At 29.7% G+C, this 524,355-nt stretch overlaps 3 protein-coding genes and 2 non-coding genes across 8 annotated transcripts; 3 read left to right on the top strand and 2 right to left on the bottom strand.

Annotated features, from left to right (window-relative positions):
- Window positions 1-75,453: 75,453 nt before the first annotated feature.
- Window positions 75,454-401,140, top strand: dachs (unconventional myosin-IXb-like dachs). Its single transcript, XM_075370016.1, has 19 exons — window positions 75,454-75,826; window positions 321,847-322,152; window positions 333,659-333,846; window positions 362,423-362,594; window positions 364,037-364,209; window positions 366,617-366,776; window positions 369,382-369,498; window positions 371,197-371,444; window positions 373,401-373,550; window positions 375,413-375,553; window positions 377,658-377,831; window positions 380,503-380,692; window positions 382,277-382,448; window positions 383,925-384,136; window positions 388,096-388,300; window positions 390,010-390,170; window positions 395,510-395,697; window positions 396,975-397,074; window positions 400,628-401,140. The coding sequence occupies exons 1-19, from the start codon at window positions 75,736-75,738 to the stop codon at window positions 400,783-400,785; spliced, it is 3,306 nt and encodes a 1,101-aa protein (XP_075226131.1). The 5' UTR covers window positions 75,454-75,735; the 3' UTR covers window positions 400,786-401,140.
- A 20,771-nt stretch (window positions 401,141-421,911) lies between these two features.
- Window positions 421,912-421,983, bottom strand: TRNAG-UCC (transfer RNA glycine (anticodon UCC)). Its single transcript has one exon. It is a non-coding gene; the product is annotated as a tRNA-Gly (tRNA).
- Window positions 421,984-428,111: 6,128 nt separating this feature from the next.
- Window positions 428,112-428,184, top strand: TRNAK-CUU (transfer RNA lysine (anticodon CUU)). Its single transcript has one exon. It is a non-coding gene; the product is annotated as a tRNA-Lys (tRNA).
- Window positions 428,185-433,673: 5,489 nt separating this feature from the next.
- On the top strand, window positions 433,674-470,578 carry LOC142326884 (pickpocket protein 19-like). The gene is made up of 11 exons (XM_075369617.1): window positions 433,674-433,780; window positions 434,711-434,826; window positions 436,057-436,257; window positions 436,891-436,942; window positions 437,661-437,792; window positions 448,018-448,151; window positions 457,909-458,008; window positions 458,928-459,207; window positions 463,177-463,336; window positions 467,530-467,633; window positions 470,408-470,578. Exons 1-11 carry the CDS (start codon window positions 433,778-433,780, stop codon window positions 470,527-470,529), a joined length of 1,404 nt encoding a protein of 467 aa, XP_075225732.1. The 5' UTR covers window positions 433,674-433,777; the 3' UTR covers window positions 470,530-470,578.
- Window positions 470,579-470,901: 323 nt separating this feature from the next.
- On the bottom strand, window positions 470,902-498,820 carry Rexo5 (RNA exonuclease 5). 4 transcript variants are annotated; one of them, XM_075370011.1, is made up of 13 exons: window positions 498,496-498,820; window positions 496,149-496,227; window positions 490,825-490,982; window positions 489,036-489,203; window positions 484,715-484,825; window positions 482,720-482,859; window positions 480,071-480,294; window positions 478,991-479,201; window positions 477,851-477,995; window positions 477,348-477,542; window positions 475,921-476,107; window positions 474,105-474,254; window positions 470,902-471,540 (listed from the first exon to the last, which is right to left on the bottom strand). In XM_075370011.1, exons 3-13 carry the CDS (start codon window positions 490,936-490,938, stop codon window positions 471,158-471,160), a joined length of 2,028 nt encoding a protein of 675 aa, XP_075226126.1. In that variant the 5' UTR covers window positions 490,939-490,982; window positions 496,149-496,227; window positions 498,496-498,820; the 3' UTR covers window positions 470,902-471,157. The 4 variants fall into 4 exon arrangements, with proteins under 4 accessions (XP_075226126.1, XP_075226127.1, XP_075226129.1 ...); XM_075370012.1 differs by having other exon boundaries at window positions 498,599-498,820; XM_075370014.1 differs by having other exon boundaries at window positions 474,108-474,254; window positions 498,496-498,819.
- Window positions 498,821-524,355: the final 25,535 nt, after the last annotated feature.

The raw sequence follows: 524,355 nt of genomic DNA, 5'->3' as shown, positions 1-524,355 counted from the left end.
TCACTTCCATTTATCGAAATAACAGATCTGAATTATCGATAACCTGTAATATTTTTGCCCTTTTTTTTATGTTTCATAACTAGAAATCACGTTTGTATGAAACTGAGTAACAGTGTTTGATAAAAGAATTGAAATTTGTCATCTGTAGACAATAGAAAAATAAAATGAAATACGGGGGAAAATAAAATTAATAAAATGTAAGAGGGAAAAATAAATAATGAAAGAGGGGGTAAAATTTATTTATTTTACCTAGGAAAAATAAATAAATGAATAAAAAAGGAAAGATCAAAACTATTTAACTAATCCTCTATGGGAACAATGAGAGAGTTGTGGAATGCTAAGAAGCAACTGGCTTCGAATGAGTAAGATAGAATGATTAGGGGTGAGAAAAGAGAGGGCCTGAGTAAGTGAGACTGTCGTGGCCATACAGGTCTATCTGGACACTGAGGAATTCACATTTGCATACAGTCTCGGCAGACTCCATCTCTTGTTTATAGTCCAACTGGTTGCCGCCCATTGCTAGTACCGACCCAAGAGCCGGGTTGTATTTGATTTGATATTTCTCTTATACCCGCATCGAATCGTATGTAATCTCACCGATGTATACAGTCCGATATTTATTTACATTATTCATTTAATTTAATATCACATATCACTGGTGTTAATGAACGCCATGTGCTAAGAGTTTTTCAAATGAAAGATCAGATTATATTTTAGTGATTAATTATAAATAAACACAAACATATATATATATATAACTGTGTATTTGCTAACACCTTTTTTGTTATTACTCACCCGTCAGGGATTTTCATCGGTTTTATATTGCTATATAAGGCGGTAGCGCTAATTGCATTTCCCTATATACACACACACCCAGACCCGGCAGTAGCTTGAAAACTGGTTGGAGAAAACAAATATATATATAATTTGTGTTGCAAATAAGTATGTACCTTCTTGATATATCTAGTACTATATCTTGTGATCAAGACCTATAAAAGAGGCCTGCTTCCGTTGTACGTGAAACAGTGAACACTTAGCCGTTTATAATATATTTTCAAAGCCAGTTATTAGGTAAAACGCGATAAAAAATTATATCCAAGACATATAATTAAGATCTGTTAATACTGAAATTTATTTGAAAAATATTAAAGTTTAAATAAAGAAATAACAAAATTTTATAAAAAGTTTCAGTCCTTTTTAAGAATTTATAATTTTAAATAATTTTCATTCCCGGCCGTCATGGACAGAAACATATATATATTTTTTTTAAATCAGCGTAATAACTGATTGGATGTAAGAAAAATATTTACATAATTATAACAATTTTTATTTCGACATTTTCATTGAAATACTTTGTTTTTTATTGTTAAAAGCTTCTTTTTTTTTGTTTTCATAGAAATGTATTTCAAGAAGTTTTCAGATAGTGAAACTGTAAATTAAAAGTTTTAATATCAGTGATATTATCTCAAATGTTATCTTTTGTGCGAGATGTAACTAAATTCGCTCACCAGCTCTGTTTATATTGGAACAAATAAATGAGCTAAGTTGAACCTAATATGCATATATAATCGTAATAATGTGAAGAAAATAATAGTATGCTTTGATTATTTCATTGATTTGTTTCTTTTGTAACGATTTACCAAATTTTTATAGCCTTATGCAGATGGTATTTATCATGATTTTAACGATTTTCTTTGTCTTCTTAGTAAAGAAAAATTATTACCGTGTTCGAATCCCGGTAAAAACTTTTATTCGCTACAAAATTTCCCCTTCATATTTCCTCTCCCAAATTTTTAAATCTTGAATTATTCACCAACCGAAAAAATCTGACATGAAAACTACATGACTTCCTTTTCCGCCTATTAAATAACATGTACACAGTTTTTTGTAAATGAAAAGTACATAAAATTTTATTTCATTAATAACTTCTGATATTTTTTCAAATATATATTTTTATCAATATTGAAATATTTTTTATTAATATAATTTTTTAAATCAATATATTTAAAAAAGTTTTTAAAAAAAGGAGATAAAGCTGATTAGAATCGATGTGCCTTCCCCTTGTAAGATCCAAATATTTCATTAATTAAAATTTTATTTGGCTATAACTCCAATGAAAACCAATACCACCAATGAAAATAAGTACCATTTACGGTACATCTCATGAAAAGCTCTCACTTACGAAAAGCTCTCAATGAGGACTTATTACTACAGTTAAGAAAAAGTCCAAAATCTAAATGTTTTTGGATTAAAAAAGGGGAGGTGAACAACTAGATGTTACAAAAACCCTAATTCCAAAATTTCAACATTCTACGGCTAATCATTTTTGAGTTATGCGAGATATATACGTACGTACAGACGTCACGCCTAATCAAAATAGATTCAGGAATGGTCAAAATGGATATTTCCGTTGAAATCTGAAAACCGAAATTTTTCGCGATCACAGTACTTTCTTTACTTCGTACAAGGAAGTAAAAATGAAACAACAGCAGCATATGATGTAAGATAAAAACCGATTCAACTATCGAGGACTGATAATGCTCGACTAATTTCTGTTGGTAATCGATTCCCCTACTAAGTAACTTTTTTTCTTTTTAAATATCTTAAAATAATGGTTCTTTGGTTATTATGGTTTTATGAGTTACTGTAGTGTATCCTGAATTTGATTTAATCAAAATCGTATTAATCTGAATTAATTTAACCGAGGATGAGCCATTAAAAAAAATCATTCACAATCAGAGAAAAAGTTTTTGTTTTTTGTATAAAAATATTGTAATTATACATATAATAACAGGTTGTCAGAAAAAATATTAGGCTTTCAATCTGTTATAATATCTCTTGAATGAGGTGTACAGTGTTGATTTAAGGCTAGAATAAAAGTGCAAAAATGCGCGAATTTTTAAGGCTAAAAATAAAAATGCGCGATCTAAAACTGGATTTCTCTCTAGATTTAAATCTAGAAATCAGTTTCTAGATTTATCGAAATTCCATGTCTGAAAATTTTCCACATTTCCGATTATACTAAACGTGATATTCACTAGATTGGGGCTTGCAAATAATCTTTAGATAGATATCTAAAAAGCATTTTTGGGGTTTTAGAATTTCGATTTTTTAAGGGGTACGACGATGTACAACGCGGCGGTTCAATTCAATCAACACAGCCAATTATGCGACGTGACTGGCTGCATCTGCCGCCGGTTTCTTGACTAAAAAGTATAAAACAAAAGTAATTAAAACATTAAACAAATAATCAGAAACGAAGTACGGACAGATTCTAGTGGTGTTTGTCGGGTAATGCTAAGAATAGGGCAAAATACATTTTTACCCGTACTCTGTACGGGTAATCAGCAACAACTAATAATTTTAAGATGGAGGCCGACTGTTTTGAAACCCACATCCTTAGATCACTAAGTATCAGGTCCTGTACTGACCAAACTGCTGCTCAAAAATTACAGTACACTAATATTTTTTATAAATTGAACAGGGTTTAATTTTTATATATCTTTATTATACTTACAAACATGTTTAATGTACACAGCGGGATTCAAGGGGCAGAGCCAAGAGGCTAGACGGGAAGGACGACCAAAGGGATCCATGACCGAGTAAATATACCCTGACCGCGAAAGGAAACGCAAGCAACTATATAGTGCGGGCGAAGCCGCAACGTGTATATTAGTTAGTGTAAATATATATATATATATATATACACTCACACACACACACACACATCACACGATGCATATGTAGACGAGGCACCTTTAGTGGTTAAACTAATTTGTATAAAAATCGAAGACAGTAACAATAATAGTTTTAATACGTTACGTATTTTTTTTTAATGTAAGATAAATAAATATATTTAAATATGCGTATAGAAAAAAAATGTGCGTATGCCATGAATACTTGACTCTTACTTATGAGAGCACAAGAATAGCAGTTCAGTACACTAGTGGCAACAGTAATAATAATAATAATAGTAATAATAATGAACGTAGAAGTAGCTGAGTAATGATCAGTATAGAAACAGCTTCCTCCAAATAGTTAAGGAATGCGAAGCTTCTATTGCCTCTTCTTCATCTTCTTTTTCTTAGTTAGTTATTCTCCTTCTATTATTCTTTTATTTTTATTGTCTATCCCAGCACCAAAGTTGTTGCTACACGGGGGTCCGCGCGCAATTAACAGTTCTACTAACGTAGCTAAAAACGTTCTATAAATAACATCTACAAATTTTAATCGTACCTGAATTTCTTTATTTTTTTATTTTTAATAATTTTATTAACTTGAAAATTTTGAATTTCTTGAGAATTTGTAAAATCTTGTTATATTTTAATTATATGAAATTGAAATAATAATTTTTGTTAAAGTTTGTATTTAAATGTAATATTTTTGTCCAGTTGTTTTATTCGAACATTTATCTTTATTCGAATTGTTTATCTGTGTTTCAAAAGATTATCTGCTGCTTTTTGTCTAATATACCGAGTTATAAAAAAATTGACTACTGACTTTCTCTTTATACACAAACTGACCTACTGGAATCTAAAACCGTTTTTATAAACAAAAATATCTTGTATTGATGTATAGCTTTTTTAAATAGACTAGAATTTTAAGAAGATTCCAGGGTTTCCTTTAAATGGCTGTAAGTACGTCTGAAAAATGAATTGTACTCGTTATTAAAATATTGTTCAACTAATTTTTATTGAATAAAAGCTAAAATATAGGGTTTTATCTACTATAAGTAATCAATTATAAATTTCAATTTCATGTATTAAGATATACGTTTTTTTTAAAGATCAATTCAATCATATTTAATTTTCATATAATATCAATAAGGTCGCCTCAAATACCTTGAATAATTTTTTTTCGTAAAGTTATATCAATGGAAAGAGAATTCACACAATATTTTTTTATAGATGTTTTTATTAAATTTATGCTTTATCATAGATGATAAGAAATTATATTTAAAAAAATCATTTGTTCAAAGGCGTTTGAATTGCATTCAATTGATTTTCATAAAAAAAGAAAAGAAAAAATCCCTTTCAGCCCGCTGGAAGGCTGAGTTAAATTTCACCGGTGCAGAGTACAGGATATTTTACACGGATTTGAATACTAGATCGTGGATACGGGTGTTCTTTGGCGGTTGGGTTTCAATTAACCACACATCTCACGAATGGTCGAACTGAGAATGTACAAGACTACACTTCATTTACACTCATACATATTATCCTCTGAAGTATTATCAAAACGGTAGTTACCGGAGGCTAAACAGGAAAAAGAAAGAATAGTACGGGATAAAAAACATTTCCACCACAAAGTTGAGAACTTCAATTTTACTCAATACGACAATGGTTACATGTGAAAAAAGTTTCACTCGTTTAGCATACGACAACCTCCATCTTCTTACAATTCCAGCAAAATTTTTGTAATCCCTTGCCGTAAGGGTTGGTCATATCAAAAATTGTCTCACACAAAGGTTTTAGGTAATTTTTAGAGGACTAACGACCACTTTAAATTGATTCAATACTGTGCCTATTAAGGAAGGTGTGATTTTTTTTTTGTCTTCAAAATCCCATTTTTTCCACCCCCTGGGCCAAAGACTAGTGATATCAAAAACATTACATACATAAGTTTTAGGCCTTTATCCAAAGAGTAGTAGAACTTTAAACGAATTCGATATTTTACTTAATAGGAAAGTTACAGCGATATTTTGTTTCTTTGAAAAAGCCCCCTCATTCCCAACCAGATGGTCTGATTTTTCCCATTAACAACCTCGACCGAGATTTTGGGTCGTTATATTGTATGTATCAATTAGAAAGTGATTAACGCAAAATGACAGCAGTTATAGTGTCCACAAGAACGTGAAATATATATAAATTTTTGAACTAACCGTGGTTTAGGGATCTAAGGGATATGAAACAGGAAGATATGTCGACATTTTCTGGAAGTCGAATCATAGTATCCATTACAATAGGTAGCTTTCTTATGAAATCTACGTAAAATACTGAAAACGAAGTTTTAGTACTTTCCTGGCATTGGTTATTTACTCATATGCACTGGAAAAATAATGATTCGTGAAAATAAACCAAAAAAAATTTTAAATATTCAAAAAATGTATTTTTAAACATTGATCGGCTCCCCATCTCCAATATGGCTTCCAAAGTATTGTTTTGGAATACTTGTACTACTACTATGCCTAGAAAGACATAAAAAAAAAATCGGTTAAAAAATATGTTACAATTAAGATGCTTTTTTCGATTTTGCGAGAAGAAACATTTTTTGGGAAAAATTTGTTTTAAATGGTAAGATGTACGCAGATGATGGTAAAATGTATACCATTTTACCATAACTTTATATCAAAATATTTAACATTGTTCAAATTTTTCGATAAATTATATAAGTGTTTGTTCACTTGATAAAAATCTGGTGTAAGTAGTTAAAATATCTAATTAGTTTACAAAATTATGGAAATTTAGAAGATTTTTCGTTTTCTAAATGTGATTTTACTATGTAATTTTTTTTTTAAATTATTAAAAATTAAATGTAAGTGAAGTAAGCGGGCCAATATATTGTTTAATAATTTAATTTGCTGGAAAAAACAAACAACAGAATTTTTTTTACTGGAAAACAGCTGCGACATATATTACCTTGAGTTAATGCTTTCTAGCTAGAGTAAGCAATGCTGTTGTCTAGACGCCGTGAAACCTGACTCCCAGTTCAGTTTAGAAACAAATTTACAGTGATAAAGAAAAGTTACGTGATTATATGTTTTAAAAACGATAAATTCTTGTTCAGCTTGAGGTAGATTTTTGCATTCTATCTCCACATATTCTAAGCGATGCTATTATCCTTACGTTACAGAGATCCTCACGTCATTTATAAAATTAATTTTCTATGTAAAAATAAATAATTTAAGATTTTTGTTTGTAAACTTTAATATGTATTATTAAAGTTAAGATTTAATGCGTAAAATATTAATAAATAAATAGAAAAATAATACAACCTATTTTATTTTAAAATATTAATTTAAGTAAATCAGTAGTACCTCGTAAGTCCCCTTGTAGAGGTGGATAGAACAACCAATAAATTTTTAATTTATTGAGAAAAAAGAGTAGGATTATGACATACCATTTTAAAGGGTTTTACAAAACAAATCTTTTGGTGTAAAAAAGCTCGGACAGTGGCGTTGCAAACCAAAATGGTGGCCATTTTCAGTGGGTTTCAAAAGTGGTCTTAATTATCTCTTAAAGAAATATTCTCTTATTTACACCTAAAACTAGCCGAGAGTTTTATAAATCTAATTTTTTGTTTTAATTTACCTCTTAAAATGATTTGTCATCAAATATTATTTCCATTTAGAATATTTTAATTACACCCCCCATGGGGGTTTATGGGTATGGTGGTCTTATACTGAAAATAAGATTGTTTGGGCTAGGTGCATTTACTAAATTTCATTTTATTTAATGATTGAAAAGTTTTATAGGTCCGATATTTTATTAAACTCTCTCTCTCTCTCTCTCTCTCTCTCTCTCTATATATATATATATATATATATATATATACTCGTACGTATACGTACATACAATGCTCAATATTATATATGTATAAACTATTGAACATTTCTTTAAGAAGTATTGTTGATGACTGATTTTTGTAATCCACTCTAAAAAAAAAAACAAATGGCAGCCGTTTTGATTGAACGTTTTCATGAAACGTTCCAGACCTTAGATGAACCCACCGGGTTGGTCTAGTGGTTAACGCGTCTTCCCAAATCAGCTGATTTGGAAGTCGAGAATTACAGCGTTCAAGTCTTAGTAAAGCCAGATATTTTTACACGGATTTGAATACTAGATCGTGGATACCGGTGTTCTTTGGTGGTTGGGTTTCAATATACCACACATCTCAGGAATGGTCGAACTGAGAATGTACAAGACTACACTTCATTTACACTCATACATACCATCCTCATTCATCCTCTGAATAATTATCTAAACGGTAGTTACTGGAGGCTAAACAGAAAAAAGAAAGAAAGAGAAAGACCTTAGATGAAGTTCCTTCAAGCTATAGACCGACCAAACTCTGTAGTTACCTCTGTAACTCTGTAGAGTTGTGTTATCTTTAGAGTAGAATGGGAGAATAAACTGAAAATCTCCAATGGAAGATTTTAGTACCTTCATTTAGCCAACTCTACAGATAAATTGTTCGGTCTGAATGTAAGTGAGTCACTTTTAGTGTATTGCATTGAAATAAAAAACAAAACATCGACTGCGTACTAAATTTAATTTTAACATAAAACAGACACTAAATTGTGCATAATATTTATTTCGACTAATATTAGACGATAATTTTTGTTCAATATTGGTCTGTGATATAGAAGTAAGTAAAGCATAATAAGCAACAGTAGAGGTGCTCGCGCCGGCGGCGTCGTTCACTGAGCGCGCCGTGCCAGCTTTGTGATGCTCCCGAAACGGCCTCTCTCGCTCGCTCCGCACCGGTCATTGGGGTACATGTGGGGTGGCCCATAACGTACCTTTCCAACGATATGCGTAATTTATATTTCTGTCTGGCTCAGCGCGGGCTGAGGCTGACATATTAAATTTTTATACTTTTTTACAAGTTTACTTTAATGCTTTACACACAAATATTTCTATTATTACTTAAATTATTATTACATAAATCGATCTATCTCGACAAAATCTCAATAAAAACACACGAATCGCCGCGATATCAAGTCCAAACGTGAGCTACACTGAATGGAAATGAGCGAGAGCGGCAGTTTTGGCCGATCTGCGCTGTGCCCCTCCCTGCCAACCCGCTCAACAGTAACGCAAACTCAAAGTTGTATCGGCGAGCTGACCATGTAGGTATAAAAGACACCGCATTTACGTCTCTTAGACTAATAGTTAGGAAATTATTAAGGTAGGACGATATAGATATTTTCGTTTCGCTAAAAATTTCTGTTCTGCTACCCGTATCTATCGGTGTGATTTTAAAGACGTTTCACATCAAAACGTTTGTCAAATATGAAATTTCTAAACCCATCTGACTGATCTAGTGGTTAACTCGCCGCAAATCAGTCGTCTAATAACTGATTTTTCGAAGTCGAAGGTTCTGAGGTTCATTTCTCAGTGAATGTTGTACGGACTTTAATATTATACAGTGTATACCGGTGTACTTTGGTAGTTGGGGTTCAATTAACCACACGTCTCAGGAATAGTTGGCCTGAGTTTAGTACAAGACTACACCTTATTTACATATCATCTCATCTCATTAGGCCATGAGAGTTGCTGATTATTCACTAGTTCACGTTGCTATGTAGATATTAGGAATAATTATAAAAATACGTAATTTCAAATAAAACATTCAGTAAAAGTGAATATCTGAATGAATAATAATAAAATCAGAATAATTAACCAAATATAAACTAAAATTTAACAATATAAACATTATTGACAAATAACAGTATCATGACCAGTAAAAACATTACTGCTATGATACTGCTATTGTGATACTGGTACGCCATTGTGGTATGGCGCATTATCGATAACAACCACTAATAGGTGGGGGGGGGGATGGTCAGGAATTAATTTTTGCAAAAAACAATGCAAAAAAGTATAAATATTATTTTACCAATACAATTAAAAATGTATGAAATGAACAAGTAAATCTATTTATTTATCTGTGCTATATTTATTAATTTAGTTATTTATATAAGTAAATTTATTAATTAATATTAATAACAGGCTAATATTATATTAACAAACTAAACCTGTGGACGAAAAAAAAATGAAACTGAAATAACATATTGAAACACACTGAAATAACATATTTAGGGAGTATTTTACTTAAGGAAACTGGTTTCATCGAATGGGTGTTTCTTGATTCTTCCATCAATTTTTTCGCTTAAAATTTAGTTTAATATTTTGGCGATGAATTTCTTTTAGATTTTGTTTTTGATGAAAGGTGAGCCGTGTAGTCAGTTATAACAAAAATTTCTGCCATTGGTTTTAGTCGGCATGGTTTAACATGTGATTTATATCTTTCATTATTTTTATTTATATAAATAAAAATTAATTTATTTATGTAAATTTGTGTTAGAAAATTGAATTTCTTGCTAAATTAAAGATTCGATCTGCTAAGAGCTGATCTTGTATAATATACTCTTGTAAAGTGTGTATCAAGGATAAAGATTTAACTGACGTACTAAAAAAATATAAAAATAGCATAGGTGAAGTACATTAGTTTAGTTATAGCAGTATCATTTATTTTAATAAGTTTAAAGAAGAGAAATATTATGTATTAAAAATAAAAATCTATAGAACCAGATCAAGTGAACTTGAATAAAAAGATAATTGACTGATGTGGTCATTCGATGTGATGTTTATTTCATTCACAATTATGGCTAAATATTTCATAGAATAATCTTATCATTAGTTGCAGTTAACTTTAGCAGGTTAAAAAAAAAAAAAATATATATATATATATATATATATATATATATTTGTTTTCAAATTAAGAGAAAATGTATGTTTATTTAGCCAATATTTTATTCTAATTAAGTCTATTTTAGTCTATTTGAAAACATTTTCTCAAGAGATATAACAAAAATATAGATAATGTCAGCCATAAAGGATGTACAGTACGTACAGTAAAAATAAAAGCTTATGTTTGAGAAGATCGAGGCTGCATTACTACCGAACCTGAAAAAATTTACACCCCTCTAATAGTACAACAATAACAATCATTGTAAGATTATTTATGCACGTTTAATTTATTATAGTTTTCATGTTCATTTATTACCGTCTTCAATTATTAGTTGTAATTAATTATTACATTAATAATATTAATAATTAGGTAGGTAAAGATTGTAAAAACAAGAACTTTAATTTAGGTGTGTTTTTAAAATAAAATATCTTTAACTAGTATTTGAATGTATGTTGTCTCCATATTTATACTGAATTATACGTAGAATTATTATTGCACAATTCCTTTTTGAACAATATTCATAAATTTTTATTTAGAAATTTTTTTTGTACAGTTGTTTTCATTGTTGATTTTATATTATTATTATTAAAACTTACTTGAAATTTATATTGTATGATCAACTCCTATGTACGTTGACCATCTTCTCTGTCTTCAGCGGAATAATCACTTTCAGTACCGTTGTATGATAAATTTATTCATAATTTCGTCAATTAACGGTTCCATCTTCTTATACTCAGTTTCAGCCTTTTTTACATGTTTGCAATACGGTTTCCAGTTATTCTTATTCATTTCATTCATTTTTTTCTCAGCTAAGTTTTTAATATCTGACATTAAAAATACCGTGTTATTGCTACCAATATATTTTTTCAGAGCCGACTACACCATCTCGATCGGATTTAAATTGGGATGGTAAGGTAGAATTCACAGAACCTGATGCCTGGCGTTTTTAATAGTTCATCAAAATGGTACTTTATTTTTGTATTTCTGTGTGATTTAATTACGTCTTACAAATGTGGTTTTAACATTGCTTTATTACACGAATATTTTTTTATTTCTACTTAATTAATCATGGCAATTTTCTTATCATTTGAATACGGATGTTCCTGTAGAATTGTGGTACGGCGCATTATCGATTACAACCACTGATTGTAAGGGGAAGACCAGGAATTAATTTTTCAGTTGCCCTCTTCATGATATTGTTGTTGGCGTTGTGATAGTCACCGCTTTTTGAACACGTTCTCCAAGTTAATATCGTGTTCGGAATGAATCCCATTTCTCCTCCAACTCGCATTTTGATTAACCGATCACCTTTATTAATCGATCTTTTACTCCTGGCACCACTGTCATCCGACCATGATTTTGTCGTCGAATGGGACGTTAAAATTGAAGATTCGTACAAATAAACAATCGAAGAATTTTCTTTTCTGCAATCGGTCATTTTTCTTAAATATTCTATCCTCTTCTACCGGATGTCTTCTTTCTCAATCAAAAGTGTCCTATTATTATCATTTTTATACCACTTAAAACACTTACTCTTTCAGGATACCTGCTAATGCACCTGGAACCTTTAAATTGAATTCTCTTTTAAAGTTCTTCTCGTAATCTATTTAATGTAGGAAGTTCATTACTTTTTGCATGAAACTCATTAACTGTTCTTCCTACAACGCGTTGATCAAAACTGTCTAATCCACCAACTGGTTTTGAACGTTGTTTATAGTTTTGTGGTATGCTGAATGATCACAACTGCGGTTTAGATTTTAAAAAATCCTGCTTTCTTTTTCGAAGTTTTTGAATTTGTGATCTTGAAATCCCACAAGATGTAGCTAGAGCGGTTCTTTCTTCACATTTTTGAATGGGTATTAAATGTTTGTCTTCTTTTTTCATAAAATCCACCCACCTTTCACCAAAACTCCGCCACCATCCACCCGGTATCCATATAAATTCATTAATACATGTTAAACATTAACTAACATATCACCTGTTACAGAAGGAAACAACTATACCGTTCTTACCAGGACACGCCAAGAATTGAACTAAATCAATCTATTGAAATGGAACGTAAACATTAGTATTAAATATTAATCAACTGTGCGATACAAATATTATTTATCTATTCTATGAATACGTATAAAATTATTATAATTTGTATAGTATAAACCTATTATTTAATGATATTTACTACGCTAACATCATCAACAATACTTTTACCCATTGCAACAAGTCCATATAAATATAACTCAAATGGAATATTTTGATAAGCTTTATTCATATAAAGTGATCATTTATTTTATCACTTGATAGAGGAAGTGCAATTATAATTTATTAATACAAGTATAAACTACTACTGTTCTACTGTATATTCGTTTTTCTACAGTATTCAGTAAGAAATACTTATAAATACGCTAAATATTGTTAAAGAAATTATTGTTTTAAATTAAACAAAATGATAATAAATTTTAATTGTGGATGGAATTTTCGCTATTTCTGAAAACAGTTAAACATTGCAGACTACTCGGTTTCTGAATGAGCCTAATGCTACGAGAAAAGAGTAATATTATGCCCTGCACAGCGAGTGTCAGTCTCGTACAAGCAAGCTTTTATTTTCATCGTATGCGCTAGAATGTAATATTTATCGATAGAATTTATAAGTTAGCATACATTTGGATCGGAGACAACAACATGCCGTGATGCAATTCAGATTTGGTTGTTGATTTTTTAACATTTTTTCCATTAAACGTAAAAATTTGATTATATCGCTAAGGAAATTTTTGCGTGTTATACGGCATGCTTCGGACTCTACACCTTTCCGATTTATTTAAAAAAAATATGTATTCCAGTTCTGTTAAAACTGTGTTCGTTAATTTACGATTATTTATTTGTTTATATAATAGTAACACCAAGGTTGTTGCTCAATAATATTTTCATGATGTATGATAATGAAATTTGTAGCGTATGAAAAATGCCATACCTGACCTGGGAACTCCGAATCTCCGGGTGAAAGGCAGAGATGCTACTACTTTGCCACGGAGTTCGACTAATAATAATGTGTTTTGCATTTAAATGAATAAAATCCGACTTGAGATGAATCAATGTAAAAGGAATGTGAATTATCTGGCAGTTTCCGTCATGCATATGTTAGATTATTAGCGAACATACGTAGAGTATTCCTACTTCATTTCTCTCTCACATTATCCGTCCTCCTGTCTTTCTCTTTGATTTCTATAGATGAAGGTTGCGCGGTGGTTGAAAACACCATTACGAGAGCTTAACGGCCACCATCTCAAAAAAGAGAAGTTATTAATCAACCAGTCACTATATGTATATTTGTGTGCGCTTTAACTTCTGTGCGCTCATATGAAATTTTAACCATCGCACATTAGATTTCAAATTAAAAAAAAACTACTTCAAAGTATGTTTTCTTTTTTACAGATAGAGATGACTTAAAGTATTAAACTTAAATCCTCGTGTAAAAAATACATTCTGATACTTCATATTTTAATATTCATTAAATAATTTGATAACTTGTTCTAAAAAAAGTGTGTGTGTGCGTTCATGTGTGTGTGTGCGCGCGCGTGTGTATATGTGTGTGTGTGGTAAAATTCACTAACACTTAACTGTCAGATTAAGCTAATAAATGATTGGTTGTACGTTTGTATGAAATAAGATCACTGATAAATCTGTGGTTTTTGTATTTATTGAACAAGTATATCAGATATAAAACGTGTTTAATAAATCAAGAAAATAAATTATTATAAAAAATTGATTTCTTGTACTTACTGAACACTAAACAGCTGTTTATTGTTCAACAAGTAAGATATCCAGCTGGATATCTTGTAAAATTGTTTTAGTTAAGAGTTAATAGATAAATACTCGTGTATATTAACTAATTGTTAATTATCTTGTTAACTTAATACAGAATTACCGTATTTGCTATAGTTCTAAGAAACCTCTAATTCAATGAGACACTTATCAGGTCAGCTGCACAGTTAATAGAACAACTTGCAGCTCCGCTGTCATATGCCTTCCTTTAAGTGCAGTTAGTCTATTTAAGTGCAATAGGCCACAGGTTCCTCCTGCTATGCACATATCACCAAGGATCAGGGAAAAAGATGTTGTACTGTTATCCTATCGGTTTTCGTAGTTATTAATTAAAATCTAACCCGCACTCAGTATTGCCCTTCCAGAGAATGCGTGATTCAAATCGCTTTGGTTCAAATACGATTGGTCACCGACAGCAATGGATTTTCGTTAGTTACATACTTGGTTTTGTGCTCACCATTTGCTAACGACATGGTCAAAGCTTATTCCTACGTAGGTAGTTATTGACATCGTTTGATTCAACATCCAAAGCGGACCTACTTCACCGATGAGAAGCTAATAGGTCACATGCTACGCGACATGTTTACAGAAGCAATAAGGAGAGGCTACCGTCCATAATATTAAGTTAAAACACAAGACGACCCAGATTTGAGTTTAAAATACAACCTTTCTGTCTACCCTATGCAAGAACCACTATTATACCCATAATTCAAAACCTCAATCGGTTGACAAAGTACAGGATTTGGCATTACCTCTGCATTTTCTAAATTTTCTGATCTACAACTAATCGTACAACCGAACCGAGTGCTCCACAAATTTTATTCTTTGCAAGGGAAAAAGTCTTGGATTGGTCCAGATGCCAATAGGAGAATTTTGTCTCAAAAAATGTTTCACTTTCAAAGAGGAAGTTTTTTAGGGTCATGAAAATATTAGGCTACAACAATTTTTTACTACGGATTCGGTATTAAGATATAGAAACGATTAAGATATTAAAGTTGAAAATGTTATTTTTTTCAAAAAATGTAATGTTGTTGTAACTCATTTTGTATCCAATCGAGGAGGTTGAAATTTTATGTATAATATTTTATATATACTTGTGTCAGTTTTTAAATAGATTATTAATGAAATAATTAAATATAAACGTATTGAGCTATTTACAGAATATTTAAAAATATTATTAAAATTATTATTTTATAAAACTATGCTTTACTGATTTTTAATTTATGTATGCATACTCATGAGCACTTTCGTAGAGACCATTACTTCATCAGTTGAGTATATTAAAAATTAAAAATAAATTATTATTTTTTGGATATTTATCCGCTGAAGTAGCGGTCGCTTTGTAAAATATCATGGTAAATGAAATGAAAAATAGTAAAATTATTATTGAAATAACAATTTTGATAATATTGTGCTGGGATAATTTCACATAAATTATCCATTAAAATATTATTTATACTTTAATTTATTGAATGCTGGCTTTAATTTTGTTTATAATATATATATATATATACTAGATTCCTTACTAATTCAAAATATTTATTTCTTTTTCGACAAGATATCTAAATTAAGCAGTTCTTTAAATATTATCTTATTTCCCAATTCTTAACAAACAAGAATCGATTTAGTTTTTTTTTTTAAATATTCTCATATATTTTTTAGTTGGTTGACGTTTCCAATAGTTTTCCCTCATTTCCAAACAATTTCGTCTAGACTGGGCCGTAACCAAACGCTTTCAGGTTATTAACCTGAGAAGCTACATTTAAAATCATCTATGATGGGCTTAACAGATAAAGAGAGTCACGGTATGATTTTCCTATCGTCTCAGTATATTTGTCAGTTAAATATACTGTTGGTTATCAGATTCAAACGCCCGCGATGTTCTGGCACGTTCCCGTACAACCTGCAGCTGTTGATGTCGTTGATAATCTACTTTGTCTGCTTGCAAAAACTTTCTTTTCTTCGACTTCGGTTGAATTTAACCGATGGACTTACGTTTCCTTTAAGGCATCGTCAAACCAGTCAAACCACTACGATGTTAACTTATGCACTGGTAATTTATTTTATGACTCACTTGATGGATGGAGTGTAATAATAATCACACTTCCTTTTAAATTGTTGAAGAACTTCTGAGATCTTCTGTATTGAAAGAATGCTCCATAATGTTCTAATAACATTTCGAAAACTCCAGATTGGTCTAGAAGTTCCAATTAAAAATGTTCTATAATGTTGTACAGAATGATCTAGAATGCTTCAAAATAGTGTAGAAAGTTTTAGTAAGTTCTACAAATTTCCAAAATGAATATTGTTCCAAAATAATAGTAGTAATGTAAAAGTGTTCTTTCACCTCACTCTTTGCGCAGCAGTTGCGATAGAATATCTAACATATACAGTATTTTTGGTCAATTAGTAATTAATAATTGTCCCAACTCTGGTTCAAATCAGTTCTGTGATTTAGGAGGAGATGTGGAATAAACATACTTACATACCCGCATACCCACAAAAATTACTTTTATTTATATTAAAATTTAAGTAGTTGATTAAATTATGTATGGAAACTTTATATGAAATAATTGGGGTAAACAAATTAATCAGAATCGACTACTTTGTTTTTGAAATTGCATTGTTTGTTACATTGTTTTTTGAAATTTTAAAAATGTTCTTTTGTTGAAAATATTCGTATATTTTAAATATTCCTGTTATTTTTACTTCCTTGTACGAAGTAAAGGAAGTATTGTGATGGAAAAAAATTTCGGTTTTCAGATTTCAACGGAAATATCCATTTTGACCATCCCTGAATCTATTTTGACTAGTTTCAGCGTGACGTCTGTACGTACGTATGTCGCATAACTCAAAAAAGATTAACCGTAGAATGTTAAAAAATTTTGGGTTTAGGACTGTTGTAACATCTAGTTGTGCACCTCCCCTTTTGATTGCAATTGACTCGACCAAAACTGTCTAAAAAAGCCCAAAATTAAAAAAAAATTGAATTTTGGACTTTTTCTTAACTGCAGTAATAAGCCCTCTTTGAGAGGTTTTGAACGATAATATCATAAGTGGCACTTAAATTCATTGGTTCCAGAGTTATATCCAAATAAAATTTTAATTAATGAAATATTTGGATCTTACAAGGGGAAGGCACATCGGTTCGAATCAGATATCATCTCCTTTTTGTAACTTTTTTTTTTAATAAAATATATTGATTATATAATAATAATTGTTATACATTAATAATTGTTAACCTCCGATTGTAAAAAAAATCACAATAAATCAATAATAACAATAAAAAAAAATATGGAAAAATATCAAAAGTTATTAATGAAATAAAATGTGTATATGTAATTTTAATGGCGTACAAGGAATTCCACATCAGATTTTTTTATTTGAAAAATTATGTAATTTCATTGAAAATATTTTTTTTTAAATTTCTTTAGTTATTAATAACAACAAAAAATGACAGTAGCAAACGATTATATTTCAGATTTATTAAAAAATACTTCATTATAATTCCATATAAATAAGTATATTTTAATTTAATGTTTACTAGACTTAATGTTAGAAGGGGAAGAATTCTATTATCACTTATAGAATGGAGCGCAGGCTTCTCTCTATTTAGAAAGAAACAACCTGCACTTCCAACGATCAAGGTCATAATTTAATAGGGAGGGAATCTGTTAATCCATTAGTTTTATATTAGTTCTTTTCTAAAAACATCTTTCTTCAGGTGGAGTTAATTAATGAAATCATCTGTCGACTTTTTATTATTATTTTTCTTCTTTTAATCAATATGCATATTCTTTTTACCGTATTCTCTACACACATTATCGAAAGTAAGATAAAAAATGACACTGTTAAACGAGTAAACATAGATTTCGCGTTTGTTCCGGTCAAAAACAACTGAGAATATCTAATAACCGTGAATTATAAATAAATTAAGATGTAGCAAAATAAATTTATATGACTCCGCAAGTGTAATGAATATGAAATCGAATAACGGTTTGTTTGTTTGGTTATAACTTAGATTTTTTCAGATTGAAAACAGTAACATATTTGAGTGAAAACTTGGAAATGTTAATGACTGTAAATTTCGACAGTACACTTAATGAAAACCAAATTTGTTATAGAGTTTATTCTAAAATTCATTCTTTAAAAGGAACCAGTCATCTAATCTAATTTATTTTTTTAGAATAAAAAATGTTTTTGATCATTTTATACATAAAACATTTTTTTTTTATGATAATTGTTTAATATTTATGAAAAATTCAAAAATAGTTATTGTGCTTCATAAATATACTTATTTAATCTCCTAAATTCGATAATGTTTAAACCTAATTAGGATGATGACAATGGTTAATCTAGGTAAATGGAATGGAATAATTTTTGTTTTTTTAATTTTAATATTAGTTGAATTTTTGAATTTTTATTTTAATCTTTAAATGACTTGACTATTATCTGGAAGATTGATTGCTGAAATATTTTGTTGATTTTATAAATCTTCGAGGTAATTTTCACTTAATACGGAAAATTTCCACATCTTTGTGATTTTAAGATCAATCTATAATATTTCTCGTGGCACACCTATATATATATTTTATCTTGTGAAAATTGTCAAACATTTTAAATGAAAATCATGAAGTATTTCAAAATACGATGTAATGGAATTCTTATGGCTGTATCCCATACCTCCGATCGTACCAGGCAATATAATTTTAGGTAGATTTCATAAGAAAGCTACCTATTGTAATGGGTACCATGATTTGACCTCTGGAAAATTTCGACATATCTTCGCATTTCACATCCTCCAGACCCTAAAACGACCGCCAGTTCAAAAATTGATATATATATATATATATATATATAAATATATAATATATATAAATATTTTGTTATTTGGGAAGTAGAATTACTAAAGATGGACGAAGCAGGAGCGATATAAATGCCGAATAGCACAAGCTAAACGAGCCTTCAGTAAGAAATATAATTTGTTTACATCAAAAATTAATTTAAATGTCAGGAAAAGATTTTGGAGAGTGTATGTTTGGAATGTCGCTTTATATGGAAGTGAAACTTGGACAATCGGAGTATTTGAGAAGAAAAGATTAGAAGCTTTTGAAATGTGGTGCTATAGGAGAATGTTAAAAATCAGATGGGTGGATAAAGTGACAAATGAAGAGGTATTGCGGCAAATAGATGAAGAAAGAAGCATTTGGAAAAATATAGTTAAAAGAAGAGACAGACTTATAGGCCACATACTAAGGCATCCTGGAATAGTCGCTTTAATATTGGAAGGACAGGTAGAAGGGAAACATTGTGTAGGGAGGTCACGTTTGGAATATGTAAAACAAATTGTTGGGGATGTAGGATGTAGAGGGTATACTGAAATGAAACGAGTAGCACTAGATAGGGGATCTTGGAGAGCTGCATCAAACCAGTCAAATGACTGAAGACAAAAAAAAAAATTATATATATTTCACTTTCTTGTGCACACGATAACTGCCGTAATTTTGTGCCAATCACATTCAAATTGATGCGTAAAATATAACATCCTGAAATCTCGTTCGAGTTCGTTAATAGGAAGAATCGGATCATGGGAGTGGAAATGAGGAGGCTTTTTAGAAAAAACAAAATATCACTATAACTTTCCTATCGAGTAACATACTGAATTCGTTTAAAGTTCTTACTATTCTTTATATAAGGGCCTAAAGCTTGTCTAAGTAAATTTTTTTGATATCACCAACCACTGGCTCAGAGGGTGAAAAAAATGGGGTTTCGAAGACAAAAAGAAAAATCATACCTCCCTTAATAGGCACAGTATCGAATCGGTTTAAAATGGTTATAAGGCCTCTAAACATTACCTAAAACTTTTGTCTGAAACAATTTTTGGTATGACCAACTCTTACGGTAAGGGATGACCATAATGTTGCTGGAATTGTAAGAAGATGCTAAACATGTGAAACTTTTTTCACATGCAACCTTATTCATATTGAGTAAATTTAAATTTTTACTTAACTTTAACGTGGAAATCTTTTTTATTTCCTACTTAGCACCGGTGAAATCTACCTCCACCTTCTGGCGTACCGAAAAGGATTTTTTTTATTAAAGTAATAATTTTATTCGTTTATTGGTGATGTTATTAAAATTTTAAATTTTTTTCGATTCTTAATTTTCTATTCTTCCTTAATTTTTTTAATTTCTTCATTTATTAATTAAAAAACACTACAGAATTACTTTTGTACTTCATTGTTAATCTTAAATATAATAATCGTAATTTTTATTACTGGTGACAAAATATAATAACATTTAAAATTTACTCAAAAAATTAAACCCAGTAATTTTATAAAACTTACTTTCGTTTATTAGTGTAAATTCCATATGGAAACATTGGCTTACAAATTATGTAACATTCGATTTCTGTACTTTTATAAACATAAAGTTCCACGGTATTCCAAATGCTTAAATCTTAAAATTTACATTCCAATCATAATTTTACACTGTATAAAACTGGAGTAATCTTAGTGCCTGGTTAACAGGTAGATAATTATTTTAAAATTCCCCGACAATAAAACCGTTCACTAATATGAATTAATTTAAGCGCATGCGCGAAAGAATGCTTGTAGACGTCATGGTTGGCCTCTATATTCCCACGGGGAGATATCATTAAAAATTCAACTACGTGAAAGAATAATTCTTAAAACCACGAAAGTGTCATTAATTTATACGCATGTAGGTAAAATTATTCTTAACGTCTGGTTGGCCGCAATAAGGATAACAATTACAGAAATTAAGTTTTTTCGTTAACTCAAAATATATCAGTAATGAACTACTTACATAGATGTTATATTATAACATTGTTTCGATCTCCTTGGCTGAGTAGGTAGCGTCTCGAGGTTTTGTGCGGAGGTCCCGGGTTCGAATCCTGGTCGGACATGGCATCTATTCGTACGCTACTAAATTCCACCGGGCTAATAACCAGAACTGTTGATGTCCGCTCTTTCATAATAAAAAAAAAAATTTAGTATTAATTATTATTCCCCCTTAACAATTGTACAGAAATTTTCATGTTTGCACGTTTGGACCAAGAATTTAACAAATTGATTGATTGATTTATGTCATATTCCAGAAATGTATGCATATGTAGTGCAATTTTCTTGATTCGGTTTTTATAGATAGTTGAGTATTTTTTTTTTGTGTAATGGTAATTATATTTTTTATCGCTGGATCATTAGATCTGAATATGTTGTTAATCAGAAATAAAAAGAGATTGGTGGTAGGGAGACGGTATCGAAAAGTTTGCTTTGAAGCTTATCGAGCCGGATTTGAATTGTATAAATATTGCAAAACCAACATTACTCAGACTTGAAAGGAAATTATTACGTGCTCAATTACGTTTAACAACGTAATAGAATATCGATTTTTAGTTTAAACACTTCTGAAATCACAAATGCGATATCTCCTTTGAGAAACGTTTTTTTAATTATAATTTTAATTTTCGTTTCATTGTAATATCAATCGCAACCTCATTTTAATTTACATCTTTATATCTATATTTCTTGTGTGCGTGTGTATGAAAGTGAACTTCTCCTAAACGGCTGGACTGATTTTGATGAAATTTTGTGTGTGTGTTCAAGGGGATTCGAGAATGATTTAGATTCACAATTTAGTCCACTGGAAAATGTTTTTTTAATTATTTTTTTATTTATAAGTAGTTGTTGATTTTGGAATGTTTTACATTGGATCTAGTAATTATCGGATCTTCATTTTAATGAAATTTAGAACACATTCCTGCTAATTTTAACTTAATTAAGTTACTTATATTTATGTCTGTGCATTTATTACAGAATAATGCCGCGTCAGGACAACGTTAGTATATATATATATATATATATATATATATATATATATATACATATAGAGAAGACAAGCAGATTGTTTTAATAAACCAGCTGATATAACATACCGTATAATTTAACAGAGACTAGTACATCTCGGTCAGGCATGGCATTTTCACACACGCTACAAATCATTCATCTCATCCTCTAAAGTAATGCTTAACTGTGGACTCGGAAAAAGTACATACCGCTCGCCGGTCTTCGTGGCGCGAGTGGTAGCGTCTCGGCCTTTCATCCTGAGGTCCCGGGTTCGAATCCCGGTTAGGCAATGGCATTTTCACACACGCTACAAATCATTGATCTCATCTTCAGAAGCAATACCGCTTGGTTGGATAAGGACCTTATATTTTAACTGAATCTAAAACGAGTGTATAAAGTAATTTTGAAACCTGTTGGATATATGAAGTTCAACTTTGAAGAACATTCAGTAACTCTGAGTAATACTGAGATTCTAGAGCACTTTCAAACAGAATATCTGAAGAAAATTACAAGAACATCATGGTACATTCAAAATGTATTTACATTCAACGAGAAACCAGAAATTAACGCATTTACTAAAAATACGAAATTTATGACCATTCGAATCATTTGAGCCTAAATTTTTTTTTAGACTACAGTGAATATTTATGTTAACAAATTTAACTTTTAAGTTTTTCAAATTTCATTAAATTGTTGGTTAGTAAATAGGTATTTTTTTACTTTATAAGATCCTTTTTTTAAAAAACAATTACTTATTTTATATATATTTTATAATAAAAATAGATGGTAATGTTGTTGCTATGAACAGTAATGAAACGCGATAAAAAGTTTAAAAAAAACATTTATTGTCTAGATATCTTAATTGAGATTTACTATTAAATCCATTTAAATGGGTTGTAGTTCATTTTTTTTGAAAACAAGTAACACAATAAAATAACAATTTTAAAAGATAATAGGAGAATGATAAAAACCAGATGGCTAGATAAAGTGACAAGTGAAGAGGTGTTGCGGCAAATTGATGAAGAAAGAAGCATTTGAAAAAATATAGTTAAAAGAAGAGACAAACTTATAGGCCACATATTAAGGTATCCTGGAATAGTTGCTTTAATATTGGAGGGACAGGTAGAAGGGAAAAATTGTGCAGGCAGGCACCGTTTGGAATATGTAAAACAAATTTTTAGGGATGTAGGATGTGAGGGTTATACGAAACGAAACGAAACGACTGGCACTAGATAGGGAGCTGCATCAAACCAGTCAAATGATTGAAGACAAAAAAAAATATTTATTATTATATATAAAATAACATGTGGTGCGTGATTCATAATCAACGCCCAGCAAAAATAACTGAAGAAAAATTTATGAAAATTTTGTTGTGTACACGTTCTAGTTACGGGTTGCACACTAAAAAAGGATTTTTGAAATTCCGAGTTAAAATGGAGTAACAATAAAATTTACTAATTTTTTAATTTCTCGATTGAAGAATGATTGCAAATTATCCTCATTTCCAGCTATACTAAACTCGACCTGAGCTTGCAAATACTCTTCAGATAAATATCTAAAAGCCATTTCCGGTTTTGTTTTTAATTTTAATGTTTTAGGGGATTTTTTTTTGTCTTCGGTCATTTGACTGGTTTGATGCAGCTCTCCAAGATTCCCTATCTAGTGCTAGTCGTTTCATTTCAGTATACCCTCTACATCCTACATCCCTAACAATTTGTTTTTTAGGGAATAAAAAAACTAAATTTTTTTACATTTCTACCGTTTTATGCGATTGCTATTGAATCAGTCTTTATGAGATTTGGTAACATTCCGATGGTAATTTATGATTGCACTTCTGATTATGTATTTCGCGAAAGAAGCGTGATGGGAAATCTAAAGATCGATTAGTGGGTCTTATACTGACGAAACTGTTGCTCTGAATAAATTGCAATAAACTGATAGTTTTTAAAATTGAACAGCTTTAATTTTTATTTATCGTTATAATCCTCACAAGCATGAGTTTAATGAAGCCAAGGGTCCAGGAAGCAAGACGGGAAGACCCAGCGAAGCGATCCCTGACCGGCTAAACCTCCCTTGACCGTGATGGGAAACGCAAGTAACCGCATAGCACGGGCGAAGCCGAGACAGGGACATATATATATAAAATTTAGAACTGGAATTTATTTTAGCTAGATTTTTTGTAATTTTTGGCTTCTCATAAAGTTGTAATGACATCGGTAAAATATTTCAGAAAGTGGATTTAAAATAAAAATCGATATAATATTATATTTTTTGACTTAGTCTAGAATAAAATAATTATTTTCCCAGTAAGATAATGTATGAGTCATCTTTAGCCACCAGCCACCATAAGGTTTCTTCAGGTTCTAATTAACAGTGTATTCTGATCTGGTGATCTAGAGATATAAAAGCTACAGTTCAATACGCGAGCAAGGAATTCAATGCCTACAAGAACGGAATCAGCAAAACTACATTCTATATACAGAGATTTCTGGAATAAAATACGAATCAACTTCATTGATGAACTTTTTGATGAAATTTTTGTACAGGTCCCAAAAGTTTTATATTTATTACGTAAAAATTAATTTGAAGTTCATTTCGTTCACAAGAAAAGAATTAATTGTTATCTTCAAAAATATTAATATTATTTAATATCTATAAATATTTTGACACGTATATAATGGGGTTTAAATAAAATTTAATTTCTATTATTGAGATTCGTCATAGCTTTGCTAAGAAAATAAGTGAAGGTATTTTAACAAAGTTTTCAACTTTAAGTTACTCAAGTTTCTATCGGAACATTATATTTTCCAATACTTTTTTCAAATCGATGTTCTATTATAATTTATAAGGTAATTCCTACATTAATATTTTTATGAATTTTTTTTTCTTTTGGATTTTTGCCACTTTAGGAACTTCTTACACTTTTTTCTTTTTTGCTATTTTCTCTTTCCTAGTGCCTCTTCATTCTTTCCGTATGTTGTTCTTTGCGTTCTTCCAACCATTTCATTTTCGGATTTTTTTCCTAGTTGTTTGTTCTTGGAAACCCTCTAACAACATAATTTTGCTTTTAAAGTTTTTTTTACGTTTTTATTTTATTTTTTCTGTTATATTTTTAAATTTGTTTAATCCAATTTATTTCTTTTTTCCTACTATAGAATAAATCAGAGATTTGATTCTGTTTTAATTCATTCTGACAAGATGGCCAAAGAACTTTGTTTTTTCATTGTGTTTGTCTTTTCTTTTTTTTTTTTTTTGATATATTAATCGTTGTTTCTATGTTAAAATGTATTACTATCCTTTAGGAAGCCCAACATTTTTCTCCTTTCCTTTTCTATATTTATGTTATGTTTTTGTAACAGTTAATGAATAAACTCTCTGGTTTTATTACTGAAAATCTGATTTTCAGGTTACATGATATGTTTATTTTGTTGTATATATTTTTATTATTACCTTAGCTTTTTCCATTTTTGAAATTTTATCTTGTATTTACTGATTTTCCTAATCCATTTTCTGTATAAATTCACCTAAATATTTAAATCTTTTGATTATTAATACTTTTCGAATTATTGTTTGTATATTTTTAATGTTTATCGTTATTTTTATCTTTTCGACTGATATTTTTTTTATTTCTGTTTTATTAGATATTGTTTCTTAAATGTTGATTAATGCTCTTGTTGATTCCAGATCTTCTGAGGGGATTGTAAGGTCATCTGCGAAATGTAATCAATCAATTTTAATTATATTTTTCCTTCTTAACAATTATTTTACTGATATTCTGTTCTTTTAGTTCTATATTTCCATTGTATTTATTTATTTTAAGTGTAATTCATATATAAATGTCAGGTACTTATTTAGACTACACGCATACTGCAATACATTTTAGAAAGTGGCTCATTAATACGATCATGTTTCGATGTATCTTGTATAATATTTTCCAGACAACTTTTTGTTTTAATTATTAAGATTTATTAAGGCAGATTTATTTTGCTCATCATCTTGACGGTTTGCTTTTTCTTCTTGTCATAAAACTATGATACGTACGATGTTTTCCGCATAACTGTAACTAGCATATCAGATTTATGAATAAACTTGTCCGTTCATCGGTAACCTACTTACAGTACCCATAAACCCGACCAATAATGTTTACTAACTTACGCAAATAATGAAATTATTCGAATTATTGTTTTTATTTCTCTGATCAAATGAAGTGAAACTTATATGTTTGTTTTTACATTATTTTACTATTTGTTGTCTGCCTGTTTTAAATTGCATATTTGTAACAAAAAATATGTTACTGCTATTTGAGTCGTATTATTCTTTTTGTAGCAGAGTTTACAATCAAGGTAAACAAATGAATAATATATATATAATTTTCAGACAAAATTAAACAAAATGTTCGGAAAGTTAGTGTGCATTGGAAGTATGAAAGTGTAATGACGTAACTTTCTTAATTATTACTTTGTATTTATATTTCATTATTTTTTAAGAATCGGATATTACAATAACTGGAATAGTTTATAATAGGTGTTGAAAATTACCTCCTTCAACATCAATACAACAACACTGTACACGTTTCCTCAGCATATACATTATGCTCAGGAAACGTGTATTGTATTGCACAGCGACTTTCCGAACGTCCTATTTTATTAAAACTTTTTGAGGCTTCAGTTTAAAATTTTTACTTTCCTGGCATCATAAGTCTAGAGCTATGGTACAAGAAGGAAATTATGGTAATCAGTCAAACATGGAGTATGATTTTTTTTTTGTATTGCTCGACATTTCATGACCCAGGAATCCCTAAAAAACAAAAAAAGAGGTACAAGGTAATGTTCGTACGTAGTTATAAAAAAAAATGTATTGGCATGTTTGAAGCTTAATAACTTCTGATTGATAAATCGGTTTTGATGAGATTTAGCACAGAGACTCGAGTACATGGAACAATGCTTTGGTAAACTTTTGGGGTAAATATTGATCCTAAAATTTCAGATGGAGTAGATATTTTATTTGGGTAACTTTTCTCAAACATTTTACCAACATAACCCCACTTTATACTTAATACACTTTAAGCAACGTGACGTAGCTACTTTTTGCGATGATACCATCATGTTGAAAAATTTTCATAGACACAAATATTCGGTCTGAAAATTGACAAAAAAAATCTTTTTGCCTTCCAGCGGGTAGGTAGGGACAGAGGGAATCCTGATATTCTATACGTATGCGTCACGTTAGATGATGTTATATGGTCTTCTGTAGGGCAGGTGATATGAGTTTCTGCACAAGATACGTAGCACCATTAATAAAATCAACATGAAATAAATATTTAAAAAACACGACTGCTGAAAAAAAAACACTGCTCTATTGTTCCGGTTTGGTTCCATCGTGATTTTGTATTAACCAGCAAATACCCCGTTAGAATTTTGTAAATTGGACGATTGTTTGCAGAGATATTATTAGAGCACGCCACAGTACCTCCCAAAACAGCGCCCCAGGAGTACCCCGTTTGTTACCGGGTAATGGTGATGATAGGTCTAGCCTCGCATGAGGTACTCGTATCACCTCACCAGCCTCACACGTAGTCCCCACAAACAGAAATTTTTTAAATTGATCTAATACTATTTTATTTTATTTAACTTAAATTTAATTCTATTATTTTTGCAATTTTATTCATTCGATTGACTTGAATCATTCAATTCAAACCACCTAACAGCAACAGAGACTGACAATTCACAGTTCATTAATTCAATTCATTAAAGTTTATGCTTCAACCCCCAAATCTCCACTACTACATATATTTTTATAAATTTTTATAAATTTACGCATATATATATATATATATACATTGCCTATGGCACTCTCGGAAACGTAAGGATTCTAACGCGGGCCATTCATCTAAGTCGGTTCGGCACTAGGGTCTACTTTTTTCTAGGTTCGTCACTAGTCTGTTCCTTTTTGGGCAACCTTGATATGGGATATCTCGCTTTAAATCATTCAAACCCAATATATATTACATATAATATTCAGCCTCGGTAGGTACAGTGGGAATCTTATAATAATATATACGTGCATCAAATTACATGGTCTTGATAGCGGTTCAATTTTTAGGTAGATTTTATAAGAAAGTTACCACCTACTGTAATGGGTACCATGATTTGACTTCCGGAAAATTTCGACATATCTTCGCGTTCCAATTCCCCCAGACCCCAAAACCACCGTCAGTTCAAAAGTTTATATATATATATATATATATATATTTTTTTTTTTTTTTCACTTTCTTGTAGACACGATAACTGCCGTAATTTTGCGCCTTAAATTGCGCCGTAATTTTAACTTTCAAATTGATACACAAAATATAAAGACCCAAAATCTCGATCGAGTTCGTTAACGAGAAAAATCAGACCATGGGGTTGGAAATGGAAGGGCTTTTTCGAAAAAAATATATCGCTATAACTTTCTTATAAAGTAAAATATCGAATTCGTTTAAAGTTCCTACTATTCTTTGGATAAATGCCTAAAACCTAACTAAGTAAAGTTTTTTGATATCACCTACCATTGGCCCAACGGGTGAAAAAAATGGGGTTTCGAAGACAAAAATATCATACCTTCCTTAATATAGGCACAGGATCTAATCGATTTAAAGTGTTCGTTAGTCCTCTAAACATTACCTAAAACTTTTATCTGAAACAATATTTGATATGACAACCCTTACGGCAAGGGATGACCAAAATGTTGCTGGAATTGTAAGAAGATAGGGCTTGTCGTATCCTAAACATGTGAAACTTTTTTCACATGCAACTGTTGTGGTATTGAGTAAATTAAAATTTTTTCTTAACTTTAACGTGGAAATCTTTTTTATCCCCTACTTAGCACCAGTGAAATCTATCTCTTTGGAAAATAAATACTTTGGAAGCAGTACTGATGGTGGGGAGAGCCGATCAAAATTTAAAATTACGATTTTTTTTACATTTTTTAAACTTTTTTTCTTGTATCATTATTTTTTCACTATATAAAAATACGTAACCAATGTCAGGAAAGTAAAACAACTTTGTTACAGCTTTTATTAAATAATTTTGAAGTTACATTGAAGTTGTATAATATATTAAACAGCTTGAAAACTGAATAGTCAGTTGATGTATATTGTTTTTGTTCATCATTATTTAAAAATAACTATCCGAACACGTGACTGTTCTCCTATAGTAAATAGAATGATCACATAATATTACCCCAGTCGCTCATAGTGAAAAAAAAACCGTTAGGCAAGTGCTGATTTCATATCTAATAATAAAATATTTACTTTTCCATTATACCATTATATTTTAATGATTTTCTTGTCGTTTATACAATTATTCATTATGTATTTACTTTACTTTTCTGGATATATTGTTATACTGTATACCATATAATTGTATTTTTAAAATATATTATATAAAGGAAATTAATTATTAATTCAAATCAGGACAAAGTTTACATGACGAGATTTTTACTGATCTTGACGTTTCTTGACTCCCTATCAAAGAAAACTCATTTTATCACTAAAAAATTCCATAATGTTGTATGATCACAACCTGTGTTTGTACGTACGTTGTTTTTTTTCTTTGCTTAGTATCACTAGACTGGATGGACCTATTTGGATGAATCTTGACAATATATTCGTAATACGTATAACGACACTATAACTTTGCCATATAACTTGATTGCCATATGGCAATTTGAAAATTTCTGTATACGGCGTATTGATGCCATTTAATTTTTATCAAGATCGGCCTAGAGGAGCAGAAGGATACAGGAATCTTATAGATCTTGTATCTTCAAAATTTTACCCAAAGGACAGGTGAATTTTTTCACCTAATCTAAGATCCCTTAGGTAGTTAAGATGGAGTTTCGTCTTATTCAAACTCCCTTAAGTGATGAGGGTAAAAATCACAATATTTTTATATTAATTATTGATTCCATTACATATTGTTATATATTTGCCCAGTTTCATTCAGGGATGGGCAATAATAAGCCTAATTTTTTCGTTTTATTTAAACGATAATTTTTAGTTGTTGTTTTAGTTGATATCTTCAGGTAAGTTAACCGATTTTTATGAAATTTTATACGATAATTTCTGGAAATGAGATATTTTTGTTAAAATTGGTTACCACAATTTCTTTATCTTAAAATTTTACTCAAATAGTATAAAATTGTTTTTTTATATATAATTCTTTAGTTTTACATTTAAATACTTTAACGTTTTCCTTAATTTTCCTCCTAAGTATTAAGAAACAACGGTGAAGCCCGCTATTGCCAGAGTTGAAAATTTCCTTTCAATACCGGAAAAGTTATAGAACTCTTTACCGGCTTTGACATAACATGTACCGGTTTTATTTATTTAAGTTGAACCACATAATGAAAATAAGGAAAAAACTTATAATAATATTTTATTTAAAAACAAAAATCTGTTTATCAAGAAATATTTGTGTTTGTTAATGTTAGAAATTATAAAAGAAGGGATCATTTAAGTTGGCCGGTAAATGGTGTAAAATACGAAAAATTTGTGATTTTGAAGAATTTTTACGTTTATTGATTACTGTAAATTTCATATAGAAAAAAATCGTCTAAAAAATTATATGAAAACACTGACTGGATTAATACATAAGGTATGGCATTATGAAACACTATTAGGTATTATGTTGTTATCGATACCAGTATGTGGAGAAAATCTACTGATAATTAAATGGAATTTATAACTAGCCAACCTGTATTTTAAATTAAACTGTATTGGTATTTCAAAAGGTTGTACAAATGAAGAGAACTATATAGTTGTTTATATTAAGAATTAAGAAGTTACTATTTTATTTTTTTAATATAATCAAAACTACTCATATTAAGAATTAAGTTTTATTTAAGCTTCATTAAAGAATTAAGTTCCATAATAATTTTTGGTATTTTTTTACAAATTTTCAATCAAAAAACAAGATTTTTCTTTTTTTACCCCATTTTTTTTTGGCACAAAAGAAATATAAATAATGTAATATATATTTAAATAAATATATATATTTCTTTTCTCCCCCAATATTTCATTATAATTTTATCACTATTTAACTCATGAGAAAGATAAGATACCAGTAAAAATGCATTTCTTTGATAGTAATTATGTCCACTACACATCTAGTTGATATAATGAAGATGTCATTTGTATGGCTATCATTTACATTTTTGTGTGTATGGCATACTGATGTATAATAGTACAATGGAATATGTAATGGGAAATTAATTCACTCTTCTTTTATATTAAGCTTGGCATGGGATGCTAAAAATTAGAATATTATAAAACAGTGGCGGCTCGTTGCTAAAATTAGTGGGGGTGCTGCTCCAGAAATTTTTTTCTGGGCTTTTTCAAGGCCATGGTTAAAGTTTTGTACAAAATAAAAGAACCGAAAAAAAAATGAATCAAATATAATAGCTGGAAGCAGGATAATAATCTAATTCTACACTTTATCGCATTCAAGAATATGGTACAAGGTTTTTAAGCACATTGCGCTTAAAAACCGTATTCGGTTTAACCGAATAAATAATAAAATGTCAATACAGATAATAATAACTAAATAAAATGTCTGCTTAAAAACACTATAGTCCAATGGTGCTTAATTTAAATTTATATTTAAAAAAAAAAAATACATAATTAGTTTTTACTAATTATCTTCTCTTTATTCCTTCCAGCGTGTTTTGGACAGATTTGGCAATCAAACAGCCTTTGCTTTCCCCGATATTCTGTTCACTATTGAAAAAACTAAACCGCTTTCATATTCTTTCCACCGACTAAACTAGAAAAGGGAACGAACGAGGATTCCATACACATGCGGAGCAAAATAAAACTACTTCCACCACCACGCCAGGGTCGGTACTGCGGGAGCGACAGTGTTCTCTCTCCCTCGCAGCCTCGCGTGCAGCTTCTTATGTGCGCATGCACACAACAGCCAAACACTACGCCGCTGGAACTGTGAAGCGCACAGTTTCATACAAATATTTTTGTATCTTTTTCATACACTGAGGGGCGGCTGCTGACATTAAGCTTAAGGATTATATATATTGTACAAATATAAAGAAAGAATTAAAGAAGAAAGGACTCATTATATTAAATGTTATCGATAATATCAAGTGGAAATAGCGAGTGCTGCAGTTCTACAGTTTGCCGTCACTGTTAGAAAACGATAAATTGAGGCCATGAATTGTAGAAAATACTTTGCGGTTAAAAAATTAACAGAGGACAAAAAGGAGAATGGTAAAAAAAAATATTGTTATTTAAAAATCTAAAAAAAAGGACATTCACATTTTTTATCTCTTATTGATCGTTAGAAATTTTAAATTGTTAATTTTTCAGCGTTGTGAAGCTTTTTAATGATGTTTCTAATATTTTTTCTAGTTCTAGCTTTTCCAGTTTTTTCTAAGAAAAAAAAGAATATAAATCTTTTGATAATTAATTCGTTAAATTTTACTGTTACAATGTAATTATAAATGATAATTATTTTGATCAAGGTAAGTTCCAGGTAATAGTAAGACAAGAAATGATAATTTATAGTCACTTTAATGCGATACCAATCTTGTATTTCATACATATAGAAGTGGTTTCACTACTTTTTTATTTATTGATTTGGATCTGTTTGGCAAAAGGAAGAGGCAGTTTGAAGACTACGAAGACAGTGTAATTCCCGATCATCGTCAAGTCTGATTGTCGGCTCTGCTATTTGCCACAGGGTCTTGTAATCATATCAATTATTATCATAAGTGGGCTTCAGATATAAAATTTTACATATGTATTTAAATTTAAGAGTATTCTCAACTGAATTATCGCTAAATAATGCTAGGAGTTTCCTATAAAACTTATATTTTGCATTATAAAAAAAATTGATATTACTCTTCTAAATTAGCCGATATTATTCTAGCTTGATATTTCCTTTAATGTTATGTTAACATAAAACTAGTATATGTGTGAAGAGTTGAGACCAGTAGTTCTGCTCTATTGAATACTTTACTTGACATGGCTAATAAATAAAATAAAACTGGTCTATACAATGCATGAATATATATATATATATTAATAAAATCTGTACTGTAAAAATTTATTATATAAACCCATGTCTTCTTTTATATTTTTTACTTCCTTGTACGAAGTAAAGGAAGTATTGTGATCGCGAAAAATTTTGGTTTTCAGATTTCAACGGAAATATCCATTTTGACTAGTTCGGCGTGACGCCTGTACCTCGCATAACTTAAAGTCGATTAGCCGTAGGATTTTGAAATTTTGGATTTAGGACTGTTGTAACATCTAGTTGTGTCAGTTGCAATAATTAAGATGTCAGTTTTTTTTTTTTTTTACAGTAGTTAAATGATTTCAAATTTAAATAAAAAATAATCTAATGGCTTGGACTGGAGTTATTTCAGTGCAAACTTCAAGACTGCTAGTCTATTAGCTTTGTTATGATATTTTATTCTTTGTTGTGGTAACTTATAGATTTTTTCAGACGAGCAGAAATTCTTCTTTGAATACTGGCTATGGCCTCTGGAATTCCAATGAAATGTCGCAATCCTGTTTCATTGTGTTTGAAATTGACCTTATAGTTGTGCACATTCTCTTTTGATTGCAATCGATTGGACCAAAAGTGTCCAAAAAGCACAAAATTAAAAAAAAATTAGATTTAGAACTTTTCTTAACTGCATTAATAAGCCTTCATTGAGAGCTTTTCAACAATTTATCATAACTGGTACTTATTTTCCATGGTTCCAAAGTTATAGCGAAATAAAATTTTAATTAATGAAGTATTTGGGGATATTACAAGTGGAAGGCACATCGATTCAATCCGACTTCATCTCCTCTTTTTTTTAATTTAAATATATTGATTTATTAATAATTACTAATCTCTGATTATAAAAAAAAATTACAATAAATAATAATTCAATAATAACAATAAAAAAAATACATGAAAAAATATCAGAAGTTATTATTGAAATAAGATACGTACTTTTCGTTTTAAGATATGTACTTTTCATTTTTTATGTAATTTAATAGGCATATTAAATATATGCCTAAGAAAAAGAAGTGATGTGGTGTCCACATCAAAATTTTTTATTTCATAATATGATAAAAATTTTACTGTTAAATATTTCCATTATATATATTTTTTTAACATCATAAATAGGAAATTAATAGATCCATTTTATAAATATTATTTATTCCTTTCTCCGTCTTTGCAACACCAAATATTTTGAAAATACGATAGGAAATTTTTGTATCTTAAATCTTCTATTATAAATATATCTGAAGAATATTCACTTGTTTATCCCCTCTCTTATTTATTTACTATAGAAGTGAGAGGGATAAGGCTTCAAACTTCTGCCTTCATCCAGATATAGTTCATTTTCGAATAAGCTAACCTAATTTATCCAACTGTATATGGACGTTCACGGACTGCGCATTCACTTAATTCCCTTTTACCTCCTGCTGGTTGCATTTGTAGAGAACAGCACGAATAGCACACTAACCCTACCACTGGTTATAAACTCGTTATTGCCTGAAAAATATTTATTTATTTATATTTTACCTGAAAATATTATTTTTTATAATTTTGAATTAATCCTAAATATGTTATACTTGCAAAAGAATATTCACTATTAATTATTATCAGTTTTGCTTAAAGTGCAATTAATTGGTTATCCTTCTCTTCTTGGCTAGAGTTTGTATAGAAAATTTCATGAGTTAAGTTTAATTACTGATTACAAAACTGTTTAATGTGATGTAGGAAGATGCTTAAACTATGTAGTTGGTTTACCATTTTTGGAACATTCTGAAATATCGATTTATTTTTGATTTAGTAAAAATAACCACAAGACAAAAGATTGAAACGATATTAGGATTATTTTGATCGATCGTTGCATACATATCGGAAAATATTTAAATCAAACTGAAAAGTATAAACGAACCTGTTAGAATTAAGGATCTTATAATCAGACGTCGAAATGAAGTCAAATTATGAAATAAAAATGAGTCAATTAAAAAAAAAATTGAAATCACAATTAGGAAAAAAATTTTTTTTCAAACATACATAAGACAGAATACAAATTAAACATTTAATGTAGGTTTAAAAATGAGAATTTTTTAATCAAATCATAAAATAATTGTAAATTTTAATTAAAAAAAGCTGTCAATAAAGCAGTTTACTTTCCTGGCACTGATTATTATGTATTGGTATACTAGCCGGTCAGGTCTGATTTTGCCTGAACGTTTCGTAAAGGTCCAGATCGGCCCAGGTGAACCCCTAAGCCGACTCCAGGACCACGGGATCTAACCCAGGACTGCAGAGCTTGCTTCGCTCACTATGAAAAAGTTTAAAAAAATCGATATTTTTTACTTCTTTCTTCTCCCACCCCCAAAATTGGCTCCCAAGAATTTTTTTAGTTTTAGTTTACTATGTTAAATGGAAGAAACTAAAAAAAAAAAAATCCACTGAAAAATTTAAAACCAATGAAATGTTACCTAAGATTCCTTTTTTGGTGATGGAGGTGAATTATAATGAAATTTTATTGTATTATTATTATTAAAAATTTAAATAAATTTTAAAAAATGTTTTAAAATAAATCGGTATTTTTAAACTTTAATCGGCTGTCCTACCTCCAATATTGCCCTCAAAGCATATTTTGAGCCGTTTGGACTACTACTACGGTTAGGAAGACATAAAAAAAATTTGGTTAAAAATATGCAATAAATAAAAAAGGTAACTTTTTTCGGTTTTGGGAAAGAGGAGGGAATTTCGGGGCAAAATTGTTGAAGTAATGATCTCTATGAAAGAGCTCAAGAATATGTATAAATAAATAAAAAAGCAGCAAGGCGTAATTTTATCAAATTAATGATTTTAATAATAATTTGAAATTTATGTAAATAGCTCAATATATTTGTATTTAATTCTTTCATTAATTTATTAATAAACTGAAGCAATATTAATCATAATACGTATACTAAGGCATATCGATTCAATCCGACTTCATCTCCTTTTTTTCTCTGTTTAAACTTTTTTTTTTAATTTAAAAAATACATTGATTTATTAATAATTATTAACCTCTGAAAAAAAAAGATTTACAATAAATAAAAATTCAATAAAAAAAAAAATTTAAAAATATCAGAAGTTATTAATAAAATAAAATATTACGTACTTCTAATTTTTTTTGTTGTAAATGTGTATATGTAATTTTATAGGCGCACAAGGAAGTCGTGTAGTGTCCACATCAAATTATTTCTTTAAAAAAATTATTATTTTTTAAAATTTATTATTACCATTTAGGATTATTTTTGTAAAAATTAACTTTGAATAATTCCCCTTTGTAAGGAATCCCCCAAAATGAAAAAAATAAGTTTTTTTACAGTTTCAAATTTTTAATGATCAAATGTGTTTTGTTAAAAAATGAAATCATTAAAATAACTTAATACCTCTTCGCTAATGGGGGAGCTCCCAAATTTAAAAGAATTTCATTTAGTGAATATTCTATCATTAAAAAAACCTACTGATGTATGATCCTTCAAATTTCGAAAAGTCGAAAACATATTTTCGCAATTGTAATGCTAATATACTAATAGCAAAAAATTTTTTATTGCTTTATTTTGTTGAGGATCTTAGCTAAAAATTTAAAAAAATATAAATAATCAAACAAGTAATTTTGTATTAACTTGTATAGAAATAATCAGTTTTCTTTTCTTTTTTCTGTATTTATATATTACTTTACTATTATCATAAAATTAGAAATAAATATTTTTAAATAAAAATATTTAAAAAAAGAATTCACAATCTTGTTCATTGTTTTTCACTAAAAAGGAATTCTGAAATAATTCCTTTTTATTGAAAAACAATAACCAAAATTGTGAATTTTTTTCACATTTAATTAAAATGTAATTCAAAAAGGTAATCCAGGTAAAAATGTAATTCAAAAATGAATTGTATATATTTCCCGGTCGGTCAAGTCATTAGCAGCTTTTTTTTATTCTTTAATATTGTATTATTTAATTTTTAATATTTCATTATTATTGTTTATGATTAAGATTACTTTACAATTGAAATACGCGTTTAATTCTTGATTTATAATTTATATAAACAATTATTAAATGTATTATTTATATAACATTATCTCTTTAAGTTTCCTTGTTTTAGGATTAGAGTAATGGTACTTCTTGTCATTTTGTACAAAAACCGTTAGATTTTGGATTGGGCTGAACCCCATTCAACTGAGGATAAAATTACGTGTTTACTTTTAGATTTATATATACATATTTTTTATTGCCGTAAAGAATCTTAATAGTAATTAATAAAAAAATATTATAATAAAGATTAAATAAACAGTTACATATTTTTTAAACGATGATATCACGTGTAATAATTTTAAACGATTTTTATTGCGTATATGTTTAAGAAATTTAAAAAAAATCATATTATATGTTAATTTGTATTCGAATAATATTTTTAAATATTATGCAAGCTATTCGTTTATTCTGAAATTCTAGTCTCTCATTTACAATCGATAAAATATTAATGAATATTATTATAATAATCGAATGCAAAAAAAAAAAGAAATGTATGATAGTTATATCGGTACTAAACAAGACAAAACATTTTACAGTTATAATAGTTTATCTTGATTCGAAGGCAGCTTTGTTCGCACGGTTACGACTAGAAAGACTGTACAAAGGTAGAGAGTAAAGCACAATTAAAATAACTGATGGAGGGAGGAGGAGTGATGTTGGGCCGGGTTAGTGTTCATTATCACAATACGTTCGTGTTAATAGCTCTCTAGTCTGGGAGGTCCCCCCGTTAGTTGTCCTGTACCCTTAGTCGTTAAGTCCGGCGACATGCTGACTATGCAGTCTGTAAATGTTCGCAAAACATTGTACTCTTTGTTGTTAAGTTTCACCTTTAAAAAAAAAATGAATGCTACATATCACTTTCATATCAGGATTAAATAATAGATATGCTTGTACAAAACGTGAGGTTAAAGGATATAATGGATTTTAAATCTGCGTTGTTAAAAAAAAATCGATCTGTTGATAATTAGAAATTACAAAAAATAGGCAATAACTTATATGATACAGCAAAAAAAAAAAAAAATGAATTTAAAAAAACATCCATTCCATCCTTAGTTGATCCTGTACGGCTTAATATCATACAAATAATCAGTTCGAAAAAATACAGTTAAAAAATATTTAAAAAAACCCTTAATGTGTGATGAAATAAATTAATTGATTTTTTTTCATTTAATATATTCAGTACTTTTCCGGCGAATATAGCTAAAATAGCCTTATTTAGAGTACGGTGATCATGTCAAAAGTGGGGTATCTGGATTTTTTTTTCATACTTTAAAGGTCCAAGAGTTTCATCTAGACAAAAAAAATATGTAAGTATGTAGTATGTTCGTATATGTGTCGCACAGCTTTATATATCTTTTCTTTCTTTTTCCTGTTTAGCCTCCGGTAACTACCGTTTAGATAATACTTCAGAGGATGAATGAGGATGATATGTATGAGTGTGAATGAAGTGTAGTCTTGTACATTCTCAGTTCGACCATACCTGAGATGTGTGGTTAATTGAAACCCAACCACCAAAGAACACCGGTATCCACGATCTAGTATTCAAGTCCGTGTAAAAATAGTTGGCTTTACTAGGACTTGAACGCTTTAACTCTCGACTTCCAAATCAGCTGATTTGGGAAGACGCGTTAACCACTAGACCAACCCGGTGGGTTACAGCTTTATATATCAGAATTGACCGAACCGATTTTCTTCAAATTTGGCTCAAATATTTCTATAAATATTGATTACATTATTTTTTCAAAATTTTTTCACGGGGGATATAGCGATAAAACCATTTTCGATTTTCTTCAGAGATACTTTAGAAAGTAACTCCACATTGACAAATTTGTTACCTCTACTGAATATATAAAAAAAATTCTTCAATTGAAATTCTGTATATTTAAAAAATTAGCCTTTTATTTATTTTTGTTGTTTGGGAAAACAGTAAATACTTTTTTATATTCAATGAGTTCTTTCTTCGCTAAAACGAAAAATCTGATACGTTAGGATATTAGTACTAATATATACCTTATTTATTTACAAAAAATATTTACACATAAATTATTGTTAAATAAATTTATACATATATTATAATAAAATGACAAACTAGCGTTGTCCCTGTGCATCAAGCAAAAACTAATGCACATATTTTTATAAAACTTTGCAGATCTTAGAGTATTGGTCATTATCTCCAATTAGAATTATCGCGATATTCCTAATGGTATTAAGATATTAAAGATATTCATTAAAGACGCAAATTAATCCTTTTAATGCATTATATTTCTGTTACCATGAAAAAATAAAAAGATTTCTAAATTCAGATCTATATATTTTTAAATATTTTAACATTTTATTTCATGTTTATTATTGAAAATAGCTTTAATTAGCACATAGAGCGAACCGATTTTATGTGTTCACTAAATGTTTTTATGGTTCCTATATTTTTATGGGGTTTTATTATTTATTTTTGTTTTCGATATTGCATTGTTAAAAGTGAAAAAAAATATGCCTTCAAGAAAGTTAAGTAATTGTTCTTATTCAAAGTCTGTTAAAAGAATGAGGGTTACTGAGTCCTCTGAAATAGCTGAAGTGCGTGATTCTCGGTTAGCTGCTGACCGAAAGCGCTACACCCAGAATCGATCTGCAATAAATTTGTAACGTAAGTTGCATTTAAATTTCTCACGAGTTCAAATTGATGTCATTTTAGAGCTACTATGGTCACATATCGATAGAGGTGGTTTTATTGTAATGTACAGCTTAAGTACCCCGAGCATGGACAAATTGTAACCATGACAGAAGTGTATTCGTATTGTCATACTCGGAAACGGAAAGGGAAACCAGATGGGTTATGTTGGTCAAAAGCAGAAGCGTATTAGATCTTCTACGTCAAGAACGAGTGAAAAATTGGAGAAAAAGATAAATTTTCAGATTTTAATTGTTATTTGTCAGTATTATTCTGACAATCATGATGAGGATAACGAACACAGCGGGGGTCCGAGCCTCTGTAAGTTTTTATAATAAAATCTACGCGTTTATTAATCATTTAACTAAGTACTTCAAATAAAAAAAAAAAGCTTTTGTCGTCACTGAATTTTTCTGTTTTACGTTGTATATCATAAAAACTATGGGAGATAATTCTGGGACCTTTATATTCGATTTTTCAGGTCAAAAACATAAAAAACATCAGTTTACACCTTAACGTCTTAAAAATTTTATATTACTTCATTTCATCGGACGAAATTTTTCGCTAGCCGTAACTTAATAAAAAAGCTTTTTTGGACTATATTTATATGAACTTTTTTCCTTATTTCAAGCTCTAGAATCAGTTTCCATATTATTTCCCTTTCCTTCTGAATCATTCTTTATATCTACTAATTCTTTCTTTCTCTCTCGAATAACATATTCGAATCTGCAAGAAGAGTTAAATGCCATTAAAATATTTAAAATTTTCTAAGGTTTGTTAAATGCTTTATATATATATGTAATTATGTATTTCGTATAAATATTTAAAATTTAATGTTCGTATACTTTAATTATAATGTAACTTCATTTATCTGCACAACTTTTTTTATTAAATTTTCCAGTGGTGTATGTGAAACTTAAAAGGTTGGCAACCACTGGGTTTAGACCATTACTAAATATTAAATTAAGAATAAAGTACATCAGTTGTTAAATTATATTACTGGTGACAGAATGACAGTTTATCTTTACAGTTGTGAGTTTTTAGATCAAAATCTGAGGGAAAAAAGATAAATCAAGGTTGTTTGTAATTTTTTTTTTTATAATCCTCTAAGAAGAAGAAATTTAAACGTCCAGAAAGTGACGGAGAATCAATTTCAATAATTAATTTTAAAGTCGGAACATGTCCTTAATGATTTGAGTTCTTTTAATTGACATAATGAGGCGTCGAATTCATTTAATTTTTGAATATATATAATCTTGGTATAAACAATACCATTATCACAGTAACTATAAAATATTCTTCTTTTAACTTTAATTGTTATACATAATTTCATCAGTCCTATCTTTTTTATCGTTTGACTGGCACGTTTTTTTCAAATTAATGATGACAATATGTGTAACGTTAAGTGTGTGATCTTATTCAATCTACCTAACGAATAAAATATGAAAAGAGAATAAAAGTAGTTGAACGACCCTCATCTTCAAATTGAGAAGGAACCGCGCCACTTCTTGTTACGTACTGGTTTAGGTATCGAGAGAAGGTTTTTTTTCTTTTATAGTACACATCCGACCACCCGACCGTGGGCGCTACCTCGCGGCAAAAATAGTATACTATTTTTCTTATCTCCTCCCATTTTACCACACCTTCTCTTTACAACAAACTCCTGTAGTCTTTTTTTGGATAAGCTCAAACACATCTATCATTTGCGGTACCCAGCAGTGGGGCGACCGCAGTGTCATCTCATAACAGGTAAACTAATGGGCTCTCGGATCAAAATTATTCCACTCAACAACTAACTGATTCTCACGAAGATAGTAAACTTTAAGCATAATGATTAATAATACCGCTTGTTCGCTGTTGCCTATATAACTAACCAGCGAATGAATTCACTTCTCCGAAAATGAATAATTTTTATGTTGCTTACGTATTTTATTTGTCAAGAAAAAACATATTCAATAGGGAATTAATAATACGATAATTAATTATACATCCATAAATCAACATTTTTTTTTTTCGAAAAAGTTTTTTTTTTGCTTTATTAATATGTATTTTTTTAATCGATTTAAAAATAAAACGAATAAATACTTATTAAAGAAAATTAACGCCATCTTTATTAATTAATTATTATGATAAATATTTCTTGTTTATTACATATACTTTATAATTTAGCAACGTCTTTTTCTTAAGTGGAGGATTATTTATTTACATTCTGTGATGGTACGCATGATTAAATTTAATTTTGTTTTTGTACTTAGTAGAAAATTATTCAAATAAATATCTTTATGCAATGTGGGTTATTTATAATATTTATTTTTATTAAGGCTTTATTCGTATTATAAAGTTGAAGTTTTCTCACGTATATTAATTCAATGTAATAGTAATAAAACGTTTACTATTATTATATATGTATAAACATATATTTATCTTATACTCCCTACTATTCTAATCTCTTAAGTTAAAGCTTTGTCAGGGAGTTTGAAGTTTAATTAGAGAAAAACATCAAACTCTTATTTTACAACTACTTTTTCTTGAAAAATAGAAAATATCTTAAATATAGTAAAATTAATCATACACGTAACCACAAAGTATAAATAATTTTTTTTTTTTTAATAACGACAGCAACTTTACAATCTTTTGAGCAAGATAACTGAACAATAAGTAAATAAGATCTATTTGAACTAACAATTTTTTTTGTCTTCAGTCATTTGACTGGTTTGATGCATCTCTCCAAGATCCCCTATCTAGTGCCAGTCGTTTCATTTCGGTATACCCCCTACATCCTATATCCGTAACAATTTGTTTTACATATGCCAAATGTTGCCTGCCTGTACAATTTTTCTCTTCTATCTGTTCCTCAACATTAAAGCGACTATTTCAGGAGCCTTAATATGTGACCTAATAGCCTTAGTATGTAGTCTGTCTCTTCTTTTAACAATATTTTTCCAAATGCTTCTGTCTTCATCAATTTGCCGCAATACCTCTTCATTTGTCACTTTATCCACCCATCTGATTTTTAACACTCTCCTGTAGCACCATATTTCAAAAGCTTCTAATCTTTTCTTCTCAGGTACTCCGATCGCCTAAGTTTCACTTTTCCATATAAAGCTACGCTCCAATTAACAGTCCAACTAAAATTAAGTAGTCACAGACCCAACGGCTGGTGACTTAACGATAACAACGAAATGAAATAGAAGAGCACTCCGTACAGCCAGACCATAAAGTCATCTAACTGAAACGATAAGGCAAACCAAGAATATTGTTCCTCAACAATCTTGAAAAATTACTGATCGTGTTATCCAATAAATTGACCGCCAAATAATTTGAGTGCCGATCCAAACGATTTTGATAACGTATGCTGACCAGAGAAATTTCCTGCCGAACGGTTCACAGTTTAATATAATTATACACGAGGCTATTGCTTAGGTATCAGGGTATGTGTAGCATTTTTCGCAGTGTTTTTGTCTGTTAGCGTTCAAGTATGTCAACACTGGAATTGCACGCCGTATCCCACAATTCAAGCCCGTAAGTCTAAACAGGCTTCAAAACTGATTAATAAAATGAAATTTCATTTAATTCTTTGACTTTTTCCAAAAACTAAAGAAGAGTACGATATTTTTAATCTCGACCTTGAAACTCAAGTAAAACAATAAAAAATTCTAAAAAAATATCACTTTTTTATACAAAATGTTCTTATTTTTTTTTTTAATTAACCTCGTCTAATTTTATTACTTTAGTATCTAGACTTTTATATTAATTACAAAAATAATAATTATAATAATAATAATAATATGTAACCTAAAAATATTTGTTAATATTTCTTATTAACGATTTATTTTATCAGTTATTCTTATTCTGTTGAGGTCATAAAGGCCCAAAGTGTATCACATTAGTACGGCCCATAAAATTTATATAAGAATCTCATGTCATTAGACGTGCAAATAGATTTCAAGAGGATCTCATATGGGTGTTTTCTTCGTAGTTTTGTATTTCTACATTTAAATTTATATTTTTGCAATGCAGCAATTTACCACTTTTTTAAAATTGATATTACAACAACAACAAAAAAATCGATAACTAGAAACACCTAAATTAATGATGGCAATAAGAAAAGATTAATTATAAACCAGTTAAGTATGGCATCTTTTTCTGCCTTGCCAGTTTCAGACAGGCTTTTAATTGAGTTAACTTGAAATATAATAAAAAAGGATCGTTTTATTTACTATATCTTCAGTTAGTTTAAAGATTTTTATTTAAAATATAAAAAAAGAGTGATGTAAATTTATGATAGTAATAATTCTAATAATTGGTATTCCGTTTACAATATGCACCAAAAAAAGCTGACAACACAGTTGTAGGACTTTCCCGTCACGCGGCTTTTTTTCTGATGTACGGCTTACACACAACTTAATTAAAAATATTCATTATTTTATCTAAATATAATATTTTTTTTGCTTATTTAATTCAATGATTCTAATTAAAGGGCGCGCGCGCATACCGTATTACATTTGCGCGGGTGTGGCGGTACTAGCGGCCACTTTAAATACTTCTTTGTATTTTAAATATTATTTATTTATTCTACCGCTCACCTGTACGTCACAACATAGCAGACGACTACAGCAGCTGTACGTCTGTGTTAGCGCTCCTTATGATTAGAAGGGTACTAATAACATATTACACCCGCTTAGCCGCTAGTTTATGTAGAAAGGTTTTTGGGGTAGGGGTGCGATTTTGCAAAAACGTTTTTTGGAAATATTATTTTTTAATTGTTAACTGTGTCTAAGAAAAATAAGACCTTAATTAGTGGAAAGAGATACTGAGGGTGACCTTACTCTACGACCTCATCCCCTTGACCTTTTTAAATTGAAAATTTAATTACATCAGTGCCCCATAAGTAGACATAATCTGACCAAGTTTGGTCAGTATCGGTCGAGTAGTTCTGGACGTATAAGGTTATTTAGAGGGTGACAGCCAACTTACACACATACATACGAAAATCCGGAAAATTTTCTTCCGATTTTTGGGTTTCTTAGGAGTCAAAACGTCAAGATCCGGTAAAAACTCCATATGCCCAAATTGGACCAATTACAATACTTTCCCTTCTAAAGCTATAACTCTGCTATACCGCTACACGGGAAAGTAAAAGCTGTTGTGCCATTTCTAGCTTTCTTTCTAGGTTTCCGGTTGTTGATTGTAAGTCCAGGTTTTTTACCTCTAATAACAGTTCTTAGAAATCCATTCCCTCACTTTCTGCTTCAAAGTACTGCAGACGTTCCTTGCAGGCATCAACCTGTTATTTCAATTTTACATTCAGACGGCATTGCACTCACCTTGTAGACATTTTATTTTAATAAAAGAGATTGTGTAAATCATCTATATTATAAGTAAAAGTTCTGTATAAACTCATTGTTTTTTTTCTTTACTTTTATTGTTATAACTTCATTCGTTTTTTTGTTTACAATTCCATGCAAATTTATTGCATGATATATATTAAATCTGCATAAATAACGATCTTCTTGGCGGAGCGGTAGCGTTTCGGACTTTAATCCGGAGTCCCGGGTTCGAATTCAGGTTATGCATGGTATTTTTCATACGCTATAAAATTCCATTTCCATATCCCCATTACAAACTTCACAATAGATCTAAATCAACACTGTTACTAATTATGAGAATTAATTTTTCTATAAAAACTTTGTACGTAATATGAAGTTTACATCTGTTTGTAACTCAAGGAGACTTGATGGAAAGAATCACATTCGTTTTCTTGGCTTGTGGTAATACTAACTGAGAAGACATTCTGGATCATGGTAGTTTGGTAGTTGCCTGTTAAAAGTTGTTAGTTTAAATTTGTCTTAGTATCTCTCTCTGTGTGTGTGTGTGTGTGTGTACGCTTTGTGAACGTTTGTTTATTGTTTTGTAACTTTAATTTTATGTACATATTTTTTGTCGTATTACTATACATTTTTGTATTTGTCTAAAATTGGTTTTGCAGCTTCATAGTTGAATATAATAAATAAATATTTAAACCAAATTTTCTTGAGGATATTTTTATACAAGTTAAATCTTATCAATACACAACTCTTCTTGCAAATGTCTGTAACACTTTTTTTCTAGCTTCGTGTTCCTTCCTAATTTTATATTTATACTGTAAAATTATTTAAAAAAATCAAACTGTTACTGATTAGAAGGAAATAAGTTAAAAATATAGTTTTTACTCCGTCGCCTCTTTCTCGTAATATCAACCAATAGCTTCTGAAATATAACAATTTTTAAGAATGAATAGACGTTTGTTTTTTGTCTTATACTATTACCGTGAATTATTAATGATAATTTTTAGTTAAATATTTTTTTTTTATTATTAATGTAAGTGTGATAATAATTTCGCTGTGTTTCCAAATCGTAAACAAATTTTTATTTTAAATACTGAAACTAAACTACTCACTCCCCTGAACTAAAAAACAAAAACTTCGTTTTATTTTTTTATCTAAAAAAAAGCTAGAAAACACTTTCAACAAAGGGTAATATTTTTTTACTTTATAAAGTGTATATGTTAAAAACTTTAAAGATCTGCGTAAAAAGTAACAAATTTTTCGTGAAATTCAAATAGCTTATATTTTCTTTATAATCAAATGTAAATATTAAAATTATGTTTATGAATCAGCAATCTTTGAAAAATAATACGTACCCAATGTTTATGAAAAATTAAAACAGGGTTCATCTCTCATTGTACATAACGGTAGAAACATTTACGGAACTGTACTAGCTTTTATGATATGCGATGTTAATATTGATTAAATTTCAAAAACCTTCAAACAACTACAAAATTAAATTTATTCTGTCTGGGATTGTTTTTCTTGGAGTTGTATTGAGGAGTTTAATTTAAATAATTTTTGTTGAAATCGATAATCCAGTTTGGAAATACTGATGAGAAACACGTAACATTTCTGTAATTTTTATTTTTTTTTGTAGAAGTATATTTTTACTTCTATTTGTTTTCTTTACTATATATTTTATTACAATATCATTTCACAAACGTTGAAACATTTAGTTTATACAATAGAATGATCCTCTATGTGTATAATCAGGTCACGGTGTATAGACTTTTTTGATAATTCCAAAAAAGAAAAAACAGTACTTTTCAGAATTTAAATTAATTGCAGAACTTTTGTAAAATTATGATTTTGAATTTTATCGATTACAGCTTTATTTTACAAAACTAATACAGTATATAAAATATCTCTTTAACTTTATTTATATTGTTATCCAGGAAACATAAATTTCATCATCTGTCCTGTTATAAGAAAGTAAATCCTTTTCTAATACACATCTGGTAATTGACGCTTCATTTCCGCCCTCATTCTTTAAACGATACCACATTTCTCTAACCTTACTTATAAGATAATATCTATTTACTGCCCATATATTAACGCCTTTGTCATATAGCTCTGACTGTTCCAATACTTTAGGACTCTATAGATAATGCAATTGCAATATTTATGTTTGAAACTCAACTCAAGGTGTTTATCCCTTATCTATTACACTACGATCGGATTGCCATTTAACCACAATACAAAACGGGAATTATTCATTAACTTTTATTACATATATTCTTTTATTTTCATTATAGTTCTTCCGTATTCTATATTTATATTAATAAAAATTTACTTTGTTAGGCTACTTAATTGAAAGAAGTGAGAGAGGAAGAGGAAGAGACGTGCAAATTCGTTTAACGTTGACGCCATACTGAGATGATACTAACGAAAATTGGTTGAGGTATTCGTTTGTTGTTACATACGTTATGCATATCAATTTTTACTTGTTTTTCTTTAACTCAAAATGTTTTTTTATTTTTTTATTTTTGTTCTCAAATCTTGTATCCTTAATTTAACATACTTCCTGACATTGCCGATTGATGAAATTTTGCATAGTTTCTAAGGTCAGGTGGTAATACAACATTCAACAATTGCAAACATTCTCCCGAACGAGGGTAAATTAAAGGTGCAGATGTAAAAAAATTGCAAAATCTGCAAAACGGTTGTGTGGGGTTTTGGGTCGCAGATGACAAATCCGTTAGCCGTTTGACATTAAAAAATGACAAAATCTTGGTACGGTAATTTTTGTGGTTTAGAATTTAACAGTATTTCGTCATCACTCAGTTACTTTTATAAAGGCAGTTACTTTTATACAAAATTGAATACTAGATCGTGGATACCGATGTTCTTTAGTAGTTGGTTTTCAATTAACCACAAATCTCAGGAATGATCGACCTGATACTGTACAAGACTACACTTCATTTACATTCCATTCGTACGTATCATCCTCTGAAGTAATACCTTACGGTAGTTCCGGAGGCTAAACAGAAGGAAAAAAAATATATATATATATATATGTCCCAGTTCACGGCTCACAATAAATAGTTAACTAAACATAAATAGACGTGGCTTACTACGGTTACTTAAATAGTGGTGGTCTTATCGTTTAATAGGAAGATTACTCTTAAAAACCCGGGATTACTTGTACTTTACTTCAATATAATTTCGTTGATTGTAGTCTCTGTTTTTCATTTTTACAGATGAGACCTGGGTTCCCGGGCTCATCATGAAGAGTTTTTACCTCGTTCAGTCGACTGGGGCCAGGTGACCGTACCAAAATACAGTTTGCCTTGTCTCACGTTTAAGGACCAATGCAATAACTGACAAAAATCGGTTGTAGCAGGTGGGTTCCCTTTCAGTATGGGGGAAATCCATTCATTCTGCTTGCTCAACTTTGACTGTAATGTAGGAATGGAAGAAGATGAAAAATGTTAAATATTGTTCAATATCCCACAGTAAAATGTTGAAGGATAGCCTGTAATCTGTTGATTGCTAACTACCGCATTCGTCAGGTTTTTTATACGTAAGGATGCGAGTGATCAAATTCAATGGTAGGCAGGTTATTTCAGTGTGGAGTCAGGCTAATTGAGCTGTATTTGGCTTACTATTGCTCTATAAAGCCAAGGAAAAGGGCTGTAGACACCCATTCGTATGAGTGTTGGAAATGTATATGTATTCACATACACGTAGCAATAGGTTTAAAATTGCCTAGGAGTTTTCGTCAAATCCTGGGCAATAATACAGAAGTTTTGAACTGGGTATTTTTGTTTCTTCTAGTTAATGGTATTTTACAAACTTTTTGATAATGCTCTTAAACTTTTTTGTACAGTAGTTGTACATTTTTGTGTTTAACATTTTAGTTTAGTTTTTTATTTTGTCTTTGTTTTTAGTATTTTAGTTTGAGATTTAATTTTGTTGTTAGATATCTACTTTACGGTTTTATTTTATTTTAATTTTGTTGTTGTCTTAATAAAATTTTATATAGATTACTAAATTTGCCGATCTCTGTGACGGAGTGATAGCGTCTCGGTCTTTCATCGGGTTCGAATCCTGGTTAGGCTTGGCATTTTTCATACGCTAAAAAATTCCGTTTCCATGTCCCACGCACAAGTTAACAAAGTATAAAATTTAACATACTCGTACGTTAAATTTTTTCAAATTTGTCCAAATCATTTTTGAAATTTAGAATAATTTAAAAATATAACCTAAATAAATAATTACAGTTCAGTAATCTTTGAAAATATTTTATATTTGCTAAAATATATAGAAAAATGAAATGTACAACATCAAAATAAACACTGAAATTTATTAGAACTTTTCAATTATCTGTGAGAAATCTGGATTTTAGATTTTGAAAATGTGACCTATCTTATAAAATATTCCTTCATTTAAAACTGGTTTTACCACATTAAAAATATATAACATTCATTTAATATTAAACATATCCAAAAATGTTTCTTTCCTGGTTTAGGTTATTCATCTTAGAAATAACTGTAGCATACCATGTCCATTTATATTTAGTTGACTATTTATTGTGCCGCGAACAGGGAAATATTGTAAAACGTATTCTCAACCGTTGTAAAGGAAGTGATTCTGCTTAACATACTGAAGAAAAAATGTCAAACGAACTTTGGTTTCTTTTTTCTCATATTTTTCTATCTGTCCGCTGTTTTGTGTTTTATAAGAAAAAAAATATTTTTCAAGAACGGTTGGAGATAATGCAATAAAATTTTGTACTTTATTTTAAACTAACATTTTTTAATAGGAAAAAACTATTCTCTTCGTTGACAAATTTCAAAATGACGGTCGTTAAAATGTTTCAATATCTTAGGAATTACTAGATTTATCAAACTGTGTAATAAACACACAACAACACTCTGTTGTTGGTACAACAGAGTTATTACAAAAAGTGATTTATTTTCGTGGTTTCTGATTAAAATTGATAAAATTAGAAATTTAAATCAGAAAATTTGATTTATTCATCAAGTGAGTCACGATAATAAAAAAAGCAATATGGCCGCCATATCGGTTTAGGTCTACTTCTTGCAATAACTCTGTTGTTTGTCGTCGGATATTTACGACTAAGGTGATATTTATGACTAAGTATTTTGTTCACAAAAAATACTTCATAATTTTTATAACAAAACACAATATGATAAATCTATTTAATTTCTAAGATATTTAAGATTGAAATATTGAAACGACCGCCAATTTTGAAATTTGTCAACGAAGAGTATCGTTATTTTTTCTCTATTAAAAAATGTTGGTTTAAAATAAAGTACAACATTTTATTGCGTTATCTCCAATCGTTCTTGAAAAATATTTTTTTCTTAAACACATAATGAAGGAAAAACAGAAAAATATGCGTTTTCGGATTAAAGTTCACTGGACATTTTTTCTTCAGTATGTTAAATAGAATCACTTCCTAGGGTTTGGCCTCACCTTTAAAGAACACCCGTATATTTGTCTTTGTTTAACAACATATCCTGATTACGCCCAATTTATTGATTATCAAAATTGGTGATAAATATTTGTACACCATTGTGTTATGTTTATGAATGTAAAATGCAAATGCATTCACAGTTAACACAGTTTATACTGTAACACAGTGTAAATAAATACACTGTATTTGTCCATGGGACTTGTGAAGTTTCTCTGAAAGTACGCCTCTGTTATTAAGTGAACAATTTTTTTTTTGTAAGGGATAGAAAATATTTTTACGTAACCATAGAATATAAAACAAAATGGTTCAAAACATTCTAAAAATTATTCCTAAAAATACTATAGCTACTTTCAAGAGCAATAAGTATCCCATTCCAGGCTTACTAGAGAAAATGCAGTGGTTTCTCGTTATTATCTTCAGTTGTGTATCAGTATTTAAAATCGGATGTACAGTGATGTTCTCTCCTACAAGTGACTATTTATTTTTTTCTGTTTATAACACAGATCAGCTATAAAATAAACATCATTTTTCTGAAAGAAAGAGAGAGATCACATCGTAATTTGTAATTAAGATGCTTTTCCTGTATGATCATCATAAGAAAAATTTGGAAGGCACTGAAATGTAATAAATTAATAAAACAGAAATTTTTATAATGAAACAACACGTTGTAAACATTACTGTACTCATTTGGTAGGAATTATTTTTCATTTTATAGGACATTCAAAATTATATTTTCATAATAAATTTAATCTTTGAGAACGTTCAATAAAAACTATCTAAAAAGTGTATTTATAAAATCTATAAATGGAATTTATAACGTGATGTAGTTAAGTAGATGACAGAATGTCATTTATTAGCCAGGCAAGTTTATTCACGGGAAAGATGTAATTCCATTAGTTTATTAAACAAATCATAAACAAGTAAAATCATTAAACGATGTTGTTTTCCGAAGAATGTTTTTGTTTTTTTGATGTTATCAATGATTTTAATGGTTTTTTTATTTTAATAAGCAGTTTGTTTTACGGTATAAGGTCAGGTAAAATAATTTTACGAATCGTTTCTTTTTTTACAACTATAATAAAACTTGTTAGGAATCCATCCAAATGTTGTAGAAACATTTTTGCAGAAATTTAGTATATTATTACATGAATGGTATAAATATTATAATATCCACATTCCTAATTCATGCAATTAATATATATATATTTTTTATGCTTTTGGCCATCTTATTATACGCTTTTTGGTCATCGAATAAAAGTATTATAGAAGTTCATTACTTCCAGTATGCTTTACGAAAAACGTTTACCGTTGAATGTTTTTATTATACCTGATACTCTGATCTTTATGTGGCATTTTATTTATCGGTGTAAATTGTAGTTTTATTTTTACGTGTAGAATTATGGAGAATTACCCATAAAAAATATTTTTCAAATTTTTTCCTGAGAATGTAATTTGAACTTCCATAACGTTATTTTCAGTAGGTTAATTTGCCTAATTTTAGTAACAAAGAAAATCTGATGTGAACACCACACGACTTCCTTGTACGTCTATTAAATTACATACACACTTTTTTTCTGCACTTCATTTAAACTTATTTCATTTCAAAGTGAGATACGATCCTTCAATTCTTTAATAAAATGGATAGTTACACGATTGCTAAAATATTAGTTATTAACATCAAATATTTATACAATTATTAATTCAACAATCTTACCTGAAATATTAGGATAGAGTAAAAGTCCCTTTATTACTCTTTAAATAAATATATGTCTTACAATTATCTAATACTATGTTTTTTAAATTATTATGATGTAATCATCAACAAAATGAAAACAAAAACGAATAATCAGATGTTTCACCAAATCTGATGTGGACACCACATGATTTCCTTGTACGTCTATTAAATTACATATACACATTTTTTTTTTAAATAAATGTACACAAAATTTTATTTCATTAATAACTTGTGATATTTTTTTATTTATGTTATTGAATTATTTATCATAAAAGTTTTTTTTACAATCAGAGGTTAATAATTATTGATTTATTAATCAATATATTTAAATTTAAAAAAAAAGTTATAAAAAAGAGATGAAGTCTCATTCGAACCGATGTGCCTTCCCCTTATAAGATCCAAATATTTCATTAATTAAAATTTCAGTTGGCTGTAACTCTGGAACCGATGAAAATAAGTACCACTTATATATCGTTGAAAAGCTCTCAATGAGGATTTATTAGTGCGGTTAAGAAAAAGTTCAAAATTCAAATTTTTTGGAATTTGGGCTTTTTTGGACACTTTTGGTTTAGTCGACTGCAATCAAAAGGGGAGGTGCACATCTAGATGTTACAACATTTCTAAATCCTACATTTAAATATATTATGGCTAATCGTTTTTGAGTTAATGCGTGATTTGTACGTACGTATATACATAGATACGTACGTACAGACGTCATGCAGAAACTAGTCAAAATGGATTCAGGGTTGGTCAAAATGGATATTTACCAAAATTCTCCGCGATCACAATACTTCCTTTACTTCGTACAAGGAAGTAAAAGGTTAAAAATATATTCTATGTTTTATTTTTTGCAATTACTATCAATTTTATTTCACTAAATTGAAATATACAAATTATGAAAAAGTGAACAATTTTAAATGAAGTATAAAACGTAATTTTTCTATCAAGTGATTCGTAAGATGTAGCAGGTCTTTCAACGTAGGTTCTTCCTTTTGGGAAACATTAAAGTTGGATTGGTTTTACGAATTCATGCAAACCTTTTGAAGAAATGCATCGGTTAATACTTATACATAAGGAGAATTTCACTGTATTATATCAAACGACAAACAAATTCGAAATATTTTTAATTATATTTTGAAAGATCTCGAATACACTTGATAATTTCGGACTCACAACAAGCTTATGCATAATAAAAATTAATTTCCTTGAATTGATAATAGTTGATTACTTCTTATAATGCATGTAGTTTCCTTTACAAAGACAAATTAAAAGGTAATTCAGTTTAAGTTTTTTGTTCTTTTTCCTTTTTATTAAATTGGTAGTTTAATTTTTTGAATTAATAGTGTAGTCTTGACTTCATAAATTGAATAGTTCTCTGTTGTCTTTTAGTTTTCTTCACAGTTATATTTTGAAAAAATACCTTAGTAATTGTACTAAGTCTCCAAATTCTTCAATTATCCCAATCAACTTTTCCAGAAGAATGAAATTGAGATAACAGTTTAATTTTTTTGATAGTAGAATTTAATTTTTATCGTTCTTCTTCAGTATTAACATAACAATTTTTTCGTGTTTTTATTTAAATTATGTTGTAACTTTTATAATCGATAATCTATTTCTTAATCTTCTTTATAGAAATCTCTACCGTACAAAATATAAAATTTCTACCTTACCAAAATTGTCAATTATTTCCTACGTATCACTAAAAATCAAAATTTACTTTGTCTGTCCCTAAGATATTTATTGAACATAAATGTCTAATGACTTATTTAATGAATATGTAGTACACCATTTCTTTGAAAACACATAAATATGGGTGCGGCAAATCTATTCTCCCAGAATTTTCTTTGCCTTTGCACAGGCGTCGTTGTAGTAGAGAGAATCACAGTATACAATATCAGTAGTGTGGACCTTGCCATTTTAGTTGCCATTATGAAAAGAACCATTGAACAACGTAACGTTTATTGTTGAAAAATTTATCAAAAATAACGATTCTATTGTCGCGACACAAGGAACTTTACGTACACACTTTGCGATTGGTCAACGTATTCCAGTTCCAGACCGTAAAACAATATTGGTATGGATTAATAATCTCTGAGCAATAAGTTTTACAAAAATAAAACCACTTGGGAAGACCAAGAAGTGCTATAATAGTAGAAAATGTCGAAGTTGAAAGAGAATCAGTATGCGATATCTCAACTGTTCGGCATATAAACGTGCTTCTGATTTGCCTTTATCAGGACGAACTGTGAGAAGAATTTTACTCGCAGATCTAAAGGTTCATACGTACTAATTGATAGTTGTACGAGAACTCTGTGAACGCGATTGGGTAAACCTCAATATATGTTGTGAAAATGTCGTTCAAAATATTCCGGAAAATGCGTTTTAATAAGTGAGGTAGCTCATTTTCATTCGTCTGGCTACGTTAACGAGCAGAAGTTTTTGAGAGTTTTTGAAAGAGAATCAGTATGCGATATCTCAACTGTTCGGCATATAAACGTGCTTCTGATTTGCCTTTATCAGGACGAACTGTGAGAAGAATTTTACTCGCAGATCTAAAGGTTCATACGTACTAATTGATAGTTGTACGAGAACTCTGTGAACGCGATTGGGTAAACCTCAATATATGTTGTGAAAATGTCGTTCAAAATATTCCGGAAAATGCGTTTTAATAAGTGAGGTAGCTCATTTTCATTCGTCTGGCTACGTTAACGAGCAGAAGTTTTTGAGACTGGGCTGGAGAAAATCCTCGAAAGCTTCATAAAAAATTCTTCTACAGTTAACTTGTTATTGTTTGATGTGCTGTTTGGAGTTTTGGGGTCATCAATTTTTTAAGGCGAGAGGTATAGCGGTTACAGCAAATTCCGATCGATATATCGATATACTCCACCCTTTTTGGGATCAAAACTCAGGGAAATTGTTAATCCAAATTTTTTGTTTCAAAAGGATGGGACCACGGCTCATACTGCGAGATGATCAATGGACGTTTTAAAAGAATTGTTTTCAGGGTATTTAATCCCGTTGCGCAGAAATGTCGGACTGCTATATGACTTCTCTATAGTTACCTGAAAGCTGAAGTGTCAAACACAAATTTTTTATTATAATCGTTAAGAACTGTTGATGATCTAAAGATGATGTACGCCAAGAAATTAAAAAATTATCGTCACAAATGACGACTCGACTCGAGTGATGCAAAAACCTTTAGAACCGTTACAAATGCGTATCGAAAAAATGAAAAAACTGTATTTTATATATATTCTTTTAAAAAAAAATAAAGTTCTGTACAGCATTTACTGGCTTTTCAATTAAAGCTGAAATTATGGGAGGTTATTTTTCTGCACCCGTTATTTTTGTATTTCAGTGCAATATAATTATTTATGAGCATCCATAATGCTTATAAATAAGTCTATCAACTAAAATAATCCAAAGTTGTAAATTTTATTTTATGATCTCTTTGTTAATTAAGATCCATTTGCTGTTATATAAAGAAAAAATAATAATAGGAGTTATTAGCTTCAATAGTTTTTATTACACGATTCATCCAACTAAATGCGATCAGAGTTTCATCTGAACTGCTTTACATTCCTTAGCTCTCTTTTTATGTTCATTTCATGATTAATCTTTCGATAAACGTCTGATCGATTCTTATATCGATCGTCTTTTTCTCTTGTATATTTTAATCGATATAAAGAATATGTATGAGTTCTTAGAAACAAAAGAGAAAGATCATCAAATATATTATTTGTTTTTGATGTGATCATCCGTTATATGAAAAAGTAGTAAATCTTGATTCTGTCTCCCGGCTACCATTAATTACTGGGTTGTAGTCGACCAAAGTTTGATTGGTTTAACATAGTCTCGGTGTATCATAATGACGCTAACCCTATCGTCTCAGGAAAAAGGGTTATTTCTACGTAAATTATCTTTAATAAGAAGAGGTGTTATGTATTATAGAGCTAATAATTTTTTCATCGCAATTTTTTTTAAATCTTGAATTATTTACTTTTATTCTACCAGGTTTTATCTAGGCAAAACAAAAAAAAAACGGATAACTTTACGAAAGAAGAAAAATGTTTCTGTAATATAAAAACTTCACTACGTCGCTCACTTATTTAACTATTTAATCAAAATTTTGGAAAAAGTTATTTTATGCCAAAATTATAAATGATTTTTTGTGAAAAATAATAATGCATACTCGAGAAGTTTTTTTATTTCAGAATTGAGGTGTGAGCATAATTATTTTAAATTAAAAGTTTACTGATCATCGAAACTACTGTTAAACGTATAAGCTACAATACGCGCGCGCACACACACACACACACACACAAATACACATATATATTGTGTATATATACATACATATATACACAGAGTGGTTCGCGAAGAATGTAAAAAACTTTCAGGATATGTTTAACTGGTGAAGATAATGAAGAAAGTTCATATAAAGTTCGAAGAAACTTCGTTAGAGAGTGTTGACTGGCGAAAGATTTCGCCCTGATTTCTGTGCCTTTGGTAAAATTAAGCCTGACTATAATTCTTGTGGCCTAAAATTGCGTAAATGGTAAAATGGCTAAATTTAGTTAGGGGTAAATTAATAAGAAATCTGTCATGAAAATTTAAAAAAAATGCCGCAGTACTGAATTTTTAGTAGTTTCAAAAGACATTTGGGGTAAGACAGTGTTTCTCAACCTGTGAAGCGCGACTTCTTAGGGGGGCGTGATAACACTAAATAGGAGGCGTGAACATAACAAAGAAAATATTATTAAAAGAATTTATTTATTTACTGAAAGGAAAACAAAACAAAATACATTCTAACAAAATAAATAATAAAATGCACATTTACATTGATGTAATACACATAAATAGGATTGTATCAGTAGTGCACAATGTATTTAATAATTAACTTATCAATACTAAATTAAAAACAAGTTTAATAATTATTAGTCACTCCCTTGGGCCTGTCTTGCAGAGAAAATTTTTTCGATGAAAGGTTTAGTATTAGAAATAGGCACTCTGAGTTCTTTTTCTATATTTAGCTGAAATCTGTATTTTGTCTTCAAATCGGCCACCGCAGAAAATCCGGTTTCCCAAAGGTAGGATGTTGAAAATGGTAATAGTATAAGAAATGCTCTTGTTTTCAGTGCAGAAAACTCATCACCCACCCTTTCCCAAAATTCAAAGAGTGATTTATTCAGAGGGATTTATTACTAAATTGTCTTTTGATGTCGCCACTTGCTGTAAAGTCTATGAAGATGTCAATTAACTAGTAAAACTTCCTAACAAATTGTTTCAACGTAAAATTAACTCGTTCAATCCTTTTTAAGTAGTATTTAAATTACTTAAACAAACTTTCTTTACTTCAATTCAAAAAGATTTGTTACTCATCATTTCATAGGGTTTATTTGTTAAATTAAATTTGAATTACATTAATTTTTTCATTCATTCGTTTTTCTTCTTCACAAGTATAAGACAAAAGCTTATTACGTCATTCTTCCTTCTTTTACCTTACGCAAACTGTCTTTCCATCTTTTCATCGGCCGTCCCAGGCTTCTTCTACCTTTTAGATTATACTCCTCGTTTATGTGCGGAATAATTGGACTCATGCGCCTTATATGATTTAATCACCACCGTCTATAGTCCCTAACCATCTTCATCAAAGAACGTACACCCGAATCCTCACGAACATTCTCATTCATTTTTCTATCAAGTCTGGTATACCCAGAAATCTGCCTTAGAAGCTCCTACGCTCATCAGTGCTTGATAGTGTTCAAGTTTCCCCATCGTACAAACGACTAGGCACCAACAACACCCTTTAGAAGTTCAATAACGTATCTGTTTTCACTCTATTCCTTAAAGTACGTTTCATAGTACCAATCAGTCTATTAAATCGCTCATTTTTACTAAATATATACTTCCTAAGATATGATATAATACATCCAAAAAATTAAATGATGAGACCTGTTCTACTATGCTGTCTTAAATTACAATCTTTGACCTTACGGGACATGTTCCACAAAATACCATTACTTTAGATATTTCAACTGAAATCATTAAATTATACCCTTAAGCCACCCTTTGAAACTCATGCAAAACACGCTGCAGAGTGTCTTCTTTATCCGATATGAGAACTTGGTCATCTGAAAAAAACAATATACGGACACTCCCCTTTTTCCATAATCCCAACAGTAGCTAGGCAAATTCTTGTTCCACTTATTCAAATACTTATGAACACGTCATCAATATACAAATTAAAATACAAGGTCAACAAACATCATTTTTTAAAGAATTGAATAAGCTTTATTGTCTGGCTTGTATTACATACGAACTAGTATGAACTTTAAATGAACTTACAATTAAAATCAAAGTTAAATCGATATTTTTGTATACACATTCAGTATTTGAAAGAATTTATTGATGGTATCCTTTGTTTATAAATTAATCATAGTCACGTACTTTCATTCATTCAAATGAATATTCAACTTATATAATATTTCCATAAAGTTTTTTTATTATTGTTTATTCCTCATTCATATATGCGTAAGTATATATTTCTAAAATATACAGTATGAGAAATACATTTATCAGGAAACACAACACTCTTTTGAGTACAAATTTAGGATTTTCCTGAACACAGATCGATTTTTATCGGTCCAATAAAGACCCCTAATATATATTTTATCGACATATGTATAACGATAATATAAAGAATTTATTGTTTTTTACCTTACCTTGATAATTTTCAAAACGGTTCAAATTAAGGTAAATATTTCATTTACCAAATATAATTCTTGATAACTAACCAGTAATTTTGCATCGCTTACAGTTTGATTGTGTTTTGCGTGACATTACGTCTTAGGTTTAAATTGATAGATGGAATCGTTGTTTTGGGCGATTATATTTTCTGGGATGAAACAAGAAATCATTTTAAATTTTTGGACTAGGACGATTATTTAATTCTTAGTATTTTACTTATAATTTTTCGGGAAGTTCTTTGCACCCCTCTTTGCTTAATCGCGATTTAATTATTTTGTTTATTTCGCTTATTTTTACAATCCCTGTATACGAGAGTTTATCTCTAAAGACAGTTTCATTGTAAAAAAAATTATTTAGAAAACTTTATAAATACTTTTTTATTTCTCTTAAACTACATACTTTATACTTCTTCTCTATATAATCGCCACATGAATTAAGAAGACATTTATCGTAACGATACACCAGCTTCAATGTACCCTCCTCGTACTCTTCTGCCGACAGTCCATTTAGCCACTGATTAACAGCATTTTTAAGTTCATCGTCACCCGCGAATCGCTTACCGCTCAAATATTCTTTCAATTTCTCAAACAAATGGTAATCAGAAGAAGCTAAGTCTGGAGTATATGGTGGTGATCGTAAATTTCCCATCCAAATGTTCTCAGTAAATCACGTGTCGAACCCGCAACATGTGGACGTGCATTATCGTGCAGCAGGACGACGACGTCGGTCAGCCGCCCATGTCTTTTTTTTTGTTTTTATTAATTTTTAATGGCGCAACTTAACTTACGTAGAGTTTCGCGGTAGGCTTCTGCATTATTAGTTGTTCCACGTGGCATTAGATTGATCAGCAGTATGCCAAACCGATCCCAAAAACTGTGGCCATCAGTTTGCGTCCAAATGGCTGTGGCTTGACCTTTGTCGGTCTGATTGGCGATTGAGAATGACATCATTCAGTTGACTGCCGTTTTCTCTCTGGCGTGTAATACGAAATTCATGTTTCATCGCCAGTAACAATTGAATTAAGGAACTCATCACTTTTTTCTGTGTAGCGCATCAAAAATTTCAAAGCAGATTCAATTCGGATTTTTTTCTGACGTTCCGTTAAGATGTACGGCACTCAGCGTCCATAAATATTTCTGAAGCCTAAACGATCACGAACAATGCGACCGATAACAGCTCTTGAAACTTCAGGAAAAAGAAGAGCCAGCTCGGAAATCGATGAGCGACGATCTTTTCTGATTTCATTATCGACGCGTTTCAACAAGTCGTCGGTGATTATTGAAGTCCTTCCCGAACGTTCTTCATCGTGCACATTAATTCTGTTATTTCTAAACCTTTCACACCATTTTCGGACGTTTCTTTTATTCATTACATTATAACGGTACACAGTAATCAACTGCCTATGAATTTATTTTCTTTTTTGTATTTTTAAACAGTTTTTTTATGTTTCTTATTTTGAAAATGTATATTTTTTATCGAATTTTCGAAAAAAGTACTGTTACTTTCGGTCGCACGGTGGGACTGGGAGATTTAATTGAATTTTTCTTTATATTTGAGGTATGAGGAGTACGAAAATACTTGTACCATTCATGTATAAAAATTTGTTACTCGAAAATCTCCAAAATTACGTGATCATTTTCACAGAGATTTAGATATGTTATAGTTTATCTGAAGTTGTGCACGTGAAAATTTGTTGAAATTTATTTCAGTCGTTCTTGAGTTAGGCTTAACTGTTCCAAAAAAATTTAATATATCTACATCACCGCTTAGGTATTTAGTTTTTAAAATTGGTCTTAGAAATTTTAAACGTTAAAAAATTATATTGTTGGATCAAAGAAAATTTTAATGCTTATAATTCTAAATCCATGATTGTATACATTTAATAAATGTGTAGTTTTCTATCGTTTAATACATTTACGGATAAACTATATTTTAGAATAGATTTGCGTAATTTTATTATGATTATAGACTGTGTCATGCCATGTTGAAACATCTTCTTCTGATGCAAGAGTTGGAACCTTACCCTCACTCAAATACCTTATTTGAAATGGATATAGAAAACTAATTTTTGGTTCTTTCATTACCTAATTTCAATTAATTTCACTGATTAAAATTACAGTATTTTTATTTCTAGAAAAAAAATATAAGTACGCAATCATGCAATCGATATTATTTAATTCCGAGTCTCAGAAAGGAAGTTAATTAATTATCTCTGTGTTATTACTTTACAATAATAGCCAATAAAAATATGATTAAAAGTTATTAGTAAAATATGGTAAAATGATTTTGCGAAAAATTCACCGTTATACGAGTAAAATATGTAATGTTAAAAATGTAATAAAGATCATATAAAATCAGATATTAATTATTTTATTTATTATTAATTAATCAACGAAGATATTTAACTGCAGTAATTAATTTTGTAAAATAAAATAAAATTATAATAAATTGATATAACTACCAGTAATAAAACTATTTGGTATGCAAATAATAATTCTCTCATATTAATGTAAAATTTTTAAGAAATACTATCAGTTCATTTTGTTGCCTACTACATCCTGTTATTATGACAGTATGAAATATTAAAAAATAAATCATAATCTACTTCAAAAATTTTAAACTTATTCGATTCTTTCAAAATTTCTGCATTCTTAAGTCGAAATATATTAATAGTAACAATTTATTAAACATTAATCTGATATTGACTTCAAAAAGTCGAAATTTTAAGAAAAATATTGAAAAATAATTCTTTAGTTTTTACAAAAGTTCTATTGAAGTCGATTTTATTGTTTTATTTACCTTTATTTTAGTTTTTTATTTATTTAAATCATTAATAGGCTTACAAAAAGTAAATTCTACTAGAAATTAAAAGTCGAAACCTTTATGTGAATGAAATTAAGAAGAGTGTGTATACCTGGATTTTTAAAGATTTACTGTAACGTTTATTAAATAAATGTATCAATTCAGTTTATTTTTTTTTTAGCAATCAATTCTACGTTAACTATGTTTACTCTAGTTGATAACATTTAAAAGTTTTCATGCAGTAAGCGTTGGCAATAAAATTAAATTTCTTCAACTTATATTTGTTTTTTATTGGCCTATTTTATATCAATTTTCTCAAAATTAAATTGTCTACAAGTTTTGATAATAAATTTTACGTATTTATTAATCATTTAACAAAATTTTTGTATTACAAACATAAAAAAACTTGTTTTTAAGAACAAACGTTTTGTTTTACGTCGAATATTTTGAAAACTATTGAAGATATAGTTTTGAAATCTATTTTATCCTATTTTTCAGGTCAAAAACCATAAGAAACCATCAAGTTTGTCCCTTAATTTAGATTCCCAGAATTTCAGTATGGTTTTATTTCACTGTTTGTCCGTGAATCAGGGTGATATCTTTCAACAGCACATTTCTGGACCTATGTATACATGAACATTTTTCATTATTTTTGCTAGTAGATTGAGTTCAGAAAGCGCAGGTAACACTACGTGAACCATCTGTAGAAACGACATAAATACCTAAACACGATAACTACATTCTGTGAGTTTAAGCTGTTTATGCGTTTTTTTATTCAAGAGTAAACTAGAGTTTTCTTGTAATTTTTTTTTTTAATTTTTGAGTGAAAATATCTCAAATATCAAAATAGCATCGCGATTTATATCATTTATCTCTCTATTTCTGAAGAATGGTGACAAAGAAAAAAATCTATATTTAATCATGTTTGTAAATAATTTATTTTTTCACTTGAACTATCGTTCCCTTATGTTATCAAGAAAATAAGAGATGACGTCTATATTTTTATCATCAGTGTACTAGCTATAGCGTTTAGAAGATTTCACTCTAAAGCAGTATAAAAAAGAAGGTGATTCTATTCTCGGAAGAAAACGGGAAAAATTCAGCTGCCAGAAAGTTCGACATTGAAGAAACAAATTTTCGTAGATGGCGTAAACAACGTGATTTGATTTTTACTCCAAGTCTACGGAAAGGAATTCTACAGGACCAAAAACAGAAAAATTTCCCAAATAGATGTTCAATTTATATAAGATGTTCGATCTAAAGGTTATTCTATTGCCTTGAATAAAATCCCGAATGAAATAATATCTCACTCCTTAAAAAATGCCATGGATAGAACAGAAGACGACCTAATATGGAATAAAGATGGCATTGAACCACTTCCAGAGTGATAGTGAAAATGAGTGTTGTCTGATTGTAATTAATATATTACTAATCTGACTAATTATTAAATTTTAATTAATTCAATTTAAATCACCTACAAGGAATTATTTTATCTACTGCGACTTTTTATTAATTAAACTTCAGTTATATTTTACTATTATTTAGCTTATCAAATTGTCTATTTTTTATACAGTCCTTTAAAGTAATTATCTTTTTTTTTGTAAGATTCTTCGTAAAATAAATTTTATTAATATTCTTATATTTATAATTTTTCTCACAAAAAACTTTTGAAGATTTATGGTGGAGCTTAGATCCGGGAGCGGGTTAGATTCGAGCAAATACGGTATATTATATTATATTTATAAATATTATATTAAAATTTATTTGTTTTTACAAACCAAATAGTTAAGAAAATGAAATATATTTATTAAAATAAAGGAATTAACATTTTTTAAACATGGGTCATAGTTTTCTTTGTTCATGGATTATGTTTTTCGTCATTGTACAAAATCGTAGTTTTTAAAAAAATAAAAAAATTGTAATCCTGTTTTTGTTGATTTTAGGATACAGCTTAAAGCTCCGAGAGTCAGTAATATTACAAGTCGTCTCAGCTCTTGACAGTTTTCAGATAAATTGACCTATGTCGGATTTGCGCAATTCGTGTAGGCCTTCCTGTTCGCAATGTTGATAGTTCCAGGCTGGTCGACCCAGTAACACTAACTCCTTATTATTCCCGGTCTCATTTTGCTGCTGGGTTCAAATTAACAGTATACCGGTTGATTTAAAAAGGATTTCACAACTTAAAAAGTATATAAAAATTTATTAACGTAACTTACACATATATTGAGGTCTCATTTCATGGAACAACACATCGACTTTGTCATCCAACATTCAATTTGGTTCGATATGTCTTCCATTTGAAATGCGACATACATCCCACCTGAAGTCGATTTCATTCCAGACTGTAGCCAGCAAGTCGGGCGTTACCTCTGCAGTTGTGGCGTTAATTCAAGTCTTAGCTCAACAAAATCATCTGGCAAAAGGTCGTCCATAAACCTAATCTTTCATGAAACCCAAAAAGAAAATAGCGGGTCAAATCTGGCCATGCAATTGGACATTCACGACTAATCCACCGACCTGGAAATCGAGTATCATGAAAATATTGGACTTTGAAGCATATCCAGATAAACAATACCATTTACAGTTTCCTTCTGGAAGAAGAACGGGCCGTACGGTCTTTGTTTTGCATAGAGCACAAAAACATTGACCTTAGTGTTACCACCAATGTGCTACAAAGTTTCATGAGAATTTTCGGTAACTCATATTCGGCAGTTACGAGTGTTCACATCATGTTGACTCATCACTAAAAATTACATTGTCTAAAAATGTATCGTCGCAACTCTGTTCATCATTTCCACATTAAACTGCTGCCGAGAAGATTTGTCGTCATCTGTAACGTGTTGAAACATGATTAGTTTGTTCGGCTTCAAGTGCAATCGTTTACGAAATACGCACCAAACAGTCGTTTGTAATGGGATTTTTCAACAGCCCGGTAATGGAATTTTTCCACTTGCTTGCTTGTCTGATCCTTTGACTGACAGATAGAGCTGCTGGAGCGATGAGGGAATGAGAGACAGCTCTCTGCTGAGCTACCATTCGTTTGTGCTTGCACAGGTGGAGGACAGTGATGAGGCACGGAGACTCCCTTGTCCTCTTGTGGGGGGAATGGAAAAGACCGTAATCCCGGCGGGGGATGCCCTTTTTGGAGTTTCTGTTAGAGGTAAGAAGGCATCAAGACCGAGTCCCGGCTACTGGGGTGGGGGAACAGGAACGGCCTACCCCTGGGGTTAGAAGCAGGCGATAACATAAGATCCAACCTGCCTTGTCGAAAGTTCTGCCGGTAGACGAGGAGGCTCGTTAGAGGAAATGGACACCCTCGGACTTCGTTGTGGAATCCGGTCCAGGGGAGGGAAAAAACAATCGTTTGTGGAATCCCTCACTGACACGCACGTCGAATTAATTGATTTCTTCGGGCTACGTGCAAAGCTTTCTCTGAGTTATTCTACAACAGCGTGGGCGTCCTGGTGATTTTGTATGTTTTACAGAAAAACCTGTCTCATCAAAGGTTTAGTGCCAAGAGTAAATTGTACGCCTACAAGGGGGCTTCCTACCGTACTTTCTATGAAAATTACGTTCCTGCAATTGCTGACTGCAAATCGTGAAACCAAAACACACGAGTACATTCTGCAGCAGTAAATGTATCCATTTTTAACAACTCTGGTGACAGCGTTAATGGTCAAAAATGGTACTAATGAACTGCATGAATCAAAACTTGATGTGTTTTGCTGTGAAGTGAGACCTCAACCGAATGTGTAAGATATCTAAATAAATTTTTATATGCTTTTAAACTTGTGAAGTCCTTTTTGAATCATCCGGTACATGCATGGTTGTAACAATAATAGCTACATTTATTATTATAGAAACAAGGAACGTAGCTGCCTATGGACCCCGAATCAATAAAGCCTAAACATCTTAATTTCTAGCCTAAACACCTGGAGATTTCTTGAATACTTTACGCGTCAATCAGACTTGACTAATGAACGTTTAACTTTTTTCTTCATATTTTTTGCATTTTTATAACGTCACACATCGAGCAGTAATCGATGTGTGATTTATCAACGTTTAGCAATTGTTTACTTTCCCTACAGTTTTACCGTTTTCCCCTACATTATAAAATTCGCTAATTTTAATTGTCTTAAAACATAACCTACAAATTTATATCGGTTTATACTTTTTTTAATAATTACTATTAACTTTTCTTCGTCAATTCTTTTCAAAATAACTTCATTTCCTTTTTTACGAACTTATTTGTTTTTTTATCATTTTTTTTAAACGATTTTATTCTCATATTGTAGTTTTACTGTTTCCTTTATCATTAATGATAAATGTTATTTTGACAAAATTATTTCTCACCCGCTGTGTGTTTACTAAAATATATACCTTTACATATTAAATTAATAAGTTACACTACATCGTATCTTTTTTTTTCTTTTTTAAATTAAACTTTTATTATATAAATTTAAATTGGTTGTAAATTAAAAAAGCGGTTTGATTTTAATTAATAAAAAATAAATTGAAAATATATATTTTTTTTTTGTAAAATTAATTAATTTTATATTACACATTAATTTCAGATTAAAGTAATAAAAAGGATTACAAATTGCTTACAAATGTTAAAGCCTGTTGTTTTTATTTTTTCCCTTGATCAGATTGTCATCTCATATTTAATGTAGTTAAATTAAACGCAAATAACTACGTAGAAGTTTTTATTTTTATTATTATTTTTACGTGTTTTTTCCTATATTACTTCCTTTTCTCCTTCCTATTTTTAGTTCTAATTCTTATTTCTCCTCAATTAAGACACTCATTTAATAACATCATTAAAAACCATGTAGCCTACTTTAAATGTATATAGAAGTACACATTGTATATATTTTAAAGTTAATTTCGTTTATTTTTTGTAAATTATCTTTAATTATCTTAATCTTTTATTTTTTCTTTCCTTCACATTCTCTTTCTTTCTTTTATTTACATACAGATTGTTTTTTTTTATTTTTTTATTTTATATAAATGAGTTAACACCATGTGATATTTTCTATAATATAAATATAGCATTCGGTTATAAATATTACCTGAACAAAATAACATAATAATAATAATTACCTGAACAGTAAAAAATACATCATAATTCCATTTATTTAATTATTAATCATTACAACGTAAAATATTTGTTGACTTAACTTGAATCTCAGGGTTTGTATAAATTTATATTTGATCAAAAAACTATTTTTGGAATGATTTTTCTTTTTTGCCTTATTGTTAAACTATTCATTATATACTACAAACCAACTGAACAGTTGTCCACCTTAAGGAAAGAATGAATTTTTTATGATGATTTTTAACAAAAACAATACTTGAAAAATTTTCAGTGAATTATATGAATAGAGTAGTTTTAAAAAATACTGCATAAAAAATACTAATATTAAAGACTACTAACTATTAAGAATAGTATTAACAAATACTAGTATGATTTTATATTAAAGAAACATTTGACAATGTAGCATATTTTCAGTATAACTGATTTCTGAAAGTCTCTTTGTACTTGTATATTGAGTACTAATTATACTAGATGTGGTGTGAATGTGTGAGGTGTGAGCTGTTAGGTCCGTGACTGACATAATGAGGATGATGGCATTTTATTGTTTCCAGAAATTGTTTAATTCTATCGCTAGGTAGGTGTGTTTCAATATCTTTTCGGTGTATTTGGTTTGAATGTATGTTTCGTTGGAGATGCCAATGTCGATTAGGTAGGATTTAACTTTTTTTGATCTTGAAGGTGATGTTTGGTTTATTGGCGGGCATTGTTTTTTTCCGTATGAATGTCGAGATCCCAATACAGTTTCGATTTAATATCTTTGAGTATAAATGTTGGTATTTATAGTAGGGTCTGTGTTTTTCATGAGTTTATATGTTGTGGCTAGTGCTTGATATATTACTTTAGCTGCTGTGTTATGGCTGACTGTGTATTCGATTTCGGTTAGAGCTCTGCATCCACCTGTGACGTATTCCCCTGTTTTCTTTTGTTTTTGGCATCTCCTGCATGTACCATTTGTGACGGATGGGTCGCCGATTGTGTACTTTTTGCAATTTCGGGTTGCTATGACTTGATTTTTTTTTTTTGCATTGGAGGAGGGAAAAATCTGCAACCAGACGCCGAGCAGCCCGTACTGCTGGGTGTGTGGGTTTCCCCGCAAAAGGCGGGGACCCACTAAAAACCCTCCCCCATTCACGAAGTGGAGATGGAACCACTGTTGGGTTTCGCATCATCATCACCTTCCGTGACCTCGGGTACACCCCGCAGTGTCGTTCTCGAGAGGCGGCTTCCAGCGTCCCCCGAGGACACCCAGCAGCGACTATCCTGCTGGATCCCCGCTGTCCACCCCCGAGAGCTGGCCTTCCACTGCCCCCCTCGAACCGTACATCAGCCAATCATCTCACTTCTTCTTCCACCTTTTTAAAGAGGACTCACCGGAACCAGAGCTTACACATAGATCCCAGCCCTCTCTTGAGCCTGTCATGATTCCTATTACTTCTTCAGGAGTGACCACCCAGTCAAATGGTGTTCCGAATTCCCATGTGGGGCACCTTAAAAAGGTATGCTCGACAGCATCTGTTTCCTCGAAATATTGACAGCAAGGTGTCAATATCATCCCTTCTCATCCTGGTGTTAAGCTAGACATTGAAAGACCCATGTCCCGAAAGCCATTGGGCTGTCCAAAAATCGACCTCCCCATATCCTCTGGCTATGACTTGATCTTGAATGGGAAGTAGGAAATACTATGTTTCGAGGAAGTGCTAACCGCCCTGTAACCACATGTATGATTGTTTTTATTATTATTAATATATAACTTCATCGACCTCCATGGTGGGGTGGTAGCGTGTCTGCTTGTCATCCAAAAAATTCTGGGTTAGAATCTAGCTTAGACATGCCAATTTTTCATGCGTTACAAGATTCATCTAACATGAAAAAATTCTAATTTATCGTCATCCTTTATTTCTGGTGTGTATAAATAAATAATAGTAATATGTGATCACTTCTTTTTCCTACTGTCTTATTAATTTTTATTGTTTCATACTCTATTAACAAGAAGAAGCTTACGACAAGCTATATTAAGAGTTATATTTACCTAACCGCGTGTCATTTTTAATGAGAAATGAATTTTGTGAAAAATGCGGGCCTGAAAAGGATTCGAACCCAGAACCTTATTATTACAATTCATCTGACAGCATTTAAAACTAAGATTTGAGATTCATTTAAAGGTCTGAAAAATAATTTTGTTCGTTAAATTTATTTTATTTATTGAGATAGATGCCAGGTATAGGCAAAATTACTTTTTTTTGGTTTGATTTTATGAAAATCTACTTTATTTCATAGTTATGTTTATTATTACAAAACTTTTTGGAAATTTAATATGACTATAATTAGTATAGAACGTTCAACTTTAAAGAGGCTCTGCATTTAGTTTATTCTGTAAATAATAGTTTATTGGCACACCCTTACATAATAATTTACAGAAGATGTTGAAAATGATAAATTATCCACTTCTATACACTTAACACGTTTGACCATCTTTCTGGCTACTCTTGTTAGTTGTACTCTGCCTTTTTCCTAGATGACATTGTTAATATTTAATTCCTGGCATTGTTTAATTCCTGCAGGTGTGTGGATTGTTTCTGTAAACAATTTTTTTTAAGTAAGAAGTCTAGGCAGTTAGATCTGAAGATCTTGGTGGCCACAATCCTTTAGAATTGATTCTTCCACCGAAAAAATCCTGTAGTATTTCCATAGTAGAGCGAGCTGTATGGCAAGAGGCGCTGTCCTGTTGCAACCAGCAAACGCTCATCCTCTTGCAGTAAGGCTATGAATTGGTGGATAATTTCACGGTAGACGGCGGCAGCATCCATAGTTTTATTGAAAGAGTCCTATTAATCATCAACTTGAAACCGCACACCGTACACCTATTTTTTGAGGATCTAGGAGGAATTCAAAGAAAATGTACGGGTTTTCAGTGCCCTAGGTCCGATAGTTCTGACTATTAACTTACCTACCAAGGTGAAACCACGCTTCGTCTATTAAAAATACTTGATTTAAAATGTCAATGTTTCCTCCTATGGAAGTTCTTGAACCATTGACTAGTGAATACTGTTCGTATAATCAGCATTAATTAGCTGATGGAAAACCTGCATTCGATACGGATAACATTTCATCATTCTCCTCCCTGCAGTATAAGCTAAACCTAATGAAATGTTTTATTTCCCCCGGCTTAGTCTCTGCAAAGATTTATGAAGAAATCTTGTATCTGTCCCTTTAATGTTCTGTACAACCTGCGCCGTTAAAACTGACCTGTGTCGAGCATGTTTTTGGTCTAACACTGAACCTGTTTCACAAAATATTTTAACTACTTCTGAATAACACTTTTCACTGGTGCTCATTTTCAAATTGTTGTCTGTACTTTCGACACACAACATGATATTTCGTCTCTGAATAAGTTTTCATCACAATATATGCTCGTCAACAGTTAACCGCATTTTAACAAACACACAATTACGCAACCTTGTTAAAAAGTCAATGCTCGATACAGACTGGCAATACTCAAATCTGCAAGGCAATAAACAGTTCTCCCCACTCCAGCTCCACTCGCAGCAACATCTTCCACATTACTTTACCCATCTCACACCAATACGTGCATTTTAACAAAAATATGCATTTAGTATAACCTACTGAGTAACGGAGCCACTTTTAAATTGAGCACTCTGTGTACATTTCTCTTTGCCTTTATAAATATTGTATGTTGTAAATAAATAAGTAGTAGGTTATTAGTATAAATCATACTGGTTTTGAAAATTGTTTATATTTAATGAGATAATACGAAAAACGAAAAATATATTTTAAATTTATAATTACGAGTGCATATTTAAGAATTACTTTAGGTAAGCTTTATGTCCTTCGGTTTCGATTATGACTTAGGGAAAATTTTGTATATTTAAATCCCAGTTTATGTATACGATTTCAAAACTTATACTTTTTTTAGATTTGTGGAGTTCACATAGATCATTTTACTTTTGATTATTTTAAATAATTATACAGGCCTTTGTAGAATGAGAGTTTGGAATACATTGCAATCTTATATTTTGTGTATTAATAATTTAATCGAAACTATATTATGAAACTTTGTTTTTTTTTGATAAATTTGTTTAAACGTTAATATATTTCATATACTGTGCGTGTAAACATATAAATATAACAGTTTGTAAACAATATGTAAAAATTAATTATAACAGTAATATAAAAACAATTCTCTCTGTAATTTTAGTTGATAGTAAAGTCTAATCGTATATTTTTAGTTTATTATTATTACTGTTTTAAACGTTTTAACTAGCTTGTACGAAGTAAAGGAAGTAATGTGATCGCGAAAATTTTCGCTGTCAGGTTTCAACGGAAATATCCATTTTGACCATCCCGGAATCAGTTTTGACTAGTTTCGGCGTGACATCTCTTCGTACGTATGTATCTCGCATAACTCAGAAACGATTAGCCGTAAGATGTTGTCATTTTTTATTTAGGGCTGTTGTAACATCTAGTTGTGCACCTCCCTTTTTGATTGCAATCGACTGAACCAAAAGCTTCCAAAAAAGTCAAAAATCAAAACAAAATTGGATTTTGAACTTTTTCTTAACTGCAGTAATAAGACCTCATTAAGAGCTTTTCAACGATATATCATAAGTGGTACTTATTTTTATTGGTTCCAGAGTTAGAGCCAAATGAAATTTTAATTCATGAAATATTTGGCTCTTACAAGGGTAAGAAGGCGCACATTGGTTCGAATCAGACTTCATCTACTTTCTTTCTTTTTTTTTAAATTTAAATATATTGATTTATTAATAATTATTAACCTGTAATTGTAAAAAAAAATTATGATAAATAATAGTTCAATAATAACAATAAAAAAACAAAATATGAAAAATTATCAGAAGTTATTAATGAAATAAAATTTTATATACATTTCTTTAAAAAAAAAACATATGTATATGTAATTTAATAGGCGTACAAGAAAGTCATGTGGCGTCCACGTTTCATATTATTTTTCTTGTCACAATTAAATATTTACAATCTCATCATTGTTCCGGCGGGAACAATGAATAAATGTGTTGAATGTCTATGTAATTGACTTTACAGCAATTAAATCCTGTGAATTCCGTTTTATTTTGGTTGGCGTCTTGATGATATGATAAATGATTTTCTTTATAGCGTGTGAAAAAATGCCATGCTTGACCGAGACGCATACGCAGAACTTTCATATGAAATGCACAGACCACGGAGATCGGTTGTTTTAAATTAATATGATTAAATTTTAACATGTAAAAAACACGTTTCGACCCATCCATCACTGTCTGTTAAAGTGTAACATGTTTATAGATAAAAATCAAAAATTTTCATTTTCTTGTATTTATTAGTAGACCTGTAACCAGAAATTTACACGTTTATAATTTTTATTTTTTTATATTAATTTATATGATTCATATGTTAACGTATTTTCTAATTATAATTTCAAATCTTTTAATACAAAAAAACTCTTGTGCAGTTCTGCACAAGAAGACCAACTTTTCGTTAATTTAATTTAGTTTTAAAATTTTAACATTTTTTAATTTGGTTTAATATTCTAACAATAGATACCGCAGATAAATTTTTTCAACTTGCAGCATCATAACGAACCACGCTTCTTACACCGCTCAAATTTTTTCTAGGTTAAATTAAGCGTAACTCAAGAACGAGACTCAACCAATCTTCATCAAATTTTTACTGCACAACTTCAGATAAACTACTGGACCATATCTAAATATCAGTGAAATTGATCTAGTAGTTTGGAGATTTTCGAGCCGCAAAATTTTAAACATAACCCTACATAACAAAACCCCAATTTAAGTGAATGGTATTTTCGTACTCATCCTATCCCAAAACGTAAGTAAAGTTCATTTTCACCCCACCTTCATTCCCACCATGCGATCAAACTTTTCTTTAAGAGTCTGTAAAAAATAATTTCTTAAAGTGTTCCAAAAAAAGTTTAAATTAATATATAATATGTGGTGAATGCTTTTTTGCTCTTTTTTTTGTTAATTTTCCGTAAAAATAAACATTTAATAACTTTGACCTATTTATTTTTCCTTGTATTAATGAAGCTTGGTTGCAATTTTTTTTTAATATTCAGAAACTCAGAGATATACCTGCTTCTAAATCTGTTTTTCATTTTGTGTAATTAAACTACTTTAAATTAAATGTAAAAAGTTATTCCAGATAACATGATGTCTATTTTCTTTATGCATAATATTTTTATTATTGGTATAATTACGTATTTTATGGTAGTAGTAGTATTTCTTTTGTATTAATAATGAATGAGTTTTTAAAGGCTAATGAAAAAAAATTAAGGTCAAATATATTGGATTAAAATTATTTTATTAATGCTGATCGGTAGATGGTCTGTCTTAAACATTTAATCAACGAAAAATTCATTTAAAAGGTTGGATTTTTATAATTTTCCAGATTATTTTAGACTAAACCTACTGGTTTAATTAAATTCTAAAATGCTTTTGAAGATATTGAAAAAAGATTCTCTTTTACGATCTATTTTTCTTTAAATCCATCGTGTTAATGAAAATTAAATTATTATAATTAGCGTACATGTTTTTTTTAATATAGTAGTAAAACTGTTTTGTTTACTTGTCACAAAAAAATTGATGTTCATACCACATTACTTCCTTGTAAACCTGTTTTTAAACTATTGTAAGCACATTTTTTTTTAAATGTAAAGTACATAACATTTTATTTCATTAATAACTTCTGAAATTTTTTCTTTTTTTTCAATTGTTATTATTGAATTATTATTTATCGTAATTTTTTTTATAGAGGTTAATATTTATTAATAAATCAACGTATTTAAATAAAAAAAAAAAAAGTTAAAAAAAAGATGAAGTCTGATTCGAACCGATGTGTCTCCCCTTTTAAGATCCAAATATTTTAAATTAAATATATAATAATTTTAAATATTTTTAATTCAAGTTTTATTTGGCTATAACTCTGGAACCAATAAAAATAAGTACCATTTATGATACATCGTTGAAAAGCTCTCAATGAAGGCTTATTACTGCAGTTAAGAAAAAGTCTAACATTTTTTTTTTTATTTGGGCTTTTTTGGACACTTTTGGTTTAGTCGACTGCAATCAAAAGGGGAGGTGCACATCTAGATGTTACAACATCCCTAAATCCTCAATTTCAACATCTACGGCTAATCGTTTATAAGTTATGCGAGATACATACGTACGTACAGATGTCACTCCAAAACTAGTCAAAATGAATTCAGGGATGGTTAAAATGCATTTTTCTGTTGAAATCTGAAAAACGAAATTTTTCGTGATCGCAATACTTCCTTTACTTCGTACAAGGAAGTAAAACGGCACCTGTGAAATGAGTATTCGGATTATAAAATGTATAAATGCTTAACAATACATAATTTTTTTTAGACTGTTGTTTACAAAGATAAGGAATTAATCAATTTCTTAACATTAATTTTTATTTGAATTTGGTGTATAAGATTTTACTGACAGTCAAACTTAATCGTGTAATTGTTGTTTTATAATTAAAATTTGTAACAATTTTTATTTTACTTGATTGCTGTGATCAAAACTATGTACGTTCTGGATTCTAATTCCGGCCAGACTTGACATTTTACATACCCTACAAAATTCATTTCTAACCATAAAATAAGAGCAGATTGGTAGTTGTAGTAGAAGGTAAGTCTAGTTTACTGAGGTGGAGTAAAAAAATAAATTGTATCTACACAAATAAATTGGAAAATCTACACAAAAATTTCTAGTAGAATTTAAACCAGTTTATAAAATAATGTTATTCGTACAGATTATTATAGTACAAAATTTGTTAAAGCTTTTAATATGAAATTAATTATTATTTAACCATTTTTAGAGCATATATAAGAAAAACATTATCTTGTTGAATGATAAATTATATAAAAAAACAAAATAAAGTCTGCTGAAAGACACGGGCTACGGAAATACTATTTTTTTTTTTGAATTATGATTTATCCTTTAATAGGTCTTATCTTAGTTAAGAATAAAGAGAACTATTAACTAGAACTTAATTGAAGTTTCCCTCTAGCAATATTTATTTTGATGTCATTGGGGAGCGAGCGGTTTTAAAGGCAGGGTATGTGTCTGTGTATTGTGTATCTGTGTGGTTATGTATGTACGCTGTTTGTTGTTTATACGTATGTGTGTTGTGAGATAGAGGGCAAAGGAACCTGTTTGAGTGCCGGACTGAACGGACCAATGGGAGTCCAGGAATGCGGTCATGTGACCGGCTGACGCGCCAGGTAAACGAGACCTGTACTAGTCCGGCGGTCACCATGGCTGGGATCAGGTACTTTTGTTAAACTTTTAGTGTCTCCTGTCATTATTATACAGCATTCTATACAACAGTTTGAAGTCGATTTTTTATATTTGAATTAATATTTATGTATATAAACTTTTTAACGTGCGTGCGTGTGTGTTTAACGAACGAATATTAATCGAAGTTTAAAAAATAGACTTATATAGTGCATTTAATGTGTCCCAGTGATGAAACTGGAGATGTGTGCGTTGAGCAAATGTGTACGGGCCGGTGCCATGTGATTTCCGAAGACAGATTGGCTTTGGCATGGCAACCGTGGGACTGTCGAAAGTGTTCATATTGGACAAATACTTCACAGAGTTGCAGAAGTTTTGGGAAACTGAAAAAAAACTTCAAGGTATTTGTTTATCATTTTCAAAATAACCAATCGATTTTTTTTTTATAAATAATTCTTAGTTTTCTATTAATCGATTAAAAATTTAAATAATTTATGGCCATTTCATTTTAAATTAAATAATTATTTATTTCATTAATTTGAGTGAACATTTATCAAATGATGTTGTATAATTACGATTAGATGTTTAGTTAGTATCTATTATCGTTTAATAAAAAAAAAGAAGAAGCTATCAAAGAGTAGAATCAAAATAATTTTACTGAAGAATTAGTTAAATTATAATGATAATAATAATAAATTAAAATATAAAATCTAGACCAATTGTGTAATCAGTTTTTGTTTTTTTTTTTCAAACAGCAAATTTTAAACCTAACCAATCCAAGCAATTGTACGAAACAAATATAATTTTATTTTACATATATATTATAAACGAAAACCAATTTTGTTTTCTTATCTGCTTCTTTGTATGTTGTAATTAGTAGACTATGACTTTCGTTAAGAGGACTGAGTCTGGGATTTACTTTGATATCAGAAAAAATTATTCCCTGTTGGTAAATGAAACTGTCGTTTAATAAAAAAAAAAAAAAAATAATAATAAAACAATAAAAGACACTATTTCAAAAACTTCAAAAGACAGTTTTACCCATCTGTTTAGAAAATTTGTCTAATTTTCTATTAAATATTTCAGATCTTTATATTAAAAATTGTAGTTTTTTTATACTCCGTCAAAGGTTCCAAACATTTTATTTTTATCTAAAAAATTATCTTTTAACTTTATTTTTATCTATTTGTATTATTATTTAATACAATCACGCATTTTAAAAACTAGTTAAAAATTAAAAAAATTTGTTCAAAACAATTATTAATAAAAACTTAGTGAAAGGCCGACCTCCATGGCTGAGTAGGTAGCGTCTTCGTAATTCATGCGGAGGTCCAGGAATCGAATCCCACTCAGCCATGGCATCTTTTTATACGCTACCAATTTCCAGACTGGAAATTGGTAGATGCCCGCTCTTTCATAACAAATAAAAAAAATGTTAACTTACGATCTTTTTTTAATAATATTTTTTTGTGTACATTCTCTTCAAGATATCATAAATTGGATCAATTTTGGAGCAGTTTATGTTTATTTATAATATTATATAGTTATTCAATTCATTATATTTACTAGTAAATAAAATCTTTTTTTATTTTGAAATATTAAAAAAGTTTTTAAAATTTCTTTATTTAAATTTTGAAAAATAATTTTTTTTTTTGGTGTGTGTGCGTGTGTGTGTTATGAAAGAGCGGACATCAATAACTACGGTCATTAGACAAGTGGAAATAAGTAGCATATTACTTGTTACTTGTATGAAAATATTGTGTTTATTTAAAGAAGTAAACCTTTTCAAAAAATTCCTTTTTTGTCATTCAACCTGAACGATTGTATCATTAGACGCAAAACATTTTATATGTATATTTGCAAAAGATTATTAAAATATAATTTTTTCATCATTTTTTGTAAAAAAAAAAAAAAAAAATCCTTTTCATTGTGTTAATTTATCATTTGTAGCGCTACTTCAGTGGAGGAAATTAGAACTTATTTCTCCCTCCTTTAACATTTCTCTTCCATCCCTTTTTTTACATATAAAAAAAATCTTGGAACTTTCATAATTGATATATTTTATAAAATATAAAATAAATAAGAAAGGGTATCAAAAATTACGCGTTATTTAACTTCAATTCTTAGTTAACGTTTGAAATGTATCCCCGCCAAAAAAATCTGGAAATTTTTTTTATTTAAAACGATTTAATAATTTTTGAAAATATGTTTTTATTTGTTTAACTGGTTTACTTTTTAATTTTTTTAATTATTTAAATTTTGGTTTATTACGAAAACAATAATGTTGTTATTTTATTATTCTAATAAAAGATAAAAATATTCAAATGTTTATGGTACTCAACTAATATAATTTTAACATTTTAAAGATCGTTGATTTTTGAGCAAACGGTTTTGGCTTTACCATTAAAAATCGAATGTTTTAATAAAAAAAGAAACTGTATATCCTTTGAAAACACATAAGATTTATGTTACATTAAATCCTCCGATATTATTTGTTTAACATAAATAATAATGTAATATTATGTATAATAATATAATATTTATTTAACATATTTATTATTTTAACATTTTAAAGAGCGTTGATTTTTGAGCAATTAACATTTTAAATCCTCCGTTATTATTTATTTTTCTTTTTAACCCTGATCTGTATATTCATTCAATAAACTGTTTTTCACGCACCGATTAGATTTTCACATAAAAGTCAGTTGCAAATATAGTTTTTGTCGTACAATGCGATAAAAATTAAAACATGAATAGAGATTATGATTATAAGTTTTATAATTTTTAAATATACGTTGTTTATATTTCTTGAATACCAGGTGTAGAATATATGTTACACTAATTTACAAATAAAATTGATATAATTCATTACACTGGTGATATTAAGTGATGAAGAAAAGTCATAAACAGAAAATGCAAAGTTATGTGCGTAACATTTATGGTGAATAATTTCATAACATGCATCTAGGTTCAGTTATAAGATTTGCAGATAATTCCTAACTCTATTAACCATTATACCAGTTTTCTTAAATTCATAGTTGTTTTTAAAAGATAAAACTTTTAAAATTTTCAGTAATCATATAATAAGACAATATATGGAGCCACGAGAAAACGTGTCCTGTAGTGATCCTTCGGGTGTGAAGGATACTTGTCGTTTTGTAGACTTATCGGAGCCTCATCCTCAAGACTGTGTCGTGGCGGCCTGGGCTGCACCCAGGGATGTGTTGGAGGACACCTCCCGCATTTTAGGAAGGGTCACTGATCGTTCTGTTGATCAGCGGTTTTGTTTGTTTTATCGATAGATGTTCACACCACTTTGGGGATGATTTTCACGTCTCTGCGACAGATATGCAGCCAGAATCCACATCCGCTGTTTTTCCTACCGGGAGGCCGGATTGTTCCGGCCTGTTGTGTGTTTTTGGACGATTGGGGTTCCCGGTTCAATTGGTGTTGCCCCAGGTCTTTGGTCATAAAAATGGTGCAAGCTTCACGACATTCCACCCTGGCGGTTGTTGACAGCGGTACTGTTGTGGTTAACACGGTTGGGCTTTCTTACGCCGAGTTGCTCAAGATTATTAAGTAGACAGTACCGGGTTAGGGTCGGCTGGGTGAATTGTCGGGCTTTCGCGAGGGATCTGATGATAGGTGTTATCGCTGTTGGGGCCGGGGCCATATTTCCTCGGTTTGTTACGGAATTGATCGTTAGGCGTTGTATTACAATTGCGGACAGCCTGGTCATCAGCGGGCCAATTGTGGGAACCCGCGGGTGTACGTTATTTGTGGGAAAGCGGATCATTGGACAGATGAATGTGCTGCTAGCGAGTGAATTCGAGGATGTACTGCTCAAGAATCTTTGTGGATCGTCACGAGAAAGTTGAGGGTAACGAGGGGATGATGGACAGCCCCCTGCGGAACCACCGTTCGTCCATGCTTGCGCGGGTGGGCGGTGTTGATGAGGCACGGGGACTCCACAAACCCCGCGCTGAAAAAGACCAATTCCGGTGGGGCTGCCCCTTCCGGGATGTCCACGTTAGAGTCATTGCCGTAAATCGAGTCCCGGTTTCTGGGGTGAGGCTCAGGAACCCCATAGTCGGGCCTGGTTACCTTATTCTGGAAGTTAGAGGCAGACATGGAAGAGAGATCCGACATGTCATGCTGGTTATAGCCGGTAGGCGGGAAGTCACTCCCCTGGGCTGTGTTATGCTTAACCGTGGATCTGGCCCAAGGGAGAGGAGAAAAAAAATTTCTTGTGTTCATAATATATCTTTTACTTAAGAAATTTGTCAAAAAAATTTTGAGTATGGTGTGTTTTGTGTTTTAGCTAACATCTGTTATCTATGTGTGGTTTTTTTCTTTTTTTTGTTTACTATACCGTTAAGAACTTCAAATCAGATTTATGCTGTTTAACACAAAATGTTGTCATATTTTACGGATTCCTGTAATTGTTAATATATTATAATAATTTATTAACAAAATTATGTTCTTTTTCCTGTAAGGTTCTGTATAGAGTGCAATGAGAGAATTTTACTAAAGTTTATTAATTTTGATTTGGTTATTTAAATTATTTTAATGTTTTTGATTATTTATTTTGATATTTTTTAAATGTAAAAACTATTTATGCCTTTAAATAATATAATTCCGACTTCCATAACGGAGTGATAGAATCTTAGCCTTTCATCCGGAAGGTTCCGAGTCGAATCCCGGTTAGAAATGAAATTTTTCATTGCTATAAAGTTTCAATTCTTCATCTCCACGTAAGGTTTTGAATTATGTGGGAATTTAAACATTAACTAATAAACCAATAAACCTCCTGGTTGCTGCTTATTACGAAAAATGAGTTAGTAGAAAAATATGAACTGAATTTACTATTTTTATCCATGATGTTTTGTTTAAGGGAGAGAAATATTTTTAATAAAGTATATGCTAATTTTTACAGCAATTTATTTTAAACAGAGTAATTAATCTTTGTTAACATATCAAAGGAAATTTACTGAATAAATTTCATTCGGCATTACATGAAAATTACTCCATATCTAATATATTTTACTATTTTATGAAATATTTTCTGTACAAATATGTGTACAGATATTTTATGAGAGGATCATACCGATTTTTTTCTTTAATAAATCTATTTTATGTGAAATAAATTATAATATTTATTACAAAAGAGTAAATAAATTATTTTGTAGTTATTTTTTACAAATTTAGGATCTTTATAGGGGTACCTTATGTGTAAGTAATTACTTAGAATATAAGAATTATATAAGTAAAAATTAAATTGTAAAAAATATAAGTAACAAAAATATTATGTAAGATTTACAAACTAATTTTGTTTGGTCAGTATTTAACTAGATTAGGAGGAAATTTGCGATGACAGTATAGATTACAAAATACTTTGACTTTCCTTTCACGTTAATTAGAGACAGCTTACTTATGAGCTTCAAAATTTATTTGTATAACTATTAATTTCATCTATTTGTCTGGTATTTTCAAATATGTTTGTTAAAGTCTGTTTTCATGAAATAAAAGTGATTTTTAAAACATTTGCATTTGGATTGTGTGAATTAATGTATGCGGCAAGGGGGAGTAAAGATTAAATCGGCGAATGAGGTTTTACGCTACGAGTAAATCTCTTGCAACTTAATAAACTAATCATATACTAATTACTTGCGATAATTTCTCAAATTATTTAACCAATTTTTTAAAAATACTTTTGTTTTAATATCGAATTTTGCTTGTTATATATACGCGTGGAAGAATTTTTACACGCATTTAGTTGAAGCATGTAGTACAGGAGTGAAATGGAGACTTTGCCGACTCCATGGTGGAGTAGCAGCGTCTCAGTCGCTCATTCTTAAGGTCTAGAGTTCGAATTCCAGTAAGGCATAGCAATTATTTTTCATACGCTACAAAACTTCCATCCTATATTTTTACGTACAAGCTTCAGACTTAACTGATCGTATAATATAAATCACAAAAAAATGTTAAAAACCTAGATTTGTTGAGGGAGGGCAAAAATGAAACATTTTATGAAAATTGACATTATTTTAGCTATTTTCTGTTGGTAATCAAAACTATTACTAAGATCGATAGAATAACAAAGTGATATATTCTATAGTCAACGTATACTAATTTCACGCATTTCAAGAAATGGCTTTATTAGTTCGCAAATATTTTTATGGTTGTGTGAGTCATGACGGAATCTATCGTTTAAACTCGGAGATTTCCGATTACAATCAATAAATCTCTTTCCACGCCTTGATTGTGTTGGCATTGAGTTGTAAAACAGAAATAATTCAACACAGATCTATCTTATACTTTTCATTTATTTTCAACGCTTATCTTTTAATTTCATGTTTAATTAACATTCCATCTGTTACAATCTTTTTTATCTTATGATTTTAACGCTAGTTAATTGGTTAAATTAATATGAATAAAATAAAAAAAATGTTGTTATCGAAGAAAATATTTAGAATACTTGCAATAAATATATCAGAAATAATAAAATTTAATACTTCTTTATTTTATTTAAGTACAAACTCAATTTTTTTAGTGAATGTATTAATATTTTTATAATTAAAGTACGAATTTCAGATTTTATTTCTTCATTAAAATAGAATTCATGTGCTTTTATGTCGATACTGTAGCCCTATAAACCTACATTAATTTTATAACATAACCTTGACAAAACCAAAACTAACATACGCTTAAATTTACATACGACTTCTATATAGTTCACGGAAGTAATGTGATACATAGCAAAATATAAAATTGTAAGAAGCTATTTCTGTGATCAACTAAGATGTTTTTTCTATGTTCATCTCTTAATTAAAGTATTTTTCATGGTAAATAATAATATTTTTTCTAGGTTATCACTGACATAAAAAGCACTTTTTTTTTGTGTGTAGATTTTCATTCTTTCGGTTTATGAAAGTAAAATAATTTTTATCATATCTCTTTCGTTAAAATAAAAATTTAGGGTTGATTAAACAACAAAATATGATAAAAATAGATTCATTACTTTCAAATTAAAAAAAAAAAAAAAAAAATGTTTAAAATGACTCCTGTGTAATAAATACGAAAGTAAAATGTTACGCAATTTTTCATACGAGTAATTGAAAATTAACAATCGATTCAGAAGTTAGTAGTGTTGTTTTGTTTTTTTTTTTTTAATTATAAATTATATAAGTATATATACTAATAATTTATACTTAAATGGATTTAAATTATTTCTATCTTAATATTATCCTCTACTGAATGGAGATATTGTATGACAGAAGCATTGTTTCTCGACAGTACTGGTCCATTAATTATTGCTTACATTATTTCTCCCAGTATTTATTATGGTTTTATACAAGAGATAACGACAGTCTTTTGATCTGAGAGTAACGATATTCATTATACAGCTAATTCCTTTGGTGAACAGAATAATGGCGTTGTTACTTCGATTTTCGATGTGCTTGGCATACCTTTTTGCAATGTGTTTTGCACAGTAAAGAAAAAAAGAGAGATTTTCCACATAATTTTATATTTCTGCTACGATTATCACAATTGATTTGAATGTTATTTTCTGCCCTTCTTAGCATTGTCATTATAACATCGTAGTTGACGCGTTTAGAAGTACCTCCAAACTACTTTTAGCACTGAGTCTTCCTGTGTTGGGATCGTCGAATAAATAGCGATGTTAAGCTCCTACCAATCCCCATCCCTACTTTCATGGTCTAATAAGGATTAGTTTCCTTTTAAGTAATCCTTAAGGATTGGTTTCAAGGAATGTAGGACCGTTGGAGCAGGAGGCATGACAGTAGGGATTGGAAATTGGAGGAGCTTAACATCGCTATTTATTCGATGATCCCAACTCAGGAAGACTCAATGGTAAGAGTAGTTTTGAGAGTGAAGGTACTCAAAAACGTGTCAACTGACGAATATTAGGAAGGGCAGAAAATAGCAGTCAAATCAAGGAAACGGGAAACCGCTTCACTCCTCGATTTATTTGTAAGTGGTGGCTTTAAATGCAAATTATTCTGATTATTATTACAACAGTTTTAAAAGTAACATATTCATAACAGGTGGCATACATTCATAATAGGTGGCAGATTAGTTTCTTCATGGCAATTAATATATGTACATTATTATATTAACATTAAACGCGATACGTTTGCTTCAAATATAATAATTAGTAGAGTATGTAAGTTCATTCTGTATCATTCATCTGCTATGGAAAAAAAAGGTCATTTTAGCCAACGATTTATCAGTTACATTCTAATCCAGTAATTGTAATAATTTAGTTAAATTCTTCTATGATAAATCGATTCAACAGACCTACGACCTAACAGATGTACATTAGTTTTATTACAGAGATTAGTTTTATTAGTTTCATCTACGAACACTTTCCTGTTTGAAAAAGGAAAGATATAATGGACAGTATTAAATATTAGGATTAATTTTATTAAAATTTAAAGGATTTTTTTGTATGAAGGAACAAGCATCAACAGTTTTGATCATTAGCTCGATGAAAATAGGTAGCGTATGAAAAGATGCCATGCCTGACCGGGACCTACGTACAAAACACCTAGGCGCTACCTACTCAACCTCGGAGGTCGGAAGACCTCTGTGGAGGTCGCAGACATTTTAATCAGAATACAAGGAATTTCTTTATCCCTCACCAATTCAAAACTTTTTTTCAAAATTCTCTTCAAGTATAACCTTTTGATTGCCCCTTTACCGTTAATATTTTTGTATTATTCATGTTGATTCTGACCACTTGGAAGACAGTTGTGTTAATTGAATTTTAACCCCCTGAAAGCTGAATGATAACACCTACTGCATAGCCAAATGAATTTCATTCATTTTTTACATTGAGATAACTGCAATTTTAAATTTATATTTTTAAGCTATACTGCTAGATAAACACTGAATTGATCTGATCGTTGATGATGAAGCAAGTACAAACAAACGTACAACCTTTATTAGTTTAAATAAAGAACAACCCAATATTCATTGGATACACAATACTGACCCAACTGGACCCTGACTGGAAGTCAGGGTCTGATTAAAACTGCACAAAAATGGCTTCACTGGTCCGTTATTTATTTTTTTTATGGAGCCCCTGTGACACAGGACACGTATCTCGACATGCTTGAGAAATTCTCTGTTCCTCAGATTTCCAGGCTTCAGTTTCCAACAAGATGATGCAAATTACTCTTTCATCAATAAGTTATCATGTTCTTGAACAACTGTTTTCCTGGATGTTGGATCGGACGAGGTGGTCCAACTGTATGGCCACTTAGATCTCCATATATCATTTCCTTTGGTCGTTTTTGCTTGGCGATTTATTAAAAGTTGTGTACCAATGAAAAGTTCGAAATTTGGATGATTTATAATAGATAATCGTTGAAGCTGTTGGTCTAATAACTAGGCAGATGTTCCTAAACACCTGGCAAGAGTTAGATTATCGTCTAGACATCTTCTGAGTTAGAAAAGGTGTACACATTGAACTTGATTAACTACATTAAAACTTGATCAATTGCTGTGTTTATTAATATATTTATATACATTAAATTATATTAACTGGTTTTCTTAATATAGCCTGATATTTTTGTATACCTTTAGCCCGGACACCTGTATATTAGACTCATACAGTTTGTTAAGCAATGAGAAAATACCTTTTTTTATAAATTTCCTTAATATTCCTGTTATGAGATGATTGTAATTAGGAAGGTTTTGACCTTCGAGAGCGAGTAATACTTCATGAAATTTTGTTTAAACCATTTGGTTTTAGAATCTGAAAGATTAACAATCGTTGATGAGTAATTATAAACGCTTATAAAATTACTTTACGTACTTTGCTGTAAATAAGATAATTAAATTAATTTTTTTTTTTTTTTAATTCAAAGGTAAACATAACTTGTAAAGAAAGTTTGTTACTTTTCTAAGAAAACATTTTATTTGTCTAGAAAAAAATATATAAATTTTCCTTCAAAAAAATTGAATTTTTAACAGGAAATTACTTTGTTTAAAGGGATAACAGGTATTTAAAAATTATCAGTTATTATTTTATAGTAGAAACAAAACTTTTCCTGTTGAGGTTTTACGTACAGCATCTCTAGTCGAGCATGTGAGTTATTAATAATAGCCAAAAGCGATTCGAAACTGTTGCTAACAGAAGCTGAAGGTTTCCAAGAAGTACGAAATTAAAAAAAAAAAAGAAAAGAAAAAAGTTCTTAGTATACATTGCATGTGTGCGCGCCAGTTGCCCACAATTGTAGCCTTGTCTAAATTACCCTCGTAAAACTGGATTTCAACTCATCTTTGTATTCTTTTCACCCAGACTTCATAAATTCTTTTAACTCGCTTCTCTTTTCTTTTTAAAACTTCAGATGGGTGTGATTCTAGAATCACCACGAAGGTGACGAACACGCATACTCTAAGTCTAGCCGTTTAAAGAATTTTTATCCGTTTAACTTTTATGAAAACACTCAGCGTAATATTAATTCCAATATATGACCGTTAATGAAATGTTATAAAATAAATTCTATTCAGTGCATCAAAAGCAGTTAGTTATGAAGTATAATAAAGCAATTGGTAACATAATAATAATTATAGCAGTTATAATGGCTATTTTATAATTGTTGGATTGCCTATATATAACATTAAATCCGAATCCGGTTTGTATACTTACTTGTGTGTTTATTAAGTAAACCGTGAATAATATCCAGACTTATGATTAAACTAATTATTAAAACTACCTTTAAGTGGGGATCTGGATGAGCGATTTATATTTCAGTCGGTTATTTCCAAACGGCACGCAATTCCAGGGATCGTCACATATTTACCGTAGGAATTTCTATGATTGATCTTAATTATTTTTTTAGTTTTAATTGGAAAAGTAATTTTTTTTTCAGCATATATATTTTCCTATTATAAAACAACTGATCAATTTCTTCCCATTCCGGATTGACAAACTCGTACAATAAAATTAAGGACAGAATAGACTTCTAATAACCCCGAGATGCCTTAAAGCACAATTTCAAGTAGTCCAATTCTCATTTTGTGGTTCTTATATATCGTATATCGTTCTTTTCTTATCATTTACCTCTTTCCTGTCTCATTGATCTATCTAAATTGTGTTGGATTTTAGCTGAAGTTGGATATTCTTTGAATCCGTATAAACCATACGGAAAATAGTATATAATACTTTCTTATATTACTGGTTGTATAGTTTAGTGATGGCAGCACGCCAATTAATTTGTAATGGGGATTCATTTTCCTACTCAGCAGCGGTAAAAAACTAACCTGATTATTGAGTAAAGGCGGGTCTTTTGTTCTTTTGTAATGCGTACATTAAATTAAAGAAAAAAAGATGAGGTCATATTTATCCTTGAAATTAATTTATATTACCTCATATAAATTTTATTTTTATTATTTATGGTAGTTTTACTAAAATATCTATGAGTATTAGCTATGAGAGGTGACTTCATTCTTTATCTTGTTAAATTAGACAGAAATGTATGTAATAAATAAAATAATAAGAGAGATTTTTTCACACACACACACACACACGAGTATATAATTTATAACATCCTATATAAGACACAAAAGTAATAAAATATTGTAATCGATGTATCAAAACGATTTAATTGTTCCATCCTCATGCAAAGGTTTATATCCAGGTTTTTATCATTAAATTTAAAGTTATTTTAAAATAACAGTTAAATTAAATTAAATTAAATTTTAAATTATTAAAACAATAACTTATTTGCTTTGAGTAATTTCCTCATTCATGGTGACTATTTTAAATTTACATGATATATAGTAATGTAAAAAATTTAAATCGGGTGGTATGTTTAATTATAGAGAATAATCTTTGTAATTGATCATTTAACAGTACTTATTGCTTTTAATAAAACAGTTTACATTTTTATTATATCTTAATTTAATCTATTGAAAAAAAAAAATTGTAATTTGTTTGATACTAAATTAAAAATACGTGCAAAATTTACAATGTCTTAAAATAAAATTTACAGTCGATTATAATATTAAAGAAACCATAAGCAGATATAATCACATGCAAAGAACTTCCATCGACGCTCCTCAAAAATTACATACTAATATTCCTAGACAGAACAATCATTGTAAATATTTACATAAAATTAAATCAGAGAACAGTATCATCAATGGTTCAACACAAAACAAAATCAATGAAAGGATTAATATACAGAAACGATGAAACAATCGGAGAAAAAAAATGAAAATAAAACTAAAATTAACAACGGAAGAATAATAAAAAAAATTTAATGAAGTGAAATAATGAATTAATAGGTAAAACTCAGTTGATTAAATTCCAATTCCAATCACATAAAGTCACCAAGGTTCAAAAGTAGAGTCGTTTTAGCCTTTTAACGTGTTCACAATTGTTTAGAAGTTTAATAGCTAAATATTTCACGTGATTTGTTAAGCCGCAGTTTATATTTTGTACGGAATCGCTATATTCCTTCTAGAACACGGTATACCCAGATATTCGTGTATCTCTTTGTATCTTATGAATCAAGGTAGTTCTGTTATTCTCCTCAGTGATTTGTTTTGAATTTCTGTATAATCTCGACGTTAATGGTGCTTGTAGTACTCCAAACTGGATTCTATAGGTCCAAATCGGTTTCAAAATTAAAAAAAAAAAAATTACTAATAAAGATTTTAAAAATTTGAGCTAAAAAACAGAATATTATTTATTAGAGGTGAGGAATATGTTAAAAAATAAGTCATAAAAATATTCATATGATTAAGCTTAACAAATTTGTTTAAGTAATTTTTTTCTAAATGTGACCTTCAATAAACGCTAAAAGAAGAACATAAAAATTTTCCAAAAACCTTTCTTTGTTTAAGGTCCGGATTTATAATTTTGGAAAATTGTAAACAGTTTTTGATAGCTCTATATATGATATATAAAATACAAAAAAATTTAAATATTAAAACTGAAGGGGGATAAAGTAAATAAAAGACAACAAAAAACATTTACAACTTTAAAAAAGGTGAGTTGATTTTTTTAAAAGATTTTTTTCGGAATATTTATATAATGCAATGTAGGTAAAAAATTTGGCAAAGTTTTTTTTTTCTAAAATAGTTTTGAAGAAAATCGAAATTTATTTTTTTGGTGAAAAATTACTATAATCAATACTCCATGTATAGAAGTATTTAAGGCAAATTTGCAGAAAATCGCTTCGGTCAATCTTGAAATTAAGGCCAAAAAACAGTGAGACACATACATACAAGTCGTTTTGGTCTAGATGAACTTGTTGCATCCTAAAACGTAAAAGTTTCAAAAACCTTACCCTATTTTTGAGACGATCATCGTACTTTCCTCTTTAATATAGCTATTCTAGCAATATTCGCCGGGAAAGTAAAATTTGTAAAACTACGGAGTATGTAGTGTTATAAAAGCAGAAGGTTAACAAAGTTAAGGTTTCTGAGTTGGAATTTGGAAAGCAAAATTTTAAATTGAATACACAAAGCAATGACAAACGAAAGTATATATATATATATATATATATACGAAAAATATCTCTGAAAGTAAAGACCGCTGGGAAATTTTCCTCTTCAAGGTTGGCGAACCTGTCGTTCACGGCCATGCTAGTAATGTACACACGTCATTGTTGTCTGAAAGTTGTCGCGTTGTAGTATCTTTGATTACGTGTGAGGAATTTCGTTATATAATTAATAGGAAATTCTATATTGCCGCTGACTGTGAAATACGTGGAGTCATACATTTTTAATCAAAACGTCAAGCCGGCTGAAATTCATAGGCAGTTGATTACTGTGTACCGTTATAATGTAATGAATAAAAGAAACGTCCGAAAATGGTTTGAAAGATCTAGAAATAACAGAATTAGTGTACACAATGAAGAACGTTCGGGAGGCCCTCAATAATCACCGAGAACTTGTTGAAACGCGTCGATGCTGAAATCAGAGAAGATCGTCACTCAATTATTTCCGACCTGGTCCTTCTTTTTCCTGATGTTTCAAGAGCGGTTATCGGTCGCATTATTCATGACCATTTAGGCTTCAGAAAGGTTTGTGCACCTTGGGAAACAAATGTCACAAAAAAAAATTCGAATGGGATCTGATTTGGAATTTTTGATGCGCTACACAGAAAAAGGTGATAAGTTTCTTAATTCAATTGTTAGTGGCGGTTAAATTAGTATTACATGATTTAGTATTGCATGATTTAGTATTACACGACAGCGAGAAAACGGCAGTCAAGTGAATGGCGTCATCCTCAATCAGCAACCAGACCAACAAAGGTCAAGCCACAGCCATTTGGATGCAAATTGATAGTCACAGTCTTTTGGGATAGGTTTGGCATACTGCTGATTGATTTCATATGACGTGGAACGACTATAAATGAAGAAGCCTACCGCGAAACTCTATTTAAGTTACGGCGCGCCATTCAAAATCGGCGATGTGGGCGGCTGACCGACGGCGTCGTCCTGCTACATGATAATACACGTTCACATATTGCGGGTCCGACACGTGATTTACTGAGAAAATTTGGGTGGGAAATTTACGATCACCACTATATAGTCCGGACTTAGCTCCTTCTGATTACCATTTGTTTGGAAAATTGAAAGAACGTTTGAGCACTAAGCAATTCGCGGATGACGATATACTTAAAAATGCTGTTAATCAGTGGCTAAATGGACTGGCGGCAGAAGAATACGACGAGAGACGAGAGTATATTGAAGCTGGTATATCGCTCGATAAATGTCTTAATTCATGTTGTCATTGTATAGAGAAGTAGTCGTATAAGGTATGTAGTTTAAGAAAAATAAAAAATATTTATAAAGTATTCAGAATAAATTTTTTTATAATGAAACGGTCTTTTACTTTAAAGATAAGCTCTCGTGTATATATATATTTAAAAAAAGACGATTTCATGAGTATTTTCAAATACTATGATAAACAGAAATCGGATTATGCTCATCACATTGGAGATAATAAGCATATATTTTCAGATGTACGAGAATATAACGTGCAACGTTAGGTATAAACAAATTTAAATCCCTTAACTCTTGAGAAAATACTTACAATAAATGTAAAAAAAAATAACAATAACGGTAATTTAATTAATGAACGATTAAAGTTTAAAAATGTTGACTGGATTGAGATTACAGTACATTTAAAATAAAATTATTAACTTTTATTAAAATTATGGTATCGGTAAATAATATTCTTATGTATCATCTGCCACAAATTCTAATAACAGTAGAATCATCTGTTTTATAATAATTACTGAAATGGAAACCTAACTTCTTTCTACATTTACCATTTTTTGAATTCGAAATTTCTATATTAATATTTATATCTATATTCATATTAAATCTCTCAACGGAGAGAAAAAAATATGCAATAAGTAAATGAAATTTTTATACGTAATTATATTCTACTGCTAGAAAACAATTTTCTATACACTATACAGAAGAAATATATATATTTCTGTTATGAACTTTATTTCATAAACAGCCCTTTTTATTTGTATACTTTATTATCATGAACATTGCTTGAAAATAGAAGGAGAAGTCTTCTGCAGGATGATTACCTCGAAGAGGATTTAAATTATATAATGGTGGTTTCAATATTATAATTAATAAATTCCTCGCGAAAAGAGTTCGTTTTTCTTTCTATCTCTCTCTCTTTCTCTGAATAATTAAATTACTGAATGTTACGTAAAGTCAAGGCAACCTTGAAAATATGTATAATCCTTTAGTGTTTTCTAATTAGTTGGCAATCAGTTGTCTTCTCTTTGAGTACCGCATATTACCGACATATATCGCCAGTATACACACATATATATATATATATATATATATATATATATATATATATATATATACATCCGTTAATAAAAATAGACTAAGTTTATAAATGTAAACTACTAGAATCATATTTCATTATATATCATATAAAACATAGAGATAAATTGATACATGCGTATGACCCTCCTTTAGAAGCACGTTACTCTTATACCGATGTATGGAATAATTAGCAATCACAATTTAAAAAAAAAAGTCAATAGTAAAATTACGTCGTAATATTAGTAAATACCTCCATACCTTTAAATTTTAAATATAATCCTTATTTCAAAAGATAGTAAAAGTTGTCTGAAAAATTTTTGAACCTGGTTATTAATACACATCTTTTTGTTTTGTTTTTTTTTTGCAACTTTTGTAATTTTTACATTAACACGATAAATATTTGGTTGTGAATGATGATATTTATTTACTTATTAACTATTTAATTCTTATAATTAAATATCTGTTTAAATAATAGGCCTGCTCAGAAGAGAATTTTTATTTTGTTTTAATTCTTAAGTGATTTTAGACAAACTAATTAATACCGCTTTTTTTTAAATTATAATTTTTACTTCCTTGTACGAAGTAAAGGTAATTCTGTGATCGCGAAAAATTTCGGTTTGCAAACTTCAACGAAAATATCCATTTTAACCATCCCTGAATCCAATTTGACAAGTTTCGGCGTGACGTCTATACGTACATATGTATCTCGCATAACTCAAAAACGATTAGTCGAAGGATGTTGAAATTTTGAATTTAGAACTTGCAACATGCAGTTCCGCACCTCCCATTTTTATTGCAATTGACTGATCCAAAACTGTCAAAAAAGCCCAAAGTCCAAAAAAAATTGGATTTTGGACTTTTTCGTAACTGCAATAATAAGCCTTCACTGAGAGCTTTTCAACGATATAGCATAAGTGGTAATTATTTTCATTGGTTCCAGAGTTAGCGCCAAATGAAATTTTAAATAATGAAATATTTGGATCTTACAAGATCCAATCAAATCAATCTTCATCTCCTTTTTTTTTAATTTAAATATTTTGATTTATTAATAATTTTTAACCTCTGATTGTACAAAAAAATTTATGATAAATAATAATTTAACATAAATTTTTTTGTAATTCAATAATAACAATAACATGAAAAATTTCAGACGTGATTAATGAAATAAAATTTTACGTACTTTTCATTTTACAAAAATGTATATATGTAATTTAATAGGCGTTAAGGAAGTCATGTGGTGCCTACATCAGATTTTTTATAACATAAGACAATATGTATAATTTATAAATTTAAAATATAGATTTATATTAAATAGTAATGTAACTGAATAAATTAATTATTCTTATGTCCATTTTAATTATCTTTTATCTATTATATATTTTTACTTTTTTTGAAACCATTAATAAATCAAAAATACAAGTTTATATAACTGTCAGATAATTTTTATTAAATAAATATATCAATACTTAAAAATGTATATTCTTCTAAAAGAAAGAGAAAATTAATTATTAAAAATACTGTATGATTTAGATTTATGGTTCGGATAGAAATAAATAATTTTAAAAAAATTAATAAGAATTAATTAAATATCAAGGTAAGGACACATAATATTCAAGAAATTAGAAAATTTTGCTATATAGTTTGTAAAATTATAAATATTAGAAAATTCAGTTAAAAATCAAAAACAACAGGCTGGCGTAAGGAAGGAGATCTATCTTTAAAAATATGTTTGCTTTTATAAAATGTTTATCTGTGCATTAGAAATGTGTTATTAAAAAGAAGTATAACATTTTGATAGTAGGAAAAACAGTAAGGGGTAAAATAGAAGTTTTTAAAATATGATGAAATGGAGGACGTTGAAAATTAGGTGAGTTGATAAATTACAAAATAAACAGAAATTTATAATGAAATGATTAGTTTAGTTCTCAGATTTAGTTAATTTGTTAACAGAGGGGTGTATATATATATATATATACCCCTTAGTTAACAAGCTCTAGTTCAGGCGGTTTTGCCGCTCCTTAATTTTTCCGCCGTAGGCAGTTGCCTACCTTGCCAAGCGCTTAGGGCCGATCCTTCTGGCATTGGTTATTTATTTTTATAAACTGGAAAAATAGTGATATATGAAAAAAGTTGCTAATATTTCTTTTTTGGGCGAAGGGAAATTTATGATGAATTTTTATCTTAAAATTATCATTATGTGTTTAAATAAACCAAAAAAGTTAAACAAAATAGGTAATTTTTATTGTTTCTGCTCCCCGACCTCCAAAATCATCTTCCAAGAATTTTTTTTCATTTCTCAAAATTTACTATGTTAAATGGGAGTAACTAAGAAGAATTCCATTGAAAAATGTACAACCAGTAAAAAGAGAAAAAGATAATTTAATTTTTAAAAGATAAAGAAAACTTTTTTGGGGGATTGGGGAATGAATTATGATGAAATTTTATTGCATTATTATTAAAGATTTAAATAAACAAAAAAAAATCTTGTTGTTTTTAAACTTTGACCCAAAACCACTATTCCTTCCAAAATATTTTTTTGCGATCATTTGCACTACTACTATACTTAGGAAGACATAAAAAAATTGATTGAAAAAAGCAATAAATAAAAAAAAAAAAATTTTTTCAAATTTTGGTGAAGGGGAAATTTTGGGTCAAATTTTTTTTTTAAATGGTAAGATAAACAAGAACGCATATATTGAACTTAATATAAAATGGAGTTGTGTTTGTAAATTTAGAGAAAATTGATCCCAAAAAGCTGAAATACTGACCCAACATTTTACCAACTAATTGGCCCATATACAACAGTCTGTGTACAAAGTTTCACAAAATCGCTATATCCTGTCAATAGTTAAAACCTTCAAACACGCCAACACACACGTACATACGTATATTACCTCTTACGTTTTTTTTTGGTTTTTGGGGACCTTGGGTTATGAAACGTTCTGAAATTCAAAATAACCATACGTTATTTTTTGACTGATTACCATACGTTTCTTCTTGCACTAGAACTATGTCAGGATTGTAAGAAATCTGATGTGGACACCACATGACTTCCTTCTACGCCTATTAAATTACATATACACATTTTTTTTTAAATGAAAAGAACATAAAACTTTATTTCATTAATAATTTTAGATATTTTTTTATTATTATTATTGAATTATTTATCATAATTTTTTTTACAACCAGGGGTTAATAAATATTAATAAATCAATATATTTAAATAAAAAAAAGTTAAAAAAGTGTGATTCGAACCGATGATCCCGTATGATCCAAACATTTCATTAATTAAAATTTTATTTTGCTATAACTCTGGAGCCAATGAAAATAAGTACCACTTGAAAAGCTCTCAATAAGGGCTTATTATTGTAGTTAAGAAAAAATCCAAAATACAGATATTTTGGGATTTTGGGCTTTTTTGGACACTTTTGTTTCATTCGATTGCAAGCAAAAAGGGAGATGCAAGACTAGATGTTACAATAATCCTAAATCCAAAATTTGAACATACTAGGACTAATCGTTTTTGAGTTATGCGAGATACGTTCATACATACAAACGTACGTACAGACGTCACACCGAAACTATCAAAATTGATTCAAGGATGCTCAAAATGGATATTTCCGTTGAAATCTGAAAACCGAAATTTTTCGCGATCACTAAACTTCGTACACGGAAGTAAAAAGGAAAATATTTTTTAATTTAAAATATTTATGAAATTAACCTCTGAATATTTTCTCGTCATGTAAGATTAAAAAGAAAATTCAAAAGTAAAATATTAATAAAAATTATGGTAAAGAATAATAATTTGTTTGTGTTATATTATGGTATTTAAATTAAAAGACCTTCCTTTATTTTTTACCGTATGTAACGTTTATTTTTCAGTAATTTGGGAATAATTTATGAACTATTTTCATTTATTCACTCTCGTAAAGTAATTTCAGGACAATCATTTTATTGGTTCACCCACTCCATTTTTTGTAATTGGTTTATTGAAAGCAGTCTAATCGAAAATAAATTTATTATGTGGTTTTAATTAAGCGATAGTCTAATAAAAGAATAAATTAATTTTTCGTGTGACTTTTTTAATTATTATTTCTTATTTCTATTTATTTTAAAACTAAATAAATTAAACCTTATGATGTAAATAAAAATAATGAAAACAATCATTAGATAATTTTATAACATTCGTAACTAAAATATGTTTATAAATATTAAACGAGAGATGGAAAACAAGATTCTGAATTAAAGTAGTGGCAGCCGGTCAAGGTTTCAAAAAAGCTATGAGATGACAGTGAGCTTTGAATGCCAAGGCTAGTTATCCAATATAAAGTTGATTGACCCTTATACAAGTTTTTTTCCTACGTTAGAAATAACATAAACGTATTATTTTCGGTTAGAGTAATAATAGTAATAAATTTAAATAAAAAAAGAAGATTTTATAACAAATCTTCACACTCCCTATATATTATCTTCATAACAGAATATTATTTTAGTGTTTATAGTCATTAAATTGATTATAAGCTCTGAGTATTTCTAACATATTCTTATTACTACCATCCGTTTTATTATTGTTATTATTATTATTATTATTGCAATCCTCTGTTATATAATTATGATCCCATTTAAGGATATGTAATATTCAATGAATCTTCATGACTGTTTGTATTACGAAGGATTAACCCGTTTTACAAGATAAGCATTTCAGCTCAAGTTGAGCTTTTTGAGAAGAGTAACTGGACAGGCAGAGTTTCTCCTTCCCTTCTTAAAACTATACAAATAACAAGGCTTTGGTTATTCAAAAAAAAACAGATAATCTTAATACGGATCCAACGATTGTTTAAAAAATAATATTACAAAAATTTTTTCAAAATTTTTAAAAACTTGCTTTGTAATTTTTAGTCATGCTTTAATCAAATTATTATCATACATTGCACGAGTTTAATTAGTAGGTTAACTTGGATTTCAAAAGATAGCATCATATATTGAACTTTCTAATATGTTTATAAAATATCAAACATTTACTATACAAAGTAACGAAATAGTGAAGTTTTTGCATAATGAAGTTTGGAGCTATGAGTTTCATTCCGAGTGAATCATCAGGAGCTATGTGAATCATACGGAGCCGAATGAACTGCCAGGAGCTGTGTGAATGGTAAGGAACCGAGTGAATCATCAGGAGCTGTGTCTCAACATACTGCCCGCCAAAAATCATCTGTATATATATATATATATATATATATATATATATATATATATGAGTAATGACAAAATGTTGTCAAACTCGAAACCAGACTCCCGTACCAAGTTTTTGTCATTTTTTTTTATGTCAAACGGCTATCGGATTTGCAGCGATCCCAAAAACCCCACGTAGCCGTTTTTCAGATTTTGTCATTTGTTTACACCAGCACCCTTAATTTACCTCCGTACGGGGAGATGTTTGGGGGATTGTCACCCGACTTTAGTAACTGTGCAAAGTTTCATCAATCGGCAATGTCAAGAAGTATGTTAAATTAAGGGTGAAAGATTTAAGGACAAAGATGAAGAAAACCATTGTTAGTTAAAGAAAGGCAAGTAAATATAAATAAAATACCGAGAGAACATTACCGGGAAGGAAGGAGTAAGGATATAAGATAAGGAGAGATCCGAAAAATAGATGAACTACATACACAGGGATCTTGAAATCCTAAAAATTGCGAAGTTAAATTCGGGGAACAGCTTTTAACAATTTTACATCGAAGAAAAAATATATACAACAATAAATCGCTTTACCACTAAAGAATTAAAAGCCATAAAATCTTTGGGGATAGGAGTTATAAAACGAGTTAAGATTAGGTGTAAGAAAAGAAGTTTTTAGTGAATCTCATTGCTTATTATACTGGTACATTTTACTCATTTCGGTTGAATTAATAACACTGTATCAGGATTGATCGGCTAAAGGATACGTTCATAAATAAAATTTTAATTCTCCTAAATATTTTTCGTGTTAAAACAATACTGACTTACGTAAGTTTGAACGTTATCAGTGAACGACTAAAAATCGTCCATGGTCCAATTTTTTATTAAAAAGTTCCTCGGACTATCTATTTATTTAGCAATGTGTCTGCGCATACTTTCGTTGTTGCTCTACTAGCTAGCTGGACGAATGTTGTAGTATTTACAATAGTCCTTTTTCTTTAACCTACATTCGATTAAACAAGTTTGTTTTTCCTTTAAAATATTTTTAAATTTTGATTTCTCATCGAGTTAACTAATTCAACTCGATTTAAAAATTGATACGTATATTAAAACCTGAGATAACAAAATTTCATCGGAATTACCTTTCTATTTAACATTTGTTAATTCCATTATTCTTTTTTTCTTTTCCTTTAAGATGTGAAGGAACCCCATTTACGGGCGCCTACGCATTGTCGGCCTCGCTAACCAGTTCCGCAAGATGTAATTAAATGCGTATGTGTTCCTGCGCACTACCGACTAAACCTGTACCTCTGGCTACCCACCCTGGTACAGCTAGTATGCATTACTTCAGGAACGGGAATACGCCCTCACACACATTAAGATATCAGAGTCAACAGACAGCGACCTAACACTCACAAGATATCAAACAGACTAAAAACTCACCACACACTCCACGACATCCTAACATAACTCAAAATGCATACCTCACGCCACACACTCCACACATTACAACAAAGTCAGTCACATCCAATCGCATAAACAAACACGTCACAGACAATCGAACACTACAGCATACTTACCTCACGGGTCACCATGGAACGCGGGAGCGGAGTGCTCATGACCAATTCGATTATCCTCGCGTATGTAACTGACTTTCTTGACCGGATGTCTTGATAAATGCACACCGTGCACCTGAACTATTTAAATGTGATGAAATCCTTGTGTATTTACGACTCGTTGCTTTAATTCCTGAAGCTAGCAGAGACCTAGCCACAATTGCAATTTACTTGAAATTGGATAATTTACAATGGAACGTTTTAATTATTTGTCTAAAATGCATAAGATATTTTGTATTGCATTACAGTATTTTTTTTAAGTGACTTTTTAATTTATTAAAACTAAAGAGTATAAATTAAGAGTTTTAATGTAACATGTACCCTCATCGGAACCGCTGTGCTTTTAGCCTATAGCCTTTAGACTATAATATGTTAAAATCTTGCTGATTTCAACGTTAATCAAATTTTATTTGTTTCTGTATTTTCATATTTCTGGACTGTAATTATTTTCAGAGAAAAAAATTAATATATACATGTACGTAAATAGTAAAAGAAATAGAATAAACATCTTTTAAATATTGCCGAGAGGTGTTTTTAAATGGCAGGAAATGATTGTACAGTGTTGCGTGTGTGTGTGTGATTTTTTTTGTTTGTTAACACGTGAGTATTTATGGAATGAGGAATGCAATTCATTCCCAGCATATTCAAGTGGTCGGTGTCTTTTTAGGCTAATGTCATTTTGTTTAATTTTTTTTTTTTTAATTTTTAGTTTCTTTTGATATATTTTATTTCTAAACCGAACTGCTGAAGGAATTACAAAAAAAAATCTCTGCAAATTGTAGCAATATATTTGTATATTTTTATTAAATGTTCTGTTTGAGTCATTCGTACGTAAGTCCTATATATTACTTTTTAATTAGTTCTACTGATGAATGACATTTATGTGCGACTAGAATGCGAGTGAAATTACCGAAAAAATTAATGCTGATTTTAAAAGAATTTTTTTACTCAGTAGCGTTATTATTTTCGAATTGGTCAATTTTCAACATAAAACACTAATAGAGTTCTTCCGTCAGTAAGATTAGATTCAATTCCGTGTTTAATATTTGAATATACACTACAAGTAATGCCGTTTTATTCACATCATCTTTATTAGTAAAGAAAATTATATCTTAAAGAAAAAAAAGCAGTTATCAAATAAAAAAGGTGACAACAATGTTGTAATACTGTCCTGGTATTGGTTATTTATTTTTATTTGGTGGTAAAATAATGATACGTGAAAATAAATCAAAATCTTTTGAAAAATTCAAATAATCGATGTTTTTAAACTGTAATCTGCTCCCCTACCCACAATATTGCTCCCAAAGTATTATTTATTTATTTGTTTTTATCATTTTGCACTACTACTATGCCTAGGAAGATAAAAAAAAAATTCGGTTAAAAAATATACAATAAATATGTTTCGATTTTTGGGGAAGTGGAAATTTTAGGACATTTTTTTAATGGTAAGATAAGCATACATACATGTGCTGAATTTAATATAAAGTGGTGTTATGTTTGAAAAATTTTAAGAAAATTGATCCCAAAAAACTAGCTACTCCCTGGAGATATTGATCCCAAAATTTTACCAACAAATTGTCCTACTTACACAAGTCTGCACAAATATTTGTTTCATCAAGATCGGTTTATCCAGGCAAAAATTATAAGCCTTCAAACATCCCAACACACATACGTATGAAAATTACCCCCATTTTTTTTTCTTTTGGGGTTCCTGGGTAATAAAATGTTGAGAAACAAGAGATAAATATTAAAAATACAATTAACGATAAAACATTGCTCTTTTGTTCTGGTTTGGTTCCACCGTGATTTTTTATTAACTAGCAAATACCCCGTTTGAATTTTGAAAATCAGAAGATCGATTGGAAAGATATAATAGCATTTCTAGATAATCGTGATCTATTAGATCGAAACTGTACCTGATGCATACAAAAATTAGCCTTCAACCTACCAACAAATACCCCGTTTGAATTTTGAAAATCGGTGATTGTTTGTAGAGATATTATAAGAGTACCCCCATTGCACCTCCCAAAACAGCGCCCTAGGGAAAAACAGTGCCCGTTTGTTACCAGTTGATGGTGATGATTGGTCTAGCTTTGCACGAGCTTCTGGCATCACCTCACTACTCTAGCCCCTACACGCAGTCCCCACGGAAGCAATTCTTATTAAAACAGAAATTATTAAACAGAGATTATTAAACAGAAATTTTTTAAATTTATGCAATATAATTTTATTTTAAGTAAATTTAATTCTATTATTTCTGTAATGTTATTCATTTTGAATGATTCAATTCAAACCCAACTAACACAGTAATAGAGGCTGACAGTTCACAACTCATTAATTTCAATTCATTAAAGTTTATGCTTCAACCGGAAAATCTCCACTACTACATATATTTTTTGTAAATATACATACTCGTATAAATATATTTATATAGCCATGACACTCTCGGAAACTAAGGATTCCAACGCGGGGAATCATCTCAATCGGTTCGGCCATAGAGCTCACAACGGTATAAACATACATGCATAATACATCCTAAAAACATTACACTATTTTTTGGGCAGTTGTGTAGAAAAAAACCATACCTAATTTTTTTTATTTGTACCATACCTTCCTTCTTTCGGCTCAGATTTATTTTACCCGGAAAATAAAATTCTATATATAAATAAAAAATCTGTATTGCTCAATATCGATGGTTGTCACTTCATAGAATTACTAAGAAAAAAAACATTAATTTTTGCGTTTTTTTTTAAGTGTATGTTTTTCCCTTTTTTTCAATTTTCCCCTTCTTCCCTTTTACTTCTTCGATTTTTCCCTATTTCCCTTTTCCAATTTTTCCCTTTCTCCCTTTTTCCCAGTGCCTAGATCGCTCCAGAAGTTATTTAGTCCATAGCGGACACACATATCGGAAACATTGAAATGGAATCATGGAATCGTAAAATATTTAGTATAGCATATGTTGCTTTTACGTCCAACACTTAGCGCTGTTTTTAAAAAAAACAAACATGTTTTTACCTGTCACAGATGTGACATCTTAAGTATATAAATAGTAGGTATATAAAAACACGCACGTATTCGAATGCAACGTTGTGTCAAAATTTCAAAGCAGTCGGTGAAGAACATTTGGAAATTTAAGATTTTGAACAAACGAACATTTATATTTTTTATTTATATAGATTATTAAAAATCATTAGTCCACATAATACAGTAATAATTTTGCAATATACACTGTTATTCAACTAAAAGAAATGATCTTGATATAATAATTACGATTAATAATTTTATGACCAGTAGATCTTGTTCATTTAGTATTGTATTTTTTTAAAATAATTAACTCTTAAATGGGATTGAATATTATTATTAGTAAGTAAAGTGAAAAAAAAATTAAATTCTTAAAGGAATTGTTAGTAGTAATTTATTTCGGGAAATTTATCGAGGGCCAATAACTTTGTCGTATTGTCAATAACGTTAGCAGTATTTCTAGGAATAATGTACGATGACTAGCCAGGAGGTACTTTCACGTGTTTTTATTTTTTGCAATTAAAAAATATATATACATTTACTGAAGTATGCAAAAATATTCAATAAAACTAATATCTATAAATTTGTACAGTATATAAAGAACACTTGTCATCGGTTGCAATGTAGCCTAACAAACGGTACACTTTCAAAAAGCGGTACAATCCACCATTTTTGAAATAGAGGATTTTTTTAAGAATTGTTTGAAGCTCGCTAAGTTGGTGAAATTTTCTGAGGAAAGAGGGAAGAAAACAAACTGCTTCATTACTGTATTAAACTAAAAACTTAATTTAGGCTATTTATTTAGTACGGTTGGCTCTCTCAGTATTTAATAATAGGATTGTTAAAATTCAATTCAGTCTTTTGGTTGATAAAAGTATATAAATACATTGTAAATAATTGAAGTACAAAAATACATTTTTAATTATTCATAATCATTTATGTTATAACCGATTCTTTATTGTGTACTTCATCCTTCATCTTGGATTATATTTTTAGTGAGATTGACAACCGTAAATCGGTGGAGGGGGGGATGAAATCGAATTTTCTTTACGAAAACGTAAAGAAATTAAACGTAAACAAATTTTGATTGATTTCATGGAATGTGGATCAATAATTACAGCTGACGTTACTGCGAAACACTCACCAAACTGAGACGTGCGATCCAAAATCGAGGACTCGGGGGAAACTGCCATTGTCAACTGGTTCAATTCCCAGGCGGCGAACTTCTGTGCAGGTGTTTAAGAAACTGGTGCAGCGTTACGAAAAATGCTTAGAACTGAATGGCGATTATGTGGAAAAGTGAAGTAGATATAGTAAAATAAAACTGTAAATAAAAACCTTTTTTCACGAGTTAATTTTTTTTATGATAAAGGTTCATACTTTATGAATATACCTCGTATAAAATTTTGTGGCTCGAAAATATCCAAAATTACTTGATTCATTTCACTGAAAACTAGATTCCTGTAGTAATGTATCTACTACAGTAACTCTTCTAGTATATATAAACTGTAAATATATATAAATTTCAAGTGTATATGAAGTTGTACATGTGAGAATTTGATGAAGATTGGTCGAGTCGTTCTTCAGTTACATTCAATTTAAGGTCAACAGATAACATAACCGCAATTTGAGGTTTTATGTTGACTTTGTGTTGGTATTTTTCATACGCGCTTATGCAGTGAATCATAGTGAGTTTAAATTTGTTGCTTATGTGTAGAGGGTACTAATTTGTAATTATTTCATCAAATTACGGTAATAATAATTTAATTTTCTTGTAAACAGAAAATATATTTTAATATTAAATAAAAAAATTATACCTCTTTCAGTTTTCTGATTTAATTAATGTTTTATATATTTCTTGCGAAAAATAATTACATAAAAATAAAATAACGAAAACGTCTTCTTGCGCAGACCTGCGCAAGAATTTTTAAAAATTATTTATATAATTAGTATGTATTATTACTTTATATAGGTTGCTATTATTTTTTTTTTTTTTTTTTTACTCTATAATATTACTATTATGTATATTTGCATAAACTTTTCACAAATGTTAGTCAACTTTTTTAATTTGAAACGGCTTTTTGGTGTTTTGTTTAATGTTGTGAAGATATGAAAAGTTGTGATGATTTATAACACGATAAGGGAATGTATAGTATTCATCATATTAATAACACTACTACTTTCCCACGATAAGAATTTTCGAAAAAAACTACAACACAAAGGTTTTGAGCAGTTAAAATCTAAATAAACAAAAAAAAAACTGTATTCTAAGATATTCATGTAGGAAAAGGGAACTAGCATCTCTCATTAAAATATAATTTTGTAGCATATATTTGCGCTATAATTACTGATATTCATGAATTGACTGAATACTGCATCTTCACGTGAGTGGGTAATTATTATATATTATTTTCATACGAGTAGTTACTCGTGACGTACGCTGATAAACATCGAATTAAAATTTTATAATACGATAAGTTTTCTCAAGATTTATTTATTAATTAATTTTAAATTAATTAATTTTTTTCCCATGTTTTTTTTTAATATTATATACATGTAATTTTCAATTTTCCCTATTCCTTTTTTTATTTTTAATTATTACCTGAGCTATGATAGTTTGATTATCTCGATACTTCATATTTATTTGCCCCTGCATTTATTTGATACCTCTCCGATATATAACAGGATTATTTAAACTTTCGTACTCGCTTATTCATCATAAGATAAAACTGATAAAAACAATGAGTTCCCTTTTAGGAGAATCTTTTTGATCAAATCCTTTCACTGTTTTTAGACTTCATTTTAATATGTATAAATAACATTAAGTAGTAATTTCTTTACATCTACGTCTTTATTTCTTTCGTTATATTAACACAAAGTTAAATATAACCCATATTTTCATATAGATTTATTTTATGTTTAGTAGGCTTTTTACGTAACTTCTCTGATGATTTTGCATATTTTAAAAGAGGAATATATATATTACTATAAAATTCTAATGAACTTTCTCTGTTCATGTGATTATATTATATTTTTCCATGTACAAAAATCTCTAAACTTTTACTAGTAACATATGCGATATGTTATTTTTCTGGTTTTAAAACAAAATAAATTTCAACGCTAAATTCCACCTGTAAATAACAAAAATTAGTAAATATTCATTGATTGAAAAACATCGTTACCTCATGACATGGTAGCGTTTAGTATACTTTTACTTTGTAGATATCATTACCTCCGTGGCGCGGCGAGTGGTAGCATTGCGGCCTTTCATCCGGAAGTCTAAGGCCTTTTAATCCGGGTTCGTATCCCGGTCAGGCATGGCATTTACACACGATTACCAATTTCATTTCATCCTATGAAGCAATACCTAACGGTGGTCTCAGAGGCTAAAATAATGTTTAAAAATGGTAGATAGCATTGAACTACTTGTTTGTAGTACTTCTTCGATTTTTGATCCCTTTAATAAAATGAAATTCTTATCGTATACCATTGAATAAATACGAGAGTTTAATAAATAAATTTTAATTTTAATCGTTATTAAAGATAACTAAGTAATTTTTGAACACTCTTTTTATGTTATGCGAAGATGGAATAATTATTGAGAACAATCAACTTGCACGATCGGCGCTTCAATCTTCATTCAACAGTCCATAATCAACTTTAAACCGTATTTTAACATACATTAAACGTAATGAGGATTTGTTTATTATTTGTTTTAACATATTTTCTTTCTTTTTTTTATTATAACGACAGAGCAACTTTACAATCTTTCAGCAACATAATTGAACAATAAATAAGATCTATATATGAACTAACATTAAGTAGTCACAGACCCAGCGGCTAGTGACTTAACGATAACAACGAAATGAAAGAAATAAAATAGAATAGCACTCTGTACAGCCAGACCATAAAGTCATCTAACTGAAACGATAAGGCAAACCAAGAATAATATTCCTTAGCAATCTTGAAAAATCACTGACCATATTATTCAATAAATTAACCGATAAATAATTCGGGTGCCGTTTCAAACGATTTTGATAAGGTAGGCTGGCTAGAGAGATTTCCTGCCGAACGGTTCGTAACTTAAGATCATTATATATGAGGTTATTGTTTATGTACCAGGTTATGCTTAGCATTTTTCGCAATGTTTTTGTCTGGTAGCGTTCAAGTATGTCAGTACTGGAGATGCATGTTAAAAATACATTTTGAAACGTTATTTTTAGCATTTTATAACATAGATATAGTTTATTAAATGCGGTTTTTCTTCCTACTTTCAAATGTCTAATATTTTTTTAATAAATTTCATTTTCTTTTACTCCGTAGTAAAAAGCACACGATTTAAGTCAATACAACTTCTGATTTATGATTTTGTCTATTTAATGAAAATTTGTTTAATTAAATTTGGAATGAATACGGAATTACTAAGCAATTTTTTTTTGTTTTGTTTTAAATTAAATTAATAAAATAGAATACATAGGTGGTTAAATTAATTCTCTTTGAAAATTACATACATAACTGATTTTTATATTTTCTGATTTATGTATTTGGGTTAAGAAGTACACTAAAACAATTCCAGATGATTGGGACTATTACACCTTAAAACAGTCTTAATTTTTTAGGTTTCAAAATTAAAAAAAAAAGGATCTGGGATATTAAATAAAAGTTAAAATTTTAATTGAATTAGAACCATATTAAATGTTAAATCCCTTAAGTATTAGTGTTATGGTTCTTTCTAAAATTAAAAGTAAAAAGCATTGAATCGTATCTAATTTTCAGTTTAGTTAAGATAGTTTTTGTATTCCCAGTCATCTCAGACTTTTAATTAGTATTTTTAATTATACAATATCCTTGTATTTACAACATATTTGTTCATAATATTGTAGCTCAGTACATAAGAACACCAATCATTACTTGTAATTGTAATCATTATAGTCTATTATGTATTTTTCTTATCTTAAAGATGAATTAAGGGTTTAACTTTTAAATAATTTTTTAGAGTCTTTTATCTTAATTTTTGACGTAATATACAATTAAATCCATAATTTCTTAATTTTTGTATTTAAAGCATTTGCTAAAAGAAAACTACATTAATATTTCAAAATACGTGATAAAAATGACTTATTTAATTTGTTATCCTTCTGATACTAATTTATTTCGTATCATATGAAATCATATCTTTAGTGTTAACTATCGTCATCTATAATTCATAGATTAAAACTGGCATTAACTTAAGATACGGCAGTAAAGGTACATTATGTATTATATGATATCTAATCTGACATTTTTTCAAAACTATGGTTCTAAAAAGACCGGGAAATAATAATAAAATTATTATAAAATAAGTGGAGTATTATAAAAATATTTAATTCCCAAAATCTTTATTAGTTTTAGACACGTATGTTTTATGTAAATAGAATAAATCTTAGAAGGACGATTTCTTTGTTCTGCTAGAATGGGTTTTCTGAAGAGGGTGTGAGGGATGAAAAATAATCGGTGTATGCATATGTATATGCGCGCCCTTCACATACGAGGAGGGATCCATTTAGCCGGTGGTGATGAACGCACCTGCTTGTATGTTTCACTCCTCACTCACATTCACATGCTTATATACCTGATCTAACATGTTTACAGGTGACTATCGGAATATAAATATAAGACTACCTACCCTTGTCCTAGCGACCTACCATGACAACAGGTTCAATGATCCATTCACCGTACTTGTATTGAGCTTACAAATTCTATATTATGTAGTGTCTTCGAATATAAAGAATAAAAAAGAAAGACGTAAGTAAGAAAAAGGACGTAAAAAACTTCATTACAAGTTATGGGACTGTAATCGAAAGTTAAAAAAATATGTGTGTTAATAAAAAACACTTCAACACAATTCGTTAATCAATCTTTTAAACTGAATAAGATGAAAGTTATAACTCTTTGATTTTAATAAAATATAAATTTAAATAAAATTTTAAAATTCTGACTAATTTTTTTTATTACCAATAAAATTTTTATATTATAAAATATTTATTCCGAATCCTTTTTACATGAAAAAAGATGTCGAATCAGAATTATAGGAATGCTAACTTACCGGAATATTTCGTAAGAAGATAAAGATTGATAAAAACAGTATTGGTTGTAAATAAGAGATACAGAAACTGATGAAAAATACAAAAGAAAACGATAGTTGTCAAGAGTTTAACTGGGAATATTGGAGAATGGAAACGGACATGGTGCGAGGGACCTGCCTCAGGATAGATAACCTTATGATAATTTTGATGTCCTTTATATATTTGACAGTAGTCTAAATAATAAAATTTTATTTAAAAAATGTTATTTTATTTGAATCAAATATATATATAATTTGTATTTTTTCTCTAATAAGATTATTTTAACCGTCAATCAGATTAAAATAAAATCCGGCCTCTGTGGAGCGAGTGGTAGTGTCTCGGCCTTTCATCCGGAGGTCCCGGATTCGAATCCCGGTCAGGCCCGGCATTTTTCACACACGCTACAAATCATTCATTTCATCCTCTGATGCAATTCCTAACGGTGGTCCCGGAGGTTAAACAAGAAAATAAAAGATTCAAATAAAACCCTTTAAAAAAAAAATGTTATCTGCTACATAAATTACACTATTTTGTTTTCTAACAAATCAGTGCATCTAACTACACAATAATTTTGACTGGTAGGGTTGGTAGCGTCGTCTCAAGGACGTCACTGCCACCATGATGGACGACGATCCAAGTGTTGTACTGTCGGCCAACAAAGGCAGTCCAGAAGCGGTTGCTTGTGTTATGTATGTATGTGTGTAATATATATTTTCGAATGTTGTTCTCTCTCTCACTCCCTCTCGCTCATTCTCTCTCTCTCTGTGTGTGTTTTCTTTTCTTTTCCTACTTGCATAGAGAAGTCTATAATACGTGTAGGATACATACCTGGTCTTTTGACATTAAGCGGTCGTTTTTTTATTTAACGTATACAGAATATGAGTTTTTTCTGTAAGTTGTTTGTCCTAATTGATGATGCTTTTTTTTATAAGTTTCAAAATTAATGAACTACATAAAATATACTTCAGTTTCAAGACGAATACTATTCTGAAAGTAACTAAATTTTTGATAAAACGTATTATATGTCATAAAATATCTTTTGTACTTTATTTTAAAAAAATGTAATAAAAATCTATGTAATTTGTATTACAATTAGTACATTTTTCAAATATTATTTTTATTTAATTTTCAATCTTTATTATTGAAAATCTAAAATTATGGTTCTAGGAAAGATAGATCGTAAGTATTTATAAAATTGAACGATTTGATCCCTCCGCCGTAAATATTGCCGTTGTTATTTATTATACAATTGTAGATAAAATCCGTTGTTGTGGATAACTGCCCGCAAGATAATGTGCCGGACAATCATATTTTAGCGTGAATTACTCTAAATCAATTTTACTGGCGTGAAATATTTAATCATATTTTATTTAAAAATTCATCTAAAAAAATAATGGTTGATTTTATTTTTTATTATTGTTTCTTATGAAACTTATATTATTTGCTATTTCATTTATAATGTTAGGTTAGGTTAATATTATTTATTATTGGTTGTTAATTGATTATTTTGCTATTTATTGCTATTATTGATTATTTTGTTAATATACAATGATTAGAAAATTGTTGTTCAAAAAAACGCTCGAATAGGATAAGTGTTATAAAAAAAGGTTCGTTATTAGATCACAGTTTTGCTTGTTTTATGAGGTTGTAAAGAAATGTCGCGTTAAAAAGTAATAAAAAAGGGTCTTTCCTCAGTTTTGTAAAGACGTTTAATAAATGAAATGCATATATTTTCAAAAAAAAAAACTGTTTACTGTTAAAACACCTCTAGCAATTTTTTACTTTATTATGCAGCGAGTTTATAGCCTTCAAATGTATAGGCAAAGATATAACGCTTCTAGTTTATTTATAGTGAATATTTAATTTAAATGTAAGAAAAATAGATATTTATTATTAGTTTTAAATTTCTGATTTATTATGAATATCTTCTAGATTTTTTTTATTAGTTATTTCCTCCAAGTTTCTCTCTTATTTACTGAATTATTACGTATAATTATTATATTATAATTTCGGGAGAGTCGCAAAGCTGGCACGGCGCGCTCAGTGAACGAACGACGCCGACGGCGCGAGCACCTCTACCGCTGCTTATTATGCCTTACGTCTTTTACTTCTCATATCACAGACCAATGATGAACAAACTTTTCGTCGAATATTAGTCGAATTAAATATTATGTACCGTTCTGTTTAATGTTAAAATTAAATTTAGTAGTCAGTATCTTGGTTTTATTTCAATCCAATACACTAAATGTGGATCGTTGACATACAGACCGACCAATTTTTCTGTAGAGTTGGCCAAATGAAGGAACTAAAATTTTCCATTGGAGAGTTTCAGTTTTGTTAAAAAAAAAAAATACGATGGTGGCTCTCCCATTTAACTCTACAGATAAGTTGGTCGGTCTGTAGCTCGGGGGAACTTCAGCAAAGGTCTGTAAAGTTTCACGTTAAACCAACGGCCGTGCGCCCCAACACAGCCCTACCCGATTTTTTCAGAATTAAATTTTCTACAAATTGAAATTGTTGCAAGATTTTTATGTGTTTTTTAACTAAGTTATTGAACGTCAAACCTAAAACATTGTATTTTGGAGCCCCAGTTTTTTTTTTTTTGTTTTTTTTTTTTAATAATCATTTTCTCAGATATTGTTAGAAGTACAGTTCTGGGACCCGATTCATTCAAGTTTTCAGGTCAATAACCGTATTTAATTTAGTTCACAAATTTTATTATGGTTTCATATTACCGTTAAGACCTATCAGAGTAAAATTTTCACAAGTTCGAAAGCAAGGCTTTTCAGAATCCATATTTTTATATGAATTTTTATTTTATTTTATTTGTAGAATACGCCCTGAAATTCTTACTGTTTCTTTTTAAGACGTATTATATTAAGAAATTATCCCTTATAAGCATGGATTTTAATTTTAACATTCATTAACAAAAAACTGTTTCTGCTATGGATTTTCCTTTTTATTTTTTTTACAGATGTATTGAGCCACTTTTTTGAAAGAAAATTGTAAACATTAATTCATCTAGACTGATTGGTTCTGCTTAACAACAGTTATTCAATTTTTACATTTATATAGTTTTACTTAAATTAATGTAAATAGAAAATTATACTCTAAATAAAAATCTAATCTTGTTATTAATATATAACAAAAAAATAACGGTTAACTTATGTAATATTTCTTATTCGCGTGTATACGCGCGTAAGCGAAAGGAAGATAAATAAAATAGGTTTGAATTACGAGTAGCTATACTGTTATTAAAATAGTTTTGCTTGTACGAGTATCTTTAAAAATCAGAGTATAGGCCTATGAGGGATTACAACATAGAAGTAAAACAATATATAAATTAATTGATATTGTTATGTTGAAAATTAATTATATTATTTATTTAGAATATACTTTTATTTTAGCGTCTACATTATGCCGTATTAAAGAATCAACGTCAAACTCGATTGGACTGTTCCGTGAGTTTATCCCTACCAGTTCTCCATTTAGAAGAAAATATAACCAATATTATAAAATATTCCCACCCATTCACTTATTCATTCTCTGTCTATTCCTTCCGACTCTATGACATTAGTAGTTATTCAGTCCTGTATAAATAATCACTTGATGAATTAACAATGGATGACATTATATAAATGACATTACTGGAGGATGAAGAATGAGTGAGGAGGAGTGATTGATAACTACGGAAAGTATATTTACGTTCGAAACAAGTTTGATGGGAGAAGAATTCAAGGAGAAATAAGTACTGTTCCCCTTTATCCTTTAATGTTACCTATTAGTCCTTTAATCTCGGTTTAAGTTTGTTTTTTTATTATTTTAATTTTTTCTAGAATATTTTAAATATCTAATTCCGATCAGTTTATTCTGCGTTCCTTGTTTATTTAATGTATGTGTGCTTGTTACGTTCTAAACCTAAACTACGATCTGCTGTTAATTAGAACCTAACAATACAATTATGGTCAGGTGATAATACCACGGAATCATTAACATATATTTAATAAATATATAGTGTCTGGTCGACCTTGTCTTATTTTCAATACGGGATGTAAATGTTTATTTATCTAATACTTCCAACGTACAGATTCATAGCATTTTTTTCTCACTTAAAATTTCTATTACAAAATTATGATGTTTCTATTAGCACTGAATGTATATACCCATCCATCCGTATCAGCTGCAATATTAAACGAATTATATTGTTTTTTAACAATGTCATAAAAGCGGTAGATCAGTTATTAAAATAATTTTTATTTTATGTTTGTAAGATTATAAAATCATTTTATTTTACTTTCTGGGTTGACATATGTTGCTATAGCTATAACGTGAAAGTCTATAGATCGGCCAAAGTCTAAAAAATTGTCCTTTTTTAGTTTTGAGCCTAAAGGAGATATTAATTTTTTTTTAACAAAAAAATAATAAAAATAGATTTAATAAATAATTATGAAAAAAATTTTTTATTCCCATGCATCCTAGTCCAAGAATTTATTCTTTTCAGACGGATGTTTGTGCGTATGTATGTACTTAGGTGTACGTTTGTATTTTGGCCTGTATTTGGTCTTATAACTCTGAACCCCCTCGATCAATTTTCTTCAAACTTTGTAGACAAGTACTACCACCTTCTTAGAGGGGGGGGGGAGAATGTATTAAATTTTTGCAAAAATTGGGAAAGGAGTGGGGTTGTTTTGGCAGAAATAAAATTTCACATAATTATTAGAGCACTTTTGAAAAAACGTTTCGTATTAAAGTTGAAGGTTTTATTATCAGGATTATAAATTACCAATTGTTAATATTCACCCTCTTCTCATAGAATGACTTTATATTTTTCTATTTAGCTGTATCTTCAACAAAAAAAAAGGAGTTAATGGAAGTTTTTTCTATCTGTACTTTCTACATCGATAGGCTTTCAAACCAACTATAAAAATATTTTCCCCATCCCACTCCAACTTTCCATCCCAGTCCAAGTAGAGTTGTCTGTGATAACAAAATTAATTTGAATTAAAAAAAAGGTTTTTTTTGTTTTAAATTTAAATCCATCTCGCAAGTTACAAATTGGATTTAAAATGTAAAAATCTTAATTTTTCGAATCTTGCTCATTAGTATTTCTTGAAAAAAAATTAACCAAAGATTTTCACCCCCTTCCTAGAAAATTATAAAATATTTATTTAGAATTAATCCTGTATCCTTTTTTTTAAACAATGTTAAAAATTTATTATTATTATTTTTTTTTTTTTAATTTATTTTCACCACTTAGAGGTTGATGATTTTCTTTAAAAATAATTTTACACTAACGCTTCTCCTTGAGTATGGAAGTCCCCAAAATGGAATTTTTTTTTATGAATTCCAAATTTGTAATGCTCAAAATGTATTTCATTAAAAAATACATTCACTAAAATAATTTGATTATCTCTTCTCCTGATAGAACTCCCACATTATAAAAAAGATCGAAAAAATTTTTTTTATTTTTTATTTCGATATTAATTTATTTAAAATCAATTTTAGTGAATATTTTAATCATAAAAAAAAAAATCTTTGATGCCGTGAGTCCCCAAATTTTCAAAAAGTGGAAAACATATTTTTCGACTTTTTTGAAATGATCGAGTTGAAAAGTTTAAAATGATTGAACTGAAAACATGAATTGTATAACTTTACCAACGTAGCCGGGAAAGTCATGCAGTTCATTGCCGACATTTTTGTAGAAATTTAGTTTTTGAGTAGTATTGCTAGAATTACAATACTTACCATTTTAAATGTAATGAAGATTTTTTAAGTACAGTTTTTGAAGTTAACGAAGAGTTTTTTTTAAAACTATTTTAAAATGTAGTGAAGAGTTATCGAGATTCTTTGGGATTAGGTCGGGTATCCCTCAGGGCTCTGTACCGGGCCCTGTGTTGTATTCCATATTCGCTGCAGACCTTCCAACCCTTCTTTTTCTTCTTTTTCCTGTTTAGCCTCCGGTAACTACCGTTTAGATAATTCTTCAGAGGATGATATGTATGAGTGTAAATGAAGTGTTAGTCTTGTACATTCTCAGTTCGACCGTTCCTGAGATGTGTGGTTAATTGAAACCCAACCACCAAAGAACACCGGTATCCACGATCTAGTATTCAAATCCATGTAAAAATATCTGGCTTTACTAGGACTTGAACGCTGTAACTTTCGACTTCCAAATCAGCTGATTTGGGAAGACGCGTTAACCACTAGACCAACCCGGTGGGTTGGACCTTCCAACCCTGGAGGATTGCATCGTCACTGCATTTGCCGATGACAGAGCAATCCTGCCCGTTAACGAAGACCCTGGCCTAGCCTCGCAGGAGCTACAAATGGCATAGACCGTGTCTGCGCGTGACAGTAAAAATGGAGGATTAAAATTAATCAAGCTAAATCGAAGCATGTCACATTTGTTATTCAGAAGGCTGACTATCCCAGTATTACTTAGATTGTGTCTTGATCCCACAAACAGAGACTCTGGGTTCCTAGGACTTCACCTGGATCGGCGCTTGACCTGGAAGTGTCACGTGAGGACGAAGAGAAAACAAGTAAACGCAAGGTATAGGAAACTACATTGACTGCTATGGAGAAACTCAGGCCTCGCGTTATTCAACAAGATATTAATTTACAAGGCTATCCTGCGACCAATCTGGACGTACGTTGTGGAATTGTGGGGAACAACAGCTAGTACTAATAACATAAAAATCATACGACGCTTCCAAAACAAGGTAACGAGGGCAGTTGCTGGAGCACCATGGTTCACGCGAAATGATTAAATTCACGATTATCTAGAGCTTCTGTCGGTTTGTGAGGTTTCACGGCAGCGCAGTATTAAATACCAGCAAAGGCTTGAAAATCACGTCAACCACATAGCAATTAATCTACTCGATAACAGCAGGGACGTCCGACGGTTGAAACGTCTCCATGTACTCAAGTTAGGGACTACTGCATGAAAGTCTGGAATTTGACAACGCCAAATCTAGTAGTATTGTTTTTATTTTTATTGTTTTTGTTTTTTATTTTTACTCTTTGTTATTAATGTTTGGTTTATGTGGACTATGAGGTGTTGGTGTAAATATTTATAAGATTTAGGGCTGGACTTGAAATTCCATACTGGACTTTAAGATTACTTGTAACTATTTTTGTGAATTATTTTGGGAGTTCCTTAGGAACCCCCTTATCACGTGCTTTTTGTCAAGAGACTTCCTTATGGCTTCACTTGGGGAGCCGATTGTAATTATACTAGTTGTTGAACAAAAATAAAAATTATTTTAAATGGCCTAAAATTAATTATCAGTTATTTTTGTTTTTATTGTACCTATTATATAAAACGTATAAGTAAAAATAGCATTAAGTACATAATTACAAAATAGCATTAAGTAGTATAAGTAAAAATAGGAAATGTAGTAGAAATAACAAAGATGGACCACTGAATGTGAAAATAGGAGGAGAAAAGATTATGGAGGTAGAGGAATTTTGTTATTTGGGAAGTAGAATTACTAAAGATGGACGAAGCAGGAGCGATACAAAATGCCGAATAGCACAAGCTAAACGAGCCTTCAGTAAGAAATATAAGTTGTTTACATCAAAAATTAATTTAAATGTCAGGAAAAGATTTTTGAAAGTGTATGTTTGGAGTGTCGCTTTATATGGAAGTGAAACTTGGACAATCGGAGTATTTGAGAAGAAAAGGTTAGAAGCTTTTGAAATGTGGTGCTATAGGAGAATGTTAAAAATCAGATGGGTGGATAAAGTGACAAATGAGGAGGTATTGCGGCAAATAGATGAAGAAAGAAGCATTTGGAAAAATATAATTAAAAGAAGAGACAGACTTATAGGCCACATACTAAGGCATCCTGGAATAGTCGCTCTAATTTTGGAAGGACAGGTAGAAGGGAAAAATTGTGTAGGCAGGCCACGTTTGGAATATGTAAAACAAATTGTTAGGGATGTAGGATGTAGAGGGTATACTGAAATGAAACGACTAGCACTAGATAGGGAATCTTGGAGGCTGCATCAAACCAGTCAAATGACTGAAGACAAAAAAAAAAAAAAAGTAAAAATATATATATTTTTTTTTTAATCGGATACCTATTCTCAAAAGTTAGTAACTCTGTGATAAATAAAATTGTAATTAACGTTATATCTGAATATCATTAACTGTTTATCCGTAAATTTGTTGTTGTGATAATAAACATATGAAAATAGTATGCATAGGTGTGAATAATCTGCTAAGTATTAGGATATTCAATTAAATATTCTTATTTGGTCTCGTTAATCTTTTCTTATTGACTAATAACGGCAGCGGAGGAAACAGTAATAAAAAAAAGAATACAATAAATAAATAAAAAGAACCGATATAAGTGAGCAGGTATGCGATGGGTGGGCGTTCAGATAAAGAAATAGAAAGAAGAACCTAAAAAATTGGAATAGCAAAAGAGTAGAAAAAAGAAACTGTGAAGTAAGATGATAAAAGAGGATAGAGAATTTGTTATAGTATTTTTTTTGTTTTTATTTTTATTTTTTATTTTATTTTATGGACATTCTTGTATTATTATAGAAAGGAATTAAAATGGAGGCAACAGAATTATCTGCAGTTATAAATACCGAAATACTAGACACCGAACTTCTCTCACACTCACATACACACACAAAACATATATTATTTCTACCTACCTAGTTAGACCACAACTTACGCTTGCGCGCGCGCGCGCACACACACACACCGTGTTCAAGTATTTTTTCATCTAACGTGTAGGTAGAATTGAGTGTGCATCTCATATCACAATTATATTATGACTTCTTTTCCTATTTATTAATACAGGCATTAAAGTTTATTATCTTGTTTTCAATGAAGCAATATTTATTACCTTCAATATATTGCTTTCATTTCAAATGAAACACGCTGTAGTTAGAATAGTCATTAAAATTTATATAATATATACAAATATATTTTATTATTCCAGATATTTTGGAATATAAATAGCTTAGCATAGAAATTTATATAATACGTTATCGAAAGATCAATCCAAACATGTTATGATGTGTTATGTTACAGATAAACTATTTTTTTAAATTATATTTCTCAAACCGTTATTATATACTCGTGCGTATATATATATATATATATACATGTTCGTTCTGAAAAAAAGAATATAAATTTGGGTCAAGATAACAGATTTTAAAATTATTACATTTTTGCTTTAGAACTCACCTCGTAAAACCCGATATTTTTTTTTACTTAATTAGACCTACCTAAATTAACTTTTCTTATACTTGAATTTATTTCATAAATTATTGGATTGGAATGTTATTAGAATTATGATAGTGTAAATTAACTACTTAACTGCCATGAGACTCCAGACGGATTCTCATCTGGTGCTACCATATGGCAAAAAAATAATCTGATTGTTTGCGATAGGCCATCATAATTTACAAACAAATATAAACTTTGTACTACGTACTAGAAAAAAGGCAGGCCTATGGCCCGCCGCGAAAAAATTACATGGTTTATATTTCTTTACGCATGATTTTGTTTAAATGTTTTTGCCAATTTTAACTAAATAACGTTCATGAATTTAGCATACTAACAACAATTAAGCATACTAACAGCATACTTAAGTTTAGCATACTAACAGTTTTTTAAAAAGTTTTAAAAGGAAAATCGTCAAAATCCTGATCATCTTGAGTTGTGATATTTTTACACAGCTCTAACCCCAATGTTTTCCTTTTTTATCCCCAAAACATAAATATAATTTCAGATAAATCATTCGTATCAACAAGTATAAATCGTTCGACCAAATTAATTGTTTTAGAAGTATAACTCGTTCGAACGAATGAATCGTTCATGTGCTTCATACAAAATAAAAAAGTGAGCACACAGCAAACAAACCAACGCACATGCTTTTTTATTGGAGAGAAAATAACTTTTTTATAAATTTTACGAAAATAAAGAATAGATTATTTCAAATAATTTTATTTTATTTTTTTTTATAGACAGAACAGTAATTTAGTACCGGGAAGGAACTTTTTCCGTGCTAACTTTTTACTAGTAACTAGAAACCAAGAAACTGAGCTAGTAAAGACATCAGAGCTTTTTTTGGATCATGTTATGAATGAACACCCATAATTACACAATCGTTTTTATCTTTTAGATAGTCTTGAAAAGTAATTTATTACAGTACTAAAAAATACAATTTAAAATTTTCAAATTTAAATTGCACTCGACCTTATCAACAAATGGCTGCGTAGAAGAAGGGTAAAAGTCAATCCTGCCAAATCGAGTCACATGACATTTACCATGAGGAGAAGTAATTACCCTCCGGTTCAATTGGACAACACTCTCATCCTTGACGCGGATACGATACGGTACCTTTTTATTTTTCTGTTTATCCTCCGGAACCACCGTTAAGGTATTTCTTCAGAGGATGAATGAGGATATGTATGAATGTAAATGAAGTGTAGTTTTGTGCAGTCTAAGATCCTGCAGATCCTCTAGATTTTGTGCAGACCAATCCTGAGATTTGTGATCAATTGAAACCCATCAATCAAAGAACACCGGTGTCCACAATCTATTATTCAGATCTGTATAAAAGTACCAGGATTTGAACCTTAGAACCCTTGATTTCGAAATCAGTTGATTTGCGGTGACTAATTCACCATTAGACAACCCGATCTGCCTTTATCTGACTTAACTTGAATGACTATAATGTTTTGTCACTATTATTTATCTGAATTTACTCGTATTATTTGTTATATGTTATCTTTGTTTTTTGTTATTGCTTCGTTTTTGTCATGAGGGGTGATGCACATTGTTAATAGTGTATTTGAGTTGGGCTATCATCTTTGGATGTTCTCCTGACATAATAATCTTAGCCAAAACCTTTACTTATGGTCGCAATCGTTTTGGCGACTCATTGTAAAAAAACAACACAAAAAAATTGAAATATAGTGAACGTGATTATCTAAAAAAAAAACACAGTAAATGAGATACAGTATGAAGTAGTGTTACATTAGAAAGTCTTATAACATAAAATTCCACATGAAGTTTCATTGCCTTTGGCATACTTTATATTATACTATTTGTGATCTCTTAGCATCAGCAGAATAACTAGTAAAATATTGGTGGTATTAAGTTGTTAAAGAAAATCAAGTAATAATGGATTGCATAACAAATACATTTTATAATAGTTCGTAGCTATCACATGTTATATATATTCCGTACAGCATCATTCATTCGATTACTTTGATGCACTTTTTCATCTCTTTCTTTTCTGCACATTCTCTTGACCTTGATAAAGCTTATGCTATTATAACCTCCATTTAAATTTAAAAAAATATATTTTAATTTTTTTATGGTTATAATGTTTTTTTTCTTTTAAATTCTTTTGCAAACAAATTAACTAATCAACCAAATTAACAAATTTTACCTGTAAAATAATATAATAAGCTAATCTTGAAAGTAGAAATGGTTCTTTTTTTGAAAATTGTTTTGAATAATACATAAAATTGCCTCCGTGTCGAACTAGTAATGTCGTTGTTTTTCTTCCGCAAGGTTATGATTTACGGTCAGGCCTGACATTTTTTCATGTGCTAAAAAAATTAATTTTTCACCAACAGTAAATATAATTGGGTTACACAGTATTTGTTGTTACTTAATGAATAATTGTTTCATTTTTCTATTACATTCAAATATAATAAAAACATGTACTTTGTGTTTCAGGTAAGTGCTACGTGCCATCTGAAAATTACTAATAATCTACAGTGGTAAGTCCTTGTAAAAAATTTGGATTAGTTAACTTTTAATTAATGATCTGTGATTATTATTTTATATGCCGTTTATGTTAATATCTACGAATATCGGTAGAAATAACTTATTTTCTTTAAGTACTAAGAAAATATTCTTGCAAGAAAATAACGTATTTAGTATCAAAAAAATATATTTTTAATATATAGAACGAACAGGTAATGTGCCAGAAAATTAGTTTTTAAATCGTACTTTTATTTTAAATCTATACCAAATTAGTTTCGTTTAAATTAGTTTTATTGATTTGTTCATATATATAAAGAGTTTATATCGAAATCTTTGAAATTAGGAAAATATATTGTTATATTATTTTGTAAATTATATTGTAGTAAATAATTTCACAGATGTGCTGAAATCTTTTTAATTACTATGTTTTACTTAAATAATGAAAAATATCTCTCTCTCTCTCTCTCTCTCTCTCTCTCTCTCTCGACCATTTCTGAGGTGTGGTTAATTCAAACCCAACCACTAAAGAACACCGGTATCCACGATCTAGTATTCAAATCCGTATAAAAGTAACTGCCTTTACTAGGATTTGAACGTTGAAACTCTCGACTTCGAAATCAGCTGATTTGGGAAGACGCGTTCACCACTAGACCAACCCGGTGGGTCTCATTAAGCTATCTAAATAAATTTATGTGTCTTAGGTGTTCTACTTCTACAATAAAAATTTTAGAAATGATAAATATTTGTTAGATTGCTTCTATTGCTGTTGAGAATGCTTTATAAACAATAAAAGGGAGGTCACACGTACGTTAAGAATGACTGTTGTGCTAAACCACGGTTTCTTCTGAAGATACGCTAATATTTTAAGCTAATCTATTGTTATCAACATATACTTTTCATTTTTTTAGTTTTTTAATTTTTGTACTCCATTATTTACATCGGTATAAAAATCACAATATGTTTACGTCGTTTGATTAATATATAATAGTGAGAATAATCTGAATTTGATTTAGCTGCAAAAAATTTAATTACAAGTTCCCAGCTATCTTTTAGTGCACTTGCATTTAACTTTTTTTTCGATGTAAAGGTTTGGGGAAAACGGTTTTTTCGTATTTTGCAAAAGTAAAACAAGGTTTTTTTTTATTTCAAATAAAGTTTATTAAATCAAATATGTGCCATTTTTATTGACCGGCTTTTGTCATTTTTTTAGGAAAATCATAGTCCCGTCACTGTAGAAGGTTTGTGTTTCTTAGAAGAAAAACTGTGATAAATGATTTTTACAGTCCTCTTTTGAAGCCAACTTTATACTACAATGAAAGTTCTATCGAGACCGGAATAAATGTTGGTCTGACGGAGGAAAGACGAGATTATACGGTGGATGAATGAAAACTTTCTAGTAAAAATCTCTCAATTTATAACGAGTCATCAAAAATGTCTGGGATATGGCGTTGTCATGATGAAAAATCGTTATCTTTCCTATTGATAAATTCTGCTCGCTTTATCTCGATTGCTTGGCGTAATCTTTCAGGTTGTTAACTGTACGGATTAAAATCAATCATTTGACCGGACGGTACATCTCATTATGAACAATTTCTCTCCGTTCTCACCACCAACACGACCCCCACTTTTCACCATCCACGTTTCTACAGTTTCAATCCTTCCTTTGCCACCGTTTGTGGTGCTTCACCTTCCTTCGACCACGATCTTTTTCGTAAATTATTATCGGACATGGTATATTTTTCATCGCCTGTACTGAGTCTTTTCAAAAATGGTTCGCTTTCGTTCCATTTTAATGATTCGCAGATGGAAATTTGGTCCAATAAATTTTTCATTGTTACATCATATGGCACAAAAACATCGATTTTTTTTATTTAAGCTTCTTCAAATAGATTAAAACTGTTTTGTGGTCAATGTTTAGTTTTATTTCTGGTTTCACAACTGCTAATGTTTCGGTCTTGCTCAATTTTTTCCATTATTTCATCGAGTTTTTTAATGGCATCGGCCAAGCAATGTGAGGTGCATCATTATCATAAAAATTTCCGGATTTAAAAGGCTGGAACCTGCTTTTTGCTACACATGCATCATGTCCATAAATATATATATATATATTTTTTAGCAGCATAAGTCACACTTTTCCCTTTTCTGTAATATAATTTTTAAATGTATGGAATATCTTATTATTAATCATTTTTATGACGAAACAATTTTAAATAAATAAACTAATATAATCATAACCTTTCTAATAATAATTAGTAATATGGTGTCACCTTCAAAAATATGCAAGTGTTATCAGATTTTATTAATATTACCAGAAGTATGCGATCGTAGTAAACCCATCTACCGGGAGAATACGAAGAGATTTTTTACCTAAACTCCATATGTCGACTATAGTAGTACTACATCTACTAAAATACCAAAATAATAAAAAAATTTCTAAAGAAAATTATTTAGTATTTGTGGAACTTAAGTTTTAAAGTTATTAAAAAAAAATCTGATGTCTATTAAAATACATATACACATCTTTTTAAAATTAAGAGTACATAAAATTTTATTTCCTTAGATACGTTTGATATTTTTTTATTTTTTATTGTTAAATTATTATTATTTATTGTAAAACTTTTTTTACAATGAGAAGTTAATAATTATTAATAAATCAATATATTTAAATTAAAAAAACAAAAAATTAAAAAAAAGGAGATGAAGTCTGATTCGAACCGATCTGCCTTCCCCTTCCTGATAAATTAGTGTTAGGGTGATGAAAAATAACTGTATATTTTTTTCTGTTTTTATAAAAGACAATTTCATTTACATATGATTTTAGTTGCTACTGTAGTATTGTAACTTTAAAGACTCCTTATTAATAAGGATAAATCCTTATTTATTGAATCGCCTGCTTTGAATGTTTTTATTTTATTTTTCCTTACATCTTTTACAGTAATTAAATGTGGTGTAAACATAAATAAATTTTAATGGTGTTACAGATGTAATAACAAAAAATTTAGAATAAAAACCTAACAGCTTAAAATCATCTATAAAATTCGGTTGCCAGTATTAAATCTTGACACTGTAATCTAAAGTACTTTGTAGATTTATGTTTAAGTGCGTGTGTGTATATTTTTATGCCTTATAATGTTTGTGATTCGTAGCTCTCTAGTTATACAATCAAGTGTATATATATGTGTGTGTGTTTAATATATATATATATATACATTACATAGTGTTAACGAGGTTTTGATGTCTCCCGCTGTGCCCTGTACCTCGCGCTCTGACTGTGAGATTGAACATCATGGTTTTTTTTTTTTTTTGAAGATGATATCAAAATTAATGAAGTAGTGTAGAGATCTAATATGTTTGCTGTTCTGAACCTAATGTAATTTTATTTTAAAACAACTTTGAAAGTAGAACGTAATAGCACATCTTTCACACAAAATTAAACAGAAAGAAATATCATTTGTTAGACTATAATAAAACAGGTATTTACTAATGGAATTCTTTCCTTAATTGTAAGAATTTCTTAGTTTTATTTTATTTTATTATTATTTTTTTTTAATTAAATAAACAAGCTAGCCTCCGTGGTGCGTGTGGAAGTGTCTCGATCCGTTATCCAGAGGTCCAGGTTCTTATGAATGTTTTATTGTACGAGTAAATAGTACCAAAAAAATTACAATGAAATTGTAAACCGTACTACAAGTGTCTCGCAGATATAATTTCTTCCGCTTAAAAAATAAAAATTTCTGTAATATAAATAAAAATGTTTTTAACAAAACGATACTGATATCAAAAAAGGTAAGACACTATATTTCTATTATCAAAATCTGTTATTAATTTAGGATTTAAAAAAAAAACGTGTTAAATATATGTAATAGGCAATATATACAATAATAGATAATTAACAATGTTTATGCGTCCCATATAATAAGCAAAAAATAGAAAAATTTGTTACAAAACTCTTACCGACCCGATACTCGTATACTTCATTTATACTCTATGTAGTACATAATCACATTTACAGAAACAGTACAATTCTTATGAATACCCGTTGTTTAATAAATTATTATTAAATGAACTTCTTTTTATTTCTCTATCGATTAGTTCGAATAGTTCTAATTATAGAATAAAAATTTTACGAATCGAATTTATTTCCGTTTTATGTAATAAATCTTTATTGCCAAATTAGTAACACTTTCCTACTGTTCGTGTTTTTTGTTTTATTAGCAGCTAAAATCTCTTGTAAACTAATACTTGTATTTATTTATTTTTTTTTAACGAAGTGATCGGAATTAAAAAAATTGTTTCATCTTCAGTACTTTCATTTACATAACAGCATTTACAATTAAAACAAGCTTAGTACATTTTCTTTTAAATTTTATTATTTCAAGTATATATCAAGTTTTTCTATGCAACCTAATACGATCAAGTACTGTTACCTAGCGGTGCGATTCGTAAAGTCACCTTTTTGAAGAAAAAGTGACATATTCAAGTCCCGCGGTTCATCAAATGGAAGAAAAAAGGTCTAACAAAATTCGAGGTAGTTTTTTAAAGTATTCTTTATCACAAATCTAATTGAACTGAAATATAATGTTTTCATGCTTATTTCTTTTTATTTTTTTCCCCACTTTCAATTCAATTTTAGGTTAGATCATGCTTAGAGTTGTAACATAGTTCGTTGACTTCGCCATGTCGTCCAGTTCTGCGAACTCTTACTGGCGAAGTACTAACGAACTTCTTGATATTATTATTTTTTTCTAGTTATTTTAAGATATTTACGTATTAATGAAAATAAAAAAAGATATTTGGTTTAAATCCATTTAAATTAATTTTTTGTATTTCTTATGTATTTTCTAATTTATCCTTTTATAATTTTTTGTTTATTAATTTAACAATTGGAGTAAATTTTATTGTTATTAAACATTTGTGACATTATTAGTTTATTTTTAATAATATGAATATATTTTAATTGTTATATTATTACCCACTCTATATAATTCTTAATAAAATTCTGAATTTATGAACATATATTATAATCTTTTTTTTATTAATATCTTACGTTAGCCAGTCTTATAAATAACCCCCCCCCCCCAATATTCATGTAGTATCTGTTGTAATAAAATATACTAAAAAAATAATTGTACTTTAAAAAAAACTCATTTAAAGAATAAAATCGCTAGAAGACCGACTTTTCCTTAATTTAATTTGGATATAATATTAATATTCAGAATAATAATAATAATATTCACATTAATATTTTGGATATAATATCAATATAATAATTTAATATTCTTTTTAATTTGGTTTATATTGCTAACAATAGATACCGGAGATAAAGAAACATCAACGTTCTAACCAGTAACATAAAACGAACAACGCTTTTAACTTTTCTCGAGAGCAATTCAAGAACGGCTCAACCGGCCTTTCTATATTTCAATGAAATTGGTGAAGACGTGTTGGAGATTTTCGAGCCACAAAATTTTATATGTAGGCATGTGTATATATATATATACTCACACACACACACACACATATATATATATGCAAGGAAACTCCAATTTAGGTGACTGGTATTTTCGTATTCCTCATACCTCTTTTCTTTTTTTCTGTTTAGCCTCTGAAACCACCGTTAAGATATTAACTTCAGAGGATGATATGTATGAATATAAATGAAATGTAGTCATGCACAGGTCGACCATTCCTGAGATGTGTGATTAATTGAAACCCAACCATCAAAGAACACCGGTGTCCACGATCTAGTATTCAAATCTGTATAAAAGTACTAGGATTTGAACCTTAGAATTCTCTTCGACCAACCCGGTGGGTTGTTTTCCTCATACCTCACAACGTAAAGAAGATTCATTTTCTCCCCTCCCACACTAACACCATGCAACCGAAAGTAATACCGTACTTTTCTTCGAGAAGTGGGTAAAATCTTTTTAAATTGTTTAAATTTAAACATTTAAAAGATTTAGAAAAGACTACTAACCCTTATTTACTGCTATCTTTACATTCAGAATTTATAAAAACACAGAAAAGTATTTTCTTTCTTTATATATCTACTTATTTTGTTTTCTTTACGTTCCGACCACTACGGATCACGTTTACATAGTTTTGACTTCTTTTTCTTTTCCCAAAAGGTTTTCATTCTTTTGTTCTGTTGTTGCCGCCTTTCTTCCGTCCATCTATTTAGGTTTATACCCTTTTTTTCTTTCTCTTTGAAAACTTACATTCTCGAATCACTTTTTAAAATTTATTTCCGTCTTTATACAGATCCTTAGAAACTTTTAATGTTTTTAGATATTTTTCTATTTCTTTAAACCAGTTGGCCTTTGTGGCTCTGTGTATGTGGTACTATTTATTTATTTATAAAAAAAAAATTATTTTATTTTGAATAATTACTTTTCTGTTCAAAATACACACAAGAAGGGAGTAACCTACGTCTTGATAAAAATAAGGAAGTGAATACAGAGAAATAAAGAAAAGAAATTACTATGAAGCGTTATCTAATAGTTATTTCTGGAATATGTAAATATTATTTCTTTACTATAATTTTTATTAATTTTTTTTTTTAATTTTCACCTCGAAAATTCGTTTAGTATCAATATGAGTTTATATCACTATGGTAAAACAGTTTTATAATAATCAATGATAGTAATAAAAGAAATGAAAAACATATTTAATTTGAGAGTATAGATAATCTTGGTTAAAAGAAAAATTTCCTTCTGTAAAAAAATTATGTTTTTAAAAACTTATTAAAGACTCGGAGGAATATCCTCATCAAAAAATCTGAGAATTTGTTAAGAGTAAGCTTAAAATTATCTATGTAAATAAGTGTGGTTTGAAAAATTAGAGCCACAGCCTTTTTTTATGTATTAAAATATTATCTCTCTTTTTGATGAATGTGTTCGATGTCTTACGAACGAGAGATAAATTTTTCTACTATCTATTGTTTAAAATATTTATATTTTTGGAATAATATTAATCGATAAGTGTAATCATTATAATTGTCTTTTGTTTAGAAACCTGCTAGGTTTAGCATAAGAATGTGGTATGAACATTTTAGGTTATGAAATCTGCAAAGCCTGACCTATATTTCATTAAGAGATCTTCCAAATAAAAGATCTGACATTTCATTGAGAAAGTAGGTGGAGCGATGTTAAAATTTATATCTTATTTTAATTATTTTTATATCGTGATTGCATTGTAATGAGTGATATAATACCTTGCAATTTATTGCGTTGCAAAAGGCATTCTATACCACAAAATAAAAAATTATGCTTATGCCAAGTATGCTAATACGTTTTCTTAACATAAATATAGAACTTTTAACTTTTACAAAATATCGATATAATAATATAGAAAGTTCAGCTTAAAAGAGAGGTCCCATCACTGTGAGATGGTTAAAATAATTTTTAGGATGTTGGTACGACTGAAGCTGTGGTGGAAGGAGTGTTTATTGCCTACACATTTGAGTACTACCAGTCTGTTTTGAGCTCTGGCTTTTGAACAAGGTTGCATAATCGTGGTTTGTTGTTTGTTAAAGTGCGGTAACTGTTGAAAAAAGTGTAATCTTGATAGAAGCTTATTTAGAGACGAAATCAGATAGTTCGGTATTAGACTTGAAACGTGCCCGACACAGGTTAGTTTTAACATCGTAGGTCGTTCAGGACATTAAAACGGCAGTTACGAGATCTCCTCGTAAATCTTTCTGGAGACTAAGCCAAACAAATCACTAGATTCTACTCACACTTCAGTGAGGAGAATGCTGAACTCGGTTTCAAGACGACAAATAAAAGAATCCTTGTACAGGACAGCGCCACTTGCCATACAGCCCGTTCTGTTATGGAGATGCTACAGAATTTTTTTCGGTGGAAAAAGTATCTAAAGGATTGTGGCCACCGATACTGATCTGACTAGTTCAGACTTCTTTCTGTAGTGTTACTTAAAAGGATTTGCTTATAGGAGCAATCCACAGATCCTGTAGAAATTGAAATCTTTACCACTTACCTTTTGAGTAAACGTTACGTTTACTTTTTATTATAAAATTTACAAAAATAGATGCAAAAAAAACTTAAAAGGTATGAAAGATGAAATTAATGGGTTTCTTGCTATTTTGGTCTAGTCTTCATCAGTTTTTATCCCACAAAATTTTTTTTTTTAAAAGAGGTGGAGGAACCCCATTTACGGGCGCCTAAGCAGTGTCGGGTTCGCTAACAGATTCTTCCACTTATAACCAAGGGCGCATGTATACCTGCGAACTACCGACTAAACCTCCACTCCTGGCTTCCTCCTTCCTGGGACTGCTTATAAAAACATTTCATCAATAGAAGAGAGAATCGCCCACATACAGTCATAGCAAACCAACAAATGTCACACACCACACAAATAACACCAAAGCAACACATGCAGCACGTCAAATACAAACACCGGCAACATCATACAAGAACCCTGCAGAAAACAGGACAAAGCTTCTAACATTCACAACAACCACCCACGTTTAACGTGGGTGGTTGTTGTGAATGTTAGAAGCCACTCACACAGCAGTCAAGACAGAAATCTCAAATAGTCACACCACTTATCAGTGGCCACCATCAGACCCACGAGCAGAGTGTCCCCGGGCTCATCACACCCAGGCTACCCCCACACGTACGGAGAACCTCCTAGGCACTTAACCGAGAACCTGTCCGCCCCCGCGCCCTCCGGCGCCATTCTCCTCTGCGGGACTCTTCATATAATTTCAGCTTCCTCAAGACCGTCCTGATGAATCTTACACTTTCACACTCGCACAGTCTTCCACAGTCATCTTACACAGTCTTCCACTTTGCCTCACCTTGTAATAGGATTCGTAGGGTATCTTCTGTGCAAAACATGTGCTCACGTCTCAGGTTACCGAGCATCTCTCTACGCTATATGGTGAATTGCGGGCACAAAAAGAATACAAGTTGGGGGGGGGGTCTCTTCTCCGCGCACTCCGGACAATTTTTAGATAGACCGAATCTGTACAAATAAGATTTGAATCCTCCATGACCAGCCAGGAATTGTGTTAAATCAAAACTCAGCATGCCATGGGTCCTACGGCACTAGCCCCTGATGTCCCAATAAGGCGGTAGGTCCACCTACCCTTCATGGCCCGGTTCCACCGCTCCTGCCATGTTTGTGCGATCTCTTCTTCTAGTTCTTCAGCAGAACACTTCCTTTTCTCTAATGAGATTGTTCTCAGTTCCCTAGTTCTGCTACGCCGCATTATCATCAAGTCTACAGGCGGGAATCCAGCAATCACCTCAACCGCCTCCCTGGACATCATCCTATAGGCGACCGCTACTCTGATGCAACACCATTGGTTGGATTCCAGTTTACCCCTGTACTTGGCAAATCTACCAACACCCGCCACAACTCGGCGCCATATAGCAGGGCAGAATAGACCACACCAGTAAGCAGTTTCCTCCTATGTTGGGTGGGCTCTCTTGTATTCGGGAGTAAGCTAGCAATAAGCCTCCTCATTTTCTCCACCTTCTCACAAGCTCGGATTACGTGGGTACTAAATTTTTTTTTTTGTCTTCAGTCGTTTCACTGGTTTGATCCAGCTGTCCAAGATTTCCTATCTAGTGCTAGTCGTTTCATTTCAGTATACCCCCTACATCCTACATCCCCAACAATTTGTTTTACATATTCCAAACGCGGCCTGCCTACACAATTTTTTCCTTCTACCTGTCCTTCCAATATTAAAGCGACTATTCCAGGATGCCTTAGTATGTGGCCTATAAGTCTGTCTCTTCTTTTAACTATATTTTTCCAAATGCTTCTTTCTTCATCTATTTGCCGCAATACCTCTCCATTTGAATCCACCCATCTGATTTTTAACATTCTCCTGTAGCACCACATTTCAAAAGCTTCTAATCTTTTCTTCTCAGATACTCCGATTGTCCAAGTTTCACTTCCGTATAAAGCGACACTTCAAACATATACGTTCAAAAATCTTCTCCTGACATTTAAATTAATTTTTGATGTAAACAAATTATATTTCTTACTGAAGGCTCGTTTCGCTTGTGCTATTCGGCATTTTATATCGCTCCTGCTTCGTCCATCTTTAGTAATTCTACTTCCCAAATAACAAAATTCTTCTACCTCCATAATCTTTTCTCCTCCTATTTTCACATTCAGTGGTTCATCTTTGTTATTTCTACTACATTTCATTACTTTTGTTTTGTTCTTGTTTATTTTCATGCGATAGTTCTTGCGTAGGACATCATCTATGCCGTTCATTGTTTCTTCTAAATCCTTTTTACTCTCGGCTAGAATTATTGTTACTCCGAATCTAAATTGTTCTTTAACATCATTAACTGCTAGTTCCATGTAAAGATTAAAAAGTAACGGAGATAGGGAATATCCTTGTCGGACTTCCTTTCTTATTACGGCTTCTTTCTTATGTTCTTCAATTATTACTGTTGCTGTTTGGTTCCTGTACATGTTAGCTGTTGTTCTTCTATCTCTGTATTTGAACCCTAATTTTTTTAAAATGCTGAACATTTTGTTCCAATCTACGTTATCGAATGCCTTTTCTAGGTCTATAAACGCCAAGTATGTTGGTTTGTTTTTCTTTAATCTTCCTTCTACTATTAATCTGAGGCCTAAAATTGCTTCCCTTGTCCCTATACTTTTCCTGAAACCAAATTGGTCTTCTCCTAACACTTCTTCCAGTCTCCTCTCAATTCTTTTGTATAGAATTCTAGTTAAGAATTTTGATGCATGACTAGTTAAACTAATTGTTCTGTATTCTTCACATTTATCTGCCCCTGCTTTCTTTGGTATCATGACTATAACACTTTTTTGAAGTCTGACGGAAATCCCCCTTTTTCATAAATATGACACACGAGTTTGTATAATCTATCAATCACTTCCTCACCTGCACTGCGCAGTAATTCTACAGGTATTCCGTCTATTCCAGGAGCCTTTCTGCCATTTAAATCTTTTAATGCTCTCTTAAATTCAGATCTCAGTATTGTTTCTCCCATTTCATCCTCCTCAACTTCCTCTTCTTCCTCTATAACACCATTTTCTAATTCATTTCCTCCGTATAACTCTTCAATATATTCCACCCATCTATCGACTTTACCTTTCGTATTATATATTGGTGTACCATCTTTGTTTAACACATTATTAGATTTTAATTTATGTACCCCAAAATTTTCTTTAACTTTCCTGTATGCTCCGTCTATTTTACCAATGTTCATTTCTCTTTCCACTTCTGAACACTTTTCTTTAATCCACTTTTCTTTCGCCAGTGTGCACTTCCTCTTTATAGCATTTCTTAATTGCCGATAGTTCCTTTTACTTTCTTCATCACTAGCATTCTTATATTTTCTACGTTCATCCATCAGCTGCAATATATCGTCTGAAACCCAAGGTTTTCTACCAGTTCTCTTTATTCCGCCTAAGTTTGCTTCTGCTGATTTAAGAATTTCCTTTTTAACATTCTCCCATTCTTCTTCTACATTTTCTACCTTATCTTTTTTACTCAGACCTCTTGCGATGTCCTCCTCAAAAATCTTCTTTACCTTCTCTTCCTCAAGCTTCTCTAAATTCCACCGATTCATCTGACACCTTTTCTGCAGGTTTTTAAACCCCAATCTACATTTCATTATCACCAAATTATGGTCGCTATCAATGTCTGCTCCAGGGTAAGTTTTGCAGTCAACGAGTTGATTTCTAAATCTTAATATAATCTATCTGATATCTTGAAGTATCGCCTGGCTTTTTCCAAGTGTATATTCTTCTATTATGATTTTTAAATTGGGTGTTGGCAATTACTAAATTATACTTAGTACAAAACTCTTTAAGTCGGTCCCCTCTTTCATTCCTTTTGCCCAGCCCGTAAATTTTTGTGTCAACTCAAATTCCTAAGTATTTTATGGCCACCTGAGACACAATTTCTCTGTTATCAAGGATCAGAAGTAAAGTTGACCTCCCCTGGCGGCAGAGATCACCACCATCTCCGTCTTTTCAGGAGCCAACTCCAGCCTTACCACAGCCATCCACTCATTAATCTTTGTATACGACTCAGTTATTTTGCCTATAACCTCATACCTTGTTTCCACCTCCACTAGCAATCTTCTGCATAACCAAATAATGTAACCGATTGTATCCCACTACAAAAATTAAAAAATTTATAAAACAATTCCTAAACATTTTTTCATCAAACATTACAGCCCTTAAAAATGTATCCTGTTTGACTGCAAATAAGATTTCTAAGTAATAATGTTATTATTGTTTTACATTTTGTTTAATTCCGTTTAATAATCTTCTTAATTTTTTTAAAATAATAATTAAAACGTTTATGTTGCATATTTTTAAGTAATATAAATATATATATATTTTAAATTCCGAATTTTATTTCAGCCCTATTTAATGTCAACTTAAATAACTATTACTCAGTAGCAATATATATATAAATTTCATTCAGCGATTGTTCTTTTCTCCTACGTAATACAGTATTTGTAAAATAATACTTCTTGTTACAAGTTGTTAGTGTATATTGATCTACTGAGCTAATTTTTATTATTAAAGTGATATAAAACTTTTCATATGTACGAGTAAATTAAAATATAAATTACCTTTATTAGAAGTTTACTTCCACTTCCTTGTACAAAGTAAAGGAAGTATTGTAATCGCGAAAAATTTCGGTTTTCAGATTTCGACTGATGTAACATTTAGTTGTGCACCTCCTCTTTTGATTGCAATCTACTGAACCAAAAGTGTCCAAAAAAGCCCAAAATCCAAAAACATTGGATTTTGGAATTTTTCTTAACTGCAATAATAAGCCCTCATTGAGAGCTTTTCAACGATATATCATAAGTGGTACTTATTTTCATTGGTTCCAGAGTATAACATAAAATTTTAATTAATGAAATATTTTGATCTTACAAGGGGAAGACACATCTGTTAGAATATTAACCTCGGATATGAAAAGAAATCATAAATTATTAGTGATAAAGATTTTATGTACTTTTCATTTTAATTCAAAAATTTTTACAGAGGTAATTATTATTAAAATAAAAAAAGTTTAAAAAAATATGAATATATGAAATCAGATTCGAACCGATGTGTGCATGGTTACGGGTCCGACACGTTCTCACTTAAACCACCACATAACTACCAAAGCGACGTGAAACAAAATTAAGATATATATATATAAAATGTTGATACGGACACCACAAAAAATTTGGTGATGCAATTGTGTAACTGTTCACTTCATTAAAGAATTTGAGGATCTTATCTCACTGTCAAATGAAATAAGTTGAAATGAAGTGCAGCAAAAAAAATGTGTTTATGTAATTTAATAAGCGTACAAGGAAGTTATGTGGTGTCAACATCAGATTTTTATTTTTTTATAATTAAGTGGTTTTCAAATAATGAAATGTTCTCTAGTTTATTTCGATATCAAACATTTATGCTTGACAAAACTGCTATTTTTTATTATTATTTTTCAGATTGTAATTAACACTATTTGTATGAGAACCGCATCCTCTTTACTACGGCATTATTTTAACTAAAAATTAGTTTATTTAGTATTTTTAACAGTTAATAATTTTTATTTTAGTGTTTTACATGTAAAATCCATTCCGAAAAATATTATGATATAATTTTAGTATAAAAATAGTAATGCGGTACGAATTCTGTTAGAAGACTTAGTTTTTTAAAAGAATAACTAAGATATTTAAATTTTAAAAATCTGAAATGTAGTAAATGTGTATTTATGTTGAAGACTTGGGAATGTAATTATGTGAAAATTAACGTATTTGCTATGTATTAAATGTATAATTTAATCGACCCACTGATGAGGGACAATGAATACACGCGCGCACACATACGCTGTAAGTAGAATAATTATTAAAAAATAATTGTTTAACTTTCTACTTAAATTGTTTAAATAGGCTATATAAGTCCTATTATATTTTAATTTTCATTATTTTATTCATTACAGGAAGTTGTTGTTTGTATAAAAGTGTCGGCGCGTTCCAAATTATGAAATTTCTTGTTTTATGATGGCATAAACATAAACAAGATTGATGCTAATAAGAGAAATAAATATTGTTGTATAGTAGTTTAATTGGATAGGAACACGCAAAATTAAACCAGTCCTGCTGGCTTGACAAGGAACCCAACTTTTAAAGCCTATCTTACACTATAATATCATGTTTATAAATCTATCATTTTTTAAATTTTCTTGCAACAGCGTTTTTGTTTTTATTTTAATTGTATAAATGTATTTATATTATTTTGTATTAAATGTATTTAAACTAACCAGATAAATTTATTTTATAATAAATTATATATAAATGCTTGTGTTTTGTAATTTAGGCTACATCATACAAAATAGCCATAAGGCTATTGCGAAACAGAATAATATGTAAGCGAATATATAATATTTTTAGAGATTTATTTCGATGATTGCAAAAAAATTCTGTTAAATATATTTGTATAATAACACTGATAGACAAAACTTTTCTTTAATGTTTCTCTAAAGTGTGATAGAATTTCTTAAATTGTTTTTTTTTTGCGTAAATTACAGATCTGTAAATACAATTTTTCTATCACCCTTAGTTTAAATTAATTTCGCTTAAAAAAAAATTAAGGGAAAATATAGTTAAAATCTTCAACATTTATAATTTTGCTTGGCCATACCTGTATTAGAATGATTTCGCTGATGCTTTTCTTTTATAGATAGCCTCAGGCACATCCCGAATTAATGTCCAACAGTAATCGGCTAGCATGTTAGTATTCCATTTCCCTTTATAGCGGCTTTCCTCAACGAAATGTCTTGGTGGAAACGTTCACCGTGTTCGTCATATACGTCTCCGACGTGGGAAAAAATCCAGATGTGAGTGGAGGAAATTGTATTTTTAAAGTCATAATACATCCCATAGCTCTGTATGAAGTAAAAAGTTGGTTTACAACATTGTGGTAATTGTCAGATTTTTTTTACCGAGAACATTTTTGCAAACGTCTTTAAATGTTGCCCAAGCTGCACTTTCTACATTATTTAACATTGAGTTAAATATATCGTCTTATTTTAGGACCAACAAATGCTCCTTCTTTAATTTTTCCTTTACTTTCATTCGGAAATTTCTTCCTGATGTACAAAAATCCAGGACCGTCCTTCTTCATTGCTTTTACAAAATTTTTCATTAGTCCTAGCTTGATATGGAGAGGCGGTAAAAATATTTTTTTGGGGTTCAACTAAGAGCTCATGAATAATATTTTTCCCATTTGGAGTTAATTTGTCTCGTTTTATCCACTCTTTGGTAACATAATGTTTATCCTTAGGTCGGGTGTCCATTCACAAAGAAAGCACGTGTACTTAGGTAGTATTTTACATGTAAATATTTTGTTAGGGTTGCCTAACAAAATAACAATAACTTTCAAATCACCACATATGCTCCAGCTGTTTTTTATAGTTTATTTTTTCAAGAACGTATTTCATCACATCATATGTCTCTTTCAAATTAATATCATAAGCGATTGGTATCGAAGGATATTTGTTACCGTTGTGTAGTTTTAAACTATACTTAAACCACTTTTAAACTATACTTGGACGAATCTATGAAAAGGCACCAGTCCTCAGGTTTATGAACTTGTCTTAAATACAACATAAGCTCATAAATATTTGCGCAATAAACCAAATTATTTTCCTCAATAAAGTACTGAAAAAGTTCTTTTTGTAGGCTTCGAAAACCACCAATTTTTTGTATTTTTTCAATTAAATTCCAAGCTTGTAGTTTTGATCCTAACAGTTCAGCTTGATTTTTTGATAAATTTAAATCCCTACACAAGTCATTTAATTCACCTTGTGATATAAAATGTGGCTTACTGGAAGATAATTTCAAATCAAAATCATTGTTGTCTTCTTCAGTACTGTCTGATTCTTCATCGCTGCTTTCGAAACATACGTTCACAGGTAGCTCAGGAACTGGAATAATTTCACTGTGCGGTACAGGCCAGATTGCAGATTCCAATGAAGGATATTTTAGAGTATGTTTAGATTTTTTTAGAAATTCTAGACACTTGTTAAACAAAAGTAACAATCGGTTACATGGTCCTTTGGTTCACGCCAAATCATAGGTACACCAAATTGCAAAGCCTTCCGTGTACCTTTCAGCCATCCTCTTAAATAACCAGAACAATTAGTGTGTTCTATATGAGGAGCCCACGTCTTATCCTGATCACCAATTTTACACTGAAAGTACAAATGGTGTGCTTATTTAATTAAGGGTGTAATGTTTTTCTATTTAATTTTATGGTAAACTCACCACATATATAAAAAAAGGCATTAACATCATTTACAAAATTTCGAGGCATTATGACACTGCACTATTAACAAACTTAAGACAACAATAAGACTGAACAAAATTCATTCATTCCTAAATCCAATGCTAAATACAAACAACACAGCTGTGTTTTCAGCTACATATTTTGATCTGCACAGACATGATTAACTTTGTCCATGAAGGATCACTCTTCAGTATTAGATATGAAGTCATAATACGTATGCGAGTTATGTTATGATTTAATTCTGTCTAGTATTTTTTATTATAGCTAACAAATTATGTTAACAAAGTTAAACAATTAAAAATGATCTAACATAATACAATATAGGAGCTTAAAATGCTAATTATACGTCGAAAAATGAAAAAATCTTTTAATTAAAATTTAAACATTTAAAAAAAATGTTGGGTGATAGAAAGATTCTGAGTTCATATTGGACAATCGGAGTATCTGAGAAGAAATGATTAGAAGCTTTGATTAGAAATGATTAGAAATGATGATTAGAAATGATTAGAAGCTTTTGAAATGTGGTGCTATAGGAGAATGTTAAAAATCAGATGGGTGGATAAAGTGACAAATGAAGAGGTATTGCGGCAAATAGATGAAGAAAGAAGCATTGGGAAAAATATAGTTAAAAGAAGAGACAGACTTATAGGCCACATACTAAGGCATCCTGGAATAGTCGCTTTAATATTGGAAGGACAGGTAGAAGGAAAAAATTAGGCAGGCCACGTTTGGAATATGTAAAACAAATTGTTAGGGATGTAGGATGTAGAGGGTGTACTGAAATGAAACGACTAGCACTAGATAGGGAATCTTGGAGAGATGCATCAAACCAGTCAAATGACTGAAGACAAAAAAAAAAGAGAGTTCATATTCCGTTTTCAGCATCAAAAAACAGATTAAAATCATGTATCGCGTGTTGGGAAAACAAAAATTATGTTTATCAGTGTAATCTGATTTCAGGAATGGTTTAATTAAATTTAAAGTTTGTATCTTTTTTCTTTTAGTAGCGTATTATCATGTAAATAATAACTACTCTACAAATCACACAAATTTAACCTATTTTGTATTGTAAAAATGAATGTATTATCGTTAAATTTCTTTTTTCTACATTTTTTAAGTACGTAAAAAAATGGCAGTGAGTCAAAAATGACTTGCACTTGTGATTTACATGTTTCTCCGTGGTTTTATTTTAGTAGTACAATCTCAGACTTACGTACTATACATTTATTTTAACGAGAAGGATGAGATGTATTGAAATTAATAGTTGAAAAAAACTCTTGTCGGGAATCGAACTTGACCAAATGACTGGCCTATTGAATTTAAACTTACTCGGTGACCCTAATAATACAAAAATGTCGGTTACAGAATTCTGTAGATATATTTTACAAAAAGTATAGCACACAAGACGCTCTATATTGCTTTTAGTGTAGTTTGTTATTTGTACCACAACTGGGTCTTTTTTTAATATTTGTTTCTGATGTCGAAAATAAAAGAATCGTTAATCGAGTCTTTAAAGCTTGAATGGTGTTGCTGTATTTTAACAATCATTTTATTCTTTTGAAAAAGAAATGTTCTTTGTGTAGTACTCAAACAGAGAAAAATGTGTATAATTTTATTGTGGAAGTTACAATTTTATCTGAATTTAGATTAAAGCTTTTGTAGTAAAGTTGTTTGTATTTAAGTGAAGTTAAAGTTTATTTAGATGGTACTAAGGCTGGTTTAAAATTATCTTGTATTGTGAATCGGCCTGGAAATATAGGTACTCATTAATCAAGAAATTTAAATTGTTGATATCTTTTTTTTTTGCCTTTATCAATTAATTCGGTTTTCATACCAGTCCTCTTCAGACGGTCGCGTTTGTTTATTAATTTTAAGTTTTTTTTATTAAATAATTTTGTTTTATTTAATAGTATATTTTTGATTAATTGTATTTTGTACATACAAAAAAAATTGTAACCATGTAATTTAATATATATTGAAAATAAAGACAACGTTATTATTATTCACACATGTTGTGTGAACAAGAATTTCTTATCAAATGTTAAACATAAATAAACAGTTGTCTTTACCCTAGTGATACTAGAATTGCCGATTTTATACATATACTTGATAGCAAGTGTTTTTCCTGTGATAGTAGTCATGGAGGTTTTCTCAAAAGTTCAAGGGCAACCTGTTCCTTATTAATATGATATTAATAAATATCATCCTGTAAGACCATAATACTTACATAGTTGTCAGTCTTTGAGTAAATTTGCAGGTCGTCAGCAAATTCCAGAACTCTAGATACAATACCGTTAAACAAGTCGTTGATAAACAAAATAAATAATAAAGGGCCCAGGATAGATCCTTGTGGAACACCAGGCATTGCGGTAAATACCTGAATCGTAGAACGTGTCTTTTGCCATTGGCTAGAGGTATTGATATTATTCATGAACTAAGCTGGATCACTGATATTTTGATGTGAGCTTTATTAAGAAGTCAAAGATCTAAGAAAATTAAAATTATTATCTTTTTTTTTAATTTTCTTAGAAGATCTAAGTAATGGAATCTGTTTAAAAACATTATTATTATTATTATACTTGAAATTAATATTAAATCAATTAATATTATTTTTATCGCTTCTATTTATTGTGCGATATACCAAGGCTTTGCTGTTCTACTGTCCAAAATAAAAACAAACAAATAAATTATTATTATTATTTTCTGATATACCTTTTTTGAGAATAAAGGTATTTTTTTGAGAAAAAGCGAAAAAAAAATACGATTTCATATTTACGTTGAAGAATATTTACATATAATAATGAAAATTTAAAAACTTTTATACGGTTAAAAATTCAAAAATGACATATTATTCTTATATTTTTAAAGTTGAACATTAGATTTTTCTGGTAGAGAACGTAGATTCCTTATAGACATTGGCTGTAGTCAATGCAACAAACTTGATGCAGAATTGCCAAATCGTTATTCGCCACGTCCAGTCTAGCCATTCGTATGAAAATTGCTCTTTTAATATTCTTACTATATGAAAGATTAATGGAACAGATATGATTTATGTGAACTCTGGCAGCTATGTTTCAGGAGAGCGCAGCTATCTGTTTCATCCAGAGATCATATAATTCAGAAAAATATAGGAATATATCAGTTTATAAATAGAATAGTTAAATTATATTTGGACATACTATTTATAGATTATACGATTTAAGTGAAATTATTGTCATAAACTTAAAATAATTAATAAAAAACATACGATTATTGAACCGTAGTTATTTAAATAATCTTTAATTTAAAAAAAGATAAAAAGATTTTACGTCATTATTTGCTTCTGGTTGAACAGTTTATATGAATTAGATTGTATGCTTCAACATACCCCAAAGTTCTAAAAGTTCTCCTAATGAAGCCAGAGCCTGTTCTCGGAAAATTCTTTAGTAATTTTATACATTGTACGATTGTGATAATCAAGTCAAAATAACTGATTAATAATCGGTTCCTAACTAAATTTTGTTACGGGTTTTCATTACCAGGAAACTTTAAATACTCTTTAGGAGATTCTGTTTGATTTTGTGGCCCTTCTTTGAGTAGTCCATTTCTTTCTCTATTTTGTGCCCCTAAGAATTAGTGCATTCTAGATTATTTGGGAAAGGTCCTACTGCCTATAAATTCATCCAGGGTTTCTATTTTGTATTTTTGGCTGCAAAAAAAAATCCCTACAAAGGTGCAGAAAAAAAGTAAAATTTTTTAATCTCCGTTTACATACACATAAATTCATACGTAGGTCATTATTTTATAATTAATTTTAAGAATATTTTTGCTTTATGTAAAAGTAAAGATTTTTTCGTATGAAATTATATTTGAAATGATAAAAAGCTATTTACAGATTAATATGCTTTTTAAGACAACTTTAAAAAAAAATTATTAAAAACTTTTTTCTATTCTTTATCGATATTACAGATAACAAGCTGGGATAACTAACTAGTTGTTGTGAGATTCGTTTAAAAGATATTGTGTGATGATATATGTATATACCATCTATAATATACCTCATTAAAATTTTGCGGTTTAACTTATAAAAAATAGATTTATATATATATATATATATATAATTAATAATATACGGTTTTCGAGTTTGAAACTGGTTTTTATGACCTTACATCTTATCTGTGAAGATTATAAAAGATGTGTAAATAGGTAACTTAACTATAAACGATAATCCACATGATCTAACCTCCTGAAGTATCTTTTGAAGGTCATTCACCGAAAATTATAAAGCTGTACGATAAAAAGTCATCCTATACGTTTTGGTTTTAGAGACGGCAGTTGACACGTGTGAAGCCATACTTAGTATGTGAATAAAATGAAGTTTTATTCAAACTTCATTTAGTTGAATGTACTTTGATGTCTAATTCTATTTTGTTAGTTATCAGTAAGGTAAGCTTTTGAGAGTAAATTATCAAATGATGATTACAGTTATTTTTAAAGCTTTGGATTGGATGATGCGAATTTAAAAATTATTGTAACCATAATAATTTATCTAAAATAGAAGAGGAACATTGATCATTAACGATTTTTTCGTCCAATATATCTTCTCTTTTAAGCTGGAAAAAAACGTTTTTTCTCCAGAAGCGTAAAAGCCCTGATGACGAACGGGATTGTCAGTTTCTAAAGGAACACGTTTCCTAAATTACGAGATATACCGAGGTATCCAGCCCTCATTCGACCTGTGAGGGAATTTATTTTCTATATTATATAAAGAATGATTTTTGTTTATTCAAATACTATTTGAAGACTAATTTGGTAACTTATGACGAAATCAAATTATTTTTATTACACACAATTCTGCACTAAAACAAAAACCCTACACAGTAATAACGTAATCGCTATGAATTATTTTCCTATAGTATTTTTGTAATTAAAATTATATCATTTTTTCGTAAGAGTATTCTTAACATTACTGGTTTGAATTAGCAGATATTAATTCGTTAATGGTTCTCATGGGAATGCAGTTTCTCCATTAGATTAAACAGAGTTATTACTACGTCTACTAATTCTGATTTTGGAACAACAAATCATCGATTTCTCAGTCACTATCTCATGATTTTCTTGAAGCGTGTCTAAGTAGTATTGTCTAATTACGACGTTAGTGGAATACTTTTTGTCGTAGTCTTCCACAGCACGTAGTTTAATAAATGATTATGAATTATATTGTGTCTTCAATTTTAAATACCCAGTAGAACTGCTACAAAGAATCAAAATTAATTAATGTCTTGGAACTTTTTTTGTATTTTCGTATTAACAAATTTGAGCTTAAACGATTGCGTAAAACAAGGTATTCGGTAGATTTCATAAAAAATTTACCTATTGTAATGGGTACCATGATTCGACTTCCGGAAAATTTGAACATATCTTCGCGTTTCACATCGTCAAGACCCCAAAACCGCCGTCAGTTCAAAAGTTTATATATACATACACACACACACACATATGTATATATATATATATTTATATATTTCACTTTCTTATTGACACGATAACTGCCGTAATTATGCGCCAATCACTTTCAAATTGATACATAAAATATAGCGACCCAAAATTTCGATCGAGTTCGTTAATGGGCAAAATCGGATCATGGCGGTGAAAATGGGCTTTTTCGAAAAAAACAAAATGTCGCTATAACTTTCTTATTAAGTAAAATATCGAATTCGTTTAAGTTCCTACTATTCTTTGGATAAGAACCTAAAACTTATCTAAGTAAAGTTTTTTGATATCACCAATCGTTGGCTCAGGGGGTGGAAAAAATTGGGTTTGGAAGACAAAAAAATCATAACTCCCTTATTAGGCGCAGTATCGAATAGGTTTAAAGTGGTTATTAGTCCTCTAAACACTACCTGAAACATTTGTGTGTAACAATTTTTGATATGACCAGCCCTTACGGCAAGGGATGACCAAAATATTGCTGGAATTGTAAGATGGAACCATGCAACCATTGTCGTAAATTAGAAGTTTTTTCTTAACTTTAAAGTAGAAATCTTTTTTATCTCCTACTTAGCACCGGTTAAATCTACCTCCGCCTTCCGGCGTGCCGAAAGTGATTTTTTTTAATTTTTAATATTTATCTCTTGTTTTATGGTCTAACCTAAAAATTTATTTCCCTTTATACATGATCAATCAAAATTTCTGGAAATTTATGCTAATAATTTCGTATTAAATTTTCTGTTACAAATTAATAATACAATAATAATAACAATAATGTATTGTAATAGTTTATAAGGTTCTTGACATCATTTGAAAACCTTTCTTTGACTTCTAAAATATATTAATGTTTTTAATTGTAATTTATTTGTATACTTAACTTATATCGTCTCTTTTACGGTTTTATCCCAAAAAAAATAAATGACATTTATAATATATTTTTAAAACAGTAAAATGTGAAGTTTTATTTATTTTTTCTTTAAATAGAAATTAGCATTGAAATATACTTGTAATAAACTGTATTTATGATGTTAGGAAATATAACCACACTGATTTCTGAGAAACACCAGTCAATAAAAACATAAACCACGCCAGCGGTTTATTTCGTTTTCAACCTATTTTTCTTCTCTTTGCACTACTTCCTCATCCTCTCGGATAGGGATTTTATTCGTTCTTCAAACCAGTTGTTCGGTTCTGTTTTCGTTCTTTTTGCGCAGCCTTCAAACCTCTTGAAACTTTGTATCTTTCCTCTGTATCAGTTTTTTGTGTCTTTTCATTTTCTATGAATTCTAGGATTCTTTTAGCTAGCTTCTTCATGAGCATTCTCTTGATGTGATTAAAGAAATCATTGTTCATGGTTTTCTTTTCCTAATGGTGGTTATGATTTTTCTATTGTCATATATAGCTCTTTTTTGGATCTTTATCTGTATTCTTTCTGATATCTTTTTCGGTTGAGAATTCCTTTCTTTTTTTAATTCTTCTTTATTACTATTGGTTTTTTTTAATGTAATGGTTATATTTAACATTACATGAAAGAAGATATTTTCTGTTAGAACATTCCCATTTTATTTAAGAAATCTTCTTTTTAATATTTAAATAGTAATAAAACAGCAAAATAAATTATACAGGAGTAACACATTGAATATCGTAATTTGTTTTTAATTAACATGATGCCTTATTTGTAAACTTAATATTAATTCTCTATTTTTTCTTTTTAATCATTTATAATATCCAGAAATTAGTTAAAATTTCTTATTTTACTATTAAAAAAAGAATATTTTTATTAATAAAACAAGAAATACATGCAATTTAAACTTGTTTTTTATGAATTACAGGATTAATCATTTTGAAAGTATAAAAGTTTTATGTCAGTATTGTTGCTGAATATAAAACTTTATTTTCTTTACTACATGTTTTTAATTAATGAAATAAATTTCTCTACACGGTCGTATATATTTAATTAATTCAGTTTTATGTATTATAATAGTAATAGTTATAATAAATAATGAATATAAATAATAAAATACAATACAAGTTCTAACATATTTTTGTATCAATAATAAAAAGAAAGTTAGGTCTAGTTAAAGTCTGTAACAGTTTTTTTGTTATTTATAATAGGCCCATTTAATCAATGGATTGGTAAATATAATTTGAATTTTTTTCTTCTTATTGTAAGTATATAAGATTAAATGTAAAGTTCTGTATGAAGTCCTTTAATTATTTTTAGTTATAGAGGCTTGTGGGTCAAATTTATTTAATTGTAAAATTGCATAATACAGAAACACAGGACAGTCTACATGTTTATTGGTTCTAAATATTCTATGATAAAGCATGTTCATTTTTATTAAATGAATATATATCTTTGTTTTTTAATTCTATGTAATACATTATATATATGAAACTTCCCTTCCAAATGCTAAACTTAAAAGAGTACTTTGGTTCAAATTGGAACTGTTGAAACAAGAATTAATAAACATTTATCAATATATATCGTCTCCAGTTATCCATTCGGCTTTTATTAATTTATCTTGCAGGTTATACAGATATCATTTATATTTTATTTCAATATAGCACTTAATCATTAGGTTTATTTTACCGGCTCTCTTACCTTAATGGTCTTCGGATTAGCTACTTACTTGTATCGCGAACTCTTACCTGATAAATTGAAATTTAGGTAACGATAGGAGGTCTGTTCAGAAAATAACCAAACTTTATTTTTTTAATCTATATTATTAGTTTTACAGATTATTGGTCCTTATCCTCTTCAAAGTACCCCTCTCCCCTATTCACACACTTTTCCCAGCGTGTTTCCACTTCGAGAAACACTCCGGATAGCTTCATTTGAAATGGCTTTTAAGGTCCGTGAAGAATTTGCTTTAATGTCACAAAAAAAAGGAAAACTTGCAAGGAGCCAGGTCTGGCGAGTAGGAAAGCTGAGGGAGGACAGTCATTTGATTTTTGGCACAAAACTGACGAATTGACAAAGCTGATTGTGCGAGCGCATTGTCGTGGTGAAGAAACCATGAGTTGTCTCGCCACAACTCTGGGACTCCAGTCTCTTTTTATGAATTTTTTACGTAACCGTTGTAAAACGCCTAGATAGTATGCACAGTTCACTGTTTCACCTACAGGCAAGAATTCAAATTAAAAAATTCAATTAATATCGAAAAAACAGAGAGCATCACTTTGACCGTGAATCGAGACTGACGTGCTTTCATGGGCCGTGGAGATATTTTGCCAATCCATTGTGATGACTGAACTTTTGTCTCGATGTCGTAGCCGTAAACCCAGCTTTCGTCTCCCGCTGCGATCCTTTGCATGAATGTTTCATCGTCATTGGCTTCTTCAAGAAGTTGCCGACAAACATCTATTGATGTTCTTTCTGCTGTTCGGTCATCAAAGGAGGAACAAACTTTGCTGTAACTCGTTGCACGTTTAATTTTTCAGTCAAAATGTCATGGCAAGATCTGATTGATATACTAACTTCTTCTGTAAGTTCTCTGACAGTTAATCGGCGATTTGCACGCACCAGATCGTTGATTTTCTGATCGCGGGTGTTATGAGTTGAAATCAAAGGCCTTCCTGATCAAGTGTTATTTCAGTTGACTGACGACCGCTTTTAAATCGTGTAAACGATTATAACATTGCGTAGGACCCAGATCATCAACTCCGTAAGCTTATTTCATAAGTTGAAACGTTTCTGTAAAAGTTTTCCCCGGTTTCACGCAAAATTTTACGTTTTATCGTTGCTCCCGATAATCACACATTACAAAAATTGCTTAAATTAACACTTAAACACGTTGCACTAAAATAACATTAACACAAAAACTAAACGAGATATCGACAATCCAAGAACATAGGGTTACAGAGCAGATTATGCGGAATATAATGCTGTCAACCATACGTCACTAAATATCTTCGTTGGCGCATAATTAAAAATGTTCAGTTATTTTCTGAACAGACCTCATATATCACAATTCTAAGAGAAAAAAAATACTATTTTTAATAGTAAAATAAAAACGGATCATTCAGTAAATTATTAGAACATCCTATTAATCCATCTATCCATCTATTAATTATTAAAATGCTATTAATCGAACAAAAAAAAAAAAAATATATGAAAAAAAGAGCTTATCCACCTTAATTTAAAACCTCAAAATGAAAAAAAAAGTAAATAAACAAAAATAAATTCTTGATTGAATCAAAATACCAACTTAGTGTTTTTTTATTTTTGTTTTGTATTGTAAATATATCCTGTCCTCCAAGATTAAATTTGGTTTCTGAAATTTGTTTGTGGTTAACCAGTGGTTAACTCGTCTTCGCAAATCAGTTGTTTAAAGCTGGTTTTCGAAATCTAACGTTTTAAGGTTCAAATCTTAGTAAAAGGTATTTGTTTTTATACGGATTTGAATACTAGACAGCGGGTACAGGTATACTTCGGTAGTTGGGGTTCAATTAACCACACATCTCAGGATTGGTCGGCCTGAGTTTTTACAAGACTACATCTCATTTACATGTCATGCATATCAACCTCATCTAATTGGCCGGGGGAAGGGATTGCTTATTCTTTACTAATTGTCAGATAGCAATATACAAAATTTTTTGTGACATTATTAAAAGTAATTTAAACTGGTTTTATCGTTTTTAATTCATCAGAATGAAATTAATGAACTAGTAATAAAAAAATGCGTTTTAGTGATTTATTTTGAAGATTTATAGCGTAAGTGGAAGGTAATTTTTTTTATGAAATGAATCTGGTGGAAAGACGTTAATATAAAAATTTTTTAATAACGATTTTTTCTTGTTTTGCTTAGAAAATTAATAGATAGAACTGAGCATTTATATATTTTTAACAGTTAAAGTTTATTTTTATTTTGTTTCACAACATTAAAAAAATGTGTGTGTATTCCTTAAGAAAAAATGAAAATATTATATAAAACTTCTTATAATATTTTTTATGACTCATAAATTAACTTTGAATTTATTCAACATTCCTTATTAGTTATATTTATAAATAATATTCCCTGAAGTAAGTAGAAGTCTATTAAAATTTATTGCAATTCATTCACCCTTTTTTGCCATTAGTAAGGTTTTTTGTTGAACTTATATATAAATTCATTGGCTTTTTACCAGTGATTTAAGATGTTGTAAAATAACTATTTTAAAACGTTTTTCTTTTTAATGGACTTACTACTTATATCCTGTGAGCATTTTATCTTATTTCATCCGTTACTTTTTGAAATATTCGCTGCTATTTAAATTTGTGAAGCTGGACTTAACTATTTTATAAAAACTGAATTGAATTTAAATAATTTAACTTTTATAAATATATATTTAACTGAGTCTGTTAATAAAACTAAAGAAAGCTTAAAAATTAAATTTTAATTGGTCAATTAGCGGTAAAGTCATAAAAATGCAAATATAAGTTTTTCTGTGAACATAAAAATGAAATTTAGTACCAATTATAATATTAAAATTACTTTTTACTTCCTTGTATGACGTAAAGGAAGTATTGTGATCGCGAAACATTTCGGTTTTCATATTTCAACGGAAATATTCATTTTGACCATCCCTGAATCCATTTTGACTAGTTTCGGCGTGATGTGTGTACGCACGTAGGTATGTGCGTATGTATCTCGCATAACTCAAAAACGATTAGCCGTAGGATGCTGAAATTTTGGATTCGGAATTAGCACTGTTGTAACATCTATTTGCGCAGCTTCCTTTTTAATTGCAATTTAAATTAAAATTAAAATTTTAATTAATGAAATATTTTGATCTTAAAGGGAAGGCACATCGGTTCGATTCAGACTTTTGTTTCTCCTTTTACATTTTTTAACTTTTTTTAAATTATTTTTTTAAATTTAAATATATTGATTTAATAATTATTAACTCGCGATTGTAAAAAGATGTTTACAGTAAATAATAATTCATTGGTAATAAAAGAAAATCAGAAGTTATTTGTGAAATAATATTTTATGTATTTAAAAAAATATGTAAATGTAATTTTATAGGCATTACATACATGTAATCGATTTGGTGAAACATTTGGTTATTTAATATTAATTGAAAATTATAATTTAAAATCGTATTATTTTTGGATTTTCTAGTTTTATTTCTGTTTAATTTGATTTAATTATTCTGGAAATTCTGTTAAATTTTATTTACATTTAAATTAACTACACAGTGACTTAAAAATAACCCTCTCAATAACAGCATATACACTGAGGCATATATGCCTGTTCTTTAATAAATTGCAAAAAAATTCTTGTCTTTTAGTTCATTACTACTCTGATATTGTCGGAAAATATTCTCCCTAAGTCGAAGTTGACTATCATTTTATTTGTTTTTTGTTGCCAATCATTTAATCCCTCTTTGGTTTGATATAATTCTTCTGATCCTAATTTGTGTACACGTTCTCTAATTTTCTCTCTCTATATTCATCATCTTCTCTTAATCTTTTTGTTCTTTCCTTGGTCTTAACGTTTTCTTTCTCTTTATATTTATCATTTTCTCTTAATTTTATTATGCTTCCTTTTTTTAACATTTTCTTTCCCTTCATATTCATCTTCTTGTCGTTTTGTGAGGTATATTTCTTCATGTTATCTTTCTTTTTCTTGTATGATTGTTGCTTTTTCATTTATGATTATTCACCAAACAATCCAGTAATAAAAACTGAATATTTTACACGTAAAGTGGAAATTAACATGTATAATCAATATACAGGAGTTCAATAAACGGAATAGTTTAATTATTATTAACTTTTATTTATACGACACACTAGAAATCTGAAAATTTTGCTTATCAGCAACTCACGAAGATACGAATAATACTGATCTTGTAATACGAGTAACAAAGGGACTTTTAGTATCCTAATATTTCGTGTAAGATTATTGAATTAATAATTGTATAAATTTTTGATGTTAATAAAAACTAATATTTTAGAAATTGTGTAACTGACCACTTTATTAAAGAATTTGAGGATCGTACCTCACTTTCAAATGAAATAAGTAAAATGAAGGGCAGAAAAAATGTTTATATGTAATTTAATAAGCGTACAAGGAAGTAATATGGTGTCCACATAGATTTTTTATATAAAAATAATTTGTCTACGTTTTATTAGAAATCCTTTCTGTTTATGCTAGGTTATGTAGAACAAAATTGTTTCCTTGTATCTTTATATCGGGTGACAGAAAAACAACCCCGAAGTTTTAAATCAAATCTATTTTATTACAAATTATGTATTTTATTAAATGAAAATACATAATCTTAAGCTTTTTTCTTTTACCCCTTAGTGTAACTTAATATGAGCATGGTTTACAGCCCTACAGTCATCAAACCGATAATTCATCTCATTCATCGCCACCTCGTAGAGGCCAAGCGATGGGAGCTTCTCTACCTATCCAGCCTTCGGGGCCAGAATGTGTCATTGAGGGCAGTCCGTACAACTTCTACGAGATGTGGAGGTGCACCATGCCATTGAAAAATTTGTCCTTCCATATTTTTGAACCTTTTTAAAGTTCTCTAACATGTCCGAGTATACTATGTTCGAAATAGTTTGCTCGTGGAAAAAAAAATTGCCAAAAATTCAATTATGCATGATACTACATCAGATGTTCACTTTCAGGGAGAGATGCGGCCGAATTCTACCGATCCGTGTGGATTTTCTGAGCCCTATATTCAACAATTAAAATTTGATAACTATTGATTAAATTCCTACTCCGATTTGTCTTTCTAACATGTCCGAGTATACTATGTTCGAAATAGTTTGCTCGTGGAAAAAAAAATTGCCAAAAATTCAATTATGCATGATACTACATCAGATGTTCACTTTCAGGGAGAGATGCGGCCGAATTCTACCGATCCGTGTGGATTTTCTGAGCCCTATATTCAACAATTAAAATTTGATAACTATTGATTAAATTCCTACTCCGATTTGTCTTTAAGCAGGCTGTTCGTCTTCAATCATGGAAAAAATAAATTTGATCGAGTTATTCGGACATTCTATTGTGTATCGACTATATAACGAAATGTGGTAGCGTTCTCTTTCATCATATTAGACAAGAATAGGACTTCCAGTTCAGAGAATAACTTTTAAAAAAACTTCAGATTTACTTTATACAGGTAATTTTTTTCGTTGATGATTTTAATGCACTTAGATATTCAACGAATGTAATGTTACATCAGACTACAGTATGTTAATAATAGTTACAGGTCAATAACAGAATAGTCCTCATAAGACACAAAATTAAAAATTTTTCCGAAGATAGAGGTTTTCCTTTTCTCTAAAATTTTCATATATATTTTTTTTACTCGTGCAGGTTTAGAGCAGTGATTACCAATTTTTTTAAAATGATACGTTCTATTATTTACAATATTTAATTAGTGTTTCTTCCATAACGGTAATTAAAGAAGACCAAGAAGTTTAATTTATTTTATTTTTTTTTACTTCAAAAATACTATTTTATGAAACTATCAATTTGGTATGTAAATATTAATAAACAAAACTTAAATTTAAAATATTCGTGTAATTCTCTTAAAATATAAATACTTTGTATTTTTTTACTTCCTTGTACGAAGTAAAGGAAGTATTGTGATCGCGAAAAATTTCGGTTTTCTACATGGTTATTAATTAATTTTTTAAATTAATACGCAAGTAATATAAAAAAAAATAGTTGAAAAATTTACTGCATTCCATTAAAAATCATTAATTTTTAGCTATTAGTGTGTGTTGTCTGAGGTTTCGTCTCGAGTTTTCCTTTCATTTTTTGAAATCCAAGATAATTCTGATCCGCAAAGAAAAATATTTTTCATTTTGGGTATATTTTTTTATTTATATAAAAATAAAGTATCCACTTACCAACAATTGTGAGTATTGATTATTCAAGCGCTTTCGGATTATTCTTCCATCATCAGGGATTATGAATTTTATAGTGGTGCATATAAAGTTTTATAATGGGAATTAGAATGAAAATAAAATTTAAAATTATTATGTTCACAACAGTTGAATGTCAATAGATAAAATAAGTCAACGTTAAAAAAAAGTCTTGTCAGTAAAATGTTTACAACTGTTATCTGATTGACTGATAATATGATAACAGTTGTAAACATCTTACTGACAAGACTTTTTTATAACGTTGATTTATTTTATCTATTGACATTAAACTGTTGTGAACATAATAATTTTAAATTTTATTTTCATTTTAATTCCCATTTATAAAAATTTATATGCACCACTATAAAATTCATAATTATTCAGTAATCCCTAATGATGGAGTAATAATCTGAAAGCGCTTAGATAGTCAATACTCACAGCTGTTGGTAAGTGGATACTTTATTTTTATATAAATTGTATAATACCAACGGTGCTAGATGTTAAGAAAATTATTTTTTTATTGTTTATTCCAAGTACGGTTTTTAAACTTTTCCACTGCAGCTTTTACTACATATTAGAAAATTTTACTTTCAGTTAGCATTTAAATAAAGTTACAGTTACTATATTTGATAAAGTTTTCCTATTGGTCTCCTATTCAGAGTTGTGGATCAGTATGCTACTTTGCGTGACTACTTTTACTCGGAGACGTTTAATACTCTAAGAAACATATTTGTTTCGTGTTTTTACCCATGCAACGATTACTGCATATTTAATGAAAATAAAGTTATTGTAAAAGTAAAATTTTAAAAATAAATACTTGAATTAAATGGAAAAATATTATCAGAACGTGCGTGTAGAATCTAGACTTCAACTTCATGACCTGTTTAAAAAAATTAATAATTACCGAAAAATATAATTAAAAAAAATTCTATTTTGAACTGTCGTATTGAATCAATGAAAAAATAATCGCAAATGAATTTATTGTATGCAAATTTAGCCAAAAATTAAAAAAACCACCGTAGCTTTGATCAATTTTTTAATGAAGTATTTTATTTTACAATGAAATTGTGGATAGTGTGAAATCTTACATTATTCTTTGACTAGATATTATAATTTGAATAATTATTTTCTTTAAACGTATCCTAATTAACGAAGTACTTGTTCCAATACATATATTTTTTTAAATACTTAATTAAGTTTAGAATCTATTGTAGAAATCCGTCAAAATATTTGTACAAATTAATTCCTATAGTTTTATAGGAATATAATAACGTAATAATCAGGAAGCTTGATTATTGGGTGACTATTTTTAAACGACTATCAATTTAATTTCAGGCAAATATCTATGTCAAAAGTACATTTCTGAATAAAAATTCAGGATAATTCGCGTTTACAAACTCTGTATAACAGAAAAGATTTATACGATTCACACTTGGAGTGATCCAATCTTGTGATTGGTTATAATAGCCTGTTACAGTCGGTTGTACCTGTTACAAAGATTCATTCATAACGGACAGATACATAATTACATGAGTCGATTATGAAGATATATTTATAAAAAAATCTGATGTGAACACCACATAACTTTCTTGTACGCCTATTTAATTACATGCACACATTTTTAAAAGTATATAAAGTTTTATTTCAGTAAATAACTTTTGACTTTTTTTCATATTTTTATTGTTATTATTGAATTATTTATTGTAATTTTTTTTTACAATCACAGGTTAATTTATTATTTATACCTCAATATATTTAAATTAAAAAAAAGGGGAAATGAAGACGAATTCGAACCGACTTGCCGTCCCCTTGCAAGATCCAAATATTTCATAAATTAAAATTTTATTTAACTATAACTCTGGAACCAATGAAAATAAGTACCGGTTATGATATGTAGTTGAAAAGCTCTCAATGAGGGCTTATTACTGCAGTTCAGAAACAATCCAAAATCCAATTTTTTGGATTTTGAGCATTTTTGAACATTTTTGGTTCAGTCGATTGCAATCCAAAGGGGAGGTGCAGAACTAGATGTTACAATAGTCCTAAATCCAAAATTTCAACATCCTACGGCTAATCGTTTTTGAATTATGCGAAATACATAGTACGTACAGACGTCACACCGAAATTAGTCAAAATGAATTCAGGGGTGGTCAAAATGGATAGTTCCGTTGAAATCTGAAAACCGAAATTTTTCGCGATCACAATACTTCCTTTACTTCTAACAAGGAAGTAAAAAATAAAAGCAGCCGGAAACCTGTCTCTGTACTGAAAAATCGTTCATGGAAATTACTCGTTCGGCCAGTTAGAACACATCGGTCAGAAAATTTTATATAATACAGTTTTTTCTTTTTTACTCATTAATTATATGAAAATTAATTTCACTCCTTAATTTAGTTGATAATTATTTTAATTTTACTTGGAATAAAACAATAATACAATTTTATATCATCGTTTATAATAATTATTTCAAATATTTAATTCAGAAATCCAGTTTAATTGAGTTTTATTTGAAATCAAAATACAGATGAATAAGGTACAATTAAAGACCATTAAATAAAGTAGATTCAGTCGGATAATAATCAGCTTCCTTTAATGATGAGAGAGCAGTTCATTGAAATTAGTACATGTCAAGATAATAAATGTGTATTATATATACATACACAAATACACATACTAACAACATACAAGCACACAGGAGGTATGTGAATTGCTTCTGGCTTATTTGGTAGCAAGTTTACATTTTCCTAAATCTCAGTTCTATATTCTTGACTATATTCAGTTCTATATTCTTTGACTTTTGAACTTCTGACTATCATCAGAAGTTCAAAAAAAAAACATTCAGCTAAAGGTAACATGTTTTCGGAAAGAATACATGTAGCGGGAATCGAAGAAAATTTTTATTTTTTATGAATAATCTTAAAGTTAAACAATTATTTTAAACAATGATCTTTAGAAATAAAATCAAATACGATTTTAACGAAGAGTGTGTGGCTTCAGAATTTATATCATATTTAATATTACTTTGTTTTATTCCAAGAAAAAAATTAAAAAATTGCTCTCATTGTCCCATAACCCCTCTGATATTTTTTATGAATATTTTTTCTGTAAGAAAAATTTTAAATAAATAATTCTTCGATCATAAAAATATTTACATATCACTTTATTAGTTATTAACTTCGGAAATAATAAGTAATATTCTTATTCCGGTAAATTCCTCTTTAAAAATTTTTAATTTCTACTACATGTAGATATTATATGTATATTTGGTCACTTAAATCGGACGAAAAGCAACCGATGCAATTCCGACGAATATCTTAAGCATTAACATAAAAATAAACATCTGTCTTTAAATGTGTAAGTGCTTACGAATGCATATTTTGCTAGTAAATGGCTATTTTTTATGACACTTACTGAAATGTTTCTTTATATACTTAGTTTTAAACGGCTAAGTTTCCTTAGCCGTTGTCAGCAGAAGGAGCTAGCTAGCTCCCTTCGGAACTCGTATCGGAATTTTCCCAAATAAAATATGAATCGACCAAATATAACATTAAATTTACGATTAATATTCTTGTTTGCAAGAATATCAGTGCAGAGGGCAAATAAGAAGAATTTTTTGTTTGGAAATTTAATATATTTTTATTGCCCCATTAGAATATTTGGGTAAAGTTATTTTTCTTTTAAAGTGTCTTACGAAGAAATTGAAAGAATTTTAGGACGTAATCTATCTATAGACGAAAGTAAAGAAAAAAGTTTTATTATAAACACGAATCCGGAAACAGGTTCTTTTCGAGTTATAACTTGCGATACATTTTGCCGTAATTTCTATTCCAAGGGTAAAAATAAAGCCATACTGAAATTTTTTGAAGGCATTAAGAAGTAAATGTGATTGGTTTTTATAGGTTTCAATATTGAAAATTAAATAAAACAGGTCCCAGAACTGTATTTCTAATAATATTTGGAAATTAATTGTAATATAAAAAATTGGTGTCGCAGAACACGAATTTTTTTGAGGTACATAACTTCGTTATATTGGCAGTAAACAAATAGAGTAAAACAATTCTAAAAAGATCTATTTAAATAATAACTGAACGTCAAGAGTAGTTTCAGAATTTTTATTTTTATTAAAAACAATATACACCGGATTTTAGCAGAACAATAATACTATATTTTAATTTTTAACCGAAATAAGAAGAATCATTTCAGTATTTGAAAATAATATTCCGCTCGATTTAAAATTCTTTGAGTGGCTCTTATCTTCTTTGTTTTATTTTTTGTTTTTATTAAAAGAAAAGATTTCTTAAACTATCATCTTCATTTAATGTACCTTACGCAAGTTTTCTCATAATTAATTTTTCTTCAAATATTATTGTAAATTTTTTTTTAGTTTATTTAACAAAGTTATTGTAAAACAAACCTAAAGAACTATGTTTTGCGTCATGAATCTTTTGTGTTTTACAATAATTTTCTAAACAAATTTTAGATATTCAGTTCTTGAACCTATTTTGTTCAAGATTTCTGCTCAAGAAACATATGAAACAATCACATTTCCCCTTAACTTAAGTTTCAAGAATTTCAGTATGGCTTAATAATCTCGGAGTAGAGATCAAGGCGAAATTTTTCACAAGAAATAATTCGAAAACAAGTAGTTTTCTTTTATTTTTTCTTTATTTTCATCTATAGAGCATATTCTGTAATTCTTTTCGTTTCTTCATGAGATACCAGTGTGTATCATAATTTTTTTTATTTAAAGTTTCCTACGTACAATATTTCAATTGTAAATGATCTCAAAATATTTAGATATTGAAACTTTGACTACTCATCTAATTCGAACATTACGTAAGATTTAAATAAATTAAAAAAAAAAACAATGGCCTATTCAAAACTAAAAATAAAAAATTTTCTTTTACACCATCTGAACCCATCGCGCTGGTCTGGTGGTAAATCTTGTTTAAATACATGGTTAAAAACAGCTGATTTTCGTTATCGAAGGTTGTGAGGTTCAAATCCTAGTAAATATTAGTTACTTTTATACGGATTTGAGTACAATACAGTGGAGTACGTTTGATGGTTGAGGTTCAATAAACCACACATCTCAGGAATGGTCGACCTGAAATTGTACAAGACTACATCTCGTTTACATGACACACATATCATCTTCATTTCATTGGGCCATGGATGAGGAGTTACTTATTGTTCAATAGATGAACAGATTGCAACGTACGTATTAGGAAAAAAAACTTCTACTGATTACTATACAAATGATAATAGGTTTAATAATAATAATAAAATATTCAAATAAAATAGTATAACACCTGTTTTGTTCTTTTACAAAACGCTCGTGCACACATAAACACACCATATATATTGAGTATCTATAGGCAATGTAATACAAATACAGACTATTACATTGTCTTATCGTTAGCGTATATTTTTATAACGTGTAATTTATTTGCTTCACCTGCTGGTTCCTTAATAACAACTAGCTCTCTAGCATTAATTCTATAGATGTACCAAAAACCGCAGACTAATAACATCCCAGACAGTCGTAACCTCACGAACCAACAATAGAAAAGATGAAATCCCAAGGTCTTTCTACTTATATTAACTTTGCTATATATATTTTTTTCTAATAACCATTTTATAATTGTGTTTTATTTAAGATGCACGAAAATAAACCGTTTAAAATAAATTACTATTATATCTTTAGTTGATTATTTATTTTTTATCAATCTCATTGAGTAATTTATTACTGGAGTAAATTTCATTTAAGGATAACATTTTATTTTTCCATTTTTTAATTTATAAAATTTCTTTACGTCATGCCGGAAGGCGGAGGTAAATTTCACCGGTGCTAAGTAGGGGATAAAAATATTTCCACCTTAAAGTTAAGAAAAACTTCAAACTTACTCAATACAATGGTTGCATGTGAAGAAAGTTTCACATGTTTAGCATACGACAAGCCACATCTTACAATTCCAGCAACATTTTGGCCATCCCTTGTCGTAAGGGCTGGTCATATCAAAACATTTTCAGACAAGAGTTTTAGGTAATGTTTAGAGGACTAACGACGACCACTTTAAACCGATTCGATACTGTGCCTAGTAAGGGAGATATGATTTTTTTTTTTGTCTTCGAAGCCCAATTTTTCCACCCCCTGAGCCAACGATTGGTGATGTCAAAAGACTTTACTTAGATAAAATTTAGGCCCTTATCCAAAGAATGGTAGGAACTTAAACGAATTCGATATTTTACTTAATAAGAAAGTTATAGCGACATTTTGTTTTTTTCGAAAAAGGCCCCTCATTTTCACCCCCATGATCCGATTTTGCCCATTAACGAACTCGATCAAATTTTGGGTCGTTATATTTTATGTGTCAATTTGAAAGTGATTGGCGCAAAATTACGGCAGTTATCGCGTCAATAAGAAAGTGAAATATATATATATATATATATATATATATATGTGTGTGTGTGTGTGTGTATGTATACATAAACGTTTGAACTGACAGTGGTTTTAGCGCCTTGGCGATGTGAAACGCGAAGATATGTTGAAATTTTCCGGAAGTCGAATCATGGTAACCATTACAGTAGATATCTTTCTTATGAAATCTACCTAAAATATTTAATTATTTATAAAATTTTATATTTTATATCATTTTACAACTTATTTAAAAGAAAATAAAGTAAAATTTAGGATGTTTATCAAGTGCTAAGAAACCAATTTTAAGTTTCATAAAAAGGTTTGTTGATTATGGTAATAAATAACCGTAAAAAAACCTGTTCGAAACAGGTGAATCCGTCATGTCAGTATAAAGGTCTCAATTGTTATGTGAACAATAACAATTGAGACCTTCATACTGATATGACGGATAACATTGACATTATTTTACCTTTTGACGATCAATTGTTATATTTATGCATAATTTTTGTTTTTAAAATTCAAGTTAGTATAATTAATGATATGTGAAGTAAATAATTATAATTACAACACATCAATGTTCCTGAGGATGGATTCCTAACCCGAAAGTGCTCGAACATACTACTAAAGATTGTTGGTAAGTAGAAACTATTTATGTAAATAAATTGTATTTCAATGCCAACGTGCCACGATTAATTAACGGACAAAATTAACGGTAAATTAATTAACGGGCCAAAATTAATTTAACAGATTCACCAGGACAAAAATCGACAAACCAGGATTTGAGAACGTAGAAACAACTACATAATCTCCCATATAACAGCATGGTTAAATCGTTTTTATAAAATTACATCTATAATCTGGCTACGTCTACGAAATTAGAAAATTATTCTTTGCCTCTGGAAACGCTAAAAATAGTAATAAACCCCTTGAAAAAGCAAAAATTTATAAATTATTATATAAACACTAAAATATTGGGTAAAACTAAAAGAAATATTGAAATTAAAAGAAAAGAGAATTTTATAAATATAAAAGAACAAATAATTTTGGCTATAGCTCTATATTTTCTTCAAACTGGCCACAAGATTAGTCCATTAGAAACAATGGTTTAAAAAAAATCTACGTAATACGAGTAAATAGGAATTAGTTGGGAAATTTACTTAACAAAAAATCATATAGAAACCTTGTTGTTAAATAAAGATAGAGAACTTATAAAATTTATTAAAAGTTTTTTTTTGTAAAAGTTTTAAATCAAAAGAATTTTAAACTGTTAATTCTATGTAATAGGCGTAATACTTATGTAATACTTAGTTGCAGATTATTTTAATAGAGATATAAGTTAAATTTGAGATTTTCTGAAACGTGGCCCCGGTGGCTAAAAAAAAAGGTATTGTTTATTTATCAGTTATTTTTTATTATGCCATAAATTTATTTATTTTATTATACACGCTAAATTTCTTTGTATGTACTGATGGTTATTGTTTATTGTTTAACAATAGAAATTGTAATTAAATTTGACAGTTGATAAACAAAATTTTATTTACATTAGATATGATTAAATTTAAATTTTTTTGGCAAGTTATAAATCATTTAGGATGAAATTTATAAAACAACTGTAGTCTTTTAAAAAGGTATTGATGAAATATGAACCTTCTATCTTGAGATGCAAGAAGCGACAATTCAACCTTTTATTTAACTTTACCTCCGTAGGTATAGACATGCTTACAATTAATGTATAATTATAAAAAATTATATACTACGATCGGATTAATGAAAGCTGAAGAAGTTACATCAGCTGTCGGAAACTGATAATTCTATATTTTCTCTAAATAAAGGAACAATTACTTTTTTCAGGTGTTTATAAATACCATCTGGCTTTAATATTCAACTAGTCTTTTGAAATTTAACATATATCTTAGTATAGTATGTTTGTAGTTTCTTAGTAGAAGGTTCTCAATTCTTCTTTAAAGTTACACTAATCTATGTATAACGTTCTACGTACATTAACCTATGAAATTGAAAGTTAAAATTTCATCAACTGATGATTTCTCTGGATCCAAACGAAGAAACAAGAAAAAAATCCTGAGATTTTACAATGGTACGTACATGAAAATTTTTAAATTAAAAAAAAAGCTAAAAAAAATATGTATGTTCGGAAAATATATCGCTCATTTTTACTTTCTAAATAAAAATATTTAAGCATGTAAGAAAAAATGTCTCAGTTACATTAAAATACGTGGTATTTCAGCTGATAATTTATTTCGTAAACATTTACAGTTTTTATATTTGACACTTTCTTAAATTATTAACTAAACTTGTTTATGTTAATAAATGAATGGATTTAAAATATTCTGGTGTCTCATAAACACTTCCCTACTTAGAACTAAACAGTAACTCTAATTTTTTCAGTAATCAGTAAACAGTAATTTAATTCTCAGAAATGTTTGTTTTCGGTAAACAGTAATCTAATTTTTTAATTTTTTATTTATTTTTATAACACCAATTTTAAAAAGCCTTATTCTGCTTCCTTTATAGTTTTTGTTTAGTTTATATTTTATTGCTGTACAGTCATAAAAATTTTAAATATTTAAAATGTAAAACTACATTTTATTTACAACATCGTAATCCAAAAATTAATTGCTTAATTTCAAATCAATACTTGGTTGATTATAGCAAGAACATTTTCAGATTCAAGGCTCTCCTTTAATGTGATAATTTTTAAAACATTTCTTCATTGCCCACACTTTATAATTTTTCAACAAAATAATAAAATTTTTTAACTCCTGATATTTATGCTTACTATATATTATTTAACTTACCATTAGCTTCCTTTTTGTCACAATTCATTATGTTTGTTTTATATTTGCCTATTATTTACATCTTCAAATTAAATTTTTATTTCCTGTCAAATTATTTTAATAATTTAATTATTGCTTGGCTCTCATAATTTCCTTGCAAATTTATTCCCTTGTTCGTCACTCCTTTTTGCAGTTTAATTTCATTTTCTTGGACTTTTATTTTAATATCATCTACCTGATTGATTTTTATAAAGACATTTATAAGATGCCATCAATACAAACCCTCATAAATGAAGTATTTCTGGATAGAGAATTCCCCCCTGGTGACCATCAAACAGGTTTAAGATGAAAAGAAAGTGAAAAAGTGTTGAAAGTGCAAAAAAGATATTTAAAATTAAAAAATTTGTTTCACTGGTCAATAGATAAGCCCAATCACCATCGTCCGGTCGCTGTGATACAACCAGAATCAGTACTAATGTTTTCTAGTAGCTATATTTTTCTTATTTCTAATATTCTGTACAGTTTCTTACTGCAACATTTCAATCATTGTCCTTTTTTTACTTTTTAATACTTTTATTTATAGTCACATCAAAAATTAAAGTCATTAATTTTTAATGACTAAGAATAAAATAAAACTCAGACCGACCATTCCTGAGACGTGTGATAAATTGAAACCCAACCACCAAAGAACAACGTTATCCACGATCTAGTATTCAAATCTGAATAAAAGCAACTACCTTTATTAGGATTTGAACATTAGAACTCTAGACTTTGATATCAACTGATTTAAGACCATGGTTTAACATTAGACCAACCCGGTGAGTTACATTGTACTTACTTTACCTTTGTTTAGAAATAAATTATTACTGATGTTAACGTGATTTGTTTTTATCTTTATAAAATTTAAATTATGAAATTTTCGTACGACTTTTGTTTTCTTTAAAATTGTTAAAGATTAATTTTGGAATTAAATTTTACTTCTGCTTATTTCAAATATCTGATTTTTTTTTATAGACATGAAAAACATTTTCACTTCAGTTATAATTCTTTTAATTTATTTTCTTAACTGTATTTTTTACTTCTTTTAGTTTTAAATGATTTATTTGACCACTCGATTTTTTTTTTCATAGGAAATTCATATGAATTTAAAAAAATAACATATGTAGTATATACCTATTATGTTAAATGCCACAGGTGTAATAGTTGTAGGAAACGTAAAACTACTTAGATGAGTTGAAATCGCATCCAATAACGGCAAACCATTTCAAGAATAATAAGCATCCCTTCCAGGCTTATTAGAAAAGTTGAATAGTCTTTGGTTCCCATTGCCTTATTCAATAACCAAATTATATTGTCGTAAAAATCCGTTCCAAGCCTAAAATGAATGTGATGTTCAGTTTTATAAATTTTATCTTTACTAATTTTTTTTTCACCCGGGAAAGTGTCTATAAAGTAAACATCATTAATATCGGAGAAATCAACTCAGAATAGTGTTTCTTATACCTCTGATGTTTTATTTATATCTAGAAGAAAGACTGGAATACTAGTACATAGTGTAAAGCAACAAATACATGAGCCTTCTTTTGTTGAAATGTTTATTTATATCTTGCTTCAGTCAGTTTTATCCCTGTTGATACTCTGGCGTATTTACCAAACATATATTGTCAGATCATAAGTGTTGCATTCTAAAGTGTTTTGAAATACAAGATTTAAAAAATTTTCGAAAAACATAAATATAAATTTTAATTGTAATTAGACCGAACGACATTTTAGTAGCATAATAATATGTAATGTACTGTACACTTCGTCAAGAAAATGAAATGTCCATTATCAATAAATCATTCTGTCGTACTTTACATCATTTCAATGAATTTTTATTACATGTTAAATGTAATTAAAATAATCGTTCCAATAATTAATTCAGCCTTATTATTATTCCAATCAAATGTTAAACATTTATGTTACAATAAAATTTTAATAGCGTTCGGGGTAACTGTAGAATAGTTTTATGCACGCAACAAGTTGTCTTTTAAGTTAAGTTCACTTCAGAATACGATTGCATCTTGTTGCAACCAAATGTGCAATGTGCAATATTGCAGCTAACTGAAGTTGTAAATTATGTTTTCTTTTTACCGACAACTGGGCGCGGTAATTGCTGTAATGCGTATAATATAGGTTCATGTCGCAATACTGGTAACACGTAAATATTTCATTCTATAATAATGATACCGAACTTCTATTGTGCCGTATATGTTTCGGTACAAATACACATAAATTTTATTTAATGCACAATACATATATTTATACAAGTAAACGAGGTAATTTTATTTAAAATTTATTTCAAATTATTTCATAGAATAAAAGACAAAACGATTTTGTTTTCAGAATTTCCTTCCTACACGTATCTAAATTTAACTCACAGTTTCTTACTTTCATACACCCTTTTTGTTTCTTGTATACTCGTAATACCTGTATTTCATTGTCACGTTTTACACGTCCACCGTTTTGACACCATAAAAATTGTAATTATTTTTATAAAAATTATAATTCATATTAGTTATTACATGCGGTTGGCTTTAAGTGTACGCATGCGCTCACATACCCACCGGACACTTACCAGACGTCCACTACAGACTTATGTCTGTAGCGGGACGTCTGGTTAAGGTATTTAACCTTAAATAACAACTTTCGTTGAATTACAATCTATTGCCAATTTGTTTTATATCTATTTTTGTATTAAAATACAAATTAGGTGATAAATTAAAGTACAGTGTGAGCCTGAAATTTAGATAATTTGAAATAGTTTTAATAAGATTATATATATATAAGAAATTTTTATTCTTTCTTTTTTTATGAATTAATTCACCACGGAAGCGAAACTTGTACGTGGGAATATGGAAATGTAATATTGTAACGTATGAAAAATGACGTGTTTATCCAGAATTCCAAAGAAACTTTTAAGCCCCGGATGGCCCACGTAAGTGCATTACAGAATGAGTTAATGGAATTTTAAGAAAACATCTTTTTTTAAAATTCTATTATAAAAATTTTATTTTAAAATTTATAAATTAAATTTTATTTTTTAAATATTTAGTTTTAAAAAAACTATTGAATTTTTGCAAAAGCCAGAAAAGGGACTTATTTTACTCACCAAGGAATACATATTCTGGAATTTTCGTATGAAAATCTGTTTCATTTAAAGATATTAATAATTAAAAAAAAGTTATTTTTTGCGCTTTTTATTAACAATTTTTTTTTTTGATCAATTGACATCGGCAGGGCTTAAATTTTTTGTTTCAAAAAGTTCTACAACTTATTTTTCACCAACTTTGGACGCCATTTTGAAAATTATGCGAAAAATTGAGAGGGTTCGTTCAGTTCTACAGAATTTTTCCTATTTTTTACATGTCACCTAACGAAAGCTAATTTTGGCAAAAAAACGAGGTATTTTTGGCAATTTTATTGGCACGTAAATTTTCTCATTGAGTCTAGAAGGAAGTTATGTGTATTCTCCAAAACATCTGAGTTTATTACTGTAAGAATCAGATTTCACTTCAAATGTTGTCCTAAAAATTTCAAAATTTATTTCGGTACATAATTCCTTCCAAATAACCCCATAAAAAGAAGTAAAATTCTGGTTAAATCTGCACCCACGCTGTAAATTCATACCCGATTTGCTTTGAAATTAGTTATTCACAAATATTTTGCGAACTGCTTTTAAAATGAAGTCGATGCTCATAATCTTCGGGTTACAAGTTTTAAATCAGGTAGATTATGTACGGAAATAAGAACAAGTGCATTAAAATATGCCCCAATGATCTTCGGGAAAATTCAAATTGACTAAACTGTTTTCGGGTCGAAGTTCCGAGCTACACCTCGATATAATCTCCCCGTTGAATGTTTTTATTTATAAAGACAAATCCTGCCAAAAAAAAAAAAAAATAACAGAATGTGTTAAATAGGTCCAATTACTCGTATACAGAAAATGTACAATAATGTTCCGTGTAGTCATTTCTCCCATAAAATACCTAAATATGCTCTAAATTCTTATTTATTGAAAAAATATTCTTAAAGTAAAACATCTGACCGGTACAAGTTGGAGTTAATTAGTTAATTTTATTTGATGTAGAATAATGTTCATTACATATTAAATCCATTTAATGAATACATTTATGGTATCGCATGTACGGCAGAATATCATCCACATTTTAAAGGGCTTGGCTTGTTAATCTACACCAGTACATTCGACTCATTGAGGTCACTCCCTGAATATTAGATTTATTTCAAGGAAATTTTGAATTGTAATTGAGAAAATAGAAATAAACTCACTGTGACCAAACGAACACGTATTTTTGCTTTAAATATTTCATAAAATCAATAGTCTTATACTGACGTAATATCTACAAATACCGTTCAATAGCGAGCGGCGTATTGCTGTCCACATCCGCTGACGGCTGCCTTATCGCGCTATTAATTATCCTGACAACTCTTGTCAACGTACTGCATACTGTGTAAGTATATGGAGCTATACGAGATGTTTACGTAAAGGAATAACTATGTAACTGTTCTACCCGTCCTATCTCACGCAATGTACACAGCTATACGCCGCCTGTAAACTTAGAAATTTTGCGTTCTCCATAGCCTCTGAAACTACCGAATCAGTTTTGAGGGGTTTTTTTTTGCTAAGTTACGACTTTTGTATTTTTAAATTTATATTATTACTCTAAGAAATCAGAAGGTTTAGTTATAATATTAAATTGAAGCTTTAAAGGCAGCTAACACATAAATGTAAATAATTCGAGAAGACCCTGTGTTTATTTATTATTTGCATGCGAAATAGTTTCGCAATAATTCATATAATTATTATGTTTATGTACGTATTGCGATATATATGACAGATAATTATGTACGTATCGACCTGAATAAAATATTTATTTATTTATTTGTGTACATTAGGCGAAATTATGGATTACAGCTTTTATTTTATTCTTGAATTATAAGTTCAAAAAAATATTATATTAACTTAAAAACAATTTTTAGATTAATAAATCTTGTGTAATAATTACTTATATATGTGTGTAAACGTTACCTATTTTATTTATTAGCATTGTTGTTATGGAAGGTGAGTTTTTTTAATAAAAAATTAACTTTTATTTATTTACTTTTTTTTAGTATCTAGGCAAAACCAGTTTTAACATATATTAATTAATTGTGTTTTGATTTTTATAGGGTGTCATTAAGCATCTTTCTACTTTTTTAAAACTTAAGTCATTAATCAGTAAATATATTTTTTTATACGATCGCTGTTATACTTAAGTCTATCAATAAAACGAGTAGCTAATTATTTTCGTTTGAAGATTTTATTTTTTTCAAACTAATTGTTCCGTCAGTCCCACATTGTTCTGTTTTTACAGTAATTTGTCGATTGTACATTATTATTACCGATCGTAAAAATTTCTTAGTTTTATTACTATTTCCATTTATGTTGTGGCGGTGTACTATAACATTTAATAGTTGTAAGTACAGTTCGGTTATGGTAATACAATACATTACTTCAATTGCTGTATAGATTTTATAGTTTTCTTCGTATTTTAACAAGATACAATTATTACTTTCACTGATAACTAAGTGAACAGTAGATCTTGCTCATTTTGCACTAAAATTAATAAATTGAGCTCCATAACGAAATTCAACTAATAAAATAAAAATACAAAGTGGAATTTCCCACCGTAATTGATTATGGAAGATTTATTAAAATCCCAAAAATCATCCATCATAAATTGTATTACTGATAAAGCATCACCGATAAAATGATTGTCAGGTTGATGCAAATAGGTAAACAAGTAGGTCAAACTAATCTCCGTATATATACATTTTCTCGTTAATAAAAGAATCTGCATGTAAAATATAAAATAAGCTAAAACTTAATTAATATAAGCGTACTGTGAAAGACATTATGTTGCATGTTTGTGGGAGAACGGACTTAGAGATAAATGTTGGGCTTAAATGTGAAGTAAAACATAAATAGTTAAGTATCTAACCCGTAGCCGTTGAGAGCTGAACTTGAAATGATGGGTGAATATTGTCCGACAATACCAGAGGAGTAATGAACTAAAAAATAAGAATTTTTTGCAATTTATTAAAGATCGGGCACGTATGCCTAAGTGTATATGTTGTTCTTGTGAGGGCTTATTTTTCAGTCACTCAGTAGTTAGGTCACAGTTCAAGGTCCGATCGGTCACAAAAATAAAACCACAGTGAAAATAAAAAATGTTTTATTTGTAACAAGTACTTAATACTTAGATAGTATTAATACTTAGATAGCGTAACTATCTAGAGAATAGTTACGCTTTTCTCTACATAGTCGCCACTCCGATTTAGACATTTGTCGTAGCGTGGTACCAACTTTCCAATACCCTCGTCATAGAACGGAGCCGCCTGTGTTTTCAGCCATGTTTCTACACTGGTCTGAAGCTCGATGTGTGTGCCAAAATGTTGTTCTCCTAGCCAGCGTTTCATGTGAGCAAAGAGGTGAAAATCGGATGGAGCCAATTCCGAGCTGTATGGTGGGTGAATAAGAATAAGCGGAGAGGAATGTTGTCATCAGGCATTGTCTTTCTCCATGACAATGCTCGGCCGCACACTACAGCTGTAACAAAGAAGCTCCTGCAGCGTTTTCGTTGGGAAGTGTTTGAATAAAATCGAATTTTAAGTAATTAGAATAAAAGAATAAAAAGTAAAAGTCATATTATACACATTAATATCTTAATCTATATTTTTATTCTTTTTCCGTTATATATTTCCATATACATCTTCATATATATATATATATATATATATATATATATATATATATATATATATATAAAAGTTAGTTTTTTTATGATACCGTAGCCTAAATAAAGTTCATGTAGTAAGATGTTTCTTCCACTCACACACACACACACACACACACACACACACACACACACACACACACACACACACACCCACACACACACACACACACACACACACACGCGCACACACACACACACACACACACACACACACACACACACACACAGGCATGCTGAATCACGTACATTTTAATGTTATAATAAGCTTAATAAATTAGCCATGTCGTATAATTTTACCGATGATTGTTAGCTGTTTAATTGGTAATATTTTCGTGAGAGCAATTTCACACACACAAAACTCATGTAAATTTTGTGTTATGCACGAAATTAGACATTACTTCTCATCCTTTGTTCTTTTTTTATATATACATTTCTATTTTACTACTATTGTTGTTATTTTTTGTTGCATATGCTAAACGTTTATTTAAATGTGATATTATAAAGAACTTTTAAAAAGTTTGAAAAAATTAAAAACTAGATGTGCACTTTAATCTTTTTTTTTTTTAAAATCATTATTAATAGATCAGCTAATTAATAAAAGAAGATATGAATACATAAAACTTATAAATAAGTAGTAAATATAAAATAGATATTTCCAATAAAATTATTAATAAGTAAAATAAAAATACGCCAGAAGACTACATTATTTGTGTTTATAGTAATAAAAAAGAAAAATAACAAGAATACATAAATAAAATCAAATGTTGTTAACGAAATTGTGGTAAGGGCTAGTTTCGCTTGCCCTTCCGGTCTAGCCACTCCCTGTTCATTGAGTTCATCATGAATACTGATAACATTTGAAGCCTATTCAATTTATAAAAACTATCATTTTATTCTAATTTTTTCAGAGGAAACGTTTGGTCAGCACAGAATTCAAAACTTTCTGAAGTATGCAAATTTCATAGAGAGGACCCTCATCTTAAAAATAGTAGTTATAGCTGGTTACTTGTCCTTCATACGGGTAAAATCTAGTTTTCACAGTTCTTATCGTTACTCGACAAATACCACGAGAAGGGGTGACCTTTCTTCGTTTCCCTCTCTTTTTATGTTTATTAATTTTATTACTTCCATGTACGAGGTAAGGGAAGTATTGTGATCGCGAAATATTTCGGTTTTCAGATTTCAACAGAAAAATATCCATTTTGACCATCTCTAGTGATCATTTTGACTAGTTTCGGCGTGACGTCTGTACGTACGTATGTATTTCGCATAACTCAAAAATGGTTAGGATGTTGAAATTTTGGATTTAGGATTGTTGTAACATCTAGTTGTGCACACCTCCCCTTTTGATTTAAATCGACTGAATCAAAAGTGTCTAAAAAAGCCCAAAATCCAAAACAAATCTGGATTTTGCAGTAATAAGACCTCACTGAAAACTTTTCAACGATATATCATAAGTGGTACTTTCATTGGTTTCAGAGATATAGCCATATAAAATTTTAATTAATGAAATATTTGGTCTTACAAGGGGAAGGCGCATCGGTTCGAATCCGGCTTCATTTCCTTTTTTAATTTAGATATACCATGGCAACAGAAATAAGTAATTAATTTTTCGTCGTCAAAGCAGTAAGTACTTTAGTTACCATAATTACAACTATTGTTTTTAATTTAATTTGTTTCAGGTTTCTATAAAGCCTGAACACTTTACTTTTTATTTATTAGTATTATTCTCACAACCATGAGGGTAACGTACACTGCAGGTGTTCAAAGCCCTTTGACTACTGACGGGGTAGACCCCGGATTGGCTCCGGTAGTCCAGACGGTCAGGGTAGCCCCGATCGGCTAATATATATATAATTTCATTTATATAGATATAATCTGTATTAAACATTCATAATATTAAGAAAATATAAAAATTAATATAATTTTTGTTTCTTTCAGAATGGGTAACGTAAACGTTTATTAATTTAAAAAACATTAAAAGTAAAAAAGAGTAAGGTCCGTTTGGTTGTTATTGTAAGTGAGCGGAAGGAGAGGGGAGAGGAATGTATTTTAAAAATTGGTTATGTGCTTTTTTTATGACCCCCAACTGAATGATAAGAACAGTAGCATTAATCATAAATAAAAGATTCTTTTACATCTGAAACCTTTTACCTACGAGTGAATAAACTAACAAATATGTTATTAAAGACTTCATGATTCTATTCATTTTAATAGCATAATCATTTTATATAGCAATACATAAAATACTTCACCTTATCTTACTGTTATATCCCCAATTTTCCGGATTAATTTAATATTTTAATGTTCTTTTCCGGAAAGATAATTTTTTATTAAGATAATTTATTTTAAGACAAGAGAATAAAATTAACCTAAAATGAAATTTAAATTTATTCCTTATATGTTCATAGAACTATGCAATGAATATGATTATTTTAAAATAAGATTTAAATATTATTAATTTGTATATGAATAATTTTTTAAATATAACATTTTAAAAAATATTTCAATTTTTAAAAATTACCTGGAATCAAAATCTGAACCGTTTGAAGAATTAAACGCACTTTAATTTAAAAATTTTGATTTACAAATGGTTGTCGAGTTTTATTCTCGTTGAACTGGGAGTAAAGTGTTTACATAGCTGTTAGATTTTAAACTCTACAGAAAACAGTGTCGATTTTTAAAAGACAAGTATCTTTGTGCGAAAACAGAAATATGTGGATAAACTAAATTACGAACAGAAATGCTTTTATTTATAATCCAAATACAATGTCAAAATATTATAACATTATTATTACGTAACTATAAAAAAGGCGCGAAAACTTCACATGGTTTATGTTTCATTACACATGATTTGTTTTAAATGTTTCTGCTAATTGTAGCTAAATAAAATTCATGAATTTAGCGTTCTAATAACAACAAAAACTTTTACAACGAAAAGCTTCAAAATCCTAAATATTTTTAGGTGTTTTTTGAGTTGCGATTTTTAAACTAGCTCTAACCCCATTGTCTTTTTTTTATCCCCAAAACACAAATATAATTGTAGATAAATCGTTCGTATCAAGAAGTATAAATCGATCGAACGAATGAATCGTTAGTGCACTGCGCGCAGCCGCCCGGCACACCACGTGATCCGCTCTGCGCCAGTAACAGCTGAAATAAAAATATGAGCACATACATAAATTCTTTTTTTTAATTGAAATATATTGATGAATTACCAACCTATATTGATGAATTAACCTCTGATTGTAAACAATTTTTAAACTAAATAATAATTCAATATAACAATAAAAATGTATGAAAAAATATCAGAAGTTATTAATGAAATAAAATTTTATGTACTTTTCATTTAAAAGATGTGTATATGTAATTTAATAAGCGTACAAGGAAGTCTGTAGAGTCCACATCAGATATTTGTGTTTGAGGAAACAGTTGGTGTACAAGATAATCTAAAGAACGAACTTTTATTGAATATTTAATCAGCTTTAATCTCTGAACTTTGTATATAAAGATATTTTCAAAGAGATCAGGCAGGCCATATACAGTTGCCCATGCGAGAAGCATTGATTTTTCTAATCTATACCAGCCACTTGAAGCGTCTTTCCTTGTGACATATATCGTCATCGAAAGAGCAACTTTAAATGGAAACTAGAGGGACTTGAAAATGAAGGGCAAGTATAAAGGAATGTGTACTGTCAGTTTACTGTCACACTTTTCTCAATAACCGAAAGAAATATCGAATAAGAAAAAAAAGAGACTTTTATTTTGAAGAAAATATAATTTTAAATATTGCAAGTCGTTTCTGAATTTTGAATTGACCAACGGTTGACCATAGTAAAGTTGAATATCGTCAAGGAACATAATGTGGTTGTTACCACAAGCCATTAAAATGGCCATCTTGAAATGATGAAATATTTCCTAATGACAATAGCCCTATGCTTTTTCCTGGTATAAAACTAAATTCGTACAAATTTTCAGCTCAATCAGTTGAGTAGTTTTTGCATGAAAGACTAACAGTCTTGCAGAAACCGCTAGATATTTATGTATATAACAAATCAGATTGCTTTTCCGCTTTATCTGCTTTTGTTGATTGTTTAACGATCAAAATGCGTACCAAGTTTAAAATTTGTATTTTTTATGTTGACATTTTTTGGGCGTTTTCAATTTAGGATTGTGTTTAGTAGATTTTTTGCAATTTAGAAGATTTTCAAATAACTACAATATTTTTGGTTTGCCAAAAATTTTATTCACCGGGAATTGTATCTTCACATAAGTATTTAGCAAATATATGTAACGTTACCTTTGTGAATAAGTCTTTATAAGAGTAACATTTGTGGTACTCTATTCACCAAAATGATATGGTACTTTCATGTGATGTAAGTATTTCTGCTGCAAAGAAAAATAGTTCTTAAGGCTTTTTTTTAATTGAATTCATACTTATATTGTCGGAGATTCTTAGAGAAGTAAATATATTTTATTTGGTTATTCTGATCCCTAAATTCCTCTGTTATGCCAATCATGTCATCACTTTACACATATTATTTATATACGTAAATGTACGCAGATGCACAAATACACATACGAATTCTTCTTAAATTATTCAAGAAAGGATTTGGATCACCTGAAACTACATTTTTGTTTAAAAATAATCATATTTAAAGTCACATTTTTTGGTGATTTCATAGCTAAAAGGTGCTTTATGTTCGATGCTGGTCGTGCTGCTAAACAGATTTATTCTCGGTTTTTGTTTTTTAGTTTTTTTGTTACATCATTTCACAGATTATAATTATCTTAATATGAAGTTAATTAATGGAATTGGACCAATAAATGTGCAACCTTTTTCAGAACAGCCTTTTTGTTCAACTTTCACATTATTGGAAAAGAAATAACAACTTCATGTATTCAACTGTCATAAAACTTAACAATCTTTGGTAATATTAGTTCACGTTAAGTTTCTGTATCATTAAAGTTGTAATTATCATTATAATAAACTGTATAAAAAAATAATTCTGTTGTAAAATTAAAAAAAAAAAAGACTCGAGAATAGCTTCATTAATTTCAGAAGGATGTTATTTTCTTTAATTTTGAGCCTGCTGTAATGCTTAATTCGCAGCATCATGTCTTACGGATAGAAAGCGAACAATCATTGTGGATCGCAGGCGATGTTAATTAGGGGTTGCTGTCAGGAAAGGAGGTGAGGGAGGAATGTGGCAACGCGGAATGTACCAAGGTCGGTTCCGCAAGAATTCAACCGCCACATCAAAAAACAGACTATCACAGTTGGTTAAAAACATGATCTCCTTTCATCCTTAAGGAATAAGTAAAAAAAAAAATAAATAAATTTCATTCTGTATGTGACATTTCTGTGATTTTTATTTTCGTTTGTTTATTTCTATTACTTTTCCTTTTTTTAATTTTATGTTGATTTTTTATTTCATCTACTATTTATTACCTATTACCCCATGTTTATTTTGCTTACTAATATAATTACCACTAATTTTTTTTAACTGGTGTACCTGACAAACATTTTATTTTGTGGAAATCCATAGACCATGAGTTTTATTTCTGGGGTGCATTTTCATAAAAATTTTTAATATCTTTCCTTTTATCATCCAACCTCAGATTACTTTTAGGAATTTCCTTTATACCTTTCTATTCATGAATTTCTCCTGAATTCCTTTGATAATTTAATTTATTAGTTATATCTTATAAAGTCTTGATTTTCTTTGATTTCTATTCCTCGTTTATTTCTTCCCTATTACAGTCTATTTCCCATCTTCATTTGTATAGACCGAATACTTTTTTTTTTTTTAATATAGGCACTTTCATCACTTCTATCTTCGGTGGAAGGTCTGACTAATTATCTCGACTGTTAATTTATTTAGGTTACAATTCATCGTTTTTTCCAGTTAATGCATAAAAATATTATATACACTTAGATCATATAAAAATAAACTAGTTAATTAGCTAAACATTACTATGTCTCTTGACAGATTACGTACAATTTTGTAATAAAGTTGAAAATAATTGGTGAAGGCTTAAATATCACCGAATAACCATTATTAATCATTGATCAAAACAAATTCGTTGAGTTGTAACTAATATAAATGAAATGAGCAATCGATTCTTCAAACCTAGGTAAATAACACAGCTTGAGGTGGCTGATATTTACCCACATAACACACCATCATAACAAAAAGTATACATAAAAATTTTTTTAATAACCTCTAATATTAAATGTACTAAAAAGTAAAAAATAAAAAATATGTAAAAAGAATTTTTTAAACACACATTAAATTAAACGCACTAATAATTTAAGAGTGGTGTTTTAAATTTTTTTAAAATATTTTATTTATTTTCTACTTTTTAGTCTTCATGTTTATACTTTACAGCTGCGCTAGCGCACAAGTTTGAGCGATCTTTCGAAGTTTTCAAGTCTCTAATTTTCTATACCGCAGACAAGAGTATAGGCAGCTTAAAAGTTCATATATCTTAGAATATTACTGTATATATTCATGTACACTTCAAACATCACAAGCAGCACAATATTAGGTCTCTAGGCTCACATACTAAAATCTCTCATGCATTCATACCCTGAACCAGTCAGTAACGTTACTCGATCAATACACCAAAGGAAATTCCGGATTTCCAAACTCCAGCCGTAATTTAACAGAAGTTGCGGGCAATTTTTTTTCACCTTGTGTGCAGTCGTGTGTTCAAGTTATGTCGGCAGCAAAATCACTTTTTTGATTTTCTTTTGTACTTTTTTGAACCTTTTGATAATTTTTTTTTTGCAGTTTTAAGGTGATTTTGAGTTAGTTTGTAATCTACGCGGGGAAAATGTGCACTTCTCACTTACGATCGAAGATGAGTAATGACTTATTTACTAGTTCATAAGTATCATGAATCATCAGAGACGTGTATATATTGAGTGTAACGGTTATATGAAATTTGAATTTTTGCCTTAGCCGTAGTAAAAATACTTTCGTTCAATTCAATCAATTGAAACGACAATGTCACAAACATGTATAATTCTTTCACTAAGAAAATATGCATGTAAATGAGGATGTTCAAGGAGCATTTTTCCACTTTATTAAGGGACATGTTTTCTCTAATTAACGCATCTTAGCGATTTGAAAATGTTTCTAAAATGTGTTGTCATCAGGAGCAAACTTGTATGCAAAATTTCAGAGCGAATGGATAAGCGGAAGTGCTTCAAAATTCGACTGAAAGGTTCCGTACCATGAATCTCACACCATAGTCCAAGAGCGAGTTAATATAAGAGTGATGAAAACTACATCTACTTTAGAAATAATTGTTTTCCATTTCCCTTTAAAAAAAAATAATCATAATATTTATTATGATTTCTGTAATGTTTTTATCCATTGTAACAACAAAGCGTTCAATAAAATTCAACCCGAATCATACTTAATTTTTGACTAATCATACAATTGTGCATAAACATATATTTGATATACCTAAAAAAAATTTATTTATTTATTACCTAAAAAAACAATAAGTTTCTCAAAAATTACTACATATACAGTTTTTTGATCTAGTTTATTCATTTTTTCAAGTAGAAAATCATATAAAAACTATCAAATTTACCCCTTAATTTAAGTTCTAACTATTTCAGTGTGGTTTGATTTTATCCTTGAAGCAGAAATCAGGGCGAAATTTTTCACAAATTGTAATTCGAAAACGTAGCGTTACCGGATCCATATTTATATGAAGTTTTTTCTTTATTTTCTCTTTTAGAACATGTCCTGAAATTGTTTTCAGTTTCTTTGTGAGATCCTGGGTAATTTAGGAAATTCTGGTGACAATGGATATACCTGTGTGACGCTTTTTTTTTTACTTTTCCTCTTTTGTTTTGTAATAAGTATCGCTTTAATTCTTATATGTATGGTTTTATTGTATATAAGTTATCGATATACTGAACTAAGTGTATGAAAAAAACATTTTTCAACAGAACATTTCATCAGTTCGACCTGTTTACTCGGTCGAAAACATTTTCATTATCAAAAAAGCTAGAAATGTTCGAATGTTGTATTTTCTGTTTCCAAACCATTTGATTTATTATAAGTATATATTATGTCCTTTTTAAACCTACTTCATTTAAGAAATTAATAATTTTATATTTTATTACTACAAATGAAGTTGGTAACAATTTTTATAATTTTTTCCGAGAAGGTTGCAGAGGATCACGCAAATATTTCAATTCCTTGTTTTAATTTTCCCTCTTTCTCCTCTAAAATGTTTTCATTCTTTCGCTATGCCGTATTTTTCGTTCTTCTGTCCAACAAATGCGCTCTCTTTTCTTTTTTGCATTAACGAGAACAGCTTTTCTGAAGATCTTTTCTTAAAATTTTTTCTGTCTTGATAATCTTTTATTTCTATATTTGCTTTATTTAGTTCTTCCTTTACTTGTTTTATGTGTGGAGCGGAGTTTTATATTTCCAGAATGTTTTTTGTTCAATCTGTCTGAATCCATTAGGATCATGTGTCCCTTTCTGATTGTGGTTTCTAAATCTTCAACATTTTTAATTTTTTTTCTCATTTTTTTTCTTTAATTTCGTAAATTTTTTTATGTGACCTCAGTCTGTATCCATCCGTTCTTAAAATTTTCCTTTTTGTTTTTAAAAGTGATTCTAAATTTGTTATATTGGCGGTTTCTGTCCTATAGAGGATTAATGGTTTCAGTACTGTGTCATAGTATCTCAGTTTTGCATTATTATAGATGAATACTTGGGCATACTTTTTGTTAATAACTTCAATATCTCCAAAATTATTTTTCTGCTTTCTAACGCTTTCTTATTCGAACCATTCGAGGTTATCACTTCGCCTGAATATTTAAATCTATTTGTGTATCTAATTTTCCAAATTTTGTTTCTATACATTTCTTGTTTTGTTTAGAATTTGTCATTATTTCTGTTTTAGAAAAGGAGATTTGTAAACCAGCTTTTTCAGTAATTATTTTCAAATCTTCAACTTGAGAAATTGTCTCTATTTTCTGAATTCGCCAGCAAAGCCATATCATCTGTGAAAGCTAGAAAATTTACTCTTAATTTTATTTCCCTGCCTCGATTTCAAAAGCAATTTTGTTAACATTCCAAAATGTTTTCATTATTTTATCTAACACTAGGTTAAAGAGTATGGGGGAAAGGCCATCACCCTGTCTCAGACCTGTTTTAATTTCTAAAGGATCGCTGATTTCAACTAAAATATTTATTGTCAGGGTTATTTTTATTAAATTTATAATTCTCTGATCGATTCCATATACTTTCATTATATCAATAAGAATTCGCCTGTCTTTATAATCATAGGCTTTTTGAAAATTAACAAATGATATAAACATCAGTTTTGATCTTAACATCTGGTTTTTTAATGATGAATTTCAAACTTAAAATCTTTTTTTGAACATGACCTAACCTTTTTGAAGCCTCCTTGAAAGTCGCCAAACTTTGGATAAATTTGAATTTCTAATCTGATAGTAATTTAGAGAAAATTTGATGTTACGGGTAAAATGGAGACCCCTCTCCATCTCAATTAATTTATCTCATCTTAATCACAACTTTTTTATCTTTTTTTTGTTGAGGAGATTGGATAATTGCAGTTCTTCATTTCCAAGGATTTTTTCTTCCTGTCAAATTTTTCCAAAAGGTTCTACTGTTTCCAAAAGGAATTCTTTATTCTTTATTGGAATTCTTTATTGGCAAATTTCCACAATTCCGCCTTTATTCCGTCCTCACCAGCAGCTGTATTATCTTTCAAAGATATTAAATAATTTCTTTTATTTACTCAAAATTTGGTGGCATGGAATCTTCATTTTGTGGGATTTTATAGTCAAAATTTAACTTATTTTTTGAGGTTCTATAGATTTATTTTTAAAGCAAATTTTTTCTCTAATTTTTCATGTTACTGATTTAAAACAGAATAATAATCATATTTTAATCATTTTAAACAAGGTATTCTTCATTTTAGAATAATTTTAATTCGATATGCTCATAATTTATTATTAGCAATCCTAGTTAACAATACTCTGGTTGTTGTGGATAATGAAATTAGCATTGACCTCCTTTCAATTACATTGATTTCTTGTAATTGATTATAGATAAAATACAAATAACGTCCGCTTAACGAACCGAAATGATGATGTAGCATTTATTCATAGAACACGGAAGAGTTTTGATACTTTTTACTCATTCAGGTATTGTTACAGAAGAAGAAGAAGTATTATGAAATAAGAGAGAAAGAGATAAAAAAAATTGAAATTAATTTTATCACAAGTTAACGGTTCTATTCTCTTACAAACTCGTACGTTAAGTCTTTTTTTTGTGTTTAACTTTGAGAGAAAATATTATTTTACTTTACCTTGATCATCTTTCAATTATTATACAAGAATTAAGATTTACCATTACATTTTTTCTTTTGTTTGTTAGGATTATGTTTATTATCGTTCGGTTAATGAACTTTGTTAATTCTAAATTTAGGTTATGTAATATACTACAATATTAGTAACAAGCAGTTTAATTAAAGAAGTAATTCTCATTAAACCAGTTATGTTTTGCTTTGTTTATGATTTTATGATTAATAAATAATTTCACAATAACTATAAAAACATCAAGATTAATGTTATTTTACCTTATATTTCTGTTAATAATTGTTATTTTATTTTATTTTTTAAATTTTTATTAAAAAAAAAAACTGAAGGAAAATTTAAAATAGTATAAAATTAACATTTTTAAAAAGCCCTCGACGTTAAAAAAAATAATTAAAAGAATAATAAAAAATTAAATTTAAAAATGTAACTTTTTTAAATTTATGACTGAAAACTTCGGAGGAATATAATAAATAATTCTACAAAAGAACCAAGTTTCAACAGGTACCGAGAAATCGTGAACGTACACCGCACAAATGAAATACATAAAACTCTCCTTTTTTCGCTTCATTATGATCGCGGGTTAAAAAAAAGTATAATAATTTTACGCTATAGCAGAGCTATAACTCCAGAACGGAAAGTATTGTAATCAGTTCAATTTGGGCATACGTACTTTTCACCGAATCTTGAAGTTTTGACACCTAAGAAACCCAAAAAAAACGGTTGGAAATTTTCGGATGTTGAATGTTCATACATTCAACATTGTAATTCACATTCATTCAACATTCAAACACATTGTATGTGTGTTCGGTGTGGGCTTTTAAATCACCTTATATCTTCAGAACTATTGGACCGATTTTGACCAGATTTGGTCAGATTACTTCTACATATGGGGCATTGACACTATTAAATTTTCAACTTAAAAGGTCAAGGGGGTGAGGCTATAGAGCAAGGTCACCCTCAGTATCTCGAGATTTCGCCTAATTAAGTTCATATTTTTCTTAGGCACATTTGTTAACAATTAAAAAACAACAATATCTGGAAAAAAATTGTTTTTGAAAAACCGCACCCCCACCCCTAGAAATGCTGTTGTAGTAGTCTTTTATGTTGTGATGGTAGCGGTAGAATTAAATAAATGAATAATATTTGAAGTCTAAAAACGTTATTCGGTCTGGCTGGGTCTCGAACTCTATCATCCGGTTGACTCGGTACCTGGTGAGTTAAGCCTCGCGGCTGCACCAATCTGGGACTGTATAAGCGAAAATTTTTCTATGTAAGTTGTGAAATTACATTAATTTATTTAGTGCCGACTTTCGCCGTTAGTACCACCACATCCGGATGAGAATTGAATCTATCGATATTTTTATTTAATGTATCTCTTTAAAAATCTTATTAAATATAAATATTTTTTTTTATCTACAACTTAAAACGAAATATTTTAAATAGAAATTATCATTCCACTTTATCTTTGCGACATATGTATCTATATATTTTAGCAGAAAAAGTAGTAAAATTATTGCGATGTTAAAGAGAGTAAAGCGAGTAAGCAAGAGAGTGTATCTATTAGAAGGAGTTAGGTTAGGGAGAAAGAAAAAGGCTCTGGTTTTTTATGATCACGACTTGAGATGGTTGACCTGTGTTAAGCGCACAAAGCTTAAACCACATACGAGTGTGGTGCATTCAAAGTATTTGCATCCGATTGCCATTGAAAAGCCAACGGCAGTTTTACCTTTTAGAGGCATTATATTTACAATAAGTAAAATAAGGAAGGAGTTTATGAGAGAGAGATGAAAGAAATGGTAAACGTACGTAACTTGCAAGAACATCGTAGTATTATAAATTTGCATAAAGTGGAATGTAATGTCGCGTGCACGTAACTTAAATGTTATTATATACGGTTTAAGCTACATCCGATTACTTGAGACTCGTAGTTGATATATGGTCAATTGACCTATCTCTTTAAATATATCAAATTAGCATTATTATATTACGTATTCACCTGGTATTTTTATTAAATTTATGATAAATAACGTTGCTAAAGTTAAACAATAAATGAAAATAATGAAGATTTACGCACAATTATTTATTTATAACGAAGCTAATTTTTACTCTACTTTGAGATTAAACTTTTTTTTTATTTCCGTTGATTATTCATTGCAAAAATATCTTATTTCTTTTTTCTTTCAGATTTTTAATACCGCATAGTTTAAATTAACCGGATTTATTTTACCTTATATAGAAAGTAAAACTTTAAAGATACTAATACAATCAATTATATACAAAACAAGTATCACAGAAAAAATTTATACAAGCTTTTAAAATAAATTTGTAGATTTTGATTTCATACATAACAGAAATCTACTAATAATGAACGCATAGATTAATGTGTATGTACGAATTTTGTTCAATAATAAATAAAAAGACGACTGGTAACAGTGGAAAAACTATTTAACAGAACAAACTGAAACTGTCTGACGTTCAAGTTGGGTTGATATTGCAAAGTATCAGCTGTTCGAAAATAATTTCCATTATTATAACCTCTTTCGTTTTTTTTTCAAGATGTTAGCCCCATTTTAAATGGGTACCACGGAAGAAAAACATGTTGTGATAGGGTGTAATACCCGCCGAAATTCACTTGCGGATGTTTAAAATAATTTAAAAAGTGTATTAACCGTGCAAATCTCTATAAATGGATCGAATAATTTAAATCATAGTGGAAGACTGGTTAAAGTTTCAACTGACTCGTTAAAAATCTAAACTCATAAAAATTTGGGAATTGACGAAATTTTTAATATGAGTATCGGGACTGTCCATTCCAATATCCACAATAAGCTGAATTACCGCAAAATATATTTCAGGTGGATTCCGAGACAGTCGATTCAAAACCATAAAGACTCGAATTCGTATGTTTGCGGAGCTTAAACAACGATTTTTAGCGAAACTTAATGCTTTTGTTATCCCACATAATAATTTATTACAAACACTTGGATTCATAATTTCGATCCTGAATCCAAACGTCAGGCATGGAATGGACAACCCACCAGGTTGGTCTAGTGTTGAACTCGTCATCGCAAATCTGCTGATTTCGAAGTTGAGAGTTCTAAGGTTCAAATCCTAACAGGATTTGAATACTTAATAGTGGATACCGGTGTTACTTGGTGATTGGGTTTCAATTAACCACACATCTCAGGAACGGTTGACCTGAGTTGTACAAGACTACGCTACATTTATATTCATACATATCATTCTCGTTCATTCTCTGAAGTAATACCTTACGGTGGTTCCGGAGGCTGAAAAGAAAAAGAAAGTACGGAATGGAAACATTCGAATTCGCCCGCCAGGAAATTTTAAAAACCTACGTTACGCAGTACATTGTTGATAACTGATTTGGATCTATAAAGGCCAGTTTATTGTGATTATTTGAAAAAAAAACGTATTATTAACAATGGTTATTATGACGTGCTAGAAAATAAATTGAAAATCGCCATAAGGAGGAGATGTCCTGTTCTGAGCACATGCTTTTTCTAAAAAGACGTAATTCTTTTGCACGATAACCCTCGCCCCATATATTATACGTAATAATTTATTATCTCTTTACAACAAGGTATATCGATTTTTGCATTATATTAACTGTTATTATTTTTCTATGAATCAAACTCATCTAAAGCACTTGAAGTACAAGAGGCACTGAGTTACTTTTTCTGAGCTTAATGATGTTCAATAAATAGCCAATCCCGTGTTGAACAGCGTGAGGAAATTATTCCTAGAGGTTAATATCTATGACATTACTGTATTTCGGTGCGATAAGCATGCAACAGTGCATATATATGCCCTGCATATATATATATATATACAGTGCAGTGTATATGCAACAGTCTGTTTGCTCACTGAAAAAAGTAAATGGAAAACTATCTCATTCGACGCTTTCCCTAGTAATCCTGACATGGTATGCTTGTTATATTGTAAATAGCTAGTTTCAGTTGAGTTTTTATCTCTATCAGTCGCCTAAAAGATACCTTATGGTATCTTAGATATAATTATAGAAATTATAACAATTAATAATTTGTCTGTTATTTGAAAAAAATTCAGTAAAATTACCTTTTTTCTAAGTAAAATTATGCTTTGTTTTTGTTCCGGTTCACTATTGCATACCAGGTAGATGCTTCTTACGTCATAAAATTTCTACCTAATTTTTTTTTCCTTTTCTTATATTTGTTATTTAACTTAGGCTTATACCAGAAAACATATTTAAATCCGAATTAAATAATCGTGTTTTTCCCTATTTTTATTCCAAGTTTTGGAGATAACTACACAGAAAAAAAAATAGTTTTTCTGCCCTGTGATAACTTGGGAATTTGGCATTTCACATTTGTTAATTTATCCGAACATGAGAAGATTACAGAGAACTATATTTGACTTAAATAGATATGTAGTTATGATTTTTTATTTTAAGGTTATTAAAGTTAATGAAAATATATTTGAGTAAAATTCTAATTGACAAAGAATTATTGAATGTTTTAGATAGCTTTTAACTACATATCATCATCATATTGTAACTTATTGATACAATTAATTACAGAACTATAAAATAGTTAATGTAGTTTAAATGCAATCATTAATTTCTTACCTGAACTTAAAATAACTAATTAATGCATTAATAATATTATAGTTTAACAAGGTGTAAAACATCAGTGAAATATATATATTGTCTTTCTTCTGAAAAGAATTAATTGGTTTCCGACTATAATAGTTGACATATTTAATAACTCATCTGAATTTATTTATTCCGTTTGTCCAACCAAAGATTTATAACTTAAAATACTTTTTTTTGAAATATTTTTAAAACGACTTATTTCAAGTTATTTATTAATATAAATGTGAAATAATTTATTACTGTGAAAAATAGAGCGTTAAAACATTTTAAAATAAAATGAATTAAGCGACTAAAAGTTTTTTAAAAAAGAAAATTATTTAGAAAAATTGTTTAAAAGTTTATTTTTGAATTTGATAAGCTAATTCATATATGCACAATCAAACAAAAATATGAAATACCATATTGATCGTATTTGATATATATAGGTTATTAGCCCGATCTATTTGTATATATTTCTGGCAATTAAGTCAATTATCCATCTACTTGTATTAAATATAAAGAGGTGTATATCTTTACATCAGTGGGTGATTGGTTAAACGAGGTGGGTAAAAAACTAAATTATTAGAATTTTATACTTTGTTTTTTATGTTTAGATTTCGTCAAGAAAAGAGTTGCGCCATATTTACTTCTATTATTTATAATACGTACTTCCCTAAAGCTAAATGCGGTATTAATGTTACAATCGCTGCTTTTTAATCTTGCCATACCAGTTTATTTTTATTTTAACGAATAAATGAATATATATATATATATATATATATTCATATATATATATATATATACTTGGAAACAATATACTGTAGTGGAGTGATAAAGATACGTATGTAAGATTTAAAATATAGTTGTTCTATTGACCTCTGAGGTGAGCAGGGCAATCGGTGTTGAGCGTGTATCAACCCACACGACTGACAGAGCACGAGTTAAAGGACTTTGTCGAGGGGAGGAAGGCATTGCATTGCAGTATTTTGCGATGATTTGTGTCGGCAGGTTGCAATGTATAATAATAAGCTTGTATACTGCGCTATAGTAAAACATAAATTCTGTTGACTGTCGTGGTATGTTGTGTAGTTTTTTATGCCCTCTTACTAGTTCAAGTACCTATACCTATGGCTGTATCAACGTAACAGCAGCCTCGAGGACTGTGAACACACACTGTGTAACACCAACTTGTGTGCTAGTTCCACAATACAATAAGTACAGCAACAATGTGTGCGCGTGCGTGCGATTGTAGGTTTTATGTATGGTGTTATCTACCCTTTATGTGTTTTTGTGTTTGCTATCTACCGTACGCGTTTGCGCACGCGCTCGTGTGTGTGTGTGCATTATATTTATTTAGCTGTACTTAATACAAGATTGATGATGCCTGTTTCCTATAGACGTCACGCCTACTTAAATTTGTAGTGGTTTGCGATAAGACTAATATTGATTTCTGATTGGTCAGCCATCAACCAATCACAATTATTTTTTTTATTTTATCATTAAAGTAGAATAATCGTAACAAGATAACCATTTTTTCTCTTTCATTTTTATCAATAAAATTAAGGTGGAACTCATTTATTTTTTAATATCAACAATAATTTGTTTTTTCTTCAACCGAATATTTTAATGAGTTGGGATATAAATCAGATGTACATCACACTAGATGTCAAGAGCGCCTTATTCATCCATACTGTTAAATTAAAATCATTGGATTTTATTTCATTTTGTATTTAAACTAAACCTGTTTTGTAAATATCAGCTCACACTGTATTGAAGAAAATATGTAACTTTTTTCGGGACAAAACCAAATTATAAATAGTTTTTTCTATATTATCATTGTAATCCTGCCTTATTATTGGTCTTACAAAGTAATTTATTTATGATAGGTCTGTTAACTTTTTTTTCTTTCTTTCCTGCTTAGCCTCTGGTAACTACCGTTTAGATAATTCTTCAGAGGATGATATGTATGAGTGTAAATGAAGTGTAGTAGTCTTGTACATTCTCAGTTCGACCATTCCTGAGATGTGTGGTTAATTGAAACCCAACCACCAAAGAACACCGGTATCCATGATCTAGTATTCAAATCCGTGTAAAAATAACTGGCTTTACTAGGACTTGAACGCTGTAACTCTCGACTTCCAAATCAGCTGATTTGGAGAGGTCTGTTAACCTTTTTTTTTTTCCCCTACTCTCCCCGACCGGATATCCATTTAAGTATACTCAGTCGGGGAGAGTGTCCTTTTACTCTAAGGGAACGTCCCCCGCCCACCGGTTGTACACCCGGCACGGCAGGTTAGCTCCCCCGGTCTAGGATCTTTAATTTTATTTTATTCGCCTGCCTCTAATCCCCTGCCTCGGAGAAGGGGTATGGCTACGCCACCTCCCATCCCCTCAGCAGGGAAACGGGTCTCGGTCATTATGCCTTTGCCTCTAATCAGCGGCACCAACCCCACTAAGCGCCGAGACACCCGCAGGAGCGGCACCGCCAACCGGGACTCGGTCTTTTATTTCTCCCACACTCCCCAGGAGTTCCCCCCCTTCTCAGGAACCCGCACACCACGGCGTACGGGCCCTCCACGGAGGGACTGTCCTCCCTAACCTAATTTCACAAACCCCTTCTTCTGTCCTCTTCTTCCTTGGTGCGTAAGATTTCCCCGGCAAACCTACGGAACCAATCCCAGTTATCGTCACTATAGACCATCCAATTTAAGAGGTTTTCAGGTGTAAGTCCGTTGTCCGAAATTTCTCTTCTATTTGGAGCCCATATTGGGCATACAAACACAGTGTGTTCCGCATCATCACTCTCTGGGCAGTATACACATTGTGGGGTAGGTCTTTTTCCAATTCTAAACAGATAATGGCCGAACGAACCATGCCCCGTCAACAGTTGTGTCGTATAAAAATCTACATTACCTAGTCTATTACTAGTCCACGTATTTATGTAGGGGATTAGTCGCCTGGTCCAATCCCCAACTCTAGAGTGTGTCCATGTATCCTGCCACTCTTGATCAATTAGCCGTTCAACCTCATCTTTGGACATACCCCTATATCTAAGTGTTCTTCCTTTAATTTGTAAATCAATGGGTATAACCTTCGTTAATATACACAACGCGTCGTATGACACTGTTCTGTATCCCGCGGCTACACGCAGTAAAGCAAGCCTGTGTACTCTTTTTAATTTTGTTTTGTTTCTCTGAATATTCATTGTATCTCTTCATATCGGGACCGCATATAAAATTGCTGACGTGGTAGCCGCAGTTATCAGTCTCCTTATTACCATTTTCGGTGTACCATGGTTCTGGAAAAGAGTCCTCAATGCCTTAATCAAAGGAGTGACCTTCTTACAAATCATCTCTACGTGTTTGCTAAATCTTAGGCTTTTATCCAAAAGAACCCCTAAATACTTTGCTTCTTTGACCTCCTTAATTCTCTCTCCTCTAATGTTTATATTGAGGTTTCTAATAGGTCTTCTACCTGAAAACACCAAACAACAGGATTTGTTAGGGGATATCTGTAGCATGCTTCCTACCAGCCATTCATCAATTATTCGTAACGCCTGATTTGCTTTATCCTCTAGGTTATTAACTTCTCTGTCTTCCACTAGGATAGCAATGTCATCAGCATATCCAACAACAAAAACCCCCTCGGGATAATCCAATCTAAAAATTTTGTCATAAAAAATATTCCACAGTATAGGCCCAAGGACTGATCCTTGTGGAACTCCTCCAAATATCTCAAATGTGGATTTTCCTTCTAACGTTTTAACCTCAATGAACCTATGGTAAAGGTATTGATTAATCTGGTTGACTAGATAATCACTTATATTCATGGCTTGTAATGCTGCGATAATGGCTTTCCAAGGAACAGATCCAAAAGCATTTTTTATATCCAACATTATAATAAGTGGGATTTTCCTAGTTCTCCACGTGCCGTTTCTACTATTTAATGCCCAGGTCTTAACTTTGTCGATCGCGTTTATCGTAGACCGGCCTTTTCTAAAACCATATTGCTCCTCATGTAAACAATCTCTTTCCTCGATTTCTTCTCTGAGTCGGGTTTCTAGTAGTCTTTCGACTACCTTACCCATGTTATTTATTAGTGTGATTGGTCTGTATCCTACTTGTTCTTGATTTGATCCTATTTTAGGAATGAAAACAGTTCTGGCTTGTTTCCAACTATTGGGGAAGTTATGGTTTTGTAAGCCATAACTTGCAACATCCACTAATTCCCAGGGTATGATCCTGGCAAGGTCTTTAATGATGGCGGCAGGTATGCCATCCGGTCCTGGACTTTTTTTATTTTTTAATTTCATGATGGCTTCCAAAACCTCCTTTTGAGTGAACCTGCCAGCCTGACACTCAATTACCTCTCTATTGAGATCTTCTATTCTGGGAAATAGCAATTTAACCTGTGCCGACATTTCAGCACTCAATGTCGGCACGTATCTTCCCAGGCGTTTAGTCACTATCCTAAATGCCTTTCCCCAGGAATCTACATTAAGCTCTTCACACAACTCCAGCCATTTCTTTTTTTTAGCTTGTTTGATAAGGAAGTTGAGTATTTTCCTAGCTTGTCTGTATTGCTCTATCGCAAGACGACCTTCTTCTTCCGTTCTATTTCTAGCGCGTAATCTCTGAGCTACTCTTTTGTATCGTTGCATGATTCTTCTCTGCTTTTCTATCTCTGCAGACCACCAATAAACCGGGTGATATTTATTGTTACTCGGCGGTATTTTAGCTATCTCCTCTTTAATTATATCCTAGAACGCCTCAGGAGTTATTTGTGGACAATTTTTGATTCTGTTTGCTGCGTTGTTGGTAACGCGGTGAATCTGTTGTTCTGTCATTCTACTGAAGATGTTTAACTGTCTTCTTCCTGGTGGGTACTCTCTAAGGGTGACTAAAATGGCCCTATGGTCACTAGCAGTTTCTTCGTTAAGGACCTCAAAGTCAATTGAGTCAGCACGGATCCTACTGTCGATTATAACCAAATCAATTATCGAATTATGTCCTCTTGCGCTATAAGTGGCGGTCCCATCATTAACACAATTCGCGCCATTAGCCTCAAGCAGTTCTTCTAGTATTCTTTCTCTAATATTCGTGTAGGCCGCACCAGCTAGCGCTGTCTTACAATTGAAATCGCCTAGGACAAGCGTTCTCTTACAGGAGCGCGTCATGACTTGCTGTAAGTCAAAAAGTCTATTTTTAAAGGCTTCCGTAGTACAATTAGGACTAATGTAAATTCCTATTATTATTATATTGCTTAACTCTACGGCTACCATACCATCACCCCTATGATACAGGTTGTAGTCCACATTGCCAGCAATCCTCCTGATGGCCACATCCCCACCTGTAACAATAAATGTAAGAACTTTTTTTAATAAATTATTATTCTGGATTTCAATTTCTTCCAGGATGTATATCGACCTACACGGGAGTATGTTCCATGTAACAGTTTCTATGCCTTTCATCCGGAATTTTCTCGGTTTAGAGCCGTTCAAATTTTGCCTTTTATTCATTCGCAACAGATTTCACCTTTCATAAATATCTGTAATTGAGTGTCTAACCTGCAATTTCTAAAATACATAAATAAAATGATCAATTTATTCTTCAAAAGTTGGTGTATTTTTATTGCTGAAGTTTTTTTAATGATTTTAATACGAGCATATTTTATATAAATAGGAAACAGACAAACAAGTTCATAAATTTTAGAACAAAATTTTTTTATTATTAACATTCCTTTTAATCGTTATTTTTTTTTTACGTTTACTATTATTATAAGTTGTTATCATTATTATTCGGCCTTGGTTGGTACGCTGACGATGTTACGCTACTTGTTGCAGACCGTGACGTTAAGCGTGCCCAACTGAGGGTTAGCGCCTGGCTAGACGAACATGGGTGGTCTCATGTCCTCAGCAAGACGGAGATCGTGGTTCAAAAAAGAAGCGTATGAACACCCTCCTCCCCTTGCGGATCGGAATGAGGTTGTTGAGACCAAGCCAGCCGCGAAATACCTCGTATGATTATTGACCGAAAACTCTGCTTTGTTGGGCAGCTACGGAGAACCGCCGACATGACTGCAAGAGCCATAAACGCTTTCAGCCGGCTCATGGCGAATGTCGGCGGACCGAAAGTCAGCAGATGACGACGACTCTACGATGCATTCCGTTCTGTTACACGAGGCGGAAGGGTGGGCCCACGCGTTAAGATTCGAGAGAAACCGGTTCGCACAGGTGCAACGTACCGCTGCTTTGCGAGTCGCTTCCGTGTATCGAACGGTTTTCGACCCTGCCATTCTGATGGTCGCCGGCTTTATTCCCATTGCTCTTTTGGCAAGAAAGCGCCAGGCGGCCTGCAGGAGGCGGCGTACAGGCGAAGATCGTGAGAGCATCGCCGTATAGCAACGAACTCGCAGGTTTCTCGCCTGACAAGAGATGTGGGACGCGAGACCAGAGACCTTGGGTGACCGCAAACCTTTATCCCTCTGGCCAGACCGTAGATAAAGCGGCGGCACGGAGAGGTGGAGTACTACGTGACCCAGTTTTTAATGGGTCACGGGTACTTCCGTGTTTATCTTTATGCGTTAGGAAAAGCGCCGTCCCCCGACTGCCTACCTCTATTGCCCCGATTTACGGGATGACGTCGAGCACAACTATTTCAAATGTGCTTGGTGGGCGGCAAATCGAGGGATACTAGTTGCAGAGCACTGAGCCCCTACACCATGGTTGCCGTGACCAGCTGGGAGAGTGTGGCCCGATTCATCAGGGGCATTCTCAGGGTCAAGAAGGGCAACCTGGATAGTCCTGAGCCAGGTGAAAACTAGGTAGCAGCCTTCTCAGGCTAGGATAGGAGGACTCGGCCTGAAGTAATGTGTAAAACGGTTCCGGGCCGAGTTCTGGTAGAAAAGAGGAGTGGTTTTAGGTGGTATTCTACTAATGGTGGTTTGGTAAGACCACCAGTGGGAGCCCGGCACTCCGTGCGTAAATGCATATCCGCATCCCCCCCCCAAAAACATTATTATTATATTATTATAGATGACTCTTAGGATTATTTAATAAATGCCTGAAAAATTGTTTTTCCAATTCACAATAAATCTACAATCTAAAAATTAATTTATTAAAAAATTATTTTAATTATTAGTGGTTTTTTTAAAAATCAGATCTTAATAGATCAGAAAAATTATTGTTAATAAGATGACTAAACGCCCAGTGATAAACCTTTAGGAATGGTATTGCTTAAAGCCTTTTAGAACAGATTTTATTTTAATTTAAAACGAATTCTTCCGTCATTTCTGAAATCGTTCTCAACATTTTCTCTGGCTAAGAAAGATTTTGTGGTAGGTGTTTTCGTCTTAGCCAACGGATATTTCGGATCTAATTTTTTGAAAAAGTCATAATCCTTAGAAATCATTATTTTTTATTATTATAATTAATATTAGTAGTAGTAGTATTAATTTATAGCAATTTTATTAGCACTGCTATTAATGTTGTTTTTATTACTATTATTATATATTTGTGTTATGGCGTTGTGACAAGTTGACTTTCCCATTGGCATCTGGTTTAGTATTTTTTCCGTTTTTAACTTTGCTTAGGGCGAGATCAAATAACCCTGTCAATATAATTACTACTTGTTATTATTATTCCTTCTCTCATCTGGTCCCATAGTTATAATTTTCTTAATGGCGGAAGAATGGCGTAGACATGTCATTAGAAGAGAAGAGAAGAAGTAGGACCCCGTAGGCTGTAACCAAACCAAACCTAAACCACAAAATACTGACCTAACTGCTTGTTTGCTTGCCTTCTTGAAAAATTCTTTGAAGAGAATATTTGCTTTACAGGATTTTTTTTAGTATAAGTGCGTGTGCGCGTGTTTGCGGAATTAAGTATAACTATTTGAACTGTAGAATTGTTTTTACGTTTATTACATAGTGTAATTTTTCTAATCACAACCATTTAACTGGGGTTTTTCACGTATGTAAATTCAGTAATATATATATGTAGTAAAAAAATGTTTTAATTTTATATTCCTTGTTTTATTGTGTAATTAGAAGTAACTCGGGTTCTTTAATAAAACAATGGAAAGAAAGGATTGTCCGGATAATGGGAAAAATAAAATACTTCGTGATTAGCAAAAAGTAAAGGGCAATTCATAAGAACAGTCACTGACTCGTAACTTAAGTTTAAGCAAACCGAAAAAGAGAATATATACTGCATTCTATTAAGATTAAGATGTAATTTAAGCAGTTACTAAATGATGTAATTTGCTTATCACCAATCCCATGGATGCACTGAAATTGTAAAATTGAGCTGAAAGGCAATATTGAGTTTTCATTATAGGGCCTCAGTATAATCTCAGTGATTTTATTAACGATACTAACAATCTCTATATTGTAAAATAATGTGCAATATAATTAGAGTTTGTTATCGCGCCGCCACTTTTATTTATGCAGCTTTTTTGTCAAAAAACAGCGAATTATACGTATTATTATAATGTACTAGCTGACTCGTCAATGCTTCACAAATGAAAGTTTGATAAAACATTTAAAACTGAACATTACGGAACATCAAAAAATTTAACCTTTCCCTCTTCATCACTTCCCATCTTCACATCTTCATCTCTTTCCTTCTTTGCCTTTTCCCTTTTTCGCAAAAATATTTCTCTTCACGTAACTAGTATATATTCTTAATATGAAATAAATTTGACCATTAATACAATTATTCGAAATATCTCGACCCTAGCGCCACCTAGCGGGTCCAACAAATTCAGAAACCTTCGCGAGCGTGCGCACAATTCACAAAAGTTTCATCGCAATCGGATGAATAGTATAGGAACGCATACCGGACAAATAAAAAACAAACATTCATTTTTATACATATATAAGATTAAACAAAAAATATGTTTGTTAGCGAGGGAACGTATATAGGTTATATTTGTTTAAATTATGTTGACTCCGTGTACTGACCAATCGTACGTATATCATATAACCTAACCAAACATAACCTACGCTCACTAACCTCGTCTAATTAATGTTAAATGTGTATATTACACAACCTTATTGTTATCGCACCCCCATTTTTTTCGTGATAAATTTTGTAAAATGAGTAAAAATATGTTTCTCAAATAATATTACCTAGGAATTACATGACTTTCTTATATTTCCCACACAAGAAATACTATTATAATAATTATACAATAGAAATGTAAACCTTTAATTTGGAAAACCTGTTAAAATGTTGTTTGAATCGTTACCGGTGATACCGAATAGACAGTTATACACAGTGTAGTCTCATTAAAATATGGGATTTACCAAATACCGAAGAAAATGCAATTTCATTTTTACAATAAAAAGGTCTTTTGCCGATATTCTGTAAATGTAACAAAAACACGCTATATCTTTTAATTTTAAACATTAACGTTTTCGCTGGATGAAAAGAGATTGTAGAAAGAAAAAAATATATATATATATTTACTCAAAGGTAATTGGTTCGAAAGAAATCAGTTACCAATTGTAAAAATCGTTAGATTTATATACTGTTGGTGTTATGAATTGACACGTGCAAAAATTGTGTGAATGTGAATTAGAAATGGGACAACGCTACAGTAGAGTGGTGTAATTATATGAGAGACGTTTGTGTTCATGCTATTCAAAATAGAGGTGAGTCAAAAATCGGAGGTCGAGAAAAGATACTAGAAATTGATAAAATTTATTTACAAAAAGGAAAAACAATGCTGGAAAAGTATTACCGCAGCATTTGTCGTGTATCCAAGGAGTGATTATAGGAATAGTGCTTAATAGATCTGTTGCTACACTGCTGAATATCATAAAAAGAAGAATTAAAGATAGTACTAGTGCACACTCTAAAAGCTGGAGAGCGTAGCAAAGCCAAGAAGAAGAAAACTTTCATCATGCAAAAGATTTCGCTCGGATTTCAGCTACCCCGTGAAACGAGGTGGCACTGAAATTCTTAGATCGTTAATTAAGGGTCAGAATGTATGTTTCTAATAATCTACGTAGAAAATTCCACCATACAAAGTAATTTCTGATTTTATTTTCTACACAGAATGTATCACGAAGTTCTCCTAGGACTTTCGTAACATACTCTACTCGTAAAAATAATGGAAAAACTTCATATAAACGTATTTATTAAAATGCTTCATTTGCGAATTACGGCTAGTGAAAGATTTTGCTTGGACTTCAGCTACACGGTGAAATGAGCTTTAAAGAAATTTTTAAGACTTTAATTAAGAGAATGAATTTGTGATTTCTTATGGTTTTTTACCTGAAAGATCGAATAAAATAAGTCCCAGAAACGTATCTGTAGAAGAGCTTGCTGAATAGCGTATAACCCTGCCTGTTTTAGATAATCCTCAAAAATGTGATTCATCAAGTACGTTTACAAAGCTTCCGACACTTATCTCGGTCTTCGACCCATCGTTGAATATATGGGTTTAATTTTTATATTCCTATAATAATCGTTGAATCTCAATACATTCGGATAACAATTGCCTATACACCCTGTTCTATCTTCTTCTTAAAGTCGATGCGGCCCTCAACCGTTGACATTAGCCACGGTGGGACTTCTCTTTTGGAAACTGACTTTCTGGTAAATCTATTTCATGGTTTCCATAGAGTTCCAATCTTCTTACCCTAGAAGGTCTGGAAAACGTAAATCTTTTCCGATACTGTTCAGCCAAACCATATTTATAAAAGAGAACGAAGTTTATATGTTTTGGAAAAGCCAAGATCTATCTTTTATTCAATCTCCCTAATTCAGCAGCATGACTCTTGCTTCTGACAAAATTCTGTCAATCCGGCTGGTGCGAAAGGCTCCTGTAACAAACCTGATTCCTATACTACGGACCAACTCGAGTTTCTTTAAGTGAAATTTTTGGCAGAGCCATACGTTATCGATACGTAATGTATTTTAGATTCTAGAGTCCCAATTTGACAGATATCTGATAACATTTACGGCTTTCTGACCCTTTTTTACTAGTTCCGTTATGCGCGTCCTCCATGAAAGGTATCTGTCCTAAGTGAGACTTAAGAAATAAACTAAACTATATTATTATCCATTGTCAAAACTGGGCTTTTTTGTAATCCGATCTTTTCCTAGTGAAATTGCACACGTTTTCTAAATTGAGAACCGGATTCCATTCATATTTTTGACTTTTGTTTGATAACATCCCGTACAACATCGAACACTTTAATAAATTAAATAGCATTTTATTCTCCAATAGAAGAAGAAAAGTGAAATATAAACAAAATTCCTTGTTTTATTAATGTTGGATAGACCATTTTGTTGAAAATAAAAGTAAAAATATAAGTTCAGTAACCGTAGAAAAGTATTAGAAAAAATGTAATAATAATAATAATAATAAAAATGAATAAAAAGTAAAATAACGAATTTTGTTTCTTCACAAAAAATAAGGAGATATTAATTTTGGCCGCCTAATACAGCCTAAAATATTTTATTTTATCAATAAAAATCATGTTTTTATATCACTGGATAAATGAAGAGCATAAAAATTGTTGTTTTCCTTTTTCTACATCCCGAATACAATAACCGTTAGGAATCTTAATATAACCTACGTTTAAGTTTAGAATTTCTCTTTGATATTTAAGAAAACATGAAGTACCGTTTAAAAATTATAGCCGGGTGGGCAGACACATGCTGATCGACCCACCGTATATCCAAACTGGAGTTCTATTATAAACTTGGAACCAGATAGCGATGTTGAGACTTCTTACTGTGTATTAAGTGTCCATTACTTATTTAGAATACAAATTAAGTTACTAGTTGTTTCTTTTTTCCTTTTATTTTAATAAATAGATATAATCTTTGTACTAATATCCAATTGTGGATTGAATTAAAAACTGTTATTTCATTGACAGAATAATCTTTCTTCAGAACTAGTTTATACTTACAATCCACGTATTATTATGAATTAATTTCTGTTGATACCTGCTTCAGATAGAAATTTCCGTTAATCAAACGCAATCTTTATTTTAGGCGCTTGTATCTTTTCGAATTCTCCAATATATAACATCGATAATTTTTTCCGTTTTTAAGTATTTAATTTGCTTTTCTCAGAATTATTATCCATTTATGATAGATTTAAAAAGTTTTGTATTCATAATATTTTTCCCCACTGCTATTTCATGTTAAAAATTCCTGAATCCGATAACTTTTTAATATTGAAGGTATGAAATATATAATAATGGTGGTTCGAGATGCTGTTTGTACCCTTTTGGCATGTAATACATGTTATTAATTCCCTTTTTACTTCCTTGTACGTACAAGGAAGTATTGTGATTACGAAATATTTCGGTTTTTAGATTTCAATGGAAATATCCATTTTCCCATCCCTGAATCAATTTTGATTAGTTTCGGCGTGACGTCTGTACGTACATATGTATTTCGCATAACTCAAAAACGATTAGCCATATTATGTTGAAATTTTTGATTTAGAACTGTTGTAACATTTAGTTGTGTATCTCCCCTTTTGATTACAATCGACTGAACTAAAAGTGTTCAAAAACGTCCAAAATCCAAAAAAAAATTGAATTTTTGAATTTTTTTAACTGCAGTAATAAGCCCTCATTGAGCGCTTTTCAACGATATATCACAAGTGATACGTATTTTCATTGGTTCCAGAGTTATAGCCAAATAAAAGTTTAATTAATGAAATATTTGGATCTTAGGGGAAAACAATCGGTTCGAATCAGACTTTTAATTTAAATATGTTGATTTATTAATAATTATTAACCTCTCATTGTAAAAAATTGTTTACAATAAATAAAAATTCAATAACAAAAAAAAGTTTTAAATATCAGAAGTTTTTAATGAAATAAAATTTTATGTACTTTTCATTTTAAAAATATGTGTAAATGTAATTTAATAGGCGTACAAGGAAGTCATGTGTTGTCCACCTCAGATTTTTTTTATAAAGCTTTGACACTGTTTAATAACGTAAAATAAAACGGCTTTCATAAGTTACATTAAAAATATCAAAAGAGGGTGCGTAATAAGTTTTAAAAACCATTTTTTTTCACCCTTCCAGTGAATTTCACCCAAACGAGCCTTCCCGTCCGCCGGCCATAAGTCTAGTCCGACGGTTAGATCTTTTCATTGCCTGCCTCTAATCCCTAGGGCGGGGTATCCAAGCCCGACTATGTCGTTCCTGGACCCCACCCCGGAAGCCGTGACTCGGTCTTGACGCCAATGCCTCTAGTGCCTTAAATATAATTAGTCCAACATTTCGACACGTACTTGTCTATTCAGATTCCATTAGTGCTTTACAGGCGATTAGTGACATATACTTCAACCTGTCGTCTGTGACATATAGCCTGTCACCTCTGAAATGACTCACCGTAACACAACTGTGAGGTTCTGCTGGATCCCCAGCCATATTGGAATTTCAGACCCATGAGCGCGTTGATAGTGCGGCAAAAGAGGTTTTTTCCAGCTTCCTTTCACTAATCGTGTTGTTTCTGATGATCTTGTCTGTTTTCTGAAGAGGGTGATCCGTGATGAGTGGATGTAAATGAACTTCGTCCTGTTAAGAATATTGTACAACCGTGGAGCTCCTCATGCAGAAATAACCTTCGAGATGAGGTTATTATTTGCCGTTTGCGAATAGGGCACACTAGGCTCACTTATGGATATCTCATGACTCAGATCGATGTACCTGTCTGTGTTCGCTGCAAGTGCCAACTAATTGTACACCACATCCATATGGATTGTGTCTGTTATGTGGCATTGCGTCGGAAGTTTAAACTAGGGGCTAGCTTCCGAAATATCTTAAGTAACAATGAGAAGATGTTATCGAATGTTTTAACGATTTTTTATGGCCGTCCGTTAAAATTCAAATATTTGAGTTTTCTGTAGTCCGTTTCAGTTATTTATGCCATTTCGTAATAATTTTATGTTTTAATTTAGATACTTAATGTAATATTCCATTGTGATTTTATTTCGCTTTTAGCATAGGTCAAAGGTGTTTTCCATTTATGCTGTGTTTTTATATTACTAGTTTTAGCTTTTTATTTAATTTTTAATATTTATTTATTTACTATATAAATGCCGTGTCCGGACGCTTATGATGATATTTCGTTTTGCGCCAAGAAAAAAAACTTTGCCATCTGATCGGTGAATATAGTCTATTTTACGCCAATAATATCTGCAGTAAAAGAAACCTAACCTAAGTGTGATATAAAATATAAAACAATATGACAATATTATAATTGTACATTAATCTACGATTAATAGTGTAATATAACAATAATAGAATGACTAATATCATTAATTTACTGGTGGCGGGTGTATAAGTGCTTTTTAATGTTATAATTAAAAAATGTATCTGATAAGTGTTCCAGTAGTCTATATTTCTGAACGTTAGGGAATTGGCTACCACTCTTGACTTTTAGTTAAGAGAAGTTCTTTAACACTATTCTGTAAAATTTAATAATCGTGTTTATATAAAAATTCAATACAATCCTCTCTCTCGCTCTCTTTCTCTGTATATATATATATGGGTGTGTGTGTGTGTGGCATGTGGGATACAGTACGAATGAATATGTAGGCGAGATAAATATTAGGAAGTTGTATGAATATGTGGTTTTAATACGAGACGGTAACTACCACTTTTTATGAAGTATAGCTTAAGCTTTGAGATGAAGATATGCTGCGGTGTGTGTGTGTGTGTGTTTGTATGTGTATACTTTACTTACAAGTAATAGTTACATGGGATATAATATGAGCCATAACATGCACTCTAGATTACATCTACCTGATATATTACTTGTTGCAGCTTTTCTCGTTTTGTTTTTGTTTGTTTTATGATTATTATTATTTTTATGCTGTTCGACTTTTATCTTTAATAACGACTTTAGTTTATATGCTTTAAAATTAAACTAAAATAAATAAATAAGATTACTAGATTTTTTTCTTTATTAAAATTATAACTATTAAAATGAAATAAATTCTATGTGGATTAAACCTTTTTAAATTTAACGTTGTATTAGCTTTATGATTTCTTCTCCTGGGTTCATCTAAACCTCAAAATACCCAAATTCCAAAATACAAATTTTTCTGATAGATCCTAACCGAAGTTTAAACAACATATTCTCTCCCTTTTCAACATTTTCATTAAGATTTCTGTAAAAATATTATGCTCACAGAATAGCATAAAACGTAAAAATTGTATAATACAGTATACCATTTAAAAAGTAACTGCAAAGATATTTAAAAAATAAAAAATAGAACTACAGATAAAGTAAAATAAATAAAATTGAGACAATTTTAATAAATGAATAGATCTAAATACTTTTATTGAAATGATTTCAAATAAATTTAAATTGGATTATTGAAAGTGCCTAAAAAAATACTTCGAAATTTTTACCGAGGTAAAGTAATGCTGGCCGAGGCTCTGTCATGCTGGCAAAAAACTACTATTCCTTATTCAATTGCCTTCTCGTCTTATTGTCGGTGACGAGGTTATAAGAGGTTATTTCCAACGCTTTCTATATTGCGTCACTCCTCTCGCTTTATTCCTGTAGTTCACCTCCTGACCACGGGTAATATTTCCTTAATTCTTCCTTCCCATTTTCTTCTCGAATGATCTCACACGGCTTCTTTTCTTCCTGTGTTGTTTCGCAGCATAATTTAGGGAACCGGGTGCATCCTTTGTAAGTGATCAAACCATCGAAATTCTTTCTATCGTTTTTTTAAGTTGCTTTATATTTATACCTCTCTTATAATATAAAATATCTATCAAGTTTTCTTGTCCTGTATTCGCCGAACATATTACGTTTTCATAACTTGGAATATGTTTAAAACAGAAAATTGAATTACTAGGCTAATTTTTTTTCTTCAATTTTTATTACGATTGAAATCTACGTTAAATAAACCAATCTTATTTTAGGATTTTATTTTATGTTTATATATATATATATATATATATATATATATATAAACTTATTTTTAGTAATGATTTTAGATATAAATAAATCATTACTAAAAATTATATTGATAAATTAGATTTTGTCGTACCCTATCATTTTCTGTAAAATTTGTAAAATAATTCTTTTGTTTTTTCTATATATATATATATATATATATATTTTAATATATTTATTTATTATGTTTTATATATACTCGTTTTTATATAAGACTCGTATATATACTGTAGTCTTTCTTTGTCTTCAAAGATGGATTTTGATCTCTTTAAAGGTTGGATATAACGAAATATTTTTAAAAAAAGATTTATTTGGTAATTTAAATATTATTTTAGCTTATATACCTTCAAAAATACTTCATACTGTTAGTGTACTGATCTCAATATTTTATTTTCTGTTTGTAATCTTGGTGGAATTCTGTTGATGTGAAAGAGTATGATCCCGTAACAAATTGTCTTTGTTCTCTTCAGTTATTTTAAAACATTTCAAATTAATTATAATTTTGTAAAAAAAAAGAAAATAGTAGTAATAAAAAAACTTCATGAGCAAATTTTTAGAAAGTAGGTTTAAGAACAATAATTGCAGGTATTTTGACCAACACTTACTTACTGATGAGGGTGGCACAACATCATGAAGTTACTGATTTATGGGTGAAGCATCCATGAATTATTGACACATGTCTCTGATTGCATATTTCTTACTTCTCTCTTATGTTACATTATTGTTAAACAAAATTCTTTGTTATCTACTGTGCTTGAAAATTTCTGAACAACAGGAAAATAAATAGAATCAACCTTTATGTTATTCAGTTACTAGTTATTAAACTGATAATTCTGCAGTTTAAATGTTTTTAAATATAAGAAACGAAGTACGGTCACCTCCTAGTGATGCTTGTTGGATAACGCTAAGAACCGCGCAAAATACTTTTTTATTCGTACAAGGATGGGTAGTCAGTTATAACTAATATTTTTAAGATAGAAGGTTACTTACTGTTTTGAAAGCTGCATTCTTTAGAACACTCAGAGTTTTGGGTCTGTACTGCCAAAGCTGCTCCTCTGAAGAAATTACAATAGAATGATATTTTTTATAAATTGAATAATCTTTCATTTTTATTTGTCATTATTATTCTCACTAGCGTGAGTTTCATGAACTCAGAGGGGTCCTGGCTAGATAAGAAAGTTGAATGAAGTGAGCCCTGACCTGCTAAAAATCACCTGACCGCGAAGGAAAACGCTAGTAGCCATATAGTGCGGTTGAAGCCGAGCCTCGACGCAGATGCTAATATATTTATATATAAGCAGGTAATTCACGAAGAATGTAATTAACTTCCTACTACTGAGAATAAAGAAAAAAAATCATATATACCTAAGTTCCGAAAAGCTTCGTTAGTGAGTGTCGGCTAGCGAAGATTTCGCCCTGACTTCTGCGCCTACGATAAAATTGAAACTAACTGTAGTTCTTGGGAACCAAATGAAGGGGTAAATTTATTGATTTTTATATAAAATCTGATCTGTAAAACTGGAAAAATATAAGTCCCAGAACTTTTAGTACTTTTTGAGAAATTTGGGGTAAAACAAAAGATTGGAATCGAAAAACACATTAATTTCTTTTTGTGTAAGATAATTTTGTTAAACTGATAATAAAAATGTCATTTTTAAACAAAACTTGTTGAGAATTTGATTTTGATTAAAATGGTACGAATAAAATCCACTTATGGACTTTATGGTGATTCAAAGAAACGGAAAATTAAAAAAAATTAAATAACGTTAATGAAACATTTATTTTAGAAAGTGAATTTTATTTCATGTAATTGTACAAATGTTGCCATTTTCGGATACATACATTTTAGTATATTTTTTAAAGATGACATCTTGCAGGTGACCTCCTCTTCTACGTAAACACTCACGAAGTCTCTTCGTTAAATTGTTCATGGTTTGACGTAACATCTCAACTGGAATTTCCGCAATTGCTTCTCGGATCTTTGCCTTCAGTTCTTCCGTTGTAGTAGGTCTACTGTGGAACACTTTGCTTTTAAGGTAACTCCACAAAAAGTAATCGCAAGCTGAGAGATCAGGCGATCTGGGAGGCCATCTAATGTCACCATTTTGTGAAATGACACGTTGTCCAAACAATCGGCGTACAGCTGCCATCGATATTCGTGCAGTATGTGACGTTGCTCCGTCTTGTTGAAACCAGGCTGTGTTAAGAATTGCTGGAAATCTCTTTTGTTGTTCCACAACAAAGGTTTCAAGTATGGCTACGTAACGAGCCGACGTCAATGTAATCGCATGAGACTGATTAATCAATCAAATTTCTTAATGGAAGTATCGATTTGTTACTTCGAATTTTTTACGTTCCTGCTCGGACGCTAGGAAAAAATCTAGATTTTTGATCTACTAAACATTTTTTGGTTTATTTAAACTTCATCATAAATTACCCCATCCCAAAAAAAAATCTTAGGTAACTTTTTTCTATAATTATTTTTCGATTATATAAGAATAAATAACCAATAACAGGAGAGTATTACAACTTTGTTGCCAGTTTTTTTTTTTATTCTTGACATTAAATGTGTGAAAATGTTTTTTCCTAAAGTAAAGTTTTTTCCTAAGTATCTTCATTTAGTAATTTAGTTGATGTATAAAAATATATGTAGACTGTTTTATATTAAACTATTTGCAAATATTTTTATTTTCAAATTACGTAAATTATTCCACGAGGCTCGAATCATCGAGTAAGAGAGGTTCCGGTACGCTATTCTGGCTTGTTCTATAAGAAATAATGTACTGCATATGTTTATATTTACATATGCAGCGTTTTTCATTTACAAGATATAATCTATTTATGTAATGTATATATATATATATTTTTTTTAACGTTATTTTCCAGAAACCTATATCCTTCGTAAAGAAAAAAATTGTCGGCGCCAACAGACAATAACCGTGGTTAATGATTACGCGGGCGTGGAGAAAGTCTTTCAAGGTCACAATTACATCGTCCATCATTGTAGTGGATCCCTTAAAAAAAGTAAGACGTGAGACGTGATCTTATATTGAATGTACTTGTAGACACTGCTCTTACAATAGGACCCGCCGTAACTTATTATGAAATCTCTCATCAGTCGAGCATAATGTAAAAGAATTAAGCTGTTCTGCTTTCAAAATAATAATGTTTATAACGAAAAAAGAGATCGTAGGGAATTTTAAAAAGTAGATTGAATAATAGCTTGTGTTGATTAAAAAATAATTTAAAAAAAGTAGCTTGTGATGTCATTCATTATCATTGGGAGATGGAAGAATACTATATTTTTAACGAGTTCTGTTTAAGTATTTTTGACCAATTAAAACATAATATCAATAAAATAGAATGTTGTATGTAAATTAAATGCTTTTTTTATGGAAGAGCGGTTATCAATAGCTATAGTTTTCAGCCCGGAGGAGATTGGTAGCGTATGAAAAAATGCCATGCCTGACCGGGATTCAAACCCGGGGCAGCTCCCCATGAAATACCGAGACACTACCTATTATTGATTGGTTAATTTTTAATGACATATATCATGTATAGCTGCCGCAATGAATCTTTAAATTTGGACTACGAAGGGTAGTACAGTGCCCGTTATCCAAACTGGAAACATTCAGTTTAGTGCACGCGCAGAAATAAATTGCTTTCTTGTAAATACAACTTATTATTTTGCGTTACTGGATAGTATTATGGATTATTTAAAAAGTTTTTTATCGTGCTGTTTATAAATGATTAAGTATTTTGCCATAAAAAGAAATGTTATGGTATATTTTTAAATGTTATAAAAATGTAAGCGTATTCTCAACTAGTATTATAATAAGTCAGCAGACAAATTGTAAATGAATTAACATTATAGTTGTTTGACAAATATAAACATAGTTTATAATCAATCTATCGTGATTTTATTTATCGTAAAAATAAACACGGACAAGTATTATAACTCAGGAAATTAGTAACCTTTCTTAGAATATTTTAAGTAACAATATTACTATATTATTTGCCATTTGCTCATAGTTTTCAAATACAGCCAAGCCAGTATAAAAATAAATAATTACCCATAAGTCTACATTATTGAATGTTTGAGTATAATCCAATTAATTAGTTCTGTATTTGTTGATCTTGTATGTGCATTTGTGCAAATTCCGTTTCTTTTTCGGGTGTGTTTTTACATACATTTTGTTAAATAAGATTTTCATGAAATTGCGCCTTAAATTGAAATTGAAATTACGTATGTATCTTTGTTTATATCTATGTGCTTAGAAAATTGTATTAATAATTAATATTATTATTAAAAATATTCAAAGATATTTGAGTGATGTTTACTTCAATTTGTGGATGATTGAGAGAGTAAACATACATCTCTGCAGTCTCTGCAGTTTTTAATTTTATTTTTAATTGAACAGAAGTAATCTGTACAAAAGCGCATAATTAATTTTAACAATACATATATCCACGTAAAGCATATATAGTCTGTGATACGTAAAGAGAGAAATTAGAACGTGTCTGCTGTTAACGCGTCACCTCTAAATGGCTAAACTAAATATAATGTATAATGTTAAACGTCCTAATAACTTTGTCCAAGCCCTGAGTAAATTAGAATCAGCTTTTGCATCATTCAGTTATGAATCCTGAGGTGCAACTATCGTCTTATTCGGTAACAGTTATTGTTATTTTCTTTTTGATGTGATTTTATAATAAATACTTACAAAAATTATAAATCTTAAGAAAGAGAATTTTTTTCGATGAATTAAAAATGTTTTCGTTTAATTTTACCTCCTAACAGTAGAGAATACTGTATATAAAATTTTCTATCGTAATAACAACGTATTTTTTAAAGATTTATAAAAAATTTGTATTATAAAAATATAAAGAAGTAACAGAGACTAGAACATTAATTTATTGATATGAATGTGAGACTCCTGTTGTCTTCAGTAAAACAGAATCATGATTACTAAAAAAAATTTTGCTAGATATTTAGAGATTTCCACAATATAATTTATAAATAGATCAAATTTTTTTATGTCTTCTTTCATCATATTTTTCAGTATTTTTTTTTATTGAAACCATCTTTCCATTTCCTTTTCTTTGATGCCCTACTTGAGTTATAAATAGTTAGTTAAAACTGCGTTTAAGATTCCCATTTTGATTTCTTTCAATTCGTAATTTACCTAATATCAACGCTGAAATTAATATTGGTCATTTGATACATATTTTGTTAAAACACAGGTAACCTTTCTCGAGTTAGAGTCCTAATAATAAATACACATAAATACCTTTTCTTTCTTTCTTTTTCCTGTTTAGCCTCCGGTAATTACCGTTCAGATAATACTTCAGAGGATGAATGAGGGTGATATGTATGAGTGTAAATGAAGTGTACAGTGTTCTTGCACAGTCTCAGGTCGATCATTTCTGAGATATGTAGTTAATTGAAACCCAAGCATCAAAGGACACCGGTATCCACGATCTAGTGTTCAAATCCGTGTAAAAATAACTACTAGGACTAGAACGCTGGAACTCTCGACTTCCAAGTCAGCTGATTTGGGGAGACGCGTTCACCACTAGACCAACCCGGTGGGTTATACATAAATACCTTTATAGCTTATAGGTCACGACGGAGTTGAAACAGTTATTTTATTTTTGGTATTATTTCTCTATCTACTTTTGATTATAATAAAAAAACACATCATGGAGATTACATAACTCTGTGAACGGAAAATTACATCTTTTAAATGTCTTATATTCTCGATTTTGCAACGACGAATACTTTCTACACCACTTGCAGTTTGTATTTGTGGCTATAGTCCCCTAATTTCTGAAGGAATGTTTTCCTATAGTTGTGGTCTTGTCTGAAATTTGTTCACAAACCCGCTTCTTTTAGGTGTCCATGTAAAAAGAAGTCAGAGACCATTAGATCTGAAGACCTAGGTGCCCAATCCAGTGCAGATTTGAAAATTATTCGTTTACCAAAAATGTTCCTAAAAATTGAATTGTGGCCTCAACTGTATGGCAAGTGGTCTTGCTGAAATCAAAGTTCAGGTCTGTTTTCCACTGCAGACCTTAAGAAATTTTGGAATATTTCCCAATATCCTTCTCCACTGATTTTCCCAGTATCATAATCGTCATTTTCGAAGAAGAACGGTGCTATGATACACTGTGATGTTAATCCACCCCAAACCGTGTATTTGAGAAGGCAATTCATGCCGCTGTACAACTTTTAGATTCTCAGAGCCTCAAAGTCTATAGTTCTGCCTATTTACAAAACTGTTGTGATGGAAATGAACCTCATCGGACGTAATCAGGTGGTGGATAAACACATTTTCTTCTCTTGTCAATTTTTGAAATCGGACTGCATAATTCAGTCGTCGTGAATAATCTGTACTATTAATCTTGTATGGAAAAAGTTAAAAGTCGTGTAAAATGTGCTGCCGCCCTGTACGAGAGATGTGAAGTTGAGTAGCTCATCTCCGGTCGATGTCTGTAATTCTTCTTCGATATTCTCTCGCAATTCTTTATTCGCCACTATCCTAGCTGACTAGTATAATTCCCGATACGTGGAACATCAGTTATTGAATTTTATTGCTGGAAACTCCATTAAGTGGTGAACCGTTAATTCCAAGGCAGAATTCTAAGTTAAAATGTTGACAACATGCTTAATGCGCTTTAAAAATTGAATGTTTGTTTTCAAAGAAAAACTGAATTATTTTGATGCGTTTTAGGGTTGTAAATTTTTCCTTAGTGAATTTTCAGACTACTTTAAGACACAACTTCCGGGCCTTCGTGGCGCGAGTGATAGCGTCTTGACCTTTCATTCGGAAGCTCAGGGTTCGAATCCAGGTCAGGCATGACATTTTCACACACGCTACGAATCATCACGCCACGCATGTCATCCTCTGAAGTAATATACCTAACGGTAGTCCCGGAGGTTAAAAATAAGACAACTTGTAAAACAAAGAAAAAACATTTCTAATCAAAAACTTTATTACCGGTCCAATCTCCGTCGGGGCTTATAGGTTATCCTATATACCTATATATATTTGTAAAACGGATAATGTGACAAATTACTTTATTTCTGAAAAGTTAAATAAAATTAATTTGTTACTAAAATATCTTCTTTTTTTCTGGTGACTGGTACAACCCGCAGCCTATATATAATCCTAATATTAAAAATGTCACTAAGTTTTTCTTTCTGTATCATCTCATAAGCATTTCACACACAGCGATATTTGCGGTATGTATAAAAGAGATTGTTTTAGGTTTTGTTTAAACGTCGGTTTATTTACATGAAATAAATTCACAAAATCGCATCGGCTTTTGTGGCGGGGGACCCGGGCAAAACCGCTAGCACGACTGGTATAATAAATAAAGTAGAATTTTTATTTGCGGTAGGTTTCACTTTTTAGAAGTAAAAATGAAAATTATAGAATAAATCTTCTCTTAAATAAACTCGATTTGTTTTATTGTATTCGTAGAATTTTTATTTTAATTATTTTCCTGTAATATTTCGTGTATTAGTTTCCTCCGCTTACTCTTGATCTACGATTAATTATTTATTTATTTTTTTTTTTTTTACCCTAAGTAGAATACGTTTTCATTCTTATAATAAAACAGAATTTAATAAAAATGGAGGCTTAATTAAACGAAACAAAAATTCAAATTAAAGTGTGGTACAACAATAACACGATTAGCACACAGTAGCACACAAATTTTTGTCGCGAAACCACAGTTCGTCTTTTTGTCGGTCCACAAATTATCTGGTATAACGATTATTTAAATTAATAGAAATCAATATGGTAAACTTCCTATGGGAAGTAAGTTTAACAGATTATACTTGTCGATTCATATCTTTGCCGATGAGTTTAAAATTTAATAACTTTAAATAATAATGGCAAAAGGTGAAAGGGAGCCTTATTTCATTTCCTTATCAGTTTATATTTAATAAAAAAAAAAACAAATCAAAAATTCAGTTATCAGAATTTGGTAAAGTAATTCACTCCCTAAGATTTGTTAGTGAGTAATTCACTAAGAAAGTGAATTACTTTAAAGTAAAGTAATTATTTAAGAAAAGGAAATAACTGAAAAAAGTGATGTAAAGCTTCCTTTTATTACTTTTTAACCTGATACATTCTTATAAAAATGATAATCCATTATTGTGCAACAGACAGGAATACAAGTTTTTCCTATTATTTCTTATGGTTATGACGCATTTGAGGTCCTATAGTCAGAGTTACTTTTTTTGAAAATGATGATGTGCATTATACAGTTTCTCCCTTTGTTGAAAAAAACGTAGGTGTCACTTGCAGGGTTGAATATTAACTTAATAGTGAACCTGGTATGGGAACTTATTGGTCTTAATAATGACTATGCTATTCTCAAATCTGGTTTGTAAATGTCAGGTCAACCATTGTTATATTGGCATCCAGTAAGTAGAATTCAAATAGTAGGTGCTGTATATTGCTAATAAATTTCAGAATAGCAATCTGAGGTACTCAAACATACTCAAACTGCATGAGAATACGTAAAACATATCCGTAATATAGCTGTATGATTTTTTTAAAGTATAGTATTATTTTTCAACAAATTCAGTATTCTTTTTCGATACTGTTTCGTCGTTACACGTGCTTCTTTATGCCTGGTTATTTGCCGAACAGCGAACAACGCATGCTTCATTGTTGTCCTTCAATTCTTGAAATGAGGTGACTCGACTGTCTCTGAACGTCTCTTTGAGTAGAATCAAATAAATGGTAGTCTTAAAAGCATGATTAGGGCTATACGAAGGATGAGCCACCATCTCAAACTTCATTTTTTGAGGAATTTTAACAATAGTCATGTGGATGGACATTTTTATGAAAAGAACTTGGCCTTTATTTCGAATTACAGGTTTTAATCAATCAATGAGTATCCCAATATTACAAGCATTTTTACCGTTATGGTGATGACTAGGTCTTGAAATTTTTTTGCGAGGCGTTTCCGTTTTCATTCCTTATACTAGATGAACTCGTCAACCGTTTATTTCCTGGCTTATAAAAATGGGCTCTTGTTTTTTTCGCCCATCGATTAGTCTATCTAAGAAAGCGCCAGCTTCATTAATATAACTATCAAAATTTTTTTTCAGATGTACAATTATTTATTTAATCAGTATAGTAAGTTTTTTTTTTGGGGAGAACGATCTTGAACAAACTTTATTAAAGCCTAGTTTACTGTGTATAATTTTTGTTTCAGAACCATTTTTAATCTTATCAATTTTTAATGATAAGAGTTTTATCATTAAAAACTCTTCTATTCAACAAAATAATGTCACTTACAGGCTCAATATTATCATCATTTCTGGCTTGTGGCTGTGGTCATCCGATTTCCTTGTTTTATGTATAATGTAAGGCGTGTTTTTTAAGATCCGGTTTAAAATAAAAAGAAAACTAAAAATATGAACAAAGGTTATTACTTATGCATAATAACTACATATATTTACTACTGTGCTAGGTAACTTCCTTCATTTTCAAAACATTTTTCATAGCGTTCCACTAAGTTCATCAATCCGTCTTCAATAAATTCCAATTCATGGTTATAGGGTGAACGATTCAAGATTTTCCAATGAAATTTCTCCAGTCCTCACACCGTTTGATTAGTGTGGCCGGACATCGTCATACAAAAACAATATCCCGCATTATACCATCTCACATTGTTTATTTTCTTCTAAAACTTTTAACGATTCCAGCAAGTATTAGCATTAATTACAGTTCAACGATCACTAAACTCAACAAGCATAATACACAATCCTCAAAAAAAAAAAAAAAAGTAACTGAAAGCTTCTTTACTGAACGTTCTTGTTTAAACTTCTTCAGTCTAGGAGATGATGAATGCCGCCATCGCATTGAATAGTACTTTGTCTCGAGATTCTAATAAGAAATCTAGATTTTATATACGGTAACAATATGATCAAACAATTCATCACCTACATTTTTGTAACGCCGCAAAAATTCATGCGCTCTGCAGCAAGACGCTTTTCCTGGTGTTTGTCGGTTAACGTCTTCGGCACCAATCCGGCACATAATTTTTCAGTCAAAACATCATAAATCAAAGATCGTAAAATATTGGGAATCATCAAAAACGATTGTGACACGTTAAAGCACCTGTGTTTCTCGAATCGAAACATGACGACGTCAATTTTTCCAATAAAATCATCTGTTATCACCGGCGGCCGGCCGCTACTTCCTTCATGAACGTTTATTCGCCCTTACTTTGTTGACTGTCTTACATTTAGAGTCACTCATAACAGCACTGCTGTTCTTCAATCTAAACGTAAAGCGGAGCGGTGCGGTACTAACCTTCATAGTATCAAATCTTTGCTGCAAAAATCGAATAACATTCTCGTATAACACACATTACTACTGGTATATATCTACAAAGAAAATTGTTTTCAAATATTTTATTTAACTTGAATAATTATGCGCAAACGTCAGTATTATTGTTAGGCTTATTTTTTATAAAAAGCTTTGAACGGGTAATGAAAGTATAAAATAATCTCGCGACTAGTATATATTACTTTTACGTTTTTAATTGTCCGCGTTACTCAGTAATTGTCAATCAAGGATTGTGAAAGGGAATTATATACCAATAATTATGTAGAAAACATTTTTTTAAAAGTAATAACTATAAATAAATAGAAATGATTGTACTTGTACTTTTATTAAGCCATATGCTTTAAAATTTATCATTATCTTATGCAGATTAATATGTATTTGTAAATATTAATTTTAGACAAAGTATATTATGCTAAGTAATAAAGCGGTTCATTTTATTTCTTTCCCCAATAGTTTATAAAATAATTTTATAAAAGATAATGCAAAGTTAATTTGTTTCTCTTCAGCTGTTACAATGATGAGTCAAAGAAAGCGGTAGTTATTTCATTTAAAAAAATTTTAATAATCATGTAGCTTTCATGATATAAAATTTAAAAAGGATTTTAAAATTTCATGAAAGGAAATAACATTAGATTATTCATTTCTCATCTTTTTGTTCTATGAAACCCGATGATGAGACTGTTTTTGCTTTTAGATATATATATAAAATACATTCTGTGCAACTAACAGCACCGCACATCGGCGGTATCGCTATAAAGATTATAATGGTGTGGTCTTCGGTTAAAGCGAGGGATCTTCCAACTATAGAAGATATATATGCTTGTCTCTTGCTAATTTGATTAACTTTAATAAAATATTACCGCAAACCGCAAAAAGTTATTAAATATACAAATAACTAGTAACATTTACTTTTTATTTTGTATTTGTTTCTTCTGTACGAACTGTCATTCAAATAGTTCATTTATGGGTTTATTTATTTTAATAAGTGAGCTGATTTAGTGAATAGTTTTTATTATTAAATATAATTATCGACTTTATCACCTGACCATTATATAATTTGTTCTGAGAGAGGTCCTTTACACCTTACCCTTCTGCAGCTATCTATTACTCTGTTCCGTTTTCTCTATTCCTAGCTTAACTTTTAAGATTCTGACAACTCCCTTTTTTGGTTGATTTTTTTTTTATACCTTCTACACTTTTTCTTTTGCACTGTACTACCATCTCATGATGTTTTCTTGTTATGAATTGTTTTGATTAAGTCTGTATTGTTCTCTTTTGACATAATTTCTTCATGGTACGCTTTATCCATTTAATTTTCTCCGTGGATCATCACCCGCCTATAGTGATAATTATGGAACTGAAAATTAATTAATTATTACTAAATATTGATATAGTTATAATCATAATAAAACAGAAAACAACACACTCGTAAAGGCTTCCTCATTTCAATTTCAGTTATCATACTACCGAAAAACAATGCTTAATTATTTCGAAGATATTTTTACCATTTGAATACGTACGTAATTTGAATACGAACGACGAATTAAGGCTGCACCTATCCCAATGGAGTACTCTATCAATCACGAGCGCCCCGCTTAGCCTTGATAGCGTCACCAGAATCATCTAGTTATTATTTTTCGTATTCATACACCCATGCTGTAGTATCAAACCTCATGTAGTATCGGCTGTTATCTTGGTAGATAAATGATACATGAAACAACCCTCTTCGCAAAGCTAGTAGTTTCTGCTGGGCGTAATTCATCTGGAGCTTATCAGAGGCTTCGGCCATTTTGGTGTAGTCAGTCACTCAAGCCACTTACCGCGCAAGGCTGATCAATGAATTTCACTACAAATTTTTGACCAGTCCTTGTACGAAACTGCATTTCGGAGAGACCCGGATATTATACAATAGATACAGTACATTAAAAATTTCGGTAAGTTTTATTGTCTTTAAATATAATAATGATTTAAGAAATAAGTTACCAGTTTTGTAACTGCCTATTCTAATGCTTTTTACAAATTTCCTTATATTAAATTTAAAATAATAATAAATTTACGCTCCAAAACTCGTTAAAAAAAAATTACTTACAAATCTAACACTTGATGGCTAATTCGGTTGTTAAAAACTCATCATTATAGACACTAAGGAAAAGGTATGCTTGGAAAAATTATTAAAATATTAGGATAAATGAAAAATAGAAGTATAGAAATAATTGGAAACTATGTAGTACTTACTAAATACTTTTAGACAATTATTTAAGCCAAGAACTTAGAAATAAGAGTTACAAAAAAAAATACAAATAACTGTTATTCTAGGTAAACCCATTAGAACAGCGAATAATTTAGTTTAAAACCATTTTAATCTTCAATTCAGACTGCCCACCACGACTTAGTGCACCCCTCCGATAAACCAATGGCGGTTCGCGTATAGGCACTGTGGAACTACATCACCTCCTATTTCCACTTGATATTATCGATAACATTTAATATAAGTCCTTTTTTCTTTAATTCTTTCTTTGTACTTGTACAGTATATAATCATTAAGCTTAATGTCAGTAGCCACACCACAGTTTATAAAGAAGATACAAAATCTTTCTATGGAACTGTGCGCTTCACAGTTCCATCGGCATGGTGTTTGGCTGTTTGTGTGCATGCGCACATAGGAAGCTGCACGCGAGACTGCTTAGGTTTTTGGTTTGCAATTATTTTCTTACTTTTATTCAGCAGGTTTCTCGTATTTGTTTATTCATAAATGACTTTACTAATACAGTTAGGTATAATTTTGTGGTCTACTCACATTTTTTTTAACTATAAAATTGGCATAAAAAAGAACTAATAATATTACTTTTCAGTTCTTTAGATTTCACTTTTTTCTGAAAACTGTACCAACTTATGGTTTAGTTAATTGTTCGTTGTTTGTTTAAGAATTTTTAAGAATTGAGTAATTTTTTTTCAGTTTTTAATAAATTTTTTGAAGTCTAGTATATTTATTAGTACTTTTTTATGTTCATTCCTTTTTTTATTTAATTAATTTTTTTCCCCAATTAAAATATTACAAGTGTTAAGTAAATTTTATACGGATTTGAATACTAGATCGTGGATACATTGGTGTTCTTTGGTGATTGGATCTCAATTATCCACACATCTCAGGAATGGTCGACCTGAGACTGTACAAGACTACATTTCATTTACATTCATACATATCATCCTCATTCATCCTCTGAAGTAATATTTTACGGTGGTTCCGGAGGCTAAACAGAAAAAAGAGAGAGGTATTCAGTAAATCAAATCATTTTTTGTTTTTTTAAAATCAATTTAATGTTAATAATTTAAATAGACAAATATTTTAAATTGTTTTCAATTCATGTATAATGAATTATATATGGTATCAAGTAGTTGGTTATTTATATATTTAGACGCTGATGTAAGTGTTTCGTGTCGATTATTTTTTATTTATCTTTAAATTTGTGTAATTACTGGTCATCTCTATACATACGTACAGTGGATCCATAATCTATGATCATGACAAATGCTTAATCATCATAGCATGATGTAGATACATTCAATGCGTAATACATACATTTATTTAGCTGATTTACTAATTATTCATTAGTAAATGGGTAATACCTTAGTGTAAGTATGCATTTGAGAAGTGATAGGAGTTTAACACTTAAACCTATAACTCTTGGACGAGTCCACCTCTTTCATGGATCAGAAACTTTTATAAATTAATGATGATGACAGCACTGGATAATTCAAATAAACCTTCTTCATTATCATAAAAACTATGAGACTATACTAGACTATACTATACTATACTAGACTACACTAGACTATACTATATTTTATTTTTATATTAAGTATTTATAAAGATAGGTTTTAGAATAATTGTTGTTTTATATCTTAATTATTGATAATTCTTAATTGGATTTGACAAAATTGAAACTTCCGTCACGGTTTTTATTTATCTTAAATAAAATTTGTTTAATGTAAATTTTTTTTTACCTTGAATTTCCGCGCATCTCTTGATTTTTTACAATCTTATAATGCAAATTTAATGCTTTATTAGGTTAAAATTGATGTAGTATTTTTATTTATTTTTCTAGAAATCGTTTTAATTATTTATTTACCCAGTACTTTTTTATTCCTTCTTCCTTAATTTTAAATAATGAATCATCACTGGTTGATTATACATAATCTGTACTAAACGTTGTATTAAAACTAAACAAAAAATTAATTTCATCGACAATTTAGTTTCTCACAAACATTAGTGAATAATAGACTAATCAATTAATATTACTAGGCATTATTTGTTTCTTAATATTTTTGAAGTCTTTTAAACAACAAGGTCATTACTTTTTTTAAGCGCCGATCTCCGTGGCGGAGTACCAGCATCTCTATTCCTTTCATCCGTAGGTTCTGGGTTCGAGTCCAGGGTCAGGCTATGGAATTTTTTATACCAAAGTTGCTTGTTGTTGTTTTTATAGAACACTAACTTGATTGTTGCTGAGCTTTTTTCTTTCAAATTATAGAAATTCTTAGGTATCTATCCTTTGTTCTGAGGGAACAGATTCTAGATATTTAATTGTCAGCAAATAAAAGTAATTTTTATTTTTCCTGTTATTTTTTATTTATTATTTTTTTTTTGTAATAAAAACAAGTAAGCAATCGAATTTCTTCTTTTTTTTATTTTTACGCTCTGTATTCCGACCTCGTTTTAAAGTAAATTATTTTTGAACACAGTGTAATGTTATTCTTTGAAATTACGAACGATTTGAAATTTTTAATTAAAATTTTAATCAATCTAAATCTTTAAAATAAAATATTTAATTTGTGGATTTTATGATGGTCTATTAAATTAAACCATCGAGCTATAAATGAATATCCATGAAAGGGTTGTTTATAAACAACTCTTAAATGTAAAAAATAAATTAATCATCTCTTAAACATGAAACCTGTTTGTTCTATGACGTTGTAGGACTCAGATTTTAATCAAATAAAATACAGTGTACAATCAAAATGTAATAATATTTATTTATATTTTTCCATGCGATTTACTTACGTTCGATGAAGTTAGGTTACGGCAATGCCGAGAAGTGAACAACTGCTTTTCTCTAGTTTAGCTAATAGTCTGTTGTACGGTAGTGTAATATTAAAAAAATATAACTAAATTAAAAATTTTATTTGAAGATTTTTTTCTGTATAAATACGAGTATAATACTTTAATACTTTTTTATTTATTATAATAATACCATTATTTTACAATTTTCAATGTAAATAGATCGAACCAGCCATTTCTTCACACCATTTTTACGAATGATGTTGCTATCGATATTAAGCAAAATGAATTTTACTTCTTTAAATATCACTCCATATCATATTTCAAAAATTTATCCAAGAATTCTCAAAGTTTAAAAACATTTATGTACATTTATATTTGTCAAATCATTTCTCTTGGCTTACAAACAGTTCGTATTGACATCAAAATAATAGAGTTATTTAAAACAACCATTTTTCTAGTTAAAACTTTTTTTAACAATTATAACTTATAATTGGTTATAAGAATTTATTTAATTGGTTAAAAGAAAAAAATTAAAAACCATGAAAGAATTTAATCTTCACACGAAATATACATTCAATTATTTAGTAACTTATCTTTTGTTTATATATTTATCAACAGAGATTACAAGGATGAATTTGACCATGTAAAATTGCTATATTTTAATTTTAAAATTTAAAATGAATAAAAATATAAAAACTAGAATCTTTCAAAAACAAAACAAAAGAATTTGAAACCATATTATAAAATATTTGCAACATAAATATATTAATTTATCATAACGATAACGAGGATACAACCTGGAACTCATAAAAATTAATTAAAAGAACCTTAAAAAATTTATACAATCAAAAACCAAAAATAAAATACAAGACAGTTGATTTTTGTATTGCTTCTAGGTAAAAACTATGCCCCCGAATTCATCTATGGACAGTCCTGTATTAAACCGCCTTACTCAAACCACACAAGCACCAAGAACACTACAAGTTTCCACTTCCGTAACACGTTTGTGGGCGTGTAGGTAAAATGTCAGAACAACTTTCAGGACAAAAGAAAAGGGTGGATAGGGATGGTCTATTGCGAAACCAATATTTCATGAACAATTTTGTATTGATCAACTGAAATATAGTCTGATGTAAAAACTATTATCACTTCAGTTGATAATGATCTATTTAAGGACAGTTATGCTTCTTTAAAAATAACTATGACCTTCCAAAATTGTGCGGTAATATGTGGAAATATCGAATGGAATTGAACTGAACGCAAGTCTGTTGGGCTGTGGTGGTTCATAGCTAAAATTATTGGGGATGCTGCTCCAGAAATTTTTTTCTAAGCCTTGTCAAGGACATGGTTAAGGTTTTCTGTAACATAACAGAACCGAAAAAAATTAATCAAATAGAATAGCTGGAAGCAGGATAATAATCTAGTTCTACACTTTATCCCATTCAAGAATATGGTTTTATTATTTATTCGGTTTACCGAATAAATAATAAAATGTCAGTACAGATAATATTTTTTAATATTATTAGATAATAACTTAATAAAATTTTCGCTTAAAAACACTATAGTCCAGTGGCCTTAATTCAAATTCCTATGTACGCAGAAACAATACATAATTAGTTTTTACTAATTACCTTCTCTTTCGCCCTTCCAGCGTGTTTTTTGACAGATTTGGCAATCAAAGAGCTTTCCTCCATCTTCTGATCACTAATGAAAAAACAGCTAAATCACTTTCACGGTCTTCTTACTTCTTTCGCTTTTTCATTCTTGTTTTTAATCTGATTTTCTGTGTTTGTTGGTTGTAGTTATTTACAACTGATAATCTCATAAGTTCTGTAAGCCCTGAAAAGGATTTCATAGCGGAGAGTACAGGTTTTTTGTTTTTTCCCGTCTGACAGCTGTTGAATTTTTTCTCTGAATTTTCTTGATAAGGGAAATTTAATATTAAATTGTGCACTTACGCGAAAATGGCAGCGATCCCAATAATTAAATCTATCAACTAAATATAAAATTTAATCACTTTCTTCTAGACACCAAATGGAAGTATAGACCGTACAGTTTTATCATACTGAAAAGGTATTCTCACTTTCGCCAATATACTTATACATTATTTTCCAATCGCATTGTTTAATCTAAATTTTATGGACTTACCATTATCGTTTATGATTTTTGTTTTCTCGTTTTACAATGAATTTTAAAATGGATTTTATATTTTTAAAAAAATTCCTTTTTTTTATCTTTCTTTTTATCTACCTTTTGCTAATTTTTATCGATGTTTCCACATCGATAATTACACATCGATTTTATGACAAGTATATTTTTATAATATTTGATTTAGTCTATATAGTATTTGTCTTTGGTATAACATTTATAAAAGAATATATGATTTTCTTGTTCTGTACCCAGCGCCCATGGAGGTCTAATGTAACAGCTGTGAAGATTAATATTAAAATTAAATTTTATTCTATAATATATATCTACCTACAATTATACATAGCAATAACTTTAAAATTAACAAATCAGATTACTTATGATATCTTAGGTTATACATATTTCATTATTATACGTAGCCTAAATATTTTATTAAATTGCAACCAAGCAATTTAATAAAATATTAAATTGTAAATTCTAAGTGATAAAATCTTTAAATTAATTAAAATTAATTTAAAGATTTTATCACTTACTGCTGTTTCTAAATTGTACCTTCGTTTAAAAATTTTCCCAGAAATCTGTTCTGCTTCTTCAGAACGGAGTTTTATTACTATTTGTACAAGTACTATTAATAACTCTTTTTTTTTCTTGTAAAGCTTTAATCCATTTTTAAATTATTAATAAAGGATAGATTAATAAAATATCAATTTAACTTGTATATTCATACTATATATAATAACAATATATGTTTTATACGTTTTGTGTGTGTGTATGTGTGTGTGTGTGTGTTCTTGTTTTATGGGTAGACGAGATTAATAGATTTTAAGGCGACTTGTAAAAGCAACTTGACATAAAGAAGACAATGGTGGAAAAACATGGCCTAGTCGGGCCCGGCCAAGCAGAGCGAGATCTGAACGAAGGGCAACGCTCGACCGGGAGTAATTAAAAGAAGGCCTCTACCACAGAGCGAATAGGACTGTTGAAACGGGAAAGAGAGATTGAAAAAGCGAGCGAGAGAGGAAAGAGAAGAGAACAAAACTGGTCCGCTGACATTCCTTACTTCATCGGGGACCCCTAGTCCTAAAAAGATCCTCCTCGCCTATCTTTATTCATTTCCTAATTAAATCATTTAACGCAAGTCTAAATCCCGGAATGCCCGACATTGTTACACCATTAACACTTTAACATAAGCATCTGTATCCCCACCCACTATTATTTATTTTTACTTGCAGACAACATTTCTTATCAGTGATTAACAAGAGACAACGGTGCTAAACAAATCTTTTTTTTTAAAATGAATACTTTATAGAAATGCTGTGTATATTAAAAACACGTGTGTAGATCGTTGGCCTGTTGTACACGCTTTTACAAACTCATATATTTCTTGCGTATACGTAATCGCTAACACGTACGTACCCAAACACTTTCATATATTATTTATAAAATATGTGTATACCGTGAATGATTTGTTTTTATTTATTATTAACACAGCATGAAATAAACTATTATCATAAATTTAGAATTTTTAAATTATATATGAAAAAAAAAACAATTTAAATTTGATTAGAATATAAAATAAAAAAATAAAAAAATAAATTAAAATTTTACTTTCACGTTTAAAGTAAAAGTATCTATATAAGTAAAAAACTAATTTTTTTCGGTACGCCGGAAGGCGAAGGTAGATTTCACCGGGGCAAAAAAAGGGTAGGCGAACTCGGATCGTACGAGCTCGTATCAAACATTACTTTCCATGTTTTACGGACATTACGTTTTCTTATTAGACTACAAACTATTGCGGAATTTATCAAGACTTCCTTATGATTTTTCCTAAATGCTTGACAACACACCTATTTGAGGATTAATGGTAGATTCTAGGGTTATCTCTTTATATTGATAAAAAAAGACAATGTTTTCAAAAAGTTTTATTTAAAAACATGTATTAATGTAATAAAAGTGATGTTGAGAAGATGATTTGAAAGTACAAAAGGGAGCTATGATTTTTTTGTCCTTGAAACCCCATTTTTTCCACCGCTTGGCCCGCATCCAAAGAATAGTTGGAACTTTAAACGAATTCGATATTTTACTTAATAAGAAAATTATAGCAACATTTTGTCTTTTCGAAAAAGTCCCCTCCATTTCCAACCCCATAGTCCGATTTTGCCCATTAACAAGCTCGACCGAGGTTTTTACTCATTATATTTTATGTATTAATTTAAAAGTTATTGGCGCAAAATTACGGAAGTTATCATGTCCACAAGAAAGTGAAGTATATGTATATAAATTTATGTATAAACTTTTTTTATTGACGATGGTTTTGGGGTCTGTGGATGTCAAACACGAAGATATGTCAAAATATTCCGGAAGTCGAATCATGGTACCCATTACAATGGTAGCTTTCTTATGAAATCTACCTAAAAGTTCTAAATGAACTGTATATATCTAAGTGAACTGTATTTTTTCTATTTTTATTGATATTTATACAAATTTGTAATTAATACCTCAAAATAATCTGTGATCCTTGTAATTTTTCGTAATTATTAGAATAATTTGTTAAGGTACTCGTTTACATCTACAAACATAATTGGAAGCAAATTTGGAGTTTTCTACCTGCGTTTATTGAAATTCCACTTAAATGAACTAATTTTAGTCGGTCCCCAAATTTTTTATTTTTTATTTTTATTTTTGGATTCTTTAAACTAATCAATCATATTAGTAAAAAGTTTATGACACTATAATTACCGTTATTTCAAGTTTATGTGATATAACTAGATATGATTCGAAAAACAAAAGGATTAATAAATAAAGGATTGTAAGAAGAATAGTTAGCGCTCGGAGAAATTATATTATTAAAATAAAACTAAATTAAATAAATATTCAGATATTTAATTTATTAATTATTATGAAATGAATCTTAAAAAATCACTAAAACATGGTATGATTTTCCATTAATTATAATTTACTGTGAAATTTATTATCCGTTTCCCTTTATTAGTCCTTTTTTTCGTGTACTGAATACAACGCTATGAATGCACTTTGTTAGTTGTTCCACGTTTTATATACGTTACGTGTTAACACCCATGACAGTTACAGGCGACCCGACACGAGAAACCAATTATTCCTGTATATGCCATAAATATTTTCAAATATAACAAGCATCTCAGTCCAGGTTTATTAAAAAAAAATTCATATGGAGTTTGGTTGTAAGGCGCTAACAGATGGATTAATTAATTCTGATAATATTGCAATAGTGAATTTTTGTATATTAGTTTTTTCTGAATTTCATAAAATTTAATTTGACATTTCAGTTACCGTAATAAATCTACCATATTGAATTTTTAATATAATTTTTATTTAAGTTGGGGTAAAATTGAAAAAATGAACATTATTTTGGCTGGACAACTACGATCTTTGTACATTTAATCGGACAAAATTTCGTTACATTGCTTTTACTACATGGACTATCTATTTGTAATTCTGATTATGTATATTGCAAGCCAATTAGTGGGTCCTGTACTAAACAAACTATTGCTATGAAGAAATTACAATACACTGATAGTTTTTATAAATTTATATTTTAAAATTTTTTTACTAATTATATTATATATTATATTACGTATAAATATAAAAGAACATCATGTCCTGGCGGACTGATTCATCAACGCCCAGCAAAAACCATTGAAGATAAATTGAGGAAAATTTGTATACATGATCTTGCGGTGTAAGTGCAGACTAAGAAAAAATTTTTGAAATACTTAGTTTAAAGGGTTAAAATGGAGTTTTTATTTCTGGGTAATAAATAAAGATATCAACGTGTTTTTTTCTCGATAAGAAATAAAAAATATCAACTTGATTTATGGTATGTGTAATTTTCATGTAAATATCAAAACACTAACTTCTAGATTTTTCAAAATTTAACCTTGAAAGAGGTAAAAATGGTAAAGCAAAAAAATCTGAACAAACTTGCAAATTTTCCCCATTTCCAACTATACTAAATGAGATATTAACTAGATTGGGGCTTGCAAATGCTCTTGAGATTAATATTTAGAAAGCATTTTCTGTTTTTTTTTAATTTCGATTTTTTTAAAGGGGTGTACGGCGCGGTAGCTCAACCAATACAGCCATTGTTATTATATGTACGACGCGACTGGCTGCATTTGCCTCCCGTTACTTGACTAAAAACGTAAAATAAAACTAATTAAAAAAAATGAAAAACAAAATACGGATACTTCTTAGTGGTGTTTGTCGGGCAACACTAAGAATCAGGTAAAATACATTTTTACCCGTTCTAGGTTCGAGTAACCAGTTATAACTAACATTTTTATGATGGAGGTCGACTGTTTTGAAACCCACAGTCTTAGATTACTCAATGATAAGGCGTTTTTTTTCTTTTTTGTTTGTTTAACCTCCGGGACCACGGTTAGGTATTGCTTCAGAGGATGAAATGAATGATTTGTAGTGTGTGTGAAAATGTCATGCCTGACCGGGATTTGAACCTGAGACCTCCGGATGAAAGGCCGAGACGCTACCACAGGCGCCACGGAGGCCGGCCAATGTTAAGGCCTTCTTTCTTTCTTTTCCTGTTTAGCCTCTGGTAACTACCGTTCAGATAATACTTCAGAGTATGAATGAGGATGATATGTATGAGTGTAAATGAAGTGTAGTCTTGTACATTCTCAGTTCGACCATTCCTGAGATTTGTGGTTAATTGAAACCCAACCACCAAAGAACACGGAATGTTAAGGCCTGTACTGACCAAACTGTTGCTGAGAAGAAATTACAATACAGTGATAGTTTTTTATAAATTGAACAAGCATAATTTTTATTTATTATTATTATGATTCTCACAAGTATGAGTTCAATGAATACAGATTGGTCTAGGAACCAGAGCCCTCTGGCTAGTCGAGAAGGGCGAGTCAAGCGAGCCCTGACCGGCTAAATATCCCCTGACCACGACGGGAAACGCAAAATTATATTTTTTTAATATTTATTTTTAATTTCTTAATAGATCTCGGTGTAACCGAAAAGCCAATTAAAACAATATTTATGCAATTTTTATTATATTTTCAATTATTGTTATTGTTACATCGTAAGAAAGATGTATTTACGTATACTGTATAGAACTTTCAGATTTTAACAAGACTCAATTTTTAACGCAAAATCACGTTAATAAAAATATTTTATTATATTCTCTACTATATATAGTATAGGTTACGGAGATAGTAAAAAGAAAAAAATTCATGTTTATGTAAGTAAAAAGAAAGATTTATAGTTGCATTTTCTAGTAATAAATAAATAATTATGTAATAAATAACTAACCTAGCACATTGACAAACGAAAAAAGATTGCAATCTTCAAGAAAATTATACATTTAAATAAGTACTGTAAATATGTCTAATGAAAAAGACTGCATTAGAAAAAAAAAATTCTAAGAAAACTCACGGAAGTGTTTGAAGTATGTAGAAATACATCATGAATCGACAGCCGCATCCTTGCGGAGATCGCTTTGAGAGAGTATTTGACAGTACACGATTTACAATCCAGGAATTGAAAGAGTAATTGAGTCAATACGAGATTCGATTATTAGAAATCTATTAATAAGCATGAATTCATCTCTTTTATTTCCAGTGTGTTTGCCTCATCCATAAATCAAATTTAATTAATCATTTAAATTAGATACGATTTTATTATTTAAAATTTAAAATCATTTTACTTAATCTATCTGTAAGCAAGTTTTAATCTATCTATAAAGCAACTTGTCCTGACTGACTGATTCATTAGCCGCCCAGAAAAAACTACAAATTGATGAAAATTTGCATACATATACTTCTTACAGTAAATACACACTAAGAAATGATTTTTTTAATTCTGAGTTAAAAGGGTTAAAATGGAGTAACTGTGAAATTTACATTTTATTTTAATTTCTCTAACAAATGAAAATATCAACTTGATTTTTGCTCTGTATAATTTTCATGTAAATATCTAAAAATTAATATCTAGATTTTTTGAAATTCTACCTTGAAAAGTTTGAAGAAGAGTAAAAAGAATTTGAACAATAATTGCAAATTTTCCCCATTTCCGACTATACTAAACGAGATATTCACTAGAATGGGGCTTGAAAATATTCTTCAGATAAATATCTTAAAACCATTTTCCGGAATTTTTTTAATTTCGTTTTTTTTTTTGGGGTGCAACTGTGTTTAAGCTCAACACAGCCATTGCCTCTACTACTGTAAATGCAACGCGATTGGCTGCAACTGATTCCGGTTATTAACTAAAAAACATAAAATTAAAAAAGGAGAAACAAAGTTTGGTCGACGGGTAACGCTAAGAACCGGACAAAATAGATTTTTACCCGTAGGATGGACAGATAACCAGTTATAAATAGTTTTACGATGGAGGCCGAGTATTTTCAAACCCGCATTCTTCAGATCAGTCAGAGTTTTGAATCCTAACTGATCAAACTGTTGCTCTGAAGAAATTACAATATATTCTCACAAGCATAAGTTTAATGAATACAGGAGGATCGGGTGGGTGGCAGAGCCCCGGCTAGACGGGAAGGGCGAGAGAAACGAGTCCTGACCTGCTAAATATCCCCTGACCACGAGGGAAAACGCAAGTAACAATTTAGCGACCCACCGGATTGGTCTAGTGGTGAACGCGTCTTCACAAATCTGCTGATTTCAAAGTCGAGAGTTCCGAAATTCAAATCCTAGTAAAAGCAGTTAGTTTTATACGGATTTGAATACTAAAGTGTGGATACCGATGTTCTTTGGTGGTTGGGTTTCAATTAACCATATATCTCAGAAATGGTCGATCTGAGTCTGTACAAGAATACAGTTACACTCATACATATCATCCTCTAAAGTAATACCTGACGGTGATTCCCGGAGGCTTAACAGGAAAAAAGCTATAATATACCGCGGGCTAAGCCGCGACGGAGGATGCTAGTATGTATACAAAAGAACATGTCGACGTAGTTCATAATCAGCACCCAGAAAAACTACTGTAGATAAATTGATGAAAATTTGTATACATGTTCTCCTTACGGTGTAAGTGCACGATAAGAAAATATTTTTTGAAACTTCGAGTTTAACATTAAAATTTACTATTTCTTTAATTTCTTGGTAAAAAATAAAGTTATCATCTTGAGTTTCGATGTTGTGCAATCTTCATTAGAATATCTAAAAACCAATTTCTAGATTTTTCGAAATTCGACCTTGAAAGGGATGAAGGAAGTTAAACAAAATGTTGAACATTGCAAATATTCCCCATTTCCGAGTATACTAAGAGATTCAGTAGATTTAGGCTTGCAAATGCTTTTCAAATAAATCTAAAAACTATTTTCAGGTTTTTTTAATATTCTTTAATTGGTGAAAAAATTAAAAATTTTTAATTTTTAATTGGTGCGACAGTGTACGGCGTGGCGGCTGAACCAACACAGCCCCTGTCACTGTTACTATATGTGCAACGCGACTGGCTGCATCTGCCTCCAGTTACTTGACTAAAAAATAAAAAAAGAATTGACTGAGATGTAAACGCAAGAAACCATATTGCTAGGACGAACCCGCGAGGAGACGCTAGTTTTAAACAGAATTAATATAATTATACTAAAATATTTCAATGTTTATATTAAGCAGCTTTTTCTACTGGGAGAAATTAATGGTCATTCAACTACAGTTTACATGCAAGTATAAAGAGTTTAATGAAATTAGTACTTAAAATTTATTCATACAACTTTCATCAGCCTTGTTCTAATAACCTTGTCCATGATCTTTGTAAAAAAATTAGATTTTATTATCTTGAATTAAAGTTAGTAATGTGTACTTACATTACATAGATTGTTAAGCATAAATACGTGTGTAATTTTTCTAATACGGCTGAATAAATGTTAAAATGAGTATTTCGCGTTTAAAAAGCAAATTTTACGTATCAGGTTGTATTTGGAAAATCCTGAGTCAGAATCTAGAACAATTAATTTTAATTTTTCAGCTTATTCGAAATCATTATAAATGAGTTAGACAAAGTGATTAAATTTTCATAAAGAACTGATAAAGATAGTGATTTTGTAATTAGTATATGTTGTACAGTAAATTAAGCATTTTTTTTTTACTTCGACAGGTATTAAAAATCTGATGCGGGCACTGCATGACTTCCTTGTACTGCTATTAAATTACATATACACATTTTTTTTAAATAAATGTACATAAAATTTTATTTCATTAATAACTAGTGATATTTTTTTATTTTTGTTATTGAATTATCATTTATCATAAAAGTTTTTTTTACAATCAGAGGTTAATAATTATTAATAAATCAATATATTTAAATTTAAAAAAAAAGTTATAAAAATGGATGAAATTTCATTCGAACCGATATGCCTTCCCTTTCAAAGATCCAAATATTTCATTAATTAAAATTTTATCTGGCTATAACTTTGGAACCAGTAAAAATAAGTACCACTTATGATATATCGTTGATAAGCTCTCAATGAGGGCTTAATACTACAGTTAAGAAAAAGTCCAAAATCCTTTACTTCGTACAAGGAGATGCAATAAGATGCATAAGATGGAATTTAAAATTATTTTTGAGATGACATAGGCAAAGTCCGTTTAAAACTCTGATCTGGCTTTATTTATGATTAGATATTTAATGCTGTCTTGAATTATACTAGTCACGTTTTATATTTGCTAATTAATTTAATGTTTAATAAACCATTTCATAATAACCATAAAAAGTCCAAATTGTATTTATTTTATTCGCCAATTTATTTTCTACTAACTTATGAATATTAATTTCATTATTAAAATTTATATTTAATAAAAAAATTAGTGAACAATACTGTCTACGCCCTCATACAGTACTTGATATTGAAGTCGGCGCCAAATTAAAAAAGGGTCCATCTTAGTTCTAAAAAATTAGGTACTGAATTTAAAAAAAAAATATTTTTCAAAGATTATATTAAGGGCACGGTGGAAAAACTATTTTTTCCGTTTCTGGTTTTTTTTTTTCGAAGTCGGTAAATTTATTTGTCTAAAAATTGTTATACTCGTCTTTCTAGTTTTGTGTCTTCGTCGAAGCGAAAATATGAGCAGGCCTATAAAAGGGATTACTCTTATGAGAAAAGAACGTTCTTTTGAAACAATACAGGTATTTCAAACCGGGTTGGTATAGTGGTGAACGCGTCTTCCCAAATCAACTGATTTGGAAGTTTATAGTTCCAGCGTTCAAAACCAACCAAAGGCAGTTACTTTTATACAGATTTGAATTCTAGATCGTGGATACCGGTGTTCTTTGATGGTTGGGTTTCAATTAGCCACACATCTCAGCAATGATCGAACTGAGGCTGTACAAGACTACACTTTATTTACACTCATACATGTCATCCTCATTCATCCTCTGAAGTAATAGCTGAACGGTAATTTGGAGCCTAAACAGGAAAAAGAAAGAAAAGGTAGTTCAAAACGACTTAAAGATCCGAGGGAAATGGTGCATAGGTTTTTCAGATTCAGGGGTGCCACTGGCATCCCTGAATCTGAAAAATGCGCAGTTTGATCCATGTGCAAATATTGCCTCCGAGAATACCAGAATCACGGCCTGGGAAAGTAAAGAGCTCTATGAACGGTTCCCAGCTAAATTGAAGAACGGAGACATAGACCGATAGGCAAATTATGTGTAGCTGAATAGAGGCGGCATTCTTTCGGAAAAGGAGGGATTCATGCTGACCGTTCAAGATTAGGTAGTTCTCCCAAGGAGCTACAGGAAGCATATCTTGAACGAAGCTGAACTGGCTACAAAGAAAAATGCCGGATGTGCGGGTAGTTCGTGGAAAATGTAGACCACATAGTAAGTGCATATCCCGTACTATCTCTAAGGGAATATACAAGAAGACGGGATAATAAATGTATTGAAGCCTTATTATATATATAAATCGGAACCGATAACTGAAACTGAAAATGTCAAACTTGGAATGAAATGCTAATAACGGATAGGGACATAATTCATGATTAGCCAGATATTGTATATATGGGTAAGAAGAGAAACGTTACGCTCCTTGTGGATGTAACTGTGCAACTGGCAAACAGACTCGTAAAAGACGAGAAAATAGAAATATATTTATCGCTCGCAGATGAGATAAAAGATATGTGGCATCAGATTGAGGTTAGGATAGTACCAATAGTGATAGGCGGTATGGAGGAAATCCTTGTAAATTTCAATAACTATCTCACGAAACTGTATGTAAATCATAATGTGATAACTTCTCCAGAAGATAATGAATGATATTTGAAACCACTAATATTATGAGGCATGTGATTAGTAATCAACACAGTTGAAAACTAGAAAAGTTATCGTCATGAATTCTTGCAGGTCACCTGCTGAAACATGATTAATGCCCAGTCATCAACTGGAATCAATGACTGTGATTGTAAAAACCAATTATAATTAATCATCATTATTAGTACACATAGAAAATTATATTTGAAAAAACTTTTAAATGTATGAACTTCTAGTCAAAGTTTAGAAAGCTCAGTTGTCCAGCAAAGTGGGGATAGATTGTTGGATCGGCAATGGATTCTCGTTATCTATGAGTTTTCTTGCGGTACATTGTCTTTTCCATATTACTTGTAGCAGTAATACCTAGTAAGTAGTTAATTAACACTAATTTACAGACATCCCAGGTAGAACAAATGAGCATCTATGTATTTTAGCTTTCTAAATTTTTAGAGTAATACTAAATTAAATAGTATAGAAATAAAAATACTGTAACGACCATAACGTAATAAAATGGTAGCTATAACAGATTACTATTCAACTCGCATGTCAAGATGCTGGTTCTATTAATTTCTTATAAACACCCATTGTAGTTATTTTAGTGATATATTTAACCTTATTTCTATTTAAACATATGTCATTTAGATTATGTATTTATTTGTTTTTTCATTTCTTTACTTAACTATCGAGCCAAACATAATCTTTTTTAATAAATAATCACTCCTGACAGAAGTAGCTATTATTTGGAGGTATAATGTAAAATGATTAGTTATTAAGTTGCTAATGGGGTACATAGTTAGAATTTTGAGGGGGGGGAATTTCACAAGAAAATGCATTTAATGTAAAGTATAATTTTATTTAATTTTCTTTCGTTTTTTGAGAAAACAATTTTAATAAATGAAATGAAAATAAGTGATTTAGCAAGAAAGTAACAGAAATATAAGATAATATTACCCTCGATTTTGTATCTTTTTTTTTAAAAAAAAGGTATTATGATTCAAACTTACTGGTAAAATGACTAATATAGTTTTTAACAGATAACCTACATAATCCCACAAAGTGTAGAAGTAATAAATCAGCGAACTGCAAAGTCATTTCTTTTCTGTTAATTCTTTTTTAAATCAAAAACTAATAAATCACATATTTTGTTAAAATAGTGTGACATTTTTATAAATTTTTAAAATTATGGTTATATGGCAATACACAGGAAACGATATAAAATACTCGTATGTATATATATATTTTTTCCTTTTCGGAAAAAGTTACACAAAGAGAAACAGGCAATAGTTTATATACTCTAGGGGTGCAACTGTGACCTAGCTACCCTTAAGTCATCTATCTTTCAATATGGGAAAGTGAAAAGAAATACCACACCCTCATCTTTGATATATCCCGACGGTTTTTTCTTGATTTTATCTGTCCGGTAAATTGTCTGAACAACAAATCACATATGATAGATTGAACTTATTGTCAGTATAAATTACGTGTTTGTGTTTATATGTGCGTAAATATTTTTTCGTATTTTTTTTTTTTTGTGTTTGGTGAGAAACACAGTTAATTCCGGTTGATAGGACCACCGGCTATTCGGGGCAGTTTTTAAAAACAGAAATTTATTGGTATAATTCATTTAAAATTTCCCGGGTATGAACGCGGTCCAAAATGTCGCTTATAAAGCTCACTAGTCCGTTTGTTTCTTTGTTTTAATCTTAAAATAATAGTTTCATTGGTAAGTTGTTTATTTGTTGTTTAAATGCTGTAGGGAGAGAGGTATATTTATTTATCTGTTTTATCGCGCTACGCCAATGGGTCTCTGTTACAAACATATCAAGTTATCTGGTTAAAAAAAAAAACCAATGGATCACTGATCACTGTATTTTTTTTACGAATATTTCTGGTAGGAACAAATTAAAACTTCTTGTTATTAATAAAACTGATAAACTGTGATGTTTTAAGTGGAGTAGAATGGAGAGTTTACCTAGGCATTATTACTTTAACAAAAAAAGTATGAATTATTAGTTTAACTTTTCCGTGTTAATAGTTGGGAGAATGAGTTACAGTAACAATCAAGTAAGTTTGTCCTGCATATTGACTATGATACTGCACTGCGCATCATAATGTAGATTTACGGAACATTCAAATTGAATTTATTCCACCAAATACAACGAGTTTAGTTAAAGTCCTAAACAAAGGAATAATTAAACATTTTAATATATCTACCGAAGTACATTTTACAAAAATTGAAGAAATATGTTGACTTCTTCCGCTACGGTTAAAGATGTTAGTGCACGTGTCAGTTTCTTGCAGGCAATTCAGTTCATAGCAGGTAGTTGGGAAGAAGTAAAATGTAACATAATCAGAAATTGCTTTGCTGTTTAAAAGTCGATATGTGTTAATATTAACACATTTTTGCAGCAGGAGGTTCAAAATTATGAAGATTTCTCAAAAATCTACAAAAACATAGATACCTACCATGAAAATAAAACCGGCAATCACAAAGGAATAAAAAAGATAATCAAAAAATTGGACGATGTTGAAGTTGATGAAGACAAATCCGAAGTAAAACTGGAGTCTACAAAAGATGACAAACATTAACTGACAGTCTTCAACAGTATTTTATGGAAGAAGACAATGAAAAAAGCCTGCTAGCACAATTACGAGGCTTTTCTTTCATTTTCCTGTTTAGCCTCCGGTAATTACCGTTCAGATAATACTGTAGAGGATGATATGTATGAGTGTAAATGAAGTGTAGTCTTGTTCAGTCTCAGTTCGACCATTCCTGAGATGTGTGGTTAATTGAAACCCAACTACCAAAGAACACCGGTAGCACGATCTAGTATTCAAATCCGTGTAAATATAACTGAATTTACTAGAACTTGAACGCTGGAACTCTCGACTTCCAACGCGTTCACCACTAGACCAACCCGGTGGGTCACAATTACGAGGCTGTGCCAAGTTTATAGAACGACAGGTAATGAAAGGGAGAAGATTGAGCAAAGTAGAAAAATCTTCTCAAGAAGTTTAAGTAAGAAACTTTTAAGTACATAGTTTTATATTTTACTGACAATATAAGGCACTCATTGTTTTGAGTTGTACCCTATTTTGTTTATTAAGCTTTATTTTTTATTAATGATACAAAACTACAAAAACAATAATTTAGTAACGGGTTAAAAATAAAATTCTGAATAATAAAACATTAAATCGTAAAAAAGTAGATTCGTAATAAAATTTAAAATTCCTAAAAAACCGGTAAATAAATAAACCGGTAATAAAATAGTTAAATCGTAAAATTAATTATTAAAATGAATTTTTAAATCGTTAAGAATTAGTGTGTACCGTAGTTGTGTATATCTCCTCATTTTTCGGTAATATCGCTTAATAGAGACAGCCGTTTAATAGAGCCATTTGGTCCCGATTCCGAAGTGGTTCGATTATCCGGAAACCACTCTCCTACCAAAAAAACTATTTACGTTCGTGCTTGTTAATCATATATTAGAATAAATTAAGAAATTACTAAAATTTTCAATAGTTATTCAAAATTTGAAGTGTTATTACAGTAATTAAAATCGTAATTGAATTTTACTTAAAACTTACTCCTGAATTTTAGTGTTTTAATTTTTGTCGTTTATTTTGGAAAATATCTACTACCCCCTAAGACTGATTTGGTATCATAAATTAATTATTTTGTAAAATCTAAGTAGTGAATGAATTCATTGTGCGTTCGGAAAATCACTGTGAAGTATGCTTTAGAATTATGCGGTGCATTCTATTTTTTTGGCAGTAGGTTGCTTATTGGACGTTGCTCAGTAATGTACTTTCGTTGGATGTGGACGTTCCTCAGTAATAAACAAAGATGTCAATTATTAAGTTGTGATTGAACGTGCTTCGTTTCGTTTATCGGAATCAGTAATTGCTAGAAAAGTAACGGTTCTTTCGGTAGAGGAACGCATTTTTCTCGTTAAATACGACTTTCGTGAAGATGACAAGTAATCTGATTTAGTGAAGCACAAGTTTTCTGAAAAGTTTCCAAATGCTCCTGTTATTCACCGCAATTCAGTTTGAACTCTTACCGAAAAATTTCGGGCAACAGACTTTGTTGAAGACGCTAATCGCAGTGGAAGATCACCTAAACTAAACGAACAGAAGTTGCTTGATATTTCGGATGCTATGGCCGAAAGTCCATCAAAGTCAATGCGTAAGTTAGCATAGCAGTACGATATCGGACTTGCTACGGCAGATAAAGCTGTAAGAAAAGAAATTTACTGAAATTTTCCTCCTACAAAGAAATTTGTTCAAGAACTGAAACCTACAGATCATGTCAAAAGACTAAATTATTGTCAATGGTTTAAGCGTTTTATTGAACAAAATTTTATATGTGTCTTCGACTTTACGTTTTTTACTGAAGTGCGGTTTCATCTGGGATGGTATATTAATTCACAGAATACACGAATGTGATTGACAACTAACTCCCATCAATTATACGAAAATTGGAGTCTGGGTCGGTATGAGTAGAAAGCGCATTGTGGATCTAATATTTCTTGAAAATAAATTTTATAGTGATCGTTATTGTGCTGTTTTAATAAACTTTATTAGTCTATTAACAAAAGTGGAAATCAATCACGGTTGGTTCCAACAAGACGGCGCCATAGGCCATAGCACACACAGCTAACAGGTCAATGACTTTTTTTAAGAAATGTCTTTGGTGAACGAATCATTTCGAGGGTTTTGTGGTCTACACGATCGCCCGATCTGACTCCCCAGATTAATTTCTATGGGGGGCAGCGAAACAAGCAGTGTATCTCAACAGACCACGCACGATCGACGAACTAAAAACCGCAATAATGCATACGTACTAGAAATTCCAGAATATCAGCTGGTTAAAGTATTTGAAAACACATTGAAATTTGTGCAGTGTTGTATTGATTTTAAAGGAAGTCATTTTCATCACCTTTTATAAACTATTCCAGTTATTGTAATATCTGTTTCTATAAAATAATGAAACAAAATACAATGTAATAATTAAGAAAGTTCCGTCACTACACATTGTAAACGGTTAGATTTTATAAAGAAATAAAATTATGAAATCAAACTTGAAAGGTCTTTATTTGAAGTTTTTTCAAGTGAAAAAAAGAACAAGATTTTCGCAGCATTGAAACCCCCCCACCTAATAACAGCATGTTTCTAAAATTATAAAATTTGTTTGAAAGTAATTTAATCTTTTGTACGACTTAGTAAAACATTTTTTTCTTCTATTTGTAATCCATTAATAAGGTTAACGTTTTATTATTAAAAAAAAAAAAAACATAAATACCAAAACACTGAATTGAGTTCATTTTATCTATAAATCCGAATAGTATTTCTTTTATATCATATTGTAATTTAAATGCAAGTTGGATCAATTCTTATCCTAAGCACCTTAGCCTAAAATGTTTTCTATACTCATTATTGTAAAATTCATCTATCCCAGTTTTGTTTCCTTAGTAACATGTAGAATCTGGCTTACCAAATCAAAATTTCTACCAGGGAAGAAGAAATTCCGCAAAACTGTTTCTTCAGTTCTGAAGAAGTTCATATTTCATAAGTAAATTTTAATTTGGCTCATTAGATTATTAGTTACGTATATTCTGAATCTTTATGAAAAAATATGATAATAGTTTTTAAATAATTCATCAGAATATTCCATACCCATTGAAGAAAATAATCACTCTTCTCGAGCTTTTCTTTTATAATGTAAGAAAGATTATTTTAGGTTCTCTTAAATCCTATAAAATTATAACATAATATAAAATTACAGCACTTAAAAAAATTAAAAATCTAAAGTTGAGTACACATTTCGACGATAAAGTAATATTTTTCTTATAAATACGAGGAATGTTTTTTTCCTTAAGAGTTTGAATTAATTTTTAGTTACAAGTCAACTGTGAATGAAGTTCGTGTTTAACAATAGGTTGTTTTAACATTAAATTGATAATATGGTAAAGTTTTTTTCAAAATAAAAATAGATTTACAAGACCACTACTTATTCTTTTTATATAAAAAGATATAGTCAGATATTTCTCTACAAAAAAAAGCGTTTCTATCTGCACTGTCTTTTGTGAGTTTTTGAATTAACTAATTGTAATACTATAACGTTAAAGAATTTAAAATCAAATTTTTGAGTTTTCTTGACTTTTTTATAGTTTTTACTGTGAATGAAAACATCAAGGATTGTTACTTTGCATAAAATTTTATCTTTAATTTATAAAAATAACAAATGTAAACAGTACGTCACAAAAAAAGGATAGAGTTATTGGAAACTTCTAATAACAGAAATAGAAATTAATTGTATTTATTAAATTAACATAATATTAATATGTTCCAGTATGAACATTAGTGATTCTATGAGCATTTATAACGTAAACGGTTCTTAAAATTTTGCTCTTTCTTATTTTATTTTAATAACCGTTTTAGTATAACTTATTCTTTGTAATTATCATAATATTTTTGTCTGAGGGAAGTTATATTATTATGTGTTGTTTGATGTGATATGTTTGTGTAATCATGCTTAACAGCACATGTAGTAAGTAAACGTGGGCAGTTTGTATGTTCTCAAGCTGCCGGAATCGCTAGTCGCCATAATCTAAAAAGTTTTATAATAATAAATGCAGATATAATTTTATTAAAAATTCTTGAAAAATTCGAATTAATATTAAAATATTTTTATTTTTTTATTTTGCTGAATTATATCTAATGATTTAAATTTTATATAAATTACATTTTACTTTTCGAAGGCGTTCAGATAAAGAATTGTAGTAAAAACATGGTTGTTGTTCACTAGTTGAACAGATCGCAACATACATACCCTTAGAGAATAAAAAAGTAGGTCTATACAAAATTAAATTACATTTAAAAAAAGGCATAAAATTATATAATTAAATTACGGATTGTTGTGGATGTAAATGATATGCTTATTTATATTTATGTATATATTTAATACGAATAATTTTAAATGAATATATTATATTTTCTTTTACTAACAATTCTCCAATTGTATTTTTTCTAAAGTTTTTATGTAGATGATTCTCAACATAATTGTAGACATATACACAAATATAAAAAAGTACGAAAAATATTTTTGTAATTAATGCTTTAGCTAAACGGATAAACTTAAAAATATGCTAAGTAAATACTATAAAAAAAACGTATGAATAAATAAAAGCTCTATTGTGTAGATTTTAAACAGGAGTACAATTTTAATAATGTTGAACATAATATCTACACACTTTGCATATAAAGGTTGGGTAAATTGAGGATAATTGATTGAAAGGATATTGATGTCAAAGCAACAACAGTTTTTTTAACATAACCGACTGACATTTTTTTATAGAAATCGTTCACAAGACGTAGCTAAAGAAAAAGTAATGATTATGCATTGAATACTCAAGATATTTTTATTTGTTTAACTACAAATAAATGTGTATTCAAGTAGCGAATAGTAGCGGATTTGTGTAGTATATAAGTAGTTGTTAAGATCTTGAAAGCCTGATACGACATTTACGTTAAAATTATTATTTCCTCTTTTAAATAAACTTCCACAAACGAATGAGATGCCAATCTCTTTATATTCAATGTAATAATTTTTCTGTTGCGATGTAATCAATTCATTAATAAAATGTGATAGGTGATTTATTATTAATTGGTCTAAAAAAGTGTTTAAATTAATACTACCGTCCTCCTTGGCGGAATAACAGCGTCTCTGTCTTTCATATAAAAAGTTCTGGATTCGAATCCCAGTTGGACTTGACATTATTCTTCATACGGTATGAAATTCATCTGTCCTTCCCACTCCAAAAAAATAGACAGCTTTTATTGGGTAATTTAAGTAATTTTACCTTTTAATAGTTGTTGTAAATAAATACATATAAGTGATATTATAATAAAATGTTTAAAATTAAATGATTGAAGAAAACAACTAGTAATAATAATCCGGTAAATTATTTTTATTTTTTGTTTATTTATTGATTCTGTAGAGTATGACAAATCTCAACCTGATCGTAACCGGGATTCGAATCTACAAACTTCCGGATGAAAAATAAAAACGCTACCACTCCATCTAAGAGATCAACGTATGAACACAACGTATGCATAGTTTTTTAAAATTCCATCTAATACCTTAGTCTACATTTTCAGAATTGTTGTGATGAATGAAATAAAAGCTAATTACATAATTAAATTAAATAATTCGCATAATTAAATTCGCCTATTTCCGTGGCGGAGTGGTAGCGTCTCGGTCTTTCATCCGGAGATCCCGGGTTCAAATCCCGGTCAGGCATGGAATTTTTCAAACGTTTCAAAATTCCATTTCCATATCCCACGCTCAAGATTTAAACGTATGTAGTGGTATCATCGAACAAAAAAAATAATAAATATATATATATATATATATATATATATATATATATATATATTTTAATATACATCGGTTTTTGTATTTATATATTGAGTTTTCGGGAGATCTGGAATAAAAGACAAAAGATTGGGGTCGAAAAATACACTCCTTTATGTTTAGCGTAAAACAGTTTCTTTAAATGTATAATAATCATGTGAAAGTTTCAAATAAACCTTTATGGGAAGAAGGAAATATGGTTTGTTTTGAAATTAAAAAATATAGCAATTGCATTGTTTGGATGAGGGGATAAAAGGAAAAACTATTTTCCAATTAATAACTAATACTTAATATCCTGAAAATTTAATGGATAGATATTTTTTTGAAAAGGCTGTGTATCTTTCTTAAGCGAGTTATTTCTTGTCAGTTTAATGCTACATAAAATGCATTTTACAATTTGAATAAAGGTCCAATACCTTTTTATCCAACGAAACCTTACATCCTATCACAAATATGTAGCAAAAAAACCCTTCGTTCGTAAAAAATGTTTTAACCGAAATGCATCTATTCTGAACCAAAAATCCCCCCTTTCATGAAAAGAACCCTTTACCACGCTTATCGCCAAAAAATTCCAAAAAAAATTATTTTTGATGAGCTTTTCACAGAAATATTTTAAATTTTGTTTGATAACAAAATAATAACCAAAAATGTTTGTTACAAAAAATGTATTTATTTGTTTTATGATACATTTTTACCTCCATGTACGAACTAATGAAAGTATTGTGATCTCAAAAATCTAGGTTTTCAAATTTCAACAGAAATACCCACTAGTTTCGGCGTGACGTCTGTACGTACGTACGTGTGTATCTCGCATAACTCAAAAACGATTAGCCGTAGGATGTTGAAATTTCGGATTTAGGACTGTTGTAACATCAAATTGTGCACCTCCCCTTTTGATTGCAATCGACTGGAACAAAAGTGTCCAAAAAAATCCAAAATCCAAAAAAAATGAATTTTTGATTTTTTTCTTAATCCCTCATTGAGAGCTTTTAGATTTATCAAAGTGGTACTTATTTCCATTGGTTCCAGAGTTATAGCAAATAAAATTTTAGCTAATGAAATATTTAGATCTTACAAGGGGAGGAAGGCACATCGGTTCGAACCCGATTTCTTCTCCTTTTTTTAACTTTTTTTAAATTTAAATATTATTAATAGTATTTAAATATTACTAATATTATTATTATTATTAATAGTAATTAACCTCTGATTGTAAACAAATTTTTACAATAAATAATATTCAATAATAAGAAAAAAGAAAACATGAAACAATATCAGAAGTTATTAATGAAATAAAATGTTATGTACTTTTCATTTTAAAAAAGTATACAAAGTACAAGGTCATCTGGTGTCCATATCAGATTTTTTAATTAAAAATTAACTGCATATATAAATATAGAATCTTTTTATGATAGAAAAAAATTTTGTTTGAAAATAATTTTCTTTCATATCTATTATAACATGAAATTTGTATTAATTGATTTGTGTGAAAATATTGCCAAGGATATTTTATTTATACAAATAATTATTTATTCTGAATCTGAACAAATGTATTTATTTTGTATTAAAAATATTAGTTCCACTGAAATTTTAACTATAATATTTAACTATAAATTGTATAATGTAAACTATAATGTTATAATGAAAACTATTAGTTCTTTCAAAAATTACCAAAAATACGGTTCTAGGACATATTTTTCCAGTTTTTCAGGTTAAATTTCATATAAAACCACTAAATTCACCCCTTAATTTCGATTCCAAAAATTACAGTCGGGCTTAATTTTGCAGAAAACAGGGTGAAATTTTTCTCCAGCCAACACTCCCTAACGAAGCATTTCAGTACCTATGTTGATTTGATTTTTATTTTTTATTTTTATCAGTAGAACATGTCTTGAAAGTTTGTTACATTCTTCGTTAATCACTGTGTATATGACATAAAAGTTTTATAGCTGACAGAAATGCTGTCTTTTGAATTTTTTTGTGAGTCAATAAATCGAAGGAAAAAAGATTTTAATAAATACGGCATTGTATAGAAACTGAATATAAACGTGATATTTTGTTCCTTCACAACAAAAGTTGTATGAAAAATGTTAAAGGTTCAGCCTGCAAACTAAAAAAGATCCTATTAAGTAACCTTTAACTACTGTCATATTGTTGTCAAATCTTCATAAATATCTTGCAACACATGGGTTCACATCTATGGTTAGTAAGCAGAGGTATACAGAAAAACGGTACCGAAAAGTGATGTTTTTATATTATTTTAAGCACACTATTGTAGCATATGTCCAACCTTTTACAAGTGCCTATCTCCTGTCCCAATGGAATTAGTCATTTCAGTAAGAAGTTCCCTCGTTATTTCCAGTAACAAAATCTAAGAACATAGATATAAAAGGTTCCGTGGTAGGGCAATATCTCATTTAGCTTCCGATTAGATTTCTTTATGTAGCATTAATTGTATAAATTTGTTTAAAGAATTCAGCACAACCCAAAATAATCTAAGTAGGAATGAGTAGCTTGGATCTTGATGATGGATCATCAAAGTCTGGGCTATTGCTACACACATATATAACCCATGTCTTAAATAAAATCAAAGCAAATAGATTTGAAATGAAATTATCTTTAAAAATAATACTATTCACTTTTTCTGTTATTACGACTCGACTCTGTGGTTACTCGATGCCATTTTAAGAATTAGATAGTTATTGGTAGTTTTTTTACTTTCTTGTACGAAGTAAAGAAGGTATTGTGATCGCAAAAAATTTCGGTTTCCAGATTTCAACGGAAATATCCATTTTGACCACGCCTGAATCCATTTTAACTAGTTTCGAAGTGACGTCTGTACGTAAGTACGTACATGCGTATGTATCTCCATAACTCAAAAAGGATTAGCTGTAGGATTTTGAAATTTTGGATTTAGGACTGTTGTAACACCTAGTTGTACACCTCCCCTCTTGATTGCAGTCAACTGAACCAAATGTGTTCAAAAAAGCCCAAAATCCAAAAACTTTGGATTTTTTACTTTTTCTTAACTGCAATATAAGTTCTCATTGAGAACTTTTCAATGATATGTCATAAGTTGTATTTATTTTCATTGGTTCCAGAGTTACAGCCAAATAACATTTTAATTAAGGAAATATTTGGATCTTACATGGGAAGGCACATCGGTTCGAAGCTGACTTCATTTCCTCTTTTTTAACAGTGAAAGTTGAAACTTGCGTTTCAATAGTACAGTGATATACTGTAAAAAGTTAGCTGTTAGCTAATGTTAAATAGATAAAATATATGCTATTAAATTTAATTTAATGGTGTAAAATTACACAACTTATTTCAGATTATGGCTATCAGAATACATCAAACAATTTGACAACGCATTAGTTTTGATTCAAAAACGATGTAAAGATAAAGAAGGAATTCAGAAATTTTTATTTTCCCACTAAAATAGATCGAATTGTGGCTCCAGTTAATATAATATAATCTATCATTTCATTCTGTAAAAGAAGTAATTTTTATGTTCTTCTGTCATTGAACTAGTTTATACACCACCTTCTCTTCTGGTGAACGACACAAATTAAACACGGTTATGTTAGGTTGCCGTTTGGGTTAAGCGACTCATAATACCACACATCTCAGGAATGGTTGACCTGAGATTGTACAAGACTACACTTCATTTACATTCATACATATCATCCTCTGAAATAATACCTTTGTTTATTAACTTCCGGGACCACCGTTAGGTATTGCTTCAGAGGATGAGATGAATGATTTTTAGCGTGTAAAAATGCCATGTCTGACCGGGATTCGAATCCGAGACCTCCGAATGAAAGGTCGAGACGCTCCCACTCGCGCTACGGAGGCCGGCGCCTCCGTAGTAATACCTTACAGTGGTTCCGGAGGCTAAACAGGAAAGGAAGAAAAGAATCATAAAACCAAGCAGGTAAAAGGAAAATTATGTTGTAAAATTTAATTCCTAAGTTCGAGAAAATATATTTCATATACTCCGCGTTTTAAGAATATTGCCGATTTTTTTCAGTGTATATATAAATTAAATTATCACCTCGTTATTTTATCACCTTCAAGAAACGATGTATCTTGTTTGCACTTAGCAAATTTACTTTCATCACAGTAATACTTCCTTTCCTGTGTTAAATTGAAATGTTAAATATTTGTATATACAGTGTTTATATATCGATATACAGACATTGAATGGTATATGAGTTTGGATTGGTTATCTATTTGCTTACAAATTTTGTTATTCTTACTGGATGTTATAATGATGATGCTATTTCTTTCTATGGTGTTTGGTCAATACGTATTTACATCTAAATGGTTATCAGTCTTTATGGCTGACAAAAAAAAAAGGTTTTCGGATTGGATAAGATGTAATGTAACAGCGTCCAAGGGCATAACCAGTTACGATTAGCCAAAATAATAGAGATTAATTAGATCTAGAATCTGGTTAGATATATTCACATCTTACGATTAGTTATAAAACAGGGGGTTATGATAGTTAGAATTTACTGCATTATAATTGGTCAGTTTCTTTCAAAGCTTTGATTGGTGCAAAATATGGTGTTTTTGATTGGTCAGTATTATTCATACTTTTGATTTGTTAGGAAGATAGGATATTCTGATTGGTTAGTTAACGGATTAAACTGATGTTTGAACAAATCAGCATTGGATTATTAGGAAGAGTTCAATGTTGGAGGTGATGACCCTTAAGTGGCATCTATTATATACTAGGATATCCTCTACAGGAGATAAATTACATTTTTTTAATTAATTGCATGAATTAATCCGCGTCATGGGCGACGGTAGTCGCCCATAATAATATATTAACAGATATATATAATTAACATTATATATATATATATATATATATATATATATATATATATATATATTAACAGAAATGTATTAACAGAATATTTAACAGCGAAATAACCTTCGTACAGTTGTCGAGGAATCACCATTCTTATAATACAAATTAACACAGAAAGTGCACTGTGCACCTGACCACTGTTCGATGTTACTAAATGGCTTTGATGGCGAAAATACACCATTATGTTCAGCGCCCTCACCCTAACGTCAAATGAATAGCCAATTTTTAATTTTTCCCATTTCACTAATATGTCCTATTTTAGAAAAATGAGGTAAATAATACTTTTATATACTGCATCAACAGAAATTTACTTCCCAAGCACTTTTACTTGATATACTTAACCTTATTAATTTTTTTTTTCAAAACAGTCTATTCACCAATTTTTTTTAATTTTTATAAATTTCTGTATCACTTTCTTTGTTAAACAGATGAAACTTTTTTTTTACCTATTTCATGAAAATCAATTCAGACATTCTGATTTAAAAGGGACCAAACGAACAAAAAGATAAATCATTAAAAAATTAATCTCAAATACATTAACAAACTTTTGGAGTCTGGTAAAAATAATAATGAATATAGCCCAGAACTTAAAAATATGTAAGTAACAATATATCTATAAAATAAAAGTACTGCGATTAGAAATGGTAATAAAATTAAGTAACAGTGCATCTACAAATAAAATAAGTGTTTCTATATTTAATTATAATTTCTTTTCCTTGAAAAGGACTTAACTATAAATAAATTTCAAATCGATTCAAATGAAAGCAAACATTTATCCACATTTTTATCCTAATTTTTGGAAATGAAATCTAAGGAAAGAAAGAAATATTTTAATATTATTTTTTAAAGTTTTCTTTTAAAATGTATTTAATTTGAAATTTTCTTTAGTTTCATTTTTATTATAAATATAGGTCTTAAAATAATACTTTTTTGGATGAAATCGTTTAAAAGAAAGCATAGGCAAGAAATCTACTTCCTGATTATTAAAAGAAATGCATAGCCAACAACTTACAATGGTAATATGTATTATTTTTATTTTAGGGCTTTCAATAATTTTTTTAGTCTGTAGTACTGTGTCCCAGGTGTTGGCTAGACTTAATGGATCAATTTAGGGCATCAAAATAACAAAGTAATTCATGTAGACAAATGTTCTACTGTGGTAGCCTCTCGGTTTTTCATCCGGAGATCCCGAGTTCGAATCCCGGTCAGGTATGGCTTTTCACACAAACTAAAAATCATTCATCTCATTCTCTGAAGCAATACCTAACGGTGGTCCCGGAGGTACATGTACCCAATAACATTTATAAAAGAAATATTTGACAATTTAAAAATGACGCCCATTAAGATTTTTTAATTATTGATAGCTCCATATATATTACTTTTTTCTAATTACGTTTTATTAAATTAAATTTTAATTCTTTTATTGTGAACATATGCATACCTAATGTTTTTCAAATCGCTTGATAAAATCTGTATATACGGCTGAAATTCAATAATTTCAGCCGTGATTTCCGCATTGAAAATTATTATTATGTGACTGAAACTTGGGTTATGTGCTACATAAAATCATGTGGAATCACCGGAAGAACGGGATATTGTCCTGTTTTCTTGTTCGAAATAGAAAGGTATCATCGAAGTCCATCTGGGGAATGTAAATATTGAACATACATTTGTAAAAATATGCATTGAATTAAAATTATATACGTTTATTGAAAACGGTTAGAAAACTTAACATTTAACTAAGAAATATTTAACCCATCGGGTTGGTCTAATGGTGTACTCGTCATCACAAATCGGCTGATTTCGAAATTGAGAATTTTAAGGTTCAAATCCTTGTAATTACAATTACTTTTATACGGAACTAGCAGACCCGGCAATGCTTCGCTATTGCTAGATTTGAGCAATATATATATATATATATACTAAACGAATACAAATGAAAGTTTGGTAAAACATTAGAAAGATTAACATTACGGAACTTCATAAAATTTAATGTTTCACTTTATCTCTTTTTCCCAATTTCCCTTCTTCCCTTTCAAGTTTTTTCTCTTTTTACCTTTTCCCTTCTTCTCTTTTTCCCTATTTCCCTGTTCTTTTTTCTTTTCCCATTTCCCCTCTTTCCTTTTAAATCGGACCAGTAGCATAAATCGGTGTAGTAGTTTTTTAGTCTAGCGAACACACATTTGAACATTGCCTTTTATATCTATAGAAGAAGAAAGTCTGCATATTTCTTTCTTTGTTTAGTAAATATCTCGACACTGGCGCCACCTAGCGGGTATAGTTTTTACAAAAATGTCTCTTTTCGCATAACTAATACGTACTCTGAATATGAGCCAGATCGGTCCATAAATACAATTTTTCCAAATATCTCAACTCCAGCGCCATCTAGCGGGTTTATTTTTTGTAGAGGTATTTCTTTCCATTTAAGTAACACATATTTTGAATATGAGCCAAATCGGACCATAAATACAATTTTTCAAAATATCTCGACCACAGCGCCACCTAGCGGGTCCAAACTAATTCAGAAACCTTCGCAGGCGAGCGTACAACAACTTATCAAAATTTCATCGCAATCGGATGAACGGTTTTGGAAGGCATAAGAGACATACAGACAGACAAACATTCATTTATATATATATATATATATATATATATATAGATTGAATACTAGATGATCGTGTATACCGGCGTTCTTTGGTGGTTGGATTTCAATTAACCTTATATCTCAGGAATAGTCGACGTCTCTCTTTTTCTGTTTAGCCTCCGGGACCACCGTAAGGTGTTACTTTAGAGGGTGATATATATATATGAATGTAAATGAAGTGTAGTCTCGTACAGTCTCAGGTCGACCATTTCTTAGATGTGGTTAATTGAAGCCCAATCACCAAAGCACACCGGTATCCATGATCTAGTATTCAAATCCGTATAAGAGTAACTGCCTTTACTAGGATTTGACCTTAGAACTCTCGGCTTCGAAAGGAATGGTCAACCTGAGACTACAAGGCTTCACTGCATTTATATCCATACATATTACCCTCATTCATCCTCTGAAGTAATACCTTACGGTGGTTCTGAAGGCTAAACAGTAAAAGAGAGAATTGTGAAATATTTAAATTTGTATAAAAACATATACCTTGATATATATTATTTTAATTGATCACTATTATTACTAGTAATATATAATAAAAAAGACTAAAATGTTATTAAAAAGTATAAAAAAATATTCTAGGAATGTAAACTTATAAAGTTCCTTTTTTCAATATACACATGCATTTATAATCTTACCATGCAGGTTATAGCACCTTGACAAAAGTGAATGTCTCACATCACATGGATACGTACTAGATTTGAATAAATTTACTTAAACTATTTAATGTCTCTTGTATCTTTAAAAAAAAGTTATTAGTATATAAATGGTCTATATATTACTACCTGAGTTATATAAACACTCAGAATCAGATTTATTTTTATTTATTTTTTAAGGTTCATTTTACAATAAAAACACTTTTTACTTCTAATAAAAGTCTTTCATCCGTATTTAAATGATACTTCAAACCGGTCTGGTTGTATTGAATTTGATCTAATGAATTTTTTTTTTTTTAAAGACATCCTATTTAATTATTTATTTTCTATTAATAGTAAAATTGCAATACAAAATTCATGTAAATATTTAAAATATAATACTTCGGACAATCTTAAAAGTGATTTTTTTTTTAGTAATGGGGAAATATGAAAGCCCTTTTTAAAATAAAATTTGAAGCAATCATTAATTTTCCAAAGAATACCTAATTACACAAAAAAAATTTAATAGATTCCTTAATTAAAAAATAATAAAAGAATTTCTGATGGGATTTTTTATTTCACTTAAATCATTACACATCTAAACATTTTAATTAAGTTTTTGTATTTCAACTTAAAATGATAAAAGATATTAAGGCTAGAAGGGGCTACGCTCCCTTGATCCTCAATACGTTCGTTATGCTCATTGTTGTGAGAAACCTACGCTTATTTGCTAGTTCAACCTCCTGGCGCTGATCTCTTTCCTCTTTGATTTTTTCCTCCTTAAATCCGGCTACGCTTAGCATTACTTGATTATTGTCCTACATACGATCTCTTTTTAGAGGGCATAATGAAAAAGATTGAAAAAACTACATTAAAGGAAGAAGGAGAAAAATGAATAATGAAAGGAGGGGACGTTATATACAAAAAAGAAAAGAGTAGAGGAAACGATGTAGAAGGACGTATACAGACTTTACAGGTATTTGAAAAAAGATTAAATTCCAAAAGACGAATAGTAGTAACTATAGTAGTGTGAATATAATTCTATAGATATTCATTAAAGAAAAATGGATTTATCATTTTATTTCTGTTGCCATGGCGACAAAATTATAAGAATAAAAGGATTAATTCGATTAATGAATACTTTTAATTCACAACTTCAACCCCAAAGGGACTAGGGCATCAGTCTATGGCTTAAAATATTCTCTGGTGTAACACAAATGTATCCTGAAAATTTGAAAGTAATTGGTAGGTTGGTTTTCGCACGACGTTGTTCCAAACAAATAAACAAACAGACTGAACTTTCGCATTTATATATAAGATAAGATATGGAAAAATAGTTTTTTTAAAGTTATGTTACACCTTTCAATATGTCTATATATACATAATACTTCAATAAAAAATCTGATGTAGACATCACATGACTTCCTTGTACGCCTTTAAAATTACATACATTTTTTTTAAAATAAAAAGTACATAAAATTTTGTTTCATTAATAACTTCTGATATTTTTTCATATTTTGTTTTTATTGTTATTATTAAATTATTATTTATTGTAATTTTTTTTACAGTCAAACGTTAATAATTATTAATAAATAAAAAAATCGTTAAAAAATGGGAGATGAATTCTGATTCGAACCTTACAAGCCTTCCCCTTGTAAGATCCAAATATTTCATTAATTAACATTTTATTTGGCTATAACTCTGAAATCAATGTAAAAAGAAGTACCTCTTATGATATATCGTTGAAAAGTTTTCAATGAGGGAGTATTACTGCAGTGAGGATAAAGTCCAAAATCCAATTTTTTTTGGATTTTCGGCTTTTTGGACACGTTTGGTCCAGTTGATTGCAATCAAAAGAGGAGGTGCACAACTATATGTTACAACAGTCCTAGATCAAAAATTTCAATATCCTACGGCTAATCGTTTTTGAGTTATGCGAGATAACCCGCCGGGTTGGTTTAGTGGTGAACGTGTCTTCCCAAATCAGCTGATTTGGAAGTCTAGAGTTTCAGCGTTCAAGTTCTAGTAATTTCAGTTATTTTTACACGGATTTGAATACTAAATCGTGAATACCGGTGTTCTTTGGTGGTTGGGTTTCAATTAACCACACATATCAGAAATGGTCGACCTAAGACTACACTTCATTTACACTCATACAGATCATCCTCATTCATTCTCTGAAGTAATACCTTACGGTAATTCCCGGAGGCTAAACAGGAAAAAGGAAGGAATGGAGTTAGTTAGCAGTTTATATCATACAAGACTGGCCAAACATTGTTATTTCAGCTGTATGAAGATGATTGTACTGTGTAAGGTAATTTTATCTTTTATAATTAATATCCAAAAGCATAGATGCCAAATTATCTAATTGCCTAGTAGAATCTGATTACCAGTTGCGGCTTAACTTTCCTCGCTTTTTTTTCGGAAATGTAATGAAGGAATATTATTGTTGTTTATTTTATTAATTATTAGTAAAATATACAACGAAGCTATAATGATAACCATTAATGTATAAGTGTGAAGTAACTTTTGGCACGAGCCTTGGCAAGTGTAAATTTCGCAAGAGTGCATTAACGTCCATTATAAAGAATTGCATGCCCTATTTTTTCTAGTGCTGAAAAAATATTATTAATTATTAAAGATTATTGAAGAAAGGATTATTGATTTTAATCAAAGATAGAATATATTGTTTACGAAATATAATTTTTTAATTCTTCAAAAAGTTTATTAACATTATATTTCTGTGGCAATAGGTTGTTAATCATAAGTTCTGCCTTTTCTTTAATATCGATCGATGTTAGAGACATTTCTTCCTCGGGATCTGACGTAATTAACAAAAGGATAAACAGTGTAATATACAGTAGAAACCTTTTCTTTCTTTTTCTGTTTATCCTCCGGAACCACCGCAAGGTATTATTTCAGAGGATGAATGAAGATAATATGTAAGAATGTAAATGAAGTGTAGTCTTCTACAGTCTCAGTTCGACCGTTCCTTAGATGTGTGGTTAATTGAAACCCAACAACCAAAAAACACCGGTGTCTACAACATAGTATTCAAAATCGTATAAAAATAACTGCCTCTACTAGAATTTGAACCTAAATACAGTAGAAACTTAGTTACTTATTGGTGTACTTTCAAAATTAACCTCTGCTTACTAATTACTAAATCGGATTAAAATCAAAGTAAAAACACAGCTGGTACATTAAACAATACTCGCTTCTGATTGGTAAGTGGCTGAAAAGAATAGGCTTTTGATTGGTTGAATACCTGTATCATAATGAAGGTATGTTTTATAATGACCCTCATTATGATTCCAGATGCGTTATTCAAACGTTACAATATAGCCGTAGAAAAGATATTTTATTAAACATAAAAATTGTAATCTTTTGAATATTGTACCATCAATTTTTCCGTGTATTAACCTTTACGTTAAAAATCAAACATTTGTCCCGAAGTATGAAAGGGTAATCTCAACCACATCATTGAATTTAAGGATGTTGAATTAACATTAATAAAAATTAGTAGAGTAATCCCAAAGGAAGTAATACGTAGCTTTACCTTATGCACTTTTTTTGTATTTATTTATTTTTATTAAGGCTGTTTAGAATAAATAAAAACAAGTGTTGACAAATTAGACAAATATAAAATTATTGTAATATAATTCTGCAATATATTTTTGCATGGAAAATAAATACAGTGTATATAGATATTTTTTTTTCTTTTTTTTCCCTTCGGGTAACTGTCATATGTAACAACAGTTACGTAGGAGTAACTTGGTGTAGGACAGCATTAAAGGATTAAATTTGCAGTAATATAAATAAGTTTTAGTATAAAGAAATAATAAATATTAGCAAAATGCTTTATATATACTTTAACAACTGGAAAATGTCCAGTACAAGTCCATTTTTATAATACTATGAATGTAATTTGATATAATTCCTGTTGAAATTATATTATTTAAGTACGATATGCTGTATAAAATTACAAATATCTATTTAAATGTTAAAACTGCTAGACTCGAATTTTTAAAAAAAATTATAGTCTTATAACGTGTTGCTATTACGAAATATTACCTTATAAAATAGTTGGATTATTTTTTTTTTTTTTAATAAGGTAATAATCTATTCAACATGTAGTATTATAAGATGTAATACTATAATGGCAATAAATAAATGAATAAAAATATTGTAGCTGTTTTAAATAAAGTGTTACAATAAATATAATCCATATGTATTAAAAAAAACTATTAGTTAGAATGTAATATTACATCAACAAAACAAATAAAAATAAATATAGATTTCAGAAACATAGATAAGATCTACAACACAATAAGAAAAACAAGGTTACAATTTTACGGCCACTTGTACAGAATGTATCCACAAAGACTTAAAAAAACAACTTTGATAGATTTAATGCAGCAAAAACTAAACTGATATGGTTCTCGGAAGTCGATAAAGACATTAAAAAATGAAACATAAACGAAAAGACAATCAATTAGACATATCAATTTAGAAAAGTTATAAAAATGGTTGACTCCCAGAGTCCCAAAAACAGGCAAAAGATCAGGCATAAAATGAACTGAAGAAAGAAAATGAGAACAAAGTAGCAGAATGCGAGAATACTGAAAGAACAAAAAGAATAATTCTGTTTTACTTTGTGTGCGTGGACTCTAAAAGCCTAATTGAAAAAAGATACTATTAAAAATAGTAATTATATATGAAATTATTTTTTATATTTAAAAATACGTATAAGATAAATATTTATACTATATATATAAAATAGTATTTAAAAATAGTAGAATTATTACATATGAATAAATAAAATAAATACTTTTTGGAATTTAGGATTACAATTATAATTATCATAATAATAATAATAACAATACAAAATTTAAAAAATCGATTCAAAAAAACTTGAAGAATAAAAATTCAAAAATCACATAGAACTAAAAAAATAAAAATTAACCAACCCAAAATAAAAATATAAATAACTTAAAATATTAAAAACAAAAAAAATAATAAAAAAAAAAACAAAGGAATAATCTTGAAATCAAAAGACAAAATAAAAAAAAATCATCCTCAAATTATCAGAATATAAAAGAACCAGCAAACAAAAAAAAAAAGAGATATACATTTAAAAACTATAAAAAAAACTAATATCAGGAAAAAAAAGAATCAGAAAGAAACAAATAATAAATCAAACGTAAACTATAAATAAAAGTAACACCCAAAAAAAAAAATAGCTATGATTAAATATTAAAAAAAAAAACTCTAAATTTATTGATAAGATTATAAGAAAATGATCGAAATATTAAATGAATCTTAAATGCTACATTCCGTTTATTTTATTTCTTCTGGGGGGGGGGGTGGTATTTTATAAAATTATTACGTTTTTGTAAACATTTTTACATAATGTTACATAATTTTGCAAACATATATCATCGCTTTTATTGCATGCATAATATTCTTTGTAAGGTAAATTTATTCTTAAAATTCATGTTACATATTTTTGAATGTGTAGTAAATAAATAGAAATAAAGATTTGAAAATTCTTACTTGTGTATGTGATATAATATACATAGCAGATAAATGCTATGAATTCTCCAAAACGTAACAAAAATTCCCCAATAACCCAATATTGCATATTTTACTTCAAATTTTAAGAAGTTTTTTTCTTTATGATTATTAAAAAACATATATGAACATTTTCTCCTAAATATTTACAAAGCCTCTTCTTGAAAATGATGCCTTATACACGACTGATTATGACTTTTATATTATTAATAATAACCAAATAATAAGTTTGTGAGTGTACATACGGAAATTTACTATCACAGTGTAAGTAATCAAGTTGTACCACTGTTTGGATATCTAATTTAGTCTAATGTAAAGGATAAAATTAGAAAGGTTTTTAGATTATGCCAGAAATTGTGATAAATAATTCCGATTTAAATGCTGGGTTACTATTATGTGTAACGTGAGTATTATGAAAAATTTAATTGAAAATTTATTATTATAATATAGATAATCTTAAAGGATGTTAGGAAATTTTATTAATATAATAAAAAACACCTGATGTGGATACCACATCACTTACTTGTGTACGCCTATTAAATTACACATACACCTTTTTTTAAAAAGAAAAGCACATAAAATGTTATTTCATTAATAACTTCTGATATTGTTTCATTTTTTTTTTTTTTTTTTTTTTGTTATTATTGAATTATTATTTATCGTAAAGATTTTTTTATAATCAGAGGTTAATAATTATTAATAAATCAACATATTTAAATTATAAAAAACTAATTGAGCTGAAGTCTGATTCGAACCGATGTGTCTTCCCTTTGTAAGATCGCGATTACAATACTTCGTTGTACTTAACTGTACCTCAAGTGATAAAATTTACAAATTTACTGTACAACATTAACTACATATATTTTTCGAAAGAAAAATAACTGATATATTTAAGATTGATTTTTTAAGTCAATAAAATTAAAGAGTGTATAAAAAAGTTGATAACTTCAACCCTGTAACAAAAGACTAAGGTATAACAAAACATGAATGAAGTAACTTATTCTTAATGTTTCGATTTAACTAAAAATTGTTAATTTTTTTTAAAAATTATCATCACATGAGAAGTTTTAAGAGCTGTTCTTATTCTAATAACTTCTTTAGAAAAAAATTAAACAAATTTCAAATTTACAAAAGGATACTACAAGATTTTTTTAAACTCGGAAAGTAAAACGTTTGGAAGTGCAGTATTGTTTCTATTTGCATCTCTAATTACGTTATTTTTTTTTTTATTAACACAAACGTATTCAAATTAATTTTTTTAAACACCAACCCTTTCGAAAAAAGGATAATTTTCTTTATTTTTCTTTCTTTTATTTGAAGAAATTTTACATCGCTTAACAGAAAAATATAAGAAATAAGACCTTCCTCGTTTTTAACCGTTAAAATAAATGAAATATTTAATTTTAAATTCATCTAAAAAGGTTTAATGCAATATACTTTATAATTGTAGGAGAAATATTAACAAAATGACAATTTTGTAAGAGATTAAGAAAAATTTGTTTGTTTAATTCCATCCGTTACCTAGAAAATTATTTAAAAATGGATAGTTATGGACCAGATTCCTTGGTGAAACCATAAAATTCCAGTCATGGTGAAAACCATTTAATCATTAGTTATGCGGTGATAGTGAAAATGACGTCTGCCACATTATTTTGTTTTATCTACAATGTAGAATTTATTGTACAGTTACGTTATAATATGCATACAGGAGAATACATACGGCTAGAGACTATTTCATTGCAATAAAACATTCAGAGTTTTGCGTGGTTTTCATAAAACAAATGTTGAGGCGGGCATTATTTGGGGAATATATTTTATCTGATGTTGGTTGTCTTGTTGAAGAATTCTTCAGTTCTGTGGTTACGTAGAGAGCTAACTAGAAAGTACCGCTGGGCATAGCATAATTATTGCGAAGTAATCGATTAGCTTGGTTTGTTCCTGCCGTTAAAGGTACAAAAATGGAACACTTTTTGACATCGTTTACTGCCTCTATTCCTGTTCTTACTGCTTTTACATCCTGCTTTTTATGGTTAAAACGTAGGGTCATCTATAAGCAACGCATATTTCCAGGAAAAAAGAGAATTTCCGTTTACGGTCCAACCACCAAGGTACGGTTAGGGTTGGGATACGTTGGAGGCGTCCTCTACAATAAATACCTTTCATTACGAGTTTATACAAGTGACACAAAATAACGCGAACTTTTGAAATATGTAGTGGTAGCCATGTATAGTTGGCAGCACTGCTTCATGCAAAGGCAACCTCGCCACTCAGTTATCATGGAGCAGTGAAACGGTAAACAGCGTACTTTCGCCATAAAAATGTTTTACAAAACCAACGATAGTTGGGAGGAGAATGCACAGAGTTCAGAAGTTCCTGTTTTTTTTTTTTTATTTTTACGTCACACGTAGTGTTTTTGTTGAATAGTTTCCTTATCCATTATTCTTATGTATAATTTTTTCTTTTTTTTTTACTAGAATTGAATTAAAATTGATACTATTTATGCATGATTTTTCTTCTTCGTTATTATTGTGAATTTTGAAAAAAAGATTACATTCATATGATTATGAAAGGTCGTATCGTCGGGTTGGTTGTAAAATAATGCACCGATATAAAAAAACAGTTTGTTAGAAACAAACATCTAAAAACAAAGGCAAAACATCTATTTTTTTTTAATAAAAATAAAATAAACAAGATAGTAACCACTACCGAGCGTGGGTTAAGGGTGTATGGAATATGTATTGTGTTTTTACCTCAAGATTTCCAACTAATTTTCGTGATGTTTTGGATAAAAATACGGAAATATGAAAATCAGAATGAAATAAATCTGTATACTGTTACATTAAAATAATATAATATTTGAATCAATTTTTGATGATCTTATTCCAAAAACCTCTAGTAGTGTTCCGGACACAAAGTACCAAAGAACGTTGAAATTACCGTTATTAAAAATATTAATTTTAACTGGTTATCCGTACTTTGTACGGGTAAAAATGTATTTTGCCCGGTTCTTAGCGTTACTCGACAAACACCACTAGGAGGTGACCTATTCGTTTCTGATTTTTTTCAATTTTTTTTATTTATTTATTTTTTTAGCACATTTTTTTTCATTAAACTATATATTTTAAAATCCTATTAAGGTACATATATAATAATGTGGGATGTATATTTTAAAAATCCGCTAAATATGATCCCAAACCTAGTTTTAAAAAGAAGGAGGGGGTTTGTCGGTTTTAATTCTTGATGTTGAAAATATGAGTAGGTGTTTTTATTAAATGTCAAAAATTGCTCTAATTGTATCTGCTTATGTCACTAGAAAATCATATCCCAATAAGGAAAGGGTGGAGGAAAGCATCTATTGCCGTAAATCTGGGTTTCTAGGCTAGGGTATTATAACTCTGTCAGAAGGGGAACCTCTAGATCAGGAGAGGGGTTGACCTTTAGATTGAATATTCCATCTCTCAAAAATTTACATCCTTGTGGATCCTAAAACGCTGTCTCAGATTCGAACAGATAAAATGGAATTTGAAATGAGAGGAGAGAAAAGAGAAATCGATAAACGAAAAACGGACCGGTTATTTTGTGGGAAAGTGATTATTAGATGATATTGGTCGAAGACGAGGGAGAAAACATGCTGAAGGAATGTGATTGGGAGATGTGTAGGAAAGAAAAATGTCGATATAACTGCTAGGAATTTCTGTTAGTGAAAGAGTACACTAGTTTCCTAGTATTACACCGCGAAACAATTGTATAGAAAAGGAGGAAATCTGGGCAGTATTTATTCTTAAATGCTCGTAGCCACTGTTAAAAGTGTAACATTTCTCTATTACTACACTTTTTAACGGCAGAATATTCCTTTTGTACAAGTTTACTCTTTACAATTAGTACGTAAATTGAATTTGCTTAGTCCTGTGTATCAAACACTTAGAAATTCAAGTAAGAAAAAGTGTCAGCAATACTGAATAAGTTTTAGAATTATATTATAAAGAACCCTTCTCCTTCTTTAAATAGTTTGGATTCATGAATTGGGAAATTTAATAGAATATTGAAATGATTCTACTACTTATAAAGATACATTTGTTAATATTTCTATTATTTATTCATGATTACTATAATATTTATTTGAACGCACAAGATGTTCCATAAAATATTTAGATTAATTTAAAGTATTACTGTACCATTTGGGTACAAGCATATTATTAATCTAAAAATACTTCTTCCAGCATTGTTAGTGTTTTTCATTTACCACTCTTCGTAATACTATTATAACCATTATATAAAACCAATATGTTTTCTATTTATACGGTGGAAGATTCCAAGTAAAACTATCTCGCCCAGCAGACGACTAATTTACAGTCGTTTTATTGCTGTTATAAACGGAATGCCTTAACTTTTATTGCATACTACACTATGTTTCTTATATCTTAGTAGTACATTCACCTATTCTTCTACAGAGACTGACTATATGTACATATATATATATATATATATATATGTACTAAGCTTGTACGTTATACTAAGTCAATCTTACTGTTTCAGCTGAGTTCTTAACAAATGCACTCTTAAAAGAGTTTTTTCGTATCTTACAGACACCGACGACGTTTAAGTATTTTCTTTGTTTGCATCATACATTTTACTGTTCAGTTGTATACAACTGGCTCGGTTTTAATTTCAACCTTTAATATTATCGTATTTTATTTATTATTATTTTTATTATTTAGGGAAATTAATTATTATATTATGATTTTCATTAATATAAGTTGTAATAGTTTATTTGTATTTTATACATTTATAAAACGTCTTTGTATTCAGCTTAAGTAACTACCCACAAATTCAACTTTTTATTTTAACCTCTTCATCGATTAATTTGTAATCGTTACAAATTTTACGAATAGAATGGTAATTTTAATAAAATAATATAGTGCTTTAACGTTGTTTTTTTTACTTTCCTGGTATCAGCTCTAGAGCTATGCTTCAAGAAGGAAAGTATATAAGTCAAAAATGGATATCTGTTTTTGCATTTCTCGATATTTCATGGCGTAGGGGCCTCAAAAAAACAAAAAAAAAAGTGGTGGTTAATGTTCGTACGTATATACATAGGTGTGTTGGCGTGTTTGAAGCTTAATAATCTTTAACTGGATAACTGATTTTGACACAGAGCCTCCTGTATATGAGTCAATTGGTTGGTAAAATTTTGGGGTCAATATTTCCAGGGTGTAGGGTAGATAGTTTGGTGGGGTTAATTTTGAAAATATAAACCCTCTTTATATTAAGATCAGTACATGTCTGCATGCTTATCTTACATTAAAAAAAAAAATTAGTCCCTAAAATTCCTCCTTCCCCAAAAATAGAAAAGCTATCTTTTTATTTATTGCATATTTTTTAACTGAATCTTTTTTATGTCTTCCTAGACATAGTAATAGTGCAAACGATCCAAAAACAAATTTGGGGTGCAATATTGGGGGTGGTGGAGCCGATCAAAGTTTAAAAATATCGATTTTTTTTTTAATTTTGTAAAAATCTTTTTGGTTTATTCTCATATACCATTATTTTTCCATTATATAAGAATAAATAACCAATGCCATGAAAGTATTGCAACTTTTTTGTCAGGGGTTTTTAATTTAGTACATGATGTATTCATTTCTGCATTTTTAATTATTTATTTCTTTTACAGGTAAATGGTGTTTCCTAGATGAATGCGATATTTCACTTAGTAAGTTTATACGAATTTAAAGATTTTTTTTAATATATTGTTCTTTGTTTTTGTATTCTTTAAAATACAAATTTAAGAAATAACTTATGATATGACAATTCAAAAAATATGCTAGTTGCATATAAGGTTATTAATGTAGACAAATATACAACTAATAAAGACAAAATCAAGGAGTAGATTATCAAATAATTATAATTACTAATGAAATTTTTTAATTCACTTGTATACTTCACGATAACTACGTCGTCAAATTTGTTTCTTCTATCAATTCCGTTACTAATTCATAAACAACTAAAGGGAATGCTATTTCGATAATTTACAGTGTCTTAAATCAATGTAAATATTGAAGTCCAAATTGATAGCACTGGTTGAAGCGTGCTATTCACCAACCATAGTTCGTTAATTTAACCAGTTGCTAGCTGGTGGCTAAAAGCGCTGGTCTCATCGTAAGCGCTTATTTACTACTAATCGTCTGCAAATCCCTGCAGAATGTTCCGTTTAGTATTAAAAATAGACTGTAAAGTAATGAATGCATACAATACTAGCACATAAGATGCAATGAAAATCTAATACATTTTTTATTGTGCAACTATTATAATTATTTCATTCGTTTAAACGAATTCCTAATCAAATATAATTACATTATGTCAATACAATATTTATTTTGGGAAGAATAGTTTTTTTTTTTATAATTTTAATGTAAAAGTAAAACAAGGTTTTTTTATATTTCAAATGAAATTTATTCTACTAGATATATTTCATTTTGATCACTTTTTCCACTTTCGTGGTAAATAATACCGTCACGATAGAACTCCAGTTTTTCCTGGACGAAAAACTGTGATAAGAACTTTCTTAAGCCTCTTTTAAAGCCAACTTATATTATTAAGACAGTTCTTTAGAGACCGAAATAAATGGTAATCTCTGACGATGCAAGGTCAGAAATACAAAGTGAAGAAATCTAATCGCATTTAAACACTGGGTTTTTGTATCCAGGCTTCAAATGGTTTAAAACTGTTTGCGGTCGATGGCTAATTCGTTACTATTGCCAATTCGCCGGTCTTGCTGAATGATGGATAATTTCATCCATCATCATGGATAATTTCGGCAAGTGACTGAAAAAGTCACTGGCCGACCAGAGTTAGGTAGATAATTGACATCAAAATTTCCAAATTGAAAACGCTTGAACCAGTATTTTTTTTTTTTTTAGCAACCTGCCACATTTATTTCTTTTTTGTAAAATGTATCTAATTTTGTCTCTATTTTCACTCATTTTCAAGTCGCAATAATAACATTTAAATAAATATAGTAATATAATCATAACCTTCCTAAAAATACTCAATGATATGACTTCTTTCAAAGGCATGCAAGTGTTGGCAGATTTATGAACATTATGTGATTATTATTACCATAAAATTTTCACATCATGTTACCATTTAATGAACGAGATACGATTAATACTACCTGAATTATGCGATCCTAAAGCCATGTACCGGGAAAATACGAAAAAACATTTTCCCCAACCCCAATATTTTAAATAAAGATATTATTATTAATTGATCATTTATTTTCTTATTCTATATTAACAGCACTGATTTTTTATTACACAGTGGATAATTTACATTGTAAATTCTAAAGTCATAAAAATTATTTATCGATAATATTAAAAAACTTTTATAAATTACCTAATATTGAATCGTATGTGCTACTTCTACATATAATTAATTTTATTATAATAACTTTGCTCTTAAATGTATAAATAATTAATTTTTTAACAAACTTGACTCATTGAATTTAACGTACTTTTAACTCGGTAGATATTTGATGTGCTTTTATACGTTCATGTGTGTATACAGAATATTATCAATATAACGATTATATCTTTAATCTGTCTATTTGACCAGCATTCTCCATTCGCTAACTGAGGTGTTCCTGTCATAATCAGCTGTCATGTTGAGATTATATTTTAGACAAAGTATTGCTTGTTAAGTTTATGTAAAGAATATTATAATTATTTTTACTTTCGAGTGATCTTTTTCCTTCATTTATTCTAATAGGCCAACTTAGAACCACGCAAATCTGTCTAGTCTCTTTTCTTTTTTTCCATACGTTTCTTATTTTTTCGGCATGGCTTCGCTTTTCCTCATCTGTCCACTTCCTTCCTGTTTTCCTTTTTCCTGCCCCAAGAACCTTTGCATTGTAAATTATTCTTCGGAAGTTATTTCTATCGTAACAGTCCTCTTTTTTCATGCGAATCCTTAGGAGGTCCTCTTCCATCTGTTTAAGGTAGTTCGATTTACTTTTCATGTTTCACATTTTGTCAAATATTTGTTTATTTAGCCTGTATAAATTCATACTGATCATACATCCCAACAAATTTAGCCTTCTCTTCTTTACCGCTGTTTCTAGGTCTTCTTGATTTTGATAGATCTTGTTAGATTTCAGTCTGTATCTTTCCTCTGTTACTCTCGGTCCATGGATGCGCCTTAATATGTTTCTTTCGATCCTGAGCAATTTTCCGAGATTGGTTAGTTGTAATGTTTCAGTCCCATACAGGATTATTGGTCTTACTATAGTTATATAATGTCTCAGTTTCGTGGCCTTGAAGAGATTCTTCTTATTGTAGATGACTTTGGTAGTAAATCTAAGCTTCTCCAGTTTTGATGTTCTATCTTCAATTGATTTTTTTTATCTACTTGTCCTGCTTATAATCTCTCCGAGGTATTTAAAGTGGTTTGTGACTTTTATTTTTCCGTACTTAGTCTCTGTTGTCTTTTGTGTGAATGACTTTATGTTTATCATTTTATATTTATCTTTTCCCTTTTATTATTCGATTTTATTATCTATTTGTCCGATACACGTCGTAAAAAAAGGTTAGTATTTTTTTTTTAGATAAATTATCTTTTAATAATTTCTCGTATTTTTGAACTAAATTTTGAAATGATATGTATCCATATCTTTAACAAGTAGCAGCGGCCTGATTAACTGAATAAAGATTAAACAAAGGCTATTTGTTCAATCGATCGTTATCATTATCTGTTTGCTTATAAACTTAAATAAAGCAGGTTTTGTTCGTTCATTTTTCACCGTATATTTTATTTTATTGGCCATTTTGTTAAATCAAATTCATTCGCTACCCGAAGTATAGGCTGTAAAAAAGGAAGATTCACGAAATACAATGCGTGCCAAGATTAGTTGTACTAAACAAAAAGCCACACAGACAATGGTTTGCCCGAAGACATTATTGTTGTCAATTATTAGTCGAGTCAGGGTGATAGTGTACAATTGATTAACAAAGGATTGAGAAGGACGATACAAACACTAGCACACCTTAACGTGCCCGCCCTTCCGTAGCTACAAAAGCCCCCTTCTACAACAGCAATTATCGCCCACGTATTCACAATTCTAAGCGCCCACACGTGTATCTACTATCACGAATCTTCTTCATAATTTCACAATTATAAATCAATATAATAGTGACATATACATGCTGTATAATCAAGTATCCTATTTCACTAGCATTTATCATTATTAATTTATTTTTATTTTATTGCATCCCTGAACTTAGTTTTATGTCAGAATTAATCTCTGTTTAGATAATTTTATTCAAGCAATTTTAATGATTTTTTTTTTTGCTTACATAACTCAGTTTTTGTTAGCAATAAACCTCATAACGTTTTATCTTACCTTTATTTGACAAGAATACACTTTTTACTGTTCGTATAGTTTAAAAATTAAGTATTACAGAAGTTTAAAAAATAATTTCCTTAAATGAGATTTTCTATAAAATAATAATTGAAACGATATGTTAATACGTAAAGTCAGGGTTATATTACAAAATATTTATCGTCTAGACTGTTTAGTTGAATTACTTTTGAAAAGCTATTGTTAACGACTAAACATTTTACTCGATTAGAAATCGCAATTCGTAGATACACAGTATCTACTCGTCTAATCGTTTTGAGGTGTACTGTGCTCTTTAATAGTTGCTTATTTGTTCAAAATTTTAAGTATAATTGCTTTCATTACTATATATTTTGAAAAAATAAACTTTAAGTATACTCTATTAGACTTTAAACATTGTTTTAAATATATGAATTTTTCTATATCGTGAATTATTAATGGTTTTTTTAATTATTCAAATTAAATTACTTACTTATCCATTGCTGGTGTTCAGCTATTCAGCTAGTTACTCGTTCTTCATTTTCCTTTAATCAAAAATGTCTTTATTATTTAATTGTTCACACTGTATTGCTTCATCCACTGCCTCTTTCTACCTGTTTCTTGACCTTCTCCTTTTCATTCTACAATGCGGGGTCCACCTCAAAATGTGTCATGGCAGTCGATCATCAAGCATTCTGTGCATGTCCCCATACCATACAAATTGTTTCATTTCAGCGGAAAGCTCTAACGACGAGTGTATACCCATTTCTTCCCTAATTCTTTGGTTACTTACAAGATCCATCACAGTTCTCTGACATCTTCTCCAAAATGTCATATCACTGCGATTCCTCTTCTCAGGTTTTTTGATCATTTCCAAACCATATTGCATGTAACTCTAGTTTTTATAAATTAAGCAAACTTTCGTTTTTCTCGATAAGCTGGGGTTCCAAAGAACAGAATACAGTTACCAAATAATAGATTTCTCTTCTCGAATTTATTTAAATTATCAGTTTCTTCCGTCTGATCTTAGTATGACCCTAGAAATAAATATGGATAAGGCGATGTATTTGGTGCTCAAAGGAGAATAAAAGAACCTATTAGTGGTAAAGGAAATCACTCGATGTGTAAATGAATTTAAGTATCTGGAGGTCATGTTAACATCGGACGGACAATAGTCGAATTCTTAGACGTATTATTTATCTAGAATGTAGTGTTTCAGTGCTACTAAACAGACTTCACAAGTTATTTGTAAAGAATTTTAAAATAAATAATTTAATGTTAGGTACACGTGCTTTGCTGGAAGGTGGGCAGCTGAACATTACATCAATAAAACTGTGGACTGCCTGCGTACTCTCATCAGATTTTGTGGAACTACATCAGTTGAGCGTCAGCTAATCGATTATTAAATCATAAGAGCTCATCCACTGCTTTTGACTAAGGAATCGAGTTGAAATACAGTTGTTTTGTGTATGCACCTACACGTAACTTGATATCCATACTATTATATAAAGAGGAAGAGGGTTTTTGTTTGATCGAGATAAACAAAAACAAAAACTATTCAACTAATTGCAACCAAATTTTTATCCATGTTTCTTAGCAAAATAGAGAAGGTTTTTAGATATATTTTATCTCGAAGAATATATATTTCATTTCCTCTCTTTATATAATAGTGAGATGAGATGTAGTAGTGGAGATTTGCCGGTTGAAATACAAATTTTAATGAATTAAATTAATGAACTGTGAGTCTCTATCACTATGTGAGCCGGATTTGAACTGAATGATTCGAATTTGTCGAATGAATAGTATTACAAAAATAATATTTTTAAATTTATTAAATAACTTTAAAAAAAAAGTTTAATAAAAATGGGCTATCTGTGGAGACTGCATGTGAGTGGTGGGGTGATGCGAGCACCTCGTGCGAGGCTAGACCAATCATCACCATCAACTGGTAAAAATCGGATTTTCCCCAAAATGGTACCCCTGGAGCATGTTGTACTATTTTGGGAGGTGCAGTGGGGTGCCCTTATAATATCTCTGCAAAAAATCGTCTGATTTTTAGAATTCAAATGGGGTATTTGTTAGTAGGTTGAAGGTTAACTTTTGCAAGCATTAGGTACACTCTCGATCTTACAGATCACGGATAGTTGGAAATGTTGTTACATCTTCGCAACAAATCTTCCGATTTTCAAAATTCAAACTTGTTATTTGCTAGTTTATTAAAAATCAGCTAAGTTTTGATCGATTATAAATCTATCCCGTAACTTTAGCGTAAGACTATGTAGTATAGAGTGCATATTATATAATTATAGTGCTACAACAAATTTAATGTGACCATTTAATAGTAATAAAATCCAAAACTTAATTAATTGTAGCTCTGAACTTTAGAGCTAAAATCACTTATTTACACAAGTTATCGTTATTATTTTAAATTCAATATTAATATTCATGGTCCCACTAATAACTGAATAATTGGTCGTTTAAATCAAGATCGACAAATTATTGCCCAATTTTTTTTTTTAAATGAAGCTACCAAATTAAATTTGACTTTAAAAATAAAATATTAAAACCTCTTGCGCTTATTAAGTTATTAATTTACTCATACTAACTTTTATAAAAATAGATCAACTATTAATTAAAATATTAGGTTTTTGTATCATTTAGATAAACTTTTAGTTACAGAATAAAGGTATTGTCTATTACTTGAGTTATTGTATATATGTTAATATTTTCGTGTAAGAGATTCTCTACTGATGAAATAAATATTGTTTGTCATTTGGGTAGCGGTGGGAATATAGTTTTATATGAACGTACTTATTAAGATCATAAGAACCAATACCGTTATACCTTTCTCACGTTTTTCATAATTACTGACGGTTTTGTTTGTCATTTTATTTTTCTGTGAATGGTGATGAATACATTGTATTTGATTCCCATTATATAATATTCCTGGAGACGAACTATTATATAACAGACCTTTGTAATTGTTAAATATATATATATACGTAAAATGATTAGGATATAAATAAATTCTATTAATTTTTCTAATTATAATAGTTTCTCACAGTAAGGCAGAATCTATTTGTACTTCATTAACTTTGATTTATTAATTATTGTTACTAAATTATTAAAAAGAAAATAAAGGTTTTCAAGAATTTTTTTATTTATTCAGAATAGGTTACCTACAATCATCGATTTTTAATAAGATTATTTTCGAAATCCTTTGGACGTATTATTATTATCGCCTTTCTATAATGGATTTTAAATCTGAAACCGTTCAATTTGCAAAATATTAAATGTGTTAAAATCAAAATTACAAACCAATATCCAGGGTTAAAAGAGAAAAATAATAGACTTTTTTATTTAGACTATTTTTAACTAGGACGAGATTGAAATATATTAAATTTCTAAAAAAAAGCTGAATAAAAAAAATGGTAATACCTTTCTGGCATCGGTTATTTATTCTTATATGGTGGAAAAATAATGATACATAAAAATAAACCAAAAAATGTTTTAAAAACTTCAAAACTATCAATATTTTTAAAATTTGATTGGCTGCCCTTGCCCCAATATTGCCTTTTTGTTTGTTTTTTTGGATCCCAAGGTCATGAAAAGTCGAGAAATACTAAAAACCCATATTCCATTTTTGATTTACCATACTTTGCTTCTTGTAGCATAGCTATAGAGTTATGCTGTCAGAAAAGTAAAAATAAGGGTGGTTTTATTTTACTCATCTCTTTTCTCTCTCACTCTCTCTCTCTCTCTCTCTCTCATATATATATATAATCTTAATTTTAGTAATCTTAATTACTAAAATTTGTTTTTAGAAAAACTGAACAAAAACCTTAAGTCATAGGGAAGTGTCCTTTTTTACTAATTTTTGACTTTACACTCTACAACTTTAAACTCTTGCGAAAGAAAATTTCTAGAAATTTATTCTATTAATTGTCTAATAAATAATTGTTTCTCACTAAAAAGAGAAATTAGATATTTTCATGTCAAAAGTGAAAAAAAATGATTATTAATGAAAAATAACTCCTTATAATATGTCATAAAATTAAATAAATGTAAAAATGTAAAAATCTGATTAAATATTTAAAACAATCTCGCAAGAAAATCATTAACCGCCATACTCGTACTGTCTTATAAATTTATAGTCCACAATGTAATCTAATTAATGTTGTTATATTTTTGTACTTATCCTTTTTTACAGTATTTATTTTAAAAGAATCTTTTCTTTCAAATATCACTTCAAATTTACTTCTTCATTATAATAATTAATCAATTTTTCTTATTTTCCAAAAATAAACGAACGTAAATTAGTTTTTAGTTTTTTTTATAAGTTTTAGTAATTAAATGATATACAGAAAAAAAAGATTGGAACGTAAAATAAGATAATCATTTAAATGTTAATATGAAGCGAATTAATAAACGACAAACTTATCGGTAAGGTAATTACTCGCAAAGTATTAGTACAAAATATGTATTTAAAATAAAATAACTTCTCTTAATATTGCATCAACAGAAAAACCAAAAATGTAATGCAATTCAAGAATGCAGTCAGAATGATAGATAATACATTTTACGAAACAGAAAAAACTAGTTTGTTAGTAATAAATTACAAACATAAGTTACTTTCTATTTATGATATAAATTTATTACTCATTAATTGTAAACATTGTAGACTAATCATTAAATATTAGTTATTCAGAACTATTTTATTACCAGATTGCCGGAATGCTATTGAATTCTAATTTGTTGGTAAAATCTCATAATAAGCTAGCTGTAATATAATATTTATTTAGATCTATTTTTAAAGTAAGTATTTTATGAAAAAGTATCAAGCTTTTATATTACATTTAAGTACAGGTCGGCTGAATTGCTAAGAGTGCTTGTATGAGCATGCGCAACTTATTATTAAACATCCACATATAGCAAGGAGCCGGAATCCTTAGTATATTCCGAGTAATATTAAAAATAGACCTTAAGGCAATGAATTATTTCATACCGACATGATACAATTAAAAGTTAATATATTTTTATTTTATGGCCGTTATAATAACAGAAAATGATATTTTATTTGTTCTGTACTTAGCAACGCTGGTTTATATTATACAAAACGTAATGTATGTGGTAGTATATAAAAAGTCATAATAGTTTTTCAGTAATTAATATTAACATTCAAAAATTTGTCATTATGTACTAACTGTAAGTTAGTTACATAATGATAAATCATAGTATTATTTGCACATATAAACGTGTCACGAAGTTCTACCGGAACTTTCGTACCTTATTCTAATCGTGAAAATAATCGAAACATTTCATACAAATATATGTTCTAAAATGCTTCGTTTGCAAGTTACAGTAACCTACTGCTGATACGGTTCTGGAACCGATTTTATTAGATTTTTCAGATCTAAAAAAATAAGAAATCACTAAATCTGCTCCTTAATTAACGTCCTAAAAATTTCAGTACGACCTCATTTCACGGGGGTAGCCAAAGTCCGAGCAAAATCTTTCACTAGCCATAACTCGCGAACGTAGCATTTTAGGAGGAAAACGTTCATACATTCATACATTTGTATGAACTTTTTCCATTATTTTCACGAATAATAAGCTATGAAAGTCCCGGGAGAACTTCGTGATAAATTGTATAATTTTTTAATTTTTAATAACTAATCTCTAAAGTATATAGGTAATCCATTTTTCAAACGGTGACTAAATAAGCTTAGTTTTATATGAAAAACATATGATGTCAATATATGTTTGTACAATGATTGGCTGTGAGCACAAAACCATTATCAATACAAGTTTTTGATAAAATACGAAATAATTAATTTTTATTTAAAAGTTTGGTGTTCTAGCTGTATCGTTACAAGACTGACTCGTTGGTGTGTGTTTAATAGAACAGCGTTCCTCATTAGGTACCAAGTAGTACTGTATTATGTTCTCAGTGATATACGTTATTAAGATGTATTGATTTAGTTATTCTTGACGCGTTGTATCTTTACCATACCTAAATGACTCGCTTTATTATAATAATAAAAAATTATCACTACTGAGGATTTTTTATCCTATTTGACAACCACTTTTCAAATATCTTACTCAAACTTATTAAATTACTGAAATTTTTCCCAAAAAAAAATCTATGAAAAACTTTTTAAAAGATTATCTTTTTTAATATCTTTAACCTGACTCTATTTTATACCAGCGTGAAAAAAACAATCTAATATTTCCTACTCTCAGCTACGTAATATTTCAGCTACTTTACACGAGAATGATTATAAAAAAAGCTCCATCGTCTGTTGAACTCTCAGTCGTCTGATAAAAATAAAAATCGCTAGCGATTATAACTGTATTCTAAATGGTTTACATTCTAAATCATATTTTCTTAAAAAGGGTGAACATTAAATTAAATATCGACATTTTATTTAAATATACTATTTATTTTAATCTGTTTTAAGATTTATTAATTTATTTTATTCATTGTCATGACAATTTATGATTATGTATATTTATCAAGTTAAAATTAATGTAAAAGAATTTTATAGCCTTTGTAGGCACATAATTGTTCTAAAATATGGGATTAAACTCGTCGTTTTAAATGTAAGAAATATAGCTGCATGTGGTATCACTAAATATGCTTAGCTCATGGTTGGTTACAAGAACCAAGTTGTTAGTTGTGTGGATTAGGTAGTACAGTTATCAATTTTTTTTTAAACCTTTAAATAATTTTTAAGCGAGATTGATGAAAAGTTGAGCAATATTTTTTTTATTATTTAGCTGGCTAAATGAAATTATTTTTCCAAAGCATTTCTGCGTAAAATAATACATTAACCACATTAAAAGGAGTATTTTCTTTCTGCTGTTTATCTGCATCAATATAAATATATATGTATATATTTTAATAATCAATATAATTTTGTTATAAATGAGATCTCTTATATTCAGTAAATAAACAAGAAGGAATTTATTATTTTTTTCTCAAACGAAACTTCTAATTATAATTTTTCTGTTCAAACGATAATGAAAATCTGCCAGAATTATCGCTTTGTAAAAACACAAATAGAGGTTTATAGGAAAGCATTTCTTCAAGCATATCTCAGAGTAATTGCATGCATAAAAATATACATATATTATTGTACGTTCAAAAATATAGTTATTTTGCACTATTTATGGAATATTTATGTTAATGGCTTCATTTATTATCCTCATTACATTCTTTCACACAAAACTACAAATATTTATGCATACTTTCAGGCATAAATTAAAATATATTTCGAATATTACTCATATCAACTTATTTCGATAATCTTGAATGTAGAATCGTTATGTAAAAAATTTGATGTGTTCACCATATGACTTCCTTGTACGCCTATTAAATTACAGATACACCTTTTTTTAAAAAGAAAAATACATAAAATGTTATTTCATTAATATCTTCTGATATTTTTTCTACTGTTATTATGCAATTATTATTTGTCGTAAAACATTTTTACAATCAGAGGTTAATATTTTATTAATAAATCAATATATTTAAGTAAAAAGAGAAAAGATAAAAAAAGGAGATGAAGTCGGATTCAAATCGATCTGCCTTCCCCTTGTAAGAACCAAATACTCGTATTTCATTAATTAAAATGTTATTTGGCTATAACTCTAGAACCAATGAAAGTAGGTACCACTGATATATCATTGAAAATCTCTCGATGAGGGTTTATTGCTGCAGCTGAGAAAAAGTCCAAAATTTATTTTTATTTTTTGGATTTTGGGCTTTTTTGGACACTTTTGGTCCAGTTGATTGCAATCCAAAGGAAAGGTGAACAACCAGATGTTATAGCAGTCCTAAATCCAAAATGTAACATCCTACGGTTAAACGTTTTTGAGTTATGCGAAAAACATACCTGCATACATACATACGTACCTACAGACGTGACGCCGAAACTAGTCAAAATGGATTCAACGATGGTCAAAAAGGATAATTCCGTTGAAAGCTGAAAACCGAAATATTTCGTGATCAATTTTTTTGCGAAATTTTTCAAGATTTCCGCGATCTTTATTTCGTACAAGGAAGTAAAAGTAACGGCTTTTGAGAGCCTGCCACGATAAAACAAGGAAAATTACTTTAAAATATTTTAAATGAATCAAAATTTTATGTTGTAAAAACAAAAATCTTCTTTAACATTTTGTTCAAATATGCATATAGTTCAATATACGAATAAAAAGCAAACAAAAGTAATCTAGAAAGTTTTGTATTTTACTATACCCTGAAAGATGACATTTGTCACTAATATATTTTTTGGCACTGGATTATTATATTTCATTGCCTTTAGAGGAATTAAGAAGCCGGTTTACTCTTTAAGCATCTCAGCTGTTGGTAGGTGTTTTTGAATCCCAGATTAAAAAATCTGATGAATACCGCCATCCCATTGACTAGTGCTTTGTCTCAACATTCAAATAAAAAATCTAGGTTTCATCTCCGGTAAGAATGCGATCAAACAAATCATCACCTTTACTTTCGTAACACCGTAAAAATGCATGCGCTGCAGCAAAACGTTTTTCCTTGAATGTGTTTGTTAACATCTTCGGCACCTATCCAGCACACAATTTTTCAGAATAAACATCACAAATCAAAGTTCAGGAAACATCAAACACGATTGTAACACGGTGAACCTCCAGTTTTACTTGAAATGCTCTTCAATTTTTTTCAGTTAAATCATTCGTTATCATCGATGGCCGACCCCTATGTTATTCATCATGAACGTTCGTTCGCCCTTCTCGAAATGAACGGCATCACAAATTACTTTCTTACTTTAGCGTCACTCAATATTTGACCGGTAAACATCACAAATTTGCCTGTGAATTTCAGCCGCAGAATTGTTTTTTGCCATCAAAAATCGAATTACTTCTTGTACACACTCGGCAAGATTACGAATGGTAGCACCTATTATAAACGGATGAATATAAACAACTAACAAAAAAATTATTAAACTATTGTTGCTAACAGCTGACTATTGATTGAAATAACTAAGCTACGCAATCACCACGTGTTTACATCGCGCATATAAGCGACAAATTAAAAACGGACCTTTCTTTAAAAACACACCTGATATTTTACACAAAAAAATTTCTTTTTACAGATCCTAAGGATAACTTTTGCTTATATTCAAAGCTTTGTAGCTTATGAAAGTGTCCAACTGAACAGTCGGAGAATAAATTTAAAGATTCTTCCCCACTCCTCATTCACACTCTTTAGTTTCTAACTATAAGAATACAGAATATAAACATATACATTCCATGACAATAATTAAATTACTCTGTCTTAATGCTTACTGATAACTGTACTTGAAATAAATATGCTTTTTCATTCTCACTTATTCTTTATAATCTATAATAGAAATCAGAAGTTTGGTATTTGGAAGTAAGAATGATTTAATTATGCGTGTAAAAATTTATGGTTTCTCATGTAATATTCAATTTAATGATTATTTTAATATTATTTTACTCTTTATTATTGTTTTATTTATATATGGTTGATATTAACGGGTCAAATAATAGAGATACAGTAAAAAAAAAAAAAAAAAAAAAATGTATTTTTACATAATTGAAATGTTAAATGATGTTTATTTTATTTTTTTAAATAACGTTTATTAACTTACCTCATGTTTTTTTTTTTTTTTTTACTTTAAACTTAAACAACTCCGTTTGATTCATCCGGAGCTCTTGTATAACGTCGTTAAGCCCATTATTCAGTTCAATGATTCCGAACCCGAAGTAACAAATTCCATTAGACAGGTTCTTGACATAACATTTTCTTTCTCTGTTATATCCTAATGATTTATTTTATGCAGAACATAATTTTTTTTTATTATAACAATCAGGAACACAATCTCGTTCAAATTGTAAATATTTTTTAACGCATCTGTATATGCTGGAACACTTTTTTATTGATTAATTTTTTATTTTTATTTCCTAACATCGAAATATTTCTGCGAATAGATTGAAGGGATTGTGAAGGATTTTTATGATCAGATTCCTCTATGATTCGACCTGCTTAAGCATCCAACTAGATATATCTGAAAGAACAGTAATCCATACATCCATCTACTTATTATACTCATTGTTATTTAACGTCAGTAATTCTGTTGTTTAAATATATCTTGAGATAATTTTATGTTATTCTATAGTTTATTTTTGTTTCATCTTTAATACATGTATTAAGGGATACACCACTTTATTTATATTTAATATTTATTACCCACCTACTATCATATTCTTTTGAGAGATTTTTCGGTTTTTTATCTTTCTCCCACACTTTTTTGTTTCTTATTTATTTTATTTAAGCAATTACCACAAAGTTTTTATAATTTTTATAACAGTTGATGGTATATTAAGAGTGCCTTATACACCCGTTGAAAGATTATCTGTAAAATATTTATTTTACACGTATTACTATATAAAAAAAATGTAATTCAAAGTTTCTAGAAAAACAAACTATATGGACACCACATGACTACCTTTTACGCCTATTAAATTACATATAAACATTTTTAAAAGTACATAAAATGTTATTTCATTAATAACTTTTGATATTTTTTTATGGTTATTAAATTATTATTTATCGTAATTTTTTTTTTACAATCCAGGTTAATAATTATTAATAAATCAATATATTTAAATTAAAACAAAAAAAAGTTAAAAAAAAAAAGAAATGTCGCATTCGATCCAATGTGCCTTGTAAGATCCAAATATATCATTTATTGAAATTTTATTTGGTTATAATTCTGAAACCAATTAAAATAGTACCACTTACGATATATCGTTGAAAAGCTCTCAATGATTACTGGAGTTAAGAAAAATTCCAAATTTCTTTGGATTTTGGGCTTTTTTAGACAATTTAGTTCAGTCGATTGGAATCAAAAGGGGAGGTGCACAACTAGATGTTACAACAGTCCTAAATCCAAAATGTCAACATCCTTCGGCTAATCGTTTTTTATGCGAGATACATACGTACGTACGTACAGACGTCACGCTGAAACTAGCAAAATTGATTTAGGGATGGTAAAAATGGATATTTCCGTTGAAAACCGAAATTTTTCGCGATCAAAAATTAAAATAAAATTAAAAATTTATTAATATATATATTTTTAGATAAGAACATTATTATACTTACCATTGATCACATTAATAATGCTTTATTTTTAAGCGGATAGATTATTGGGTAAAAAGGAAATCCTTCATCATTTCCCTGGAAGAATTAAGGAAACTCACTTTACTCAGAAAAACACCATAAAATACAAAATGAATTAAATAAATAAAAAAAATAATTATAAATGGATAAATAAATCAGATGAGTAAAAAAAATGTTAAAAGCAATAATGTAAAAATATTTTATATATGGTTAATTGTAGTGAGTGAATAAATTTCCATAATAGGAAAAATATACTTTCTTTTTTTTTAATGAAGGCCATGATGTATCAGGAAAAAATACAAAACGTAAATCATCTCAAGGAACGTATCACCAGTTTTTAAATTATAAAGCTTGGACAAACATTTTGTATCTTTTCCTGATACACGATGACCTTCATAAAAAATAAATATTTATTTTTCTTATGTATGGAAACTTATGGGGTTACGTGTTCTTCAGCAGTAGAGGACACGCATTGAAATGTCTTTTAAAAACAATGGTATTATACAAAGTGAGCAACATAAAACCGAACCAATAATGAAACGCTACTCAACACTATTTATGAAAGACTCACACAATTAGCGAGATTAGTGAATGCGTATGTTACTACTGATTGTTACTACCATTTGTCAGCTGGTTACGTGTCAGTGCAGTGTACGTTTTATTGGAGTGCAGTATTGTGAGTGCAGTTGTGTTTGTGTAAAATGCCTAATTCAATCCAGGAGAGTATAGCTATAGTTGAGGCCTATATTCGTTGTGGATCGTTTGAAGAATCAAGTCAAGTATTCGTAGAAAAATTTCCGAATGTCTGTATCCCAGCGAAGAATAGCATACACGATTTAGTTAAAAAATGGCGCACAACAAGTTCGGTTTTAAATGCAAAACGAAATAGGCAACCTTCCGTTAGGACTCCATATTGCCGATATTGAAAGGAGAATTACTGCAGTCCAAAAAAATCACTACGCAAGTTATTCCAACAATCTGGTGTTAAATACACATCTTGTCGTAAAGTTCTTCATGAATTAAAATTGAAACCATACCACGTTACAGCTGTGCAACAACTGAAGGAGACAGACAAACCGAAACGACTTGATTATTGTAACTGGCTTCTCGAAAACATTGTTGGTGGACAGATAGACTTGATGTGGTATTTCATGTCGGACGAGGCACGGTTTCATTTATCCGGACATGTTAATTCGCAGAACACCAGGTATCGGATGGCGAGGAATCCTCACGAGTTATTGGAGCTTCCACTTCACGATGAGAAAATTGGTGTTTGGTGTGCCGTTTCCGGTAATCGTATAGTGGGACTAATATTTTTTGACCGGACTGTCAATACACAAGTTTACCTCACAATTTTCGAAGAATTCTATGTACAATTAACCGATAGTAAAAATAAATACAGCTTCTACCAAGACGGAGTAACGTGTCACAGATCAAACGTTTCACTGAAGCGCGTTCATGCAGCTTTCACAAATAAACGAACTGTCAGCAGAGGACGATGGCCTCCACGTTCCCCGAGTTATCTATTTGCGATTTTTTCTTACTTAAATGAGGGAGTTTATGCATTTAATCCCCACAATATTGTTGAACTGAAGGTGAACATTCAACGAAAAATCAACGCAATTGACAACAACGTTTTGACTCTTAACATGTTCAGTCTAGCACAAAAGTGCATCAATGTCCAGGTAGTCTTTTTGAACATATTTCTTACAATAAAGTAAATAAATGCAATATTTAAATTACGTTTTATGTTTTTCTTATTTAATTTATCCGTATCAAAAAAAATAAAAATAAAATTTTATTACAACATAACCTACCGATTCTGCAGCAGTTACGTTGTGGGTTCGGTTTTATGTTGCTCATTCTGTATAATTAAAAATGATTTTCATAAAAAAAAAGGCTATTTTCTATTTATGGAAATTTATGGGACACTTTCTATATATTAAAAGAAGATTATAAAAATTCAGTTTATATAAATATTATTATTTAAAACCATGTAAACAGATTTATATATAACAATTTTTTTTATTCTATTCTTAAATACGAGTAAATTAGTTTAAGATATTTAAATACGATTAGTTAGATAATTTATTGAAAACAGTGATAGAAGCACAGTGAGACTATTTCTAAGTGACTTAGTTTTAGAATAGTAAAGGTTTTGTAAGGCTATTTATTGGCATAATATAAGTTGATAATGAAATTTTGTTTTAAGAGTATTTTTTTATTTTTCTTTAACAAAGTTGCAGTACATTAGTAAAATGAAGTATGTGGAAACTTTAGAAAATCGGTCGGCCATCTGAAATTATAATACTTTTTTTTAAACCTGTAATTAATTTATAAATTTTATATTTTTATTTTTTGTGTAATTCTTATTGAAAATAATTAATTTATACCGGCCAAATAAGTATTTATAAATACTGAATTTTAAAAACACCGCGGAACTGCTAGTTATAATAATGAATAGTTAGTCTCTTCGCATGATATGTAGTGATATCAAAGAAATCCATTAATTCGGCTCAATATTGTGATTTCAAAAAATTACAAATAATTAAAAGAAAAACGTAATAAGTTACATAAACATGGTTACGTAAATTTTTACAATTTCTTACATAAATAATTGCGGTAAGTTATATAAATTGTTTTAACCGATCATGTAAAATGATAAGTAGTGGTCTATTATAGCCGATACATTTCTGTCACGGTTTCCGTTTATCACGACGTTCATACTATCACAATCGCGTCATATTAACTCGTGAAACATACTACCATGAAAACAAGCTATTGTTAAAAAGAATTTGTTTACAAATCGTATTTATAAAATCTTTTTTCCAATTTCATTTATTATTTCATCGTGTAATGTTAATGGAAAATGATACTTCTTCCCGAGGTTTTTCTTTAAGTTCTGTTTTTGTGAATGTTGTGTCTGTAATATATACAAATTTATTTTGTAATTTTTAGTAACATTATTATCATTAGGAGTATTAAAAGATGTAGGTTTTTGTTGTTTGTTGTTTTTTTTTTTTTGAAAGCCTTGATTCTGTTTCTTAGTGCGTCAATCATTATATGAATAGATGGTACGCAGCGCTTTTTGTATCGTGCTGGTTAATTAATAACATTCCATCGTAGTCCAGAATCTTCTTCCTCGTCATCTTCATAATCATCAACTATATTAGAGGCTTCTTTTATATTAATAATGCAGGTTAGAAGCCGAGGCATCACTCGATTGGTAGTCAGGTGTAGTAGTAGATTTGTGTACCGAAGTATATATAAGTGTGTGTGTGTGTATACCAACGTGTATAAATATATGTGTATATATATATATATATATATATATATATACTTACCTGCCTTACTTCTTTTTACTCCTTCTTTACACCCTGAGGCAACCGCTCTCGCGCTTCTTTTTCTTCCTTCTACTATCAAACTCTTCATTTCTATCTCGTCCGTCATTCATTTTTGTTTCAAATTTTTACACTAGTGGACCCGGATCTACCAGATCAAGTACAACAGGAGTGGCTACCAGAAGCTCTACATAACAACATCAGTAACTCCTTATAAATTCACACACACGCACGCACGCACGCATCCACACTTGCACCGATCACCATTATTAGCATCATTATATATAGCTTACGTCAGTTAACTTACTACTTATACGTAAAGATGATTCTGATCTTTCAAACCTACGAAAAATAATCTTTCCTAGCTTATTTTATTGTATCTCCATTTTCATCAAAATCTTCTTTCTTTATATTATTTTATTGCTATTTCGTTTATTCTTTCTATCATGTTTCTTGCTTTTTAATTTGATGTTTCTTTTTTTTTTTTTAAATACGTGAACGACAAACTAAATTTGTTTAAAATATACACGTCATCATTTTTAAAATACTATCGCCGTTCCCACTTTTTTTATATAATTTTGAATTCTAGGTAAATAGAAAAATGTGATAATAAAATTCAAGCTGCTAAAGTACATCTAAACTTGTTTTATAATACACTGTATCGATGCGCTATTTGGAATTTGAGAGATAGTTATAAAAATATCAAAACATTTTCAACCCTTACATGAAAAAATAAATAAATAAAACATAAAAAACAACTATTTTTTGAACATGAAACAAGTAAAGAGATGGTGGATATTGAATTATTGCTTTATTGGTTAACCAGATATCGGTCAACAAAAAAATAATTAGTTTGTGAAATCTTAGTTTTAGCAATAAAAAAAATTATTTATCCCTAGAACTATGAATTTACCTCAAGATAAGATAGTAGGGATTAAGACTGATACACGTTAGGCATTTTCTATTTGTTAATTAAAACTTTAGGCGTTTATATATATATATATATATATATATATATATATATATACATATATTATATATTAATACGCCTTGATCCACTTAAGCCCTTCTATTGTTTCAATAATAGATAAAAAGGATTTTTTTACAACTTTTATCTGTTCTACATAAAACACAAATTGTCATTTTGTGTGGTACGAGTTTTCATACAAAAAAAAAATTTCGAGACTTCAGGAATATATGTGTTTTGCATAGAATGTGAAAGAATTTCAGGATATATTCTAAAAGTAAAAATAAAGAAAAAATTTCATATAAACATGAGCTGGAAACTATTTGTTTTCGAGTTACAGCTTGCGAAAAATTGAGTCCGGATTACTGTTCCAAGAGTAAAACGAAGCCGTCCTGAAATTCTTGGAATTTAAAGTAAGTTTTAAATTTGAGGGTTTATTATGGTTTTAAACCTGAAGAAAAATGAAAAAAAGCAGGTCCTGGAATTATATTTCTTGTAATTTTTGAGAAAATTATTATAAAACATAAAAGTTTGGTATCCGCAGTGGTGGCTTGCGTATAGGGTCTGTGGTACTGCAGCACCCCCTATTTCCACTTGATATTATCGATAAAATTTAATATGAGTTCTTTTTTCTTTATACTTGTACAATATGCATAGGAAGCTAGGGAGAGACAGCACTGTCGTTCCCGTAGTGCCAACCCTGGCGAGCTGGTTGAAGGTAGGTTTTTTTTTACTCCGCGTGTGTACGGAACGTTCCTTGTTCGTTCCCCTTTCTAGTTTAGTCGGTCGAAAGAACATGAAAGTGGTTTAGTTGCTTTTTCAGTGGCGATCAGAACATGGCGGAAAGCAAGGGCTCTTTGATTGCCAAATCTCTCCAAAAACACGCTGGAAGGACAAAAGAGAAAATAATCAGTAAAAACTAATTATGTATTTGTTTCTGTGTAAATAGAAATTTAAATTAAGCATCACTGGACTATAGTGTTTTTAAGCGGACATTTTATTAAGTTATTATCTAATAACATTACAAAATATTATCTGTATTGAAAACATTTTATTATTTATTCGGTTAAGCCGATTACGGTTTTTAAGCACAATGTTCTTAAAAACCGTGTACCAAATTCTTGAATGCAATAAAGTGTAGAATTGGCCGTAAATCCCCTGGTATTGAACCACGTAATCATAAACGGACTAGTCGAGCTAGTTGAATGGTTTAAATATTTAGGAGAAAATATCACAAATGACCTCAATGAAAAAATAAACTGGAAAGAAACATCACAAAAGCTCAATTATGCACAAAATACCACCAAACAACATTTTATAAAAGATGGATCTCTATAAATACCAAACTCAGACATTGCAAAACTGTAATCAGACCTATAATATCATAGGGAAACGAAACACTCTTCAAACTAAAATTCAAAATTTCCCTCTCAGCAAAGATGCAAAGAATAGAAAGAAGATTTCTAAGAATATGTATAAATAAAAGCCGACTTACTAATGGGGGTGAATGAAGACTAATACCAAACCAAACAAACAGGTACACAAAGACCTAGAACCAGCTCTAGACTACCTTAGAAAGAAAAGAATCTCCTTCTTTGGACACATAATACGAACAGAACCGAACAGGCTCATCATGAAACTGGTCGAGAAATACTGAAAAATGTCCAAAACACCGACCTGGATAACCGAAATTAAACAAGATATCCAAGACTAGAAATCACAACAGAAGATTTACGAAATAAAACTAATATTATTAAAATACTAAAAGAAGCAAATCCAGATTTAAAATTAAAGAAAAGAAAACAACAAGGGTTTGTTCAGCAGAACTCAGAAAAGCAAGATCTGACACAATGAAGAAGTAATGGCACAATGGGAAGCAATCAAGAAAAAATAAAAAGAAAAGAAGAACCAGAGTTGACTAAAGTGGTTCACTGTGACCTCAAAACCCTCAAAAAAAAGTGTTGAATTAGATTATTATCCTGCTTCCAGGTACTCTATTTGATTAATTTCTTTTTCCGGTTCTGTTATTTTACAGAAAACTTTAACCATGACCTTGATAAGGCCCAGAAAAAAATTTTGTGGAGTAGCACCTTTACGAATGTTAGATACAAGCTGCCACTGAGTATCCCACATTTTTAGGTTTGATGTACAACAACTTTTTTAAATTGCTAGTAAGTAAAGGAATGTTTTGCAACAAAATTTATAGAAAATTTAGTTCTGAGAAAATGTTTTTAAATAACGTTGATTGATCATGTAGAGTTTAAGAGAAGATATGGTTTTTATTAAAAGTAAAACGTGGTAAAAAAAATGTGTATTAGTTTAAATTGAAACAAGAATTGTTTCAGTACTGGAAAATATCTTTCAAATTACATTAAAAGCAGAAGTACTTATAATATTTACGTTTGAGTTCATTTGATTCTAAATTTTAGATAATTTACGCTTACATCGACTTGTGGTTTAATGGTCTTCATGAAATTTTTTAGAGGGAAAATAACACATTATTGTATTGTACCTGCCGTAGTTTCAAATGCGTATTAAACAGATACTTAAAGATTTAATAACCTTCTAGAATTCTTTTCATTTTTGACACCATGATTAATTAATTCAAATTTATTTTTTTCATTAATTGCATTAATGACTTCTAATTTACAGCTGCCTCATTTACGTACTTAAAAATCATAATGCTGTTTTTTTAGTTTATTGATTATTTTTTAAAAAATTTAAATGTTACTTGAACATAACAATAAATAATTAATGTTTCATGTATAACATAATTATTTTATTTTATACAATTTTTTTTTCAGATTTAAATTTAAAGTAGAACCCACCGGGTTGGTCTAGTGGTAAACTCGTCGTCATAAATCAACTGATTTCGAAGTCGAAGTTCTCAGGTTCAAATCCCAATAAAGGTAGTTGCTTTTATTCGGATTTGAATACTAATTTGTGGTTACCGGTGTGTTTTGGTAGTTAACCACACGTCTCAGGAGTAGTCGATCTGAGTTTGTTCAAGACTACAAATTTACCTGTACAGTTACACGTACATTACACTGATAAGTCGCTAATTACTAATTGATGATGCGACTATAAATAAAGGTATTAAAAAAAATATATATGTATATTAAAAGTAAAAATATTACTGTAACATGAATTTATTTTAATTTTACTTGAATTAAGTTTTTTAATGAATGAAATATGTACATTGTTTTACATTCTATAACCAATTTTAAATTATAAATTCCTAATAAATAGTTAAATATAATGAAAGAATTAAAAATTGTTAGATAAAAGTATATAGGGTTCTACTTTAAAAAGAAATGGATATTTTCCGTTAAGCATCAAAAAATGTTTTTTTTTTAGAAATTAGTAATTATACAGAGTAATTCAGGAGGAAAGGAAAGTAATTTGAGAAGTAGAGTTTGAAATAAGGGAAAAGTTCATACAAATATTTGTTCGAAAACGCTTTATTATCGAGTTACGGCTAGCGATAAATTTGGCCCGGATTTTAGTACCCACTGTAAAATGAGGTCATATAACGTCTACGATGAAGAGAAATGATTGTTCATATACCCTCCTAGATAATATTTAAATCTCGCATATGAACACTGTACGTATCTTGTATTGCAACCGGATTGTCGTTTAACATGGAAAGATCACATTAAAGAGAAAACTATTAGACTGTAATTTTAAGCGAATGTACTGGTTGCTGAACAACAGATCTTTATCTCTATCGAGCAAATTATTACTGAACAAAGTATTCATAAAACCAGTGTGGAGCTAAGGCATACAGCTATGGAGAACATCGTGTAACAATAATGTTGAGATCATCCAAAAGTTCTAAAATAAAGTATTCAGGATCTTAACAGAAACGCCGTGGTTTGTAAGAAACGATGAGACCCACGAATATTTAAGGATACCCTACATTCATGAGGAAATACAACGTTTAAGTGCGACACATATATATCTAAACTAAATGAATACGTGAACCACCTAGCGGTGAATTTGTTGGTCAAGATATTAGACGTCTAAACAGGCGAAAAGTATTTTGGACCTAGGTTTTGCTACGTAAACCCATCAGGTTGGTAGTGGTGAACCCGTCTTTGCAAATCAGCTGATTTCGAATTCGAGACTTCCAACGTTCAAATCCTAGTAAAGGCAGCTATTTTTATGTGGATTTGAATACTAGATCGTGGATATCGGTGTTCTTTGGTAGTTGGGTTTCAATTAACCACACATCTCAGGAATGGTCGACCTGAGACTGTACACTTCACTTATACTCATACATATCATCCTCATTCATCCTCTGAATTAATGCCTGATGGTGATTTCCGGAAGCTAAACAGGAAAAAGAAAAGGTTTTGCTGCGTAGCTAAGTATTTTACCTTTCAGGACTGTAGGATTTTACTTTTCAGTATTAAATAGCAATTATTACTGACAACCTAGTTTGCAATATTGGATTTACATTCTCGTATTTTTATATTATTTTATGTATTTCCTACGAGAGAGAATTCAGCCACCGATTGAATTTTTTTAAGATTATTGATATACTGAATGCTGTTGTGGTGTGATCACTCGTGCTATCGACTGACAATATTAAATTATAATCCTTCTACTGTCTGTTGCTCGTTTGAGTTTACTTCTTTAGCTATTGCTCGTTTTTTTTATCAGTTATTTGCTTAACTCTTTTAATAATTTTTCCCTATTGTAATTTGTTTTTTTTTGCTTTCTCGTTGTGGTTATTTTTATGTGTTTTGTTATTACGCTTGTGTTAGTAAACACTCGTTATGAAGAGAAGTAATTTCTGGTTATTCTTCATTACAGTCATTATTTGTCAACCCATTTACTTATGGTTTCGATTGTAAATAAATATCCAAACAAAATTACAATGAAATTGTAAATTGTGCGGTAAGAATCTCGCAAAAAAATCAGTTCTTCCGCTCAAAAAAAATTTCTGTAATATAAATAAAACTGTTTTTAACAAAACGATACTGATATCAAAAAGGTAAGACACTACATTTCTATTATCAAAATCTGTTATTAATTTAGAATTTTCTTTAAAAAAAAGTACATGTTAAATACATATAATAAACAGTAGACATATAATAATAAATAATAATGTTTAAGCGTTCCATATAATAAACAAAAAAAAAATGTTACAAACCTCTTACCGGCCCGATTTCATTTATTATACAACGAATAATCGTAAGAATTGTATTATTTCTGTAAATGTGATATGTATTACATATAAAAGAAATCGGGCCGGTAGGAGTTTTGTAAAAAAAAGGCTATTTTTTGCTTATTATATGAAACGTTTAAACTTTGTTTATTATCTATTATTATATATCTATTATTTATTACATATAGTTAACGTAGACTTGTTTAAAGAAAATTCTAAATTAATAACCAATTTGGATAATAGAAATGTAGTGTCTTACCTTTTATCATATCAATATCGTTTTGTTAAAAACAGTTTTATTTATGACAGAAATTTTTGTTTTTTGAGCGAAAGAAATGATATGTACGAGACTGTTTCCGTACGGTTTACAATTTCATTGTAATTTTTTTTGGATATCACTGCGTTTTGTTATATTATTCTTTTATTTTTTTTATGAATTATTGATTGTTATCTTATGGATTTATTATTAAAATTGATTGTCTTAGAACAAACAAATTGAATTTCACGGCCAATTTCTTTTTTTTCATATCATTCACTTTATACCATATTTTTACTTTTTTAATAAAACTAGTATAATGACCTTTAAGAATCGAAAATTCGTGATGTAATATTGCATTTATTACTTTGTAAGCGCAACCCTCGATTTTTATCGTTAAATTCGATTTTACCAATCAAATTTATTTCTGTTTTTTTTATTCATTTTTTAATAAACTAGTATAATCTCTTGCAAATTAATACTTTTATTTTTTTTTTAAAGAAGTGGTGGGAATTAAAAAAATTATTTCATCTTCAGTACTTTCATTTACATAACAGAATTTACTATTAAAAGAATCTGTAGTTATTTTCTTTTAAATTTTATTATTTCAAGTACATTATCCAGTTTTTGTACGCTACCTAGTACTATCAAGTATTGCTATCTAGCGAGGCAATTCATAAGGTACATTAAAAAAATAATAAAATGACATATTCGAGTCCCGTGGTTCATCAAATGGAAAAAAAACTTTGTCTAACAAAATTCGAGGTATTTTTTTAAAAGTATTCTTTATTACTAATCTAACTGAACTTAATCATAATGTTTTCCCCCATTTTCATTTCACTTTTAGGTTAGGTTATATTTAGAACTGTAAATGTAATTCGTTGACTTTGTTGTCTCTCACCGACGAAGTTCTAACGAACTCCGTGATAAAACCGATTGTAAATAAAGTATATCAGAAAGAAAATTACTTTAAATACATTAAACTGCGGTTTGTACTGTATTAATTTACAATAAATGTTCGAATTCCACCATTGAGATGATGCAATTTCAACTTATATTTTTTTCCTTATATTTTCTATCGCCAACCTAATGATATCTTCGTGTTCCTGGGTAGGGGCATTAGCATTGAGAATGCGAGCGATAAATATGTGTGCGTCTACGTTTTGCTTGTATATATCGCATTCATCCATTCCCATAAACGTAATCAAAGGAGTAAGGTCAGTGTTTGGCATTTCTAGAATAACTCAAAATATTCATTAAGCTCAATCCAACTGAGATATTACTGTTGATCCAGTATATCCCTCATCTCTGAGATTACAACTCCAGACCTTAATACCATAATGCTCCATATATATATATATATATATATATATATATATATATATATATACAGAATTCGCCAAGCCAAAATTGAAAATTTTTGGACCGGCCATTCCAAAACTATTAATCGACGTCGGCAGAGCATGGATATGTACATACTACACACGCACGCATAAACGAACAGAATTAAACTTACGTATTTATTAAACGTATATTAAACTTTTATAAGTAAACTTATAAACTACGTATTTATTAAACTTTATTAAAGTTTTGTATTTATTAAACTTATGTCAATCAATATATTTAATACATGACATCTCATTGCTAATATATTTATATTAACTTTTGTTAAAATTCCGGCCTCCGTGGCGCGAGTGATGACGTCTTGGCCTTTCATCCGGAGGTCACGGGTTCGATCCCAGTCAGGCATTACATTTTTACACACGCTACAAATCATTCAGCTCACCCTCTGAAGCAATGATGGCCCTGGTGGTTAACAAAAAAAATTCTTAACATAAATTTATTAAGATTTTGTCCAAATAATAAAAAATACAAATTAAAAACATTATTAAATATAACCAAACAAAATTTGACATATAAGAAGAATTAAAGACCCTTATGTTTTTTCTTTTTTTTTTTTAACTTCCGTGACCACCGTTTGGTATTATTTCGGAAGATGAGACGAATGAAAAAAAAGTAGAGTGTGAAAATGCCATGCTAGACCGGGTTTCGACCCCGGAACCTCAGGATGAAAGGACCCCACTATGATTTAATATTTTGACATTATTCGTAGTTACTTTCATGCTATTATAATAGGGAAACTACTATAATAGCAAATACACACTACTATAATAGAAAATATATCAATTACTCCAAAATAAACTAAATTTTTTTTCACTATTTTAATTAATCTGTATGTTTGAAGAATTTGGATCTAATTTAACATACTTCTCATGATTATGTACACTTTGTTTATTTGGGATGAATATTAACTAAAATTTTATTTCTATATTTAGATCTAATTTACAGCAACAATTTTTGCTCTGATATTCGAAGTAAATATTAAAGGTTATCCTTTTTATAAGGTTAAGATTAAATTGAACTATATATGAAAATTTTCTCAACAATAATATCGTCGGTTAATTTAAGTAAGTTATTAAAGATTTCAAGGTACATTACTTTTAAAATAGATTAAATTATATCTAAAATGGTTTACTCTTTAAAAAAAAGGAAAAGTAAACATTACTCATCAACCATTAAAAATATAAGTTTAGAAATAAATAAGCTATGGGTCATGATACATTTTACGATATAAAATGATCAGTTATATCGTATTATCGAATATATTCCTCACTTTGAGCACGCGCTTCTTAAGAGTCTGTTCGGTCGAGAGATCGAGTGGGTTAAACAAAGAGGCGCGCGAGAGGCAGTCGTGCATGCCTGGCTCGTAAAGAAAACTTAATTACGTAATAAAAATGCATAGGACCCGCCCAGCGCCCGCGTTCTAGCTCGACCGCCATTCACAGAGTTCATTGATGTTCTTTACTAGAAATAATACATACCTAGGAGTGCCCAAACATTGCATATATTGTAAGCATTTATTTTATTTCAATTATTCCGAGTAAGAAATATTAAATTAAGCTGGTAATAGTTTACTTGTTTTAAACAGAATGATCGTTAGGCTTAAACTTTTGTAATCCTATATTGTGTCAGTTTTGTTTCTACGCAGTGGAAGTTTGAGGTTATATTACTTTAACATGATTGAAATATCCAGTAAACTTTTATGGGAGGATAAAATTATTGTAATTTATTTCATATGTAAGTAGTGACTATAAAAGTTAATACTAGCAACTGGTGATCATATGTATTCTTAGACTGCTTCTTTGTTTTTATTTAATGAAATATAGTTGAAGTATGATCTTCATGAATCATTCCCTCGTTTTTCTTTTCGTAATAAAAGAATTCACGTAAAAAAATGGTATGAACTGGGTATGATTTAAGGGTTCTTCTGAATGTAGCATGTAACTTATGACGTCACAGTTCAGTTTCCATGGAAACTAAAACCAAAAATATTGATTATATTTCAAGATTATTATTGCATTTAATCTTTTGCTTAATTTATCGGTTTATTAATTCGGGTTTCAGGTGTTACATTTAAATCATTAATAAAAATATACTTATAAAAAACGTTTAACTTAACTATATCTAAAAATCTTATATGGATACCACATGACTTCCTTGTACACCTATTAAATAGCAAATACACATTTTTTTAAAATGAGAAATACATCAAATTTTATTTCATTAATAACTTGTGATATTTTTTATTATTGTTATTTCTGAATTATAATTTATTGCGATTTTTTTTACAACCAGAGATTAATAATTATTAATAAATCAATATATTTAAATTAAAAACCAAGTTAAAAAAAAGTGATTTGAAAAAACAAGTTAAAAGTCGGATTTGAACGGATGTGCCTTCCCCTTGTAAGATTCAAATATTTCATTAATTAAACTTTTATTTGGCTATAACCCTGTAACCAATGAAAATAAGTACCACGTATGATATATCGCTAAAAAGCTATCAATAAGGGCTTATTACTGCAGTTAAGAAAAAATGAAAAATTCAAATGTTTTGAATTTTGGGATTTTTTGAACACTTTTGGTCCAGTCGATTGCATTCAGATGGGAAGTGCACACAACTAGAAGTTACAACAGTCCTAAATCCAAATTTTCTACGACCTTTAGCTAATCGTTTTTGATTTATGCGAGATACATACGTACTTACAGACATCACGCCAGAACTAGTTAAAATGGATACAGAGATGGTGAAAATTGATATTTCCGTTGAAATCTGAAAGCCAAATTTTTTCGCATCACAAACAATACTTCCTTTACTTCGTACAAGGAAGTAAAAATGTCTTTTGAAATGCGTATTACTTCCTTGTACGAAGTAAAGGAAATACTGTGATCGCGAAAAATTTCGGTTTTCAGATTTAAACGGAAATATCCATTTTGACTATTCCTGAATCCATTTTGACTAGTTTCGGTGTGACGTATTTACGTACGTGCATATGTATTTCGCACAACTAAAAACCGATTAGCCATAGGATGTTGAAATTTCAGATTTTGGACTGTTGTAATGTCTAGTTATGTACCTCCCCTTTTGATTGCAATAGACTGAACCAAAAGTGGCCAAAAAAGTCGAAAATCCAAAAACATTTGGATTTTGGAGTTTTTCTTAACTGCAGTAATAAGCCCTCATTGAGAGCTTTTCAACTATATATCATAACCGGTACTTATTTTCATTAGTTCCAGAGTTATAGCCAAATATAAGTTTAATTGATAAAATATTTGGATCTTACGGGGAAGGCACATCCGTTCAAATCAGATTTTATTGGGTTTTTTTTAACTTAAATATATTGATTTATTAATGATTATAACCTTTGTTCGTAAAAAAAAAATTACATTAAATAAAAATTTAACAACAATAAAAATAAAAAAATAAAAATAGGAAAAAATATCAGAAGCTATTAATGAAATAAAATTTTATGTACTTTTCATTTAAAAAAAAATGTGTATATGTAATTTAATAGGTATTCAAGGAAATCATTTGGTGTCCCCATCAAATGTTTGTAATTTTACAATAATGCAATAATTTAATTTTATTAAATAATTTAACAATAAATAACTATGCCAGAAAACTATAACAACTTTGCTGTCAGCTTTTTTTTTTTATGTTCTTCACCCTCCCGCAGGGAAATAAATCGTAGAAAATCATACGTAGCCTTGTTTCATGTCCATTATTATTATAACCAATAGTACTATCGATATAAATAATTTAAATTATTTTTAGAAATAATTTTTTTTATTATTATGTAATGGAAATTCATCAATTCATTATAGTAAATAATTTAAAGCCTGAGGTAAATTAAAGTTGATAAAACATTTTTTTTAAAGCGAAACGGAAATAAAATAAGAAGTTGTAATGGCCGGCTTGTTTTTGTGGGCGGGTACGTCGTTGATATCTGGCATTGTGTTCTCTTCTGGGAAGTGATTGAACTCTACCTATCGGTCGAGTTACTATAGGAATATAGAGAATTTTAAATCCTATACGAAATTTTTTGGACAATATATAAGTTTTTTCTTTGCCGACCTTTATTTTTTTTTTGGTGATATGGGTAGAATAAATAAGTACGGTCCAAATAGGTAGTAGGCAATGGGCTAAGTAGCCGACACCACAAGTTCTAATTAAAAAAAATTTGACTTTATAATTATTAATAAAAGGGAATAACATTTTTATTCATGAATTTTTCTTTACACTAATAAAATTAGTGTAAAGTTTATGTATTGTTTAATGTAAAATTTACGTCGTAAGATCAAAAGATTATAAAGATTAAAAAGTAAGTATGCTGTTTATAAAGATTATAAAGTATATTTAATTATTATTGCTGTGTTATAGGCGTTTAAACGATGCTGTTAATGATTTTCTATTACTTTTTTGTCTAGGTGTTTAATAATGAACAAGATTCTAATTGATTTTAATTAGGTTAATTTAGATTAAACATGCTTTTAATCTACTCGTTATAGGTAGATTTTCTTTTACCAACCGGCCCATTGAAGTGTGAGAATTCAGATCTAATTGTTCGAATATCTATTTTTTAACATTACTTAATTTATGAAACATATGAATTAAAAGGATATCTCCTTAGCAAACTATTGCTGAAAAAATACTTAACCTATATATTATATTGCATGTATGACCTTACTAAATTCTGTCCATTCTTGATAAACTTCCATATATAAGTTTTTATTTCATTTATTGTTTTGAACAGAATACAAGTTACATTCGTACTTTATTATTATTATTATTTCCCTTATAAGTTATTACAAATTACGATTATAAGTACGACTATAAATAAATATTCCATACAAAACTGATTATTTATTCTTTAAAAAATACATATTTCGTTTAACTGCAGTTATCAATTTACCAGTATTGCAAACATACAAACAGAATTTTACACGACTAAGAAGGGTAGTATAGCCGAACAGGCAGAGAGAGAGAGAGTGCCGCTGGTTTGTTGAACACACCAGGTGGTTGACCGGCTGGTCGGATTTGACAAATGCCGTACAGAGGAAAAGGTGAAGAGTGTGGACCATTATGAGATGAGGAGGGGAAAAAACACTGATACGAGCGTCAAGGTCGGTCGAGGTCAGCCACACGTGCCAACGGTTGGATTCAGGACTACGTAACAAATTATATAATTCAAAACGAAAAATATCATGCTTATGCTAATTTATTTATCAAACCTACGTACTTCTTTTCAGTTGCAAAATAATAGTAGCGCGTAGTTGTTACTAAAGAAGTAGATATTTCATGTTGATTACCTGCTACAAATTTCATTTTATGGTGTGATATATACGTTTCATTTCTGTTAAATGAATGATATTTTAAGTAGAATTTATATTTAAGTAATTTTACTTGACAATTTAAGTAGCATGCTATTTATGTTGACTTCACTTTACATTTGAAAACCTCTTACATAAATGAAATAATAAACAGAGTACATTAATCAAAACTTTCAAATAATTAGAATAGAGATATGTTGTCTGTCTATATATCATATAGTGATAATTAAAATTAAAATCTATTAGGAAAGCACACATTAAGTTCCATTTTGAATCGTTAGATGCGTTGATCTTTCATGAAAAACTCTTCTTAAAAACTAATCCTTTTTATCTTTAGCTTTTATTGATTATCATAAGCCTGCTATTCGGTAAGAATATAAAAATAAATAAATTCCTTGTAGTAAAAGTTGTTGCTCGAAGGAATTGGCAATACTCCTTTCCTTTGCCCTCCCCTCACAGCACGTCTAGTAGGTTATAATAAATATTAAAAAAAATCTCTTCAAAATTACTTTACTTTAATATTTAATTTATAACAACGAATTCTTATAAAACCAAAATATTGTCTTCCATATCTCTATATTTTATATCTAGCAAATCATTAAAAACTACTGCGATAAATAATTATATATTTGAAATGTTATGATTAAGATTTCTCTATTAATAATCAGTCGCATTAATAACCTTTGAAATTACAGCTGTAAAATAAATTCATATTTCTAATTTTTATACGAGTGTAACATCTCTCAAATATAGAATATTATAAATCTTGTAAACTCAATTAATAAACGTAAAACTGAATAAGCTAAATTTATATAACAAATTACATAAAGTAAAGACCATTTCATTGTAAAAACATTTATTCTGAAAACTTTATAAATATTTTTTATTTTTCTTAAACTGCACACCTTACACTACTTTCCTATATAATCGCCACATGAATTAAGAAATTTATCGTAACGATACACCAGCTTCAATATACCCTCGTCGTATTCTTCTGACGTGCGGCACTCAATGTGCACAAACCTCTCGGAAGCCTAAACGGTCATGAACAATGTGACTGTTGAAACATTAGGAAAAAAAGGGCCAGGACGGAAATCGTTGAGCGATGATCTTTTCTGATTTCATCATCAACGCGTTTCAACAAGTCCTCGGTAATTATCGAGGGCCTTCCCGGACGTTCTTCGTCATGCACAATAATTCTGTTATTTCTAAACCTTTCGCAACATTTTTGGACGTTTCTTTCATTCATTACGTTATAACCGTACACAGCAACCGACTGCTTATGAATTTCAGCCGTCTTAACGTTTTAATCGTTTAAAAAACGTATGACTCCAAGTATTTCACAATCGGCGACAACATCGATTTTCCTATTCATTTTATAACGTAATGACTCACATGTAATCAAAGATACTACAACGCGACAACGTAAGACAACAATGCAGTGTGTATATTACTAGCGTGGCCGTGAACGACCAAGGTTTGCCAACCTTAAAGAGAGAAATTTCCTAGCGGAAATTTCATACGTTTACTTTAGAGATATCCCTCTTATGTATACACAAGGAAGTTCACGAAGAATGTAACAAACTTTCAAGAAATGTTTCCTGGTGAAAATAAAGAAGAAATTTCATATAAAAATAGGATCGAAAACGCTTTGTTAGGGGAGGGCGAAATATTTTTCCTGATTTCTACGCCTTCAGTAAAATTAATCCAGACTGTAATTTTTGGGGCCCAAATTAAGAGGTAATTTTAGTGGTTGTACATGAAAGCTGACCTGAAAAATTGAAAAAAAGTATTTTTAGTATGTTTTGAGAACTGTGGGGTAAAAGACAAAAGACTGGGTTTGAAAAACACTTTTTAATTTGCATAAAAAATTAATTTTTAATTAGCTTTAAAAATGTTAACAAATTGTTTACTGATTTTTTGTTTTATTTGATTGTTTATTTTTCTTAAATATTTAATTCTTTTGTTTAGTAATAATGGAAATATTGTTTCGTTTAATACTTAGTTAAAATTTGCCACATTTTGATATGTTTTGTTTTTAATAAACTTGGAAATTCTTAAGTTTGTACGTGGACTTTATTCATATCATTATAAATAGAATCAAATTTTCTACAAGTTTTGTATAAAACTTTTATGTTTTTTTTTTTTTTTGGTCTTCAGTCATTTGACTGGTTTGATGCAGCTCTCCTTAGTGCCAGTCATTTCATTTCGGTATACCCCTACATCCTGCATCCCTAATAATTTGTTTTACATACTTCAAACGTTACCTGCCTGCACAATTTTTCCCAACTACTTGTCCCTCCAATATCAAAGCGACTATACCGGGATGCCTTAAGATGTGGCCTATAAGTCTGTCTCCTTTTAGCTACATTTTTCGAAGTGCTTCTTTCTTCATCAATTTGCCGCAGTATCCCTTCATTTGTTACTTTAATCACTTGACTTTTTACATTCTCCTATAGCAAGCACCACATTTCATAATTTTCTAATCTTTTCTTCTCATGAACTCCGATCGTCCAAGTTTACGTGTTTATTATCCATCTAACAATTTTATTCTATGCCAAACATAAATTAGTGTGTTTTTCGACCCCAATCCTTTATCTTTAATCCCACATTTCTCAAAACTACTAAAAATACTCTTCTGGACCCTATTTTTTTTTTTTTAACATTTCAGGTCAGATTTTATATAAAACAATTAAATTAACCCCTTAATTTGGGTTTCGGGTATTACAATGTAGCTTAATTTTAGTTAAGGCTAAGAAATCAGGGTGAAATCATTAGTTAGCTGACACTCAGTAACAAAGTGTTCCCGATCCTACGTTTAAGTTTTATTTTTATTTGATCTTTGTTCTTTATTTTCACCAGTAGAACATGTCCTGAAAATTTGTTACATTCTTCTTGAATCATTCTGTATATATTTTATTAAAATTTTATAATCTATTTCCAAGGTATTTATCCTTGAACTTGACCGCATATAATATTTAATCAAATTTTATATATATATATATATATATATATACATCTGTGTGTACATCGATTAAAAAAAATAATAAAAATATTGTTGGTGACCTTTTTCGAATAATTTACTTACCATTAGGAATAACTTAATTTTAAAGATTTATAAAAAGTAGAATGATTTATTATAAAAACCCTAGAATATCATTTACTTAATATTCTTACTTAATTTGATATTTAGGATGTTTAAAGTTAATAATAATAGTTATAATTAAAAATGAATGTTGCTCCATTTTTATTTAAATACAGATTTACGAGCTATAATCCATAAACTAATGTACTTTGTTAGTATTATAAGACAGTAATTTTCTAGTAGGTTTCAAATAAAATTGCTCTCTTAATGATGATTTTGGTTACCCAAAATTGGATCGGCTTTGAGGACTCTTAATTTGGTTTTTACACCCGTCTGATTATTGTAGATAAAGCTTGCACATCATTTTATACTTGCTGCATTCTCTTTACCTCATCATATTAGTTACATTTTTAATCTTAATGATTTATCTCTATACATTCTATTTTTATAAACTGATTTATTACAGTTCAGATAACTTTGGATGCTTTAATATATTCGCTCATCAACCTTGATTTTTTGCCATAAAACTTTTACTTCTATAATTAATCTTAACTTTTTATTCATCTAGTGAGCAAATTTCTTTTTCCTTAAGTATGCATTGCAGTATATGCCAATATATTTTTAATATATATTTAAAAATTTCTCCCAATCCTTATATCTATTTTTGATAACGGTAGATGTTTCAAGTGTGAAAGCTTTTCTGGGTTTTCCAGTCTTTATTTAATGATATCTTTACTTCATTCATCGTTTACAAAATTAAAATAAATATTACACATTTCTACAACTTATTGTACTGTAAAGCCAGCTGTTATAATTAACAAAAAATCTGATGATATATCTACTTCTGTCATAATAATTTTTGCTTATTTTATTCTTCATTAACTTCCTTTTGTTATTTTTCCACAATTTTCTTTTGTAGTTACTGAATTTCTTTTCTAAATATGAATTTCACTATCATTTTTTATCGAACTGAAACTAAAAGGTAATTTTTTATTTATTTCAAAACAGTAATAATGATTCTTATTGCATATCGGTTCCATTTAATATTCAATTCAGGTATTTTTTTCATAATTATGAAAATTTAAGAATAATATTTTATGGATGAATAGAAAAGAAATGTAATTTTTTTTTAAAAAATCAAAATATGATTTCACTTTCCTGTGGCATCATACTTCTAGAGCTGCACTGCCTGAAGGAAAGTGTGGTAATCAGTCAAAAAATGGGGTATGGTTTGTTTTTTTTTTCATTTCTCGACGTTTAGTGACCCAGGGACCCCAAAAAAAAAAAAGTGGGCTAATATTTGTACGTGCACAAATTGTACGTGCGTTGACGTGTTGGAGAAGCTTAAAAACTTTTGACTGGATTAACCGATTTTGATAAAATTTGACACAGAGACTCGGGTATAATGGGATAATCTACTGGTAAAATTTTTGAATCAATATTTCCACCGGAGGTGGTAGATATTTTTTTGGGGTCAATTTTGTAAATATAAATCTGCTTTATATTAACATCAGTACATGCGTGCAACTCATCGCGTTGGTCTAGTGGTGAACTCATCATCGAATATCAATTGATTTCGAAGTTGAGAATCCTATGGTTCAAATCCTAGTAAATTCAGTTACTTTTATACGGATTTGAATATTAAATCGTGGGTGCCGGTGATTTTTGGAGGTTGGGTTTCAATTAACCACACATCTCAGGAATTATCGAACTGAGACTGTACAGACTTCATTTACATTAATACATATCATTCCCATTCATCCTCTGAAGTAATACCTTACGGAGGTCCCGGAGGCTAATCAGAAAAAAGAGATAACAGTACATGCGTGCATGATTATCATACCATCTTTAAAAAAAAATTAGTCTCCAAAATTCTACCCAATCCCCAAAAATTGCATAAAAGTTATCATTTTCTTTATTGCATATTTTTAACCAAATCTTGTCTGTCTTCCTAAGCATAGGGGTCATGAAGGCAACTAAAAAAAAAAAAAAATACTTTGGTGGCAATACTGGTGCCGGAGGAGGAGATCAAAGTTAAAAATATCGGTTTTTGAATTTTCAATACTTTTGTCTTTATTTAAACTTTTAATAGTAATAAAAGTGTATAGTATGAAGTTTAAATGGTACTAAATGTTTAAATAATAAATTTTAGTAATAATATTACAATAAAATTCATCATCCCTCACTCTCCGCTACCAAAAAATAAACCTTTGATAAATTTTTATTGGTTGTACATTTTTTAGTGGAAGTTTTTTAGTTTATTCCATTTAACATAGTAAATGCAGAAAAATAAAAAAAAATTTCTTGTAAGGCAATTTTGAAGATGAGGAAGCAGGAAAAATAAAATAAATAAAAAACGGTTTTTTTTTAGTTTTAAAAATCTTTTTTGGTTTATTTAAAAACATTTAACGATAATTTTATAATAAAACTTCATCATAAGTTACTCCCACCTCAAAAAAAATCTTAGGTAATTTTTGTATAAGCTTTTATTTAACTTGCTTTAGTTATAATCAAATCTTGCAACTGCTATATCTTTTGATCTATCGTATGAAAATCAATGAAATTTGGTACACATATGTAACTTCGATGACAATGCAATACTACGGTGTTAGAATTTGGATATGACCCACCCCCACCCCTCACGCCCTACCCTCTAAAAAGTAAAAAATAAGAATTAAATCAAATTGAGAATTTTAAACAAAAAAAATATAATATATTAATAAATATAAAAATGCACTGAAAAGTAAAAAATAAATTATATAAATATCTAATAAATAACCAATAAATAAAATTAAATAAATGTAATAATTATTAAATTTTATAATTAAAAGTAATGAAAATATTTAGTTAAATAAAAGCGTGGCGCAGTTTTTATAACAATCTCTTCGAATAAGTATTTATAGACATTTGCTGTATTTTAAAATATATTGTTGTTTAATGATATTGTTTATTATATGTATATACTTTATTTATCTGTAATAAAATAACTCAAGTTTTAATTCTTTGATGGTTCAAATTTGCACCGAGATGACCTTTAAGGATTAATAAGATTAAAAATAAAAATTAAATTTAGAAATCTTCAGGCAAAGTTTTCCCGAAAACGTCATAACTCATCCCATAGGTTTTAATAATTAAACTTTTTTACTCATGAGTAAAGTAGTTTCCAATTTTCTTCTTTATTTTTTGCAGAAAATATTGAAATAATATGTTAAGATTGCTAAAATATAGGAGATATTTAACCCTAAGTGACGCCTTCATCATGAGAAATAGCTATATAACTATACATCATTACTCTTAGAGAAACCAATATAGAATGGTACTTCTTACACTTGAAGTGCTTTACACGTGTCTAGTTTAATAGGCTGAACAGATACTTTATAGGAACAAATTAATTTATTCCCTTTCTGTATGAATCGATTAACTATATAAATTGAATTTACTCAGTAGGGGAAGTAATTAAGTAAATATATGATTAAAAAATTATTCAAAAAATAAGTAATTAAATATGTCACGAAAACTTTATTTATGAATAACAAAATTAAATATATTTTGTTAAAATTCTTATTTTATTTATAGGAAATATAAATAGTAGAATTACCATGGATTGTATCTAGAAGCCATTGAAAAGTTTATTTTCCTACCAGAAGTTGGCTTTTTTCTATTTAGCCTCCGGAACCACCAAACCGTAAGGTATTATTTCAGAAGTTCATATATATGAATGTAAATGAAGTGTGGTCTTGTAGGTCTTAGGTCGACCGTTCCTTAGATGTGTGGTTAATTGAAATCCGACCGCCAAGGAATACTGGTATCCACGATCTAATATTCAAATCCATATAAAAGTAACTGCCTTTACTAGGATTTGAATCTTAGAAGTTTCCACTTCGATATCAGCTGATTTGCGATAATGAGTTCACCACTACACCAACCCGGTGGGTTACCTGAAGTTGGCTTAGATTATCCCTTCTTTGTACTTTTTATTTTCTTAAAAATATTTTATAAAAAAAATTGATTTTTCCGACTCTAAATTTTTTCATTAATTTTTTTATTTTTATTAAGATAATATTTTTGTGAATTACATTTAAATTCAACGAAAAATTATTTTTTAATGATATAATTCAAAAGGTTTTGTGGCATTGTAGCAACAAAATATCACTACCGCTTTATAAGAGTTGATTTTTTTTCTGTTTGTTTAACCTCTGGGACCATTAAGTATTGCTTCAGAGGATGAGATGAATGATTTGTAGCGTGTGTGAAAAGCTATGCCTGACCTCCGGAAAAAGGCCGAGACGCTACCAGTCGCGCCACGGAGGCCGGCTACCGCTTGCAAGATTATTGTATACTATTCATCACAATCACCGTTAGATGTTATTCTTCTTCTTAAATTCCTAAGTCATAAATTTTTATTTTTATTTTTTTGCTTGATGATGTCGCCACATTAGCTTGAAGCTTGTGCGTGAAATATGAAAATGAATTTTGTATCGTGTGAAAAATGCCTTGCCTAACTGCGAATTTCGAAAAATTATTGAATCTAATGTTTAGTTGTAAATCAGAGTATTTTTTCTATATACATAAAAATGAATGTTTGTCTGTCCCGTATGCGTTCCTATACCATTCATCCGATTGCGATGAAACTTTGGTGAGTTGTTGTGCGCACGCCCGCGAACGTTTCTGAATTAGTTTGGGCCCGCTATGTGCCGCTGGGGGTAAAGATATTTCGAAAAATTTTATTTTTGGTCCGATTTGGCTCATATACAGAATATGTTACTTATATGGAAAGAAATACTTCTGCAAAAAATGGACCTGCTAGACTGCGCTGGGGTTGAGATATATGGAAAAATTGCAATTATGGTCCTTTTTGGCTCTTGTTCAGAATAGATATTAGTTACGTGAAAAAAAATTTTTTGCGAAAAATGGACCCGCTAGCTGGCAAATTTAATTAACGAAAAGTAAGTCTTCTGCGAAGAACGGTACAAGAATTTTTATTTTTTAATAAAAAAGAGTAATAAAAAACAAAATTCTTGTTTTTTGGAAGATAATAATTTCCTCTTCGTAATTACTATAATAAATATTTAACATATTACGAGAAAATCCATTTACAGTAACTACGTGCTTAGGTAGAGTAAAATGTAAATTTGACCTGTTATGCATCCATTTATAAGAGTTGAAAGTAATGAGAATGTGCTCTCTTGCCGCATATGTAAGATAGATAGAAGATTGTATTATGTTTTAAAGGATATTATGCTAATACACTCAGTAGTTTAAGCTATTTATGACCGGTTCAATACATAGCTATTATAAGAATATCATATGTAAACATGTAAAATTAACCTCCACATCACTTTCATCCTTTCCATTTTATAATGGGACATATTGTACGATACTAGTAAGCCAAATACATAATATCTTGTTTATCCATATCCAGTTAATCCCTGTTAGATATGCCTCTTCATAAAATACTTTTTAAAAAGATATTTGAATTAATAAAATTATATAGAAACATATATTCTGATTTAAAAACTAATGTACTTTTCAGCAGTTCAGAAATACAACGTATTTTATTAATGAAAAATGTTTATTTTATTTGAAAATATAACCTCAAAAACCTTACTTCGCTCGGCCTTTTTACTTAACCTTTTTGCATTCGCCGTATTGTGTTTTTTTTACGTATGATCTAGAAAAGACCGACACGTTTTACAATTTTTTATAAAACTTTTGTGTTGAGGTTTCTTGTTATCAGATGGAACGACGTATATGTAAAGATTTTGTTTTTTTAATAACTCTTCCGCTTCAAAATGGTGTTTGGTATTTTTTCTTACAGTTAAATGTTTAAGAGGCTGATAAAGGAGAAATTTCTATCGCCTAATCACCTTGCCTATATACTCCTAACGACAGCTTCCGTTTTGAGATTCTCTCTCAGTAGATACACATGAGATTTATTTCAATTTTTATTTTATTTTCAGTTATTTTTTATTTCAATTTTTATTCATTATTAAGCTTAAACGTTTCTTTTCGAGCTCGTTCTTTTTATTAATGTACAGAATCACGACTTTATCAGTACATTACTAATATATATTCCTATGCTGATTTTCGATAATTTATTTTTATAATAAAAATTTTAAAAATACATGGTGACATAATAAAAATACCTGCAGCCATCAGTTACGTTCGGTGACTCTGGAAACAGTGCTTATGATATTTCTAATACAATGTTATTTATAATACTAAAATTAATGTAAACTTTCCATTAAGAATTATTAGAATTTCATACATTCAATTACGAACAACAATTCGGTATTCAGTCTTGAATCTATTTTAATTTTCATCTTATTAATTAAGTTTAATAATTGTGAAACTCAAGTTTTAAATTTATTACAAAATGGATAAGGTATATAGTTCTTATAACTACTAATAAAAACATAATTTTAGCAATAATGTAAAATATTATTAATTTTAAGATTTAACAATAATTGAAACTTTAATAAACTAGATCCGAATATTAGCAGATTATCCAAATCAGTAAGATAATGTAGAAATACTTGAAATGGAGCTCTTGAGACGCTCTGCTGGAATTTTCAACGTAACAGCATGTTAGGAATGAGACATATAAAGAGGAAATCTGGAGCTGAGAGATCGGTTGTTTATAAGGTGGAAATACGTCAATTAATCTGGTATACCGATATTAGAAGGATGAAGGAGGCTTCCTGGCGAAAGAAGATTTTGAATTATTATTTGGAATTGTGCCGAATAAGAGGTCCTCCCAGGAAGATGTGGCTAGAAGGTGTGATGGAATGCTTATGCAGTTCTTAGAGATTCCCAGGAGCAGTTCAGCTAAGGTACGCGAAAAAGTTATCCCCAGAATGAGAGAATTCAAATCAATTATTTCTTCCATCGTGGAAGGGTATGATGTTGAGAGGGCTCCAGAGGTGCGTAAGGTGATTGTAAAGGAAAAGGTTTCTGTTCCAGTTGTGGTGACTCAACGTAAGCCTTATTCTCCGTTATTGAAGGAGAAACGGAAGGCCAGTCTATCTCGAAAGCACGCTGAGGTTATTTTTGTTAATTTAAAAGAAGGAATATCGGCGAAATCTAGCAAGGAAATGAAGGTCGAATTTCAGGTAGTCCTTCGGCAAAAGAGGTCGAGCCTGAGAATTTGAAATATACGTGAGATGAAGAATGGGCTAGTTGTCGTTTCCGACGACAGAGACAATTAAATTTATTTCTTACTTTCTCGAGATCGATAAAACCGACATGAAAGTCGCCCCTAAAAGGAAGAGGCGTCCTAAGGTCATCGTGCATGATATTGATCGACGTTTATCTGAGGAGTTAATGACTCTCATATGGGAGCAGATTACTCAGATGGCTGAGGCGGCCTTCAAGGCTGATTGTCGATTATTATTCAAAACTGGTCGGAGCGAGGCTGAGCGATACCACTGTGTCTTCGAGGTAAGTACTGAACTACGTAAAGATTTCGCATTTGAGGGCAGGTTGTTTATTGACTTCTCTTCGTGTAAGATCAAATAATATGTAGATGTTCAACGTTGTTAAGTGCTGTCAGTTTGGACACACAACTAAACTGAGTAAACATCTGGCGGTAGTCTGCTCCCACTCTGGGGTGAGGGACACAAACGGAAGGAGTGTCTTAAGGAGACGGAGGGCCCGACTTGTGTTAACTGCAGACTTCTTCGGAAGGATCATAAGCACTCTGTGAATAGTAAGAATTGTTACAATTCTTACTATGTTATGTATTACAATTCAATATCGTTAGATGGTTAAAATTAGGCAATTAAATGCACACGTGCTTACATTGTACAGATTGATCTTAGCGAGATCGCCATACGTAGAAGGTTGGATGTTGTCTTGTCGCAGCATCCGTATGCTGTATCCGGTGAACTACCAAGTTTTCTCGTTGAAAAAGATTTTATTTTGGTTCTGATAGCATGTCTGCTGTACTGTGCTGAATGAAACATTTTCACTGTGCTGACTGTGTCTTCATTCGACAGCTCTCCAACGATCATTATGTTGTTGTACGTGTGAATGTTCAGGATTTCATTTGTATGTTGCAAGATCGTATTCAATATGGAGATCCTGCTGATCGTCATCTTGAGATCTGGGATAAAATCCTACGATTCTGTGGTACCAGTCTAATCCTTATTGGTGCGGATGTAAACGCTAAGTCGCTTTTGTGGCATAGCGGCTTCACCGATGATGGCGGTGAATTAATTGAGGACTTCTTAACCCAGTATGATCTACAGGTATATAATGTACCGGTGAGGTTCCCACTTACGCAGGTAATGTGGACGGGCGTTGGCTTTTTGGTGGAACAAATATCGACGTTACCGTTGATAGGTTTATTCCTGCCAGTGTTTATAACGGAAGGTGGTTGACGATAGCTCAAGCTATCATCGATTGATTGCGTATTAAATTGCTGTTGGTTTGAGTGAGCGCTACCGATGTAACGTTCCGGTTCAGCAGGGTCGTTTCCTGCACAGGAATACAAACTGGAAAAGTTTGTTGGTTTTCTTTCGGTCAGACTTCGTGTTTTGGATCGGAGTCTGGATGTTCTGGATTGGAAGACGTGGCAGAAGGTTTGTCGGCGGCTTTCATTAACACTGCCGAGTGTTCAGTTCCTCGTAGTTCCGATCGAGAGAGGCTCGCTTCATGGTGGAGCAGGGAAGTGACTGTCATGAAACAGGAGGAGGTTTCACGGAAGGCGATCTTGGTAATCGCAAGCGTGAAACCGATAGACTTTATTGCGTCGCGAGGCAACAGCGCTATGTTGCTAAGACGTCAGGTGAATTGACTTTGGAGAAAATGAAGGAGGTAGAACAGTATGGTGTCACCTTGCGGTAAACCAGATAGGATGAGACAGAGTGTGGGCGTTATACGCATGATCTTTTCCCTAATGTTGTTGATTTGCGGGACGCTTCTTGGGTACACCTGAACAAATATATGATGCGATTTCTTTCAGGGCATGTCGCTTCTCGGGACACACTACAGAAATTCGGCCTGGCGGACTCTGGTATGTGTCCGCAATGCGGATTATTGGAAGATGGTTATGATGTGCAGGGAGACCATTTGTCGTCTTGATGGTATTATCGGGTCGACACTTGATATCCGTGTTAATTGGAAAATCCGAGCCGAATGGATAATCGTAGAAAGTTTTATTGCATATTTGGCGAAAGAAAGGATCGCTGAAAGAGTGTGATGTTCTGCTTGGACTTTTTTTGTGTTTATCTTTAGTTTTATTGTTATTTTGTTTTATGGTTCGCTAAACTTTTGCTGTTTTTGTTTCTGTTTGGTTATAAATTTGTTTGTTTTTCGTTAGTTCTATCTATTGGTTAGTTCTATGTTACTGTTATGTTACATTATTTATTGTTGTTGCTGTGTTTTGTTAGTGTTTTAGTGTTGGGTTTTACGATTCGTTATATTGAACTCAGTTTTACCTTTCGGGTAGTAGAGCTCAGTTCCTTCATTCTTAGATAGTCATTCAGTCTTCATTGAGACTTGGCTAGATGTGTTTTGTTTGGAGTTTATGTTAGTTAGTAGTACACCGATGGGAATTTCGCTTTCGGCAATCGCATCGGTGACATCCTGGCTGAGGATGTCATTGTCAAAGTACTAAAAATGACCTCCTGTAAAACCCATAAGAGCTAGTACGGAGGAATGGCATGGCGACCGAAACCGTCACATGGAGGGTGTCTTCTATGGGGTCAGTGCAGAATAGGGAATTTGAGAATTCAGTTAAGCGTTCGGGTTGTTGCAGAATGTGGAGAATCTATAGCAACACCGCTAGTGGTAAAATAAAATAAGTAAAAAATAAAAAAAGATAAAACTTATTTCAAAACAAAATAAAGAGTAAAAAAGAAACATTTTCAGTATTTAAAGTTTCGTCTTTGAAATTGATATAAATATAAAACAAACAAACAGCTATCAAAAAATGTTTAGTACCTAATTTGACGAAGATTTCAAAACACTGAAATTTAAAAGAAATAAAAAGAATGCATTTTATATTTTTAATTAAAATAGTGAGTGATATGCCCGCACAAAATATACGGCTTGAACATACATAAAAAAATTTGATGTAGACACCATACGACTTCCTTGTACGCCTATTAAATTACATATATACTCATTTTTTTAAATGAAAAGTATATTGCATACACACATTTAAAAAAAATGATAAGTACATAAAATTTTATTTCATTAGTAATTTCTGTATCTTTTTTTTATTTTTTCATTGTTATTGAATTATTATTTATTGTAATTTTTTTTCAGAATCAGAGGTTAATAATTATTAATAAATCAATAATTTTAAATTAACAAAAAAGAAAAAAAAGGAGATGAAGTCTCATTCGAACCGATAAGATCCAAATATTTCATTAATTAAAATTTTATTTGGCTATAACTCTGGAACCAATGAAAACAAGTGCCACTTATGATATATCGTTGAAAATCTCTCAATGAGGGCTTATTACTGCAGTTAAGAAAAGTCTAAAATCCAAATTTTTTGGATTATTGGCTTTTTTGGACACTTTTAGTCCAATCGATTGCAATCAAAAGGGGAGGTGCACAACTAGATGTCATAACAGTCCTAAATCCAAAATTTCAACATCCTACGGCTAATCATTTTTGAGTTATACGAGATACATACGTACGTACAGACGTCACGCCGGAACTAGTCAAAATGGATTCAGAGATGGCCACAATATTTCCTTTACTTCATACAAGGAAATAATAAAGGGTACACATGGATCGAATTGAAAACCTCCTTTCTTAAAGTCTGTAAAATGTTTTTTGTAATAAAAAATAATGTTCAATTTAAATGTTGGAAAGAGTAAAGAATCGATTTGCATTAAAAATAATGCGAAATATCTGTAAGATTGAAACATAACTATTAGCTGCAGTAATAAAACGGTGGGGGAATTTCTCCTAGCATCAGAGTTTTTTATTTCTCCTCATTATGTGTATGCAGTCAGTTCGATAACTATACTCCATTTATCCGGATGAACAAAGTTTGTTTTTTTTTTTTTTTTAATTAATCAGCTCTTCCTTTTTTGTATTTCTACGAGTGGCAATTAAAAATTATAATATCACGCTGTAAGTAATTATATCGACAGTAGGTTGGGATATAAATATTAATTGTATAAAACACTACTTACATAAAGTTTTGCATATTCGAATGTTTGCAAATTTAATTGAATTCTTTTGAAAAATGATTTATTATGTATGATTCAGGGGATAACAGAATGTCTTTAGAAAGATCCACTTTACTTTGATAATAATTGTTTATATGAATAAATAACGTAATGTGGATTTCTTTTCATGACTTGTCTTAATCTATTGATAAGGCGTAAAAATATTGTTGTAAAATTAATAAGCTCTATTGATTTTAAATGTTGTAGAATGCCATATGTCAGCCGAAAAAAAAATCTGGTCCTAATAAAGTGGTACGGCATTCCACAGATATAACGGTGCGCAATGATGAGTGTAAAACAAAACTTGTTCGGGTTCATATATAGTCTAGAATTATGCTATTCCAATGGTGAATAAGTCAGTAAATTGTGGTTACAATAATTATCATCATGTGTTGTTTTTTCTTTTCTTTTACATCACTGATGTTGAAACGTACACTCCACGGAATTTATCTCCAAGTTATAATGAAAACTATTATTATCTATTATATCTCATCTTAACGTGTAAACCCTTTCATTTTGTCGGTGCTTCTGCAAAGAAATCATAATGTAATTAATTATTATTTAGTTTTTCCTTCTCTTTTTCTTTCTTTTTTTTATTAAGTGATTGGTTTTTAAGGTTATGTACATATTCGCTTAAAACATTTACATATAGGCCTCATAATTCTAGGTAAGACAATTATTAATATAGATTTCTATGAATTTTACTTGCATGCGCACACGCGAACACAGAATTACAATTTATACATTCTTAAATGAATACAATTTTTGAAATTGAAAACGATTTTTAGCATTTTAAAAGTCACAACTGTACTTGCCAAGCTGTTCTATTTCTTTTAACGTCCCACCTAATACGATGTCAACATAACCTAACGCACCCTAACCTTATTGATAATATTACCTTAAATAATTATTATTTAATAATTAGACGAAGTTAGCGAGTGAAACGAGGTAGATAGGACGCTAACCGACAAGTACCAAATTTATTCCAGAACTGGTGAAAACTAGATTACGAATGAATATTTTTCTTTTAATATAACAAAAAAGATAACATTCCATAATCTTTCCATTAGCTCGTGTTAGTGTTCGATAATTTTCCAGTATTATTAATTTTATTTCTTGTCGGCTATGTTTGCAGCCAAAAAACCATTGTTATTATAAAAGTAGAAATTTAGTTGATCCAAACAACATTAACGCTAGGTCTAAGAAGACACAACATTAATAGACTTAGTATCATTGAAATTCCAAAACATAAATTTCTTTCATTTATTTGTTTATCCATCTTGAAATAAAACATGTAATTCTAAAAAAATGAATATAAAAAAGCAACTTTCTTAAAAAATGTAACTTGTTTAGTGTTGCAAATTGTATAATTTTGAATTCAGTCATTTCAATATTTTTTTATGTTGTATTTTATAAAAATTTCTTATACGAAAAATTTGAATTATTTTCGTTATTTCTCACACATACACCAAAAAAATTACTAAATTATATAACTCAGTAATCCCTACTACCTAGCAAAATCAAATATCCAGCTAAATACACAACCTTTTTTCTTTATTGAATACTACTTGTATCAAAAAATAATAATTTATTATCTCTATTTTTTTATTATTATTCGGGGATAAGATTGTCTAGATCAAGCCGGCAGCGAACTACCTCGGTCTGGTGATTGATCGGAAATTCAGCTTTGCTGATCAGCTACGGAGAGCCGCCGACAACGCCGCGAGGGCCAAAACCGCTCTTAGCCAGCTCATGGCGAATGTTGGGGGACCGAAGGCCAGAAGACGGTGATATCCACGGTGCATGATTGCTGATGTCCATCCGTCCTGTTATAGGGGGCGAAAGTGTGGGCCCAGGCGTTAAGATACCGGTGTTCTTTGGTGGTTGGGTTTCAATTAACCACACATCTCAGGATTGGTCGAACTGAGAATGTACAAGACCACACTTCATTTACACTCATACATATCATCCTCATTCATCCTCTGAAGTATTATCTAAAAACGGTAGTTACCGGAGGCTAAACAGGAAAAAAAAAGGCGTTAAGATTTCAGAGAAATCGGAAGCGGCTCACGCAGGTGCAACGCACCGCTGCCTTGCGAGTCGCTTTCGCATTATGAACGGTTTCCGCCCCTGCCATTCTGGTGGTCACCGGCGTTATACACATCGCTCTTTTGGCAAGGAAGCGCCAGGCGGCCTGCAGGAGGTGGCAGGCAGGCGAAGACCGGGAGATAATCGCCGAGGAGAAACGTAATCGCACGTTCCTTGCCTGGCAAGAAACCTGGAACCGCGAGATCAGAGGCTTACCTTCTTCTGGTTCGACCGCGGATAGAGAGGAGACATGTAGAGTGAAGTACGACGTGACCCAGTTTTTAACGGGCCACGGATATCTCTGCGCTTATCTCCATGCCATAGGGAAAGCTCTTCCCCCGACTGCCTCAATTGCCCTGGTGTACGGGTCGTCGCCGATTACAACTTTTTCAAGTGTATTCCGTAGGAGGCAGATCGAGGGACACTAGAGGCGGATCTCGGAGCACTGAGTCCCCACAATTAGTTGCGATAATGCTTCGGGATCTGAGCAGCTGGGAGAGTGTGGCCCGATTCCTCGAGGATATTCTCAGAACCAAGAAGGGCAAACTGGATAGTTCTCAGCCAGGTGAAAACTAAGTAGCGGACTTATCGAGCTAGGCTAGAAGGACTCGGCCTGAAGTAATGCGTAAAACAGTTCCGGACCGAGTCCTGGAAGAAAGGGCGGTGGTTTTAGCCTGTACTCTGCTGATAGCGGTTTGATAAGACCACCAATGGGAGCCCAGCACTCGGTGCGTAAATGCATTTCTACCTCCCTCTCCCCCCAAAAAAGAATATTATTATTGTTATTGTTATTATAAATTGTTTTTCTTTAAAATAATTATTGGAGGGTTAGAGACGTAAAACAAGCTCATTGATGATTTTCAATGTTTTGTATGGTTGGGCGAAGAGGGGATAATGAACATTATCCTAAACATTAACGTTATTATAATGAACAATAACCTAAACATTTTTTTTTTTTTTGGGGGGGAGCCGAAAAATTTAATGATTTTCTTATTTATAGTCGCATCAATAATTGAAGTCATTAGCGACTGGAGTTTAACTGTAAATATACTGGTAAACGTGTACTCTTGAATTGATTCAGGCCGACCATTCCTGATACGTGTGGCTAGTTGAACCCCAATCACCAAAAGAACACTGATATCCGCGATCAAGTATTCAAATCCGAATAAAAGCAGCTACCTTTACTACGATTTGAACCTAAGAACCGTCGACTTCAAAAGCTGATTTACGATGACGATTTTACCAGCGTTGGTCTACTAGTCCCGAAAAATCTAGATTAACGAAAAAAGATAAATCTTTTAATCAATAAAAAATTAAAAACCGGTTTTTTATGTCCTGTGATTTTTTTGTGGTTATTCGATCATTGGTTTCACAATGAAATTAAAAAAATAAAAAAATATTAAAAGCAAAAAAAATATTAAATTAAAAAAATATTATAAGCAAAAAAAATAAATATATTTATTTGATTAACCTTATCCAGAGAAACAGAATGAATGCAAATAAATTTCATTTTCTGAGTAAAATTTAATAGTTTATAACTACGAATTCACACGTTAAATAGTACAAATACAAAATAAAATAAAAAATAACAGCCGTGAACTTGACCTCAAAATAAAGAATTACTGTAATACTAGCACATATATCACTCAAGAAGTATATTGTATAACGCATTTGTGATGCTTGGACATTACATAACGCTGTACACGTAATTTATTAAATGAATGCGTGCAGAATGTCAACAATGCAGGACGTAGACTACTACTGTTTATTACAATGCAGTAAATGCGCGTTCTCCTCAAAGTACTTCCGCACGGATAAACTCGTACTCCTCACGTATTTCTCTGTAAATGGTTTCGCATACGCAATTAAACACTCGTTTGTAATAGCATTTCATCTTTTTACGAGTTAATTAAGCATAAATTAATAAATTCTTTATTACAACTTTTCCTTTTTATGTTTTGCCAACATTCACATAACTGGTTTGATGAATTATTCTCCAATCTTTTCTATTATTTGACACTAATCGTTTTACGTTATTATACTTCCTACATTCTACATCTTAAGTACTCCTACTCTCTTTTATATATTCTATATTTTTATTTTTTATTTTATACTTTGTATCCTTTACATTTTTATTTATGACCAGATTAACTAAGTCCTGGATGCCTTAAATCATTACCCACCGACGAAAAATATATATTCAATTCTTTTATCTGTAGTGTAACACAAACAAGGAAGTTTACGGCAGCAGAGTTCTACAGTTGAAGTCAAATTTTTTTTTGTCATCCATTTTTTGCAACTTTATTTTTTAAAAATCAGCCTGTCCGGTTTGTATTATTCAAACTAATATTTTACGTCTCAGTTACTTCTTTGTTTGCATCTCTTAGTCTTTATTTTCATACTATCCGATCAGGGCTCGCTTCGCTCGCCCGACAGTCTAGCCACGAGGCAGAGGCCCCTGGCTATAAGACATTTAGCCAGGAGCCTCTGCCTCCTAGACCCACAAAACATTCGTATCCTCATATTTGTGGGAATATTAAGTATTTTACTGAAATATTTTAAGAAAGGAAATAGTAACATTTCGCCGCGATGAACTTATTGTAATGATTTTTTAGCTACACCTCCTCTTATCGATCCTCCATTTATCAGATTTGAATAAACTATAGTTGGATCGTATTGTAACCCTTCGCCGCTATCAATTGTTGCTTTTTCACGCTGTAATACGGACCTGGATCTTGATGTTTCATTCAGTCTGGCACAGAAACTCTTGTACGTATATGGGACAAATGGTTGGTAAAAATTGGTCAGTAATCTCAATATCTCCAGGTAGTGGAGCGGTCAATATCTCGAGGTAGTGTGGTAGATAGTTTCTTTGGAGTAGATTGTTTCTTAAACTTTTAACATAACGCCACTTTATAATAAGCTCACATGCACACATGCATGTCTTAACATTTAAAAGTAAATTCACCCCAAATTCTTCCTTTCCCCAAAAATCTAAAAACATTTATTTTTTTATTTATTGCATATTTTTAACCGAATATTTTTTATGTCTTTCTAAGCATAGTAATAGTGTAAGTGGCCCCAAAAAATACTTTGGGAGTAATATGGGGGAGATGGGAGAACCGATCATTTAATTTTTTTTTTTTTTAACGTACCATTATTTTTCCATTGTATAAGAATAAATAACCATTGCCAGAAGTATGACAAATTTTTTGTCGTCTTTTTTTTATATTTTTATTTTGACAGCCGTCCAAGAATCAATTTCCTCCTTCCAGTCTGTCACATGCCAAAAGAACCCAGGATCTCCGGATGAAAGGCCGAAACGCTACCACTCGCGCTTCGTACAATGTCCTTTCGCTGTAATCTCTTCTTTGTGTAAATGCTCGCCGCCGGGGAATAAGACTCAGTTGACCGTCAGATTCCTGGACATCCAGAGTCCAGGTGAACCCCGGGTCCATAGGGCCTAACCAAGGCCCTTAGAGCTCGCCGTTCCCGTCTAGACAGGGGGTGGAGCCCCCTGGACCTCCGCAGTACTCTTTACTCTCATGGTTGTGAGAGTAATATAGATAGATAACAGTATATTCAGGTTTTATAGAAATGTGAAAAAGAAACTAGATTCAAAAAGACAGTAGAGCAATGACTAAGGAAACTAAAGTACACATCTTTGAATACGAAAAATTCATACTTATTTCTGTTGCCATGCTATAATAATGAAGTAAAATAATTAATCTTTTTTTTTTCTTTAATCTTCACCCCCAAGGGGGCTAGAGCCTCGGTCTATGGCTTAAACCCTTTCCTGGGATAACACAAACGTATCCTGAAAATTTGGAAGCAATCCCCGGTTGATTCTTGTGTGATATGAGAACAAAAAAAAACATACATACTTTCGGCTTTATAAATAAGATTATTTATATTTATTCTATTATTTATATATTTATTTTATTTTAATATGTTTGATATAAAAATAAGGAAAAATTATCGTTTTTCTTGAGTACTAGAACAATTTAAATCAATGTAAATGAGGTGATAAGGTGTGAAATTACTGATGGAGATTAACATTAAGAGCCCGATTTTCGTTAATATTGATAAAACATTTTTATTTAATACTAGCAGACCCGGCAATGCTTAGCTTTTCCTAGCTTTGAGTATATATATATATATATATATATATAGAGAGAGAGAGAGAGAGAGAGAGAGAGAGAGAGGAGGGTGAGAGAGAATTTAAATGAATACACTTGAAAATTTGATAAAAAAAATTAAAAAACTGAACATTACGGAACTTCACAAATTTTACCTTTCACTTATTCTCCTTCCCTTTTCCCTTTCCAACTTCTCCCTTTCACCATTCTCCCTCACCCCTCTCGCAATTTCCGTTTTTCTCTTTTCCCCTTTTCCCCGTTTTACGTTTTTCCCTTTTGCCCGCGCGTAAACCAGTTCATTAGTTTTTTGGTCTTTAGCGGACACACATACGAACATGCATATATATATATATATATATGTATAGAATAAAAAAGTCTGTTTGTATATTTGTTTGTTTCCTAAATATCGCGACACCGGCCCCGCCTAGCGGGTATAGTTTTTGTAAAAATATTTCTTTTCACGTAACTAATATTCATATTCTAAATATGAACCAAATCGGTCCATAAATATATTTTTTCTAAATATCTCAACCCCAGCGCCATCTAGCGGGTCCATTTTTTGCAGAGATAATTCTTTCCATGTAAGTAACACGTATTCTGAATATGAGGCAAATCGGACCATAAATACAATTTTTCGAAATATCTCGTCGCCAACGCCACCTAGCGGGGTCCAAACAAATTCAGAAACCTTCGCGAGCGTGCGCACAATAACTCACTAAGGTTTCATTGCAGTTGGATGAACAGTTTAGGAAGACATAAGAGACATACAGACAGACAAACATTCATTTTTATGTGTATCTAGATTGGTCAGTTGCTCATTGAACATCTACGATGCGTACAACAAAAGATGAAATGTGGCTTAAAATAAAAAAGTGAACTGTAAATCAGCTCGTTTACAAGTGGTAGTTAGGATCGAACTGCCTCTCGTAAAAGTTTAGTTGAATCTGTATTAATTTTCTCAATATTTTGTTCCAAATAATGAAAAAACTTTTTTAAAATTACATTTAAATCTCTTTCAGTTTACCTTTACTCTCTTATTGATTTAAAGATAAAAAGTTTAAATCGTAGTAACGTTTCATGTGGCTTGTACCGGTTTGTAACTAAATAATTGGTATAGTATATTTTTAAACATAACAGTCGACTTTTTATTTAATTATATCGTTGGAATTGTCACGTTTTTAACACTTGTTAAAATTTTAATGTAAAGAAAAGATATTGTTTTAAAAAAGTTCTATGTAATTGAAACTTAAAAGAAAATCGATTCTCCGAGCTTATTGTTTGTTCTGAAATGGAATATATATATATATATATATATATATATATATATATATATATATATATATATATATATATATCTTTATTTGTGGTTACTAGTAAAGTAACAAAAAATGTTGTCTAACAGTTAAGTACGTAACTTCAACAGCATAGTGAACCTTTTTTTTCTTTATTGTAAACCAAACAATAGATGGAAACCATAAAAGAAAATAGGACATCGTTACATATTCATAAACAAGAAGTCGAGAAATGTTCTGTCTGAATAGAAAATAAAAATAAAAAAGTATGTACTCCCAGCATGGTATTTCTGTCAATAAATACCGGTCGTACAGAAGTCTCATAATAGTAGTAGGTTTTTTTGAATATCCTTTTCTTTAAACTCTTAGCCTTCCATGCGTGAAATAAATACAGAATGTTATATAGCTTCATAAAAGATTTTTTTTTTCATTCAATTAGGTTTTTTTTAATTATATTTCATTTTATTCTTACAGGACTGTCTAATATTTTCTGTTTTGTTAAGCCGACTTTTAATATATATATATATATATATATATATATATATATATATATATATATGTGTGTGTGTGTGTGTGTGTGTCTGTAAAAAGCTACTTGTCCTGACTGACTGATTCGTCAACGCCTAGCAAAACTTACTGAAGATGAATTTAAGAAAATTTGTATATTCTTCTTACGGTATAAGTGCACACCAAGAAAGGATTTTTTTTAATTTCTGGGTTTAAAGGGTACAAATCGAGTAACAAATGAAATTTTCTATTTTTTTAAATTAATGTGTAACAAATAAATATATCATCTTGATTTTATCATTTGATTATCTAAACACTAATTTCAAGATTTTTTTAAATTCCGAATTTAAAGATTTAAACTGGAATTTGAATAATCTTTAAACCCGGCTATTTTTTGGAATTTCTTTGTAACAAATAAAGATATCAACATGATTTTTGATGTGTGTGTAATTTTCATGTAAACATCTTAAAACCAATTTGTAGATTTTTTAAAAATTCTATCGTGAAAGGGATAAAGAAAGGTAAAATAACAATTGGAAAAAACAAGAGGTGAAAAAAGGTGAACAATGACTGCAATTTTTTCCCAGTTCCCCTTATATTAAAGGAGATATTCACCAGATTGGAGCTTGAAAATACTCTTCAAATAAATATCTAAAAACAGTTTTCGGGTTTTTTTTTTAAATTCGATTTTTTAAGGGGTGCGACGGTGCGCGGTGGTTCAACCATCACAGCCACTGTTACTGTATGTGCGACACGACTGGCTGCACCTGTTTCCGGTTATTTGACTAAACAACGTAAAATAAAAGTAATTAGATAATAAACGAAGTACGGTCAACTCTAGTGGTGTTTGTCGGTTAACGCTAAGAACCGGGCAGAATACATTTTTACCCATACGAAGTACAAAACTGTTGCTCCGAAGAAATTATAGTCTGATATTTTTAATAAATTGAACAGTCTTTAATTTTTATTTGTCATTAATATTCTCCCAAGAATGAGTTTAATGAATACAGCGATGTCGAAGGGGCAGAACCTCTTTTTTCGATATGAGACCACCACATTTTTAAACACACAGAAGGCCTCCTTGGTAGGAGGGAGGGATAACTCAGAAATCTTATATGGAAAGGATAGGATTCTGACACATCATTTTAAAAGTCATTGAAAAACAAAAAAATGACGTAAAAAAACTCGTGAAAAGTTGTTTTTAAAAAGTAATACTCAAGTATTGCAAATTTTTTTCCATTTTGAAAGTATAGGAAACTATACAAATACGATAAACAAATTTTAATTGTGACCAGCTGTTAATACTGCCAACTTATAAAATAAAAAATCTGTCAATTTATTTTTTCAAAACTTTCTAAAAAATGAATTCTCATTTCTTTATTTAAAAAAAAATACATCAATAATGCTGTTACCTTGGAAGCCCAATGCCAATCGGCTTCCGGAATAAACCGATCTCTGCAAGGGAGATACTGAAATTAGTTATACAAGGAAGACGACTAAGGAAAACACCAGGCTTTGACTTAGTGACACAAATAAATTCTTGTCATGCTACCCCTTAAAGGCATCGAGTACATCAGGAATCTGTTTAAAGCAGTTCTGCGGACGTCTTTCTTCCCAGAAGGTGTCGCAGGTGGTGATGATTTTGAAATCAGGGAAGCCTGCACAGGAAGTTTCTTCTTACAGACCAATTAGCCTATTACTGGTCTTATCTAAATTGTTTGAGAAGCTACTACTGAACAGGCTTAGGCCAGTGTTGGTGAGTAAGGGGATAATTCCGAACCATCAGATTGGGTTTTTCGACACCACAATCGAAAAATCCCATAGCGTCATCAGCGGGTGCCCTCGGTGGCGTTCTTAGACATCCAATAGGCCTTTGATAAAGTATACATACTTGGCTTGCTCTACAAGTTAAAGCTACAACTTCCTCAACCCTACTTCCTAGTCTTGCGGAATTATCTTGAGGGGCGTTTTGCTCAGGTGAAATGTAATGACGAGTCTTCAAGGTTCTTTGAGATCGTTCTTTGGGTCGGGTGTCCCTCAGGGCTCTGTGCTGGGCCCTGTATTGTATTCCATATTCGCTGCGAGCATTCCGGTCCTGGATGATTGCATCGTCGCCACGTTCGCCGATGACTGCTATGCTGGCCGCTAACGAAAACCCTGGCCTAGCCTCGCAGAACCTACAAATGGCGCTAGATCGTGTCTGCGTGTGGTAGAAAAAGTGGAGGATTAAAGTTAATCAAGGTAAGTCGAGGCACGTCACATTTGCCATGCGAAGGGGTGACTGTCCCGATGTGTACTTCGATAGTGTTTTGATCCCGCAAACGGAGACTATGCGATATCTGGAACTTCATTTGGATCGGCGTTTGACCTGGAAGTGTCACGTGAGGATGAAGAGGAAACAGCTGAACGCAAGGTACGGGAAACTTCATTGGCTGTTACGGAGGAACTCACTCAGGCCTCACGTTATCTAACAAGATCTTAATTTATAAGACTATCCTGCGCCCAATCTGGACGTACGGTGTAGTATTGTGGGGAACGGTTAGTAATAGTAATGTGGAAATTATACAACGATTTCAGAACAAAGTAGCTAGGGTAATTGCCGAAGCGCCGTGGTTCACGCGGAATGATGAGATTCACGATTATCTGGAGCTCCCGTCGGTTCGTGAGATTGCACAACAGCGCAATGTCAAATGCCTAAAGAGGCTTGAGAATCATGTAAACCATTTTGCAATTAATCTACTCGATAACAGCAGAGACGTCCGACGGTTGAGACGTACCCATGTACTCGACTTAGAGTCTGCGTAACAGTTTGGAATCTAACACCATCAATTTTAGTGGTGTCGTATCTAATTTCTTGTTACTTCTCTTTCTTTTTGTTTTTTTATTTGTTATTAATGTTTGTTTTGTGGACTATATGGTGCTGAAATTAATGGTTTGTGATTTATGACTGATCTTGAAATTTCATATTAGACTTTAAGTTTACTTGCAACTACTTATTGTGTATTACTTATTTTGGGGGTTCATTAAGGACCTCCTTATCACGTGATTTTGTCAGGAATCTTACTTATGGCTCCGTATGAGAAGCGATTGTATTTATAATTGTTATTGAGCAAAAAAAATAATAATCCTGTTAAACTCTCTCTGGTGTGTGTGTCTTTCTGGTGTGTGCCCGCGGGAACACCTTTTTTAAAAATATTTTCATATTTAAAAAAATGACTGGTACTATTTTTTTTTTTCTTAAATAATTCAGACTCCTGTATTAGTTATAAAGAAATAGATGTGAGAGGCAGTTGTTTGTAGGGTGACGTTAATTTTGGTGATTTTAAGCAATATTTTTTGCAGGCCTCTGTAGCGCGAATGGTAGCGTCTAGGCCTTTCATCCGGAGGTCCCCGGTTCGAATCCCAGTCAGGCATGGCATTTTCACACGCTACAAATCATTCATCTCATCCTCTGAAGCAATACTTAACGGTGGTCCCGGAGGTTAAAAAAAACAATATTTGTTAATATTCTGTGCTGTATATTGCGTGCGGTTACCCATCCTTTGTATGGTTAAAAATTTATTTTACCGGTTCTTAACAAACAACACTAAAAACACCGCTAGGAGGTGACCGTTCATCGTTTTTTAACTTTTTTTTTACCTTATGCTTTTAGTCAAGTAACCAGAGGCAGGTATCTCGTGTCGCACATACACATGGTAGTGGCTGAGTTGATTGAGCTACCGTGCCATATACCGTCGAAAACAACCCCTTAAAATATCACCCCTTAAAACAGCACCCAACAAATCCAACAGCACCCTTTAAAAAATCGAAATAAAAAAAACGATATGGGTTTTTAGATATTTAACTGAAGAGTATTTGTAAGCCCAGATCTTGTGAATATCTCGTTTATTTTTGCCGTAAATTGGGAAAATTTAGAATAATTGTTCAAAATCTTGTTAACTTGTTCACCCCTTCGGCAAGGTAAAATTTCGAAAAATCTTGAAATTGGTTTTTAGATGCTCATATGAAGATTACAAACAACAGAAATCAAGTGATATCTTCAAAATGTTTCCAAGTAATTAAAAAATTAGTAAATCTCATTGTTATTCCACTTAACTCTTTAAATTGAGAATTTCAAAAATTAGTAGTTTTTTCTGGGTGTCATTTAGGATATGTGTGTATATATGTCTAACCTATGTTTAAATCAACAAACCTAAGATTTGAAAAGGATCTAACATAGGGGAAGAGCTGTTGAATGGTGATTAAATTCCTTGTCCGTTTAACTTTAAAAATAACCATCCATAACTGACATTGTCATAACTACTGAAAAATTACTGATAACAGAAAACACAGTTGATAAAAAATGTAAAAATTTAAAAAAGCGAAATGGAAACGTTAACACAAAGTAATTAGTATATTTTTTAAACTTTTTCGCGTTTAATCTTGTAAAATTGACCAAAAAATGCAGTTTTCTTTGGTTTTATTTCATCTGGAACCGGTTTTTAGTAATGAAATTAAATTGTTTACTTCACTATTAGAAAATTTATTAGGGGGATAAAATACGTCATTTTCATAATATTATTTTTAATTATTACGAAGCAAATTTTTAAGCTTCAAAAGGAATAAAAAAATATCTAGTAGACTGAACTTTTTAAACTAAATCTAAAAATAAAATAAGTCTAAAACTATTTATGCATGCAGTTAATCTACTTAATAAAAACAGCACTTTCTTTAGTTAAAGTATTGCAGATATTCGATACATTTAAGGAACCGCACGTATCAATGAGTTGTAGGCCAATAAAAAAAAAACTGGTTCGTAGAAGTGGAGGAAGGAGATGAAGTTAAAGCAGATTTTTCTCTTACCATCTTGTGTATTTCTCGCCGGCATCCTATCCCTCGCTGGACAGCCTCATAAATATAGTTCATATCTTTTTAACTTCATCATATTGCCTCGAGTCTTTTACCTTGTTTAAAACAGTGGGATCTCAAGAGTAGTAACTTCAGCGTATTACAATATTGCAGCAATTTAAAAATAAATCAGGTTTTAAGTAATTACACTTGCGCTTAAAAATTATTGAAAGTGATTTTTTCTTTTTATTATAATTAAACAATTCGAATATATCTATTATATTAATCCTATCATATCTTTGCTGATAAGTTTATAGTATAATAATCTCCTTTAAAACACGAGTAAAAATTAAAGGGTTGCCTTTATTTCCCAATAACTTTTCTGTTTACCTTCGCAATTCCATTTTATTGTTTACATTTTTCTTCAGAAAAATAATGGAAAACTAAAAGAAAATTATCCTTTTTAATTATTTTTGTAAATTTATTCTATTTTACGACAGTTTGATTGCACAAAAAATCAGCAAATTAAATGCTCATAATATTCATTTTGTCATTGTTTCCTTCAATTTGGCTGTTTTTTTTTCAGACAATTATTTTTCATTTATGTCCCATTTTCGAAGTAAAAGTTATTTCGATCATGAATAAGTAGTTTTTATAAAATTTGTATACTGTTCCTTTAAGTACACCACCACTGTGGTTTTATGAAGTAAAAAACTACGATGAATTTAAAATGAAGAACTTTTCCTCGATTTTTGAGTGAATTAAAAACATAAAAATATTAGTAGATGAAATGATTTACCTGTTTTTAGGTAGATTTCAAAAGAAACCTATCTATTGTAATGGGTACCATGATTCGACTTCTGGAAAATTTCGACATATCTTCGCGTTTCACAATCCCCAAAGCCCAAACCACTGTCAGTCCAAACGTTTATATATATATATATATATATATTTCACTTTCTTGTGATAACTACCGTAATTTTGCGCCATTCACTTTCAAATTGATACATAAAATATAACGACTAAAAATCTCGGTCGAGTTCGTAAATGGGAAAAATCGGACTATGGGAGTGAAAATGGCGGGGCTTTTTCGAAAAAACAAAATATCGCTATAACTTTCTTAAGTAAGATATCGAATTCTTTTAAAGTTCTTACTATTCTTTGGATAAGAGCCTAAAACGTATCTAAGTAAAGTTTTTTGACATCACGAACCATTGGCCCAGGGGGTGGAAAAAACTGGATTTTGAAGACAAAAAAGAATCATACCTTCCTTAATAGGCACAGTAACGAATCGGTTTAAAGTGGTCGTTAGTCCTCTAAACATTTCCTAAAACCTTTGTCTAAAATAATTTTTGATATGACCAATCCTTACGGCAAGGGATGAACAAATTATTGCTGTAATTGTAAGTAGATGGAGCTTGTCGTATGCTAAACAGTGAAACTTTTTTTCACATGCAATCATTGGGGCGTATTGAGTAAATTAGAAGTTTTTCTTAACTTTAAGGTGGAAATCCTTTTTATCCCCTACTTAACACCGGTGAAATCTACCTCCGCCTTCCGGCGTGCCGAAAGGGATTTTTTCATCAGTGCTAGTAATATTTCTACTTATACTATATGATTTTCTTATATTTGCGGATTTATCCGTCTTTACAGTCTTAACCATTGTAAAATAAATACTACAAAGACGATAAAATAGACGATAGATTCACATAAGAACTTGTAAACTAAATTTAATGATAGCTGAAAATAAACAATGCAAAATTAAATATTAATATCCCTGCAAAATACAAATAATAATTAAAAACATTTGTTATATCTATGAGTAATAATAAAAGAAAATAACAATGCTTAATAAATAAAACAAGAATAGCTGTAATAGGCACTTACAACCCATCTGTACTTGTAACTAATCATATGATTTTTAACTCAACGGGCGGTTTAGAAGACTCTAGTTCACATTTCTTACGCGTGCATAGTTATATACGTACACCGGTCGCGCTGTACATATTTTCCTTAAGTACAAATGGAGATGAGATGTAGCTACAAAACAAATGCGTTTACGGTAAAATATCCAAGAATAAAATTTGTTATATATAAAAATCGGGGAGTTTCTATTTAAAAAAAAAAAAAAAATGAAATTGGGCGCTATATTGGAAAAATAGCAGAGATTTTAAATATACTAATAAAGTATTTTTAATTCATTCAAAAACGAAGGAAAACTTCCCCATTTAAAGTTCTTTGTTGCTTTTTTAGTTATGAGTTGAAGTTTATGAGGTATACTTAAAATTAGCGTTATGTATAAAGATATGTTCCTACTGATAAGCTAAAACAAAATATATGTTTCAACAACATAAAAAATTGTGTAATGCTCGTACTATTGCAGCCAATTAATTTTATTAAAAATACTGGAGAGAATATTTAAAATATAAGAACACTATCATTTTAGGTGAACCAAATTTTGAAAGCTTAGGAGGTAATGTTACAAAATTAAAATATTAATTCAGTAATAATTGTTTTAAGATATTTTAAGCCGAGTCCATATTTAGACTTGTGTCATCATCATGCGTGATTAAAATATAGATCGTTTCAGCAACTTGTACCATTCCTACTAATTGTAAATTATAAAAAATGTATCACCATTTTATAAACATAAGGTGATGTAGGTTTAAGTACATTAACAAAGATACAAATTATTGTTATATACAAATTATTATTATTAACAAAGATACAGTAATTATTGTAAACACCTTAACTCTTGCGTATAAAATAAGTAGTCTTATTGTTCAATTCCAATTCTGAATATATTTCTGCCCACAATACATGGATAAATATATTATTTGTATAGATGTGCAGCCAAAAAACGATATGTATTTGAAAAATTTCAAAAAAAATTTGAGTTTCTAAAAATAATGTTAGTATATACTTTTTATAGCACTATTATGTGATATAATAAAAAAAGAAAAAAAATAAGTTGGAAATTCCAAATGATGAGTTACCTGTTTGTTAAAACCGGCTCATTAAATTTATTATATAACGTGGTAATAAAAATCAACAATCTCGTTAAAAAATGATAATAAAATAAATTATATTATAGTTCTTAGAACTTCAGCTTTCATGAAAATGTATTTATAATTTTAATTACTTTTTTTTATCTACAGTTCGATATAAATTTTCTTTTACTACTTGGGACTTGTTTCAAATAAATAATAAATGTGATATCTCATAATATTTATTGTAAATCATCTTTTTATGGTTATTATTTTTTTTCTTTTTCTTTGGTGGTTGAAATTAATAAATAACCTATACTCTATGGAATTCGTATTTATTTATGATCAAAATTAATTAAGAAAAATAAAAAAATAATTTTTAAATTAAATAATAAAATAAATTTGTTAATATGCATAAAAAATATTATTACCTTAAAGTATTTTATTTTTTTAATTATTTATTATAGGGAGATTAATATATTCGTAACGTTAATTAAAAGATTTAGTTCCCATTATATTTTTTTTTTTTTTTTTTTTTTTTTTGGGCACGATAACGAAGATCATTAGCCCTTGTCAACCCTCAAAACAAAGAGCACAAATAAACGTTAGTATTCACTGAAAAGGATAAAGTAGCGTAAGAAAAAAAAACACAGACACGTTGATAAAAGTTCACACACCTGAATCGGCCCCAAAAAGTGAAAATAAACCAAATAAAAGAAAATCTAGCCGTTTGCCTTTGACACAAAGTACATGTCGAATAGCTGCCTTCGAAAATTGAATTCAAATTCAATGGAAGAGTCCGGCCGCATAAAGAAAAAGCAGCAAGTTTTTAATTGCACAACCCTCATTCCTCAAAATTTGTTTTATCCCTCCTGCTATTCCGAAGTGCCGACGTAGACGGGATATACGATGCAATCCTCTAACAAGTGCTTGACCGTCAACGGTTGCTGACACCTCCCACAAACTGGTTGATTGCCGCCAGTCAACATATAACCAGACTTTAGGTTCGTTTGCCCTATTCGCAACCGTGTTATAACAACCTGCTCTCTCCTTTTGACTGGAAGTGGAGTGGTCCATTTGCGAGGAGAGTCTTTTACGCTGTTAAGTTTTGTGGTTAACCCGTTCCAAAATCTGTGCCACTCATGTCTGACACAGGCAGACACGTGACACTTAACATCGTCAGGTCTGACGGGCACCCCATCTGGTTCAGGCTCTTCAGCAGCCATCCGAGCTGCCTCATCCGCAGCCTCATTACGGGCAATACCGGAGTGTCCGGGGATCCACATCAATGTGCTTCGTTGTTCCCTCTCGCTTAGCACCTGAATCAGTGCAAGAATCATCTTCACTAAGGGGTCCGTCGAGTACGCATCCTGCAGTGCCTGAATACCACTCAGCGAGTCGCTGCAGATCAAAAAGGATGGTACATTATAGTGCTCACAATACCTTAAAGCTTGCCAAATGGCATACAACTCATCTGTATAAACAGAAGCAACTGTCGGCAAGGACCACGAATGACTAACGCCAGCACAATGGAAGGCACTTCCAACGCCGTTCGCTGTCTTAGAGCCATCCGTGTAGAAAACCAGTTCCCCATCGTATTCGCTCACAAGCTCTTGAAAACGATGAATTATTTCCTGAGAACTGCAGTGCCTAAAACGTGTCAGATCCATTTGAAAGATGGTCAATGGGAGCAGCCACGGTGGCGATTCATACACCGTTGTTCCAACAACTCTCGGAAGCACAATATCGTACTTGTCCAGCAATTCCCGAGCTCTAATTCCGGCCGGTTTGGTACAAGTCCGACCCCGGTTGTAAGCCTCCTGGAGAGGATGCCCAACAAACACTGGCGTGTTTATATAGTGCGATGAAGACGTGACGTTGACCGCATAGCGCAGCAATAGGATGTCCCTTCGAAAACGTAGTGGAGACAACCCCGATTCACATACAAGACTGTGGACGGGACTGGTGCGTTTCGCACCAGTCCCGTCCACAGCCTCGTATGTGAATTAATGTATGTTAGTTATTATTATAATAATAATTATTATTATTTGCTTTTCATCAGCCACCGGATCGTTAGTTAATTTCTAACTTAAATTAATTATGATTGGATCTATAAATTGGTTTTGTAAATAATTTTTCTTGCATATTTTAAAAATATTTTTATTCTTAATGAATTAAATTATTTTTTATTAAAGTATTTATTTTAATTAAATATTTTTCTATTTCATAAACTATATAAGCTAATTTTTTATTCCTAACTTCAAATAAGGAAGAAACGTTTATGTGTTGGTTAAGGTAAAAATGTATTGTTTTGTTTTTTTTTAATTTGAAATACGTAAATTATATTTTATGAATGGCGCTCAGTTAAATTATACTTCTCATAACTTTAGGTAAATTTATTTTAAACCTTATGATATTAAAAGAAAGATGCAACAATTATTACTCGTTAAAGTTTAGAAAGCTCAGATAATGAGGGTGAAAATAAATTTAGAGGTGTAAAAAATAAAGGTGTAAATAAAGTCTGGAACATGTACGAAAAAACTTCTTGTAATACTCGCTTGTCAGGAATATATTTTTTTAATTATTTCAATCATATTTACTGACTTTACAATATGTATTTCATATAAAGCCGCATATTTCATGACGCATTGAAAAATTGATTTTTATAAGAACATTGATTGACCTAACTTCACAACCAAGAAATAATAAGCACGTATAAAACATAGATTCAAGTGATTAGTAAACCTTATTCAAAACGTGATCGACATTCAGCGTGAAAGTCAAATTTCTAGCGGTTAGTGGTCAAAATGAGATAGATCAAATGTTACATCGAGGTATTTAACTGTATATTCTCAATTGATCATATAATAGTATGATTTTCTTTAAACATGTATATGTTACAATTAATTTTCCATTTTTAATATTAATATTTGAGCTATTAGAATTACACATCTTATAAATAAAATTGATAATAAGGAACATACAAATTTAAAAAAAAACCTTTACGTCTTAAATTTCTTTTCGTTATACTTTTTTAATAAAGAAATTTATATCTAAAAATATTAAGTAATAAAAATTAAAGAAAAAATTAATAAAGAAACTTGTGGCTTCCGGTCAGTAGTAAAATTTTACAATAAATTTTAATCACGAAATTTTATTCATTTATCCAAAGCGTTTTGACTGGTTGATAGATTTATATATATATATTTTTTTTAATTTCTCATTAATAAGATATAAATTTGTTCATGTATAAATTTGCATCATAAAAAACAAATAAAAAAAAATCGGTTTGAAATATTCGCACTTATGATAATTATATAGTATTTTAACTTTGGAAAAACAAATGAAAAAAGGTAACAAAAAAAATGTATGAAATAGGATTGCATTTTACAAACATTAAATTTTAATTTATATTGTAAATGCAATAAAATTAATACGAAAGATATAAAAAGTGAAATAAATATATATTTTATTATAAACGATTATATTAGCAAAAAAGGAAACCAAAACGAAAAGCAACTACCATAATTTATTTACTCAAAAAAGTATATAAATTATTGAAAAATAAAATAAATTAAACTTATAAAAGTAACGGCATGCAGCAGCTAAAGAACGAATGAAAGACTTAACATAAATGTCAGAGAAAAAAAGATATATTTAAAATATGAAAGATAAATTTTTTTTTAAATTACCGTGATCACCTTATTATTCTTTCTCAGAGTACAGGATCTTATATTTATAAGGAAAAGGTTATAATACTCTTGAAACACTACTCTACTATTAAAATTGTTACCTCTTAAGTAATTATAATCGTAATAAAATGGTTTATTACAGGACAACGACCTTTCATATCGTTTAAAACGTTTTTCCAATTATGGCCCCAGTTTTGTGTATTTGAAATTTTTATATTTAGGTTTATCCTTAATTTTAATTTATTAATGGTATTTATGATTTTTGAATCGTGCATACATAAATAAAATGTTAAATTTTTTTAGAGGAAAAAAACCTTTCTGATTATTATAAATTACAGCGATAATAATTTTTAGCACTGCAGTAATATTAATTTTTTTCCCTAGATGAAATGCATTGAGTGCAATAGTCTGGTACTGTGATGAAAGATTCATTTATCACTAACCTTTCGTATATGATAGACGTTTGATAAGATTGAAGTATTCATCAATCCTTTCTGACATTTTGGTATTAATTTACTTAATAAATATGAATGAATGAAATAATTAGTCATCAGTGATTAATTATCTTAAACTTGTTAATTATAACTGTCTTTTTTATCTTAATTCTAGTTATAAAATGTGTGATTATAAATATACTAGCCAGAACTTGGACCCTCAGGGCCCAGGTCGACCCAGTCGAACCCCGGAACCAACTCAGGGGCTCCTCTGGGTCCCCGCGGTCTACCCCAGGACCGCAAGTTCCTTTTGATCGCCATTCCCGTCCACCCAGAGGGCTCCGCCCCCTGGACCTCCTCATTGTTTGTTATCATCATAATTGTGAGAATAATACTGGATAAATAACAATTAAAATATTCAGACTTTACAAAAACCTAAAAAAGAAACTAAATTACGAATGACAGAATAATAGTTGCTATGGTAACTAAAGTATACACAACTTTGAGGACGAAAAATTCATAACTTATTTCTTTGTCATTGAAAAAAATATAATAATGAAGTAAAAGGATTTATATATATTTTTTTCCTTAATGAATATCTTTAATTTACATATTCACCCTCCTTGGCAGTGAAGAAATAATGAATATTTTCAATATTTTAACCTTTAAGGGTGCTAGGGCCTTGCTCTGTAGCTTTAAACCTTCTATGGTATAATAAGAATGTATCCTGAAAATATAAAAGCAATCAATTAGTTGGTTCGCGCGTGATGCGAGAACAAACAGACAACTTTATATATATATATATATATATATATATATATATATATATATATATATATATATATATATATATATATATATATATATATATATATATATATATATATATATATATATATATATATATATATATATATGTATATATATATATATATGTATATATGTATACACATACGAGGTGCTCGCATACCTCACCACTGTAGCCTCACACGCAGTTCTCCCGGGAAGACTATTATTGTTAAACAGAATTTTTTTTAAATTTATTTAATATTATTTTATTTAAAAAATTTGAAGTGTATTATTTTTCTAATATTATTCATTCGATTGATTCGAATCATTCAGATCAAGCCCAGCTTACAAAGTGATGAGACTCACAGTTCATTAATTTAATTCATTAAAGTTTATGCTTCAACCGGCAAGCAAATCTCCACTACTACATATGTGTATATATATATATATATGCACGTATAAAACCTTCTCAGTAACGCCTAGAAATATGGGTAAAAGTTTGGTTCCGATTGATCGAGTAGTTATTTCTTTATACCGAACAAACAAAAACCCTCTTCCTCTTATGTAATAGTATATATATATCTTAAACTTTAACGGTAACGATATTTTCGTAATTTTTGTTTTTAATTTGATAATCAGTGATCCAAGAATTAACATAGAGAAGAAAAAATAATTTATAATCTGGTGCAGTATTTTTTTTATTATAATTATTGAACTATTGTTTAAATAAATTACAAAACTAGTCAACGATCAAAACATTTTTACAAAAAGATGTGTTAAAATTTAAACCTAGATGGCCATTTCGATTATTAAACAATCAATCATATTTACCGAGTTATTTGTAAATAAAATTTGTAAATTACCTATTTTATTTGAAAATAAATATAATTAACATTTACTTACAAATAAAACATAATAAAATAAATGAAAAAATAGTCATGATAAAATAGTATCAAAAATTAATGATAATTGCATACTTCAATAGAATGCTTAGACCTGAGTTATAAAAGTCTGCTAGAACAAGTTGCAAAATCTGATGTGAACACCACATAACATTCTTGTACGCCTATTAAATTACATATACACATTTTTTTTAAATGAAAAGTACATAAAATTTTATTTCATTAATAACTTCTGATATTTTTTCATATATATTTTTTTATTGCTATTATTGAATTATTATTTATTGTAATTTTTATTTTTAATCAGAGCTTAATAATTATTTATAAATCAATATATTTAAATTTTAAAAAAAAAGTTAAAAAAAAGGAGATGAAGTCGGATTCGAACCGATGTACCTCCCCTTGTGAGATCCAAATATTACATTAATTATAGTTTTATTTGGCTATAATTCTGGAACCAATTAAAATAAGTACCACTTATAATATATTATTGAAAAGCTCTCAACGAAGACTTATTTCTGCAGTTAAAAAAAGTACAAATCCAAACTTTTTTGGATTATGGGCTTTTTTGGACACTTTTGATCCAGTCGATTGCAATAAAAAGGATTGCAATAAAAATGTCGATTGCAATAAAAAGGGCGTAGGACTAGATGCTACAGCAGTCCTAAATCCAAAATTTCAACATCCTACGGCTAATCTTTTTTGAGTTATGTGAGGTACGTACTTACAGGCGTCACGCCGAAACTAGTAAAAATGGATTTTTCCATTGAAATCTGAAACCGAAATTTTTTCCGACTGCAATACTTCCTTTACTTTGTAATAAGGAAGTAAAAAACAAAGGAAGATCCTCAGAAAGATCCTAGGTTTAAAAGAAAATCAGAAAGATTACAGATTTAAATTCAATGAAAACTCCCTTTAAAAAAATAAAATTACGATTCTATGATCACATCAAGAGAATGCCCTCAGAGAGGTTTGATTAAATCATCTTATAATTCATAGAAAATAAAAAGACACACAAAGAAATTGAACAAGAAGGTAATCCTGGATTTGAAAAACAGATCTTATAACTGGAAGTGATCAACAACCAGACAAGAATATAGAAGAATTGTTCATAGTATTAAGAAATTTCTAGACTGTACAAAGAAAAATAAATCGGAACCGAACTCCTGGTCAGAAGAACGAGAAAAACCCAATCCGGGATAATAAGGAAGTCCTGGGAAGAGAAGAAAAAAGATTGAAAAAGAAATAAATTTAACGTGGTCCGTTCATAGAATACTATGGCGAACAAAAAGGAAATCAATAAGTAAATAAATATTACGTACGAAATATTAAAAAAATAGTATTATATCTGTGTTTATAAGAAAAATAACGATTTAAATCGATCTATTACTACTTATATACTACTTATATACTTATATACTACTTATATACTTATATACTACTTATATACTTATATACTACTTATATACTTATAGCCTATGACGCTATCGGTAACGTAAGGATTCCAACGTGGGGGTCGTACATCTAAATCGGTTGAACTGGTACAGTGGAACAAACACACACATACATATACCCTAAATATATTACACTCCTTTTTGGGCAGTCGTGTAATAATGATTAAAAATTATGAACTTCGTTTTAGACAATATAAATGAAAATGCTAAGTTAGTTTAAAAGCAGTGTAAACTATTTAAACTTCCAAATCAGATTATCCACTATAACCTAAATACACGCCTCACAGCTAGAATTGAATAAGCTAAGAAATACATTGGTAGTATAAAGATCAAATTAATAAATGACGTATTTTTCTTGTTTCAAAATAATTTGAAAATTTAAATCCAAAGGAAAATTTTCATTTTAGAAAATGATAAATTGTGATTGTATTGCTGAAGACCTAAATGGTTTCACTAATTCCTACGAGCAGAAAAAATACGGGTTTTAATTCCAAACTCCTGTTACTTTCCAAAACCTAAAAATCCTACTTTTTATATGTACTGAACTCTGATGACCAAGTTGATGAACATTTAAAATCTTATTACAGTTAAAAAATTGCCAAATAAATTTTTATATCGATATTTACTCTACTGCTGAGTAGAGGTTAGATTGGAAACTCACATTGAAATTTTCATTTCACTTAGAGACGTCTATCAGCCTGACCCATAAAGGGTTAACAGTGAGAATGGTTGACGCAATAATATTTCTTTCATATATATTCAGTTCTTCATGTGTGAATTTTTTATATGAGAATTTTATTTTCCAGATGCGTCCTCATCGAATGAAGCCGTGCATCTACAGCAAAGATTGCGCAGTCTGAGTACCGAACTGGTGACACTGCGCAATAGACTTCACGTCCAAGGCCAAGGCCAAGGTCAACCAGCAGCTAGTCCAGCCAATCAGCAAGCCGCTTCCGTCTTACAACCGATTCCATCTAATCAACATTCGAACACTCATCCCGCCACTTCAACTGCCGTTATCAACCAATCATCTGTCGGTGCGCCTCCAACATTCCCTCGACATCAACCTCTTCCAGTACCACCACACATAAATACTGGGAATATCATCACAGGTATTTAAAAATTTAAAATTATTATTTAATTTAAAAAGTTATGAATTTGAAGCTTATAATTTTTGTAATTATTTACTTAACTACTAAAAGTTTACAATTTGCACTTATGATGCCACTTTTAACAACTCGTAAAGACACGTATACTTGCACATTAATCTTTAATAAGTCTATTTAAAATGTTTCAGTTTTAAATCGGTCTATTGTCGTGGATAAACATATATCCACGACAATATACCAATATATATACTGTTGCTTAAAATAAATGACGTGAATAAAGTAAAACATTTATCAGAGAGTGCCTCCATTAATTAATAAAAAATATCAGTTATACGCAGCAAGATATCTGAAGAGATATGAAATGAACTGGTTGCTTTAGTTTATTCTCATTTAAGAAGTGTGGCTTATTTTCATGTTGTAACACACATTTTTTGTAGTAACTGTAATCTTTTGTAATTTTCCCGATAGTGAGTTCCATCTCATTTATTTTTCTGATCTTAACAGAAAATATTACATTACTGATTTTAAATGAATTAAACAGTATTCCAAGCTTCGAGTTAGAAAATTAGTGGTTTAATATTTGAGATAATTTTTAATTTTATTTTTCTTTTGCACGTCTTTGATGGTAGAATCGCTTTTGAAATACAACTGACGGTAAATAATTGGTAAACCAGTACGTAGCAGTTATTTTTTTTTTTTACATAAACTGCATTTTATAATATTTTAATAAAGGTTTTGATTTAATGTATTCTGTTTTGTTTTTTTTTTCATTTCTTCGTATATTACAAATAAGTAGAATATATTACATCGCGGTATAAATTTATAATCTTGCTGTCTTTTTAATATGTTGTTTACGTATATATAATTGTTGTGGGTCTTGCAAACAGTTATTCCACCAGTTAATTAGTTAGTTTTTCTAACGGTTAAATGTAAGCGTATGGTAAGAAGAACAATAAAGTTATTTAACTGACTGATGGGTCACGATGTACCGTGGATATACAATCATGACTAAAGGCTACTTTAACAGTAAGATATTCATTGTAATTTTATATCCTTTATATTCACAATAAATTTTGAAACAAAGAGAATTAATTAGATACAAAATTTTGCTAACAGCTATTTTATTTTTATCTCTAAACATGCACGATTTCTAAAAAAAAAAATTAATAGTTATGTCCTACATTCATCCGAATGTAATATAGTTTATCGGTTAGATCCTGGGTAAAGATGATAGAGTGTGCGTACTTTTTGATCTGATAATCATCGGGTCCTCTTAGAACATCTGTAATATTTTTCAAGAATATGTTAAAGTGAATATAAGATGCCATCTAATTTAATTCTCGTTTGACCACAAATTTCTTGAATATCAGTGAAGTTGAATAACGCTGAATTCCGTTCAGTTGGGTGATTAAATTCAGTTGGCCATTTTGATTAATACTTGTCGATAATAACAGAAAAGTATTGTTTACAAGAAATTGTTGTATATCAAAATAAATAAGTTTTACAAGTAAGACAATATGAATTTTCTTTTTTTTTACTGAATATCGCATCAAACAAGTAATTTCAGGTAATTCACTTCACAAGTTCTTTGTACTTTATTTCAAAAGTAATTTTTGTCTAGTAGGTAGAATTGAGATTAGTTTCCTCTGTTATCTAGTTCCCTGGATCAAGAAATCGATCATAGATCATCATTTCTTATTCTGCCGTAAATTTATTCTTCTTTAATGCTTTAATATACATTCGTTTAATCCTTTTTTCTCCATCTTTTCCCATAATATGTTTATTTACTTTACTTAGTCATCATTTTGTATTTGGGTGTTTATCCACTTGCATCTCAGTTCATCAGTTACAATGATCTTTTTTACTACATCTTTTCGATCTGGTTATTGTGTGTTTCAAAATTAATATCGGGGTTTTAAAGCTAAATAATATTTCTCAAGTTTCATATACATTGATTAATTACACAAGTCAACAACAACAAAAAAATAATTTGGAACTGAGATAAAAGTAGAACGTATTTTAAAATATACTTAGAAAGTAGAATGTACTTAGAATGTATTTTTTATGCTGAAAATGAAATTAGTTTTTCTTCATCACCCTCAGATGTTTAGTTATGACCCTTTAAAATATTGACAAACTTCTTAAATAATAGAATACAAAAATAATAAAATAAAAATTAAGATTCTTATCTTTGTTTTGCAGACATTTACGTTTTTCTTAATTTCTTTTTTATTATTTTCCTTTTGTGCTCAGTGAAATCTTCCCTTCTAGGTAATTTCATAACAGCGACCTATTGTAATGGGTAGCATTATTCGACATTCGGCAAATGTTGACATATCATTGCGTTTCACAAACCCCAGAGCCCAAAACCACCATCAGTTCCAAAGTCTATATATACATTTATATATATATATATATGTCACTTTCTTCTGGACACGATAACTGCCGTAATTTTGCGCCAATCATTTTCAAATTGATACACAAAATATAACGACCCAAAATCTCGGTCGAGTTTGTTAATAGGCAAAATCGGACCATGTGGGGGGCTTTTCCGAAAAAAACAAAATATTGCTATAACTTTATTATTATGTAAAATATCGAATTCGTTTAAAGTTTAGGACCTAAAACTTATCAAAGTAAAGTGTTTTGATATCACCAACCATTGGCCCAGGGGGTGGAAAAAATGGAGTTTCTAAGACAAAACAAATCATACCTCAATAAAATCAAATCATACCTTAATAGGCACAGTATCGAATTGTTTTAGAGTGGTCATTAGTCCTCTAAACATTATCTAAAACTTTTGTTTGAAACAATTTTTGATATGACCAACCCTTATAGCAAGGGGTAACCAAAATGTTGCTGGAATTATAAGAAGATGAAGCTTGTCGTATGCTAAACATGTGAAACTTTTTTTTGCATGCAATCATTGTCTTATTGAGTAAATTTGAAGTTTTTCTTAACTTTAAGGTAAAATCTTTTTATCCCCTTCTTAGCACCGGTGAAATCTACCTCCGTCTTTCGGCATGCCGAAAGGGATTTTTTATCATCCAGCAGTAGTTATTCATTACATATTCTCATCCCATCTGCCTTGATAACGTTGTTCCACCTGCAATATATCGTGGTGGAACCTTTCTCCTTGTTCTTCGCTGATGTTACCCAAGTTTAAAGGGAAAAAGTTCAAATGAGAATGTAAAAATTCAATTTTTAATATCATTCTCCAGTCTAAATTTTTGTATTTCTCTAAGATATAAGCTGTCCGTTCAAATATATCAAATATAGACCTACAGCATGCATCACAATATAAATCAGATGTGAATAAGCAAACATACAGACGTACTAACTTATTTGTATTGTTTGTTCCACGAATGATGGAACAAATAAATTTTAGGGGGTTGTAGCTTAAGAACGTTACGTGATGGGTTGTTTCGGAATACATATTTAGATTCAGCTTATAAAATATTATGTAGAACACCTACTCCCTTTTCAGTTCCAAATTTTATGTTGACCAGTGTTTTATATATGAAATGAGAAAGCAACTCGAAACAGTTTTGTGCGCCAGCACATTAACTGTTTCCTGCACCTTCCGCTTGAAAGTGCTAGCAGCAAAGATGGCGACTCCCCCCTCCCCCACCACCAAACAGAAAGCGTTTTGTGTTTTGCAGTGTGCAAAGTGTGAATCTGTAATTATCATTTAACGTGCGTCCCTTTGTGATCCCCGTGTGACTATAACATTCGTAGACAGTATAAATAATTTGAAACCACTGTCTGTATTTATAAAGAGAAGAGTACAGGGCGACCGAGTGTGTCCGAAGACTGTTCTTTTTCTTGAAAGCAAGTGTTTCTGGAGTGAAATATCTTAATATGCTGCAACTATGGTTCTTTCCTCAACTGTAATACGAACCACAGAACTTTATTTGGCAACAAGATAGTGCGCCTCCTCACTGGCATAACGCTATACGTAATCGGTTGAATGAAATTCTCCTCGACCGCTGGATTGGTCGCCGGGGACCTGATGACAGGGCTTGTTTGCCGTGTCCTTCACGTTCGTCCGTTCTGACCCAGAGCGATGTTTTTCTTTGGGAGTTTATAAAGAATCAAGTGTATGTTCCACCGTTACCGGCTGAATTATCCGACTTGAGACACAGGATAGAATCAGCTGTCGCATTAATTACTCTAGACTTGTGAATGAAAGTATGAGATGAACTCTCCTTTCAGCTGAATGTGCGCTGGGTGACAAATAGTGCCCTATTAAACAGCTATAAGAAAAACTGTTTTAATTGCTGTTTCATTTCATGTATGATTTATCAATGTACGTAAAACTTAATAGATTTTGCACAACTTTAAAATCCCAATATTCATTTTGAAACACACGTTAAAATGAATCACTTTACCTTTCTTCTACGTAAACCACCAAACTCATCAATTCTTCTTATCATCTGTATTCATCTTCCTTATTACTTTTGAAAAATTTCATACTCTTAGTTTGTAAAAAAATTATTTTAGAATGTTCGTTTACAAAAATTGTTTTTTAATTTTTTTAAGTTTCTAGATTATGAATAAGTAAACCCATCGGGTTGGTCTAGTGGTAAACGCGTCTTCGCAAATCAACTGATTTCGAAGTCGAGAGTGCCAACGTTCAAATCCTAGTAAAGGGAGTTACGTTTATACAGATCTGAATACTAGATCGTGGATACCGGTGTTCTTTGGTGGTTTGGTTTCAGTTAGCCACACATCCCAGAAATGAGACCTGAGACTTTACAAGACTACACTTCACTTACACTTGTACATTTATCCTCATTCATTCTTTGAAGTAATACCTGGCGGTGATTCCCGAAGACTAATCAGGAAAAAAAATATTATAAATAAGTAATAAACTAACCGTATTTTAATATATAACATTCCAGTATCTTTAAAATATGCGATTTTTGGTTTTCTGTTTTGAAGTTAGGTTAATTCTGTGTTGACATATTGTAAACTCTTCTTTTACTATTTTAAAAAGAATCCAAGCCAACTTTAAATATATATATATATATATATATATATATATATATATATATATATATATATATATATATATATAAGATATTATTTTATTATACGTATCCATTTTATTTGTAATGGTTTTTTTTCTTTCATAACGACATAAGGAATTTCTTTAATATAAGACGTGATACATTTGTCGTACAAATAATTTTATGCCAGATTATATTATAGTTATCAATTTAGTTTACTCTGGTCACGCGGTTATTTAGAAACGTTAATACATTGTAATATTTACTTCGTAAATGGGTTTGTGATATTTGTGACGTGTTAAAATAACTTTTCAAAGACATGAATCGTTACTTGTGCAACAAAATTTGATTGTTTAATGCATCGTATATTATTTTTTGACATAGAAAAATTTGTTTTGTTAATTTATTTTCATTTTATTTGAATTTTTAGCACTAGAGGAACAAGTAAAATCGATTAAAAATCCGTTTCATTCCATTTTTTTTAACGATTTCAGTTATTTTTCTATTCACTTCGGCGACTACAGTCTGATATCCAGTTACAGATACCATCCTTCTTTATTTTTTGTTAATAAGAAATTTGAGCGTGCGAAAAGGTTATAGCCTGATCTGGATTCGTACCCAGAACTTTCTAGTTGGTAAGCTAAATATCTACCATGAAATTCGGCGGAGTTTAATCGGTTACACCACACATCTGGAAGTGATATAATCAATTACGTAACAAGTTTAAGAAACATATTTTTGTACCAAAATATTGGTTTCCTCTTTAATCTACACTCTAAATTTAGAATCGAAAGCGTATAGTAACATTAAATACTTTGTTTTTTCGTTGCAAATGGGTAAAGAAACAATCGTAGTTTAACAGTATTTATTTTCTTAGTACTTATTTTCTTATTCTGAAGAATAATCTTAATTTTAATTTAATAAATTATCGCCTCGGCTTGAACGTAATCATTGTTGTGTCTAGAATTGAGAAAAATGATTTTAAAAAGAAATGAATTCAAACATAAAAGTTTTAAACCAACAACAACAACAAATAATGAAAGAAATATCATTTTTTGAATTTCATATCGCAAAATATATCCTGTGATAAACACCCATTCGTTTAAAGCATTGAAGTCGTTTTATAATTTAACAAGAAATACTACTTTTTAATAATTCCAATATCGTAATGCGGATCTAGTTTCTTCTTTCAGATTTTTAATGAAAAGCAACCTACTCATTCATGTGAGACATGACAGGGTATCATATATTACAGTTGCTTAGCTGTCTTGTGATCTGAAATACCTCATTTCAAATATTAATTCGAAGTAGGCTTATATAAAAGTTATTTTTTTTATTTATTTTATTTATGCCGAGGCGGTATCTCTTACAGATAGGGTCTGATTTTATTTGTTATACATTAACATTTAGTATTCAATGAAGTGAATTTATAATACAAATCAAAACTTAATTACAATAAATAAATACAAATATATAACTGAAGAAACTATATCTAGATTTTAAAAAAAATTACTTTCAGGTGGTAGTTAAATAATAACTTTTGTTTCTAAATCTTACTCCGTAGCTCTGGATGAGGAACTATGAAAATAAATTTAGTATTTAACCCAAAACTTCACTACTGTCTAGCAAAACCAAATTCTAGTTTCTGTGCATGCAGTACGTTTATAATTTATTTAAAAAGAGAAGAATGGTTTTTAACTTTTAATAATATAAAGGAAGGTTTTTTTTCAATTTTTTTTTTTGGAATTCTTATTTTTTTATTTTAATGGCATGAAAAGAAGTACGCGTATAATTACTTCAACTGTAAAATAATTTTATATAAATTATTTTTCTGAAATCTGAACAACTGTTATTTTTATGATCTTTAAAATTTGTACAGTTACAGTATAACCATCTGTTTATACGACAGCTCTCTGACTGATTCACAAGCTGATTATTGAGTCCATACATTACGTAACGGGTGATGTCAACTATCTTAATTCATATATCGTAATTCTTTTTTTTTAGTTCCGTTTATTTTTCAGTTCTAAACTACGAATGAATGTCAAGTAAAAAAAAGATTTTATTAGAAGAAAAGCGTGTGCCCATCAGGTAAACGCATCACGTACTATAAAGTTAGGAAGGAAGGGATCATACATCATACGTGAGAGGAAGGGAAAACGCTATAATTTAATTAGACTGGAACCATATGGAAATGATATAGGTAAACTATACCCATATCATTACAGCCGTGTTTAATGAGGTAAACTTGCGTTCGATGGTCGCTTTACTGTGCCTAGCACGAGAACTGCACCAAATCGCTAATATAGAGAGTCTCTTCAATAACACAAGGCTTCTTCCAGAAAAAGGGCTTCTTTCAATTTTTAATTACTAAAATCTGAACATAGATGACTAGTTTTTTTTATACCGACAGTAGTACCTTTTCAAGAATACGGTTCGAATACAAAACAGAAAATGCAAGAAAAATAATGACGACAGTTTACAAACAAAACAGGAAACGCCTAAAAATAAGCGTTCGCAAACTTCTTTTCGTTTGTTGCAAATATCCGGCAAACATTTTATCTGAAACAGATAAAATATCTTTAAAAAGAGTTAATCATTTTAATTTTTACTAATTTTTTTAAGAACAATAAAAACAAGTTACACATTTTTTTTTAAAATAAAATGTGTGAAACCGCATTCCTTAATTTATTTTTGTTTTGTAACATACAATTATGTTTGACAGTTAGCGGAGCGCAATGTTTTAATGTTTGGTTGTAATAATTGTCTTTTCGTAAAATATTTTTATACCTTATTAAACATTTAACATTTTTTATATATCTGATATTTATATCAACAAGTTTTTAATTATATCTGGAATTTTTCATCTTCACACTAAAGAATTTAGTTGTTATGACTGATAATTTTAAAATCTTAAATATAATTTTGACATATATTTAGTTTTTTTTTTTTAAGTTACATTCTTATGGGAATCTTTTTCTTGAATATATAATGAGTAAATAAATAATAATAGTAACAAAATGAGAATAATTCTTTACAATGGGAAGATTTACAAAATAAATAAACTTAAATCATTTTATTACCTGTTTCACATAGGTAATTAACCGAAATTATTCATTTTTTTTTAACATTAGATGATTGTATTATTATTTAAAAAATATTTTGTTGTTTTATGCTTTTATTTTAACATATTAGAAAACTAACTATATTAGTAAAAAAATATTTATTTTATTCTAATTAAAGTAAACAGACAATGTCTGTTTAGATAACTGACGTTATCCGTTATCATTGATTTTAAAATATTTTTAATACTTCTATGCAACTGAAAACTGGATCTTGTTCTTCTCCTCTCATACCCACTCTATCATCTGACTCCGTCTTTCTCCCTCTCCATTCCCCTCACTCCCTATCTAGAGAAAAGGGTCATCTAAAATCAGAAGTACCTTGTTTTAATTCTTTCATCTTAGCAATTGTAATTCATTTATTTCATGACGCTTGAGTATGTATTTTTACCCATACGTTTTATATTGGAAATAATATAATAAGCCTTTTTAAATTATGACGCATTTTTTAACAAACTTAAAAAAAGGAAAAAAATTCCAAATCAAACTATAAATATATTACTAACATGACTTACTTTTCACTTAAAGGGTAAATATCGAACAAGCAAGAAATATAAAGGCGAAAACCCTGTATCTTAATAGAAAATAAATAATTTTTTTTTCTTATTGTTATTTTTCTTGCTCTAAAGCAGCATTTCTCAACATGGGGATTGCGACCCCACGAGGGTGGCGGTAATATGAAAGGGGACGTCGTGAAATTAACCTAAAACTTTACACGTAAAAAATAATGAAATCATTTTATGAGAAAAGAATAATTTATTTTAAGTATTTTATTTACATTTGTAAGTACACATGTAAAGAAAATAAATGAATCAGATGATTGCGTTTGTTTTTCATTTAAAAGTTTCTCCATACGTGCATCTACGTTAGAAACAAACAAAAGCAATTTGTTTTCAACTGAAAAAAGACGATTCCTACATTTAGATTTTAGCGCAACTATAGACGAAAAACCCTTTTCACCTTCATACTTTTACAGAGGTAAATCGTGGAAAAAGGTATTAATATTTTCAATACTTCTGTGATTAAATTTCCATATTCGCTTCGACGAGCAAGCCAAAGGTATCGAAATCTTCAGATGTAAATTTTAGTTGTAACGTTTAATCGGTAGATATTTCGATGAGTTGGTCGTAAATATCAGCTGATAGCTTAGCAGCTCCAACAACGTTTTCACTAAATGGATTCAGTACCCATCTCTTCGAGAAATCCATTTTATCTTCTCGGAAATGCTCCGCCAAATGAATTTTTAGCTCATACAATTGCATCTTCATACTGTCCAAACTGTGGGGAATAAAAGTGTCTTCTTTATCCAAATTTTTTCCAATGTTACCGGAAGTGAGAGGAAACATATCAAAATGTTTGTTTTGAAGGCGAGATATCTAGCTTCTTAATGAAAGCATGAACTTTTTCTGTTACTAATAAGATATTTTTATCTTATAAATTCACATTCAAGTCGTAAAATGCAAAATTACATAACTGAGAAAGCCAATAGCAACATGTATTCATTCTGTAAAATCATTGAGAATGGCGTTTGTTTATCCTGGAAAAATATGATTAATTCATCTCGCAATTCCAATAACCGGGATTAACACGTTCCTCCGCGATAACAATTTGACTTCTGTAAGGAAAAGAAGAGATTTTTTATCATAAGTGATACTTATTTTCATTAGTTCTAGAGTAATAGCCAAATGAAATTTTAATTAATGAAATATTTGGATCTAATAAGGGGAAAGCACATCAGTTCAAATCAGACTTCATCTCTTTTTTTGTATTTTTTTTTTTTTTTAATTTAAATGTATTGATTTATTAATATATTAACCTCTGGTTGTAAAAAAAAATTTACTGTATACAAAAATTCAATAATAACGATAAAAAATATCATAAGTTATTAATGAAATAGAATTTGATGTACTTTTCATCTTAAAAAAAAATGTGTATATGTAGTTTAATAAGCGTACGACTAAGTCATGTAGTATCCAAATCAGATTTGGTGAAACATCTGATTATTCGTCTTTGTTTTCATTTTGTTGATGGTTACATCATAATTTTAAAAATATAGTATTAGATATAAGACATACATTTATTTAAAGAGTAATAAAGGGACCCTTTCTCTATCCTAATATTTCAGGTAAGATTGCTGATGTTAATAACTAATATTTTAGCACTTGTGTAACTGTCCACTTTATTAAAGAACTGAAGGATCGTATCTCGCTTTCAAATGAAATAAGTTTAAATGAAGTGCTGAAAAAAATGTGTTTACGTAATTTAGTAGGCGTACAAGGATGGTGTCCACATAAGATTTTTTAAATTTTTTTTGGACGTATTAATTTCTTTAGGCATATTTATTGTTTCTTGTAAAGATTATATTATTTCGTAAATACAGTATTGTAAAATCAGTATTTTCAAATTATTATTTTTTTATATTACTTCTTTTTCATAAATAATTAAAATAGCTCTCCAATAAAAAAGCATGGTGCGTTAGTTTGTTTGATGTATGTGCTCACACTTTTATTTTGAATGAAGCGCACCTATGATTCATTCGTTCGAACGATTTACACTTCTTGATACGAACGATTTACCTAAAATTATATTTGTGTTTTGGGAATAAAAAAGGAAAACATTGGGGTTAGAGCTGTGTTAAAAAGTCACAACTTAAGAAAGAACTAAAAATGTTCAGGATTTTGAAGCTACTCGTAAAAATTTTTGTTGTTGTTAGTACGCTAAATTTATGAACGTTATTTAGTTATAATTAGCAAAAAAATTTAACAAAATCATGCGTAATGAAATATAAACCATGTAAAATTTTCGCTGCGGGCCGTCGCCTTTTTTTTAGAACATCTTAAAATATATACTCGTAATTAAATTAATTATAATAAAAATAAATAAATATAATAATTATAATAAATGTTCCATTTATTGATATGTTATCCTCGTTTTTCTTTTTCAATTAACAATATTTCCAATAATCTTAGTGTTTACCGCTTACTTTCATCTACTGGATAATGTTGTCTCGGTAAGGTGATAATTTAATATTGCGTAATAGATTTTTAATAAACTTACCATTACAACTAAAATTAAATTAATTATTAATTATTGAATTACAATTTAATAATTATTATAAAGTAATTAAAAAGGCTGCTTAATAATTTTTTTAATAAAAAACCAAATTTTAAAATTTTTTTCTGTAGTTGGGGGAGTAATGAACAAGCACGAAAATCCAATGAAGTTTTTTTTTTAATTTAAAAATTCCATATATTCGAATACAACAAATAACATTAACATAAAATGTTATTTTATTTTAGTTTACATTTCTGATTTATATATATATATATATATATATAAGTTGCGAAAGTATATATGTTTTATTTCTTATTTCAGAGGGTGGTGTTGGGGGCGGAGGCCGTGCCGGGGTGGGAGACAAACCGCCCCCCCAGCAGGCGCCCACCGTCATGCGCCCCCTCAGCTCTGCTGCCGATCTAGATGACCTTATACATCTACCAGGACCTCTAACCGAAGATGCTGTACTTAAATGTCTTCAGGCACGATTCTGCGCATCCCAGCTATTTGTAAGTTTTTTATTTTATGTTTTTGCAGTAACCTCATTAATTTGCTGTTTAATTCTTAAAAGAACTGCTGTATTATTTCTTTATGATGTTTTTCCTGGATTTTTTTTGTGTATTAATTTAGATACAGACATTATTGTTTAATATTATTTCTATGGTAGATTTAGGTAATCCATTTGTGTAGTAATCTGTAATTTCCGTAATTTAGTGGTTTGGGGTTTGGTACGTTTTTGCTTTCTTTCTAATAAGTTTTCCTTTAAGTAAAATATTTAAAATACCGTATAATTTTTTATATTTTAAAAATTACGTATATTAATATTTAACTATTAAACATATATAGAGGTAAATTAATCATAAAATAATAATCGTGTGATAAAGCTATAAATTTAATTAAGTGGCTAGTTCAACTGATCTCGCAATCTTTTGTCATTAATAAAATTTGTATACCTAGAATAGTAGTTAATCATTCAGCTTACATGTTAAAAATTGGTCAGTTTAATTAAAAGTTTTTAATTCCTTTTCACTTTAGTCTTTCAAATGAAAGCATCGCCAAAATCACTTTTTCGTTTCTTTAAACTCAAATTAATCTTAAGCTTGATTACACAATTTTAGTAGAGTAGTTCTTTAGTTCATTATACTATATTTTCTGATGTAATCACATGTTCTGTTGATATCATGATTAATTGCAATTAGCCTTTTCTTCAGTGCTCCTTGATTAAGAAAAAAAAAACATATTTATTCATTTAACGATAAAGTATAAACTTGATGGTTATTTTTTATGCAAGCGAGTGTGAAATGAAAGGTAAAACTGATCTATCGAAATTTTCTAGTTACCCTGCGTTTCTGTTGTTTTTTTTTAACCTATGCCTTCCGAAATGTTGTTATAATAGAATTGTACAGACACTTACTTGGTAATTTTTCATCTTTATCTTAATGTCGGAGCCAATTAGCACATTTTCTTTGACGTTGTCATCGCCATTAAACTTCTTACTACGTAGCTCCTCCTTGAATGAACCAAACAAGTGGAAATTCGATGTGGCCATGTCAGGACTGTACGAGAGATAAGGTAGTACTACCCGATAAAATTTTATTATGGTTTCTCGAGTTACCTGAATCGTTTGAGGCCGGGCGTTATCTTGAAGCAGAATGATGCCTTTGTGCTGAGACCCAAGGAGCTTTTTCAATACTGCTGGCTTCACTTTGTGATAAGCAAATCACAGTGTATGCGTTTTTTATTGCTTGTTGACCTAGAAAATCGGCCAAAACCCAAAAAGATTGTAATCATGATTTTTCCTGTTAATGGTCAAGTTTGGAATTGTTTCTTGACAGGTGAATTCTTGTACTTCCACCAAATGTTCTGTTTTGTTTGTTTTTTTTATTTCGATTTGTAATGGTGAATCCACGCCTCATCACAGGTTAGAATATTGTACAAAAATTCATCATCTTTCTGCTGACACCATTGTTTCGGCAGCACTGAAACAATGAAACTCTGCGCATATACGAAGTCTTGTCCTCTTATAGTGTTTTGTTTATTCTCTTGGAACCTAACTTGCGTTTTTTACGGTATTTGAGCTTGTCGGTGATAATGTTAAGAACTTTACCGATACTTACTTGTAACTTTTCAGCAATAATCTCAACTGTAATCCTTCGATCTTCTTGGATGAGAGAGCCTATGAGAGTTTTAGCGCTAAAGTTGAAACTTCAATTAAACCTCCAGAACGGTGCTCGTCAGTGTTTGAATATCGATTGAAATTTTTCTACCCGCTTGTGAAGCTTTCTGCGGTTCATAAAACTTTTTTCGTATTGTTTGGTCAACGAATTTTAATCAGATTTTCACCTTAGGAAAGCAAAAAATAAATCACTGCACGATTTTCAATTAATTCTCAAACTTCAAGAGGACTCGTTTTTATAAAATGAGATTTTGACGTTATAAAATAAAAAAATTGTTGTAGGCACCACATGACTTCCTTGTACGCCTACAAATTACATATACATATTTTTTTAAAATGAGAAGTACATAAAATTTTATTTTATTAGTAACTTCTGATATTTTTTCATATCCTTTTTTAATGTTATTAATAAATCAATATGTTTAAATTTTAAAAAAAGGAAAAAAAGTCGTATCTGAACCAATGTCCTTTCCCCTTGTAAGATCCAAATATTTCATTAATTAAAATGTTATTTGGCTATAACTCTGGAACCAATGAAAATAAGTACCACTTATGATATATCGTTGAAAAGCTGTTAATGAGGGCTTATTACTGCAGTTAAGAAAAAGTCCAGAATCCAATTTTTTTTTTTTTTTGGCGCTATTTTGAACACTTTTGGTCCAGTCGATTGCAATCAAAATAAGAAACAGACGTCACGCCAAAACTAATCAAAATGAATATTTCCGTTGAACTGAAAAACGAAATTGTTCGCGATCACAATGCTTCGTACAAGGAAGTAAAAACAATTTTACTCAAAGAGCTGGTCAAAAATCATTACAGGCTTATCTACTAACTTACCAGAAAGTAACATAACTCCTTCTTACCAACTGCTTTGCCTCCACAGCTATTTGTGTATTTATTGTTTTCTTTTGGTGTCCTGAATCGGTCTTTTAAGTTTGGCCAACATCTTTGAAAGACTCAATATACATCAAAATTTATTTCTATTCTGTTCCAGTCTCATCTGCAACAAATCATAGATATTCTAAATCCTCAATTAAATAATTCATATATTCTAATCATTGTCTCTCTTTACAATTTTTTTCGTTTTTATAATATTATTGGATGTACGTCTTTCTTCTCCATTTCATTCTACGAGTAAAATTTCTATAATTCTTATTTTATTAATCCATCTGATTTTCAATATTTTCCTGTAATACCACATTTTAAAAGCCTCTTCTCTTTGTTTTTCTGGCTTTTGTATTTGTTATTTTTCTTAGCTACAGAGGATTACACTACATACATATGTATTAAGAATTTATTTTTCTAATTTCTCAACTTATATTTGACGTGAAAAAATTATTTTCTGGATAAAAACTTTCCTTGATTGTAAAAATCTAATGTCGATATCTTGACTACGTCGATGGTTCTTTGTATTTTTATTACATAAATGAAAATATTCTGCAACTTCTGGTATAGTTATAGATATTCGTTATTATCCTTTTTTTAATATTCTTCCTTCTCTTTTATTTCTTTATCTTTTCTTACTATTGCGCAAAACTCAACTTGAATTTTTCCTTAGCAAAAAATCTACGTCAGTCAACAGTTCAGTAAATTCATTCCTATCTTCGTCTGAAATGAAAATATTATTAAATCGTTTTCTTTTCAATGGATTTTTAATCTGCTTCAGTTGTTTCATATGCAAATTAAAATTAAAGAACATTCTTTTTGTAGGGCCGTATTCCTTTTCTCATTTTCTTCTCGTATTACAGCTACTGGATTTTCAAGCAAATTATAAATAGTTATTGTTTTTTTATGTTTCACTTTTACTCGACTAAAAATCTTAAAATTGTATTCTTCTCTGTATTAGTTTTTTTCCTGAAGATCTACAAATCCCAAATAGATAACTTTGATTACCTCCAACGCCGCTAAATTAAACTAAAATTTACTTTACGTATATCCAAAATATTACATACAAAATACTTTCAAAAAATACTTACCATTATTTTAAACCAATAAACTAATCGTTTTTATTAATAATAAATCATTAGCTATATTTATAAAATGATAGTTTTTTAATTTTTTAGTGATACATACAGTAGAGGCGTATGTAACGTAGGTTTGAAGTGATGAAAGAATTATAGTCTTGAACTGTGATTTGTAAGTGATGTTAGATTACCATGGCTGGTAATAAGAGTATTATAATCTAACCTAGTATTTTTTGTTGATTTGTCCGCCCGTGGTCGTTGTGAAGTATCATTAAATATGATGATGTTGGGATTATGCCAGAAGAATTATATAAGCGAATGCACGATGTTGTTCTCGCGTATCACATATCTTATCTTTTTCCCCTGTCGTAAATAACGGCAATGCGTGCCGGCTATGATTATTCTTTGATTGACTTCTTCCTATTCACGCACGAGTCTTACGCATTTTTTTTTTACGCATATTGCATTCTGAATCCACTTATAATTTCTATGCTGTATTATTATATTAAATCTGAATAATGTTGAATCCTCATTCGTTATTAAACCGTCACACAATAAAATTATTCTTTTTCAATTACTGTTTTTTTTTAACATCTCGTTTTTACTTGATTTTCTTTAACTCGCATTGTTTTTTTTTTATTTTTTATGTTTGTTCTAAAATCTTGCATCCTTAATTTAACATACTTCCTGACATTGCTGACTGATGAAATTTTGCACAGTTATTAAAGTCGAGTGACAATACAGTATTCCACCATTACTTTGGCAAACATCCCCCGTACGGAGGTAAATTAAGGGTAAGGGTGTAAAAAATTGCAAAATCTGCAAAACGGCTATGCTGGTTTTTTAGGTCGTAGATGCCAACTCCGATATGTCATTTGACATAAAAGAAGTGACAAAACTTGTACGGGTATTTTTGTGGCTTCAAATTTGATAACACTTCGTCATCACTCATATATTATATATATATTTATTTATTTATACACGCGTATATACTGATGATTTTTGGCGGGCAGTATGCGAGACACAGCTCCTGATGATCCACTCGGCTCCGCATGATTCACTCGGCTCCGTACCATTCACACAGCTCCTGGCAATGACGCATTTTCAGAGATGGATCGTATGAGAAATCTTTTATAAAAACTCATAAAAGCATTTGTCGAAAATTGTGATAGTTAATTAAGTAAATGAAATAAAAACTTCACTATTTCGTTACTTTGTATATAGTAAATGTTTGAAAATCTGTTTGTTGTTTTATAAATATATTAGAAACTTCAATTTTACTAATTAAACTCATGCAATGTATGATAATAATTTGACTAAAGTATGACTAAAAAGTAAAAAAAAGTGAAAAATTTGGTAATATTATTTATTTAATGAAAAATATATCCTTCTAGAGTTCAGAATCCTTATGTACTTAATCCTCATTTTATTATTGCAGTATTGAATTAATTTTTATCATAATTTATATATATAGAGTGAGAGTGAGAGAGTGAGAGTGAGAGAGAGAGAGAGAGAGCACATGTAAAAACACTTAAAAATTTAATTTATTTAATCGATGGATGAAGCCGTTACTTGAAGAAAATCCGTCTTAACAAAAGAAAATAAGCAAATATATTATTTTATCATCACAAAATTATGTAAAAAAACCACTCAAAGAAAAAGCTGATGGTTTTTTAAATAATTTTGTGAAAGTCAAATATGATATTTGTTTATTTTCTTTTGTTATAATTTTAGAGTATAATTTATACTCTTAAAAAACTTATAATGTATAAAATAGGCCAGTTATGAATATCAAAATACAACTCCAATTTTAATACGAAGTTAACAGTAACTAATAGAAACTAATACAAAATTAATAGGAGATTATAACAGTTAAAAAACAATCACAAAACCAACAATTCACTTTATGCAATAATTATTCACTTTTAATGTTTGCAAAATAAACTAGCTTACACCTTCATAAATGGATAGTCACTTTGACCCATGTTTAGAAAGAACTCACCGAATAGCTTCTCCTACTTAACTATAGAAGTGAGCACTGTCCCAAAACGGAATATTCTCGTGGCGCACTTACCGCTCCGAATGCTCCGCACACTATCCTATTTATCGAACACAACGGAAATTGCCACTCGCTGATCCTTGACAGTATTTATATCTCCGGGCTTAGGGCTTGACCTGCAATAACAATAGCCGACCTACCCTGCTGTTTGTTCAAGCGTAATAATTGCTATTGTTCGCAACTTCTACGTATCTGGAAATAGAACCTCTCATATTTTAAAACAATTTTCTGCCTTTTTCATTCGTAATTTTATATATTTTTTTTAAAACGTTAATAGTTAAAAACATGATTAAACCACGTAAATATAGCAACAACCTTTATCTAATACATTTTTTTATAAACTTAAACTGCATCTACGCTTTTCTAGGTTGGTAAAAAAATCTTCTATCCTTTTTTTCTTTTATTTTATTCAATCAAAACAAGAATATTTAACCTCAAATATTTCTCAGCACCCTAAAAAAACTTTCTTTGAAAAAATGTATTTCAAAATAATTGAATTCTCAACCATTCTTAGCGATTAAGGATAAAATTTATCTCTTATAACTCGATTTTCTAGTGTTATTTACCTTATTTTAATATATCATAAAACAAAAGTTTTCCGATTAGCATAATAACAATTTTAATTTATTACATTTTATGGTTAAATTTGCAATAAATATTACAGATTCAATACCCGCATATCTTATAATAAAAATACAATTTTTTCGATAATGCATAAGCAAAGAAACGATACAATATGTCCATACAATATCACGGTTCCTTTGAAAAAAAGTAGAGAAAAACAAACTCTTAAGTTACTGTACAGATCCTTGCTGATAACTGTTCTATATGATAATATGCTAAGACCGAATACATTTAAACTGTAATCTGATGAATATACCTAGTTTTATAATCGCACCCATACGCTTATAGATTGTTTCTTTTTTAATGTTATTTCATCAGTATTAGAAAAGTACTTCTATCTTTTTTTTAATTAAATTGGTTATTTTGAAACTATGTACATACGTACGAAGCAGGAGAGACAACTAATTATTTCATTAATAATTTTATAAACCTAGATTTATGTTACCGTCTGTAGCTCTTTATTCATGTTTTCTAAACTAAACTTGTCATTTGTAACCAAGATATTAAATGATATGAAAAATTTTAGTTGTAGAATATTTTATTTATATAAAATAACATAGAAGTAATAAATTTACCAATTGCTTCGTTGTGAGCAATTTTTTTAATCTTGAAAATTTAAATTTCAGATCACAAATTCTATTTAAAAAAAACCTAGCAACAAAGTCGTTATACCCTCCTAGCATAGGTTATTTATTCTTGTGTAATAGAAAACTAATAATAGACGAAAGAAGTGTAAAAAAGATTTTTTTAATCTTTAAGTGTAAAAGAAAGGATTTATTTTGTGGTGGTGGAGATCTATGATGAAGTTTTATTGTAAAATTATTATCATTATCTGTTTAAATATACCAAAAAATTTTTAAAATTCAAAAAGCGTAGAGACGTAGCGGAAGCTACGTCTCCAAAATCACTTTTCAAGAATTCTTTTTTATTTTTCTACGTTTACTATGTTAAATTGAAGAAACTAAAAAAAAATTCAGTTGAAAAATGTACAGCCAATAAAAAGTTACCTAAGATTTCTTTTTTGGGGTTGGGGGTTGAATTATTGATAAAATTCTATTGTAATAAATTATTTTTTGTCGTCAGTAATTTAACTGGTTTGATGCAGCTCTCCAAAATTCCTTATCTAGTGCCAGTAGTTTCATTTCGGTATCCCCCGTACATCCTACATCCCTAACAGTTTGTTTTACACATTCCAAACGTTGCTTGCCTGTACAATTTTTCCCATCTATCTGTCCCTCTATTATCAAAACGACTATTCCAGGGTGCCTTAATATGTAGCCTATAAGTCTGTCTCTTCTTTTAACTATACTTTTCCAAATGTTTCTTTCTTCATCAATTTGCTGCAACATCTCTTCATTTGTCACTTTATCCACCCACCTGATTTTTAACATTCCCCTATTGCATCACATTTTCTAATTTTCTAACGTTTTCTTCTCAGGTACTCCGATCGTCAAAGTTTCACTTCCATATAAAGCTATGCTCCAAACATATACTTTCAAAAATGTTTTCCTGACGTTTAAATTAATTTTTGATGTAAGTTTATTATTATTTTAACTTTTAATATTATTAACAGTTAAATAAACAAAAAAGTTTTAAAAAATTCCAGAAATCGATATTTGTTAATTTTGATCGGCTTTCCCATTCCTAATATTTCCACTAAAGTTTTTTTTTTTCATTTTGGGGAGGTCATTTGCACTACTATTATATCTAGGAAGACGTAAAAAAAATTCGGTTAAAACGTATAGAGTAAATAAAACTATAATTTTTTTATTTTTGTGGAAGCGGAAATTTTGAGGCAAAATCTTTTTAAAAATGTTAGATAAGCATCCACGCATGTATTGAGCTTAATATAAAGTGGAGTTATGCTTGCAAATTTTGAGAAAATTTATCCCAAAAAACTATCTACTTCACCATCTGAAGATATTGATCCCAAAAGTTTACCAAACAAATTGCCTTATAAGCATGAATCTGTACAAAATTTTATCAAAATCGATTTACTCAGTCAAAAGTTATTAATTTTCAAACACGCCAACAGACGTACATACGTATGAACATTATCTCCCATTTTTATTTTTGTATTTTTTATTTTTTGGGGTCCCTGAATCATGAAACATCAAGAAACGAAGAAAAAAATAACCATACCCCATTTTTAACTAATTACCATACTTTCCTTCTTGCAGCATATCTCTAGAGTTATGATGTCAGGAAAGTAAAAATTGTTAAAAATTAAATTCTAATTTGATTTGGGTCCCAAAATTTGTATTCTTAATTGTTTATAACAACAGTTAATAAGATAGATTATCCAGAATTACCCGTTAATTTATACTGATCATTCAGTATATCATGGATAAATAAATTATCCATGGAATCCATAAATTATCCATGGTATCAACTAATATCACTTTCGGATTCATGTTAAATTCCTAAGTCAGATTTTTGCTTTTTGATTTTTTTTGTATGAAAAATTAACACGATACAGTATCATAAAATTATTTTTTCTATTTGAAAACTAATTATTTTAGCAACTCCTCACTTTTAGTAATTCTGTTAAATTTTATAAAATAAATTTTTTAAAGTTTTTCTTGGTTTTGAATTAACTTCGACTAATTAAACAAATAAAATTACATATTCTTTACCTCCCTTAAAATTATTTATTTATAATTCAGCAGCAAAAGGCTGATGCTCAATAATTGTTACTATGATAGATGAAATGAATTTTGTATCGTGCGAAAAATATCAATCCTGACCAGAACTCGAATTTGTAACCTTCAGATATCAAATATTGATTTTATTATCACAAGCACAGTTGCATGTATTGTCTACGTTATTTAATCTTTTATTGGAATTCGTTATTCTAATCCATCAAATCTAAATTGGAACTTTTTTTATTAAAATTGTAGTCATGGTGATACACTTTAAATTCTTATTCACTGTGAGATCAGTATTAATGAAATCTGACCCTCTCACCGATTGATCACCATACCGTACGTTCTATTTTATTACGTAAACACGTTAAGCTGGTTCTAATAATTGATAAAAAAAGTAATAACAGTAATAATAATAAAATAACAAACAAAAAATAAATCAGAAGTTATTACAGATGTTAATTTATGTAGAGTTTCATATCGTAATATAAGACTTCTTTTCAGTTTACTGTTAAACATAAATATTAATTGACGGATTAATTTAAATGTAAAAGTTACATTTCTGTCAGTTTTATAAATGTGTTTTTATTTTTGTTAATCTGAAAAATTTTTTAATTTAGGTAAACTTTTTTATTTACTTAATTTCAATAACCGTTTAGTGTAACTATTTAAAAATATTAACTATTAGGAAATAATTAATTTGATATTTTTCTGATAAAACATATTTCTTCAGATATTATGAAAAGAGGAATACAATTTATGAAATTAATATTTCGTTTTGAAATTAAAAAAAAAAAAAGAATAAAACTTAAGCGGGCTGTTGTAGATAAACTAATTCATTTAACATTTGATTACTACTTCCATATAGTACACTTTAAATATTAAAGAGTATTAATGAAATTTGGTTAATTTGATGATTAGTTGATTTGATAATGACATTAGGTTTGATTTCATAGGTGTAATTTATTTGCTCGGTAAATATGAAATGAAGCAATACATCATATGGCAGAGTTCGATCTTGTTATGTCACTAAATTGCCCAAACGGTTTCCTACAATAATTTTTTTTATAATTTAATTTTTAATTTTTGAAATCCAATCTTAAGAAATAAATTAATTTAATAATTATAAACAATTTTATTAGTTTAAGTTAACTAATAAAATTTAATTTATAATATTTTTATATTTTTTCCACCGCAATACTGTGAAAAAGAGGAAATAATGGAAATATAATATAATATTGCATTTAGAAAATTATAACACGTGATCCATTTAAAGGATGCGTTTTGTATCCTGTGAAGAAATGTTGTGGTAGAAACAGAATGTATGTCTATAAGGTCATTTATACGTTAAATCCTTAAAGGTTCATCTGATTATCATGAAAATCTCTAATTTAGCATTACGAAATTAATATCACGGTCGAGTTCAACGGTCAACCGAATTCAATTACAAATATTTCTTTCTCTTTCGATGTGGTCAATAAAAATACTTCTTTCCACCGAAACGGTAGCTAAATTAGTCTGCACGCTTATGTGACATACTTAGTGTTGAAACCGGGAGCAACTTGATTTTTTTTACGTTAAATTGTTATTTATATTTTCCAATAGTCCTTAACAGAAGTTATTAACTAAAAATCAATTATTTTATCTCTTTTCTTTTAAATCTATTTCAGTAGTCTTCCATACGGCTGTGAGAATGTGAAATATCTTAAGTACTACAGTCACTAGGCAGAGTTACTTTTTTCTGAAAGTAGTGATGTTTACTATATAGTAAATTCTTAGGTAATCGATTCTTAAATTAAATATTTAGAATTCAATGTCAACTGAACTTCTGTGAACAGACATGATGTACAACAGTACATTTGGATCTGATTACGAAAATCACTCATCATTTTCTTTAATAAGTCTGATATGAGATGATTTTTATTCTTGAAAACGGGTATGCCATTTTCAGATATGATTTTTGACTCTTGTCAGGTCACTTTTTTAAATCTGCCATTACGAAGCTAGTAAATTTGAGTTTCACATTAAATAGACTATCTTATTTTTTAAATACAATACCTCTTTCTCGCTTCAAAAAAAAAGATTTGTTTTTATTTATATAAACTACTAAAAACATTGAATTTATCAACGTTAGTTGTGCTGTGTGTGTGTGTGTGTGTTGTGTTATGTGTTTTTTTTAAACGATGTGGATTTTTATCCCTAAATGTTTTACTTAACCTAATGTCATTGGTATTATATATGAAAAAAAAATCAATTTCAAACTCATTTTAAGACCTATCCGCTACCAGAATAGGTGTATTTCCAGAGGAATGCATTTTAACATTTGCTACTTACTTTTCTCTTTTTCTGGTTAAATTTTTTATATTTTTGACTAAAAACGTATAAAATTAAAACCTTTTTTCTTTAAAGAAGAGAATTTTCAAAAAATAATTCTTGTCGCTATTGTGCTAGATTTGTTTCTTCCCTATCTAATATTTTTATTTTATTTTATTAATTTTAAACTGTATTAACAGGCTTCCAACGTGTGTACAGTAATTCGACAGTTTTTTTTCTTTCTTTGGCCAAAATTTCTGATAATTCTATATTTTCGAATAATTTTTCTTGAACCAGTAGTGCTTTTGTTGTAGCACCAAAATACAGACAACTAAGAAAATTAAAAATATAATTTTTTAGGTTATCAATAACAAATCACGGTAAATGATTATGATTTCACTTGACTTACCCGTCACGAACGGTATTAACCTTACTTTTATGATTAAATCACTATAGGAGTACGTTAATTAGGCATCAGTGCGTGAATATAATGTAAAAAATGCCAACCTAACCAGTTCAAAACCCAGAAGTTTGGCAATATGAAAATAATTTTAAAAAGTAAAAAAAAAAATTATAAAAATGTATTAATTCTTCTAAAATTTAGAAAACGTGAAGTAAGAACTAAGTTAAAACCAATCAACTTATTAACTGTTGTATTAACTGTTGATCTCTCATTGACTTATAAAAAAGTTAAAACTTAATGAATTGACAAACTGTTTTTTTTTTTTTAAATTGTATTAAATTAACTTTTATAAAAAATACAAAAGTTCATAAACCCCCCAAAAAAATCAAATAATATTAAAGAACAAAGGAAAAGAAAAAAAAAACAGAAAAATAATTTTTATTTATGAAAAGAATTTAGGTCCGTCATCGGGTATAGGAAAGATGCTCATCATTTAAGGGATGTCGTTCCAGCCCAAGAGTCACTCAGACACTTTATTATGTTTAACATAATTATTTTTATTTTATTGAAAAATTTGGGTTTTCTCGCTTTCTCTTCTTAGCGAAGCTTCTTAACGCAGGCTTTGGGATGGGGAGTCAACTGAGAAAAAACGAGCATCACGAAAAAGCGTCACGCGCTAGCACATTTCCCCACTATGCCTGCGGCGTACTATATATAGACACTAACACGCATGTTCGGTAATCTATCTCTCTCTCTCTCTCGCTCTCTCACTCTTACACACTTAAACTTTTCTGTGTTTTATGTGAATAAATATTTTTTTATAATATGTGTATTTCAGTGTTAGTACATATTTCTTATTAATAAATAATTTTACGTAAGAAGCTTTGCTTCCCTCGTGTGTCCACGCACTGACGTACGTTTTTTTATCTTAAAAGTAGATGTAACTTGAACATTCGCGAAAAAATATTTGGTAAAATCAGAATGGTATCAGATTACAACAATATGGTATCGTTATCCTACAACAATACAATTTTAAGTAATGATGAAAACAAAAAAAAATTATATCCATCACTTATGGAATTCTACGGGGAATTTTCTTTTAAAATTTTTTTAAAATAATTACCACTGAAAGTTTTGTATTTGATAAATACAAAACTTGATTATCTTAAAAAATACGTATGGGTCGAAGTGCTAACTCCGCTATCTTTATTTTTGAAATTAGTTAAAAGACGCTATCACATTACTTTTAATTAACAAGTTTCATAGAAAAATATTTTTTGAAGAGTTAAACAACTTTTTTTAAACTTTTTAACAGCTTTTAATTTCATAAAAATATTTTAATGTAATATAGTTTTACATTTGAAATTGAATGAAGTCAATTAAATAAATTATTACTCCTAAGATTAACTTAAGTAATAATTACATGAAACTATAAAATAAATTTATTTAATTAAAGAGCATCTGTTGGGTATACGTTAATATAATATACGTATATGTAGTTATAAGTTATTAATTAAATTTTAATTATGTTCTACTAGAATTTAATTAATTTGTAGAATAGGAATTTCGTTTTATTACCTTAAATAACATTAATTTTGGTACAAACTGAATAACTCATAATTACATTAATTACTGGGAGAAGATTGGTTTATAATTTTTTTTTTATACGTATATATATATATAAATATATAAAATGACAAAAAAGTGTGTTTCATGAAAAAAATTACAATTTATAGCTATTCTCTTCCGCGATATATACGTAATATATATATGAATATTTAATATACTTCATACAGTTATTGCTAACTGTTTAAACTATTTAATTATAATTATAAACTAAATTGCAATGCTTCTTACCGACACAAAAATAATAAATAAATAATACATTTACGTAATATTTTATACTTTTTAAGAAATATCTGCTTTGTCCCTGATTCTTTTGAATTAAATATTTTTAAATGAAAGAGCAAATATAAGGTAAAAAATCCTTAATATGTAAAATTAATTTTAAAACCTGTGTTAAAAACCACTTCTCTTTAATGAAAATTTAAAAAATTTGATATTATTATTATTAAAAATATTTTATTTTTTTAATTTATGATTATTCATTTATTTATTTGTTTTCAGCACTTACTTATACAAATTCGAAATATTAATAAAGTATTGTATTCTTAAATAAGTTTTCAGTAGATAAAACAAAAAAAATTAAATTTAGCAAATATTCCTATTTCGAAACTACATGTTTTTCGAGGTAAGACCACCCATCCAAAGGGAGGAAATTCAAAAATATTTAAATGGAAAAGGTAAGGATTGTGAAACATAATTTTAAAATACCAAAAAGCAAAATATTAACTAAAAAAAACTTCAACTGTATTAAGATAACGCTAATGCAATTGGCGGGCATTTAATATTTTTCAAGGCTAATATCAAAAATGATCTTCAGTACTTCTTAAATAACTGCTCAACAATAGAACAATAAGAAATAATAATAGAATTAAATAAGCAAAAAAAAAAAAAAGCTGATAACAAAGTTATTGTATTTTCCTGGTATTGGTTATTTATTCTTATATAGTGGAAATATAATGATTTAACAAATCATTAGTATAAAAATTCAAAAATCGATTTTTTTTTAATTTTTATATATTTTTTTCTTCTTCCCACCCTCAAAATCATCTCCTAAGAAACGTTTTTGATTTGTTTTTACGTTTAGTACGTTAAATAGAAGGAACTAAATAAAATTCCACTGAAAAATGTACAACTAATAAAAATTTACCTATAAGTTATTTTTTGAAGGTGGAGGTGAATTTTGATGAAATTTTATTGTAATACTATTATTAAAAGTTTAAATAAACCAAAACGGTTTTAAAAATTCCAAAGATCGATATTTTTATAAACTTTTATCGGCTCTCCTAACCTACATATTGCCCCAAAAATATTTTTTTTTTTGGATCGTTTGCACCACTACTACTATACCTAGGAAGACATAAAAAATTCGGTTAACAAAAATGCAATAAAGGTAGTTTTTTCGATTTTGTGAGTAGGGGGAGAATTTTGGGGAAATTTATTTTTTAAATGGTAAGGTAAGCATGCATGCATGTACCGAACTTAATATAAAGAGGAGTTATGTTTGAACCCCAAAAACCCTCCCACTTTCTGGAGGTACTGACCCCAAACTTTTATCAATAAATTATCCCGTATAGAAAAGTCTCTACGTCAAATTTCGTCAAAATCGGTTAATCCAGTTAAAAGTTTTTAAACTTCAAACACGCCGACGCACGTACACAAATATTACCTCCACTTTTTTTTGTTTTTGGGTCCCTGCGTCACGGAACGTCGAGAAATGCAAAAAAAAACTATACCCAATTTTTCTGACCGATTATCATACTTTCTTTCTTGCAGCGTAGCTCTAGAGGTATGATGTCAGGAATGTGAAATCATGTTTTGAATTTTTATTAAAAAAGAAAAGGAAGAGAAAGGAAGAGATTTCAAATGACGGATGGGATTATGGAACAGGGAAAATTAATTTTAGAAAATAGTAATTTAAAAAAAAAAATAGACGGATCTATGTTTATTATTCTTTATTATTTTTTTGGAATATATTTTCAGTAGAAGAAGATAATAAATACCAAACAAAATTATACTTCACAACGTTCTAGACCATAAATCGAACGATAAAATGACATTATATTGAGAAAAAAAAATTATGTGGTGGATTGTAGAATTTATTTTTTTCATTATTTAGTTGACTATGCAGCAGAAATGTTCAAAAAAAATGTTAAAGGGATTTTGTAACTGAATTATGCATTTGAAGTCGGAAATTTAATAGCCATTATTTAATCGAAATAATTCAATTAAAATTGATAGCATCATGGTTTTTCCATGGTTAATCTTTTTTAGAGTGATTTTGTTAAACTTAGTAGAATTATTTTTAGAGCTTTAAATGATTTTTTTTACGGATAATTTGATTTAAAGCTTGATTGTTAAAAAAGATAAACAGATAAATTTAAAAAAATAAGCGTAAAAATTACTGTATAATCGACCAGTTCTTTAATATTGTTTTTTAAGGTAACAGTAGCGTGTTTATACTATGTATTACTACAACTGTTTTTTATTCTTCTTCCATTCGTTCTTCTAATACCGTATAATGATTGATTGAAGGCGTTAAGGCATATTACTTGATTAATTGAGCATCTCCCGGTCAGTAACTCAGTCGGTTGTTGGATCGGTGTTATTATAATACCCGGATAGTCACGAGTGAAAACCCTAATCGCCCCAAAGCGGCTTCTGTACCCTCCCACACGTCTTTCTTATTAACGGTTCCTAATTTCATATAACCGCCTGTTGCCTCAGTGAACTGTGCCCTCGACCACCACTCACTTGTCCACCCACCCGTAATATTCATCTGCCCATACTTCGCTACTACCGCTGCCGACTTAGTATATCTGTCTATTGGCAGGACGGTCTACGTCCTGTTTGTATCGCTTCAGTTATCATTTGACTGACAATACGTAACATTATCTACTTCTTAACCTATAATCTTATCGATAATAAGTTGTTTTGAAGCATAGAAATACCGTGTATATATGCATGTATATGGAATACAGTAAATATAATATAACCTGCTGTTACGTGAAATTTTAATTATTTAAAAGATTTGTCTTACTTTACTCACGAATAAAGTATAAATCTTTATTATGATTGGATCATAATAATACATTTTATAAATCACGCAGTGTATGAGAAATTATAAATATAAAAACAAATTATCAAGTAAAATATATATGTGTATAATATTAATTAAAGATATTATTATTAATTAATATTGACATATGAAATAACGTTAGGTAAATATATTAAATATAACAAATCTGATGTGGACAACACATGACACGCCTACAAAATTATATTTACACATTTTTTCAAATGAAAAGTACATAAAAATTTATCTCATTAAAAACTTCTGATAATTTTTCTTTTTTTTTTGTTATTCATCGTAAAACTTTTTTTACAATAAGAGGTTAATAAACCAATTAATAAACCAATATATTTAAATTAAAAAACAAGATAAAAAAAGAGATAGTCTGATTCCAACCGATGTGCCTTCCCTTGTAAGATCCAAATATTTCATTAATTAAACTTTTATTTGGCTATAACTCTGAAACCAATAAAAATAAGTACCACTTATATATATATATATATATATATATATATATATATATATATATATATATATATATATATCGTTGAAAAGCTCTCAATGAGATCTTATTACTGCAGTTAAGAAAACGTCCAAATTCCAATTTTTTGGCTTTTTGGACAGTTTTGGTTCAGCCGATTGTAATCAAAAGGGAAGGTGCCCAGCTAGATGTTACAACAGTCCTAAATCAAAAATTTCAACATCCTACGGCTAATCATTTTTGAGTTATGCGGGATACGTACGTACAAACGTCACGCCGAAATTAGTCAAAATAGATTCAGGGAATTCAGGTCAAAATGGATATTTCCGTTGAAATTTGTAAACCGAAATTTTTCGCGATCACAATACTTCCTTTACTTCGCACAAGGAAGTAAAAATTACTACAAAATAATTTACAATTCAGAAGTCGCTACTGAAAAATTATTTTGAGTTCATATTTTATTTAACCGTTGAATAGGATACAGATAAATCTTTCTTTATTGATATTATTTAAAAATTCATCAAGAAAATAATATTGTTCAATAAAAGAAAATCTTTTAATAGTATTTTAAATAAATTGGGGAGAGATTTTTCAAATAGTCTGAAAGTTTATCAGAAATGGCAACGGAGGCATAATAAAATCCTTTCTTGTAAGCCGAAGATTGTTTATTTATACGAAAACAGTTACGTTGTCTGGTATAGTAGAGGTGGATATCGTTATTTTTTTAAGAATTGGTAACCATTTTTTTCTTTAAGTTGTATATTCATAAATACAGAATAAACAGTAGGATAAGTTAACATATTTAACTTTCTGAATACAGCTTGACACGAATCATAATTATGGGTGCCGGTAATGATTTGATGACAATCAATTTTTGAATGTTAAAACGCCTCCTGACTTTTTGAGGGAGTCCAAAAAGATATTTTACATTATACAACTGATATGAAAGTTTATTTAGGCATAATAGATATTTAATAATAGTAATGACACGCTTAACATTTTATTAAGGCACTTTAAAATAAAGTTGTACGGTTTGATTTTGTTAAAACGAAATCAATTTTATCATCTCGCGATAACTTGTCACCTAATAAAACACCCACAAATATCGCTTTGTGACAACAAAAATATTTTCGTTATCATTAACAGGAATTCTACCCACACGATCAGCAATGTTTCGTTAACACAATGGAACAGTTTTATCCATATTTAAATTTAGATATTTTAATTATTAGATGAATAACTTTCTGAGCTGCTATCGTACTGTTTGCAATCGCTTTTAAATAATTATTTTCCGATATAACTGCTGTTGTTTTATCTAAGGGTTACAATGAATGGCTCAAGATTTTTAGGAAGGTCATTAATAAACCGTAAATGAACAGAGGACATTTCCCTGAGTCAATCACTTTTGTATAAACTTAAGCAGATTTATTTTAATACTGAAACTTGCCAAGAAATATATTAGAATCTCTCTAAATAGAACCAATAAAATTTCGTAATTTACGCAGGTGATAATTATATTCGACCTACCGGGCCGGTCTAGTGATGAACTCGTCATCGCAAATCAGCTGATTTCGAAATCGAGAGTTCTAAGGTTCAAATCCTAGTGAAGGCAGTTACTTTTATATGGGTTTGAATACTAGATCGTGAATACCGATGTTCTTTGGTAGTTGGGTTTCAATTAACCACAAATCTCAGGAATGATCGACCTGATACTGTACAAGATTACACTTCATTTACATTCATACATATCATCCTCTGAAGTAATACCTTACGATGGTTCCGGAGGCTGAACAGAAAAAGAGAGGTGATAATTATACATTATATAACATTATTACACGTAGATTCCTTTTTTTATTTTTAAATACTAATTGTAATCTTATTATGATTTCAAATGCTGAGGTCTAATTGTACTTTCTTCAAGAATTATCGCAGCTGCTTGAAGATGTTTCTCTAGCATTGAGATACAAAGTATACTTCCAGCATGATGGCGCGCCTTCCCACTTCTCTTGTGCCGTTTCCACTCGCTTAAATCATTTCCCTGAGAAATAGATCGGTCGTAGAGTCCACATTCCTGGCCACCTAGATCGCCTGAATTAACATCTTTAAACAATTGCGTTTAGGAATGGATTAAAAATATTATGTACAAAACAAAAATACATTTTCGTGAGGAATTAATTGTCCGCATTATGGATGCGGCTGAGCAACTTAAGGACATCCCTGAGAACTAAAAGGAACAACAAAAGCAATCCAGAACCGTGCCAAGAAATGTGTTGAAAATGGCGGGCTTATTTTTGAACATTTATTATATATTAGCACGTTTAATGCACCTTGGTCTAGTGGACTATTTGTAAATAAAATTCGAATATTTCTGACTTTTCTTTCTTTTATTCAACTTACCCTATTTTGTTCAGAATTGAATTCTCTACAAGTTCGTTTAAAAGTTTGATGTGTTTATTACCCATTTAACAAAATTATTGTACGTCAAACAAAAAAAAACATGGCCTTTTACCCCAATTTATTGGTTTTCACCGCAGATTTTTCAAAAGCTACGGAAGATACGGTTGTGGTATCTATTTTATTGGACTTTTGAAGTCAAAAATCATAAGAATTCACTAATTTTTCCCATTAGCTAAAGTCCTAAAAATTCAGTACAATCTCATTTCACCGGCGTAGCTGAAATCGAAGCGAAATCTTTCAATACCCGTAACTCGCAAATGAAGCAATTTAGGACATGTGTTTTTTATCAACTTTTTCCGTTGTTTTCACGAGTAGAGTAGATTATGAAAGTCCCGGTAGAACTTCGTGATGCACTCTATATTAAAAAAACAATTAAAGAAGAATTATTCATAACTGATAAATTCAATATATATATACGTATTAAAAGTAATATATCGTCTTATTTACATCAGATGAGCGTGAACATCCTCTTTTTTACTTGTTAATTTATGATATTTATGACGTGCGATTTGATACACCCTGCTTATTACATAGTTATTAACTGCAGTCTGCGTCACGAAAGAAAAAGCCTAACTTTCAAAAGTTATATCTTTTCTGCATAATTATTATGAGTTGTAATTTATTTAAAGAATTCTCGTTAAAATTACGGTAAACTATATAAAAAATTTCCTGTTATTTCATTTCTATTCCCGGTAATCTAAATTCAATATTGTATAACTTGGTTAAGTAATTACATAAAATGGTAGTGTTAAATATATTGAAGAACATTTTAACGTTCCTGACATCATAGCTCTAGAGCTATGCTACAACAAGAAAGGTATGGTAATCAGTCAAAAGATAGGATATAATTGTTTTTTTTATTTTTTATTTTTTTCATTTTTCGACGTTTCATTACTCAGGGATCCCAAAAATCAAAAGAAATTGGGGGTAATGTTCCTACGTCCGTTGGCGTCTATGAAGCTTAATAACTTTTGACCGGATTAACCGATTTTGATGAAATTTGGTACAGAAATTTGTATATATGAGGCAATCAGCTGGTAAAATTTTGTGGTCAGTAGATCCAAGGAGTGGGGTAAATAGTTTCTTTGGGGTCAATTATATCAAAACTTTTCAAAGATAATCCCTCTCTATATTAAGCTCAGTACATGCGTACTTGCATGTCTTACCATTTTTTTTTTTTTAATTTGCCGTCAAATTCTCCCCATCCCCAAAATCGAAAAAAACAGCTATATTTTTATTTATTGCATATTTTTTAATTCACCTCCACCCCCAAAAAATAAATTTTAGGTAACTTTCTATTGGTTGTGTATTTAGCAGTGGAATTTTTTTTTGCTTCCTTTCATTTAACATAGTAAACGTAGACAAATTAAAAAGTTTTCTAGGAAGGTGATTTTGTGGATGGGAAGCAGAAAAAGTAAAAAAAATATCGATTTTTTGAGTTATTTTAGTTTTTCATGTATCATTATTTTTCTACTGTATAAGAATAAATAACCAATGCCAGGAAAGTATAAAAACATTATTGTCAACGTTTTTTATCGGTGAGATAAATTTAAAAATTATCTTTTTAAAGATTAATTTTAATATGGAGATAGTTTTAACACATTTTTACTATTCCGATTCTCAGCAAATATATAGAATATTATTTAATACTTAAACTATTAATTGGTTTATACAGTGTAGGTGCTTTAATTAGTTGCTTTTATACGAATTTTGAATACTAGATAGTGAATACAGATGTAATTTGGTGGTTGGGGTTCAACTAACCACACGTCTAAGGAGCGATCGGCCTGATTCAGTACAAGACTACATGTCATAGATAACATCCTCATCTCACTGGCCCGTGGGGGTGGCTTGCTTATTGTTCACTACTATTAGGAAGATGAAATGAAATATGTAATTTTGTGTATTAAAAACACAATTACGTTCGTAAATACTTCCATAATTTTTATTATCAACAGGATGAAAAAAGTATGAAGGGAAAAAGTTTTATTAAATTTGTTAGTATTTACACGACTGCCCAAAAAAAGGAGTGTAATGTTTTTAGGATATATGTATGTCTGCTAGTCTGTTTTCTGTTCAACCGTAGGAGCTCAACGGCCCAACCGATTTAGATCTCTGACTCCGCGCTGGAATCCTTACGTTACGGGGAGTGTCATAAGCTATATATGTATATATGTATCCAGAAATATTACAGTGAAATTGTAAACCATACTGTAAGAATCTCGCAGATATCATTTCTTCCGCTCAAAAAACAAAAATTTCTGTAATATAAATAAAACTGTTTTTAACAAAACGATACTGATATCAAAAAAGGTAAGACACTACATTTCTATTATCAAAATCTGTTATTAATTTAGATGTTTCTTTAAAAAAAATACATCTTAAATATATGTAATAGACATTAGATATACAATAATGGATAATAAACAATGTTAAGCTTTCAATATAAGAAAAAAAAAAATTTGTTACAAAACTCTTACCGGTCCTATTTAATTTATTAAACAACGAATAATCATAAGAATTGTATTATTTCTGTAAATGAGATAAGTATTACATATAAATTAAATCGGGCCAATAATAATACAATAATATTGTAGAGTTTTGTAACATTTTTTCTTTTTTTTTTTTATTATTATATGGATCGCTTAAACATTCTTTATTATCTATTATTGTACATCTATTGACTATTACATATATTTAACATGTATTTTTTTTTAAAGAAAATTCTAAATTAATATCAGATTTCGATAATAGAAATGTAGTGTCTTACCTTTTTTAATATCAGTATCGTTTTATTTATATAGTTTTATTTTTATAGTATCGTTTTATTATCAGTATAGTTTTATTTATATTAGAAAAATTTTTGTTTTTTAAGCGGAAGAAAAGAGATCTGCAAGACTCTTACCGTACAGTTTATAATTTCATTGTAATTTTTTTTTGATATAACTGCGTTTTGTTAGATTATTCTTTATTTTTTTTATGAACTACTGATTGTTATCTTATGGATTTATTATTAAAATTTATTGCCTTTCTAGAACAAACAAATTGAATTTCTTGGCCAATTGTTTTTATTGATAGACATATCATTCACTTCATACCATATTTTTCCTTTTTTAATAAAACTAGTATAATGATCTTTACGAATCGAAAATCCGTGATGTAATACTGCAATTGTTAGTTTGTAAGTGTATCCCTCGATTTTTACCGTTAAATTCGACTTTACTAAGCGAATTTATTTCTCTTTTATTTTTTTCCTTTTTTAATAAAACTAGTATAATCTGTTGTAAACTAATACTTTTATTTTTTTTTTAAAAGTGATGGGAATTAAAAAAACTGTTTCATCTTCAGTACTTTCATTTACATAACAGAATTTACTATTAAAAGAATCTGTAGTTATTTTCTTTTAAATTTTATTATTTCAAGTACATTATCCAGTTTTTGTATGCTACCTAGTACTATCAAGTATTGCTATCTAGCGAGGCAATTCATAAGGTACATTAAAAAAATAATAAAATGACATATTCGAGTCCCGTGGTTCATCAAATGGAAAAAAAACTTTGTCTAACAAAATTCGAGGTATTTTTTTGAAAGAATTCTTTATTACTAATCTTAACTGAACTTAATCATAATGTTTTCCCCCATTTTCATTTCACTTTTAGGTTAGGTTATATTTAGAACTGTAAACGTAATTCGTTGACTTTGTTGTCTCTCACCGACGAAGTTCTAACGAACTCCGTGATAAACCAATTTGGATAATAGAAATGTAGTGTCACCTTTTATCATATCAATATCGTTTTGTTAAAAACAGTTTTATTTATGTTACAGAAATTTTTGTTTTTTGTGCGAAAGAAATGATATGTACGAGACTGTTACCGTACGGTTTACAATTTCATTGTAATTTTTTTTGGATATGACTGAGTTTTGTTAGATTATTCTTCTTTTTTTTTATGAATTATTGATTGTTATCTTATGGATTTATTATTAAAATTTATTGTCTTAGAACAAACAAATTGAATTTCACGGCCAATTTCTTTTTTTTCATATCATTCACTTTATACCAAATTTTTACTTTTTTAATAAAACTAGTATAATGACCTTTAAGAATCGAAAATTCGTGATGTAATATTGCATTTATAACTTTGTAAGTGCAACCTTCGATTTTTATCGTTAAATTCGATTTTACCAATCAAATTTATTTCTGTTTTTTTTTAATTCCTTTTTTAATATACTAGTATAATCTCTTGCAAATTACCATTTTTATTTTTTTTTTAAGAAGTGGTGGGAATTAAAAAAATTATTTCATCTTCAGTACTTTCATTTACATAACAAAATTTACTATTAAAACAACCTGTAGTATATTTTCTTTTAAATTTTATTATTTCAAGTACATTATCAACTTTTTGAACGCTACCTATCTGTACTATCAAGCACTGCTATCTAGCGGCGCGATTCGTAAAGGTACATGAAAAAAAATGAATAAAATGACATATTCGAGTCCCACGGTTCATCAAATAAAAAAAAGTTGTCTAACAAAATTCGTGGTATTTTTTTGAAAGTATTCTTTATTAGTAATCTAATGGAACTGAAATGTAATGTTTTCACGCTTATATTTCCCCCAATTTTCATTTCACTGTTAGGTTAGGTCATGTTTAGAACTGTAAACGTAGTTCGTTGACTTCGTCGCCTCTTACCGACGAAGTTCTAACGAATTCCGTGATGCTTAGTTGTAACTAAAAAGCCATAAAAAATCATATATACGATTTTAAATCGATAATCGATACTATTTTCAGTATCAATTTATTTGTATCGAAAATAGTTGTGTTTTAAGATCTGTTATGATGTTATATTATAAATGAATTACGGTTAGTAAAATTTATTAATTTATTTTATAATTATTATTACTGTTTACTGTTGATATTTATTGTTTGTAAATATTTAAGAAAAAATCTTATGATTTTTTGACGGGTAGTATGTTCGACAATGTAAGCACGTCCTTTTTGCTGCTAAATATTAACTAATAACCCTTTCTTTTATTATTAAAATTAATAAAATAATAAATAAATAAAAATACAAATATAAAATATAAATAATCAGCAAACTAGCCGATATATATTCTATACCTATTCTATATCAATATAAAATACAAATAAAAATAATGTACGATTAGAAATTAAATTAAATAATCTGTAAATTAATTGTCAACGGACTGCTTCTAGCGGGAGAGTATCGTGGAGGAAGCCGTGTGCAGCCGCCCGGCGTACCACCATGGGTCCGCTTTGCGCCACAATTGTATAGCTAAATATTAACTAATAATCACTTTATTTTATTTATACGACTGTCCAAAAAGGAGTGTAATGTATTTAGGGTGTATGTATGAATGTTTGTACTACCGTAGCAGCTCAACGGCTGAATCCATTTAGACGTATGACCCCGAGTTGGTAATCCTTACGTAACAGGGAATGTCATAAATACATATATATATATATATAAATAATTTTAAAAAATCTATCAGATGAATAAGTAATTTTTACGTATAAGATAGAGGTTTCCGAATCGTTCAGAATGAAGCTGTTTGAAAACGTCTCATTCATGTGATAGATTTTTTAAGTATATCATTTAATAGATCAAATGATCAATTTTATTCATGTAAGTAGTGTTATACGACTGCCCAAGTAGTAGTGTAATTGTTATTGTTTGTTAAAGTATGTATGACCGTTTGTTTTACCGTAGGAGTTCAACGGCTGAACTGATGTAGATGTGACCCCGCGTTGGAATCCTTACGTTATCGGGAGTGTCATAGGTTATATGAATATGTACATATATGTTTAAATAGATTTAAAAAATTTGAAAAAAATATGTATTCATAATTGTCACTCGCACACTCTTAAATTATACTATCTTGAAGAACAATATTTGTCAGCATTGTTTATTTTTTCAGCAGTCCTGTTTTTTATTATTTATCTCTTGTTTTAAACATCTATTAGATAAAGAGTACAGTCGATTCATATAAATATAGAATTCAATAGAGATGTACTTGAAAGCACTGTGAAGCACTCCCTACATTTTTTAAGGTTACTTTTATAGAAATAAAATGACTTACAAAAAATTACCAGTTCAAGTGCAGTGATCATACATCATATATATTATTTACTGCAACTTTAATTCAGTAGTAGAACTGCTTTCTTTTACCTGTGTCAACATTATAGATCCTTTTTCTTTTATGTCGTAGATTTTGTCTTTATTGTTGTATGATGGAATTTTTATTTTGAGGACTATTTTTAAAATTTTTATTTTATTTTCAGACATAAATTGTAACTTGTAAGAAGAAGGTAGTCATTCAATTCAATTGTTGTTTTTTTTTAATAGACCAGAATAAAATATAAGGAATAAATTCCAAACATTAAAATAATATCAGCCTGTTAAGAAATATTTATGAAAGATAAAAGGTTTGATATTAACAGTTGAATAATTATTTTTCTCTTTTATACTGTTTAAACAAATTTAAACTTTACCTCCCACTGAGTGATTGTATTACTCATAAGTTTTCTTGGTTATTGTGGTTTCTGTTGACAAATACAGTGATTAAATTACAACATAACTTAAAAATATATATATATATATGATTTTATTTGTTGAGTTAAAATTAATATGGACGTGACATTAGAGATGAGAACGTCACAGGGTAGAATTAGAGAGGGATATCTTTACAGTTAAAGCCTGATGTTCCTACTTCAGATGATGTCCCGTTACTACAGTTGTCTTGCTCGAGGCTAGATGCATTGCTTACTTTGATTGATAGTGTTAACGCTGCCTGTTTCTTTCAATTCCATGATGATGATGATGATGATGATGATGATGATGATGACAGTGCATATTTATTACAAATATATTTATATATTGGATCTTGTTCCATATTTATTATATTTTATAACCAACAAAGGTTTAATTAGTATGAAATTATTCTCTTTTTTATGTAGTCGATATTCATATTTGAAGTGATGAGTACTCAGCCTTGTTTAACCATTTAATTACTTATACTCTAACTCTGTTTCATATGATAATGTAATAGTAAAAACTAAATCCTAATTTAACATAAATTTGGTTACATAAAACTTCTTGTTTTCATTACTTATATAATTCGTCCTTAATAAATTTATTTTTTAATCGTAAAACATTTTTTAATAATGCTTTTTTTATTCTCTTTATATTAAAAAGCTAACTGACTAATGATATAGATCAAGAAGAGAATAGATAAATGTCTAATGTATGTGGAAGCGAGTGTATTATTCATGTATTATTCTGCTGGGTCAGAAGTATGAACGGATACGCCAGAATATTCTCTTTAATCTTTGGTTGAAGTTGTTAAGAATCATTTGATTAACATATACGTACACGTACAATTTCAAAAACACTGAATGCTTATTGTTATCTATTTTTATTAAACCAGTTTTTCTTCACTAACTAAAATACTATTACAATATAACTTATATTTTTTTTAAATTGAGAGAAAAATATGGCGTATTTTTCTCTCAAGACTTACAGGAAAGTACAAACAATTATTTATTTTATTTTTTCCAATATGTACATTGCAATCTGTTCAGTTAGTGAGCAATAAGCAACCCAGTGAAATGAGGATTATATATAAGACATGTAAATGAAGGGTAGTCTTGTATAGACTCAGGCCAATCATTCCTGTGATGTATGATTAATTGAACCCCTACCACCAAAGTACACCAGTATACACTGTCTAGTATTAAAATCTGTATAAAAGCAACCAGCTTTTATACAATTATGAATTTAATTTTTTATTGAATTATGAATTTATTAGAAATAAGTAAATATTTTATATTGTAATTATAGAAATAATAAAATCTCACAATTTACACATCATCATGATAACAATAAATAAAATATATAAATCATCAAAAGAACTTTCATTAAGCATAGGGTTATGATCATTAAAGCTGCAAATAAGAAAAAAAATCTCTCTCTCTCTCTCTCTCTGGGTGTGTGTGTGTGTGTGTGTGTGTGTGTGTGTGTGTGTGTGTGTGTGTGTGTGTGTGTGTGTGTGTGTGTGTGTGTGTGTGTGTGTGTGTGTGTGTGTGTGTGTGTGTGTGTGTGTGTGTGTGTGTGTGTGTGTGTGTGTGTGTGTGTGTGTGTGTGTGTAACTGATAAAATAGCTGAAAATATCAGCTGTTCAAAAAATATTTCATTATTACCTCTTTTGTTTATTTTAAAACGTCTGTTTTGCTTGAAATGTATACCACAGAAGAACAGCGTGCTGTGATAAGATTTTTATTTTTTAAAGGTGTAAAACCAGCCAAAATTCAGTAGCAGATGTTGAAAAAGTATTGTAAAAAGTGTATTAATTTTGCAAAAAAAGACAGCCAAATTACAGAACTTAAATAACGGTTTTCAGAGGAATAACGGTTTTCGGAGGTTAATGTTTTTTTTAGATCTCATAAAAATTTGTGATGACAATTCATCATTTTGAGTTGGAATCCAAACTCTCAGTATGGAATGGAAACATTCAAGTTTGTCCACCAGGAAATTTTCAAAACCTATGTGTCAGGCAAAAAGATATGAACAGTATTTTCAGACTATAAAGATTCAGTTTATTGCGATTATTTGGAAGAGCAACATACAGTCAACAGTGATTACCATTGTGAAATGCTAGAAAATAGAGTAAAACCTGCAATAAGTTGGAAACGTGCTAGTTATCCCTCAAAACGCATTATTCTTCTGCATGATAATGCCCATCCTTGTACCATTCAAAAGACACAGGAATCTATTCAAAAGTTGAGTTGGGAAGTATTGTAACATCCATCTGATACTCCCCTTTTTGTACCATTACATTTCTGTTTGTTTGATGCTCTTATAGAGGTTTTACATGGCATCGACTTTGATAACAGTGAGCGGGTTAAGAATACGGTACAAAAATGGCTCTGATACATAGGTGAACAAAATAAGAAAGCTCACACAGAGACAGGACAAGTACCTAAATGTTGCCAGGGATTATGTTGAAAGTAGGATTAATTACATTGAATAAATAATAACTTTCCTACTGACATTTCTCTTTAATAATTCAATTATCCTTGTAGATAAAAGAATGAATTGGGATTAGATAATTAAATCTTCATTTTTGGATGAACATAATTTTTTTATAGTTAGCAAAGTTTACTTTTCATAAAACATACTTTATTATTTTATTTGTTTATGTTAATAATTATTATTCTATATTTTTTAAACATATTTAATCTTTTACAGACAAATGTTGGTCCAATCCTTTTATCAGTAAATCCCTACAAAGATGTTGGTAATCCGTTAACATTAACTAGTACACGAGGGATACAATTAAGTCCAAAATTATTGAGGGTCGTTCAAGAAGCAGTAAGACAACAGTCTGAGAGTGGGTATCCCCAAGCAATCATTCTCTCTGGTAAGTTGATATTTATTCTGTTTTTATTTTATTATCTAATATTTGAGAAATTAATCAGAAATCTCTTTGGTAATTAGACAATTATAACTGTTCATGGTTTTTAACATGTTATACTTACTAAGTACATGCTATGTTTAGGTTAGCACATATCATGACTTGTTTGCAAAAGAATGGATATGTATATAACCCCTCTTTTTCTAATGAAACTTAACATAACCTCAGTTTAGAAGCTTTTGTCGAAATTGGATTTAATGTTAATACATGATACTAGCCAAAGGGAGGACAAAGAGACAAATTCATTACCTGATAGATAAGTAAACAAACATTAATTCTTATTCATTACGTATAAATTTATAGCAAGTTGGAAGTAAGTACAAGGATCTTTCTCAAATGTATCCTGATAGCTACCATAGTAAGGGTGATATACATACCATGACAGTAAGTGTAGATTTATAAATATACCAAAGTATGATTAAGTATATAAGTAAATTACACACTTAATAAAGGAAAGTAGTTGCCCTATTCAATGGAAACAGTCCATTGTTTTCCATAGAAAAGAGTACATTAATTTGTTTTCCATTAATCTATCCCAGAGTTTCTTGTGGCTATGACAAATATATGATTTTCACTGAACACCCAGTTCCTGTGATGAACAAAGTAAGGTTTTATTTGTAGAGATGAATGTGGCCTGCATTTCAGTGTTTATTAGTATGTGGACAATAAAAATGAATGTGTACATAGTACACTATTGATAAGAAAAAATAGGTAAGTTTGTTTTATCTTAATCATCAAATAACCAATAAAGCCATTATGCCATAGTGTGTAGCTGGCTGTCTTTATTCTCTCAAATGACAACAATATCTAGAAAAAGGTTTTAGGATATCAAAAAAATATTTAAGATAAGTAATTTCAAAATTTTATGGAGGTTAATTTTTTCCTCTTTTTTTAAAAATAAAATTCAAGTAAAAAGGAGACACATTTCTTTACCAAAATTGGCATAATGCTCTAGGTATATTTTTGAAATTAAAAAAATAATATTTATATTTACTCTACTAAAAGTGGATTTGAGATTAAACTGTGATATATAATAATCAGATGGACAGATATTAATTTCAGTTTTATACAAATTGCAACTTTTGATCGTTGGTGCCAATATGGATGCCCAAGTTTAATGAATTCAGTATTTATCAATTCTTCCTTCTTGCAAAGAAAAGTTATACATTTGTAAAAAAAAATTATTTTTCTGAAGAAAGGTTATAATTTATTACATTTTCCTTACAAATCGCACAGCTTTGACTTTTATACATTTTTATGAAATAATGAATTTTTTTTTAATTAAAAAGTTGTGTTGGTATCCATCTCTTTCATAATATTGTATTCACAAGCGTAACTATTAAACTATAATTTTTTTATATTATTAAATTATAGTTATTTTTTTATAGGCACCAGTGGTTCAGGGAAAACATATGCTTCAATGCTTTTGTTAAGGCAGTTGTTTGATGTTGCGGGTGGTGGTCCAGAGACAGATGCCTTTAAACATCTTGCAGCTGCTTTTACTGTACTCCGATCACTTGGCTCTGCCAAAACAACCTCAAATTCTGAATCTAGTCGCATTGTAAGTGTAATGATTTATTTATACTCTTTTTTTTTATATAATGTACGTTATTACTCTCTTAAGTTTTAAATAATACTATTACTGGTGTCATAATTCTATTATCATACTAAAACAATTAAATATATTCCATATTATACCCTGCAATTGAGCCCAAGCCCCATAGCCATAAAAGTATGTATTATGTGTTAAAAGGTATTTGGTTACATGCGACTTGCAGTTTAATGATTTAATATGTATTTCATGATTATAAATATAATAATTTTTTCCTATGAAACTGTTGAAAGAACTTCTATATACATTACTCATCAAAGCTTAGAAAGTTTATTTTATATGCAGGATGGTGATTCCTGTGTAACCCTGTGTAACCTTGTATTATAATAGCGAGCACTTTCAATTACAAAACTGAATGAGGTAAAAGGTTTAGTATTAAAATTGTTTTCAGCCAGTTTTCATAGTTTGCAGCATTCACTTTCTTCCGATATTGTTCTTGCTTCTGACCAATTTAAAAATCTAAAGTGCATTCAGAATTTCTTCTGCAGTACTGGTAGTGTGCATCAATATCAGCTTCAATTCCTAAGAAACAGGTTTTGTGTAACAATTAATAGAATTATCACACCAACAATAACTTTTTATTTGAATTGAGTGAATTTATGGTTGTCTGAAAAAATAATTCGTTCTCCAATTATAATTTTAATTTGTTTTAAATAATTTACTCATTCAAAACATATGTTATGTTTTTATAATTCCTACAACTTTCACTCTTTTTCCATCTAAAACCCATATTTATGAAAATTTTCTGTAAAGTTTCATGCATACAATTTATACGTAAATCCTGGTGTTCTGTTTTTAAAATTGCCAGTAACTTCTTTTATTAATGCACATCTTTGAGAGTCATCAATGTTAACTTACTTCTTCATTGATCTACAAGATTTTCCAGGCTAACTGAGATTTTAATTTTCTTTCAGTTTATTTGATTATTCCCTTATAACTTCACACTCCATATAGAAAGACACTTCCCAAAAATCAGCTTGAATTTCTGAATGTAACATTTCTGAATTTTTTTTTAGTTATTCTGTTATAAATGTATATTTGCTTTGACTTTTTAAAGCCACTCCTCAGCCTAATTGGTTGTTAGATCTTGGGTGAGGCATTGCAATTGTAAGTGTGAATAAGAACATATTATAAAAAAAGGGTTGATGATCGAGTATTGTAGTGTGAAAATGAAGAATGTGGAATTAACAACATAAATAGCAATAAATCAATTTTTTTTTTCACTGTTTACTTCTTGTGACATCCTATCATTGTACACTATCCCCTCTATTGTATTGTTAGCAGTGCCAATATATTGTTTTAAATAACCTGTATCTATTGTGCACCTAAATCACAATCATCTCTCTCTTATGTTTATGCTTTCTAAACTTTAACAACTAATGTTTTGGTTTTGTTTGTGTTGTAGATACCTTGATGTCATCTAATCTTAATTAATAAAATAATGCAATAATGCACACACTTCAAAATGTTTTTAAAAGAAAATGTTTTTATGAAATAATTATTCATGAAAAATGAATGTTTATATATATATATATATATATATATATATAAAACAGTATTACAACTGAAATTAATCTTTTTAAAGATTCATATTATTCCTCTGAACTCGTTAAATAATATTTAAATTCTATTAAATAAACTACATAATAGAGAATATTGAGATAAGACATGTTTATTATAGATATGTTTATTATTATATGAAATTTATTATTAATGTTAATATTATTTAGGTAATAATGTTTTTGTATGAATGGCGTACTACTGCCTGTGTGAATAAATCACAGTGGAAGTAAATTCAGTTTATTCATTCTGTTGCTGATTCCTTAGGAATTTTTAAGGGCTCTCTATCATTACTACTTTTTTAAGGTCAGACATAATTCATCTGCGTCTACATACAACAACCAGTATTTGGTAGCTCCTAGATTTTTACTTTATTTTGTGTTGTTTTAACCTTTGCGTATTAGCTGGAAAAAATCTGTGGTATTTCTGTGCATTGCTATGACATTTATAAAACTGAAAAACAAATAAAAATCAGTAGAAATGGAAATTAGCTTTTAAAGAAATGATTTAATCTGTTGTTTTTCAAGGTTTCCTTGCGGCAATGATGCTTTTCAGTAAATAAGCAAGTAACATTAATTTTAAATAAATTGAAAATATTTGCAATGGAGGAAAAGTACATAACTATTAAAGCCACAGCTATTTGAACTGTTGTTTAACCAAAATTTATACATTGAATAAAACTACAGGCCTACACAGAAATACATAAAATGTGTGATACTATCAAAAGCCAACTGTGAAAAAATAACTTTTTAATTTTTAATTTAAGGTCTAATTATTAAATAAATTGTTTTAACAGGGTCATTTTATTGAAGTTCAAGTGACAGATGGAGCACTATACCGCACCAAAATCCATTGTTACTTTCTTGATCAAACTCGGGTAATACGTCCTCTTCCTAATGAGAAAAACTACCATATCTTCTATCAGATGCTAGCTGGTCTGAAACCTGATGAAAGAGGTATATCAACTTATTATTTTTTTCTCATTATAAATGTACAGAGTACTACTGTATTATTGCCTCTAATAATCAAATAGTTACTTCTGTAATTTTAATTAGCTTATGAAGATCAAAAATTTCTTTTAATTCAGACACAAGGACTGTTCAAAAAGTATGTGACCGTATTTTTTCCTCGTATTTGAATACTCACATTCAAATACTAGAACCACTAATGCGCTTAGTGCATAACATGAATGTTTTTTTGTAACTCATAGTGTGTTAGCTGTCTGTAGCTATTGAATGTGTTAATGTAACAGGTTCTTGTAGCATTTTTATTTTGAGCATAATGACAGAACACATTGAACAGTGTTACTGCATCAAGATCTGCCAAAAGTTTGGTGATAACTTTATCAGTGTACCAATAGGCCAGAATCAACAAGCCAAAATCCAAGTGTCAAACAACATGCACAGTTTGATAATGGAAGTCCAACCATCAGTTGATCATACGAGAAATTGTAAATAACATTGGAATTAGCAGTGATTCTGTTCACATGATTCTAATGGACAATCTGAGTATACATAGAGTGAGCACAAAATTTGTGCTGAAACTGATTTTATTTGAGCAGATTTGTTTTGATATTCCATACGACATGTTGGAGTACACCAAGTTTTAAGGAAGTGAGGATCACTTTTGTGATCCTCACTTCTTTATTCTCATTTCCTTAAGACTTTCATACTGGTAATGAATCTTGGGTGTATAGATAAAACCCAGAAACCAAAGCTCAATCATCACAGTGGACGTGTCACCATCATCCCCAAGGCCGAAGAAAACAAGACAAGTAACATCAAAGAGAAAGTGATGCCAACTGTTTTTTTTTTTTAACTACAACTGAGCTATGCATCAAGAATGTGCACCAGAAGGCCAAACACTATTATCTAAAGGTTCTGCATCATCTGTGTGACACAATCAGTGCAAGAAACCAAATCTCTAAGAATCATGCATCTCTATAATACAGCCATTCTTCCTTCTATGTCAACTAGTATTTTTTTGTCAAGCATGGACCTCAGATTCGCTGAACTTCTTGTGATTTTTGGTTTTCCACCAAGATGAAGATGTACTGAAAGGGTTCTGATTGTCAACCAGGAGAATATAATGATGAATTTGACAGCACAACCAATCCAAAAGAAGACTACAAAAAATGTTTCCATGAATGGAAGGACTACTGGGTAAAGTGTATATAGAGTTATAAAAGCGCCAATTCAAAGGTGACTAGGATTGGAAGCCAAAAGAAAAAATACACTAAATGAATATATAGTGAAAGTTATTTACATAAAGTTGTACATGTATTACACAAATATTTAAAAAATAAGCACAAAAATACTTACTTCTTAACATTTATGGAATTGATACCTGAAAGGGAAATCCCAGAGATGAGGTCATCATCACTTTATAAATATATCATGGTATGTAGACTTGTATGTTGGTTGTTTTATATTGTGTGTATGTGTGCATGTGTGTGTATGTGTGTCTGTATATACATATATATATACTCAATACATATATCCTCTTGATTACTCTGTACAAAGTAAAGAGAGTAAGCCATAAATTAATATTAAACCTATCTCTTTCTAAACTATGTAGTTATTGGTAAGCTAAAGGAATACTTTTAGTGGTATAAAAAATTACTCAACTTTTAAAAAATATGTCCTATAGAATACTACACTGCTTCACGCTATAAAATAGTATAGAATTTTGAGGTAATTGAGGTAAGGCTACAAAGAAAAACAATTTTTAAAATATAGTAAACAAGAAACATAAACACACAACACTGCCAATGAATAATATAGTTGTAAAGGAATCCCTCGCCATAAAATAGAAACAAAATGGACATGGAAATACAAATCTCTCATTAAATACATCATGTAGGATATAATAATAAAAGATAAATTAATAATTTATTTTATGGTCTTCCCACATCTTTTTTTTTATTTAAATGATTTTATAGCTGCAAACAAATTTCTTTTAAATATTAGCGTACAGATTTTTATTTCATACAACTTGTTTATTTCAAGAAAAATAATGTCATATTTCAAAAAATAATGAAATAATTGCATTAAATTATTCCTATAAGTTTCATATTAATTTATTACTACCATTATCTTACAGTTTTTTTCTGTAGCCTAAAAACTCTTCTTAAATTTTGTTTAGTTATGAATCCAAAAACAATATTGACGCTGGATAAAAAACATTACAAATAGTATATTGTTTTTGTTAATGCATTTATTCAGAACCTGGTTGTTAGTTAAGAATAAAGATATTTGATTTTATTTTTTTCAAATTTAACCTATTCAAGGTTATAAAAATCATTACATCTAAGAAATTCATCAGTAGTAACTGTTCTTTAGTATTATCACCTGTTATGATATTGTTATTCCTTTTATTACATTTACTTATAAGGTTTTTAAAGTAAAATCGATTTATTCTTTTTGTGTTATTTTATTACACATTTAAATATCATAATTCATAACAGATGAATAATATAATATAGCCCTAACAATTTAGATCTAACAATCAACTTTTATTTATGATTCATATAAGAGAATTGTTTATATTTTTGTTTTACAGTAAAACTGAATTTGGAAGGTTACTCACCTCATAACTTAGTATACTTACAACATGGAGATACATGTCAAGATGAAGCTGAAGATGCTGCAAGATTTCAAGCATGGAAAGCATGTTTAGGTAAAAAAAATTGTATTGTTCAACATAATTTTGGTGAAGATAATAAAAAAAAATTAGAAAAGTAGAATTATACTTGTATATAGTTAGTTTCATAAATCTGTAGATCTTTCAACACATTATCATAGAGTATTAAATTTTAACTTAACCAGTCAGTTTGATATTATATTTGCTCAAATTTATTTAGGATTAAGTATTCTTTAGAGCTTTATAGAATTTACATGTGAATGTTAGATGTGGTAGAAATGAGTGATGACTATATCGAAAATAAAGGTGGGAGCATACAGATGTTAGCAAACATATTATCTAACTTATCTATACTATTGGTAATAACATAATGTTATTTGATACTGATACAGCTTAAATAAAACTAAAATCTAGAACATAATCAATTTTCTTTTTATTCCCTCTTTTTTAATCATTTTTAAAGAATTTTGATTCAGTTTTACCTAGATAAACTGGGTAATGCTAAGTAGTACTAAGTCATATAATGAAATTTGTAAGGTATTTATTCTACTTTACTAACAGACTACAATTTCTGCATAAATAAAATAAGAATCAAAGAGAGTGTTATTTGCAAGTGGAAAAATGTACGTGATGTAGATTTTTACAATTATGATTTCAATCTATTACTTTAACTGTACATTAAGAAATAATGATGTTTCATTAGTATTGGTACTAATTTTGAAGTACAACAATATTTAATGAACAAAACAACAATGAAACCCAATATTAAAAAGTAGAAATGAGGAAATTGTACTCTGAAATAGGATTCTTCTGAATTCACCAAGACTTATAGTTTATTTTAGAATAAAAATATAGCTGACACCTTTGACATAATGTCTGTTTTTACTTTTTTCACTAATATTATTTACATACAAAGTTATTTTAATCGATTCTTTTTAGCAGTTTTGCCCAAAATAATTTGAAAATGGTACAAGATACGTTAACAATTTGAGTGGGTCTTGATAAGAGAATAAACTACACATTTTATTGCATGTTGGTTCCAGAATAGTTGAAACATTTTTAGTATCATCCCGGAAAATCAAAGGGTTGTCACGTAAGAATAAAATGCCAACTAAGTTACATTTAATAAATCAGATCCCATAGATTATCAAATTTAAAGAATGGAGTATACTTAAAAAGATTAAATGCATGTAAAATAACTTTTAAATTATTTATTCACTTTGATAATAATTTTTCAAAATATTCATTTCCTAGTCCACATTTATGCAAGCATGATAAATACTACTAAAGTTCCTCAAATAAGTAACACTGTTTAAAGTAACACTGTCATGGAAAACTATAAATTGTTTTAAGTTTATTAATTTGAAACGAACAGTTACTTAAAATTTACTAATATTATTCTTAAATATTAATAAATTATTTTATTGTACCAGATAAACTTCAGACCCTGCAGATAATAAGTTATGGCTTGAGTTGCAGAGTCTATTTTTTTATTATGTTTATAGATTTTTTTATCTCTCTCTCTCTCTTTGTTTTTACAGCCATCTGAATGAGAATGCAGGTGTGGTGTGTGTATGTGTGTGTATATGCATTTATTTATTTTTTTTAATTTATTAAAATTACTTTGATGTTGATAGGAAAAAATAAAGGTATAAAATGTCTAAAAAGTTTTTATTTTTACTGAAACATGTAGTTTGTTACTATAGATTTCCAATTGTGATATCTGTTTTCTAGGTGTATTAGGGATACCATTTCTAGATGTAGTACGAGTTTTAGCAGCTGTACTATTATTGGGCAATGTACAGTTTATTGATGGAAGTGGAAGTGCAAATGGAGGTGAGGTAGGTGTGAAAGGTGAAACTGAATTAGCGGCAGTAGCAGGACTTCTTGGTGTTGCTAGAACAGCTTTGTTTAGAGGTATCACTTCTAGGACTCATAATGCAAGAGGACAACTAGTTAAATCACTTTGTGATGCAAATATGGTAAATATATTACATTATAAGTATGTTTGTTTAGTTTTTAAATATTTGAACTTAACAATTTATTATAATATATTTTATTTTAAATTGAAATTAAGTTAATTACTCATTCTCTTAGTGTAGTGCATTCCATTTTAGTTGTTCTAAGATGGAATCTAAAAAATTTAATCTCTAAAACCTTGTAAACATAAATAATTGTTTTAATTACATAAATAAATACATCTTATAATAATTAAAATATGAATGAACATACTAAAATAATGTGAAACTTTAATGTATGTACTTGTTATCTTAGAAATTAACTTTTAAGAGATTTATTATGCATATTATTTAGCAGACCTTCAGGGAAAATTGGTTAACAGATAAAGTAGGCCAACAATAACCAAAGGGACACTTTATCAATGTACATGCAGCGCAACATTTGTAACTGAAGAATTTTTTTTGAAGATCATGAGTCTTCCCATGTAAATATGTCATTGGCCAACATAGAAACATTTTATAGCCTTTACACTTACCAAATCTGCTGACCTTTTCCTCTGGCTGTCCCTAAGAAGTAAAGTTTTCATTATTTAAAAATCCAACATTCAAAGAACTAAGAGCAGACATTCAAGATGAATTACATCAGTTATATTTGAAATGATGGTTCATCAAATAAAGAAAGCTAAAGTATATATGTGAAACAAATGAAAGCATACTGGTGAACTAACAGAGTCAGTTTGACCTTAAAAATTATGTACATACATCTGTTAAAATTAAAAGTTACATTGATTTAATAATTTTAAAATCTCTTGTTTCTCTGTCAAGCCTGTATAGTAGTAATTCATTGCTATTAGTCCATATACATATGAATAATGTTTATACATATGAATAATCCATACATCCAAACATCAGCCAAAAAGGTATTTACTGTATAACAATTATGTTTTATTTTTAAAAATGAGTGTATAAAATAAAATACGTATATGTATTATAAAAATTTTTAACTACATGTCACCAATTTATGAGTTGTAATGATGGAATGATGTAAAGATGTTTATTTTTTTACATTAGAACAAGAGGCTTGATAGCCCCTATTTATCAATTAAATCATTTAACTTTTGCAAATTAATATAATAATTTTGAAATGAAATAAATTCTGTATATTATAAAATGTAACAAAGAAATAATAATAAATTTTTATTAATTGTTAAAAATATTAAAAATGTATTTAATTAAAAATAAAAGTAAAGAGATAATTAAATAAAAATAAATGTATTTTTCATTTTTTTGATCAAAAACTAATTACTAAAGGGCATGGAGAATGTTTAAAACATATCCTGTTAAAAAATAAATAATAAATATCAATTTTAAATAATGATTACTGTTACATATTGTTGATGCTAATATTGTACATTTTTAATTGAATAACTTAATGAAAAATGATTATTCATCTATTTCTTCAGCTTGAACACATTTTTCATTGGCATCAACACAATCACTACTATTATCATTGTTGTTAAGTAAAGATACAATAAAAAATTCTGTAACGGAATCTAAAATCAATTCTTGTCACAAATACTTAACTAAGTTCTTTAATTTTTATTGCGGTTAAAAAGACATATTAAAAAAGACTAAAGCAATTTTTATTGAAAAACTTTCTAGAGTATAAGGAATACTTTCCCTCCCGACTCATTACATATTTGTCACTTAACATTAAATTTAATTTTAACTTTTGATTTAACTGCATTCAATACTGCATCACTAGGAGAGGTTTTAAAAAATCATAAGAAAAAGGATCATCGGTTTCAAAATGAGATTTATCTAGATATTCAAAATGTTAACAAATCCAGCTTATAAATCTAATCAACTTTTAGCCCAAGAGAACAATACTGACAAGTCATTATTATAACTAAAATAAACATTTATACATTAAACTCCATAAAAACATAATATTATTTTATTGTATACTATCTGTTTCAGTCAAATATGATACGAGATTCCCTAGCAAAAGCATTATATTGTAGAACAGTAGCAACTATTGTAAGAAGAGCAAATAGCCTCAAAAGACTAGGTTCAACTCTTGGCACATTAAGTTCAGATTCAAATGAGTCTGTACATAACCAAGCTGAGGTAAGTAAAATCAGATTACTTGTATTCAACTGATTGTATTCAATGATTAGAAAAGTATAAATGTATTGATATAAAATTTTATGTATAAATTAAAACAGAACTTGAACAGTCTTTTCTGAGTAGAATTGATTATATTAATCAAATTTGGTTAATGAAATAAACATTTTATCAGACAATTGGTGTTTAAGTTACTGAAATGGTTCATCAACTGAATTAGATAATGACTATGACATTATATAACTATTTTTAAGAGCCATGTTTTTTACAATTTATTTTTAAATAGCAACTGAATTAAAGTTGCTTGGATCTAAGAAACACTGTTATATTGATTTTGTTATGACAATTCCAAATTTTATATGAAATAATGATAGATTCCTGATATTATTGTATAGCTGATGCTAAATCCATGGATTCAAAAAATTATTTTAACAACTTATAACTGAACCGAGCCAGAGTTATTTAACATCACCTTACCACTGCTGTTGTTGCTGCCACTAATGGTTGCGAGTATTTCTATTACTATTCTTGTCATTTGTAAACAGTATAAAATAGTTTTGTTCTTTGCAGTTGAATTTTTCTAAAATGCCTTATTCAATCAAAAAAAGGGTTGCTAGAGGAATCTTATTTGTGTTATGGGTCCTTTTAAGAAATAGGTAAAATATTTGCAGAGAATTTTCTGAATCCATTTTCCCAGCAAAGCATATCAATCATGATTTAGTAAAAATTGTGTATAATAAGGTCGATTTCAAACTCTAAACAAAATAGGCAACTTTCCATTAAGACTCTAGAGAACTTAGCTGATATTCAAAGAAGAATTTCTGCCAGTTCAAAAAAGTCTATACTTAAATCATCACAAAAATTTGGTGTAAAATATACATCTTGCTGCAACATTCTTCATGATTTAAATTTAAAATCATATTATGTATCCACTGTACAACTATATAAGAGAACAGATAAACCAAAACATCTTAATTATTGCAACTGGCTTCTCAAAAACATTGTCAGATAGACCCAATACTATATTTCATGTCAGACAAGACATGGTTTCATTTATCTGGGCATGTTAATTTACACGACACCAGATAAATGTGATTACTGAAAATCCTAATCAAATGTTTGAGTATCGACTTGGTGATGAGAAAATTGGTGTATGTTATGTTATTTCTGGTGTTCATATAGTGGGGGACAATATTTTTTAATTGGATTGCCAATATAGAAGTATACTGACAATTTTTGAAGAATTCTACACTCAGTTAATAGATCATGAAAAAGAGTTATTAAACTCTTTTTAACAAGACAGAGCAACATATCACACGTCAAATGATTCACTAGTATACATTTATGCAGCTTTTACAACAGAACAAATTGTCAGCAGACAGCGATGGCTTCTGTGTTCTCCATATTTGTCTAGTTATGATTTTTTCCCTTGGAATTACTTAAAGGCTTGAGTTTATGAATCAAATCCCCCATACTATTAATGAACTGAGTCAAACATTCAACAAGAAATTGGCAGTATTGTCAACCATCTTTTGTATCTTATAATATAACCACTTGAACACAAAAGTGTATCACTGTGCAAGGTACTCACTTTGAATATATTTTGAAAAATATGGTAAATATGTAAATGTTGGCTTACATAAATAAAGAAATTAATTTAATTTACATTGTAATTTTTTTCATTTCATTCATAAAATTGTTACCTGTTGCAACTGTGTCTTTTTGATTTTAAGTTGCTCATTAGTATAAATTGCTAGTTTGGTACATTCGTAAGGTGGTTTTTATTAATTATATATTTAATATATGTATGATGTATTGATATTTATTATGATGTATTTAATAGATATCAAATTGTTTACAAACAGGTAGCAAGCCAGCATGCTTCAACAGTAGGAACAGCAGGATCCAAATCAAGTAAATCCATGGCAGCTCTCAATAATGCTGTCCGTCATGCAACAGATGGTTTTATTGGCATCTTAGATATGTTTGGATTTGAAGAACCAAAGGTATTCTAGCAATAATAAACATTAATGTATAACTGCAATAAAACTTTTACTTTGAGTAATGTTTTTATATTTTTATTGATAATCTAAATATGTTGAAGATGTTTTTCTTCTCTGATGAACATGAATTATTAAGGAGCAAAAAGAATTAAGATAAGGAATATTAGTTGATGATTAATTAGGTTCAGATGGATTTTTCCACCTAAAACTTATCCTCTTAATTTGATGGCAAAAAGTATTAAATGCTGAGTAGTGTTACACCAAAAGCCTTATAATGGTAATACTTATCACCATGTTCTAAATAGATTAATGAAGAGATAGTTTCAAGAAAGACCATTCTAAGAACTGAAATTAAACAATCAAGGATTGCTAAGTTCACCAATCTAGACTTTACCTAGACAAGTTAAGAACATGTGCTGAATTATTCATAGATGTGACCCTATTGACTATCAATAATTGATTATTTTGTTTGTTAAATGTCTTCCTAGGACTTTGATAACCCTATGGACTAATTTTGGTTAAAGGCAGATGGAGGGGTTATAACATAATCTTGTTCTATTAATTATTTTTACAGAGCAGCTATCTGTCTAAAATTATACCCATCTATTTTTACTATGAAAACATATCCGCAATAATTATTAATCATGCATATACCATTAGATTTCTTCTTTTAGGTTTTCTTTGAATGAATTTTTTAATCTCTTTGCTCAACTAAATTAAATTAAACGCAATATTAGGAAGTAAGAATTTTTACCTAACAATCACCTCGTTATTTGATAAGTGTCATACAGAACCTATAATTATTTAATAATACTCATAAATGATCTCAAAGTTGTTTATGGGGTGAATGCCATAGACTATTCATATAAGACAATGCTTTAATAAACAAGATAAAAAAATCATATATTAATTTACCTAGCCTTGATCTCTTTTGGCAGTCCTGTTCCCTATTTCATGAAAATAAATTTTATTAATCACTTGCCCAAGTAATTTTTATTTGAATGTGATTTTAAGGAGGTAAAAATATACAGACATGTAATAATGATTTTTGGTAAAAATGCCCGATTTTATGTTACAAAAACTCTTATAGTATTTTAGACATATTTAAATAAAAATTCAATATATCTTTTACTAAATAAATTGAATTAACACTTTCTTCTTTTATGTTTTCTGTCTTTTCTGCTAAAGAAATGGTGTTAAATCTGTACCATTTTCATTGGCTTGAACTTTGAGTTTTAACAATTACCTCACTATAACATCATATTCATTGCCATACCTTTTTACACCCCTCATTTCCATCATTTTCTGAGGTTATGTTGGAGGAGTTTGATAATTATCCTTTCTCCTTTCTGATGCCTTTCTTATTCATTAAATATAAAGGATAAGATCTATGGGAAGCACAGTTCTATATATCTGGGTCATTTATAAAGATAATTTTTAAGAACGTTTAACAAAGTTTTTTTATTTATTTATTTTTTATATTGCCAAATAAGCTTGAAGTTTATGCATGGGACATGGAAATGGAATTTTATAGCATAAGAAAAATGCCATGCCTGTCTGGGATTCGAACCCAGAATTTGGATGTTGAATCCATAATTCAACATCCAAATAATCATTTCAATTATTTCCAAATAATCATTTCAATCATAATCATTTCAATTTGGGATTGAATCCATAATTTGGATGTAAAAATCCATTTCACAAAAATACGAAAAAAAAATTATAAATCAAATATAAAAATAGGAACAAGAAAATATTTGATTTTGTTTAATGTTGAATTGGTAAGAAAATAAATATATATGAATGTACAAAGTAGATTAATTAAATTTGGAGTGTGAAGGGTTTGCACCAAAAATGAAAAATGTATTTACTGCAAATTTTGTTAAATTCAGACGAAAGCTTTATAGATTTTTAAAAATTAAAAAGTTTGTCAGTTTTGGATGCATCACATTTCACACAAACTCTGTATCCTAGTTTACATCTCTGACACAATGCCATATGAGCAAGTATAATGTACACAATCAACAAAAACACGATGCAATGTTATACAACAATTAAATTTAAATTTTGATAATATAATTCTTAATCCTCTTCTTTTTTGTTTTAGCCCAGTCAGTTAGAGCACCTGTGCATCAATCTATGTGCAGAAACAATGCAACATTTTTATAATACTCATATCTTCAAATCTAGTATAGAATCTTGTAGAGATGAAGGCATCCATTGTGAAGTTGAAGTAGATTATGTTGATAATGTGCCATGTATTGACCTTATTTCTTCACTGGTAAGTTTTAGTTATTAAATTACTTAATATATAAAAGCAAAATTTATTTAACAATATGTAATCTTATCAGTAAGAGTCTTATTATGCGTCCACTTCCACTTTTAATAAATTACACCAAGCCATTTAAAATAATATTAAAGATTCTCCTATCATAGAAACAGTATTATTCTGATAAGTTTTTAAATTGTGTTAATTAAAAGACTTCTTTTTTTAAATGAATTTTCTGCATCTCTGTTTAATATGTATATAAATATTTGTTCAAATAATTTTCATAAATACCCTCTGAATTGTGATTTATTTAATATACGATGGCGGTTCAGAAAGTAACTTCCATTTGGCTATGAACAAAAAGCCTACCTAGATAAAAATATTTTATTATATACAATATAAACTACAGTTTTTAACTGTTTTTCAGCATATTCACCATTTAAATTCAAGCATTTGTCATAGCATTTCACTAATTTACAAATACCTTTTTCATAAAATTCAGCTGCCTGGGTACCTAGCCAACCTTTCATGTCATTTTGAAGTTCGTCGTCATCATCGAAGTGCTGCGACATGGACCATTAATCTATGTGACTTTGAAAAACTTAGTTATATGAGCCATTCAGAACAAACATCATGGTGTGCTGTGATCCAGTGTTTTTTTTTGTATGGCAATGCTTATCCTCACAGTGCTCGAAGAACTCAAGAACTTCTGAATCAATACCAACGCGACATTTTTTATTGTCCCCCTTACAGCTCAGACTTAGCACCAAATGATTCTCATCTCTTCGCTCACATGAATAAATGGCTTATGTTGTAGCACTTCAATGATGATGATGATGAACTTCAAAATGCTGTGTAAGGTTGGCTAGGTACCAAGGTGGGTGAATTTTATGAAAAAGGTATTTGAAAATTAGTGAAAAACTATGACAAATGCTTGAATTTAAATGGTGAATATGCTGAAAAATAGTTAAAAACTGTAGTTTATATTGTATATAATAAAATATTTTTTATCTATGCAGGTTTTTTATTTATAACCAAATGTAGGTTACTTTCCAAACTGCCCTTGTATTTATTACCTTCATGTATTTAATCACTTAAATCTTTTAAATTCCAATTTATTATGTATTTTGTGATGTAGTTATAAAGGTTTTGCCACTATTTTCCTTGCTGCATCCATGTCTGATTATCATACCAATTCCTGATATTAGCTATATAATGAATTATGTACCAATCAGAACACAACAATTATTCATTTATTGATTGATTTAAGATTATTTCAGCACATAAACCTTGAATCTTGTACATAGGAATATGAAATGGAAACTTAGTAGTGAATGGAAAATGCCATGTCTGAACAGGATTTGAACATGGAAACTTCCAGATGAATCCCTAAGACATAATCTCTCTGTCATGTCAGCAAACTCAAATGATAGTCTTCAGTTTTTTATTTTTTTATAAAGGAACCTTATGACATGTTCTGTTAAGTGATATACAGCATACACCCCAGTAACACAAATAAATTAAATTCAGTCTTATTGAGATTAATGAATAATTTAGATACGTGGGATTAATTATTTCATCTGAAGTATGAGATTTAATAAGTAGCAATCTTAAAAAGACTAAAAATAGAAGAAATGCATTATTTTTATTTACCCGTCTTTATTGACTATGCCACTTGTAAAACTCATGCAAAAGCTGAGGTACAAGAGGCAGCAGTCATAGTTACTTTGTCTGAAAGTAAAGTTATTCAACTTATAGCCAGTCCTACAGTGGACAGAGTGAAAGTCACTTACAGCGCTCATTATTAGATGATAATGATGATTCACTCATATTCTGGTGAATTTGGCATGCTGACATGAAACAGTATAATCGGTTTAATGAAAAAGGCAATGGGAAACTTCTTTACTTCTCAGTTTGCCTAGTAAGCCTGTCCACAGGATCTTGTTATGTTTTAAAATAGCTTTGTCATTTTCAGGAGTAATTTGTGTTTCATAATAGGTCATTTACAACCAGCAATTAAATGTTATGCTATATGTTGTTATGTCAGAAAAAAGTTTTTGTTATTCCAAAAAAATTAATTCTATTGTGTATGTTTCGGTTTCATATCTGGCCAAACATAATGTTACAAAAATTCAGAACAGTATTCCACCCAAAAGTTCAATGAAGACCCATACATTGTGATTTTAATGATGAATCTTCTATTATTTCCTAAAAGTCATCCAGTGGACCCATAGTAAGTTTTTTCAGGTAACAATAAAGAGTTTGTAAACCAAAAATGACAATTTTATAAATGATTTGAGAATATTTTTTATTTTTTTCATTCCAGACAATCTTAGTTCACACTTGGTAATAATTACTTGATGTCATTTCCTTGCATGCATACCTTTTCTTACTTTTATCAAAACACAAATTTCTTACCTTTTGCATTTCTTGTAAATGCCCTTTTTTCATTGAATACAGTTTTGTTGTATGCACTGTTTGAAATATAAATAAAATTAAAAGTCATTTCATGAAATTAAACTTTTAAAAAAATTAAAAATCTTGTTCAAAAATTAAGCACTGAAAAGTAAAATATACTATTATTCAAGTCTTTTAATTTTTTTAAGTTAATTATTTAGTTTTTAATTTTTCAGTTTGATATATATTTTCAAAATATATTTACTGTTTATGTTTTTATTTTTAGCGCACTGGATTGTTAAGTATGTTAGATGTTGAATGTTCAATAAGAGGTTCAGCTGAATCATACATTAGCAAAGTTCGAGCACAACATAGACATAATCCTAGATTATTTGAACCAAAGCCTCTTGAACCAAGAGTTTTTGGTATTCAGCATTTTGCTGGTAGAGTTGTTTATGATGCTACTGACTTTTTAGGTAATTATTTAATCATTACTTACAGTATGTTGATAAACTATTGTGTTAAATTTTATATATATATATTTTTTTTTAATTTATTTTGAGATAACATTTGACATTTTAGATTTATCATGTTATCTACTAGTACTGCATGTTATGTTACAATTTTTTATAAAAATGCACTCTTATCACGAACATCTGAGGTATCAAAAATATGAAATCGCATCTCTGAATTTCAGCCTTTATTACATAATTATGGATGCATTATTTTTTCATAATTCTGTTTATAGATTTTCTTATTAAGTGAAAGCATTGTTATGTTACTAAGTATACAATGGTTCTTGATACAAAGGGATACAATAATTCATTGTTTTGCACTAGTTATCCTATTTATCCCAGTCTTCCTCATGACAGTTATGCATGTAAAGCATCTAGGATACAAGAGGCACTATATATTCATTGAAGAAGAAAATGGGGTAACCAATTCCCTCCTTAGTTTCCTTAGAAAGCAAGCTTAGAATGTGTTCTTGAAATCTCAAGAATTACTGTTATTTTCAAGAATTTGCTGTTGTTTTGTTGTGACTTGTGGCTTATCTCACATTATATCCTGAATTTTCTGTATTTTTCAGAATTTACTTCTATAATTACTAGACTTTCATTTATATGTTACCATTGCAGTTATTTGTTTATGAACAAATTAAATATCATATTGTGTAACATTGGTTTTAATTTAATATCATATTGTGTAATTATTGTTTTTCTTTACTTTACTTAACCGTTGGCAAACTGCAAACCTATTTATTAATTAGATAACTCTTGAACCAAGAGTAATAACTATTTGTAAACCTTTATTCCTTCTCAATAGTTAATTGACTACTTGTATGTATTTTACAAATATACCCAATCCTATGGCTATCTGATACAAAGCATATGTGATTCTGTTTAAGAAAGTACAATATTTTTACATTAATGCATTACATCACTGCAGATTTCATTGTATGCATAGTATACTAATTTATTGAACTGAGTATTAAATCCTCATGTGTTAAATCCATACATTATAATTAGTTAATCTCTCCTTAAAGAACATAATTGTAAACAAACCCACAAAACGAAAAGAGATAAATAAATTGTAACATCATGCAAAACTCTTGTTCTCCTTCCTTTGCCTTTAATATAAATTAACATATTCAACTATGTATATAAGAATAAATTACTTTTATTTTCATACATAGTACATTTTTGATAAATTAAAAGTCACTTACTTATCTGAGTTGCTGGAATGAAGTAGTGAATTTTAATCTGCTCTGAGATGATAAGTATTGTCAGGAACTTTACTGAAGTTCTGTTTCACTGTTGTCATGAATTTTATAAATATTAGATGTAAATAATGAATTTTATCTGTATCATTGTTTTAAAATTTTATATCTTCTAAGTAATTTTATCATTATCTACATTTTGGTTTTACCATCAGCATTGAAAAATAGATTATGTAAGTATTTTACCTGTTAAATTATATTATAAAACAGATGACATAATTCCATGAGGTTTAAAAAAATGCTGCAGTCACATGTCAAATTGGAATGTTTTATCTTTTTATAGATACAAATAAAGATGTTGTACCTGATGACTTAGTAGCAGTATTTCATAAACAGAGTTGCAATTTTGGTTTTGCTACACATCTTTTTGGTAGTGAATTGAAAGCACTTTTTTCAATAGATTCAGCTCCTCGTGGTGTAAGCTTTCGTATCTCACCTACTTCTCATTCAGACCTGTAAGTATTGTAGTTGGTATATTTAATAAGATAATTCTATTAATTGTGCAACTAATCCTTGCAATTGAGCACATGATGTTTAATGGAAACATTATGATTAATTTTTTTTTTTTTGGCCTTTTATGACCAAAAATGTTTAAATGGATTTTTTATTATAGATATATATATAACCTCTGGATTAATCTAGTGGTTAAACTTGTCATCACAAAATCTGCTGCTTTTCGAAGTCGAGATTTCTAAGGTTCGAGTCCTTGTAAAGGCAATTGCTTTTATATGGATTTGAATGCTAGACTGTGGATACCGGTGTTCTTTGGTGGTTAGGTTTTAACTAACCACATGTCTCAGGAGTAGTCAGTCTGAGTCTGTTCAAGACTGCACACATTTACCAGTACAGTTACATTACACTGATAATTCGCTAATGAACTTAATTGTTGATATGACTACAAATAGAAATATTAAACATACATTTTACATTTATATGCCAGACTGCGAACAGATGCCTTGATATCTCTGCAGAGTACTGTTGACATCATGTCACTATGCTGTTACTATGTAACCTGGTATTACATAAATAAATATAGATTAATCAGATACAATTAATTGTAAAAAAAAATTAAGTTTGTAATAACATTTTGAAAAACAATTTAGTCTAATAAATATCAATAAATTGCACGCCCTATGCAGGTGCATACTTGCATTTACGCATAAAATAATTTTTTTTTAAATTAAACAGTAAATTATGTTGTTTAATTTATTAAAGAAAACTTTTTAAATTTTAACATGTTTTTAAGTAAAAATAAAAAATTTAAATACTGTCATAAAAAAATGGTGTTTTACTGAAAATAGATTACATATATCCAATCCTGAAGAATAACATCCCAGTGTTAAAAAAAGTAATGTACATAATTGAAAAATACTTTACCATTAATAATAGAATTAAACTATATATTTATATATATGTAAATCAGTAGCATTAGAAAAAACACTCAGAACAGAGAACATAATTGCACTGTATTTTACAGGTACAAACTGCACATGTGATATCTATTTGAATTATTAAGTCATGTAACAACTGTATTAGTCACAAAATTATAAAATATAACTGAAATGTTAATAAATGATGGAACAAAAACTATTTCCTGGAAAACTGTATTAAATTATATTTTATTTGTACACGAGAGATCAGTCACACCTTACAAAGGGTTGGTAGAATCTATTTTAGGGTTTGGTTGATATTAAAACTGCCAATGGTGCTAATATAAATACTAAGACAGCTGATCATTGATCTAAATTTGGTTAAAAACATAGTTCTGAATATTTCAAAAAACTGACTGATCTGCTTTTTGAAGAATATTATTGCAAGCTACATACAAAAACCAAATACGACTGATGTAAAATTTATTAAATTCATAAAAAGATTGTGCCTATAATGATATTTTATTTAATTTTATAATTTATATTCTTTTTAATTACCAGGTTAAATGGAGATGAACCTGTATCTACATTAACACAGGATTTTCATACAAGGCTTGATAACTTACTTAGAACTTTAGTTCACGCAAGACCCCATTTTGTGCGTTGTATACGTGCAAATAGTACAGAGACACCTGGACGATTTGATAAAGCTACTGTAATGAAACAGATTAGGTCATTGCAAGTTTTAGAAACTGTTAATCTTATGGCTGGAGGTAAGTTAAATCATAATAGTTACTTAAAATTATTATCTTGTCTTTCTTATTACATTTTTTTATGCCTACTCTAACAAATAAGATGACTGAACAGAATTAGTGTTTTTGATTTGTCATTTGAATTTTATTATAATGAATTTTTATCAGAAATTTTATTGAGAAAAATTGTTGCTAATAACTTTATGTACTTGAAATAATTGCAGTGTTTCTAATAAGTTTAAAAATATTATTGCCAGTCAGACAATTTATTCAAACAGATGTTTTCAGATATTTATACAGAATACTTTTTTTTTAGTTGTTTTAGGTTTTTCTGTTACTGTGTTTTGGTAGTAGAGTTATTTTTTGAAAATATTTTTATCTTTTTAATTTTTGTTAATTTCAATGAAAATTTTTCTCTGCAATCTATTTTTCTTTGTTAATTGCCAAATCAAAACAATTTAGTGCTAATTGCTTTATTTGACAAAGCTGATATTTCATTTGATTATTCAAATGCTAGTTTCTGTTATAGTTATAACCAGTGCCTGTTAGTAATAGTTCTACATTTGAATTCTAGTCAGGCTTGGCATTTTTCAGTCACTACAAAATTCATTAATAGTCATTAAAAAGGAGAGTAATTATTATTAAGTATCCGCCTATAGTTATTAAAATAGCTATGTTAAATCAGTCGTACCACAATTAATTAAGTAGTCATATCTGAATTTATTGAAGATTTATGTGATTAGATTTTAAATAAAATTGGGCTAATAATAAATTGAAAATCTCTCTCCCTAAATTATTCATTTAATATTTGTAATTACTTAAAAATACAACTGTGAATAAAACCAATTAACTTTTTTTGTCTTGTACATAGATTAAAGGTATCATGAAAATAAATGCATTAGTATAAAAAAAATAATATATAGATTAAATATATATATTTTATGAATAGAATATAGAAATAGCTGCTTAATAAATTTCATAAAAATAGTATAAATATACCCATTTAATAATCTTAAACAGAAGTTATGGAATTACCATAACTTTTTCTTATTACATTCTTTTTGATGCCTGCTCTAACAAATAAGATGACTTAACCAATTAGTGGTTAAGATGTTTTAATTCTATATTTGTTATTATTTTTGCATTTTCACAGTCAATATTTTATTCTGAATCTTATTATTTATTTTATAATTAGCCATTAATAATGCTGTTATTATTCAAAATTGATGTAACATATGTAATAATATTTTAATTATATTATGTTACTGTAAGAAAATTATTATTTATAATTATAATTTACATATTTGCAGTTTGGTAATTAAAAAATTTGCACTTAAAAGAAAGAAATCCAAATGCATAAAAAAATATGGATTAGAATAAAAAATAGGATTTTATTTTATTTAGAAAAATTGCTGCTAATAACTTAATGTAGTTAAAATAAATGCAGTATTTCAAATAAGTTTAAAAATATTAATGGCAGTCAGACAATTTATTTAAAATTTATTTTAAGGTATTTATATTGCATATGTTTTCCTCTTAATTAATTAAATTAAAACGTTTAATAGTGGTACACATTGTAAAGTTTTATTAATGCTTCCTTTCATTCATAACTGAATATAATACCTATTTCATGTAACGAGAGAGGAATTATTGTCATATTGAATTGCCAAAACCAAATTTCACAATATTATAAAAGTTACCGTAAATATAATTTACTGATTAACCCATTGGTAATTTAAAGCGAAACAGATTATTTTACCATAAAATAAAATTTGTATTTTTTTTACCTGATTTTATGATGAAAGCAATTATTATAATGTTACCATTGTATTTTGTAGAAAAAAGCAACAAGCAACAACACTTCATTATAATATACATACATTATTATAAGAAATTATAACCTCAAAAAAAGTTATTTATGATCAAACATTCTGTACTTTTGTTTAGCTACATAAACATTACAATATGTACTATTCACAAAAGTAATGTAGCTGATGTTAATATGAATAAATATTTTCACTTTATTATTGTATCTCCTGTTCCTATTTTTACACGATCTTTTAAACCAACAATTAAAGAAACACTAATTCTTTTCAGTTTCAAAATAATTTACTAAAAATAGATTTAAAAATATTGTTCATGTTTACTGGATAAAGAATCCTGTCAATACTTCACAAAAAAATTCTAAATATAAAATTGTTAACAATTTTGAAAAATAACATTTTTTTAAGTAATTATTTAATAAATTTATTTTATATTAATTTATTAAGTTTCATGAATCATAGTAAAGGTAAACATTTCGATATTTAAAGATAAGATAAAAAAATATAAATAAGACAAATGTGGTTATGAACAATAGAGTTACTACCCAGAACTTCATTATATACTGCAAAATTATCTGAAGCTAACTTTGTCTAGTAAAAACTTTCACATATAACTGAAACTTAAACTTATTACTAAATAAAATTTATTTGCCACACCATTGAATTTTCACAGAATTCAAATGTATATTTTATATTAATATGTTGTGGAAGAAAATTAATGAATAATCAGCTTTTAATTATAATTAATTAAAAAAAAGAACCCAATAAAGATTATGCAGAATTCTTAGAAGCAACATGTCTCCAAAAGTTATGCATTTACATATCATTTAACTTAAACACTGTAAGAATGTTATCTCAAAGTATACAGATAACCAGGTCATCGTTATTCTCTTATAGTATTTACATACTGATAATATAAGTTATCAGTATGTAAAACCTCCTATGTTTTTAGATGTTTTATATTTTACTTATTTACTGTGGTCATGTCATTCTATTTTTATAATTCTGTGGTTAGTTAACTAATATTAAAAAAAAAAATATTTTAAATAGATTGACTGCCTCCATGTATTCTTGTTAATAATTTTTATCTAAGTATTTAATAAAAACATTTTGTATTCATTAAATTTGAAAGCTATACTTACAGCTTACTTATTAAGATTCCATAACATACTAATGTGTTGTTAATGTACTTGTAAATTATAAAAAAAAATATTAATACTAATATTAAAGAGATAAACAAAAATCAAAGAGATAAAATAAAAAAATTAAAGAGATAACTACTGAATCTCTCATTACTACTGAATATGCATGGAATACCTGGTGTGATTTTCAATAAATATTGTGTAGAAAAGGTGATCCCTGATTAAGATTCTAATAAATCTGTTTCAAATTTTATATCTTCTATTTTTCTAAATGCATGGGTACGCGCACGCATGCGCGTGTGTGTGTGTGTGTGTGTGTGTGTGTGTGTGTGTGTGTGTGTATGTGACACTCCAGAGACAATTCACTCAGCAGATAGAAAAAAGGTTAAATTAGGGTCTGAGTTATTAAATAAATCTGGATTTCCTCATATCTCTCAAAATTTTCATTTACAGTTTAATATCTGCATTTGTATATCATGTCTGTATGAAGTGATTAGCAAATGTTGATCCTGTTCATATGTTTTCTTTGAATCTTTGGTATGAGTGTCTAACCTCCCAATCTTTTGGTGCAGTCACTACAGTATACTATAATTTGCTAATTCCAGAAATAGTTTTTTTTTTGTATATTATATATGATTTTTGTTTTTAGTTTTGGACGCTACGTACTAACCTTCCTTTTCATAAATGTTGGCAATTTTGTGTAATGTTATTTATTAAATGTTAGTATTACTCTTCAGCTGGGAAGAGTGTTTTTATTTTTTTTTTATATATATTTTTGTAGTAGATACTATTCTTTTAGATTAAAATATGTTGTAAATAAATAGGTTGTGATATAATTAGTGGATTTTTACTCATGATTCATCATTATAACCTAACCCATTATAATATCTTTCATTACCGAGATAATTACTGAAGTAAGATTTTTGAATCTGGATTGTGTTTTTTTTTTTTAATATTGCACACAGTTTTCTCTGTTGCATTTTATAGATTAATTTTATTTCGGAATTATTTACAGGATATCCTCATAGAATGCGGTTTAAAGCATTTAATGTGCGTTATCGATTATTAGCACCATTTAGTAAACTTCGTCGTAGTGAAGAACGTGCTACAGATGATTGCAGACTTATTCTTCATTGTTTAGAAGAAAAGCATGAATTGAAACAACCAAGCAGTCAAGTCAGTACTAGTTGGGCTTTTGGAAAACGGCATATTTTCCTTAGGTTTGTATTAATTGTATAATATATTCATTATGTACACTTTCAGAAATTTCAGTAAATGATTTTACTCAGATATTTAAAAGTAGAAACATCATTTCTACATTAATAAGAATTCACTATTTTTATGAAATAATAAGTTTGTTTTTTTTTATTACGATACAACCCTTCCAATGAGGTTTACCTAGAAAATTTATAATTTAATTGGATACTTTCATAAGCAATAGAATTCTGGGGATCGGTGACAGTTTATCGTAAGAAAATCTGAATCTGTATACAGATGGCACTCAGCTATACGATAAGAAAATTGACCGAAACCTTCATTAAGTGGGGTTTGAAGATAAATTTTAGTAAGACAAAGTATCTAGTGGCTGGTGACTTGACTATAGGTGGGAATATTATCAAGGTATGTAAAGATTTTAAGTACCTTAGCTCTATATTATCACAATAAGGAAATAGTGTACAAGATATAAGTCATCATATGGCTTTGGGATGGATGGCTATCCAGAAGCGCAGTTTTTTGTGTTGGTCTGAAAGGATACGGAAAACAATAAAAAAGAGTGTTATAAGAGTGTTATAGAGTGTTATTCATAGCATTTTATTGTACTGTTCAGAAGCTTGGGAAATTAGAAAAAGAGATGAGTTGGCTGTGGGGATGAATGTGCTGTGCAGGAGTTGTAGAGAGTTTCAAGAATGCAGTGCATGAGAAATGAGGAGATCAGAAAAAGAATCAGGGCAACTGGTACAGTTATTGATGTTTTGGAGGGAAGAAGACTACAATGGTATGGGTATGTTCAGAAAATTGAGGAGTATAGATGGCCTAAGAGAATATTGAAATGGACTCCAGCAGAGAAAAGGAAACATGAATGAGCTCCAAAGCAGTGGATATCTGGAATGATAGAGGCGATGGAAAGAAGGAATTTGGAGGAGGAAATTTGGCAGGATAGAAGAGCTTGTTGGTTGGGATGTGAGAGATGACCTTTATAGCTGTAAACACTTGCTTAGAAGAAGATCTTTCTATTAAAGTATGTAATATGCTATGTTAGTCAACATATCTTTGTTTCATTTTCTTCCTCAGAATTTTGCTTTAGCTCTTACATTTGTTAATTGCTCAATATATAATGTAGGAGATTCTTCAATATCTTCATAAAATAAAGTTGAGAAATCTGCTAGTTTAGACATTTTTACTGTTTCATGCTAGGAAAAATATTTGTAGGAAATCACATTGCCATCTGTAACATAAAACATGTCCAAACTATATTTGTCACAGAATGCACACAACTTTAATTGGAGCATATCAATTTATTCATGAAGTTTTAGTAACATAATGTAAAAAAAGAATACATACTATATTTGTTTTGTATCTAAAACTACTACTCCATCTTAATTTTTTCTTGTCAGTTGCCCCAATTTCTCACATTATAGCTAGAAAATTCCTATTTTAATAACATTTTTCAGCAAAATAATTAAAAATTTAGGGAATTTACCTGATAAACCTTGTGCTTTTTTCATTTCATTTATAATCACTCAAATTGACTGCATTAGTATGACTAAAATTTATATTTTTAGTAATTTTTTTTTTTAATTATCACAACAGTTGACAAAATAACAATATAATTGTTATAAATACATTTTAAGTAATTAAAATTTGTAACGTATATAAAATTTGGTGATTATTACTTTTTTTGAGACAATGTGTATTTTTTGTTATATAGTGAAGGTGTTAGACAACAATTAGAATGTTTACGCTGGGAGATGAGACATAGAGCTGCAGTTCTTATTCAATCTACATGGCGGGGTTGGCATGTAAGAAGTCGCTGGCCTACATTGAAAAGAAACTTAGAACTTCAGCACGTTTCTATTTCAACATCTGTTGGTATGAATTTTAAGTTCGTTCAGTTTTATTTTTTAAGTTGGTATTGCCATAAATATCATAAAAAATTTTAAATTAAGTTAAGATCATATTTATGATATTATGACATTTTAAATTTAAAAAATTGTTATTCTAACCTGACATCAATGAATACATGAAATCTGGGAATCTTTTTGTAAAGAAGTAGTTTAGTTAAAATAAATATACAAGTTTTATAATACTAATAAAAGACTAATTTTTCAGCTTACTTAACTCTCCATGATTCATATATTCAATCATATTATGGATTTCCATATGCAGGCTCACATTCTGCTACATGTCTGTCTGTTGTCATTTTAATAATTTTCATGTGTTTTACCCTATTCTACACAAACACAAAAGGAATATTATATTATAAATAACAAATAATAGGACATATGTAAGTATTAATTCGTATTTATTATTTGTATATTTATATTATGTATATACTTGACCTCTTCACAATATTACAACCATAACAAGAACTATCTTAAAGAAAAATTGTTGGTCTACAGTAAGACAAAATTTAATTGTAATTAATTGTTACTACTTAATTATTTTGCATTAAAATAATATTTTTTATGAATGTTGTATCCTTAAATTTGGAACTTAAAAATATCTAAAATATGTAACACAAATAAGGTAGTAGAATTTCAATAGAAATAATCAGTAAGAAAGTTATTGATAAAACTTGAGGGTTTGGGTTGGGCTGATGCTTCACTATGTCTAAATAGAGTATCTGGTTTAGAAAAAGGTTCCATTCATAACAGTAAATTCTTGATTATTGCTGATCAATTAATTAAAATCAAGAATTGTCAGTATAAGTTAAATCTTTTTCAGCAAAAACAAGCTTCTGCCATAGATAAAGGTTCAGCTAAGACCTTCATATGTTTGATAACTTCTGTTACTAAATAAAATATTTAACTTTTGAATATAAATACAATAATTTTGAAATGAAATAAATTCTTTATATTGTAAAATGTCAAAGAAATGATAAAATATTTTTTTTTAGTTATTAAAGGTATCTAAAATGTCAAAGATGTATTAATTGGAAATAAAGATAAATCAATTATTAATAATAAATAGCAACTAGAATAATAAATCAGTGTGATAAAAAGATGATATAATTAATCATTTTGTTAAAATCACTTTGTAAACGTCAGTTTACAATGTTTATATCAACAATAAGATGACTAAGTATAATATTAATGACCTTCACTTAACATTAACTCCTAATAAAAAATAAAACAAGATGATAAAATTATATAAAAATGAGAAGAAAAGTTTAAAGATTTTACATATCCAATAAAAAGAAATGGTAAGTGGAACTAAATTTAAAATGTAAACACATTATAATTAAACTGGATGTGTAAAACTTATATAATATTGAAAACCAACATATTTTTTAACAAAGAGAATGCAAGGTATTGAAATGAATAATTACAAGTAAAATTAAATTATAAATCATTTATAAATATTTTAAATAAATAAATGATTAAGAAGAATTGTAATTATTTAATAAAATTGTTCATAACTTATGAATAATTAATTAATTTGATATATAACTAATTCAAATAATAATTAACAATTAATAATTATAACACACATCATTGTACTGTGTATTTCTGAGAATACTTGTATAATATTGATTAATAGGCTGATCTTCCAATTAAATGAATTGTTGATACGTTCTGTACAATACTTATATATGATACATACTCACTTTTTTTTAAAACTACTAATAATAATTGAGGTAGGTGTGCAAAGTGCTTTTACAAAAAAAACAACATATTTTGAGAATATTTAATGAAAATTTAGCAGTTTCAGCCACATCATCACCCAAAGTACCATAAACTGTGCATGCAAGTTTAAATCACAAGTGCAAATTTGTATCAATTGATGCAGTGCTGTATTTCACATCCAGCAAAGGAGTAAATGAAAAGCATATGAATTTGGTAAAAGTTAAAAAAAATACACTGGCAATACTAGGCAATAAAAAATATTATTCATGGTTTTATTAAATTCAACAACATACATTATAAAATTAGAAAGAAAATAGTCTGATTTATCTACTTGTAAACTAAGAACACAAATTAATTAATTCACTACTTTCCATTCTAATTTCAATTATACATATATATATATATATATATATATACAGAGTGTCCCATATAAAACGCAACCCAACCTTTATATTGGTAGGTATTGAAATAATAAAAAGGCATGTGTAAATGTAAATGTAATTTTTATTATTACCATCCATTACCTTACATTTAGAGTAAATGTTGGAAGTGGCCGTCATCTTCTTGAATACAAACTTCAATTCTTTTTACAGCGTTTCTTGCAATTTTTTTCAAAGTTTGTGGCTGGATATTTAATACAGCTTGTTTAATATTGACTTTCAACTGTTCAAGTGTTCGTGGTTTGTTGCTGTAGGCTTTTTCTTTGAGGTAATCCCTTAGAAAAAAATCCGCCACAGTCAAATTTGGAGATCTTGGTGGCCACAAGCCTCGACCAATAACACGATTACCAAAGAATTCCTCAACGAAATCAGAAGTTGAACCTGCGTAGTGTGATGTCGCAGTCATGTTGTAGCCAGCAGTGTCTGTCTTCCTCTTCCAAGAGTGCAATGAACTGAAATAAAATATCCTGATATCGTTCTGCATTAATGGTGTACTCGAAAAAAATAGGACTGATTATTTTCTTCTGCGATATTGCGCACCACACGCCCAACTTCTGCGGGTGTAATTGTTTTTCGTGATAAATGTGGGGATTTTCAGCACTCCAAATTCTACTGTTTTGGCTGTTTACGTAGCCATCCAAATGAAACTGTGCTTCATCTGTGAAAAATAACGAATCCATAAAATTAATTCCCTCACGCAGAAATCGACGGAGCCATTGACAATATTGTAGCCATTTTTCTTTGTTGGTCTCAAGAAGTTGATGAACCGTTTGAATGCGATAAGGTCGTAATTGTAATTATTTGGTCACCCGATGAACAGTTGATTGAGACAAATTAATTTCAGCAGACAAACGTCTGATCGATTTATTTTGCGAGGCGAGTAATCGGTCTTTGATTTCAGTGACTGTATCTGTATTCACCACTGACGCAGATCTTTTGTGTTCCTTGTTATTAACAGAACCGGTCTCTCTAAATTTTGCAACTAACCTTAATACTGACGTTTTGTTAGGAGCTGTTTTATCTGGGTACTTATGGCGAAACAAATCGTGCACTGCAACCACTGATTTTGTACTGAAGTACGACTCAACAATGAAAACACGTTCATCTAGCAAAAACACCATCTTGTCTCTAGCAATACACTGAACGTTATGATTGTATTATTGTTACTATCGGTAGTGTTCTACTGTGTCGCCGCGATGTTCAAATGTTGGACGAGTCCATTTCAGTTATGAGTAAGGGAGTAAGCTTGACTTTTGAAATTTCATGGATGAGTGATTGATGGATTGCGTTTTATATGGGACACCCTGTGTATATATATTTTCAAATACAGCTTTTCTAATTTTATAAATACAATATGTTATTTTTGTCAAATAATGCAAAATATGTAAGCAATAAATATTCACAGTTTATAGTAATTCAGACTATTTTAAATAGGTTCTTTGATCTCGCTTTATAGAACATTGTAATATTGTACCAATCACATATCCAGCAAATTTAAAACCCTAACTATAATTCACTAGTTAGTTAATTAAGTGGGAGAATGATTATTTTCTTCATCAGATAGATAGATCACAAAAATACAATAGTGAACAAATTAATCCGAACAAAGGGAATTTTTGTTCGGCTATAGGGAATTCTCATTCTGTGGCAGACTGCTTGCTGTTTGGGGTTTCAGGTTATGTTGTTAGTTCATATACAAACAGAATTAGTGATTTCTGTGCTTTTGTAATTCATTGTCAATTAGTTTTTGGTGACCTTGTGAGTTTCTGTTATAAGTTTGTTATTCATTTCTAGTTAATACAATGGATATAGCTCCACAAAAACGGTCAAAAATTGTTGCTCTGTCCCAACACACACAAATGACTCAAAGAGACAGCTTGAGTGTAGTATGGGGTTAGGTACTGTAAATGAAATCGTGAAAAGGCTTAGGGAAACAGGTTTCATCTCTCCAAAGAGAAAAGGGTAGTGTGGTCGGAAAAAGAAAACCACACCTATACAGAATCAATTACTAATAGTAAAAAGCAAAATTAATCCACAATTGTCAACTGTTGACCTGAATAAGGATTGAGAGCCAGTGGGTCTATGTTTCTGATATGACAATTCATAGAAGATTGTTGGAGTGGAAAGAATTGCTTGGAAACTTAAAACGAAGCTGTTACTGACACAGGTTATGAAGACAAAAAGACTTCAATGGGCCAAGGAACATAAAGAATGGACTATTGAGTTGTGGAAAAAAGTTATTTTTTTCAGACTACTCATTTCTTTGTCCAAGAGGAGAGAGTAATCTACATTCCTGTCAGCAGATGAGAAGACTACTATCAAACACCCAGCCAATAAGATGTTTTGGGGATGTTTTATACATGAAGGGCTAGGACCACTTATGGCCTGTGTATGGGATGATGAAATCGAACCAATACATTAACATGCCAAAGAAAAATAGTCCCACTTATGCAGAAGAACGCAGAACTCATTTTCCAACAGGACTTTGCACCATGTCACAAGTCAAAGAAAGCAAAAGAGTCCTTCAAAAACTAAAAAAATTGAGAGCTCTCGTGGCCAGGAAACTCCCTCGACCTGAATCCCATTGAAACTTTATGAGCCATACTAAACAGATGACTTGGGAAAATGAATTGTAGCACAAAAACTGACCGTATTAGTTCAGTGATATAGGTTTGGTTTCGAGATGAAGAAATAAAAATTCATTGTTCTACCGTAGTGGAATCAATGCCAAAGAAGATTAATGAGATAATCAAAAACAAAGAACACATAAACTATTAAATTTGAAAGTTGGACTATTCAATAAAAAATTGTATTTTAAACTATTAAATAGTTTTGGACTATTAAATAAAATTTTCTTTTTTTCTTTTAAAAATAAAATTTTCTGTTAAAAATACTGTGTTCGAGTTAATTTATTCGTCATTGTACAACTCCCAACTCAACTTACGTGAAGGAAAGCTTTCCATTTATCATCTGAAGCCACAGTGTATTTATTTCTCAACTATATAAGAGTAAGTTATATCAGGTAAATAATCAAATATATACATATTTATTGTTAGAAATTTAAAAATAAATGTTGTTCAAAAGTATATACAGAATTTATATAAATAATGTAATTTTTCCTCTTACTGATATGTTTGATTAGGAGTTGGAGGAAGTAGTGGCATTGCTGGTCGAAGTAGTATGATGCCTGGAGCAGGAGTAATTGTGGGAGGAACAACTCTCACACGACCTCGACCCCAACCAATAGCAGGCACCCCACCACCTGATCCAAATGAGAAATGTGACCAAAAAATGATACAACAAACATGCACTTTATTTGGTCTTGATCTCGTAAGAATAATTTTAACTTATATTTATTTAATTCACATTTAAAATAGGAAGAGTTTTTGAAAGGAAGCAAGATTTTTGCATGCCTTATGAGTTAGTGTGTCATGGAGTATATTGCTATATACATAGGAAACCATACCGCAATTTTTTTTTTAATAATGTATTAGGACATTCCAAGTGTTGCAATATTTCAATAGCTCCCCAAAACAAAACTGTATGTCTTTATCAGATTTACATGAAGTTTGGAAAATTGACAGACACTCAAATAATACATAAAACTTTGGGGATCATGCATTAGGCCACATTCAGTAATTTAAATGGAAGTTTTATTTCATATTTAGTGAAACATCAGTTGAAAGTTAATAATATTAAAGATAGGTTTAATCTGGAAGAGGTTTTATTTACTTTTAAAAACTCATAAAAATCTATTAACTGTCTTTTTATATAAAGATGTTTGAATACATTTTTGAAAACAAAATGCAATTTTCAAATTCACATATTTACCAAATTAAAATACTTTGATATATTCACAAGCTTTTAACTTCAACTTTTTTAGCAGCATTTTTTTTTTTCAAGCATCGTACAAATTATTCTTTATACAGTTGTGAGTTATCAAATCTCAGTTGAAAATTTTATTGAAAACAATTATGTTGATTAACTTACACTAGCGAATTAACAGACATGAAAAACTGCATAGATCATACAAAACATAACTGGTATAAAATTTGTAACATTCAGTCATAAATTAATGTTTTCTAGAATTGTCTGTATGTTGTTAATCACTGCTTCCTGCAATGGCATTACAAAATAAAAATTCATTTTTACTTCATCATCAGATTTAATTTATTCATAATTCATGTATTACTGAATTAAAATAATTCGTGTATTACATATATGAATTTTAGTCATTTTCATTTGTCGGACGATGAATTAAAATGATAAATTACTGAAAATTACTTGTAAATTATTACTGCTCAAAATAACTATTATCAAACCCAAATTTTTTTATTTATTTATTTATTTTTTGAGAGGTTATGGACTGGACTGAGGATATACAATATCAAAATATATTTTTATTTTCACAGAATTATAAATATATGAAGTATGCCTTACATTTAAATTCTTCCAACTGGCAGAATACTGAATTAATTAGTTTCAAAACAATAGTTTTCACCTGCATCACTGGCAGCCCAGATTATTAAGGATGTTAATAAATAATAATATCTTTGTTTTCTAATTATAAGTAACACATATAATGTATTTTAATTTTATTTTAATAGGAAAGGCCACCTCCTGTGCCACCTAGTCGGTCATATACTGTCACAGGAAATACTAAATTAGGTTATCCTCAAACAAGAGTAATGAAAATGCCTTTTCCAGGTAATGTATTCTTTTATTTTGCTGTTTAATTCAATTTTTTTTTAAATATTTATTTTATTAACTGTTATAATATTATGACAGTGACTTCAACAGACACTGTTAATATTTAATAATATTAGAATTTATAAATAATTAATATTGCATACAAGACTGATCTGAAAAGTTCTTGGCCTGATAGTGAAAATGAGAATTTATATTTCCAAAAAATTCTTATTTTACAACATAATCTACTTTAATATTTATTCATTTCATCCAGCGGTGTTTCAGAACCATTATCCAATCGCTGTAGTGTACCTCCAAAAGTGCTGCAAAGTACCCATCCACACTCACAAATGCTTCTTGATTGGACTAAAAATGCTGACCAGAGAGGCAGACTTTGAAGTTTGGAAAGAGATTAAAGTGCAAGGAAGATAAATCTGGAGAATAGAGTGGATTTTCTAACACTTCATAGTGCGAATCCCTAATTTTTTCCATCACCAAGACACTTTTGTGGACAGGTGCATTGTTCTGAAGAAAGATGATTTTTTCTTCTGCAACCCAACACAAGTGTTTTCATGATGCAACCCAACATAAGTGTTTTCACGAATTTTGCTTCCAGTTTCGTTAGAAGGTTAGAATAGAATTCCCCATTTATTGTTTAACATTTTTCAAGATATTCGATTAACAGAATTCCTTTCACATTCCAAAAAACCAATGCTAAAACTTTCTGTTTTCACCTTCTTTAGAGCTGAAGAACCGGCTTCTGTCCACTGCATGGATTATTTCTTCAATTATAGTGTATATGGTGAATCCATTTATCATCTATTATATGTGACAATGCAGAAAATCACTATTGTTTTTCGTAAAACAAGCCAAGCACTGTTCAGAAAGTGTCGTGAAATGGACTTTTGATCCCCTGTGAGCATGTGTGGCATCCATCTTGCACAAAGCTTTTTCATGTGCAATTCTTCATGTAAATTGTAACCAACCAAATATTTTGAAATCCCTACAGTCTTAGCAATTTCATGCATCTTCATAAATTGGCAATTTCTTCCAAAATCATATTGTGCACTTTTTTGATGATTTCTGATGTAGTTGTCTTTTCAGATGTTCTTCACATTTTGAATGGTCACGTTTAAACTTGACCACCCATTTCTCTATGGTGGAAATTGAAAGAGAAGAGTCACCACATATAATTACAATCCTTGAATGAATTTCAGTCAGCATCAAACCTTCTTTTACAAAAAATTTTATCACTGCATAACTATTTTCAGGAAATAGAAATTGTTTTTTATATAGTTGTGTTTTTTACAGTCAAAGAAGCACTAACAAAAAATAGTTTGTATTCATATAAAAATAATATTTACTGAAAATTAATGTAATGTTATATTATATCTTAAGGAATAAAAATTCCAGCAACAGTATCATATTTAACTCAAACATACCTTTATTACAAAATAACAATTTTCCAAATTTTAAATGTTTTTATGGTGTTTAAAATTTTTTTTCTAAATTGTTCAGTTTTGTAAAGTTTTATACTTTTTACAGTTGAAAAGAAAAAAAAATCATCATCGTATATAGATGTAAGCATTAGATACATTATTATTTATATTAAAAAGTCATCTCTGGACCCAGAGAACATGTATACAGAAATCACCATTATCACATAATAGCTTTAAATAAATCATATATGCAACATGTAACCATCATGGTGGGCACAGTCATGCATTTTCTCCAAAATTAAAAATAAAAGCAAGCTTTATAATTTATATATATATATAAATGTGAATTATATGATTAGTAGATAATGCATGAATAACACTTTATCCCAGGCTAGAACACATACGCTAATAATACATACCAAAAATTATAATTTCATTTATAGTATGTACAGCAAATCTATGCGTATATTATTATTATATACAATATAGTCTCAGATATACAATATGTAGAATGTTCTAATAATGGGAAGGATGATGTAACACTACACTTATTTAGTCTATGTCACTTGAAACTTGCAGATTGAAATCATAAAGGATTGTAAAATGGACATTTTTCTAATGACTTTGAAACTTGTACAGAGTGTAGCAGAGAAATGAGAAAATTTTAACAATTAGAAAAATTAAGTAAAGTTAATAACCTTTATTTGAAGTTGAAGATATGTTCTACAAGAGTGGAAATTTCAATGTCACTGCTTTTTTAAAATTACTTCACTGGTGAAGTGCTGTCAATTTTTGCATTCGCATTCAGTAAGTTGATCCTGAAAATTTTACATAGCGCGGCGCAATGTATTTTCCAGGATGTTGGTGATTTCCTCTTTAATCTGCGTTTTGAGCTGGGCAAGTTTTCTTGGTCTAGTCTGGTACACAATGCTCTTCAGATATCTTCATAAAAAGAAGTCACAGACTGAAAGGTTTGTGACGTGCCTAGCATGTCAACATAATATTGAACCTTCACAGTGACACCAAAGCCCCCTTCATTTTCAAAGAAGTAAGGGCCTATCACCCCACAACACAAAACTACACTATACAGTAAGTTTAGACTGTATAATGGGTGCTGGTGAAGCTGAACAGGGTTTGTTTGTGCCCAGTAACGGAAGTTCTGTTTATTCATGTATCACTTAAATGAAAATGTACTTCATCTGACATTCAAATATTTTCAATAAAGTTAGCATTTTCATTGATTTTAGACAACAGTTTTTCACAAAATTGCAGACAATACACAATCATTATGTTTCATTTCTTGGACAATTTGAATCTTGTAAGGATGTAATTTCAGGTTATGGAGTATTCATTGCATGCTCCAACATCCAAGCTCCGATGATGAGGCAATTTTTTAACGATGAGGACTCTTTACCACTACAGCTTTCATGGCACATCAGTGTATTCTGGTACACATACATGAAATACTAATACACATATATGGAATACACGTACATGGAATACAATGTATTCTGGTTTTTATACATACAGACAGTACACGCCCACTAGTTTTTTTCAAAGCCAAACCAGTCTCTCCAAAGTTATAAACCCAAGATTTGAATGCATGTGAATAAGGAACTTGACGATGGGACAGGATCTTATATTATCACTGAAACACTCTTTGTGCAACTGTCACCATAAGTAAAAGTAAAACACCCTTACGGTAATTGCATGCTTTACACTATTCCACTGCTCCATCACAACTAAATGTCCATTACTGCTCTATAGTTTAATGTCTTTCTTCCATTTATGGTATACCTATAGGGCTGCCAACATCAAATTAAAAATTTCCCATTTGCACCACTCTCTATTATCATCTGCAATTATGATTAAATATAAACAAGAAGGTAACATAAAATGCAATTGGATGTCATAAAACATCAAACAACAAATATCAAAAAATGTTTCATTATTTAAAAGAGAATTTACATTACTATATTTTTATTTAATCATTATAAAAAAATTATGTTTAGATGAATCTTAGTGTTAATAAAAAGCTAATGCTGAGAGAGTTTTTGTTTTTGAATTTTATTTGTGTCTATTTTCATACTCTTAAGTGTGGTAAATAAAATGTCTTTATTTTTAATTAACAGAGGATGGAAGTGGCGAAGTAACATTGCTAAAAGGTGACACAGTGGTTGTAGTTGGAGCATCACCACGACGTGGGTACTTAATAGTAGAACACAGCAACCATAATTTGCATGTTCCCTTTCAGTTTTTAGAACTAAAACCAGGGCCTGTCAGTATCTGAGAGTAACTATTTTGTAAATACAACAATATGTTATGCTGTTATTACTATTTAGTTATTAAATTTATAAGCTTTATCCAGTTATAACATTATATAGTTGTTTAATTCAAAGTTCAAAGTTTTAAAGTTTATATTGTAGAGAATAGTTTCGTTAAAAACATGTCATAGTTTAAGAAAAAACAAAAATATTAAGTTATGTGCGTAAAATTGTTTTTGTTCGTCTTAAATTTTATGCATATTATCTTTGCATTGAATATATTTTTGTTTTTTGTTATTTTTAATTTTATTTTATTGTAAAATGTTATCCTACATATATGTATATGTGTATGTTGAATGATATTTATGTTTATTGTTTACAATTTGCCACTTTTTCACTTTCATGTCTTTTTTAACTTTTTTTTTGAACCAGTGTGTCATTTATTTGTTATTAAGTATTTTCTATGTAGAAAAAATGATTGAAATTTATACTCAAAATATAAGGTAATGTATAAAATAAATAATATATTAGGTTAGATCTTATAAAATTCAAGTATTATGTTAACAACCAACTAAGACTCAATATTGATCAGTTAGGACTATTAGATCTAAATTTTATTATATTTTAAATAGCAAGTTACTTTTAATTTAATACAGAACGTACAAAGTAATGTTAGTGCCATTAATTGCTAATAAATGATCAAAAAGTAAAAAAATTGGCTTTACTTTCAAATTAATATTATTTACAAGGGGCATTTTTTTCTCTTTTTAGTTGTTAAAAATATGATCTATAAATATTTTTTTACATATTAAAATATCTGAAGAAAGTTAAGACTAGCGAACTGATTTTACTTTCTATTGCATTGTATTTAACAAAAATTGTATGTTTTCTGTTAAATAATACTCCTAGGATATTACTAAAATTTCAACTAAAATATCTTCATGTGTAATCTTTCATTTTTTGTTGTTTCACTTTTATTTATTTGTTCACTTCTTGCTTCTTAAAAGAGTTGAAATTTAAAGGATAAATGTATTTTATTATACTCCTTTTTAACAGAGACAGACAGCTAACCTAAAACTGAAGGTTAAAATTTTCTTGTAAATTTCATCATTGTAATTACAGTTCAATTTCATCTTGTTTAAATTATATACCATTATTTTTCATAGTTTTAACTATTATTTATTGATTATAGTTTATGAAATTGTATTTTTTAATGAAATTTCTTTCTTAATGATTACCCCATAATAATAATGATTACTTTATCTATAGCAATTGTTGATAAAGTTTTTAGTATGTCCTGACACAATATAATAGCAACACTAACCCCAACAGACCCTTATTTTTTCAATGGCAGTTTATTATTTATAATTAAATATTACAGTAGTTTACCTGCATTTAAAATATTGGCTGCTGGCACATGCAAAATTTAAGCAGATTTTTTTTATGTAATTTTGAAACTGCTTTTAACCTGATCTTTCTTTATTCAGTTTATTTTCAAATTAATGTCAATGAAAATATAACTTTTTTTCAACTCGCAGACAGGGCAAGTCTTTTCCCTCAATAAGAAGTTTGTTGTTGCTATTGCCAATCCTGCTCAACATTTTATGTAAATACAATTCTGTTAATGATAATTACTATAAAAAATTTAATGTTCAGAATATTCCTAATCATTTTCTACATCAAATATTTTAACAATATGTACATCATTTTTTTCTTTTAATTTACTGACAAAAATTTATTTTGTATTTATTTTTGGTCTAATGGTTAACTCATCATCACAAATCATTTGTTAACAAATTATTTTTGAAGTCAAAGGTTCTGAGGTTTAAATCCTAGTAAAATTTAGTTGCTTTTGTATGGATTTGAATACTAGAACAGTGTATACAGTGGATACCAGTGTACTTTGGTGGTTGGGTTCAATTAACTCCACGTTTCAGGAATTGTTGGCCTGAGTCTGTACAAGACTAGACCTCATTTTACATATCATCCTCATCTCTTGGGCCATAGGGGGTTGCTTATTGTTCACTAATTGAACAAATTGCAACATGTACATAGCAAAATAAAATTTAAAAAAATAATAAATATGTTAATATAGTAATTATTAATAATTATCATTAACATAATATTAATTTTCAAAAAAAAAGATTAATCAACAAAAGTAAGCTGAATAGCATAATTTTGGTCTCTGAAAAATAAAATAATATAATAGTTATTCAGCATCAGTAATTTATCAAAATTACTGAAATGTCCATTCAATAGCTTATAGAAATATATTCATATATTGGTACTTATAAAAATAATTTATATTATATTTAGTGTAAGAGTTCTCTAATACATTTAGAAATGTAGAAGTGAGTAATACCTCCAGGGTGTCATTATAATAATGTAATAAATATACTTTAATGGTGAACAAAATTCATTTTATTTACCACAGGAAAGCTCTTACACTGAATGTAGCATAGCCAATTGTACTTGTAGTAAATTACTACTAAATTATGTAATTTCAGTAAATTACACAAAGACTGTACATCTAATATAATTAATTAACATTTATTTTAGAAGTCATGCCTATTAGCTTAAATCAATGGTAATTTTTAAACTATCTCTCCTTTTCTGAACAATAGGAGTGTAATTTAAGTTTACATTTTAAATTGAGTCTATTTTCTCTGTTGTATAAAAACAATTTTTACTCAAAACAGTATGATTTGGTAATTGTACACATTTTAACAAATTTAATTTATTAATGTTTTATTAACAAAATTTTATAGATGTATTTCTTTACCTATGTTATTGATTAGTTATTTTATTAATTTTTATTATTAGTTATTATTATTAAGAAATACTCATATACAGTGTATTTATAGAATGGTGTATTTAGTTTATAATCAATCATTTTATTTTAGTTAAAATCATGATATATTTTGTATAGTTAAAGAATTCTTGCGTGCCAAATAAAATTTATGTCCGATATTTTCAATTTTTATTTATGTAGATGGATAATGTTTGATTTATGTATAATTTAAGAAGCATTTTACAATTAATTACTTTTTGTATAATATATTTGTTTATAAACTATTGCTTACTCATTTAGTTGCACTAATAAACAAAATTGTACTTTTCATCATTAACATATTGTGGATGCACATGACTAAAATCAGAAAAAAATTAATAAAATGCAGGTAACAAAAAATATTGCACAGAAATAATGACATAATAATGAAATATCATACATAAAAAAATTAACAGCAGCCATAATTATTTACTACACTTAATTTTTTTATGGTAAAAAATTTAATAATTTATAAATACTCACTCTGTTTTATGATTACCAATATTAATCGTATTTTTCTTATAAATGTATCAGCTAATAGCATAATAAAACAGAAATCATCAATTGATAATTGTCTTTTATTTAGCCTTTAGATCATCTTCAATTATTATTATGTTAGATTATCTATAATTCAATAATAATAATACCTAATTTTAAAAAAGAAAAATAAGAAAGGATAAAAAGAAAAAGTTATAAAAAAATCCTTTAATTCTTTTTTATATTAAATATTTTTCCTGAATTAATTTTTATTGTAAGTTACAATTTTGAATCAAGACTGATTATGGTCTAAGGACCAAAAGACTTCTCTACATTGATATTATGTTTTATTAGTCTGCAGGTTGTTACATTTATAAATATATATGTGTTGACAAAAATAAAATGTGGACTTTGTAGTAATTATTATGCCAATAATTACTATAATTTCCTTTCCTGCATTAAGAAACCCACATCTAGGTTGCTGTTAACAAATAACAATGCAACAAACATTTCATGATCTGTACAATTTTAAATGTGGGTCATTCAGAGTACAGAAAAGTTCTAAACACAGTGTCCCAATTACTTATGATTTTTAAAAAACCTTTTATTAAGATGATAGTGTGTATTTACTTCAAAATTAATAAGTTTATGGAACTTAAAATTAATAAATGAGAAAAATGTACTTAAAAAGTGAGAATAATTTATAATTATTTTTGATATATTTTTAATCTGAGAATAAATTAAACAGAATTTTAAGGACTGTTTTCAGGTGTAGCTTTAATCATTATAAACATATAAAATTTATAATTATTATTGGTTCTTTGCATTTACAAGTTAACTATTTTAACTTAAATTAGCTCATAAAATATTTTTTTTTCAAACTGAAAAGATTATTTTGAGTATGATTTATAAAATTAATGGTACTTTCATTTTTGTACAGTGCAAAGGATATAAAACAGTATTTTATTTTTGTTTCTTATTTGTAAAATTATCTATTTTTCCAGATTTTTGAAAAATTATGATAAACTGACTGAATATCATGTTTTGTTTTTTTTTAATATGTAAATATATTTGTATTCATAATATAAGAAAATAGTTAATTTAATTTTTTATTACATACAATTTCTGATAGTTTACTCATTATAATGAAAAAAAAAAAAAAAAAAAAAAAAAAAAAAACAGTGTAGGAGAATGAGAGAGTGTGTAAACAGTGTTAATTTGTATGAGTGAGTTATAATCTTGTAAGTTGTATTTTTTTCACAAAAACTTAATGAAAAACACATGTAAATTACTTTTTATTATACATGCTAATGTATAATTGCAGGATCTCCCAAATAATGTAGGTACAGATTTCTGATTTTAAATTCACAGGTAAAAACTGCAGTTGCCATAATACTTACTTAATATAATATATTAGAGCTTTATACATTAACATAAGCAATTTTGTATTTTTTTTAAATTTAATAATCAATGCAAGATATGAACTCCTTTAAATCTCAAAAATATTTAGGTATATAACTTTTATGTTATGAAAAGTGATAAAAATTCAGTTTAAAACTGAGAGTATTAATTATAAATAAAAATAGAAGAAAGTGTCATTAAATGATTATTCTTTTCATTTCTTATGCAACATTTTTTTAATTCCCTATCTTTTAAATACTTACTTATTTCTGTCTTTAGTAAAACACTATTTTCTTGTCCTTTTTCTTTATTCCATACTATGTATCAGAACAAGTATCAGTAATCAGTCTCAATTTCAAATGTTATGAATATTATGCCTAATATGAATTGAGTAATTTTCTTTATTAAGACTACTATTTCTTGATAAAAAGGTCCCAGTTTGGGTTTTATATTTAAATGTTTAAAGTATATTACATTTTGATATTAATATTACATGACAACAGACTGTAAGCCTTTACAGAGTGCTACAGGAGATTCTTATCCAGTTAACCTTAACTGCACTCAGACCACAGTCTTGCATTATAGATATAAAATACAGTCATTAGACCACAAACTGGTTTGACTCTTCAGTCCTGTTCATCACCTGCTACAAAATGTTCAGGCAGCAGTGGAAAGTCACACAAGGTCAAGACTTGCAAAGTAATGACCAAATTTCTTTCCTACAGAAGTCTATTGCTCAATCAAATTACAATTATTGCATCTGCTAAATAAAAATGAATACAACAACCCTAATAATATACGTAACAAAGTAGAATTTTTCCATTACTAGCCAGTTTCATGGCATATAAAAATATATAAAGGGGTATTTGAAATTTTCTAAAATAGTAATGATAAAAATATTTTTTTTTTACAAAATTAAAAAAAAAACATTTTGTTGTCTTATTTTTGCTTAACACACCTATTTAGCATTATTCAGACACTTTGTTGCTATACAACAATATGAGTATGATTTATAAAATTGAATATAACAATATTGATTTATAAAATTGGAGCGTTTGACATTATCTGTCAAGCGCTCCAAAATACATGATTGTTTCTTCAACCATTTATTGTTTGTACAAATCTCTTCCCAGTAAGCCAATTTTTTGTATTTAGAAAAAGGAAAAGTTGCACAATACTATATGTGAAGAATATTTAGCCCTGACCTCCAGGCGAGCAGTAGTGTCTCAAGCTTTCATCTGGAAGGTCTTAGAGTTGAATCCTGGTCAGATGTTGCATTTTTCATATATTAAAAAATGTCCACCCATTTTCCCATACACAACCTTCCAAGTTTATTCATTAAAAAAAGAGGTGAATATGGAACCAGCTTGTGTTGTAATTCATGTAATTTTACTTGAGCTGTTGTGAAATTGTACATTATTATGATGAAAAAACACTTTTTTTTAATTAAATGTGGGTTTTTTATATGATTTCATCATTCAGTTGATTTAATAATACTTTTAAATATTTTCCTTAAGTGGTTGTTCTTTTTCAAGGTAATTAATTAGTATTATGCACTGATCTCTATATAACTGGATAGAAGATCCTGTATATTGTAATTGGTAAAATTTGAAGCATAAACTAGCGCTACCAAATGAGTGATTAGAACTTAATAAAATGAAATGGCACATGTGCAGAGTTATAGATATTAGTGCCCTACTATCTCGATTATAGTTGCGTAAGCATTCAGTGGTTTCAGTTTCCCAATGGTTTATTTAGTTCCCAGCCACTCATTCTGGGGTGCTGGAGCATGCTTTAATATTGAACACTTAACTGTATTTTATACAATAAGGATCCTCTATCCACTTATATAGAGATCAGTGGTATTATGCCTTCTGCATCTCATTAACAGTTGCCATAACCTTTAAAGTTGCTAATGCTAACATGCAAGTTGCTAAAGTTTTTAACATGCTTTGGAATACTTTCATCTTCTACCCATTGTTTCAACTGTTTATTCATTTTTTAAATAATGATGAATCCATGTTTCAAAAATAGTTATGAATCAACACAAAAATTCATCTAAATTTTGTTTGAGTAGCTTGCTTTAGATAATGCTTATATGTGTTTGGGTTACCCATCTACCTTCTCTTCAATTAAGATGAACATGTCTGCAGTCCCACTTACCTTTATTCAATTATCTTTTGTAACAATATCATGGATTTTTATAATAATTTCTGTGTTATTTTTGTAGATCCAGTCTGTGGCCTCATTTCTTCTGCTTTTACATCTCTTTTCAAACCAAAAATAAATAATTTTAATGATAGAGTCATCAAAAAAATTATTGATCTCTATAATGGCCCTAAGCCATTAAGCATTTAAAAAACATATTTTAATTACTGACACTTTTTTTTAAATAGTTATTTACTTCAAATGGATACAACAAATAAACTTATCAATGGAGTGTTGTAATGTTTTATTAGAATTATGAACAGATTGGTATTATTAACTACTATCATATCAGAAATTCATTAGTGCTGTTATTTGTTATAATTCCAGGTAATTATCAAATGTCATTTGTATGCATTTCACTACCACATTTATCCATTTTTAACAAAAAATTTATGTGCTCTCATATAAATGTATATATGCATACACATTCCATAAATTGAATTTATTATTGTATGTATTTTTATCTTAGATAATATGTAAATTACATTGTTATAAATAAAAGTATAACAGGTTCATTCTCCTGTTAACATTGTATTTCATTACAATTGATAGAATAGTATAAAATATGACAATTAGTATAATTTACTACTGTGTTCATTTAACTTCTAGAATCTTTACACTGAAACTGCAGTAGTGTTTATTTTTAGATATATTTTTATTGCAATATGTTGGATGGCTTGATCTATTAGGTTATAACATACATTACAGATATAGTACTATTGGTTATTATCATTATTATTATTATCATTTATTAATTTTAAGATTTTTTTTATCATAGATATAAGTTTTATATTTTCATTGTATATATATCTCAGCTTTTATAATTCCATTTTATTAGACAATGAATTCGGTTATATACAGAACTGATAGTTTTAGATTTGCTAATGTCAGTACATTATTTATTCCAAAGGTAAAACGTTTGTATTATTATTCTTTTATAATACAAAACATAGCTACATTTATTTATTTATTTATTTATTAAATGAAACCATCTTCTTTGAGTTGGTCTTGGGTTTATGCCATCAATTTTTTTTAATATATTTATTTTTATTTTGACTATTTAGATATTAATGTATATTTCAGTAATGAGTTGTTAGACACATTTGCAAATATCTATTCAATGGTTTCTTCTTAATTATTATATTTGTATATTATATGTTTTTTTCTCTGTACAGTATAAGAATTAAAACAATGACCTGTAAATATAATATATTTTTATTCTAATTTAAGTTTTATTACAACAGACAATTCTGATCTTTATTTGTTCCTGTGTCTAGTAACTTGATAAAATAGTTGCCAAATGAGCTATGTAGGTCCTGCACAGTAAATTATTGCATTATCTTACAATTAACTGATTTATTTAAACTTTGAAACTTAACTAACACTCTAGAAAATAAATAATGTTTATTTTTAAGAAGATAATATCAGCCGAGGCAGTTTTTAATGAAAATACAACTGAAGTTAAATAATTCAAATCAAACAATATTATTTTTGATCGGTCTGTTCATGACAAGTCAGTGGTGAAAATTATTTTAATTATTCATTTTTAATGGTAAATTTAACCAAATTAAAGAAATATAGGTATGAACTTAAAAAATAAAGCTTTTTAAGACTATCTTTTTTATGACCAACTCCAATGTCTCACTGAATCACTAGACATTAGAAAGAGTTGTTAAAAAATAAAAAAAAATAAAAAATAGTTTTACATGACATTTTCCCTTTAGATGGGTAATAGAAAAAACAGGTTTAGTTGTAATAAACACTTTCAAATGGTTAGTAGTCTTGATTAACCAATGACTTAATATCATGAAAAATAATTGTGATTTTTGAAAGTTAGAGTTACAAAAAGAAATTTATAATTTGGTGGTAATTATTTAACTGTAAGTTTTCAATAGCTTTAAATAAACATTTAGAAATGACATCAATAAAAATGTATGCATTTGTAACATTGTAGTTAAGCACAATAAATATAGACGGGTGGAAGGTGTTGCTTTATCTTCTTGATCATTGTTTCCTCTCTTGCTGCTCCTAGTTATGTTGAAAGTAACTCTTTAAGTAATTTTATTTCACCATTTACACTTCAAAAATATATCCTGTCCTTGATATTTAATTCACATTTAACAAAAAGTTCATTAATTTTAAACTTTTGTATTCAATATATAATTTTAATAATTTTGTCTAGACATGTAATTTTCTATTCTTCTTTTAAGTTTTCACTTATATTGTTGTTTGACTGTTTGTAATCCAAAAACTTAGCTTATTATGCACTTTGAACCAAAGGCCCTTAATTCTGTTTTCTTTTGTAATTAGTGAAACTGACAGTGTCAGATATAGAAAAAGTTTGTTGGACAAATATTTTTTCTATGTGGTTATTCTTTTATAACCCCCAAAAAGTAAATTTCTTTAATGATGTGTCTTTTTTAAAATATTCATTACTGTTTAATTCATTACAGTTGTATGGAACAGTTACCTTGTATGTATTTTTTTTTTTTTTTTAATGCTTCCATACTTCATAACATAATAAAGTTTATATTATGTATTCTATTATAAACATTATATATTAGTGTAAAGTAGGGACTCTATACTTACTATAAATAAATGTTCTCATGCATAAAAGTATTTTGATGGTTATGGCCTAAAACATTCCTAAATAATGATTATTTACAAAGAACATAATACATAAAACTGTTTTTATATACAAAATTATATGTAGCATAGAAACATGCATACAACATTATTTATGTAAACTTTCAATGAAATAAAACAATTGTTTGTTAAAAATTAAATGATTATTATTTTATGTTAATGAACAATATTTAAATTCTTTTGGTTGTTGACATGTTTTTAATTTAATGATCTTTATTGATTAACATAAAAAAATTAAATTGAAAATAAATATCTAAAGTATATATCTAAATTCAGCAAGTAAATAATAAATTTTAATGTAATATGTAACAACCGTGTACCACTTGTAACATTGTACAATAAAAGTAATACCTTTAACCCTTGTTACTAAAGGAATACAATAAAGGACAAAAGGATGTTCTCAGTAGAATTGAACCCGTCTATAATTATCATACTTATTATAATAAGTAATGTATCAATTTTTTTTAAGAAGTAATTTTTTTCTGATTATTGTAAAAACTTTTAACAGTAGTTGTATGCACATATTTATCGTAAATCAATAATATAATTTCAGTTATTATATGAAGTATCAATAATCAAATATTATTAAAATTTGAATGTTATTGAAGTTACTTTGAAACAAAAACATTGGTGCTGCACAGCATAATCTGTTGAAGGCATTTTAAAAACATTATCATTTTACTTTTGAAACCTGTTAACTAATAATAACAATTTGCTAATGAAGGTTGTATCACTAACTTAATCCTAGAAGAAATTTACAACAGGAAGCAGTTTTGTGTTCTTTCTATATTAATAGTTTTCCATAGAGAAAATATAAAACAAATAAATAAATAAATAAATATATATATATATATATATATATCTTAAGTACTAAACAAAGATTAATAACTTCAATAGAATTAACTAAATTCTCAAGTATCAAGAATAATCACACAGTATAATAAAAACAAACAATATTAAAAAATAAGTTTCATTACACAAGATTGATTCACAGATTCCTTACACAAGGAATATTCAAGGATTCTTTTAAGATAACTACCAAATAATGATTAATGATTACAAGTAGCACTGCATCACTGAATAAAACTAACACACTATTGGCAGTGTTTTGGAGAATTTTGATGGTGAAATTTATTAAATATTGTAATTTTTTAATTCTCCAAGACTTCCGTGTAAATTGTACTCAAATATATTTTAATATTGTTTTATATTTTTTTGGAACCCATTACATTCCAAACTTAATTTCTTGCAATCTAATGTATTTATTACATTTTACAGGTGTACATTCATACATCTATAGCATATTTATATTAAAATTATGTTATTTTTATTTTAACAATGTATTTTTTTTTTTTTTTGCTTTTTTATCCCCTTGTTTTTACTTCCATTTGCTGTGTGGTGTGCTTAAAAAAATTAATTTTGTGATGATTTAACTCTTTTACAGGGTTTTTTTTTAATAAGTTTTACATATATTTTCTATAAAATTATTTTCTATAAATTATTATATTATACTTCATAATTCTGTTTCTTGTGTTTCTCGGGTGATAATCTGTTTAGTTCATTTCCTTTTAAAAAGAAAAAAGCCGTTATATTGTTAACTAATTAATTTTCTGGCAACATGTTATACTTACATTTTTGTAATCGCATAATTATCTTGTTAACAATATGAATTAGTATAGGCACTGTTTGTAGATTTAATTGTTGATATTGGTTTTCAGCTAGGTGCAAAAGTTACATAATTGCTCAACATCCAACTATCAATACCATTCTAATTTTAATATTTCTGTAAATACATCTTCATGTGTAAGGCTTCACACACTCTTTGAAAATGTTGATATGTAAATTACTAATATTTGTATATTTTTAAGAGTAACTATCCTTTATGCAATACTGCATCTATAAAATTCATAAAAGAGAAGAAAAAGAAGAAATAAAAGACTAAAGATGTATTCTCTTTCTAATTATTAAGATTTTATTGAATGTGAAAATGAAATTAGTTTTGAAAAATGTACTCTTTGTAAAATTAATCACAGATTTCTTCTAATAAATAATAAGTGCATTCAAGGCAAATGAGAAGTTAAACTACATTTTAAAATCATGATTAAGTTGATCAACAGTTTGAAAATAACGGAAAATAATAATAATAAAGAAATATTATTGCACGTGCACACATATGCATGCATGCACACAAGCACACACACACACACACACACACACACAGAGAGAGAGAGAGAAATTTCTTGTAGAACGACTTTTTGATGTCAGGCTGAATATTTCAATTTTAGCCTGAATAATATTATTAGTTATGCTAAACAATATTAGCATTTTAGATATGTTATTTTATCAAATCATTAAAAAAAACAGAATTTTGTGACTGTAAATTTTGTTTTTAATTTTAATATTTATAGTAATGACAGTAAAAACATTTGTTATTTTTTTCTTCTTAATAAATGTACTTCTTAAGCCAGTATTAAAATTAAAATATCACTTTATTAATTAATCATGATTTAATTGCTTTTTTGTTCTGAAATCATGATGGTTATATTACAACTTGTTTCTGGTTATGGTTTTGAACTTCCTTTATTTTCATTCTTTTGTATGGAAATAAAGGAATTTATAAATTTATTTTTGTTGATAGTTTTTGTATCAAGCAAGCCTTGATATCTTTCAGATGTTTATTTTCAAATATTTTGGTAATATTTCATTGCAATTAATCATCAAACACTGTGTACTGTTGCGATTCTCTCCTCATCTTAACAAGAGTAATCACAGTGAAATTTAAGGTTAGATTAGGAAGTTTTAGTTTGATATGCTATTTATATCTTCATTTACAACTACCATTTAAATTCGTTAATTATATTATTTGTTTATATTTTAATAGTTAGGAGAATTATTTAAATTTTTGAAAGCTAACCAAAAGTCTTTATAAATATAGAATGTGTTAAATTTTATCAAAAAACCATTACTTCTTCCAAGAAATAAAGTTAATTTTATCAAGATGACTGAAGCTATTAGTCATTTAAAAGTTTACTTATCATTCATCTATTTAAAAATAATGCAAGCTTTATTTTACATTCTGCAGCCTACATTTTTTAAACTAAAGAAAAAATCTATATATAGTGATTTATGATGTTCTAAAGTGTGATTATGTAATGAAATATTAATCATTTTATAAAGAAATATAATAAGATTAACAGATTATACATTTACTTAGTTTACTTGAAGAAGAATTGGTCAGCGTAAAAACATATTATAGTAATTATGAAAACATTGTATTTCATAATTTTAATTCAGAAGTATATAAATACTGTACTAAACACTGATAAACAACTCATAGTCAGTGGTCAGGTCCAGGTGTGGACATAGTTAATTTAGCTCTAATATTGCTATAGTAATAATATTATATAACTTTAAGAATGATAAAACTCAGGTGACAATTATTGCCATTTAGAATAAATATTTTATTTTAAGGTACTATTAATATTATTATAATTCATAAGTTCAGATATCTTTAAGTGTACAAAGTGTCTTTTTCTATTAAATATATATTTATATATGTATTTTTGCTGTGTAAGTACTATATGTACATTTATTATTGATACCTAATCTTATTCCTCAATAACTGATTATGAATATTCTGTAATCAGATAACAAATTTTGTATAAGTTCATTTTATCAAATTTTTCACGAGAATAGTTTAAAGTTTAAATGCTCATTAAAATTAAAATATAACTATAAAATCTTAAAATTTTGCATAATATATAAAAGATATTTTTACAAACATTATTTCAATTTTCAGTAAATTCATAAAGATTTGAGTTTTTCCATCGTAACACGTTTTTCCATTTGTACATTTGATAAGAAAAGAATTATTTTGAGGCCAAAATTTGTTGATAACTAAAAAGTGATATAGATAAAAGAAAACTATGTCATAAAAAAAATTATATTTGACAATAATAATTTTATAATAACTCAAATAAACTAAATATAAATCTTTGAATTCTAAACATCTGGCTCTAAAAATAATGCCAACTGTTGAGATATTAAAATTCTCATGAGCAATTTTATAAAAATATAAAAAATGATGTTGATGATAATAATAATATAACTTAAATCTTCAAATAAGCATAACTAGGAAAAAATAACAATGTGAAAAATAATATCCAAGTTAAAAACATACAATAAAAATTCTGCTTGTGGTTTTAAGCAAATTACAAAACATTACTTCAGTGAAAAATATTAACATTTTAATTAAAACATACTGTTTTACCTATTCTTCTTCTGATATTAAGAAACTTAAGCAATTATAAATTTTATGCCACAAAGATGCTCACCATCCTTTTCTAAATAATGCTTTACAAAATAGCAGGGTAATTGATGTGAGCTAATGGGTAAAATAAATTTTCCCTTCCTTGACAATTTACCAGCAGATAAGTAATCAATTACAATCCGTGTCAGAGCCTGGTGTATGCACTGGTTAGTGCATTTTAAAAACCCGAAAAAAAAATTAGCTCGATGAATTTTTTAAAACGTATTTTTGTCTTGTCATTATGTGAATACTAAAGAAAACTAAATTCCTCATTACCAACTAATTATTGCCAAAGGTTCAAGTACAGCTATATTACTCATGCTAACACAACTCCCTTTGGCTGTGCGTACTAAAAATGAATGTCTGTTCATTTAGTTTATTTTACACTTTGTGAAAAAATAAATTCACATTTATAACTAAATTTCCTAAACAGTAAAACCGAGTTCAAAACAGCAAATCAACAAATACAACAACGTAACCTCCACACCATAAAAAGAATAATAAAAAAAGGAGTTACAAGAGTAACAAATGATAGATAGCTCGTACTATTTTTTCAGTCTTGCCATAATGGCTCTTATTACCACTATTAAAAATCATTTTAAATTAACAGAAGTTTTTGTAAAGTTTTTTTTTTTGTTAAAATGCAGACACAATTTCTTTAAAAATTAATAAAGAACTGTTTTTTCAACTTAGCTTAACACGCTAATGATGTTTTTACAAGTTGATATAGTATGATATCTCAACATATCAAAACTTGCTTACAGTAGGAAATTTTAGTTGGTAAAAAGGTATATTTCAACATAACACATTCTTCCTTCTGAATTACTGTTGAAAATATGTATACATACATTAAGATGGCAAACAATGATATTATATATGACAGCTTATACCAACAAAAAAAATCTGATGTGGACATGACATGACTTCCTTGTATGCCTATTCAATTATATATACACATTTTTTTTTAAATGAAAAGTACATAAAATTTTATTTCATTAATAACTTCTGATATTTTTTCTACTGTTATTATTGAATTATTATTTATTGTAAAACATTTTTACAATAAAAGGTTAATAGTTATTAATAAATCAATATATTTATATTTAAAAAAATAAAGTTTAAAAAAGAAAAAAGGAGATGAAGTCAGATTTGAACCGATGTGCCTTCCCCTTGTAAGATCCAAGTACCACTTATGATATATTGTTGAAAAGTTCTCCAGCTTTACTACAATAAGGGCTTATTACTCCAGTAAATAAAAAGTCCAAAATCCAATTTTTTGGATTTTGGGGTTTTTTGGACACTTTTGCTTCAGTCGATTGCAATCAAAAGGAGAGGTGCACAACTAGATGTTACAGCAGTCCTAAATCCAAAATTTCAACATCCTACAGCTAATCATTTTTGAGTTATGCGAGATACATACGTATGTATGTACAGACGTCGCACCGAAACTAGTCAAAATGTATATTTCTGTTGAAATTTGAAAACTGGGATTTTTTGTGATCACAATACTTCCTTTACTTCCTTGTATGAAGTAAAGGAAAGAAAACATGAAATATCATAAAATAAACTCCTACTCCTTATTGGTTTCAAATTAATTTTTCAGTTTTTGCCATCTTGTAAATTTATTGTGAATGTTATGAGAATATAAAAATATGTCATTTTTTTATTAAAAATTTTTATTTTATTCGACTACCAAATTATTTGGTACTTGTGAGCTTTTGTTATCTGGCCACAGATATTGATTGACTAATTCTTACAAGAATAAAATCAACGTTTACAAAGATATTTTATAAATACTAGCGTTGCTTTGTAGCACTAGACTGCGATGTCTGCTGTGGGTGGAGGTGCCAGGCAACCATTTATGACATATCTAGGGATCATAAACTTTCATTTTAAAAAAAATTGACAAAATTGGTCCAGTTGTTGGGCTGGGAAACTCCATCAAGATTTTTTTTATTAATTAAATGGAATATTTTACAAATATTTTTACATGAACCAATTTTTTTAAATTATTGGGAAATTATAAGTCCATAATGATATTCAGTTCATGTTTAAATATGTAACATCACTTTTATAAAACAAAAATTGCAGTAATCAATAAAAAACATTCTTATCTCATGATTTAAATCGATCTCATATTAATTATCATTTTCAAAAACGTCTTACTTCATTCAACAAATAATATTTATATTTTTCCAAATGGTTCTTTCTTCATCAATTTACCGCAACACCTCTTCATTTGTCACTTTATCCACCTATCTGATTCTCTTGTAGCAGTACATTTCAAAAGATTCTCTAATCTTTTCTTCTCAGGTACTCCAATCATTCAAGTTTCACTTCCATATAAAGCTATGCCCATGCATATACTTTCAAAAATGCTTTCCCAATGTTTAAATTAATTTTTGATGTAAGCAATTTATATTTCTGACTGAAAGCTTGTTTCACCTGTGCTATTCAGCATTTTATATCACTCCTGCTTCATCCAGCTTTAATAATTCTAATCCACAAATAACAAAATTCTTCTACCTCTGTAACTTTTCCTATCCTACTTTTATATTCAGTGGTCACTGCTTTATTTTTACTTCATTTCATTACTTTCATTTTTTTCTTGTTTATTTTCATGAGTAGGACTTCATCCATGCCATTCATTATTTCTTCTAATCCTTTTTTCTCTCAGCTAGAATTACTATATCATCAGCAAATCATAACAACTTTATCTTTTCACCTTGCACTGTTACTCCGGATCTAAACTGTTCTTTAATATCATTAACTGTTAGTTCTATGTAAAGATTAAAACGTAACGGGGATAGGAAACATCCTTGCCTGACTTCCTTTTTTATTTCTTTCTTATGTTCTTTGATTATTACTTTTGCAGCTTGGTTCCTGTATAAATTGGTGTACCATCTTTATTTAACAAATTATTAGATTTTAACTTATGTAACACAAAATTCTCCTTAACATTCCTGTATGCTCCATCTATTTTACCAATGATCATTTCTCTTTCCACTTCTGAACACTTTTCTTTAATCCACTCTTCTTTCGCTAATTTGCAGTTCCTGTTTATAGTATTTCTTAATTGTTGATAAGTTCTTTTCATCACTAGCATTCTTATACTTTTTATGTTCATCCATCAACTGCAATATATCCAAGGTTTTCTACCAGTTCTCTTTCTTCTGCCTAAGTTCATTTCTGCTGATTTAAGAATTTCCTTTTTAACATTCTCCCATTCTTCTTCTACATTTTCTACCTTATCTTTTTTACTCAGACCTCGTGCAATATCCTCCTTAAAAATCTTCTTTATCTCTTCTTCCTCAACCTTTTCTAAATTTCACCGATTCACCTGGCACCTTTTCTTCAAGTTTTTAAACCCCAATCTACATTTCTTTATCACTAAATTATGGTTGCTATCAATTTCTGCTCCTGGATATGCTTTGCAGTCACGAATTGATTTCTAAATCTTTGCTTAACCATGATATAATCTATCTGATACTTTGCAGTATTGCCTGACTTTTTCCATGTGTATATTCTTCTATTATGATTTTTAAATTGGGTGTTTGCAATTACTAAATAATACTTTGTGCAAAACTCAATAAGTTGGTACCCTCTTTCATTTTGTTTGCCCAGCCCATACTCACTCGTAATATTTCTTCCCTTGCCTTTTCTGATGCTTGAATTCCACTCTCCATCTATTATTAAATTTTCATCCCCTTTAATGTGTTTAATTGCTTCTTAAATTTCTTCATATACACACTCTACCTCATCATCATCAAGACATTTTTAGACATATTGATGCTTCAATCATTATCGGCTTAGGTTTTGATTTTATCCTGATTACAATGATTCTATCGCTAAGCTTTTTAAAATACTCTACTCTCTTCCCTATATTTTTGTTCATTACAAAACCTACACTGACCTTTATTTGATACTGAGTTAATTATTCTAAAATCACCTGATCAAAAATAGTTTTCCTCTTCCCACTGAACCTCACCAATTCCTACTACATCTGCATTTAACCTACCCATTTCCCACTTTAAATTTTCTAACCTACCAACCACTTTTAGAATTTAACATTCCACACTCCAACTCATAGAATAGTTATTATACTAAAACTCATAGATTAGTTATTTTTTAATTTTCTGGTGACCCCTTCCTTTGCAGTCCCCACCTGGAGATCTTAATGGAGTACTAGTTTACCTCCAGAACATTTACCAAGGAAGGTGCCTCCATCTTTGTTACATGAAAATGCAGAGAGCTACACTTTCTTATAAAAAAAAAAAAAACTGTAGTTTTCCATTGCATTCAGCTGCGCAGTACTCAGAAGATTAAGTGATGTTGTAAGTCTTCCTGACCTAAGCCCTTAACAGCTACTAAAAATAGCTGCTGCCCTCTCTCAGGAATCATTCCTTAGTCTGGCTCTCAACAGATACCACTCCACCACTATAGTGGCACCTTCGGTCCTGCTAATCTACAACACTGAGCACTCATGCCCCCTCACCATTGGCAAGATCTCAAGATTCATAGAGGGGGGAAGTGATTCTAGAGCTTGAAATAAGGAAAATGTTCATTCAGACATATGTTCAAAAATACTTTGTTATCACATTACCATTAGCGATAAATTTCACCTGGCTTTCAGTTTCCCCACTGAAATGAGGTCATACAGAAAATTTAAGGTGTTATATAAGGGGTAAACTTGATAGTTTTTATACTAAAATTTGAATAAAACTGGTTCCAGAACTGAATTTCCCACAGTTTTCATGATATCCAACATAACAGAAAAATTTGGTGACAAAGAACACCTTTTTTTAGGTTTGAAGTACAATATCTTTGTTAAATGATTTATAAATGCATAATTTTATTAACAAAACTTATAGAGAATTTAATTTTGATAAAATTGATATAATAAAGTTTATACAAACAAAAAAAGTGAACTATTATTATTATTAAAACAAAACAGAAAAATTTGTGAATTTGTCAAATTTAAACATAATTTTTTTAATAAAATAAATTTAGACCTTTGAAAAATTAAAATACTTTTAATTTATTTAAAAAAAAATAATACCCACTGTTGTTTATACTGTATTAATTTGCAGTTAATGTTTGAAAATTCCACAATTGACATCTATGCACTTTTCAACTCCTTTCCTTAATTTTCTGTCGCTAACTTATTGATATCTTCGCATTCCTTGATGAAGGCAGCAGCATTGAGAATGTGAGCAATCAGTTCATCAGAGTGTATTTTTTTCTTGTATGCCTCACATTTCATCATCCCCATAAACAGCAGTACAAGGTAGTAAGGTCCAATGATCTAGGTGGCCAATTTACTGGCCCTCTATGTCCAATCCATTTACCAGCAAATTTTTCATCTAAGAATTATCATACTTCATTCGTGAAATGTGCTGGTGATCCATCAAATTGATAGTACATTTCAGTTTGTTTCTGTATTCAAGCACAGTAATAATTTAAAAATTCCAGATAATCTCTTCCTGTGACACGTTCTAGTATGAAAAGACCTTTTAATTTGTTGTCGATCATGCCACACCAAACATTCACCAAAAATCGTTCTTGGAAATTTGATTCATCTACAGCATGTGGGGTTTTCAGACTACCGATGTGAATTCTGTGTGTTGTTTATACTATTAAAGGTAAAAATAGCTAGCTTCATCCAAAAATGTAAACAGAATTAACTAGTAATTATTGTTAAGCCATTAACAAAACTGCAATCGTCTGGCATGGTCACCAAGCTGGAGATGTTGAACTTTCTGAACATGGTAAGGATGCACTCCATAATCAGGTAATGTCCTTTATACTGTACTTTGTGGAATATTGTTGAGTCATGTAGACATTCATCATATGCTCATAGTTCTAAGGTGTACCACTTAAAGAATGTTTTCCCTTTCATCAACATGTACCAGTTGACATTCAGATGAAACATGAGCACTGGGAAGTGTACCATTCTCATGAAGATTATTAAAAATTATACAAAATACTTCATGGTTTGAAACTACTCATCCACGATACCTGCGTTCTTCCACCACAGCTGGAGCACTTACATTGCAAAAGTAGAACACAAACATCATATAAACATATTGTGCATGAGTGATGAGATGCAGCATTTTTCAAAATAAAGAATTCAAAATGTATTTCACTTTTTTAAATTTAAATTTAATTACAAAACTATAGTTTAGAGTACAACAAACACAAAAATACTACATAAATTGATTCTCAAAAATAATTAAAATTATAATAAAAACAACTAACTCCTTAAAAATTTCAGTATGACCCCATTTCACAGGGGGAACTGACATCCAGGCAAAATTTATCACTAACCGTAACTTGATAATAAAGCTTTTTCGGACATATATTGTATAAACGTTTTTCCTTATTTCAACCTCTGGAATCAGTTCCTAAATTATTTCCCTTTCCCCCTGAATCATTCTGTATGAATAAATATATATATATATATATATATACATACACGTATATATTAATTTATATTTAATAGATCAACCAACTGCAGAATAATTGAAAAAGGACCTTATTTCATTACATAAGCAGAAGCGCTTTTGCGAACTTAATTCGCATCATAAGCTGCATTATATATATATATATATATATATATATATATAATGCAAATTAAATTTCGTGAAAGCGCTTCTGCTTATGTAATGAAATAAGTCATTGTATTTCAGTTATTTTGTAGTTGGGTTGATCTATTAAATATAAATTAATTTGTATTGAAACAGGAGTACAGTTATTAAAAGAATTGATTTTAACAAAATAATACATATATATATATATATATGTGCTAGATAAGTAAGAAACCAACATGAAAGAAAAATAGAACCAGTTTTTTAGCTCATCCACAATCTAGTAACAAATGAATTACGAATTATTGGTATAAGTGAATTCATAAAACAGTTATACAAGGATGTTACAAAGAAACTGTTTTCTAAGATTTTTATGTACTAAACTTGATTTAAACACTCTGTAATTTAGTAATACTATCAAAGTAACCTGAATACCAGAGATTTGAAGAGAAAAAACAGAATTTTTCTTCATAATGGATGAAGAAAAATTCTGTTTATATATAATGAAATGGTCATTATATATGATCTGAGATTTTCCTGTGTATGTTATTTGAAAAAAAGGCTTTTCTCTTTATTTTGCTTTAGTTAGACCAAGTTTTATTAGAGAAAAAGCAGGATTAAATACATTTAATTAACACTTAAATAAAAAATATTTTAAACAAAGATATGCGTAGAGTGAAAAAAAAAAAACAAGTGCGATGGCCGGGAATCGAACCCGGATCAGCTGCTTGGAAGGCAACTATGCTCACCATTACACCACCATCGCCACATACCAAGCTCAATAAAAATACTGTACATAAATAAAATTAAGAGTAATATGAAATATATTGTCCCATCTTTATTATTTGTTTAATCAAGCATAATTTCTTCTTCAACTATACCAAAGATACATATTTTTTCATGTACATTTATTTCTTCATCTAAATATTAAAATCCGGGCAAGATTTTATTCCTTTTTGTAATATCTTTATGGACGAGTTAATTATCAAACTTATTTCTGTTAATCTGTTAATTTAATTGTTCACCAAATTTGAGCGTTTTTTAACGTATGATTTTTAAGTTTACATTTTTTTCACAAATATTTCAATTAAGGTTAAGATTTTTTTTGTTCTTTTAAAAGAGCAAAAACATTATAGGTCAAGTAACAAATTTTTATTTGTCCACATCATTCGATGGTTTGGCTGGGCGAGTGGTAAACATCATAGTCGATTAGTAGTTTAGCGATGAGTAGCATATGATTTTACCTACAATAGATAAAAATTTATTTTAATTCTCTGAAATAAGATTATTGAACGTTATTTCACTTATATTTAATACTGTGATATGAAATAAATAATGTAAATTATTTAAATCATTGCCGAAAAATTCTGAAATCAATGTTAATATATTGATGTATTAATACAGTGGTTTTAATATTTCTTGTACAGTTTAACAACGTTTGATTATATTTATGGTCGCTTTTATTTTCTAGATTTACCCCCATTGCAAAAATCGTGACAACCCCAAAAAAAAAACTTGAATGAGCATTAATACTAGTTTACCAAGTATTGAATAAATACTGCAACAAATATTGGATATTAATTATATTAATAATTAATTAGAAATATTAAAACTAAAAGCATTTACTGTGTCAATGTAAGACTTACATATCCTTTATTTTAGTGAATTTAATTAGTAAGGAGATCCTGAAGTTAAACAATTGAAACCTATAATTACTTAAAAGAAAAGACATTCACTTCTACTTCGGAGAAATGGATATAATGTTCTTTCAAGTTATCTATATACATTACATGTCAGTTTGTCAGAAAGCAAAATTTTTAGCCCAAGTGGCAGACTAGTAGAACATTGTTTAGAGAAAAACAGCAGTATTACTGTTAGATTTGACCTTAATAATAATATTACAAGAATAGCCATAGATAATAATAATATTAGCCTATTTCTTTGAAGAAAAGCATAAATTATCAGATAGAATCTGTTACCTGTAAAATATTTAATGATCTTGGAAGTCTTTATATTAAATTAGCCCTCTCAATGAATAGGTTATGTGAAATAGCTTAATATACTGTTTGATATAATGGTTCAGGTGATGATAATATTTCATCTACTAAACTAGAAGTTCAAGCTTCAATTTACTACTAGGTATGGCAGTTTTTCATAATTATTACCCCTTTGCTAATTTAAGGATCATAAACAAAACTGTTTATGTCTTTTTTCCTTATTTATTGTTTTATAACTGTAAACATTTTTGTGTAGTAGCCTGTCAGTAAATGGTTTTTCATGTTTTGTCATATATGAGTACTGTTTCGTTAATAAATTGATTTATTGACAATTAGTGCAGTTAAAGTTAAGTAAATTTAATTGTACATTGTGGAATACATCCAAAATAGCAGAGCAGATGGTGGCGAGCAACAGTGAACAAAAAGTGTTATTTCATTAATATCTAAAACTTACAAAATATAAGACAATTACATCAACACCACTGTATTCATTCATAGTCATCCATCATAGCAATCAGTACAAAGTCATCCACAAGAAAACTTAACAGTTTTGTAGTAAAAAGACTCACTTTTGACATACTGTCAAAAGTATTATGAAGTAGGTAAACTGATTCCATTGTCTTCTGCATACAGTGTGACATACACTGTTGACATACAGGAAACAGTGACATACTGCACACTGTTTCCTCTCCCAAAGATTGCAGATAAAAGACATCTCGATTCCTCCCCGAGGGGAGAAGATCCCACCTCGTAGCGTGTCCGGTCGCTACACCACCCCCCCTCCGTTCCTAGCCAGTAGTGGCTTTAACGGAGGACATCTTCTCGCCCTCAAACTGATTGCGCACCAAAGCTTTCAGTCCAGGCCCCGCAGAGATGCCACCGATGCAGATGCCTCGAGGGACATCTGCATTGGTAAAGTTCACCCCGAGATAGTTTTACGTGTTTATGCCTTCAGAAAGAAGACAACAGACACCTGCAGGTACCACGTCGCCCTCAGGAACTAAGCTAGAAGCCTAACCACGGAATGAAGACCCCGTGCCTGGTCCTAACTATTAAAGAGCCAATTACTGAATGTCTCAGATCCGTACTAACAGCCTCTATAACAAACTCCCACTAAAGTTTTACACAGCGAAATTTAGACCTAGTTCCCTTAAGAACCCCACTTATTACTCAAAGTGAGTTTCTATCTGACTCCGCTCCGGTCCGCCCGGGAGAGGAGAATAAACGCCTACTCCCGGACAGCTCCATCGCGGAGTCCCGCGTGACATTCACCATCTTTCGCAAACCGCCGCCAAGACGCCCCTGCATACCACCAAAGCAGCACCCAGAGACACCCCGCCGACAGCATCGTTAGCTCATAAATGCCCCCGTCGGAGCGCGATCGCACCCCCCGGGCAAGGATAACCATGCCCGTTGGCAGCGGCCGCAACTCCGCCGACAGCGTAATTCAATACAAGACACCAAATACATCTAACCGAGCCACGCTGCCTTAAGCGCCTACCAGTCAACTGCCCAGGCGGTCCCTAGCCACCCAGGTTCCTATCACCTACTAAATCCCTTCGGCAGTCCTGCTCAGGGCGAGGAAGCGAAGGAAGCCAGCAACTATTGTCCACTCTCTACGAGTCCTCCAGTTGACTCGTAGATCCAAAACAGAATTTACTCTCTCGAGTTTCCTAGTAACTCTGGTACGCTCAGCTTCGTACCGGGGACATATGTGTAGGACATGGTCCACGGTGTCATCGACCCTACAGTCCGGACAGAAGCCGGAATTAACCAACCTAAACCTAGCCAATTTATCCCTAAAGGCACCATGTCCAGAGAGGAACTGTGTAGTGTGCCGATTGGGGGATAACCAGCTAACCGCTCGCAACTCTCTAACATTGGGGAATATACCATGCGTATATTGCATATACCATGTACATGCATATACCATGGGAATATACCTGTCAAAGAAGTTTTCCACCTATCTTGCCAAGAGTCGAAACCTTGGTCTTCGATCTCACGCATACGCCCAGAAGTAAGAAGGCCTCCCTTCTTTGCAACATACCGCTGGCTACGTTCCATAGCCGAAATATCCACAGGTTTGATGCCCGCGATCATAGTTACTGCCTCTCGCGAGACAGTCCTGTAACCACCGACAACCGCTAACAAAAGAAGACGCTGGGCTCGTAATAGAATGTCCCTATAGCATTGGTACCGCAAAGATAGCCCAGACGGGCGCAGCGTACAACATAATAGCCTCGCAAACACCTTTGTAAAGAATCCGCATGGTACGGAAATTCAACCCCCAATCGGGATGGACCACTCTACGGACGCCGAAGAAAGCATCAACTGCCTTCTTCGCCACATACTGCAGCTGCTCCTTGAAGAGAAGCCTCTCATCAAGGATAACACCCAGATACTTTTGAAGGGTGACATACCTAATTGAACGACCGTCCATCACAACCCGCGGATGGCGAGTTGCAGTTAGACGGGCCTTCAAAAACATCATAGTGGTTTTCTCCGCACTGAAAACCATCTTATGCTGAAGACTCCACAACCGCAAAACCCTACATGCCTGTGCCGCTCTGAGCTCAATCTCAGCACGCGAACCACCCTCAACCAGCAGCAGTCCATATTCGGCATAAGCCACAACGCGACAGCCACCGGGCAAATTTAGCCGCATGAGAAAGTCAAACTAGATGGTCCAGACGAGTGGACCTAATACACTGCCCTGTGGACATCCTTTTGACAGGGTCTTTCCTACTTGCGAACTGCCGTCACGAAGGACAACAGTTCTTTCGCTGAAGTAACTCGAGAGAGTCCTAATTTCATCCTGCGTGCAACCACGCTTCTGCAATTGAAACAAGGCAGAGGGCCACCACAAGTTATTAAATGCCCCGGATATGTCCAAGAAGACACCGAGTACATATTTGCACTCACTGCCTGAGCAGATAAAATACAGTAGAATTTTTTTTTTCTAGTTAATAAGAGGGTCTATGAACTGTCCCTTTTCATGCAAGCCGATTCTTTCAACCAAGCTCTCAAGCCAAAAAACATTAAGGTAAATTTGCACCCCATTTCTATTCTTCCAATTATAATTATTTTGGTCCATTGAAAATCTTCATAGATACAGAACAAAGTTTCTCCATCAGTACATTTCTTCATTGAAGCATCACTTTGTGTATATCTAAAATGTTGCTATCAAATATTACTATCATGTGAGTTAGTAGCTCTTATCTGATAAGCCATATGTGATTAAATTTTTATACTTTTAATGTCTTGATTATTCTGATTCTGTTATGTAGTTTTTTATCTCTGAGCAAATGTGCATCCTGTTTGGTCAATGAAGTGTTTTGTAAAAATGTTTGAAATTTTGCTAAAAATGTTGCTATCATTTTCATGGTAATGAAAATTGTTTAAAATTATTAACTTTCGAAATGAAGCACCTGACCAATTTTATAAACAAAACATTTTCAGTAACTTACTAATAAGTATTTTTAACTGCTACTGTAACCACATTTAGTAACTGGTGCTATTATTCTCACACTGACATTTTGTTGGTTTTTTTTAATTAGGCTTACTTAGAATGTAATAAAACAGTCTGCTGGATTTCAACTTTATATGTTTTAATATTAAATGAAAAATTAACCACCAAAACACAGTAAATAGGTAAGTTAAACTTAACACATTAATTCCAAGAATAAATTTTCACTGGATCCCACAGCTTCCATTGTTATTAAATTCTATAATTACATTAAAAACATATTTATTTATAAATTTGTTGAAATTATGACTTAATTCTCAAAATCTGATATTGTATAAAGTAGTGTGATTTTTTGTGAAATTTGGTTGTTTGAATGAAGTTTTTTGTTGTTCATTTTCAGTACAACTTGAAAATTTGTTTTTTTTTTGTTGCTTTTTATGATGATAAGACAAGAAAATTTATTTGTTATGCTTGTATTGTGGTCTATTTGTTTATATATCTTAATACTTTTAACATTGCATTTGAATAACATGGTATCATAAACATATCTATTTCAATATAATTGTATTGTATAATGGGTATCACATTTACTAAAATAATTACATCGGAATTAAAAATTCTGTAACATAATACTTATGTTTAGATTCATTATCCACTTCTGTAAAATTATACAACTTCTAAAATATCTACATTGTAATAAATATAACTTTTTAAGATAATTGCATTCATCAAGTACACTTCGTGGGTATTTAAATAATAATTAAAGTACTTCTAACATTTTGTAGTTGGGAAATAAATATCTAACATAATATTAATTTTTCATGTTTATGGACCAATCCAAGCATTTACTAGATCATGTATCCAAATGAAACAAATCTACTAAATACCTGACTGGATTATTGTTGAAAGGAATTTTTTGTAATTATGAATAGATAATTTTCAGATATTTCATAATTATTTTTATTCAATTAGCTCAAAAAATTAAAAAAATAAAAACTTTTTGTCAAATTTAATAATTCATTTGTTTTTAATTACTAACCAAGAAATATTGCACCAAAGTTTGGTAGTAACAAACTACCAAAAAATAAAGTTCGAATCTCCACTTAAAATTTACAATATTACTAATAGTTAATTAGGCATATCAACCAAATTGTAGAAGAGAAGTAATCATACTAAACAGAAATTGGAAAAATATTTTTAAAACATAATTATGTGCTTTTATTATGTATATTTACTGGAATAATGTATTTCATAATACCCAGACATCAGTCGTGTAAAATTTGTATAACACATCCTACGATTTCTTTACATAATATGTTTATTTCATTTGACAAATCGTATCACCTAGGTGTATACCGTAACTGTCACAAAAATCTACAATTATGGTTCTTTGTGTTTTATATTTAGTAACTTGGTGTGAACGTCATCAACGCCCGGCTAGCTCAGTCGGTAGAGCATGAGACTCTTAATCTCAGGGTCGTGGGTTCGAGCCCCACGTTGGGCGGAGTTTTTTTTCTTGCAGCCTAATATTAACACTTCTAATTTCCTGCAACAGAAATAAAATATAATAATACTACCCCTTTACAATCTTTTATACAATTACACAAACATTGCTTATAAATTATTTGTTTTTTCACAAGAAGTTAGATACAGCAGTCGCATAACAAATACATATTTTTATAAAATTATTGATCTATTAGAAATCAGTTTTTAATCAGCAAATATTTGAATAAGGTCTGTATTGGCCATTAATTATTGTCAGTAACTGAAATTTTAATTAACATCAATTTCATAATATTGAATTATTTTTATTAGCCGATTATTTTGAAATTTTTTTTACGTTTAGTAACTTTGTGTGTTTACCTTACACTATTTCATGTGTTTGCATTTTAAATAATTAATAAGGTCTTTGATTATATTTATTGTTTATATTTTAATAATTGTGTAGTCTGTGATGCTGCTCTGATCAATTTTAGTATGATTTTTCTAGATCTATCCAGGTAAATGATGGGGAAATTTCTTTTTTTTATCCATGGAGTATCATATCTACCCATTCCTGACATGAAATTTATTATTAGAATACATGATTTATTTATTTATATACCAATCTATTTTACACATATTTTAATTTTACTAAATTGATTTCTTTTCTTTGTCATGTGAATTACCTTTTTATATGGATCAGTTTATTTTATAATTTTTCTAAAATAATCATTAAATTAAATTTTTCCTTCATCAATATATCCTTTACATATGTTTAGAACTCCCTGACTTATGTAAATTACTTATGTAAACTCCTTGTATCTTTTACTATAAAAATAATCCTTCACACTCATTTGTGTTATTTAATATAAAATCTGTTGTTTAACTTTTTTTATATTTTAAGAGCACATAAAATGTACATGACATGATAAATGTCAACAGACATTTACAGTAATGTAAACAGATATTTTTGGTTATTAATTTTCTAAACTAGAAACAAAATAAACAATATGATAGAGAAAATAATAAATTACACACCAATAATGCAAAATTATACAAATTAAATGGTAGTCATTCCAACAAATACTAATTGACTAGGCAGGGATACACATTCATTGGTAGATTTGGTAGATATAAAGAACACTTACATACAGATCTCTACAGATCACCTCATAGAAACCAAACTATACTGGAAATATATCTTAAATATTAAAATTTAGTTTTAAAATATAATACCCATGAACTCAGCACACTTGAAGAATATAACATCTGCAAGTAAATCTGACAAAATGACTTATTATTAATCAAGATTAAGTAAAGATTATTAATCAATTATTAAGATTAGGTATTATAATTATTATATTTAAGATTATTAAGATTAGATAATATTAATCAAGATTATTAGTCAAGATTAAATAAATTTTCTATATTAATATTTCATGTTCTTAGAAAGTGAGTTGTATCAGATTAATTGAAAAAAAAATTAAACCACATTTCATCATGTTAATACAAAGAATAAGAAATAATAATAATAATACTTACATTCATATAAAATAAAATGATTGTAAAACAATAATTATAAAACTAGATCAATAAAACATTAATTTTTATATAATTTTTTTTTTTTTTAGTTGTTTGAATATACTCATTTTAAACTACTATAAATTTTAACAATTTGAAATGAAATTTCAAGCAATCACTGCCCAATGTTATTTAATGCTGTGTTCATTTAATCTATATATATAAAAACTAGCTGTACCCGCCACGCTTCCCTGTGGCACATTGTGGTTGCATGGATGAGAAATGAGAAACAAAACAAAGCATACGTTTCATAGAAGTTTAATTTTGCAATACTTGTGGATATACAATATTTTTTTTGTTTTTCCACTGTCTGCGTAGATATAAAGACTATCTGGTTTGCCGACTCGGGAACACCCACATACAGTTGTCCACGTGAGAAGCAATCCGCATCTAAATCTAAACCACACAATTCTAAAGATTGACCTTGAGCTTTATTGATTGTGATTGCAAATGCCAATCGAATTGGAAATTGCAATCTTTTAAATTGAAATGGTGTATCGGTCGGGATCATGGGTATTCGAGGAATGAGGACATCTTCACCTTTGAAAGGCACCATTAAAATCGTTGCTTCCACTACATTATTCATCAATTTCTTAACTGCAAGTCGCGTGCCGTTGCAGAGTTTTGGCTGATTAATATTCCGCAACAGGATAATTGGCATACCTATTTTCAATTTTAATATGTGTGGTGGCATTATCCCTGGCAGATCAAGTGAGTTTAAAAATTCCATTGGATAATTAACTACTTCATCTGCTTCCACAACGGTGTCTATCGACTTAAATGTAATTTCCTCACTTTGAATCCTGGATTGAATAACATTATTAAGTTGATAGACATCTTTATTCTTTGCGGCAAGGATAGCTCGTTCACTAAGCCAATCGTGATTTCTATGATTAATTAGAACATCAGGAAATACTTTTTCGATCAGTTCTTCTTTCGATGTTACTAAATTACAAAAATTATCAGGAAATGATATTCGTCTAGACGTCTCATCGACTGGCAGCTGTCCGTTTCCAACATCCAGTAACTGTCGTGAGAATACCTCAGCTGATGGATCATTCTGCAACTGGACACGCATATTCGTAGTCAACTGCAATGTACGTACGTGTCGCCACAGTGTTGAATATTTCAGGCAAGCATTTATTTCGTCTGCTGGTGTCGATCGAGAAATTACAGGCAATGTTTGCCTAAAATCTCCTGCGAGCAATATCAAAGCATTCCCGAATGGTTGAACGTTTCCACGCAAATCTCGTAACGATCGATCAAGAGCTTTAAGCGATTTATTAGGTGTCATCGTGCATTCATCCCAAACAATGAGTTTAGATTTTTGTAATACTTTTTCCATACAGAATGCTTTGGAAATATTGCACGTGGGAGTCTCGATGATTTGCATGTTTAATGGCAACTTCAGAGCTGAATGCGCAGTCCTTCCACCTGGTAACAATGTCGCAGCTATTCCAGATGAAGCAAGAGGCTATGTCATTTTTTGGTCGGACCGTTGCTAGAATCAATCTAATGAGGAATGTTTTCCCAGTTCCTCCTGGCACATCCAAGAAGAAGGTCCCCCCAACTCCGTCATTTATCATTTGCATTATGCGATCATAAATGTCTTTCTGTTCACGCATTAATTTGGGAATGTTTGATTGGACATATGACTGAAGATCACCAATGTTGTAACTCTGTTCACGGCGTAAATCCACATCAAATGAAGCAATCGCTGTTCGGGTGGGTTCTGGCATTCCCAATTGACCAAGAACTTTATTTGCAATAGCTAAGCACTTGTCTTCAATATTTATCAATGTTTCGTTGTAAATGCCTTCTGTAAATTCAGACAAAAGTGAATATTTAACCTAACAAAGGATTTTTTGGTCATTACGTAGGGATATTATTTTCTATGTATTTGGTTATTTCGACTTTTTTTGTTTGCTTAGTCTTAAGTCTATCTAGGCTATAAGAAAGTTGGGTGTTTTAATTTATGTACTGTAAGTCATCTTTCTTGATGGCTTTTCTTTTTGGTGTTTTTTTTTTTTTTTTTTTAATAAAATACAGATGTTTTAGCTGTTAAATATAATTCAAAGAAATTTGGCCGCTGTCAAACGACAGGCGATTGATAGATTATACAAACTGGTGTGTAATATTTATGAAAAAGGGGAATTTCCGTCAGACTTCAAAAAAAGTGTTATAGTAATGATACCAAAGAAATCAGGGGCAGATAAATGTGAAGAATACAGAACAATTAGTTTAACTAGTCATGCATCAAAAATCTTAACTAGAATTCTATACAGAAGAATTGATAGGAGAGTGGAGGAAGTGTTAGGAGAAGACCAATTTGGTTTCAGGAAAAGTATAGGGACAAGGGAAGCAATTTTAGGCCTCAGATTAATAGTAGAAGGAAGATTAAAGAAAAACAAACCAACATACTTGGCGTTTATAGACCTAGAAAAGGCATTCGATAACGTAGACTGGAATAAAATGTTCAGCATTTTAAAAAAATTAGGGTTCAAATACAGAGATAGAAGAACAATTGCTAACATGTACAGGAACCAAACAGCAACAGTAGCAATTGAAGAACATAAGAAAGAAGCCATAATAAGAAAGGGAGTCCGACAAGGATGTTCTCTATCTCCGTTACTTTTTAATCTTTACATGGAACTAGCAGTTAATGATGTTAAAGAACAATTTAGATTCGGAGTAACAGTACAAGGTGAAAAGATAAAGATGCTACGATTTGCTGATGATATAGTAATTCTAGCCGAGAATAAAAAGGATTTAGAAGAAACAATGAACGGCATAGATGAAGTCCTACGCAAGAACTATCGCATGAAAATAAACAAGAACAAAACAAAAGTAATGAAATGTAGTAGAAATAACAAAGATGGACCACTGAATGTGAAAATAGGAGGAGAAAAGATTATGGAGGTAGAAGAATTTTGTTATTTGGGAAGTAGAATTACTAAAGATGGACGAAGCAGGAGCGATATAAAATGCCGAATAGCACAAGCTAAACGAGCCTTCAGTAAGAAATATAAGTTGTTTACATCAAAAATTAATTTAAATGTCAGGAAAAGATTTTTGAAAGTGTATGTTTGGAGTGTCGCTTTATATGGAAGTGAAACTTGGACAATCGGAGTATCTGAGAAGAAAAGGTTAGAAGCTTTTGAAATGTGGTGCTATAGGAGAATGTTAAAAATCAGATGGGTGGATAAAGTGACAAATGAGGAGGTATTGCGGCAAATAGATGAAGAAAGAAGCATTTGGAAAAATATAGTTAAAAGAAGAGACAGACTTATAGGCCACATACTAAGGCATCCTGGAATAGTCGCTTTAATTTTGGAAGGACAGGTAGAAGGGAAAAATTGTGTAGGCAGGCCACGTTTGGAATATGTAAAACAAATTGTTAGGGATGTAGGATGTAGAGGGTATACTGAAATGAAACGACTAGCACTAGATAGGGAATCTTGGAGAGCTGCATCAAACCAGTCAAATGACTGAAGACAAAAAAAAAAAAAAAAATACTCAAATCTAGCAATAGCGAAGCATTGCCAGGTCTGCTAGTTCAGTATAAAAAGTAATTAGTAATGGAAAGGCAACTCAGTATCTGCATATGATAAAGAAAAAAATTAGACTCATTAACCTTGATATTCACATTTTCATATCCCATTCCAAAGAAGATAATTATATATATTGCATGTTCATTCATTTAAACTGTGCATACAGTTAAACAAGTTAATCAAAACTGTTTGGATAATATCTCTCTAATGGATGTACTAATAGTGATCAAGAGATTGTGCGTTACAGTTTTTGTTGAAAATTATTCTACTATACAAAAATATTTTTTATATCATATATATTACTAGTTTGCATGTTGAAAATTATTAGCATATATATATATATATACATATATATTAGTATTTTATATGTAGCCTATGAGGAAGGTTGGTTTTTCTGCTATTTAGCAGAAAAAAATTTGATGGGTTTTATTCGTATTACATCACACAACTAATGAACTCAAACTGTGTAATTAATAACTTATTATGGTAAATAAAACATAATATTCACTAAAATGTTTATATTATTACATATTTCTTTTACTATTCTTTTTTTTGCTTTAACCTTCGGGACCACCGTTAGATATAACTTCAGAGGATGAGATAAATGAGAATTTTTGTAGTGTGTGAAAATGCCATGCCTGACTGGGATTTGAACCCAGGACCTCCAGATGAAAGGCTGAAATGCTCAGGCATGGAATTTTCACACACGCTACAAATCATTCATCTCATCCTCTGAAGCAATATTAATATATATATAAATATATTTTCACTCACATTAGAAATGTATTTATTTTAAATCAATGTTATGTGATAAGATTTATGAAATCAAAACGATTAAGAATAAACATCAAATTGAGAACTCATGTATTGAAGAACATGCATAATTTTTTTTTTAATTTATTTTATTTTAAATAATTTTTTTTTTTTTTTTACTAGATATTAATAAACACCTGATGTTATTTTATACATTTTATAAATATTTATAAGTTTCACATAATATTAAATGTAATTCTACCAACAATTAATTTTCATACTTCATTTTAAGTGCTTTTATTAGATGAATTGAAAATAATTTTTTTTTTTAGTTTCAAAATCAGTCTATTTCTATCATTAGTTATTTCTCTATCATTTTTAATAATAACTCACCTTACTAATTCTATAATATTTAGATAGATTCAAAAGAATTTTCATTAGTTATGGACAGCTACCATAAGTTTCATTTCTATCTAATTTCTTAATTTGTCTCAAATGAACCCAGTAAATCATCCGTTGCAACTAAGACAAATTTTGAACCCATTTTATAGAAGTTATTGTATTTGTGCAAAAGAAACATAAACAAATATCATACTGGTAAAATAAAGGTGCTCATATGTTATGAGCATAAAATTAATACATTTTTTAAATGTATTTTTTTAGGCAAAAAAATCAAAATGTTCTTACTGTGTATGGACTTATATAAAAGAGTTTGGAGAAATAACAACTTTGCATGGAATAGTACATTTGGTTTCGGATAAATTACACTGGACAGAAATGTGAGTAACATTATTTATATTAATTGCACCAACAAATACATTCACATTTTTTAGCACTAGATTTTATAAAAATAAAAAAAATATATATACAAAGTGTTTTTAAAATGGTTGGCTGGCTGTACTTTTTGGGATTCTACTTGTAAAACTAAACAAAAAATACTCTTAGGAAAAATGACAATTTCTCCTTCATTCTCCCTGTGTCTGCCATTTTGTTATTTTTAAATATAAATTTATATCTCAAGTTTAGATAGAGGAATCACATTAATATTTTGTACACGCCTTGGTAATAAAGTTTTAAAATCAGTAAAAAATCAGGACTTAAATACTATCGCAAATTACAAATTGGCGGCCATTTTTATTTTTCAATCCGTTATACCTCCATAAATATAAGTTTTATCAAATATATGTTTTCCTAAAATATTAAGTCTTTTATTTTGAACAAAACGACATTTTATTTTTTTAAATCGGTTGACAAATATCCGAGTTATGGCAGAAAATTGATGTTGTAATTTTGTGTCTGTTTTCATGCTCTCCACTTTAAGTTTAATTTGATTAATAATTAATTGTTTTTATTTATTGTTAATTCTAATATTGTAAATTAGTATCAAATTAAGTAATAATTTTCTCACACCAAATTAAATTCTACTTAAAGGATGAGTTTTTTTTGTTAATTCTTTGTTTACCCCGTCTCCCAGAGCCAAACCCGCAATTAAGCATAAATACAACTACAGGGGGGTGCCATCACCTCAAACTATCTTGGCAGAACTCAAGATCCACTCAGGACCTGGTCTTTCGATTAGTCGCCATGTCTCAAATGAGAGGATTTGAAGGGACCACCTCCCACCAGGACTCCGGTCTTTACGCCTCCCCTCTAGTGAGGAACCCCTGAGGGGCCCACCAGGACCATGGTCATACATTTCTCCCCGCCTTGCCACTAATGGAAACCTCCAAAGGGATCCCCCACCGGAACTATGGCCTTATTTACCCCCCCCCCCACATGGCCCTGCCAAGAGTCCCTGTCCACTCATCGGTGATGATGGCAGAGTGTCCCACCCCTCCTGGACAAGGCTATCCTGTGCCGGAGTCACCACAATTCTATGTTCCACAGTGAGTACACCTTACTTCCGGTGTAAACTTCTGCAACCTCATCCCCCAAAGCACATTAATTATTCTTTTCCAGAAAAATGTGTCCATTCTAAATGAATTTTTAACTCTGTTATTTCTTTACAGATTTGTATGGGCTGTTGCTGTTTCTTTATCTATTGCAGCATCTACAATTTTAATTTATAACAGTTGGTACCGTTATTATACAAATCCAACTGTAATATCTCTTCAGAAGGATTATAGAACATGGGAATTACCTTTTCCGGCTGCCACAGTGTGCTTTACTGATAAGTTAAATGATACTCTAGCTACAAATTTTATTAAAAAGTATGTAAATCAGTTATATATTTTTAATTTTACGATGTTTTAACTTGTCTATGTTGTTAATATTTTAATTATTTTACTTGTTCAATGAAATCCTCTTTCTTCTGTTGAAAAAGAACAGAAAGCTCTCCATTGTTATCTATCATTTTGCGAGATGTAACTTATTAAATTCCATTCCCTTTACCTGAATTGACCATATCCCAAAAATCATTCATATTAATTATTTATCCTAAAATCCAATGTGGTTAGGTTTTTTCTTTTAACTAGGATTTAAGATGTATAGGGTACCAGCCTATAGAATCCACCCATGAAAAAAGGGGCAGCCTGTTTGAATGATTGTGCTCCCTCCTAAGTACCTCTAATTCAGGTGTCAGATCTAGACTTCCTAAGATAAGATTTGACCTTCATCATGTTGCAATAATAATACTGTGGATAAAACACACTGTCTTGCTGGGTTTGGATGAAGATTCATTTGTTATTCATAGTAGCTTTGTATGAAAATTCAAGAATATTATTTGGCAAACTTAGGATAAAAAATACTACGTACAAGTATTCCTGTATTTCAGAATCATCAGCTCACAATCAGTAGAGTTCCTTTATATTACTTCTCTGCATTCATGTTTTAAATTTTATCAGAACATATATTTCTCACTTTTGTATTTTTTGTAAACAGGTTCTTTCTATACAGGTAACACTTATAAAAAATTAAAAAAGGTAAAATAAAAAATGTTTAAAAATTAGTAAGTTACTTTTTAGAAAAAAAACTCTTCTGTAGATTAAACAAGAGTTTTTTTCATCAATTCTTCTTTAAACTTCAACTTTTTAAGCCAGCATTACGGATTATTATGATGCTAGTAGTTATTGTATTTTGGCAAACTTCAAAATTTAAAGATTCTCAATAAGAGCTAATTATAATTATTTACTAATCTTCAACTATAGGTTGTTTTTTTTTTATAATTATTACAGTAGAAGTTTGATCAATTCATCAATTTAATGATCACTTCTGATGTTTTATATGCATTTATAATTCTCTTTCAAAATATACATCAGATCAAACAAAAAGTAGTGAAATAGTTTTAGAAAAATCTTGAAATTTTGAATACCTGCATGTAATGTTATACATTTTGCAGTCTGTCTTATTAATTAAGCAATTCAGTGATATGATGATTTAAAAATAACTAAATATTAAACAATTTGCCTTCAAATTAATTGAAATTTTCTTCCAAAGGCCTTTTGCAGCTAATTATCAGATCCTTTGCAGTGGATTAGTATACTCGTTCATCATGCAGAATAACCATTTTTTACAGAGAACCAAGCGGAATTGCTTAGATAAAATTCATTCAATATGATTTTGAATAATTTTTAATATATTTCTTTTATTTTCCAGAAAATGGAATAATGAAAATGAAAAATCTGATTATTACAAAGATTTTCTCAGTAGTATTGCTAATGCAAAATATGGAACATTGCATAATTTCTTCAAATATAAAAATGATAAAAGTTTTCAAAATCTGGATTTAGCAGACATAGCACATCAGGTAGTTTTACACATTTATATAATGATCTAATATTCAAGAATTGTTTTTGGAAAGAAATAATGGATCACTTGGGCACCGAAAAAAGTTCAGACTATTTTCATCAAACTAAAACATTTCTTCATATTTAAGTTTGTAAATTATAAATTTGACCTTTTATTTTAGTATAATTTTTTGTTCTATCAGAATAGTTGCATTTCTTATGGAATATAAAATACCTTGTGTTTCAAAATGAATATCATGGTTTTAAAACTATGTAATATTTCTGAAGTTTCATGTACATTGATTAATTATACATGAAATGAAAGAACAACTCAAGCAACTGTAGCTGTGTGCAAGTTCATAACTGTTTCCCCTACCTTCCGCTTGAAAGTGTTAGTAGCAAAGATGGCAACCCCTCAACAGAAAGCATTCTGTGTGTTGCAGTTTCCAAATGGTGAATCTGTAATCATTGTTCTAAATGTGTTCCGTTTGAAGTTGTGATCTCCTGAGTGACAATAATATTCATAGATGGTATGAACAATTTGAAACCATTGGTTGCATTTGTAAAAGGAAGAGTACAAGGCGACCAAGTGTATCCAAAAATATTAAACATGTAAGAGTCTTTTGTATATAGTCCTAGGAAATCCTATGCCATACTAAAATCCTATGCAATATGAACCACAGAACTTTATTTGGGAAGAAGATGGTGCACCTCTTCACTGATATAACACTGTACGTGATTGGTTGAATGAAATTCTTCCTGACCGCTGGATTGGTCGCTGGGACCATATGAAGGTCTTGTTTGCCATGGCCTCCATGTTGGCCTGATTTGACCCCGTGCAATTCATAAACATGAATGTTTATGGGTTAACAATCTTATGAGGTTGATTTTTTAAATTTAGAAACCTGTAGCTGTTCTTGGGCAACTTATTTTTAGTGGGGGATAATTTTTTTAGCTGGCTATATCTTAACTGTCAGTTCAAACTTGCTTCTATTTTTATTAGTCTTTTTATTCATTCCTTTTTCTTTAGTCTGATTTGATTGTATTTTGATAAAGGTATTCCAAAACACAATCAGATATTTACATATACTTACTGAGTATTAGTTTATTTGAGGTTTTCAAATCACAAAATCAAAATATGAAACACTTTCAAATTCCACTCTCTACAGTTATGCAGAAACAAAATATAAATTACCTAATAATTCTGATGAATTAATAAACAAATGAAGTAAGAGGTTTTATGTACTTTAACATATACTAAATTTTCCTATCTCTTCAATTTTATTTCATCCTTTATTCCTTTACCTTACTCATTCATCTGTTCCTTGGTCTACCTCTTGATTTTTTCTTTTATTCTGAATCTGAAATATTAATATAAGTACTCTTTCTTTAATCTATCTAATCACCTTCTTTCCATACTATATGGCAAACGAACATTTCTTTCTTCAAATAGTTGGGCAAATACCTAAATCAACATGCTCATAATACCTTTTTATAAAAGGTATAGATAGTGCTACATTTTATTTCTATCTTCTTCCTAATTCTGGATTATGACATAATCTCTTTTTATTTTACTTAATATAATTACTAATAATCATCATCTCACTAGTTTCTCTTTTATTTTCATCCACTCAAATTTTTATTGTCTGAACTTCATATAAGAACTGAGACAAAATACAAAGTGAAACAGAAAATCATTTTAATTGATGGTTTAACATTAACTTACTTCACACGATTTCTCACGTTCTGATAAAAAAAAACTTTAAGTCAGTTTCAATCTTCTACTGATTTCATACCTCAGCATTCATTTCATCTTGAAGTATTTTTCATTGCAAGTAATCCTACTGTGGGAATCACAGTTCAGATTGATATTTCTGTGTGACTCATTTCAAGGGAATAAGGTTGCTCCTTTAGAAACCTGTAGCTGTTCTTGGGCAACTTACTTTTTGGGGAGAGGCTAATTTTTTTAGCTGGATATATCTTAACTGTCAATTCAAACTTGCTTGTCAATAATTTGCATCTACAGTCTGAATGAAATACACTTATCTCCTGAGGGGTTTTGGGCAGGTTAGATAGTATATGTTTCTTCTGACACAACCTTGACCTTGACACAGCCAAAAATTAATAACCACGGTTTCATTTATCAAAGGTAATGTGACGTCACAACTATCCTAACATAACCCATGTGGTCAGCTACGACAACGCACTAATACGTTACTGGCACCGCAACAAAAGCGAAAAATCGAAACGACCTGCTTTGTGGCGGGTGATAAATTGCAACAAATATACAGTACCTTTCATCAGCTGGAATTCCAGCTGATTTACCGGCGACCTTTACACCTTTACCTTTACACATTTACCGGCGACGATTGGAGAAACTTATGTTTGTCACGGTATTGCACCAGGCACTGTACTAAAAGCGAAAGATCGAAAAGAAACGCTTCGTGGCGGGCGGCAAGTTACAATGAATATGCACGATCGCATAAATACCAGAAATCACTAAATCTAATTCATTTGTTCCCTTTGAATTCACTTTACACAAAATATTTTGGTCGCTGGAATTCCAGTTATCAAATTTATCAGCAAAATATTCAATTATTTTTTTAGATTCTTTATGGTGCGACGGGCGTACGGTTGCCGCTATGTTGTGTGCGTATTTAGCGAAAGATCGGATCGGTACGTTTTACGGTGGTGGTTGGCATACAGCGACAACAGATCACACGAATTTATACTAATCGACTAATACCGTATTAGATATATGTTTAGTTTAGAGCTAATAGTAGTGATTTCAAACGCTAACAAATCCAAACTGGTAACAATTGTAATAGAAAATGAATATTTCGATTGTGCAATGGTGTTCAATTTCACCGATTTATCTAATAAACATTTAATATCCGCAAAGATTTTTCAAGTTCGCCGACTGCCAAATAGTAAAATATCTGCGAATTTTTTGCGGAGAAGATGGTATTTCGATTCTAAGAGGTTGATCTACACCCGTATGCATACGAATTGATACTAATCGATTAATACCGTACTATAAATGTTTAGGTCATAGCCAATAGCAGTAGTTTATTAGTAGAGGATAATGGTATTGAGCTTTTGTAATACATTTCGTCACAGAACTAGATCAAATCCCCGCGGGACGAATACTGTGCGATATTTGTAGAGGGCTTAAGATTATACATATCAGATCAACTAAAGTACAGAGTTATCATAAAAGATTAGTGCGGTTTCAGTAATTCATAGGAAGATTGTAGGGAAAGTTCTAGGTGTTTCATTGGTATCCCTATATATAAATACCTATATATAAATACACTACAGCTTGGCAAATTCAATCTTCATTGGTAATCTTCAATAATATTAATTAACTTATAAATGAACAATAAATGAAAATATATTTTGGAGTTTTCTTCATTACATTGAAATTGGGTTCGTAATTTAGTTAACACCACTATCTATATAATATTGTAACAAGACCGGTATAGCGGGCCTGAATAACGGATTCCTACCAATTATTATGAAAGTAAATTTAATATAATAATTGGGATAATCCAGAAAGGTACAAAAAGGAGAACTCTTTTTGTAAAGAATAGGTCCGTTTTGCAATAATCTTTTGTTTTACTGCCTGGTAACACACAATGCACACCTATTGCACGGTGAGAAGAGACCAAGCTTGAAATTCATGGGAACAAAGCCTCGGTCGACTCTTCTCACACTTCGACTTGGGTCCAGTCCTACAGGTAAAGAGGCTAATAGTATAAAAACCCCAGTAAGACCAGCTAAAAATCAGTTCGGCGGAGTTCTGCAAGGCGTTACGACGTCGTTCCCGCAAGGACAGTTCTGCGAGGAGAGGCTGCGAGTTGTGTGGAGTCGCTTGGGTTCAGCGGAGTTCTGCGAGCCAGGCCAGGCCTCCGCTATCTCTTGCCCTAAAATGAAAAAAACCCAAAAAATTACCCCCCCCCCCCCCCAAAATGAAAATATGACACTTCGCCAGGTTAAAAACCGTTTTTCGCCATTTCCGACCTATGACCCAAAATACTCTATCAAAAAAAAAACAATTAAACGCCTAAAAACGGCAAGATTTTGGAGGCAAAAATTTTTGGGGGCCGTAATTTTTGGGGTTTTTAGAATTTGGGGTCAAGAGATGGCGGTGGCCCGGATCGGTGGAGATCCTGAATGGTTTTGGTCTAGGATGAACAGGAAGTCACAAAAATTAATAAAAGTGATCCTCCTTATAATTGTCTCAGTAGAATATATTTCGTGTTCTAGACATCGTCGATACGCCGACTCGCCGCATAACCCTTTAGCTCGCGTATCCTGCATGTTTCAGTGGCTGGGAATTCAACCTGTGCCTACGAGCCTCCCTCGACCAGCAGGAGACCACCAGCAGCCTGGTTGTTGTGTTCCATGCGAGTTCTGAACTATTTTAAGGCGTCTAATCCGAAAGCAGTTTGTTTACTGATTTCTCTTCGTGTAAGGCTAAAGAATAATAGTATATGTTCATCGTTTGTGCAAATGCCGCCAGTTTGGATACACAGCTGAAAGGTGTAAACATCTGGAGGTAGTGTGAGACTACTAATCGATCCATAGAACGATTAAATGAAGAAATGACAAATCTTGATGTAAACATTAAAAAATATATAAAGGATGAAAAAGTGAAACTTGCAGATGCAACTGTTGAATTTATGAAATATTCCCTCAAACCTCTTAAAGAAAAAATTGCCTAGTATATAGACGAAGATAAACTAATTGCTTAGTATAAACGGTCGCATTACAGAAGATCTCATCGCGAACCAAATTAAATCCATTGTCGGGGCAATGATTCGAGAAAATGAAATGACTAAATTAAAAATACAATTGAAATTAAATCTTTTTTATATATATAGACATAAAGATAAAAGGCGAGACAGACAAAAAGACCAAGATTAAGACAAAAGGTCGTGGTATTATTTATTCTATGGGGAATAAAGCTGTAGATTTATTACCAGTTGAAGTGCATTTACCAGGTTACAATTATTGTGGTCCTGGCACGAAATTGGATAAAAGGTTAAAACGCGGAGATAAAGGCGTTAATAAGTTTGATGATGCCTGTAAATTGCACGATATTGCCTATTCGAAATATTCAGACACCAAAACCAGAGCCCAAGCCGACAAAGCACTGGCTGAAAGAGCTTGGGAATGTGTAATTGCGCCGGATAGTAGTTTGACTGAAAGAGCGGCTGCCTATGCTGTAATAAACACGATGAAGTTAAAATCTAAATTCGGCGGTGGATTAAAATGAAAGAAAAGTGGTGGAAGAGTAAAATTAAGGAAAAGTGGCGGTACAGTAAAAAAAAAATAATCGATTCACTACCGAGGCGTGCTTTATATGACGATGAATTGAAAGAGTATGCAAAACGATTGAAAATTTCACATTTCAGAGGTGTTTTTATGTTGGACGCTTTACCAAAAAAGACTGGAAAAAATGAATGTCCTATAGTCAATTTGGACACTTCAAAAGGACGTGGTACACATTGGGTTTGCTTTAGAAAAGTCGATAATAATGTAGACTATTTTGATGGTATAGGAAACATACACCCGCCGCCAAAATTGATGAATTATTTTGGAAAATCTAATGTAACGTACAATTACAACAGATATCAAGCTGATGATGATGTAATTTGCGGTCGATTGTGTTAAGAGTTTTTATCCGAATAAATTTAACATTTTAATTTTTATTTTTCTCATTTTAGACAATTTCGTGTTTGTTGTCGATTGATGGAAACGATTAGTTGATTAAAAAAACATTTTTTCCTCCAATAGACCTTTCAAAACGCCATTATGAATTGGCTTAAAATGGTTGATGACGGCCAACACGATTCCAAATGTTGAAGAAAACAAAAGTAATAAATTGTGTTTTGCGTTCGACAAGGACGTTAAAAAAGATGAAAATAACAATTATGAATTTACAAAGAAAAATTACATAACAATACCGACGGGTAGTTATGAAATTGAAAATGTTTTGAATATATACAAAATGAAATGAAGAAAATTAAAAAAATCAGTCACATTAAAGGCGAATAGCAATACGTTACAATGTGAATTTAAAAGCACCGTGTGGATAGATTTTTCAGATCCAGATTCAAGTATTGGCAGTCTGTTGGGTTATGGGGCGAGAATTCTCAAACCAAATCAAACACATCATTCAGATCGAATAATAAATATCGCTCCTGTAAATGTAATACGTGTAAAATGCAATATTATTTCGGGCGGATATAAAAACGAGAAACAAGATTGCATTTTGTATGATTTCCCACTGAGTATCGATCCTGGTGAAATGATTGAAGAATGTCCATTTTATATTAAATTCGTACCAGAAGATTAAAAAGAAATTACCAACTTGATAATAAAATTGACCGATGAAAAAGATCAGTTGTTAAATTTACGCGGCGAACGGGTAAGCATGTCGTTGGTATTGAGAGAATGTTGGAACAAGCCGGGTGGGTTAATGGTAAAATAAAATTAATATAGACGAAGATGGGCCGTTTACTTTATACATTCCCCTTTCAATGTTGTTGGGATTTGCCGAAGATAATTAGAAAATAATTATAAACAACAGGCAAGAATTGTTATTGAAACGTACTAGTGATGATGTAAACGCTATACTGGCCACAGTTTCAGATCATAAATCTAGACTAGAAATAACAGATGTTGCATGGCTTGTACCATATTTAAATGTATCGAGTCAACATCAGTTGGAATTGGCCAAATTGAGAGAAAAAAATGACGAATTGCGAATACGTTTAGAAGTTGGGAAATTCATCAGAATCCAACGGTCCCACAGACAAAATCTATGGTTTGGAATGTAAAAACATCATCACAATTGGACAAACCTAGATACGTTATTGTAGAGTTTCAAACTGATAGATTAAATCAAGTTACAAAGAACGCGTTGGAATTTGATTCGTGCAACGTTAAAAATAACAAAGTATTCATAAATTCAAACTGTTATCAATACGAGGATTTAGAGAGTGATCGAATGTTGATGTACAAAATGTTTGTCGAGTTTAAACAATCTTATTATAAATTGACCGATTCGCCATATACGTTTTCAGATTGTAAAAACAATGATTGATTGTTTACAACAGGATGAATCGATAAAAATGGGCGTTATTGATTTAAAAATTAATATTGAAGTTAAAGAGAATTTTAAATCCAATACAATTGCATATTGTTTATTAATATATGAAAATGTGGTGGCTTATTCGCCGTTAACCAAAAAAGTAATAAAACAACCTTCATAAGTAGAAATTTTAATTATTTTTTTTATTTTTTAATCTATTGAATTATTTACTCAGTTACTATTAACTATGACATCATTAATTTCAGCAATGATCATTGATTATTTTTTAATGTAAACAATAATGAATATTTAATGTCTGTAATGCCAGTTTAAACTTTAAAATCATTCTTTAGTTCTTAATTACCTATTCATCACGTCATAAATTAAAAATAGGGCGTAACTCGAAAACGGTGCGTCCTAGACGATTTTTAACGCGATTTTGAAAGACTTAAAGGGTACTTTCCAACATCTGGGAACGATTGCCGCTAGTTTCATCCGCCTACGTCCAGCCGTTTTCGAAATACGCCTTTTCTCACAATATTTTTGTATTTGATGATGAAATAAAATGAAAATATGTTTTTGCCACTCGGTTAACAGTTCTGATCACTTTTAAATTTATAACAATGATGTGAAAAAATCGGGCTTCATTACTTTCTGTGATATAGACACGTAAAAAATTGGGGCATCATGTGTTAATTTTATTCTTTTCTAATTAATGAGTATTGTTTTATGAAGGAAACAGAATTGTGCTTACTAGACGCTTGCGGGGTGAGAATTTGACTGGAAAGTGGCGGTCGCTCTCGTGAAAAGAAACCTCATATACGGCTGTAAAGTGATGGGGGGAAATTACACCCGTATATGAGGTATCTATACTACTAATGTTACTCAAATAACTTGTGTGATTTATGTCTACAAAGACACAACACAATCGTTCATTCTAACAAAATTAATGATTCTAAATTAAGTAATGATAAATTTACCAGTGATGACTAATGTTCACAATTAAACAAAAATATAATTTTGTCTACTGCTGTATGTAATATAGATAACGTTTTTGGTCATTTATCAACCGGAAACTGTAGCATGCTGAAGTCACATTTGTCGAGAAGTACGTCGTAATGCCTTGCTCAATCGTTGAGGATCATCTTTAACATGTTTTGATAAGATAGCCCATTTGAAGCAGTAATTATCATTCTCGTTTTTAACGTTGATGTCAATGTGCTTTTTTATAATGAGCGGCGGCAGTGCTATGAATGTCACCCACCGGGTTGGCCTAGGGGTGAACGCGTCTTCCCAAATCAGCTGATTTGGAAGTCGAGAGTTCCAGCGTTCAAGTCCTAGTAAAGCAAGTTATTTTTACACGGATTTGAATAATAGATAGTGGATACCGGTATTCTTTAGTGGTTGGGTTTCAATTAACCACCCATCTCAGGAATGGTCGAACCGTGACTGTACAAGACTACACTTCATTTACACTCATACATATCATCCTCTGAAATATTATGTGAAAGGTAATTACCGGAAGCCAAACAGGAAAAAGAAAAGAAAAAAGGATAGTAGTTTGAAATGTCGAACTCGCGTAACGGAAAGTATTTGTTCACGCGTACAAACAAGCCGTCGATAGACAGTAGTTTCCATCCGCTTCCTTTGGTTTGGAAACCCTTCTCTTCTTTAACATTTTTTTCGAAAGCTTTAATTAAAAGCTTGTCCAGTTTGTTGCGACTGTGCACAGTTATCGACTCCGTTTTATAGTTTAAGTCTTTCGTAATCTTCCTCACAAGCTGCTAATTTCCGATACCTTTCGTGTGTACATTCTAGAAACAGGTTGAACTTTAAGTATTTTTATTGTCCAACCGCTCGACTAACAGGTTTAGGATGGCTTGTTTTAACTAGTAGAAAGGCCTTGTTTGAAAAAAACATTCCAAAAAAAGACTGAAGATATTTCTATTTCCCGTCTTTTTAATTGAATTTGTAAGCTGATTTTCTATATCTCCCCCGATCTTGATCAGAAATGCGATATCGTTTGCATTATCTTCAGAAAGGAAAAGTGAATATCCCTGTTTCCATCATCTTGTTGTTATAGTAGTTGTGACCATCCCGGTCAGGCATGTATTTTTCATACACGCTACAAAGCATTCATCTCATCCTCTGTGGAAAAAATTGCTTAACTGCGGACCCAAACAACTGCGGTTAAAAAAAAACTTGTTTAACTTCAGTTAAACAAAAACAAAAAACAAAAAAAGTTAGTTGGTCAAGGTTGCACCAGAAAGAACATATCACATTATCTTAGGTTGCCTGGAGGGAACTTGAAGTTATTTTGCAGATGGGATTATTTGTTTTATGCCAGGGTTCCATTATATACCATAGTAGACCTTTAGTAGATCATCCTTTCTCACCATTTACTCCTTTTTTTTATCCTTGATATCTTCTTTCTCATTTTGATTATTTGGATGTAGATCTGACTCTTAGTAGCTCTATACTGATGTTACTAGAACATGTAGACTCAATGAATAATGTAGGAAGACTGTCTATTGACTAATTCTTACTTTTCTGACAAAAGTGTGAAAAATAAGTCTAATAGCCAAAGATTAAGGGAGCCTTCAAATCTTTTCAAAAATATTAAACATACATACACTCTAATCTACTAATATAAAAACTATTAAGAACTTAAATCCACATACTTCTTAATAAGTTGCTACTTTTTTTTATTTACAACTATGGATTTTATTTTTTTTACAAAATTATCAATTTTCTATTTCTATTTTATTAATTGAGTTGATCATCACTTGATCAACTCAATTAATTTTTTAAGTTTTACTCACAATTAAAAGCATTTTAACTAATTTTTATTATTGTATTACAATTATCATATGAATTAATAATCGTATTTTCAAGTTCTTTTTTCTGACTGATTTCTCCTTTAGAATACCTTACCTATTACTATAATAAGTAGAAAAAATGTTTTGTGAAACACTGTTGTAAATCCTTACTTTATCATAACAAACACTTATTTTATTATTTATATTGATTTCTCTGATATCCCTTTATCCTCATAGGTTAATGTATTTCCCAAAACTTCATTAAACAATCTTTAATAAATACTCTTAAATAATCTACATAATAAAATTTATTGTTTATTACAGGTTTCTGTAAAAATGATATTTCATTCTACTATTTTTAATCCTAAGTACAAAGACATGGGTTTTTTAGAAACTTTAACAGAAATGGGTTTATGTTATACCTACAGTGGAGTAATGTCTCAGTATTTAACTCTTCAGTAAGTATAGAAGATTCATTTTTAAACATTTATTTTATATGTTTTTAATACCATTTATTACTGCAACAAAATTATGAATGACTGATAAAAAAATTGAAAATAAACTGCTAGCTAAAATGTGGAATAGTAAAAAACAATCTGCATTTATGCTTGGCAAAGACATCATAATTGTTAAGTGCCAGAACTCAATTTTTGACTTAAGAAAACATTCAATACGATTTCAGAGATGAATTGTAGAGATGGTTGAATGGTAAGAGGTATCAAAATGTATATAAGATTAAAAAATAAAAAAAAATATATATATATATACTGTTATGTAAACATTTATTAGAGGCAGTGCAATCATAATCAGCTGATTTGGAAGTAGAAAGTTCCAGCGTTTAAGTCCTAGTAAAGTCGGTTATTTTTACACGGTTTTGTATACTAGATCATGAATATCGGTGTTTTTTGGTGGTTGGGTTTCAATTAACCTCACATCTCAGGAATGGTCAAACTGAGACTGTGCAAGACGACACTTCATTTACATTCATACATATCATTCTCATTCATCCTCTGAAATATTATCTGAAAGGTAATTACCGGAGACTAAACAGGAAAAAAAGCATTATCATCAGAGGCTTTCCCAAGCAAGAACTATATAACTTTGGTTACATAAGGAGAAGGGAGGAGAAAATACTAATACCTTTTTTCAGCACTTTAAAAATGTGCCAAAATAAACCATAAAAAAATTATACGCAAAAACCTATTATTTATTTAGAAAACCTTTTGTTTATTTTTATAAATAACCTAATTTTTTTTCAGGGTTATGGACATAGAATACTTTGCTCATTATTCCCTTTCCCTAATAAAAAAGACAAAAAACTTTCCACTTTGATATATGATATGAAGTAAAAACTATTAAAATATTCTGGATAATAAAATATATTGTAAAACTTTGAAAATGTTGATTTAAAATATATTTCATTGTTTATCGCCTAGGTTTTCACTTAGGCCATCCCTTCTTATTTCTTTCTTCCATCCTCCTAATGGCCTCCAACTCTGATGATGGGGTGTCTGAGACCTCGAAGATGGTATCTTCATCCATCTCCAATAGTAAGGAGGTTTGGTGGCCGGCATCAGGTGATACTGATCTTGATTAGACTAGAGCAGTTAGCATGATTGTTTCAGAGTCCAAACTTGATGCACTTCGCCATAACATTTTTGGGGCAGCTGAAGTACACAACCTCTTTGTCAGAGTCCCCTTGCTTTTGGAGATTCCATAGTTGAATGCTAATCAGTCTCTGTGTTAGGGCATTCTGTAATTTAACTTGGATCTGCATCTTACCAAGCTCAGACTTATTCTGCGTCCTTGTCCCACCTTCCTTCACGTTATGACAAATCAAAGAACGGTGTGTTTGGCCGTTTCACTTGTCTCCTTCACATCTTTATGCACAACATTGGTAGCTACATCTTGATGGGTTTTACTGATTCTTCATCCTAGAAAATTTCATCCTAGTATTCATGATCCTTTCAATCAGCAAGGCTTGGCGCAAGAGTAAAAAGCAACTGCTTCACGTTAAATTTTGGTGAAGAAGGGGAGTAGCCACTTCTGCATATGTCATTGGTCAAGGTGTTCAGTGGCTGACAATTTTCCTTGCTTCAGGATAACTAACTTTTTGCAGGGTTTTTACCTTCTGAGTCACTGTTTCCATCTTATAAACTGGACAGTTTCTTGAATGACAGTTGTGTTTGCAGTTAACAAAAAGTGGAGGATCTTTGCATGGATCATATTCATGACTTTCCACTTCATAAATGCAGATTTCTTACCTTTCACATCTGACTGCCAACTGTCCAAAACGCTGGCACTTGAAACATTGCATATGTTGCATAATAAAAGCTAGCATATCTATAAGTTGTCTTGGTCTGACAAAAAAACACTATTGGTGAAAGAAGTTTGTCGACTTCTCAAATCTCTCCTAATTTTATCTGTGTCCTTACTCCATTTCACGTCTGGCAAATCGACTGGTTCTAAATGAGGGTGTTTACATGCACCCTCTGACACATTTACTTGTTCAACATTCTACATGAATGCTGATCCTTTCTGGAGTGGGGTACACCCTACTCCAGGGCTACTAACCTTGAAGGTTCAATCCAACCTTCAATCCGGGCATATGTTCTACCCAAGCATATATCCCAGCAGAGAGTGGATGCGCAATCTCTGTACTGACTTGGAATCAGTACTCCAAATTGGTATTAAGGACTTGGGGTCCCTAATCACCAAAACTTTCAACAGAGTATTGACATACATGATTACCTCAGAGCATTATTTTTTTCTTCTTGGGGGAGGGGAGTATGGGCATCGACTGCTAAGATTATAGCACTCTTTACCCAAAGAAAAAAGAAAAATTTTCTTTCCTCTCTGATAAAAACACTACGACCAAGTCAGAAGATTAGTCTTGACAAACAGATTATCCAGGAATAGAATTATCATAGGACATTATTAATAACCTTAAAACAGCGCAAGTTGACAAGGGTATGAAGAGTCCTTGCCAAAAAAAAAACCCATAATTAGTTTCCAAAGAAATGTTGTCAGTTCTATTAAAACAGGTGCAAAGTTATACAATTATTAAAAAATTGATACGTTTATTAAATTTGTCAAAAGTGTATAAAACTATGTATTCTTATTTCTATCACCTCATTTGTCCCTAATGACATTCATTTTTCTTCTCTTTTCCATATTCCTGAAGGCCTCAACATCGAATTCCAAAGAGTCAATGGACTCTGACATGGAATCTTCTGATCCTCCACAATACATTATGGAGGATGTTTTGCTGCCTCTATCAGATGATATTTGTGCAGATATGCAATGAGCACTGCATCAGAGTCAAGATTCGATGCAATTCCTGCTAAAGTGAGTGGGATGGTTAAAGCGCTTCATTTAAACGACTCCTGGTTTTTGAGGACTGTTTGTACAACACTTTCTTTTCAGTTATCATAACCTTGTTGTCTTTCTTGATTCTCTGAAGGGGCATTCTTTCTGTTTGAACTTTAGCATGTACTGCTTTATGTTTGTGCTTTTTCTGTGTTTCAATCTCATTTTCATTCTTCTTCCACTTGGTTGAAGGTTACTGCTAGGTTGTACAGAACTCTTTTGTTTGGAAACATTTGCTTTCTTCTTTAATAATTTTGGGCTACTTTTTCTGGATGGTCAACTTTTCAATTTTTTATAGATGATACGTTCAGCCATACTAGCCAGGGCTGGTGCAGTTCAGAGATCATGTCCTCTATAGATTATGTCCTTTTTTTGGTTTAAAGGGAACTGCAGGAGCTGCAGCATCCTGTGCATAAGACACAACCACTGGAGTGCTAGAAGCACAATTTTCTTAACTTCAAAATAGCACACTATATAGGCTTAACTTCTTGTACAGCTACTTCTTGCTTATAGATAGAACAATTTGAAGACCTCGCAGACTGGTGCCCATGACAATTGATACAGACAGGTATTCACAAGTAATCAGGATGTAATAACCCACCACAAACACAGATTTGTTTCTTCATACAACATGTCGCTATATGTCTAAATTTCTAACATCCAAAGCACCGCAAAGAAATCAGGATAAATAGACTTAAATCCAACTTGTGGAAAAGACATTTTATTTTCTCTGAGCACTTTGGCTTATTGAAAGTTAAGACATGCAACGCAGATAATAGAACATCTCCATTGCATCATGTGTTTAATAGATGGTACGCAACATTACTTTTTAATGAAGTTCTTTGATTTCCTCTTCTGTCCAGTTCAAAAATCCCTACACATGGTAACACCCTTTGAGGTATTCAGCATACTATGAGGTGTAATCTTAATATCCAAGACTCTGGCTTCCTTAGCTTTGAGTTGCCTAGAGGATTGTACATCATTGACGGTCTCCAAAACAGTCCTAGAACAGTTCTTCTAATCCACTTCTCCAGCAACTTCTGTGGTGCCTTGAGTTATCAAGAATGGACTAATCTTGCCAAAATACCCTTTTTCATTTTTATAAACTAAATATTTCAGTACCACTCCACTATTTTTTGGCGGAAATTTGGTTCTATCAGTCTTTTCAACATTCGTAGTCGCAAAACTTTTCCTTCGCTTTGCTACCAAAGTCAAAGGCTCTCCAAGAGGAGGGTTTTTATTTTGACCCTCTGCCACACAATGAATGGAAGTAAGAATTTCTATACATGAGATTTCATCAGTCAAGATGTCATAAGGTGCTGCGGGACAGGCAGTTGGGGATGCCCCAGATTGCTAATCCTGCCTAGGTACCTCCAGTCAGCCACCTCCCACAGATTTAACCCGGGTCAGGAAATCAGTACTGCCTGACTCGCTATACTGACATCCCAGGATTCGTACATAGCAGTAAAGGTTCTGATACCCTTACCCTTGGGACAATCCCTGCCAACAGCCAAAGTGACTGACACACTGAGCAGGAGAAGACTTCAGCAGAGCAAGCTTACATCAGCCCACTCTCAACTCAGTTTCCACAACTGGGAAAAGGGATGGCACTTCCCTTCTGCACCTGTCCAGTGTCAGCAAAAAACAGATCACAGCAGTGCCTTCCACCCTCGCTGCAAACAGCAAAAACCACTACCAGCTTCGGACCACCAATTCTGTACTCAGGACTAACTGTACTCTGTATAGTTAGGTCATCCTGCTTCCCTGCTTAGAGTAGGTATCTTCATGGAGATTGGGATGGCTGAAAGGAAAGAGAGGAGGCACTCTATTAAAAAATTATTATTATTATCACTTTTGGACAGGTAATTTTAGAGTAATTAACTCAGCGTCAAATAATGGACAGGCAGGAGTAGGTTTCATGATGAACAAGAAGATAGGGAGGAGAGTGGAGTATTTCAAGACGCATAGCGATAGAATCATTGTAATAAGGATAAAATCAAAACCTAAACCGACAACGATTGTTAACGTCTATATGCCTACAAGCGCCCATGATGATGATGAGGTAGAGTGTGTATATGAAGAGATTGATGAAGCAATTAAACACGTAAAAGGAGATGAAAATTTAATAATAGTTGGAGATTGGAATGCAAGCATTGGAAAAGGCAAGGAAGGAAATATAGTGGGTGAATACGGGCTGGGCAAAAGGAATGAAAGAGGGGACCGACTTATAGAGTTTTGCACAAAGGATATCATTTAGTAATTGCCAACACCCAATTTAAAAATCATAATAGAAGAATATACACTTGGAAAAAGCCAGGCGATACTGCAAGGTATCAGATAGATTATATCATGGTTAAGCAAAGATTTAGAAATCAACTCGTTGACTGCAAAACTTACCCTGGAGCAGACATTGATAGCGACCATAATTTGGTGATAATGAAATGTAGATTGGGGTTTAAAAACCTGAAGAAAAGGTGTCAGATGAATCGGTGGAATTTAGAGAAGCTTGAGGAAGAGGAGGTAAAGAAGATTATTGAGGAGGACATCGCAAGAGGTCTGAGTAAAAAAGATAAGGTAGTAAATGTAGAATAAGAATGGGAGAATGTTAAAAAGGAAATTCTTAAATCAGCAGAAGCAAACTTAGGCGGAATAAAGAGAACTGGTAGAAAACCTTGGGTTTCAGACGATATATTGCAGCTGATGGATGAACGTAGAAAATATAAGAATGCTAGTGATGAAGAAAGTAAAAGGAATTATCGGCAATTAAGAAATGCTATAAACAGGAAGTGCAAACTGGCGAAAGAAGAGTGGATTAAAGAAAAGTGTTCAGAAGTGGAAAGAGAAATAAACATTGGTAAAATAGACGGAGCATACAGTAAAGTTAAGGAAAATTTTGGGGTACATAAATTAAAATCTAATAATGTGTTAAACAAAGATGGTACACCAATATATAATACGAAAGGTAAAGTCGATAGATGGGTGGAATATATTGAAGAGTTACACGGAGGAAATGAATTAGAAAATGGTGTTATAGAGGAAGAAGAGGAAGTTGAGGAGAATGAAATGGGAGAAACAATACTGAGATCTGAATTTAAGAGAGCATTAAAAGATTTAAATGGCAGAAAGACTCCTGGATAGACGGAATACCTGTAGAATTACTGTGCAGTGCAGGTGAGAAAGCGATTGATAGATTATACAAACTGGTGTTTAATATTTATGAAAAAGGGGAATTTCCGTCAGACTTCAAAAAAAGTGTTATAGTAATGATACCAAAGAAAGCAGGGGCAGATAAATGTGAAGAATACAGAACAATTAGTTTAACTAGTCATGCATCAAAAATCTTAACTAGAATTCTATACAGAAGAATTGAGAGGAGAGTGGAGGAAGTGTTAGGAGAAGACCAATTTGGTTTCAGGAAAAGTATAGGGACAAGGGAAGCAATTTTAGGCCTCAGATTAATAGTAGAAGGAAGACTAAAGAAAAACAAACCAACATACTTGGCGTTTATAGACCTAGAAAAGGCATTCGATAACGTAGACTGGAATAAAATGTTCAGCATTTTAAAAAAATTAGGGTTCAAATACAGAGATAGAAGAACAATTGCTAACATGTACAGGAACCAAATAGAAACAGTAACAATTGAACATAAGAAAGAAGCCGTAATAAGAAAGGGAGTCCGACAAGGATGTTCCCTATCTCCGTTACTTTTTATTTTACATGGAACTAGCAGTTAATGATGTTAAAGAACAATTTAGATTCGGAGTAACAGTACAAGTTGAAAAAATAAAGATGCTACGATTTGCTGATGATATAATAATTCTAGCCGAGAGTAAAAAAGATTTAGAAGAAACAATGAACGGCATAGATGAAGTCCTATGCAAGAACTATCGCATGAAAATAAACAAGAACAAAACAAAAGTAATGAAATGTAGTAGAAATAACAAAGATGGACCACTGAATGTGAAAATAGGAGGAGAAAAGATTATGGAGGTAGAAGAATTTTGTTATTTGGGAAGTAGAATTACTAAAGATGGACGAAGCAGGAGCGATATAAAATGCCGAATAGCACAAGCTAAACGAGCCTTCAGTAAGAAATATAATTTGTTTACATCAAAAATTAATTTAAATGTCAGGAAAAGATTTTTGAAAGTGTATGTTTGGAGTGTCGCTTTATATGGAAGTGAAACTTGGACAATCGGAGTATCTGAGAAGAAAAGATTAGAAGCTTTTGAAATGTGGTGCTATAAGAGAATGTTAAAAATCAGATGGGTGGATAAGTGGACAAATTAAGAGGTATTGCGGCAAATAGATGAAGAAAGAAGCATTTGGAAAAATATAGTTAAAAGAAGAGACAGACTTATAGGCCACATACTAAGGCATCCTGGAATAGTCGCTTTAATATTGGAAGGACAGGTAGAAGGGAAAAATTGTGTAGGCAGGCCACGTTTGGAATATGTAAAACAAATTGTTAGGGATGTAGGATGTAGAGGGTATACTGAAATGAAACGACTAGCAAGCACTAGATAGGGAATCTTGAAGAGCTGCATCAAACCAGTCAAATGACCGAAGACAAAAAAAAAAAAAATTATTATCACTTCTTGGCCTCTGGCCCCATACACTTGCAGTGATTTTTGGAGAAGCACTTTATATTATCTTTACTCTTGTAGTTATTTCTTTACATCTTTGCGTAGCTTTACTGTTTCCTTTCACTTTTCTTAGGGTTTTTTCTCTTGGTTTTATAGGCCTTTTTCCACCCATCTCTCTCTCTCTCTCTCTGTGTGTGTGTGTGAGTGTGTGTGTGTGTGTGTGTGTGTGTCCTATCCCCTTGGTGAGCTATGCTGTAGGCTGAGTTTTCCAGTCTGCTGACTCAGCCCAAGCTCAGGTCAGAGCTTGGGCAATGGCCTGGGGTTTTTGCTGGTTGAACTAGCTGATCAGCCTTTTACTCAAGTCTGGCTAAATGAACCAACATTTCTGTGGGCTTGACTTTTTCATCCCATTACTTTTCTGAAATTCCATCTTTTATCGTTGGTCATTCTTACTTGGGGAAGGTAAGTAAGACCTTCCCCAGTAAGTAGATTGTGAGGTCAAACTGTTTGGTGATCTTCTGGCAGGTCATGGAAACAGTACCCTTATCTCACCTTTGGCCAAAGGTTGATTTTATCTTTTTTCTTGAATAGATATAACAACTGACAACACATGAAGTTTTTATCTTTTAATGTAGCTTAGTAGTTGAGTGTGTACCACCAGTAGTGTTGGATTGTTTGTCAATTAAAGTTTTTGGAACATACACATGCGTCTTAATAGAACATAGACTCATTATTTGCTTTTCTTTGTTGAATTTGGTGCTTAGATTGGATTTGACATGCACCCACCTCATCGAGGGCCCTTCAAGACTGATTTGTTCTGGTTCTAAAGGATATGTGGTGAAGGAGAGGCAATGAGATTGCTGTCAGTCATTAGTACCTGTTATAAGCAAGGATTTGGCCTAGTTAAATCTACTCCAAACCCTAGTTCTGTGTACACCCTTTGGGTATGGGCCGTAATCCAAAATCTCATGACTGCTTGCTCAAACAAGTACTTATGAGATCAATCCAGTAGCAGCTAAGAGGTGCTGAGTGATGGATTTATAGGCCTCCAGCTGTTCATAGCTTGCTGTGGACAGTTGTGGATTTGCCCATATTTAGTAGTAGTAGATATAGCAAGATTTAGATTGTCTGTGTAAGTTTCACTTTGTAGAGAGTATTCTGGCGGAAGCCAGTGATTTGAGGAAACAGCCCAAGCCCAAACGAGGTAGGGCTGGTGAAGTGACAGAGGTAAGAATCAATGATTCCTCTGCCTCATCAGATGAGGAAGATCAGGCAGTGGCAAGTGTTTCCAGCACCTCTCACAAGATAATCAATCTGCTTGATAGATTTTTAGGACTGACAGGAAGACTTGTTTTTAAACTTCTTGTCTTATATTCCTTCACCCTACAAGACAAGAAGTCCTCAAACAACCTACCTTCAGAAACAAACTTCTGTAGAAGGTCAGGTCCCATCTCCAACACTGCATGGTAACAATCTGCCTTAAGTTTACCTGCCTTAAACAGAAACTGACATTCACTCTGAAAAGTCACCTTGTCCAAATCAGTATTTTGCTCCCTGACCAGAGTCATGAACTCATTGTGACAGAGAAGATGATCCATATTGCCATTTGACTCTTAGTCTCTGTTTATGTTTGGAATCAACATTTACCTCTATTTTTTCAGCCTTTAAAGATTCACAGATAACCCTCATAATCTCATTGTCATCAACAACAACAGCCAGTCTTCCCTGGGTTTCCCATACATTTCTTATGTACAGGCTGTATCTCTTCTTACTAAGCAACCTGAATAGTTTCTTATTTCCTTGGTCATTTTTGCTTAATCCTCAGGGTTATTCAGAAAGATAACATCTGGCTGCTTTCTCGACAAGCTAGCCTCGTGCTTATCCTTCAAAACCCTATTTGATCAGCTTGACATAATACAGTAAATAACTTAAAATAAAGTAATTAAATTTGTTCAGTATTACTGCCAAAAAGATTGGAAAATGTTTTGTTTTTAATTCACATATGGGATGAGTAAGCTGCCAAAAAACCAGATAAATAAAAAGGTTCAAAAAGTATTGACTGCAAGAAAAAAATGAATTTTTTCATCAGAACTCTGTATACAAACTCAACTATGAGTAAATTTTCTGAAAGTCGGTTAGAAGAAGTAAAACCAATTGGAATCTGAAGTATTAATTGCTTAAACAGTATAGAATGGAACAAAAAAAAAATCAGTAATCTACAAGAAGTATTTGTACAGTAAGAAATTTTTTTATTTTCCAGATCTGATAAACAACATAACTACAATTTCTCTCCTCCTCACTGTAATTTTTTAAATTCACTATGCTACGCTCGCATTGAAGATCTCCCAGTAAATGTAACAGTAAGTGATTTTGTAAAATTAATTTATTTATTCTTATTAACCTTTAAAACAATAATAACTATTTATAAAGAATAGTTGTAAACAAATTAATAGGCCTACATTATATGTACAAATTTATAAATCTTTTATAAACTTTGTTTATAAACACCATAGTTACAAATAACGCTTTAGTAGTATTAAATAATAAACAAAAAATATTTTTAATCTTTTGATGACATTTATAATAAAGGCAAAAAAAGTTAAAACTACTAATGTAAGAACCACAGCAAACCTTATAAGTTATATTATAGGTTTATATTTTATTGTAAGTTTATGTTATTTCATAATTTTTTCATTATAAACATAACAAGTAAATATTAAAGGATACTCCTACTGTTTTGGAGAATTCACTAGAACTAACGTTGGAAGGGGGTTAAAGATACAATCAACACACTCAAAAATAACAAAACATCTGGTTAACATGAAACAATGTTAGAGGTTCTAAAAAGTCTAAATAACCAAAACTTAAAAATAATATATGAAACGATTTTAAATATTTGTAACACAAAAATTCCAACTAAATAAAAATCTCCCTTAAATCATCTCCTGCATTAAGAAAAGAGATTTAAAAAAAATGTTATCAACTGTTAATATTAATTTATTACTGTTTTCCACCAATCCTACACATTATACATTACTATATAACGCATTAACCAGTGGTTTTTTTTTTTTTTATAGTGGCATATGATTTTTAAAATTTGTTATGACAAGTTAGATGAATCACAAAATATACTTGAAGGTCACAAACTACAACCGATTAAAATAAGTTATCTTGCTTTAAGAAAAATCTTCAGTATGATTCAAAAAAATTAAAAATACATTACATTTTCATAGTTTTATTGCCTTTTATTTTTATTTCAAAATATTTTTTTGTTTTCAGTACTACATACACTCACCATTTGAGATGCCAGAAGTAAGAGCAAAAAATTATGTTGTTGTGACAATGATGGAAAGGGATACAACCTTTCATTTTTTGGAAACAGTAGCATCAAAAGAATTAAGAAGTTTAACACCCGAACAAAGAAAATGTAGATTCATTGATGAACCTTTAAAACATTGGAATATTCCTAAATATAGTTACAATATTTGTCTAATGGAATGTAGAAGATCACTGGCATATAAACTGTGTAGTTGTGCTCCTCATTTTTACAAAAAACATGGTTTGTATTATATTACATTACTTAGAACTCAAAATATTTTTTCTCTCTGTCAAGTTGGGACGATTGTGCAGCTTCAGCTAGAAAGAGTTTTACCCTTAGCAGACTACTAGATCTTAGCAGGAAAATTACTTAGCTATCTAAGGAACATTAAATTATATGAAGACATTTACTTACCCTTTGAGGAAAATTTTGAGATGCAGAAATCCTGAGATCTGTAGCTTCTTGCCCTCTTGACCAATTATGATCAAAATTAAATGATATCAATGTCCCACACACAGAAATCATCATCTGCAATTTCATCCAATTGGTCCATCCAGTCTGGATATATTAGACTAAAAACAAATCTACAAACAGTACATGCTGGTATTTTTCAATGCTATTTTTTTCAATGCTATGATTGTGTTCTTTGAGAGGGGTTTATGAAACATCAAGATAGAAAGAAACCCTGACATTAAAAATCTGACCTGAATAACATACTTTCCCTTACAGAATACATTGTACAGTTGTACATACAGCTATGTAGCCAAGAAAGTAAAAATAAATGCACTTGAAAGCAATGATAAAAAATAAATAATAAAGAAAATAAAAGCATCCTATTGATCAAAAGTACAGAAATGAAACTAGAATGCTACATGCTTTTGGAATGCATGTTTTTCAAACAACATGAAATATTTTTTGGCAATTTATTAAATATTTTCTCATATAATTGTAATATTGCTGTGATACTTATACATATAGGGTGCAAAAAACAAAACTTTAGGTCTAATATCATAACTATATAATTTTTTTTGTAGTTTTTTAGGGGCATCGACTACTGTAGTCATTAGCCTCTTAAAAATAAAAATAAAAAAATGGTGTACCTTTCCCTAACTAATGAAAAACCCAAGCTACTTTACTTAATCAAAAGACTAGTCTTGTCAAATAGATCATCCTGTAAAAAAACTTGTCAAAGGATATTAAAACCTTGAATGAAAACAAAAGATTCCAAGTGTGTAAAGGGCCCTTGCCACTTAAAAAAACATGAACCTTTTAAAATAAAATGTTGTCACATCTATCAAAGCAACTACAAGTCACACAGTTATTAAAAAGTCATTCTTTTATTAAGTTTGTCATAATTTTGTAAAACTCATTACATTTTTATTCTTATTACCTAGGTTTGCACTTAGGTCATCCTTTCTTTCCTCTTTTTTCCAACTTCCTGAAGGCCTTGATGTCAAACTTCAGGGTGTCAGAGGCCTCAAAGATGGATTCTTCTGATCCTCTGCAGTAAATCACAGAGGATTTTTCACAGAGGACATCACTTCTATGGCTCTACGGATTACTTTCCTGGATGGCTAGAAACTTCAAAAGTGCTAAGACCATACTTCATTTACATAAAGCAGTGGTTAGACAGATTTTGGTGTATTACTTGGTGGTGTGGAACAACAATAAGAACTATTTGTGTTAACAGGTAAAGGCGGTACAAAAAAGATTCCTGTTTAATCTACATTGCTGTGGACTAGCCTTGCATCATGACTCATATGTTTATCATTGCATTCATCTTGGGACTGTATCTTTGAACAGGAGAAGGAGAATTCAGGAATTGTGTTCCTGCTTAAGGCAATCAATTGGTTATATAGAGGTGGATTTGACTCTGCTGGGTTACAGAGTACCATACGTTGCCAGTAGACAACATAACCTGTTAAAATACATGTTACAGTCTTCACTGTCACCATTATCAAGGTGCAATTAGATGGCCTTAATTTAATTAATGAGAGGTTGGAATTTGAAGTTATTAGCAGGAAGTTACATGCTTTCAAGAATTTTGTCTGTTTATTCTTAAATGAGTATAGTGCATTAGGGTTTGCTACTGTGTGTGGGGGACAGCTGCTGTTCCGGCTTTCCATTGAACCGAGTAGATGGTCAGTGTAGGAGCAGTGGACTCTGTGCTAGTAGGTTTTAAGTTAAATATGTCATTAGTATGTAGCGAGATACTTCATGGTCTGTCTAGTTAAGATGACATTGTTTTTAAAGTATATGTAAGAGATTTATACTTGCAACTATCATTATTAGATTATTATTTGAAACTACCTGCTTTTTTAAATTTATATGTTTGAATAAATATTTTTAACTGTTTGTTGTATTAAGAGGGCTAATTTTTGTTTTTTAATTACATGTACAAATGTTAGGCATTTTACATGCTGAATTTTAATTGTTAGGCAGTAGATGTTAGGTTTAGTCTATTTAGATCTTCTGGGGTTTTTTTATTTATGTTCCTCTTAACACAAGTACCATTAGGTAAGTATGACACATTAAGGTTTTTCATGACTGTTCACACTTATGCTCATTGTTAGATCATCCCGCTTCCAGCTTAGAGTAGGTTTCTTCATGGAGGTTGGGATGACTAAGGGGAGAGAGGAGGTCATCTAAAAAAAATATTACCTAAATAAGTATAATTACTTATTTTATTACTATTATATAATTCCATATTTTCCTTAACAAGCACAATCAGTAAAAATATTAAAAGGAGTCAAATAAAAGTTTATGATTTTTCTGTATGGCATATCCATTTAAAACTTTATGATACCTTGACATTGCTTTCATACATACAACTATTTATTTATTTTCAAATATTTATTTCAAACACTAATAAAAGTTAATTTAATAATTAAAATTACCAGCAATAACCCTGAGTTTTGAAAACAAGCTTTAATATAGCAACTGTTTCTTGACAAAAGGCAACATTATTTTATACTGTTTGATCATTTTTTAATGGCTGCAATGTAGTACAGTTAATAACAGGCTGCAGTAGAGTTAATACCACCTTGACCATTCTTGGTTAACAAGAAACTAAACTAAGAGTTCCTGTGGTGAACTGCACAATTGGTGACTATAACTGGTTTATGTCTATAATTGGCAGTCACAAATTGTAGAGATAATATCATCTGCATTTTGCTTGAAGTGGAAAGCTGACATACAACAGAGGATTCAGATTGGTGAGGAAGGTAACAAGAAACTACTTCAGACCTCATTTTCCTTAGTAAGCCTACATGAGGTATTTGTTATTCTTGAAAATTACTATCCTGGTTTTGAGACTTGTATCGCATGTCAATTCACTTACAACCTACCACTGTAATAACATTGGAAAATTATACATAACCTTTAAAAAATTATTTCCAAATTAAATTGTCAGCTAAATAAAAATTTAGAAATTTTAACACTTTTTTTGTTCTTTAAAATATAGAATTTTAATCTTTTAATAATTCAAGGAAAGACCATTAAACAAAAACATATTTTTCATGCCTTATAACAATTTTTTATTCATAAGGATATAATTTTGTGAGGAAATGACTGTGTATTATCATTTTAATAATTAATTCTCATTTCACTCTCAAGAGAACATTGAACACTAAATTAATATTTTTGTTATGTTTTTAGCCTATGTTATGTTATGTTTTTAGGATAGAAAAATTATTTAATACTACAAACTTATGAAAGAATAGACCAAAAAAAATTTTATAATTAGAATACTTTCAATGAATAGATACAAATTAAGATTTTTGTATGAATAAGATAAATTATTAAGACAAATTTGTCAACATAATTCAAATCCAATACAATTTTTAACCACTCATAAAGATAGAGAACACCAGGGAGAGAACAGCAGACTGAAGATGCTCACAAGAACAACTTAAAATGATATCAAGTTTATTAGTTAAGTTAATTAATTCATTTTAACAATTTAAATTAGTTAAATTATGTTTAACATACTTTGTTAAATTTTATTTAAATATTAATTTTTTAATGCTAATTAAATAAAAAGATAGATAAATTCTGGCACAAAAAATTTCATATTTTTATTTCCTTAGAATACTTAAAACAATATTCTCTCAAATTACTTTCATTCTTGTTTTAATAATCGATTTGTAACTGAACTAATTTTTATTTTTAAGAATTGCTGATTTCAGTAATATTCATTTATTTTCACAGAAAATATCCCAGTTTGTGATTTAAAAGGTTTAGCATGCCTTATACCTCATACTGAAGCTCTGATAACTTTGACCTATGAAGGGAAGAGAGTAAAATGTGAATGTTATCCTACTTGTGAAGATATTAATTTATATATTGATAAAGACACAGTCAGGGAATGGTAAGTAATATTTATTACATGTTTCTAAACATTATATTATATACTAAGACTGCATAAACATCATTTATTAATATTTTAACTGAAATTATCTGCAAGCATAGTCCAAAAATTAACCTTACACAGTGGCTCTCAATAGAACCACATTTATTTTATAATTTAAAATAAATAATAAGTTCACATCATAAACAATCTTTCAAATTGTTGGTTATGAATATCAAGTGGTTAAAGAATAGTTTCACATTTAATTAAACAAGAACCATAACTGCTCTGAGGTAGATAATCACCACGTCCAGAACATACTATCAACATCCCTCATCCAGGGTGGCAACAGCTGTACATAAGTACAATACATATAGCTGGCTAACAGGGTCCGAGCATTTTCCTCAGAAATATTAACTTTCTTTTGACCTGAATTCCAGCTACAGGTCACTATAAACACTGGACTTTACGGCCACCTGCACCACATCATCCATGTTTAAAAGCAATTTTGAATATGGATTTACATCATCTTTTACAACTAACAATGTGGTGCCCAGAGTAAATGTGATCGCAGGTGTAACACAGACCCTTCCATTGTCCACACACTCCCTGTGATGACAAGCATGCTGTAAGATGCCCGTGTATGTTAGTGTAAGGGAGCCCTGGAAACTTCAGTAAGTAGGAGCCTGGAGTCAGGGCAGAAACTGCACATCTGCTCTCTGCCAGTACATATATTGGTTCCACTGGAGTACCAGACTGGACCTCCAAGATTGGTAACTCTGAAGTGGGATGTACCCTGGGAGCTAGCCTTGCTACAGAAGGGATTAATGAGGTTGAAAAATTTATTCTAGCAAAGGGTTCACTAAACATCCTGGCTTAGAACTAGCCATCGTCCCAGAAGCGAAACAGAAGAAGAGTTTTGAAACAGGAAGAATCTGTAGTGATTTGAAAAGTCTGCATGAAGGGGAACCATGCAAGAATCCTCCTGTCTGTATCAAATGCAAAGGACAGCATTTTGACAGCGTTTCTTGATCATGCTGATCAAGAAACTGTACTGTTTACAAAGATGAAGTAGCTGTTCAGTAAGTTAACCTTATAAAAGGTCAACTCTTTTGAAGGTAAAAAAATTGTAAGTACCTGTAAACGTAGAGTAACAACATATACTCAGACAGTGGCCGATCTGCTTGAGGGAGGCAGTAATGGTTGACGAATAAGCTGCGCATCTCTCATGTCGATGCGCTGATACACTTTATTTGTAGAGTCGTAAGAATCTTCTTCTGTTTTAATGAGAAGTTGATATTCTATGACAAACTGCTGTAGTAGCCTCTAGTCTTCAATTTCTAATGCAGCACTTGCAGCCGATATTAACTTTTGTAAGTGACCATCCATTCGTCCCTTTTTCTTTGGTAATTTCTCTTCCAAATTCCTAGGAGTCACCAAGAGTACAGGTGAGCACTTTCCCAGAGCAGTACCTCGTGACACAGTTTGTTCAGTCGTTCCGAATGGGACCTTCTGGATGGGAACCTTTCTCGAATTCAAAACCAATAACGGTCGAGTTGAACTTCTTTGCTGGACACCGTACTATCAGGTTCTATAACTCCTGCTACTGCCCTGTGAGGATTTGACAATTCAGCCATCACCACCTCACTCCATCCCGGGATCGTCTCGTCTTATAAAGTATCACTCTCGCTGAATGAGGTTCGCTTCCCGGACTCTACATCGCTGCTTCTTCGTTGTCCAGACACAGGAGATGTCATGTGACGTCTAGTCTACAGTGCGTAAGCTCGCAAGATGTCCAGACCAAGAATAAAGTCATTCTTAATCTCGGTGACGAACACCCACACTCGAAGACAGCAGCGACCAAATGGTAAATCGACACGAGCCTCGCTGATAACTGGTAGTGTATCTCCAGATGCAGTATTGATGACTAAGGCCGATCTAGCTTCTTCTCACAGATGCTGACGATGTCTGGTCTAACGACGGATAATAAAGTCCCCATGTTTACTTTTATCTGACACGGATGATGTCTCTACGCAGTCAACGATAGGCTGTCGTATCCTTTTCTTATTGTCGAGGCGTTCAACAAAACCGACGAGGGGAAGGTGATTATAGTGCCTGAAGACCCTTGTTTTGACCACCGCGTCTTAGTTTCGCTGAGGCTGAGCGTAAGACGAAGGCTTCTTCTTGCAGTCTATTTTATGTGGTCTGGTTCGCCACAGTTCCAGTAGACTGGTCTCGACCCCTTGTTCTTCGATGTTGCAGCAGGCATTCTTCGGTTTACCGTTGTAATCGTTTTAGGAACTGGCGCCTTCACGGAACTCTTGATGTTGTCCCCTTACTCTTCGTTGCAGTCGACTCCCATTCGTCAAAGGCAAAAAGTATGACGAGACAGCATTCCGGCTGTCTCTAGTCGCAGAGCCTGAGAAAGGGCGTCGTTGACTGATTTCTCAGAGCCGAGAAGGTTCTTCCTGATCTCGGCTCGAGAGGGGATCCATACCCCGTCGATGAAAGTGCGTGTTGCTTCCACCTGGATGTGTGCCGGTAGCAGCCCGACTAATGCCCCTGAGTTAGCTGTTATCGAACAGCTAACGGGAATCCGTTCATAACGGATTTGTAGTTCCTAGTCGCCGAGTCAGAGATCAAAGAAGCGGCGGACAAAGATGGGCATGGCTCGGTGCTTGATTCAGAGGCAAAAACAGGAACGACACCGCGACAGGGTCACATCAGCCGCCTCGGAAAGTGGGAAACAGCTCCTTGTATGGTTTTAGGTGGTCTCTGTGGTTTTGGTTACCACCTCACAAAAAACATGGCTTTAAAGCCTTCTAAACCTCCTTAACAAATTCATCTGTCAGATTAGTTAGCTGAACCTTAACCTGAAGTTTGTCTTCCTTTTTGTTCTGTACTGATGTGCTTTTATTTATACTCGATACATTTTCTGGTGTGTGTACTTAAGCGGTCTCATTGCTTCCTTTTGAGAAAGAGAGATTTCATTTTGTTGTTGATTATTCTTTCTATCATTGTAGCTACCTTAAAGCGAAGTTACTGATCTGCTTCAACAATTACGGTAGCAAGTGAAAATGAAATCTAACTAAAGATGAGGAGGACAAGATGGTGAAGGATATGAAGGATAAAGGAGTCAATCAAGATTCAGACAGTTCTTGATCCTCTCCTGTTGTTCCAGTCAACAAGAAGTTTGAATGGCGAGATACGTTTCTGCTTCTATTACAGAAGACTGAACGACGTTACATTAAAGACAACATTTGAAGATGGCCAGCAACTGTGTGGAAGTAAGATACGACGGTTACAGGCCAATTCGCCTGGAATTCAAGGAGATAAGAGTTTGGCTCTACCATCCAAGAAAGAGAATCAGCAGATCTTCGAAGCTTCAGATGAATTGGGAGGGACTTTACACAGTCTTAAACAAAATCAATGACGTGGTCTACAGGATTCAGCACAATTCAAGAACAAGTAAGATCGTGATTCATTTAGATCCCCTGGTGCCTTATCGGGGAGCTGTTCAAGACAAAATATTGCTTCTCTGTAAAACATTATCAAGGTGAAATGGATGAAGCAATGTTAAAAAGTAAAGAGCCTTCAGTGGGAAAGAAGTGAATTTTAGGTAAAAAAGATTTTATAATACTACAGAAAGACCTGTTAATAGTCAACAATAATTTTTTTTTCTGAATCAATTATTAATTTTTCATAAATTAAGAGAAAGTCATTACAGTGATTTTCATTTCAAAAATGTCCAAAATTGGTTCACAAAAAGAACAAAAATGGCACACAGTTTTTGTAAAATGAAAATAGCTTATGTTCATAGAATCAATTTGAAACATTCTTTTTGTTAATTATAAAACTTTAAAATTAGTAAATGTTTAAAATATAAAAATCATTCATAATTTTCAACTCTACTTGGTTAACATTTTTTTTAAAAAAGAGAAGGTTCTCGATGATTTGTACACATTTAATTTTATATACGTTAAACTCTTAATCAAAATTTTGGTAATTCCTTTTTTTTCATTGTAGAAGAATTTCTTCTGAAAAAATGACATGGTCTAAAATACACAATTTTAAGATTCTTTTTTTTAAATTTGTCTGCCACCATTATTGCTTAGCATAAGAGCATATTGTTACAGCATAATTTTAAAAAGTCATATAGTAATACAATTATATACACAAATAGGATGTATATTAACATTTCAATTTTTTTACAGGACTTATCCAGTTCCATGTAATATACGATTTCGCTATGCAATTGAGCTTTACAGTAAAACACGGTTAAAACGAGACATCTTATTTGGTTACGAAGATTTATTAGGTATTCTACTTTATTTTAATTATATAGTCAATTTACAAACATATTTTAATTTTCTATAATAGCATAATTATTATAAATTTTAAGAAAATTAATAAATATTTTTTCACTTGCAAGTTGTGCTCTTTCATGATTATACAAGGGTGAATCAAATATAAATGATAATTTTTTTTAAATAAATTTATTGATTAATAATATGCACAATTCATACCTTTACTATATAGTCTCCTGCATGATGTATACACTTTTGCAAATGATTTGAAGGCTTGAATATTCCTTGTTCAAAAAAGGTTCGAAGACAAGTCGTCAACCAATTATACAAACATTCCTAAACATCTTCATTGTTTTCAGATCATTCCCCTCCAAGCAATTTTTTCAAGGGCGCAAACAAATTAGTCATAGGAGAACAACTCTGGACTGTAGAGAGGGTGGTCGAAGGCTTCCCAGTGCATTTTTCCCAATTTATACCTTGTCAAAATCACTGTGTGCAGCCTGGCGTTGTCATAGAAAAGTTTGACATCTCTGATGGCATACTCCACCTTTTGTTGACTGTAGCAACTGGCCATAATGGCAAGCCGCATTCACAGTTCGTTGATTGTGGAGAATATCAATGAGTAAAATTCCCCTAGTCAAAAAAAATTGTAAGCAAGAACTTTTCCAGTTGACAGGTGGGTTTTGGCCTTCACTGAACAGCTCACATATCCTTCCTTCACTGCTCCTCACCCACCTTTTTTGACTGTAATGATGGACCCATGTCTCATCCATGTAATGATGCACCTCAAAAAATCATCCCTTGCTCACTCATGGCTGTACTGATGACATAAGAGAGTGGAAGAGCTAACCAAGTTGGTTCCCGCTCTCTAACACACTGAACATTAACTCTCCCCTCCCCCCTCGAACTTTGCCATCCAGCTCAAAATTGCTTGCTGTGTTGAATAGTAAAATTGGTTTAAATTTCCCTTGTAGTAAGATTACATCAAATTAAATTATTCTGTCAATAAACAACACCAATAACCACTTATTATCGGTATCTCTATACTAAACACCCTTTATTTATTATTAACATATGGTGAAGATATGCAGCAAATAGTAAAAGCATTCATTATTTTTGTCATTACGCATCAGTAAATGATTAATCTTATTCAAACAAGAATCAAGTTTTCTAAAATTTTATAATGCACACAAATTTATTGTGTTGAGAACTGCATAAGTGTTATCTTACAAAGTGATTATAACTTAAATTAAAAATAAATATCTAATTGTTACTCTTCTTCCAACAAATAGATCAAGTAGATATAAAATAAGCCTATTAGTAATCTGCTTATAGAAAATATTAGTGTGATTTTTTTTTAATTAACAACAAAACAGCAGCACCATTTAGTTTGAAAGGATTTTAAAACGGGTGTTGAACCACTTAACTACACCTTTTTATATCATAAAACTGATTCAAGGATATTAATTAAAAATACAATTAGACATACTTTGAATATATTTTTTATTAATGATTACATGATTTAAGTGTAATATTTGTAGGTGTTACTTGTTCGTGTCTGTGTAGTTTCATATCTACAGAATTAATAAATAATCTATAATACATATAAACATAATTAAATATAAACAGCTGGGTAACCATGCCAGCAACATATGACAAACTTGTTCATATTTATAGAAAAGATAGTAAACATCTTAATATTGAAAATAAATTAGAAAGGAAAACATACGGCACTGACCAATGGTCTTTAGTAATGATAATTACTTTTGGAGTATAACCCAAAACACAAAATTGTTTTAATACAAAAATAATTATTATTATTTTTGTGGTTTAAGTAAAGGATCACCCATATACCCCATTTGAAATATACAATCATGAAATCATCATTCATATTATCAAAACCATCTTCATTGGATAATTCCCTCATTTCCATGATTAAAATCTATGCCATCTGCAAACTCTTTCTAGGTTTTTCATATCTTCACGGTGTGCACTGAGTTGGGATCCGTATCACAGACCAGTTATGTGATGAATTCATTAATCATACATTCATTGCAAGTAACCCCATCCCAGGAAAATAGTCATTCTTGAATTCAATCTTGTTATGATGCTATGTCCTTCACCTCCAACCAGCATGTACTAAATGTTTTGCCAATATTAACATCTAACTCCCATTTTTTGTTCAATACAAAAATATATATTTAAAAAATAGAAAAAATGAAATATTTTTAATAATAAAGATTACGCTACAAAATTATTCATATTCTGCTTTATGCTGACCATACATAGGAATTTAAAAAAACATGCTACACCTAATTTGAAGCAAATTGATTCCTTATCGGTACCTAATAGTGTATTTTTACAGTTAGTAAACATTTTTTTCTTTTTTTTAGTTCTTTTTTTATTTTCAGGTAATTACAATTCAATTAGAAGGAAATATAAAAAAATAGCTTAGTGTGCGTTCTGTTCTATGAATATCACTCCCGAGTTTTTTTCCATTAAACTATATAACGATTAACTTAATAGCAGCATCTGTCATGCAAAGTAAATATTTAGTAAAACTAATACTCCACAAATTTACTATAAGTAAGGCCAAATAATTAATTTGTAATTTACTTACAATCAGCAATATTAAGCTATTTTGCATGCGTCAATAAATAAAAGTAAGGAATTCCTCATAAAATATTTCAGCAGAATAACAATTTTTAAGTGAAGCCCATATTATAAGATTGCAACAACAAATCGTGTTTGATCATAATTGTGTATATAATTTCTTTATGTGTAGTATCATTTGGTGGGACAGCAGCATTATTCCTTGGATGCAGTTTACTGACGTTCGTTGAAGTATTTTATTTTTTTGGATTAAGATTATTTTGGTATATTTATAGAGGTAACAAATCAGTATAAAATAAATGTCTAAATAAAACTTTTTAAAGGTTGTACACAATAACACTAATGTAACCATATCATTAAATAAAAATCTTCAAACCTATCTGTCAATCATCTGTCACCTACTATGTGTCAATCTTATTTAAAACCATTTATACCATAGTCAATCCTACTGTGTATAGCCAATTTATATGTAATTCAATTGTGTAAACTAAAACAAAAATCTCTTTCATAAATTAATACTGAAATAATAATAATAATAATAATAATGATTATGATGATGCTATGAATCATCACAACTTCAATCACAAAGATCCAATTTCTTATGTATGATCTAACATACAACATATAATAAATAATTCAAGAAGTGAAAAATAAAAACAAAACAAATGTTATTAATTATTTATTTTTTACTTATATACATTCTTACATCAGTATATGCTTCCCTTTTTTTATTTTACTTTTGTTTAATTAATAAGTGTAAAACAATATATTATGTACTTACAGGTAACAGAACTTCAGACATTAAAATCTGTAGTTCAGTGAAAGTGTGTAAACAAATGTATAACTGTTTACAGTATACAAAAATGTGTAATTTAGATAATTCCTCTGGTTAGATTTAATATTAAAACTGTACAAGATATAGTCATATTGAGGAGTTATATCTTGATGTATGATAGTTTAGATTATGATTTGTTGTCTTAATGTGCAAAAAACATGCACCATGAGCTTTATTGTACGCACAACCCGCAAAAATAATAATAAAAAATGCATTATTAGCTAATGATTGATACATCTGAGAGCACCACATGTCAACATCTGCCAAAGACTCGCCTCTTTCCAGTTTTATATGAGCCATTAAAAATGAATGGAACTGTGCTTCTTTACACGCATACAAAACTGCTTCATTGTTAGTTTGAACGGACTGACACTTCACTCTTATTTCATTTTTCTCTTTTTCATTTAAAGATGGCATTATTGCCAACGGCCTATAATGAGACATTATCTCATATTTACCAACAACAGCAGCTATAAAACAAAAAGACTATCTATTACATTAAGTACAAATAACAGAGAATTTCAACAAACACTTTAATATGTGACATATTATACTAAATACAGATTAAAATACACAAATTAAAACAAGAATAGAGTAGTAATAGAATAGTGTAACAGTAAAATAAGTTAATTTTATCAAATCAGTACTACAAAAAGTGTTTCTCAAAGAACTTTTAATAAGTTCTTTTGATTAACAGGCAAAACTGTCTGCACTAGGTAATTAATTTCGGATTTAATTTAAAAAAAAGACAATTCATTTTAAATGCTTTATTCATGTCTGAAAACAGGGCAAAATCCCACATAAAAAAATGTGGCAAGGGTACAAGAGGGAAGTAACTCCTAATTTTTTTTATGAACAGGTATAACCTGCTAATATATGGATTACCAGGTATCAATTTTGATAGTGTCAAGAAATAAAACTAGTAATCAGTCCTCTGTCTATATTAGCTTAGAAATTTGATTCATGACGCACTACCACCTAGGCAATGAAAATCCTTGATGAAATGAGGTGTACGTTTTTGAAAAACAAATATAAACAAAATCTTTTTGTAAATTTTTGGAATGTACTCCAGACTTGTTTATTTGGCTCCTGAAGGAAGAAGCTGAATAAATGCAATCAAACATATTACTTTTCTCATAGAATAATTTTCCAAACTTATGATCAATCTACAAGTGAAAAATTCAAACTAAGATTTAACCAAAACAAAACTATAATACGAGGTGCTACCTAAAAGTTCAGGGAATTTTACCATAAAAATAAAATAGCTTACCATAACTTATAATTTCCACTGTCTCCTTCAAAGTAATCCCCTTGGGCATTGATACAATGATCCCAGCGTTTTTCCCATGATTCCATGCATCCCTGGAAGTCTGCAGATGCAAGTGTTCGAAGCACGTTCTGCATTTCTTCCTGAATCTCCTCAATTGTGTTAAAACGATGGCCTTTCAATTGAAATTTTATTTTCAGAAAGAGAAAAAAGTCGAACGAGGCAAGGTCAAGCGAATAGGGCGGGTGGGGAATTTTTTGGCTGAATTTTTCAATTCACTACAGACGGCTACGCGATTTTGTTTCTGGTCGCTGTTCAACAGTCGTGGTACAAATTTTGCAGCAATGCGTCTCATGTTCAAATTGTCTGACAAGATGCGTTGCACGAACCCATATGACATTTGTACGATTGCACAAACATCATGGACTGTTTGTCTACGACCTGCAACACTTCGCACTTTCGCAATGTTTTCCGGTGTTGTGCATGTTGATGGTCTTCCTGAACGCTCATCGTCATCAACTGTCATTTGTCCATCTTTGAATCGTTTGTACCACAAAAAAGTTTTACTTTTACTCATAGCATTGTCACCAAATGGTTCCACAAGCATGCGATGGGTTTCTGCACCAGTTTTTTCAAGCATGAAGCAAAATTTGATGCAGGTTCTTTGCTCTTTAAAATCTGCCATTTAGAACTTTGCCGAACCAGTAAAACACAACGTTACACAACCGCACAAAGTCAACAATACAGCCTCTCACCATCACAGCTGTTGGAACACTGATTCACAAAAAGTACGGTACTGAAATTCCCCGAACTTTTGGGTAGCACCTCGTATATTTATCCAATTTTTCTATATCAGTTTTTCATCCCCCTATAAAATGTGTAGCAGTTTGCTTCTGATCCGATTTAATGACATCAATCCTTCTTCCATTGTTGTTTATGATTTTGATTTATGTTCTCATAAATCAACTGGTTCTATTTGTTTTTGTTTTTACTATTATAATTATTCACTTTATTTCAAAGGTTTTTTAACTTTTAATTCAATTTTACTTGGCAACATATACCAACATTGTTTGAGGTCCAAATTAATTGTGGAATTTTCACAAAAAGTCATTAAAACTTTTCCTAGTCTCAATCATTTATGGATAACTAAGTCTTGAAGATCATCAAGCACTTTTTTACAATGTATTCTGAACTCCTTACACAGTAGCCTAAATCATTCTTTTCAGTTTCAATTTTGTTAACAAAATTACCAAGTGGCCACACATATAGCATATTCTTATCTGCCAAAAAGACTGTTAATTCTGAGAAAAGTGTGTGGATATACAATAATAATTAATAATAAAATAGCCAGTGGTAATTATACCAATCGATCTATGCTTCACACCCACTCTTATATCTCAAGAAATAATGAAGTTCGGAACCTCCAAGCAGACAGTTATGAAGCAAGGTCCTAACAGTGAATGATTTTCTTACAGTAGTCAATTTTTTTATAATAGTCATAACAAAATAATTTTAAAATTAAAGGGACCAAGTGTACAGAGACAATGTTATGCAAATACAATAAATGTACAACATAACAGATGAAATGGTGGTTATTAATAATTACTTTAAAATTTAATCTCAACAAACTACTTTAACCTAATCAAAAAAAAGATTTTGAAACAAACCATATTTTAGTAAAGTAGCAACAATTCCAATCCATCTGGTTGCATTTTTATGATATCAAGTATATCAAACAACTAAAATACTAATTAAGGAATAACTTACTACCTGTTTTCTTATTTCTTGTAACATGACTAAAAAGACTTGTTGCAAATATGCCGTCACGTTTATTCTGAGACTTATGTGAATTATTAAAGTTTGTAGGAGCAAAGGATTCTATACATCCTGAAAGAACTGCATCTCCAAACTCAACACCTGTTAAATAAATAACATTAAAACAAAAAAAAAAATCCTTTTTTAATAAATAGAGAACAACAAAATGATTATAATTTTGAGGTATACATAACTGAATTTATTAACATTTAGAACTAACTGCATTAATTGTTAATAGTTTTGTCACTGCAATGTGAACAAGTTATACACAAAAATCTCTAAGTAAAACTGTTCGATCAAAAAAAGTAAGAGCATTTTATCAAAATAACAAGATTTCTAAAAAATACATAGAACTGCAATACTTATTTACAAGGTTGATTTGAATCCCAACAATAATTCTACCAACAGCTGTTGTACAATGCCTTAGCAGCACTGAGAGATACAGTTGACACATTAACTATTACATAATAAAACTATCAATAAAAAGTGTAACAAATATTAATAGCAACACACTATTGGAGAAAATCTCTGAAGTTGTGTATGGCTCGTTGACACATACAGTATGGCATTAGCTTCTTCAGTAATCCGCTCCTCCCTTAACTTTGGTAAGGTGTGAGGCGACATTTAAGCTCCTTTTCCTTCAGATATCCCCAAAGAAAGAAATCACAAATGCTGAAATCAGGTGATTGCACAGGCCATCCCACATCACACCTCAGGAAAAATTTCTCTCAGCCCAATCCCTCTTCTTCAACAACCTCTTTCATTCTGGGCTGCTGAGAATTTCATAATATTGAGACAACATTTGGAATTCACAGTCACTACCATGCTGTCCTCCTTAAAGAAATATAAGCCTATCATGACAAATTGTGATACGGCACACTGCACCTTTATTTTAGGGGAAAGAAGCGCCCTTTTATGAAAAATCTGACTGGTATTTCAACCCAGTGGCAGAAATTTTACTTACTCACAGCCTTATTCAAATGAAAATGTGCCTTGTCACTATTGAAAAAAGCTGCCTTGGGAGTGATCTGTGCAAGAATTTGCTCACACAAATTTTGATGGTCGGCATAGTCTGCTGGGCTCAATTCTTGAGATATCATTATTTTGAAAAATTAAAATTCAAATCAAAACACAGAATCCTCCTCAAACTGTGATCCAATATTCCCAAGGCAACAGCATGCCTCCAACCAGAACAACCATGTGTACATCTTCTTAGTTTCTTCCAACTGCCTAACCCAGGACCGAATTGTGTTCGTATTAGGAACGGCATTGTTGTGCAGAATGTTGAAGTGTTGCTGAAAAGCCCTTTACATTGCAACATAGATCAGTTCTTTTCAAAATACGCATGCACAGTAAAGCCATGATGTGCTCCAATTCAAACCATGTTGGCTACTGAAATGGAGTAACTGACAGAACAGAGAGAGCCATGTGCATCTGCCTACCCGCACCATCACCCGATCATTAATCCCTCCAAATCACTTAGTTCTGTCACACCCTGCAGTATATTATCAAAGCTTTCCTTTATTCTAAATAGCGAACTATTAATTCAAAATTTTGAGCTACTTTCTAACTAAACATATAATGCTGGAAAATTACCTATTTTTTTTTGCAAAAATATACTCAGTAATTTTAATATTAAGTACTATATTCAAGTATTTTAATACTAAATCAATTAGATTAGTCCACCTGAGCCAGTTATCAATTAAAAAAGAACTACCTTAATGAGAAAATACATTATAAAACACTGTTAATAAGACATTTCACTTACTGTTAGCGAGTTTTAACTGAACCAATTTCAATGATGAACTGCTATCCTCTACAGAATCATGCCCATGTCCAGTCTGAATTTGTTCCCCAAGAAATCTTTCAGCCAATATTGATAATTTCGCTTTACGAGGTCGAATACCAGAAATGTTATAAATTACACTAGTATCTATTACATAAGGATGCATTATCTAAAACATTACAATAAAACCTCATGTGAATAAAAATAAGGAAATATCAATGTTTTATCGATAAAAAAATCCTTAAGACATTTTTTGTTCAAAAAGAAAGATTGTTAGTATCATGATACTAACTTAAAATTTCTGCAAGTGACACATAACCTTCAACCAAACATAAGCATCTACAAAAAAAAAATGAAACTTTCTCTCTTCAGTATACAGAACAAGGTTTAACAGGAAAGTTTTTAAACATTACTTTTACTTTTATGTTCTCAATTAAGTTTATTTTAACTCTTGATAAAGATAGATTAAAAAATTTTAAATCCAATAAGGGCCATTATGGAAAAAATTACAAGAACAAGATCAGCATTTTTTAATGCACCACGTTTAACCACTCTTAAAGTATATTTGAATCTACTTTGGGGTATTTAGAAAGTAATTTAAAAGGTATTTAAAAAGTAAATACCTCATTTTATTATAATTTATTAACAATAAATACATTATATGCAATGCCTGTAACTTCTTTACATTTTATCTATTTTTTTTAATCTAATCATAAATGTAAACAATAATTCCAAGTTAAAATTATATATACATTCCAAAATAAATAAAAGTGTTTAATAAGAAAATTGATGACATGTGATCGACCACATATACACTGAAACAAAGACAAATTATAGAATTATGTAGTTTTTTTTTTGTTTATGAATAGATTACAAAAATAAAATTTCCCATATACTTTGTGATTAGATGTATTTTTAAGAAAAAATACAAGTTAAAGAATACGTAAATAAAGTTGAGTAAAAAATAAAGTAAATAAAAGTTAAAGTAGAAAAGTCATTACAATTAAATGAAATAAAAATAATCATGTAAAAATGAAAACCCAGAGAAATCATAACAGTGAAGTTCTAAAGTTTCTTCTGTAATCTGTATAATATGTGAAAATGTTGTCATAGTGATTTTGCAAAGTTAAATAATAAGAAATATATAAGTGATTCTTTTGTGATTTGTATTGAGCATCAGGACTGTGAACTAAACTCAAATGGGGATAAAATGATATTACTGAATACTAGTGGCACAGATAACCAAGAAAGTAAGACTAAGACAATTGTAATAAAAACCTTCTAAGTATACAAAATTAAAACTGATGCCATATATACTTAATGATTTATGTCATATTTAAATGACATTTAAATATGTTACATAAATATTTAATACAATTAAAAAATATAACTTCTATAACCAAACTAACCTTCAGAGCATGAAGATCAAAATTAAGTGATTGTCCAACGAGGATAACATCTGGTGGAAGAAGTTGTCTAAGATCATCTTGAACATCCTCCAAAGTTTTTCTTACACCTACCATCATTTCTTTTGTAATACCAGAAAATTGTGTCAAATAATTTATTATTTTGTTTGGAGGTTTTACTAGCGATTCATACACAACCTGTATGATAAAAAAAATTATGTTAACTGAACAAACAAAATGATCAAGAAAATACAGAAAAATTACTTGATAAGAGTGATTTTCAACCAGCTCTTCGTTTAAATATTATTTTGAACAAGTAAACTATAATTTTTAAGTAAGTAAAAATGTTAAACTTACTGTAATAATTAAAATTTCATTACAAAAAACAAACAGAACTCAGCATCACAACTAGCAAAAGTCTAAAACAGATATTCCCAAAAATAAAAAGGGACTCAAGACATGAGAACATGACCAATCTCAACATTTTCATTAAAAAGAATAAATACCTTATGATTTTCATCAACAATTGAAACCCTTGTCAGCTCATTTCTTTGAATAGATGTCAAACACATTTCACAATCCAATCCCCACATCGGTGACAAAGGTGTAACCTCAGCATACTTCTCTTTGCTCATTACATAATCAGCATACCTGAGACCAAAAATAAAAATCATACAAGATAATTCCATAAACCAGAATTAAAAAGAAATTACAGATTTTCAAAATTTATTTTCCTTCAAGGAAAACTTGCAGATCAATCCTCACAAATGTACTTGACTAAAAAGTTAATTTAAGTTATAATCAAAGTTAAAATTTATTTTTGAACACAATGAAGAGATCAAGTAATATTTTTCTACAGTGACCACCACACAAGCCACAATTGAAAATAATTATACTGCTGACTACTAGAAGGTGCAAACAAAACATTACAGATGGAAACAGGCTAACAACTGCCTGAACACCCATGGTACCAATCTAGGGAAAGGGAATAAAGGACAAGAAAAAGGAAGATGAAGGGGACAATCAATCAAATTTAGTTACAAAAAAAAAAGTCAAATCATTTGATATTAATAAAATTATTGTTAAAACAAATTAATTAACACATTATTGGGCACATTAATTTTACTACCAATGAAATTTGCAAAAGAAAGGTTTCATGAAAATACAAGTATATGGTATTTTCATCGAAATACACTAATTCAATTTTGTAACGAAAGAATTAAGTCACAATATATCTTTCTCTCCCCTCCTCTCTTGTAGATTTTTGTCTTATAACAGTTTTCAACTGAATGATCTCCAGACATAATCCAGTGGGACTAGGGATACCACAAAGGTTTTTAATGCAGTGGTTTCCCCTTCCCTTTCACATCCTAAGCCGTTGGAACTTTTGGTTTCATCCACCTTTAGGAAGGGTTTCCCATTCTAAGGACAAGAGGGTGCTCTGTCTTGTATCACTCCTCCACCCTCTATATAGGCTGTTGGCATTTGTAGAAGGGGATCTCCTTATCCCAGGATATGCTGCACAATATAAAATCTCAATAAAACAAAAAAAAAACCAATAAAAAAGTTTTGCCTTGAGGAAAAGTTTTTCTCTGTCATAAGTAGTAGATATGTTAAATAGAATAAATAATTACATCTCAATTTACCTATCTTTTAATTCGCCTTTAACAGGAATAGGATATCCTTCTTCAATCATCTGCCATGCAGACAAAAGCAATTCAGTGCGTGGAAATTTATCAGTAGGTGGCAGAGATTTATATCCATTTGAACAAGGTGGAAGTTCAATCGGAAAGATTGAACGAAGAATACGAAAAACTAGACCACTACTAAGCTCTGCTTGTCTCAAGCTTCCATACTCTAAAAAGAGGATAAAAAAGAATATCAAATTTTAAATCGCTACAAATAGCAAAATATTGAGATTAATTTAAGACAAGAGTTATTATAAATATTAATAAGAAATGAGAAATCAGAATAAGGTTTAAAAAAAAAATCTTCCTTAAATGTGCTACATACACATACAAGGTTCAAAAAACATTTTTAATTATGCACCAACAGATATTTAGTGATGTGCAGTTTGGAAACACTGTGTTGTTTTGCATACCTCCTCTGTAACCACATGTTCTTGGATTGTTGATATCTCGTTTAGATTTCGGGTTTTTGTTAAATAACAAAAACCCGAAATTCCGTGCATTCTATAAAGGCATTTTGCAATGTCTGTGTGAAAAAAATCCACAAAAAAAGACCTGATTTGAGTTGCGGTGAGACAACTCATAGTTCCTTCACAAAGACAATGCGCCTGCACAATCAGCTTTGTCCATTCATCAGTTTTGAGCCAAAAATCAGATGGCTGTCCTTTATCAGCCGCCCTACTCGCCAGACCTGGTCTTCACAATTTTTTCTTATTTCCAAAATTAAAATCTGTGATGAAAGGTCGCCGTTTTGAAACTACTGATGACATTAAAGCAAATTTATCACAGACCTTAATGACCATATAAGATGAAGCTATCCAGGATTGCTTCACGAAACAGAAACACCACTGGGAAAAGTGTGTGAATAGGGGAGGAAGTACTTTGAAGAGGACAAGGACCAATAATCTGTAAAATTAATAATAAAGATTAAAAAATAAAGTTCGGTTATTTTCTAAACAGATCTTGTAAACCTGAAACATTGAGATTGTCACGCCATTTATCTAAGTAAATAACATAGAGTCTAAGAAAGATGCTCACTTTTCTCAAGTTTGTCCTTTTGTGTTCTTGACAACGGAACTGTGGCTAATTCTTCAACCAAATTACCATCATAATTCATAGGAGATACAACCTCAACTCTATGATAAATATTCCCCAAAAAAGCATAATTTGACTCTGATGAAACGTAATCATAAACAGTAGCACCTTCAACAACAAAAACTACAGTGTGGGTCAATTTTGTCAACTTTTCGACTGAACACCATCTGAAAAAAAGTGAAAACAATTTTCTCCAATAGCCATTACTTATGCAGTATTAATCAAAGAAAGTGTTTCTAAGTTATTTTTAAATCTATTTTTTCAATTCAAATTTTTATTATTTTCATACTTTCATTACTCAAACTGTTGAAATTCGAATTTCAAATGGATTAAAAATTATTTTAAAATTATATATATTCCATTTTAGTTTTGCAGCCAAGTAGCAAGGAAAATATGATCACTCCTATGTTAAATACAATATCAGCCAAGTGCAAATTTTTCAGTCGAGTGATGCACTACATTAAAATAAGGGGTCTTTTCTGTTTCTCCCCCATACTTTTTTTTTATGTTTTTTAACTTACATGCTCGCTTCACTCTCGCTAGCTAGTCAAGGTTAGCAAGCAAAGTGAGCATAGGTTAAGTTTGGTTAGATTTACATTTATAATTTATATTTTCTCTGAATTTATCATTTTATCTCTATTTCTCCAACATATTTTTAATTAAACATTCAGAAACAAGCTGTTTTACATGTATTAAGTAAAAAGATTTTTTTTTTTTTAAATTAGCTTTCAGATTCCAAAATAGTACCGTACATGTTTTAAGAGATGTTATCAGAAATAGTATCATATTCATTGCAAAACATCATATTAAAAAAGTTGCATATTTTTATGTTATTGCCTATATAACCTATGGTTTGAACAGTTATTCTTAAAAAATCCACTGCAGGGGAGAAACAGAAAAGACCCAAATAAGTTCACTCTAAATATCCAAAAAGTTGTGTCCATTTTATAATTAGATTTTCATGGGCCAAAAAAAAAGCTGACAACAAAGTTATTACACTTTCCTGGCATTGGTTATTTATTCTTATATAATGATACAAGAAAAAAGTTTAAAAAATTCAGTCTATAATTTTTAAATCAACAATTAAAAAATTTTGTTAAAAATTATGCAACAAATACAGTTTTTTCAATGTTTAGGGAGAGGAAGAATTTGTGGGTTTTTTTGTTTTTTTGTTTTAATAGTAAGATAAGCATTTATAAATTTACTGAGTTTAATATAAAGTGAGGTTATGTTTCCACATTTTGAGAAAATTGACCCCAAAGAAACTATCTACCCCACCCTGGAGATATTGACTCCAAACATTTACCACAAATTGTACTATATACACGAGTCTCTGTGTCAAGTTTTATCAAAATTTGTTTATCCAGTATAAAGTTCTTAAACTTTAAACAACCCAACACATGTGTACATCTGTATGAACATTACTCACCACTTTTGTTTGTTTTTTTTTAGGGTCCTTGAGTAATGAAACATCAAGAAATGCAAAAAACCCATATCCCATTTTTTGACTGATTACCAAAATTTCCTTCTTGCAGCATAGCGCTAGAGCTACGATGCCAGGAAAATAAAATAATAAAAGCTTGCAAAATTAATCCAACATTAACGTAGACGTACAGACTAGATATCACAATTTTTAGACATCATTAAATTTTGAAGAGCCATAATTGGAAGACCAGTGTCTATAAACAATGAGCAATCTGTTTCACAGAGGAGGTTTTTTAATTGACTATTTAGAACAAGTAATCACTATTACAGATCATTATAAGAAACTCTTCATTGGACACTGATAAACAAGTGTCAAGGAAGACTTATAACAATATGCACTTGTAATTTGCATAAATCATTTTCTCTGTTTTAAAAAATCATACAGACTGGGTAACCATCACTCATCCACCATTGTGGTGACAAGAACTATAATCTATCTGTTCAATTATGCCAGTAAGTTTCTGTCCCTGACTCACCCTCCTGTAAACACTTCACATACAAAGGAGGGTAAATCCAACTTTTACGACACTCTCTTAGAAAATTACTACAGATGACACAAATTAAAAATTTTATCAGAAAAATTTAACAAAACTGCATATCCCTCTCTTAGAACTCTAAATGTAACTAATTAGAAATACAAAACTGACTAAAGTAAAATTTTTATTTTAGAATACACAGTATAATTTGATGTAACAGCTGCATTTAGTATTTTAATAAACAAGATAACATAAAATCTGTAATGAAGAATATTAATTATACTGCTCAAATAATCAATCATTAGTGCATAAAATGTATTAAAATAACATTTCTGTTATCAGTCATTTTTTCTACATGAATGAAAGGAAAAAGTTATTTTAAATGTTAACCAATTGATACAATCTGCAGTCATTTACTAGATGTTATGTATTTAAAAATATTTTAAAAACTACTAAAACTTTTTTCACAACTTTTTGAAAATTTAGTAATCAGTTAAACTTAGTTTACTAAATGTATTACCTTTTTACAAAAATAACTAAAACTCTTTATCAGGAATTTGTCATACACTCAATAAACTGATTAATCTTTTTTTACAATATATTAAAATATTATAAACTTAAAAACATATACCTAGGTGTCACTGGTGACATATTACCCAACTGAGAGCGCATAATTAAATGCTGAATATCACTAATGAATATTGGTGTCCTATAATCTCTTGTTAGTAAAGCTTTTTCTCCCATTTCATTCAGAATCAGCCTTGGTAAACACTAAATTTTAAAAACCAAAATAAAAAATAAATTTATGCCTTGCTCAACATAAAACATTGTAATATTTTAAGTATTTATCATATTCTGTGATTATAATTTAATAAAATCAAAATTTAACAAACAAGAACTCTTAAGAAATAAAAATATCACAATCAAACACTAAAGTAATATATTTAAGTCCAATTAAAATATAATGAATAAAATCAAATTGAATGATATTGAGCATGACAAAAAAACACAAACATGAAATTAATTATAACTTTTTTAATCATTAAACAAATTACACACCATTTAAAAAAATTAATTAATACTTAAACAATGAAAAATTATAATAAAATTAAAAAAACTATATCTACTGCATAAAGAATACATTTAATAAAATTATATTGATCTTAGTGTATAAAATTATAGTGATACTAAAAAATTCATTTATAAGAGGAATTTATAACAGCAAAAATAATAAAATTCTACAAAAAAAAATAATAAATGTAATTTAATATGAATCAGTAAACTAATTTTTACAAAGGTATAAAAAAAAAGTACTCAGGTATAACTGAATCTAAAACATGTTCAACAATAAAACATTTTTGAGTTTGATAGTTCTGTTTTTTGCAGCTCCAGAAATAAAAAAAATAAAAATTATATAAATTTTTTTGTATAATCTTTACAAGAAAGTTTTATAAAAATTTCATAATTAAACATAGTATACAGGTCAAATTGCCCAAAGTAATGTTTTAATATAATCAGAAAACATCCGCTACTCGCCTACATTATAAAAAATAGATTTCTCACTTTAGAGTAGATTAGACAATATGTATTTACGGTTAGCTAGAAGCCCAGCTATACCAAAGACAGACACTTTAGGCCATCCACTACTTGACATTTTGTTCAAATTCCCCCCACAATAGGACATAAAAAACCTGTACTAAATCACAGGCAAATCCATCATTCTAGCAGCTACTGCGCACACAGGAAAATTATATATATATATAACTTGCCTTCATCACTTCAACACAAAAATATTTTTTTTTATACTCAAGACAAGAATTGTAATTTTGATTAGACAGAGAATATCATAAGAAATAATTGTTGGCATCATAATTGCTTTACTTTATACATCTTTATTAACAAATGAGAAGTTAAAAAAAATTCTCTAAAATGCATGACAAAATAAATTACTATTAACACTTACATCATGGAAAGAACCACGAAATCCATTTCTATAAGGGACAGGAATATGGGTGTTAGGTTTTCTAAAGGATCGATTTTCATACCTTGCATAATTTCCACCCTAAACAAAAATTTACATAAATCTAAAACAAATTTATACAAATACTTGTACTTAAAAGTACAAGTTTTACTACATGACAATAGTAGATCCTATAAAAAAATAAATAATAAATATTCCAATAACATTTTTCGACGTATTTTTACCGATATAATTGAAACTAGTACAAAAAAGGCTAAAATCTGTTTATCAAAACACTTTTCACTTTTATAATATTTTTAAGGCAAAAATAATTTTATAAAAAGAAAATAAATAATCAATCAATTTTATTTGCAAAATTTTTATAATGTTATTCTGTAATTATGTAAGAATTTCCATTTTTATATAAAAACTCAGCTTAATTGCTTATTAACCTTTTTAAAGAAAGAAATTATTTTTATAACAAAATAAATAAGACTGAATTCAATAATATGTGTACAAAATAATCTTTGTGTAAATGGATAACTATGAAAACATAACAATATCCAGTTACCTAAATGGAGCTATAAACAATACCTATTATTGTAAAAAGCAAAATGAGAGCTTTATCTTTTAAAAAGTAAAATGATCGCAAATAAAATCTATTACCTTAAGCTTATTTCTCCTCTCTCTCAATTCTGAACGAAGTTTTATGAGCTCATCAGTCGGTATGATAAATGGTTTATCAGTAGACGTTGTATATTTATCCCTATTATTAACCTGAAAATGGTATTAAAATAATTATTAACAAAAACTAATCACAAATAAAATTTGTTCCACATAGAAGGATATCAGAGCTCCAAAATCATGATAGAAATTTATAAATAATATTAAAATAAAAGATTAGTTTAAAATAAAGTGTGCACTACAAAAATACTAGTTTAAAGCAATTAGCAAGTAGTAAAAAATATTCTACATTCAGAAAAGACATTTCTGGATGAATTCAGCTCATTTTCTTATTTGATTTAGATATTAATCAGACAATTATGCATTAATAAATTTCATGACTGGCTTCATTTCCAAACTTGCCAATACAGTTTGTGAAGGACTGCTCAACATCTGGTACTTTGGTCACACAAAAGTTATATTTACATTTGGATAAAAGAAGTACAGGAATTTATATCTTCTGTGATTTACATACAGTATGATGATCTGGTATTTAAATTGGGCCATTTAAAGAGGGAAGTCACAGTAAATTTTTTGATGTGAGAGTACCTTTATATTATTTCGATTAATGTAAAACTACTTTTAAGAGGGGGTCCCAAATTTCTATTTACGGGTCTTATAGTGTTTAGTTGATGTTAATTAAGTTTCTGTTATAGTTAAGCTAGTAAAAACCAGTTTTGTATGCTAATTTTTTTTTTTATTTCAGCAGGCAAGAATAGAAATTTACTGAGAAAACTCTTCCTTTTTTTAGTTAGGTTTTGAATAAAAAATGAATCTGCTTATCAAATTATTACAAGAAATAAAATAAAATGTTGTACCATTTATAAGTTAACTTATTTATAAGTTAAGGACCAATTTGGATTCCAGAGGGGCTACTACTGGTGAGGCATTAAGTGGAACGCGTAGGACCAGGAAGGTGGCAGGCCTGGTCCTCTTCAATATTAAAAATACCTTAAACTTGCTGATGTGGCATGGTCGATGCTCCTCAGGCAAGAGTAGTTTCAGACTATCTCCAGGGAGTCGTGCATGACTATCTGTGCAACCAGAGAATTGTGTATGAGTCTGATGAGGTGCTGATCTGCAAAGAAGTAACATCAGATGTGTCAGAGGGGTCGATGCTGGGTCCATACCCGTGGAACCTGGCCTACAAACGGTCCTCAGATTGGACCTGCCCAAGGGTAGGTCCAAACAGCACAATTCAGACAATAATAGGCTGAATAGAGTGTAAGGGCCTGGTGGCCGTGGCTCATAAAACTGAGGCAGTGGTCTTTGGGGGCAGGAGGCAGGTCAAGGAGGTGACGTACATTACAGGGGATGTTTTCATCACGCCCACCTCCACTCTAAATATCTCAGGGTCTAGCTCAACAAGAGGCTGACTTTCTGGGTACACATCTTAGAGATGGTGGAGAAGGCTGATAGACTGGCTCTAGCGCTGAGCTGGCTCATCATGAATGTCGGTGGGCCATGCCAGTCCAAGAGAAGGCTGCTCACTTGTGTGGTTGAATCCATGGTTTTGTATGCTGTGCTGGCTTGGGTGAAGGGCTTCAAGTAACCAAATGGAGGGGCATGCTAGAGAAGGTGAGGAGGAGACTGACCACCCACGTCATCTCGGCTTATCAAACGGTGTCATATGAGGCAGCATTCGTTCTGGCTGGAATTCCACCCCTGGATCTGGTGGCTGTGGAGAGAAGTAACAGGTACCGGGACCTGGATAGGAGCGAGGCTAGGCAGGAGATGTTGAGGTGCTGGCCGAGGAGGTGGAATGCCATCCGTAAAGGCCACTGGACCAGGCAGCTAATGTCAAATGTGAGGGGCTGCGTGGATAAGGGGGTGGGAAAACTTTAATGACCAGTTCCCCACTGGTCATGGTTGTTTCAACTCCTACCTGTTTGACAGGAGGAGGACAATGCGCGAGTGTTTCTACTGTGAAGAAGAGATGGAGTCGGTAGAACATGTAATGTTCGAGTGCCCCAGGTAGGTACTAAGTAGGAGAAGCCTGGTCTTGGAGGTTGGTCTAATGTCAAGCAGTTTAATGACAAGCAGCGAATGGTCGTGGGAGCATATCTCAGAATTTATTAGGAAGATCACGAAAGAAAAGCTTAAAGATGATCTTTTTTGTAGTGGTTGTAACCTCAGTTTTTTTTTTTTTTTGTCATGTGAAATGAGTTGTGGCTGTGTGGAGTGTGTGATTGGAGTGTTGGTCGAGGTTGCTTGTCGCCTGTCCCCATCAATCCCCCGTGTTCGGGCCTCAGGTTGCGTCCAGATGGGGTGTGTTGCACATTATGCATAATGGTGTGTGCGATAGCAACGGTGCAGGCATGCAATTGGTGTTCGGTGCACTCTCCGGATGAGTTGTGATAGTTGTTTGTTGGGAGTGTTATTTTGTTCAGCAAGTTTGTTCTGTCAAATGTGGGTGCCTGCATTCCCTGATGTTATAGCCACAGGTAATTCCAGGGAGTGTGGATGAGGGGGGAGCGGTTTTTTGTTGGTAGTAATCTGACATGTCCAGCAACATGGGTCTCCAGATGTCTATGCAAAATTCCACCTCTTCCTACATAAATGCCTGTATTGCTCCACTCCGGCGGAAGGAAGGGAAAATAGTCTATATAATGTTCATTCAATATGATTGATTCAATTCTCTTTGATTAAGATGTATTATAAAATAAATGACTAATCAAAATATACAATCACAGATAAAATGATATTAGAATCTAATCCACCTAGTTCACAAAGTTAAACTTAGGTAGCTGATCATAACTACAGTAATTAAATTAAATCTTCCCCAAGTACATAAAATAATATCAAATAATTTATAATAATCAATGTTCTAAAGGCCTACTTTTTAAACACTTACAAATAAATAATTTACACAATCTAATTGCACAAATATTTTCATATCCATTTATACTTACAAAATAAATTATCATAATATTATTAAAAAAAAAGAAGAAATTAATACTTCTTGCAAAACTTCTCTGAAAGCAAGAAAAACCTTACCATTTTAAGATTTTTATCTAGCTTTGTACACAAGTCAATAACAAGTAAATTATAATACTTCACTTCTACAATAAAATTATTCATTAAAAACAAATTAGACAAAACATCAAATGTAATGTCTTCCAACATTTGCTGACCTGCTAATCTCTTAAAATAATCAAATCCTGATTACAGACATTTACACTAGCTCTTAAAATATGGTAAATCCTTATTCTTTTAAAAGCTTTGTTTACTTCACTAGTTAGTGATGTAATTTCCAACATGTTTACTCCAATAGTCAGTAACGTGACTTTCAATTCTGAGAAACATTATACTTTATTTTGTTATTTATCCAGTACTTTCAATCTTTCCTCACGCATTTTAGTGTTCAAGCCATCTTCATAATTTTAGAACCAGAGCAACATCCTTTTGAGAACTTAAGTCAGTGTGCTCTACCCGAAACTTGAACTGTATGAAACGAAATGGAATATTTCTTACCCAAAAACACAAACATTGAGCAAAATGCTCTACCCAAACATTTAACTGGATGTTAGTTCCTTTGTTTTTAAAAAAAATATTGTCGAATTGTAGCCCAAATTGTTTTATCTCCTGAACAGCTACTAATCTTAATATTAACTCTTCAAAGTAATCCATTTTTCAACTATATTGTCATATTTATCCATTATATTGCCATTTGCCATATTTTTTTTAAATCCCTAGTTTTTTCATTATTAACAGTGTTGTGAAATTGTTCTTCAAACTACTTATATGAATTGTACCCTATTAAATGAAAACAACATGTTTTAAAACAAGCTGTATATCATATTTAAAAAATTTTCACTTTTTCAGGTAAATAATTCTAAAAAAAACTTCATCTTAAATTACACACAGAAAAATACTTATGTCTACTTAAGTTAATAAGGTTACATTTATAAAAAAAAGTTTAGAAGCAAAACATACTCTTTATACCAATTTAGCACTGAACAGCTACATTTTTGCTCTTAATATACATAAGCATACATCAATTAAAAGTACCAACAGTTGTTGAAACTTGCTCCCCCTTCTAGATTCATCATTTAAATATATAACATACAAAAATCTTACTGATTATATAAGACAACCGAGAAATTTACTTTTTTATTTCCCATTTATTATATAATTTTTCCTCTTCAAACATTATTTTTGTAAAAATAACAAATAAGAATTATTTTATATTGTAAATTTATTTATAATTTACACATTTCATTATTTCTATTTTATAAATTTTACATTTCTCACTAGTGCTTACTTCATTTGATGGCACATTACAATATGATGAAACAAAATCATTACTTGTTTTATGTCTTTTAGAGCGTGGACCATCAGATATTACACAATTATCATCAATTTCACCTTCCTCTATTTCATCATTAAGCTTTCTTGAATTTTGAACTTCCTGAATATGTAAATTTGGATGCTGTAACAAAATAAGTAGAAAAATCAAACCTAGGAAAAACATTTTATTACCCTCCAGGCTAAATGAAGATTTATCTATTAAGTAAGAAAAATACCTTACCAAACAACAATAGTGGATGTACATATTGCACATATAAATTGATTCTACATTTATTTTTCATTACATAAAACAATAATATTAAAAGAAAGAAATGTCAGAGCTTCTCTATTTATAACAAAAAAAAATGAAAGCACTATTCCTGATCAACAAAATTACATATACTGTTCTTTTTAATATAATTTTCAAGCAACAAAATACCGCTGCAATGCTTCATTAATATTTTCAAAGGATTTAACAAAAATGTTTGATCATTTTACAGAATTAAACTCCAAATATATTTTTTTTAAAAATCATATTCTACATGGAACACTTTCATCTGCCAGTGGCAGAATTTCCACAGAAAATGTTATAATCAATTACTAACCTCAATGATGGAGTCACAAAGGGCATTAGGCCTGTTTGAAAGTTTTTGCTACTCATTTGGAGGTTCAGTGTTAGACTTGTAAATTCTCCATTCTCCCACACAAACTCTATATTTCTAAATATATATATATATATATAGATTTTTTCTACAAAGATTGTCATAATTTGTGTATAAAGTACAATTATCTACCTTTCTTAGCTTCGTCATAATTAAATCACATGTTAACACATTTTGAATGTACTCCATTTTCAAGACTCACTGTACTGGCACTTCTTCCCCTTTGTAAGGATTTATATTGCATTGGGTCATGGGTCTTACCCTACTCAAATCATGTACATTATCTTAGATCATTATTAAAAAATATGGTAAGTATATTTTTGAACTTAACTAAAGAAAACCAACAATAGCACTAAAACATTCAAGATGATCTGGGAAACAAATAATAGAAATTAAAAAAAAATTCAATCCCATGAAGTTACATTGGTTAAGGTAACTATAAAATGTTGCCTTAGTGCACTTACTAAAGCAAATGAATGACAAATGAGCTGCATCTACCCCGGCAAGGTTAGGTGCAGCTCATCAATAGATCTATCCTAATAACTCTATCAAACCACATCCCTCCTGCTTACCCTGACTGCATCGCCACAATAACCTACTGAACGTATAAAAGGATCACTCACATACTCTCTGGCAGTACTGAACTGAAGAATGCAGCCAGTTTTCATCTTTTGATTACCTGTTACCAATCAAAGTTCAGCATGTAATCAATATTTCCATTAAGGGAATCAAAACTTCCTGTTTTGAGTGGACTCAATGCCAAGAGCAACACCTTTTTTCTGTAGGTGAACAAAGTCCAGGCTAACCTAACTTCAGAAACGGTTTAACCTACCTTTGTAGTCATTTGACTTCAGCCAATTCACTGCAAGAGCAATAACAGGAATTTGATCTGGCCTGGCAGCCAACCCTAGATAGTACGGGTCTACCTTACAGAAGCAAAAAGCAGAGGGTCTATCTGTAAATTTAGGCTAAAAGATTATTACCTGTTGAAGCAGATACTCTGGTGAATTTTACCCACATACATTACTCTAATTAAATATATATTTTTTAAAGTAGAGAAAAGAAACTAGGAGAAAAATGTTATTTATTGTTATTATTTACCTCTTTGGCTCTATCTCTATCATTCAGTTTTGTAATCTCTAGTAGAGCAGTTAACTTCTTCTTTTTTCTCTCAACTCTTTCTGCTTTTTTTGTCGTACCTGATCCCATCTTCATTTTGATAAGTAATGTTAACAATAATTAATTATAAAACAGTAAATCTGAAATTACATAAAAATAGAAAGATTAATATATATATACAATCAAATAACTATCAGCTGAGCCTATTGGTCACCTTTTTTTTAGGGAAATAATTGTCTATTTTAATGTAAAAACTAGGTAAAAAAATGGCTATTAAGGTTTTAATTTTGGTTCATGTTATAAAAAATAAAATGCATGTTTTGTATAAAGTAAAATCGAGTCAAATAAATTGGACTTTCATCATAAAATCAAAGAGCAATTTGACTGGTTATAAAAGATAAATTTTGTAATATAATAACAAAAATGAACGTAGCTAACGAAATTACAGAATAATTTGCATTACAGCAGTGAAATTATTAACAGTGTATTAAAAGAATTATGAAAATGGGAAAGCTTCAATACAAGCACTCATATTCTGATATCAAGACTAGAGGTCGGATAAAAAGTATGAGCAGTAACTACATACAATTAGACTTGCCTTCAATTTTGATAAAATTTGGAATATACCTTGTTTAGGAGCTCATTACAATTGAAATTATTCATTGGAAACCTCTTTCATCAGAGTTACATCTCGTTAAGTTACACAATACTCTCTCAAAAATTCCATAACTCAATACTGTACACGTATAACATACATTATTTTTGGATTAAATAATTTGATTAAGTCTTTTAATTAAGTTAAGAATGAGATCAGATTCACAAGACTAAAGTATGGGATTTGGTAAATCTCCAATATACATTATTTACAGAGTAAATAACTTGGTTTAAATGAAATTTAACTGAGTTTAGTTAGGTTTAGGTTAAGATTAATGTTAGTTAACTACTGATTCTGTGTACAACATAACCTAATGCTCACTCACTAACCACATCTAATTAACCTTAAATTAGCAGATCGTTAGGGTGAATCCACAATTGTAAATAATAACTAATTATTTAGTTTGAAAATAATGTAAATTAGTACTAGTAAAGTAAATTAGTACATTGCTGAATTACAAAATTTTTGGTGATGGTACTATGTAACTTACGAGGGATGTAACTCACACAAAAGACATTTCCAAGGAATAATTTCAATTGTAATAAATAACTTATAGCCTAAATAAGGTAAATTCCAAATTTCATCAAAATTGGAGGTTAGCCTTAATTGTATATAATTACAGTATACACTCAAATTCTGTTAAAATCCTTAAATGCAATTCCTTTCCAAACAGCTCTGTTGACATTACAGCATGGAAGACAAAGACCAATTAAATTTTAGTAATGTAAAATCTATATATGACAAAACCAAGAAATTAAATAAAAAGCATAGTACATCAAATACACTATTTACCCAGATTATACAAAAAATTCCTAACTGATTAGAAACAGGTGGGAATTTCTTTTACATAATAAAAAACAAATGCAAAAGAAATTTTAAAAAACCTCACAAAGTGTATTTTGTCTTCATAAAATGGTATTACATCTGTTGTATTTCATCACATTATCCTAAAAAAGTGACTACTAGCCATTATATCCATTACATATTACTGTAAGATATACTGTACACCTGCTTGTATATCCATGAGCTAATAACAATATTCAAGAGAGAAGTTTAAACTTACATAATTTGTGTATGTTAGTTAAGACAAAGTTAGCTTAACCAAAAAAAAAGAAATGAAGTTCAAATTTAACAAGCCATTTTCTATTTGAAATATGCAACTTGAGGCAAGAAGAGGCAAACAAAAATGTTCAAAACACAGAGGCACATTCACATTGAACAAGCAATTTAAAAAATAACACGAAATATTTATTTCTTAGCAAACTAGTATGACAAGAATAACCAGTAACAGTAGAAAAGCATAATAGAACAATAGAAACAAATAACTAGTAACAGAGTTATATCTTTTTGGGTAAACTTATTTAATCGTAGATAACCAGTTGGTATGTAAGTATTTAATGATAACATTTGTATAAATAAGCTATTTTAGTTTCTACCTATCACAAATATTAACTTTCATCCTAAGTTCTCATGTTATATCAGTAGCCTAATATGTCTAAAATTTTACACCTTAATGAACAAACAATAGTTTATGCACTTGAAATTATAAGTTATTGTTAGTGTTCATGTAATTGCACCAAGTGATATGTTTCCAGTACTTATCACTAGATAATTTATGATTTTTTTTTTAATTAGTTGCAAATTAAAAAAAATTTATTATAAAGGTATAAGACTAGAAATTAGCCAAGTATATCAACAGATTAAGTTATGTATTAGATTTCCTTTAATGCATTATTACGAAAAATAAGATAAATTTTAGATGTATTAATGAAATTATGTGATATATGGAATGACATACGTATTGGAATGACATGAACAATAAAAGGTAATTAATTTATCAATTTACCACTTGCACTACTGTTCATAAAACCATATCAGCAAGTTAAAAAAAATAAAATAAACAAAATAAATTTGTAACATTTAAAACACCTTTACATCTTCTTCAATCTTAAATATGTACTTGATAAATTCACTACTTAGTAATACTATAATAAATAAACAATAAAACTTGTTTCAAACAAACTGAATAGCCCACAGCCAAACAAATGACAAGAAAAAAATTAATTTTTTAACGCTTACTTTATACTTGATGTTATCCAATTTCATATCAGCAGATAAATTTAATGTTAAAAGATCCTGTGAGATCACAGAACATATTTTATTTTTCACTAGTGTTTGATGTCCCGTACAGTTTTTAGGTTATAACTTACAAAGTATCTTAAAAATCAATGCTGACAATATTCATGATCTGGTTGATAGATTATTAAAAATTCATCCACAACTGTTTTCTTCTTGTTCTTATTATTTAACAGATTAATACATCAAATGTTATTTTTTGTTAAAACTTTATCCAGTTCTAGCAAATTATCAGAGTAAGATTAGTAATATTGATAAACAATGCAACAAAAATAAACATTACAGACATTAAAGTACTCTAATTACAATAAAATTTGTCCCCCTAAAACTGATACAATTTTATCATATGCCACTGCCAGATGTATAAATTCATCTATACAATAAAGTATGTTTTTTCATAAAATTTAACACTACTCTATGCACACATTTTTAAAATCTTCAATTCTTTAAATGTAAAAAAAATTTTTAAATATAAAATTCTTTTGTGAAGAATTATTTACTTGTATGCAGTCATGACAAAATAAAAAAATAACCTATCTTCTTTAGATAAAAAATTAAAAACACATTAACAATACAGTACCAAATCCATAAGATATTAAAGTCAATTTAAAAACATATGATTTGAATAAGAAAATAAATAAAAACTTAACAAAAATACATATGAAGTATGAAAATTAAAAAAAATATATATAAATATATATAAATATATGTATATATATATCTTATCTACATGAACAAATAATTACCTTCAATAAATAAAAAATGTTTTATGATTTAGCATTTCTTAACTGCTTTTAGTAACACATTTAGTAAATTGCTTTTAGTATTTATATCTGCTTAACTCAATTTAGTAAAGAAATGGTGACAAACAGTAATAGTGATAAATAATAAATAACTTAAGAAATAATATTAAATTTTAAATATTACATTACAATCTTAAAATTTAATAACAGTAATTTAATTTTCAAAACTGCAATAGGATAGGTCAGATTAATCACTGAAATCCAAATCAATAAAAATAAGACAAATTGATCTTTCTATTATCTATCTACCAATACATTATTAAGGAAATGTTGCACTAAAATCATCTTAAAATAAATCTGTTCTGTCTACAAGAAAAACACTTATTCATTTCTAAGCCAAATAGCAAGCCAAATATAACAATACCGAAATACCAGGAGAGCAATAAGATACCTGGTTAGTTGTTATCTGGTAATCTTGCATGTAAATCTGTTATGAGTTGTGATGTGAATTCTATTTGTTAAGTTGAAGCTATTAAATATGAAGAGAATGCCATTAAATTTTTCAAGAGCACCGTATTTAACATAATCCAAGAAAGCATGGCCATAAAATGGTTTTATAATTATACAATCAAGAGAGATTGTGTTGTTCTAAATATGAATATCAAGTATACAAACAATTACAAGATATGTACTTGACAGGCTCTAAATTATACTTCCAGAAAATTTTATTTTTCATCTATTGCTAGTCTAAAAACCAACAACAGAACAGTTCTGTGAGCAAGATTTGGAAATAAACCATAACACTGCAGTTGACATGTGTAATTATTTGCATGAAGAGCGTGCTAACGATCTACTGGGAAAGCAAATACAAATAAACAGTCCTGGAAAAACTGTGGAATTTAACAGAAGCCTATTTTTTTCCAGCATAAGGATAATGTTGGCTGTGCATTACTTTAACAGTGAGTGTTTAGAGAAGTGTTTCATGAAACAAGCAAATGTTTTTAGTTCTGTTGAGAACCGAACACAGGAACAGTTGTTGATACCCATCATCAGAGAATGTATTCTTCTGAGGATAACAATTATATCTGAAAAAGGAAAGCATTCAACTCACTTCAAAATCCCAGTTACATCCATCAAACTGTTGTACATAAATATAACTTTGTAGACCCCAACACCAGTGTGCATATAGATCGTAGAGAGTAAGTGATGACTCGCAAAGTAATGAAACAAAGCCCAGTACAGTACTTATTTGTGTGAGTTCATGTGATATTAACGACACAAAATAGAGATTTTTTTTAAAGATATTTTGGTAGATATTGTGTTCTACTGGCCTCCGCAGCAAAGATAAAATATTTATAATTGCTATTAATTAGTTATAGGTTAACTAATGTACTGGTAGATGAGTAACAGGAAAGATCTAAATTTAGACAGTTAAAAAAATAACTAATTTCAATTTCAATTAATTTAATTCTTAAGTCCATCAAAAGATTATAAAAAATTGACTACAAAAAGAGGCTAAACGCCATAAAAATTTGGGTTTTGCATTTATGTAATCATCAAATCCTAACACTGAACTAAAAATATTTAGGCAATACATCTAGGGGCTTACTAAGCAAAATTAGAAGTGTACCTAATCCTAAGTGTACATCACAAACAGACAGTGCATAGAAGATATCTCAGTAATAAATTGCTGTGAATATTAGGTAATAAATAAAATGTATAATCATAGAATATTAGAGGAAACTGATAATCCATTAAAATAATAATCTCACCATTTTATTTTCAGACTCAAGCGAGGTTAGGTTACTTGAAAGTAGATGGCAAATTCTTTCAGAAAACAACATATAATACCTGAAAAAAGTATGATCCATAAATAATACATTGACATTATTAAGAAAATAATTACAAGAACATTCACTCAAACGCCAAGGTTCCGTGGTAAGAGTCCACTTTAACAACTATCAATTCATTTATTTATCTTCTTTAACACATGAATGAATGCTTATCCAAAGCAATGATCACAAAATCTTCTTAAATGGCAAATAATATACACTTTAACTTTTCAACACAGGAACTTTTTCACACTATATACTTCCTGAAAATAGTTATTTTAGCTAAAAGCATGTTTTTCACAAATTTCTGTATCATTTGACTTACTAGGTGATGGATAAATAGAACAAACAAAGCCTTATCACTAACATTATACCAGGTAATAAAAAATAATAATCTTAATTAAAAAAGTCTCAATTAAACAAAAGCACATACAATTTTATTAACATCAAATGACAACACCAAAACAATATTACAGTAATATAATATTTACATCACTTTCACAAAATCAGTCACCTAAAGTGCAATTTTAATGGGAAGATTAGTAATTTATAAAAACAAAGTAAATAAAACAAAAATACTATTTTAATTAATTTTTTTCTTTTTTAATCAGTAAACTAAAAAGATATCAATAAACTACTTCTGTTAAAGTGATATATATGAAAATTGGAAAATAATAACACATTGTATATCCCACATGAAAAATTATCTATCATATTTACAAAGAAATGATATTTTGTTAGAAAGAGAAAATCTACCAGATACATCAAACCATGGTTAGCGTCCCACCTAACACAATATCAACATAACCTAACACTTGCTAACCTTATTTTTATTGATAATATTATCTTAAATAATTATTACTATATTACAAAGAATGTTTTCCATATTATTGCAATAATATGATTTTGAATTAGTATCTGAAAAATTAAATTTTCTTGCTTTCGGTATTATTTGGTTTTGCTTCGCGTTAAGTCTTCTGGTATTTAATATTTAAGATTAATTAACGTGGTTAGTGAGCAAAGCAAGGTTTATGTTAGGTTATGTTGATAATTTGTTGAGGCTAACCAACAAGTACCCTACCATGACAACTGTTATTATTTACCATGTATCAAACTCTGCTGAAAGGTTAGTGAAGAGTCTAGGTTTCAATGGATAAATGGATACAGAATACCCAAGTATTGTCAAAAACACTGATAAAATAATCATTTTTACACTGTCTCAAACAGCATTTCTTGTTTTTAATAAAATAAATAGATTGACCCACAATTAATTTAAATTATACTCAGCAACTTATTTGTTAATAAAATAGTCGTAGTTAAGAAATTGTATAGTTGATTTAGCTGCCTAATATCATTAATTTTTAGAAGTACACATAGTAATCTTAACAGTAAAACACAAAAGCCTCCTCAGAACCTAGAGATAACCAGAGTTTCATTTCACAACAGAAAATAACTCTAACAATTATAGTACAGTAGCAAATGGTAGATCCATAGAATCCAGTCCAATCCATAAAACCATAGCATACAGTAATCGAACACAACCTTCTATAAATCATTGCATTTAAACAAAAAAGCATTACAATACTGCACAGAATAAAAAAAAACAATGATTTGCTATGGGTTACACTCTCAATGATAGAAGATAAAATAATCAATGATTTACTATGGGTTGTAATCTCAATAAGTAATATATAATAATCATGTTATACTGTGCAACTAAGGACTACATTCAATTATTTACACATTTAAATAAGAAATAGCTAATATGGAATATCTAATCGCCAGATAATCAGAGATATTTTTGATATTCTAATAAATAACAAAACGATAATGAATAATAATAAAGATCACCATTACATCATGTTACCACAAATGATGGAATTACTTTCCATCATTAATTCAAGACAAACAAGAAGGTAGTTCAGTCAAACAGTTACCACATAAACGTGTTAGGTGATCTAATTTCTTGATATTTACAATGCTGTACTTACTCCTACAAAACATTTAGTGATTAAGAAAATCAAATGATCAAATCCGAAAGTCTAAGAAACAATTTTGTTCAAGGTATACAAATTCTAAAATTGCACATTGATTAATCACAACGTTCATCACAAAACAAAGCAAGTTACTCACTGTAGAAAACAAGAAAAATTTACAAAACCCCCACACACCAAACTCTTACAAACCTAACTGCCAAAAATCTTAATGACAATACAATACCAAAAATAAGTTAGGCATCCTAAAATGAAAATAGGTTAAACGCCGAAAAACATGAACTAGAATTTACCTCACATTCAATGCTGATACAACACTTATTAATGAAGATATATTCTAATTAAAATTAAATGAAACTCTCTAAATATAAAAACTAACATCTTAACCATACGCACATACAAACCGAATACCAACAAAAACGTGTTTACTGAGATGGTGGAAGCTGATAGAATACAATCGATTCGTGTTTTTTTCTATATATTGACCTTTATCAAGTTTGAAAAAAAATAGAAATGCTGGTAACTCACAATAAAAGAAGGAATAAACAAACTACAGCTTTCTGCTAACATAACGAACGACATAAAATAAAATTAATAAAAAGTTAATTCGCCAACCATTGCGATACTGATTTATCGAATAATATAAGTGTTTATCTCGATAGTAACTGTCTCAAATCGATAGGTAGAGTTAGAGACTTAGAAATACCAAGACTTGAGAACTGCCCCAAAATACATGATTTTGACTCCCGCTTGAAGTTAGACTGTTTTTATGGTGCATAAAGGTTATTAAATGAATATATAACCTATCAGAGTCAGAATTACTTACTAGATTTCATTATTTCTCAAATAAAACCAATTTTTCTAAAGGTCATTTTGAGTGTTATGCAGTAATTTTCAAATTTTGCATGATTCAGGAAATTAAAAATGGATTTTTCCTTAAGTTATTGATAATCCATGCTAGTAATATATTTAGAAGTCGAATTCAATGTTTTTAAGGAGTAACAGGGATGATATCCTACTAAAATCTGATACCCTATACTGAATAACTAACATTCACCCAAGAAAAAAATCAAAATTTCATTAAATATAGGTTATTCCCACAGTAAAAGCAATCAGTTTATGAAGAAAATTTTTTATTTATCCACTTCAGAAATTATTTATGACATATACATCTATTATAAAACAATATTTCATCATTAATAGCAGAAATTGAAGTTATTGTTGTGTAACATAAATATTACTTCCCTGAGCAACATTAATTTTGATTCAGTAGTAAAAATATAATTGCTGAAATAGAATTCATTAATGATTGTCTTAGTTAAGTCAACAGTAACACTGGATCAGTTTACTTTTTTCTTTTTTTTTTTAATGTCCAAAGCAAAATATTGGTTCGAGTTAACCATCAATCATGGTTAAGGTAACCATTTAATTCTATCGCTGAATAAAATATGCTACACAGCTATAATAATTTTATCACACAGAAGATAAGTATTAGTAAGTCTGCTATTTACTCTATGTATTATACATGCATATACATTTTTTGAGAAATATTTGCCCATAGCAATAGGGATTAGAAATTGTGCAAAGCTATAAATCTTGATTCATACATTATTTAATTAACTTTAACAGTTTTGCATAATGATATTGTTTGACTCAGCTGTATTACTATGTTATTAATTTACATGTTTTTTTTTTAAATTAAATAATTTTTTTACTCTGATCAGTCCATACATTATAAAGATCATGGCAGAAGTGGGTAGATACACTATTCCATAGATAAAAAATAGGAACTACCTCAGTATTTACCTGGATGGATGAAGGGAAATCATGGTAAAATCTTGAACAGAACAGCATCAAAACCCAGTTAATTATAAAAAAAGAAAATATGTGATTAAAGTACATTTTAAAAATATAAACCCATGAAATAATAATATTAAGGTAATTCTAAGAAGATATTAAATATAAAAAATAATAACAAAATAATTCAAAATTCAGAAGACATTAATGAAATTTACTTGAGCATGTACTTACTTACACTAATATTATATGAAATATAAACCACCAAAACACAATAATTATGTTAAACTTAGAATATTTGTTTCCAATAATCAATTTTCATGGTATCCCACAATTTTGTGGTTTATATTTCATATAATATTAAATTTTATAAACACAGTGATCAACATGTTAATGAATTATTTGAATTTAAAAAAAATATATATATGTATATGTATATATATTATAATATAAACTTATACTAAATAAACAAAATAATAATATTGATGTAAAGAGAAAAATAGTAGACACAGAAGTTAATAACAAAAAATTAATTTACAAAATAAAAACAATATTAGCAAAGAAATTGCTAATATTAAAAAATGTTTATAAGTTAAAGTTATTATAAAAAAAGTTAATAAATTTATTACAGAAAGTAATTTTAAAGAAGTAAAAGATCCAACTAATAAATATTTAAAAATTATTAGATATAAGGGAATGTCATGTAACACTAAATTATAATAATAACAATAATTAATAATAATATAAAATGCCATTCAAGATTATTTATACAAAGTGCTCCAATATTAACAGGATTACCAAATTATACACAAACAAAACTGTTCAATACATCAAGGCACCAATACCATCTAAATACCAATACCAGTTTTAAAATAGCACCTATATTACCAAAATAATAAACAAAATGTTGAGCAATAAAATAAAATTAAGGGTAACATAAAAAATTGCTCCCAATTAATGAGTAAATTAAAAAAATTTAGTAATCATGATAATTCTAGAATGGTATCATGTGATGTAAAAAAATATGTTCTTACTATTCCTATAAGTGAAACTATATCATTAATAAACAAAATCTTATTAATAACAATGAATATCCTATAGATATAAAAATAATATTATAACAATTATAAGAAATATATGCAAAATTATTTTGAGTTTGAGAATAAATACTACATTCAAACTGAAGGACTAGAAATGGGGTCACCACTACTTGCTATTATTTCAAAAATATATACAAAATTATGAAAAAACAATAATATTTGGAATTATAGATACACATGAAATTCTACTTTAGGAGAAATATGTGGATAACGTATTAGAAATATACAATGAAAAAAAAATAATGAACTTAAAATCATTAACAATAAGTTAAAATATAACAAAATCCTAATATTTATGAGCATAATAAATAAAACCAAAATATAAATTATTTGGATATAAACATTAAATTAATTAATAACAAGGTCATAAATGTTTCTATAAACATTTATAGAAAGCCAAATTACAACACACATATTTCTCATAAAGAATCTAACATGCTATGGATATACAAAATCAATATATTTAGAAATTTAATACATAAAACAAACATACATACCTATAAGACAATAATAGGGATAAAATTAATAAATTGATTATATAAAAAATATAGCAAATATAAGTGGATGTAATAAATTTATTGATAAATTAATTTAAAAAGTCTTAAATAACAAGAATATACATGAAGACCACTTTAATGAATTGTAGTATTATTTAGCCAACTAAGCACATTACAGATAATAGATACATCATACTTAAATACCATGGTGACAGAACTAAAAATACAACTAATGTATTTATAAAAAAGGATATAATATTGCATATATACCTTATAAACCCATTAAGTATATTTTAAAGAAAATAATAGTATAGTTGAAAAATACAAAGTATGTGGAATTTATAAAATAAAATTTAAATTGTGAAGATATATTTATATATAGGTAAAACCACCAGGTTGCTCATGAAGAAATTTAATGAGCACTACAATAATTATAAAAATGGTAATGCTAAATTTCCAGATGTTATGGAATACCTATATTCCATAACATTTGCTTGTTTTTAATAAAAAAAACAAGCATAATATTACAAATGTAGAAAATAATTTGGAAATTCTATAAATAAATAATACTAATAAGGAAATAGACATATTGGAAAAATATAATATTAACAAATACAAAAAAAAAATTATATACTTATCAATAAACTGATCAAATTCAATAATAAATTTATAAATTTGGTGGAGTTAGGTCCACCAAATTTATCAGTTTAATTAGTTTAATTTTATTTTATTTAATTATTTAAGTTAACGTACCATATTAATTTACAAAATTAGTTTTTGCGGCATCTCACATCTTCAGTTGGTATTAAATTTTATGTATATTACATTAAAACATATTTTTTAATTATTTGTAATTTTATTCAAAATGATGTTTTATATTTTTAAATCTTAAATCATATGAATGTAGATGTAAATTTTTCTGCCCAGTACTGGAATGATTTAATCTATAAAACTAAAATTCATTAACATATTGATCATTGTCCTAATAAAATTTAATATTAAATGAAATATAAATCACCAAAACACAGAATATAGACAAGTTAAACTTCCCATATTAATTCCAAGAATTGATTTTCACAGGATCCCATATCTTCAGTCATTGTTAAATTCTACAGTTAGATTAAAATATATTATTTATGATTTGTTAATTTATCAAAATTGTTTTTCAAAATTTTGGAATTTATTATGGAGAAATAAACAAATTCTGCTGTCCAGACTGGGTAGCAAATATATTTTAATGTAACAGATATTTCAATAAACAGATTGAATTCAATAGTAAATTGATAAATTTGGTGGACCTAACATAATGATTAATGTTTTACATAATATGTTTAACACAATGATTAAAATTTGATAATAATATTCTGTATTGCGCCATGAAGGATGTTTTAAATTTTGGCAGTATATGCATCATTTTTTGAAAATTCAAATAATTCATTAACATATTGACCACTATGCTAATAAAATTAATTAATAAATAACTATAATAAAATTTAACATTAAATGAAATATAAACTACCAAAACATTGTAAATAGATAAGTTAAAATTACCATATTAATTCCAAGAATCCATTTTCATGGGATCCTGCATCTTCATTCGTTATACAAAATCCAAATTTCTTGGCTTCTAAAAAGACAGTAGTGATTCCCCACCCACCCTATTCGCTTGACCTTGCCCCATGCGACTTTTTTCTCTTTCCAAAAATAAAATTTCAATTGAAAGGCCATCGTTTTAACACAATTGAGAAGATTCAGGAAGAAACACAGAACGTGCTTCGATTGCTTACACCTGCAGACTTCCAGGGATGCATGGAATCATGGGAAAAATGCTGGGATCACTGTATCAATGCCCAAGGGGATTACTTTGAAGGAGACAGTGGAAATTATAAGCTATGGTAAGCTATTTTATTTTTATGGTAAAATTCCCTGAACTTTTGGGTAGCACCTCGTATTTCACAAATTTGAAATTATATATATATAAAGTGTATATATAACTCCAGTACTAGACTGCATTTTATATATACATGAAACATATAATTTTGAGTAAAATGACAAATAATTAAAAGAATAATGTAATAGACGTGGAATTTAATACCAACTGAAGATGCAAGATACCACGAAAACTAATTATTGGAAATTAGTATGGTAAGTTACACTTATCTAATTACTATGTTTTGGTGGTTTATATTATTTCATACAATATATATATTCTATGTAAATATGTGAGGAATTTTCACATATCCTGAGAATTTATATGAGGTGTATGAATATGTATTACATGTTGTTCATTACTGGTTTTCTAAGTGTTGTTTTGTGTCCTTTTAAGTCAAAAAATCAATATTTTATTTTGTTCACATTCAACTGAGAAGTTTAGTTCATAATATATGCTAAAAATTGTTCACTTTGATTTGTTTCCCTTAATTTAATCAAATAACGTGTCATTAATATAAAGTGCCAGTACATGCCAGTGTATTATAAAGTGATAATTTATGTTTATAATTATGTGTCTGTTCTACACATTATTAAAATATTTATGAAAGAATGCTAGATATAATGGAGCCCACAGGAAGGCCATTAGTTTGGCTGTAATATTTCTATAGGAGATAGATAATTTGTTTTAATTTTTTACATCTCATTTAAATGGTCTGATTACCATGTTGGTACTTATAACAGAATTTGTGTAAATGTTTTTTGTTTTTGTAGATTGATTTAATTATTCATGTGATTTCAGCTGTTGTACACAGCTGACTAGTAACTATTCAAAAATATTTTTTTTAAATGTATTTTCCTTTCTCATTTAAAACTACTACATCACCTACAGGTGGCATTTTTGTAATGGCAATCATCTTAAAATGATAAGTACATATATGCCACCTACAACACTATGATTACTATGAACTGTAAAGCAGCTGTGAAACATCTTCTGGATATACAATTCCATATATTTTAAAGTAAATTTTTTTTTGTTTTAATTAATCCTAATAAATGATCTTACTTTGAATAATAAAAGTGCTTCTCATTTTTTGATTTGCTGTAAACGAACATGTCAAGAGTTGCTAGTACCTAATCGTTAATTCTTTTAAATTATGTTATATCTTGCATACAAAAACATGTTTTTAATTTCATAATGTATTCTTTTGCAAAAACTAGTTTCATGTTGATAAGCATTATGAAGTGATTGTTTTTTAAATAATTCATTTTTCTAATCGACTATGAAAAAATTACGTAAGATTACCTTTCTCAATAAAATTTTGGGAGCAAATGGTTTAAAAAAAGAATTCCTTTTAAAATAGAACTGATTTTGAAGGTAAAATAATTGCATGATTGTATACTAAGTTTTAACATTTTTTGTAATAAATTAATGCATAATTTTAAGAGTTGATCAATAACAAAAACATGATTATTATCCACAGAAGACTTAATTTCTCTAATAAATTTGAAAGAAATTTAAATGATGTAGAAACTACCATCAATAAGGTAATTTGTGTTTTATTAACCAACACTGAGAAATAGTACCCATTCTAAAAGTAGATGTTTTACCCATGTGAGATAAGGGCAATCTGCACCATATATATTTTGTCTATAAATATACAGAGTAAAGATAAATTATTCAGTGCATTCTAGGGATTAATAAAAAATGAACAAAGCAATGCAGTGTGCTTGATTTTTTTTAAAGATTAGTGTAGATATTAGTTACTGATGACTCAACATGCCGGCACGATCTCCCTCCAATTAAGCAGGAGAAAGCAATGAGTATACTATGATTTCATGAAAGCAGGTCTGTTACTACTGTTTGTAGACGTTCTCATTTAGAGTGCAGCTGTGATCCTCCTAATAAAGATTTTCTTAAACATTGGTATCAATAGTTTAAGAAAACAGGAAGTGTAGTACACAAAAAAGATGCTGGTAGACGTCCTGTCTCCAAGGAAGTAAGAGAAACTTTTTAGAGAAGCCCAGGTAAATCAACTCATCGTGTGAATTTAGAACTGGGAATATCACAATCAACAATCATTAAAATTCTACACAAATGCCTAAAACTTCATGCATACAGTATTTTTTCTTGTTAATAATTGTTATATTCAAATAAATAATCAGTAAACATGCAATTTATACATATTTTTTTAGATTCGTATAAATATCACATAATAAAAAATCATGTGTGTTAGTATTCATGTAAGAAAAAAGTAAAAGTTAAAAAAAATCACAGATCCTTAAACCCAAGTCTTCTAGATTATGAGGCTGAAACCCTGCTATTATTTTGTAACAGAATATCATCTTAAGATTCAGCATGTGTTACTAGAATACTGTTTACAGATTAAAAGATTATTAGTTTTCAGCAAGAAGCAGAAGTTAGAAATACCATGTCATGTTCACTTAGCAAACAGATAAATTTACCAAGGTTTGGTTTATTTATTCATAGTAAAGAAACAATAGCAGATTCTAATAAAAGAGGTCCATTGTATAAATATTCATTATAAAATACTCAGCATTAAGAAAATTCTTTATTAAGTTATCTCTCACACTTTATAATCTTCTACTCTTTAAAACGAGTGACTTCTACTTTTATTTCTAATATTTATGAAAGAGAGAAAACCAATATGAAAGACAAAATTTAATCTTTGTTTTTCTTAATCAGCTTTCAAATACTGCTCCTCATAGATGAATGCATAAATTATAATCTGAAGACTAATTGATCCTTACCATTAGCTGTCATACAAAGCTTAAAGGTACCCAAGAGTATATGGTCTAAAATTATAGGAATAAGACGACCAGTTTAATAATAATTAATACAATTATAACTGGAAAAAAGTTCCAGAATAAGTTAAAGAATAACAAGCATCCCATGCCAGTCTTAGTAAAGAAAATGAGATATGAAATGGTTTCTTGTTGCCTCCATAACTGAACCAAATAGACCATTTAACATCAGTATGCCAAAGCTCACTGAAAGACAGATAGAGGTAAGTGAAAAACTGTCTTTTTTTTTGTTTAACCTCTGGGACCATTGTTAGGTATTGCTTCAGAAGAGGAGATGAATCATTTGTAGTGTGTGTGAAAATGCCATGCCTTACCAGGATGCAAACCCAGGACCTCTGGATGAAAGGCCAAGCTGCTACCAGTTGCACCATGAAGGCCAGCAATGGTGTATTTAATAAATTATTTTAAATCTCAATTATTTTATTATCTCAATTGTGTAATAAAACACAATTACCAATAAACCAGCAGCATGATCTGAGAGGTTTTTGAAATTCCAATATTAATTAACGGGATTGTTGTAGGCTGGACTTTCATTTGAGGAGGGATCTGTTTAGATTTTTGAAATTATGATTTTAAATGGTTAAAATGGAGTAACAATGAAATTTACTATTTTTTTTTAATTTCTCTGTAACAAATATCGATATCAACTTGAATTCTGGTGTGTGTAATCGTCATGTGAATATGTAAAAATCAATTTCTAGATTTTTTGGAATTCTAACCCTGAAAGGGGTGAAAAAAGGTAAAAAAAAATTGAACAATGCTTGCAAATTTTCTCAATTTCCAACTATAAAATACAAAGATATTCAGTAGATTTGGGTTTGAAAATACTTTTCAGCTAAATATCTATAATCTACTTTCGGGCTTTTTTGAATATTGAATTTTTAAGGGAATGTAACAATGTACACCATGGTGGCTCAACCAACACAGCCACTGCCACTGTTACTGTATGTGCAATACAACTAGTTCGACCTGCCAGTTACTTGACTAAAAAACATAAAATTAAAAAAAACTGACCACGATGAGATATACAAGTAACCATTTGGAGTTGACGAATCCGCAACAAGATGCTAGTATTATATAAATGAATACTTAACTTAACTACAGTGTTAAAAAAATTTATTTTTTTACAATAAACTGATCCTCTTCAATTAAGATTTCACTTATGAGCTCACTCCAATCTCCATTTTGAAAATGTGTTTTGGACAGATAATAAATAATACCCTTATTCTACTAGTGAAAACCATTTTATCTTCTTTTCACCACTTACTAAAAAGTAAAATTTTATCAATTGCAAATGATTTAAGTATTCGTTTTGAAAAATGCTTGTGCTTGAAGATAGCATCAGCCACTTTCTAAGTTCAACATAGGGTGTAAAAGTTGCCACTGTTTCCTTTTCATATAATTGTAATTTTTGGTAAATAATTGTATCTAATGATCAGTTAAATAAATAAATGAACTGAATGTATCTAGATTTGTATTAGTAATTACATAGTGGTCAAAACATGATCTTAAAAATATTCCAAATAGTCCTAATTTGACAGAGATAATTCTGCCTGTACAGATCAGATATCTATACAAAATGCATTTCATTATTTGTTAATTTATTCTAATTTAACTGAACAACCAAAGAGAAAAGATTATTACCAGATAAACATGAATAATACATGAATGCCTAACTGTTCCAGTCAATGAAAACTATTAATAGACATAGGAGTTATAAAGGGATCCCCACTAACAAAAACCATTCCTGAAAACTAATCAAAGCTGAAAATCCAGTTCTTACAAAAAATAAAATAAAGTAATAAAAATAAATAAATTATATAAAGATTCACCAGTATAAAAAGAAATGCATAGGATTTCAATCAATAAAAGATAATAAAAAATAAATTAAAAATTAGGTCACATCTAAGCGACACCCAGAATTAGCATAATTTTTCAATTTGGGCCACATCATTATTCTAGTTTTTGGCCAAAACTCTGATAATTTTGTGTGCAAAATCACACCAACAGCACCAATACTGTATAAAATACATAATTAAGCAAAATATGATGCTAAATTAAGCAGCAGTTATCCAAGGGACATAGTGGTGCATCACCAGATGACACGTGATATCTGTGCATTAACCTAGTGTTCCAAATGCAGACAAAATTTCCTAATGATTATGTTGAAGGTAATACACTAGATTAAATATGACACAGGTTATTGTCACAAATGCCAACCGTTCGTTCTGCCAAACACCATCATCCAGCATTTACAAACCATACACACTCAGAATGAATGAATGTATTATTGAAAATTGACTTGCTTCACAATAATTAAAACTAGATAAACAATATACGAGTAAAAATTATTAACAAAGTTAAGAATATAATTGTAGGAAGTAAATAACTACTACTTTCACATAATAACTTATATATATTTACATAAATACAGTTTTTTAAACATACATATTTGTTTTATTTTATTATCTTTTTTAACAAATTACACAGGAATGTTTTATAATAATTAATTACATACTATTAATTTTTATCCACAATCATATTATAAACATAAGTACATATCAACACTAATTAAATAAATTTTACACTTAGAAAAATATACTTTATGTTGGATTACATAATACTAAACAGTGATAAATCTGTCACTATGTTTCATGTTACAATAATAGTTAATTTCTGTTTACAGTATTTAACTTATAATAATATAGAAAGAAACAAATTTGGCATTTTCTTAAAGTTATTTAAAATTACTGAAAATAACATTAGAAATAATAACTATATGTAATATAACTTTCCTTTGGATTTCAATCTCAAAAACTTGACATATAGGTGTAGATGTACATATGAACAAAATGAATATAATATAGATGGCAAAGTATCAACACATTCCTTTAAAAACAAGAATTTCAATCATTGCTACTATTCACACCACTCAGTTAATTTCCAGAGGAAATAGCTACATAAAACTAGTGTAAAGCTCAAATGGTGCCTCAAGCAGTGAAAGATTATTAGTCAGCGTTGTTATAAATCTAATCTAACAATCTAATCTGATTATTGGCTTGAAAAACATGAAAGGAGGGTTTGAAATTGAATAGGCCAAAGAAAAAACTATTTGTAAACAACAGTGTATTAGTTACTCTAGTAAAAACTACTCAATTATTATAGGCCTAAAATTAAGATACTGAATAATGAATAGGGGTTTTTTGTTGTTTATTTATATTAAGTGTAAAATTTAGCAGATAGAAATAAAAACACAATAATACAGTTGAAAATTAATTTATCTAAAATAACATTTTTAAAATAGACTATTATTATTCCCAGACTTCTAGTTTTTTTGAGATTGCATTACAAAACTTACTGACTGAAAGGGGAAGATAGTCAGCTTATAATGCAGTTTACTGATGCTCTTTTATAGGATGGTCGGAGGAGTGGTCCCTACTTTAAATAAAAAATGGGATAGCTTCCAACTTGGTTCCATTTTGGAGTAAACTCAATTTGAAAATTTTTTAGCGGTTCACATAGCTTATTTAAATATCTACATTCACAGCACAAGACAAGGATTGTGGTCTCCTAATTGAGAAGTCTTGGGTTTGAGTTTCAATGTCGTTTTTTTCAACTTCTGTTTTTCTCTTACATATTAATGCAAATGATTATTTTATTTTAAAGCAGCCTATTAGTAAAAGTACTTTCTTCTTTTCCACATTTCCTTCATTTTCTCAGATAGTACGTGTTTTTTTCTTCTTCTGTCCATTTTATTATAAAAATGAGTTTTTATTAAATAGTTTTTATAATAATAATATTAATAAGAACCTGATAAAATAAACTATGAATTTCATGTTCCTAATTATTTACTTGAATAAAACAATCATTAACTTAACAAACAAATCTTGTCTTAAAAAAAAAAAATTGAAAAAAAAAATAAATCTATTTTAATTTTTTAAATAAATACATTTATTTTAATTTTCAGCTTGTATCTTATAATCTGAAAATATAAATATTTTCAGATTATAATTTATATATATATATAATTAATAATTATCATTCTATGGATTTTAATAGGCACACTGAAACTGAATTTATTTATTTTAATTTTTATAGTTTTATAAAATAAAATCTGTTTGTTATCTATTTGTTAATCTTTCATTCTCTATTTAACCCCTATTCCCCATAATCATGTTTTTATGTGAATAATTGTTATATTCAAATAAATAATTAGCAAACATGGAATTCATACATATTTTTCTAGATTCTTATAAATACTACATTCAATAAAAAAATCATCTTTATTAGTGAATTATGAAAAAAAAGTGAAGTTAAAAAAATGTTGCAGAGCCTTGACCCAACACCTCTTGATTATGAAAATGGAACACTTGCTACACAGCTCCTGTATGTTAAACATGTCACTCTTGTCTGTAATCACTGCTACTTTAATAAGCTACTTGAATCATTTCAAAAATAGAGTTTACTCCAAAGTAGAGCAAAGTTGGAATCTGCCATTTTGGATTTAAAGTAGAGATCCCTCTCCTACCACCCTGAAAAAGGATATCAATAAATTCTGTTGTAAGTTGATCGCCTGCCCTTGACAGTACATTCATTTTTTCCTTCAGTTATCATGGTGATATCCAAATCAAAATTGCTACCTTGCAATGAATACAGCTTGTCTTTCACATATATAATCTATTTCAATGAAGTTTAACTAAACAGTATACTACTATACTTCATGAGTTACTTTGTATTAGATATTTATAAAAAGAAAGTACTTTCAATTTTAGTCATGTTACACGTATCAGTATTTTTCAACTGTAATTTTAAAAGAGGTTCAGAAGCTTATGTGCTCAAATGGATCTAATTCCATTGCTATCAATAATATTCTACTGCACAGCAGCTGTTTCAAAATATTTTTACTTATTTATTTGTTGCAATTAACCAAAAGTAAAAGACAATTTATCTCTTAATTTTATTAATAAAAGTATCAGATTAGCTAACCTGAAAGCATCTTATAATCTTAAATCCATACCATAATATAAATAATTTATTTTCAAGTTTTATTCTTATAACTTAACTAATTTTCAATAACAATAATAAAAGTACTATAAAACAACATTACAATTCCATAAAATAAATATTCTATTCTTAAGAAGCCATTTTATTTTTAGGTTGTCATAATCTACATGGTAAATTACATCCCCTTAAAACCTAAACCTTCTATTTCATGAACATCGGTAAATATTTCTTATAATACAAAAGGATCTGAATTAAGAATAAATAAATAGATTCAATTAGATTACTTAAGTTAAACAATTCTGGATTTCTGGATGGAGTTTCCTTTAAGATGGAAGACTGCATGCAAACGCCATTTAGTGACTAATGACTTTAATAGTTAATACCACTAACATTACAAATTTTTTTACTCAAAAATACATTTCACTCTTTACTATTCAGAATTTACTAAATAAGAATTTAAATAGAATAGTACTAAAATAATAAAAAGTTCTAATTTAGTGTTTTATATATATTGATAAAATACAAGTAGCAAATAAACGTTAACATTGACAAAAATTATTATCACAATTTTTAGATAATAAATATGAAAGTATTAAGATATTTACAATATGCATTCAAAACAAAAAACTGCTGATATTTAGATGTGTAATGTATATTATGAATGCTATGAAATCATTTACAACCTCAAGAAAAGAAATGCCTTCTTGGTTGTAATATTACAGCATTATTTCTCAATTTAATTGCTTAAGTATTATTTTGAAATTGTTTGTTGTAGATGATAATAAGTAAATAAAAACGTATAAATATGCTGTGACCCTTAAGATTTTAAATGAATTAATTTTACATACTAGTACTTCCAAGTCTCAACACTCCAATTGGAGAGCTGAGACTTGGAAAAAAGTCCTTTTTTCTACCGAGAATCATTTTCTAGTTCAGGACATAAGCGTGTCACATGTGTAAAGAAGTGATGATGAGTTTTCACCAAAACACATCAAACAAGTTGTAAAACAGCCTTTAAGGAAGATGTTTTGGGGATACTTCAATTACTTTGGACCTAAAACTTTGGTATCCATTTCTGGGATGATGAATAGTGAAAAGTACATCCCATTATTGGAAAATAGGGCTCTACCAGAATTTCAAAAACTTGCAGATTTACTTGGAGTTGAAAATGTTGTTTTTCAACAAGATGTGGGCCCCTGTCACTCATAAAAAAAAGTTAACAAAAGTTAAGCTTTTCATGTCTCAAAAAGCAATTCAGTTTTGGAGTGGCCTGGAAATTCACCAGACCTGAACCCAATTGAAAATTTGTGTAATTTATGTAAAAAACTTATAGATTCAATGCTTAAAAGAACTGAAATGGTTATTAAAGAGCAATGAGGACATATTAAATACTAAAAAATAATATAATAAACACTGTACATTCTTTATATGTAAAAAATATGATCATTTTTTGAAAATATACTCTTGTTCACATTAATTTGCACAAGACTGTATACATTGAATAAACTGAAGCACATACCTCATAATAATTTGCAAGTTTATTTCTTTAGTACATTTCAGGTTTTAGGTTTAATCAAGAACTTCAGTAGCAATCATTCATAAAATTATCAAAATTTATATTACTGTCATTTTCAATATTTTTATTATGTTATTACAGAGGGAATACTTTCATTAAGAAATTTCAATATTTATAATTGGATATAGAAAAAATAAGCATTCATATATCATAAACATTCAGTCAGATCTGATAAAATACTTAATACCTTAAAAATTATAATAATATTAAAATATATAATTAGAAATAATTCAGAACTACATTAAAAAATATTAATTAATTTATACAATAAAGAATGCTTATATATTTTTTCAAATTTATAAATAAAATATAGATTAACAGTAGTAAGTTAATGAGTAATTGCATCCATAATAATACAAAATAGTGATGTTAGAAACACAGCCAATATAGAGGTTATTTATTTTCAATGCAGTAGCACGTTTTTCTCTACTGTTACACAGCTACTTTAAAACAACTCTATATTCAAAAATGTTTTGAATATAAAATAGTCCTGTGCAAGGTATTTTACTTTCAACTAATCATATTAATATAAACAGTAAAAGTTGTAAAATATCTTATACATTTGTACAAGCTTCTTAATATGAGTACAATTTTACTTTAAAAATATCACTTAAAAAACTTTAATTAAACAATATAACAACAATTCAGCTTCTTTGGTTATATTTTGATTAGTCTACTACAGTATTTAAATTCATAAATATAATTTTATAAAATGATAAATATTATAAACTAAATAAGTAATAGATAAACTCATGGTGTAATGAGAAAGGTGATATATTCTTGACAAAATGCAGCATTCAGCAGTGCAAAAAAAACAGTTTAAACTTGGTCGTGAAGTGGAAAATGGCTATTTATGAATTTAAAATGTGTTATCACAATGTATGTATGTGTGGGTGTGTGTGCACATGCATGCACCTCCTTACCTTTACAAAGTAAAATCCAAGGAAGTTATTTTTAATCTCAGTTTTTAAAATATATGTATTCATCTTAAATTAAAAGTAATAACTAATTATTTCTAATTTAAGACATACATGAAACTTTAAATCAACATTATAAAAATACGGAACTGCCTAAAAAAAGAGGTACTTCTGAAAAAATGAAACTATGTATACATAAACAATTATTTAAATATGTATAAAAAATTATGACTAATTAAATCACCTTAGATAAGATATAATAATTTAAAAAAAAAGAAATAAAACAAATAATCACAGATGAAAAATCAAATTACTGATTAATGATTGATCTTTTTAATTTTTCAATTCTTTCTTATCTCAATGGGTTAATTTAAATCTTCTCTCACAACTTTTAAGGTACTTGAGGATTCTCTCCCCTAAAATTAAATATAATTTTTTTTATTGGTTGATTCTTCTTACAATAGATGTATAATGAATTTCTCACCTGTCTATTTACACCATGGGATAAATGAGCAATAAAAAAAAAATTATGAAAATATAGTTGAAAAATATTATGAAACTAATATTTCAATTAAAACAAAATTAACTAATTATAATTCTTTATTTATTTAACTTAGGATTTAATAAACAATATATTTGGATAAACTCATAATACTACGGCAGTAAAAAAATAATACAGCAAATAAAAAAAAATTACATAAACAATTTCTTAATTTACATAATCACATGAATATATAAATCAAAACAAAAAAAGGATTCTAACCTAATATCACATCCTATAAATGTAAAAAATAAAAAACAATAAGATGATGATAATAATAAGTAATACTATATAACTATACTATTTGTAACCCCTGACTACACACCCAAACAATCTGAATAATGCTACATGCATGGTGATTTCCTTTTACATTAGATTATTATTACTTTAAATATGAGCAGATTATAGAGAGATTTAACAAGTTTTCATCTTACATTTTTACATATTAAATAATAATAATAATATCCACTATTTATTTATTAATACATTAGGTAATTATCCTGCAAAGAAAATATACTAATCTTTCAATTTATCCATACACAGTTTTCAAACCAGAAACATAAAGTTGGAAAATATATTTTAAAAGTAACAAAATGAATAATCACATCCATTAAATTGTTTTACATCATAAAACAAGTATTATTTACAAATCTTAACATGAATAACAAAAACTTAAAAGATATAAAAGTGTACTTTAAAAAAAAATATATATATATATTACTCTTTTTCATTTGTTTATTTTTAACTCTTTGTTTGTACTATTCTTTTTTTTAAATTTAAACAAAATGATCACAAGTTGCAAAACAAGATTATACTTGAAAAATAGTTTACTTAAATAAATCTACACCTAAAGCCAATTTGGTTGTTAAGCAATCATAATCAGTAAACACTATAGAGAAAGTACAAACAAAGAGTTAAAAATAAAGAAATGAAAAAGAAGAAATAATAATTACAAATAAACCTTATAAAAGAAACTAATATTTTCAGCTGGAATTTTAGAATAAGAATAAAAAAATACAAATAAATGTTGTTATTTTAGATAATCCCAATAAAAAAGTGTAAATCTAGATTAAAATCGTATAAATCTCTATAAATTTCTTCTCTTGAAACTGCCTTCCAGACTTAATACATGCCTCTTTCATATATATGGTGGATACACAAAATTTATCTCAAGAAAGATAAATGCATGAACCTTAAATTAATCAAAAGAGATATCCCTGCCAATGAACAAAAATGTAGGGTCTGTATGATTTAGTTTAGTGTTTTTATGATTGAAAACCTTCATAAAAGGATTTTTAAAAATTTAAAATTCAACTAGGTAATTCAATTATGGTACCATATAAACTCTTCAGTAATGAATTAGGGACATGCAATAGGTAAATTTCCCAACCATCTAACTCCTTTTGTTATGTACATTTTTAAAATCATTGTTTCTAATAAATTAATTCTGTGACCAGTTTCCACATAATGTTCGGTTACATATGATACTCTTCTACTTTTTATAATGAGCAACATCTCAATCATTCTAGTCCCAAGCTTTCTTTCAGTTTATCCTGTATGTCCTAAATTGCAATGACTGTCTTTACAAATCAATTTATAAATAAAAATGCCTCCTTTTTTATAGATTATATTTTTTTTATTTCTGAGAAGAGAAGCCAATTTCTTGGATATAGCCAATGTAACATTAAAGTTGTGTTTAAAAAAAAAAACTTTTACCATGTTGTTATATAAAAGGCAAGAAAATGCAATTTTCTTCCATGCTTTCTATAATTCTTCTTTCATATTAAACTGAAGTAAGCTCAATGGTAAATTTATTTAATAAAATATCAGAACTTATCTTCCAATTTACATTAATAACTGTTAAGCAATCTATTTATTTTGTAAAATCATTAATATTAAAACATAACAAACACACAAATATGACATTGTAGCACACATTACAAAGAATCCATAATTACTAAAATCTGTACACTGCTTTTAATCATCCCTTTTTCAAACATTAATTGTAGAGGTCATCTGAGTTTTCCATTTACAGTAAAACTTCATTTATCCACCAACATTTAATCCCTATATATTTATCATCAGGACCTGAGAAAGACTACCATGTGTGATCACATACTCCTTTGCGTTGTACCTTTGAAGATAGTATACAATACAATGGAACATTACTCTCCCTGTACTAGTCGCACTTTATTTTTTCTGAAGAGTAGTTTTATTTTATTCGCTATCATCTTCATTAACCTATGAAATTTTATGTCAATACTGAATTTTTTCATAAAAAAAATAATAACTTAATAAAAGTACCTTTTTTTGGTTATTTTTAAACTTGATTCAATTCTACGCTGGCATGAAACATGCCAAAATAATTCTAATAATGTGGCCTATTAATTTCTATCTTTTCCAACTTTTTTGCTTATTTGGTCATTTTTTAAAATAAAATTAAAAAAAATTTTTTAATAAAAAATATCTATGCATATATAGAAAATAATTTGTTTTTTTACATTTTAAATGTACAAATGTACCATATATATTTTCTTTTTAAGTTTTATGTGTGTTATTTTATTAAATTACTATGTTGAGTAATGCATACATTATACTTTATTAGTTTACTGGTTTTATTTTTTAAAACTGATTATAAATTTTTGTTATCTACTGTAACATTTTAAAGAAACCATTCTGTTATCCATCTACCCTCATAACTATTGCAAACATGCTCCTGTCTCCTGACAGACAGTAAAGGTTTCACTACATCTTTATTTCCTTTCTAAACTAGTCTTGGTCTATTGAGGAAAGACAATTCTTTTTAATATTTGCTTTTTACAACATCAAGCCACCTCACCACTTCATTAGTTTTGTTTTCGCACTTCTACACATGGTTCTTGCACTCTTCTCATTTGATGTTCTATGTTACATGGATTATACATTTTCATGATCTGGATCTTATTACAGTATCTTTCAGTATCAGAATGTATGTACAAAACAAGTATCTACTAATTCAATTATTAAAAATAAAATCCAATAGGAAAATAAATAATTAAACAAATTTTAATCTTAAAATTTTTATGAGCAATAATTTCATATATTATGCGCAAAAATATAGAGCAGATCATTATTAGGATATTAAAAATTACACTAACTAAAAGTTAATCCAATAACAAATTTGGAGAGGAAATAAAGTATTGAAAGAACAGGAAAAATAAAAATGAATAATTTCAGTTGGATTCTTTTGATAGAAGCAGCAAAATCAGTGAAGCAGACTTGGAAATACATGCAACAAACATACTTTTTTTAGCGAAGGGGTAATGTCTGGCTTTCATCTGGAAAGTACTGGGTTTGAATCTCAGTTAGGCTTGATATTTCCTATATCCTACAAAATTTATCCCATTATAAAAAAAGAGAAAAAAGGTGACTGTAGTGTGGTTTAAGTTTGTTGTTGCCAAAAACAAATAAAAATATTCACTCAAGATTATAAATCACATTATTCACCTTTTACTGATCATCACCAGAAGACAGCACAAGAAAATATTTATACAGATTAACAGTGTAGCATGTCTTACAACATAGAGCACAGCAAACTAAGGTAATTACTTCAGTAAACCGTAAACAGCTTTAAATAGTTAACGACTGTTCAGTGAAATTTGTAAAGAACTATGTATTACATAGTTTATTTATTCTATGTATTTAGTTTATTTATTCAAGAATTATGTAGCAGATATGTCTATTAGATTGACTGCCATTGGTTCATATAGGAAAAAAGTGTTCTGTAAACTGCAAAAAACTGTTCTCAGCTACACTCAGGACAAAAAATCTGATATTCTTGACCAAACCTAAAGCATCAGACAAAAAATATCTTAACTAGACTGCTTATCACTGAACAATTTTACAAATCAGGTATACAATAATTTAACAAAAAGATCTAAGAAATTAAAATATATGATATAACATTAACTACATCAAATAACAAAATGTTACATTTAAATGTCCTAAAATGAAACTGACAATAACAAATCATGAAACAACAAATACAGAAATATCACAAATAAGGAGGTAACATTTTTTTCTGATAATTTATTTATTATACATATGCATTTATTACTGTAAACGAATAAATTCTAATGCATTTATTACTATTATATATATATATATTTATAAATAACTTATTTATTATGTTCTAAGTTACATTATTTTACAATATACCTTGAAGTAAAGAATTTCATGTTATTTCAACAGACTGTGCAGATAATAATTAGTTGTCCTGAATGTAGATTTTGTTTTACTTCATATATTAACACTCAAACAAAATGAAATAGCTGAATAAATAAAATTAACATAATAAAACACACTAAAAGCAAAAATACAGACCTCTGTATCAAATCAAAAAATTAATAAAGCTTTAGTTACAATGAGAAAATAAAATACAAATATAAATGTAATATAAAATAAATTTATACCACTAATTTATTTAAATATGTTGAATTTACCAAAAATGGTAACTATTTAAAAAAAAGACTCAATACATAACAGCGCTTTTTACGAATTAAGCAGTATATAAATTAAAATCTTAATATAGAAAAGCCTCAGTTATCTGAAATTGTCAAGTAAAATCCAGATTAACCAAACTATGTACCCATGACAATTAAAATGTAATACTTAAGAAACAAACTGTTAAAAAATAAAAACGTTTGCACTTAAATTCATGAAGAAACATACTTTTACCATAAATTTAAAACTGTTGATATTATAAACAAATTTTTTAATAATTAAAAAATAATGTAAAAAAACCAGTAAAATAGTCGAAAAAATAATGATTATTTAAATAAAAATTATAAATAACTTATAAATTACATTTCTAACAAACTAAAAAAAAAAATAATTTTATATACTTTACTAATTCTAAAAATCCATGTATAATTTAAAATTAGGTTAGCCCTTGTTATATTAGTTAATAGTTAGTTGTTAAAACAGAATATAACTATAAATAAAAGAGAAAAATACAGAATATATACATCTAGAAGTAAAATATTTAATTGTCTAAATAGATTTAAAAAGAACAGTGGTTAGAAAAGGTGGCTACCATTAAGTAGGTAAGTAAAAATCCAGAGTTTAACCAAATTCAGCAAATTCAATGTTCAATTTTCTGCAAATTCTCAGGTTTTCCTAATAATAATTCATATTTCTGATTCTAGTTCTCATATAAAAAAATTACAGCTTGTGTCTATGATAAATTGATAAACACTTAAGTATTTTAACTGATTTTGCTGCTCAATACAGAAAAAAATTAGCTTCTGTTTAAAATGCTCTCTTTTACAGTAATCAATAATTTCAACACATTTTAAATATATATTATTTACGTAATAAAATCTCTTTCCTAAATAAAAAATATGTCATACATGTAATCACATTTTCCCATTAATAATTGACCCTAATATACTCAAAGAAAGAATAATCATAATGTTATTTTTGCTAATATGTTACATAAATACTTTGTAATTATCTTACTTAATTTTTTTTTTTTGTTAATTTTGAAAGCAACAGAGCATATAACTAAGAATTCTTTAGAATAACTGACATTTAGAAGTCCAGTTGCTAGTTCATGTATAATATGTGGGGAGACAGCAGGCAATGATACATTGCTCCACAAGACATCACGTAATGGTGTCTAATAGTGTCATTATTTTTGTTTACGGAAATAAAATTTGAGTTAATTATGAACTACTAACCAATAATCTAATTTATCATTGCAAATTATCATCACATGCCTATTTAGTCACGTAAAAGAAAATAAATTTCATTTACTGTACCCTTTATTACTAAATTTCAATAGTAATTATTTTACCATGTTTTTTTATAAGCATTCCATAAAATTTTGAGAAACTTAGCTACATGGTTAATAACATGAAAAATATTTTAAAGCAATAAATATTTACATACATACTGATAATTGTCCTGTAATGTGCTATATAACTAATGATAAAACTTTTATTTTTACGATATACAAATTATTACAAATAGCACTCATATTATAGGCAACATTATTAAATACTTATGAGAATGTTTATGTAATAATAAGGGCTAATAAGCTGACAGTCAACGTTTGGCCATTACCTATGTATTGTCAATTGTAAGAAATTTCTCTAGCATAGTTATCTTCTTCATGAAAACAATGGCAATTTTGCATAAAAGTACGTTAGTGTTATATATTTTCTAAACATGCTTTTGATTTTAATCTGTATTTTACATAGCTACAAAGAGTGTGTAATCATTATTTTCTAGAAAGGCTATCAACATAAATATACATTTTGTAAAAAAGAAATCATGAAAAATATTCAAAATTACAAATATAAAAATTAACTAGTTTGCAAAAAAAAAAACAAAAGTACATTATCACTCGTATTAAGATTACAAATTCTGAAAATAAATTTAAAATTACATGTCATAAAAAGTGAAAAAAGAACAAAAACATTACCACACACAAGTTACACATTATCACAAGTTATTTAACAAAAACCCTTTAATAACTTAATTATATTAAAAAAAAAAAACTTTATATTGTAATCAAAATAACAAATTTACTTTACTTTTTATTTATCAATTAGATCCAGTTTCCTCATTTAATTTTCAAATTATACTTACCATTAATTTTTTTGAACTGAAATAATTCCAGTTTCTAATACAAAGACCAATTTGTCATAAAACCAACATTTTTTGTGCTTTTAATAATTTATTATCCTTTTATATGAAAAATGTTAAAAACAATTAACTATAGCTAATGAACAGATGCATTTTTTGGTAATGAAGACTTACTTTTACTTTTTACTTTATAAATATTTGCATTAAACGTATTATTTAAATAAATAAAATCTCTCAAGCGATCTTCACAATTATTTAATTCTACTGTAATAATTAATACTTCTGAAATCAGAACAATAACATAACGTAGTATATACTAAGTTATGTTAGTTATGTAACATCACCTATCAAACTAGGTGATGTTAAAAATAGTACATTATGTTTTTTTATTCATCAACATTCAGCAACACATTATTGGAGGATGAAAACAATCTTTGCAACATACATAATACAATAAAATAAAATATGTTTATTCAAGATGTTTCTTCATATTATATACTGAAATAATTAAGTAAAATTCAAAAATAGAATACAAAGATAATACTTATTAAAAAACTTAATTAAAAATTGTGCCAAGGTTACATTTTGAATATTATAGAATTACTGAATATAATAAAAGCTCATTTAAGGGAAGACAGAATTTTCTCAGATAAAAATTCATTAAAATTTAAAAAAAGGGCAATAAAGAAAATAATTACAAAAATTCAGACATTTTGACTGTAACAGTTAGATAATTTCATCAAAAAACACCTAAATTCTGTAAAATTAGATTCGTACATTCATACAGAATTTCAGTACAAAAGGGAATTTTTAAAATCACATAAATAGTTATAATATATTATTCAATATTTACTTTGTTCTTAATTGTTTCCATGATTTAGATTTTTATAGGGTGATTTTATTGAAAGAAAAAAAAACATTTTATTACACAGTTCTGCATCATATTTTTCTCAAATTAAAAACATTTATTCAAAAAATTTATTCTACAAAACACTAAAATTATGTAATTGGGAATCTTCAGCTGGCTTGAAAGAGTTTTACATTTAAAATAAAACAAACCACATCTGTTGCTTATTACAGGTTCCTCAATATTACAAAATACCCTTTCAATCAGACTTAGCATCATTTATTAACAAAATTAATGTTGTATTTCAGTTATTTTATCACAACTAATTTCTAAACTGACGTGCTATTCTGAATTAAAATCTCTAACAGTACCTATAAATCAAATTATCACCAATCTTTTTAAAAGACTGCAGTTGGAGGTAGATGACTGAATGAGTATACTGAATTTAAAATTATAACTATGATTATACATTTCTCCATACTGAATGGGTAATGTAAAAAAAAAAATGATTATAATAAAACTTGTGAACTTAACCAAAGAATGTTTATACTCAACAACAAATTTTGATCAATAAATTCATATAGTTAATTTCTGTAGAATTTACATTGTAAGACATTTTTATTCAAGTAATAAAGAAAATACATAAAAAATCAAAAATTAATGTAAAAAAAAGTACACAAATAAATCAACATAATTCAAAACAGTACAAAAATTAAATATTCACTTCAATGTAACACTGCTACAATATTACTAGACAAATTCAAATTCACATGTACATAAGAGTATAAATACAGTTATGTAAAATAAAATGGATAAACAAGTTTTATTCTCATTTAAAAACTTAAAATAGATTACTTTGTATATTTATTTATTTAATTTTTTATCTGAAAATGTTTTTATTATAATGTAAAAATGTAATTTCACAACCTCATTTAAGCACTGTTGTACAATTATTTTTTTATTCTATTGAAAAACAAATAACACCTATATTTTTTTTAATAATTAAAACTGGTAAACAGTTATAATTACTTGTTTTTTTTTGTTTTTAATAACAATGTATAGAGAAGCCTAAGTTTATAAAACAGAAATAATACCAAAAAACAAAAGCATTTTATAATAATATATTTTCTAATAGTTTAATATATTTATACTAAATATGCAATATTAGAAGCAGTGTTTATCTTCATAATTTGTCATCAAATTAAAATGAAGCAAATGATAAAATTTATATCATATTTTGAATGATAAATAATAGAAACTTTCATATTTTACAGCAGAATATAAAGCAAACAGTAAGCTCAACGTGTTTCTTTTAATTTAATTAATTCTTTTTTAACTTACCATAAAATACATTTAAATAAGTATATACCATAATATTAATTACTACTGAATAGGTTTATTTAATTAATGTATCACAAATCAATAAATTAATTAACCCATATAAAATAACAGCAAAGTTAGTTTTTTCTTTTAATATTAAATGTTAATAATAATCTTAACTTGGCAAATGATCATTAAAAAGATATACCTAATCTAAAATTGGTAATAGGATATTTAATATAATTTTAAGTACAGAATAAAAAGTACATGCTAAAGGAAAGGGCTAACCCTTGATGTATGTGTCAGCATATATGAAAGCAATATCATATGATGCTGATAAATATATGTAAATTATAAACAAAATTTCTATTGAATTCTTTTATCCTGTTGCCAACACCAGTTCAACAAAAATTAATAAAATAATAATTGAAGACAATACTCTGCATTATATAAGGTAAATTGTTTCTAAATTTCTCCCGATCTCTGTAGCAGAGTGATAGCATCTTGGCCTTTCATTTGGAGATCCTGGGTTCCAAATGGTATGGCAGTTCAATCTTGGTCAGGTGTAGCATGTTTCATATGCTAAAAAATCTCTATTTAATATTCTCACAGCATAAGGTTCGAACTTATGTGGTAAATGAATCATTAAAAATAAATAGCTCCAAATGTAGTGTATTCAACAATCTATTGTTTTATTATTAAGTTACACTACATTTTAATTCTGAAATAACAATTTCTTTTATAATTTTCAAACTTTGAAAGCAACTTTGGTAAAATGTAAATTTATATTACTGAATTTAATAATAGATCTTATCACAGTCATCTATTGCTATACCTAAACCAATTATGTAAATGAATTAGCTGCTTTAAAGCAATCAGCAACATTACTTGTTTTAGCTAGGCATGTACAACTGTGTAGTAACTGACAAATTGATATTCATTTCTTCAGAAAATGAACTCATTTTTCTATAAATTCCTCTTCACTAACCCTCTGCATCCAGCAACCGTATCAGCATTTTTGACACTTCATTGTTCTCTTTTACATTATTTTCAACATAATAATAAAAGCAATGTCTATAACTCAGCAGTTTTATTTACACAAATCAATCATCACATTATGTGGTTAAAGCTTCTTTCTCAGTCAACAAAAATATTTATCACAATGCAGT

The sequence above is a fragment of the Lycorma delicatula genome, chromosome 6 (assembly GCF_047948215.1).
Source record: "Lycorma delicatula isolate Av1 chromosome 6, ASM4794821v1, whole genome shotgun sequence".
Lineage (NCBI taxonomy): Eukaryota > Metazoa > Arthropoda > Insecta > Hemiptera > Fulgoridae > Lycorma > Lycorma delicatula.
The sequence above is the reverse complement of the archived record's forward strand: the minus strand, read 5'-3'. Positions and strand labels throughout refer to the sequence as shown.

Bases quoted from the DNA above. Each gene is read 5' to 3' on its own strand.
- dachs (XM_075370016.1), top strand. From the start codon at position 75,736: ATGGCAACCGTGGGACTGTCGAAAGTGTTCATATTGGACAAATACTTC. The intron at 377,832-380,502 runs GTAAGTTTTAGT...TTTTATTTTTAG, and splicing joins TTGACCTTATTTCTTCACTG to CGCACTGGATTGTTAAGTAT. The intron at 390,171-395,509 runs GTATGAATTTTA...ATGTTTGATTAG, and splicing joins TTCTATTTCAACATCTGTTG to GAGTTGGAGGAAGTAGTGGC.
- LOC142326884 (XM_075369617.1), top strand. The intron at 437,793-448,017 runs GTAGTTTTACAC...TGTTTATTACAG, and splicing joins TAGCAGACATAGCACATCAG to GTTTCTGTAAAAATGATATT. The intron at 467,634-470,407 runs GTATTCTACTTT...CTTTATGTGTAG, and splicing joins TGGTTACGAAGATTTATTAG to TATCATTTGGTGGGACAGCA.
- Rexo5 (XM_075370011.1), bottom strand. From the start codon at position 490,938: ATGAAGATGGGATCAGGTACGACAAAAAAAGCAGAAAGAGTTGAGAGA. The intron at 482,860-484,714 runs GTAATAGATTTT...TTTAAAATTTAG, and splicing joins AGAGGAGAAATAAGCTTAAG to TGTTTACCAAGGCTGATTCT. The intron at 477,543-477,850 runs GTATTTATTCTT...TTTATCATACAG, and splicing joins TTGTTGATGAAAATCATAAG to GTTGTGTATGAATCGCTAGT.